Genomic DNA, 576716 nt, shown 5'->3' with positions numbered 1-576716 from the left:
GGGGACAGCGGCGGTGGAACAGTGCAGCCTAGCCCACGGTATAGGAAACAGTTGGCTGTAGGCGTTCGACCCTCCTCCTCAAGAAGCGAAAGCTCGTCCACAGAGCGCAGTCGCACAAGCACTCCATCCGCAGCTGCCAGTGTTGCACACGAGGTGTCCCACTATCGAACAGCTAGTGGTAAGCGTCAGCAGGCTGTGTTGAAGATGATGTGTTTGGGAGACAACAGACACACCACGAAGGTACTGGCCGACTACTTGCAGCGACAAACTGAGTCATGGCTGGGCAGTCTACATCTTGAGGCAGGCAAGGTAGTTAGTGATAACGGCCGGAATTTTGTGGCAGCCATAGCCCTTTCAAAACTCAAGACACATACCTTGCCTGGCTCACACCTTGAACCTGGTGGTGCAGTGCTTCTTCAATAATTATCCGGAGTTAACACTCCTGCTCCATAAGGTGAGAAGACTGTGCTCGCACATCCGCCGGTCGCCCGTACACTCCAGTCATATGCAGAAGCTGCAGCGGTTGCTCCACCTTCCCAAGCACCGCCTAATTATCGACTTTGCAACAAGGTGGAACTCCACCTTGCACATGGTTCACAGGCTGTGCGAACAGAGGCAGGCTGTAATTCATTTGTGGGAGGATACACGGGCAGGCAGTTTGCAGGCAGACATGGAGTTGTCTGGTGTGCAGTGGTCGAAGCTGAAAGATCTCTGTAAAGTTCTTCAGTGTTTTGAGGAATGCACATGGCTGGTAAGTGCAGACGACGCCATCATAAGCATGAGCATCCCACTTATGCGTCTGCTCATGCAAACTTTGACGCACATTAAGGAGCAGGCGTCTCAGCCGAGGAGGAGGGAAGCCTTGATGACAGTCAGCCATTGTCTGCTCAAGGAAGTCTCGTGGATGAGGTGGAGGAAGAAGAGGAGGAGGATGATGGGGATGATTATTTTGGGGAGGAGGATGCTTCTCAGGGGGCAAGAAAAAATGTTGGCGTGGCAAGGTCAGGTACAGGGTTTGTGCAAGACTGGAGGAATGTGAATTTGCCTGAAACTGCTCCTCCACCCAGCACTCGCAGTGCATCATTGACACCTGGAACATTGGCCCACATGTCTGATTATGCCTTGCAGATCCTAATAAGGGACCCCCGCATTGCCTATATGATGAACGATGACGACTACTGGTTGGCCAGCATCCTGGATCCATGCTATAAAGGCAAATTCCTAAACATCATGCCACAGGAGAACCTAGAGCTAATATTGGCTAACAAGCAACTCTGGTAAACCGTTTGTTTGAGGCATTCCCAGCACACAGCGGCGATGATGTTTTTCCAGCAAGCTGTAGGGGGCAACATGAAAGAGGTGTTCATGGTGCACACAGCCGAAGTGGCGTTGGACACAGGGGTTTCATGACCATGTTGTGGACTGATTTTTCAAGTACCGCTCACACGACTGGTAATACTGCATCGATCGAAAGTGACAGGAGACAGCAGTTGTCAACTACGGTAACAAACTACTTCTCCCATATCGATATAATACTTATGTATGGTATAAGGACTTCAATGGCGTAGGGCAATGACGGCAGAGACACGCTTAGTGAAGCAAGTGATTTATATACAATTGTGCACAACAAACGTGGAAATACGTAACGGGTTCAGAGCACAGACATACAGCAGCACATAGCAAAAGGTTCAGCAAGGATGGTAAGTTATTAAGAGTCACTGAGTACAGAATATAACTGGGTATTGCAGGCAAAGTCCAGAGTATAACAAATGTCCAGCAGGATAATGTTCAGCGGGCATCGGGTAACAACTACTAACCAGTATAGCAAACAGAAGTCCAATTGTAGCAAGCCTCTGGTATGATGAGTCCGGTGGAGATCCAGTAAGGGGACCTTCAGTGGGCACAAACACTAACCGGGTACGGTAGCCAGAAGTCCAGCGGTATCCAGAGGTCCAGAGAGGTGAAGTCTCAAGCAAGAAGCAGGGTTGTTCCAGAGTAACAAGATCTGGGAGAGTGGCAGGGCAGGAGCACACCAGGAATCAATATACTCAAGCGATTTGCTTGTGCTTAGGGGCGGGTTTTTATGCAGCTGGGGAGGAAGTGATGTAAACGAAAACTCCATCTTAACTAAGGGCAGCTAAGAGGAAGTGATGCGACAGGACCGAAAACTCCATCTTAACCAAGGGCAAAAGTTGATTCAAAACAGACCGGAAAGTCCTAGGATCCTGACAGTACATCCCTCCCAAAATACGGCCTCAGGACGGAACAGGACCGGGCTTGTCCGGGTACCTCCGATGGAACTGAGCAATCTTCCTAGATGCGTTGATGTTATCAACGGGTTCCCAGGAGTCGTCCTCGGGTGAATAGCCTTGCCAGCGAACCAGGTATTGCAGCCGTCGCCGATGGAGACGGGAGTCGAGAATGGCCTCAACGACAAATTCTTCTTGGCCATCTACCATCACCGGGGGAGGAGGTGGTACAACACGTCCCTGAAAGGTATTAGGAGTTACCGGTTTGAGCAGAGAAACATGAAAGACCGGGTGTACCTTCATAGTCCGTGGTAACTTCAGCCGACAGGCCACGGAGTTCACAATCCCGGAGATCCTGAATGGGCCGATGTATTTTTGCCCGAGCTTCTGTGAAGGGACACCAAGCTTCAGGTTTTTGGTGGACAACCAAACAGAGTCCCCTACCTGGTACGAGGGTGCCGGTCGCCTATGAGCGTCTGCCGAGTCCTTGTAACGTCGCTGAGCAGTTGTCAAGGTGTCTTTCAGGACCTCCTGAACTCGTTGCAACTCCGTCACCCTGTCTCCAACCGCGGGTATAGGGACTGCGACCGGTGACCTAGGCAGAATACTTGGATGGTAACCCAGGTTTGCAAAAAAGGGTGTTACCTTCGTGGAACTACTCTGGGTGTTGTTGTAGGAGAATTCTGCCAGAGGAAGGAGCTTCACCCAGTCGTCCTGTAGATGGCTCACGTAACATCTCAGGTATTGTTCCAGGGTCTGGTTGGTCCGTTCCGTCTGCCCATTCGTCTGAGGATGGTAGGCAGAAGACAGATACACATTAATTTGAAGTGCAGAACAAAACCCCTTCCAGAACCTAGAGGTGAATTGAACACCTCGGTCAGAGATGATCTGATCCGGGACCCCGTGTAAACGAAATACGTTCCGTACTACCAGGTCAACAGTCTCTGCGGCCGAGGGGAGGCCAGTACAGGGGATGAAATGGGCGGCTTTGGTCAACCGGTCTACCACTACAAGGATAGTAGTGCTGCCACTTGATGGAGGCAGATCCACAATAAAATCCATGGAGATGGACCCCCAGGGGCGAGACGGCACGGGTAAAGGCTGGAGGAGGCCTGTAGGAGCCATACGAGGAACCTTGCACCGGGCACAGATCACACATGATGTGACGTAGTCTTTCACGTCTTTCATACAGGTAGGCCACCAGAAGAACCGGGTCAAGAACTCCTGAGTTTTTTGTACCCCCCTATTTCCTGCCACCATGGAGTCATGAACCAATTTAAGGACTCGAAGTCTTACAGCCTCCGGGACATACAGGCGACATTCTCGTAACCACACACCATTCCGAAGAACAAGTGCCACGTCGCTCGGGGGGGCAGCAAGGAATACATCACCATCATAGGCCTGCTTGATGTCCTTCCATAAGTCCTGGTCCTGGATCACTCCGATGAAGTTGGAATCAGACAACACAGTTTGAGATGATGATGAAGGCACAGGGTCCGAGGTGTGGAGACGGGATAAGGCATCAGCCTTTCCGTTACGGGAACCTGGTCGATATGTGACAACAAAATTAAATTGATTAAGAAAAAGGCTCCACCTGGCTTGCCGTGGGGACAGACATCTGGCAGATTTCAGAAATTCCAGGTTGCGGTGATCTGTGAGTACCACCACTTGTTGTGCCACTCCCTGTAAGTGGTGCCGCCATTCTTTGAAAGCAGACACGATCGCCAGCAACTCCTTGTCTGCAACATCATAATTCCTCTCCGCAGGGGACAACCGTCGAGAAAAGAAAGCACATGGGTGCAGTAAAGCTTTGTCCCCAGTTCTCTGGGACAGAACTGCTTCCAGAGCATAATCAGAGGCATCGACTTCTACAAGGAACGGAAGTGAGGGGTCTGGGTGAATCAGAATTGGTGCTGATGTAAAACAAACCTTGAGATGGTCAAAAGCCTCCTGAGCCTGGACGGACCACACAAACCTCTGACCCTTCTTGGTTAATGCGGTAATAGGGTGGACAATTTCTGAGAAATTACGGATGAAACGCCTGTAGAAGTTGGCAAATCCGACGAATCGTTGCACCTCTTTGATGGTACCTGGTACCGGCCATTCCAGTATTGCTTTTATCTTGCTGGTTTCCATATTTAGACCCTGTGGAGAAATGACATACCCTAGAAATTGAATATTAGTACAATGAAATTCACATTTCTCAAGCTTGATGTACAGGCGGTTATCACGTAGGCGAGCAAGGACCGTCTTGACATGCTCTTGATGTTCCTGTAAAGAATTAGAATAAATCAAAATATCGTCCAGGTAGATGACCATGAACTGGTCCATAATGTCCCTGAATATATCGTTCACCAAGTGTTGGAATGTTGCGGGGGCGTTGCAAAGGCCGAAGGGCATGACTAAATACTCAAAATGTCCGTATCTACACCTGAATGCCGTCTTCCATTCGTCCCCTGGACGGATACGGAGCAGGTTATACGCCCCTCGGAGATCTAACTTGGTGAAAATTGTAGCCTGTTGGACCCTTTCTAATAATTCGGGGAACAGGGGCAATGGGTACCGGTTCCGGATGGTGATCTTGTTGAGCTCCCGGTAATCTATGCAAGGGCGCAGAGTTCCGTCCTTCTTCTTTACAAAGAAGATGGGTGCTCCTGCGGGTGAGGTAGAGGGACGAATGAAACCCTTGGCAAGATTCTCATCAATATATTCTTTTAGGGCGTGTAGTTCAGGGGCCGCCAACGGGTACACATGTCCAAACGGTATCTCCGCTCCGGGTAATAAGTCTATAGGACAATCGTAAGGTCTATGTGGGGGGAGCTGATCAGCATTCTGTTTATTGCAGATGTCGAGAAAGTCATGATAGACCGGGGGCAGAACGGGTACCTGTACATTGTCCTCCATAGCATGCGTTGTTGGAGCCGGTTCAGTTGGTTTTACGGCAGGAGCAGTCTGGGATGGGAAGGAAATCTCTTTTGTCTCCCAGTTGATGACTGGATTGGTAGCCCGAAGCCAGGGGATTCCTAAAATGACTGGAAAATGTGGAGATGAAATTAACATAAAGACAAGGGTCTGCTGCTGACCTGGTTTGATCATACATTCGAGGGGTACAGTCTCTTTATCCACGGGTCCGGAAGTCAATGGGGACCCGTCCACGGTTTCCATGGTAACTGGTGATGCTCTCTGTTGAGACGGGATACCGTGTTTCCTAGCAAAAGAGAGATCCATGAAATTCCCCCCAGCCCCAGAGTCAATCATTGCAGCCGTAGAAATTAGCTGTTTCTTCCATTTTATTTGTATATGGAGCGAGCAGTGGGTGGATCTCCCTTCAGAGTCCTTAGCTGCAGTGGATAATACTGTGGAGGGAAATACCGCATCCAGGTGGGAACTAGCTTCGGAGGCTTCAGATTCTATGTCGGTATTATCATATTCGGCTACAGCCGCCAAGATCTTATTGGAACGTTTAGGACGCCTTGGACAGTCAATAAGGAAATGGTCTGATTTGCCGCAATAAAAACATAGCCGTTCACGGAGCCGATGTTCGCGGCGTTCCTGGTTCTCTCGGTTTTGTACAGAGTCCACTTGCATGGGAACCTCCGCAGGCTCTCGTGGTGTCTTAGGAACAGGTTCCCTGGTAGGTGACGGAAAGTCAGGTACCCGGTTAAGTGCTGCCCATCTTTCCTGTCTGCGCTCTGTTAAACGGGTATCAATGCGCACACAGTGTTGAAGGAACAGGTCAAGATCATCGGGTGATTCGGCACGGGCTAACTCGTCCTTGATGGCACCGGACAGTCCCTTTTTAAATACCGACAACAACGCATTGTTACCCCAGTCAGTGTCCACCACCAGTCTTTTGAAGTCGGTGACATATTCAATCACTGGCCGCTTGCCTTGCCGTAAAGAAAGGAGAGCCGTTTCAGCAGTATTACGGCGGTTCGGATCGTCGAACATCAGTGCCATAGCTGTTAGAAAATCCTCTAAGCAGTTCAACCGCACGTCCCTGGTCTCAATCATCGGGTTAGCCCAGGCCAGGGCACGTGAAGTCAGCAGCATGATTATGCATAATACTTTAGATCGATCCGATCGGTAATAGTCAGTATTCACATCAAAGAATAGCATGCACTGATTAATGAAGCCACGGAACTGACTGCGCTCACCATTAAAGCGGAAGGGAGGTAATTTAGGCATACTGGGAGCAAATCCGGGCGAGGTACGGTCGGTCACCTGAGCCTCCACCTTGCCTTGTAGCTCCTGCATAGCTGTACCCAGGAACTGGTGGTCATGATTCAGCCGTCCCTCGATATCTCCAAGCCTGGCGTGCACAGCATCCATGTCCTGCTGTAAGGAGTGGATCATAGAGTATAGCTGATCTAATCGTGCCTCTGACATTGCCCCAGCGAAGTCCTCTAAAAAGGGCTTGAGTATAATATAATACTTATGTATGGTATAAGGACTTCAATGGCGTAGGGCAATGACGGCAGAGACACGCTTAGTGAAGCAAGTGATTTATATACAATTGTGCACAACAAACGTGGAAATACGTAACGGGTTCAGAGCACAGACATACAGCAGCACATAGCAAAAGGTTCAGCAAGGATGGTAAGTTATTAAGAGTCACTGAGTACAGAATATAACTGGGTATTGCAGGCAAAGTCCAGAGTATAACAAATGTCCAGCAGGATAATGTTCAGCGGGCATCGGGTAACAACTACTAACCAGTATAGCAAACAGAAGTCCAGTTGTAGCGAGCCTCTGGTATGATGAGTCCGGTGGAGATCCAGTAAGGGGACCTTCAGTGGGCACAAACACTAACCGGGTACGGTAGCCAGAAGTCCAGCGGTATCCAGAGGTCCAGAGAGGTGAAGTCTCAAGAAAGAAGCAGGGTTGTTCCAGAGTAACAAGATCTGGGAGAGTGGCAGGGCAGGAGCACACCAGGAATCAATATACTCAAGCGATTTGCTTGTGCTTAGGGGCGGGTTTTTATGCAGCTGGGGAGGAAGTGATGTAAACGAAAACTCCATCTTAACTAAGGGCAGCTAAGAGGAAGTGATGCGACATGACCGAAAACTCCATCTTAACCAAGGGCAAAAGTTCATTCAAAACAGACCGGAAAGTCCTAGGATCCTGACAATCGATGTTCTCCCTCACCGGTCATTCCCCTTTGACTATTGGGCCAGTAAACTTGACACCTGGCTTGAATTGGCACAATATGCCTTACAGTAGCTCGCTTGCCCTTCTGCTAGTGTGTTATCTGAACAAGTCTTCAGTGCTGCTGGATCAATCCTGACAGAAAAAAGGACCCGTCTGTCGACCCAAAATGTTGATGATCTAACCTTCATTAAAATGAACCATGCATGGGTTTCAAAGGAATTTATCCCACCCTCCCCTGCTGACACGTAGGTTGCCAGAAAAATGGCTTGCTTTTGTCCTCCTCTTCCGCGGACTTCTCCAATTACTCCATTTGCAGCTGCTGAATGTCCAACATCAACATATGCCAATTTTTCCACCTCCCTAACTGGGCTGCCTCCCCCCACAGGGCCGTGGTCACCACCTGGCGCACGCACCCATGCGAGTGCCGTTGCCCTGGACAGGTGGGTGGGCACACTGTTTGGCAACGGCACTGGCACAAGGTCCCTCATAGTACATTCAAGTGTCTCTGACGGTGGGGGTGCACACCCGCCGTCAGACACATCGGCGTACTATGAGGGGCCCTGTGCCAGTGCTGTCGCCAATGAGTGGGCCAGCCCTACTTGCTTAGGATCACGGCACTTGCAAAGTTGAAATACTTACCTCTCCCTGCTCCACCGCCGTGACGTCTTCCGCGTTTCCTGACAGTGACATTCTGGTCACAGAGCGCGATGACATCCTGTCTGTATGCCCTCTGCCTAAACAGTCCAAGTGCAGTGAGATGGAAGATGGGGATGACGAGGAGTCCAGACTAGTACAGGGATTCCCTAGCGAGGAGACTTATTTAATTGTTTTCAATGTTGGGACAACTATTTTTGGGGAGCACTATACTCTGGAGATTGATATATGAGGCCCACCATACACTGGAGCATTCCAAAGGTGGACATCAGACACTGGAGCAGCATTTACAGGGCCCATTATGCACTGGAGCATTAGAAATGGGGCCCATTATATATGGAGCATTATTTGGGCCCATAACACAGTGGAGCTTCATCCATGGGGATCAGCATATACTGTAGCATTATGTGGAGCTCATCATATACTGTTTCAAACATTATATGGGACCAATGATTCTGTATGGAGAAATATATGGGCCTCATTACTCTGTATGGCGCACTATGCAGTGGCCATAATACAGTATGGAGTAATATACTGTCTGTTTTTGGAGCTGTTGGAGAATTTAAAATGGATATCAGTCATGACATGTAAGAAGTGAAGTATTTTTCATTGTACTATACCGCTATTTCTCTGCCGTATCAGGGGATCATGAATTGTGGCATGTGTTAAAGGAGCCCATTGACACTATTTGGCCCTGGGCCCACGACAATCTGGAGCCAGCCCTACCCCCCCCCCCACAACTTTAGCCAAATAACCCCCAGTTTTCAATGCCTAACTATTATTATAAACTAAATTAAGGTTGAAAAGCTTAAGTAATAAGAATTGATGTTTTTGGCATTAAAATGGGCACTGTAGGTGTGTTTCCTGTCCTCCACTCACTGCCGACTTTTCATCCCCATTGACTTGCATTGGGTTTCGTGTTTCAGTCGGCCTTCGACTTTTCACGATAATCGGCCGATTGCGTTCGACCTGACTTTTGAGAAAGTCGGGTTTCATGAAACCCGACTCGACCCGAAAAAAGGCAAAGTCGCTCATCTCTAGTAGCCAGTACTTATCTCCCTCAGTCTAATGGCCCATGTGCAGTATCTTGTAGCCAGTCCTTATCACCCTCAGACTAATGGCCCATGTAACATAGTAACATAGTAACATAGTTATTAAGGTTGAAGGGAGACTTTAAGTCCATCTAGTTCAACCCATATCCTATCCTAACTTGCCCTAACATGTTGATCCAGAGGAAGGCAAAAAAAAACCCATGTGGCAACAGTAAGCTTCACATTGGGGAAAAAAATTCCTTCCCGACTCCACATACGGCAATCAGACTAGCTCCCTGGATCAACGCAATATTAAGGAGACTAGTGTATATACCCTGTAATATTATACTTTTCAAGAAAGGCATCCAGTCCCTTCTTAAATTTTAGTAGTGAATCACTCATTACAACATCATATGGCAGAGAGTTCCATAGTCTCACTGCTCTTACAGTAAAGAATCCGCGTCTGTGAGTATGCTTAAACCTTCTTTCCTCCAGACGTAGAGGATGCCCCCTTGTCCCCGTCACAGGTCTAAGAGTAAAAAGATCATTAGAAAGGTCTTTGTATTGTCCCCACATACACTCACTGGCCACTTTATTAGGTACACCTGTCCAACTGTGTGTTAAGACTTAATTTCTAATCAGCCAATCACATGGCGGCAACTCAGTGCATTTAGGCATGTAGACATGGTCAAGACAATCTCCTGCAGTTCAAACCGAGCATCAGTATGGGGAAGAAAGGTGATTTGAGTGCCTTTGAACGTGGCATGATTGTTGGTGCCAGAAGGGCTGGTCTGAGAATTTCAGAAACTGCTGATCTACTGGGATTTTCATGCACAACCATCTCTAGGGTTTACAGAGAATGGTCCGAAAAAGAAAAAAAATCCAGTGAGCGGCAGTTCTGTGGCCGGAAATGCCATGTTGATGCCAGAGGTCAGAGGAGAATGGGCAGACTGGTTCGAGCTGATAGAAAGGCAACAGTGACTCAAATTGCCACCCGTTACAACCAAGGTAGGCAGAAGAGCATCTCTGAACGCACAGTGCGTCGAACTTTGAGGCAGATGGGCTACAGCGGCAGAAGACCACACTGGGTACCACTCCTCTCAGCTAAGAACAGGAAACTGAGGCTACAATTTGCACAAGCTCATCGAAATTGGACAGTAGAAGATTGGAAAAACGTTGCCTGGTCTGATGAGTCTCGATTTCTGCTGCGACATTCGGATGGTAGGGTCAGAATTTGGCGTAAACAACATGAAAGCATGGATCCATCCTGCCTTGTATCAACGGTTCAGGCTGGTGGTGGTGGTGTCATGGTGTGGGGAATTTTTTCTGGGCACTCTTTGGGCCCCTTGGTACCAATTGAGCATCGTTGCAACGCCACAGCCTACCTGAGTATTGTTGCTGACCATGTCCATCCCTTTATGACCACAATGTACCCAACATCTGATGGCTACTTTCAGCAGGATAATGCGCCATGTCATAAAGCTCGAATCATCTCAGATTGGTTTCTTGAACATGACAATGAGTTTACTGTACTCAAATGGCCTCCTCAGTCACCAGATCTCAATCCAATAGAGCATCTTTGGGATGTGGTGGAACGGGAGATTCGCATCAGGGATGTGCAGCCGACAAATCTGCGCCAACTGTGTGATGCCATCATGTCAATATGGTCCAAAATCTCTGAGGAATGCTTCCAGCACCTTGTTGAATCTCTGCCACGAAGAATTGAGGCAGTTCTGAAGGCAAAAGGGGGTCCAACCCCTTACTAGCATGGTGTACCTAATAAAGTGGCCAGTGAGTGTATATTTATACATTGTAATAAGATCACCCCTAAGCCTTCGATTCTCCAAACTAAATAACCCCAAGTGTAATAACCTGTCTTGGTATTGCAGACCCCCTAGTTCCCTAATAACCTTGGTCGCTCTTCTCTGCACCCGCTCCAGTTCAGCTATGTCTTTCTTATACACCGGAGACCAGAACTGTACACAGTATTCTAAGTGTGGTCGCACTAGTGACTTATATAGAGGTAAAATTATGTTCTCCTCATGAGCATCTATGCCTCTTTTAATGCATCCCATTATTTTATTTGCCTTTGCAGCAGCTGCTTGACTCTGGCCACTAAATGTGAGTTTGTTGTCCACCCATACACCCAGGTCTTTTTCAGTGACTGTTTTGCCCAGTGTTTTACAATTAAGCACATAATTATACAACTTGTTCGTTCTACCCAAGTGCATGACCTTACATTTATCCCCATTAAAGCTCATTTGCCATTTATCAGCCCAAGCTTCTAGTTTACATAAATCCTCCTGTAATATAAAATTGTCCTCCTCTGTATTAATTACCCTGCAGAGTTTAGTGTCATCTGCAAATATTGAAATTCTACTCTCTATGCCCCCTACAAGGTCATTAATAAATATGTTAAAAAGAAGCGGGCCCAAAACTGACCCCTGTGGTACCCCACTGCTAACCGTGACCCAGTCCGAGTGTGCTCCATTAATAACCACCCTTTGTTTCCTATCCCTGAGCCAGCTCTTAACCCACCTACACATATTTACCCCTATCCCCATTGTTCTCATTTTATGTATCAACCTTTTGTGTGACACCGTATCAAAAGCTTTTGAAAAGTCCATGTACACCACGTCCACTGCATTCCCCTGGTCCAGTCCGGAACTTACCTCTTCATAAAAGCTTATCAGATTAGTCTGACAGGAACGGTCCCTTGTAAACCCATGTTGATATTGGGTCATGAGGTTATTCTTCTTCAGATACTCCAGTATAGTATCTCTTAGAAAACCCTCCAGGATTTTACCCACAGTTGAGGTTAAACTTACTGGCCTATAATTTCCAAGTTCAGTTTTCATCCCCTTTTTGAATATTGGCACCACATTTGCTAAACGCCAGTCCTGTGGTACAGACCCTGTTATTATGGAATCTTTAAAGATTAAAAATAGTGGTCTATCTATGACTGTGCTTAATTCCTGCAGTACTCGGGGGTGTATCCCATCCGGGCCCGGGGATTTGTCAATTTTAGTGATTTGTAGACGCCGCCGTACTTCCTGCTGGGTTAAGCAGGTGACATTTAATGGAGAATTTTTATCCTTGATCATGTTATCCGTCATGGGATTTTCTTGTGTAAATACTGTTGAAAAAAAGTCATTTAGCATATTGGCTTTTTCCTCATCCTCATCCACCATTTCACCCAGACTATTTTTAGGGGACCAACACTATCATTTTTTAGCTTCTTACTATTTATGTAGTTAAAGAATATTTTGGGATTATTTTTACTTTCTCTGGCAATGAGTCTCTCTGTCTCAATCTTTGCTGTCTTGATTTGCTTTTTACAGAATTTATTTAATCTTCTGTATTTATTTAATGCCTCATCACTACCTACTTGCTTTAATTCTCTAAATGCTTTATTTTTATCTCTTATTGCGCCCCTTACAGCTCTATTTAGCCATAGTGGTTTCCTCCTATTTCTCGCATGTTTATTCCCATACGGTATATATTGTGCACAGGTCCTATTCAGGATGCTAATAAACGTCTCCCATTTTCTTTGTGTATTTTTATGTCTCAGGATATCGTCCCAGTTAATTGCACCAAGATCATCTCTCATCCGTTGGAAATTTGCCTTCCTGAAGCTTAGTGTTCTTGTAATCCCTGTTCTACACATTTTATTAAAGGATATATGAAAACTTATTATTTTGTGATCACTATTACCCAAGTGACCCTCAACCCTTATATTTGATATGCGGTCTGGCCTGTTGGTTAATATTAGGTCTAGTAGTGCACCCCCTCTTGTTGGGTCCTCAACTAGTTGTGAAAGGTAGCTGTCTCTCATAGTTGTCAAAAACCTATTACCGTTGCTGGAACTGCAGGTTTCGGTTCCCCAATGTATTTCAGGGTAGTTGAAGTCCCCCATAATAATGACTTCTCCTTGAGTCGCTGCTTCATCTATTTGCTTTATGAGGATATTCTCTGTAGCTTCCATTATTTTTGGAGATTTATAACAAACCCCTATCAGTAATTTATTATTTTTCCCCCCTCCCCTTATCTCTACCCACAGGGACTCTACATTTTCATTAGATTCATATATATTATCACGAAGGATGGGTTTTAAGGATGATTTTACATATAAACACACGCCTCCCCCTCGCTTATTTGTACGGTCATTTCTGAACAGACTATAGCCCTGTAAATTAACCGCCCAGTCATGGCTCTCATCTATGTGCAGTATCCTGTAGCCAGTCCTTATCACCCTCAGACTAATGGCCCATGTGCAGTATCCTGTAGCCAGTCCCTATCACCCTCAGACTAATGGCCCATGTGCAGTATCCTGTAGCTAGTCCTTATCTCCCTCAGACTAATGGTCCCTGTGCAGTATCCTGTAGCCAGTCCTTATCTCCCTCAGACTAATGGTCCATGTGCAGTATCCTGTAGCCAGTCCTCAACAACCTCAGACTAATGGCCCATGTGCAGTATCCTGTAGCCAGTCCTCAAGAACCTCAGACTAATGGTCCATGTGCAGTATCTTGTAGCCAGTCCATATCTCCCTCAGACCAATGGCCCATGTGCAGTATCTTGTAGCCAGTCCTTTTCACCCTCAGACTAATGTCCCATGTGCAGTATCCTGTAGCCAGTCCATATCACCCTCAGACTAATGGCCCATGTGCAGCATCCTGTAGCCAGTCCTCATCAACCTCCGACTAATGACCCATGTGCGGTATCCTGTAGCCAGTCCTGGTCACCCTCAGACTAATGGCCCATGTGCAGCATCTTGTAGCCAGTCCTTATCTCCCTCAGACTAATGGTCCTTGTGCAGTATCCTGTAGCCAGTCCTTATCTCCCTCAGTCTAATGGCCCATGTGCAGTATCTTGTAGCCAGTCCATATCACCCTCACAATAATGGCCCATGTGCAGTATCTTGTAGCCAGTCCATATCACCCTCTCACTAATGGTCCATGTGCAGTATCCTGTAGCCAGTCCTTATCTCCCTCAGGCTAATGGCCCTTGTGCAGTATCCTGTAGCCAGTCCTTATCTCCCTCAGGGTAATGGCCCTTGTGCAGTATCCTGTAGCCAGTCCTTATCTCCCTCAGACTAATGGTCCCTGTGCAGTATCCTGTAGCCAGTCCTTATCTCCCTCAGACTATTGGTCCATGTGCACTATCCTGTAGCCAGTCCTCATGAACCTCAGACTAATGGGCCATGTGCAGTATCCTGTAGCCAGTCCTCATCAACCTCAGACTAATGGCCCATCTGCAGTATCCTGTAGCCAGTCCATATCTCCCTCAGACTAATGGTCCATGTGCAGTATCCTGTAGCCAGTCCTTATCACCCTCAGACTAATGGCCCATGTGTAGTATCTTGTAGCCAGTTCTTATCTCCCTCAGACTAATGGCCCATGTGCAGTATCTTGTAGCCAGTCCTTATTGCCCTCGGACTAATGGCCCATGTGCAGTATCTTGTAGTCAGTCCTTATCTCCCTCAGACTAATGGCCCATGTTCAGTATCCTGTAGCCAGTCCTTATCGCCCTCAGACTAATGGCCCATGTGCAGTATCCTGTAGCCAGTCCTTATCTCCCTCATACTAATGTCCTTGTGCAGTTTCCTTTAGCTAGTCCTTATCACCCTCATACTAATGGCCCATGTGCAGTATCTTGTAGCCAGTCCTTATCTCCGTCAAACTAATGGCCCATGTGCAGTATCTTGTAGCCAGTCCTTATCTCCCTCAGACTAATAGCCCATGTGCAGTATCCTGTAGCCAGTCCTTATCGCCCTCAGACTAATGGTCTATGTGCAGTATCCTGTAGCCAGTCCCTATCACCCTCAGACTAATGGTCCATGGGCAGTATCCTGTAGCCAGTCCTTATCTCCCTCAGGCTAATGGCCCATATGCAGTATCCTGTAGCCAGTCCTTATCTCCCTCAGACTAATGGCCCATGTGCAGTATCCTGTAGCCAGTCCTTATCGCCCTTAGACTAATTGCCCATGTGCAGTATCCTGTAGTGTTATGATGAGTCACCGAAGGAGGAAAAAACAAAATACTAGCTAAGTCCAGAAAAACCAGAGAGGTTGGCAGCTATCGGATTGTAGACCCCTGAACCTATCCACAACAACTAGCAGTAGCCGTGGGGGGTTCCTACGGTGCCCAAGACCCCTCGATCACAGCAGGAGAACTACATAGCCTAAAGACAGAAAGGGGAAAAACTAAACTGCCCCAGAGCAGACCCCAAAGCAATAGGCAGCCCCCAACATATAATGACGGTGAAGCAAGATGAAAACACTAACACAGATAGAAAGATAGGTTGAGCAAATGATGGGGCCCAAGCTAACTAAATAGGACAGGACAGGAAAGCCGCTGTCTGCCATCCGCAAAAACCCTATCCAAAATGTGCCAACCGACTGATAGGAAAAACAGGCCCTGAAGTCGCTAGGCTTCAAAAGACTATATCAGCACTCAGGTAAATTCTGAAGACAGAGCAAAAGATCAACAGATCAGAGACAAAAATGGAATTCAGCTCACCCCCGGCCGGGGATGGCAGAACTCCCAAATAACAAGGTAAAACAAAAACAAAACTGAAGTGTACAAAGCAGAGCAGAAAAACTTAGCTTTGAGACGCAGGAATCAGACTGGTCTCCAAGAATCCAGCAGGATCACCAGCAAGGCAGAAGGGCGTCGACCACCTTATATCCAGTCCTCAATTCCAGCCACCCAGTCATCATCTAGCTTCCCAGGTGTTTGGTAATCAGCCTCACTACCTTCCTTTACCAGAGGAGGGAGTCCATCAGACCTCAACGGTGAAGGGAAAAATGAACTCACAACAGTACCTCCCCCTTGAGGAGGGGTCACCGAACCCTCATCCATGCCACCAGGGCGATCAGGGTGAGCCCGATGAAAGGCATGCACCAATCTTTCGGCATGAATATCAGAGGCAGAGACCCAGGAATTATCCTCCTGACCATAACCCTTCCACTTAACCAAATACTGGAGTCTCCGTCTAGCCAGACGGGAATCCAGTATCTTCTCTACCTCATATTCCATGTTGCCTTCACCCAATACAGGGTCATTAGGTGCCACCACAGGAACTACTGGTTCAACAAACCACTTCAACAAGGACTTATGAAACACATTATGAATTTTAAATGTGACAGGAAGAGCCAACCGAAAAGAGACCGGATTAATAATCTCCAAAATCTTGTAAGGTCCAATAAATCTAGGCTTAAACTTAGGAGAAGCCACCTTCATAGCAATATTTTTTGATGACAACCAAATCATATCACCCATCTTAAACTGGGGACCAACGGTCCTACGCCGGTTGGAAAACCGCTGGGCCTTTTCCTGGGAGAGAGACAACTTATCCACTACTTGGTCCCAGATCTGGTGCATTCTCTCCACCACAGTGTCAACACCTGGGCAGGCAGAAGGCTCTACCTGCCCTGAAGAAAATCGAGGGTGAAAACCAAAGTTGCAAAAAAAAGGTGACATCAAAGTGGCAGAACTAGCTCTATTATTTAAAGCAAATTCGGCCAAGGGCAAAAATGAAACCCAATCATCCTGATCGGCAGAAATAAAACATCTCAAATATGACTCCAAAGTCTGGTTTGTTCTCTCCGTCTGCCCATTGGTCTGAGGGTGAAACGCAGAGGAGAAGGACAACTGAATTCCCAGCTTGGAACAGAAAGTCCTCCAAAATCTAGACACAAACTGAACTCCTCTGTCAGATACAATGTTCTCAGGAATCCCGTGCAAGCGAACCACCTGTTGCAAAAACAAGGGCACCAACTCAGAGGAAGATGGCAACTTAGGGAGTAGTACAAGATGGACCATCTTAGAGAATCTATCACAAATCATCCAAATAACAGTCAGTCATTCTCTGAGAGACAGGCATATCAGAGATAAAATCCATTGAAATATGGGTCCATGGCCTCCTGGGCACCGGCAAAGGCATCAACAAGCCACTAGAGCGAGAACAAGGTTTAGACCGGGAGCAAGTCCCACATGACTGCACAAAATTCCTGACATCATGAGACAAGGCGGGCCACCAAAAAGACCGACTCACCAGATCTCTAGTACCAAAAATACCTGGATGACCAGCCAATGCAGAGCAATGAACTTCAGACATCACCCTCTTCTTCCACTGGTCAGGAACATACAACTTTCCACTGGGACAACGCTCAGGTTTGTCCTCCTGAAACTCTTCCAGAGCACGTCTCAAATCGGGCGAGATGGCAGAAAGAACTACCCCCTCGCCTAAGATGGTAGCAAGCTTAGTCACAACAGGAGAATCAGCAAGGAAACTGCTAGAGAGGGTGTCTGTCTTGACATTCTTAGTGCCCGGAAGAAAAGAGACCACAAAATCAAAACGTGTGAAAAACAAGGCCCACCTAGCCTGTCTAGGATTCAAGCGCTTGGCCGACTTTAGGTAAATCAAATTTTTGTGGTCAGTAAGGACCACGACTTGGTGTTTGGCTCCCTCCTACCAATGTCTCCACTCCTCAAATGCCCATTTCATGGCCAACAGTTCCCGATTCCCCACATCATAGTTACGTTCGGATGGGGAGAACTTTCGGGAAAAGAAAGCACAAGGATTCATTTTAGATGTCACAGGATCTTTTTGGGACAACACCGCTCCTGCACCAATCTCAGAAGCGTCCACCTCCACCTGAAACGGGAGTGAGACATCAGGTTGCCACAAAACCGGAGCAGAAGTGAATCTTCGCTTCAGCTCCTGAAAGGAAGAAACAGCCTCCGGAGACCAATTCAGCACATCAGCACCCTTCCTAGTCAAATCAGTCAATGGCTTGGCAATACCAGAAAAATTAGCTATAAATTTCCGATAAAAATTAGCAAAACCCAAAAACTTCTGGAGGGCCTTCAAAGAGGTGGGCTGAACCCAATCATAAATGGCCTGTACCTTGGCCGGGTCCATTTCAGTAGTTGACGGAGACAAAACAAATCCCAAAAATGAAATCCTCTGTACCCCAAAAAGGCATTTCGATCCCTTGACATACAGGGAATTCTCCCTCAAAATCCGGAACACAGTCCGAACATGTTCCACATGAGAGTCCCAATTCTTGGAGAAGATCAAAATATCATCCAGATAGATAATCAAAAATTTATCCACAAAGTCTCGGAATATATCATTCATGAAGCACTGGAAGACAGAAGGGGCATTAGTGAGCCCAAAAGGCATCACCAGGTACTCAAAATGTCCCTCTGGAGAATTAAACGCCATCTTCCATTCATCCCCATGCTTAGTGCGAATAAGATTATACGCCCCCCTGAGGTCAAGCTTGGTAAACAAGCAAGCACCTTTAACTCTGGAGAATAGATCAGAAATCAGGGGTAACGGATACTGATATTTAACAGTAATTTTGTAGAGGGCACGATAGTCAATACAAGGCCTTAATGAACCATCCTTTTTAGCCACGAAAAAAAAAACAGCACCTAAGGGTGAAGAGGATGGTCTAATATGACCCTTCTCCAACGACTCCTTAATATAGGATCGCATAGCCTTGTGCTCGGGTACAGATAAATTGAAAAGCCGACCCTTGGGGAATTTACACCCCGGGTTCAGCTCAATTGCACAGTCATAACTCCTATGAGGAGGCAAAGACGCAGACTCATTGTCACTAAATACATCATAAAAGTCCGCCAAATAGTCAGGAACATCATGCGACTGGGGAGAGGTGGAGAAAACAGGAGCATCACTAAGGGCACACCGACAACCCCAACTCACCACAGACAAAGATTTCCAATCCAGAACTGGATTATGGATTTGCAACCAGGGAAACCCCAGAACAATGGTATCATGCAAATTATGCAACACCAAAAATCTGCAATTTTCTTGATGGTCTGGGGCGACCCGCATTACCACCTGGGTCCAAAACTGAGGTTTATTCTTTGCCAAAAGAGTAGCATCAATACCCCTCAAAGGGATAGGCGTCCGCAGAGGTGTCATAGGAAATCCACAACGTTTAGCAAAATCCAAGTCCATCAGGTTCAGAGCTGCTCCTGAATCCACAAAAGCCTTGGAGGAAAATGTGGACAGGGAGAAGATCAGAGTAATTGCCAGAAGAAACTTAGGTTGAACACCACCCACAGAAAACATGTGTGCACAACGTTTCTCTCGTTTAGGGCAGACAGAAATAATATGCGAGGCATCTCCACAAAAAAAACACAGCTTATTACGCCTTCTGAACTCCTGACGTTGCGCCCTAGACAAAACTCTATCTCATTGCATAGGTTCAGACATTTGTTCAACAGGTGGCAAGATCTCTCGTGTAGTTTTGTGTTCACGTAAACGCCGATCCACCTGAATGGCTAATGACATAGAATCGTCAAGACCAGAGGGAACAGGAAATTCCACCATAGTTTCTTTTACAGTTTCTGACAAACCCTTCCGAAAGAGGGCTGCCAAGGCACAATCATTCCAGGTAGTAAGGACCACCCACTTTCGGAATTTTTGACAGTACAACTCTGCCGAATCCCGACCCTGGCTTAATGCCAACAGGGTCTTTTCAGCCTGATCAATAGCATTAGGTTCATCATACAACAACCCCAAGGCTTGAAAAAATGCGTTCACATTATTCAGAATAGGATCATCAGGTTTCAAAGAAAATGCCCAATCCTGGGGATCGCCGCGCAGCAAAGAGATGACAATTTTAACCTGCTGCGCGGAGTTCCCCGACGAGTTAGGCTTCAAGGCAAAAAATAATTTACAATTATTCTTGAAATTCAAGAATTTAGACCGATCCCCAAAAAACACATCAGGAGTATGAATCTTTGGTTCAGCAGCATGTGAATGAGCAAGATAGGCGGAAATTCCCCGCACTTCAGCAGCGAGCTGCTCCACACGATCAGACAGTTGCTTCATCTCCATTGAGAGAAAAATTCCTCCTACGGCCTCAGAGATATAGAGGAAAAAATATGCACAAAAAAAAAAAAAATTCTGACACTTTTTCTTTTCTTTTTTTTTTTCTTTACAATTCTCTCCTGCTATTGAGTACCCTAGGATCTGCAGTATGGCTGGTGATTCTGTTATGATGAGTCACCGAAGGAGGAAAAAACAAAATACTAGCTAAGTCCAGAAAAACCAGAGAGGTTGGCAGCTATCGGATTGCAGACCCCTGAACCTATCCACAACAACTAGCAGTAGCCGTGGGGGGTTCCTACGGTGCCCTAGACCCCTCGATCACAGCCGGAGACCTACATAGCCTAAAGACAGAAAGGGGAAAAACTAAACTGCCCCAGAGCAGACCCCAAAGCAATAGGCAGCCCCCAACATATAATGACGGTGAAGCAAGATGAAAACACTAACACAGATAGAAAGATAGGTTGAGCAAATGATGGGGCCCAAGCTAACTAAATAGGACAGGACAGGAAAGCCGCTGTCTGCCATCCGCAAAAACCCTATCCAAAATGTGCCAACCGACTGATAGGAAAAACAGGCCCTGAAGTCGCTAGGCTTCAAAAGACTATATCAGCACTCAGGTATATTCTGAAGACAGAGCAAAAGATCAACAGATCAGAGACAAAAATGGAATTCAGCTCACCCCCGGCCGGGGATGGCAGAACTCCCAAAAAACAAGCCAAAACAAAAACAAAACTGAAGTGTACAAAGCGGAGAAGAAAAACTTAGCTTTGAGATGCAGGAATCAGACTGGTCTCCAAGAATCCAGCAGGATCACCAGCAAGGCAGAAGGGCGTCGACCGCCTTATATCCAGTCCTCAATTCCAGCCACCCAGTCATCATCTAGCTGCCCAGGTGTTTGGTAATCAGCCTCACTACCTTCCTTCACCAGAGGAGGGAGTTCATCAGACCTCAACGGTGAAGGGAAAAATGAACTCACAACACTGTAGCCAGTCCTCATCAACCTCAGACTAATGGCCCATGTGCAGTATCTTGCAGCCAGTCCTTATCTCCCTCAGACTAATGGTCCTTGTGCAGTATCCTGTAGCCAGTCCTTGTCACCCTCAGACTTATGGTCCTTGTGCAGTATCCTGTGGCCAGTCCTTATCACCCTCAGACTAATGGCCCATGTGTAGTATCTTGTAGCCAGTCCTTATCACCCTCAGACTAATGGCCCATGTGCAGTATCTTTTAGCCAGTCCTTATCTCCCTCAGACTAATGGCCCATGAGCAGTATCCTGTAGCCAGTCCTTATCGCCCTCAGACTAATGGCCCATGTGCAGTATCCTGTAGCCAGTCCTCATCAACCTCAGACTAATGGCCCATGTGCAGTATCCTGTAGCCAGTCCTTATCTCCCTCAGACTAATGGTCCTTGTGCAGTATCCTGTAGCCAGTCCTTATCACCCTCAGACTAATGGTCCATGTGTAGTATCTTGTAGCCAGTCCTTATCTCCCTCAGACTAATGGCCCATGTGCAGTATCCTGTAGCCAGTCCTTATCTCCCTCAGACTAATGGCCCATGTGCAGTATCTTGTAGCCAGTCCTTATCTCCCTCAGACTAATGGCCCATGTGCAGTATCTTGTAGCCAGTCCTTATCTCCCTCAGAATAATGGCCCATGTGCAGTATCCTGTTGCCAGTCCTTATTGCCCTCAGACTAATGGTCTATGTGGAGTTTCCTGTAGCCAGTCCATATCACCCTCACACTAATGGTCCATGTGCGGTATCCTGTAGCCAGTCCTCATCAACCTCAGACTAATGGCCCATGTGCAGTATCTTGTAGCCAGTCCTTATCGCCCTCAGACTCATGGCCCATGTGCAGTTTCCTGTAGCCAGTCCTCATGAACCTCAGACTAATGGCCAATGTGCAGTATCCTGTAGCCAGTCCTCATCAACCTCAGACTAATGGCCCATGTGCAGTATCCTGTAGCCAGTCTTTATCTCCCTTTGACTAATGGTCCTTATGCAGTATCCTGTAGCCAGTCCTTATCACCCTCAGACTAATGGCCCATGTGCAGTATCTTGTAGCTAGTCCTTGTCACCCTCGGACTAGTGGCCCATGTGCAGTATCTTGTAGTCAGTCCTTATCTCCCTCAGACTAATGGCCCAAGTTCAGTATCCTGTAGCCAGTCCTTATCGCCCTCAGACTAATGGCCCATGTGCAGTATCCTGTAGCCTGTCCTCATCAACCTCAGACTAATGGCCCATGTGCAGTATCCTGTAGCCAGTCCTTATCTCCCTCAGACTAATGGCCCATGTGCAGTATCCTGTAGCCAGTCCTTATCTCGCTCATACTAATGTCCTTGTGCAGTATCTTGTAGCCAGTCCTTATCTCCCTCAAACTTATGACCCATGTGCAGTATCTTGTAGCCAGTCCTTATGTCCCTCAGGCTAATGGCCCATGTGCAGTATCCTGTAGCCAGTCCTTATCTCCCTCAGACTAATGGCCCATGTGCAGTATCCTGTAGCCAGTCCTTATCGCCCTCAGACTAATGGCCCATGTGCAGTATCCTGTAGCCAGTCCTCATCAACCTCAGACTAATGGCCCATGTGCAGTACCCTGTAGCCAATCCTTATCTCCCTCAGACTAGTGGCCCATGTGTAGTATCTTGTAGCCAGTCCTTATCACCCTCAGACTAATGGCCCATGTGTAGTATCTTGTAGCCAGTCCTTATCACCCTCAGACTAATGGCCCATGTGCAGTATCTTTTAGCCAGTCCTTATCTCCCTCAGACTAATGGCCCATGTGCAGTATCCTGTAGCCAGTCCTTATCGCCCTCAGACTAATGGCCCATGTGCAGTATCCTGTAGCCAGTCCTCATCAACCTCAGACTAATGACCCATGTGCAGTATCCTGTAGCCAATCCTTAGCTCCCTCAGACTAATGGCCCATGTGCAGTATCTTGTAGCCAGTCCTTATCACCCTCAGACTAATGGCCCATGTGCAGTATCTTGTAGCCAGTCCTTATCTCCCTCAGACTAATGGCCCATGTGCAGTATCCTGTAGCAAGTCCTTATCTCCCTCAGACTAATTGTCCTTGTGCAGTATCCTGTAGCCAGTCCTTATCACACTCAGACGAATGGCCCATGTGTAGTATCCTGTAGCCAGTCCTTATCGTCCTCAGACTGAGGCCGGGGTCACACTAACCGACGCAAAATACGGTCTGTATTTTACATGTGTAATACGGAGAGATGTGCCCTAAATAGTTCTCCGTATGTCATCCGTAAGCAAGGTGTGGTCACGTATCTTGCGCATGTAAGCATCCGTATGTAATCCATATGGCATCCGTATGACGAGATTTTCTTGCAGACTTGCAAAATGGACATTTAACTGTTTTGAGGCCTGCAAACTATTTAAATCATTAGCCTACACCCCATTTATTGGCTCTGGAACAGGTGGCTGCCTCCATTGTGTCTATTTGTGACGTTGCCTTGTCTAGGTGTGTTGGTGTTGTATGACCAACATGACAGACAGTCTGAGTTTCAACACAACTGAGCAGGTTCTCTTCAACTGGCTTTTGTCACACCGCTTTAGTCACCCATACCCAGTGATAGTGGATCTGCGGAGGAGGAGACGCATGTGGGTCCATCCAGTTTTGAGGCAACAACTGACAAGAGGTCATTTTCACCGCCTCTATTCTCTGCGGGATCATCCGGAAAAATTTTTCCAATGCTGACACATGAGTCTTGCAACATTTCATCTCCTCTTGGAGACAGTGCGCCCTGGGATAACCTTTCAGGACACAAGGATGCGCAAAGCTATATCTGCAGAGGAGCGACTTCTACTCACATTACTGTATGTACTACACAACCACATTCTCTATGTTCATGTTGTGTTGCCCAAAGTTTGTGTATTTTTGTTTTTGGAATAATTTTTTGGCCTCATCTTACTCCAGATATATTAAAAATTACATACCAGAATGTTATGTGTAATATGTACTGAATATCACGTAGTCATTATGCTAGAAAAAATATGTGTGTTAGTAGATATGAAACAATAAAAAGTATGGATTGTCTGTAGCTGGTCTTTTTATCATTTTTGCCTTCTAAAATGTTCCATTTCTGTTGTTCTTCAGCTTCCTGTCCACTGACCTGTCTTATGCCGCCCTCCACCATGAGTTTCTCATTGGAAGATCTACCATTTCTGGCATAGTCAGGTCGACATGTAATGAAATATGGTCAAGACTCCATCAACTCGTCATGCTCGAGCCCAGGATGGAAGACTGGTTGAGGATATCAACGGAATTTGAGGAGGAATGCCAGTTTCCTAATTGTATTGGGGCCCTGGATGGGAAACATATTCGGGTGCGTAAGCCGCCAAACTCTGGCTCCCAATTCTTCAATTATAAGCAATGCTTTTTTGTTGTATTGTTGGCTCTGGCCGACCCTCAATACAAGTTTATAATTGTTGACATTGGGGCCTATGGAAGGACGGAAGACTCAAGAGTCTTCAATACTTATATCCAGTTGGATCTACCCCCACCACGCCAGCTACCAGGCTCCACTTGAGAATCAGTCCCTTATGTCCTTGTGGCAGATGAGGCGTTTCAGTTAACACGCAATGTCATGAGGCCATATCCCCGGCGCAACCTGGACCACCAGCGCAGAATTTTTAACTTGCGCTTATCACGTGCTCGGCGACTGGTGGAGTGTTCCTTTGGCATTCTTTGTGCCAAATGGCGGGTCCTACAGTCTGCCATTCAGCTGAGTGAATAAAATGTTAATTAAGTTGTTAAAGCATGTGTCGTTCTTGATAACTTCACCAGGATACATGATTGTTCCTCCTCTGCTGGCATTGTGCGTGGGTCGGACAATGTGCGTAGGGCGAGACCACATATCAACTCTCAACGTAGACCGCTCTCTGGGCTCAAAGTGCGTGATATTTTCACAAATTACTTTATGTCACCTGAGGGGGAAACTTCTTGGCAAGAGCATGCTGTGTCTATGTTATAAATTTTTGATTTCTGTCTGTGTAAATATATTTATTTCAACCCCTTATGATTCTCTGACTGTTTAATTGCCTTGGTAAGCATATGTTAGTATGCTGATAATTTTTTTCATAATTGAGACAGAGATGTAAAATGTAGTAGACAAATTTTAACTTTTGTCTTTGTTTTTTTTTTTAAAACATATTATTGCCATATGGTAAATGTGGCAATGGCGCAAAGTGGCCTTTTTGCAGATTTGCAAAATTACAAGCAAAACATTTTCATGAAACAAAAAAAAAAAAAAACAATTATGCAAGACCAATTACAAATGTTGGTAGGTCGGAGGAGGAGAAGGCGGAAGACCAGCCTGCGTTTGCTGCTGGCTACTTTGGCCAACTTGGCCATCGCCCTGTGTGGGGGCATACTGTTGCCCATTATGTGGGTAGTGTACTGCCTCCTGTGATTGTGGTGGTTACTGGGCTGATTGAAATTGGAGAGGGGCCTCTTGTTGGGGCTGGTAGGCCCGTGGCTCATACCCACCAAAATAGCCATGTCGTCCCCAACCAGGTTGTGACCTGCCTCCAACACTGGGTGGGAACAAGTGGCCATATTGGTGAGGTTGGCTAGAGACAGACATATGTTGCTGCTGTGGGCAAGGTTGGGTAGGGGGAGGAAGAGGGTGAGGTGTAGGCCCACGTATGAGGATCCTCAGACCCTGCTTGAGCAAGCGTGTGTGGGGTGTCTAATGCGCATCAGATTCCTTGGGGAAAGCTGCCACCTCTCCAGATATTCAAATAACTCATAAGGTATTGGGGTGTGTGCTTGCATCAAGCAGAAAACATCCTCGAATACGTAGCCTCACCTCACGGAAAGGGCCCAAAGATAACGGGCCAGGCTGCGTGAGTACGCCTCCTCCCCATCATCATTATTGACTCGAGCAAGGTAGTTCATTACCCCTGTGTCAACATTGGTACGGGTATCTTGGGCAGGGATCTAGCGCCTTCTTCCTCGCCGGGATGGTCCAGCAGGCTGTGGGGAGTTGGGCTGCTACTGATGTTGCCCTGCTCCTCCTGTATGGCGGATGCTGCTGCAGCAGACGGTCCTGCTTGTGGATGTGCTCCTGGTGGTGGGGTTTGTGGTGCAGGCCCTGGGTTTTCAGGAGAGGAAACTTCATCCATGCTTCTTGGAGGGGGAGAAGATGGGCCAGCCACCTCTTCTCCTCCAGCCACAGGATCAATGATGGGCTCTGTATCTGAGCCAGTTTCCCTTTCCGTAAGGTTTGACTGAGTTCTGTTATGAAATAGAACATAGCCAAAATTCCAAACATTAGTTTTGGCCCTGTAAAGTATCTGTGTAATGTGGTGTGAGGTATCTACTTATGGTCTCAGATCCAGAATTGGAGCAAGGAAGGAGAAGCGATCATAATAGATATATTTTCTCTTTGTGTGGCCCGCATCACCACTCCTGGTCCACTGCTGACGTTCCCACCTGTATTGGTCGCGGATGCTGCGCCAGCGTCTCATCACATTTTCCACTGCAATGTGACAGGAAAGATTCTAAATTTTACATATTTGCTAGCTTAAATTTGCAAAAAGAAGCCTAGTCATGTGGCCATATAGGGTGTGCTTTCTACCCAGGGTGGCATATATTATTGTGGTATCCAGGCCAGATACACAGGGTCACAATAGTTCAGGGGTCAAGTAACTACTCTAAACTTGGTTGCCTAGGAGGATGAGGAGCTTGTGGCCAGGGACAAATTATGTCAGTGTAAAACAATGGTTCAAATAAAAATCTACACGCCTCATGAGGCGAAAAGGCCAAGCACAGGGAGGGGTGGGGGCTTACTCAAAATGCCTTTTTTGATGTGAGGTAATTGTAAACACTTTTTTGGTTGTACTTACTCATTTGCTGCTGCTCCTCACGTGGCCGATCACTAAAATCGTGGAACATCTGGCGACATATGCGCCTCCATGACGCCTCCTTTCTTGCCCGGTTGGCATAATGGGCATCATGTTGGTCCCAGATTTCCGGGCGCTCCTGCACTAACACAATAAGCATCTCCACATTAAGGTAATAAGGTGCCATGATGCTGCAGGACTCCGTGGAGGCGTACTTCCTGGATGTCTGGACCGCTTTTTGAGCTAATTAGCATGTCTAAGCTTCCTGATGATGGATTGGCCCATTTCCTGTCACTTGCCAAAGACCTGCGTATTTCTCGCAAGTCACGTGTGGTCCGAGTGTAATGCGTATTTTTTGCGTACACATAGACTTGCATTGGCGTACTACGGGCGTAGTAAGCTGACAATTGCAGCATGCTGCGATTGGCACGGACCGTAGAATACGGCCGAGAAATATACGGCTGATGGGAGCTACCCTATAGAGAATCATTTGTCCCTGTGCAATGCGTGGTTTTTACTCCTCTCACTCGTCCGTATTTCACTCTAGTGTGACCCCGGCCTAATGAGCCCTGTGCAGTAGCCTGTAGCCAGTCCTCATCAACCTCAGAATAATGCCCCATGTGCATTATCTTGTAGCCAGTCCTTATCTCCCTCAGACTAATGGTCCATGTGCAGTATCTTGTAGCCAGTCCTTATTTCCCTCAGACTAATGGCCCATGTGCAGTATCTTCTAGCCAGTCCTTATCTCACTCAGACTAATGGCCCATGTGCAGTATCCTATAGCCAGTCCTTATCGCCCTAAGACTAATGGCCCATGTGCAGTGTAGTGTAGCCAGTCCTTATCTCCCTCAGACTAATGACCCATGTGCAGTATCCTGTTGCCAGTCCCTACCTCCCTCAGACTAATGGTCCATGTGCAATATCTTGTAGCCAGTCCTTATCTCCCTCAGACTAATGGCGCATGTGCAGTATCCTGTCGCCAGTCCCTATCACCCTCAGACTAATGGCCCATGTGCAGTATCCTGTAGCCAGTCCTTATCTCCCTCAGAATAATGGCCCATGTACAGTATCCTGTAGCCAGTCCTTATTGCCCTCAGGCTAATGGGCTATGTATATTATCTTGTAGCCAGTCCATATCTCCCTCAGACTAATGGCCCATGTGCAGTATCCTATAGCCAGTCCTTATCACCCTCAGACTAATGACCATGTGCAGTATCCTGTAGCCAGTCCTTATCATCCTCAGACTAATGGCCCATGTGCAGTCTTTATACAAATTCTGAAAAATATAGACATTCAGATTCTCCTGGAAACATGGACCAGAGCTGAAAATGAATCTCTGGTGCCCATCGGATACAGGGAAATCTCTGTCCTTTCCCTGAAAAATAAAAACATCAAACAGGGCCGGAGCTCAGGAGGAATACTGATCTGGTATAAAGAGGAGCTAAACCAGTACATCAAACCGGTAAAGAGAGGAGGCAGCCACATATGGATCAGGATCAGCAGCTCCATCCTCACCTCTCAGTCTGATGTCCACCTCTGCGCCACCTATATACCACCGCCAGAGTCACCCTACTTCAATCCAGACTGCTTCGAAATCCTACAAAGAGAAGCCGCCCACTATCAAGCCCGGGGCAAAGTTCTCATCTTTGGAGACCTCAATGCAAGAACAGGGAGCAAAAACGACTTCCTGACCACAGATGGGAACATCTACATATTTGGAGCAGAGAATGACGGCCAAGATTCAGTACTCACAGAGAGAAACAGCTATGACAGTACAGTCAACAAAAGTGGTAAAAAGCTCCTGAACTTATGTAGAAGTTTAGGACTTCATATTCTTAATGGACGAACCAAAGGAGACTCTTTAGGGAGGTGTAAACTAAACTCCCATGTAGGGAGGAGTGTAGTAGACTATGCCATTACAGGTATGAACCTGGCAAATATCAGCGCCTTCATAGTCTACCTTCATAGTCCACCATCCCCCAACCTCAACCCCTACCCTACCTCACATCGAAACCTTAATAATCTTACTAATATTATTTGCACTCCTTCATCTCCTTCTTTCAATTGTGCCCTTTGGAATCCACGGTCTGTATGCAACAAGCTTCCTTTCCTACACAATTACTTTCTGAAAAACTCTCTGAATCTGTTGGCCCTCACAGAAACCTGGATTCAGGATTCTGACACTGTCTCTCCTGCTGCCATTTCCCATGGTGGCTTAATATTCTCCCATTCCCCGAGACCGACAAACAGACCTGGTGGTGGAGTCGGCATACTCCTGTCCCCACAATGCACTTTCCAAGTCATCCCCCCAGTTCCATCACTCTCATTCCCTTCTTTTGAAGTCCACACCATCAGGCTCTTTCGTCCCCTCTCCCTCAGAGTAGCGGTCATATACCGGCCCCCAGGCTCACCCACCCACTTCCTGGACCATTTCTCTGCCTGGCTGCCGCACTTCATGTCCTCAGAACTACCAACCCTTATCCTGGGAGACTTCAACATCCCAATTAACAGCCCCACTTCCACATCTGCATCCCAGCTTCTATCACTAACCACTTCTCTAGGCCTCTCTCAGCTCTCAACCTCTGAAACACACAAAGACGGTAACACCCTGGACCTGGTTTTCGCCCGGCTCTGCTCAATCTCCTACCTAGATAACTCACCACTTCCCCTCTCTGACCACAACATTCTCTCCTTTACACTCACAAATCCTCGCTCACCCCAGCACCCTCCTACCTACCATTCAGTCAGAAATCTACAAGCCATTAACCCTCATACACTTTCAGACTCCCTACACTCATCATTGTCCCCAATCTCTTCTTTGTCCTGTCCTGATCTGGCTGTACATCACTTCAATGACACTCTTAGAAGCACCCTTGACCAAGTAGCTCCCCTCACCCTCAGAACCTCCAAACACAGAGTGAAACAGCCCTGGCTCACACCGCAAACCCGATTTCTCCAGCGATGCTCTAGGTGTGCTGAACGCTTATGGAGGAAAACACGCACACCAGAAGACTTCATACACTTCAAATTTATGTTAAGGACATATAACTCTGCCCTTCACCTCGCCAAACAGACCTACTTCACCACCCTGTTCTCCTCACTATCCAACAACCCCAAGAAACTTTTTGACACCTTTCACTCCCTCCTCAGGCCAAAAGCACAAGCCCCTATCACAGACATTTGCACTGATGACCTGGCCTCCCACTTTATAGAGAAAATAGACAATATCCGTCAGGAAATCGGCTCCCAATCACCAAGTTCAGTGACTCCCATCCCTCCCTGCATTTCCCCTGGCACACTCTCCACATTCGATCCCATCACAGAAGAACAAGTCTCCAGGCTCCTCTCCTCTTCTCGTCCGACTACATGCACAACCATCTCCTCCAGTCTCTCTCTCCAGTCGTCACAACTCACCTAACTACAATCTTTAATCTCTCCCTCTCCTCTGGCATTTTCCCCTCCTCCTTCAAACACTCTATCATTACTCCATTACTAAAGAAACCCACCCTCGACCCATCCTGCACAAACAACTACAGACCAGTCTCCAATCTCCCCTTCATCTCTAAACTCTTGGAGCGCCTGATATACTCCCGCCTTACCCGTTACCTCTCCACTCACTCCCTCCTAGACCCTTCACAGTCCGGTTTCTCCCCCCTACATTCGACAGAAACTGCACTCATCAAAGTGACCAATGACCTGACAGCAAAACATAATGGTGACCACTCTCTGCTCATTCTTCTCGACCTTTCTGCAGCTTTCGACACTGTTGACCATCCTCTCCTACTCTCTAGGCTCCAGTCACTAGGCATTAAGGACACTGCTCTTTCCTGGTTCTCCTCCTATCTTTCCGACCGCTCCTTCAGTGTTCTGTTTTCTGGCTCCACTTCATCTCCTCTTCCTCTCACTATTGGGGTACCTCAGGGCTCAGTCCTTGGCCCCCTTCTCTTCTCTCTCTACACAGCCCCAATTGGACAGACCATCAGCAGATTTGGCTTTCAGTACCATCTTTATGCTGATGACACACAACTGTACACATCATCCCCTGACCTTACCTCCGCTGTTCTACAGAACGCCACTGACTGTCTGTCTGCAGTCTCCAACATCATGTCTGCTCTCTATCTGAAACTCAACCGCTCCAAAACTGAACTTCTTCTGCTCCCGCCATCTACTAACCTCCCTAAATCTGACATTTCCCTCTCTGTGGGTGGCACCATAATAACACCCCGACAGCAAGCGCGCTGTCTGGGTGTTATGTTTGACTCTGATCTCTCCTTCACCTCCCATATACAATCTCTTGCCCGCTCGTGCCGCTTACACCTAAAGAACATCTCTAGAATCCGCCCTTTTCTCACCATGGAAACAACAAAAACTCTCACTGTCGCCCTGATCCACTCCCGCCTGGACTACTGTAATGCTCTATTAATTGGCCTCCCTCTCACTCGACTCTCCCCTCTCCAGTCTATCCTTAATGCAGCAGCCAGGGTTGTCCATCTGGCTAATCGTTACTCAGACGCGTCCGCTCTTCGCCAGTCGTTACACTGGCTGCCAATTCATTACAGGGTACAATTCAAAGTACTTGTTCTCACCCACAAAGCTCTCCACAGTGCGGCACCCCCTTACATCTCCTCCCTCATTTCTGTCTATCGGCCTAACCGACCGCTGCGCTCTGCAAATGACTTTCGACTAACCTCTGCCCTAATCCGTACCTCCCACTCCCGACTCCAAGACTTCTCCCGTGCTGCGCCAATCCTCTGGAATGCTCTACCCCAAGATATTAGGACCATCCACAATTTGCATAGTTTTAGGCGCTCGCTCAAAACACATTTGTTCAGAGCGGCCTATCACATTCAGTAATCAAAGTCATTTTATGTTTGTGTGTGTAGCCCATTCACTATCTCCATCTAACCCCCACCCCCTGAAGATGGCTGGACCATCATTGTAAATTCATCATTGTAAATACAAACCTGTGCTTTGTATCTCCCCCACCTCAATGTAGATTGTAAGCTCCCACGAGCAGGGTCGTCTTATTTCGCTTTAATTATTGTATTGTTAACGTTGTTACTTATGACTGTTGTGTTTGAAACTGTTCAACTGTAAAGCGCTGCGGAATATGATGGCGCTATATAAATAAAGATTATTATTATTATTATTAGTCTCCCCACAAACGCACCTGTCAGAACACAGTCAACTTCTTCTGTACCTGAAATGTACAGAGAAATCATCCACTCAAAAGCCACAACAGAGCGGCCTCTTCAACCGGCCTCCATCCTATAAATGGCACAAAATGTCAGCATTAAAGTATAAAGAGGCTCCCAGCAGACCTGAAATACAGCTGATTCTCCACCACTTCTATGAGTATCAGCCTAACCCAAAGGGAGTGAGTCAAGCTGCACAAGACCTCAACAATATATTCTATGCAATGGCCAGACTGTCCGACCTTAAAAAAGTCAACTACAAGAGACCAAAAGAAAAACAGATCAATGGATGATTTGACAGAGAATGTAAAACCATATGGAAGACCCTGAGAACAGCCTCAAACAAGAAACACAGAGACCCCAGCAACCCGGGTCTGAGGGAAGCCTATGAAACCATACAAAGGCAGTACAAAACCATCCTCAGGAGGAAGAAGCAGAGTTACATCTCTACCAAACTTAACCTACTCCATGATGCCCTCCAAGACAGCTCCTTCTGTGAACTGTGGAACCACATGGGCACAAAAGACAAGAAAAACAACATCCATATCCAAAATGGCAACATCTGGTTACAGTACTTCAGAAACCTCTATAAAGACATCCCAAAGGAAGAACTAAGCCAAGAAGAGGAAACCATAATGGTAAAACTAAAAGCAATGGAGGACAAAGTAAAAAAATTCCAAAACCCCATGATTACACCTATTACATTACAGGAAGTAGCAGAGAGAATCTCTTCCATAAGATGTAGAAAAGCCGGTGGCCTGGATGGAATCCTACCAGAAATGCTGAAGTACAGCCCACCAGAAATACAGGTCGCAATGGTTAAACTCTTCAATATTGTGCTAAGTGTCGGCTACTTCCCTCGTACCTGGAACCAAGGCCTCATCACACCCATCCACAAGAATGGGGACAGGTATGACCCTGCCAACTACAGAGGAATATGTGTCATCCGCAACCTGGGAAAACTGTTCAACAGCATCCTGAACAAGAGGATCCTCAGTTTCCTCACTGAGCACAACGTCCTCAGCAAGAGCCAAGCTGGGTTCATGCCAAACCACCGCACTACCGACCACATCTGTACCCTGCACAGCCTCATTCAGAGACACGTCCACAATTCAAAGAACGGGAAGATATACGCCTGTTTCGTGGACTTTAAAAAGGCCTTTGATTCGGTGTGGCACCCAGGCTAATTCCTGAAACTGCTGGAGAGCGGAATAGGAGGAAAGACCTACGATGCTATCAAAAGCTCCTACACCGAGAAACTTTGCAGTGTGAGTGTGAACGGTAAAAGAACGGCTTATTTCCAGCAGAGCCGGGGAGCCAGACAAGGCTGCAGCCTAAGCCCAACGCTCTTCAATATTTACATCAACGAGCTGGCTACCGCTCTGGAATCTTCCACAGCACCAAGTCTCACCCACCACGATGCGCAGGTGAAATTCCTGCTGTACACAGATGACCTGTTGCTTCTGTCACCAACCGAGAAAGGCCACCAAGAAAACCTGAAAATCTTAGAGAAATTCAGCTCCACCTGGGCACTACCGGTCAACCTAAAGAAAACCAACATCATGGTGTTCCAGAAGAGAAAGAGAAAATCAGACCAGCACCCTTCATTTGTCCTCAACAACTGCGCCCTTACAGGAACGGACAAATATACCTACCTGGGCCTAGAGATTCGCTGGTCAGGGAGCTTCAAACAAGCCATAGAGACCCTGAAAGACAAAGCTTGCAAAACCTTCTATGGCATCCGAAGGAAACTACCATCTGAAGCCACCAGTGAGGGTCTGGTTAAAAATCTTCGACTCTATCATCGCCCCAATCCTCCTGTATGGCAGCGAAGTCAGGGGCCCTCACACCTACCCAGACTGGTCAAGGTGGGATTCCAGCCGAACAGAAATATTCCACCTGGAATTCTGCAAGCACCTTCTCCAAGTCCATCGGAGTACCTCCAACAGTGCTTGCCGGGCCGAGCTGGGCACATTCCCTCTACACCTAATGGTTCTAAAGAGGGCACTGTCATTCCGGGCTCACCTACAAAGGAGCAATCCAAGCTCCCATCACCATAAAGCCCTGACACATGTAGGTGAAACAGAAAAACCAGGATCCTCAGAACAGCCCACCCAAACCCAACCTAACCAGTACACCAATCACAACAACCTGACAAAAGCCAGAATCAGGAAGATGGTAGATGAAGGCCAGGAGAGGTATGTCAGTGACTGGAAGAACGAGATCATCAGCTCACAGAAACTGACCATGTACCAGAGTCTACACAGAGACTACAGGCTGGCACCAAATCTGGAGAAACTCCCGGACCCCAGAGACCGCAAGATCCTGAGCCGATATAGACTCAGTGCGCACAGTCTGGCCATCAAATCTGGCCGACACAGGCAGAGCTACAAGCCCAGGGAGGAAAGACTGTGCCAACACTGACCAGGAGGCCCTGGAGGATGAGACCCACTTCCTGCTACACTGCCCCAAATACTCAGCAGTGAGGGACACTCACTTCTGCTGGTGCTGCTGCTGCTAAAGTAGAAAGAAGACGTTCCTGATCTTTCCCTGATCCCTGATTTTTACTAATCCACCCCAACCCCCTTTTTTCCCTCTCCCTAACCCCTTCCCCACCCCCATTCTGCCACGGAGCCTGGATAAGGTTTTTTTTTCATGCTTCCTGCAGCTGTCAAGCGCTGATCAGTGATGCTCACTGTTTTCCAAGGCTTTTGTTCCCCATGTCTGTTCCCCCTGCCCCTGTGCACTACCTCCTTGTGTGCGCCCTACAGTCGCCTATTTGCTGATCAGATCCACATCACTGATTAGCGTCCATGCTTGCTTTTGGCAAGGACTTTTTTTCTGTCTATTTTTTATCCCCTTTTTGCACCACATCCATGAGTGCGTCCTACAGCTATTGAGCGCCAATCGCTGAATGCTTTCTTTTGTTTGTGTGAAAAAAAGAATAAAAACATTTTTTAGACTAGTTCAAAAGACTAGATGAGGGACAATGAAAATATACCGTAGTAATCTGTCTACTACAGTATTTTTTACTGAATTAAGTTAGGGTAAGTGTCGGATAGCGCAGAAAAAATTAATCACATCCGTGCACCCTACAGCCGTCGAGCATAGTGATCAGTGATCGGCCTTCGGTTGTTGCTTTTTTAAAAAAAAAAAAAAAAAATAGTTTAGTTGATAGGATTAGATTAGACACAGTAAAAATATTCTGTAGTAATCAGCATCTACTACAGTATTTTTTACTGAATATAGTCAGGGTTAGTGTCAGTTGCAGACGCTCAGTAATTTTTTTTTTTAACCCCTTACTGCCATTGGACGGAATAGTACGCCCAGATGCAGTGAGCCCACCTCAAAGCCAGGACATGTCAGCTGTTTTGAACAGCTGACATGTGCCCGCAATAGCCGCTGGCAGAATTGCGATCTTCCCGCAACTATTAACTAGTTAAACGTCACTATCAAACTCTGTCAGCATCATTTAACATGCTCTTCCGGCAGGAAATGCACTCACCGCTGACCCACGTCACGGGATCGCAGGTCACCGGTGTGTCGGCATTACAACCAGAGGTCTCCTTGAGACCTGTATGGTAGTTGATGCCGGATTGCTGTGAGCGCATGTAACAATGGCGATCGAGTTTTGGCAGCTTCTAGCCTCCCATGGAGGCTAGTAAAAAAAAAACGGGATAAAAAGGTGGATTCCTCTCTGCACCACTTGAAAGACAGAAGTCCAAATAGTCAATCCAATGAAAATGTGGCTTTATTCAACGTGTTTCGGAGCACTATGACTCCTTCATCAGGAACCAACAATAGTAGGTACATACTATTGTGTTTTCCTGATGAAGGAGTCATAGTGCTCCAAAACACGTTGAATAAAGCCACATTTTCATTGGATTGACTATTTGGACTTCTATCTTTCAAGCGGCGCAGAGAGAAATCCACCTTTTTATCCCATTTTTTTTTACTTTGGCTGGTCACGAGGAGACCAGTGGATCTGCAGCAGCTTACATTTCTATGAGCCTATATCAGGGCTCTGTCTGGTGAGAAAATCTGAATAGAATTTATCTCCTAATACCCAGATAAGACCCTATTGCACTTTTATTTCCTACCAGCTTTTTATTGATGGAGGCTATTGAAGCATGCCAAAAGTAAAAAAAAAAAATGTTTTTAAAAATATGAAAAAAATAAAAAGAATATAAAAGTTTCAATTATCCCCCTTTCGCTCCATTCAAAATAAAACAATAAAAAAAAAAAAAAAAAAAAAAAATCAACCATACACATGTTTAGTATCGCCGCGTTCAGAATCGTCTGATCTATCAATAAAGAAAAAGGGATTAACCTGATTGCTAAACGGCGTAGTGAGGAAAAAAATCAGAACGCCAGAATTACCTTTTTTTGGTTACCGTCACATTGGATTTAAAATGCAATAATGGGCGATCAAAAGAACGTATCTGCACAAACATGGCATCATTAAAAACGTCAGCTCAGCTTGCAAAAAGTAAGCCCTCACCCAACCCGTGATCACGAAAAATGGAGATGCTACCAGTGTCGGAAAATGGCGCAATTTTTTTTTTTATTTAGCAAAGATTGGAATTTCTTTTCACCACTTAGATAAAAAAAAGAACCTAGACATGTTTGGTGTCTATGAACTCATAATGACCTGGGAAATCATAATAGCAGGTCAGTTTTAGTATTTAGTGAACCTAGCAAGCAAAAAACAAGTGTGGGATTCCACTTTTTTGCAATTTCATGGCACTTGGAATTTTTTTCCCATTTTCTAGTACATGACATGGTAAAACCAATGGTGTCGTTGAAAAGTACATCTCGTCCTGCAGAAAACAAGCCCTCACATAGCCATATTGACGGAAAAATAAAAAAGTCATGGCTCTGGGAAGAAGGGGAGCAAAAAACAAAAGCGCAAAACCGAAAAAAAACTCCAGTTATAGTAATTTTTTTTATGACACCCATTTAGTAAGTTTTTCTTTTTTTACCAAATTTATATATATATATATATATATATATATATATATATCTCAAAGTGTGTATGCATGTGTGTGTGTCTCTCCGGGATTGGCATCCGCACCGTCGCAGCTACAGCCACAAAATTTGGCACAGTCACACGTCTGGACCCCGAGAGCGTCCTAGGCAATGTTGTGAGACAAAATTTTAACCCCGCACGTTCCAATTTACCAAACAATTTTGCCCCGATCTACATAATGGGGAAAAAGTGTGTGCATGTCAAGCCACGCCCCTCATTATGATGTCATAATGCCCCTATCTACATAATGGGGAAAAAGTGTGTGCGTATCAAGCCCTGCCCCTCATTATGATGTCATAATGGTTGCCATGGCAACGCTGATATCATCATAGGTTGCAAGCCCCGCCGCTCATTATGATGTCATAATGGTTGACTATGGGATGGAGGATGTATGATGGGTATATGGGCACTGGACTATGGGATGGAGGATATGTATGATGGGTATATGGGCACGGGACTATGGGATGGAGGATATGTGATGGGTACATGGGCACAGGACTATGGGATGGAGGATATGTATGACGGGTATATGGGCATGGGACTATGAGATGGCAGATATGTATGATGGGTTTATGAACACGGGACTATGGGATGGCAGATATGTATGATGGGTTTATGGACACGGGACTATGGGATGGCAGATATGTATGATGGGTTTATGGACACGGGACTATGGGATGGAGGATATGCATGATGGGTATATGGGCACGGGACTATGGGATGGAGGATATGCATGATGGGTATATGGGCATGGGACTACGGGATGGAGGATGTGTGATGGGTATATGGGCATGGGACTATGGGATGGAGGATGTGTGATGGGTATATGGGCACGGGACTATGGGATGGAGGATATGTATGATGGGTATATGGGCACGGGCCTATGGGATCGTGGATATGCATTATGGGTATATGAGCACGGGACTATGGGATGGAGGATAATTATAATTTGTTATAACTATCCACAGTCAGTTACTATGCCCGGGCAATGCCGGGCTCTTCAGCTAGTATACTATAAATAGGCCCGATGCTATTGCATCGGGAGTGCGGTGAAATGAACATCTGTGTATCCTTAGTGGCGGGGGAGTCAAATCCCGCGCAGCACTGCTTATTGGCTCAGCCGGCGGGGCGGCGGATTTTAATCCCGTGCCGCTCATTGGCTCAGCCAGCGGCTGCTCAGCCAATGAGCGGTGCCGCGCAGGATTTGAATCCCCCGCCAAAGCCACATGGCACAGCTCATTGGCTGAGTGCCCCTGGCATGACCCCATCATCCCTACAATGGTATGCATGGCCCTCTCACCCCCCAATCCAGGTATGCATGGCCCCCTCACCCCCCAATCCTGGTATGCATGGTCCTCTCAACCCCCACTCATGGTATGCATGGTCTCGTCACCCCCTATCCTGGTATGCATGGTCCCCTCACCCCCCTATCCTGGTATGCATGGTCCCCTCACCCCCCTATCCTGGTATGCATGGTCCTCTCACCCCACTATCCTGGTATGCATGGTCCCCTCACCCCACTATCCTGGTATGCATGGGCCTCTCACTCCCCTTTCCTGGTATGCATGATCCTCTCACCCACCAATCCTGGTATACATGGTCCTTTCACCCCCCTATCCTGGTATGCATGATGCCTTCACCCCCCTATCCTGGTATGCATGGTCCCCTCACCCCCCTATCCTGGTATGCATGGTCCTCTCACCCCCCTATCCTGGTATGCATGGTCCCCTCACCCCCCTATCCTGGTATGCATGGTCCTCTCACCTTCCTTTGCTGGTATGCATGATCCTCTCACCCCCCAATCCTGGTATACATGGTCCCCCTCACCCCCCTATCCTGGTATGCATGGTCCTCTCACCCCCCTATCCTGGTATGCATGGTCCCCTCACCCCCCTATCCTGGTATGCATGGTCCTCTCACCTTCCTTTGCTGGTATGCATGGTCCTCTCACCCCCCTATCCTGCTATGCATGGTCCCCTCACCCCCCTATCCTGGTATGCATGGTCACCTCACCCTCTAATCCTGGTATGCATGGTCCTCTCACCTTCCTTTCCTGGTATGCATGGTCCCCCTCACTCCCCAATCCTGGTATGCATGGTCTCCTCACCCCCTATCCTGGTATGCATGGTCCCCGATCCCCCCTATCCTGGTATGCATGGTCCTCTCACCCCCCCATTCCTGGTGTGCATGGTCCTCTCACCCCCCATTCCTGATATGCATGGTCCTCTCACCCCCCTATCCTGGTATGCATGGCCCCCCTCACCCTCCAGTCCTGGTATGCATGGTCCCCCTCACCCCTATTAAACTGCACACATACAAAAAAAAACAGTTATACTCACCCTTCTTTCGTATGTTCCAGCGCTGTCCCGTTTTGCCGGAGGCCAGGGGGAAGAGCGCCGGAGTAAGCGCATGCCCTTACCATGCTGTACGGCGCCATATTCCTGAAGGCACACTGCAAATGTGTCTTCAGTAAAATGGCACCGGATAGCGCTATGCGCATGCGCGATTCTCACGCACACTCCTGCCCCGGTCTCCGGAAGAAGAGAAGCGCCGCGGCAACACTCCTCGCGGTGAGGCAAATATGTAAGGGCGTTCAGCCAATGAGCGGTGCCACGTGCCTTGGCGGGGGATTCAAATCCCGCACTGCAACGCTCATTGACTCAGCCGGCGGGGCAGGGGATTTGAATCCCGCGCCGCTCATTGGCTGAGTGCCCCTGGTGCCACGCAGCTTGGCGGGGTATATGAATCCCGGCTGCCATATTGGAATACCCATAACTTGGGTGTTCCAATATGGCGGGCGGTGTAGTTCCGATCGGCTAGTGCCGCTGATATCCCGACGGAATAGCGGTGCCGTTTTTGTCACAGCCTCCGGACGCGGTGGATTGTGGGATAGCGACACAATCGCAGGAAGCTGTGACAGAGCTGATTGGCAATTATATATTAGATCTACATATATATATGTAAATACAGTATATTGTGATGTACCAACTTGTGATCTACTGAGAGGCAGGTATGTATCGTACAGAGAGAGGTCTGCGGCGATCTGAATCCAGGACAGGTTGCTGTGTCTTGTAGTCTCACAAACCTGTATTTTAGTAAAGGGTTGGATTTAAGGGTTAGACAGAAAGTGATGGGTGGGACTGGTTAACCACATACTTCCCAGGGGGTGTGCTCCAGTGACCTCAGGAAGGTCGTATAGGTTTTCCTGGTTGCACCACATGGGGGATGGCCATGTGTGAGACTGAAGCTGGCTGGAGCTCCTGAGAGTCCAGGGAGCACTGAGGGTCAGAACTACTGACAGAACCTATATGAATCCAGACTGGGAAAACCTGAGCATCTGTTAAGCTGGTAACCCAGAGCCTGGGGAATTGCGACCTGACGGGCGTCAGGTATGGAACTGTATGAACGTAGTCGCAACTGAAATGGACTGTATGTTGGTGGTGTGATGTTCAAATGCCCTACAATGGTTTATGGAGATGTAATAAACCAGGCACGGACTTATGTAAACAAGAAACGGCTGCTGTCTGAATATCAAAGCCAAGGGACTGTACCCCAACTCGCTTAGTGAGCGCTATGTCACTATGTATCTCTAAGTGGTCTCTTAATTTTTGCCAGAGCTGTATAGATAGATGGATATGGAGATAGATATAGAGAGATAGATAATATAGAGAGAGATAGATAGAGCAATAGATAGATAGATAGATAGATAGAGAGATATCGATATGGAGATCAATAGATATAGAGAAAGAAAAATAGATATAGAGATAGATAGATATAGAGATTGTAAGGTAGCGCTATAATTCAAGTAGGGGATTCTCGCTTGGCAGCCAAATAATCACCTCCGGCACGGGTTTTCCATAAAACATCTCAGTCCGTGTGGCTTATTCAGGCATCATAAACCATAACCAGCAACATAAAGTTCATATTCACAGCATAGCGTCCTTGACAGAGCTTCGCTCTGTCCTCCCTGTGGTCACACAGGTTATACAATGTTCCACAGGCTCTTCAACCTCATAGTTATCTCACCAATCAGGGTTCTACCTCATGGATGTTTCTCCATGCTGTAGACGTCTATTCCCTCCTCTGGGGACTCGCAGACACATGTAGCCACTACACTCAGGCACTTCAGGGAGGCAGACACATCTCCCAGCGAGACCTTTCAAACGGACCAACCGGGTCCATGCATTCATTCATGTGACCTATCCTGGCCACCTTATATGGTCCGTAGCCACGTCCACCAGGTCACATGGCTATGACCTCATCACAGGTCCTTGAACCATTCTCACACTCTTTACACTATCGCTCTTAACCACACCCCTGGGTGGATTTGTAGGTAACTAGTTCCGCCTGATCACCAGCTACCTGGAGACTTCTTCCAGACACATTGAAACAGCACCTCACTGCTGATCAACACACACATAAGTCTCCATCTCAAGGCCACCCACCTTGAGATACACAACGGTCATCCAGTATTCTGCCATTCATCTTCTCTCTCAGGACATCCACACAGGGCCCCCTAGCGGACACAGTGGTCACTACACCACAAGATAGATAGAGAGAGATAGACATATAAAAAAATAAAACACAATACTCACCTCTCCTCCTCACTCCCACGCTGATTCCGGCAGCCAGCTTCAGTGTCAGGTGCTGCCCCATCTGCCAGACACAGCGGGTGCGCGATGAAGTGAAACATCGCGCACCGGCTGTGAGTCAGCAGAGGGGACTCTCTCTCCCATCACAATTGAGGGCAGCGCCGGCCCTGATTTACAGCCACATAGTGGCTTATTGGGCTGGGGGACATGGAAAGCAGTGAATATTCATTTCTCTTTAGCAGCAGGGACAGGGGCTCATGCCTCTTGTCACCCGCTGCTGCTCCGCTGGCATGGGCCCCCATAGCTGCATGGTGTGCAACACACCACTGGCTGGGGGCCTCTGGAGCCAGGGCCCATCAGATGCCAGGGCCCACCGGAGAATCCTCCGGTTCTCCGGTGGGCCAGTCCGACGCTGCACACAGAGGAGGATTAGATGCATGGCTCAGCAGACAGTATTACACAGGATAGGATTAGATACACGGCTGAGCAGACTGTATCACACAGGATAGGATTAGATATAAGGCTCAGCAGACAGTATGACACAGGATAGGATTAGACACATGGCTCAACAGACAGTATCACACAGGATAGGATTAGATACACAGCTCAGCAGACAGTAACACACAGATAGGATTAGATACACAGCTCAGCAGACAATGTCACACAGGATAGGATTAAATACACAGCTCAGCAGACAATGTCACACAGGATAGGATTAAATACACAGCTCAGCAACAGGATGTGCCAAATGAGAGGACATTTTCAGTCCAAGAATTCCACTCATGCCATCTGATTTGCCTTTTGATTTTAAATGCCTCCAGTTTCCACAACGACTGGCATTTGCAATGTCCATTAACAAGGCTCAGGGACAGTCCTTGAAAGTAGTAGGGATTGATTTGCAATCTCCATGCTTTTCTCATGGTCAACTTTATGCGGCCTGTTCAGGAGTTGGAACTGCCAAAAATCTGTTCATCTTTGCACTAAAAGGAAAAAACAAAAATGTTTATCAAAAGGATCTTGAATGAGTTGAAAATAAAATACTATAAATACTTATGTAAAAGTTTAGTTAATTTGTGTTGCAAATCTGTAGTGTTGAATATACGATGTGAAATGTTTTATGTGCAATATAATTTTATATATAATACCAATTATTTACGTATCCAGGTGTACCCTGCTTTTTCTATTCTTATTCTTGTGTTTCCCCTCCTGTTTCATTGAAATTAATATATTTAAATATGATTGAATCTGTCTTTTTAGCTTTGTTAAAATGTTTTTAGCCCTTCTCAGGAAAGCTTGATTTATCTTAGTGTTAGTCCTTTGCAATTGGTGGCAATCAGTAGTAAGATGTTAATACAAACCATTAAGATGCCTACGTTTTTGTATCTTATTCTTTGTTACATCCAAAAGGATACTGAATAAATATGTATTAACATCTCTAATAAACAGGGAATCTTGTCATACAGAAAACTGCTCTGTGACCTTATTCCCTCCATTGACGGCATTGATCTGTAACACAAGGCTAATCCCTTCACAGCTGGTCACTATAGTAGCCGTGACATTTCTTTGGTGGAGAATGCGGGCAATACAATAGCATCACTAAAGTGCAGACCTGTGAGCAGACCAGGATTCAGGAACTAGAACAACTATGGTAAGTAAACCAATGGTTGGCTCTTGTAGCTCTGTCCATAACTCTGTATTCTGATCACATGGTGCCAGCACCGTGTCACAGTGAATGAAAAAGCTGTTTTTCTTTTAGCTGCTGTTATATGTGCTTTACTGTCAACCCAGGCATATGATTCTGTGAGTAGTTGCGTGAGTGGCTGGAGTAAAGGAACTCAGAGATACCTGGTATCATTCCCCTGTTAGGACAACTCCTGTTAGTGCCTCTGGGAGCGGGTGCGGTGAGGGATTTAACAGACTTCGAGAACTCTAAGTGAAGTGGCTATGTACAAAGCCATACTATGACCCCCGCATTTCTTCAGATGTAGTTGAAGTTGTGGGGTCTGATCTCTGTCCAGTCTGTTATGTAAATTGATTTGGAAGGATGTGCATGAGCAGTTGTAGTGTGAGCAGGTACTAAGATGCAGTAACTGGTCGGAGGCAGTGCAAGGGTTAACGTGGGGTTTAATTTAACAGGTATACTCCTCGCAGGAAGAAAACAGGGAAACAGTATAAAGGAACACAGGGTACTTAACCCAGGGGAAACGGGTGTGACGAATAGGGAAGGGACAGGCCCGGATTTAGGGGGGGGGCCAAGGGGCCCGGGCCCTGGGCCACCCACCAAGCGGGGGCCTCCCACCAATATAGGGATAAATATCTCAAAACATGTAAAATACATGTCTCTCTTTGCTGTGAACCGTTTCTAATGATAAGGAACATTTAAGAAAAGAGAAACTATTGAAAGTGTAGGGACCTGGGTACGATCCTACATCTCAGTGGCTGGCGCAGAGCGGGAGAGTCATGGTACCTGCGTCAGCATCCACTGACCTGGCTAGCCAGACTTCCTTAGTACCTGTACCTAATGCTTAGCTTATGGCATGCGGCAGCCTTCTCCGATCCCAACAGAAGCTTCTAGGTGCGCCGCACTACCTATTCAGCTATATCGCTCACTCGGATGAGATCAGATGAGTTGTGTGAGATCTAGAAAGAAAAATAAATATTATGAAAAGAAAAGGAACATAACAAGAACCCATGTGTTTTCTCTCTTTTTTTCTCTCTTTCTTGTTATGTTCCTTTTCTTTTCATAATATTTATTTTTCTTTCTAGATCTCACACAACTGATCCCCACTTTTCCCATACCCTTCCAGCGATACACCCCCGTTCACCCCCTGCAACAGGTAATATGGCCGCCCCACTGGCCGCCCTACTCCCATTTTGCGCACCATAGGCTTGCGCACATAGTCTGTCCCTTTATGCGCGTCCCATTGCACTCCACCGCGCGGTCTCATGACTGAGCGCGTCACGGACATGCGCACACTGTCCCCCCATGTGCGTGCCCTACCGGACATGATGCCGTCTCCTTCACACTGCCGGCCCCTTTATAATGGCGCCGTCCATCCGGTCTATACCACGCCGCCGCAGCCATTCCCACCGCCACATGTGCCTGTCCCGGACCTCTACTGCAGGTGCCTCTGGTCCTGATCTCTCACTCCTCTCTTGTTTTGCTCTGTTTTACCATACTCGTTTACTTTTCAGGCGTCCATCCACCATCCACTCACCTAGCATAGTGACCTGATCACTCCTCCACCCACGGTACGTGTCCTGCCCTCCTGAGGCTGCCATCTGTGCCCACTTGCTGTGTTTCCCCCTTCTCTTTGGTGCATTCTTGCTGTCAACTGTGCCTACTCGCTGTGTTCCTCTCTTCCCTCTTGTTATTCTTTCTCACTCTTTTCTCTCCCTCTGTCATTCTATCTCCCTTCTTTTTCATTTCTCTTTTCTTCTTTCCCCCTTCTTTTTCCTTTCCTATTTTCTTTTTCCCTTTTCCTCTTTCTTCTACTTTATTTCTCTTTCCTTTTTTTCCTTTTTTTCCCCCCTCTTCCCCCCCTCCCCCTTTTTTTTTCCCTTTTTCCCCCCTCTTATCTTTTTCCCAGCTCCCATTTTCTTTTCTTTCCCTTTTTTCCTCCTCTCTTCCCCCTGCTTTCTTTTCTCCTCTTTCTTCCCCCTCCCTTTCGTTCCTCTTTTCTCTTCTCTCTTTCCCTCCTTCTCCTTTTCTGTTCCACTCTTCGTCTCTTCTCCTTTTTTCCGTATCTTTTTCCTTCTGTTTTCTTTTCCCTCTTCTCTCTTTCTCTCCTCTTTTCTCTCTCTCTCTCCTCTTTTTCCTTCTCTTCTTTCTTTCCCCCCCTCTTTTTTTCCTTTTCCTTTTTTCCTCCTCTCATTCTTTTCCTTTTTCTCGTTCCTCTCTTCTTCTTTTTCTCTTTTTTCTCTCTTTCGCTCCTTCTTTTCTCTTCTTCTCCTTTCTTTCTGCTTTTCTTTTCTCTTTTCCCTTTTTTTCCCTTCCCCATACGGATACTATCTTTGGCTGTTGCATTATTTGTGCCTTGACCAATATTGCCTCTTATTTGGTACATATTTGTCCACTTATGTTGAATTTTTTTTCCCCCATGTGACTAAGAAGCACACTCTGCAAAATGTATGGAACCTTACCTCCATTTGAAAATACTCGGTTGTCCTGTGAGACCCGTGTTTTCCTGCTCTAACCAGTAATGTACGTTCCGTCCGCAGTACATTTTCTATGCATATTTGTATTATTTGTGTATGTATTCATTCTATGTATCACGTGTACATAAATGCACTCACTATTTTTGTTATTTTTTCACACCTCTTCAGGCAACTACCTTGAGAAAGGCTTTATGCCGAAACGTTGGTGCTGTTGCTCTGGTTAGGTTCCCTTTGCAGTGTGTCAATAAATTCACTTATGCATTTATTCCTTTGTCCTCATTTGAGTGCCGGGGTTTACTTTATTACCCCTCATATATATACAGCCTAGCAGCCCCTCATATACATATATATATTATATATACTAGCTGAAGAGCCCGGCGCTGCCCGGGCATAGTAACTAACTGTGGTTAGTTATAGCAAATTATAATTATCCTCCATCCCATAGTCCCGTGCCCATATACCTATCATACATATCCACGATCCCATAGGCCCGTGCCCATATACCCATCATACATATCCTCCATCCCATAGTCCAGTGCCCATATACCCATCACACATCCTCCATCCCATATGCCCGTGCCCATATACCCGTCATACATATCCTCCATCCCATAAGCCCGTGCCCATATACCCATCATACATATTCTCCATCCCATAGTCCCATGCCCATATACCCATCATACATATTCGCCATCCCATAGTCGAGTGCCCATATACCCATCACACATCCTTCATCTCATAGTCCCAGGCCCATATACCCATCATACATATCCTCCATCCCATATACCCATCACACATCCTCCATCCCATAGTCCCGTGCCCATATACCCGTCATACATATCCACCATCCCATAGGTCGGTGCCCATATACCAGTCATACATATCCTCCATCCCACAGTCCAGTGCCCATATACCCATCACACATCCTCCATCCCATAGTCAACCATTATGACATCATGAGCGGCGGGGCTTGATGACATCAGCATGAGCGGCGGGGCTTGATGACATCAGCGTCGCCATGGCAACCATTGTGACATCATAATGAGGGGCGGGGCTTGATACGCACACACTTTTTCCCCCAGTATGTAGATAGGGGCATTATGACATCATATCCTCCATCCCATAGTCCAGTGCCCATATACCCATCACACATCCTCCATCCCATAGTCCCGTGCCCATATACATATCCGCCATCCCATAGTCCCGTGCCCATATACCCGTCACACATATCCTCCATCCCATAGTCCAGTGCCCATATACCCATTACACATCCTCCATCCCATAGTCAACCATTATGACATCATAATGAGCGGCGGCATGGCAACCATTGTGACATCATAATGAGGGGCGGGGCTTGATGCGCGCACACACTGTTTCCCCAGTATGCAAATAGGGGCATTATGACATCATAATGAGGGGCGGGGCTTGACACGCACACACTTTTTCCCCCCAGTATGTAGATAGGGGCAAAATTGTTTGGTGAATTGGAACGCGCGGGGTTAAAATTTCACCTCACAACATAGATTAGGACACTCTCGGGGTCCAGACATGTGACTGTGCCAAATTTTTTGGCTGTAGCTGCGACGGTGCGGATGTCTATCCCGGACACACACACACACACACTTTGAGCTTTATATATTAGAGAGATATATATATATATATATATATATATATATACAGTCCAGCAGCAGCTCCATATATATATATATGTGGATATGTGGCGCCCCTGAGGGTTCAGTCGCCACAGAGGTACTGCACCTCCTCCTGAGTTGTGGTATCCCACTACCCAGGTAAGATGGAACATCTGACCAGCCTCCAACACTCACATCCACAGACACCTTAGAACAGCAGAGCACCCTTTATGGCAGTTGCTCTGGTTCATGAAGGGTGGTGGGTGGAGCTTAGAGACACTAAGAGCGGAAAGCTGACAAGAATTAAGATCAGACAGAGAAGGAGATTCAGAAAGGCAAGAAGGAGAAGCAGAGAGAGGAGAAAGAAGGAGTTCAGTTGTTCATAAGGAAGAGAGTTTAGTGCGGAACGTAAGGAGAAGAGAACTAAGGACTAGGGTCCAAGCAGAGCCATTCCTCAAGTTTGAAGCGTATGGCCGGAGTCCTGTCTCCGAGGCATCTCCCATTGACATCAACGGGCTCGGCACCGAGTACCCCACAGCCTCTGGGGGCGAGTCATATACAGTCCGCAGCAGCCCCATATATATATATATACATACAGCCCAGCAGCAGCCCTTCATATATATATATAGTCATTCAGATAGGGGATCACTCGCTTGGCAGCCACAAAAATCAGATCCAGCACAGGTTTTCCATAAACCAGTATAGTCCATGCGGTTTATTAAATATCCTAAACCAAAGAAAGTAGCATACAGTTCACATCAGCATAGCGTCCTTTGACAGAGCTTCTCTCTGTCCCCCTGTGGTCACACAGGTTGGCATTCACAGGCTCTTCAGCCTCATCATTATCTCACCCACGTCAGTGTTTCCTCATGGCTGTTTCTCCACGCTGCAGACATCCACTCTCTCCTCTGGGACTCTCAGACGCTGGCAGCCATGACACATAGCCACTCCACAGGCTGTTAGCCAGGAGATACTTCTCCCAGCGGGACCTTTCACACTGAACCAACCAGGTCCAAGCATTCACCTCATGTGACCTACCCTGGCCACATTATATGGTCCATAGCCATGCCCACCGGGTCACATGACTATGACCTCATCACAGGTCCTTCACACACACATATACACTTTACAAAGCGTTATTAAACACACCCCCTGGGTGGGTTTGTAGGTAACTAGTCCCTGACACATTGAACCAGCACCTCAGCAGTATCACTGCTGATTAACACACACAAATCTCCATCTCAAGGCCACCCACCTTGAGATACATAATGGCCATTCAGTATCTTGCCATTCATCCACTCTCCTGGGACATCCATACAGCGCCCTCTAGTGGACACAGTGGTCACTACACCACAATATATACAACCCGGCAGCAGCCCCTCATATATTATATATATATATATACAGCCCAGCAGCAGCCCCTCATATATTATATATATATATATATATATATACACAGCCCAGCAGCAGCCCCTCATATATTATATATATATATATATATATATATATATACACAGCCCAGCAGCAGCCCCTCATATATATATTGTGAGGTAGTGCTGTCATTTACTTAGGGGATTCTCGCTTGCAGCGAACAAAAACCAGTTCCGGCCCGGATTTTCCATCAAATCATACAGTCCTTGCGGTTTATTCACGCCTCATAAACTACAGCAGCAACAGAAAGTTCACTCAATAGCATTACCAGCATAGCGTCCATTATAATGCTTCACTCTTATTATCAATGTCCAGTACGCTGGCTCACTTAGCCTCACAATTATCTCACCCACGTCAGGGTTCCTCATGCGGCTGCAGCATTTCGCACACGTTCGTTCCCTCCAGGGGACTCTCAGGCACACATCGCCATCGCTCCCAGCCTCTTCACACATGCTGTCTGGGAGGAAGCTCCTTCTCTGCAGGACCTTCCACACTGGTCCAACCAGGTCCCAGCATTCCTCACATGTGACCTACCCTGGCCACATTATATGGTCTATAGTCACGTGACTATGACATCATCACAGGTCCTTCACACACTCACATAGCTTTTTAATACAGGTGTTTTCAGACACACCCCTGGGTGGGTTTGTAGGTAACTGGCCCACCCAACTCCCAAGTTACCTAGAGACTTCTCCCTTAGGCTGGGGTCACACTAACCGACGCAAAATACGGTCAGTATTTTACATGCGTAATACAGATGAATGGCCCCTAAACAGTGCTCCGTATGTCATCCGTAAGCAAGGTGTTGTCACGTATTTTGCGCATGTCAGCATCCGTATGTAATCCGTATGGCATCCGTATTGCGAGATTTTCTCGCAGGCTTTCAAAATGGACATATAATGGAGCCCTATGACAGGGTTTCTAACAGAAACGAAAGAATAGATATAGACACATAGAATACATACATATACATACATTCTATGTGTCTATATCTATTCTTTCGTTTCTTTATTAAACCTGTCAGTGTGAGTTTACTGTATAGCGCACTGAATTGCCGGCATTGCTAAAAGACACCTGGTGCGTATTTCTCGCAAGTCACATGTGTGGTCAGTGTGTAATCCGTATTTTTTGCGCACCCATAGACTTGCATTGGCGTACTACGGCCGTAGTACGCTGACAATCGTAGCATGCTGCAATTGGCACGGAGCATAGAATACAGATGAGAAATATACGCCTGGTGCGAGGGACCCCATAGAGAATCATTTGTCCGTGTCTAATGCGTGCTTTTAGCACCTCTCACTCGGCCGTATTCCTCGCCAGTGTGATCCCGGCCTTATACCTTGAAATAACACCTCAGCAATACCATTGCTGATCAATACGCATAACTAAGTCTCCATCTCAAAGCCACCCCCTTTGAGATACACAACCATCCTTCAGGATTCTGCCATTCATCCTCTCCCTTGGAACCTCCACACAGCACCCTGTTATGAATGAGTCACCGTAGGAGGCAAAAACAGAAATGCTAGCTAAGTCCAGAAAACCAGAGAAGTTGGCAGCTATCGGATTGCAGACCCCTGAACTTATCAACACAACTAGCAGTAGCCGTGGGGGGTTCCTACGATACCCTAGACCCCTCGATCACAGCCGGAGAATTAAATAGGCCTAAAGAAAGAAAGGGGAAATCTAAACTGCCCCAGAGCAGTCCCCAAAGCAATAGGCAGCCCCCAACATATAATGACGGTGAAGCAAGATGAAAACACTAACACAGACAGAAAGATAGACTGAGCAAAGACGGGGCCCAAGCTAACTACATAGGAAAGGACAGGAAGGCTGCTGTCTGCAATCTGTAAAACATCCTATGAAAATAAGAGCCAACAGACTGACAGTGAAAAAGGCCCTGAAGACGCTAGGCTTCAAAAAGCTATGTCAGTACTCAGGAATATTCTGAAGACAGAGCAACAGGCAAAAGGAGATTCAGCTCACCCCAGCAGGGAATGGCAGAATCCATAAAAGCAAGGAAAACAAAAACAAAACACAAATACAACAGGCAAAGCAAAAAACTTAGCTTTAGGGGAGCAGGAATCAGACTGGTGTCCTAGAAGTCCACAGAGAAATCACCCGCAGGGCAGAAGAGCGTCGGCAGCCTTATATCCAGTCCGTGACTCCACTCAGCCAGTCATCCTCATTAGACTCAGGTGCCTGATAATCAGGCTCATTACCTTCCATTACCAGAATAGGGAGTTCACAAGACCTCAGTGACGAAGGGGAAAATGAACTCACAACAGTACCTCCCCCTTGAGGAGGGGTCACTGTACCCTCAACCACGCCACCAGGGCGATCAGGGTGAGCCCAATGAAAGGCACGCACCAATCTTTTGGCATGAATATCAGAGGCAGAGACCCAGGAATTATCCTCCTGACCATAACCCTTCCACTTAACCAAATACTGGAGTCTCCGTCTAGCCAAACGGGAATCCAGTATTTTCTCTACCTCATATTCCATGTTACCTTCAACCAATACAGGGTCTGGAGGTGCCACCCCAGGAACAACTGGTTCAACAAACCTCTTCAACAAGGACTTATGGAACACATTATGGATTTTAAATGTGACAGGAAGAGCCAAACGAAAAGAGACCGGATTAATAATCTCCAAAATCTTGTAAGGTCCAATAAATCTAGGCTTAAACTTAGGAGAAGCCACCTTCATAGCAATATTTTTTGATGATAACCACACCATATCACCAATCTTAAACTGGGGACCAATGGTCCTATGTCGATTGGAAAACCGCTGGGCCTTTTCCTGGGAGAGAGATAACTTATCCACCACTTGGTCCCAGATCTGGTGCATTCTCTCCACCACAGTGTCAACACCTGGGCAGGCAGAAGGCTCCACTACCCCTGAAGAAAATCGAGGATGAAACCAAAAGTTACAAAAAAAAGGTGACATCAAAGTGGCAGAACTAGCTCTATTATTTAAAGCAAATTCGGCCAAGGGCAAAAATGAAACCCAATCATCCTGATCAGCGGAAATAATACATCTCAAATACGATTCCAAGGTCTGGTTTGTTCTCTCTGTCTGCCCAATGGTCTGGGGGTGAAACGCAGAGGAGAAGGACAACTGAATTCCCAGCTTGGAACAGAAAGTCCTCCAAAATCTAGACACAAACTGAACTCCTCTGTCAGATACAATGTTCTCAGGAATCTCGTGTAAGCGAACCACCTGTTGCAAAAACAGGGGCACCAACTCAGAGGAAGATGGCAACTTAGGGAGTGGTACAAGATGAACCATCTTAGAGAACCTATCACAAATCACCCAAATAACAGTCATTCTTTGAGAGACCGGCATATCAGAGATGAAATCCATTGAAATATGGGTCCATGGCCTCCTGGGGACCGGCAAAGGCATCAACAACCCACTAGAGCGAGAACAAGATTTAGACCGGGAGCAAGTCCCACAGGACTGCACAAAATTCCTGACATCATGAGACAAGGTGGGCCACCAAAAAGAGCGACTCACCAGATCTCTAGTACCAAAAATACCTGGATGACCAGCCAATGCAGAGCAATGAACTTCAGACATCACTCTCTTCTTCCACTGGTCAGGAACATACAACTTTCCACTGGGACAACGCTCAGGTTTGTCCTCCTGGAACTCTTGCAGCGCAAGTCTCAAATCGGGCGAGATGGCAAAAAGAACTACCCCTTCGCCTAAGATGGTAGCAGGCTTGGTCACCACAGGAGAATCAGCAAAGAAACTCCTAGAGAGGGCGTCTGCCTTGACATTCTTAGTTCCAGGAAGAAAAGAGACCACAAAATCAAAACGTGTAAAAAACATGGCCCACCCAGCCTGTCTAGGGTTCAAGCGTTTAGCCGACTCTAGGTAAATCAAATTCTTGTGGTCAGTGAGGGCCACAACTTGATGTTTAGCTCCCTCCAACCAATGTCTCCACTCCTCAAATGCCCATTTCATGGCCAACAGTTCCCGATTCCCCACATCATAGTTACGTTCAGATGGAGAGAACTTTCGGGAAAAGAAAGCACAGGGATTCATTTTAGATGTTACAGGATCCTTTTGGGACAAAACAGCTCCTGCACCAATCTCAGAAGCATCCACCTCTACCTGGAACGGGAGTGAGACATCAGGTTGCCGCAAAACCGGGGCGGAGGTAAATCTTCGCTTCAGCTCCTGAAAGGAAGCAACAGCCTCCGGAGACCAATTCAAACACATCAGCACCCTTCTTAGTCAGATCAGTCAATGGCTTGGCAATACTAGAAAATTTTGCTAGAAATGTCCGATAAAAATTAGCAAAACCCAAAAACTTCTGGAGGGCCTTCAAAGAAGTGGGCTGAACCCAATCATAAATGGCCTGTACCTTGGCCGGGTCCATTTCAATAGTTGACGGAGACAAAATAAATCCCAAAAATGAAATCCTCTGTACTCCAAAAAGGCATTTCGATCCTTTGACATACAGGGAATTCTCCCTCAAGATCCGGAACACAGTCCGAATATGTTCCACATGAGAATCCCAATCCTTGGAGAAGATCAAAATATCATCCAGATAGATAATCAAAAATTTATCGACAAAGTCTCGAAAAATATCGTTCATGAAGCACTGGAAGACAGAAGGGGCATTAGTGAGCCCAAAAGGCATCACCAGGTACTCAAAATGTCCCTCCGGAGTATTAAACGCCGTCTTCCATTCATCCCCCTGCTTAATGCGGATAAGATTATACGCCCCCCTGAGGTCAAGCTTGGTAAACCAGCAAGCACCTCTAACTCTAGAGAATAGATCCAAAATCAGGGGTAATGGATACTGATATTTAATAGTAATTTTATTGAGGGCACGATAATCAATACAAGGCCTTAAGGAACCATCCTTTTTGGCCACAAAAAAAAACCCGGCACCTAAGGGTGAAGAGGATGGTCTAATATGACCCTTCTCCAACGCCTCCTTAATATAGGACCGCATAGCCTCGTGCTCGGGTACATATAAATTGAAGAGCCGACCCTTGGGAAATTTACACCCTGGGCTTAGTTCAATTGCACAGTCATAACTCCTATGAGGAGGCAAGGATGCAGACTCATTCTCACTAAATACATCATAAAAGTCCGCCAAATAGTGAGGAACATCATGCGACTGAGGAGAGGTGGAAAACACCGGAGCCTCACTAAAGGCACACCGACAACCCCAACTCACCACAGACACAGATTTCCAATCCAAAACTGGATTATGAATTTGCAACCAGGGAAACCCCAGAACAACGGCATCATGCAGACCATGCAACACCAAAAATCTGCAATTTTCTTGATGGTCTGGGGCGACCCGCATGACCACCTGGGTCAAAAACTGAGGTTTATTTTTAGCCAAAGGAGTAGCATCAATCCCCCTCAAAGGGATAGGCGTCTGCAGAGGTGTCATCGGAAATCCACAACGTTTAGCAAAATCCAAGTCCATTAGGTTTAGCGCTGCTCCCGAATCCACAAAAGCCTTGGCGGAAAATGTGGACAGGGAGCAGATCAGAGTAATTGCCAGAAGAAACTTAGGTTGAACACCACCAACAGAAAGCGTGTGTGCAAAGCGTTTCTCTCGTTAAGGACAAACAGAAATAATATGCGAGACATCTCCACAAAAAAACACAGCTTATTACGCCTTCTGAACTCCTGACGTTGCGCCTTAGACAAAACTCTACCACATTGCATAGGTTCAGACGTCTGTTCAACCGGTGGCAACACCTCTCGTGCAATCCTGCGTTCACGCAAACGCCGACCAACCTGAATGGCTAATGACATAGAATCGTCCAGACCAGAGGGAACAGGAAATCCCACCATAGTATCTTTTACGGCTTCTGACAAACCCTTCCGAAAGAGAGCAGCCAAGGCATTATCATTCCAGGTAGTAAGGACCGCCCACTTTCGGAACTTTTGACAGTACAACTCTGCAGAATCTCGACCCTGGTTCAATGCCAACAGGGTCTTTTCAGCCTGATCAATAGCATTAGGTTCGTCATACAACAACCCCAAAGCTTGAAAGAATGCGTTCACATTAGTCAGAATAGGATCATCTGGTTTCAAAGAAAACGCCCAATCCTGGGGATCGCCACGCAGCAAAGAGATGACGATTTTAACCTGCTGCGTGGAGCTCCCTGACGAGTTAGGCTTCAAGGCAAAAAATAATTTACAATTATTTTTGAAACTCAAAAATTTAGATCGATCCCCAAAAAATACATCAGGTGTAGGGATCTTTGGTTCAACAGCATGCGAATGAGCACGGTAGGCGGAAATTCCCCGCACTTCCTCAGCGAGCTGCTCCACACGATCAGACAATTGCTTTATCTCCATTGAGAGAAAAAAAAAAATTCCCCCTACGGCCTCAGAGATATAGAGGAAAGAATATACACACACCTTCTTTTTTTTTTTAAGCACAATTCTTTCCTGCTATTGAGTACCCTAGGATCTGCGGTATGGCGGGTGATTCTGTTATGAATGAGTCACCGTAGGAGGCAAAAACAGAAATGCTAGCTAAGTCCAGAAAACCAGAGAAGTTGGCAGCTATCGGATTGCAGACCCCTGAACTTATCAACACAACTAGCAGTAGCCGTGGGGGGGTCCTACGATGCCCTAGACCCCTCGATCACAGCCGGAGATTTAAATAGGCCTAAAGAAAGAAAGGGGAAATCTAAACTGCCCCAAAGCAGACCCCAAAGCAATAGGCAGCCCCCAACATATAATGACGGTGAAGCAAGATGAAAACACTAACACAGACAGAAAGATAGACTGAGCAAAGACGGGGCCCAAGCTAACTACATAGGAAAGGACAGGAAGGCTGCTGTCTGCAATCCATAAAAATCCCTATGAAAATAAGAGCCAACAGACTGACAGTGAAAAAGGCCCTGAAGACGCTAGGCTTCAAAAAGCTATGTCAGTACTCAGGAATATTCTGAAGACAGAGCAACAGGCAAAAGGAGATTCAGCTCACCCCAGCAGGGAATGGCAGAATCCAGAAAAGCAAGGAAAACAAAAACAAAACACAAATGCAACAGGCAAAGCAAAAAACTTAGCTTTAGGGGAGCAGGAATCAGACTGGTGTCCTAGAAGTCCACAGAGAAATCACCCGCAGGGCAGAAGGGCATCGGCAGCCTTATATCCAGTCCGTGACTCCACTCAGCCAGTCATCCTCATTAGACTCAGGTGCCTGATAATCAGGCTCATTACCTTCCTTTACCAGAATAGGGAGTTCACAAGACCTCAGTGACGAAGGGGAAAATGAACTCACAACAGCGCCCCCTAGCAGACATAGTGGTTACTACACCACATACCTCGCCTCTCTGTTCAAACTTGGGTTGAACACACAAGATTACATCAGGCACTCGAGACCGGGCATTCATCACACCTTGCCCTACAGGTCGAGAGAACCTTTTCCACCTGTCATACGGCCTCCTCTCTACGTTAGGCCTCCCCCGCCCCCAGCGGTCAGAATATCGGTCCTGCTCTTTGACCCTCCAGCTACAGTGCGTCATCAGACACGGTCCAGTCACCACCTTCCTCTCTCTGTTTGTTCCGTTCCCTGACCAGCTCCCCCGGTTGGTACGGTCATCAGTCCTAATCAGGCCTACTGTCTGGCCTGAGTCTGATTCATTCAGGGTCTCACAGGAAATACGGTCTCTCCACGTCATCCTGCCAGTCGAGCTACCACTTGCTGACATTCTTTGGCCATCTGCCCTGTCACTTCTTGGTGGCACTCTTCGGGTCCTTACATCTTGTTGGGTTGCAGGTGGCCGCCATCTGGTATTCCGTACTTTATTAATTCGCCGGCGGTCCTGCCTCAACTGCTCAATCTCTTGCAGGTACCCCACACGATACTCCAATAGCATCCGAAAGTCTCTCAGGCTCTCCACGGAGCCAACCACTAGGATGGGAATCCAACCCACTTCACTGGATACTTGATCTTCATCATCAGGAGGGATCCTCACTCTCACCACACCGAAGATATTCACAAGGTCTTGCATTACCTTCCTGGATCTTCCAATGATTCTCCCAATCAGAGCTTTGGGTACCGGAACCACATCTTTCCGTAAACCCAGCTGATCCATAGCCTCCCTTGCTAATTCTAGGTGTTGAGCAGCCTTCACATTACTCTGCCTGACCCGCTGTTTGGTGTGGAGACACTGTAGATGCATCTCTTTCAGGACAGCTACTCGGTTTGATGTATCTTATCTATCCGATACTACCACCAACTGCCGAGTCTCAGGTGCCCAGCGCACCTTACACGCTTTGACCGCTTCTTTGAAAGCCTCATGCACACCTTCCTCCGCACAGGCTTCTTGCATGTCTTCTGGTACGTCAATCACCAACTGGAAGGTTGTGGTCTTGCTCTCTTCCTGGACCGAAGGCTCTAGCTTTACCACGGACACTTCCCTCACTGCCATTGACCCGACCGGATGACTGTCTTCTTCCGCTCTTAACTCCTCAACTTCACACGATTTGATCACTTCATGACCCTTTGCCACGAGGGCTACTGGCTGTTCTGTCCTGTTATCACTTACGCTCACCCGTGGTAAGTCTTCGTCCAATTTCTCCTGCAGAAGACTTTTAACTACTCCTCTGAGTTCTTCCATTTCTTCCCTAAGGGTCTTGTTCACATTTTGCCACATTGACAGGTGACCACTGAGCTCCAAGACTTTTTTCTCAAGCCCTACCACATCCTCTCTTAAGGTGTTGTTTACGCTGTGCCACGTTGACAGGTGACCTCTGAGCTTAAGAACTTCTTTCTCAAGCTCCTCCACTCTGTGCTCGGCCGTTTGTCTCATCACACTTTCTCGTTCGAGCTGTTCCTTCACTGTCTCTTTTATTAACTGTATCTCCTGCTCTAGTTCTCTTTTGGCCAGTATGTGTTGCACCATTACTTCTTTAATCATATCATTTAAGGGTATTCTGGGTTAGTCACGTCAGCCGAGTGAACCCCCCAGTTACCCTCTGACTGTGTCTCTACTCCCGTTATCTTCTCGACCAGGTTACCATCCGTCCTGTCACGAGTTTCAGTCAGCACAGCACTAGATTCTGTCCTAGGGGTGGCTACTGGTAATAACACGTCACAGTCACACCACACCGTCCGGTGAACCCCCAAGGCACTCTCTTTCCGTGTGTCAGCTCTGCTCTTTTTGTCTACCACACCGTTCTCATTCACACTGATGTACCCTTCAGGTGACGTCAGGTCAGTAAATTTGTCCGACGCCATTCTTTCTCCGGTCGCCCCTACGTCTGGCCTGTCCACGTTAGGAGGCGTCAGCATCTCAGTGTCTGCTAGCCCTACAGTAGACAAGTCTCTATCCTCCTGGCATAGGTCATCAAACCTGACCAAGTCCCGGCCCCACTCTGAGGCATAAACTAAGTCTGGTGGTATACTGCCACCTTGGCACTTACTGCCTCAGAACTCCTTAAACACTACTCTGTCTACCGCATAGTTCACTGTGACCCCATGTGCACAGCGAACCTGGATCATTTTCTCAGTCAGACAGAGAGTGAGAGGAGTTCCTGCCAGAGTCACTTGACTCTTTGAGTCCAACCGTCCCGATATCCCTTCCCGGTGTAGCATCACAGTACACACTTGCGGCCTGTCATCATTCGGAAAGAATATCCCACATTCTGGAAATGACATACACCTACACTGCGGTACTCCAGACATACCCACTGAGTCACCCAGTGGTGTCATTCCTTCAAACTTGGCCCCTTTCTGGACCACCACCCCACTTTGGGTTGCCGCCCCCTCCCGGGACTCCACCCTTTTTGGGTTACCACCCCGCTTTGGGTCACCGCCCACTTCTGGGACTCCACCCCCTTTCGAAATCTCCCCATGTCCGTTAAACCGGTCTTCTCTGACCACAGTTCATGTCTTAACGATACCACACAAGTCCTTGTTGGCACCACCACAGCTCCTGCTGTCACCGATCACCGACACTACCAGCTGCTGTTCACACACACAGCGGCTGGAGTCCCTGCAGCTCCTGCTGCGCCGTCTTCGTGGACCCGCGATCCACCGGAAGCCGTTTGTCACCTTCATAACCCCGCCGAGTTACCGGAAGCTGCTTGTCACCTTCGTGACTCCCACTGAGCTACCGCAGGCTGAGTTAAGAAAAGAAGAAAAGAAAAATACCACACAAAAAACTCCAAAACTCACATGTCCTTTCTGTGTGCTATTCAGGACGTACCGTCTCCGCCTGAGACCGTGCAACACACAGGGCGCACCGGGTGCTATTCAGGGAGCCGACCCTCTTTCCAGGGTTTCCCAACACACCGGCCTCACCAGGTCCAGGGGCTTAGCGAGTGCTATTCAGAACATCCGTCTCCACCTGAGACTGCCCAACACTCACGCCTCACCAGGTCCAAGGTCATTTCACGTGCTCCAGGGATCCTCCCAACACTGACCCTCCAGGACCTTGCTCACTGAACCCTCCAGGAACATAGTCTTTCTCACTGACCCAGGTCAGTACCACACGAACACCAGTCCGTTACCTGTGTCGGCCACACAGGTCCTCGGATACCTCTTCTCCTCAGATGCACCCTATAGCAATCACCAGTCTCTTTCTCCTGAGGAAACGGCGGCACTGGGCTCACCGATCTGGACAGTGCCTTACTCACTAGGCCGCCCAACGGTTCCAGAACCTCAGCCAGGCAGTGGCTTCCTCGTCAGCCTTCCTGGCTCAGCATTGCCAGCACTGCAACATACGCCTTTTTGGAAACCGTTGCCCTTAGCAACCGACTTTGCAGTCCTCTTCCGTTGCTCCCAGCAACAAGGCTACAATATTGCCCAAAGCTTTCTCCACCAAATGTGAGGTAGCGCTGTCATTTACTTAGGGGATTCTCGCTTGCAGCGAACAAAAACCAGTTCCGGCACGGATTTTCCATCAAATCATACAGTCCTTGCGGTTTATTCACGCCTCATAAACCACAACAGCAACAGATAGTTCACTCAATAGCATTACCAGCATAGCGTCCATTATAATGCTTCAATCTTATTATCAATGTCCAGTACGCTGGCTCACTTAGCCTCACAATTATCTCACCCACGTCAGGGTTCCTCATGTGGCTGCAGCATTGCGCACACGTTCGTTCCCTCCAGGGAACTCTCAGGCACACATCGCCATCGCTCCCAGCCACTTCACGCGTGCTGTCTGGGAGGAAGCTCAATCTCTGCAGGACCTTCCACACTGGACCAACCAGGTTCCAGCATTCCTCACATGTGACCTATCCTGGCCACATTATATGGTCTATAGCCACGCCCACCGGGTCACGTGACTATGACGTCATCACAGATCCTTCACACACTCACATAGCTTTTTAATACAGGCATTTTCAGACACACCCCTGGGTGGGTTTGTAGGTAACTGGCCCGCCCAACTCCCAAGTTACCTAGAGACTTCTCCCTTATACCTTGAAATAACACCTCAGCAATACCATTGCTGATCAATACGCATAACTAAGTCTCCATCTCAAAGCCACCCCCTTTGAGATACACAACCATCCTTCAGGATTCTGCCACTCATCCTCTCCCTTGGAACCTCCACACAGCGCCCCCTAACGGACATAGTGGTTACTACACCACAATATATATATATATATATATATATATATATATATATATATATATATACAGCCCGGTAATTCAGTATCTTGCCATTCATCCACTCTCCTGGGACGTCCATACAGCGGCCTCTAGTGGACACAGTGGTCACTACACCACAAACCTCCCCCCTCTGATCAAACTTGTGGGGTTGAACACGCCACATTACATCAGGCTCTCGAGACCGGGCACTCATTACACCTTGCCCCACAGGTCGAGAGATCCGTCTCCATCCATCATACGGCCTCCCCCGCCTCCAGCGGTCATAAGTCTTAGTTAAACCTGAGTCTGACTCATTCAGCGTCTCACAGGAACTACAGTCTCTCAACGTCGTCCTGCCAGTCGAACTACCACTTGCTGACATTCTTCGGCCATCTGCCATGTCACTTCTTGGCGGAACACTTCGGGTCCTTGCATCTTGGGTTGAAGGCGGCCACCACCTGGTGTTTCGTACCTCTTTATTGATTCGCCTACGGTCCTGCCTCAACTATTCAATCTCTTGCAGGTACCCCACTCGATACTCCATGAGCATCCGAAAGTCTCTCAGGCTCTCCACGGATCCAACCACCATGATGGGAATCCTACCCACTTCACTGGATACCTGGTTTTCCTTGTCAGGAGGGATCCTCACCCTCACCACACCGGAGATATTCACAAGGTCTTGCATTACCTTCCCGGATCTTCCAATGATTCTCCCAATCAGAGCTTTGGGTACCGGAACCACATCTTTCCTCAAACCCAGCTGATCCATAGCCTCCTTTGCTAACTCTAGGCATCGAGCAGCCTTCATGTTTCTCCGCCTGACCAGCTGTTTGGCGTGGTGACATTGTAGATGCATCTCTTTCAGGACAGCTACTCGGTTTGATGTATCTTCTCTGGCTGATACTATCACCAACTGCCGAGTCTCAGGTGCCCAGAGCACCTTACACGCTTTGACTGCCTCTTTGAAAGCCTCATGCACACCATCCTCAGCACAGGCTTCTTGCATGTTTTCTGGTACATCAATCACAGACTGGAAGGTCGTGGTCTTGCTCTCTTCCTGAACCGAAGGCTCTAGCTTTACCACGTACATCAATCACAGACTGGAAGGTCGTGGTCTTGCTCTCTTCCTGAACCGAAGGCTCTAGCTTTACCATGGACACTTCCCTCACTACCGTTGACGCGACCGGGTGACTGTCGTCTTCAATTCTTAACTCACCAACTTCACACGATTTGATCGCTTCATGACCCTTTGCCACGATGGCTACTGGCAGTTCTGTCTTATTATCACTCGTGCTCACCAGTGGTAAGTCTTCGTCCAACTTCTTCTGCAGAAGACTTTTTACTACTCCTCTGAGTTCCTCCATCTCTTCCTTGAGGTTCTCGTTCACACTTTGCCAGGTGGACAGGTGACCTCTGAGCTCCAAGACTTCTTTCTCGAGCCCCTCCACCCTGTGCTCGGCCATTTGTCTCAAGACTCTTTCTCGTTCAAGATGTCCTTCCATTGTCTCCTTTATCAGCTGTATCTCACGATCCTGTTCTCTTTTGGCCAGCACGCGTCTCACCACTACCTCTTTAATTATATTGTCAAAGGGTACAACTGGGTCAGTCCAGTCGTTGAGTGAACAGTCCCGTTACCGTTTAACCGTGTTTTTACCCCAGTCGTCTCATCTCCCAGCCTACCATCCATCATATCACGAGACGTCAGGTCCGTAAGTTGGGCAGATGTACATCTTCTTCCGGTCAGTTCTACCTCTGACCTGTCCACGTCAGGAGCCGTCACTGTCTCAGTGTCTGCTGGCCCCACAGTCGAAATGTCTCCATCGTCCGACCATACGTCATCAAACAAAACAAAGTCCCGGCCCCTCTCCAAGGCATAGACTAAGTCCCGTGGTATCCCGCCCCCTTGGCACTCAACACCTTTGGTCCCCTCGAACATTACTCTGTCTACTGCATAGTTCACCGTGACCCCATGTTTACAGCGAATCCTGACGTTTTTCTCGGTCAGAGAGAAAACGAGAGGAGTTCCTGTCAGAGTCACCTGACTCTCTGAGTCCAGCCGACCAGAGGCTCCTTCCCGGTGCAGCATCACGGTACACACCTGTGGCCTGTCATTATCCGGAAAACACATGCCGCACTCCTCAAAACTCATACATACACACTGCGGTTCCCCAGACATACCCATGAGGCAACCAGTGCTGCCATTTCCTGAACCATCCCAATTTGGGTCACCGCCCCCTGCCGGGACTCCACCCTTTTTGGGTTAGGCCTCTTTCACACATCAGTTTTTTGCCGTCAGGCGCGATCCGGCTTTTTTTTGTAAAACCGGATCCGGCGAAATGCAATGCCGGATCCAGTTTTTCCCCATTGCTTGCATTAGCGCCGGATCGCGCCGGATGGCATTGCGTTTCATCCGTTTTTTGCCGGATCCGGCTACTTGTCTCATTCCGGCATCTGGAAAAAACGGCTACTGTAACGTTTTTTGTCTCCGGCGAAAAAGCCGGAAGCGCCGGATCCGACGCTTCCGGCTTTTTGCCACAATGAAAGTCTATGGGCGCCGGAATGCGCCGGATCCAGAAAAAGACGGATCCAGCCACCTGATCCGTTTTTTTAAGTCTGCGCATGCTCAGATCCAATTGGCCAGCCCCCAGGAAACAGATATAACCTGCTAGACGGATCCAGCAGAAAAACGGATCCGTTTCTACAGTTCTCCAAAATTTATGCCGGATCCGTTTTTTCTAAAAATAGCCGGATCCTGCCTGACGGCAAAAAACTGATGTGTGAAAGTAGCCTAACCTCCCCAATTTTGGTCACTGCCCCCTCTGGGACTCCACTTCTTTTTGGGTTACCACCCCACTTTGGGTCACCGCCCCCTTCCGGGACTCCACCCCCTTCTGGGCTACCACCCCGATTTGGGCCACTGCCCCCTTTTGGGATTTCCCCATGTCCGTTATACCGGTCTTCTCAGACCACAGTTCACACAACACAGTTTGTCTCTTTTATGATACCACACAAGTCTTTGTTGGCACCACCACTGCTCCTGCTGTCACCGATCACCAACACCACCGGCTGCTGTTCACACACAACGGCTGGTGTCCTCTTCGTACCCCCGCCGAGTTATCGGAAGCCGCTTGTCCCCTTCGTAACCTCACCGAGTTACAGGAAGCCGCTTGTCACCTTCTTGACTCACACTGAGTCACCGCAGGCTGAGTCGAGAAAAGAAGGAAAAAAACACCACACAAAACTCACGTGTCCTTTCTGTGTGCTATTCAGGACATACCGTCTCCGCCTGAGACCATCCTACACACAGGGCGCACCGGGTGCTATTCAGGGAGCGACCCTCCTCCCAGGGTTTCCAACACACCGGCCACACCAGGTCCAGGGGCTCAGCGGTTGCTATTCAGGACATACCGTCTCCACCTGAGACTGCCCAACACTCACGCCTCACCAGGTCCAAGGTCATACCACGTGCTCCAGGGATCCGATTCTTCTCCCAGAACCTCCCAACACTGACCCTCCAGGACCTTGCTCACTGAACCCTCCAGGTACACAGTCTCTCTCACTGACCCAGGTCAGTACCACACGAACACCTGTCCGTTACCTGTGTCGGCCACACAGGTCCTCGGATATCTCTTCTCCACAGAGGCACCCTATAGCAATCACCAGTCTCTTTCTCACTGACCCCGGTCAGTACAACACGGTTTTCACGACCGTTACCTGCTGTCCGCGCAGGTTCTCGGACCCCTCTGCCGCAGAGGTATCCTATAAGTCTCTCTCCTGGGGAAACGGCTGCACTGGGCTCACTGATCCGGACAGTGCCTTACTCACTAGGCCGCCCCACTGTTCCAGAACAACAGCCGGGCAGTGGCTTCCCCAACCGTCAGCCTTCCTGGCTCAGCATTGCCAGCACTGCAACATACGCCTTTGGAAACCGTTGCTCTTAGCAACCAAAACTTTGCAGTGTTCTTCCGTTGCTCCCAGCAACAAGGCTACAATAATGCCCATAGCTTTCTCCACCAAATGTGAGGTAGCGCTGTCATTCAGATAGGGGATCACTCGCTTGGCAGCCACAAAATCAGATCCAGCACAGGTTTTCCATAAACCAGTATAGTCCATGCGGTTTATTAAACATCATAAACCAAAGCAAGTAACATACAGTTCACATCAGTATAGCGTCCTTTGACAGAGCTTCTCTCTGTCCTCCCTGTGATAACACAGGTTGGCATACACAGGCTCTTCAGCCTCATCACTATCTCACCCACGTCAGGGTTTCCTCATGGCTGTTTCCCCATGCTGCAGACATCCACTCTCTCCTCTGGGACTCTCAGACGCTGGCAGCCATGACACACAGCCACTCCACAGGCTGTTAGCCAGGAGATACTTCTCCCAGCGGGAACGGGGACCCTCTGTTTGCCTGCACTTGCGTTTCTCAGGTAATATGCAATGTATATGTGCTAGTTTACTCGATTTATATTGGATTTTGCACCTATCAGCTTGTGTCTAGAGATGGCCCTATAGGCTCCTTTATTGTGTTATTCACGTGTTGATTAGGTCCTGATTAGAAATTTCTTAAGGGGCATATGGCAATACTTTTGTACTACTCGCAGCATGGTCTACTGTGTCCCTTCTTTTGGCAATGATTAACCAGCACTGTAGCATGTTTTATTTTGTTCCTTGCCCTACCACTTAATAAAGCAATTTTATATTATGACCATTGGTTGTTGTTTTTGGATTCATCCCTCTCCCCCTCTTCATGTGAATTTTTACAACCGGTCAGTTATACTGTAGTCCAAGGTGGTTTATTGTAGTGGGACATTGACTACGATTGTATTTGATATGACTGCTGTTATATTGTCCCACATGACTTTTGTACCGGTTTTCACTACCCTTCTTGTATGTTACCCTCATATATATACAACCCAGCAGCAGCCCCTCATATATATATATATATATATATATATATACAGCCCAGCAAAAGCCTCTCAGATAGATACATCCCAGCAGAAACCTCTCATACATATGCAGCAGCAGCCTCTGACATATAGCGCCCAGCAGCAGTCTTTGATATAGACAGCCCAAATCTCTACAATAAACATACATACATATGTACATATTTTAATGAATGATTTTACCAGAATTACTCTGCTTAAATGATTTTTGTAAATAAACTTGCATTCATTTCATTTTGTGTTTTTGCATTACATATTGCAACACCTTGAAAAATGAGCCTCCCTCCAAAATGGGCCTGGGCCCTGTGGCGTAGCGTGGGGGGGGCGGGGGGGTGGTCCGCCCTAGGCGGCAAGTATGTGGGGGCGGCGCCGCGTGGCAGCAGCAGTTCCTCTTCTCTCCTCTGCCGTGGAAGAAGCGCGGACTCCGCGGAGGCACAGTGCAGGCGCAGCTCAGCCTCAGGCGCTTTCTACCTTGCTCTGCTGAACTCGGACTCGGAGCCCCGGCTGCTGTCCGCTCCTGAGCCGGTGCTGGGCGCACTCAGGTGAACGCCCATCCGCTCCTGGAGCCTGGACGTCGGAGGAGGTGTTGGCCGCGGGTCGGAGCTGCCCGAAGAACACGTGGCTGCTGAGCTGAGGTGACGCAGGAGCAGATCCCGGGACACAGGAGCCGGTGAGTGAGGGGGACGGCGGGAAGCGCTGCCCAGCCTGCCCGGGATATCTGTGAGGGCCCTGAGGGGAGACACTCAGACTGTGACACCTGCTGTGAGGGCCCTGAGGGGAGACACTCAGACTGTCTGTAACACCTGCTGTGGGGGCCCTGAGGGGAGACACTCAGACTGTGACACCTGCTGTGAGGGCCCTGAGGGGAGACACTCAGACTGTGACACCTGCTGTGGGGGCCCTGAGGGGAGACACTCAGACTGTGACACCTGCTGTGAGGGCCCTGAGGGGAGACACTCAGACTGTGACACCTGCTGTGAGGGCCCTGAGGGGAGACAGATTGTGACACCTGCTGTGAGGGCCCTGAGGGGAGACACTCAGACTGTGACACCTGCTGTGAGGGCCCTGAGGGGAGACACTCAGACTGTGACACCTGCTGTGGGGGCCCTGAGGGGAGACACTCAGACTGTGACACCTGCTGTGGGGGCCCTGAGGGGAGACACTCAGACTGTGACACCTGCCACACCGGCTGTATTATACACCGGGGTCCATCAACCCCAAATGTTCTGCTTTGTGTGGTCGGATCAGTTACTCATTTTCCTTTTTCTGGTTGCTCCAATGCTGACACTAAGGCCTTGAGTCCTGGAGATTGGCGTCTTCTACTCCAGCTGTAATGTAGTCAGCGCTGGATACAAACGCCTCGAGAGCAGATATCAGCGTCCTAAAAAAATGCCACAACTTTTCAACTGCTCTGGACTCCACCGGTCACGTACGCGGCACGCCTGTCATATTCGCCAGTCATGTACGCCAGTCAAGTATGCCAGTCATGTAGGCCCATCATGAAAGACAGTCATGAATGCCAGTCATGTGCACAATGTATGTACGCCAGTCATATACGCCAGTCATGTAAGCCAGTCAGGTAAGGTAAGCCAGTCATTTACGCAAGTCATGTATGCCAATCATTTATGTCAGTCTTGTAAGCCAGTTATGTAACCCAGTCATGTACGCGAGTCATGTATGCAAGTCATGGAGGGCAGTCATTTACGCCAGTCATGTACGGCACCAGTGAGCCTTTTATAGAAGCTATGTACACCTGTATACACCTCTGGAAGCCACCTATCGAAGCTATATACAAGTATACACCCCTGGGAACACCTATATATGCTATATACCCATATATAAGTCTAGAAATTTAGAAATAATAACAGAAGAGTTAGTAGCAGACTAAAAATTAGATCTTTGAGTGTAGTGTGGGCTCTTCGGATGCTTCCGGATTATCAACGACCAAAGGGGCGGCAAATTTTTCGACCGCCCCGGGCGCCACAAACAGTTGCTACGCCACTGCCTGGGCCACCCACCTCTTAAATCCGTCCCTGGGAAGGAAGTTCAAGATTAGCAATCTTATCAATGAGACATCTTCAGAATGCAGTTAGTTCAGGATGTGGATGTTGGCGCCAAAGCAGTGGCACGTAAGGGGTCCGGTATGGTCGTGGAAAAGATGGCGTCCTAGATCCTGGTGGCGGCGGTGATTCCTCAGGGTCTGGTGTAGTCCTGGAAAAGATGGCATCTTGGCTCTTGGCGGTGACGGTGATTCCTCGTGGTCCGGGGGGTGATCGGTGTGTCAGGAAACGATGAGCCAGACAGAGCACAGTCTTTCCCCCTGTCAGCGTACAGGGACAACAAGCGATGCGACTGAGGTACAAAGGGAAACTCCTCATATTGCGTGTCCCATTTCTCCCGTCGGTGCATGCGTGCGCGCGTTTATGTCCTTACTGGGCGTCCTGTCACTCACGGTCAGCGATGTCAGCAGAGACCAGGTATGTTGTTGTCGGCAGTCCCTGTTAGCAACTTTTTGCCTCTGCTGGTTTTGGCCCATTCTGGCAGTTGGCTTTTTCACAGAGGCCCTTACACTGCCCTCCTGCGTGCTGCACGTTCTCACAGCAACTAACTGATTTTCCACGCACTGTCGCCCTTTTATCTTAGCCGCGCCCCCTACTCATAGGTGCAGAGGTCGATCCAGGGCCTTAAGCTTTCCCCCATGAAACCTGGGTGACAGCCCCGACAGTTCCGGTCCGTCACGGAGTAGGTAGGCCTGGTCCGGGTCTTCTCCTTACAGTAGTAAATACTGAAGGTCTAGTGTGAAGTGCTCCCGTGACTTCAGGTTTTAGACATGGTAAGATAAATGAGGGGATATGGAAAAGATTTCTAGCTAGCCATAAAGGATGGCTGGAGGAAAACTGACTACTGACTATGGCACAGACATAGCACACTTGTGCAAGTCAACTCACTAATACAGAGTGTAGGGGAAGTGGACTGACCTATGGACCTATCTGCAGCAGGAAGGTAAATGTACAATGTGCTTGACGTGGGCTGCTGTATATGAAGGTGGGAGACAGCTGGAGATAGTACAGGATGGTGAAGTACTGGATTTGGCCACTAGGGGGAGACCATGGACAGCAGAAACAGAAGACGTTGTAATACTGTAGTTTGACCACAAGATGGCAGCAGAGAGCAGTGAGGAAAGGGCTTAACATCAGCTTAAAGGGAAGGTGCCATCCAAAAAAATTTTTTTCAGCAATTGAAAAAATGTAAAGAATTAATGTTTACATTTTCTTAAAAAATATTATCGTTTGTTTTTAATTTTGCAAAATATGAAAAATAATTTTAAAAAGTTTGGCATTTCCACTTGTTAACACTAGGGGGAGCAGCTACTGAAATCTGGCACAAAAACCTATGACATCTATAGACACAGTGAGCAGCCATTTTGATGGGGCTTGCAAAGTTACTGACTGTCTTTGCATGTAAAGTCTGGATCAGAACAGGCCATCAATCAGCAGAAATGTTTCCTGGATTTCTGTGGAGCAGACAAGCAGACGGTCCATCCATGTGAATAAAACACAGCGTTCTATGTACAATCCCTGGCACCGAACAGGGCGCCCCCCACAGACCAGCACACTGCTCTCCTGAAATACTCTGTGCTGCTGTCGCCCTGCTCCTTCCACCATACATCAGGCCCCTGTCCCCTCGGTTTCACACATCGCCAGGACGGGATCTGAGGAGAGGAATGGGGTCTTCGGTCACCGAGGATGGCAGGCAGCAAGGATTCTGGGAGAGGGTGACAGCAGCACAGAGTATTTCTGGAGAGCAGTATCACACGGGATAGGATTAGATACACGGCTCAGCAGTCAGCATCACACAGGAGAGGATTAGATACACGGCTCAGCAGGCAGTATCACACAGGATAGGAATAGATACACGGCTCAGCAGGCAGTATCACACAGGAGAGGATTAGATACACGGCTCAGCAGGCAGTATCACACAGAAGAGGATTAGATGCACGGCTCAGCAGGCAGTATCACACAGAAGAGGATTAGATGCACGGCTCAGCAGGCAGTATCACACAGAAAAGGATTAGATGCACGGCTCAGCAGGCAGTATCACACAGGATAGGATTAGATACACGGCTCAGCAGGCAGTATCACACAGGAGAGGATTAGATACACGGCTCAGCAGAGTCATGGGGGGCAGAGTTACAGGAGCTCTAGAGGGGAATTCCCAGAGAGAGTATTACGCGCCCCGATGCTCACCTGGGGTCCCCCTCCTCCCGGTGCATCCCTCCTTCATCCTCGCGCCGTGCCCTGTCTGGCTTTGCAGGGTCACGGCGCGTCAGAGGCACGCACATGCGCACTCGCTCGTTTCTGACCGCGGGGCATCCTGGGAGCACGTGACCCGGTGGCTCCGCCCCAACATGGCGGCGCCCACCGGGTATTTCTGTCTGGCGTCTTGAATGGTAAGACACCTGTTTGTCTTTCTCTGTGGCGCTCAGCGTTCCTGCGCAGCGTCGCCCCGACTCTCAGGTCCCCCCTCTCTCCTAGTCTGCGCTCTGCTCTCCGCTCCATAGCCCCGTCTGGACCCCCGCTCAGTTTCCCTCTGCTGCCTCCGTGCCTGACCCTCGCCTGGTCCTTCCCTGCTGCTGTCATCGGTAGCCCCTTAGCTAGGGTTCCGTCTGTACCCCTAGGTCAGTCCCCCCTAACCTTTCTTCCTTCTTTCTTCCAGCGTTCCTGCTCTGGCTCCATCCTGATCGGTCCTGGTTCCCTACGTTCTGTTCCCTCCTGCTCTGGGTCTACTCTAGTCAGTATCCTTTGGCCTTTCCCTCTGTACACTCCCTGGGTCGTCCCTTTGGTTCCGGCTGTCGTGGTCTCACCCCCCTTGGACCTGCCCCTAACACTCCCTGTATAGGGGGTGGTCATCACCTGGGCCGCTCGCCCTCGGGGGCTCTGGAGCCACGACCCAGAGGGTCCACTCTCTGGTTCCTACTTAGAACCGTAACAGAACAAACAGGCCATGGACCCCGCTGGAGCCGCTGCGGCTCAAAAGGAGTTGCTGTTTTTGCGGGAGAATCAAACTCGTATCATGGCTTTCATGAAATCCATGGATTCTCGTCTTTCCGGGCTCCAGTCCTCTGACCCTGGGAATGCCTCCCAACTGGCTGGACTGCAGCAGGAACTGGCCCAGCAAAGAGATACCCAGACCCATATCCTCAGTTATATGGCCTCCATAGATGACCGCCTACTCTCCTTACAGTCGACTGCTGCAGCCCCCGTTCCAGCCCAGGCGCCTCACCCGCCACCCCGTTTAGCTAAGCCGCCCCGCTATAACGGGGATCCCAAGCTGTGCCGAGGTTTCCTGAATCAATGCCGCCTCCATTTCGAACTCCTGCCCCTGCAATATCCCACTGAGCGGGCTAAGGTGGCTTTTATTGTCTCCCATCTTGAGGGAGACGCTTTAGCGTGGGTTAACCCCCTCTGGGAACGTGATGATCCCGTAGTCTCCCAGCTAAGTACTTTCTTCGAGACGTTTCGTCGAGTGTTCGACGAGCCGGGTCGCCTGGCCTCTACTACGGAATCTTTATTTAACCTCCACCAAGGGTCCCAATCCGTGGGTCAGTATGCCATCCGATTCCGAACCTTATCTTCTGATTTGGGATGGAATAACGAGGCCTTGGTAGGGGCCTTTTGGCGAGGCCTCGCGGGTCGAATTAAGGATGAGTTAGCTGGGCGGGATACTCCCACTGCCTTAGAAGATCTCATTTCGCTAGCCACACGTATCGACCTTCGGTTCCAGGAACGTGCTCGCGAGAGGAGACTTCCCCGTGCTTCCCCAACCATCCGAGGTCTACCCTGTCTCCGGCCCGGAATATCCGCTTCTGCTTCCATGCCTGAACCCATGCAAGTAGACCGGCTTAAGGTATCTGGACAACGCCGGGAGGAAAGACGCACTCACGGTCTCTGCTTCTACTGTGGTAGTGACTCCCATCTGGTCCGTACCTGCCCGGAACGTCCGGAAAACTCCTCCGCCTAGGTCAGGTAAGAGAGGCCTCCCTAGGTGTGTATGATACCTCTCTACCCCTCACTCTGTCTGTCTTGTTGCACGTTGGTGGAAAACGTTTTTCTCTGGCAGCCTATGTGGATTCCGGCGCAGCGGGAAATTTTATTAGGCTCAAAGAGGTTCTTAAATTTTCGGTCCCGGTCAAGACCTTAGAAACTCCACGGATCCTTGCTTCCGTGGACGGTAAACCTCTCCAAGAGACCATTACCTTGGTCACCCATGAGGTAGAACTCCAGGTAGGGGCCCTACACAAGGAGAGGATTGCTTTTTATGTCCTAGCGAGCATCTCTCACCCTATCCTTCTAGGCCTTCCCTGGTTACGAGCCCACGGCCCTACCTTAGACTGGCATAAGGGTAATATCCTGCGCTGGGGGGAGTCCTGTAGGTCTGGGTGTCTGCTGCCGGTGCGTCCCTTGGGTGGTTCTCCTTCCCCCTCCTTACCCTCCGGGTTGCCCATTGCTTACAGCTCTTTTTCGGATGTTTTTGACAAGAGGGAGGCCGAGAACCTTCCGCCTCACCGACCCTATGATTGCCCCATCGAGCTCGTCCCTGGAGCCACCCCTCCGCGGGGTAGGATTTATCCGCTCTCGCCGGCAGAGACGCAAGCCATGTCGGAATACGTTCAAGAGAACTTAGCCAAGGGTTTCATACGGAAGTCTTCCTCTCCTGCGGGCGCAGGCTTCTTTTTTGTCAAGAAGAAGGACGGGTCGCTCCGCCCGTGCATTGATTACAGAGGTCTGAACAGCATCACGATTAAGAACAAGTACCCGTTACCCCTCATCCCCGAACTCTTTGATCGCCTGAGAGGGGCGCAAATATTTACCAAACTTGATCTTCGAGGAGCCTATAACTTGGTCCGAATTCGCGCTGGGGATGAGTGGAAGACCGCATTCAACACCCGTGACGGTCACTATGAATACCTGGTGATGCTGTTTGGCCTCTGTAACGCACCAGCGGTATTCCAGGAGCTCGTTAACGATATTTTTCGGGATCTCCTTTACTCCTGTGTCGTGGTTTATCTTGACGACATTCTTGTCTTCTCTCCAGATCTCTCCACCCATCGACGAGATGTACGGCAAGTGTTGCAGCGTCTAAGGGAGAACCACCTATTTGCCAAGTTGGAGAAATGCGCCTTCGAACAACCGTCTCTGCCGTTCCTCGGGTATATCGTTTCGAAGTCTGGATTGAGGATGGATCCCGAGAAAGTGTCCACGATCCTGGCCTGGCCCCGTCCCCTTGGTCTCAAAGCCATTCAACGCTTTCTCGGCTTTGCTAACTATTATAGGCAATTCGTTCCTCATTTTTCCACCATAACCAAGCCCATCTCTGCTCTCGTGCGCAAAGGAGCCAATCCCCGCCTCTGGCCTCCCGAGGCAGAAGACGCCTTTCAAACTCTGAAGAGAGAATTCGCTACAGCGCCCGTTCTCCACCGTCCTGATGCCGAGAGACCCTTCATTCTCGAGGTCGACGCATCCTCCGTGGGAGCGGGGGCGGTTCTCCTGCAAAGAACCTCCTCTGGCCGGACTGTCACCTGTGGGTTCTTTTCTAAAGCCTTTTCTCCCCCCGAACGCAATTACTCCATTGGGGACAAGGAACTACTGGCAATCAAACTGGCTTTAGAGGAATGGCGTTACCTTCTCGAAGGAGCTGTCCATCCCTTTACGATATTTACCGACCACAAGAATTTGGCCTATGTTCAGTCTGCCCAAAGGCTCAATCCCCGGCAAGCCCGATGGTCCCTATTTTTTGGACGCTTTGATTTCGAGCTCCGCTTTCGTCCGGGTAATAAGAACATCAGAGCTGATGCCCTATCAAGATCATTTCTCCCGACCGATGAAGAGGAGAGCCCCGCTCACATCATCGATCCAGCAAAGATCGTCACCCTAGCCCCTCTAAGTTTGGTCAAACCAACCAGGCAAGACCTTGGTATTGGACCATGACAGAGTAAGGGTTCTGCACTGGGGACACTCTTCTAAGGTCGCCGGGCATGTCGGAGCCAAGAGGACTCTATCCCTCATCTCCCGCCATTATTGGTGGCCTTCACTCCGCCAGGACGTCCTGGAATTTACCGCTTCTTGCTCATCCTGCGCCCGGAATAAGATTCCATGACAGCTACCCTCTGGTCTCTTACATCCTTTGCCGGTTCCATCAGTTCCCTGGAGCCACATCGCCATGGATTTCGTCACGGATCTACCTCCATCTTCCGGCTGCTCTGTCATTTTGGTGGTGGTAGACCGTTTTTCCAAAATGGCTCATTTCATCCCGCTACCTGGTCTGCCTTCTGCGCCCGAGTTGGCGAAGATCTTCGTGCATCATGTTTTCCGACTTCATGGTTTTCCCCAGCACATCGTGTCTGACCGTGGTGTTCAATTCACCTCTCGTTTCTGGAGAGCTCTCTCTAGCTCAATGGGGGTAGTCCTGGATTTCTCCTCCGCCTATCATCCACAATCCAACGGCCAAGTGGAGCGGATCAATCAGGTGTTAACCACTTATCTTCGACATTTTTCTAATGCACACCAAAGTAACTGGGTCTCACTGCTTCCCTGGGCGGAATTTGCTCACAACAATCACCCCAATGAGTCCTCTTCCAAATCTCCCTTTTTTGTAGTTTTTGGGCAGCATCCGGGCATTCCCCTTCCCGTGTCCCCCACCTCGGGCGTGCCGGCGGCGGACTCCTTGTCCTCAGAATTCTCTAAAATTTGGGAGGAGACTAAAAGGTCCCTTGAGAGAGCTAGCGATCGGATGAAAAGATACGCCGACAAGAGGCGCCTGGACACCCCTCCTTATCATCCAGGCGATAAGGTCTGGCTGTCCTCGCGCTTCCTCCGACTTAAAATCCCCTCTTATAAGTTAGGTTCACGTTACGTTGGCCCCTTTGAGGTTTTGGCTCGCATCAATGATGTAACCTATAAACTAAAATTACCTGCCTCCCTGCGGATCCCCAACACTTTCCATGTCTCGCTTCTCAAACCCACAGTGTTTAATCGCTTTCAGCCAGCCTCGTCCCACGCTCCGCAACCTAGCTCCGCTGGGGACGTCTTTGATGTCAGAGACATCCTGGCAAAGAGGACCGTCCGAGGTAGAACCTTCTTTCTGGTAGATTGGGAAGGATTCGGTCCTGAGGAAAGGTCATGGGAGCCCCGGGAGAACATCAATGCTCCTCATATCATGAGAAGGTTTCTATCCCGCCTGAAGAAGGAGGGGAGTAAGAGAGGGGGTACTATTACGCGCCCCGATGCTCACCTGGGGTCCCCCTCCTCCCGGTGCATCCCTCCTTCATCCTCGCACCGTGCCCTGTCTGGCTTTGCAGGGTCACGGCGCGTCAGAGGCACGCACATGCGCACTCGCTCGTTTCTGACCGCGGGGCATCCTGGGAGCACGTGACCCGGTGGCTCCGCCCCAACATGGCGGCGCCCACCGGGTATTTCTGTCTGGCGTCTTGAATGGTAAGACGCCTGTTTGTCTTTCTCTGTGGCGCTCAGCGTTCCTGCGCAGCGTCGCCCCGACTCTCAGGTCCCCCCTCTCTCCTAGTCTGCGCTCTGCTCTCCGCTCCATAGCCCCGTCTGGACCCCCGCTCAGTTTCCCTCTGCTGCCTCCGTGCCTGACCCTCGCCTGGTCCTTCCCTGCTGCTGTCATCGGTAGCCCCTTAGCTAGGGTTCCGTCTGTACCCCTAGGTCAGTCCCCCCTAACCTTCCTTCCTTCTTTCTTCCAGCGTTCCTGCTCTGGCTCCATCCTGATCGGTCCTGGTTCCCTACGTTCTGTTCCCTCCTGCTCCGGGTCTACTCTAGTCAGTATCCTTTGGCCTTTCCCTCTGTACACTCCCTGGGTCGTCCCTTTGGTTCCGGCTGTCGTGGTCTCACCCCCCTTGGGCCTGCCCCTAACACTCCCTGTATAGGGGGTGGTCATCACCTGGGCCGCTCGCCCTCGGGGGCTCTGGAGCCACGACCCAGAGGGTCCACTCTCTGGTTCCTACTTAGAACCGTAACAGAGAGGGAATATAAGAAGGGGTAGAGAGTTCCAGAAGGAGCCAGTCCAAGGAGAGAAGCTCAGGAAAGGAGAAGACTGAAGGGAGAGACGGACAGAGAAGAAGCTCCATAAGGGACTGAGAAGAGAGACAGTCAGGGGGGTGGCCCTGACAGGTGAGCCGCAGGACAGAGAAGGCCCGGGGGTACCAGATGGATGGACTCAGATGGGTGAAGTGCTGTGGTGGTAGGCCTAGGGCAGCCACAGTGAAAGAGCTGTGAGGGACGTCAATTAGGAAAAGGAAGAAAGTGAAGGTACCCAGGCCTGTGTGCGGAAGTTGTCATGCAACTGCTGTGTGGTGCTACCGTCGTCGAGAGGATGGACAGTAATGAGGACTTGTTGGACGCACATCTGTCTCTGTCTCAAGTCTGTTCACAGCGGAAAGTGGACCACCCCCCAGTCGGCACACGTACCTACAAGAGCATAAGGAAAAAGAGACACCAGATGTACCCATGTATATAATATGTGAGGACATTCCAGAATTGATGAAACAGACAAAGAAATGGCGTATCCCACCACCGGAACCTTGTGATCCCACTGCCCCTCCACAGGCGCTACATAATTTTCTAACAATGACCTGTGGAAAACATTGTGAATTTTAAGAGTTAAAGGAATCTCAAGGCGAAAGGCCACAGGATCAATTATGGCGACCATCTTGTAAGGACCAATTAACCTAAGACCTAATTTCCAGGAAGGAATTTTCAGTTTAATAATTCTTGTAGACAGCCATACTAAATCGTTCACACCCAGGTCCGGACCTGACAACTGTTTCTTATTAGTCTTGCGTTTGTATCTGTCCCCCATGATCTTTAAGTTGTTCTGAACTACTTCCCATACAGATGAAAGTGATGAAGAGAATTGTTCCTCCCCAGGAACTCCCAAAGAACCCTCCTTATTGAAGGTACTGAACTGAGGATGGAAGCCATATGCACCAAAAAATGGTGATTTACCAGTGGACTAATTGTGACAATTGTTTAAAGCAAACTCAGCTAATGGTAGAAGTGATAACCAATCCCCCTGGTTGTTTGACACAAAACACCTGAGGTATGTCTCCAGACTTTGGTTTAGACGTTCAGTCTGACCATTAGTTCATTAGTTTGAGGATGAAATAACAAAAAAAATCATAGATGTATCCCAGGGTGAGAACAAAATGCCCTCAAGAATTTAGATACAAACTGGGTGTTATGGTTGGCGGATTGAACTAAATAAAGAAGTATAATAAAGTGCAATCGCAACCTGAGGTCCACCGTGCAGTGTTGTAAAACTGCTGCTATAGAGTAATGGCGAAAGCAAGACGGCGAGCGATTGCTAGATCACCCAGTGTTAGACGCCATGACGTGTGAACGATACACAGAGTAGCCTGCTCCATTACTTCACTGAACGTTACTGAACAAATGAGCAGAGTTCAGTACCCTGTTAAACGTCACAGGGATACAGCAAATATGATGCTAGGTGGGGTCCCTATCGCTCCCCCCCAGGGAAGTCTAGGCTGGTGGTTGTGCTTGCTCCAGTAGCATAGCTACCGGGAAAGGCAGAGGGGGGTAGGTGGCCCCGGGCCCCGTGCTCTGACAGGGTGGGGGGCCCTGTGCTAGCAGTGGACCCCCACTCATTATTGCAGGGTCAACTGTATCGGCTAGGTGCCGTACAGTTGACCGCATTGATGAGAGGGAGAGTTACGCTCCCTCACCCATCATCCCCCTCTCAGCATCTGACGTCACTGACGCCGACACAGACAGAGGGTGCGATGACGTCAGTACTCGGTGCCCACTGTCCAGAGATGTGCAGGTGCTCAGAGCACCGCGGGAACAACAAGGAGGAAGAGAGGTGAGTATTGAATTTATTTATTTTTTATCTGGGTGCATTATATCATACAGGCTGCCTATGGGGTTGCAATATACCATACAAACTGCCTATGGGGGTGCATATTACCATACAGGTGCCTATGGGGAATGCATTATACTATACTGGCTGCATATAGGGTTGCATTATACCATACAGGCTGTCTATGGGGGTGCATTATAATATACAGGCTGCCTATGGGGTGCATTATGCTATAAAGGCAGCCTATATGGGAGTATTATGCTATACAGGCTTCCTATGGGGGTGCAATATACTATACAGGCTGCCTATGAGGAATTCATTATACTATATAGGCTGCCTATGGGGGTGCATTATATTATACAGGCTGCCTATGGGGATGCATTATACTTTACTGGCTGCCTATAAGGGAGCATTATACTATACAGGCTGCCTATGGGGGTGCATTATACTATACAGGCTGCCTATGGGGAATGCATTATACTATACTGGATGCCTATGGGAGTGCATTATACTATACAGGCTTCCTATGAGGGTGCATTATACTATACAGGCTGCCTAAGGAGTGCATTATGCTGTAAAAGCAGCCTTTGGAGGAGCGTTATGCTATACATGCTGCCTATGGGGATGCATTATACTATACAGGCTGTCTATGGGGGTGCATTATACTATACAGGCTGTCTGTGGTGGTGCATTATACTATACAGGCTGCCTAGGGGGGTGCATTATGCTATTCAGGCTGTCTATGGGGGATGCATTATACTATAGAGGCTGCCTGTAGGGAGTGCATTATACTATAAAGGCTACCTATGAGGAATTCATTATACTATATAGGATGCCTATGGGGTACATTATACTATACAGGCTGTCTATGGGGATGCATTATACTATACTGGCTGCCTATAAGGGAGCATTATACTATGCAGGCTGCCTATGGGGGTGCATTGTACTATACATGCTGCCTATGGGGGTGCATTATACTATATAGGCTGCCTATGGAGAATGCATTATACTATACAGGCTGCCTACGGGGTGCATTATACTATATAGGCTGCCTATGGGGAATGCATTATACTATACAGGCTGCTTATGGGGGTGCATTATACTTTACAAACTGCCTATGGGGGTGCATTATACTATACAGGCTGTCTCTGGGGGTGCATTATACTATACAGCCTGCCTATGGGGGTGCATTATACTATAGAGGCTGCCTATGGGAGTGCATTATACTATACAGGCAGCCTATGGGTGTGCACTATACTATAAGGCTGCCTATGGGGAGTGCATTACACTATAGAAGCTGCCTATGGGGGTGCATTATTCTATACAGGCTGCCTATGGGGTTGCATTGTACTATACAGGATGCCTGTGGGGGTGCATTATACCATACAGGCTGTCTATGGGGGTGCAATATACTATATAGGCTGCCAATGAGGAATGTATTATACTATACAGGCTGCCTATGGTGGTGCATTATACTATACTGTCTGCCTATGAGGGTATATTAAGCTATAAAGTCAGCCTATGGGGAGCATTATGCTATACAGGCTGCCTATGGGGATGCATTATCCTTTACAGGCTCCCTATGGGGGTGTATTATACTATACAGGCTGCCTTTGAGGAATTCATTATACTATATAGGCTGCCTATGGGGGTGCATTATACTATACAGGCTGCCTATTGGGGTGCATTTTACTATACAGGTTGCCTATGTGGAATGCATTATACTATACTGGCTGCTTATGGGGGTGCATTATACTATGCAGGCTGTCTATGGTGAATGCATTATACTGTACTGGCTGCTTATGGGGGTGCATTACACTATATAGGCAGTCTATGAGGGTGCATTATACTATACAGGCTGCCTATGGGGGTGCATTATACTATACAGGCTGCCTATGGGAAATGCATTAAACTATTCTGGCTGCTTATGGGGGTGCATTATACTATATAGACTGCCTATGGTGAATGCATTATACTATACTGGCTGCCTATGGGGGTGCATTACACTATACAGGCAGCCTATGAGGGTGCATTATACTATACAGGGTGCCTATGGGGAAAGCATTATACTATAGAGGCTGCCTGTAGGGAGTGCACTATGCTATTAAGGCTGACTATGGTGAAACATTATGCTATACAGGCTGCCTATGGGGATGCATTATGCTATACAGGTGGCTTATGGGAGTGCATTATACTATACAGGCAGCATATGGGGCTGCATTATACTATACAAGCTGCCTATATGAGTGCATGATACTATACAAGCTGCCAATGGGGGGAGCATTATGCTATACAGGCTGCCTATTGGGATGCATTATACTATACAGACTGCCTATGTGATGCATTATATTATACATGCTACCTATGAGGAATTCATTATACTGTATAGGCTGCCTATGGGGGTGCAATATACTATGCAAGCTGCCTATTGGGGTGCGTTATACTATACAGGCTGCCTATGGGGGTGCATTATACTATAATGGCTGCCTATGGGGATGCATTATATTATACTGGCTGCCTATAGGGGTGCATTATACTATACAGGCTGTCTATGGGGAATGCATTATACTGTACAGGCTGTCTATGGGGAATGCATTATACTATGCAGGCTGCCTATGGGGGGGTGCATTATACTATACAGGCTGCCTATGGGAAATGCATTATACTATACGGGCTGTTATGACTGGGTCACCGAGGAGGATAGCCGACCCAGGCTAAGCCACAGAAAACCAGAGAGGTTGGTAACTAAGCGGATTGCAGACCCCTGATCCTATCCACACAACTAGCAGTAGCCGTGGAGTGTGCCTACAATGATCCTAGATGCCTCGGCACAGCCGGAGAGCTAACTAAGCCTAAAGCAAGAAAGGGGAAATCTAAACTGCCCCAGAGCAGACCCCAAAGGAATAGGTAGCCCCCAAACATATATTGTCGGTGAGACAAGATGAAAACCAAACGCAGGCAGGAAAATAGACTGAGCAAATGATGTGGCCCACACTGACTAGACAGGACAGGAAAGGAAAGACACTGTCTGCAATCACGCAAAAAACCCTGCAAAAAAGTCTAACACGTCTGATGCAAAAAATACTGAAGTCGCACGACTTCGCCCACTATATCAGCACTCTGGTATATTCTTAAAGCAGAGCAAAGAGAGGCCAATCTAATAAGGGACAAAAACAAACTGGCACAAGCAGTAACATATGGACGGTGATTCAGCACAGCCCCAGCCGGAGCTGGCTGACCCACACAAAATTGAGACAGACAAAACCAGATCAAAAGTAAACAGAATACCAAATGAACACTTAGCTGAACATGCAGGGACAGAGCTGGAAACCAAGACCTCAGGGGGCAGGAAGAAAATCACCAGCAGGGATAGAGGGCGTCGGCTGTCTTAAATCCCAGTCTGAAACCCCAGATCTCCAATCGTCGTCCTCATTATCAGGTGGCAAACCACTGTTAATCAGATCAGCTCCATTACCTCCAGTAACCACCAGAGGGAGCCCAGAAAGAGAACTCGCAACCCCTCTGTCAATTTGACCAGCTCCACTACCTTCCGTAATAACAAGAAGGAGGCCAGAAAGCGAATTCACAACGGGCTGCCTATGGGGGTGCATTATACTATACAGGCTGTCTATAGGGGTGCATTTTACTATACCGGCAACAGGCAACACTCGATTTCAAATCTGCCCTCACCTTTGCTAAACAGGCCTACTTCACAACCCTCGTATTGTGGCGCCCCCAGGAGTATGGTCGCCACAGTGGCTTTGCCTTCCTTCAGGGAGGGTAGTGCCAGGCTTGGAGGCAATGGTGGGTCTCTCTCGCAGTCAATCTATGCATGCAACACAGTTCCACTCCAGGCCAGCATGGGGATCTCTGAACCGGAATTAAGGGGAGGAGTTCTCTCTGAGGGCCAAGAGGAAGGAGTAGTCAGTTAGTCTGCGGAGGGTGAAGTGTGCAGACGTGTGGAAGGAGCGCTGAGATAGAGCTGAGAGGAAGAGCTCATCTCCTGTAAGAGCGCATGAACTGGAGCCTGGTCTCCACGGCTGTATGGACACTGATGTTCCTACAGCAGACACCAGAGGAATAGAAGGCTGTAAATGCAATACTCCCATCTAAGACTTGAGGGCACAACAGCAACACGGATAGTGAGCCGGGACTTAGGAGTGAGGAGTCCCTGGAACAGGCTACAGTTGTCTGCCGTACAAGTAGAGTTCTTGGGAACATCTGACAGGAGGAACTTCAGTGTAACTCAGTACTGGAGATCCCTCAAGTAAGCGCTAGGAAGGAGAGTGCACAGCCCATCTGCTGAGAGAGAATTCCTGAGTTGCTTCCAGTCTAGCCTGCTCTGGTACCATCTGTAACCAGGACCCTGAACTGCATTTATCAAGTAAAGGTACAGAAATTGCACCCCGCTGTGTCTTGTCTGCTTCCTACCTTTCCGGCACTGTTACAACCCGGTGCCAACCACATCTACACTGCCCTGGGACTATAGCTTCACCTGTGGGGAGCTTTTACATCTTTGCTGCACCATACCATCAGTCCCAGCGGATCTGCATGCAGCATCGTCTTAACACCTCACTTGCTGAACACCACAGGTGGCGTCACGAACTATTCATTTAATCAACTACATTCCACCATTTCAATTCCCCCATTACTTGGGCACCCAGGGCCACGGACCGGGTCACTGCTGCTGTGACACATCCCGCTGACACCGGCCCGGTACCGAGTACCCCACAGCCCTGGGAGGGCGACCCATCTTGGTGTCACGAACAGGATTACGGAGCCCGGTGCCCCCCCGGGTCCTGTGTGCCATAGACTGTGCTTGTGTAAAAGACTGTGCGTGAAATTGGCGCCAATTGCTGCCATTGCCGCGCTGCTTGGAGCACGCAGGAAGAAAAAGGGGCAGGCCTTCATGGGCAGAGCCTGCCGCAGAGTGCGAAGAAGTGAAGTGCCGTGTGGGAAGAGAGGACAGCGCGCGAGAAGGGGAGGAGCTGAGGCTTACAGCCCGAAGCGTCGGGCCTGCGATGTGGTCGCCGGTGAGCTCACACAACCCCCGGCCCTGGCTAATGTTAACTAGGGGGGGAAGAGAATGTCTGTGCCAAGCAGCAATGTAGCGGCGGACGCCGTCGCCAACCCCTCAGCGCCACAAGGAGTAGCGCCCACCGCAGCGGTCTCCATAATGCCGCTATCTATGCCCTACCTTCCGGGAGCGGCCTGGCTACCGCAGTACTCGGGTGAGTCACATACCCTGAGTGAATTTAAAGAGAGACTGTGCAGTTTGTTTAAAGTATACCCTCTGTATGAAAGCCAGAAAATGAATATCCTGATTGGACAGCTAGCGGGTGCAGTGCAGAGAGAAGTGAAAGCCTGGCAGGACACTGATAAAGAGACTGTTGCAAAGATCCTGGCCAAGCTGAGAAGCACCTTTGACACCCGCCTGCAGCTGAAATCAAGATGAGGTTCTTTGGCTGTAAACAGAAGGCGCAGGACAGTATCAGGAACTATGCTCTCAACCTGCAGGAGGCGCTGCGAGCAGTTAAGCAAGTAATCCTGACAGTGTGTAGGAGGAAGATAAACTGTTAAAGGAGCAGTTCATTGAAGGACTTCTATCCAGTACACACAGACAGTTGCGCATCATCACCCTGCAAGACCCTGATCTGGACTTTGCTGATTTTAAGGACAGGGCTATACGGGTACTGCAGGAACCCACTGACAGCCGTCAAGCGCCCCTGAGGCACCCAGCGATCACCTAACACCAGGAAGCAGCGTCCATCCCTGTGGAGGCTGATGCACAGACTCTGGATAAAAATCCAACTGAAGAGCTGCGTCTTCAGGTCCAGGAGTTGACCAAAGGAATGGCTGCACTTACTAAAACTGTGCAGTCTCTGCAAGTGTCCTCCAAGGAAAAGATCCAGCTGGCTTCCAGTCCAGAGGATGTCCCGTGGCTCCGGAAGAGGAGAGCTCCGACACTCCGAGGGAGGAACAACGATTGCTATGACCAGGACAGACGTCCCATCTGTCGTCACTGTTATAAGGCAGGTCATCTTGCAAGATTCTGTCCTTTAAACGAGCAACCCCTGGGGCAGAGGGTCAACCCCCAGGAATAGGATCCCCAGGCCCAAAGAACTAGAGAGCCAAGTATGTTGCAGGGAGACCAATCCTTCCAGTGGTGATTGACGGTATCCCCATGAATGCTCTGCTGGACACTGGCTCTCAGGTAACTACTATGCCATACATTCTTTACAAGAGGTATTGGGCTGATTCTGAACTTACCCGTGGCCCAAATGATGAACTGACAGTAGTTGCCAATAATGGTCAGTCTTTGCCGCAGATTGGATGTAAAGAGATTACTGTTAAAGTGGGTCGGGTAGAGCTAAAGTCTCATGGTCTGATAGTTGTGGATATTGATCGAAGTGAATGTAATCCCATGATGACTCTTGGTTCAAATGTAATTGAAAACTGTCTGTCCGAGGTTATTGTCTTGTTGCAACAGGTGGCTGAGACTGCTGGTTCCAGTGAACAACGAGTCCTGCAAAAGGAGATCAGAGCCCTGATGCAAAGACAACAGGTAGAACTCTCTGGTGGAGAAATTGGCAGCGTCAGAGTGAGTGATGCTTTTCCCATTGCAATATCCCCCAGATGTGAAATGTTGATTTGGTGTCAGGCAGCTATAGGTCTTAGAGGGAGAGCTTATCAGGCGTTGGTAGAACCAGTGTCCTGACAGTCAGAGGGGTGGTTGATGTACGTAAAGGGAGAGTGCCTGTACGCCTCTTGAATTGTGGGGAGGAGGCCACAATACCTCAGTACGCCACAGTTGCTAAGCTGCTCACTGTTAATAACAACTCATTGCAGGCTGCAGAGCCCTTGGTCTCATCTGACCAGGTGGAGGACAATGGCTCTGGAAAGCAGCTAGAGGAGTGGTGTCAGCAACTGCAGGTGGGAACTGACTCTACGCCCTCATACCAGAAAAATGGGGTTTACAGAGTGACACAAGAGTATGAGCGGGTATTCAGCAAACACCCACTAGATTTTGGGCAGGCAAAAGGGGTTCAACATCATATCCCCACTAGAGACCATCCACCCATAAAGGAGAGGTACAGACCTATACCCCCAACACAATACCAATGTGCTAAGAGTTTGTTGAGAGAGATGAAGGAAGAAGGGGTTTTCAGAGACATTTATAGCCCCTGGGCAGCTTCAGTAGTTTTTGTAAAGAAAAAAGATGGTACCATGAGAATGTGTGTTGATTACAGGAAAATTAACAGCATCACACATAAAGACACCTACCTATTACCTAGAATTGAGGAATCATTAGCTGCACTTAAAACTGCTAACTACTTTTCCACCTTAGATCTCACTAGTGGGTATTAGCAGGTTCCCGTGGCAGAGGCAGACAAGGAGAAAACAGCATTTACCACTCCAATGGGTCTCTGTGAGTTCAACTATATGCCATTCGGGCTCTGCACCGCTCCAGGAACATTTCAATGGCTAATGGAGTGCTGCCTGGGACACATGAACTTTTAGACGGTCCCGTTGTACCTGGATGATGTCATTGTTTTCTCCAAAACCTATGAAGATCATCTGGAACACCTGGCAGAAGTGTTTGAAGCTTTGTCCAATTTTGGTCTGAAGGTGAAGCCTTCCAAATGCCACCTCCTGAAGCCCAAGGCACAGTACCTCCGTCATGTGGTCAGTGCAGAAGGTGTGGCACCAGATCCTGACAAGGTCACAGTCATCCGGGACTGGACGAAGCCCAGCAACCTCCATAAGGTACGCCAATTCCTTGGACTGGTAGGCTACTACCGAAGATTCATCAAAGGCTTTACTGAAATAGCCACCCCTATGAAAAATCTTCTGGTGGGGCAGTCCAAGAAGATCAAACAGAAAAATTCCACCTTTGAATGGACTGAAGAGTTAGAGAGATCCTTCACTCGGCTGAAGATGGCTCTCACAGGTGACGAAGTTCTGGCCTACCCAGATTATGACAAACCTTTGTGCTGTACACTGATGCCAGCAATGTGGGACTAGGAGCAGTACTGTCGCAGGTACAGAATGGAAAAGAAAGAGTGATCTCCTACGCCAGCAGGAAGCTGCGTCCCACTGAAAGGAACCCTGACAACTACAGTTCTTTCAAGCTGGAGTTCCTTGCCATAGTCTGGGCTGTCACCGAAAGGTTCAAACATTACCTCGCCTCCACCAAGTTTACTATCTTCACAGGCAACAATCTGTTGACCCACTTGGAAACTGCAAAACTAGGTGCACTGGAGCAGCGATGGCTGTCTAACTATGAATTCACCATCAAGTACCGAGCAGGGCACAAGAATGCCAATGCTGATGCGCTGTCCAGGATGCCTTATTTGCCAGATGCAGGAGAAGACCCTGAGGCTCTTGAAGAAATAGAGCTACCTCCCTTCCACCGGCCAATTGCGGCCCAACGTGCCCAAGGAGTGAGAAACCGACGGTCTGGCTTGAAGGATGTCACCCTGAATCCATTGCCCCATCATGACTGGGCAGAAACGCAAGATAGTGACCCTGCAGTCCGCCTGGTGAAGGAGCTACTGTCACAAGTTGACTCACGCCCAGAGTCGGATGCTCCTGAAGAAAACCAGCAGTTGTGGAAGGAGAGAGGCCGGCTGTTCATCTATGAAGGAAAGCTGTGTCGGAGGAGTATCAATGCCCGTACTCATGAGCTGGTCTGGCAGGTGGTAGTCCCGAAGAGAGAGACATCAATGGTCCTAGAAGCATACCACAATGGAGCTGGACACTTGGGATGGAAGAATATGGAAGCTTTGCTCCAAGAGAGATTCTATTGGGCTGGTATGAGGAAAGCCATTGAAAAGTGGGGCCGAGAATGTGGACAATGTAACCTGCGCAGAAAGGATCGAAACAGCCAGAGAGCTCCTCTGCAGCCAATTGTAACCAAACAGCCACTCGAGTTGGTCGCCCTGGACCATGTGAAGCTGGTTCCAAGCCGTTCAGGATACATCTATGCTCTTACCATCGTGAACCACTACTCAAGGTTCCTGGTAGTTGTGCCTGTCAAAGATCAAACAGCCAGGACAGCAGCCAGCGCATTCCAACAGCACTTCTGTAGACCACATGGATATCCTGAAAGAGTGCTTACAGATCAAGTTCCAGCTTTCGAAGCAGAAGTGTTCCAGGAATTCTGTAACTTGTATGGTTGTAAGGAGATCCGGACAACACCGTACCACCCACAGACCAATGGCATGTGTGAGAAGATGAACCAGGTAGTGATTGACCTACTGAAGACATTGCCCTTGGAGGAGAGAAATCTGTGGCCAGAAAAGTTACGAGATCTGGTAGACCTCTAAAACCATATTCCAGTGAACTCCACCAACTGCACTCCAGCCTATCTGATGAGAGCAAGACCTGGTAAACTGCCTATTGATTTGGACATGGGAGTCCTGACACCTGAAGTAACATCATCAGATGCTGACTGGGACACAAAGAGGCAGCAACAGTACAGAAGTGTACAAGAATGTGTGGAAAAGAGTCTAGCTCAGGCAAGACAAAAGCAGGAGAACCTTTACAATCAAAATGCACCTGCTGTTCCTTTTTCGCCGGGAGAACAAGTCTTAAAAAGGAAAAGAAGATTGCACAAATTTGATGATCAATGGGAAGCTGAACCTTATACCATTCTGCCCTCAAACTTTGATAATACCAAGGTATGCCTTATTAGCAAAGATGGAGGAGAAACCTCAGCAGCAATATCAAGAGATCACCTGAAACTATGTCCTGACCTGTTGAAGGAAAGAGTGGAAGAACCAGATAACATCCAACCCATAGAGGAAGAAGAGAAGGTCAGCACATTACTTGGAGAATTCCCTGCGAATTGGACTAAAGTAAACGATGCTATAGTGGTGCCAGTGTTGACATTTCCCCAATTGGTAGCACAGGAAGACGTGATTCCAGAAAACCCTGAAGATCAGGAAAATCAGGCAGCAGATGCTACACCAGCAGTGGAGACAGAGAACCCTCGCCCTGCCAGTAGTGAATCTGACATGCCCATAGTGACTCTAAGAACACGTAGACATGTGCCACCCAGTTTACATACTACACCGGTAGTTAGAACCAGACAATCAGTAAGAGCCATTACAACACCAGTGTTACGCAGATCTACTCGTATCACCCAAGGCATACTACCAGTTAGATTCCGCATATAGCTGTCCAATATAAAATAAAGTTGAGTATTGTAACTGTTAACCTGTCTGTAAATATGTAACTGTTTAAGCTTTGTACCTACAGGTAACCTGTAAGAATTTCCTTTAAATTTTCCAGTTTTTCTCTTGTTTATGGACATTGGACCACAGGACTGCGTGTGGTTAAAAACTTTCCTTGTAAATAGTTCACCATTTGCCCAGGAATGGACCATGGACATTGATGCTTGGACTTATCATCATAGGACCATTTTTGAAGCACTTGGTTTTTGTAACTTTTTCATTTTTAAATCTTGTACAATTATTATTGATTAACTGTTTATATGTTTCATGTTTTGTTCAGCCCAGGAGTGCTGACTTGCACTAGGGGGGAATGTGGCGCCCCCAGGAGTATGGTCGCCACAATGGCTTTGCCTTCCTCCAGGGAGGGTAATGCCAGACTTGGAGGCAATGATGGCTCTCTCTCGCAGTCATTCTATGCATGCAACACAGTTCCACTCCAGGCCAGCAGGGGGAACTCTGAACCAGAATTAAGGGGAGGAGTTCTCTCTGAGGGCCAAGAGGAAGGAGTAGTCAGTTAGTCTGCAGAGGGTGAAGTGTGCAGACATGTGGAAGGAGCGCTGAGATAGAGCTGAGAGGAAGAGCTCATCTCCCGTAAGAGCGCATGAACTGGAGCCTGGTCTCCACAGCTGCATGGACACTGATGGTCCTACAGCAGACACCAGAGGAGTAGAAGGCTGTAAATGCAATACTCCCATCTAAGACTTGAGGGCACAATAGCAACATGGATAGTGAGCCGGGACTTAGGAGTGAGGAGTCCCTGGAACAGGCTACAGTTGTCTGCCGTACAAGTAGAGTTCTTGGGAACATCTGACAGGAGGAACTTCAATGTAACTCAGTACTGGAGATCCCTCAAGTAAGCGCTAGGAAGGAGACTGCACAGCCCATCTGCTGAGAGAGAATTCCTGAGTTGCTTCCAGGCTAGCCTGCTCCGGTACCATCTGTAACCAGGACCCTGGACTGCATTTATCAAGTAAAGGTACAGAAATTGCACCCCGCTGTGTCTTGTCTGCTTCCTACCTTTCCGGCACTGCTACATCCCCGTGCCAACCACATCTACACTGCCCTGGGACTACAGCTTCACCTGTGGGGAGCTTTTACATCTTTGCTGCACCATACCATCAGTCCCAGCGGATCTGCATGCAGCGTCGGCTTAACACCTCACTTGCCGAGCACCACAGGTGGCGTCACGAACTATTCATTTAATCAACTACATTCCACCATTTCAGTTCCCCCATTACTTGGGCGCCCAGGGTCACTGCTGCTGTGACACATCCCGCTGACACAGCCCCGGTACCGAGTACCCCACAGCCCTGGGAGGGCGACCCAGTATCTTCCCTATCTTACAACCCAAAACAGTTATTCAAAACTTTTAATTCCCTCCTCCGCCCACCACTGCCTCATCCAACCTCCCTCATCTCTGCCGAGGACTTTGCCACACACTTCTAAAACAAGATTGACCAAACAAGGCAAGTCTTCATCACTCAACCACCACAACCCCTTTGTATACCAGACCAATGCCCAAACCCCATAACCTCACTCTCCAACATCACTGAAGGGTAGCTTAATCGTCTCTTCTCCAAATCGCACCTCACAACCAGTGCACTCGACCCGAATCCCATCCCACCTCCTCTCCAACCTCACCACCACACTTATCCCATCTCTAACCCACTTCTTCAACCTATCACTAACGTCCGGTACCTTCCCTTCTGCTTTCAAACATGCCACAATCACGCCTATCCTTAAAAAGCCAACCCTCGACCCAACCGCTATGCCCAGCTATCGCCCAATATTGTTGATCCCATTCGCTTCCAAACTCCTGGAACAGCATGTCCACGCTGAACTTTCCTCCCACCTATCATCTAACTTGCTCTTTGACAATCTACAATCTGGTTTCCGCCCCCATTACTCCACTGAGACAGCCCTGACCAAAATTACTAATGACCTACTTACAGCCAAATCAAATGGACAAAACTCTATACTCTTGCTTCTAGACCTGTCCTCTGCATTCGACACAGTTGATCACTGCCTCCTCCTACAGATTCTCTCCTCCTTCAGCATCAAAGGCCTTGCCCTATCCTGGATCTCCTCATACCTTTCCAACCGCACATGCAGTGTCTCCCACTCCCACACCACCTCCTCATCCCACCCTCTCTCTGTTGGAGTCCCCCAAGGCTCTGTTTTAGGACCCCTACTCTTCTCAATCTATACACTTGGTCTGGGGCAACTCATAAAGTCCCACGGATTCAACTACCACCTTTATGCTGATAACACTCAGACCTACCTCTCTGGCCCAGACGTCACCTCTCTGCTGTCCAGAATCCCAGAGTGTCTATCAGACATATCCTCCTTCTTCTCCTCTCGCTTCCTAAAGCTCAATGTGGACAAATCTGAACTCACCATCTTTCCTCCATCTCACAGATCTTCCTTACCCAACCTAGCTATAACAATTAATGACATCACACTTTCCCCAGTACCGGAAGTCCGCTGCCTCGGAGTAACCTTTGACTCTGCCCTGTCCTTCAAACCGCACATCCAAGCTCTTTCTACCTCCTGTCGCCTCCAGCTCAAAAATTTCCAGAATCCGTCCTTTCCTCAACCCTCAATCTACTAAAATGCTTGTGCATGCCCTCATCATCTCCCGCCTTGACTACTGCAACATCCTTTCCTGTGGTCTCCCTGCTAACACCCTCGCACCTCTCCAGTCCATCCATAACTCTGCCGCCCGACTAATTCATCTCTCTCCTCGCTACTCCTCCGCTTCTCCCCTCTGCAAATCTCTTCACTGGCTCCCATTCCCTCAGCGTATCCAGTTCAAATTACTGATACTGACCTACAAGGCCATCTATAACCTGTCTGCTCCATATGTCTCTGAACTAATCTCCCGATACGTTCCCTCATGTAATCTCCGGTCATCCCAAGACCTCCTCCTCTCCTCCACATTTATTCGCTCCTCACCCAACCGCCTCCAAGACTTCCCCGAATAGCCCTTATTCTCTGGAATTCTTTGCCCCAACAAGTCCGACTATCAACCACATTTGGATCCTTCAGACGGAACCTGAAAACCCACCTCTTCAAGAAAGCCTACAGCCTGCAATGACCCCGCTACCTCCTTCTCTCTCACCACTACTGGTGATATTACCTCAACCAACACCAGAATTGCTGCAACCCACCAACCTACTGTCTCCTTCCCCACCATCCTGTAGCATGTAAGCCCGAAAGGGCAGGGTCCTTTCTCCCCTCTGTATCAGTCTGTCATTGTTAGTTTGTTTACTGTAAGTGATATCTGTAATTTGTATGTAACCCCTTCTCATGTACAGCACCATGGAATCAATGGTGCTATATAAATAAATAATGATAATAATACCGGCTGCCTATGCGTTTGCATTATACTATAGAGGCTACCTATGGGGGTACATCATACTGTACAGGCAGTCTGTGAGGGTGCATTATACTATACAGGCTGCCTATGGGGAGTGCATAAAACTATAGAGGCTGACTATAGGGGGTGCATTATACTATAGAGGCTGACTATGGTGGTGCATTATACTATACAGGCTGCCTATGGGGGTGCATTATACTATACAGGCTGCCTATGGGGGTCCATGATACTATACAGGCTGCCTAGGGGGGTGCATTATACTATAGAGGCTGCCTGTAAGGAGTGCATTATACTATAAAGGCTACCTCTGGGGGAGCATTATGCTATACAGGCTGCCTATGAAGATGCATTATACTATACAGGCTGCCTATGGGGTGTATTATACTATATATCCTGCTTTTGAGGAATTCATTATACTTTATAGGCTGCCTATGGGGGTGCATTATACTATACAGGCTGCCTATGGGGGTGCGTTATACTATACAGGCTGCCTATGGGGGTGCTTACACTATAATGGCTGCCTATGGGGATGCATTATACTATACTGGCTGCCTATGGGGGTGCATTATACTATACAGGCTGTCTATGGAGAATGCATTATACTATACAGGCTGTCGATAGGGAATGCATTATACTATGCAGGCTGCCTATGGGGGTGCATTATACTATACAGGCTGCCTATGGGAAATGCATTATATTATACTGGCTGCCTATGGGGGTGCATTATACTATACAGGTTGTCTATAGGGGTGCATTTTATTATACCGGCTGCCTATGCGGGTGCATTATACTATAGAGGCTACCTATGGGGGTACATTATACTGTACAGGCAGCCTATGAGGGTGCATTATACTATACAGGCTGACTATGGGGAGCGCATAATACTATAGAGGCTGACTCTGGGGGGTGCATTATACTATACAGGCTGCCTATGGGGGTCCATGATACTATACAGGCTGCCTAGGGGGGTGCATTATGCTATTCAGGCTGTCTATGGGGAATGCATTATACTATAGAGGCTGCCTGTAGGGAGTGCATTATGCTATAAAGCAAGGGTGGGGAATCATTTTTCTGCCAAGGGCCATTTCAATATTTAGACCATCCTTCGAGGGGCGTACACAGTACATCCTGACTCTGGCACTGGTGTTAGGATGTAATCTTTCATTGCATGCCCTTCAGTGTTCATTAGTGAACACTGTGTGTGTGTGCTAACAGAGCAAGAAGAAATTAAGGTGTTTGTGGCAATTAAAATACAGTTCCTTGCCCAAGAATGCGATCCCTGAGAATCTGCCCGAGGGCCTGATAAAAGGTCATCGAGGGCCGAAAATAGCCCTCAGGCCTGAGGTTCCCCACCCCTGCATAAAGGCTGCCTCTGGGGGAGCATTATGCTATACAGGCTGCCTATGGGGATGCATTATTCTATACAGGCTGCTTATAGGGGTGCATTATACTATACAGGCTGCCTATGGGGATGCATTATTCTATACAGGCTGTTTATAGGGGTGCATGATACTATACAAGCTGCCTATGAGGGTGCATGATACTATACAAGCTGCCTATGGGGGAGCATTATACAATACATGCTGCCTATGAGGAATTCATTATACTATATAGGCTGCCTATGGGGGTGCATTATACTAGAGAGGCTGCCTATGGGGGTGCGTTATACTATACAGGCTGCCCATGGGGGTGCATGATACTATACAGGCTCCCTAGGGGAGTGCATTCTGCTATTCAGGCTGCCTATGGGGAATGCATTATAATATACAGGCTGCCCATGGGGGTGCATTATACTATATAGACTGCTTTTGGGGAATGCATTACACTATGCAGGCTGTCTATGGGGAATGATAATAATAATAATCTATATTTATATAGCGCCAACATGTCCCACAGCGCTTTACAGTTTAACAGTTTCAGACAAGTCATAAGTAACAATGTTAACAATACAGTAATTAAAGCAAAATAAGACGTCCCTGCTCGTGAGAGCTTACAATCTACAATGAGGTGTGGGAGATACAAAGTACAGGTGTGTATTTACAATTTTGTATTTACAATGATGGTCCAGACATCTTGATGGAGTGGGGGATAGAGATAGTGAATGGGGTACACACACACACACACACACACACACACACACACATAAAAAGACTTTGATTAGGGAACGTGATAGGCCTCTCTGAACAAATGTGTTTTAAGGGAGCGCTTAAAATAATGCAAATTGTGGATGGTCCTAATTTCTTGAGGTAGAGCATTCCAGAGGATTGGCGCCACGCGGGAGTATTCTTGGAGTCGGGAGTGGGAGGTACTGATTATTGCAGGTTAGCCGAAAGTCGTTTGCAGAGCGCAGCGGTCGGTTAGGCCGATAGACAGAAATGAGGGAGGAGATGTACAGTCATGGCCCAAAGTTTTGAGAATGACACAAATATTATATTTTCACATGATCTGCTGGCCTCTGGTTTTTATGTGTGTTTGTCAGATGTTTTTATCACATACAGAAATATAATTGCAATCATTATGAGTAACAAAAGGTTATATTGACAGTTAGAATGAGTTAATGCAGCAAGTCAATATTTGCAGTGTTGACCCTTCTTCTTCAGGACCTCAGCAATTCTCCCTGGCATGCTCTCAATCAACTTCTGGATCAAATCCTGACTGATAGCAGTCCATTCTTGCAAAATCAATGCTTTTATTTTGTCTGAATTTGAAGGTTTTTGTTTGTCCACCGTCTCTTGATGATTGACCACAAGTTCTCAATGGGATTAAGATCTGGGGAGTTTCCAGGCCATGGTCCCAAAATCTCTATGTTTTGTTCCCTGAGCCATTTAGTTATCACCTTTGCTTTATGGCAAGGTGCTCCATCGTGTTGAAAAAGGCATTGTTGATCGCCAAACTGCTCTCGGAGGACATTCTGGTACCATTCTTTATTCATGGTTGTGTTTTTAGGCAAGACTGAGAGAGAGCCCATTCCCTTGGCTGAGAAGCAACCCCACACATGAATGGTTTCAGGATGCTTGACAGTTGGCATGAGACAAGACTGGTGGTAGCGCTCACCTCGTCTTCTCCGAATAAGCCGTTTTCCAGATGTCCCAAACAATCGAAAAGGGGATTCATCAGAGAAAATGACTTTATCCCAGTCCTCAGCAGTCCACTCCCTGTACCTCTTGCAGAATATCAGTCTGTCCATGATGTTTTTTCTGGAGAGAAGTGGCTTCTTTGCTGCCCTCCTTGAGACCAGGCCTTGCTTCAAGAGTCTCCGCCTCACAGTGCATGCAGATGCACTCACACCTGCCTGCTGCCATTCCTGAGCAAGCTCTGCACTGCTGGTAGCCCGATCCCGCAGCTGAAACACTTTTAAGAGACTGTCCTGGCTCTTGCTGGTCTTTCTTGGGCGCCCTGGAGCCTTTTTGGCAACAAGGTACCTCTCTCCTTGAAGTTCTTGATGATGCGATAGATTGTTGACTGAGGTGCAATCTTTCTAGCTGCGATACTCTTCCCTGTTAGGCCATTTTTGTGCAGTGCAATGATGACTGCACGTGTTTCTTTAGAGATAACCATGGTTAACAGAAGAGAAACAATGATGCCAAGCACCAGCCTCCTTTTAAAGTGTCCAGTGGTGTCATTCTTACTTAATCATGACAGATTGATCTCCAGCCCTGGCCTCATCAACACCCACACCTGTGTTAATGGAGCAATCACTGAAACGATGTTAGCTGGTCCTTTTAAGGCAGGGCTGCAATGATGTTGAAATGTGTTTTGGGGGATAAAGTTCATTTTCTAGGCAAATATTGACTTTGCAAGTAATTGCTGTTAAGCTGATCACTCTTTATAACATTCTGGAGTATATGCAAATTGCCATTAGAAAAAATGAAGCAGTAGACTTTGTAAAAATTAATATTTGTGTCATTCTCAAAACTTTTGGTCATGACTGTAAGGCTATGTGCACACGCTGCGGTTTTTGCTGCGGTTTTGCTGCGGTTTTGGCCCTGCAGAACCGCAGCAGTTCCGCAGACATGGTACAGTACCATGTCACCCTATGGGTTTTCAAAACCGCAGTGCTCACGCTGCGTTTTTTTCCGCGCGGTTTTGCTGCGGGTTTTTTTCCGCAGCATGTCAATTATTTCTGCGGATTCTGCTGCGGTTTCACACCTTTAACATAGTAGAGGTGTGAAACCGCAGGGCAAAACCGCAGGCCAAACTGCAGAAAAAACGCAGGTCACTTTACCTGCGGTTTTACCTGCGGTTCCGCGGGAAAAAACCCCAGGTGAATCTGCAGTGTGTGCACATAGCCTAAGGGGGTGTTGCACTGTGGAGAGATTTGTGGGTGAGAACAAGTACTTTGAATTGGATTCTATAATGAATGGGCAGCCAGCAGGCCAGGATTGGCCATTAACCCAACCGGGCATTTTCCCGCTGGGCCGCCATTTTCAAAAGGTGATGGGCCGCTGGCGGCGGTGGCGGATCGGCTTCTTTTTTCCTGCCGCCGGCCTTTTAAATTTTCTGGCAAGGCGGCAGGCAGCGGGGGTTAAAAACGTGACGCGACGTGGTGACGCTGACAAGGCCCCGCCCCCGGACCGCAGCAGGAGCAGAGGAAACCTGGCGGCCGTGGCCATTTGTAATGAGGCAGCGCTTGGCGTGGGTGGGCGTCTGGGCGAGTCGGACTTGGCGAGGAGTCGCCCTGGGTCTGGGCTGCCTGGCGCTGGCGGGTCCATGATGATGTGAGTAACTCTGTTGATAAAAAATACTGCCCTGGGCTGGCGCTGGGCCTGGCCCATGAACCATGATGATGTGAGTGTGACTCTGTCTGACTCAAAAAATACTGCCCTGGGCTGGCTCTGGGCCTGGCCTGGCCCATGATGTGAGTGAGTGACTCTGTCTGACTCATAGAAAATACTGCTACAAAAAGGCTGCATTACTGCTCTACCAGGACTCCTGTCCTGGTAGAGCAGAGTAATGCAGCCTTTTTGTAGCGGTATTTTTTATGAGACACTCACATCACATCATAATTAATAATTGCCATGCAGGAGTCTGGGAAAGCTGGGTGGCAAGCTCAGGGCCACCCATGATGTGATGTGAGTGACTCATAAAAAATACTGCTACAAAAAGGCCACATTACTCTGCTCTTCCAGGAGGGTACTAGGATTTTTTATAGTCATAATTGCCATGCAGGAGTCTGGGAAAGCAGGGTGGCAAGCTTTCCGGAGCCATATTGTTTCCCACCCATCTCTCAGTCGGTGGGCTCACGGCCTCACGGACGTCTTCATTTCCCCATACATTTTCTTCCGCTCCTCATAAGGCTGTGTTACAGAGGTCTGAAACACGTACTACATAGTTTATTCACTGCTTCCCCGGTCTATTGATTGGCTGCAACAGTTACAAGCACTATAGACATGACGTCACTGCTGCAGCCTGCAGCTGGTAAGCAAACATCCTTAGCAGCAGCAGGGAGGCAGCGCAGACCCAGGGAGAGTGATCAGCACCGGAGAGCCGGAAAGAGCACGCCTCTGCTATGCTCTTCCGTCATTGGCTGCCTGTGCCAGGCACAGACACTGGCCTATCAATGGCGTCGCCGCGGCCGCGTTCACCGACCCAGGCCAGGAAGCAGGAATTTATCCAGGGACCAGAGGAGTCTGGGCAGTGGGAGCTGCTGTGTGTGACTCCACTCCTACCACCGCGCGCTGGGCTCAGGGCAGGCTGAAGTTCATTCAAAGCGTTGTGGGCCGAGGGTGAGTTAAAAGAGGCTGGGGATGCACTGATGTGATGGATATATATATATATATGCAGGGCTGGGGGGGGCTGTCATCTGCCTGCGCTGATGTGGATGTATATACAGGGCAGGACTGGGGGGCTGCCATCTGCCCCCTGCACTGATGTGTATGTATATACAAGGGCTGGGGAGGATGTAGATGCTGGGTCTGGTGTGTATTCACAGGTGCTGGTGGATATACGTTGTTGGGGCTGATGTGTATACAGGTCCTGTATATACAACAGTCCCAGCACCTGTATATACCCAGCCCCAGCAATGTATCTCCACCAGCACTTGTGTATACACCAGCCCGCCCCTGTATATACACCAGACTCCAGCACCTGTATATATCAGCCCCAGCACCTCCATATACATATGAAATAAAAATCCTTTATTATAAATGAAACAAAACACTTTTACTTTTTTATTTAAAAACTAGCTGAAGAGCTCGGCGTTGCCTGAGCATAGTAACCAACTCTGGTTAGTTATAACAAATTATAATGATTATATTGCTCATAAAAACATTTCACATCATATATTCAACACTACAGATTTGTAACACAAATTAACTAATTGATTACCCAAGTATTGATAGTATTTTATTTTCAACTCATTCAAGATTTTTGTTTTTTCCTTTCGGTGCAAAGATGAACAGATTTTTGGCAGTTCCGACTCTTGAATAGATCACGTAAAGTTGACCATGAGAAAAAAGAATGGAGATTGCAAATCGATCCATACTACTTTAAAGGACTGTCCCTGAGCCTTGTTAATAGACATTGCAAATAGCAGTTGAACTGGAAACTGGAGGCGTTTAAAATAAAAAAACTAATCAGATGGAATGAGTGGAATTCTTGGCCGCAGCAAGATAAGAAAAATAAGTTTGGGGGGGCGGTCCGATGCAGTCCGGTCTGATGGGTGTCGCAGCTCCAGGTCCGGCGCCTCCCTTCTTGCGATGTCGCCATCCTGCTTGGTTCGTGGCTACCCGGCATCGCGCTCCTGCACAGGTGTCTGAGTGAGTATAATAAAACTTATTTGTCTTATCTTGAAGGTCGGATGGGGGGGCTTATCTACAGCATTATAGTATACTGTATATCAGCCCTGAAAGGCGGTGGTTTACAAAGAATGTGACTAAATAATTTTGAGTGTTTACGACTAAGCATTGCACTTTTGTTTTTAAAGGGGTTGACCACTAGTAGATAACCCCTTCTCAATTACTATATTCCACCATGTAATATAATAACAGCCTGAACTCATCTCTGGTGTTGGCAACATTCCAATCGGCAACATCGGCACTGGGTCTCCTGGGGCTTGCAACAAACTTTTGTCACATAAGCCCTGCAACCAGTCAGCAGCTGATAATGGGCAAATGAACTCTTACTTTCTAACGTAACTGACATTCAGAGAGAGCAGCAGCAGTTCTCACTTCTTCTGGATGTCAGTTTACTCTAAAGTAGGTAAGTGTGAAGCAAACTATTAACTGCAAGGCTCATGCGACATAATGTCATGCAAGCCCCAGGAGACTCAGTAGCGATGTTGCTGGAACAGCAGCAGCACCAGAGAGGAGTGTAGACTATTATTATTTTACATGGTGAGATATAATAATTGAGAAAGGGTTGTCTGAGTATTGGATAACCCTTGAAAGTACAGTGCCTTGCGAAAGTATTCTGCCCTCTGGAACTTTTCAACCTTTTCCCACATATCATGCTTCAAACATAAAGATACCAAATGTAAATTTGTGGTGAAGAATCAACAACAAGTGGGACACAATTGTGAAGTTGAACGAAATTTATTGGCTATTTTAAATTTTTGTGGAAATTCAAAAACTGAAAAGTGGGGCGTGCAATATTATTCGGCCCTTTTAACTTAATACTTTGTTGCTCCACCTTTTGCTGCGATTACAGCTGCAGGTCGCTTGGGGTATGTCTCTATCAGTTTTGTACATGGAGAGACTGAAATTCTTGCCCATTCTTCCTTGGCAAACAGCTCGAGCTCAGTGAGGTTTGATGGAGATTGTTTGTGAACAGCAGTTTTCAGCTCTTTCCACAGATTCTCGATTGGATTCAGGTCTGGACTGTGACTTGGCCATTCTAACACCTGGATACGTTTATTTGTGAACCATTCCATTGTAGATTTTGCTTTGTTTGGGATCATTGTCTTGTTGGAAAACAAATCTCCGTCCCAGTCTCAGGTCTTTTGCAGACTCCAACAGGTTTTCTTCAAGAATGGTCATGTATTTGGCTCCATCCGGCATCTTCCCATCAATTTTAACCATTCTCCCTGTCCCTGCTGAAGAAAAGCAGGCCTAAACCATGATGCTGCCACCACCATGTTTGACAGTGGGGATGGTGTGTTCAGGGTGATGAGCTGTGTTGCTTTTATGCCAAACATATCTTTTGGCTTTGCTGTCAAATGTTCGATTTTGGTTTCATCTGACCAGAGCACCTTCTTCCACATGTTTGGTGTGTCTCCCAGGTGGCTTGTTGCAAACTTTAAATTACATTTTTTATGGATATCTTTGAGAAATGGCTTTCTTCTTGCCACTCTTCCATAAAGGTCAGATTTGTGCAGTGTACGACTGATTGTTGTCCTGTGGACAGACTGTCCCACCTCAGCTGTAGATCTCTGCAGTTCATCCAGAGTGATCATGGGCCTCTTGGCTGCATGTCTGATAAGTCTTCTCCTTGCTTGAGATGAAAGTTTAGAGGGACGGCCGGGTCTTGGTAGATTTGCAGTGGTATGATACTCCTTCCATTTCAATATGATCGCTTGCACAGTGCTCCTTGGGATGTTTAAAGTTTTGAAAATCATTTTGTATCCAAATCCGGCTTTAAACTTCTCCACAACAGTATTACGGTTACGGACCTGCCTATTCCTTGGTCTTCATGATGCTCTCTGTGCATCAAACAGAACCCTGAGACTATCACAGAGCAGGTGCATTTATACGGAGACTTGATTACACACAGGTGGACTATATTTATCATCATTAGTCATTTAGGACAACATTGGATCATTCAGAGGTCCAAACTGAACTTCTGGAGTGAGTTTGCTGCACTGAAAGTAAAGGGGACGAATAATATTGCACGCCCCACTTTTCAGTTTTTGCATTTCCACAAAAATTTAAAATAAGCAATAAATTTCATTCAACTTCACAATTGTGTCCCACTTGTTGTTGATTCTTCACCAAAAATTTACATTTGGTATCTTTATGTTTGAAGCATGATATGTGGGAAAAGGTTGAAAAGTTCCAGGGGGCCGAATACTTTTGCAAGGCACTGTATATTGCAATTTTCTTATGTTATTTATCTTTTCTGACATGCTGCATTTTTTTACGAATAATGAATGTTTTATTCATCTTGTGAATTAATAACGTAAAATACCTCAATCAGCAGACCAAAGTTTGCTCAAAGATTGCACAGATTTTTTTGGTTAATGTTTTTCATTGTCTCAATGTTTTGAGATTGTGTTTTCACTATATATTTAATTTTTGTAGTGGAAATACTATAACTTAATAAAAAAAAATTTGTTCTTATCATGACTTCTTCCTGTTAAGTTTATTACACGTGTGTTATGATGGGAAGTTCCAGCTACAGTACTAAACTATTTGATGTACATGTATGTTTTCCACCACTTGTTTTTCCGCAATGCTAATATAATTACAAATGGTAGCTTTGTGTTTGATTCAAGTAAGAGCAATCCACCTTTATAGTAAGGCAATATGAAGCAGAATTACCACACGCAAACCTGCAACCAAAAAAAGCGTTGTGAATTTATCCTGTGGGACCATACTTTAAAGACGTCTGTTCTATGTAAAATATGTTTCTGTGGATCTGTAGAATTCCCAGATACTTCTGATTTAACAAACTGTAGAGAAAAGGTTGTATTGAAGATACCCTCCCATTTAAAAACAAAAAATGTATGTGTGTATATATATGTGTGTGTGTGTATGTGTGTGTATGTGTGTGTGTGTGTATATATATATATATATATATATAATATAATATTATTATAGCACGTGGGCTTTGGTTGGTGTGCCAGGGCTGATTTTCAGTCCCAGTCCGGCCCTGGCAGCCAGTGTAACAACTGGCGAAGAGCGGACACGTCTCAATACTGATTAGCTAGATGGACGACCCTGGTTGCTGCATTAAGGATAGATTGGAGAGAGAAAAGTCGAGTAACGGGGAGGCTAATTAATAGAGCGTTGCAGTAGTCCAGGCGGGAGTGAATCAAGGCGACATTGAGGGTGGATTCTAGAGATGTTCTTTAGGTGTAAGACTGCAGTCACTGGCGTTCTGTAGTACAACTGGGGTAAGGTCGGGAGATGACGTGTATAGTTGGGTGTCATCAGCATAGAGATGGTACTGAAAGCTAAATCTGCTGATGGTCTGTCCAATTGGGGCCGTGTAGAGAGAGAAAAGAAGGGGGCCAAGGACTGAGCCCTGAGGTACCCCGACAGTGAGAGGAAGAGGACATGAGGTGGAGCCAGCAGACAAAACACTGAAGCAGCAGTCAGAAAGGTAGGAAGAGAACCAGGAGAGGGCAGTGTCCTTAATGCCTAGTGACTGGAGCTTAGAGAGTAGGAGACGGTGGTCAACAGTGTCAAAAGCTGCAGAAAGGTCGGGAAGAATGAGCAGAGAGTGGTCACTGTTGTGAGTTCATTTTCCCCTTCACTACTGAGGCCCGAGGAACTCCCTCTTCTGGTAAAGAAAGGTAGTGAGCCTGATTATCAAACACCTGAGGCTGATGATGATGACTGGCTGAGTGGAGTTACTGACTGGATATAAGGCTGCCGACGCCCTTCTGCCCTGCGGGTGATTTCTCTGTGGGATCCTTGGAGACCAGTCTGAATTCCTGCTCCTCTAAAGCTAAGTTTGCTGCTCGGCTTTTTGCATTTGTGCTTTGACTTTGTTTTGCTTTGTTTTTCTGGATTTCTGCCATTCCCTGCTGGGGTGTGCTGAATTCCTTTAGCTCTGTCTTCTGAAAATACCTGAGTGCTGATTTAGTTTTTGAAGCCTAGCTGCTTCAGGGTCTTTTTCATATCAGCTTGTTGGCTTATGTCTTTGATAGGGTTTTTGCAGATTGCAGACAGCAGCCTTCCTGTCCTTTCCTATCTAGGTAGTTTTGGGCCCCGGCCTTGCTCAGTCTATCTTTCTGTCTGTGTTAGTGTTTTCATCTTGCTTCACCGTCATTATATGTTGGGGGCTGCCTATTGCTTTGGGGTCTGCTCTGGGGCAGTTTAGATTTCCCCTTTCTTTCTTTAGGCCTATTTAATTCTCTGGCTGTGATCGAGGGGTCTAGGGCATCGTAGGAACCCCCCACGGCTACTGCTAGTTGTGTTGATAGGTTCAGGGGTCTGCAATCTGATAGTTGCCAACTTCTCTGGTTTTCTGGACTTAGCTTGTATTTCTGTTTTTGCCTCCTACGGTGACTCAATCATAACAGAATCACCCGCCATACCGCAGATCCTAGGGTACTCAATAGCAGGAAAGAATTGTAAAAAAAAAAAAAAAAAAAAAAAGAAGTGTGTATATTTTTTCCTCTATATCTCTGAGGCCGTAGGGGGAATTTTTTTTTTCTCTCAATGGAGATAAAGCAATTGTCTGATTGTGTGGAGCAGCTCGCTGCGGAAGTGCGGGGAATTTCCGCCTACCTTGCTCATTCACATGCTGCTGAACCAAAGATTCCTACACCTGACGTATTTTTTGGGGATCGGTCTAAATTTTTGAATTTCAAAAATAATTGTAAATTATTTTGTGCCTTGAAGCCTAACTCGTCAGGGAGCTCCGCGCAGCAGGTTAAAATTGTCATCTCTTTGCTGCGTGGCGATCCCCAGGATTGGGCGTTTTCTTTGAAACCAGATGATCCTATTCTGACTAATGTGAACGCATTTTTTCAGGCCTTGGGGTTATTGTATGATGAACCTAATGCCATTGATCAGGCTGAAAAGACCCTGCTGGCATTGAACCAGGGTCGTGATTCTGCAGAATTGTACTGTCAAAAATTCCGAAAGTGGGCAGTACTTACTACCTGGAATGATAGTGCCTTGGCTGCTCTCTTTCGGAAGGGGTTGTCACAAGCCGTAAAAGATACTATGGTGGGATTTCCTGTTCCCTCTGGTCTTGACGATTCTATGTTATTAGCCATTCAGGTTTATCGGCGTTTGCGCGAACGCAAAGCTGCACGAGAGGTGTTGCCACCTGTTGAACAAATGTCTGAACCTATGCAATGTGATAGAGTTTTTTCCAGAGAGCAGCGTCAGGAGTTCAGAAGGCGTAATAAGTTGTGTTTTTTCTGTGGAGATGCCTCTCATATTATTTCTGTCTGCCCTAAGCGAGAGAAACGTTGTGCACACACGTTTTCTGTGGGTGGTGTTCAACCTAAGTTTCTTCTGGCAATTACTCTGATCTGCTCCCTGTCCACATTTTCCATCAAGGCTTTTGTGGATTCGGGAGCAGCCCTAAACCTAATGGACTTGGATTTTGCTAAACGTTGTGGATTTCCGATGACACCTCTGCAGACGCCTATCCCTTTGAGGGGGATTGATGCTACTCCTTTGGCTAAAAATAAACCTCAGTTTTGGACCCAGGTGGTAATGCGGGTCGCCCCAGACCATCAAGAAAATTGCAGATTTTTGGTGTTGCATAATCTGCATGATACTATTGTTCTGGGGTTTCCCTGGTTACAAATTCATAATCCAGTTTTGGAATGGAAATCTGTGTCTGTGGTGAGTTGGGGTTGTCGATGTGCCTTTAGTGAGGCTCCGGTGTTTTCCACCTCTCCTCAGTCGCATGATGTTCCTGATTATTTGGCGGACTTTTATGATGTATTTAGTGAGAATGAGTCTGCGTCTCTGCCTCCTCATAGGAGTTATGACTGTGCAATTGAACTGAGCCCGGCGTGTAAATTTCCCAAGGGTCGGCTCTTCAATTTATCTGTACCTAAGCACGAGGCTATGCGATCCTATATTAAGGAGGCGTTGGAGAAGGGTCATATTAGACCATCCTCGTCACCCTTAGGTGCCGTTTTTTTTTTTGTAGCCAAAAAGGATGGATCATTAAGACCTTGTATTGATTATCGTGCCCTCAACAAAATTACTGTTAAATATCAGTATCCATTACCCCTGATTTCTGATCTATTCTCCAGAGTTAAAGGTGCTTGCTGGTTTACCAAGCTTGACCTCAGGGGGGCGTATAATCTTATTCGCATTAAGCATGGGGATGAATGGAAGACGGCGTTTAATACTCCGGAGGGACATTTTGAGTACCTGGTGATGCCTTTTGGGCTCACTAATGCCCCTTCTGTCTTCCAGTGCTTCATGAACGATATTTTCCGAGATTTTGTCGATAAATTTTTGATTATCTATCTGGATGATATTTTGATCTTCTCCAAGGATTGGGATTCTCATGTGGAACTTATTCGGACTGTGTTCCGGATCTTGAGGGAGAATTCCTTGTATGTCAAAGGATCGAAATGCCTTTTTGGAGTACAGAGGATTTCTTTTTTGGGATTTATTTTGTCCCCGTCAACTATTGAAATGGACCCGGCCTAGGTACAGGCCATTTACGATTGGGTTCAGCCCACTTCTTTGAAGGCCCTCCAGAAGTTTTGGGGTTTTGCTAATTTTTATCGGAAATTTATAGCAAAATTTTCTAGTATTGCCAAGCCATTGACTGATTTGACTAAGAAGGGTGCGGATGTGTTAAATTGGTCTCCGGAGGCTGTTTCTTCCTTCCTTTCAGGAGCTGAAGCGAAGATTCACCTCCGCCCCGGTTTTGCGGCAACCTGATGCCTCACTTCCATTCCAGGTAGAGGTGGATGCTTCTGAGATTGGTGCAGGAGCTGTTTTGTCCCAAAAGGATCCTGTAACATCTAAAATGAATCCCTGTGCTTTCTTTTCCCGAAAGTTCTCTCCATCTGAATGTAACTATGATGTGGGGAATAGGGAACTGTTGGCCATGAAATGGGCATTTGAGGAGTGGAGACATTGGTTTGAGGGAGCCAAGCATCAAGTCGTGGTCCTCACTGACCACAAGAATTTGATTTACCTAGAGTCGGCTAAGCGCTTGAACCCTAGACAGGCTAGGTGGGCCTAGTTTTTTACACGTTTTGATTTTGTGGTTTCTTTTCTTCCTGGAACGAAGAATGTCAAGGCAGACGCCCTCTCTAGGAGCTTCTTTGCTGATTCTCCTGTGGTGCCAAGCCTGCTACCATCTTAGGCGAAGGGGTAGTTCTTTCTGCCATCTCGCCCGATTTGAGACGTGCTCTGGAAGAGTTCCAGGAGGACAAACCTGAGCGTTGTCCCAGTGGAAAGTTGTATGTTCCTGACCAGTGGAAGAAGAGAGTGATGTCTGAAGTTCATTGCTCTGCTTTGGCTGGTCATCCAGGTATTTTTGGTACTAGAGATCTGGTTTTTTTGGTGGCCCGCCTTGTCTCGTGATGTCAGGAATTTTGTGCAGTCCTGTGGGACGTGCTCCCGGTCTAAATCGTGTTCTCGCTCTAGTGGGTTGTTGATGCCTTAAGAGGCCATGGACCCATATTTCAATGGATTTCATCTCTGATATGCCTGTCTCTCAAAGGATGACTGTTATTTGGGTGATTTGTGATAGGTTCTCCAAGATGGTTCATCTTGTACCACTCCCTAAGTTGCCGTCCTCCTCTGAGTTGGTGCCCCTGTTTTTACAACAGGTGGTTCGTTTGCATGGGATTCCTGAGAACATTGTATCTGACAGAGGAGTCCAGTTTGTGTCTAGATTTTGGAGAACTTTCTGTTCCAGGCTGGGAATTCAGTTGTCCTTCTCCTCTGCTTTTCACCCTCAGACCAATGGGCAGACAGAGAGAACAAACCAGACCTTGGAGTCATATTTGAGATGTTTTATTTCTGCTGATCAGGATGATTGGGTTTCATTTTTGCCCTTGGCCGAATTTGCTTTAAATAATAGAGCTAGTTCTGCCACTTTGATGTCACCTTTTTTTTGTAACTTTGGTTTTCACCCTCGATTTTCTTCAGGGCAGGTGGAGCCCTCTGCCTGCCCAGGTGTTGACACTGTGGTGGAGAGAATGCACCAGATCTGGGACCAAGTAGTGGATAAGTTATCTCTCTCCCAGGAAAAGGCCCAGCGGTTTTCCAACTTACATAGGACCATTGGTCCCCAGTTTAAGGTTGGTGATATGGTGTGGTTATCATCAAAAAATATTGCTATGAAGGTGGCTTCTCCTAAGTTTAAGCCTAGATTTATTGGACCTTACAAGATTGTGGAGATTATTAATCCGGTCTCTTTTCGTTTGGCTCTTCCTGTCACATTTAAAATCCATAATGTGTTCCATAAATCTTTGTTGAAGAGGTTTGTTGAACCTGTTGTTCCGGGGGTTGCACCTCCAGACCCTGTATTGGTTGAAGGTAACATGGAATATGAGGTAGAGAAAGTACTGGATTCCTGTCTGGCTAGACGGAGACTCCAGTATTTGGTTAAGTGGAAGGGTTATGGTCAGGAGGATAATTCCTGGGTCTCTGCCTCTGATATTCATGCCAAAAGATTGGTGCGTGCCTTTCATCGGGCTCACCCTGATCGCCCTGGTGGCGTGGTTGAGGGTTCGGTGACCCCTCCTCTAGGGGGAGGTACTGTTGTGAGTTCATTTTCCCCTTCACTACTAAGGCCCGAGGAACTCCCTCTTCTGGTAAAGAAAGGTAGTGAGCCTGATTATCAAACACCTGAGGCTGATGATGATGACTGGCTGAGTGGAGTTACTGACTGGATATAAGGCTGCCGACGCCCTTCTGCCCTGCGGGTGATTTCTCTGTGGGATCCTTGGAGACCAGTCTGAATTCCTGCTCCTCTAAAGCTAAGTTTGCTGCTCGGCTTTTTGCATTTGTGCTTTGACTTTGTTTTGCTTTGTTTTTCTGGATTTCTGCCATTCAGCAGGGGCTGGGGTGTGCTGAATTCCTTTAGCTCTGTCTTCTGAAAATACCTGAGTGCTGATTTAGTTTTTGAAGCCTAGCTGCTTCAGGGTCTTTTTCATATCAGCTTGTTGGCTTATGTCTTTGATAGAGTTTTTGCAGATTGCAGACAGCAGCCTTCCTGTCCTTTCCTATCTAGGTAGTTTTGGGGCCCGGCTTTGCGCAGTCTATCTTTCTGTCTGTGTTAGTGTTTTCATCTTGCTTCACCGTCATTATAGTTGGGGGCTGCCTATTGCTTTGGGGTCTGCTCTGGGGCAGTTTAGATTTCCCCTTTCTTTCTTTAGGCCTATTTAATTCTCCGGCTGTGATCGAGGGGTCTAGGGCATCGTAGGGACCCCCCACGGCTACTGCTAGTTGTGTTGATAGGTTCAGGGGTCTGCAATCTGATAGTTGCCAACTTCTCTGGTTTTCTGGACTTAGCTTGTATTTCTGTTTTTGCCTCCTACGGTGACTCAATCATAACAGGTCACCATCACATTTTGCTGTCAGAAGGTCATTGGTCACTATGATGAGTGCAGTTTCTGTCGAATGTAGGGGCGCAATCCGGACGGTGACGTGTCTAGGAGGGAGTGAGTGGAGAGGTAACGGGTAAAGCGGGAGTATACTAGGCACTCAAAGAGTTTAGAGATGAAGGGGAGATTGGAGACTGGTTTGTAGTTATTTGTGCAGGATGGGTCGAGAGTGGGTTTCTTTAATAATGGAGTAATGATGGAGTGTTTGAAAGAGGATGGGAAAATGCCCGAGGAGAGGGAGAGAGTAAAGATTGTAGCTAGATGAGTTGTGACGACTGGGGAGAGACTGGAGGATATATGAGGGAATGGGGTTGGAAGTGCATGTGGTCAGACGAGAAGAAGAGAGGAGTCTGGAGACTTCTTCTGTGATGGGATCAAATGTGGAGAGTGAGCCAGGGGACATGCAGGGAGAGATGGGAGTCACTGGACTTGGTAGCTAGGAGCGGATTTCCTGACGGATACTATCTATCTAATATACACTCACTGGCCACTTTATTAGGTACACCTGTCCAACTGTGTGTTAAGACTTAATTTCTAATCAGCCAATCACATGGCGGCAACTCAGTGCATTTAGGCATGTAGACATGGTCAAGACAATCTCCTGCAGTTCAAACCGAGCATCAGTATGGGGAAGAAAGGTGATTTGAGTGCCTTTGAACGTGGCATGATTGTTGGTGCCAGAAGGGCTGGTCTGAGTATTTCAGAAACTGCTGATCTACTGGGATTTTCACGCACAACCATCTCTAGGGTTTACAGAGAATGGTCCGAAAAAGAAAAAAAATCCAGTGAGCGGCAGTTCTGTGGCCGGAAATGCCTTGTTGATGCCAGAGGTCAGAGGAGAATGGGCATACTGGTTCGAGCTGATAGAAAGGCAACAGTGACTCAAATTGCCACCCGTTACAACCAAGGTAGGCAGAAGAGCATCTCTGAACGCACAGTGCGTCGAACTTTGAGGCAGATGGGCTACAGCAGCAGAAGACCACACTGGGTACCACTCCTCTCAGCTAAGAACAGGAAACTGAGGCTACAATTTGCACAAGCTCATCGAAATTGGACAGTAGAAGATTGGAAAAACGTTGCCTGGTCTGATGAGTCTCGATTTCTGCTGCGACATTCGGATGGTAGGGTCAGAATTTGGTGTAAACAACATGAAAGCATGGATCCATCCAGCCTTGTATCAACGGTTCAGGCTGGTGGTGGTGGTGTCATGGTGTGGGGAATTTTTTCTTGGCACTCTTTGGGCCCCTTGGTACCAATTGAGCATCGTTGCAACGCCACAGCCTACCTGAGTATTGTTGCTGACCATGTCCATCCCTTTATGACCACAATGTACCCAACATCTGATGGCTACTTTCAGCAGGATAATGCGCCATGTCATAAAGCTCGAATCATCTCAGATTGGTTTCTTGAACATGACAATGAGTTCACTGTACTCAAATGGCCTCCTCAGTCACCAGATCTCAATCCAATAGAGCATCTTTGGGATGTGGTGGAACGGGAGATTCGCATCAGGGATGTGCAGCCGACAAATCTGCGCCAACTGTGTGATGCCATCATGTCAATATGGTCCAAAATCTCTGAGGAATGCTTCCAGCACCTTGTTGAATCTCTGCCACGAAGAATTGAGGCAGTTCTGAAGGCAAAAGGGGGTCCAACCCGTTACTAGCATGGTGTACCTAATAAAGTGGCCAGTGAGTGTATAAAGCTCAAAGTGTGTATGTATGTATGTATGTATGTATGTGTGTGCATGTATGTGTGTGTGTATGTCCAGGATAGGCATCCGCACCGTTGCAGCTACAGCCACAAAATTTGGCACAGTCGCACGTCTGGACCCCGAGAGCGTCCTAAGCTATGTTGTGAGGTGAAATTTTAACCCCGCGCGTTCCAATTCACCAAACAAATTTGCCCCCATCTACATACTGGGGAAAAAGTGTGTGCGCATCAAGCCCCGCCCCTCATTATGATGTCACAATGGTTGCCATGCCGCCGCTTATTATGATGTCATAATGGTTGACTATGGGATGGAGGATGTGTAATGGGTATATGGGCACTGGACTATGGGATGGAGGATATGTGTGACGGGTATATGGGCACGGGACTATGGGATGGCGGATATGTATATGGGCACGGGACTATGGGATGGAGGATGTGTGATGGGTATATGGGCACTGGACTGTGGGATGGAGGATATGTATGATGGGTATATGGGCACGGGACTATGAGATGGCGGATATGTATGATGGGTATATGGGCATGGGACTATGGGATGGAGGATATGTATGATGGGTATATGGGCATGGGACTATGAGAAGAAGGATGTGTGGTGGGTATATGGGCACTCGACTATGGGATGGCGAATATGTATGATGGGTATATGGGCATGGGACTATGGGATGGAGAATATGTATGATGGGTATATGGGCATGGGACTATGGGATGGAGAATATGTATGATGGGTATATGGGCATGGGACTATGGGATAGAGGATGTGTGATGGGTATATGGGCACTCGACTATGGGGTGGAGGATATGTATGATGGGTATATGGGCATGGGACTATGGGATGGAGAATATGTATGATGGGTATATGGGCATGGCACTATGGGATGGAGAATATGTATGATGGGTATATGGGCACAGGACTATGGGATGGAGGATATGTATGATGGGTATATGGGCATGGGACTATGAGATGAAGGATGTGTGATGGGTATATGGGCACTCGACTATGGGATGGCGAATATGTATGATGGGTATATGGGCATGGGACTATAGGATGGAGAATATGTATGATGGGTATATGGGCATGGGACTACGGGATGGAGAATATGTATGATGGGTATATGGGCATGGGACTATGGGATGGAGGATGTGTGATGGGTATATGGGCACTCGACTATGGGATGGAGGTTATGTATGATGGGTATATGGGCACGGGCCTATGGGATCTTGGATATGTATGATGGGTATATGGGCACGGGACTATGGGATGGAGGATAATTATAATTTGCTATAACTAACCATAGTTAGTTACTATGCCCGGGCAGCGCCGGGCTCTTTAGCTAGTTTTGTCTATAAAGTCGGAGGCCAGGTCATCAACACAAATGTCTGTGATAGGGTCTTGTGCTTTAGGCCTGAGGAGGGAGTGAAAGGTGTCAAAAAGTTTCTTGGGGTTGTTGGATAGTGAGGAGATCAGGGTGGTGAAGTAGGTCTGTTTGGTGAGGTCAAGGGCAGAATTATAGGTTCTTTACATAAATTTGAAGTGGATGAAGTCTTCTGGTGTGCGAGTTTTCCTCCATAAGTGTTCAGCACTCCTAGAGCATCGCTGGAGCAGATGAGTTTGCGGTGAGAGCCAGGGCTATTTTACTCTCTGTTTGGAGGTTCTGAGGGTGAGGGCTGCTTCTTGGTCAAGGGTGCTTCTGAGGGTGTCATTGTAGTGGTGTACAGCTAGATCAGGACAGGAAAAGAGGAGATTGGGGACAGTGATGAATGTAGGGAGGCTGAAAGTGTTTGAGGGTCAATGGCTTGAAGATTTCTGAATATGTGGTATGTAGGAGTGTGCTGGGGTGGGCAAGGATTTGTGAGCGTGAAGGAGAGAATTTTGTGGCCAGAGAGGGGAAGCTGTGAGTTATTTAGGTGGGAGATTGAACAGAGCCGGACAAAGACCAAGTCAAGTGTGTTACCGTCTTTGTGTGTTTCAGAGGTTGAGACCTGTGAGAGGCCGAGAGAAGTGGTTAGTGATAGGAGCTGACATGCAGATGTGGAAGTGGGGCTGTTAATGGGGATGTTGAAGTCTCCTAGGATAAGGGAATACATTATACTATACAGGATGCCTATGGGGGTGCATTATACAAGCTGCATATGGAGGTGCAGTATACTATACAGGCTGATTATGGGGGTGCGTTATACTATACTGGCTGCCTATGGGGGTGCATTATACTATGGCAATGAGAAAAAACTTCCAAAAATTCTGCTAATCCTATAACAATGGTGTTACAATTTAGTAATCAGTTTTCCAGTATTAAAAAAATAGTTGAGGATAACCTGGCAATTTTAAAAGAAGATCCAGATATTGAAAAAATAATAAAAAAAGGACTAAGAATAGTTTCCAGAAAAGCACCATCCTTAAAAAATAGTTTATCACCAAGTTTTCTTTGTACTCAGCAAGAACATACGGGCAATTGGTTGAAAACGAGAGGTTTTTTAAATGTGCTGCCAGTCAGTGCAAGATGTGTACCTATACCAAAAGGTGTGATAAATTTGGAGATTTTGATGACAGTAATCTATTTGACATCAAAGATTTTATAAACTGCAACACCAAAAATGTAGTTTATATCATGGAATGTACTTCATGCCGACTAAAATATGTGGGTAGCACAAAACGCACGTTAAAAACTAGGATTAGAGAGCACATTCTCGATATAGAGAATGCTAATATGAATAGAAACATATCGCAGCTCTCCCGACATTTTATTGAGACTCATAGTAAAAAACTGGACTCATCAAAAGTATATGGGATTGAGAAAGTCCACAATCGGATTAGAGGTGGGGACTTAGAACCTGTGCTTAGGAATAGGGAGGCGTGGTGGATGTTCAAATTAAACACCAGTATGCCACGAGGCTTGAATAAAAGAAAAGACACCATGCTCTTTTATTAGACTAGCACTTATGAACCCTTTCTTCTTTGAAATATCTATTTTATTACATTTATAATGAATCCTCATGTTCTGATTAAATATATATTAAAATATGTGGGAATATGGTAGTTTTTTGCAGGGTTTTTCATAGGGCATTTTTTGTGCATAGAACTGTATTTTCATGCCGTTTTTCGAATCTTTATAAAAACCAGTGGCGCTGCATGAGGGTATGACAGCTGCAAATTAACAGATAATGCCACCTTTTATCTGGATGATATTAAAAAATACTTAAAAATATTTATTTGCGCTAGTAATACCCACAATATTGTCTCTCTTCAAAAACAAACATACAATATAAAAATATATATACTGTATATGTGTAAATAAATTCCCTTTATAATCTCAAAAACCACATCAATAGTGCAACTAAATAACGCAAAATGAACAATAAATTAAGGGGGAAGCAGATAAACTAATAAACTGATAAAAAACCAAACCGCTCCCCCACATAGCAGTGTGTAAAATTAGGCACACATAAATGCACCTGAAATTGGCAGATGATAAAAATTAGTCTCAATTCAAATAGCGCACATACCTATTGTGCTCCCCTGCTGGACTTCCTTATAATCCAATAGTGAAGCGGCGTGGATAGAAAAAATAATAATCACGAAAGGATCTGGGTAAATGTTGCAAGAGGGTCACCTTTAGTGATGTCCAAAGTACTAGCGGGGGATGCTCCGGCCGGTAGCAATCCCCCTGTTCACCGCTGATACTCCACCCGTTGACAGAAGGGCGAGAAGTGGAGGACGCTGTTTGGAGCCGGCAAGGTACAGGACCTTGCGTGACGTCACAGTCACGTGTCAGAGCACGTGATCGGCTTGAAAAAGATTGACAGAAATTTAGACCAATAATAAATAAAGGGAATTTATTTACACATATATATATATATATATTTTTATATTGTATGTTTGTTTTTGAAGAGAGACAATATTGTGGGTATTACTAGCGCAAATAAATATTTTTAAGCATTTTTCGAATCTGCATGTTTAAAACATAAAAACTAAAATATTCGACATGATTTTGTGTTGATCAGTTACTTAGGAAATACTTCATTTCTTTGGGAAAGTCTATGATAATAATCTTTCTATATGTGCATTAGAACGGTTTTTTTCAGTGCATGAAGGGGAAATATAATAACCGAATGCTCCCCCCCTTTTTTTGGGTTGCAGATATAAACTAAAAATCAAATATAATGAAATTTTTTTTTTTTTTTTTGTGTGCAAATTGAAGTTTTCCATCTTTCTGTCTTGAGAAAGTTTATGATAACGACTTTTCAATAAATGTATCAGGACGGATTTTTATGATTGGTGTATGATGGGGAATAAAAGAATTAAATGTTTTTTTGGCTGTGTATATAAACAAAAAAATCATATACACTGAAAATAATTCTTTAGAACAGTGCAAATTGGAGTTTTCCATCTCCTCTTTAAATGAATATATTATGGCTGTGTGCACATTTGGTGCGCTAATTGAAATAGTCCCTGAAAAAAATCTTTCTAATTTTGATTTTTTTTTAATATTTTTTCTTTCTATACATGTGTATACTAAAAAATAGTTTGTTGTGCTAAAATTAACACTGCACAAAAAAGAAATAAAAATTTGACATGTAATTGAAAACCGCATGCATCTTGAAAAAATTGTATCTATGTGAATTTTACTGTTGTGAATGGTTGCAACATTGAGATCTGTTATGTTTCTCTTCTATTTCAGAAGTTTGCTGCTGCCATATGTGTCCCTATTACTTCACCTGATACCCCAATGCGGAGCTGCTGCCGTATGTGTCCCTATTACTGCACCTGATACCCCAATGCTGAGCCGCTGCTGCCATATGTGTCCCTATTACTGCACCTGATACCCCAATGCAGAGCTGCTGCTGCCGTATATGTCCTTATTACTGCACCTGATACCCCAATGATGAGCCGCCGCTGCCGTATGTGTCCCTATTACTGCACCTGATACCCCAATGCTGAACCGCCGCTGCCGTATGTGTCCCTATTACTGCACATGATACCTCAATGCTGAGCCGCCGCTGCCGTATGTGTCCCTATTACTGCACATGATACCCCAATGCTGAGCCGCCGCTGCCGTATGTGTCCCTATTACTGCACCTGATACCCCAATGCTGAGCCGCCGCTGCCGTATGTGTCCCTATTACTGCACATGATACCTCAATGCTGAGCCGCTGCCGTATGTGTCCCTATTACTGCACATGATACCCCAATGCTGAGCCGCTGCTGCCGTATGTGTCCCCATTACTGCACCTGATACCCCAATGCTGAGCCGCTGCTACTGTATGTGTTCTTATTACTGCACCTGATATCCCAATGCTGAGCCGCTGCTGCCGTATGAGTCCCTATTACTGCACCTGACAACCCAATACTGAGCCGCTGCTGCCATATGTGTCCCTATTACTGCAGCTGACACTCCAATACTGAGCCACTTCTGCCGTATGTGTCCCTATTACTGCACCTGATACCCCAATGCAGAGCTGCTGCCGTATGTGTCCCTATTACTGCACCTGATACCTCAATGCTGAGCCGCTGCTGCCATATGTGTCCCTATTACTGCACCTGATACCCCAATGCGGAGCTGCTGCTGCTGTATGTGTCCCTATTACTGCACCTGATACCCCAATGCTGAGTCGCCGCTGCCGTATGTGTCCCTATTACTGCACCTGATACCCCAATACTGAGCCGCTGCTGCCGTATGTGGCCCTATTACTGCACGATACCCCAATGCTGAGCCGCTGCTGCCGTATGTGTCCCTATTACTGCACCTGATACCCCAATGCTGAGCCGCTGCTACTGTATGTGTCCTTATTACTGCACCTGATATCCCAATGCTGAGCCGCTGCTGCCGTATGTGTCCCTATTACTGTAGCTTACACTCCAATACTGAGCCGCTGCTGCCGTATGTGTCCCTATTACTTCACCTGATACCCCAATGTGGAGCTGCTGTCGTATGTCCCTATGACTGCACCTGATACCCCAGTGCTGAGCCGCTGCTGCCATATGTGTCTCTATTACTGCACCTGATACCCCAATGCGGAGCTGCTGCTGCTGCTGTATGTGTCCCTATTACTGCACCTGATACCCCAATGCTGAGCCGCTGCTGCCGTATATGTCCTTATTACTGCACCTGATATCCCAATACTGAGCCGCTGCTGCTGTATGTGTGCCTATTACTACACCTGATACCCCAATACTGAGCCTCTGCTGCCGTATGTGTCCCTATTACTGCACCTGATATCCCAATACTGAGCCTCTGCTGCCGTATGTTTCCCTATTACTGCACCTGATATCCCAATACTGAGCCTCTGCTGCCGTATATGTCCCTATTACTGCACCTGATACCCCAATACTGAGCTGCTGCTGCCGTATATGTCCTTACTACTGCACCTGACACCCCAATACTGAGCCGCTGCTGCCGTATGTGTCTCTAATACTGCACTTGATACCCCAATACTGAGCCTCTGCTGCCGTATGTGTCCCTATTACGGCACCTGATACTCCAATACTGTGCCGCTGCTGCCGTATGTGTCCCTATTACTGCACTTGATACCCCAATACTGAGCCTCTGCTGCCATATGTGTCCCTATTACTGCACCTGATACTCTAATACTGAGCCGCTGCTGCCGTATGTTTCCCTATTACTGCACTTGATACCCCAATACTGAGCCTCTGCTGCCGTATGTGTCCCTATTACTGCACCTGATACCCCAACACTGAGCCCCTGCTGCCATATGTGTCCCTATTACTCCACCTGATACCCCAATACTGAGCCGCTGCTGCCGTATGTGTCCCTATTACTGCACCTGATACCCCAATACTGAGCCACTGCTGCCGTATGTGACCCTATAACTGCACCTGATACCCCAATACTGAGCCTCTGCTGCCGTATGTGTCCCTATTACTGCACCTGATACCCCAATGCTGAGCCACTGCTGCTGTATGTGTCCTTATTACTGCACCTGATACCCCCTATACACACACGGCTCTGCTCCACACCCCCTATACACACACGGCTCTGCTCCGTACACCTTGTACACACGCGGCTCTGTTCCGTACACCTTGTACAAACGCAGCTCTCTTCCGTACACCTTGTACACATGCAGCTGTTCCGTATACATTATACACACGCACCTCTGCTACGTACACGCTGTACACATGCGCCTCTGCTACGTACACGCTGTACAAACGCGGCTCCTCTCCGTACACCTTGTACACACCTGACTCCGCTCTGTGCACTTGTACACATGCGGCTCTGCTCCGTACACCTTGTACATACGCGGCTCTGCTCCATACACCTTGTACACAAGCGGCTCTGCTCCCTACACCCCGTACACACACAGCTCCGCTCCGTACACCTTGTACACACGCGGCTCTGTTCCGTACACCTCGTACACACGTGGCTCCGCTCCGTACACCTCGTACACACACGGCTCCGCTCCGTACACCTCGTACACATGCGGCTCTGCTCCGTACACACTGTACACATGCGGCTCCGCTCTGTACACCTTGTACACAAACGGCTCTGCTCAGCACACCCCGTACACTCGCGTCTCCGCACCATACACCTCGTACACATACGTCTCCAATCCGTACACATTGCACACACGGCTCCGCTCTGTACACCCCGACCCGTACACACTTGGCTCCACTCCATACACAAACGGCTCCGCTCACCCCATACACACGCGGCTCCACTCCTCCGTACACCTCATATATGCATATCTCTGCTCCGTACACCTTCTACACACATGGCTCCGCTCTCTACACTTCATACACACACAGCTCTGCTACATCCACCCTGTAAACCCCTCCTGAGCCCACAAAGAAACTTACTTCACCTCATCCAGCACCATGACAACCAGCACAGCAGAGCCCTGCAGTCGTTGAAGCCCCTGATCATGTGACCCCCTGACTCCGCCCCTTCCGTGACCTCATCACTGTCCTGAGCGCACAGAATAGTCCAGGACGACATTGCTGGCTGTGAGGTGGGGGGCACACTGCTGGCACCGGGTCCCCCCACCGCCTTCTCAGGGGCCCATAGCGGCTGGGCGGCAGAGTAGGGAGATCGATTCTCCCTGCTCTGCCACAGAATGTAACTGTATGGGCGCGCTGTGCACGCCGATACAGTTACAGTAGTGTAGCTCCGGTGGGCCCCTCAGAGCTCGGGGCCCGGGGCCACCGCCCCCTCTGCCCCCCCGGTAGCTACGCTACTGCCGGTACCAAAAAATTACTTAAAGAGAAAGAGGTGAATTATAAGACCCCTGCGCCCCGATGCACGTTTCGCCCACTTACTTCTTCTGGGGGCGTGACAAAAAGAGTTGGGGAGATATATTTATATTATCCAAAAACCAATGGAGTTACCTAGAAGTCATTACCAGAAGTTCTTCGATAAGTCTTGTGCTTATTTATGAAAAAAACGGAAACATGGTGAAAATTTTGAAAATTTTGCAATTTTAAAAATTTAAATTTTTATGCCCTTAAATCAGAGAGATGTGTCACACAAATTTCTCAATAAATAACATTTCCCACATGTCTACTTTACATGAGCACAATTTTGGAAGCAAAATTTTTTTTTTTAGGAAGTTATAAGGGTTAAAAGTTGACCAGCGATTTCTCATTTTTACAACAAAATTTACAAAACCATTTTTTTTAAGGGACCACATCACATTTAAAGTCATTTTGAGGGGTGTATATGACAGAAAATACCCAAAAGTGGCACCATTCTAAAAACTAGACCCCTCAAGGTGCTCAAAACCACATTCAAGAAGTTTATTAAACCTTTACGTGCTTCACAGGAACTAAGGCAATGTGGAAGGAAAAAATTAACATTTAACTTTTTTTTGCAAAAAATTTACTTCAGAACCAATTTTTTTTATTTTCACAAGTGTTAAAAGAGAAAATCAACCACAAAATTTGTTGTACAACTTCTCCTGAATGCGCCAATACCCCATATGTGGGGGTAAACCACTTTTTCAGCACACGGCAGAGCTCGCAAGGGATGGAGCGCCATTTGACTTTTTCAACGCAGAATTGGCTGGAATTGAGATCGGATGCCATGTTGCATTCGGAGAGCCCTTAATGTGCCTAAACAGTGGAAACCTCCAACAAGTGACCCCATTTTGGAAACTAGACCCCTTAAGGAACTTATCTAGATGTGTGGTGAGCACTTTGAACCTTCAAGTGCTTCACAGAAGATTATAACGTAGAGCTGTGAAAATAAAAAATCTTTTTTTTCCACCAAAATGATCTTTTCGCACCCAAATTTTTATTTTTACAAGGGTAACAGGAGAAATCATACCCCCACAGTTGTTGTGCCATGTGTCCTGAGTATGCTGATACCCCATATGTGGGGGGGGAACCACTGTTTGGGCGCATGGGAGAGCTTGGAAGAGAAGGAGTGCCATTTTGGAATGCAGACTTTGATGGAATGGTCTGCAGGTGTCATGTTGCGTTTGCAGAGCCCCTGATGTGCCTAAACTGTGGAAATCCCCCACAAGTGACCCCATTTTGGTAATTAGACCCCCCAAGGAGCTTATCTAGATGTGTGGTGAGCACTTTGAACCTCCAAGCACCTCACAGAATTTTATGAACGCAGAGCCGTGAAAATAAAAAGTCTTTTTTATTTCCACAAAAGTGATTTTTAGACCCCAATTTTTAGACCCCCAAAGTTGGTAAATAGTGGAAACCCCTCAATTCTTGCTCCAACCCTAACCCCAACACACCCCTAACCTTAATCCCAACCCTAACCCTAATCCCAACCCTAATCCCTAATCATAATTCTAACCCTAATTCTACTTCGCCCTAACCCTAATTCTAACCCTAGCACTAACCCTAGCCCTAACCCTAGCCCAACCCTAACCCTAACCCTAGCCTAACCCTAACCCTAGCCCTAACCCTAGCCCTGGCCCTAACCCTAGCCCTAACCCTGGCCCTAACCCTGGCCCTAACCCTAGCCCTAGCCCTAGCCCTAACCCTAATGGAAAACTGAAAAAAATATATATTTTCTTTATTTCGTTATGTTGGCCTAACTAAGGGGGTGATAAATGGGGGGGTTATGTACTATTTTCTTTATTTTGATCACTATGATAGTTTATCATAGTGATCAAAATGAATGAGTGGAATCTGTCAGCCGGAGCCGGCAGATTCCCGGCGGGCGCACTGTGCATGCGCCCGCCATTTTCTTCTGGATCCAAGATGGCGGCGCCCAATGGAGGACGGCAGCGGGATGCGGGACCACCGGGAGGGGACCCTGGAGCACGGAGAGGTATCGGGGGGGGATCGGGGACCCTATTTCTCTCTCCTCTGATGTGTGATCACATCAGAGGAAAGAGAATTTAAATGCAAAATCGCGGCTGCCGTTATAGGGTTTATAACGGCGATCGCAAAAGCGGGGTCGGTAAAAACCGACCGATTCATGTTCTCTGGGGTCTTGGCTACCCCCGGCTGCCAAGACCCCGGAGAAAATCCGACACTGGGGGGCACTATTCACTTTCTCCACAGCGCCGTGAATTAGCGGCGCTGTGGTTTTAATACACTTAATTACCGCCGTTAAAAGGCGTATCGGCGGTCGCTAAGGGGTTAAAGTGACCAGTGCAAAATTAATTTAATTTCCCCAATGTTATGTTGAGATTGCAAGTGAATTGCCAATTATAGTGGCAATTAATAATGAAACCTAAGGATATAAAACATAGAATAAGTCCCTATAAAATACAATGATAATATATAAAGATTAATAAGGGACTAATGCCTACTCTTAATGCAAAAAGTGCCATAGTGCATAGAATAATTATGTGATAAGCAAATAAATTGGTTAAAGTGCAAAAGTGCCTATGGAGAAGTTATTAATATGTAAATGCTAATATAACGTAGACATAACAAAATTTCATTAAGAAAAAATTCATTAAAAACAAGGGAAAAAGAAAAAGGAAATAACACCAAATATCATATCAATTACTGTACAGGTACTCATGGACAAGATTAAACATTACAAAAAATATACTATAACAATATGAATAGATGACAATAACAAGTTCATTATAATGATGAACTACTATATTATGTTAGTCCTTCTTGTTTCTTTTATTATTATTTTTCCTTGATTCGAATTTTCACTTTTTCTTTATATTCTTCAATACAGCATATACCCCAATCTTCCTCCAAATAGAACTCTCGACCCAATCGACTCCTGATAAATACCAGCTCTAAATATTAACAAACAAAAATGGACATAAATACGATGCAAGAATAAAACCATAAAAATCCATTTAATAAATCTAAAACCCTAAAACCCAACCCATAAAAAGATACCTCTACATGTGGAAATCAAAGAAAAGCTGAAAATCCTAGTTTCATTCAGGCCGTTTGGACTCAAAGTACCCAGCCGATAGATCCACCTGCTCTCACATTGAGCAAGAACTTTGCCCAAATCCCCATCCCTAGATCCTAAATTGACCTGATCAATGGCTCTGATCACCAAACCTCTAGCATTACAATTGTGGTAGGTTTTAAAATGTCTAGAGAGGGGTTTCAAGGATGAAATCTCATCACAATCTTTGGCTTTCTCTATATCCTGGACGTGTTTGCGCATTCTTACCTTCAGTTCCCTTGTGGTAAGACCAATATTATGATCTCTAGGCAACCGGGACCACAGTCACCAAGTAAACTATTGTTAACACATTATGCCGTAAAGTGTTGTGAGTTCATTTTTCCCTTCACCGTTGAGGTCTGATGAACTCCCTCCTCTGGTGAAGGAAGGTAGTGAGGCTGATTGCCAAACACATGGGCAGCTAGATGATGACTGGGTGGCTGGAATTGAGGACTGGATATAAGGCAGCCAATGCCCTTCTGCCTTGCTGGTGATCCTGCTGGATTCTAGGAGACCAGTCTGATTCCTACTTCTCAAAACTAAGTTTTCCTGCTCTGCTTTGTACTCTTCAGTTTTGTTTTTGTTTTGCCTTGTTTTTTGGGAGTTCTGCCATCCTCGGCCGGGGGTGAGCTGAATTCCATTTTGTTTCTGATCTGTTGATCTTTTGCTCTGTCTTCAGAATATACCTGAGTGCTGATATAGTCTTTTGAAGCCTAGCGACTTCAGGGCCTGTTTTTCCTATCAGTCGATTGGCACATTTTGGATAGGGTTTTTGCGGATGCAGACAGCGGCTTTCCTATCCTGTCCTATTTAGTTAGCTTGGGCCCCATCATTTGCTCAACCTATCTTTCTATCTGTGTTAGTGTTTTCATCTTGCTTCACCGTCATTATATGTTGGGGGCTGCCTATTGCTTTGGGGTCTGCTCTGGGGCAGTTTAGTTTTTCCCCTTTCTGTCTTTAGGCTATGTAGTTCTCCGGCTGTGATCGAGGGGTCTAGGGCACCGTAGGAACCCCCCACGGCTACTGCTAGTTGTTGTGGATAGGTTCAGGGGTCTGCAATCCGATAGCTGCCAACCTCTCTGGTTTTTCTGGACTTAGCTAGTATTTTGTTTTTTCCTCCTCCGGTGACTCATCATAACAGAATCACCAGCCATACCGCAGATCCTAGGGTACTCAATAGCAGGAGAGAATTGTAAAAAAAAAAAGAAAAAAAAAATTTCAGAATTTTTTTTTTTTTTTTGTGTGCATATTTTTTCCTCTATATCTCTGAGGCCGTAGGGGGAATTTTTCTCTCAATGGAGATGAAGCAATTGTCTGATCGTGTGGAGCAGCTCGCTGCTGAAGTGCAGGGAATTTCTGCCTATCTTGCTCATTCACATGCTGCTGAACCAAAGATTCATACTCCTGATGTGTTTTTTGGGGATCGGTCTAAATTCTTGAATTTCAAGAATAATTGTAAATTATTTTTTGCCTTGAAGCCTAACTCGTCGGAGAACTCCGCGCAGCAGGTTAAAATTGTCATCTCTTTGCTGCGTGGCGATCCCCAGGATTGGGCGTTTTCTTTGAAACCTGATGATCCTATTCTGAATAATGTGAACGCATTTTTTCAAGCCTTGGGGTTGTTGTATGATGAACCTAATGCTATTGATCAGGCTGAAAGGACCCTGTTGGCATTAAGCCAGGGTCGGGATTCGGCAGAGTTGTACTGTCAAAAATTCCGAAAGTGGGCAGTCCTTACTACCTGGAATGATTGTGCCTTGGAAGCCCTCTTTCGGAAGGGTTTGTCAGAAACTGTAAAAGATACTATGGTGGGATTTCCTGTTCCCTCTGGTCTTGACGATTCTATGTCATTAGCCATTCAGGTGGATCGGCGTTTATGTGAACGCAAAACTACACGAGAGATCTTGCCACCTGTTGAACAAATGTCTGAACCTATGCAATGTGATAGTTTTGTCTAGGGCGCAACGTCAGGAGTTCAGAAGGCGTAATAAGCTGTGTTTTTTTGTGGAGATGCCTCGCATATAATTTCTGTCTGCCCTAAGCGAGAGAAACGTTGTGCACACACGTTTTCTGTGGGTGGTGTTCAACCTAAGTTTCTTCTGGCAATTACTCTGATCTGCTCCCTGTCCACATTTTCCGCCAAGGCTTTTGTGGATTCGGGAGCAGCTCTGAACCTGATGGACTTGGATTTTGCTAAACGTTGTGGATTTCCTATGACACCTCTGCGGACGCCTATCCCTTTGAGGGGTATTGATGCTACTCCATTGGCAAAGAATAAACCTCAGTTTTGGACCTAGGTGGTAATGCGGGTCGCCCCAGACCATCAAGAAAATTGCAGATTTTTGGTGTTGCATAATTTGCATGATACCATTGTTCTGGGGTTTCCCTGGTTGCAAATCCATAATCCAGTTCTGGATTGGAAATCTTTGTCTGTGGTGAGTTGGGGTTGTCAGTGTGCCCTTAGTGATGCTCCTGTTTTCTCCACCTCTCCCCAGTCGCATGATGTTCCTGACTATTTGGCTGACTTTTATGATGTATTTAGTGAGAATGAGTCTGCGTCTTTGCCTCCTCATAGGAGTTATGACTGTGCAATTGAGCTGAACCCGGGGTATAAATTCCCCAAGGGTCGGCTTTTCAATTTATCTGTACCCGAGCACGAGGCTATGCGATCCTATATTAAGGAGTCGTTGGAGAAGGGTCTTATTAGACCATCCTCTTCACCCTTAGGTGCTGATTTTTATTTCGTGGCTAAAAAGGATGGTTCATTAAGGCCTTGTATTGACTATCGTGCCCTCAACAAAATTACTGTTAAATATCAGTATCCGTTACCCCTGATTTCTGATCTATTCTCCAGAGTTAAAGGAGCTTGCTGGTTTACCAAGCTTGACCTCAGGGGGGTGTATAATCTTATTCGCATTAAGCATGGGGATGAATGGAAGACAGCGTTTAATACTCCGGAGGGACATTTTGAGTACCTGGTGATGCCTTTTGGGCTCACTAATGCCCCTTCTGTCTTTCAGTGCTTCATGAACGATATATTCCGAGAGTTTGTGGATAAATTTTTGATTATCTATCTGGATGATATTTTGATCTTCTCCAAGAATTGGGACTCTCATGTGGAACATGTTCGGACTGTGTTCCGGATTTTGAGGGAGAATTCCCTGTATGTCAAGGGATCGAAATGCCTTTTTGGGGTACAGAGGATTTCATTTTTGGGATTTATTTTGTCTCCGTCAACTATTGAAATGGACCCGGCCAAGGTACAGGCCATTTATGATTGGGTTCAACCCACCTCTTTGAAGGCCCTCCAGAAGTTTTTGGGTTTTGTCAATTTTTATCTGAAATTTATAGCTAATTTTTCTGGTATTGCCAAGCCATTGACTGATTTGACTAGGAAGGGTGCTGATGTGCTGAATTGGTCTCCGGAGGCTGTTTCTTCCTTTCAGGAGCTGAAGCGAAGCTTCACTTCTGCTCCGGTTTTGCGGCAACCTGATGTCTCGCTCCCGTTTCAGGTGGAGGTGGACGCTTCCGAGATTGGTGCAGGAGCGGTGTCCCAAAAAGATCCTGTGACATCTAAAATGAATCCTTGTGCTTTCTTTTCCCGAAAGTTCTCCCCATCCGAACGTAACTATGATGTGGGGAATCGGGAACTGTTGGCCATGAAATGGGCATTTGAGGAGTGAAGACATTGGTTGGAGGGAGCCAAACACCAAGTCGTGGTCCTTACTGACCACAAGAATTTGATTTACCTGGAGTCGGCCAAGCGCTTGAATCCTAGACAGGCTAGGTGGGCCTTGTTTTTCACACGTTTTGATTTTGTGGTCTCTTTTCTTCCGGGCACTAAGAATGTCAAGGCAGACGCCCTCTCTAGGAGTTTCCTTGCTGATTCTCCTGTTGTGACTAAGCCTGCTACCATCTTAGGCGAGGGGGTAGTTCTTTCTGCCATCTCGCCCGATTTGAGACGTGCTCTGGAAGAGTTTCAGGAGGACAAACCTGAGCGTTGTCCCAGTGGAAAGTTGTATGTTCCTGACCAGTGGAGGAAGAGAGTGATGTCTGAAGTTCATTGCTCTGCATTGGCTGGTCATCCAGGTATTTTTGGTACTAGAGATCTGGTGAGTCGGTCTTTTTGGTGGCCCGCCTTGTCTCATGATGTCAGGAATTTTGTGCAGTCATGTGGGACTTGCTCCCAGTCTAGACCTTGTTCTCGCTCTAGTGGCTTGTTGATGCCTTTGCCGGTGCCCAGGAGGCCATGGACCCATATTTCAATGGATTTTATCTCTGATATGCCTGCCTCTCAGAGAATGACTGTTATTTGGGTGATTTGTGATAGATTCTCTAAGATGGTCCATCTTGTACCACTCCCTAAGTTGCCATCTTCCTCTGAGTTGGTGCCCTTGTTTATGCAACAGGTGGTTCGCTTGCACGGGATTCCTGAGAACATTGTATCTGACAGAGGAGTTCAGTTTGTGTCTAGCTTTTGGAGGACTTTCTGTTCCAAGCTGGGAATTCAGTTGTCCTTCTCCTCTGCGTTTCACCCTCAGACCAATGGGCAGACAAAGAGAACAAACCAGACTTTGGAGTCGTATTTGAGATGTTTTATTTCTGCCGATCAGGATGATTGGGTTTCATTTTTGCCCTTGGCCGAATTTGCTTTAAATAATAGAGCTAGTTCTGCCACTTTGATGTCACCTTTTTTTGTAACTTTGGTTTTCACCCTCGATTTTCTTCAGGGCAGGTGAAGCCTTCTGCCTGCCCAGGTGTTGACACTGTGGTGGAGAGAATGCACCAGATCTGGGACCAAGTAGTGGATAAGTTATCTCTCTCGCAGGAAAAGGCCCAGCGGTTTTCCAACCAGCGTAGGACCGTTGGTCCCCAGTTTAAGATGGGTGATATGGTTTGGTTGTCATCAAAAAATATCGCTATGAAGGTGGCTTCTCCTAAGTTTAAGCCTAGATTTATTGGACCTTACAAGATTTTGGAGATTATTAATCCGGTGTCTTTTCGGTTGGCTCTTCCTGTCACATTTAAAATTCATAATGTGTTTCATAAGTCCTTGTTGAAGAGGTTTGTTGAACCAGCAGTTCCTGTGGTGGCACCTCCTGACCCTGTATTGGTTGAAGGTAACATGGAATATGAGGTAGAGAAGATACTGGATTCCCGTCTGGCTAGACGTAGACTCCAGTATTTGGTTAAGTGGAAGGGTTATGGTCAGGAGGATAATTCCTGGGTCTCTGCCTCTGATATTCATGCCGAAAGATTGGTGCGTGCCTTTCATCGGGCTCACCCGGATCGCCCTGGTGGCATGGATGAGGGTTCGGTGACCCCTCCTCAAGGTGGATGTACTGTTGTGAGTTCATTTTTCCCTTCACCGTTGAGGTCTGATGAACTCCCTCCTCTGGTGAAGGAAGGTAGTGAGGCTGATTGCCAAACACCTGGGCAGCTAGATGATGACTGGGTGTCTGGAATTGAGGACTGGATATAAGGCAGCCGACGCCCTTCTGCCTTGCTGGTGATCCTGCTTGATTCTTGGAGACCAGTCTGATTCCTGCGTCTCAAAGCTAAGTTTTCCTGCTCTGCTTTGTACTCTTCAGTTTTGTTTTTGTTTTGCCTTGTTTTTTGGGAGTTCTGCCATCCCCGGCCGAGGGTGAGCTGAATTCCATTTTTGTTTCTGATCTGTTGATCTTTTGCTCTGTCTTCAGAATATACCTGAGTGCTGATATAGTCTTTTGAAGCCTAGCGACTTCAGGGCCTGTTTTTCCTATCAGTCGGTTGGCACATTTTGGATAGGGTTTTTGCGGATGGCAGACAGCGGCTTTCCTATCCTGTCCTATTTAGTTAGCTTGGGCCCCATCATTTGCTCAACCTATCTTTCTATCTGTGTTAGTGTTTTCATCTTGCTTCACCGTCATTATATGTTGGGGGCTGCCTATTGCTTTGGGGTCTGCTCTGAGGCAGTTTAGTTTTTCCCCTTTCTGTCTTTAGGCTATGTAGTTCTCCGGCTGTGATCGAGGGGTCTAGGGCACCGTAGGAACCCCCCATGGCTACTGCTAGTTGTTGTGGATAGGTTCAGGGGTCTGCAATCTGATAGCTGCCAACCTCTCTGGCTTTTCTGGACTTAGCTAGTATTTTGTTTTTTCCTCCTTCGGTGACTCATCATAACAGTAAAGGTTTAAAATCCTGCTGTGCCCAAAAGGACCCCTGCTCAAGAAAGCACATGTGCAGGCCCATCTAAAGTTTGCCAATGAACACCTGGATGATTCTGTAAGTGATTGGGAAATTGAGGTCTTTGGCATTAACTCAACTCGCCATGTTTGGAGGAAGAGAAATGCTGCCTATGACCCAAAGAACACCATCCCTACTGTCAAGCATGGAAATGGAAATATTTCTCTGCTAAGGGCACATGACTACTTCACCGCATCACTGGGAGAATGGATGGAGCCATGTACTGTAAAACCTGAGTGACATCCTTCTTCCCTCCACCAGGACATTAAAATTGAGTCGTGGCTAGGTCTTCCAGCAAGACAATGACTCAAAACAAACAGCCAAGACAACAAAGGAGTGGCACATAAAGAAGCACAATAAGGTCATGGCCTAGCCAGTCTCCAGACCTTAATCCCATAGAAAACTTATGGAGGGAGTTGAAGCTCCCAGTTGCCAAGTGACAGCCTCAAAATCTTAATGATTTAGAGATGATCTGCAAAGAGGAGTGGACTAAAATTCCTCCTGACATGTGTGCAAACTTCATCATCAGCTACAAAAAATGTCTGACTGCTGTGCTTGCAAACAAGGGTTTTGTCACCAGGTATTAAGTCTTGTTTGCCAAAGGGATCAAATACATATTTCTCACTGCAAAATGCAAATACATTTACATAATTTATACAGTGTGGCTTTCTGGATTTTATTTTTGATGTTCTATCTCTCAATGTTAAAATTAACCTACCCTTAAAATTATAAACTGTTCATGTCTTTGTCAGTGGGCAAACTTACAAAATCAGCAAGGGATCAAATACTTATTTCCCCCACTGTATATACAGTATTTTGCGGACTATAAGATGCACCCCAAATTTGGAGAAGGAAAATAAGAAAACTTTTTTTAATGTGTCAAATGGGGGTCTGTCTTATAATCAGAATTTAGCTTACCGTGGGGGTGGCCGTGGAACTGGGTCACAGGAGACAGGGCCTGCAGCGAGAGGAGTGGGATTATGCTGCAGGTCCTGGGCTGGGAGAAGGGGGTGTATAGCGCCCTATACAGGCCTTTATTGTGCAAATGTATACTAAGCAGTCACCCCCTCCATGAATGGGTAGGTGATGAGTGGCTGTCTATTTAGTATTTTGCACCTGTTTTGCCAACATCTTGCTATATGGGCTTGCTGAATCCTGTAGTGCATTTGTTCAAAGACCTGGGCAGGTAAGTGGTGCTGCCTTTTTTTCTGCTGTTTTTTTAATTTTTGGAGGATTTTAGTCCTCTTTTGTTGCTTTGCTATTAGTTTAGTGATTAGGACTCTCAAGTGTGGGGACCCTTGACATGGGTTGGAAGCTTGCATATTTTGGCCAAAATATCGACCAATACCTCACTATTTTTATGTATTTTGTGCATTATATTGTTCAGGTTGCAGCCAAGCCCAGCAAGATGGGTCTTGTATACAGGGGTGTTCACATGGGATGCATTTAGAGAGTGCTGGCCAGCCCGCCTAATCGAATAGTAGGGGCGTGCCAAATATGCTTAGAACTAGACACTATGCATTACCTGCATGTGAACAGCACCATATGCAGGCCTCTATTGTGCAAATGTATACTAAGCAATCACCCCCTCCATGAATGGGTAGGTGGTGAGTGGCTCTCTATTTAGTTTTTGCACCTGTATTTTGCAACATCTTTGCTATATGGTCCAGCTGCATCCTTTAGTGCAGGGGTCTCAAACTCGGCAGAGTAACTGGGCCACACGTAAAAAAAAAATTTAAGCTGGCAGGCCCCATTCCTTTCAAACTTAATACAGTACCTCGTACACACACGGCTCCGCTCTGTGCACCTCGTACACACATGGGTCCGCTCTGTACACCTCGTACACCTGTCTCCTTTCCGTACACCTCGTATACAAGCGGCTCAGCTCCGTACACACACGTCTCCTCTCCATACACTTCGTACACACACGGCTCCTCTCCATACACTTCCTACACACACGGCTCCGCTCCGTACATCCCACTTCATACACTTCATACACACACGGCTGTTCTCCGTACACCTCGTACACATGCGGCTCTGCTCCATACACCTCATACACACACAGCTCCGCTCCATACACCTCGGACACACACGGCTCCTCTCCGTACACCTCGTACACACACGGCTCCGCTCCATACACCTCGTACACACGGCTCCGCTCTGTACACCCCGTACACACACGGCTCTGCTACATCCACCCTGTAAACCCCCCCTGACCCCACACATAAACTTACCTTCATCCAGCACCATGACAACAAGCACAGACAGCAGCTTCCTGCATACATTGAGGCCCCTGATCATGTGACCCCTGACTCCTCCCCCTCCAGTGACCTCATCCCAGGTCCTGTGCACACAGATTACAGCCATCGCGTGCTCCTGATTGCGCGTCTTCCACCTGCCTCAGGGAATGAGACATGTGGTGCACCGTGGGCCGCAGATGCCTGCCTCAGGGGCCGCATGCAACCCGCGGTCAACGTGTTTTAGACCTCTGCTTTAGTGCATTTGTTCAAAGACCTGCGCAGGTAAGCGATGATGCCCTTTTTTCTGCTGTATTATTGAATTTTTGGAGGATTTTTAGTCCTCTTTTGTGGCTTTGCTATTAGTTTAGTAATAGGAGTCACAAGCGTGTGGACCTTTGACATGGGTTGCAAGCTTGCATATTTTGGCCAAAATATTGACTAATTCCTCACTATTTATATGTATTTTGTGCACTTTATTTTTCAGGGTGCAGCCAAGCCCAGCACTTTGGGTCTTGTATATAGGGGTGTTCACATGGGATGCATTTTGGCAGGCACTGCACTGGTTAAGGAGAGTGCCTCTGACTGGGGTGCTCATGCCTCCTTGTCTCTCAGGTGCACAGCGCGCTTTTCCTGCCCACTTTTGTAATTGGCGGGTGTGGGGTTAATAGTTCGGGCAGGGCTGAGCCAATAGGGCCAGCAAAGGAGTTGTCCCAGCCCCTTCCTGTAGTATAAATGGTTGGCACAATGTTCCCCCCCCTCTTTCCCCGGGTATCCAGGTCCTTGAAGCGTTTGTACTAGCGCTGTCCGGTTGGGAAGGATGGCTGACCCCCTGGTTGAGTCCCTGAGATTGAGAGCAGAGCAGGAAGGTGAGCACTGGCTGCAGTCCCTGATTGCGGGGCTCAGCGCTCACCTTTCCAGCGCTCAGCCGCAGGTTGCTGTGCAGTTGCTCCCTGCCCCCCCGCACCCAGCTGCTGACCTTGCCGCCGCTGCGTCGCCGCTTCAGGGACAGGTGGCGGCGGCGGGTTTGAGTGGAGGCAGGCGGTCCGCTCGGCGCTCCCGCCCTCCAGCGCGTCTGAGGGACATGTCGCCGGTGGCCCCCGGTGCTCCTCGGCATCGCTCGGGCAGGAGAAAGTCCCCGCCCCCTCACTTCCTGCCGGCCAGTCAGACGCATGAGGCTGCAGCGTCTCACTGGTCTGGCGTGCACAACAGTGCAGCGGCGCATTTACAAGCCCCTGTCCCCTCCATCCAGCCCTGGCAAGTGCAGGACACTAGCGCAGGCCCCAGGGGCAGTATACAAGCACAGCCGATTAGACGGATTAACCCCATCCACTCCTCATTCGTGACCATGGGGAATAGACAGGATAGTTTCTCCACTGCTTCAGTGGAGAAACAAGTTGCTTTACAGCCTGTGGGGAGTGCAGTATTACCCCCGGGGGGAGGCCAGCTTTCCGCGACTCCTGGGCAGGGGCAATCGCAGGAGTCTGGGGTTAATCAGCCCCTATTGCCCCTTTTGGTTTGTCAGTCCCCAGTTAATACGGGGTTGACATCAGTCACTCAGTCCTGCCCCGTGACCATGAGCCAGGGGCGGGCGGATACAACAGTGGCAACTGCTACTGCGGGACCTAGTACAAGCCGGGGAGGGTCGGGTTCACGTGCCTTAGGGGAACAGTTACACAAGGGGAAGCAGGGCAGGCATAGATGCCGGAGATCCTCTTCCTCATCCTCTTCATCCCCCCATTCTCGACGGGGTCATCATGCTCCGGATAGGCATCAGAAAAGATCCAGGCATGGAGGTCGTAGGGTGTCGTCCCATTGGGGCCATGAATCTCGTTCCTCAAGGCGTGGCTCTCCATCGTCATCCTCGTTGGTGTCAAGCGCGTCTGTGAGCCCCGAGCTGGTGCAGGGCCTCCTTCTGGTCGCAGGGAGTCGAGGGCACAATCAAGGACTTCCAGCCGGGTTGAGCCGAGCGCGCCGCCTGAGGCTTCAAGTCATGGTGTTCCTTTCCACGCGGGTTATCCGGGAGCCGGAGTTCCTCCGCATATGGGAGTCCCTCCTCCGCCAACGGTGGTTTCTGGTGAGTGTTCTTTATCGGGTATGAAGAATGTTGACAATGTGGAATTTATTGCAGCGCTAAGGGCGCTAATAGGGCAGCTGCCCGCACCACCAGGCGAGGTGAAGGAAACTAACAGGGGCGATTCCTCGCTGGCGGGGGTGCATAAGGATGCTATGTTTTGTGGAGTTAGGGCCCTGGGATCGCACATAGATGAGGATACTAAGCTGAAAATATGGAATAACGATTACATTGATATCTGGGCGTTGATTTCCGTGGATCAGCACACGGTTGACAAGGAACGGAGGCCTGCTGAGAGGTTTCCAGATCGGGTACGGCAAAAGGTGGCGAAAACTATGAACAAATGGTTGCAGGCCTTCGCCGTACTGGGTTGTGTTATGGGTCAGCGGCACCCGGAACGTTGCTTGGAGCTGTTTATATACCAAGATATGATTTATAATTCCTATAAGGCTCACGGTGGTTCCGCCTGGTGGCGGTATGATGAAGAATTTCGGAGGCGCCTGGCTCTGCATACAGAGATAGGTTGGGGGGTTAAAGCGACGGAAGTTTGGTTGCGTCTGATGATTACGCAAAAGCAGTACCCCTTTCCAGCGGTGACTACTGGACAAGGCTCAACAGGCCCGAATTCAGTGGTCGTGCGTAGACCAGGTGCCTGTTGGTTATTTAACGAGGGACACTGTCGATTTTACGGTCTATGCAAATTTAAACACGAATGTTCAGTGTGTGGGGGATCACACCCGGCGGCCCGGTGCAACCGGCCCGCTGGAAAATTGCCAGTTAAGCCGCAACAATCCGATCGGAAGGACTCCAGTGAACGTGGCCGCGATGGAACCGTGGCTCGACCGGTATCCTAACAAGGAGGCTGCAGGTCAGCTTCGGTTTGGGTTTTCTTTCGGTTTCTTCATTCCGTTTAAACTGCATGATGCCAATAGTTTTCCATCTAATTTGAAATCCGCGCGTGAACATCCAGAGGTTCTTCTCAAAAAAATTAGTAAGGAAGTTGCCCTCGGTAGGATGGCTGGCCCCTTTCCTTGTCCGCCATTTCATAATTTTAGAGTATCCCCTTTGGGCGTTGTGCCGAAAAAATAGCCAGGTTCTTTTCCCTTTTTTCATCATTTATCACACCCAAAGGGGTTTTCGGTTAATGACGGGATCTCTCCGGAGGATGCGTCAGTGTCTTACGCATCTTTCGACAGGGCGGTTGCTTTGATTCGTGATGCTGGTGAAGGGGCTTGGTTGGCCAAATCAGACATTGATTCAGCTTTCCGTTTGTTGCCAGTGCACCCCGATGGTTTTCATCTGTTGGGTTGCCAGGTTAATGGTGAATTTTACTACGATATGTGTCTCCCAATGGGATGTTCCATCTCCTGTTATTATTTTGAACTTTTTAGTTCTTTTTTGGAATGGGCCGTAAGATTTGAATTGGGAAGCAGATCCATTACTCACTATTTGGATGATTTTTTGTTTGTCGGCCCTAAAGATTCGGATCTCTGTTCCAGATTGCTAGGCACATTTAAGTCGTTGTCGGAGAGCTTGGGCGTGCCTTTATCGGGTGAAAAAACCATTGGCCCGGTTCAGGTTTTGTCTTTTTTGGGTATTGAAATTGATACGATTGAGATGGTTTATCGTTTGCCTCAGGAGAAGATCCAAAAGATGGTTTCTTTAATCGAAGGTTTCATGTCGGTTCGGAAGGTGACCCTGGCTCAGATGCAATCTTTGTTGGGCTTGCTGGTTTTCGCCAGCAGAGTAATGCCGGTGGGTAGGGTTTTTTCACGAAAGGCATGTCGAATGCAAATCACAAGCTTCGGGTTACGAAGGTAATGAAGGTGGATTTGGAGGTATGGTCGTAATTTTTACATTCTTTTAACTGTCATACTTGTTTTTTGTTACCCAGTCGGACGGCAGGGGATTTGGAATTGTTTACACATGGAGAAGCGTCGTCGGGTTTTGTGTCAGTTTTCGGTAACCGCTGGTGTCATGAGTTATGGCCGGAGGTGTGGATAAGTTCTGGTTTGTGTCATGACAGAAACTTGTGCGAGATCTTTCCTATCATAGTTGCTGTTGAACTTTGGGGTGGTTTGTTGTGCAATCGGGAAATTCATCTGCAAACGTCCACGTTGAGCGTTTCTCGTTGTATCAATCACATGTCGTCTAAGTCTTTGCCGGTTTTGAGCCTTTTGCATAGACTAGCCCTATTGTGCCTCCGGTTAAACATTTGGTTTCGGGCTCATCTCATTCAGGAGGCTGATCATGCAACAACTAACCCATTGTTTCATTTTGTTTGGCAGGATTTCAGAGCTACTTTTCCCAATGCCCTCCTGGTGGGTTCGCTTTGCCCTCAGCTTCTGTGGGACCTGGTCGCGAACAGCTAATGCCTCTGGTACGGTCCTCGGTTTCCCCTTCAACTTGGCAAGCGTATGGTAAGGCTTGGGATGAGTGGTGTCTTCTGGTTGGTCGCAGACCGGTTCAGGTTTGCGATCACGCGAGATTGCAAGTCACAATGGAACACCTTGGTCGGCTTCACGTTAGAGGCTTGTCCGGTACATCGGCGCAGCAGCGTCTGTCAGGTTTGGCTTTCCATTTTCAATTACTGGGCTGGTCGGATGTTACCAAGTCTTTGAAAGGTTGGAAGAGATTTCAGCCTAGCAATGAGTGTAGGCGTCCCATTTCACTAGTTTTATTGGGTCGCCTTTTATCTCTTACTGACTCCGTGTGTAGTTCCGTTCTTGAATCGGCTTTGCTATCGGCAGCTTTTGCGTTGGCATTTTTTGGGGCGTTAAGAATTAGTGAATTGGTCCCACGGTCGAAGTTCAGTTCGTTGGGTGGTTTATTATTTGGGGATGTCGTGTTTTTTGATTCTGGGGGTTCCGGTTCGGATTCGGAAGTCGAAAACTGACCCTTTGGGTCGGGGTACCAGGGTTTTGTTACACGCTGCGGCTTCTTCGACGTGTCCGGTGTTTTTGTTGTCTACATATTCGTCTGTCAGGCGAGGGGGTGAATTTTTCCTTACACACGATGACTCGTCTCCCTTAACAAGGCACCAATTTCAGTCGTTATTTAATAAATGTTTGGTGGCTGCGGGGGTCCCGGCTGGGGATTATGGCACGCATTCGTTCCGCATTGGGGCTGCCAACGAGGCCGCTAAGGCGGGCTTGCCGGATGCTGAGGTACAGAGAATAGGGAGATGGCGTTCGGCATGTTTTGCTCGGTATATTCATCCTGATTTGTTGCACTAACACTTTGTTTTACCCGCAGATGCAGTGAGGCCAACGGTCTGGTTGCTCGGCCATTTGTACATTTTCTGGGCAGCGCAACGGGCCGAATGTCGCCCAGGTGGGAAGCACTTGGGATTTCGTGAGGTGAACGTTATGTGGCGAGGAATCAGGGGTTTGCTATGGCCTCAAGTTTTGCCAGAAGTCGTGTCCATCGCAAGAGGAGCCACAGGGCCGGTAATATTGGTCCTACATGCTGGGGGAAATGACTTGTGTGCTCACAAGGTGGCGGAACTCATTACCATGATGAGGTCGGATATGGAGCTTTTTCCTGTTTTTTTCCCAGAACTTGTTTTGGTATGGTCCGAAATTATTCCGAGGGCTGTTTGGCAAGGAGCCAGAGATGGGATTGCTGTCGAGCGAACCAGGTGGACAATTAATGCGCGTATTTCAAAGTTCGTGAGGGATAAGTTTGGAGTGGTTATACATCATAGGCAGTTGGAGGGTGATAATGCGGATCTGCTAAGGCCTGATGGGGTCCATTTGAATGACATCGGGCTTGATATTTTTCTTTCAGGGTTACAAGATGGTGTCGAGCAAGCGTTGTTGTTGATGGGTGGGGGTCAGAGTCCTGTTTGAGAACAGGATCCTCCGTGGCGGTGAAAGGAATAAAGGCACAAAAGTTACGGCTCGTTGGATGACTTGCCTGTGGATTGGCAGCAGGGCATTAGGCGGCGAGCGCGTGTTAATTAAAGATAAGTGCCATTTAAATGGTTGTGTTAAAAGTTTTCAATAAAAGCTGTGACCGACCTTCACCCATCAATTTGTGGTTTAAGAGTTTTATTTGATATCAAAGTGGGTAATTGGTTGCGTGCCAAAGGGCTTCTTGGTTTCAAGTCAGCACAGTCAGAGAGTGCTGGCCTGACCGCCTAATCGAATACTAGGGGCGTGACTAATAGGTTGAAAACCAGACACTATGCATTACCTTTATGTGAACAGCGCCCTATACAGGCCTTTATTGTGCAAATGTATACTAAGCAGTCACCCCCTCCATGAATGGGTAGGTGGTGAGTGGCTGTCTATTTAGTATTTTGCACTTGTGTTGCCAACATCTTGCTATATGAGCTGGCTTCATCCAGTAGTGCATTTGTTCAAAGACCTGGGCAGGTAAGTGGTGCATTCTTTTTTCTGCTTTTTTTTTTTTTTAATTTTTGGAGGATTTTAGTCCTCTTTTGTTGCTTTGCTATTTGTTTAGAGAAGGGGGTGTCCCAGCTATAGACTTCATGAAAATATTGGCAGTGCAGGCAGGAGCAGAGTCCCTGCTCTACACATTGCTCTCCCGGTGGTGAGCTTCATAAAAATGGCTGCCGGAGGCTATATATGCACAGGTCTTGGCTTGTCATTTATTCCAGTGGGCAGAAATTACACTCAATTACTGGCACACACTCAATTACTGGCACTCAAAAAAAATGATTGCATAATGCCATTGCAAATTGTAAGTTTTCAGAACTTTCATTATATCTTGCAGCTCTGTGCTATTTTTTAAAAGTTTTCTAATTCCATGGAAACAATGTCCTAATAAAAAAAAATACACTTAAAAACTAATTGTGTATAAACAAGTGTAGTTTTTCTTAAATGCAGTCTGAAGGTTATTTTCTCAAATTGTTTTAAAAAAAAAATAAAAACGTGAAGTTACATTGACTCTGGTTATATTTAAACATGATGTATCAGTGAACGTTATACCCGCTAGTGTTATTTGTAAATGACAATTGTGAATTCTCGATTTTTGCCACTAGATGGCAATGTTGTATTGTCACCTGTTTGTGCACTCTGCTGAAGATGGAGTATGTCACAGAAGTTACATGTTCACTTACACAATTCATATTTATAAGATTAACCAAAAAAACAGGTTAAATTATTCTTGCATTAAATGTCTTCCTGATGTTCCTATTTGATAGTCCTATAGATTAATAAATTATTGCCATGTATGGGAGCTGTGTCCTAAACAGATGTTGTGATTTCCAGGCTTCTACGTAATCATCTGTATAAAGAAAAAGTTTTGAATTGGATCTTACAGGATTATTACAGCGATACACAGGGATGTCTATTTGTCATGCACCAGAGCGTAAAGACATGGAGAATCATATGATCATACCTATTACAGTCTATGGAGCTGTTTACATTGCTAATGTATTTTCCCCACTGAATGGTCCACAGAAAATCACAAAAACTTGTCTGATGTTTATCCAAATCTCAACCCAATCTCATCAATGCAAACAATTGGACAGCGCTCAGAAGTCATATTTGTGCAGTCTGTGTTTCTTGGACTGTCTGATAGAAGCTGGAGAAACATCCATTGTTTTTTTTCATCTGAAAGAAACTGATGAAAGTGATGGCAAAAAGTGACACACACTAACCATGCTCACTCAGCACTGTGCAATGATGCAGCTAGTGTCTCTGTGCTACTTTCTTTTGGTATACACCAGGTAATAACAAAGAAGTTGTCTGGCTTCTCTTTGACAAATGTATATTGTGAAATCAAAGAAAGGAAATGCAGTCATACTATATATTCTTTATTTTTTTCACCTGCCTTTTTCTACCAAAAATATAACTTCTAATTCTTTCATGGGAATGACCATTTTATAGAGCTTGTCCTCTGAGAGGATCCTCATCCCCTGTTTATAGTGCGCTAATATCAAATTCAGCACAAATGTTGCACATTCAGATTTGTATTCAGATTGCCGAACTTTTTCCTAAAAATTGGCAAAAGTTGGCAAAAGTTTGGTAAATGACCAAGTTCACTAAGTGCTCTATCTGACGTCAGTGTTTCCGGTAGCAGTGCAGGCCGAAAAATGGTATCTGGGAATCAGCATTAGTGTTCGCGCTGTTCTCTGGTGCCTGGTACTGAAGTGAAGACAGCTCACATTACTCTGATCAGCTCTAGCCGGGGACACTGTAGAGAGTTGTATTCAACTGTTAAAAGTGAGAGCAGGCAATTCATCAGCCACCACCTGCGCTATAAATAAATAAATCATTAAAAAAATGACGTGGAGTTCCTCTGTATTTTTGATAATCAGCCAGGCAAAACTGCAGCTGCAGGCTGCAATCCTCAGCCGTCAGCTTCAGCAAAGCTGGTTATCAAGAATAGAGGGGTCAACAAGCCATATTTTTTAATGTTTTATCTAATAGATGTGCCTTTTCTGGAGCAGCTGCGGGTTGCAATTTTTAGGCTGGGGGCCAATATCCATGGCCCCTTATGTACCTCAGTATAACAGCCCCAAGCTGTCTGCTTTAGATTGGCTGGTTGTAAAAAATGGGTGGGACCCCATGCTGGTTTATTAAATTATTTATTTAGTTAAAAAATACGATGTAGGGGACCCCTCTATTCTTGATAACTTGCCTCGCTGAAGCTGACAGCTGAGGGTTGCAGCCCGCAGCTGTTATTTTTGCCTGGCTTGTTGCCAAAAATACAGGGAAACATCACAACATTTTTTGGGGGTTCCCCATATACCGCTGTGAGCTGATATTAATATCCTTGGAAGTGTTATTAATATTGTCTCTTTCCTAGAATATTAACATCAGCCCTCAGCCATCGACTTTCCCTCAGCTGTTTATGAAAATTGTGGGGGACCCAATTCCATTTATTTTTGTTTATTTATTTATTTATCAAGTATGGTAACATACACACCTAAGGTAACCTTAGTTCAAAGCCTTCAGGTGTCTCGGCAGCTGGAAACTTCAGTAACCTTAAAATGTCTCTCAAAATTTCATATGAGGTTTCCTGGGCCTCGCAACTGCCATGACCACCAGTGGCTGTGAAGTCTGGTAACCGGAAAGGTTACCTGAGTTCAAGCTACCGGGTCTCATGGTAGTTCCAGTGCCAGACTGTTGAGAGCCGATTGCCAAACTTACAGACCTTCATCAGTCTGGCACTGGCACTTGCAAAGCAAGAGAAACAGCTGCTCTGAACTCAGGTGACCTTACTATTCTTGTTGACAATTAAAAAACACAGTGTAGGAGTTCTCCGTAATTTTCATAATCAGCAGAGGGAAAGCTGACAGCTGGGGGCTGATGTTGATATTCTGGAAAAAAGACAATATTCATTAAAGTTCCCAGGTCAAGTCAGGTAATGTCAGGTCACAGCAGTATACTTCGCCTTTTCTGGTTATTAAAATAGAGGACCCCTAAAAAAATTATGTAGAGTCCCTCTATATTTAATAACCAGCAAAAGCTAGGCTGACAGCTGCGGGCTGATATTAATAGCCTAGGAAGGGACCACGGATATTGGCCCCCTCGCAGACTAAAAATATCAGCTCTCAGCCACCACATAATAGGCACATCTATAAGATGTACCAATTCTGGCACTTAGCCTCCTCGCTCTTCCCACTTGCACTGGTGTGGTGGCCAGTGGGGTGATAGTTGGGGGGTTGATGTTACCTTTGTATTGTCAGGTAACATCAAGCCCAGATGCTAGTAATAGAGTGGCATCTATAAGATGTCCCCATTATTAACCCCATAGTCATATTGTATAAAAAACACACATCCAGAATAAAGTCCTTTAATTGAAAGAATGATACAGACTCCTTTAATTAATCTAAATTAAACCATGCTCACGTCATTGCCCAGTCCACAGAAGCCAATGTCTCATGTAACAGAATTAAAATAATAAATAACAATATTTCTTACCTGTCGACAGAGAAGATAACAATCTATTTGTCCTTCAGCTCTGCTACATCTAGATTGCAGGCTTCATTGTTGAATGTTGTGACTATACAGCCTTCCATCCAGCAGAGACACTGAGCAGCATGTGCTAACGCTGCTCAATGTCTCACGGTGGACTCCTATGACTTGGCAGATGTCACTTTGACCATGAGAAAGTTCTCATGCTCATGGTACAGTCAGAAAGGTTATGGGAGTTCACAGCCAATGAGCTCAGTTAAACTCACTGAGGTCAGCGCGAGAGCTGTTACAACTTTTCCCACAACACTCACAAAGGCATCAATGTGTTACCAGGCAGCCTGTCATCTAGATGTAGCAGTGGTGTAGAATTTGCTGAATTTATTTGGAGGGGAGACATGGAAGCATTTTGTTTTTCCAGAGCCTTTGTACGACCAGTAGCCTGGAAGACATTGACAGATGATGGACCTGAGTGGGGACTTTTTTTGTTGATTGAGTTGAAGCTTTTATTGGAAATATTTTACATAACATTTGAGATCACATTTATCCAGCACTCTACACTGAGCACTTACATCGGGGTTTCCATCTAAATCTCTGAGTGACATGAATCTCCAAGGAATCATTCACTATAATGAAGCAGCAGAGTTACCTCTGTTCAGCAATGTCCTTTTTTTTTCAGGTGTACACAAAACTGAGGCGGACCGCGTCTTTATGCATGCCTAAAAAAACAGACACCCCTGGATCATAGGCCAGATGGCGTTCACGGTGCCTCCATCATTATTGGGAATCTTCCACCGAGGTTTCCGTTTCAATCACGTATTTTAGAGATTTATGCGGAAAACCCGATGTAAGCGCTCAGCGCAGAGTAAATGTGAACCGGGCCTTACTGCGACCTTTGGGAGGCAGAATAAGCAAAACAGCAGGTGAAGAATTGTTTTTTTTTTATTTTTACGTCGTTCCTCATGCGGTATAAGTGATTAGGCGACTTTATTCTTCGGGTCAATGGGATTACTGCGATACCAGATTTATATATTTTATGTTTGGCTGCTGTCACACACTAAAAGACACTTTTTTTTTTTGCAAAAACTAGTTTTTGCAACGCCATGTTTTGAGACCTATAATTTTTCCATATTTCGGTTGGCACAGTCATGTGAGGGCTTGTATTTTGCAGGACAAGTTGATGTTTTTATGGGTACCATTGGGCACATAATATTGTATGATGGCGTTTTATTCCGATTTTTGAGTCAGAATGAACAAAAACCAGCAATTCAGGAATTTTGGGGGATTTTTTCTGCAATTCTACACGTGGTAAAATTAATAAGGCAGCTTTATTCTTCAGGTCAGTACAATTACAGCGATACCACTTTTTTTAATGTTTTGGCTCTTTTACAGAATAAAGAGTATTTTATAGAAAAAATAATTATTTTTGCATCGCTTTATTCTGAGAGCTATAACTCATTTTTCTGCTGATGAAGCTGTATCATGGCTTGTTTTTTGCAGAACAAGATGTTGTTTTCAGCTATACCAATTCTATTTACATACATCTTTTTGATCGCATTTCATTCCACTTTTTGTTCAATGGTATTATAAAGCATTAATTTTTGTCTAGTTTTTTTATGGTTTTTTTTTGCGGTGTTCACTGAATTGGTTATCTAGTAGGACAGATTTATAGGACGGGTTCCACATGCAGTAATACCAAATAAAGGTGCTTCTCACAAAATTAGGATATCATCAGAAAGTTAATTTATTTCAGTTCTTCAATACAAAAAGTGAAACTCATATATTATATAGAGTCATTACAGAGTGATCTATTTCAAGTGTTTATTTCTGTTAATGTTGGTTATTATGGCTTACAGCCAACGAAAACCCAAAAGTCATTATCTCAGTAAATTAGAAAACTTTATAATACCAGCTTGAAAAATGATTATAGAATACAAAATGTTGGCCTACTGAAATGTATGGTCAGTAAATGCACTCAATACTTGGTCAGGGCTCCTTTTACATCAATTACTGCATCAATGCGGCGTGGCATGGAATCGATCAGCCTGTGGCACTGCTGAGGTGTTATGGAAGCCCAGTTGCTTTGATAGCAGCTTTCAGCTTGTCTGCATTGTTGGGTCTGGTGTCTCTCATCTTCCTCTTGACAATACCCCATAGATTCTCTATGGGGTTAAGGTCAGGTGAGTTTGCTGGCCAATCATGCACAGTGATACTATTATTTTTAAAACAGGTATTGGTACTTTTGGCAGTGTGGACAGGTAACATGTCCTGGTGGAGAATGAAATTTCCATCCCCAAAAAGCTTGTCAGCAGAGGGAAGCATGAATTGCTCTTAAAATTTCCTGGTAGCCAGCTGCACAGAATTTGGTCTTGATAAACACAGTGGACCTACACCAGTAGATGACATGGCTCCCCAAACCATCACTGACGGTGGAAACTTCACACTAAACTTCAAGCAGCTTGGATTGTGTGCCTCTCCACTCTTCCTCCAGACTCTGGGACCTTGATTTCCAAATGAAATTTAAAATTTATTTTAATCTGAAAACAACACCGTGGACCACTGAGCAACAGTCCAGTTCTTTTTCTCCTTCACCCACGTAAGACTCTTCTGGTGTTGTCTATTGGTCATGGGTGTCTTGACACAAGGAATGCGACATTTGAAGCCCATGTCCTGGATATGTCTGTGTGTGGTGGCTCTTGAATAGAGTTGAGCGAAATGGGTCGGTCAAATTAAAAAAATGCCGACTTTAGCTAAAGTCGGGTATCGCCGATCGAAATCCGACCATAGCGTGAGGTCGGCCATGAGGTCGCCGAGCTGAGTGCCAAAGTCGCATTTCAAATAATGCTTCCAGCACCTTTTCTCAGCCAATGAAGGTGGACGCACACTGTGGGCAACGCGATGACATGGGCAGAGGCCACAACCATCTTAGAGAAGGGCATTGAAGTGATTGGCTGGCTTTGTGTGGCGTCACAGTGGGTATAAAAGGCCGTGACCGCCGACCGCCATCTTACTTCTGCCAATCTTAGAATAGGGAGAGGTGCTACTGATTCAGAATAGGGAGAGCGTTAGGCAGGGAAGAAGAAAAAAAAATTGCTTCTCCTGATAGCGCTGTTCACTGTACAGTTAGTGTGCAGTGAAAGGGGAGGATTGTTGTTGTGTGCAGCAGCACTGAAGGTGATTAGGTTGCCTTTTAAGGCTACCTGCTAGCTGCATTGTTTTGTGCACACTGCTGTTCAAACTGCTTTTTTCAAAGCACTCCAACTTTTATTATTTTGTTCTGGTGAGTTACCGAGCGTTCATTTTTTCACACACCGTATAGCGGTGTATGCTCCTCACACACTACCGTGTACCGGCTGGTATCATGGACAAATAGAAGCTATCTGGGTGTGACTCTGGAAAAATAAGCCAAGGAGATTTTCCATTTTTCCAGACCTACACCTTATAAAGCTGTCCGCTTTTCAAACAGATTCGTATATCTGCTGTTTGATCATGGTCAAAACCTGACAGAGACAGCGCATGTCAGTCCGTATACAAATAGACGGAGATTGACAATTTTCCATACAGACACCGTATAGCGGTGTACGCTCCTCACACACTACCGTGTACCGGCTGGTATCACGGACAAATAGAAGTTATCTGGGTGTGACTCTGGAAAAACAAGCCAAGGAGATTTTCCATTTTTCCAGACCTACACCTTAGAGAGCTGTCCACTTTTCAAACAGTTTTGTATATCTGCTGTTTGGTCAAAACTAGACAGAGACAGCATGTGTCATTCCGTATAAACATAGACGGAGATTGACGATTTTCCATACAGACACCGTAGAGAGCTGTCCGATTCTCAAACAGTATTGTATATCTGCCGTTCGCATTACAATAACATCTATACAGAGTCAGCGTGTGTGTGTGCAAATACATATACGGAGATTATTAGTTACACACAAAACGCATACAGCTGTACAGTTCTGATACAGTTCCGTATATCTGCTTGTTGGATTACGGTCAAATACATACTGGGAGAGCGTCTGTGACTAACAAAATATACAGTTGTGGCCAAAAGTATTGACACCCCTGCAATTTTGTCAGATAATACTCAGTTTCTTCCTGAAAATGATGGCAATCACAAATTCTTTGGTATTATTACCTTCATTTAATTTGTCTTAAATGAAAAAACACAAAAGAGAATGAAGCAAAAAGCAAAACATTGATCATTTCACACAAAACTCCAAAAATGGGCCAGACAAAAGTATTGGCACCCTCAGCCTAATACTTGGTTGCACAACCTTTAGCCAAAATAACTGCGACCAACCACTTCCGGTAACCATCAATGAGTTTCTTACAATGCTCTGCTGGAATTTTAGACCATTCTTCTTTGGCAAACTGCTCCAGGTCCCTGATATTTGAAGGGTGCCTTCTCCAAACTGCCATTTTTAGATCTCTCCACAGGTGTTCTATAGGATTCAGGTCTGGACTCATTGCTGGCCACCTTAGAAGTCTCCAGTGCTTTCTCTCAAACCATTTTCTAGTGCTTTTTGAAGTGTGTTTTGGGTCATTGTCCTGCTGGAAGACCCATGACCTCTGAGGGAGACCCAGCTTTCTCACACTGGGCCCTACATTATGCTGCAAAATTTGTTGGTAGTCTTCAGACTTCATAATGCGATGCACACGGTCAAGCAGTCCAGTGCCAGAGGCAGCAAAGCAACCCCAAAACATCAGGGAACCTCCGCCATGTTTGACTGTAGGGACCGTGTTTTTTTCTTTGAATGCCTCTTTTTTTCTCCTGTAAACTCTATGTTGATGCCTTTGCCCAAAAAGCTCTACTTTTGTCTCATCTGACCAGAGAACATTCTTCCAAAACGTTTTAGGCTTTTTCAGGTAAGTTTTGGCAAACTCCAGCCTGGCTTTTTTATGTCTCGGGGTAAGTAGTGGGGTCTTCCTGGGTCTCCTACCATACAGACCCTTTTCATTCAGACGCCGACAGATAGTACGGGTTGACACTATTGTACCCTCGGACTGCGGGGCAGCTTGAACTTGTTTGGATGTTAGTCAAGGTTCTTTATCCAACATCCACACAATCTTGCGTTGAAATCTCTTGTCAATTTTTCTTTTCCGTCCACATCTATGGAGGTTAGCCACAGTGCCATGGGCTTTAAACTTCTTGATGACACTGCGCACGGTAGACACAGGAACATTCAGTTCTTTTGAGATGGACTAGTAGCCTTGAGATTGCTCATGCTTCCTCACAATTTGGTTTCTCAAGTCCTCAGACAGTTCTTTGGTCTTCTTTCTTTTCTCCATGCTCAATGTGGTACACACAAGGACACAGGACAGAGGTTGAGTCAACTTTAATCCATGTCAACTGGCTGCAAGTGTGATTTAGTTATTGCCAACACCTGTTAGGTGCCACAGGTAAGTTACAGGTGCTGTTAATTACACAAATTAGAGAAGCATCACATGATTTTTCGAACAGTGCCAATACTTCTTTTTTATGTTTGGTGTGGAATTATATCCAATTTGGCTTTAGGACAATTCTTTTTGTGTTTTTTAATTTAAGACAAATTAAATGAAGATAATATTACCAAAGAATTTGTGTTTGCAATAATTTTCAGGAAGAAACTGAGTATTATCTGACAAAATTGCAGGGGTGTCAATACGCTTGGCCACAACAGTAGGTTAGATGATACTAGCTTGTGCTAAATTGCCATCTGCAATAGGTAGGTGATGAGCTCCATATGTCGCTTACTGCTACCTATGAAAGATATTACAATATTACTTTTGTGACTCAATGCCTTGGCATCTCTTCTCCAACTTAAATTTAAGATGAATAACATTTTTTGAGGGGCTGCATCTTCCACAAAGAATCATGGCCAGAATTGTGTACCTTTTTCAAACAAAATTCTTAAACCTCTTTAACTCAAATTTTTGGGAAGTCTCTGTTCCCACATAATTTTTAGTGAAATCTGTTATTGAGGGGGCTGTATCTAGGGTGAATTCTTCTTGGAGGGCCCTTCGCAGAATTGAGCCACTCCCAGGGCAAGGCACAAAATGCAAGCATTTTTTTCAAACAAATTTATTCTGCTTCCTTGACAAAATTATAGGACATCTCCCCTGCAGCCTAATTTTTAGTGAAATTAGCTTTATGGGATGACTGCATCTGTGGTTGAATTCTCCAGGGAGAACATTAATCCCCTGCCCAGTCTGGGCGCAAAATCAACCAAAATTCTTCTGCTTACTTGACTAAAATGTTTTGGAACGTCTCCACTTTCACCTAATTTTTAGTGAAATTAATTCAATACAATCCTAAGAGACCGCAGAGTGTCAGGCTGTGTTCACACATGTTGCTTTTTTTTGCATTTTCGCAGCGTTTTTAAACGCGCGATTTTACAGCGAAAACGCAAAAAAAGCATCCCATACAATCCTATGGGATTCCGAAATGGTGTGCTAATGCTGCGGATTTTTCCGCGGCGGAATCATATAGCGGAAAAATACACAGCATGCTCATTAATTTTGCGTAATCGCGGCAATTCTGCCCACATAGGAATGCATTGTTCTGCTTACTTTCCGCATGTGGCTGTGCCCACCATGTGAAAAGTAAGCAGAACATTTGCGGATGGTACCCAGGGTCTGGAGGAGAGGAGATTCTCCTCCAGGCTCTGGGTACCATATCCCTGTAAAAAATAGAATTAAAATAAAAAAATTGTGTTATTCTCAGCTTCCGGCGTCCCTTGCAGCGTCACCAGGCCTCCGCGATGCTCCCGGCAGGTCACATTCCCAATGATGCTTTGCAAAAATGACCTTTGACGACATTGCGGTCTCGCAATACCGTAGTGGTCTCGCGAGACCGCGACATCATCAAAGGTCATTGTTGCAATGCATCACTGGGAACGGGACTTGCCGGGAGCATTGCGATGATCGGGAACGCTGCGCGGGACGTCGGAAGGTGAGAAAAACACAATTTTTTATTTTTTTTATTATTTTTAACATCAGATCTTTTTACTACTGATACTGCATAGGCGGCCTCAATAGTAAAAAGTTGGTCACACTTGTCAAACACGATGTTTGACGAGTGTGACCAACCTGCCAATCACTTTTCCAAGCGATGCTACAGATTGCTTGGAAAACGCTAGTGTTCTGCAAGCTAATTACGCTTGCAAATCGCTAGTTTTTCTGCAGAAAATAGGCGGAAATGAAAATGCAATTTTCTCGCATATTTCCCGTGGAATGGAATTCAGGCATTCCCGCGGAAATTTCTGCGGCAATTTTGCTACGTGTACACATAGCCTCACACATCCTTTTTTCAGCAATTACAGGCTTAGCAGCCTACGATTCGTGGTGGTGAATCAATTTGCTGCTAATCAAATTTCTTTGCAAAATATGTCAGAGTTGGCAAATTCTAATTTAAAATAAATTGATCAACTCTACTAGGTGTGCCATATTCCAGATATATGCAACTATGATTATGTACAAGAGGCGATTCCGCCACCATAGGATTGCATTGAAATGCTCACTTTATGCATTTGGCTATGCCCACCATGCGTAAAGTGAGCACTTCATGTGTGGATGGTACCCAGGGTCTGGAAGAGAGGAGACTCTCCTCCATGCCCTGGGTACCATATTCCTGTAAAAAATAGAATTAAAATAAATAATAGAGATATACTTACCCTATGTCGGCCCCTGGAGTCCTCCCGGGCCCTCAGCGGCGCTGCCAGCAACTTCCGTTCCCAGTGATGCATTGCGCGAATGACCTCTGATGGCTGCTCATTATTTACTGCTCATTTTGTTTTTATCTTAGGTTTTGTCTGTTTAGTGGCCAGTGAGAACATGCTCTTACACGTTGCATGCATAACAACTTTTATTTCAGTTCATCTCTTTAGGTTATTGTAAGTATACAGTGGTATATGTTAGATACTTCCAGCAAGAATATGCACTGGGGAAAACTACCAAAAATACACTTCTGATAAAAATGAAAAACATTGGTAATATCAATTCACTTGTCATGATCCAGACCGGGTTTTTCCTGTCTCTCCTTTTCCCGGTTTGGTCATGTTAGGGGTTAACTTTTCTCTACCTCGTTTTGGTTTCAGGTCTGCTATTTCTCTGCCATGCATCCTGCAGGCAGTGTCAGTCATATTTTCTGCCTACCGCATGTGTAGCTGACTCTGGAGAGCCCCTGGTTTGTCCTGCTGCGTTTAGCTGACTTTGCTTGTGTCTGTGTTCTCTGTCCCTGCCGTCCCGTCTCTGTGTCCTTGTGTGTTTGGACTCCCTTGTATCCGACTCGACTTGGCTTGTACAGTTCAAATTGGTAAGTCTGCAGTCTCAGTGTTTGTGACTGTGTAAGAAGATGGACCAGACCGGGGATATGTCCCTTGCGCCAGGTCCGGAACTGTCAGGCTGTCACCATTGTTGCCCAGGGGAAATCTTTCTGACCCGGACCGACCTTTGCACTCAACAGCAGGGGGCGGGTCTTTAATAAAAGGTGCTGTGCGCAGGAAAGGGATAGGAGACTTGTCAGGAAGACAGAGCGTGCAGCAGGGGAAGGTTGGTGCTCCATCCCTTGAGCATCATGATAGTGCAAGCCCGTGCTGTAGATTCCCCGTGTCCGTTGAAACTGACTGTGCTCTGCCTCCTGTCCATCACTGCATCCCGCTACCGGCTCACACTTGGCATAGTCGGCAGGATGCAGTCCAACAGAATGGAGGTGGCAGACCAAGCAGCTGGGGTGGGTCCTAGGTCTAGTTTACCCCCTGAGGGCGATTTTGAGCAACCTACCGAAGTTCACAGGGAACAATACTATCCTATGGAGCTGGACTGAGGGGATCAGGGGGATGATAAGGTTGCACCCTATGACCCCTGCTTCAGAAGCGGAGGTTGCCATGATATCTCTAGATGGAGAGGTGAGGGATTCTGTCATGCTATGACCCCCCCCCCCGGGAACAAGACACCTTTAACAAAGTGTTACGAAGGAAACCCATGGAGACCCCGCAGATGTAGGGTACTTATGTATGTGCTTATTTTGCCAGGTTCAAAGGAATGGGGAGACTGTGACCCAGTACATGAACGCGCTACAGGAGATTCATACTGCCATTACTAGAAAACACGGCATGGGCTTGGGTCTACTGACATAGTGCTGTGGGATCAGTTGGTGACAGGCTTGCGAGACGTGCTGCTGAAACAAACTTTGTGGGAGTGCTTGCGGGTAAACGCTCGCATGACCTTCTATGATGTGGGGAGCGAAGCATCTGTGACAATGGCCACTGAACCAAGATGGATGGAAGAATTGCAGGAGGAAATTCAGCATATACAAGAAGAGTTGGCTGATTCAAAGAAGAAACCTGCAATTTTACCAAATCCACCTGGGGGCAGAATTGGTCTTGAACCTCTTTGCGAGACAAGAGCGCCACTCCGAGAGGGATTCCCCACATGTTATAACTGCGGAGAAACTGGACATTTGGCTCGGGCGTGCGCACAATGAATAGAACTTATGGTGATAGTATAGTGTTTTTTTATTACTGATAAGTATTGTAGTATTCAGTCACTGTGGTGGTAATATGTGGTCTGGTCATGGTGCGGTGGTATTTGTTTCTTGTATGTGATATTATTCGGTCACTGTGGTGGTAATATATGGTTTGGTCATGGTCTGGCGGTATTGGTTCCTTCTGTGTGGTATTATAGGTCTGGACATGGTGCGGTGGTATTTTTCCCTTGTATATTGGTCATTTTAAAAATTGAAAAATAAAAATATACCTAAATTGTATCACATAGTTTAACAAATATTTAATAGGTTACAGTAGATTAGGGCACAGCCAAAAGAGTCTACCGTGTTATGGTGGTGGCTTAAAAAATCTTTTGGCCAAAACAAAAGCTGCAGGCTATATGTGTAATCTGGTGATGGGAACTGTTAATGTGTGATTGGTGAGAAGTGGAGTTTTTCCAAGAGAGAGCGGTGGGACTTTGGACAGTTCGAGGGGTGGAGCTTGGGCAGAGTCTCAAGGGGGCCCCGAAAATTTTACCAGTATGGGGCCCCGAAATTCCTATTGGCAGCCCTGCCCATAAGAGAAAGGTACCAACAGATTCCACCGCAAATGTACCAAGAGGTGAAAGGAATGCTGACTCAGATGCTACAGAATGGTGTTATCCGAGAGAGTCAGAGCCCGTGGGCTGCTCCCATCATGCTAGTTCTCAACGTCTGCACTGTGTGAGATTCCTATCCGTTACCAAGGATTGAAGAGTCTTTGTCTGCCCTGCGAAGCGCGAAATATTTCTCGTCGTTGGATCTAGCCAGTGGCTATTGGCAAGTGCCGATGTCCGAGCATTACCGAGCAAAGACGGCCTTCATTCTCCCCATGGGTCTATACAAATTCAATCGGATGCCGTTCGGCCTAGCTAATGCTCCTGGTATGTTCCAGAAATTGATGGAGAGGTATTTAGGCATCTTGAACTTTGAGGCCACTCTCATTTATTTAGACGATATATTTGTGTATGCTGCCTCGTTCGAGGAACATCTCCAAACACAGGAACAGGTGTTGAGTTACCTTCAAAGACACAGTTTAAAAGTAAAGCCTCTGAAGTGTCCTATATTTCACACCCAAATTGAGTACTTGGGACATGTCGTCTCTGCTGAAGGGGTGAGACCATCTCATAAGAAAATTGCTGCAGTACAGGATTGACATACTCCGAAGACTGTAAAGGATGTATGGGCTTTCTTGAGGCTTACCCCGTATTATTGGCGTTTCATGAAGAACTTTACTCGCATAGTGAACCCACTGTTAGAACTTTTGAAGGGGGTGCCATCTGGTGCGAAGAACAGAACCATTCCGTGGGGAGAATGCCAGGAGAAAGCATTTCGCGATCTGAAAGGTGGCTTTGACTTAAGCGCCAGTGTTAGCCAATCCAGACTTCTCTCAACCGTTTATACTCCACACTGATGGAAGCCTGCATGGACTCGGAGCTGTACTGTCTCAGATTCAGAAAGGAAAAGAAAGAGTAATTGCCTACGGAAGTCGGTTGGAGAGGTGTCCCTCGCAGAGGAGTTGCTTCTGGATTCTGAAATCTGCAACCGATGACGATGTTCTCGGACCCAGGTTGACACCCCCGTCCGTGGGTAGTCCTCTTCAGGCTCCAGCTCGGTAATCTCTCTTCCTGGATGGCCAAACAGCAGAGTATAAGGAGTGTAACTGGTGGTGCAATGTACTTGTGTTACACCCGGTCCCGGTTCGGGCCCTGCACCTGGTTCTGGCACTGCCCCCAGTTCTAGTCCCTCACCTGCTCCTGCTTTCTACACTGCCACTGTACCTCAGCGAGGTCCCTGCCTGGATCCTTGTGCTCTGTCTGTCTCTCGGCATCCTGCTGTTGCTTCTCTGTCCTGCACTTCCTGGTATGCTGCCAGCAGGCCTTCAGGGAGAGTGCTTAGGGCACGAGCGCTCTTCTCTCTGGTCGCTTAAAGGGACAGCGTGCATTTTTAAATAGCAATTATCCAATGGCAGCGCACTGATTATTATTACTGGCCTCTCCTCGATAAGGAGAGTGCCGGAGCAATGAGTATCTACTCTTACTACATCCAGTTCAGTCTCTGTTCTGTCTGCGCTGCGTTATCAATCCGTTTGCACTTGCTCATACTGTTTGCCTCCACAGAGTATCAGTGACCAGTGTTCTACTATCTCACGCAACATCAGTATCCATCTATTCAAGTGTCATCCCGTTCCACCAATTGCCATCCGAACCCAAGGACTACGTCAAGGTTACTGGAGCCAGGGGGGCGTGGCCTGAGGGACATGTGAGTGGACGCGTGCTGAAGGAGCTCCCGCTCGATATAGGACAGTTTGATAGATTGCAGCCACTATTTAGATGTCAAATTCACATTCCTTGGAGGGGGTGCTGACCCTGACCGCAGGCTCTGTAAATCAGGAGTGCACGAACAAATGGCAGGGAGGAAAGGAGGCAGAAGGCCGGCTGGGGAGTCGGAGAAGAAAGCACAAGATGGCGCCGGCGGGGAGGACGTAATGATGGCGGGCCCGGAGGAGGATGGGGGAATCCCCAAGAAGTCAGATGCCGCATCTAAGCTGCGGAGGTTCGCCAGGCTGGAGGAAGACACTCAGAGCCCGGCACATGCAGGTGGAGGTCAGCCTGCGGAGGAGCCAGAGGAATCTGGTGTGGAGGAGGGTGAGGAGAGTGACTGCGGGAGCCGGGAGGAAGAGCAAGGAATCATGAGGTGGGAGAGTGGAGGTGAGCTGGGGAAATGTAAGCAGCAAATGGGGGGGATGGTGATCCCAGAGGAGCCCACATTAAAAGACTTGTTCAGGCTGGCACTGCACTCTCACACTACTATTACTGATGTGGCAGCACAGCTGGGGGTCCTGCAGGCCAGCATGTCTAAGTTACAACACTCTATGCGTGTCACTAAGGAGAGGATGGGGGAAGCTGAGAAACGTATTAGCACTGTGGAAGATACTATCACAAAATCTGACAAGCAGCATCAGCGTATGGCCACTGCAATATCAGCTGTGCAGGCAAAGACTGATGACCTAGAGAACAGGTCAAGACGCAACAATGTGCGGATCATTGGGGTGCCGGAAAAAAACGAAGGCTCTGCGCCCACCGAGTTCTTTGAACAGTGTCTGTTAAACACTATTGGCCAGAATAACCTGTCCCGTTTATACACCGTGGAAAGAGCTCACCGCGTTCCCGTGTTTCCCCTCCCCCCTGGTCGTCCCCCAAGACAAGGTTCTGCATTATCGGGACAGGGATGTTATTCTTCGCTTTTCCAAGAATCATCCGGACCTGAAAATCAACGGCTCCAGGATTTCCATTTACCTGGACTTCTCTATGGAGGTTCAAAAGCAAAGGACCAAATTCGTTGACATTAAGAAGAGGTTGAGAGCTCTGGGTGTGCCGTACGCAATGCTATATCCGGCTAAACTAAGAGTGGTAGATGAGGACATTGTCCATTTCTTCCCGGATGCAAAGGAGGCCCTCAACTGGCTGGACAGCAACGAGACGCGTCTCCGCAAGGTGAATTCTAAGGACTCCGCTGGCTGACTGAGCTGACTTGTCCTTTAATCGGGACCGGACTTGTCCTTTAATCAGGATGGGATCCTACATATATCCACTCTTCCTTCCTGTATACCTTTTTCTCAGGAGGAGGACCCTCCCTCTCATTTTGGGAAATAATCTTGCTGTGCTTTGGAGGGGGAGGGAGAAATTTTCCTACCTCTTTCTATTTTTCTAGTTCACATGTTCTAGACATGTTGAAGGTATTTAACAGAATGTTAATGTGAATGTTTTATGGTTAACTGTTGAGAATTGTTTGGCTGCAATCACTAGTCATATGCTACTCCCAGAGGTTGGGGAGTAAAGCGGGCTTGCTTCGGTGAAGTGGATACTCTGAATCGGATAAAGTACGCCCTCTCCTCCGTGACACCTGGAGGAGATGGAAAGCTTGAGTTGGGTGAAGTTTGGGTATGGTGTTGGTGGGGGTGGGGGGTAAGTTAAATTATTGTCTACTAGCTGAAGAGCCCGGCGCTGCCCGGGCATAGTAACTAACTGTGGTTAGTTATAACAAATTATAATTATCCTCCATCCCATAGTCCCGTGCCCATTTACCCATCATACATATCCTCCATCCCATAGTCGAGTGCTCATATACCCATCACACATCCTCCATCCCATAGGCCTGTGCCCATATACCCATCATACATATTCTCCATCCCATAGTCCCATGCCCATATACCCATCATACATATTCGCCATCCCATAGTCGAGTGCCCATATACCCATCACACATCCTTCATCTCATAGTCCCATGCCCATATACATATCTGCCATCCCATAGTCCCGTGCCCATATACCCGTCAAACATATCCTCCATCCCATAGTCCCGTGCCCATATACATATCTGCCATCCCATAGTCCCGTGCCCATATACTCGTCAAACATATCCTCCATCCCATAGTCAAGTGCTCATATACCTATCGTACATATTCTCATCCCATAGTCCCATGCCCATATACCCATCATACATATTCGCCATCCCATAGTCGAGTGCCCATATACCCATCACACATCCTTCATCTCATAGTCCCATGCCCATATACCCATCATACATATCCTCCATCCCATAGTCCCATGCCCATATACCCATCATACATATCCGCCATCTCATAGTCCCGTGCCCATATACCCATCATACATATCCTCCATCCCATAGTCCAGTGCCCATATACCCATCACACATCCTCCATCCCATAGTCCCGTGCCCATATACATATCTGCCATCCCATAGTCCCGTGCCCATATACCCGTCAAACATATCCTCCATCCCATAGTCAAGTGCTCATATACCTATCGTACATATTCTCCATCCCATAGTCCCATGCCCATATACCCATCATACATATTCGCCATCCCATAGTCGAGTGCCCATATACCCATCACACATCCTTCATCTCATAGTCCCATGCCCATATACCCATCATACATATCCTCCATCCCATAGTCCCGTGCCCATATACCCATCATACATATCCGCCATCTCATAGCCCCGTGCCCATATACCCGTCATACATATCCTCCATCCCATAGTCCAGTGCCCATATACCCATCACAGATCCTCCATCCCATAGTCCCGTGCCCATATACCCATCACACATCCTCCATCCCATAGTCCCATGCCCATATACATATCCGCCATCCCATAGTCCCGTGCTCATATACCCGTCATACATATCCTCCATCCCATAGTCCAGTGCCCATGTACCCATCACAGATCCTCCATCCCATAGTCCCGTGCCCATATACCCATCACACATCCTCCATCCCATAGTCCCATGCCCATATACATATCCGCCATCCCATAGTCCCGTGCTCATATACCCGTCATACATATCCTCCATCCCATAGTCCAGTGCCCATATACCCATCACACATCCTCCATCCCATAGTCAACCATTGTGACATCATAATGAGCGGCGGCAGGGCTTGCAACCTATGATGACATCAGCGTCGCCATGGCAACCATTGTGACATCATAATGAGGGGCGGGGCTTGATACGCACACACTGCTTCCCCAGTATGCAAATAGGGGCATTATGACATCATAATGAGGGGCGGGGCTTGACGCACACACACTTTTTCCCCCAGTATGTAGATAGGGGCAAAATTGTTTGGTGAATTGGAATGCGCGGGGTTAAAATTTCGCCTCACAGCATAGCTTAGGACGTTCTCGGGGTCCAGACGTGTGACTGTGCCAAATTTTGTGGCTGTAGCTGCGACGGTGCGGATGCCTATCCCGGACATATACACATACACACACACACACACACACACATACACACTTTGAGCTTTATATATTAGATGTCACACAGGTTTGAGTGGAGACAGCCTTACTAATTCACAATTGTGGAAATGGATGGCACGGTATTTGGGGCTGCAGGGTAATGGTGGATAAAATAAAGATAATAAGTTGGAACGTTAGGGGGTTGGCGTCCGGATTAAAAAGACAGGCAATGTTTACGTTCTTGCTCGATGCCAAACCTGCAGTCATATGCTTGTAAGAGACCCACTTGATAGAGAGTAGAACGCATCTTCTGAAAAAAGGGTGGCTGCAGGCGGGGTATCATGCAACATATTCCTCATACTCACGGGGGGGTCAGTGTTCTTGTTCGCACAGGTATGCCTTTTGAACAGTGTAAAGTGATTATAGACCCGCTGGGACGGTTCGTATGCTTGCTACGTAAATTGTCTGGTATACTGATGTTACTGATCTCGATATATATCCCTCCGCCGTATTGTGGGAAATTGCTGTACAAGGTCAAGGAGGTGGTGGGCGATTTCCCGGGGATTCCCTTTCTGATAATTGGCGACTTCAACAATGTTCCTGATGCCCATTGGGACAGGGGTGGTCTGGAGGCACGGAGACCGGGTGGTAATTGCACCCCCTTTGGGGCGGTTCTGAAGGAGACTGCACTAATAGACATATGGAGAATCCATCACCCCGGAACCTATAAGTACTCCTGCTTTTCGTCCGCCTCTGCCTCGCTGTCCAGGATTGATCTGGCTCTGGGGAATGGTCCGATGTTAAGTCTAGTGGGTGAGGTAACTTATTTGGCTAGAACTCTGTCGGATCACTCGCCTATGTGTGTGGTGTTTCAGGGGCAGGGCTCCGAATTTTCCAGGAGACCCCTGTGGAGGCTAAATCCGTTCTGGCTGCAGCTGATTGATCTGGACTGCCATGTGGGGGCTGACCTGACGGAGTTCTTTAAAATTAATATGGGCTCGGCCTCGGTATTAATGGTATTGGAAACCAGGAAGGCCTACTTTAGAGGGCTGTGCATTAAAGACATATCGCTAGCTAAGACCGAGATGGGCAGGAGAGACCAGGAATTGATTAGGTCATTAGAGGGAGCAGAGGCGGCACTAATTGAGGAGCAAACCCCTGAGGCCCAGGACCATTTGAGATCAGCGCAGAGAGAGGTTTGTAATATGACTATGAAAACTGCAGAGAGGAAAAGGCTGTTCTGCACAATGAAGTTTTTCGAGGAGGGAGAGAGAGCGGGTCCACTTCTGTCCAGGGTGGTGGTGGCCCAAAGGGAATCGGCGTATATTGCTAATTTAAAGTGGAAAGACGGATGTGAGCATACAGGCAGTAGGGCCATACTGGAGGTGATGATGGGATTTTACTCCAATCTGTACCAGTCACACGTGCAACCGTCGGAGGAGGAAATTGATAACTTTTTAGTGGGGGTGCAGCTTCCACGACTCTCACTAGCGGAGCAGGCTTCTTGAGGAGCCCTTTGATATGGAGGAACTTGAGGCAGCTCTGGCCTCTGTACCTAGTGACTGGGCCCCGGGGGGGGACGATATCCCAGGGGAAGTCTACAAAAAATACAAGGAGGTGTTGCTTCCCAAGTTGATGGAGGTTTACTCTGCGGGTTTGGCGGGGGGGGGGCTGCCCCGTTCCATGCGAGAAGCGATAATTGTTGTCCTACCAAAGCAGGGAAAAGATTTGATGGACCCAGCTTCATATCGTCTGATCTCTTTGTTGACCACTGACATTAAGTTATTGGCCAAAATGCTGGCGAACCGACTTAACAAGGTCATTGAATCCCTAATTCACCAAGACCAGTCAGGGTTTATGCCCAATAAATCTACAGCTCTAAATCTCCGGCGATTATACTTAAACATGCAGGCGAGGGTGGATAATGTGGGACCCAGGGTAATAGTTTTCCTAGATGCCGCTAAGGCGTTTGACAGTGTGGAGTGGAGGTATTTGTGGTCGGTAATGAGAACCATGGGATTTGGTGATCAGTTTGTGAGTTGGGTGCGTTTGCGATATACATCCCCTAGTGCTAAAATTCGGGTTAATGGTTTGCTGTCTGAGAGTTTCTCCCTATATAGGGGAACGAGGCAGGGGTGTCCCCTGTCCCCCCTGCTGTTTGCGATTGCGGTAGAGCCGTTAGCGGCAAAGATTCGCGGTACTACGGATATCCGGGGATTCCAATATGGCTGCCACGTAGAGAAAGTGGCTTTATACTCGGATGATGTGCTGCTGTTTCTGGCTGACACGAGCGACTCCCTGAGTTCGGCTATGGCAGTTATTGGTAAATTCGGCTCTATTTCTGAACTGACTATCAACTGGGATAAATCCGTGTTGCTTCCCGTGGACTCGGCTGCTCCCCTGGCGCTAGACCCTGGGACCCCTTTGAGGGTGGTTAGTGAGTTTAAATATTTGGGCATTGTGGTCTCGGCTAAATTGGAGGAATATGAATGGCTTAATGTTAGCGAGGCGTTTGACTAGGGTTTTCCCGGAGTGGACCCTCTGGACCGTGGCACCGAGGGACCCCAGACGAGCAACCTGGTGGAACCGCCCCCTATACAGGGAGCGTTAGGCGCAAGCCCAGGGGTTCGAATACCACGGTAGCCGGAACCAAGAGGGGCGGCTCAGACTGGACTGGAGTGAGATAGGCAGGAGGCTGAAACGTGGGTAAACAGGACCGGAACCAGACTGCAGAAACCAGGCACAGGAAGGCGGCCTATGGCGCATGCGCAGGAGTCGCAGAGACGTCACAGGCCGCAGACCGATCAGATAAGGACGCGGCGCTGGAGGGAGGAAGGCTGCGGTGCAGGCAGGTACGTTGGAGCGCGTGCGACAGGGGCCGTGGCATGGCGCGAGGTGGGGGCCGTGACACTTAATCTTACCCCCTTATCAATAAGTTTCAACAAAAAATTGGAGCATGGAAGAAACTATTCCTGTCTGTGGCAGGTAGAGCAAATTTATTAAAAATGTTTCTCATGCCCCAGCTCCTATATATACTTCATAATATGCCTGTCTGGTTGGCGCAAAGTAAATTCTACCAGATTGATTCTCTTTTCCGGGACTTGATCTGGAAGGGTAGCAGGGCACGCATTAAACTTGAACATCAACAGAGGTCAAAAGAGGAGGGGGGCCTGGCAATCCCAAACCCGTGGGTTTATTATGTGTCATCCCAATGTCAGATTATGGTGGGGTGGGGGGAGCCAACTCAATCTACATTGGCCGGGAAGGTACTTGAGTTTATAGTGGGCAGAGGTCCGCTGCTGGCTAGTCTAGAGGCTGGTAGGTTCCGGGTGAACCCTAAAAGGCTCCAGACGATCGCTATGGTGGACAAGATTTGGCAAAGAGTTAGACAATGGAGGGGCATTACCGAGTTCACGCGCTTTTCGTCAGTTTGGTTTGATCCGAGACAGGTGGAGTTAATACGTCTGAGGGGATTTGTTCAATGGAGAAGGGTCGGGATATGGTTTGTGTCACAGCTGTTGGTTGACGGCATGCTTAAGACTTTTGACGAGATCAGGAGGGAGTTCCCTCTTAGTCAATCTCTCTTCTTTCAATATCTGCAGCTGTGGCATGCAGTCGATCGACAGCTTAAAACATCAAGAATAGTGGTGCAATCAGATGTGATGGTGAATCTTATAGGGTCACTGAGGGGCACTAGGGGTTTTATCTCCCTCGTATATAGGGGTTTTTTGGATTCATTCCTAGTAAGGAACCCGGCTAAGTCCAGAGAAAAATGGGAGGAGGATGTGGGACCAATCTCAGATTCTCAGTGGGAGAGCGTATTACAATTCATCCCCAAGGTCTCTATGAGTGAAGCCAGGAGAGTCTCACAACTCTACCTAATACATAGGGTATACAGGACCCCGGTCTGGATGAAGAGGGCAGGCCTGAGGGGAGATTCTTGCTGCCCGCGTTGCTCTGAGGATGGGGCAGATCTCCTACATATGATGTGGTCCTGCCCTGCCCTACAGAACTTTTGGGTACAAACACTTAATCTGACTCAGGAGGTAATGGGAGTGGATCTTATAAGGAACCCGCTGACGTGTGTATTGGGATGCATGGAGGATATTGCAGTTGATGAGTGGGGGAAGCTGACCATAGTCAGGATCCTATATGCTGCCAGAAAGCTCATTGCGGCCCACTGGTTAGATGACAAACCGCCAGTTAGACAAGAACTGATTAATAAGGTTAACTTTATTATTTTGATGGAACAGAACATATATGCGAAAAGAGGTCAACACATGCAGTTTGAGAATGTGGGGGGTGACTGGAAGGAGCGCCCAGGCCTGGCTTCGGAGGCTCTTATAAGAGAAAAAATGCGTCTACCTACGCGCCCTTGACCCTCTGTGTTGGTACTTTAAACAGGGATCTTAAGTGGCAGTCTCGAAAAAAGATTTAAAATGTGACATGGTGTGTGATAAATGCAATGATTTAAAGGGATGGGGTTAGGGTGGATGGGGGGAGGGTAGGGGATTTAGGATGTAAGTATAGAGTTATCGCCTGTCAGGTTGAACATGGTTTATATTATATGCTAAAGTTAAATGTATTGTCAAAGTTTCATGCTGACAACTTTTAAATAAAAATCATCTGATTTAAAAAAAAAAAAAAAAAGGTTACTGGAGCCAGCTTCCTATCATCTACCCGGAACCTGACCTTCCTTACAAATGCCAGCTTCACCATGGATTCCCAGTGTCTGCCGGTCAGCACCATCAGACCTGTTATATCTGTTACCCGTTTGTTCTGCTGGGACAGCTGCCTCGTGTCCAGGGTCTAGCACCGGTAGCACCTGTGTCCACCAGGTATTCCATTCTGGTCCTGTTCGAGGGACTTTACTACTGATACCTGGGGCTCACTAGTCATGCCCCCTTCGGAGCCCCTGGACCGTGGTCCCGAGGTTCCACTCTAAAAATAAAAAACGAATGTGAACTTTACCATCTGTGCCTCCGCTTCCATTAGTTACAATTCGGTTGTTGTACACCCACACTAACTCAGCTACGAACTCAGGCCACCAGTCTTCCTCCAGCGTCCTTAACATCTGAATCAGGGTGCGGTTGAACCATTCACAGGCTCCATATCACTTTCCCAAGAAAACAGCCACCTTGATCGGAGTGGATTCGCTTTGGGCAGCTGTACACCTGAATGAAGTTCTTGCAGATGGTATGTGCAACGGATTCAGCAGTTTGATCACGTGTCGTGGTCACAACGGCAAACTTCTTGAAGTGGTCCATCATCACCAGACAATGTTCCATAACATGTTTCCACCATGCTTTTGACATACTTGATGTATGTTTTGGCAAAATATAGAGGGGCTTAGATGTTTTTCTTTGTATGGAAAGGCTTCTGTCTTGCCACACGACCCTAAAAGCCACACATGGGAAGAATATGGGTGATTGTTGTCACATGCAATACACAACTAGAACTTCTCAGAAATTTCTGCAGCAATTTTTATGCTGCTGTAGGCTTCTTGGCAGCCTCCTGGTTGAATTCTTTTCATTAATTTTTGAGGGATGTCCACTTCTAGGTAATGTCATTGTTGTGCCAAACATTTAAACCTCTTCTTGATTACTCTCTTCATATTATACATTATGTAATGCCGTAGCCATTTTTTGTACCATTCTCCTGACGGATAACTTTCAACAATTAGATTCCTTTCCTGTGTTGCAAGCTGTTTATGGACAATGGCATTTGCAGTCAAATGCATATCACGTAGTGGCACTGGCAAGGTACTGTGAGCACCTACCTTACCCTGTAAACTAGGGGCACCCTAGTCTATCCCTGTCCCCAGAATCTCAAACTAAAGCTTTGCTCCAAACTTGACCCTTATCTGATCCCTCCCCCACCCAGGGAGGTGAGGGGACAAAGTGTGTAGGAAAACACTAACCAGGCAGACATGGGTAAACAGACAGGGATAGAAGAAAACTACAATCATGCAAATACATTCACAAAACAGCAGAGTGGGAAAAGGGGAGGCTTAGGAAGGGAAAACCAAATTTGAGAGGATAAGGATAAACAAGAAAACCAGCTCCAAGCACCAATCTCCATAAAAACTCTCCAACCACCTACTCCAAACACGGAACTCTCTCCTTCAACTCCAAACCAGGAAGTAAAACTATCACTGGCAACTCCCAAGTGCCAGTGGTGAGCTTATAAATTAGAGAAGAGTGGTTAATGCAGAATAGCTGATTGACCTGTAGGTTTGGATTTCTTTTTTGCTAATAATAAAGACCTTCATTTAACCCCTTTCTGCCATGAAACGTACTATCCCGTCCATGTGCCCTGGGACTTAATTCCCAGGGACGGGATAGTACGTGATAGCGATCAGCGGCACCCACATGGTGAGCGCCGCTGATCGCGGCCGGGTGTCAGCTGATTATCACAGCTGACACCCGGCACAATGTGTCAGGGGCAGTCACGGACCGCCCCCCGACACGTTAACCCCTTGGACGCGGCGATCAAACATGATCGCGGTGTACCGGGGGTTAAAGGGAAGCATCGGCAGGGAGGGGGCTCCCTCCGTGCTTCCCTGAGCCCCCCACGGCAGCGCAATGTGCAGCGCTGCTGCGGGGGGCTCCTTCCCTGCAGGCCCCCGAATCCAAGATGGCGACGGGGACCTTCGGGGGCCTGCAGGGAGCCGGCTTCCTCAGTGCCTGCAAAGCGCAGGCAAGGAGAAAGCCTGTGTAGTGCCTGTGACAGATCGCTGATCTGTCACAGTGATCTGTAATGTGACAGATCAGCGATCTGTCACAGGACAGTGATGTCCCACCTGGGACAATGTAATAAAGTTAAAAAAAAAAAAAGTGTTAAAATAATTTTAAAAAATCGCCAAATAAATTAGAAAAAAAAAAAATATTCCCCCCAATAAATTCATTTTTTGGAAATAAAAAAAACAAAAGGAATAAAAGTACACATATTTGGTATCGCCGCATCCGTAACGACCTGCCCTATAAAACTGTCCCATTAGTTAACCTCCTTAGCGAACCCCTTAAAAAATAAAAATAAAAAACGAAGCAAAAAATAATGATTTATTATCATACCACCGAACAAAAAGTGCAATAACATGCGATCAAAAAGACCCATATAAATATCCATGGTAACACTGAAAACGTCATCTTGTCCCGCAAAAAACGAGCCACTTACAGCATCATCAGCCAAAAAATAAAAAAGTTATAGCTCGCAGAATAAAGCGATGCAAAAATAATTATTTTTTATATAAAATAGTTTTCATTGCATAAAACCGACAAAACATAAAAAACGACCTAAATGAGGTATCACTGTAACCTTACTGACCTGAAGAATAAAGACGCTTTATCAATTTTATCACACACGGAACGTGTAAACGCACCCCCCCAAAAGAAATTCATGAAACGCTGGTTTTTGTTCATTCTGCGTCCCAAAAATCGGAATAAAAAGCGATCAAAAAATGTCACATGCCCGAAAATGGTACCAATAAAAACGTCAACTCGTCCCGCAAAAAATAAGACCTCACATGACTCGGTGGATCAAAATACGGAAAAATTATAGCTCTCAATATGTGGTGATGCAAAAACTATTTTTACAATAAAAAGCGTCTTTTAGCGTGTGACAGCTGCCAAACATAAAAACCGCCGTAAATAGTAAATCAAACCCCCTGTTATCACCCTCTTAGTTAGGGAAAAATAATAAAATTAAAAGAAAATGTATTTATTTCCATTTTCCCATTAGGGTAAGGGTTAGGGCTAGGGTTAGGGCCAGGGCTAGGGTTAGGGCTAGGGTTAGGGTTAGGGCTAGGGCTATGGTTAGGGCTGAGATTAGGGTTAGGGGTGTGTTGGGGTTAGGGTTGGAGATAGAATTGGGGGTTACCACTGTTTGGGCACATCAGGTGCTCTCCAAATGCAACATGGCGTCTGATCACATTTCCAGCCAATTCTGAGTTGAAAAAGTCAAATGGTGCTCCTTCCCTTCCAAGCTCTGCCATGCGCCCAAACAGTATTTTACCCCCACATATAGGGTATCAGCCTACTCAGGACAAATTGCAAAACAACTTTTGGGGTCCAATTTCTCCTGTTACCCTTGGGAAAATAAAAAATTGGGGGCAAAAATATCATTTTTGTGGAAAAAAATGATCTTTTTATTTTCACGTCCGGGCGTTATAAACTTCTGTGAAGCACTTGGGGGTTCAAAGTGCTCACCACACATCTAGATAAGTTCCGTGGGGGGTCTAGTTTCCAAAATGGGGTCACTTGTGGGGAGTTTCAATAGTTTAGGTACATCAGGGGCTCTCCAAACGCACATGACACCCGCAGACCATTCCATCAAAGTCTGCATTCCAAAACGTCACTACTTCCCGTCCGAGACCCGACGTGTGCCCATACAGTAGTTTTCTCCCACCTATGGGTATCAGCGTACTCAGGACAAATTGGACAACAACTTTTGAGGTCCAATTTCTCCAGTTACCCTTGGGAAAATAAAAAAATTGGGGACTAATTGATCATGCTTGTGGAAAAAATACGATTTTTTTATTTTAATGCCTGGGCATTATAAACTTCTGTGAAGCCCTTGGGGGTTCAAAGTGCTCACCACACATCTAGATAAGTTCCTTAGGGGGTGTAGTTTCCAAAATGGGGTCATTTCCACTGTTTAGGTACATCAGGGGCTCTCCAAAAGCAACATGACACCCGCAGACCATTCCATCAAAGTCTGCATTCCAAAACGTCACTACTTCCCTTCCGAGACCCGACGTGTGCCCATACAGTAGTTTTCTCCCACATATGGGGTATCAGCATACTCAGGACAAATTCAACAACAACTTTTGGGGTCTAATTTCTCCTGGTACCCTTGGGAAAATAAAAAAAATGATGACTAAAAGATCATGCTTGTGGAAAAAATACGATTTTTTTTATTTTCACGACCGGGCGTTATAAACTTCTGTGAAGCACTGGAGGGATCAAAGTGCTCACCACACATCTAGATAACTTCCTTGGGGGTCTAGTTTCCAAAATGATGTCATTTGTGGGGGTTTCCACTGTTTTGGTACATCAGGGGTTTTCCAATCGCGACATGGTGTCCGATCTCAATTCCAGCGAAATACGTCAAATGGCGCTGCTTCCCTTCCGAGCTCTGCTATGCGCCCAAATAGTGGTTTACCCCCACATGTGAGGTATCAGCGTACTCAGGACAAATTGCACAATAACTTTTAGGGTCCTGTTACCCTTGGAAAAATAAGAATTGAGGGTGAAAAGATCATTTTTGTGGAAAAAATATGATTTTTTTAATTGTACGGCTGTATGTTATAAACTTCTGTGAAGTCCTTGTGGGTTCAAAGTTCTCACCACATATCTAGATAAGTTCCTAGGGGGGTCTAGTTTCCAAAATGGGGTCACTTCTGGGGGGTTTCCACTGTTTAGGTACATCAGGGGCTCTCCAAACGTGACATGGCGTCCGATCAGAATTCCAGCCAATTTTGCATTTAAAAAGTCAAACGGTGCTCCTTCCCTTCTGAGCTCAGCCATGCGCCGAAACAGTGGTTCCCCCACACATATCAGGTATCAGTGTACTCAGGACAAATTGCACAATAAATTTTGCAGTCCAGTTTCTCCTGCTACCCTTGGTAAAATAAAAAAAATTGAATCTGAAGTATTTTTTTTGTGAAAAAAAGTTAAATGTTCATTTTTTTTAAATATTCAAAAAATTCCTGTGACGCACCTAAAGGGTTAATAAACTTTTTGAATGTGGTTTTGAGCACCTTAAGGGGTGCAGTTTTTAGAATGGTGTCACTTTTGGGTATTTTCTATCATATAGACCCCTCAAAGTGGCTTAAAATGTGATGTGGTCTGTAAAAATAAAATGGTGTTGCAAAAATGAGAAATCGCTGGTCAATTTTTAACCCTTAGGCTACTTTCACACATCAGGTTTTCGGCGTCAGGCGCGATCCGGCGTCGTGCCGGAATGCCGGATCCGGCAAATGTTTTGTAAAACCTGAAGTGCCGGATCCGGTTTTCTGCCGGATCCGTCTTGTTCTTGACAGACAAAACCGGATCCGTCTCATCCGGTTCATCCGTTTTTCTATCCGGTTTTTCGCCGGATCCGGTTTTTAAAATTGACCCTTGTGGCCTTCCGAACGGGATTGGCTACTGGAAAACTAGATATAGCATGTTCCTACAGCCCTTCTTTGACAGGTTGTAGAGAAGAAAGTGCAGGTTGGAGAGAAGAGCAAGTTACTGGCGAAGATGGATGTTGTCATTGGAAATATTACCACTAGAAGTTCTGTGACGGTTTCAGGGACAATTTTCCACTATACTTTATGTCACCTCAAGGCAGAGTACACTGGGATGACAGAGTGTGAAAGATTTGTGCCCTAAACTTGTGTACCTTCTGGACCAACAGTAAATACCTTTGCCAACCAAAGTTGGCTATCTTGTCATGGTCTTACTATTTTTACCTTTAGGCCACAGGTGTGTACCTGGTTGTGTTTTATGCAAAGTATTTCACCTTTTAACAAAAGTTGTGTACATTGTTAGGAAATCACCAACAATAAACACAACTTTTTAGGTGAAATACTTTGCTTCAAACACAACCAGGAATACAACTGTGGCAAAAAGCTAAAATTTACCCACAGTTATATACCTGGTTTTGAATACCTTTTTACCTTTGAAATACCCTGTATGTAACCTTTTTTTAAAACATAGTTCGCCGCAGAAAGAAATGACAGACAACCATTGTGAAACGATAATTTAACTTTTATTTAAATTTTTTTTTTTTTTTGTTTTTAAAGTGCAAAAAACTTTTTTAATAAAGGTTTTAAACCCAATGGGCATTTTTATTACAAAAAAAAAACATTACAAATCGGTATACTGTGGGGTGGAAATACTGCTGGAGGGGCTGCGGGACACTTCGACACTGGGTGTGTGGAGAGAGGACTGGGATCGTGGTGGGGAAGGAACAGTTAGAAGTGAAGGTGTGGAAAAAGCTACAGAAAGGGTGGACATGTGGGAGGCAGAAGAGGTGGTGGGCGGTGGAGTGGAGGGTTGGGCAGGGACTGTAGGAGCAGATGATGTTGATGGAAAGTTGTATGGGGAAAGAGTTTGGTACGGGGAAGGAGTTTGGTACGGGGCAGGTTGCTGGAAGTGGGGAGATGTCTGGTACTGGTGAGGTTGCTGGTATGTAATAGGAGGGGGAGGATGGAAAGTGGCTGGAGGGGGTGCAGATGTAATAGGAGGGGGAGGATGGAAAGTGGCTGGAGGGGGTGCAGATGTAATAGGAGGGGGAGGATGGAAAGTGGCTGGAGGGGGTGCAGGTGGAGGAACTACAGTGGTGGGAGGTGGAGGTTGGGAGGTAACCTGCTGTAGAGCACCGTGGCATGAATGCATTACATGCATCTGCTGGGTAGGAGATAGTGTTGCCATGCGCTCCACAACAGACCTGAAAAAGGTGTGGTTTGGCGAAGATCTTGCTTCTGAATGCATGGTTTGCAGAAGTGTCTTCACCTCCAGAATGCTGGAGTTGATCTGCTGAAAGCCTGCGGAGATTTGCTCTGACAAGACTTTGAGACAGTTCTGGAAAGATGCATTCAGATGCAAGAACTCTTGCGCATAACTCTTTTCCTGACCCCTCTGCCGCTGCCGCCCAGTACCCGCAGGTGTACTAGAGGTGGCAGGGGCAGAAGGGTGGGGTAAAGGGAAAGCGATCTCCTCACCAGCAGCTTCATGTAATGTAGGCGGCCACGATGCTCCTGTGCTGGTGGATGGGACAGATGGGTCGAATGTGTGGGAAGGCTGGGAAGGTGCAGATGTACCGGGGCGGTCGAAGTGTCCCTCAGTGCCGGTCTCCTCAGGGATCGCCTCAGAAGGGTCCAATCGTGCAGGCTCCCGAGTGCTGCTCACCGTGCTGTGTAATAAAGAGAAAAAAAAACAATTAAAATACTGACATGGTATGGCCCTGGCTGAAAAAAAAAGTTACATCTAACATTTTTTTCACATGTGGTGTGTAATATTTACCTTCTGGTGAGCATTGTTTCCCGGAGGAACGACAGGGCTTCTGCGTACTTGTACTTGCTCCTGCGTCCTCCAGATCCACTCGGGGCCCGCATCTCTTTATTGAACTCCTTCTTTAAACGATCCCTCACAGACCGCCACCGATTCACAATTCTGTTCCCTGAAACGAGAAAGGAGTGGTTAGTATACAACATCAGTGTTTCACAAACTCCAGTCCTCATGGTCCCCAGGGGTCATGTTTTCAGGATTTCCATAGTAAATAGAAATCCTGAACACATGATCCGTGGGGACCACGAGGACTGGAGTTCGGGAAACACTGGTTTACATCAAGCAACCGGTACTGTATATACTTACGCTCTTTAATCTGGGCCCGAGCTTTGAGGTCCTCCCAGCGGCCCACAAGGAGAGAACAGATTTCCTCCCAGAGTCGTCGGGTAACAATCAGGTCAGCGTGGCGGCGGTCAGCCATATTCCAGAGCGGCTCCCTTTCTCTGACGAGATCGATGAGGCGGTCCACATCAATCCCTCCATCCTCACCGTCAGAGTCGGGAGCACGCTGTGAAGGCTGTTAAAGAAAAAGACAAAAATAACATAATTAGCCTCCACAAAAGAAATGAAATAAAAAGTGCAAAAAAACAAAGCAAAAATATTTATACTTACACGCTGGTGACCGCCGCGTTGCTGTCGCCGACGACCCTGGGAGGCACTGCGAGGACCTCTTGGCCGAGCACCAGATTGGGAAGACTAGAGAAGAAAACAAAAAATGTTATGTGTTTGGATGTAGGCATTTGTTTGCTGTGTGTGGTCTGCAGAACATTGTTTTCTATGTGTTGTGTGTAGTGTGATGTTGTGTTTCTGCGTTTGATGCAAAATACTTACGAATTGTGAGCCCACTCCAGGTGTCTGTCCACCCCTTCCTTCTTCTTCTGGGAGCTCCTCTTCATCTTGTGATTCCTGTTTTGAAATAAAAGGCAATGAATAGACATATATTACAGAGATGATGGATTTTGGAAATAAAAACTTACCGTCAAACGCTTACGATGCGAGGGAGGGCTCCCAGAAGAAGATGTGCTGTCCTGTTGATGGCCAGACTCCATGGCTGTGGGTATTGCTGCTGCCAGTGATGCCATTTCTGCTGCTGCTGCTGCATCTCTTTGGCGGCTGTTGAATAAAGAGAAACAAAGGGCCAATGAATATCTTGATATTCCATGGCCCTAGTTTGGAGGAATGGGGGATTTGATAATTACCGTCTCTCATCTGCTTCTGGACTCCCCTCCCGTTGTTCAGCATGCTGCTCCATTTGGGGTGGTGCTGATGGTGCTGCTGCTGCAGATGTCTGCTGCCTTCTCCTGCTCCTGGTTCTTGGCTTGGGTGGCATGTTGGGTGTGGCTGAGGGTCCCATTGTCTTGCTTTTATATATCTCCTGTGGGCAGAGCTACTGAGCATGCTCAGACAAAAAAAACGGATCCGGCCGCCGGATCAGGCTTTCGCCGGATCCGGCGCATTGCGGCGCTCATAGGCTTTCATTGTGTGAAAAAGCCGGACGCGCCGGATCCGGCGGGTACGGCTTTTTCGCCGGAGACAAAAAACGTTACAGTAGACGTTTTTCCAGACGCCGGATCGCGACACATTGCGACACATTGCCGGATCCGGCGAAAACCGGATGAAACGCATGGCCATCCGGCGCGATCCGGCGCAAATGCAAGTCAATGGGGGGGAAACCGGATCCGGCATTGCATTTCGCCGGATCCGGTTTCTGTCAAAAGCGACGGATCGCGCCTGACGGCGAAAACCTGATGTGTGAAAGAGGCCTTCTAACTTCCTAACAAAAAAAAATTTTGGTTCCAAAATTGTGCTGATGTAAAGTAAACATGTGGGAAATGTTACTTATCAAGTTTTTTGTGTGCCATATCTCTCTGATTTAAGGGCATAAAAATTCAAAGTTGGAAAATTGAGAAATTTTCAAAATTTTCACCAAATTTCCGTTTTTTTCACAAATAAAGGCAAGTTATTTGAAGAAATTTTACCACTAACATGAAGTACAATATGTCATGAGAAAACAGTGTCAGAATCACCGGGATCCATGGAAGCGTTTCAGAGTTATTACCTCATAAAGGGACAGTGGTCAGAATTGTAAAAAATGGCCCGGTCATTAACGTGCAAACCACCCTTGGGGCTTAAGGGGTTAAAAACTGTATTTTGTGTTTACTTATGTTACCAGAGAGGAGTGGTCAACACAGAACAGCTTAGACAATTCTGGATGGAAAGCTCCAAGATATCAACTGAATTGTTTAACCCTTGCCATGACAGAGCAAGCAAAAGCTGCACTGTTTAATAGGATGGTGAAGCAGTTCTAATAAGTGCAGGAGTTCATGTAAACGCTGCAATCTTCTGGACCCTCAGTCGCGGTATCCCGTTTGCAATGCAAATAAGAAAATTTCAGGAAAATCACACTGGAACAGCTAAACTTTATATGGGTATAGTCAGAATCAATGGAAATGATGGCAACTGTGTACTGACTGCTATTTAAAATTAATTTAAATTTGATTGGCTAATTCTGAACACAACCACATGCCCATTTATAAGAGGGTGTTCACACTCATATAGCTACATTATTTTTGTTTTGTAACTTTTATTTTCCCTCTCAAAAATTATGTCAGTTTGTTTCTTATTTTTAATTGAAAGATAAAATAATGATTATTCTTCTAATCCTCTATAGATAAGCATTACACATTTGCATTTGAATAAATAAAATATTAAACCCTTCCTTAGCACCTCAAGGACAATATATAGTTTTAGCTCTAGGTAACAATACTGACATTCATTATTTTTTCAACTTTCCATGAAAAAAATTGTCATTGAATGTTTCTGAAAAGTACAGTGAAGCTAATGAATGATGACATAAAAGGAGCATATAGAAGAAATAATACAGCTGTAATACACAGCTCAGATATAGGTTGTCTTTCAGTAATATTTAATGCATGTGTAGATGACAGATCACTTTATGATCAGAAATTCTTTGCTATGATTTACAGGAGAACATCCTCAGGTGACATATTTTTCAAATAAGAATGCCTTTCTCCAGTGGCATAGAAACATAGAAATCACAGTGTCCTATAGCAAAAGTCCTAATTCCCTCCACATCTCCCCCATCAAAAAAAAAATATTATATACAGTATATATATATTATTTGGTGGAGTGATCCAGCTCAACTTTTATTAATCAGAAGAAGGACATGTTATGATCGTGCTCATACACTCACACGGGTAACAGAGGAGGGAGAGAACTACCAAAGAGAGAAGCCGCACCTGTACCCAATTGGTCCCTGTACAGACTAGATAAGGCCTTAGCTGCATAACTAAATGCACCTCACTGGATCCGGCTACTTAAATGACCGTCGAGGGGTTTCTTGTACCTTCTGAGAAACCAGAGGGGAGGCCGCAACACAAATTCAACAAAAGGAAGGGGAAAACATGCAGGAAAAGATGAGAACTCAGGGTAAGAACCTAAAACACATTCACAAAGGTTACACAGGAATAAATATGGAGAATCCAAAAGCAAACAGAATAAGCAAAAACCTCCCAGACCCCCAAACGTGGAAAAAAGGAGAAAGGTGATGGGGAGGAAAACTCACAGATTTGAAGCAGGAAAAACACCTGGGACTTTCCGCACAAGGTGAACCGCTAGCAGAGGAGCTGGAACTCCAAATATCAATCTATATCTATCTACATGGAAGTATAGCTAGCAAGTGAGGTAAGTGAAAGGTGAACATATAAAGCCCATCCAAAAATCTGATAGGACTGAGTCAAAAAGTAAAACGGAAAACACCTGGAAAAAAGCCAACCAAAAAAGCAAAACCAAGACAAAAGAAAAGGTTACCGGATGGAAACCCAGCTATGACACATGAACAGTGGAATGTGCAACTATTGAAGTCCTATAGTGTTCTCACCAGTGATAGCCCTTTTATGAACAATATAGAGTATGATGCTTCAAAAAATGCTCCTCTCAGACACACACACCAAGTATCATACCGTCACAGTGAATCTTCCCCCAATAGTTTCACTGCCGCGGAGACACCATCACATGTTTCTCAACGCAAGCAATGAGATGGATGGATGGATACCATGTTTTGGCATAGGTGGTTTCCTTCATTGGAGACTGCCCTTCCCGTGGTTGTTCCTTCCCGGTGAAAGACCTGGCTAGTCATTGCTTGCGTTGAGAAACATGTGATGGTGTCTCCGCGGCTTCTGTTTTGCATGTTTTGCATATTTCCCATAAGGGATGGGGGCAGTGCTCTAGAATCACTGCGTTGAGAAACACGTGATGGTGTCTCCGCAGTGTTGGATGTTGATCTCCATGAGGTCAATCATCCTCATTTTTCACAGTCTTCTACTAGGCATTGCTCCTACTAGCCAGTTTCCTACTCCACACTGATGAGGGGCAAATACCCCGAAACAGCTGTCTGTGGATGGATACCATGTTTTGGCATAGGTGGTTTCCTTTATTGGAGACTGCCCTTCCCGTGGTTGTTCCTTCCCGGTGAAAGACCTGGCTAGTCATTGCTTGCGTTGAGAAACATGTGATGGTGTCTCCGCGGCTTCTGTTTTGCATGGACCCAGTTCAGACCTTTGCCCAAATGCTGCAGACCCTTACTGATGAGATTAGGGGGCTGCGCGGTGAGTTGGTGCAGCAACTGCAGCAGTTGGTAGGCTTGGTTCAGAGACAAGCTCAGCCAGAACCCAAGATATCCCTCCCTGACAGATTTTCTGGAAGGAGAGATCAATTCTTGGTGTTTCAACAAGTCTGTAAATTATATTTCAGGCTGCACCCTCGTTCATCAGGGAATGAAGAGCAACGGGTGGGAATCATTATGTCCCTTCTTAAAGGGGATCTCCAATTCTAGGCCTTCTCCCTACTGGACGATTCTCCATCTTTAGAGTCCGTGGATGAGTTCTTTGCGGCTTTGGCGCTTGTGTATGGGGATCCTGATGGCGTCGCCCTGGCGGAAACTCGAATCCGTAGGTGTAAACAGGGAACCCGGGTCGCTGAGGAGTACTGCTCAGAGTTTAGGAGATGGGCCACTAATACTCAGTGGAATGACCCTGCACTTAGGAGTCAATTTGTGCAGGGTTTGTCTCCAAAGTTGCAGGATACTCTGGTGCAGTACGCTGCCCCCAGGTAGCTGGAGGCCACCATGTCCCTTGCCATCCGGGTGGATAGACGCCTTAGGGAAAGACATATACAAAAAGTGCCCCCTGATGTCCTCGCTAGGCAGGAGGACCCACCAGTGCGGACAGAGGAACCCAGACAGCCCGGTGTTGTTGATACAGAAAACAACAAAAAATGGTGTGTCTGCGGCTCGTCATGGTGGGGGGTATGCTTTTCCTGTGGGAAGCCTAGCCATTTTGTGAGAGCCTGCCCAGTTCATGCCAAGTCTCCTGTCGAACCTATGCAAGTAGGAGGAGCTAGTTTGTTTTCAGAGCTGCCTACGGTTCGGGGAGTGGTGTCGGCATGTTTGTACTGTGGGCAGACTGGTCATGTCCTGAATACTTGCCCATTGCGCGCCAAATTATCTGTGCCATCTGAGAAGCCGCATTCCCCTGGTCGCTTGGAGGGAGGCGACCAGGGAGTATACTTTTCCTCCATTTTGCCCTCCCAAAGTACCATGTCAGCAGAGGTCTTGGCTGGCGGGGTACCGGAGGTGATACCTGTGTTTGTGGACAGCGGAACAGGAGTCAGTCTGGTGGATGCTCGCTTTGTCCAGACTCATGGTATGAGGTGTAGGACACTAGCCCAGCCTATAAGCGTCCGGGCCATAAACTCTGTTCCACTGAGCCAGGGGAGCTTGACCAAGATCGTAGAGAATATCCATCTGCGTATAGGACATCATGAGGAGTCCTTGTCATGCTACGTCTTGGAGGGAATTCCAGTACCTATTGTTTTAGGCCTCCCTTGGCTGAAGAGACACAACCCGGTAATAGATTCGTGGGTGAGGGAAGTGGTCAGCTGGGGGCACTCGTGTAAGGGTTGCTGCCTAGGAACTACTGTCTCTGCCATCTCTCTTCAACGGACCCCTTCCTCTCCGGTGAGGGCAGCAGATGTGCTGGAGGAGAGTAGGGGCAAGTCTCAACCATTGGCCAACCCTGGGAGGCGCAGACCTCGTGGTGGAAGGGGTTGGAGGGTGGTGTACCCCTTGGTGAGGTGCGGGGGTGTGAGTGTGGTGACACAGGGGGACGCCTCTGTTGTCAATCCCAGAAAGAGTTCTCTAAGTGGTGACAAACAAACAAGTGGCAATAAACGTTCAGGTCCGGACCTGTGTGTGAACGAGCGTGTATGGGTGGCCACCAAAAAACATCCAGTGGAAGTGTGTTGTGGAGTGTTACCAGCTCATACCAAACATACACATACACAACCCGTTCCCCAGGTCAGAGCTTCGGAGATGTGTGTTGCCTCCAGAACATACGTTGCCAATACCAGCGGGCTCGTTTCTCATCAACCTGACATGCAGGTAGTTGCTGGGGTGAACTCTGGGTCTGGGCGTCCCCGCTGTAGGTGGTTCCCTGATGGGGAGCGGTCTTGAGGGTCCAGAGGCCCCTAATTAAGGGGGATCCATGCTGGATCAGGACTGATAAAAGCACAGGTAACCTTTTTTTTCCTAAGCTGTGCTTAAGGTTGGTTTTTGCCCCCAGTGGCCATTAGGATTATTGCACTGTGGTGTCATTTGTTCTAAGTTCCCCCCCGGTGGTGGTGAGCGTCATTGCACTCTGGTTTCTTTAGTTAAGTGCACATGATTATAATGCAGGTGTGATTGCTGGCTCTGCTATAAAAGAGTCACAGGTGTTGCAATCAGTGTTGGTGATAGTGTTCATTTCAAACATCCTTGGTGGAGGAAGGAGCTGAAGAGTGTTCCTCGCAGCACTGTCTTAGCCCTGGTGTGAAAGGAGTCATAGGGGATTTCCTTAGCTCTGACAGAGATTGGTGGCAGCGATTCAGGAGGAGAGCTGCATGCTGGTGGTGGACTCTGTTGCCAGGAGCAAGTGCAACAGAGTGAAGCTAAGTTGTGTTTCCCTGTTTGTGTTTTTCCTTAGTGTGTATTAGTACAGCGGTGGGGCCAGTGCCTGCACCAACCAGCTCCCTAGCAAGGGATAGGTGTAGGGTGTGCTAGGGCGACAGGTTCGTGATCGGCGCCCGGTGCAGAACTGGCATAGGGAACGCTAGGAGCGTTAGGGACACTAACTCAGGGGAGTGCAGGAGGTCTCCACATCCCCTTTCCCTATCGCAGGGCCCACTGTTGTAACTGTTTCCCTACCCCTTGTCTTGTTGTTTTAGTTTCCGGCCTGCGAGCCATGTCACACAGGACAGTATCACGTGCCGCGTCTTTTTACCGGCCTGCTGGTCACGTCATACAGGGCGGGTCCACGTGACAGATACAATCTCTGCCTGTTGCACTCTGATACGAACTCTGCCTATTACTCCATCCAGTCTGTACTTCCGGGTCCAGCTGCTGAGCGTCTATGGTCTGTCTTGGAGTGGCACCTGGCGTGCATCGGGAGCCAAGCCTATTCTCACCATCACAGGCTCTAGTGAATAGTCCGGTGCATGCTTAGCCACGCCCCTCCAGGCTCTCCGCGGTCTGACGCACAGCAGTTCCGCACCACGTCCGCGACATTGCTCTATAACCCTTGCAATCCCTAAAGCTTGCAGGGCACTTGGAGATGGAAAAAAAATCACTACTCACCATAAGATGGATAACTAAACTACTAGACAACAGGGGTTGGAGAACTAAACTACTAAACAGCTAGGGTTCTAAAACTAAACCACTACACACCATATGATGGATAACTACTCTAAGAGACAACAGGGGTAGGAGAACTAAAATACTAAACAGCTATGATTGCAGATCTAAACAAATTAACACCAGAACGTGGAGAACTAAACTAATAGACAACAATAATTGGAGAACTAAACTACTTAACAGCTTGGGTTGGAGAACTAAACTAGTACACACCAGGGGATGTAGAACTAAAGCAGTAGACACCAAGGTTTCATTAGACACCAAGTCTTGGAATCCCCAGGGCCTGCGGAACAAACCTCTGTATGTAACAGTTGCTGCAGTGCTTCTGCCTCCTCCACCTCCTCTAGGGCCTACACCTGCACCCTCAACCTCTGCCTTAATTAAACACAGGTTCCAACACTGCAGAGAGAATCCCTCCCCCATCTCTGTACTGCGCAGCCATGGCTCACCGTAATCAGGCAGTGTTTACAATTATATGCCTTGGAGATCGCAGTCATACAGATCAACAGTTGTGGACAGCTATCCATACCGAATTTGAGCAATAGCTGTCTATACGCAACCTGGAGCCAGGGAAGACTGTGTGCAATAACGGTGCAAACCTGGTGGCGGCCCTACGCCAGGCCAACCATACACATGTTTCTTGCATGGTTCACATCTTCAACCTGATGGTACAGCAATTCCGCCACCACTGTCCCAGCCTGGTTGTGCTTTTGCAGATACCACTGTCGTGCTGACTTCCACCATTCCACTTCAGTTGGTATAGAGATCTTTCGGACTATAGGTTTATCGGTTGATATGATATGACCACACCATGGAATTAAACACTGCACATATTGCAGCGACTGTGGCAGCTGTGTAAGGGGAAGCCAGGACTGTAGTCATGGCCAGAGACACTTACCTCACAGAAAACTGTAATCCACTGCTTAGCATACCTGCATTTCCAGGTTCAGGTCCCCCTGGGTAGTTCCCAGGTGGCAACAGCCCTTCTTCCAGGCGACGCCGCGAAATGGAGACACAGTCCAGGATAAATTGAATGTTTTCTTTATTCAGAACTTCACACATTATATCCACAGTTGGCACATGATGGAATTCACATTCAACTTTACTTGCTTCCTCAGCTTTCCCTACTTTGCTGGTGCTTCTGTACGGCACATGCCCGGACCGGACCATCTTAGACTGCTTCCCAGCTTCTTCCTGGCCTATACTCGCTATGATGACAATTCCTTCTGCCTGTTTAGTCCCAGGCTCGAAATCATCAGCCGCCCAGTTTGGTTGCCTCTGGAAAAGCATCCGACCCGTGGCCGTGGATAACTTAGGCTGTAGCTTCTGAATGTTGCATGGCTGCCGATCCATCCTGGGCCTATAGCCATTGTGGACACTTCGGGCACCCTGGCCGCATCTCACTAACTTCCCTTCTGCTCTAACCTTAACTCTCGGCAAGCTCTCCTACACTTAACCCTATACTATCTAATAACTTTTCTGTACACTAGAGTGCCTTCCTATACTGTCCACCCAAGATTACAACGCTTTCCCTATACTGTACACGAAACATAGTGACCATTATCAAATTATATACAATAAGGAACATGAAACACAGCAATGGTAATACCCTGAAGGGGTAGCAGTACCATATCATACATTAGGTAGTACATAGAACATGTAGCAATACCAGTAAGCAAAAAGGCATAAATACAGCAATGAACATTATTAAACCAACCCCCTTACACTCTCCCTTTCTTTAAATTTGGTCGTCCTTGACCAAACACATTTAAAACTTTAGTATTTACAGTATATACTCCGCGCAGAGAGAATATATGAGGTAGCCACAACCGGTACGCACCGAAATTCATGTCCTACGCATGGCGCAGCAGTCCTGAGGATCAGCTCCCTCCTTTCTTTGAGGGAAGTACAGTCTTTCTTTTTTGGTGGTCTCCAGCTAAGGAGACAGTCTCTCCTTTTCCAGCAGAATGGGCGCAATGAGCGCAACAATAAACAAACAAGAGTCCATAGGCTCCAGATATAATGCCTAGCTTGCAGTCCTCCAGGTCAAGATGAATAAATATGCACACTCAAAAAAAACACAAAAAGAAACAACAAACTCTTCATCTTCAGCCTTGCTAAAGGCTGCGACGGCCGTGAGGCTCTTTAACCCCTTTCTGCCATATGACGTACTATCCCATCCATGTGCCCTTACTGCCCATGGACAGGATAGTAAGTCATCATCGATCAGCGGCGCTCACGGGAGGAGCGTGGCTGATCGTGGCCGGGTGTCAGCTGATTATCACAGCTGATACCTGGCAGTATGTGGAGGAGTGGTCACGGACCACTCCCAGCACATTAACCCCCGGCACACTGCGATCAAATATGATCACAATGTTCCGGTGGCACAGGGAAGCATCGCGCAGGGAGGGGCAATGTGATTGCATTGTTCCGAGGGCCTCCTCCCTGCAGGCCCCTGGATTCAAGATGGCCACGGGGTCCTTCCGGATCCTGCAGGGAGGTGGCTTGTCAGTGCCTGCTGAGAGAAGGTGCTAAGATGCCTCAAATACAGCCTGTCAGATCGCTGATCTGACACAGTGCTCTGCAAAGTGTCAGATCAGTGATCTGACTTTGCATAGTAATGTCCCACACTGGGACAAAGTAATAAAGTAAAAAACATTAAATAACGTGTGTTAGGCGTTGGGTTCCTGCTTCTGCACAGGAGGGAGCTCGAACCTTGCCTTCTGCAGTCTCCCATTCCGCTCCAGCCAGAGAGGAGGCTGCTCAGCAGAGATGTCAGTCCAAGTGCCTTACCCAGGCTAATGCTAGGCATCTGGTTGCTCCTTCTGGCTCTACTTTTGTATCATGCGTGAGTCAGCAGCAAGCAGATGCTCCTGGGACGAAGTCCTGCTTTTCCCCTACTGAGCATGCCCGTGGGATGACCTCTCATTGGAGGTCGAAGGTCACATGCTCAGGTCCTGTTGCTGCTCTGATTGAACCACCAGGAAAGTACCGGAAGGCTGCAGATATAAAAGTTTCGCATGGCCAACCGGCCACGCGCTAATATAAAGTAGAGACTTGTTGCTAAGAGGTGTGTTTGATGATGGATGTCTAAGACTGGTGAATGACTTATTATATTCCCCCCCCTTTAATACGCATGTTTGTAGGGTTTAGGGTTCTGAATCAGCTGAGTACTGGCACTGCCTAGCACCGCAGTGGTCTCAGCTCCGTCTACATATTAGCGACTGAGGGTGCCATTCAGCACACGGCACCTCGGTACTGCATTTCCGCAGCGTCCGTCAGAGCGGCACCGTGCGCATATAGTGCGCTTTCCAGCTCCAAGCTGAAGCTGGTTAATGGCGTCTGCCAGTGCGGCACTGTACACATTCTCTAATAAATTCATTTCTTTATGTAAATAAAAAAAACAATAAAAGCATACATATTTAGTATCGCCGCATCCATAACGACCCGCCCTATAAAACTGTCCCACTAGTTAACCCCTTTAGTGAACCCCTTAAAAAAACAAGGTAAAAAACATTGCTTTACCATCATACTGCCAAACAAAAAGTTCAATAACATGCGATCAAAAAGACGGATACAAATAAACATGGTACCACGGAAAACGTCATCTTATCCCGCAAAAAACGAGCTGCCATACAGCACCATCAGCGAAAAAATAAAAAAGTTATAGCTCACAGAATAAAGCGATGCAAAAATAATTATTTTTTATATAAAATAGTTTTTATTGTATAATAGCGCCAAAACATAAAACAATGATGAGGTATCACTGTCATCATACTAACCCGAAGAAAAAAACTGCTTTATCAATTTTGCCACACGCGGAATGGTATAAACACCCTCCCCCCCAAAAAAAATTAATTAATTGCTGGTTTTTGTTCATTCTGCGTCCCAAAAATTGGAATAAAAAGCGATCAAAAAATGTCTTGTGCTCGAAAATGGTACCAATAAAAACGTCAACTCGTCCTGCAAAAAATAAGACCTCACATAACTCTGTGTGCCAAAATATGGAAAAATCATAGCTCTCAAAATGTGGTGGTGCAAAAACTATTTTTTGCAATTAAAAGCGTCTTTTCGCGTGTAACAGCTGCCAAACATAAAAACCTGCTATAAATAGTAAATCAAACCCCCTTTATAACCCCCTTAGTTAGGGAAAAATACTAAAATAAAAAAATGTATTTATTTCCATTTTCCCATTAGGGTTAGGGTTGGGTTGGAGCTAAAATTAGGGTTGGGGCTAAAGTTAGTGTTGGGGTTGGGGCTCAAGTTAGGGATAGGGTTGGGGCTAGAGTTAGGTTTGGGGCTAAAGTTAGGGTTAACATTGGGGCTAGGGTTAGGGTAGGGGGCTAAAGTTAGGGTTAGTGTTGGGATTAGGGTTAGGGGTGTTTTCGGGTTAGGTTTGTGGTTAGGATTAGGGGTGTGTTGGGGTTAGGGTTGGAGTTACAATTGGGGGGTTTGCACTGTTCAGGCACATCAGGGGCTCCCCAAACGCGACATGGCATCTGATCTCAATTCCAGCCAATTCTACATTGAAAAAGTCAAATTGTGCTCCTTCCCTTTCAAGCTCTGACATGTGCCCAAACAGTGGTTTACCCCCACATATGGGATATCAGCCTACTCAGGACAAATTGCACAACAACTTTTGGGGTCCAATTTCTCCTGTTACCCTTGGGAAAATAAAAAATTGGAGGCAAAAATATTTTTGTGGAAAAAATGTGATTTTTTTTTATGGCTCTATGTTATAAGCTTCTGTGAAGCACTTGGGGGTAAAAAGTTCTCACCACACATCTAGATAAGTTCCTTGGGGGGTCTAGTTTCCAAAATGGGGTCACTTGTGGAGGATTTCCACTGTTTAGGCACATCAGGGGCTCTTCAAACGTGACATGGCGTCCGATCTCAATTCCAGCCAATTTTGCATTTAAAAAGTCAAATAGCGCTCCTTCCATTCCGAGCTTTGCCATGCGCCCAAACAGTGGTTTACCCCCACATATGGGGTATCAGCATACTCAGGACAAATTGCACAATAACTTTTGGGGTCCTGTTTCCCTTGGGAAAATAAAAATTGTGGGTGAAAAGATCATTTTTGTGGAAAAAATATGATTTTTTAATTTTACGGCTGTATGTTATAAACTTCTGTGAAGCCCTTGGGGGTTCAAAGTTCTCACCACACATCTATATAAGTTCCTTGGGGGGGTCTAGTTTCCAAAATGGTGTCATTTTTTGGGGGTTAACACTGTTTAGGCACATCAGGGGATCTCCAAACACGACATGGTGTCCGATCTCAATTCCAGCCAATTTTGCGTTGAAAGTCAAACGGCGCTCCTTTCCTTCCGAGCTCTGCCATTCACCCAAACAGGGGTTTACTCCCACATATGGGGTATCAGTGTACTCAAAACAAACTGTACATTAACTTTAGGGGTCCTGTTTCCCTTGGGAAAATAAAAATTGGGGGTGAAAGATAATTTCTGGGGAAAAAATTAGATTTTTTAATTTTACGGCTGTAAGTTACAAACTTCAGAGAAGCACTTGGGGGTTCAAAGACCTCACCACACATCTAGATAAGTTCCTTGGGGGGTCTAGTTTCCAAAATGGGGTCACTTGTGGGGGGTTTCCACTGTTTAGGCAAATCAGGGGCTCTCCAAACCCGACATGGCGTCCGATCTCAATTCCAGTCAATTTTGTGTCGAAAAAGTCAAACGGTGCTCCTTCCCTTCAGAGCTCTGCCATACTCCCAATCAGTGGTTTACCCCCACATATGGGGTATCGGCATACTCAGGACAAATTGCACAATAACATTTGGGGTCCAGTTTCTCCTGGTACCCTTGGTAAAATAAAAAAAAATTGTACCTGAATTAATTTTTTTGTGAAAAAAAGTTAAATGTTCATTTTTTTAAACATTCAAAAAATTCCTGTGAAGCACCTGAAGGGTTAATAAACTTCTTGAATGTGGTTTTGAGCACTTTGAGGAGTGCAGTTTTTAGAATGGTGTCACTTTGAGTATTTTCTATTTTATAGACCCCTGAAAGTGACTTCAAATGTGATGTGGTCCCTAAAAAAATGGTGTTGTAAAAATGAGAAATCGCTGGTCAATTTTTAACCATTATAACTTCCTAACAAAAAAAATTTTGGCTCCCAAATCATGCTAATGTAAAGTAATCTTGTGGGAAATGTTAATTATTAAGTATTTTGTGTGCCATATCTCTTGGATTTAAGGGCATGAAAATTCAAAGATGGAAAATAGCAACATTTTCAAAATTTTTTCAAAATTTCCGTTTTTTCACAAATAAACGCAAGTTATATCAAAGAAATTTTACCACTATCATGAAGTACAATATGTCACGAGAAAATACTGTCAGAATCACCAGGATCCATGGAAGCATTGAAGTGACATAAGTGACACGTTTCGATCGCTACATGCGATCTTTATCAAAGCTAACATACCAAGATCACAATCAGGTTTAAAAAGAGACAGGCACCAATCATCTATCTAATACAAATCACATGACCAGAAGGTCCTGTTGTAGTAATACAATTACTATGCAACAAAACTGCACATAATTTACATCATTTCTAGACAAAACATACATAGCAAAAACACATAAATATAAAAAACATTATTAATATACAAATGCTCTGATTAATTAATAGTGAAACATGATTTCGTTCTTTTTATTCAATCCGTCAGGAAATCCAGAAAGCTTCTTGAGCAATACTTGCCGAAGATCCACAAAAATGAGAATTTTCCTTCTATGAGACCGATCGTTTCAGGGATCGGTTCTATTAATGAACATTTGGGAGTGTGGCTGGACTCTTTATTACAACCTTTATTCCGTGCAATGCCTGGTTTTATTAAAGATACAAAAGATGTGCTTGATGTTTTGACCCAGAAAGAGTGGTTGTGTGAATATTCTTGGGTGAGTTGTGATGTCACAGCTCTCTATACAAGTATACCGCACAATATTGCCTTGCAAGCTTTAGAATTCTATCTTAAGAAGCATAGTAATTATTCTTTGGATTTGATTAATTTTATGTTGCAGGTTACATCTTATTTATTGACTCATAATTTTTTCTCCTTTGATCACCAATGTTATTTACAATGTAAAGGCGTGGTGATGGGTGCCAAATTTTCGCCTTCATTGGCTAATTTGGTCATGGCCTATTGGGAGCATCAATTTTTGTTTTCATCTTCCAATGTGTTTGCACCTCACATCATCTGGTATGGCAGATACATCAATGATACCCTGATAATTTGAAGGGGTGATGTGTCTGCCATACCAGACTTTGTGGAATATATTAATACCAATGATTATAATTAGAGTTGAGCGAAACGGGTCGAAAAATTTCAAAAGTCGCCGACTTTTGGTAAAGTCGGGTTTCATGAAACGAAACCTGACTCTAGGGTGAGGTCGGCCACGAGCTCGGCGACTTTAGCACCAAAGTCGAGTTTCAAAAGTTTGTTTTCTGCCCTTTTTCAGCCAATCAGGATCCACGGACACTGTGGGCAACGTGATGACATCGGCAGGGGTCACCACCATCTTTGAGAAGGGCATGCAAGTGATTGGCTTGCTTTGGGGGGGGCGTCACAGGGGGTATAAAAGGGCGTGCACGCCGACCGCCATGTTACTCATGCTGATCTCAGAATAGGGAGTGCTGCTGATTCTGTAGGGAGAGCGTTAGGCAGGGAAGAAGACACCAAAAACTGCTTCTGCTGCTAGCGATTTTGCCTGTACAACACACCAGTCACTGTGAGTGCAGTGCAAGTGGAGGCTATATTTTGCTGGATCAGCTGTGTTGGTTGTTAGGCTGCCTTCTAAGGCTTCCTGATAGCTGCATTGCTGTTTTCCCACTGCTCTGCAAACTGCTTTTTTTAAAGCAATCCAAATTTTTTTTTTGTCCTGGTGAGGTACTGAGCGTGCATTTTTTCATACCATACAGCGGTGTACGCTCCTCACACAGTACCGTGTAACGGTAATTAGGTTTCTGGATCTTAAACTAAAAGGTATTGCAGGTGCTGTCATCAGCACTGCTACATTCTGCAAGCCACTTTCTGGTAACACCATCTTACATGCATCTAGTAGCCACCCCGGGCACACTATTAAATCTATACCAGTGGGGGAGCTCACTAGAATCACTAGAAATTGCAATGATGACAATGCCCTGAAAGGAGAAATTGAGTCATGCTGCAACAAGCTGAGCAAGAGGGGTTACTCTAATTGGTGTCTTGATAGAGCAAAGAAAATTGTACAAAAGAAAAAAAGACATGATTTGTTATTACCAAAGGTATACAATAATGATAAAAATCCAGATAAGATGGTTTGCTCTATCCAATATAGTTCTCAGTTTAACACCATTAAAGCACTCATCTTAAAACATCTACCTATTCTGTTTGAAGATGAGGTCTTGTCTAGCATTTTATCTAACGGCTGCAGAGTGGTTGCTAAAAAAGCCAACACCTTATCAGACATAGTGTCTCCTAGTTTTTTTAGCTCTAAAACTGGATCTCGGACATGGCTACACTGCTGTGGTTTTTACCGCTGCGGTACATCCAGATGCAGAACATGTGCACATTCTAGTAATGTTCATTCCTTTTTTGATGGTACTAAGTGTAATAAACATAAAATAAAACAATATATCAATTGCAATAGTAAAAATGTAGTATATGTGATTGCCTGCTCCAAATGCAACTTGAGATATGTGGGCTGCACATCTCGCATGCTCAAGACTCGCGTATCTGAACATACTGTATAACTGACATCTTATCTCCTTCCAGTATTAATTGCTCCATCTCATCTGCATCCAGACACTTCATTAATGAACACCAAAGAAGTACTGAATTTTTTTCGTGTCATGGGCATTGAGAGAATAACACCACATATAAGAGGTGGAGATCTGAAAAAACGTTTTCTAACACGCGAAGCATATTGGATTTTCTATCTAAATACATGCTTTCCAAATAGATTGAATGCCAGAAGAGAAATTATGTTTCATTATTGATGTTATTATTATTATTGTATTTATATATATATAAATATATATATATATATATATATATGCACAAAAAAACTTTTAAAAATTTTTTTTATTTTTTTTATTTCTATTTTTTTTTCTTTTTTGGCTCCCCCCTCTTTTCACAAAAATTGTGTTTTTCTTTGTAACATTATTTTTTTTATATCTCACATGTTTCCCTCTCCCTTTTTTTTTTTTTTTTTTCTCTCCCTTCACACCATGTGTTTGTAATTTACTGAGTGTAAAGAGTATATATTGCAGTAACACCCAGGGGAAGTAGTTTTGAGAAAGAACAAGCTATTGTTCGAAACGTGTAATCTACTACTTGTTACTCATGTGAACACACCATTTTTTTGCTCTGTTTTGGACTTGTTTTTAACAATAAATTGGACATGAATTTGCAAAGCTGGACCTTTTTTCTTTTTCCTTGATATTCACTGGGCCTCACACAATCCAACAGTGTCCACAAGTGTGTTCAGAAATTCTACATCTCCCCTGTCCTATAGTGACATTTTTCACACCTGCGACATTGAGACTGTGACATAGCGGTGTGATATTCACTGGGCCTCACACAATCCAACTGTGTCCACAAGTGTGTTCAGAAATTCTACATCTCCCCTGTCCTATAGTGACATTTTTCACACCTGCGACATTAAGCCTGTGACATAGCGGTGTGATATTCACTGGGCCTCACATAATCCAACAGTGTCCACAAGTGTGTTCAGAAATTCTACATCTCCCCTGTCCTATAGTGACATTTTTCACACCTGCGACATTGAGCCTGTGACATAGCGGTGTGATATTCACTGGGCCTCACACAATCCAACAGTGTCCACAAGTGTGTTCAGAAATTCTACATCTCCCCTGTCCTATAGTGACATTTTTCACACCTGCGACATTGAGCCTGTGACATAGCGGTGTGATATTCACTGGGCCTCACACAATCCAACAGTGTCCACAAGTGTATTCAGTAATTCTACATCTCCCCTGTCCTATAGTGACATTTTTCACACCTGCGACATAGAGCCTGTGACATAGCGGTGTGATATTCACTGGGCCTCACACAATCCAACAGTGTCCACAAGTGTGTTCAGAAATTCTACATCTCCCCTGTCTTATAGTGACATTTTTCACACCTGCGACATTGAGCCTGTGACATAGGGGTGTGATATTCACTGGGCCTCACACAATCCAACAGTGTCCACAAGTGTGTTCAGAAATTCTACATCTCCCCTGTCCTATAGTGAGATTTTTCACACCTGCGACATTGAGCCTGTGACATAGCGGTGTGATATTCACTGGGCCTCACACAATTCAACAGTGTCCACAAGTGTGTTCAGAAATTCTACATCTCCTTTGTCCTATAGTGACATTTTTCACACCTACGACATTGAGCTTGAGACATAGCGGTGTGATATTCACTGGGCCTCACACAATCCAACAGTGTCCACAAGTGTGTTCAGAAATTCTACATCTCCCCTGTCCTATAGTGACATTTTTCACACCTGCGACATTGAGCCTGTGACATAGCTGTGTGATATTCACTGGGCCTCACACAATCCAACAGTGTCCACAAGTGTGTTCAGAAATTCTACATCTCCCCTGTCCTATAGTGACATTTTTCACACCTGCGACATTGAGCCTGTGACATAGCGGTGTGATATTCACTGGGCCTCACACAATCCAACAGTGTCCACAAGTGTGTTCAGAAATTCTACATCTCCCCTGTCCTATAGTGACATTTTTCACACCTGCGACATTGAGCCTGTGACATAGCGGTGTGATATTCACTGGGCCTCACACAATCCAACAGTGTCCACAAGTGTGTTCAGAAATTCTACATCTCCCCTGTCCTATAGTGACATTTTTCACACCTGCGACATTGAGCCTGTGACATAGCGGTGTGATATTCACTGGGCCTCACACAATCCAACAGTGTCCACAAGTGTATTCAGTAATTCTACATCTCCCCTGTCCTATAGTGACATTTTTCACACCTGCGACATAGAGCCTGTGACATAGCGGTGTGATATTCACTGGGCCTCACACAATCCAACAGTGTCCACAAGTGTGTTCAGAAATTCTACATCTCCCCTGTCCTATAGTGACATTTTTCACACCTGCGACATTGAGCCTGTGACATAGCGGTGTGATATTCACTGGGCCTCACACAATCCAACAGTGTCCACAAGTGTGTTCAGAAATTCTACATCTTCCCTGTCCTATAGTGACATTTTTCACACCTGCGACATTGAGCCTGTGACATAGCGGTGTGATATTCACTGGGCCTCACACAATCCAACAGTGTCCACAAGTGTGTTCAGAAATTCTACATCTCCTTTGTCCTATAGTGACATTTTTCACACCTACGACATTGAGCCTGAGACATAGCGGTGTGATATTCACTGGGCCTCACACAATCCAACAGTGTCCACAAGTGTGTTCAGAAATTCTACATCTCCCCTGTCCTATAGTGACATTTTTCACACCTGCGACATTGAGCCTGTGACATAGCGGTGTGATATTCACTGGGCCTCACACAATCCAACAGTGTCCACAAGTGTGTTCAGAAATTCTACATCTCCCCTGTCCTATAGTGACATTTTTCACACCTGCGACATTGAGCCTGTGACATAGCGGTGTGATATTCACTGGGCCTCACACAATCCAACAGTGTCCACAAGTGTGTTCAGAAATTCTACATCTCCCCTGTCCTATAGTGACATTTTTCACACCTACGACAATGAGCCTGTGACATAGCGGTGTGATATTCACTGGGCCTCACACAATCCAACAGTGTCCACAAGTGTGTTCAGAAATTCTACATCTCCCCTGTCCTATAGTGACATTTTTCACACCTGCGACATTGAGCCTGTGACATAGCGGTGTGATATTCACTGGGCCTCACACAATCCAACAGTGTCCACAAGTGTGTTCAGAAATTCTACATCTCCCCTGTCCTATAGTGACATTTTTCACACCAACGACATTGAGCCTGTGACATAGCGGTGTGATATTCACTGGGCCTCACACAATCCAACAGTGTCCACAAGTGTGTTCAGAAATTCTACATCTCCCCTGTCCTATAGTGAGATTTTTCACACCTGCGACATTGAGACTGTGACATAGCGGTGTGATATTCACTGGGCCTCACACAATCCAACAGTGTCCACAAGTGTGTTCAGAAATTCTACATCTCCCCTGTCCTATAGTGACATTTTTCACACCTACGACAATGAAACTGTGACATAGCGGTGTGATATTCACTGGGCCTCACACAATCCAACAGTGTCCACAAGTGTGTTCAGAAATTCTACATCTCCCCTGTCCTATAGTGACATTTTTCATACCTGCGACATTGAGACTGTGACATAGCGGTGTGATATTCACTGGGCCTCATAAAATCCAACAGTGTCCACAAGTGTGTTCCGAAATTCTACATCTCCCCTGTCCTATAGTGACATTTTTCACACCTGCGACATTGAGCCTGTGACATAGCGGTGTGATATTCACTGGGCCTCACACAATCCAACAGTGTCCACAAGTGTGTTCAGAAATTCTACATCTCCCCTGTCCTATAGTGACATTTTTCACACCTACGACATTGAACCTGTGACATAGCGGTGTGATATTCACTGGGCCTCACACAATCCAACAGTGTCCACAAGTGTTTTCAGAAATTCTACATCTCCCCTGTCCTATAGTGACATTTTTCACACCTGCGACATTGAGCCTGTGACATAGCGGTGTGATATTCACTGGGCCTCACACAATCCAACAGTGTCCACAAGTGTGTTCAGAAATTCTACATCTCCCCTGTCCTATAGTGACATTTTTCACACCTGCGACATTGAGCCTAAGACATAGCTGTGTAATATTCACTGGGCCTCACACAATCCAACAGTGTCCACAAGTGTGTTCAGAAATTCTACATCTCCCCTGTCCTATAGTGACATTTTTCACACCTGCGACATAGAGCCTGTGACATAGCGGTATGATATTCACTGGGCCTCACACAATCCAACAGTGTCCACAAGTGTGTTCAGAAATTCTACATCTCCCCTGTCCTATATACACCTTGTACCTTGTTTTACATTACTATATAGTTTGTGGGATTTTGTGTACATTTTTACCAAAAATGAGGAAGGCTGGTGGAAGAGGCCGTGGAATTGGGCGGGGGTTGCCAGCTGGTAATCATGGTGTTGGTGGTGGATCTGATGGTAGTGGCAAAAGCAAAATAGGACCGAATGAAGGAGGTGTTGAGCCTGCGTCATCGTCTGGCTCCACAAGGCCTCGAAGGCTTAGTTTTCTAGGAGTTGGCAAACCGCTTTTAAAGCCAGAGCATCAGGAAAAAGTTTTGGCTTACATTGCTGACTCAGCCTCCAGCTCTATCGCCTCCTCTTCTGAAGTTGTAAAAAATAAAAGCACTGAGTCGTCATTGGAGGCTCATGTTCATGAACCACACCTTTCCTTGTGTCCTTCACCCCAACCAAGATTGAAGGATGACGCAGGCCATGCAACTGATTACTCCATGGAGCTGTTTTCACATACCATGCCTGGGTTATCAAGTGAAATGGTGAATTACCCAGGCCAAGATGAATCTGACATGGAGTGCACTGATGCACAGCCACTGATAGATGATTCTGCTGGTACATTCACTCAGAGCACTACATTGTCCTCGCAGTGTAATGAGCCAGATTCTGACCCTGATGAGACTCAGGTGCCCCTTCCCGCATACTATACCACCATACACGGTGACACAGAGGAAGGTGCACATGACATTGAAGAGGAGGTGATGGATGACCCAGTTGTTGACCCAGATTGGCATCCATTGGGGGAAGAGGGTGCTGCTTCCAATAGCTCAGATGACCAGGAGGAGCATCCACAGCAGACATCGACATCGCAACAGCTGTTATCTGGCAGGCCCAGAGCACTCCAAAGACAGGTTCCAAAAATCAAAAGAGTTGCTGGACAGCTTGTCCAGATGGTCAAAATAGCACAGCGTGCTAGGCTGCAAATTGTCTTCCAAAGTAGGAAGAGTGCAGTGTGGCACTTTTTTGAACAAAATCCTCATGATCAGGCCAAGGTTATCTGTAAGAAGTGCGCAAAGACCTTTAGCCGAGGGAAAAATCTGAAAAATTTGAATACCAGTTGCATGCTTAGACATTTAACCAGCATGCACTTGCAAGCATGGACACAACACCAAACCTCAAGTACCACATGTGCAACTGATCACAAAGAAGGTAGTCAGCAATGCTACATTGTTTCCCCCACTGTAAGCCCACCGGTTAGCACAGCAGCAAATGTTGAGGTGTCGTTGCAAGGCCAAAGCAGTCAGGGAATCCCACTGTTATATCAACGAAAGACTGAATCTAGGCCATCAGAAAGAATACCAACTCCATCACCATCATCAACCCTCTCTCAGTCCGCCCTGTCCACCGCTAGTTCGACCATATGCAGCTCTCAAGTCCAGCTCACCCTCCCAGAGACTATGAGTAGGTCAAGAAAGTACTCAGTCTCTCATCCGCGTACACTGGGTTTGAACGCCCACATTGCCAAACTAATCTCGTTAGAGATGATGCCCTATCGGTTGGTGGAAAGTGCAGCTTTCCGCGAACTCATGGCCTATGCAGTACCACGCTATGACCTACCCAGTCGCCACTTCTCTCGCAAAGCCATCCCAGCCCTCCACCATCATGTGAAAGACCGCATTGTCCATGCACTCAAGCAGTCAGTGAGTGGAAAGGTGCACCTCACAACAGATGCATGGTCCAGTTGGCATGGCCAGGGCCGTTACGTGTCCATCACTGTGCACTGGGTTAATGTGGTGGATGCAGGGTCCACTGGGGACAGAGGTGGTGGGACAGTGCTGCCTAGCCCACGGTATAGGAAACAGTTGGGTGTAGGCGTTCGACCCTCCTCCTCCTCCTCCTCCTCCTCCAGAAGCGAAAGCTAGTCCACAGAGCGCAGTCGTACGAGCACTCCATCTGCAGCTGCCACTGGTGTCCCCCTATCGAGCAGCTAGTGGAAAGCGTCAGCAGGCTGTGTTGCAGATGATGTGTTTGGGCGACAGACACACCGCGGAGGTGCTGGCCGAGTACTTTCAGCGACAAACTGAGTCATGGCTTGGCAGTATACATCTTGAGGCAGGCAAGGTAGTTAGTGATAACGGCCGTAATTTTGTGGCAGCCATAGCCCTTTCAAAACTCAGCCACATACCTTGCTTGGCTCACACCTTGAACCTGGTGGTGCAGTGCTTCCTCAACAATTATCCGGAGTTAACAGCCCTGCTCCAGAAGGTGCAAAGACTGTGCGAGCACATCCGCCGGTCGCCTGTACACTCCATTCGTATGCAGAAGCTGCAACGATTGCTCCACCTTCCCAACCACCGCCTCATTATCGACATTGCAACAAGGTGGAACTCCAACCTGCACATGGTTGAGCGGCTGTGCGAACAGAGGCAGGCCATAATGCATTTGTGGGAGGATACACGGCCAGGCACATTGAGAGCAGACATGGAGTTGACAGGTGTGCAGTGGTCGAAGCTGAAAGACCTCTGTAAAGTCCTTCAGTGTTTTGAGGAATGCACACGGCTGGTAAGCGCAGACGACGCCATCCTAAGCATGAGCATCCCACTTATGCGTCTGCTCATGCAAACTTTGACGCACCTTAAGGAGCAGGCGTCTGCAGCCAATGTTGAAGAGGAGGAGGGAATCCTTGATGACATTCAGCCATTGTCTGCTCAGGGACCTCTCCTGGACGAGGTGGAGGAAGAAGAGGAGGAGGAGGATGATGATGGGGATGATTACTTAGGGGAGGAGGATGCATCTCGTGGGGCAAGTGAAAATGTTGGTGTGGCAAGGTCTGGTACAGGGTTTGTGCGTGACTGGAGGGATGTGGATTTGCCAGAAAGTGCTCCTCCAACCGGCACTCGCAGTGCATCATTGACACCGGGAACATTGGCCCACATGTCAGATTATGCCTTGCAGATCCTAAAATGGGACCCCCGCATTGCCAAAATGATGAACGATGACGACTACTGGTTGGCCAGCATCCAGGATCCACGCTATAAAGGCAAATGACAAAACATCATGCCACACGAGAACCTTGACCTAATATTGGCTAATAAACAAGCAACTCTGGTAAACCGGTTGGTTGAGGCATTCCCAGCACACAGCAGCGGTGATGGTTCTCACACGAGCCGTACGGGCCGGGGGCAGCTTGGCAGAGGTGTTCGTGGTGCACACAGCAGAAGTTGTGTTGGAGACAGGGGTTTCATGACAATGTTGTGGACTGATTTTTCAAGTACCGCTCACACAACTGGTAATACTGCATCGATGGAAAGTGACAGGAGACAGCAGTTGTCAACTATGGTTACAAACTACTTTTCCTCCCAAATCGATGTTCTCCCGCACAGGTCATTCCCCTTTGACTATTGGGCCGCTAAACTGGACACCTGGCCTGAATTGGCACAATATGCCTTACAGGAGCTCGCTTGCCCAGCTGCAAGTGTGCTATCGGAAAGAGTCTTCAGTGCAGCTGGATCAATCCTGACAGAAAAAGGACCCGTCTGTCAACCCAAAATGTGGATGATCTAACCTTCATTAAAATGAACCATGCATAGGTTTCCAAGGATTTTGTCCCACCTTCCCTTGATGATACATAGGTTGCCAGAAAAATGGCTTGCTTTGGTCCTCCTCCTATTCCGCGATCTTGACCTATTTCGCCTTTTGCAGCAGCTGAATGTCCCACATCAACATATGCCACTTTGTAAACCGCCCTAACTGGGCTGCCCCCCCCATGGCCGGGGTCACCACCTAGCGCACGAAACCGTGCGAGTGCCGTTGCCCTGGACAGGTGGGTAGGCCGACTCTTGGGCACGGGCACTGGCACAGGGTCCCTCATAGTGCAATCAAGTGTCTCTGACGGTGGTGGTGCACATCCGCCGTCAGACACCGCCGTACTATGAGGGGCCCAGTGCCAGTACCGACGCCCACGAGTGTGCCCCCCTTGCTTGGGCAGGGCCCCAGCATTTGCAATGTTTACCTCTCCCTGCTCTCTCCGCTGTGTAGTCTGGGCTGTCAAATCCTTCACTGGGAGTGCCACTACAAATTGATTGAACTGAAAGATGATGGTTAAGATGTAGCTATGCCCTGTCCTGCTGGCCGGGCTCTAGCTCCAGATAGTCAATGGCTTCCATTTCTTATGGACGTCGACTCACAATGACATGCAGTGGTGGTTTATCATCAGCTTTCACAGTTTTCCTACTCACAAACGTGTGACATTCCGGCGCACATTTTAAAATGTGCTCTCTCATGCCAATCAAATAGAATCGCCTACGGCCTGTGGCTTCTGTCTTTTGCACTCCAAAGTTACGTGACAGATCATGATAGCCAGTGAGCACCATGTTTACATTGCTCCCTGTGCTAAAAAATTGATTGAGCTGAGTAACAGTGATGGAATCAACGGAAGTGCGATACAGCAAGACTTTATTCACAAAAAAATGTTTACCACTGTCTCAACACACAAATTAATTGAGGGTCAGCATCGCCTATGAGAATTGCGACGGGAATTTTTCCCGTGAATAGTAATTCCTAGATTTCTGCAATCACTAGCCTTTATGTCAGTAATTGTATGCATCTCATTTCCTATTGCGGAGAGGCTGGACTGTATTACTGAGACAGAAATATATATGAAGATTTAAAAATAACACCAAAAGTATATAGTTGTGTACGCCTCAAATGCATTTCCTTTTTTCCACTTTTTAGATTGCTGTTTAATCCATACTGAGAACACAGAGATTTTACATGTTTAAACTATGCTATATATACCTGCTATCCAGTGATAAAGTACCCTTTCTCAACTTTGTACAATCTGGTCAAATCCATACTGGGCCTGAGAACATCTGAGTCTGCCTCCTGATCTTTAGACATATATTTTTAATGTGTAAACTAGGCTACATATATACGTGTTATCCGGTGAAACTGTACCCTTTATCAACTTTCTACAATGTTGTTGAATCCATACTGGGCCTGAGAACGGCTGCCGAGCTGTTAAGCAAGCTACAGCACCTGTGGTTTGGACACGTAATTTTTTCAGGAATGACGGTTAGGCCTAACTCCGGAATTGCGGTTGACCTGAACTTACTGGGAAATCATCGTTCGTTCGCGGGGAATAATCTGAATCCCAGATCCCCATCACTAACGGAGTTCAGCAGGTTATCTGCACCTGTAAGCAACAAAAGCTGATCCTTTCAGTGTAGCGTGCATGCAGACCTGGACATGTATGGGAATGCTAGACCTGTTATTGCTCGATCTCACGTGCCAGAGCCTCGCTTATCCCTCTAGTAAGCTTGACGCATACTGCGGGGGCATGCCGGAGTCTCGGTTGTTAACGGAATAAAGCTGAGAAATCGCTAGCACAACTACAAACACACATACCACACCACACACAGAATCGACAAAGCTTTCAAAGTGTGCATTTTTTCTTTAGGTGGCATGGTTGTGGTTTCCCGGGTGGAGTCCAATTAAGCCACAGGCTCCACTCCTGGTGGTGCCCTTTTGGACATTCCTTTAAGGTTCAGCTTTGCAATCATACTGCCCCTGGAAACCAAAAACTTTGCCTTCATGGACGCTGTTTGGAGGTTCGTGGGAATAACGCCGCCCGATCAGCAGTCGGCATATGGGTCGCCCTCCCAGGGCTGTGGGGTACTCGGTAGCGGGCCGGTGTCAGTGGGATGTGTCATAGCAGCGGTGACCCAGACGGTGGCCCTGGGTGGGCGCCCATGTAAATGGCGTGGTATAATGGTAAAGCGTTTATATAGATAGTTTGATGCCACCTGTGGTGTTCGGCAACATAGATGTTAGGCCGACGCTGCATGCAGATCCTCTGGGACTGATGGTGTTGTGTAGCAAAGATGGTGAAGCTCCCCACAGTTGGAGCTGGAGTCCCAGGGAAGTGTAGATGTAGTGATGGGGGAAAGGCACAGGCGGTGTAGGTGCTGGTATCCAGATGTAGCGGTGCTGGAATAACTGTAGGACACCAGAGCGTGCAGTTCCAAAGCTTTACTCACATTCTGCAGGTTACACAGATGCCTGCCTCCGTGCTGTGTCCTCCGGGTCAGGACCTCAGCCAACCTCCGGGACCAAAATGGAAAGCTCCCTTCCAACACTCCGCCAACATGTACCTTCCTGAACGTCTCCATTCTAGCGCTTGTGGGGGAAGCACTCACAGGACCGTGGTTCACTGAAGCGCCTCCTGTCTAACAGATGTTCCTCAGACTTTACTTGTATGGCAGACAGCTGTAGCCTTTTCCTTCTGGCTCCCACACGTCGATGCTGGGGCCTCCGAGCCTTAGTTGGGTACAGAGCATTTATAGCTGCTACTTCCCCCCGGTTTCTGCTGCAGGAACGTCAGTGTCCCTACAAACTCGGAGACCGGAATCGGGACCATGCGCTCCAGCTAGGAGTGAGCCTTAACTCTGCTCATCCTCCAGCTCCCCTTCTCATGTCCACACACTTCCCCTTCCCTGCACAGAGTGCCCTAACTTACCTCCTCCCGTCCACAGAGAGTAGCTCCTCAGCAGTCAGGTTCAGAGGTCTCCCTGCTAGCCTGGAGTGGGAAATGTGTTGTGTGTTGGTTTCACTGCTAGAGAGATCCTTCTTTGCTCCCAAGCTTGACAACACACTCCCTAGGAGGAAGGTAATGCCACAGTGGCGACCGTACTCTTGGGGACGCCACAAGTGCACTGAGGCCCAGCCACTGCTGGATGATGCTGCTGGTACATTGACCCAGACCACTACATTCCCCTCGCACTCTACACTGCCAGAATCTGACCCAGAGGAAACTCAGGTTCCCCTTCCCACATACTATACCACCTTACACGGTGACAAAGAGGAAGGTGCAGATGAAAGTGCAGGTTCCTTGAGCAGGTGGGGGTGTCATACTCATGGGCGATGGCACTGGCACAGGGCACCGCATAGTACGCAAAAGTGTCTCTGCCGGAGGGAGGGCCTAAACAGCCAAGTGCAGTGAGATGGAAGATGGGGACGACAAGGAGTTCAGAGTAGTGCTGGGATTCCCTAGCAAGGAGACTTATGTAATTGTTTTCAAGGTTGGGACAGCAATTTTTGGGGAGCACTATACTCTGGTGAATGATATATGGGGCCCACCATACACTGGAGCATTCCAAAGGTGGACATCAGACACTGGAGCAGCATTTACAGGGCCCATTATACACTAGAGCAGTAGAAATGGGGCCCATTATATATGGAGCATTATTTGGGCCCATAAGACAGTGGAGCTTCATCCATTGGGACCAACATATACTATAGCATTATGTGGAGCTCATCATATACGGTTTGAAACATTATATGGGATCAATGATTCCATATGGAGAAATATATGTGCCTCATTACTCTGTATAGCGCACTAAGCGCTGGCCATAATACTGTATGGAGTTATATACTGTCCGTTTTTGGAGGTATTGGAGAATTTAAAATGGATATCAGTCATGAGATGTAAGAAGTGAAGTATTTTTCATTGTACTATACTGCTATTTCTCTGCCGTATCGGAGCATCACGAGTTGTGGTATGTGTTAAAGGGGAGCTCTTTGGCCCTGGGCCCACGAAAACCTGGAGCCAGCCCTACCCCCCCACAACTGTAGCCAAATAACCCCCATTTTTCAGTACATAACTAGTATTATGAAGTAAATTAAGGTTGACAAGCTTAAGTAATAAGAATTGATGCTTTTGGCATTCAAATGGGCACTGTAGGTGTGTTTCCTGTCCTCCTCTCACTGCCGACTTTAATTCCCCATTGACTTACATTGGGTTTCGTGTTTCGGTCGGACCCCCGACTTTTCCCTATAGTCGGCTGATTTTGCTCGACCCGACTTTTGGAAAAGTCGGGTTTCATGAAACGAAACTCGACCCTAAAAAAACAAAAGTCGCTCAACTCTAGTGGTTGGACTTCCCGGAATGGGATGTTTGGTGCCCTCGAGCTGGTGGTTTACGGCTGAGGGTAACGTGGATTTTTAAGTTTTTGTGTTTTTGCCAAATATTTAGCCAGAATTTTTGGGGCTCCAATAACCCCCCCTCATGTCGTATAAGATTGTGTATTTAATGCTTATTGTAAATGTTTATGTTATTTGTTAATAAACTGGCCGCTGATCCCCCTGGGTTTGGAAGGGTAACCATTTCAGGTATGGCACTCTGGTTTTGAGGGGTAATCATCTCAGGTATGGCCCCCTGGTATGGAGGGTAACCATCTCGTGTACGGCCCCCTGGTGTGGAGGGGGTAACCATCTTGGGTATGGCCCCCTAGAAAGGAGAGGTGACCATCACGGTATGGCCCCCTGGTCTCCAGAAGCATTTATATTTTATAGGACCCTGTTAAGGTAAAGTCCCTGGGGTCATGGCAATCATATTTTGCATGCCTACAGAATAAATTGGCTCCTCTGAGCCAGGAACAGTGGCTGGAGGGAGAAGAGAACAAGGTTGTCGTCTGGACAATGCAGTTATCTAGTGCATGAAACTGAAGAGCAATGTAGCTAATCTGTGTGCCCTTGAGTCAGTGGGAGTGACTAAGGGTAAAGTAATCAAGTGCATTAACATGAAGGGCAATATGCCTATTCCCGATGCCCTTGAGCTGGTGGGAGCGGCTAAGGGTATAATCAAGTGCATTAACACAAAGGGCAGTATGCCTACTCCCGGTGCCCTTGAGCCAGTGGGAGCGGCTAAGGGTAAAGTAATAAAGTGCATTAACACGAAGGGCAATATGCCTATTCCCAATGCCTTTGACCCAGTTGGAGAGGTCAACAGTAAATGTTATCAAGTGCATGAAAAACAATTAACAATGGCGTGGCAGGATTATTAATAATGCCTTTGTAGACTTTTTCTGCTTTAGTTTTGTTTAAATTACTACTTCCAGATATTCTGAACGTTATTTTATGGTCGGTTATGATCATAGAATCATAGAATCGTAGAGTTGGAAGGGACCTCCTGGGCCATCTGGTCCAAGCCCCTGCTCAAAGCAGGATTCGCTAAATCATCCCAGTCAGATGTCTGTCCAGCCTCTGTTTGAAGACTTCCATTGAAGGAGAACTCACCACTTCTCGTGGCAGCCTGTTCCACTCATTGATCACTCTGTCAAAATGTTTTTTTCTAATATCTAATCTGGGTCTCCTCCCATTCAGTTTCATCCCATTGCTTCTAGTCTTTCCTTGTGCAAATGAGAATAAAGATGATCCTTCTACAATGTGACAGCCCTTTAGATATTTGTAGACAGCTATTAAGTCTCCTCTCAGTCTTCTCTTTTGCAAGCTAAACATTCCCAAATCCTGCAACCTTTCCTCATAAGACAGGGTTTGCAGACCGGTCACCATTCTGGTCGCTCTTTTCTGAACTTGCTCCAGTTTGTTGATGTCTTTTTTAAAATGTGGTGCCCAAAACTGGACACAATATTCCAGATGAGGTCTGACCAAAGAGGAGTAGAGGGAAATAATGACTTCACGTGATCTAGACTGTATGCTTCTGTTAATACATAATGTTGATGTTATAGTGTGCAAAATTTTTAATTACTTCCTATTTATAATATCTTTCTATTGATATGTTCATCACTTTTCAGGTACTGATAGTAAGTGTGTTTCAGAAATTTTACTGCACAGTTACTGTAAATAATGGTGGTTTCTAGAACTAAAATCTGTGAATTGGTGAATTATTAGAGCTGGCTACAATACATGCGGTATAATAGTTTTTGGAGGCATGACAGATGTCATTATACAGGTATTCAGATTGTGGCTACGACCTTAATTATGGTTTACTTTCCACATTCCCCATTATGGGATCCTCATTGCAGGATGTTTAGCAACTGTTATTTTGCTGTATGCACAACATAATGAATGGGTGTGTTTTTCACCTAATTGGTTCATCTGTTTTCTTGATGTGTTTAAATATTTGCTTGGGGACCTTTCTTACGCATTCCATGATTAAGCCCTCTTAGGCTACTTTCACACATCAGGTTTTCGGCGTCAGGCACGATCCGGCGTCGTGCCGGAGCGCCGGATCCGGCAAATATTTCATAAAACCGGATGTGACGGATCCGTTTTTCTGCCGGATCCGTCTTTTTCTTGACAGACAAAACCGGATCCGTCTCATCCGGTTCATCCGTTTTTCGATCCGTTTTTCGACGGATTACGCCGGATCCGGTTTTTAAAAACACCCCTTGTGGCCTTCCGAACGGGATTGGCTACTGGAAAACTATATATAGCGTGTTCCTACAGCCCTTCTTTGACAGGTTGTAGAGGAGAAAGTGCAGGTTGGAGAGAAGAGCAAGTTACTGGCGAAGATGGATGTTGTCATTGGAAATATTTTGAAGAATTTGGCGGATTTTACAGCGGAGGCGAATCGTTTGAGGGTTATTGTTCTGGAGAAGGAGAGAGCGAGACAGCAGCGCATCAGGCATCGTAGACGACGTTTGTGGATCCACCCCATCACAGCCAAGAGAGTGACGCGTGGGGTCTATTCTACACTCTGCATGGACCTTCGACGAAACCCGGATAAATTTTTTGGATATGTTCGGATGAAAATGGAGAGTTTTGATTACTTGGTGGAGCGCATTGCACACCTCATAAGAAAAGCAGACACCTATTGCCGCTTCTCTGTTTCACCCGCAGAGCGTCTGATGGTGACTTTAAGGTAAGCCACATTTATTGGATGTGATCGCATCGGAGCACACTTTCACTGCAATCTTGTTGGTGGTAGTTTGTATCTCCAAGTGTTATAGCTGAGTTTTGGTATGTAATGCTGTGATTTAAAACTAATTGATTGTTTTTTAATTCCCCACAGATTTCTTGCAACTGGAGAATCCCTTTCGTCACTGCATTTCCAGTACAGACTCGGGATTTCCACCATATCTGGAATAGTGAAGTACACATGCCGTGCACTGTGGGACTCCTTAGCTGAAGAGTTTTTACCAGAGCCCACAACAGAGAGGTGGATTGAAATTTCAGAAAAGTTTCAACAGATATGTCAGTTTCCCAACTGCTTGGGCGCTGTGGACGGGAAACATATCCGCATTGTAAAGCCAGCCGGATCGGGATCGGAATATTTCAATTACAAGAAATATTTTTCAATTGTCCTCATGGCCATCGCTGACGCGGAATACAAATTTATTGCTGTTGATATTGGGGCCTATGGCCGCTCCAATGACTCTCAAGTTTTCAAACTGTCTGCCATGGGGCGTAAACTGTATGGAAACACCTTCCAGTTCCCACCCCCTAGACCGCTGCCGCAAACATCTGGTCCACCTATGCCATTTGTCTGTGTAGGGGATGAAGCCTTCCAGCTGTCAGAGCACCTTTTGAAACCGTACGGTAGCAGAGGATTGTCAAGAACAAAACGCATTTTTAATTACCGCCTCACAAGAGCAAGAAGAATGGTTGAATGTACCTTTGGTATTCTGACAGCCAAATGGCGGGTCCTATTGACTGCGATCAACCTCAAGACAGAAACTGTGGACGAGGTGATCAAAGCTTGCGTGGTACTCCACAATTTTGTTATCTGCAAGGAACCCATTTCCATTGAGGACACCTCTGAAGAAACCACCTTGCAAGATTACCATGACATTACCACTAGAAGTTCTGTGACAGTTTCAGTAATGAGGGACAATTTTGCACTATACTTTATGTCACCTCAAGGCAGAGTACACTGGCAGGATGACAGAGTGTGAAAGATTTGTGCCCTTAACCAAAATTGTGTACCTTCTGTACCAACAGTATATACCTTTGCCAACCAAAGTTGGCTATCTTGTCATGGTCTTACTATTTTTAGCTTTAGGCCACAGGTGTGTACCTGGTTGTGTTTTATGCAAAGTATTTCACCTTTTAACAAAAGTTGTGTACATTGTTAGGAAATCACCAACAATAAACACAACTTTTTAGGTGAAATACTTTGCTTCAAACACAACCAGGAACACAACTGTGGCAAAAAGCTAAAATTTACCCACAGTTATATACCTAATTTGAATACCATTTTACCTTTTAAATACCCTGTATTTAACCTTTTGGGCCGCAGAAAGAAATGACAGACAACCAGTGTAAAATAATTTAACTTTTATTGAAAAATGTTTTTTTTAGTAAACTGTTTTTAAATTTTAATAAACTTTTTTAATAAAGCTTTGAAACCATAAAACTGGTCATTTTTATTAAAATACACACATATTATAAATCTGTGTAGTGTGGGGTGGAAATCCTGCTGGAGGGGCTGCGGGACACTTCGACACTGGGAGTGTGGAGAGAGGACTGGGATCGTGGTGGGGAAGGAACAGTTAGAGGTGAAGGTGTGGAAAAAGCTACAGAATGGGTGGACATGTGGGAGGCAGAAGAGGTGGTTGGCGGTGGAGTGGAGGGTTGGGCAGGGACTGTAGGAGCAGATGATGTTGATGGCAAGTTGTATGGGGAAGGAGTTTGGTATGGGGCAGGTTGCTGGAAGTGGGGAGATGTCTGGTACTGGGGAGGTTGCTGGTACTGGGGAGGTTGCTGGTACTGGGGAGGTGGATGGTATGTAATAGGAGGGGGATGATGGAAAGTGGCTGGAGGGGGTGCAGGTGGAGGAACTACTGGGGTGGGAAGAGGAGGTTGGGAGGTAACGTGCTGGAGAGCACCGTGGCATGAATGCACTACATGCATCTGCTGGGTAGGAGATAGCGTTTCCATGCACTCCACAACAGACCTGAAAAAGGTGTGGTTTGGCGAAGATCTTGCTTCTGAATGCATGGTTTGCAGAAGTGTCTTCACCTCCAGAATGCTGGAGTTGATCTGCTGAAAGCCTGCGGAGATTTGCTCTGACAAGACTTTTAGACAGTTCTGGAAAGATGCATTCAGATGCAAGAACTCTGGCGCATAAGTCTTTTCCTGACCCCTCTGCCGCTGCCGCCCAGTACCCGCAGGTGTACTAGAGGTGGCAGGGGCAGAAGGGTGGGGTAAAGGGAAAGCGATCTCCTCACCAGCAGCTTCATGTAATGTAGGCGGCCACGATGCTCCTGTGCTGGTTGATGGGACAGAGGGGTCGAATGTGTGGGAAGGCTGTGAAGGTGCAGATGTACCGGGGCGGTCGAAGTGTCCCTCGGTGCCGGTCTCCTCAGGGATCGCCTCAGAAGGGTCCAACCGTGCAGGCTCCCGAGTGCTGCTCACCGTGCTGTGGAATAAAGAGAAAAAAAAACAATTAAAAAAGTGACATGGCATGGCCCTGGCTGAAAAAAAATTGTTACATCTAAACATTTTTTTTTCACATGTGGTGTGTAATATTTACCTTCTGGTGACCATTGTATCCCGGAGGAACGACAGGGCTTGTGCGTACTTGTACTTGCTCCTGCATCCTCCAGATCCACTCGGGGCCCGCATCTCTTTATTGAACTCCTTCTTGAAACGATCCCTCACAGACCGCCACCGCTTCACAATTCTTTCCCCTGAAACGAGAAAGGAGTGGTTAGTATACAACATCAGTGTTTCCCAAACTCCAGTCCTCATGGTCCCCAGGGGTCATGTTTTCAGGATTTCCATAGTAAATAAAAATCCTGAACACATGATCCGTGGGGACCACGAGGACTGTTGTTCGGGAAACACTGGTTTACATCAAGCAACCGGTACTGTATATACTTATACTCTCTTTAATCTGGGCCCGAGCATCGAGGTCCTCCCAGCGGTCCACAAGGAGCGAACAGATTTCCTCCCAGAGTCGTCGGGTAACGATCAGGTCAGCGTGGCGGCGGCCAGCCATATTCCATAGTGGCTCCCTTTCTCTGACGAGATCGATGAGGTGGTCCACATCGATTCCTCCATCCTCACCGTCAGAGTCGGGAGCACGCTGTGAAGGCTGTTAAAGAAAAAGACAAAAATAACATAATTAGCCTCCACAAAAGAAATGAGATAAAAAGTGCAAAAAAACAAAGCAAAAATATTTATACTTACACGCTGGTGACCGCCGCGTTGCTGTCGCCGACGACCCTGGGATGCACTGCGAGGACCTCTTGGCCGAGCACCAGATTGGGAGAGATTAGAGAAGAAAACAAAAAATGTTATGTCTTTGGATGTAGGCATTTGTTTGCTGTGTGTGGTCTGCAGAACATTGTTTTCTATGTGTTGTGTGTAGTGTGATGTTGTGTTTCTGCGTTTGATGCCAAAAACTTACCAATTGTGAGCCCACTCCAGGTATCTGTCCACCCCTTCCTTCTTCTTCTGGGAGCTCCTCTTCATCTTGTGATTCCTGTTTTGAAATAAAAGGCAATGAATAGACATATATTACAGAGATGATGGATTTTGGAAATAAAAACTTACCGTCAAACGCTGACGATGCGAGGGAGGGCTCCCAGGAGAAGATGTGCTGTCCTGTTGATGGCCAGACTCCATGGCTGTGGGTATTGCTGCTGCTGTTGCTGCTGCCAGTGATGCCATTTCTGCTGCTGCTGCTGCTGCATCTCTTGGGCGGCTGTTGAATAAAGAGAAACAAAGGGCCAATGAATATCTTGATATTCCATGGCCCTAGTTTGGAGGAATGGGGGATTTGATAATTACCATCTCTCATCTGCTGCTGGACTCCCCTCCTCAGCATGTTCCATTTGCTGCTCCATTTGGCGTGGTGGTGGTGCTGATGGTGCTGCAGTGGTCTCCTGCCTTCTCCTGCGCCTGGTTGCTGTCTTGGGTGGCATGTTGGGTGTGGCTGAGGGTCCCACTGTCTTGCTTTTATATATGTGTCTTGTGGGCAGAGCTACTGAGCATGCTCAGAACAAAAAAAACGGATCCGGCGCATTGCGGCGCTCATAGGCTTTCATTGTGTGAAAAAGCCGGACGCGCCGGATCCGGCGTGTCCGGCTTTTTCTCCGGAGACAAAAAACGTTACAGTAGCCGTTTTTTCCAGACGCCGGATTGAGACACATTGCCGGATCCGGCGAAAACCGGATGAAACGCATGGCCATCCGGCGCGATCCGGCGCAAATGCAAGTCAATGGGGGGGAAACCGGATCCGGCATTGCATTTCGCCGGATCCGGTTTTTGTCAAAAGCGCCGGATCGCGCCTGACGGCGAAAACCTGATGTGTGAAAGAGGCCTTAGGGTGAAATGCGTAGGAAATAGCTCCCCTCCATACGCCTCTTTATGTCGTTTTTACCTGATGGTATGAAGATTTTATATTCTCAATAAAGCAATTATTATTTTATCTCCTGGAGACGCTGGAAAAATCCTTCTTTATGTTGTGCATGCACTATACACCCGGGTCAGGGTGTTTCCGTGCGTCGGAGGTGTGATCAGGAGTGAAGAGGGGTGAGCTGAATACTTCTTGTTTGTTATTTTGCTGTAGTTACCGTATTATCGATCATAATAACTTGGTAGCATGGCATTGATAAAATTAATCTGTCGGTGATCTGGAATTTTAATTTTTATTTTTTGTGTGCACAGTCTTTCCATAGCATGTAGAAATGGTTGATGGCTTTATTAGGCATGGTTGATGGGGGTCGAGTCCATTTAAGGTGTCAAATGGCCTCTGTGGTGGCGGTTTAGGAGTCAGGTGGAAGTTGCAGGCAAGTTAAGGTGGATTCATTTTAACTAATAGAGGATGTAAAACCTCATGGTGGTGAACAGGCTCGGCTTTGGTGGCCAGCCTCAAGGACGTTGTAATGGTAACGTCAATCAGGGGCGGGCACAGTGGTTAAGCACAGGAGTGAGGATAATAGGGTCATTGGTGCCCTGAAAGTTTACTGGCTCTGCTTGAATGGCAAGCCAGTGCGTGCCACCCCTTTATGGCTGTCTGTCCTGGTTCTGTATGTCAGACAGCTGGGGATATCACAGTACTTGTGAATTCCAATGTACTAGCACTTCACCTGACTCCTACTGTGATTGTTTTAATCCTGTGATTTAAATAAAGCAGTGGCCATTTTGACAACCAAAATAATGTGTTGTGTATTTATTCTAGTGCCTAGGTTTACTGTAGTTGTGGGGGTCCGTCCCATATCCATAAGTCAAGAAACCACTGGAGCCATAGGTGGAGGAGGACATGACTTGTGGATGGGTGGACCTTTACTCCTGCAGCTTTTTTTTTGGTATAGTGGTGTAGATTTTAAGCACGAGTGATGTTGCTTTCAGAGTAAGAAGCATAGTTTGTATGTGCCTGGGTGGGTTACTGTGAGGAGGGTGGGGCTTATATAGAACAGGAAATCTGTGTCTCTCCCTCTTTCTTGCACAGGATGAACAGGAGGAAGTACTTCCCGCCCTCCCGCCCCTGTTTATAATCATTATCCTAAAACATTTTAATTATTGCTTGTATGATGAATGCTTTATTGTATTTTTGAAATTACCATTGTATATCTTGTTCCAGGTTCAATTTTATCATGGCTATAAAGAGTTAACAGCATTAACCTTCTAAGCCCAAGGGAAGGGCCATCCTTCAGGCATGGTTCCCTAGAGGTTTCCTCCACAGGGGGTTTTTCCTCTCCTGAGCGCCGCTGTAGGATGACTCTTTGTGAGTCGGAGGTTTGCCAAGTTAGTCCCCTTAATGCTTTTGCAGGGACTTCTAGTTTATAAGTTTACTAAAGTGATTTATTAAAAAAAAAAAAAAAAAAAAAAAAAGGTGTCAAATGTGAATTTACAACCCGTCACAGCTTTGCGGTTTAGGAGTCAGGTGGAAGTTGCAGGCAAGTTAAAGTGGACTCATTTTAACTAATAGAGGATGTAAAACCTCATGGTGATGAACAGGCTTGGCTTTGGTGGCCAGCCTCAAGGATGTTGTAATGGTAACGTCAATCAGGGGCGGGCACAGTGGTTAAGCACAGGAGTGAGGATAATATGGTCATTGGTGCCCTGAAAGTTTACTGGCTCTGCTTGAATGGCAAGCCAGTGCCTGCCATTCCTTTATGGCTGTCTGTCCAGGTTCTGTATGTCAGACAGCTGGGGATATCACAGTAATTGTGAATTCCAATGTACTAGCACTTCACCTGACTCCTACTGTGATTGTTTTAATCCAGTGATTTAAATAAAGCTGTGGCCATTTTGACAACCAAAATAATGTGTTGTGTATTTATTCTAGTGCCTAGGTTTACTGTAGTTATGGTGGTTTTAAGATGGAGTGGGGGTCCGTCCCATATCCATAAGTCATGTCTATTGCTAAATATATAGCTGCTGCACGTGACCGTATTTTTTTGGGGGGTGAAAAAATTGTCTACATTATCATCCAGTTTATCCTGGTTTGTGTTAAATTACGGTGGTATTAAACTCTGAAAAGTCGTTCAAAACAATTTACTGTATTGCATTTGTCATCCATAGAGCTTAACATGCTTTTTGTTACAGTATGGTGGTAGTAAACTCCAAAAAGTAATTCCAAAAATTTACTGGATTGAATTTGTCATCCATACGCTTTTAACATGCTTTGTGTTCAAGTACGGTGGTTTTAACATAAAAAACTGCCTGCTGCAAGTGAACAATTTTTTTTATTAAAAAAAACTTGCTTCCAGAGACCTAGCAATTAGAAATAGCATAAGGCGTGTGGTAAGGGATGAGGAAATGGAAGTGTTGATGACGATGCAGGCACTGAGGATGCGTGGTAGGTCCTACTGCGCCTGTTGCTGGAGCACAAGAAACACACCCATCTATGATACATTGTTTGCTGTCCCAATTTGCAATGAGACATGGGACACCACTTCTGAAGCCACACCCAAGTGTACAGGCAGTCTGTAGGATAGCAGATAATGCTTCCAACATTCTTACCAGCACCACCCTGTCTTCTACACGGTCCAAGTTGCAAGTGTCAAGGGAGTGCTCAGGACACAATGTCAAAGGATAATTTCTTTATTCCACAATGCATTTCGGTGGCCAGATGCCATCTTCATCAGGTACAAGATAATTATGGCAACAGGAAGGGGTATTTAAAACTGGATCAACCAATGAAAATACAGATACAATCTGCCAATAACAATCAATAAAACGATCAAAGGAATATAAAATGGAATCAAGATGATAAGATACAAAGAGTACCAAATTTGATTAAAAAAGTAACAATTGTAATAAATGAAAGACAATAGTTATAATAAACTAAAAACAATTAAAACATGTTAAGATGATAAAATAATAAATAAATAAATACAATAGTATTATTTCGCCATATTTTCAATAGTGAGGTTCAAACCTTCAGGAGCCGGTGTGCCTAATTTAAGTGTCCAATAACTCTCTCTATTAATTAAACTCCTGTAACGATCAGAGACATTATCTGGTATTTGGTCAATTATAGTGAGCCTTTGTGATCTTGGGTCCTTCTGGTGCATTATGGAAAAATGTTTTGATAAATTGTGTAGTAAAAACCATTAAAGATGTTCTGGTGGTGTTTATTCAACCGTGCGTGCATGGATTGAATGGTACGGCCCACATATATATCACATAAATTGATTGACAACTGACATGGCGATTGAATTTTTTTAGCTAATGCCCGTGGTGTTGAATCTAAATTCATTTGCCCCATGTGTAATGAACACATAAAAAAGGTATTTAGAGGTTCTGCAGGCAAAACAACCTGGACTTTGATCTACCTGAGTTATAGAAGTAGGGTGTTAATACTGGGAGCAACCAAATTACAAAGCATACGTTTTTTTCTCGGCTGAGTAGGAATGTGTCTGGAAAGGATGGGATCACCCTTCAAGATAAACCAATATTTTCTGAGAAGATCACAAATAATTGTATGGGACTGATTAAAAGTGGTAACAAGACTCCACTTGCCAATTTCAGAAATAGTGGAGTTATTAGATTTATTGGCTTTGATTTTATTGATACAGTCTTCTTGAGAGAATGCTTTAGCTTTACAAAAAGCACCATCAATTTCTTCAGATAGCCTCTGTGTCGGAAGCCTTCCTTGAGAATATTCGCTTCTTTCAGAAAATCATTATCATTTGTTCAATTTTTTCTAATTCTCCAGTACTGGCCATATGGAATATTTAATATCCATTTTGGGAGATGACCACTGTTGAAAGTCAAATAACTATTAACATAAACATTTTTAAAATGTGTAGAAGTGGAGAATTTGCCTGTAGAATCCACATGCACCATTAAGTCAAGAAATTGTATGACCGTATTGGACATTTGAGCTGAAAAAGTGATGCCCCAAGAATTTACATTCTAGTGTTTGGACAAATTCAGAGGCCGCTTCATGAGAACCAGTCCAGGTTATAAATAAATCGTCAATGAATCGATGATTCAAGGCTATCTTACCCATCGCCAGAGTAGACAGCGTGATGAAGACGGACTCAAAAGCCCCCATGAAAAGATTTGCATAACTGGTGGCGAATCTCGTCCCCATCGCACAGCCTTTTAACTGACGATAGAAAAAAACACACGGTCCAGTCTCACCAGCCAAGAGTCTGGATCATTAATCCTCAGCCTGATCCTCCTTCCTCCCACCATGTTAAGTCCCAGGAGACCAGTGATCCCACACTAGGACACTCTGAGGAGCTCTTTACATAATCTTTTCTTGATTGTGGCCTCTCAACCTGCATGTTCCAAGAGGAACAGGAGGACATGCTGTTTAGTGATGCACAAAACTTAAAGCAGCTATGGTCACAAGAAGATGATAGTGGGCAATGGCAAATTTTGTCTATGGAGGTATATGATGATGAGACACAGTTGCCGATAAGTCAGGTTGCTGTTAAGTCACCAAGTTAGGAGGAACATGGTGTGGTGGCGGAAGATGAGGTGGTAGATAACGAAGTCACTGACCCAAACTTGGAAGCTGGCATGCAGAGCGGGGAAAGGAGTGTTGAGGGGGAGGGATAGACAGCACCAAAACAGGCAGGAAGAGGCAGTGGGGTGACCAGAGTGAGTAGGCCGGCAACTGTTCCACAGAGCACCAACACTCGTTAATTTCTTCTTCAAAGCGTTAGGTGTTCCCAAGTCTGGGAGATTTAAAAGAGTCCTGAGACCAAAAATGGTAATTTGCATCCTGTGTCATGCCAAGATCAGCAGTGGTCTGACCACTAAGAGCTTAACCTTCACCAGCATGATCAGGTACATGTCATCTAAGCAGCCGACTCGGTGGGCTTAACACCTGGGTCCACGGTTTCTGCCAGCGGGTGAGACCACTGCCTTTTCCCCTGTGCTAGGTGTTGCCAATCCCATATCCTTGAGAGTTGCACACATAATTCACACCCTGCACCTGTCCTTGCACATTCTGAGGCACAATCATCAGGCACTTTCGAATCTTTGTCCCAGCAGAGCATTCAGCTGTCCCAACCCCCCAGCGTTGAAATGAAAAACGAAAGAGACCAGCTACAGACCTACAGGCCAAATGCCACATTTCCAGGCTGCTTGGCATGGAAATATAGCTGTTTAGACTTGTGGAAACTGATGATTTCCACTGACTCATGGTGGCAGTCGTCCCTCTTTTCTCGGTACCCAGCCGCCAATATTTCTACTGGTGTGATGTCACTGCCTTGTACCAGCACACGTCCAGGACACATCACCCATGCCCTTATCAATGCAGTTAATCGGATAGTCCACTTAACGACCAACACGTGATGAAGCGCTTGTGGCAAGGGAAGCTACATTTCCTTACGGCACACTGGGTGAACATTATGGAAGCCAGGGCCGAGTTCCACCCTAGATGGCACATGTACTACCGACGCCAAGGATTGCTGGCCCTATTTCTATCAGGGTTTCCTCTGCCTCCTACACCAGTTCCTGCACTCCATCCTGCTCCTCCTCATCCTCTATCTCAGATTTGTTATCTGAGAGCATGTCATCCACATCAGCTGGAAGTTCTGCAGCACTGCCTCAGCAAGCGGCAAGAGTCTCTGCTGAAGTTAATTTGTTTAGGAGACAAACCACACACCCCTGCAGAGTTATTGAAAGGAATAACAGACCAGACTGATCGGTGTCTCTCTCCGCTGAACCTATAATCAGTCATGGTCTGGTGTGATAATTGGTGTAACCTGGTGGTGGCTGTGAAGCTCGGCAAGCTCACACACATACCATGATTGGCCCAAGTGCTTAGCTTGGTGGTTCAGCAGTTTCTGAAAACCTACCCATATTTTCCTCTGGTGAAGGTATGTCACATCAGAGTGCATTTCTGCAAGTCAGCTACAGCTGCCGCTGCTCTTGTAGTGCTGCAGCAGCGCATGCAAGTACCAGCTCACAGACTGGTGAGGAACATCACCACGTGCTGGAACTCCACACTATATATGCTGGCAAGGTTTTGTGAGCGGCAGAGGCCAGGTGTTGAGTACCAACTCCAACACACCAATCGGTATTCTGGTCAGCTTCCACACATAACAAGTGAAAAGTGTAAATGGTTGTCTGAGAACTGTGTGGTTCTTCAAGACTTTAAGGACTCCGCAAAGATGGTGAGAGGCAATAATGCCATAATCAGTGCACCAATACCACTTCTGTGCCTACTTAAACAATTGCTACTCACAATTAAACATGACGCTTTGCGTGTGGACCAGGAGGCGATGGAGGAAGACATGAGACAGGGAGATACTACCCAGTCCAGCCTCATCTCATCTACTCAGTGCGGATTAGGTAAAAATGAGGTGTATGCTGAAGAGGAGTAACAGGAATTGGTTGCTATTGCAACAGAGGTTAGTACACACAAAAGCTTTGTCACGTCTTTCCTACATGGAAGGGCTGAGGAGGGTAATAAGAAGTAATAGAAGGAGGAGATGGATAGTCCACATCATGGTGGAGACAGGGAAGTGTTGGCTGTAGTGAGCTTGGCACATATGGACAACTTTATGTACTGCTGTCTTTCCCATGATCCTCGCCTTATATTCATCTTGGCCAAAAAAAGAGTACTGGTTTTTCTGCCTGCTAGACCTACAATACAAGGAGAACCTTGTATCTTATTTCCTGAGGCGGAGAGGTCTACTAAATTGGTGCTATACCAGAAGTCCATTGTGGAAAAAATATTAAAAAAATTCCCAGGGGGCAAGCTTCCTTGCCCAACCAAGAAGGAGAGGCGAGGGAGATACATATGGGGTATGACATAGACAGGGGTACAATGTAAAAAGGCCTGGGCCAATTTCATGACACCCTCCCAGCATCCAGGTCCTTATGATCGGGTATTTTTAACAAGCAGGGAAAAGTTTTTAAAGATGGTCAAGCAATACTTGGCTGACCAAACCAGCCTACTCCCTAATTTCTCTGCAACCTTCAACTATTGGGTATCAACGCTGGACACATGGTATGAGTTGTCCCTCTATGCCTTTGGAGGTCTTGTGCTGCACTGTCACTAGCGTCTTGTCTGAGTAGGTTTTTAGTGCAGCCAGGTAGGGGACGGTAATAACAGACAGGTGCTTTTGACTGTCAACAGCAAATGCTGACAGGTTCACTGTGATAAAAATCGATAAACCATGCCTTTTCCACACGAGCAGATGACAGCAGCAAATAAAGTGTTTTTAATCCTGAATATTTGAATGAGGCCATCTAGTTGTTGCCTTCAAGGGTCTATGGATCACCCTCCTTATAACTTTTTCTGGCTTTGCACTGTGTACAGAGCCTTTATAAATGTAGGAGTACCACAACTACACTTTGCTCACGATATTTGAATAAGGCACTACAGTTGGTGCCTTCAAGGGTGTATGAATGACCTTGTGTAATAGAGAGTCACCCCCAGCCTGTACTCATGGTCCATACTGTAATCAGGCTTACATTAGCAGTCCTTGCCCTGTAACTGGTGGGGGCATGCTTGTCTTTGTTCCACTCTGCAGGGGGCATCTCCAAAACACAAACCTGTACAGAGACTGAAGACAGGGTTTCTGGAATGTTCTTAGTCCTTGGAGCTATGTTTAAGGGGGAGGGTGTTGGGATCAGCCCCTTTGTTGGGCAGAGATACTAAGAGTGGTAGAACAATATGCCACATGGTCAGTTAATTGATGCTGTGTGCTTTGAAGGACAGGGATCTGCAGCTGTGGCTGGTTCCTGGTATCATGTATGGAGATTGGAGATTATTTTGCCACATGGAATTGTGATGTCTCACCACCCTACTGGATTTGAGGACTGAATCTAAAGACTGTTGTTGTGTGGTGACCTGTGAAGGGCTGGGATCTTATGCTGAGGTGAGATCCCAGTGACCGTGTGTATTGTTAGAAGCGGCCATGTGGGACTGTGTTGCGTCCCTCATCTGCTAGATCTGTTAAATTCATCCAAGGACTATTTCTATATTTCCCTGTCATCGGGTGGGGCCCCCGGATCTGCTCTTTTTGTGTAGACTCATTGTGGATTAAATACGGATGCTGCTTAATTACTTTCATTTGTGTTGTCCCAGTTCCCTGTTCCAATAATTCTTGTTGGATTGTTTATTGGCCTGGTGTCTCCTCCTGCTCTGTCACATACCCCGTCAGACCCTGCTTGCAATTTTTGTCTAGCGTTACACTGTGTACAGAGCCTTTATAAGTGTAGGAGTACCACAACTACACTTTGTTCACAATAATTGAATGGGGCCCTCCAGTTGTCACCTTCAAAGGTGTATGGATGAATCTGCTTGTAATTTTTAGCAGACTTTGCACTTAGTGCATAGCCCCCGATGTAACCGGGCTCTTCAGCTAGTATTATATAAGTGTAAAAAACATATTTTTTTAAATCCCTTAAGAAAAAAAAATATTTTCCAATAAATACATTTATTTATGTATAAAAGTACACATATTTGGTATTGCCACATCCGTAACAACCAGCTCTATAAAACTGTCACACTAGTTAACCCCCTCAGTGAACACCATAAAAAACACAAAAAACAATGCTTTATCATCTTGCTGACGAACAAAAAGTGCAATGAAGCGCAATCAAAAACACGGATGTAAAAAAGAATGGTACCGCTGAAAACTTTATCTTGTCCCGCAAAAAATAAGCCATAACACAGCTTCATCAGCAGAAAAATAAAAAGTTATAGGTCTGTGATACAAATGGGATATGCATGAGTGAGAGACTGGTATAGATAGGCATCCAGTCAATAAGATAGTGATTGCAGTACATTGAAACATCCATTTGGATACTATGGATTGTGATTGGAATCTGAACTTTTTCTGCCATGAGGAGAGCACACACTCAGGAATGTGAAAAAACAACCACCTGCCCAGGCATTGTTGTGGGAGTCGAAAGGGAGGAATGTGAGAACCAAACCAACTGAGATAAAGGAGGAATGTGAAAAAAAACAAGTTACTGTGCATGACAGCGCGTGATCAAGGTGAAACCTGATTCACTGCGCATGTCAGTGCGTGATCATTCCAATTAATATTATAAAAAGTGCTGACCTCCTCAGCGGGTAGGGACTTTCCAGACGATTCAAGTGGACGCACTTAGTCTGTGATGCTGACCGAGGAGAACCCCTTCCCGCTGATCGAGGTCCCCGATGCGAAGGGTGATGCTACAATAACTCGGTAATTATTATTGATGCTGAAATCTTTCATGTCATAACTGTCATTCTTAAATCTTGAGACTATTCATGTGCTATGTAAGACAAAATGATTGCTTGCTAAAATAAAAGATTGTCAATAATCTTTGCCTGGTTGGGATGTCAGTGAGCGCTACGTAAGTTAAGGTAAATAACCTAATTTGGGAGAAAATTTAGCAAGACATAAATTGGCGTAGTCGGCAGGATCCTTGAATTTATATATATATGTATATGTATATTGCATATAGATATACGGATTTGGAAAAAAAAAAAAAACCATAATTGTTATTACTATCATTGTTGAAGATGTTTAGAAAAAAAGAAAAGTCTAAAGTGACTCATACAGAGATCCCCGGCTGGACCGAGGCTCCATATAATATAATAGCACATGAGTTGGCTCATTGTGGCTTGGCAGAACCATGGAAGGATAAGCTCAAGGGTTGTGAACCTACCGATGTTGTTTCTGTACTCGGTAGTGTCCCTGCGAAGTCAGGTGATGTTGTGGCTTTAGGACGGCGTATGTGGATTTGTTTTCCCTGCAAAGGCAGGTGATGCAGATAACCCCTCGATGTTGTTTAGTTACTCGAGGTTTTCCCTGCAAAGGCAGGTGATGCAGTCAGGGGTGTCCCCGCCAAGGCGGGTGATGTTGTGTCGCTTGGGCGATGAACTTGGATTCTGCTCAGTGCATATCGCGCGATGCATGAGCGGAATCAACAAATGCAGAGGAAGTGCTCTCAATTGGAACAAGAAGATGCAGAGCTAGGAGGGCAGAAAGTGGTGCTGGATTGCAGTACCCGTCTGCTCAAAGATAAGTTGGAACATTACCAGAGTGTAGCAGAGAAAGCTGCTATCATAGTTGCTCAAAATAAATATCGCAAGAGAAGAGGAAAAATTAATAAAGAAAAAAGGTATTCCCACAAAATTCAGAGGTCCAAAAATTAAAATTGCTGGACTAGGAGGACAGGTAATCACCGGAGTACAAACACAAGTTGCACTTAAAATAGGTAATCTTCCTATTAGAAAATATCCAGTGTTGATAGTGCCCATCCCAGAATATATTTTAGGCATAGATATATTGAAAAGAATGACATTGAACCTTTCTAGAGGAAAATTTTCTTTTGGAGTAAAAACTGGCCATGTTCAAATGAGGCCAGTTACAGTAGGGAAAGTAAAAATGCCCCCAGTTCATGTGCCTCCTGCCACCAAAATGGTAGCAATGAAACAATATCGAATTCCAGGAGGACATAAGGAGATAGGGGAAACAGTGAAAGAACTAGTAGAGGCAGGGGTAATGCGCCCTACCACTACTGCATGGAATAATCCTGTATGGCCAGTAAAAAAGAGCGATGGCTCCTGGCGCATGACTGTGGATTATAGGGAGCTAAACAAACATACTCCCCCCTTGACTGCGGCTGTGCCGGACACTATCACCATTGTAGAAAATATTCAAACCCATGAAGGGACGTGGTATGCAGTGATAGACTTGGCTAATGCCTTCTTCACCATACCAATAGAAGAAAAGGCACAAGATCAATTTGCCTTTACCTGGCTGGGTAGACAATATACCTTTACCCGGTTACCACAAGGATGGTTAAACAGTCCCACCATCTGTCACCGGACGGTGGCAGAACATTTGGATGAGTTAAAACTACCATCAGATATGCAATTTTCTCATTATATTGATGATATAATGATTCAAGGAACATCAGAAGAGGCTGTAAGAGAACAGCTTGCCATTCTATTGGCCCATATGAAACAAAAAGGCTGGGAAATCAATGAGGCAAAAATTCAAGGACCGTCACAGACGGTTAAATTTTTAGGCATACAATGGAACAAAGGGCATCGGGAAATTCTCCCGAAGGCTCGACAGAAGATACTTAATTTCCCAGTCCCAAAAACGAAGCAAGAAACACAATCCTACATTGGTTTGTTTGGATTTTGGAGGCAACATATTCCCCACTTGGGACTTACACTCACTGGCCACTTTATTAGGTACACCTGTCCAACTGTGTGTTAAGACTTAATTTCTAATCAGCCAATCACATGGCGGCAACTCAGTGCATTTAGGCATGTAGACATGGTCAAGACAATCTCCTGCAGTTCAAACCGAGCATCAGTATGGGGAAGAAAGGTGATTTGAGTGCCTTTGAACGTGGCATGATTGTTGGTGCCAGAAGGGCTGGTCTGAGTATTTCAGAAACTGCTGATCTACTGGGATTTTCACGCACAACCATCTCTAGGGTTTACAGAGAATGGTCCGAAAAAGAAAAAAAATCCAGTGAGCGGCAGTTCTGTGGCCGGAAATGCCTTGTTGATGCCAGAGGTCAGAGGAGAATGGGCATACTGGTTCGAGCTGATAGAAAGGCAACAGTGACTCAAATTGCCACCCGTTACAACCAAGGTAGGCAGAAGAGCATCTCTGAACGCACAGTGCGTCGAACTTTGAGGCAGATGGGCTACAGCAGCAGAAGACCACACTGGGTACCACTCCTCTCAGCTAAGAACAGGAAACTGAGGCTACAATTTGCACAAGCTCATCGAAATTGGACAGTAGAAGATTGGAAAAACGTTGCCTGGTCTGATGAGTCTCGATTTCTGCTGCGACATTCGGATGGTAGGGTCAGAATTTGGCGTAAACAACATGAAAGCATGGATCCATCCAGCCTTGTATCAACGGTTCAGGCTGGTGGTGGTGGTGTCATGGTGTGGGGAATTTTTTCTTGGCACTCTTTGGGCCCCTTGGTACCAATTGAGCATCGTTGCAACGCCACAGCCTACCTGAGTATTGTTGCTGACCATGCCCATCCCTTTATGACCACAATGTACCCAACATCTGATGGCTACTTTCAGCAGGATAATGCGCCATGTCATAAAGCTCGAATCATCTCAGATTGGTTTCTTGAACATGACAATGAGTTCACTGTACTCAAATGGCCTCCTCAGTCACCAGATCTCAATCCAATAGAGCATCTTTGGGATGTGGTGGAACGGGAGATTCGCATCAGGGATGTGCAGCCGACAAATCTGCGCCAACTGTGTGATGCCATCATGTCAATATGGTCCAAAATCTCTGAGGAATGCTTCCAGCACCTTGTTGAATCTCTGCCACGAAGAATTGAGGCAGTTCTGAAGGCAAAAGGGGGTCCAACCCGTTACTAGCATGGTGTACCTAATAAAGTGGCCAGTGAGTGTATGTTGGCCCCTTTGTACAAAGTTACTCGTAAAAAATATGAATTTCATTGGGGTGAAGAACAACAAACCGCCTTTGAAATGGTAAAAGAAGCAATACAACAGGCTGTAGATTTATGGCCAATGACTAATGGGCCAGTGGAATTACATGTCACTGTTCAGCATATGTATGCTAACTGGTCCCTTTGGCAAAAACAAGGGGGGAAAAGAGTTCCCCTTGGATTTTGGAATAGGAAATTGCCAGATGCGGGAGAAAAATATACCCCATTTGAACAACAATTGTTAGCCTGTTATTGGGCTTTGGTTGAAACAGAACAGTTGACATTAGGACATGAAGTCCTACTCAGACCGTTGATACCAATCATGCAATGGGTCTTGTCTAATCCGAAAACCAACAGAGTGTGCCATGCCCAGGAACAAAGTATTATCAAATGGAAGTGGTATGTCTCTGAAAGAGCGAAAAAAGGGGAAGGCGGGACCGCCACCCTCCATGAGAAAGTTGCAGAAATTGGGGATGACATAGTCAACCCACTTGAAAAAGCATCTATGATGGAGGAATCCCCTGTAAAATGGGGAAAAACCTATGAGGATATAACTGCAGACCAGCAAGAGCATGCTTGGTTTACTGATGGTTCAGCTAGGTATGTAGGAGGGAAGAGACTATGGAAAAGTGTTGCTTATAATCCAAAGTTGGAAAAGCATCTCCAAATGGAAGGAGAGGGAAAAAGTAGTCAATATGCTGAACTATATGCTGTTTTCCTAGCAATAGCTTTTGAAAAAGGGAGACAATGTCATGTTTTCACTGACTCATGGTCAGTGGCAAATGGTTTAGCAACATGGATGATGGGATGGAAAAAGCATAATTGGATGATTCATGGTAAAGAAATTTGGGGTAGGGAAGTGTGGCAATATTTGGAGGAAATGGTGCAAGAGACACCTACCACTGTCTTTCATGTTGATGCTCATATGCCAATTGACTCACTTGAACGTTTGTTTAACTCTGAAGCAGATAAAGCAGCTGCTATTCGACAAAATACTACTGAGATTGATGCTGGAGAAAAAGAAGCATGGCTGCAAGGTACAGCCGTTTGGGCTCATCAGAAAAGCGGACATCTTGGAGAAAAAGCCACTTACAGGTGGGCCCAGGAGAGAGGTGTGCCTCTGACACTTGACATAATAAAACAAACTATACAACATTGCCCAATATGTCAACATTCACAAAAACGAGAGGTACCACACACCGTAATGGGACACATAGGCAGAGGCCAGTTACCTGCTCAGATATGGCAAATGGATTTCATCGGCCCTTTGTCAGAGAGTAGGGGGTGTAAGTATGTCTGTACTGCGGTAGATACATATTCAGGACTGATGGTGGGCTTTCCGTGTAAAGCAGCCACCCAATGGAGCACAGAGCGGACCTTAGAGATAATAACACAGTATTATGGGGTCCCCTTACAAATTCAAACTGATAATGGATCTCATTTCACTGGGGATGCCATTAAGAAATATGCTCAGGACAACAATATACAATGGGTATATCATATACCTTACTATCCACAAGCAGCAGGTTTGGTGGAAAGAATGAATGGATTATTAAAATCCACATTGAGAAAACTTAATCAATCTGATACACAGTATGGACAATGGAGAGACAATTTGAGTGAGGCTTTACAGATAATTAACAACAGGCCTATCACAGACTCTATGACTCCTCTCATGAGGATGCTTACACCCAATCTCACCATACATGAGGCACACCTGGTAAAGTCCGTCGTATGGTGGAAAACTGATCAAGAAGCACGAATACCGGAACGAGCAACTCCACATTCAGCAGGTTTGGATTTGAGTGCATTGGAAACTGTTGTGATCCCACAGGGGAAAGTAAAACCAATAGCTACAGGATTGGGGTGTCAGATTCCGAAGGACCACTATGGACAGATAGCCACTAGGTCTAGTTTGGCATTAAAGGGGGCCATGGTGGTGGGAGGAGTCATAGATGCAGATTATCAAGGAGAAATCAAAGTATTAATGATAAATTTGGGGAATGAGCCTCTAATTTTGGAAAAAGGACAGCGTATTGCGCAAATGCTTTTGATTCCAATAAATTTGTCAGATGTGCAAGAGGGAACAGCCCCTTCAGAATTAACGATCCGAGGCTCAAAAGGTTTTGGCTCTTCTAACATCACTAATGTGGGAGCCAAAATCTGGGTTCAAAATACCCAAGGACCGCCTTCAGAGGCTGAAGTGATAGCAGTAGGCAAAGACCATACCCTGTTAATTATGAGGCCAGGAGTGGAAAAATGGGAATATATCCCACAAGAAAAATGTTATTTGAGAGAATAATGTTGATTATTGATTTTATAGATTCCAAATCTTAAAATATGGTTAAGTGGAATCCTTGGGCTCGCGTGTTTGGACAGCATCGGTGCCTGGACTCCTGGAATCTGTCTGACTACAAAATTCAGGAAGGAGTACGTTCCGAGGCCAAGAGATTGGAAGGAATACAACCGAACCACCCCGAATGAAAATGCCGGATGTGGAGGTTGGGGAAAACTCACCACTCAAGTGATTTTTGACGTTAAACTCACCATAACTGCAAAATATCCCCGACCATGGTATTATAATGGGACTAAGTCTACTATATACTTAGCTGATAGTAATGACACTTTGAATATTCAAGCTGAAGATCATATTATTTGTTGGACGACTGAACAATTAACCTTTGATCAGTCGATATGGGAGAATTATAGTTCAAAAGGGGAGAATAAAACTGAGTTCACTTTTACTTTAAACAAAACTATGATTATATTTTGTGGTAATGCCACCAATCGTCAGATGGTGGCGATGACAGGACAGAAATACCCGCCTTGTAATAATCACACGGGAACCTATAACGGAACAGGACTATGCTGTGGGATACCTAGTTTATCATGTGTATCATGGAGAAGGATACTCCGGGTGTATCTGATGTCACAGACTAAAGCTGATCCAGGACAGATGAAGAAGATTCCCACATCATGTGTAAAAACAGGAACTCAATCGCAGAAGACTGTCGTTGCAGCCAAAATAATCTTCCCATCTACTCCTGCATGCCATTATAGGGGAAAAAGGGCATGGTATGATACAGTATTGGGAGGAGTTGGGGCTGTGACTGGGACTTTGAACTCATTTGATATTGAAACTTTGGCAAATAAAATGCATAATGCCGGAAAAGATATCCAAGATGCTTTGACTATACAAGGTAGATGGATGCCTACTATTTGGCGTCCTTGGAAGCAGGCATTACAAATGGATACTTTTCTTTTACAAATGAAAAATGTTTCAGATACTTTAAATTTAGAAATTAATACTAATGTTAGCATAATAGTTAACTGGACAATATGTACGCTGCAAGCTATATATCAAATTCAGCAGAAAAATAATATGCAAACTCAACTTATGACCGGGAAGGAGTTAGTCTGGAGGACCGTATTTAAAAATACAATCCCCAAGGTTTCCTGGTTAAGAATAGAAGCTCCTAAGATGGTTTGCAACGACACTTTGTGTTCAGGACTATTGATTGTTTATAATGTAACCAATCAACAAGTAATGTGTAGATTTGTAGTGATGCCATTATTATTAGGTATTCCTGGACAACAGTGGTTATGGATGCCCAAGTTTAATGGGTTATATATTGATAAAAATAATCGTACTCATGATTTAAGTTTATGTGAGGATACTTTAGAGGGGAAAATTTGCAGGTTACAATCAGCCGTATATGAACCATGTTTGTTACAAAATACTATGAATGTATGTGAATTCATCATTTTGCCAACCTCATATAGAATGTTGATTGAAATAGCCCCACAAGAGGTATGTGTAATAACGGATGTTCCAATAATCTCTGGAATGATAGTACCTTATGTGGGATGCCTAAGAAATGTAACCGCACTACAATGGGAAAATCGAACTTTTCAGATGTAACAACTGCTGCCACTATTGAGTGGGAACCAACAACATTAGAAATCAATAATTGGGAGGTAAATTTAACGAAATTGAAACATATAATTGAACAATCAGAAGAAGGAAAATATATGATTACTCAATTAAATAGAACTATACAAATGATTGTAAAAATGGGATCGATTATTGCTGATGCTACCTCTCATCATTGGTATGATATTTTTCTAGGGTATTCGCCCTCAGCTACTAAATTATTGAATTGGCTGATTCATCCCGTGTTGGTGATGGCTATTGTAGTGATTCTATTATCCATATGGAATTGCTATATAGCTTACAAAATGTGTTGCAAGAAACCACAAGTGCTCATGGTGTCCTATAAAAATGGCGTTTAAAAGACTGCAATCAAGGACCGATTGTGATACAAATGGGATATGCATGAGTGAGAGACTGGTATAGATAGGCATCCAGTCAATAAGATAGTGATTGCAGTACATTGAAACATCCATTTGGATACTATGGATTGTGATCAGAATCTGAACTTTTTCTGCCATGAGGAGAGCACACACTCAGGAATGTGAAAAAACAACCACCTGCCCAGGCATTGTTGTGGGAGTCGAAAGGGAGGAATGTGAGAACCAAACCAACTGAGATAAAGGAGGAATGTGAAAAAAAACAAGTTACTGTGCATGACAGCGCGTGATCAAGGTGAAACCTGATTCACTGCGCATGTCAGTGCGTGATCATTCCAATTAATATTATAAAAAGTGCTGACCTCCTCAGCGGGTAGGGACTTTCCAGACGATTCAAGTGGACGCACTTAGTCTGTGATGCTGACCGAGGAGAACCCCTTCCCGCTGATCGAGGTCCCCCGATGCGAAGGGTGATGCTACAATAACTCGGTAATTATTATTGATGCTGAAATCTTTCATGTCATAACTGTCATTCTTAAATCTTGAGACTATTCATGTGCTATGTAAGACAAAATGATTGCTTGCTAAAATAAAAGATTGTCAATAATCTTTGCCTGGTTGGGATGTCAGTGAGCGCTACGTAAGTTAAGGTAAATAACCTAATTTGGGAGAAAATTTAGCAAGACAAGGTCTCAGAATAAAGCGATGCAAAAATAATTATTTTTTCTATTTTTCTATAAAATAGTTATTATTTGTGTAAGAGAACCAAAACATCAAAAATATATAAATGAGGTATCACTGTAATTGTACTTACCCGAAGAATAATGCTGCCTTACCAATTTCACCACACGTGGAACGGTAATAAAAAAAAGCAATTCCTGAATTGCTGGTTTTTATTCATTCTCCCAAAAATCAGAATAGAAAGCCGTCAAAAAATGTCACGTGCCTGAAAATGGTACAAATAAAAAGTCAGCTCGCCCTGCAAAAAGCAAGCCATCACATGATTCTGTTGAAAAAATTATAGCTCTCAAAATATGGTGATGCAAAAACTAGTTTTCGCAATAAAAAGAACCTTTTAGTGTGTGACAGCAGCCAAGCAAAAACTCAATATAAATCTGGCATCGCTGTAATCGCACCAACCTAAAGAATAAAGCTGCCTAATTACTTATACTGCGAGATGAACGGCATAAAAAATAATTAAAACCAATTCTTCACTTGTTGATTTTTTCATTCTACCTCCCAAAGTTAGCAATAAGGCTCGGTGCAGATTTATCCTGCGCTCTTCGCTGAGTGCTTACAACGGGGTTTCCATGTAAATCTCTGAAATACATGATTCAGACAGAACCCCCTTCGGAATATTCCCTATAATGAGGCAGATGGAGGCACTGTGGGCAAAGCCATCCCAGCCCTCCACCATCATGTGAAAGACTGCATTGTCCATGCACTCAAGCAGTCAGTGAGTGGAAAGGTGCACCTCACAACAGATGCATGGTCCAGTCGGCATGGCCAGGGCCGTTACGTGTCCATCACTGCGCACTGGGTTAATGTGGTGGATGCAGGGTCCACAGGGGACAGCGGTGGTGGGACAGTGCTGCCTAGCCCACAGTATAGGAAACAGTTGGCTGTAGGCGTTCGACCCTCCTCCTCCTCCTCCAGAAGTGAAAGCTCGTCCACAGAGCGCAGTGGTACGAGCACTCCATCTGCAGCTGCCACTGTTGCACACGAGGTGTCCCCCTATCCAGCAGCTAGTGGAAAGCGTCAGCAGGCTGTGTTGCAGATGATGTGTTTGGGCGACAGACACACCGCGGAGGTGCTGGCCGAGTACTTTCAGCGACAAACTGAGTCATGGCTTGGCAGTATACATCTTGAGGCAGGCAAGGTAGTTAGTGATAACGGCCGTAATTTTGTGGCAGCCATAGCCCTTTCAAAACTCAGCCACATACCTTGCTTGGCTCACACCTTGAACCTGGTGGTGCAGTGCTTCCTCAACAATTATCCGGAGTTAACAGCCCTGCTCCAGAAGGTGCAAAGACTGTGCGCGCACATCCGCCGGTCGCCTGTACACTCCATTCGAATGCAGAAGCTGCAGCGATTGCTCCACCTTCCCAACCACCGCCTCATTATCGACATTGCAACAAGGTGGAACTCCACCCTGCACATGGTGGAGCGGCTGTGCGAACAGAGGCAGGCCATAATGCATTTGTGGGAGGATACACGGCCAGGCACTTTGAGAGCAGACATGGAGTTGACAGGTGTGCAGTGGTCGAAGCTGAAAGACCTCTGTAAAGTCCTTCAGTGTTTTGAGGAATGCACACGGCTGGAAAGTGCAGACGACGCCATCCTAAGCATGAGCATCCCACTTATGCGTCTGCTCATGCAAACTTTGACGCACCTTAAGGAGCAGGCGTCTGCAGCCAATGTTGATGAGGAGGAAGAGGAGGAGGGAATCCTTGGTGACATTCAGCCATTGTCTGCTCAGGAACCTCTGCTGAATGAGGTGGAGGAAGAAGAGGAGGAGGAGGATGATGATGGGGATGATTACTTAGGGGAGGAGGATGCATCTCATGGGGCAAGTGAAAATGTTGGCGTGGCAAGGTCTGGTACAGGGTTTGTGCGTGACTGGAGGGATGTGGATTTGCCAGAAAGTGCTCCTTCAACCAGCACTCGCAGTGCATCACTGACACCGGGAACATTGGCCCACATGTCAGATTATGCCTTGCAGATCCTAAAAAGGGACCCCCCGCATTGCCAAAATGATGAACGTTGACGACTAGTGGTTGGCCAGCATCCTGGATCCATGCTATAAAGGCAAATTACAAAACATCATGCCACACGAGAACCTTGACCTAATATTGGCTAATAAACAAGCAACTCTGGTAAACCGGTTGGTTGAGGCATTCCCAGCACACAGCAGCGGTGATGGTTCTCACACGAGCCGTACGGGCCGGGGGCAGCTTGGCAGAGGTGTTCGTGGTACACACAGCAGAAGTGGCGTTGGAGACAGGGGTTTCATGACAATGTTGTGGACTGATTTTTCAAGTACCGCTCACACAACTGGTAATACTACATAGATGGAAAGTGACAGGAGACAGCAGTTGTCAACTATGGTTACAAACTACTTTTCCTCCCATATCGATGTTCTCCCGCACAGGTCATTCCCCCCTTTGACTATTGGGCCGCTAAACTGGACACCTGGCCTGAATTGGCACAATATGCCTTGCAGGAGCTCGCTTGCCCAGCTGCAAGTGTGCTATCGGAAAGAGTCTTCAGTGCAGCTGGATCAATCCTGACAGAAAAAAGGACCCGTCTGTCAACCCAAAATGTGGATGATCTAACCTTCAATAAAATCAACCATGCATGGGTTTCCAAGGATTTTGTCATACCTTCCCTTGATGACACATAGGTTGCCAGAAAAATGGCTTGCTTTGGTCCTCCTCCTATTCCGCGAACTTGATCTATTTCGCCTTTTGCAGCAGCTGAATGTCCCACATCAACATATGCCACTTTGTAAACCGCCCTAACTGGGATGCCCCCCCATGGCCGGGGTCACCACCTAGTGCACGAAACCGTGCGAGTGCCGTTGCCCTGGACAGGTGGGTAGGCCGACTCTTGGGCGCGGGCACTGGCACAGGGTCCCTCATAGTACAATCAAGTGTCTCTGACGGTGGTGGTGCACACCCGCCGTCAGACACACCGCCGTACTATGAGGGAACCAGTGCTAGTACTGATGCCGACGAGTGTGCCCCCCTTGCTTGGGCAGGGCCCCAGCATTTGCAATGTTTACCTCTCCCTGCTCCTCCGCTGTGTAGTATGGGCTGTTAAATCCTTCACTGGGAGTGCCACAACAAATTGATTGAACTGAAAGATGATGGTTAAGATGTAGCTATGCCCTGTCCTGCTGGCCGGGCTCTAGCTCCAGATGATCAATGGCTTCCATTTCTTATGGACGTCGACTCACAATGACATGCAGTGGTGGTTTATCATTAGCTTTCACAGTTTTCCTACTCACAAACGTGTAACATTCCGGCGCACATTTTATAATGTGCCCTCTCATGCCAATCAAATAGAATCGCCTACGGCCTGTGGCTTCTGTCTTTTGCACTCCAAAGTTACGTGAGAGATCATGATAGCCAGTGAGCACCATGTTTACATCGCTCCCTGTGATAAAAATTTGATTGAGATGAGTAACAGTGATGGAATCAACGGAAGTGCGATACAGCAAGACTTTATTCACAAAAAAAGTTTACCACTGTCTCAACACACAAATTAAATGAGGATCAGCATTGCCTATGAGAATTGTGACGGAAGTTTTTCCCGTGAATAGTAATTCCTAGATTTCTGCAATCACTAGCATTTATGTCAGTAAATGTATGCATCTCATTTCCTATTGCGGAGAGACTGGACTGTATTACTGAGACAGAAATATATATGAAGATTTAAAAATAACACCAAAAGTATATAGTTGTGTACGCCTCAAATGCATTTCCTTTTTTTCACTTTTTAGATTGCTGTTTAATCCATACTGAGAACACGGAGATTTTGCATGTTTAAACTATGCTATATATACCTGCTATCCAGTGATAAAGTACCCTTTCTCAACTTTGAACAATCTGGTCAAATCCATACTGGGCCTGAGAACATCTGAGTCTGCCTCCTGATCTTTAGACATATATTTTTAATGTGTAAACTAGGCTACATATATACGTGTTATCCGGTGAAACTGTACCCTTTATCAGCTTTCTACAATGTTGTTGAATCCATACTGGGCCTGAGAACGGCTGCCGAGCTGTTAAGCAAGCTACAGCACCTGTGGTTTGGACACGTAATTTTTTCAGGAATGACGGTTAGGCCTAACTCCGGAATTGCGGTTGACCTGAACTTACTGGGAAATCATGGTTCATTCGCGGGGAATAATCTGAATCCCAGATCCCCATCACTAACAGAGTTCAGCAGGTTACCTGCACCTGTAAGCGACAAAAGCTGGTCCTTTCAGTGTAGCGTGCATGCAGCCCTGGACATGTACGGGAATGCTAGACCTGTTATTGCTCGATCTCACGTGCCAGAGCCTCGCTTATCCCTCTAGTAAGCTTGACGCGTACTGCGGGGGCATGCCGGAGTATCGGTTGTTAACGGAATAAAGCTGAGAAATCGCTAGCACAACTACAAACACACATACCACACCACACACAGAATCGACAAAGCTTTCAAAGTGTGCATTTTTTCTTTAGGTGGCATGGTTGTGGTTTCCCGGGTGGAGTCCAATTAAGCCACAGGCTCCACTCCTGGTGGTGCCCTTTTGGATATTCCTTTAAGGTTCAGCTTTGCAATCATACTGCCCCCGGAAACCAAAAACTTTGCCTTCATGGACGCTGTTTGGAGGTTCATGGGAATAACGCCGCCCGATCAGCAGTCGGCATATGGGTCGCCCTCCCAGGGCTGTGGGGTACTCGGTACCGGGCCGGTGTCAGTGGGATGTGTCACAGCAGCGGTGACCCGGACGGTGGTCCTGGGCGCCCATGTAAATGGCGTGTTATAATGGTAAAGAGTTTATATAGATAGTTTGATGCCACCTGTGGTGTTCGGCAACATAGATGTTAGGCCGACGCTGCATGCAGATCCTCTGGGACTGATGGTGTTGTGCAGCAAAGATGGTGAAGCTCCGCACAGGTGGAGCTGGAGTCCCAGGGAAGTGTAGATGTAGTGATGGGGGAAAGGCACAGACGGTGTAGGTGCTGGTACCCAGATGTAGCGGTGCTGGAATAACTGTAGGACACCAGAGCGTGCAGTTCCAAAGCTTTACTCACAGTCTGCAGGTTACACAGATGCCTGCCTCCGTGCTGTGTCCTCCGGGTCAGGACCTCAGCCAACCTCCGGGACCAAAATGGAAAGCTCCCTTCCAACACTCCGCCAACATGTACCTTCCTGAACGTCTCCTTTCTAGCGCTTGTGGGGGAAGCACTCACAGGACCATGGTTCACTGAAGCGCCTCCTGTCTAACAGATGTTCCTCAGATTTTACTTGTATGGCAGACAGCTGTAGCCTTTTCCTTCTGGCTCCCAGACGTCGATGCTGGGGCCTCCGAGCCTTAGTTGGGTACAGAGCATTTATAGCTGCTTCTTCCCCCGGTTTCTGCTGCAGGAACGTCAGTGTCCCTACAAACTCGGAGACCGGAATCGGGACCATGCGCTCCAGCTAGGAGTGAGCCTTAACTCTGCTCATCCTTCAGCTCCCCTTCTCACGTCCACACACTTCCCCTTCCCTGCACAGAGTGCCCTAACTTACCTCCTCCTGACCACAGAGAGTAGCTCCTCAGCAGTCAGGTTCAGAGGTCTCCCTGCTAGCCTGGAGTGGGAAATGTGTTGTGTGTTGGTTTCACTGCTAGAGAAATCCTTCGTTGCTCCCAAGCTTGACAACACACTCCCTAGGACCAAGGAGGAAGGTAATGCCACAGTGGCGACCGTACTCTTGGGGACGCCACAAGTGCACTGAGGCTCAGCCACTGCTGGATGATGCTGCTGGTACATTGACCCAGACCACTACATTCCCCTCGCACTCTACACTGCCAGAATCTGACCCAGAAGAAACTCATGTTCCCCTTTCCACATCCTATACCACCTTATACAGTGACAAAGAGGAAGGTGCAGATGAAAGTGCAGGTTCCTTGAGCACGTGGGGGTGTCATACTCATGGGCGATGGCACTGGCACAGGGCACCACATAGTACGCAAAAGTGTCTCTGCCAGTGGGAGGGCCTAAACAGCCAAGTGCAGTGAGATGGAAGATGGGGACGACAAGGAGTTCAGAGTAGTGCTGGGATTCCCTAGCAAGGAGACTTATGTAATTATTTTCAAGGTTGGGACAGAAATTTTTGGGGAGCACTATACTCTGGTGAATGATATATGGGGCCCACCATACACTGGAGCATTCCAAAGGTGGACACATCAGACACTGGAGCAGCATTTACAGGGCCCATTATACACTAGAGCAGTAGAAATGGGGCCCATTATATATGGAGCATTATTTGGGCCCATAAGACAGTGGAGCTTCATCCATTGGGACCAACAAATACTATAGCATTATGTGGAGCTCATCATATACGGTTTGAAACATTATATGGGATCAATGATTCCATATGGAGAAATATATGGGCCTCATTACTCTGTATAGCGCACTAAGCGCTGGCCATAATACTGTATGGAGTTATATACTGTCCGTTTTTGGAGGTATTGGAGAATTTAAAATGGATATCAGTCATGAGATGTAAGAAGTGAAGTATTTTTCATTGTACTATACTGCTATTTCTCTGCCGTATCGGAGCATCACGAGTTGTGGTATGTGTTAAAGGGGAGCTCTTTGGCCCTGGGCCCACGAAAACCTGGAGCCAGCCCTACCCCCCCACAACTGTAGCCAAATAACCCCCATTTTTCAGTACATAACTAGTATTATGAAGTAAATTAAGGTTGACAAGCTTAAGTAATAAGAATTGATGCTTTTGGCATTCAAATGGGCACTGTAGGTGTGTTTCCTGTCCTCCTCTCACTGCCGACTTTAATTCCCCATTGACTTACATTGGGTTTCGTGTTTCGGTCGGACCCCCGACTTTTCCCTATAGTCGGCTGATTTTGCTCGACCCGACTTTTGGAAAAGTCGGGTTTCATGAAACGAAACTCGACCCTAAAAAAACAAAAGTCGCTCAACTCTAGTGGTTGGACTTCCCGGAATGGGATGTTTGGTGCCCTCGAGCTGGTGGTTTACGGCTGAGGGTAACGTGGATTTTTAAGTTTTTGTGTTTTTGCCAAATATTTAGCCAGAATTTTTGGGGCTCCAAGAACCCCCCTCATGTCGTATAAGATTGTGTATTTAATGCTTATTGTAAATGTTTATGTTATTTGTTAATAAACTGGCCGCTGATCCCCCTGGGTTTGGAAGGGTAACCATTTCAGGTATGGCACTCTGGTTTTGAGGGGTAATCATCTCAGGTATGGCCCCCTGGTATGGAGGGTAACCATCTCGTGTACGGCCCCCTGGTGTGGAGGGGGTAACCATCTTGGGTATGGCCCCCTAGTAAGGAGAGGTGACCATCACGGTATGGCCCCCTGGTCTCCAGAAGCATTTATATTTTATAGGACCCTGTTAAGGTAAAGTCCCTGGGGTCATGGCAATCATATTTTGCATTCCTACAGAATAAATTGGCTCCTCTGAGCCAGGAACAGCGGCTGGAGGGAGAAGAGAACAAGGTTGTCGTCTGGACAATGCAGTTATCTAGTGCATGAAACTGAAGAGCAATGTAGCTAATCTGTGTGCCCTTGAGTCAGTGGGAGTGACTAAGGGTAAAGTAATCAAGTGCATTAACATGAAGGGCAATATGCCTATTCCCGATGCCCTTGAGCTGGTGGGAGCGGCTAAGGGTATAATCAAGTGCATTAACACAAAGGGCAGTATGCCTACTCCCGGTGCCCTTGAGCCAGTGGGAGCGGCTAAGGGTAAAGTAATAAAGTGCATTAACACGAAGGGCAATATGCCTATTCCCAATGCCTTTGACCCAGTTGGAGAGGTCAACAGTAAATGTTATCAAGTGCATGAAAAACAATTAACAATGGCGTGGCAGGATTATTAATAATGCCTTTGTAGACTTTTTCTGCTTTAGGTTTGTTTAAATTACTACTTCCAGATATTCTGAACGTTATTTTATGGTCGGTTATGATCATAGAATCATAGAATCGTAGAGTTGGAAGGGACCTCCTGGGCCATCTGGTCCAAGCCCCTGCTCAAAGCAGGATTCGCTAAATCATCCCAGTCAGATGTCTGTCCAGCCTCTGTTTGAAGACTTCCATTGAAGGAGAACTCACCACTTCTCGTGGCAGCCTGTTCCACTCATTGATCACTCTGTCAAAATGTTTTTTCTAATATCTAATCTGGGTCTCCTCCCATTCAGTTTCCTCCCATTGCTTCTAGTCTTTCCTTGTGCAAATGAGTATAAAGATGATCCTTCTACAATGTGACAGCCCTTTAGATATTTGTAGACAGCTATTAAGTCTCCTCTCAGTCTTCTCTTTTGCAAGCTAAACATTCCCAAATCCTGCAACCTTTCCTCATAAGACAGGGTTTGCAGACCGGTCACCATTCTGGTCGCTCTTTTCTGAACTTGCTCCAGTTTGTTGATGTCTTTTTTAAAATGTGGTGCCCAAAACTGGACACAATATTCCAGATGAGGTCTGACCAAAGAGGAGTAGAGGGAAATAATGACTTCACGTGATCTAGACTGTATGCTTCTGTTAATACATAATGTTGATGTTATAGTGTGCAAAATTTTTAATTACTTCCTATTTATAATATCTTTCTATTGATATGTTCATCACTTTTCAGGTACTGATAGTAAGTGTGTTTAAGAAATTTTACTGCACAGTTACTGTAAATAATGGTGGTTTCTAGAACTAAAATCTGTGAATTGGTGAATTATTAGAGCTGGCTACAATACATGCGGTATAATAGTTTTTTGAGGCATGACAGATGTCATTATACAGGTATTCAGATTGTGGCTACGACCTTAATTATGGTTTACTTTCCACATTCCCCATTATGGGATCCTCATTGCAGGATGTTTAGCAACTGTTATTTTGCTGTATGCACAACATAATGAATGGGTGTGTTTTTCACCTAATTGGTTCATCTGTTTTCTTGATGTGTTTAAATATTTGCTTGGGGACCTTTCTTACGCATTCCATGATTAAGCCCTCTTAGGCTACTTTCACACATCAGGTTTTCGGTGTCAGGCACGATCCGGCGTCGTGCCGGAGCGCCGGATCCGGCAAATATTTCATAAAACCGGATGTGACGGATCCGTTTTTCTGCCGGATCCGTCTTGTTCTTGACAGACCAAACCGGATCCGTCTCATCCGGTTCATCCGTTTTTCGATCCGTTTTTCGACGGATTACGCCGGATCCGGTTTTTAAAAACACCCCTTGTGGCCTTCCGAACGGGATTGGCTACTGGAAAACTATATATAGCGTGTTCCTACAGCCCTTCTTTGACAGGTTGTAGAGGAGAAAGTGCAGGTTGGAGAGAAGAGCAAGTTACTGGCGAAGATGGATGTTGTGATTGGAAATATTTTGAAGAATTTGGCGGATTTTACAGCGGAGGCGAATCATTTGAGGGTTATTGTTCTGGAGAAGGAGAGAGCGAGACAGCAGCGCATCAGGCATCGTAGACGACGTTTGTGGATCCACCCCATCACAGCCAAGAAAATGACGCGTGGGGTCTATTCTACACTCTACATGGACCTTCGACGAAACCCGGATACATTTTTTGGATATGTTCGGATGAAAATGGAGAATTTTGATTACTTGGTGGAGCGCATTGCACACCTCATAAGAAAAGCAGACACCTATTGCCGCTTCTCTGTTTCACCCGCAGAGCGTCTGATGGTGACTTTAAGGTAAGCCACATTTATTGGATATGCTCGCATCAGAGCACACTTTCACTGCAATCTTGTTGGTGGTAGTTTGTATCTCCAAGTGTTATAGCTGAGTTTTGGTATGTAATGCTGTGATTTAAAACTAATTGATTGTTTTTTAATTCCCCACAGATTTCTTGCAACTGGAGAATCCCTTTCGTCACTGCATTTCCAGTACAGACTCGGGATTTCCACCATATCTGGAATAGTGAAGTACACATGCCGTGCACTGTGGGACTCCTTAGCTGAAGAGTTTTTACCAGAGCCCAAAACAGAGAGGTGGATTGAAATTTCAGAAAAGTTTCAACAGATATGTCAGTTTCCCAACTGCTTGGGCGCTGTGGACGGGAAACATATCCGCATTGTAAAGCCAGCCGGATCGGGATCGGAATATTTCAATTACAAGAAATATTTTTCAATTGTCCTCATGGCCATCGCTGACGCGGAATACAAATTTATTGCTGTTGATATTGGGGCCTATGGCCGCTCCAATGACTCTCAAGTTTTCAAACTGTCTGCCATGGGGCGTAAACTGTATGGAAACACCTTCCAGTTCCCACCTCCTAGACCGCTGCCGCAAACATCTGGTCCACCTATGCCATTTGTCTGTGTAGGGGATGAAGCCTTCCAGCTGTCAGAACACCTTTTGAAACCGTACGGTAGCAGAGGATTGTCAAGAACAAAACGCATTTTTAATTACCGCCTCACAAGAGCAAGAAGAATGGTTGAATGTACCTTTGGTATTCTGACAGCCAAATGGCGGGTCCTATTGACTGCGATCAACCTCAAGACAGAAACTGTGGACGAGGTGATCAAAGCTTGCGTGGTACTCCACAATTTTGTTATCTGCAAGGAACCCATTTCCATTGAGGACACCTCTGAAGAAACCACCTTGCAAGATTACCATGACATTACCACTAGAAGTTCTGTGACGGTTTCAGTAATGAGGGACAATTTTGCACTATACTTTATGTCACCTCAAGGCAGAGTACACTGGCAGGATGACAGTGTGAAAGATTTGTGCCCTTAACCAAAATTGTGTACCTTCTGTACCAACAGTATATACCTTTGCCAACCAAAGTTGGCTATCTTGTCATGGTCTTACTATTTTTAGCTTTAGGCCACAGGTGTGTACCTGGTTGTGTTTTATGCAAAGTATTTCACCTTTTAACAAAAGTTGTGTACATTGTTAGGAAATCACCAACAATAAACACAACTTTTTAGGTGAAATACTTTGCTTCAAACACAACCAGGAACACAACTGTGGCAAAAAGCTAAAATTTACCCACAGTTATATACCTAGTTTTGAATACCATTTCACCTTTTAAATACCCTGTATTTAACCTTTTTGGCCGCAGAAAGAAATGACAGACAACCAGTGTAAAATAATTTAACTTTTATTGAAAAATGTTTTTTTTAGTAAACTGTTTTTAAATTTTAATAAACTTTTTTAATAAAGCTTTGAAACCATAAAACTGGTCATTTTTATTAAAATACACACATATTATAAATCTGTGTAGTGTGGGGTGGAAATCCTGCTGGAGGGGCTGCGGGACACTTCGACACTGGGAGTGTGGAGAGAGGACTGGGATCGTGGTGGGGAAGGAACAGTTAGAGGTGAAGGTGTTGAAAAAGCTACAGAATGGGTGGACATGTGGGAGGCAGAAGAGGTGGTTGGCGGTGGAGTGGAGGGTTGGGCAGGGACTGTAGGAGCAGATGATGTTGATGGCAAGTTGTATGGGGAAGGAGTTTGGTATGGGGCAGGTTGCTGGAAGTGGGGAGGTTGCTGGTACTGGGGAGGTTGCTGGTACTGGGGAGGTGGATGGTATGTAATAGGAGGGGGAGGATGGAAAGTGGCTGGAGGGGGTGCAGGTGGAGGAACTACTGGGGTGGGAAGAGGAGGTTGGGAGGTAAAGTGCTGGAGAGCACCGTGGCATGAATGCATTACATGCATCTGCTGGGTAGGAGATAGCGTTTCCATGCGCTCCACAACAGACCTGAAAAAGGTGTGGTTTGGCGAAGATCTTGCTTCTGAATGCATGGTTTGCAGAAGTGTCTTCACCTCCAGAATGCTGGAGTTGATCTGCTGAAAGCCTGCGGAGATTTGCTCTGACAAGACTTTTAGACAGTTCTGGAAAGATGCATTCAGATGCAAGAACTCTGGCGCATAAGTCTTTTCCTGACCCCTCTGCCGCTGCCGCCCAGTACCCGCAGGTGTACTAGAGGTGGCAGGGGCAGAAGGGTGGGGTAAAGGGAAAGCGATCTCCTCACCAGCAGCTTCATGTAATGTAGGCGGCCACGATGCTCCTGTGCTGGTTGATGGGACAGAGGGGTCGAATGTGTGGGAAGGCTGTGAAGGTGCAGATGTACCGGGGCGGTTGAAGTGTCCCTCGGTGCCGGTCTCCTCAGGCATCGCCTCAGAAGGGTCCAACCGTGCAGGCTCCCGAGTGCTGCTCACCGTGCTGTGGAATAAAGAGAAAAAAAAACAATTAAAAAAGTGACATGGCATGGCCCTGGCTGAAAAAAAATTGTTACATCTAAACATTTTTTTTTCACATGTGGTGTGTAATATTTACCTTCTGGTGACCATTGTATCCCGGAGGAACGACAGGGCTTGTGCGTACTTGTACTTGCTCCTGCGTCCTCCAGATCCACTCGGGGCCCGCATCTCTTTATTGAACGATCCCTCACAGACCGCCACCGCTTCACAATTCTTTCCCCTGAAACGAGAAAGGAGTGGTTAGTATACAACATCAGTGTTTCCCAAACTCCAGTCCTCATGGTCCCCAGGGGTCATGTTTTCAGGATTTCCATAGTAAATAAAAATCCTGAACACATGATCCGTGGGGACCACGAGGACTGTTGTTCGGGAAACACTGGTTTACATCAAGCAACCGGTACTGTATATACTTACGCTCTTTAATCTGGGCCCGAGCATCGAGGTCCTCCCAGCGGTCCACAAGGAGCGAACAGATTTCCTCCCAGCGTTGTCGGGTAACGATCAGGTCAGCGTGGCGGCGGTCAGCCATATTCCAGAGCGGCTCCCTTTCTCTGACGAAATCGATGAGGTGGTCCACATCGATTCTTCCATCCTCACCGTCAGAGTCGGGAGCACGCTGTGAAGGCTGTTAAAGAAAAAGACAAAAATAACATAATTAGCCTCCACAAAAGAAATGAAATAAAAAGTGCAAAAAAACAAAGCAAAAATATTTATACTTACACACTGTTGACCGCCGCGTTGCTGTCGCTGACGAGCCTGGGAGGCACTGCGAGGACCTCTTGGCCGAGCACCAGATTGGGAAGACTAGAGAAGAAAACAAAAAATGTTATGTCTTTGGATGTAGGCATTTGTTTGCTGTGTGTGGTCTGCAGAACATTGTTTTCTATGTGTTGTGTGTAGTGTGATGTTGTGTTTCTGCGTTTGATGCCAAAAACTTACCAATTGTGAGCCCACTCCAGGTGTCTGTCCACCCCTTCCTTCTTCTTCTGGGAGCTCCTCTTCATATTGTGATTCCTGTTTTGAAATAAAAGGCAATGAATAGACATATATTACAAAGATGATGGATTTTGGAAATAAAAACTTACCGTCAAACGCTGACGATGCGAGGGAGGGCTCCCAGGAGAAGATGTGCTGTCCTGCTGATGGCCAGACTCCATGGCTGTGGGTATTGCTGCTGCTGTTGCTGCTGCCAGTGATGCCATTTCTGCTGCTGCTGCTGCATCTCTTGGGCGGCTGTTGAATAAAGAGAAACAAAGGGCCAATGAATATCTTGATATTCCATGGCCCTAGTTTGGAGGAATGGGGGATTTGATAATTACCATCTCTCATCTGCTGCTGGACTCCCCTCCTCAGCATGTTCCATTTGCTGCTCCATTTGGCGTGGTGGTGGTGCTGATGGTGCTGCAGTGGTCTCCTGCCTTCTCCTGCGCCTGGTTGCTGTCTTGGGTGGCATGTTGGGTGTGGCTGAGGGTCCCACTGTCTTGCTTTTATATATGTGTCTTGTGGGCAGAGCTACTGAGCATGCTCAGACCAAAAAAACCGGATCCGGCGCATTGCGGCGCTCATAGGCTTTCATTGTGTGAAAAAGCTGGACGTGCCGGATCCGCCGTGTCCGGCTTTTTCGCCGGAGACAAAAAACGTTACAGTAACCGTTTTTTCCAGACGCCGGATTGAGACACATTGCCGGATCCGGCGAAAACCGGATGAAACGCATGGCCATCCGGCGCGATCCGGCGCAAATGCAAATCAATGGGGGGGAACCGGATCCGGCATTGCATTTCGCCGGATCCGGTTTTTGTCAAAAGCGCCGGATCGCGCCTGACGGCGAAAACCTGATGTGTGAAAGAGGCCTTAGGGTGAAACGCGTAGGAAATTGCTCCCCTCCATATGCCTCTTTATGTCGTTTTTACCTGATGGTATGAAGATTTTATATTCTCAATAAAGCAATTATTATTTTATCTCCTGGAGACGCTGGAAAAATCCTTCTTTATGTTGTGCATGCACTATACACCCGGGTCAGGGTGTTTCCGTGCGTCGGAGGTGTGATCAGGAGTGAAGAGGGGTGAGCTGAATACTTCTTGTTTGTTATTTTGCTGTAGTTACCGTATTATCGATCATAATAACTTGGTAGCATGGCATTGATAAAATTAATCTGTCGGTGATCTGGAATTTTAATTTTTATTTTTTGTGTGCACAGTAGAGTTGAGCGATACCGTCCGATACTTCAAAGTATCGGATCGGAATGGATCGGCCGATCTTAAAAAAAAGTATCGGTATCGCCGATTCCGATACCGGAAGTCCCATTCAAGTCTATGGGACTTCCGGTATCGTAATAAGAAAATCCCTGTTTTTGCCTTGTACAGCCTCTCTGGGGTCTGTACGGGCCTTTCGGGGGGCTGTGCCGGCCTGCCAGGGGGTCTGTGCAGGCTCCGGTGGTCTGTGCCGGCCTGCCGGGGGGCTGTGCTGGCCTGCCGGTGGTCTGTGCAGGCTCCGGTGGGCTGTGCCGGCCTGCCGGGGGGCTGTGCCGGCCTGCCGGGGGGCTGTGCAGGCTCCGGAGGGCTGTGCCGGCCTGCCGGGGGGCTGTGCAGGCTCCGGGGGGCTGTGCCGGCCTGCCGGGGGGCTGTGCAGGCTCCGGGGGGCTGTGCCGGCCTGCCGGGGGGCTGTGCCAGCCTGCCGGGGGGCTGTGCAGGCATCGTCCGATGGGACTACAAGTCCCATCAGGCGATGCCTGCTACCATGACAGTGATTGACACATTAGCCAATGATGGGACAGTAGTAGTCCCATCATCCGGCTAATGTGTTGAATGTAAAAAAAAAAATAAAAAAATAAATTACATGCTACATACATGCTACATACATACAACATGCATACTACATGTAACATACATACTACATATATACTACATGCAACATGCATACTACATACATGCTACATTCATACTACATACATGCTACATTCATACTACATATATACTACATGCAACATACATACTACATATATACTACATGCATGCAACATACATACAACATATATACTACATGCATGCAACATGCATACTACATATATACTACATGTAACATACATACTACATATATACTACATGCATACTACATACATGCTACATACTACATGCATGCAACATGCATACTACATATATACTACATGTAACATACATACTACATGCATACTACATACATGCTACATACTACATGCATGCTACATACATACTACATGCATGCTACATACATACTACATACATACTACATGCATGCTACATACATACTACATGCATGCTACATACATACTACATGCATGCCACATACATACTACATGCATGCTACATACATACTACATGCTACATACATACTACATGCATGCTACATACATACTACATGCTACATACATACTACATACATACTACATGCTACATATATACTACATACATACTACATGCATGCTACATACATACTACATGCATGCTACATACATACTACATGCATGCTACATACATACTACATACATACTGCATGCATGCTACATACATACTACATGCATGCTACATACATACTACATGCATGCTACATACATACTACATCCATGCTACATACATACTACATGCTACATACATACTACATATATACTACATGCATGCTACATACATACTACATGCTACATACATACTACATACATACTACACGCTACATATATACTACATACATACTACATGCATGCTACATACATACTACATGCATGCTACATACATACTACATGCATGCTACATACATACTACATGCTACATACATACTACATACATACTACATGCATGCTACATACAATACATTCATACAATACATACATAGACATACAGTACATATAACATAGAGTAACATACTTACCAATACTTGTAACATTGTTCCCCGAAGCCATTGTCTTTTACGGAATAAATATTAACATAACAAACCACAAAAATACTCACCCATGATCCAAAGCAGTCCACGAGTGTGTCCCACGACGATCTTGGGTAGAGAACTGCAGCATCAGCTGATGCTGCCGTTCTCTACGGGCTGCAGGAATCCAATGACGGAAGGTAGGTATCCTTCCGCACTGTATTCCTCCGCCACTTAAAAAAAAAAAGTCCCTAGTCTCACTTTATGCCATTGCTGTGTGGGAATTTCCCACGCAGCAATGGCATAAAGTGAGACTAGGGACTTTTTTTTTTAAGTGGCGGAGGAATACAGTGCGGAAGGATACCTACCTTCCGTCATTGGATTCCTGCAGCCCGTAGAGAACGGCAGCATCAGCTGATGCTGCAGTTCTCTACCCAAGATCGTCGTGGGACACACTCGTGGACTGCTTCGGATCATGGGTGAGTATTTTTGTGGTTTGTTATGTTAATATTTATTCCGTAAAAGACAATGGCTTCGGGGAACAATGTGACAAGTATTGGTAAGTATGTTACTCTATGTTATATGTACTGTATGTCTATGTATGTATTGTATGTAGCATGCATGTAGTATGTATGTAGTATATATGTGGTATGTATGTAGCATGTAGTATGTATGTAGCATGCATGTAGTATGTATGTAGTATATATGTGGTATGTATGTAGCATGTAGTATGTATGTAGTATGTATGTAGCATGCATGTAGTATGTATGTAGTATGTATGTGGTATGTATGTAGCATGTAGTATGTATGTAGCATGCATGTAGTATATATGTGTTATGTATGTAGCATGCATGTAGTATGTATGTAGCATGTATGTACCATGCATGTAGTATGTATGTAGTATGTATGTGGTATGTATGTAGCATGTAGCATGCATGTAGTATGTATGTAGTATATGTGGTATGTATGTAGCATGTAGTATGTATGTAGCATGCATGTAGTATGTATGTAGTGTGTATGTGGTATGTATGTAGCATGTAGCATGCATGTAGTATGTATGTAGTATATATGTGGTATGTATGTAGCATGTAGTATATATGCAGTATGTATGTAGCATGTAGTATGTATGTAGCATGCATGTAGTATGTATGTAGTATGTATGTAGTATATATATATATATTTTTTTTAACATTTAACACATTAGCCGGATGATGGGACTACTACTGTCCCATCATTGGCTAATGTGTCAATCACTGTCATGGTAGCAGGCATCGCCAGATGGGACTTGTAGTCCCATCGGACGATGCTTGCACAGACCCTCGGACATCAGCACAGCCCCCCGGCAGGCCGGCACAGCCCCCCGGCAGGCCGGTACAGACCCCGGGCAGTCCACACAGCCCCCCGGCAGGCCGGCACAGCCCCCCGGCAGGCCGGCAGAGACCCCCGGAAGGCCCGAAATGACGGCGCATCATGATGCGCACACACCGCGCATCATGATGACGTCATTTCGGCTGTCAATCAACTTTCAACTTCCGATTCCGATGCCGACTTCCGATATTGAAAAAATATCGGAAGTCGGTATCGGAATTCCGATACAGCAAGTATCGGCCGATACCCGATACTTGCGGTATCGGAATGCTCAACACTAGTGCACAGTCTTTCCATAGCATGTAGAAATGGTTGATGGCTTTATTAGGCATGGTTGATGGGGGTCGAGTCCATTTAAGGTGTCAAATGGCCTCTCTGGTGGCGGTTTAGGAGTCAGGTGGAAGTTGCAGGCAAGTTAAGGTGGACTCATTTTAACTAATAGAGGATGTAAAACCTCATGGTGGTGAACAGGCTCGGCTTTGGTGGCCAGGCTCAAGGACGTTGTAATGGTAACGTCAATCAGGGGCGGGCACAGTGGTTAAGCACAGGAGTGAGGATAATAGGGTCATTGGTGCCCTGAAAGTTTACTGGCTCTGCTTGAATGGCAAGCCAGTGCGTGCCACCCCTTTATGGCTGTCTGTCCTGGTTCTGTATGTCAGACAGCTGGGGATATCACAGTACTTGTGAATTCCAATGTACTAGCACTTCACCTGACTCCTACTGTGATTGTTTTAATCCTGTGATTTAAATAAAGCAGTGGCCATTTTGACAACCAAAATAATGTGTTGTGTATTTATTCTAGTGCCTAGGTTTACTGTAGTTGTGGGGGTCCGTCCCATATCCATAAGTCAAGAAACCACTGGAGCCATAGGTGGAGGAGGACATGACTTGTGGATGGGTGGACCTTTACTCCTGCAGCTTTTTTTTTGGTATAGTGGTGTAGATTTTAAGCACGAGTGATGTTGCTTTCAGAGTAAGAAGCATAGTTTGTATGTGCCTGTGTGGGTTACTGTGAGGAGGGTGGGGCTTATATAGAACAGGAAATCTGTGTCTCTCCCTCTTTCTTGCACAGGATGAACAGGAGGAAGTACTTCCCACCCTCCCGCCCCTGTTTATAATCATTATCCTAAAACATTTTAATTATTGCTTGTATGATGAATGCTTTATTGTATTTTTGAAATTACCATTGTATATCTTGTTCCAGGTTCAATTTTATCATGGCTATAAAGAGTTAACAGCATTAACCTTCTAAGCCCAAGGGAAGGGCCATCCTTCAGGCATGGTTCCCTAGAGGTTTCCTCCACAGGGGGTTTTTCCTCTCCTGAGCGCCTCTGTAGGATGACTCTTTGTGAGTCGGAGGTTTGCCAAGTTAGTCCCCTTAATGCTTTTGCAGGGACTTCTAGTTTATAAGTTTACTAAAGTGATTTATTAAAAAAAAAAAAAAAAAAAGGTGTCAAATGTTAATTTACAACCCGTCACAGCTTTGCGGTTTAGGAGTCAGGTGGAAGTTGCAGGCAAGTTAAAGTGGACTCATTTTAACTAATAGAGGATGTAAAACCTCATGGTGATGAACAGGCTTGGCTTTGGTGGCCAGCCTCAAGGATGTTGTAATGGTAACGTCAATCAGGGGCGGGCACAGTGGTTAAGCACAGGAGTGAGGATAATATGGTCATTGGTGCCCTGAAAGTTTACTGGCTCTGCTTGAATGGCAAGCCAGTGCCTGCCATCCCTTTATGGCTGTCTGTCCAGGTTCTGTATGTCAGACAGCTGGGGATATCACAGTAACTGTGAATTCCAATGTACTAGCACTTCACCTGACTCCTACTGTGATTGTTTTAATCCAGTGATTTAAATAAAGCTGTGGCCATTTTGACAACCAAAATAATGTGTTGTGTATTTATTCTAGTGCCTAGGTTTACTGTAGTTATGGTGGTTTTAAGATGGAGTGGGGGTCCGTCCCATATCCATAAGTCATGTCTATTGCTAAATATATAGCTGCTGCACGTGACCGTATTTTTTGGGGGGGTGAAAAAATTGTCTACATTATCATCCAGTTTATCCTGGTTTGTGTTAAATTACGGTGGTATTAAACTCTGAAAAGTCGTTCAAAACAATTTACTGTATTGCATTTGTCATCCATAGAGCTTAACATGCTTTTTGTTACAGTATGGTGGTATTAAACTCCAAAAAGTAATTCCAAAAATTTACTGGATTGAATTTGTCATCCATACGCTTTTAACATGCTTTGTGTTCAAGTGCGGTGGTTTTAACATAAAAAACACTGCCTGCTGCAAGTGAACAATTTTTTTTATTAAAAAAAACTTGCTTCCAGAGACCTAGCAATTAGAAATAGCATAAGGCGTGTGGTAAGGGATGAGGAAATGGAAGTGTTGATGACGATGCAGACACTGAGGATGCATGGTAGGTCCTACTGCGCCTGTTGCTGGAGCACAAGGAACACACCCATCTATGATACATTGTTTGCTGTCCCAATTTGCAATGAGACATGGGACACCACTTCTGAAGCCACACCCAAGTGTACAGGCAGTCTGTATTATAGCAGATAATGCTTCCAACATTCTTACCAGCACCACCCTGTCTTCTACACGGTCCAAGTTGCAAGTGTCAAGGGAGTGCTCAGGACACAATGTCAAAGGATAATTTCTTTATTCCACAATGCATTTCGGCGGCCAGATGCCATCTCCATCAGGTACAAGATAATTATGGCAACAGGAAGGGGTATTTAAAACTGGATCAACCAATGAAAATACAGATACAATCTGCCAATAACAATCAATAAAACGATCAAAGGAATATAAAATGGAATCAAGATGATAAGATACAAAGAGTACCAAATTTGATTAAAAAAGTAACAATTGTAATAAATGAAAGACAATAGTTATAATAAACTAAAAACAATTAAAACATGTTAAGATGATAAAATAATAAATAAATACAATAGTATTATTTCGCCATATTTTCAATAGTGAGGTTCAAACCTTCAGGAGCCGGTGTGCCTAATTTAAGTGTCCAATAACTCTCTCTATTAATTAAACTCCTGTAACGATCAGAGACATTATCTGGTATTTGGTCAATTATAGTGAGCCTTTGTGATCTTGGGTCCTTCTGGTGCATTATGGAAAAATGTTTTGATAAATTGTGTAGTAAAAACCATTACAGATGTTCTGGTGGTGTTTATTCAACCGTGCGTGCATGGATTGAATGGTACGGCCCACATATATATCACATAAATTGATTGACAACTGACATGGCGATTGAATTTTTTTAGCTAATGCCCGTGGTGTTGAATCTAAATTCATTTGCCCCATGTGTAATGGACACATAAAAAAGGTATTTAGAGGTTCTGCAGGCAAAACAACCTGGACTTTGATCTACCAGAGTTATAGAAGTAGGGTGTTAATACTGGGAGCAACCAAATTACAAAGCATACGTTTTTTTCTCGGCTGAGTAGGAATGTGTCTGGAAAGGATGGGATCACCCTTCAAGATAAACCAATATTTTCTGAGAAGATCACAAATAATTGTATGGGACTGATTAAAAGTGGTAACAAGACTCCACTTGCCAATTTCAGAAATAGTGGAGTTATTAGATTTATTGGCTTTGATTTTATTGATACAGTCTTCTTGAGAGAATGCTTTAGCTTTAGAAAAAGCACCATCAATTTCTTCAGATAGCCTCTGTGTCGGAAGCCTTCCTTGAGAATATTCGCTTCTTTCAGAAAATCATTATCATTTGTTCAATTTTTTCTAATTCTCCAGTACTGGCCATATGGAATATTTAATATCCATTTTGGGAGATGACCACTGTTGAAAGTCAAATAACTATTAACATAAACATTTTTAAAATGTGTAGAAGTGGAGAATTTGCCTGTAGAATCCACATGCACCTTTAAGTCAAGAAATTGTATGACCGTATTGGACATTTGAGCTGAAAAAGTGATGCCCCAAGAATTTACATTCTAGTGTTTGGACAAATTCAGAGGCCGCTTCATGAGAACCAGTCCAGGTTATAAATAAATCGTCAATGAATCGATGATTCAAGGCTATCTTACCCATCGCCAGAGTAGACAGCGTGATGAAGACGGACTCAAAAGCCCCCATGAAAAGATTTGCATAACTGGTGGCGAATCTCGTCCCCATCGCACAGCCTTTTAACTGACGATAGAAAAAAACACACGGTCCAGTCTCACCAGCCAAGAGTCTGGATCATTAATCCTCAGCCTGATCCTCCTTCCTCCCACCATGTTAAGTCCCAGGAGACCAGTGATCCCACACTAGGACACTCTGAGGAGCTCTTTACATAATCTTTTCTTGATTGTGGCCTCTAAACCTGCATGTTCCAAGAGGAACAGGAGGACATGCTGTTTAGTGATGCACAAAACTTAAAGCAGCTATGGTCACAAGAAGATGATAGTGGGCAATGGCAAATTTTGTCTATGGAGGTATATGATGATGAGACACAGTTGCCGATAAGTCAGGTTGCTGTTAAGTCACCAAGTTAGGAGGAACATGGTGTGGTGGCGGAAGATGAGGTGGTAGATAACGAAGTCACTGACCCAAACTTGGAAGCTGGCATGCAGAGCGGGGAAAGGAGTGTTGAGGGGGAGGGATAGACAGCACCAAAACAGGCAGGAAGAGGCAGTGGGGTGACCAGAGTGAGTAGGCCGGCAACTGTTCCACAGAGCACCAACACTCGTTAATTTCTTCTTCAAAGCGTTAGGTGTTCCCAAGTCTGGGAGATTTAAAAGAGTCCTGAGACCAAAAATGGTAATTTGCATCCTGTGTCATGCCAAGATCAGCAGTGGTCTGACCACTAAGAGCTTAACCTTCACCAGCATGGTCAGGTACATGTCATCTAAGCAGCCGACTCGGTGGGCTTAACACCTGGGTCCACGGTTTCTGCCAGCGGGTGAGACCACTGCCTTTTCCCCTGTGCTAGGTGTTGCCAATCCCATATCCTTGAGAGTTGCACACATGATTCACACCCTGCACCTGTCCTTGCACATTCTGAGGCACAATCATCAGGCACTTTCAAATCTTTGTCCCAGCAGAGCATTCAGCTGTCCCAACCCCCCAGCGTTGAAATGAAAAACGAAAGAGACCAGCTACAGACCTACAGGCCAAATGCCACATTTCCAGGCTGCTTGGCATGGAAATATAGCTGTTTAGACTTGTGGAAACTGATGATTTCCACTGACTCATGGTGGCAGTCGTCCCTCTTTTCTTGGTACCCAGCCGCCAATATTTCTACTGGTGTGATGTCACTGCCTTGTACCAGCACACGTCCAGGACACATCACCCATGCCCTTATCAATGCAGTTAATCGGATAGTCCACTTAACGACCAACACGTGATGAAGCGCTTGTGGCAAGGGAAGCTACATTTCCTTACGGCACACTGGGTGAACATTATGGAAGCCAGGGCCGAGTTCCACCCTAGATGGCACATGTACTACCGACGCCAAGGATTGCTGGCCCTATTTCTATCAGGGTTTCCTCTGCCTCCTACACCAGTTCCTGCACTCCATCCTGCTCCTCCTCATCCTCTATCTCAGATTTGTTATCTGAGAGCATGTCATCCACATCAGCTGGAAGTTCTGCAGCACTGCCTCAGCAAGCGGCAAGAGTCTTTGCTGAAGTTAATTTGTTTAGGAGACAAACCACACACCCCTGCAGAGTTATTGAAAGGAATAACAGACCAGACTGATCGGTGTCTCTCTCCGCTGAACCTATAATCAGTCATGGTCTGGTGTGATAATTGGTGTAACCTGGTGGTGGCTGTGAAGCTCGGCAAGCTCACACACATACCATGATTGGCCCAAGTGCTTAGCTTGGTGGTTCAGCAGTTTCTGAAAACCTACCCATATTTTCCTCTGGTGAAGGTACGTCACATCAGAGTGCATTTCTGCAAGTCAGCTACAGCTGCCGCTGCTCTTGTAGTGCTGCAGCAGCGTATGCAAGTGCCAGCTCACAGACTGGTGAGGAACATCACCACGTGCTGGAACTCCACACTATATATGCTGGCAAGGTTTTGTGAGCGGCAGAGGCCAGGTGTTGAGTACCAACTCCAACACACCAATCGGTATTCTGGTCAGCTTCCACACATAACAACTGAAAAGTGTAAATGGTTGTCTGAGAACTGTGTGGTTCTTCAAGACTTTAAGGACTCCGCAAAGATGGTGAGAGGCAATAACGCCATAATCAGTGCACCAATACCACTTCTGTGCCTACTCAAACAATTGCTACTCACAATTAAACATGACGCTTTGCGTGTGGACCAAGAGGCGATAGAGGAAGACATGAGACAGGGAGATACTACCCAGTCCAGCCTCATCTCATCTACTCAGTGCGGATTAGGTAAAAATGAGGTGTATGCTGAAGAGGAGTAACAGGAATTGGTTGCTATTGCAACAGAGGTTAGTACACACAAAAGCTTTGTCACGTCTTTCCTACATGGAAGGGCTGAGGAGGGTAATAAGAAGTAATAGAAGGAGGAGATGGATAGTCCACATCATGGTGGAGACAGGGAAGTGTTGGCTGTAGTGAGCTTGGCACATATGGACAACTTTATGTACTGCTGTCTTTCCCATGATCCTCGCCTTATATTCATCTTGGCCAAAAAAAGAGTACTGGTTTTTCTGCCTGCTAGACCTACAATACAAGGAGAACCTTGTATCTTATTTCCTGAGGCGGAGAGGTCTACTAAATTGGTGCTATACCAGAAGTCCATTGTGGAAAAAATATTAAAAAAATTCCCAGGGGGCAAGCTTCCTTGCCCAACCAAGAAGGAGAGGCGAGGGAGATACATATGGGGTATGACATAGACAGGGGTACAATGTAAAAAGGCCTGGGCCAATTTCATGACACCCTCCCAGCATCCAGGTCCTTATGATCGGGTATTTTTAACAAGCAGGGAAAAGTTTTTAAAGATGGTCAAGCAATACTTGGCTGACCAAACCAGCCTACTCCCTAATTTCTCTGCAACCTTCAACTATTGGGTATCAACGCTGGACACCTGGTATGAGTTGTCCCTCTATGCCTTTGGAGGTCTTGTGCTGCACTGTCACTAGCGTCTTGTCTGAGTAGGTTTTTAGTGCAGCCAGGTAGGGGACGGTAATAACAGACAGGTGCTTTTGACTGTCAACAGCAAATGCTGATAGGTTCACTGTGATAAAAATCGATTAACCATGCCTTTTCCACACGAGCAGATGACAGCAGCAAATAAAGTGTTTTTAATCCTGAATATTTGAATGAGGCCATCTAGTTGTTGCCTTCAAGGGTCTATGGATCACCCTCCTTATAACTTTTTTCTGGCTTTGCACTGTGTACAGAGCCTTTATAAATGTAGGAGTACCACAACTACACTTTGCTCACGATATTTGAATAAGGCACTACAGTTGGTGCCTTCAAGGGTGTATGAATGACCTTGTGTAATAGAGAGTCACCCCCAGCCTGTACTCATGGTCCATACTGTAATCAGGCTTACATTAGCAGTCCTTGCCCTGTAACTGGTGGGGGCATGCTTGTCTTTGTTCCACTCTGCAGGGGGCATCTCCAAAACACAAACCTGTACAGAGACTGAAGACAGGGTTTCTGGAATGTTCTTAGTCCTTGGAACTATGTTTAAGGGGGAGGGTGTTGGGATCAGCCCCTTTGTTGGGCAGAGATACTAAGAGTGGTAGAACAATATGCCACATGGTCAGTTAGTTGATGCTGTGTGCTTTGAAGGACAGGGATCTGCAGCTGTGGCTGGTTCCTGGTATCATGTATGGAGATTGGAGATTATTTTGCCACATGGAATTGTGATGTCTCACCACCCTACTGGATTTGAGGACTGAATCTAAAGACTGTTGTTGTGTGGTGACCTGTGAAGGGCTGGGATCTTATGCTGAGGTGAGATCCCAGTGACCGTGTGTATTGTTAGAAGCGGCCATGTGGGACTGTGTTGCGTCCCTCATCTGCTAGATCTGTTAAATTCATCCAAGGACTATTTCTATATTTCCCTGTCATCGGGTGGGGCCCCCGGATCTGCTCTTTTTGTGTAGACTCATTGTGGATTAAATACGGATGCTGCTTAATTACTTTCATTTGTGTTGTCCCAGTTCCCTGTTCCAATAATTCTTGTTGGATTGTTTATTGGCCTGGTGTCTCCTCCTGCTCTGTCACATACCCCGTCAGACCCTGCTTGCAATTTTTGTCTAGCTTTACACTGTGTACAGAGCCTTTATAAGTGTAGGAGTACCACAACTACACTTTGTTCACAATAATTGAATGGGGCCCTCCAGTTGTCACCTTCAAAGGTGTATGGATGAATCTGCTTGTAATTTTTAGCAGACTTTGCACTTAGTGCATAGCCCCTGATGTAACCGGGCTCTTCAGCTAGTATTATATAAGTGTAAAAAACATATTTTTTTAAATCCCTTAAGAAAAAAAAATATTTTCCAATAAATACATTTATTTATGTAAATAATAAAAAAATAAAAGTACACATATTTGGTATTGCCACATCCGTAACAACCAGCTCTATAAAACTGTCACACTAGTTAACCCCCTCAGTGAACACCATAAAAAACACAAAAAACAATGCTTTATCATCTTGCTGATGAACAAAAAGTGCAATGAAGCGCAATCAAAAACACGGATGTAAAAAAGAATGGTACCGCTGAAAACTTTATCTTGTCCCGCAAAAAATAAGCCATAACACTGCTTCATCAGCAGAAAAATAAAAAGTTATAGGTCTCAGAATAAAGCGATGCAAAAATAATTATTTTTTCTATTTTTCTATAAAATAGTTATTATTTGTGTAAGAGAACCAAAACATCAAAAATATATAAATGAGGTATCACTGTAATTGTACTTACCCGAAGAATAATGCTGCCTTACCAATTTTACCACACGTGGAACGGTAATAAAAAAAAGCAATTCCTGAATTGCTGGTTTTTATTCATTCTCCCAAAAATCAGAATAGAAAGCCGTCAAAAAATGTCACGTGCCTGAAAATGGTACAAATAAAAAGTCAGCTCGCCCTGCAAAAAGCAAGCCATCACATGATTCTGTTGAAAAAATTATAGCTCTCAAAATATGGTGATGCAAAAACTAGTTTTCGCAATAAAAAGAACCTTTTAGTGTGTGACAGCAGCCAAGCAAAAACTCAATATAAATCTGGCATCGCTGTAATCGCACCAACCTAAAGAATAAAGCTGCCTAATTACTTATACTGCGAGATGAACGGCATAAAAAATAATTAAAACCAATTCTTCACTTGTTGATTTTTTCATTCTACCTCCCAAAGTTAGCAGTAAGGCTCGGTGCACATTTATCCTGCGCTCTTCGCTGAGTGCTTACAACGGGGTTTCCATGTAAATCTCTAAAATACATGATTCAGACAGAACCCCCTTCGGAATATTCCCTATAATGAGGCAGATGGAGGCACTGTGGGCAAAGCCATCCCAGCCCTCCACCATCATGTGAAAGACTGCATTGTCCATGCACTCAAGCAGTCAGTGAGTGGAAAGGTGCACCTCACAACAGATGCATGGTCCAGTCGGCATGGCCATGGCCGTTACGTGTCCATCACTGCGCACTGGGTTAATGTGGTGGATGCAGGGTCCACAGGGGACAGCGGCGGTGGGACAGTGCTGCCTAGCCCACAGTATAGGAAACAGTTGGCTGTAGGCGTTCGACCCTCCTCCTCCTCCTCCAGAAGTGAAAGCTTGTCCACAGAGCGCAGTCGTACGAGCACTCCATCTGCAGCTGCTACTGTTGCACACGAGGTGTCCCCCTATCCAGCAGCTAGTGGAAAGCATCAGCAGGCTGTGTTGCAGATGATGTGTTTGGGCGACAGACACACCGCGGAGGTGCTGGCCGAGTACTTTCAGCGACAAACTGAGCCATGGCTTGGCAGTATACATCTTGAGGCAGGCAAGGTAGTTAGTGATAACGGCCGTAATTTTGTGGCAGCCATAGCCCTTTCAAAACTCAGACACATACCTTGCTTGGCTCACACCTTGAACCTGGTGGTGCAGTGCTTCCTCAACAATTATCCGGAGTTAACAGCCCTGCTCCAGAAGGTGCGAAGACTGTGCGCGCACATCCGCCGGTCGCCTGTACACTCCATTCGAATGCAGAAGCTGCAGCGATTGCTCCACCTTCCCAACCACCGCCTCATTATCGACATTGCAACAAGGTGGAACTCCACCCTCTGTGCGAACAGAGGCAGGCCATAATGCATTTGTGGGAGGATACACGGCCAGGCACTTTGAGAGCAGACATGGAGTTGACAGGTGTGCAGTGGTCGAAGCTGAAAGACCTCTGTAAAGTCCTTCAGTGTTTTGAGGAATGTACACGGCTGGAAAGTGCAGACGACGCCATCCTAAGCATGAGCATCCCACTTATGCGTCTGCTCATGCAAGCTTTGACGCACCTTAAGGAGCAGGCGTCTGCAGCCAATGTTGACGAGGAGGAAGAGGAGGAGGGAATCCTTGGTGACATTCAGCCATTGTCTGCTCAGGAACCTCTGCTGGATGAGGTGGAGGAAGAAGAGGAGGAGGAGGATGATGATGGGGATGATTACTTAGGGGAGGAGGATGCATCTCATGGGGCAAGTGAAAATGTTGGCGTGGCAAGGTCTGGTACAGGGTTTGTGCGTGACTGGAGGGATGTGGATTTGCCAGAAAGTGCTCCTTCAACCAGCACTCGCAGTGCATCACTGACACCGGGAACATTGGCCCACATGTCAGATTATGCCTTGCAGATCCTAAAAAGGGACCCCCGCATTGCCAAAATGATGAACGTTGACGACTAGTGGTTGGCCAGCATCCTGGATCCATGCTATAAAGGCAAATTACAAAACATCATGCCACACGAGAACCTTGACCTAATATTGGCTAATAAACAAGCAACTCTGGTAAACCGGTTGGTTGAGGCATTCCCAGCACACAGCAGCGGTGATGGTTCTCACACGAGCCGTACGGGCCGGGGGCAGCTTGGCAGAGGTGTTCGTGGTGCACACAGCAGAAGTGGCGTTGGAGACAGGGGTTTCATGACAATGTTGTGGACTGATTTTTCAAGTACCGCTCACACAACTGGTAATACTGCATAGATGGAAAGTAACAGGAGACAGCAGTTGTCAACTATGGTTACAAACTACTTTTCCTCCCATATCGATGTTCTCCCGCACAGGTCATTCCCCCCTTTGACTATTGGGCCGCTAAACTGGACACCTGGCCTGAATTGGCACAATATGCCTTAGGCTGGTTTCACATTTGCGTTTTTTTTCGCGGTAATTTAGCGCTAAATAGCGCATGCGTTTTTTTTCCTATACTTTGCATGGGATGCGCTTATGTGCGCATACACATGCGTTTGTACGCGTTTTACCGCGCATGCGTTTTTTTGCGGTATGCGCTCGGGCGCACAAAATGCAACTTGTTGCATTTTTTGTGCGTCCGATTTGCCTCAAAAAAACGCATGCGCGCGCAATGCGTTTTTTTACAGCAAGTTACCCATTATAAGTCTATGGTGAGCATATGTGCGCATTGGCATGCTTATGTATGCGTTTTTTTGCACATGCGTTTTTTTTTTACCATTAGTTTAGACAATGGAATTTAGGGGTTTGGGTAAAGTTAGGGTTAGTTAAGGGGGTTTAGGGTTAGGGTTAGGGTCAGGGTTAGGGTTAGGGTTAGGGTCAGGGTTAGGGTTAAGTATGGTTTGGTTAAGGGTTAGGGTCAGGGTTAGGGTTAGGGTTAGGGTCAGGGATAGGGTTAAGTATGGTTTGGTTAAGGGTTAGGGTCAGGGTTAGGGTTAGGGTTAGGGTCAGGGTTAGGGTCAGGGTTAGGGTTAAGTATGGTTTGGTTAAGGGTTAGGGTCAGGGTTAGGGTCAGGGTTAGGGTTAAGTATGGTTTGGTTAAGGGTTAGGGTCAGGGTTAGGGTTAGGGTTAGGGTCAGGGTTAGGGTTAGGATTAAGGTTAGTTAGGGTTTGGGTTAGGGTTAAGTATGGTTTGGTTAAGGGTTAGGGTCAGGGTTAGGGTTAAGTATGGTTTGGTTAAGGGTTAGGGTCAGGGTTAGGGTTAAGTATGGTTTGGTTAAGGGTTAGGGTTAGGGTTAGGGTTAGGGTCAGGGTTAGGGTTAGGGTCAGGGTTAGGGTTAGTAAAGTCATGGTTTGGGTTAGTGTGAGGGGCCACCTAATGTTGGAAAAAAACGCAAACGCGGTAAAAACGCACTAAAAACGCATACAAACGCATAAAAACGCTGCGTTTTTTTCATGCATGCTCATAAAAATGCTTGAAAAAAACGCAGCAGTTGTATGCTTTTGTATGCGTTTTTCAATGCGTTTTTTTGCGGGAAAAACGCGCTGCAAAAAAAAGCAAGTGTGAAACAGGCCTTACAGGAGCTCGCTTGCCCAGCTGCAAGTGTGCTATCGGAAAGAGTCTTCAGTGCAGTTGGATCAATCCTGACAGAAAAAAGGACCCGTCTGTCAACCCAAAATGTGGATGATCTAACCTTCAATAAAATGAACCATGCATGGGTTTCCAAGGATTTTGTCATACCTTCCCTTGATGACACATAGGTTGCCAGAAAAATGGCTTGCTTTGGTCCTCCTCCTATTCCGCGAACTTGATCTATTTCGCCTTTTGCAGCAGCTGAATGTCCCACATCAACATATGCCACTTTGTAAACCGCCCTAACTGGGCTGCCCCCCCATGGCCGGGGTCACCACCTAGCGCACGAAACCGTGCGAGTGCCGTTGCCCTGGACAGGTGGGTAGGCCGACTCTTGGGCGCGGGCACTGGCACAGGGTCCCTCATAGTACAATCAAGTGTCTCTGACGGTGGTGGTGCACACCCGCCGTCAGACACACCGCTGTACTATGAGGGAACCAGTGCTAGTACTGATGCCGACGAGTGTGCCCCCCTTGCTTGGGCAGGGCCCCAGCATTTGCAATGTTTACCTCTCCCTGCTCCTCCGCTGTGTAGTATGGGCTGTTAAATCCTTCACTGGGAGTGCCACAACAAATTGATTGAACTGAAAGATGATGGTTAAGATGTAGCTATGCCCTGTCCTGCTGGCCGGGCTCTAGCTCCAGATGATCAATGGCTTCCATTTCTTATGGACGTCGACTCACAATGACATGCAGTGGTGGTTTATCATCAGCTTTCACAGTTTTCCTACTCACAAACGTGTAACATTCCGGCGCACATTTTATAATGTGCCCTCTCATGCCAATCAAATAGAATCGCCTACGGCCTGTGGCTTCTGTCTTTTGCACTCCAAAGTTACGTGACAGATCATGATAGCCAGTGAGCACCATGTTTACATTGCTCCCTGTGATAAAAATTTGATTGAGATGAGTAACAGTGATGGAATCAACGGAAGTGCGATACAGCAAGACTTTATTCACAAAAAAAGTTTACCACTGTCTCAACACACAAATTAATTGAGGATCAGCATTGCCTATGAGAATTGTGACGGAAGTTTTTCCCGTGAATAGTAATTCCTAGATTTCTGCAATCACTAGCATTTATGTCAGTAAATGTATGCATCTCATTTCCTATTGCGGAGAGACTGGACTGTATTACTGAGACAGAAATATATATGAAGATTTAAAAATAACACCAAAAGTATATAGTTGTGTACGCCTCAAATGCATTTCCTTTTTTCCACTTTTTAGATTGCTGTGTAATCCATACTGAGAACACGGAGATTTTACATGTTTAAACTATGCTATATATACCTGCTATCCAGTGATAAAGTACCCTTTCTCAACTTTGAACAATCTGGTCAAATCCATACTGGGCCTGAGAACATCTGAGTCTGCCTCCTGATCTTTAGACATATATTTTTAATGTGTAAACTAGGCTACATATATATGTGTTATCCGGTGAAACTGTACCCTTTATCAGCTTTCTACAATGTTGTTGAATCCATACTGGGCCTGAGAACGGCTGCCGAGCTGTTAAGCAAGCTACAGCACCTGTGGTTTGGACACGTAATTTTTTCAGGAATGACGGTTAGGCCTAACTCCGGAATTGCGGTTGACCTGAACTTACTAGGAAATCATGGTTCATTCGCGGGGAATAATCTGAATCCCAGATCCCCATCACTAACGGAGTTCAGCAGGTTACCTGCACCTGTAAGCGACAAAAGCTGGTCCTTTCAGTGTAGCGTGCATGCAGCCCTGGACATGTACGGGAATGCTAGACCTGTTATTGCTCGATCTCACGTGCCAGAGCCTCGCTTATCCCTCTAGTAAGCTTGACGCGTACTGCGGGGGCATGCTGGAGTCTCGGTTGTTAACGGAATAAAGCTGAGAAATCGCTAGCACAACTACAAACACACATACCACACCACACACAGAATCGACAAAGCTTTCAAAGTGTGCATCTTTTCTTTAGGTGGCATGGTTGTGGTTTCCCGGGTGGAGTCCAATTAAGCCACAGGCTCCACTCCTGGTGGTGCCCTTTTGGACATTCCTTTAAGGTTCAGCTTTGCAATCATACTGCCCCCGGAAACCAAAAACTTTGCCTTCATGGACGCTGTTTGGAGGTTCATGGGAATAACGCCGCCCGATCAGCAGTCGGCATATGGGTCGCCCTCCCAGGGCTGTGGGGTACTCGGAACCGGGCCGGTGTCAGTGGGATGTGTCACAGCAGCGGTGACCCGGATGGTGGCCCTGGGCACCCATGTAAATGGCGTGTTATAATGGTAAAGAGTTTATATAGATAGTTTGACGCCACCTGTGGTGTTCGGCAACATAGATGTTAGGCCGACGCTGCATGCAGATCCTCTGGGACTGATGGTGTTGTGCAGCAAAGATGGTGAAGCTCCGCACAGGTGGAGCTGGAGTCCCAGGGAAGTGTAGATGTAGTGATGGGGGAAAGGCACAGACGGTGTAGGTGCTGGTACCCAGATGTAGCGGTGCTGGAATAACTGTAGGACACCAGAGCGTGCAGTTCCAAAGCTTTACTCACAGTCTGCAGGTTACACAGATGCCTGCCTCCGTGCTGTGTCCTCCGGGTCAGGACCTCAGCCAACCTCCGGAACCAAAATGGAAAGCTCATTTCAAACACTCCGCCAACATGTACCTTCCTGAATGTCTCCTTTCTAGCGCTTGTGGGGGAAGCACTCACAGGACCATGGTTCACTGAAGCGCCTCCTGTCTAACAGATGTTCCTCAGATTTTACTTGTATGGCAGACAGCTGTAGCCTTTTCCTTCTGGCTCCCAGACATCGATGCTGGGGCCTCCGAGCCTTAGTTGGGTACAGAGCATTTATAGCTGCTACTTCCCCCGGTTTTTGCTGCAGGAACGTCAGTGTCCCTACAAACTCGGAGACCGGAATCGGGACCATGCTCTCCAGCAAGAAGTGAGCCTTAACTCTGCTCATCCTTCAGCTCCCCTTCTCACGTCCACACACTTCCCCTTCCCTGCACAGAGTGCCCTAACTTACCTCCTCCCGACCACAGAGAGTAGCTCCTCAGCAGTCAGGTTCAGAGGTCTCCCTGCTAGCCTGGAGTGGGAAATGTGTTGTGTGTTGGTTTCACTGCTAGAGAAATCCTTCGTTGCTCCCAAGCTTGACAACACACTCCCTAGGACCAAGGAGGAAGGTAATGCCACAGTGGCGACCGTACTCTTGGGGACGCCACAAGTGCACTGAGGCTCAGCCACTGCTGGATGATGCTGCTGGTACATTGACCCAGACCACTACATTCCCCTCGCACTCTACACTGCCAGAATCTGACCCAGAAGAAACTCAGGTTCCCCTTCCCACATCCTATACCACCTTATACAGTGACAAAGAGGAAGGTGCAGATGAAAGTGCAGGTTCCTTGAGCACGTGGGGGTGTCATACTCATGGGCGATGGCACTGGCACAGGGCACCACATAGTACGCAAAAGTGTCTCTGCCGGTGGGAGGGCCTAAACAGCCAAGTGCAGTGAGATGGAAGATGGGGACGACAAGGAGTTCAGAGTAGTGCTGGGATTCCCTAGCAAGGAGACTTATGTAATTATTTTCAAGGTTGGGACAGCAATTTTTGGGGAGCACTATACTCTGGTGAACGATATATGGGGCCCACCATACACTGGAGCATTCCAAAGGTGGACACATCAGACACTGGAGCAGCATTTACAGGGCCCATTATACACTAGAGCAGTAGAAATGGGGCCCATTATATATGGAGCATTATTTGGGCCCATAAGACAGTGGAGCTTCATCCATTGGGACCAACATATACTATAGCATTATGTGGAGCTCATCATATACGGTTTGAAACATTATATGGGATCAATGATTCCATATGGAGAAATATATGGGCCTCATTACTCTGTATAGCGCACTAAGCGCTGGCCATAATACTGTATGGAGTTATATACTGTCCGTTTTTGGAGGTATTGGAGAATTTAAAATGGATATCAGTCATGAGATGTAAGAAGTGAAGTATTTTTCATTGTACTATACTGCTATTTCTCTGCCGTATCGGAGCATCACGAGTTGTGGTATGTGTTAAAGGGGAGCTCTTTGGCCCTGGGCCCACGAAAACCTGGAGCCAGCCCTACCCCCCCACAACTGTAGCCAAATAACCCCAATTTTTCAGTACATAACTAGTATTATGAAGTAAATTAAGGTTGACAAGCTTAAGTAATAAGAATTGATGCTTTTGGCATTCAAATGGGCACTGTAGGTGTGTTTCCTGTCCTCCTCTCACTGCCGACTTTAATTCCCCATTGACTTACATTGGGTTTCGTGTTTCGGTCGGACCCCCGACTTTTCCCTATAGTCGGCTGATTTTGCTCGACTCGACTTTTGGAAAAGTCGGGTTTCATGAAACGAAACTCGACCCTAAAAAAACAAAAGTCGCTCAACTCTAGTGGTTGGACTTCCCGGAATGGGATGTTTGGTGCCCTCGAGCTGGTGGTTTACGGCTGAGGGTAACGTGGATTTTTAAGTTTTTGTGTTTTTGCCAAATATTTAGCCAGTATTTTTGGGGCTCCAAGAACCCCCCCTCATGTCGTATAAGATTGTGTATTTAATGCTTATTGTAAATGTTTATGTTATTTGTTAATAAACTGGCCGCTGATCCCCCTGGGTTTGGAAGGGTAACCTTTTCAGGTATGGCACTCTGGTTTTGAGGGGTAATCATCTCAGGTATGGCCCCCTGGTGTGGAGGGTAACCATCTCGTGTATGGCCCCCTGGTGTGGAGGGGGTAATCATCTCAGGTATGGTCCCCTGGTAAGGAGAGGTGACCATCACGGTATGGCCCCCTGGTCTCCAGAGGCATTTATATTTTATATGACCCTGTTAAGGTAAAGACCCTGGGGTCATGGCAATCATATTTTGCATGCCTACAGAATAAATTGGCTTCTCTGAGCCAGGAACAGCGGCTGGAGGGAGAAGAGAACAAGGTTGTCGTCTGGACAATGCAGTTATCTAGTGCATGAAACTGAAGAGCAATGTACCTAATCTGTGTGCCCTTGAGTCAGTGGGAGTGACTAAGGGTAAAGTAATCAAGTGCATTAACATGAAGGGCAATATGCCTATTCCCGATGCCCTTGAGCTGGTGGGAGCGGCTAAGGGTATAATCAAGTGCATTAACACAAAGGGAAGTATGCCTACTCCCGGTGACCTTGAGCCAGTGGGAGCGGCTAAGGGTAAAGTAATCAAGTGCATTAACACGAAGGGCAATATGCCTATTCCCAATGCCTTTGACCCAGTTGGAGAGGTCAACAGTAAATGTTATCAAGTGCATGAAAAACAATTAACAATGGCGTGCAGTATTATTAATAATGCCTTTGTAGACTTTTTCTGCTTTAGGTTTGTTTAAAGTACTACTTCCAGATATTCTGAACATTATTTTATGGTCGGTTATAATCATGGAATCATAGAATCGTAGAGATGGAAGGGACCTCCTGGGCCATCTGGTCCAACCCCCTGCTCAAAGCAGGATTCGCTAAATCATCCCAGTCAGATGTCTGTCAAGCCTCTGTTTGAAGACTTCCTTTGAAGGAGAACTCACCACTTCTCGTGGTAGCCTGTTCCACTCATTGATCACTCTGTCAAAAAGTTTTTTCTAATATTTAATCTGTGTCTCCTCCCATTCAGTTTCATCCCATTGCTTCTAGTCTTTCCTTGTGCAAATGAGAATAAAGATGATCCTTCTACAATGTGACAGCCCTTTAGATATTTGTAGACAGCTATTAAGTCTCCTCTCAGTCTTCTCTTTTGCAAGCTAAACATTCCCAAATCCTGCAACCTTTCCTAATAAGACAGGGTTTGCAGACCGGTCACCATTCTGGTCGCTCTTTTCTGAACTTGCTCCAGTTTGTTGATGTCTTTTTTAAAATGTGGACACAATATTCCAGATGAGGTCTGACCAAAGAGGAGTAGAGGGAAATAATGACTTCACGTGATCTAGACTGTATGCTTCTGTTAATACATAATGTTGATGTTATATTGTGTATAGTTTTTAATTACTTACTATTTATAATATCTTTCTATTGATATGTTCATCACTTTTCAGGTACTGATAGTAAGTGTGTTTAAGAAATTTTACTGCACAGCTACTGTAAATAATGGTGGTTTCTAGAACTAAAATCTGTGAAGTGGTGAATTATTAGAGCTGGCTACAATACATGCGGTATAATAGTTTTTTGAGGCATGACAGATGTCATTATACAGGTATTCAGATTGTGGCTACGACCTTAATTATGGTTTACTTTCCACATACCCCATTATGGGATCCTCATTGCAGGATGTATAGCAACTGTTATTTTGCTGTAGTTACTGAATTATCGATCATAACTTGGTAGCATGGCATTGATAAAATTAATCTGTCGGAGCTCTGGAATTTTAATTTTTATTTTTTGTGTGCACAGTCTTTCCATAGCATGTAGAAATGGTTGATGGCTTTATTAGGCATGGTTGATGGGGGTCGAGTCCATTTAAGGTGTCAAATGGCCTCTCTGGTGGCGGTTTAGGAGTCAGGTGGAAGTTGCAGGCAAGTTAAGGTGGACTCATTTTAACTAATAGAGGATGTAAAACCTCATGGTGGTGAACAGGCTCGGCTTTGGTGGCCAGCCTCAAGGATGTTGTAATGGTAACGTCAATCAGGGGCGGGCACAGTGGTTAAGCACAGGAGTGAGGATAATAGGGTCATTGGTGCCCTGTAAGTTTACTGGCTCTGCTTGAATGGCAAGCCAGTGCGTGCCTTGCCTTTATGGCTGTCTGTCCTGGTTCTGTATGTCAGACAGCTGGGGATATCACAGTACTTGTGAATTCCAATGTACTAGCACTTCACCTGACTCCTGCTGTGATTGTTTTAATCCTGTGATTTAAAGCAGTGGCCATTTTGACAACCAAAATAATGTGTTGTGTATTTATTCTAGTGCCTAGGTTTACTGTAGTTGTGGGGGTCCGTCCCATATCCATAAGTCAAGAAACCACTGGAGCCATAGGTGGAGGAGGACATGACTTGGGGATGGGTGGACCTTTACTCCTGCAGCTTTTTTTTTGGTATAGTGGTGTAGATTTTAAGCACGAGTGATGTTGCTTTAAGACTAAGAAGCACAGTATGTCTGTGCCTGGGGGGTTACTGTGAGGAGGGTGGGGCTTATATAGAACAGGAAATCTGTCTCTCTCCCTCTTTCTTACACAGGATGAACAGGAGGAAGCATTTCCAGCCCTCCCGCCCCTGTTTATAATCATTATCCTAAAACATTTTACTTATTGCTTGTATGATGAATGCTTTATTGTATTTTTGAAATTACCATTGTATTTTTTGTTCCAGGTTCAATTTTATCATGGCTATAAAGAGTTAACAGCATTAACCTTCTAAGCCCAAGGGAAGGGCCATCCTTCAGCCATGGTTCCCTTGAGGTTTCCTCCACAGGGGGTTTTTCCTCTCCTGAGCGCTGTAGGATGACTCTTTGTGAGTCGGAGGTTTGCCAAGTTAGTCCCCTTAATGCTTTTGCAGGGACTTCTAGTTTATAAGTTTACTAAAGTGATTTATTAAAAAAAAAAAAAAAAAAGGTGTCAAATATGAATTTATAACACGTCACAGCTTTGCGGTTTAGGAGTCAGGTGGAAGTTGCAGGCAAGTTAAGGTGGACTCATTTTAACTAATAGAGGATGTAAAACCTCATGGTGATGAACAGGCTTGGCTTTGGTGGCCAGCCTCAAGGACGTTGTAATCGTAACGTCAATCAGGGGCGGGCACAGTGGTTAAGCACAGGAGTGAGGATAATAGGGTCATTGGTGCCCTTAAAGTTTACTGACTCTGCTTGAATGGCAAGCCAGTGCCTGCCATCCCTTTATGGCTGTCTGTCCAGGTTCTGTATGTCAGACAGCTGGGGATATCACAGTAATTGTGAATTCCAATGTACTAACACTTCACCTGACTCCTACTGTGATTGTTTTAATCCAGTGATTTAAATAAAGCTGTGGCCATTTTGACAACCAAAATAATGTGTTGTGTATTTATTCTAGTGCCTAGGTTTACTGTAGCTATGGTGGTTTTAAGATGGAGTGGGGGTCCTTCCCATATCCATAAGTCATGTCTATTGCTAAATATATAGCTGCTGCACGTGACCGCATTTTTTTGGGGGGTGAAAAAATTGTCTACATTATCATCCAGTTTATCCTGGTTTGTGTTAAATTACGGTGGTATTAAACTCTGAAAAGTCGTTCAAAACAATTTACTGTATTGCATTTGTCATCCATAGAGCTTAACATGCTTTTTGTTACAGTATGGTGGTATTAAACTCCAAAAAGTAATTCCAAAAATTTACTGGATTGAATTTGTCATCCATACGCTTTTAACATGCTTTGTGTTCAAGTTCGGTGGTTTTAACATAAAAAACACTGCCTGCTGCAAGTGAACAATTTTTTTTAATTAAAAAAAACTTGCTTCCAGAGAACTAGCAATTAGAAATAGCATAAGGTGTGTGGTAAGGGATGAGGAAATGGAAGTGTTGATGACGATGCAGGCACTGAGGACGCGTGGTAGGTCCTACTGCGCCTGTTGCTGGAGCACAAGAAACACACCCATCTATGATACATTGTTTCCTGTCCCAATTTGCAATGAGACATGGGACACCACTTCTGAAGCCACACCCAAGTGTACAGGCAGTCTGTAGGATAGCAGATAATGCTTCCAACATTCTTACCAGCACCACCCTGTCTTCTACACGGTCCAAGTTGCAAGTGTCAAGGGAGCGCTCAGGACACAATGTCAAAGGGTACTTTCTTTATTCCACAATGCATTTCGGTGGCCAGATGCCATCTTCATCAGGTACAAGATAATTATGACAACAGGAAGGGGTATTTAAAACTGGATCAACCAATGAAAATACAGATACAATCTGCCAATAACAATCAATAAAACGATCAAAGGAATATAAAATGGAATCAAGATGATAAGATACAAAGAGTACCAAATTTGATTAAAAAAGTAATGATTGTAATAAATGAAAGACAATAGTTATAATAAATTAAAAACAATTAAAACATGTTAAGATGATAAAATAATAAATAAATAAATACAATAGTATTATTTCGCCACATTTTAAATAGTGAGGTTCAAACCTTCAGGAGCCGGTGTGCCTAATTTAAGTGTCCAATAACTCTCTCTATTAATTAAACTCCTGTAACGATCAGAGACATTATCTGGTATTTGGTCAATTATAGTGAGCCTTTGTGATCTTGGGTCCTTCTGGTGCATTATGGAAAAATGTTTTGATAAATTGTGTAGTAAAAACCATTACAGATGTTCTGGTGGTGTTTATTCAACCGTGCGTGCATGGATTGAATGGTACGGCCCACATATATATCACATAAATTGATTGACAACTGACATGGCGATTGAATTTTTTTAACTAATGCCCGTGGTGTTGAATCTAAATTCCTTTGCCCCATGTGTAATGGACGCACAAAAAAGGTATTTAGAGGTTCTGCAGGCAAAACAACCTGGACTTTGATCTACCTGAGTTATAGAAGAAGGGTGTTAATACTGGGAGCAACCAAATTACAAAGCATACGTTTTTTTCTCGGCTGAGTAGGAATGTGTCTGGAAAGGATGGGATCACCCTTCAAGATAAACCAATATTTTCTGAGAAGATCGCGAATAGCGTTCAGCGATACCAGCCGATACTTGAAAATATCGGATCGGAATGGATCGGCCGATCTTAAAAAAAAGTATCGGTATCGCCGATTCCGATACCGGGAACCAATGCAAGTCAATGGGGCCAAAATATCGGAATTAAAAAAAACCCTTTCTTTCCTTGTAGGTTAATTCTACATGAAGAAAAACAACTAAGAATAATGTAGAATGTATTGTGGGAGGTGGAGGAGACATTAAAGCCATAGAGGTTTAGCCCAATCAGATGGAATAGCAGGAATTAAACTTTTTTTTTAAAGACGTTAGGAGTTACAAAGATATTGACTATGTTAGCCTCATTTATATTTTGCCAGACATGTATGTCTTCTTCTTCTTTCTTCTTTCTTCTTCTTTCTTATTCTTCTTCCTTCTTATTCTTCTTCCTTTTTTTACCTTCTTGTTCTTCTTCTTATTCCTTTTTTTACATTCTTCTTCTTCTTCTTCTTCCTTTTTTTACATTCTTCTACTTCCTTTTTTTACATTCTTCTTCTTATTCCTTTTTTTACATTCTTCTTCTTCCTTTTTTTAAATTCTTCTACTTCCTTTTTTTACATTCTTCTTCTTCTTCCTTTTCTTACATTCTTCATATTCTTCTTATTCAACAATTAATATTCTACATATTCAACTTCTTCATCTTCTTCCTATTCTTCTTCATCATATTCTTATTTGTGTCAGGCATTCCTGTAGTTGTTATCTAGAAAAGTTAGAAGTTTACACCTTCCGTTCTGCCTGTCACAAAAGATTTACAACAGGATTTGTCCGCGTTCAGTTTGGCCTGCAGCAGCAGGCCTTTTCCAGGGGCACCACGAGGAGGAACGGACTCACCCCCATACACTGCTTAGTCTTCTTCTGCTTATAAATAAGATAATATCATTTGATCAGAGTATTAGTCTTATGCTTAATGTTCTTCTGCTTTGTTTTTTTATGCTTCTTTGTCTTCTCTCTCTTGTTGTTCTGCATCTTGGTGGTTGTCTTCCTGTTCTTTGTCCTCTTGAACCAGCTGACGGTACTGGCACCCGGAGGGGCAGCAGAAGGAACAAGAGCCAATGGCACTACCGAGGACCAGCTGACGGTGCTGGAACCCGGTTACTAAGCAGGAGGTACCTGTGCTACAAAGCACTACCAAGGACCAGCAGACGTTGCCGGAACTCGGATACCGAGATGGAGGCACCTAGGCCAAAGGCTTTGCCGAGAACCAGCTGACGGTGCTGGAACCCGGATGGGTAGCATAAGCTGCAAGAGCAAATGGAAATAGCGAGGACCAGCTGACAGTGCTGGCACCCGGAGGGGCAGCAGAAGGAATAAGCCAATGGCACAACCGAGGACCAGCTGACGGTGCTGGAACACGGTTACTAAGCAGGAGGTACCTGTGCTACAAAGCACTACCAAGGACCAGCAGACGTTGCCGGAACTCGGATACCGAGATGGAGGCACCTAGGCCAAAGGCTCTGCCGAGAACCAGCTGACGGTGCTGGAACCCGGATGGGTAGCATAAGCTGCAAGAGCAAATGGAAATAGCAAGGACCAGCTGACAGTGCTGGCACCCGGAGGGGCAGCAGAAGGAATAAGAGCCAATGGCACAATCGAGGACCAGCTGGCGGTGCTGGAACACGGTTACTAAGCAGGAGGTACCTGTGCTACAAAGCACTACCAAGGACCAGCAGACGTTGCCGGAACTCGGATACCGAGATGGAGGCACCTAGGCCAAAGGCTCTGTCGAGAACCAGCTGACGGTGCTGGAACCCGGAGGGGCAGCTGAAGTTACCCCTGAAAAGCAAAGTTGGCATGCCGCAAGCTGGCCGCAGTTACCGAATCACACAGTCCTACAGGGGGTGCTTGTCCTACTGGCACTACGGAACAAGCCTTTCTTACCAGAACCCGCAGTCCACATTGGAAGCACCTAAACTGCTGGCACCCTAGCCTCGGCTAACCCAACCGCAACACGACATGGCAACTTGGGGTGGCAAACTGACATTGACACTTCCCGGAAACAGCAGGCAGGGCTGGAACCAAGCTGGGCAGGAGGGAGTACCCGTGCCAAAGTCAGTTATGAGCAGCAACTGGCGATGTTGGAGCCCAGGGACAAGCACTTAGCAGGCTGAGGCCTGATGTGCTGTCAATTGGGAGGCAGCAGGACAGATTGCCATCAAAACAGCAGGGGAACAGCTGACGTTACTGAACCCCACAAACACAGGAGCTAGTGTTTTACTCTGTGAAGATGGCACTTCCGAGCAACAACTGGCTGTGTTGAAGCCCAGGGACAAGCACGGAGCAGGCTGAGGCTGCATTGAAGAAATTTTAAGATCGGTTGTAGACTTCTACTAATTTTAACCAAGCTCCACTTAGGCCTGTGGCTTCACTGATTTTTGTATTTCCCCTGTCCTCCAACCCCGCCAGTTACAGCTCCGAAGTGGCGTCTGCACAATCCACACTTGTTCCTGTGTTACAGGTGTTCAGTCCAGTCAGTTAATCCCCTGATGTGTGTCCGGCAATGTCGCCTGCTCTGTCCACATTCCCATAACCAGTTGGAGCCCAGGATTAGGCGAGGAGCAGGCTGGGGCCTGTTGCTTTTGGCAGGTGAAGGCAGCAGGAGACTTGCCATCTCCACAGCAGGGGAACAGCTGGCAGTGCTGAACCCCACTAACACTTGAACGAATGTGTTTGGCTCTGTGGAGACGACACTTCTGAACACCAACTGACGCTGTTGGAGCCCAGGATCAGGCGTGGAGCAGGCTGGGGCCTACTGGATTTTGGCAGGTGTAGGCAGCAGGAGACTTACCATCTCCACAGCAGGGGAACAGCTGGCAGTGCTGAACCCCACTAACACTTGAACGAATGTGTTTGGCTCTGTGGAGACGACACTTCTGAACACCAACTGACGCTGTTGGAGCCCAGGATCAGGCGTGGAGCAGGCTGGGGCCTACTGGATTTTGGCATGTGTAGGCAGCAGGAGACTTGCCATCTCCACAGCAGGGGAACAGCTGGCAGTGCTGAACCCCACTAACACTTGAACGAATGTGTTTGGCTCTGTGGAGACGACACTTCTGAACACCAACTGACGCTGTTGGAGCCCAGGATTAGGCGAGGAGCAGGCTGGGGCCTGTTGCTTTTGGCAGGTGAAGGCAGCAGGAGACTTGCCATCTCCACAGCAGGGGAACAGCTGGCAGTGCTGAACCCCACTAACACTTGAACGAATGTGTTTGGCTCTGTGGAGACGACACTTCTGAACACCAACTGACGCTGTTGGAGCCCAGGATCAGGCGTGGAGCAGGCTGGGGCCTACTGGATTTTGGCAGGTGTAGGCAGCAGGAGACTTGCCATCTCCACAGCAGGGGAACAGCTGGCAGTGCTGAACCCCACTAACACTTGAACGAATGTGTTTGGCTCTGTGGAGACGACACTTCTGAACACCAACTGACGCTGTTGGAGCCCAGGATTACGCATGCCGCATGCAGAGGCCAATGGGCAGCGGTTTTTATGGAGGTTGTTGACTACTACTGATTCTAACCATGCTCCACTTAGGCCTCTGGCTCCACTGTCTCTACTATTTACCCTGGCCTCCAACCCCGCCAGCTACATCTCTGAAGTGGCGTCAGCACAATCTACACTTGTTCCTGTGTTACTGGTGCTCAGTCCCGTCAGTTGATCCCCTGATGTTTGTCCGGCAAGTTCGCCAGCTCTGTCCTCATTCCCACTACTGGTTATGGGAATGTGGACAGAGCAGGAGACCTTGCCGGACACACATCAGGGGATAAACTGATGGGACTGAGCCACAGGAACACAGGAACAAGTGTAGATTGTGCTGACGCCACTTCAGAGATGTAGATGGCGGGGTTGTAGGCCAGGGGAAATAGTAGAGACAGTGGAACCAGAGACCTAAGTTGGGCACGGTTAAAAATCAGTAGTGGTTTGAATGTTGATGGAGCTGGTGACTTTGCCGTCCACACAGCAGGGGATCAGCTGGGATTACTGAACCCCACTAACACAGGAGCTAGTGTGTTTCTCTGTGCAGACGACATCTGAGCGACAACTGGCTGTGTTGAAGCACAGGGATTATAGTTCAGGTGGTAGAAAAATGAACACACCAGCAGACCTGGATACAGTTGCCAACCACTAATTTAGTCTGTAAGAGGAATGGCAAAGTCTTTGGAGATCCAGGCCTTGTTCATTTTCAGAAAAGTCAGCCGGTCAACATTATCGGAAGATAGTCGCGTGCGACGGTCTGTTAGTACACCACCTGCGGCACTAAAGACGCGTTCCGATAATACACTGGCAGCAGGGCAAGCCAGCACCTCCAATGCATACTGGCTAAGCTCTGGCCATGTATCCAGCTTAGAGACCCAAAACTTGAAGGGGGAAGAGCCATCTGGGAGTACAGCGACAGGGCAAGACATGTAGTCTGACACCATCTGACGGAAGCGTTGCCTCCTGCTGACTCGAGGCGTCGCTGATGGTGTAGACAATTGTGGTGGACACACAAAACTTTGCCACATTTGGGCCATAGTGGTCTTGCCTTGTGCTGCAGCGCTGCTTCTGCTCCCTCTTTGTGCAGAGTTTCCTCCACTGCCTCGACGCACAGAGCTGCTTTGTAAAGCACTAGCAACAATGCTGTCGGGTGGAATGGAAAACATTATGGACTGCACCAGTGACTCTTCGTACTCCCGCAGTTTACGCTCCCGGTTCAACGTTGGTATGAGCCTTTGTACGCTGTCCCGGTAGCGAGGATCTAGGAGGGTGTACACCCAATAATCAGCCGAGACGAGAATGTGGGCGATGCGGCGGTCGTTTCTCAGGCACTGCAGCATGAAATCAACCATGTGCTGCAGACTCCCAACTGCCAAAGAACCGCTGTCCCCTGTTTGAGGCGTGACCTCGGCCTGCTCTGCATCACCCCACCCTCGCTGTACATACTGAGTAGAGGTTTGTGTACCTCCCTCCTCTGGAGAGATGTCTTCCTCCTCCATCGACTCCTCCTCATCCTCCTCACAAAGTGTCCCCTGCCTAGGCCTTTGTGAGGAAACACGTAGCGCAGACTGTCCAGAAGCAGATGGCATTTGGGACTCCTCATCCTCCACATCTTCCGAAACCTCATCCCTTAGTGCTTGCAGTGTTTGTTGAAGCAGGCAGATAAGGGGGACAGTCATGCTGACTAGTGCATCATCTGCACTCGCCATCCGCGTGGATTCATCGAAGGCACGCAAAACGAGGCAGATGTCCTTCATAGAGGCCCACTCAATGGTGCTGAAGTGTGAACGGCGCACAGTGCGACTTGTTTGCGCCTGATGCAGCTGGTACTCCATGACTGCTGCCTGCTGCTCACACAACCGCTCCAACATATGTAACGTTGAATTCCACAGGGTGGGTAGGTCACATATGATGCGATGTTCCGGAAGGCCAAATCGTCGCTGCAGAGCAGCGAGGCGAGATCTTGCCATGCTGGAACGCCGCAAGTGAGCGCACTCTATGCGGACCTTGTGCAACAGTGCATCAAGATCCGGATAGTCCCTCAGAAAGCTCTGCACGACCAAGTTAAGCACATGTGCCAGACATGGGATGTGTGTGAGGTTGCCTAGGCCAAGAGCTGCCACCAGATTTCGGCCATTGTCACACACTACCAAGCCCGGCTGGAGATTCGCTGGCCCAAACCACACATCGCTCTCCTGCTTGATAGCATTCCAGAGCTCCTGCGCTGTGTGGCTTCGATTCCCCAAAGAAATTAATTTGAGTACAGCCTGTTGACGTTTGGCCACGGCTGTGCTCATATCGGTCGTAACAGGCTCCTGCTCTGCTGTTTCTGAGGAACTTGAGTAGGAGGAGGAGTCTATGTGTACTGACTGGAGTCCTGCAATCCGTGGCGTTGGAAAAACACGTACAGCGCCACTCTCCAGATCTGTACCCGGCTCCACAACATTGACCCAGTGGGCAGTGAGGGAAAGGTATCGTCCCTGTCCATGGTTACTGGTCCACGCATCGGTGGTCAGGTGGACCTTGCTACTAACGGCGCTTAGTAGCGCATGTTTTATTTTGCCCTCAACATGTTTCTGCAGGGCAGGGACGGCTCGCCTGCTGAAATAAAAGTGGCTGGGCACGTTGTATTGGGGGACTGCCAATGCCATTAAGTCCCGGAAGGTGTCAGTGTCCACCAGCCTGAATGACAGCATTTCAACTGCCAGAAGTTTGGCAATGCCAGCATTCAGAGACTGTGCTCGGGGATGGTTTGCCGAATAAGGGCGCCTTTTATCCCATGCCTGTGCTACCGATGGCTGTGATGGATGGGAACTTGCTGCTATGGGTGGAATCTGACAGGGTCTCCGGACAACAGTGGCAGAGGTTCTTCCTTGGCGATCCTGTGAGGAAGCCGAACCAGCAGTGTGTGACCTGGAGGAAGAGGCCCCAACACGAACTGAAGAGGTGGTAGGTGGTGCTGTACGTTGGCCTACGTCTTCAGGGTGTCTCTGCAACTCCAACTCGTGCTTGGTGCGCACATGTTTCCACATATTTGTGGTATTGAGGTTGCTGACATTTCTCCCTCTTTTGACTTTCTGATGACACAGCTTGCATTTGACAAAGCAAATGTCATCTGCAACTGTGTCAAAAAAGGACCACGCACTGCAAGTCTTGGGAGCGCCCGTTTTGCCTTTGGAATGAGGAATGCTCCTAACGGGTGCCGAAGTGGAGGGTACAGGCAACCAAGTCTTCCCCCTCCCTCTGCCTCCTGTTTTGGCCGGTAGGGGAATCTCTTCCTCCGAGCTGCTCCCACCACCTTCCTGTTCCTCATGCCATGATGGGTCAAGGACCTCATCATCTTCCCTCCCCTCTTCAAACAGCTGCTTCTCCGGGGTTGTCTCGCCAGCACCGTATGCACCAGAAAGTGGCAACTGAGTCTCGTCATCATCTGATGCGTACTGAGGTGTGCTGACCATAGGCACTGGCCCACTCGCCTCTTCAGATTCAGAGGGAAAAAGAAGTTGCGCATCACTGCATACTCCCTCTTCTTCACATTCAGGAATGCTGCTTGGCTAGCCCCCTCTTTCCAAGCCAACAGATTCCAAGAACAGAAGTAGAGACTGTGATGGCTCCTGTCCATGTCTCTCTGACTGCCTGGGCACTTTGGCAGGTGGTGAAGAGACAGATGGTTGCTCTTCGGTGCTCTGGTCCTGAGAGGCTGTGGAAGTAATTGAAGTCGATGCGTTAGCTGCCATCCATCCGACAATGGCTTCAATTTGTTCCTCCCGCAGCAGTGGGGTACGTTGAGGTCCTACAAAGCTGCGCATAAAGGACTGTTGCCTGCTAAAACTGGGGGATGCTGATCCACTGGTGCCCGCAGCAGGCCCAGAATCCCCACGTCCTCTACCTGCAGAATCCCCACGTCCTCTCCCTGCAGAATCCCCACGTCCTCTCCCTGCTGAAACTCCACGCCCACGCCCACGCGCCTTACTCCCTGCCTTCTTCATCTTGCCAGACTGCTTAAGATAGGCAGAAAAGTACAAAGGGGGGCCTTAGTGTGCTTATTCCTGAACAGCTGGTTACAGGTACAAGAAACACTAATTTTATGAAGTGTGTGTGTGTGGACTACACTTTAATAGGAGCTGATGTGGCCTACACAAGTTCCAAATGTAGTGTTTGGTGAACTTTTTTTGTGGTTTCTTTGTTGGAAACAAACTCAAAGTATGTGAACAAAGAATTGAAACTGATAGTATCACCAACTTTTTGGAGCTATTACAATGCAGGCAGGTAACCTACAATGCAAAAGATGAGGCTCCAAAAAAATTGGGTAATACTAATCTGGCTGCGCCGGCAGGGCACAAGCCAGAAAAAAAGGCTCCTCTACCTACTCCTATTTAGTGTTTGCAACCAACCAATGTTGATGGATACGGATGGATGCACACTAATAGGAGAAGAAAAAATGAGCTGCACTCAAAGACAAATATGTGTGAGGCAGTGACGCACGTTGAGCGTCCTACAACCAGACGTAGCTGCAGGACACTCTACTCAGTGTGAGCTGCACTCACACACAGTCAGAGACCTCTCAGACAGCCGTGAACAGTGCAGCTAAGTGGGCACTGGCACTGACAGGCTGCAGAAAGGCTCCGCTGTGTACTCCTATATAGTGTTTGCAACCACCGTAGATGGAGACGGATGGATGCACACTAATAGAAGAAAAAATGAGCTGCACTCAAAGACAAATATGTGTGAGGCAGTGACGCACGTTGAGCGTCCTACAACCAGACGTAGCTGCAGGACACACTACTCAGCGTGAGCTGCACTCACACACATTCAGAGACCTCTCAGACAGCCGTGAACAGTGCAGCAAAGTGGACACTAGCACTGAAAGGCTGCAGAAAGGCTCCGCTGTCTACTACTAGTGTTTGCAACCAACGTATATGGATACGGATGGAAGCACACTAGATTGAAATTATGTAAAAAATGCAGCTCAAAAATTAAAAGATGTATGAGGCAGCAGTGAGGCACGCTGGGCAGCCTACAACCTGACGTGGCTGCAGGACCCACTCCACAGCGTGAGCTGCACTCACACAGCCCTTGCAGACAGCTGTGAACACTGCTGCTAGGGCAAAGAAGGCTACAGTGGTGGTTTATGTAGCCTGGGTAAAGCACTAGATGTTTGGTGGAATCGCTATTTCTAACTGTCCCTCACAGTCTTCTACAGCAGCCTGTCCCTAACTGAATTCACAGCAGAGTGAACCAGAAATGGCGGCTGCGGTGGCTTTTATAGTGCATCATGACATCATTTCGGCAGCCAATCACAGCCATGCCAATAGTTAACATGCCTACATGCCTAACAGGATGTGCCCACACTTCGGAGGATTCCCATTGGCTTAATCAAAGCAAGCAGGCTCATAGCATGATGGGAACTTCCGATTCCGGTATCCGATATGACAAAAGTATCGGAAGTCAGTATCGGAATTCCGATACCGCTAATATCGGCCGATACCCGATACTTGCGGTATCGGAATGCTCAACACTAATCACGAATAATTATATGGGACTGATTAAAAGTGGTAACAAGACTCCACTTGCCAATTTCAGAAATAGTGGAGTTATTAGATTTATTGGCTTTGATTTTATTGATACAGTCTTCTTGAGAGAATGCTTTAGCTTTAGAAAAAGCAACATCAATTTCTTCAGATAGCCTCTGTGTCGGAAGCCTTCCTTGAGAATATTCGCTTCTTTCAGAAAATCATTATCATTTGTTCAATTTTTTCTAATTCTCCAGTACTGGCCATATGGAATATTTAATATCCATTTTGGGAGATGACCACTGTTGAAAGTCAAATAACTATTAACATAAACATTTTTAAAATGTGTAGAAGTGGAGAATTTGCCTGTAGAATCCACATGCACGATTAAGTCAAGAAATTGTATGACCGTATTGGACATTTGAGCTGAAAAAGTGATGCCCCAAAAATTTACATTCAGTGTTTGGACAAATTCAGAGGCCGCTTCATGAGAACCAGTCCAGGTTATAAATAAATCGTCAATGAATCGATGATTCAAGGCTATCTTACCCATCGCCAGAGTAGACAGCGTGATGAAGACGGACTCAAATGCCCCCATGAAAAGATTTGCATAACTGGGGGCGAATCTCGTCCCCATCGTGCAGCCTTTTAACTGACGATAGAAAAAAACACACGGTCCAGTCTCACCAGCCAAGAGTCTGGATCATTAATCCTCAGCCTGATCCTCCTTCCTCCCACCATGTTAAGTCCCAGGAGACCAGTGATCCCACACTAGGACACTCTGAGGAGCTCTTTACATAATCTTTTCTTGATTGTGGCATCTCAACCTGCATGTTCCAAGAGGAACAAGAGGACATGCTGTTTAGTGATGCACAAAACTTAAAGCAGCCATGGTCACAAGAAGATGATAGTGGGCAATGGCAAATTTTGTCTATGGAGGTATATGATGATGAGACACAGTTGCCGATAAGTCAGGTTGCTGTTAAGTCACCAAGTTAGGAGGAACATGGTGTGGTGGCGGAAGATGAGGTGGTAGATGACAAAGTCACTGACCCAAACTTGGAAGCTGGCATGCAGAGCGGGGAAAGGAGTGTTGAGGGGGAGGGATAGACAGCACCAAAACAGGCAGGAAGAGGCAGTGGGGTGACCAGAGTGAGTAGGCCGGCAACTGTTCCACAGAGCACCAACACTCGTTAATTTCTTCTTCAAAGCGTTAGGTGTTCCCAAGTCTGGGAGATTTAAAAGAGTCCTGAGACCAAAAATGGTAATTTGCATCCTGTGTCATGCCAAGATCAGCAGTGGTCTGACCACTAAGAGCTTAACCTTCACCAGCATGATCAGGTACATGTCATCTAAGCAGCCGACTCGGTGGGCTTAACACCTGGGTCCACGGTTTCTGCCAGCGGGTGAGACCACTGCCTTTTCCCCTGTGCTAGGTGTTGCCAATCCCATATCCTTGAGAGTTGCACACATGATTCACACCCTGCACCTGTCCTTGCACATTCTGAGGTACAATCATCAGGCACTTTTGAATCTTTGTCCCAGCAGAGCATTCAGCTGTCCCAACCCCCCAGCGTTGAAATGAAAAACGAAAGAGACCAGCTACAGACCTACAGGCCAAATGCTAAATGGCCACATTTCCAGGCTGCTTGGCATGGAAATATAGCTGTTTAGACTTGTGGAAACTGATGATTTCCACTGACTCATGGTGGCAGTCGTCCCTCTTTTCTCGGTACCCAGCCGCCAATATTTCTACTGGTGTGATGTCACTGCCTTGTACCAGCACACGTCCAGGACACATCACCCATGCCCTTATCAATGCAGTTAATCGGATAGTCCACTTAACGACCAACACGTGATGAAGCGCTTGTGGCAAGGGAAGCTACATTTCCTTACGGCACACTGGGTGAACATTATGGAAGCCAGGGCCGAGTTCCACCCTAGATGGCACATGTACTACCGACGCCAAGGATTGCTGGCCCTATTTCTATCAGGGTTTCCTCTGCCTCCTACACCAGTTCCTGCACTCCATCCTGCTCCTCCTCATCCTCTATCTCAGATTTGTTATCTGAGAGCATGTCATCCACATCAGCCGGAAGTTCTGCAGCACTGCCTCAGCGAAGCGGCAAGAGTCTCTGCTGAAGTTAATTTGTTTAGGAGACAAACCACACACCCCTGCAGAGTTATTGAAAGGAATAACAGACCAGACTGATCGGTGTCTCTCTCCGCTGAACCTACAATCAGTCATGGTCTGGTGTGATAATTGGTGTAACCTGGTGGTGGCTGTGAAGCTCGGCAAGCTCACACACATACCATGATTGGCCCAAGTGCTTAGCTTGGTGGTTCAGCAGTTAAAACCTACCCATATTTTCCTCTGGTGAAGGTACGTCACATCAGAGTCCATTTCTGCAAGTCAGCTACAGCTGCCGCTGCTCTTGTAGTGCTGCAGCAGCGCATGCAAGTGCCAGCTCACAGACTGGTGTGGAACATCACCACGTGCTGGAACTCCACACTATATATGCTGGCAAGGTTTTGTGAGCGGCAGAGGCCAGGTGTTGAGTACCAACTCCAACACACCAATCGGTATTCTGGTCAGCTTCCACACATAACAACTGAAAAGTGTAAATGGTTGTCTGAGAACTGTGTGGTTCTTCAAGACTTTAAGGACTCCGCAAAGATGGTGAGAGGCAATAACGCCATAATCAGTGCACCAATACCACTTCTGTGCCTACTTAAACAATTGCTACTCACAATTAAACATGACGCTTTGCGTGTGGACCAGGAGGCGATGGAGGAAGACATGAGACAGGGAGATACTACCCAGTCCAGCCTCATCTCATCTACTCAGTGCGGATTAGGTAAAAATGAGGTGTATGCTGAAGAGGAGTAACAGGAATTGGTTGCTATTGCAACAGAGGTTAGTACACACAAAAGCTTTGTCATGTCTTTCCTACATGGAAGGGCTGAGGAGGGTAATAAGAAGTAATAGAAGGAGGAGATGGATAGTCCACATCATGGTGGAGACAGGGAAGTGTTGGCTGTAGTGAGCTTGGCACATATGGACAACTTTATGTACTGCTGTCTTTCCCATGATCCTCGCGTTATATTCATCTTGGCCAAAAAAAAGTACTGGTTTTTCTGCCTGCTAGACCTACAATACAAGGAGAACCTTGTATCTTATTTCCTGAGGCGGTGAGGTCTACTAAATTGGTGCTATACCAGAAGTCCATTGTGGAAAAAATATTTAAAAAATTCCCAGGGGGCAAGCTTCCTTGCCCAACCAAGATGGAGAGGCGAGGGAGATACATATGGGGTATGACATAGACAGGGGTACAATGTAAAAAGGCCTGGGCCAATTTCATGACACCCTCCCAGCATCCAGGTCCTTATGATCGGGTATTTTTAACAAGCAGGGAAAAGTTTTTAAAGATGGTCAAGCAATACTTGGCTGACCAAACCAGCCTACTCCCTAATTTCTCTGCAACCTTCAACTATTGGGTATCAACGCTGGACACCTGGCATGAGTTGTCCCTCTATGCCTTTGGAGGTCTTGTGCTGCACTGTCACTAGCGTCTTGTCTGAGTAGGTTTTTAGTGCAGCCAGGTAGGGGACGGTAATAACAGACAGGTGCTTTTGACTGTCAACAGCAAATGCTGACAGGTTCACTGTGATAAAAATCGATTAACCATGCCTTTTCCACATGAGCAGATGACAGCAGCAAATAAAGTGTTTTTAATCCTGAATATTTGAATGAGGCCATCTAGTTGTTGCCTTCAAGGGTCTATGGATCACCCTCCTTATAACTTTTTTCTGGCTTTGCACTGTCTACAGAGCCTTTATAAATGTAGGAGTACCACAACTACACTTTGCTCACGATATTTGAATAAGGCACTACAGTTGGTGCCTTCAAGGGTGTATGAATGACCTTGTGTAATAGAGAGTCACCCCCCAGCCTGTACTCATGGTCCATACTGTAATCAGGCTTACATTAGCAGTCCTTGCCCTGTAACTGGTGGGGGCATGCTTGTCTTTGTTCCACTCTGCAGGGGGCATCTCCAAAACACAAACCTGTACAGAGACTGAAGACAGGGTTTCTGGAATGTTCTTAGTCCTTGGAGCTATGTTTAAGGGGGAGGGTGTTGGGATCAGCCCCTTTGTTGGGCAGACATACTAAGAGTGGTAGAACAATATGCCACATGGTCAGTTAGTTGATGCTGTGTGATTTGAAGGACAGGGATCTGCAGCTGTGGCTGGTTCTTGGTATCATGTATGGAGATTGGAGATTATTTTGCCACATGGAATTGTGATGTCTCACCACCCTACTTGGATTTGAGGACTGTTGTTGTGTGGTGACCTGTGAAGGGCTGGGATCTCATGCTGAGGTGAGATCCCAGTGACCGTGTGTATTGTTAGAAGCGGCTATGTGGGACTGTGTTGTGTCCCTCATCTGCTAGATCTGTTAAATTCATCCAAGGACTATTTCTATATTTCCCTGTCATCGGGTGGGGCCCCCGGGTCTGCTCTTTTTGTGTAGACTCATTGTGGATTAAATACGGATGCTGCTTAATTACTTTCATTTGTGTTGTCCCAGTTCCCTGTTCCAATAATTCTTGTTGGATTGTTTATTGGCCTGGTGTCTCTTCCTGCTCTGTCACATACCCCGTCAGACCCTGCTTGCAATTTTTGTCTAGCTTTACACTGTGTACAGAGCCTTTATAAGTGTAGGAGTACCACAACTACACTTTGTTCACAATAATTGAATGGGGCCCTCCAGTTGTCACCTTCAAAGGTGTATGGATGAATCTGCTTGTAATTTTTGGCAGACTTTGCACTTAGTGCATAGCCCCCGATGTAACCGGGCTCTTCAGCTAGTATTATATAAGTGTAAAAAATATATTTTTTTAAACACCTTAACAAAAAAAATATTTTCCAATAAATACATTTATTTATGTAAATAATAAAAAAATAAAAGTACACATATTTGGTATTGCCACATCCGTAACAACCAGCTCTATAAAACTGTCACACTAGTTAACCCCTTCAGTGAACACCATAAAAAAACAAAAAACAATGCTTTATCATCATGCTGACGAACAAAAAGTGCAATGAAGCGCAATCAAAAACACGGATGTAAAAAAGAATGGTACCACTGAAAACTTTATCTTGTCCCGCAAAAAATAAGCCATAACACAGCTTCATCAGCAGAAAAATAAAAAGTTATAGGTTTCAGAATAAAGCGATGCAAAAATAATTATTTTTTCTATTTTTCTATAAAATAGTTATTATTTGTGTAAGAGAGCCAAAACATCAAAAAGATATAAATGAGGTATCACTGTAATTGTACTTACCCGAAGAATAATGCTGCCTTACCAATTTTACCACACGTGGAACGGTAATAAAAAAAAGCAATTCCTGAATTGCTGGTTTTTATTCATTCTCCCAAAAATCAGAATAGAAAGCCGTCAAAAAATGTCACGTGCCTGAAAATGGTACAAATAAAAAGTCAGCTCGCCCTGCAAAAAGCAAGCGATCACATGACTCTGTTGAAAAAATTATAGCTCTCAAAATATGGTGATGCAAAAACTAGTTTTCGCAATAAAAAGCACTTTTTAGTGTGTGACAGCAGCCAAGCATAAAAACTCAATATAAATCTGGCATCGCTGTAATCGCACCAACCTAAAGAATAAAGTTGCCTAATTACTTATACTGCACGATGAACGGCATAAAAAATAATTAAAACCAATTCTTCACTTGTTGATTTTTTCATTCTACCTGCCAAAGTTAGCAGTAAGGCCCGGTGCACATTTATCCTGCGCTCTTCGCTGAGTGCTTACACCGGGGTTTCCATGTAAATCTCTGAAATACATGATTCAGACAGAACCCCCTTCGGAATATTCCCTATAATGAGGCAGATGGAGGCACTGTGGACACCATGTGATCTGGCCGTGTATGTCTTTTTAGGATTGTATAAAAGTGCCGTCTGTCATGCCTTTATACAAATGCATATAATCAGTTTTGCTGTGCTTGTCTAGAACTGTGGTGTATTGTGATAACTTATCCAACAGCGTCATCTATTGACAATGTTCTAATTACAGTTTACTTTCTGTTTCATTGCTTACTATGCAATTTAATACTTAAGGCTCATCAAAGCTTCCGTAGTTCCCCATCAGCCTGTGCTTTAGCCTTGCCCCCTTCTCCAGCAGCTATTTTGACCTCATGGATACTGACATGCTGATTATCTCTCCCTGATTTTCAGTCCATCTGGTTGTTTACCTCCACATAGCAGTCGGTGAGTAAGGGTACCGTTACACATAGCGATGCACCAGCGATCCCGACAACGATATGGATCGCTGGTGCATCACTAAGTGGTCGCTAGTGAGCTGCCATACAGGCAGATCTCACCAGTGACATCGCAGGGGTCGGGGGTCGCTACTTACCTGTCAGACGCGGCGATCCTGACGTCCTCCCGCCCGCGTCCATGTGTCGCTCATCGTCACAGCAGGAAGTGCCGCAGGAAGCTGATGCTGAGAAATGATCCAGGACCTTCTCGCGCGACCAGCGATAATCAGCGGGGGAGCCGGTCGGAGGTATCACATATCACATATCAATATCGCTAGCAATATCGCTGCTACATCACAAAATCGGTGACTTTACAGCGATATTGCTAGTGATATTGCAGTGTGTAACGGGGGCTTTATTTCTCCCTTGTTAGAGCTCACCATATTACACTATATAGCTACTCTGTTCCATACTTTTTATATCAAAGTAGTCTTTTGCCATTACAGATGTTTATACTACCGCCATGTTGTGCAATTACACTGTGAATGTCCTGTACCATACATAATGCTATGCATTTAGAAATGTTGTATGCCTTGTACTGAGTACTTTCATTGTCCTTATAGTTTTACATTGATCCTATTCATAAACGTTGTAAAGAACTCCCTGTGTCTACCTCAATGCATCGATGGGAAAGTTTAGCTGTCTGTCAACTCGCTTTTGTTAAGCACAAATTTGAGGGCGTTCCAGAACACCGTCGGCCACAGTTTTGTGCACTTCTGAAAAGGACACCACTGAACAGAGGCCAGACAGAATCCAGAGTAAATCTGCTGCCTCATTATAGTGAATAGATCCCTCGAGGGTTATATCTGACCCACATCACTCAGAGATTTAGATAGAATTTCCAAAGTAAGTGATAAGAGTAGAGAGCCAGATAAATGTAATCCCAAATGTTATGTAAAATGTTCCCAATAAAATCTTCAACTCAATCCTAAAAAAACTAGTCCCCACACAGATTTGTCATCATCTGTTAATGGAATATAGGTGGCTTCCACTTTACTGGTAGCACAAAGGCTCTGGAAAAGCTAAATGGCTCCTTACTCCCCAAAACAAATTCTGTCAATTCTTTGCTCCCAAATCCAAATGCCTCCCTCCCTTCTGAGCCCCAGTGTGCCTAAACCACATATAGTGTCCACCTGTTTGGCATTTCTGTAGTGATGAGAGCCCGCCTAATTTACGGGTGCGTGTCTCCAGAATCATGAACTGGAAATAATGTACTGGTCACTACAACGGCAGTTTTCAATTTTAACTTAGCAACATCCACTGGTGTTTCTGGAAAACACCCATGGACTCAAAATTGTCACTACATCTGTAGATAAATTCCCAATGGATTACCATTTCCAAAATGTGGTCACTTGAGGGATGATTCTGCTTTTCTAGCACTTAGGGGCTCTTTACATGGAATCTGTAAACTAGTCTAGGAAAATCTGCGCTCCAGGTGTCTCTCCATATGGCAAAGTAGTACTGTACAGCCAAATATGGGGTATGGCCACGTTCAGTAGAAATTTTGAGACAAATTTTGGTGCCATTTTTACCTATATCCCAGTGTAAAAATGTAAAACTTGGGCCTAACACACAATCTTGGTGGTTAAAATGTAAGTATTTTTTCTTCATTGCCCAATGGTATAAAAGTCTGTGACACACCTGTTATGTCAATATAATCACTGCACCCCTAGATAAAATCATTGAGAGGTTTAATTGGTAAAATGGGGTCACTTATGGGGGTTCTGCTGTTCTGGCACATCAGGGGCTCTGTCAATGTAACATGGCGCCGTCAAACAAGTTCATGAAACTGCACTGTAATATGGCACTACTTCCCTTATGAGCTTTGCACTGTGCCTCAAAAGTAGTTTTCGACCACATATGGGGTATCAGTGAACTCAGGAGAAATTGCCCAACTAACTTTGGGGTCCATTTTCTCCTTTTGCCCTTGTGAAAATACAAACTTTGTATCTAAAAAAGATTTTTGTAGGAAATTTTTTTTATTTTTTTTATTTACACGGCTTAACGTTAAAAACTTCTGTGAAGCACATGGGGGTTCAAAAGGTGCTCAATACACATCTAGGTAAGGTCACAAAGGGGTCTAGTTTCCAAAATGGTGTCATTTGTTGGGTGTTTCCACTGTTTAGGCACATCAGGGGCTCTTCAATCGTGACATGGCATCCGCTAATTATTCCATGAAATTTTGCAATCAAAAAGTCAAATGGCACTCCTTCCCTTCCAAGCCCTTCCCTGCCGTGCACCCAAACAGTAGTTTTCCTCCACATATTAGGTATTTGCGCACCCAGGAGAAATTGCACAACAAATTGTATGGAGCAATTTCTCTTGATACCCTTATGAAAATGCAAAATTTGAGATACAAAAGATTTATCTGGGAAAAATGTGATTTTTTTTTCTATTTTCATAGCTTAACATTATAAACTTCTGTGAAGCACCTGGGGGTTCAAGGTGCTCAATACACACCTAGATAAGTTTCCTAAGGGGTCTAGTTTCCAAAATGGTGTCACTTGTTGGGGGTTTCCCCTGTTTAGGCACATCAGGGGCTCTGCAATCACGACATGGCAAACACTAATTATTTCAGCATATTTTACATTCAAAAAGTGTCCTTCCGAGCGGCCGAAACAGTAGTTTTCCTCCACATATTGGGTATCACCATACTCAGGAGAAATTTCACAACAAATTGTATCGTGCAATTGCTCCTGCTACTCTTAAGAAAATGCAAAATGCTGGGCTAAAAAACATTTTTGTGTGAAAAATTTGATTTTTTTTTTATTTTCACAGCTCAACATTATTATAAACTTCTATGAAGCACCTGGGGTTTCAAGGTGCTCACCACACATCTAGATAAGTTCCCTGAGGGGGTTAGTTTCCAAAATGGTGTCACTTGTGAGGGAGTTTCCACTGTCTAGGCACATCAGAGGTCCTCCAAACGCGACATGGTGTCCACTAATTATTCCAGCAAATTTTACATTCAAAAGTCAAAAGGTACTCCTTCCCTTCCGAGCCCTGCCATGTCCCCAAACAGTGGTTTGGGGACACATATGGGGTATCAGTGTGCTCAGGAGAAATTGCACAACAAATATTTTGTTCTATTTTCTCCTACTATCCTTGTGAAAGTAAAGAAGTAAAGAAAATTGGGTCTAAAGGAAAATTTTTGTGAATAAAAGTTAAATGTTTATTTTTTCCATCTGCAAATGTAATAATTACTGTGAAGCACCTGAAGGGTTAACAAACTTCTTTAATGTGGTTTTGAGCACCTAGAGGGGTGATATTTTTAGAATGATGTCACTTTTGGGTATTTTCTGTCATATAGACCCCTCAAAGTCACTTCAAATGTGATGTGGTCCGTAAAAAAATAGCTTTGTAAATTTTGTTGTAAAAATGAGAAATTGCTGATCAATTTTAACCCGTCTTACTTCCTAACAAAAAAAAACTATGTTTCAAAAATTATGCAGATGTAAAGGAAACAAGTTTGAAATGTTATTTATTAACTATTTTATGTGACATGACTCTTTGTTTTAAGGGCATAAAAATTAAAACTTAGAAAATTTCAAAATGTTCAAAATTTTCACCAAATTTCCAATTTTTCACAAATAAATGTAGTCATATCAAAGACATTTTACCACTATCATGAAGTGCAATATGTCACAAAAAAAACAGTCTCAGAATCAGCGGGATCCATTGAAGAGTTCCAAAGTTATTACCTCATAAAGTGACAGTGTTCAGACTTGAAAAAATTGGCCTGGTCAGGAAGGTGAAAAAAGGTTCAAGGTGAAGGGGTTAAAGTGGAGTAAAAGTGTGACACCATTGTTCTCAGTAGCGATTTAAGAATCATAGATGTTTCCAGGGGACTTTCCAATTCTGTTCTCCTTCATTTCAGCACTTTTTCCATTCATTTCAACATTTTCACTGCAGGGTGAATGTAGGGTGTGCTGGAAAAATCCTCTGATTTCCCATTCTACTTTTTACTCAAAATGAGCATCCAAGCCTTAGAAATTGCTCAGTGCGAGTAATGAGCATCCAAGCATTTTAGTGCTCGCTCATCACTAGAGTTCACCATTGAAAGACCTACCTTTAGATTTAAATGCTTATTCTGCTGGTTGAAAATTAGCAGGTTGGCTGGTAAGACACAAGGTTTTGCCGTCCTGTATAACTTCCAATATACGTGGACCTATAACACAGAACCCATAGATTCTTGGGGGGCTGCACTGTACTTGCCCAATTTAATATTTCACGAAGTGCTATGCAGATGATGATCATGTGAATGTCCATGGGCAATATACTTGGAGGAGAGAGGAATGATTAATGATTACTGCAATTAGGACACTTTTTTCAGTTTTTTTATTTAAAGTTTAACAAAAAAAATTGGTTTCATGTTGCTTAGAAATCAACACACACATTTTTTTCACAGGGATATTAAAAAAACATCCTGTTTGTCTTATATCTGCTTGTGAGCATCATACATTGCACTCATAGTTCTACTCACTTTAAATAAATTATCTGCCTATATAAAATGATGTAAAGTAAGCCTCCTCTTTAGGGCGCATACTAACTTGCGAGAGACTGGCATGAAAACCTGGCACACCCACCAGCACTGAGACCGGAGCGTACGGCTGCATACAAATACATGTAGCCGCACGCTCCAGTCCAAGTGTCGGTGGTAGTGCCAGGTTTTCATGCCAGTCTCTCGCAAGTGAGTATAAGCCTTTAAGTCAACTTTTCCCAAAAATGTGGGGCATAAAAAGAAAGCATTTTGTAAAGGTACAGTGTCACTTTCTGGAAATTCTCTTTTGGACTGGGAGATGCAAACCGGCAACAACGGAAAAATTCAAAATATTCAGGTGGACAACAGATGGCTATGGGTCCATTATCAGCATGAACCATTCTGCCTTGCTCTGACTCAACAGGGGTCTAACCATATGGGATATTAACAGAATTATCTTATAGAGCTTCTACAAAGTTTATGGTCACTTGTGAGCATCCTTCTTCATACAGAGACCATCTAATTAAAAGTGAATTAACTTTGCAATTATATTGCCTTATTGATACAGTACTAATCCCAAGTAGCAGGCTGGATTAGGACTTGTGCACGCGTCTATATTACAGCTCCATACAATCCATAAAGTGTAACTGCATCTTTAGGAATAAGACCATTGATTTTGCTATATAGTGTACTCAAAAACAGAAACAAAATTCCAAGTGCAGTGAAATTTCAAAAGAAAAGTGCAATTGCCCATGTTTTTTGGCATTTTTTTTTACTATGTTCACTAAATCCTAAAACTGACCTGCCATTATTATTCCCCAGGTCATTATGAGTTTGCAGATACCAGACAAAAATACATGTATAGGTTCTTTTTTAAGTGGTGAAAAAAACTCCTAAGTTTGTAAAAAAAAAAAAAAGCGCCATTTTCCAAGACCCGTAGTGTCTCCATTTTTCAGGAGCTGGGTGAGGGCTTATTTTTTGCGCACCAAGCTTTCATTTCTATTGATACCATTTTGGGGTATATATGATGTTTTCATCACCTGTTATTGCAATCTTGGGGCGACCAAAAAATGTAATTCTGGCGGTTTGATTTTTTCTCGTTATGCCGTTTACTGTTTGGATTAATTATTTTTATATTTGCACAGATTAGGAAATTCTGAAGGCAGCGATATCAAATATGTGTATTTTTTAGTTTTTTATTGTTTTGTTTTGAATGGGGCAAAAGGGAGGTGAGTTGAACTTTTGAAATTTTTTTCATGTTTTTAACTTTTTTTTAAAGTTTTTCTACTTTTTACTTGTTTCAATAGTCTCCTTAGGAGACTTGAAGTCTGATCGATTGTGCTACACATAGCAGGGCTTCTGTAGACCCCCGGTTGTCATGCCCATCCAACAGCGCCCCATGATCATGTCACAGCGGCGCAAATGGGTGGGGTTTGTGATGCTCTTACAGTGTGATCAGGTTAAATACCACTTATTATGGAGACATAATATAGCACTTGTAGACATCTATGAGTTTCTACTGTATATTTATCTAACAGAAATAGATTTTCATCAGGTGGTGGATTATAGATATATTCTTCTCTAGAAACATTGCTCTCATTAAGAGAATACAATGTAATAAAATACTGAATGGAGTACCATACAGCAGGGTTCCCCAACTCCAGTCCTCAAGGCTCAACAACAGGTCATGTTTTCAGGATTGCCTTAGTATTGCTCAGGTGATAATTGCATCACCTGTGCAACATGATGTGTTGGTGGGCCTTGAGGACAGGAGTTGGGGAACCCTGCTATACAGCAACACACAGAAGAACTACAATTTTGTAGTGTGCCGTTGTAAAGCCTAAGGCTGTGCCACTGGCATCAGGCCTTATACAGACCTGCATTTATATTTTTCTTTTTGACAGGTACACCGCTATCAGCTTAGCTTCGGCTATAATAATGTACAACTCACAGCACTGCATTCTGGGAAAGGTACCGTATATACTAGAGTATAAGCCGAGATTTTCAGACCATTTTTTCTGGCTGAAAGTGCCCCTCTTGACTTATACTCGAGTCATTGTCCCAGAGGGTCAGCGGGGGAGGGGGAGCAGCAGGAGCCGGCGACTGTCACATCATACCTCATCCTGGCGCGGTCTCTGCACTTCCCTCCTTCTCCGATGGTCTCCAGCGCCATCAGCTTCATCCTGTGTTCAGTGATCACATGGTACCGCTCATTAAAGTAATGAATATGCACACAACTCCACTGCCATAGGCGTGGAGTGCATATTCATTACTTTAATGAGCGGTACCACGTGACTGCTGAACACAAGAAAAAGCTGCTGGCGCCGGAGACCATCGGAGAAGCAGGGGAGTGCAGAGACTGCGACAGGAGGGGGTTAGTATGGCGAGGAGGACGGAGCAGCCATGCATACACGGGGTAGGATGGGGAGGATGCTGAGCCATGCATACAGCAGGGGGAGGACAGAGGAGCCATGCATACAGGGGAAGGACATTGGAGCCATGTGTACACGGAGAATGCCGAGCCATGCATACAGCATCGGGAGGACAGAGGAGCCATGCATACAGCAGGGGGAGAACGGAGGAGCCATGCATACAGCAGAGGGAGGACGGAGGAGCTATGCATACAGCAGGGGGAGGACGGAGGAGCCATGCATACAGGGGGGAGGACGCCAAGCCATGCATAAAGCAGGGGGAGGACAAAGGAGCCATGCATACAGCAGGGGGAGGATGAAGGAGCCATGCATACAGGGGGAGGACAGAGGAGCCATGCATACAGGGGGAGGACAGAGGAGCCATGCATACAGAAGGGGGAGACACACATACCAGGACGGGGATGAGGGGACAATGCATACCCGGCTTATACTCAAGTCAATAAGCTTACCCAGTTTTCCGTGGCAAAATTAAGTGCCTCGGCTTATACTCGGGTCGGCTTATACTCGAGTATATATGGTACTTTTTTTTTTTACTATAAATCTCCAGAGCCAGCTCTGTATTGACACGATGCTTTTATATAGGCTATATGTCAATGTTAACTGAAAAATGCAATTCAAAAGAGAACTTATGCTGCAAATGTGGATCATTTAATAAAGTACTAGCAACTCGCTGAATTTTTAAGACTGAAACATCAGATTTTTGCATCCAAATTTTAATTTCGTATTGTATTGGTTAGGCAACATAAATTGCTATGTTACACTAGTCGTTCCATTCTTAAGAAATTCCCTGGAACTGCAATCAACCAAAGTGATTCTTAAATGCAAGCAGCACCGCATACATAAGTTTAACTGATAATAAAGTCATTAACTGAGCATCTGTTTTTACTTCTGTTTGGCCACAGGCACTATGAAACAGTTATGGCAAATGCCTTTCAAGTTTATTCAAATAAATAAACTGTATAAAATCTATGTGCACATCCAAAAATGTGAACAATAAATAATCACTGCAAAGAATTGTTTCAGCTTTGTCATCCCCATGCATTGTCCTTGAAGCTAAGAAGTAGCTTGAAAATTCCCTGTTTTCCTCTTCTCATTCTTATACTCCATTCAGTCCTACTTAGGAGGAATAACTATAACTGGCTGTCCTCTTTTCGGCCTCCACATTAGCACCTGTGCATCATTAGCATTAGGCTTTACTAGCGCATTTGGTGGGATTTGCTCCATCCGGCTTAAAATCCTTGGCTGCTCCTGCTGAGTCCTACCCACCAATCTGGCCCGTTTACCGAGTAATTGAGTGGGATCTACCTCTATATCTACCCTCATCCTCCATTTTATTGTTTGTAGAATGATCTTCTCCTTGGTGTTTGCGTTCATAGCTACCAACCAAGTAGTGAAACTTTGGTCTCTTTTAATTCTGGTGAGCATGGGGACATTGCTTTCACTCACTGGTACTGCCCATGTCACACTTGGGTAGAAGTTGTCATTCATGCTGACGGAGAACCTGGAAATTTTATTTGTGGGACCCATCAAGGTCACAGTTTCAGTGGTGTTTCCATACCAAGGGTAGCTTACTCCGTCTGAATCACTAATCGCTTTTACCCGTCCTTCTCTTAAGTCAGGGAGTTCCCAGCTTGACCTAAGGAGATATAAAAGGCATACATTATCAATTGAGAAAAATATCATTCACTTCAGACATACTGTTAGTTCGATGAAGAATTTGGCAGTTAGTCCCACAGTCTGCCTTACACCTATGCATTTGACGAGATGAAGAAGTTTACAGTAATATCCCTAGTGGCCTAGGATCGTAAAGAGCTTCACAGTAAGGGCCATGGTGGTCTAGGTAAGTGAAGAGCTTAATGGTTACAATCCTGGTAGTCCAGGTTAGTGAAAGGGTTAATGGTAACATATCTAATGTTGAGTTCTGTAACTGTTGCCTATGACAGAAAGCTAAATGCAATGTGTTCTGCTCACCCTTCCTCTTCTTACAGAAAACATTACATAGGGCAGGAATCAGATAGACCATCTCCGTGATCGTTAAGCAGATACCCAGTTTCTTAACATAGGAATCAGAGGGGCAAATGCTGGTAGGCTCTATTGATTCTCAAACTCCCAGACACATGTATTCCCCCTCTCATTTCATGGACAGCTCTAGCTGCTTCTGTAAGCAGCTGCTTTGTGTAAGGTGCCGGGAGCAATAAGATAATCCTTTAATTGTCCCACCATGGGGAAATTCAGAGCATTACAGCAGCAAGGCAGGAACAAGTACAGATACAGATGCATAAAGGCATTACATTGACAGTAGGTAGGTACATATACGAAAAAAAAAAAAATGTAACCGGACTGTCACAACTTTGGATCTATCAGTTCTCTGTTTGGGTCGTTCTCCGTCTTGGACAGTGCTGGTTATACAGCCTAACTGCAGCAGGAAGGAAGGACTTTCGATAGCGCTCCCTCTCACATTTAGGATGAAGTAGCCGGTCACTGACAGTACTGCACATCTTTGTCACGGTCTCATGCATGGGATGGGAATCATTCTGCACCATGTAGCTCACCTTGTCCAGTATCCTCCTGTCGCCTACTTCCTGAACTGGGTCAAAGGGGGCATCCCAGGACAGAGCAGGCCCTTCTAATCAGTTTGTCCAGCCTATTCCTGTCCCTGGTTGAATTGCCACTACCCCAGCACGCCACACCAAAGATGACTGATGCCACAACAGAGTTGAAGAAGGATGCAAGGAGTGCCCCTCTAACTCCGAAGGCTCTCAGCCTTCTGAGCAGACAAAGCCTGCTTTGGCCCTTCCTGTACACTGCATCCAAGTGATGGGCCCAGTCAAGCTTATTATTGAGGATCACACCAAGGTACTTATAGGTGTCGACTATCTCAGTGTCATTTCCCTGAATGTTCACCACTACTAGTGGATTTTTGCCCTTGCGAAAGTCCACCACCAATTCCTTGGTCTTCCCGGAATTAATCCTAAGGTGGTTCCTCTGACACCACTCCACAAAACCTTGGTTAGAATCTCTGTACTCTCTTTCATCTCCTCCTGTGATGAGGCCTACTATTGCAGAGTCATCAGAATACTTCTGCAAGTAGCAGCTAGATGAGTTGCACCTAAAATCCGCAGTGTACAGTGTGAAGAGAAAAGGGGCAAGAACTGTACCTTGAGGTGCCCTTGTATTGCAGATCACTGTGTCTGACACACTGTCCCGAACCTTTACAAACTGAGGTCGGTTCGTGAGGTAGTTAAGGATCCAGGTGGAGAGTTGGAGGTCCGCACCAACAAGGCCCAGCTTGTCTCTCAGTAGACCTGGCTGTATGGTGTTAAAAGCACTAGAGAAATCGAAGAACATTATTCTCACAGTGTTCCCAGGTTCCCAATATCCTATACCTTCGCCCTTATACTAGGTAGAAAAAGCATATCACAGTGTAATATGTATGGACAGTCCTGCCTGTATTGTTAGCTGTATTGTGAAAAAGACAGATACATCCTGCTGCTCAGTCCTGACCTAAAGACACAGTTTACATTCTGGCAGCAGTAACTACGATCATTGAACGTACACGAATAAAGCATGATCTTATTTCATTGTTTGTGTGTTGCTGTTGCTCGCGTCTACATATAAAATGTAGTGTAAAAAACAAGAATAGGTGGCATCAATTCTCATGTGTTTGAGTACCATTGTGGACTCTTTGCACTAAAACTCCGCTCCAACCCAATGTGACATTCAGTAAATGACGCTTGCTTATATAATGCACCCTAAACTCCAGGTGCTTTGCTTTAATGCTCATCAAAGAAAGTAGATATACTCAAGGTTCAGACAATGACTGCAACATGGCAGAAGATTTTGACAACATGCCAGAGACACTCCTTTTGGCCTCCGTCTAACTAAGGTGCTAACTCTAGATTATTAAAGCCTCTATTTTGAGAATATAGCTAGTCAGGGTCTGAGGTAGACAACTGGCTGATATTTTGAGAAATCAATTGAGCGCAAAGTCTGGTAAGTGCTCCTTGACCTTGGACTAAAGTGAAACTCAAAGGTATCTGGTTACAAAGCAATTACTCCGTTTTCTCAACCACTACAACAAAAACTAGATAAAGTGGCGGTTCAATTACAAAAAAATTAAAAAAAAACGTTAAAGGGACTTGGAAGACCTTGGGTATAGAATGAAGGCAAGTGAATCAAACCTAAATTCTACAGTCAAACAGGTAAATCAGCACATTGTATGAACTTATGACGTTTACTCCAAGTTGGATGTCATATGGAAAACCATTGAAGATGGCGAAATTTATTAGTTCTATAAACTCCCAAAATCATTTACTACCTTACACCAAATGATAAAATCCCAAGATTGTATATTACTACCTGAGATGCCTGAAATATGTTTTAAAACTGGTTTCATTTATATGACCCTTACTAGCACATGTTCAGATGGACTACACTTTATTTACACCACTTCAATGTTTCGGTTTCTATCACCCCCATACTACTTTATTTTTCCCTAACTCCTGTAATCCCCCCACCTATTAATAAACTAGGCATTTCCCCCTCAATCCTCCCCAGCCATCTCACCTTCGCCTCAGAACCGTTCCTCCACATACAATCCTTTTTCTCCAGACACACGGCCACATCACGTCCTTTCCTGCTCCCATCTTCTAATGCTCTGTCTACCACTCCTCATTGCTGGACACGTATCCCCAAATCCTGGCCCTCCTCAACACAGTCCCACACTCATTCCTAACACCCTGCCACGATCCTCTACATGTTTTCGCAACCATGACAACCTCATACCTATTCATCCAACTCCCACTCCCCCGGTCCCCCTACCTGGAGCTCTATGGAACGCACACTCTGTCTGCAACAAGCTGTCATTTATCCATGACCTCTTTATCACCAGCAAATTCTCCTTCCTTGCCATCACTGAAACCTGGGTCACTCCCTCTGACACAGCGTCTCCAGCTGCGCTTTGTTATGGCAGATTCCATCTCTCTCACACCCCTCGCCCCAGCAACAAACGTGGTGGAGGAGTTGGCTTGCTCCTGTCTGTTATATGCTCCTTTACCCCAATTCCACTACCACCCTCTGCTACTCTTCCCTCGTTTGAGGTGCACTCCGTCTGCATCTATTACCCCTCCAACCAGCTGTCATCTACAGCCCCCAAGAACTCGCCATCTCCACCTTTCTCGACCACTTCACCACCTGGCTACTCCATTTCCTCTCTGCTGACATCCCCACCATCATCATGGGCGATTTCAACATCCTCATTGACACTTCCACCCCGGCTACCTCTAAACTTCTATCGCACACGGCTTCCCTCAGCCTCACTCAATGATCCTCTGCGGCCAATCACAAAGATGGTCCCACTCTGGACCTTATCTTCACCCATCTCTGTTACCTCACTAATCTCACTAACTCACCCCTCTCCCTGTCTGACCACAACCTACTAACATTCTCTTCCCTCGCCTCACCTACTATGCAACTCCCACCCCACAAACTCGCTCACCCTCTATCACGGTCACGCGTGTCTGGAGGCAGCGAGTACTGCAAGGCGAACCCATGTGACGCATGTGACCCTGGATACACCGCCTCCAGTGGGGCGAATTTAAATAATAAACACGTGCAGCTGGATACACCGCCTCCAACTGGCGAATTTAGACATTGCACGTATATACAAGTTTGGAAACCCCGCCTCCAGTAAGGCGAATTTAAACAATAAGGGAAACCTGGGAAACATTAACAATGGTGGGCCCTGCGATAAGGAATAGGGAAGTGACCTCCTGAGCTCCCCTGAGCCAGTGTCCCTGCACTCCTAACGTTCCCTATGCCGGTTCCGCACCGGGCGCGCAACAGGAACCTAAAAACCCTAGCTCGCCCTGACCTAAACCCTCACTAGGGAATTGGTCGGTGCGGAAACTAATCCCACCACTGCACTAAACACACATGAGGAAAAATGACAATACAGGGGAAACACCACTTAGCTTTGCTCTGTTGCGTACGCTCCTAGCAACAGAGCCCACCACCTGTGTGCATCTTCTCCTCCACCCGGATCCATCATCATGACTGGATCCTTCACCATAGAGCAGCCTTGGAGCAGAGTCCACCACCAGTTGCAGCTTCCCAGTAACAAAGTCCCAAAGATGAGTTCAGCTCCTGCCCAAAAAGTCAAGCATGCTTGAGTCCAGCTCTCAGCAACCAAGTTCCGCATGCTGAGTGCAACTCTCTCCATAGTCGTCACTCCACCAAGCCATGCAAGCACTTCCTGCCAACACCATAAACTGGAACTCCACCACGCCATGCCAGCACTTCTTGCAGACCATCTAGCTGCCACTCGTCCCCTCTGGCTGGGCTGCGCAGGACTCATGTTCAGCTCCTTCATTCACCCAGGCTTCCTTGTTAATGACTAACACACAATATCACCAACAGTGATTGAACCCTCCTGGCCCCCTTTTATAGAGCCTAACACCTGATTTGTAATTAAGTGCACATTATACCAAAGAAACTAAGGTGCACTACCACTCACCACCACCGGGCAACTTAGAATGAAACACCACGTGTAATAATTCTAATGGCCACCGGGGGCAATCACATCACTTTGGCACCTAGCCAAAGGAAAAAAAGTTCAACTTTGTCCATTTAAACTGTCAGATCCAGCCGGGATCATGACACCCTCACAGGAATCTCAAACACCTCAATTTACAATCACCCTCTGAATCCCTACACCCCCTCACAAATATAGCTTCCATTCTAGATACAGATGCTGCCACTTTTTACAACACCACAATAACAGCAACACTTGATTCGGCCGCCCCCTCACGCAGAGCAAAACTCGTACAATCAACAGGCAGCCCTGGCTGACCAGCCTCACCAAAGAACTGAGACGGGTTTCCAGGGCCGCTGAGTGGAGATGGAAGAGAACCCATTCTACTGAGTACTTCAACATCACGAAACAATCACTGGACCTCAGGGAGACCAGTCAAAGAAAACACTGCGGCAGCTGGCAAAGGCACTCAATCAGTGAAATCCTAGGTGCAATGCTCCCTGGGAAATATGAATATGCAAATAAAGTCCGTGGAGCCTCATTTAAGGCTAAGTGCACACGTACCGGAACTCTCGCGGAAATTACAGCGAGAATTCCGGAATTCCAGTCCGCGGGAAAATCGCATTTTAAATTCCCGCGATTTTCCCGCGGAAAAACTAGCATTTTGCAAGCGTAATTAGCTTGCAGAATTGCTAGTGTTTTCCAAGCGATCTGTAGCATCGCTTGGAGAACTGATTGACAGGTTGGTCACACTCGTCAAACATAGTGTTTGACGAGTGTGACCAACTTTGTACTACTGAGGCCGCCTATGCGGCATCAATAGTAAAAGATAGAATGTAAAAAAAAATAAAAAAGTGTTATTCTCACCCTCCGACGTCCCACGCATCCGTTCCCAGTAATCCTTTGCGAAAATGCCCGCGATGACGTCAGTTCTCGCGGGATCGCGACGTCTCGCGGTAATTCGCGATGACGTCGCGCGAATGACCGCGAGTCTTCGCGATCCCGCGAGAACGGACGTCATCGCGAGCATTTTCGCAAAGGACTACTGGGACCGGAGCGTGAAGAGAAGCGGGAAGACTGCGCGGGACGTCGGAGGGTGAGAATAACAATATTTTTTATTTTAAATTCTATTTTTTACAGGGATATGGTACCCAAAGCCCGGAGGACAGTCTCCTCTCCTCCGGGCCATGGGTACCATCCGCAATTGTTCTGCTTACTTTCCGCATGGTGTGCACAGCCACATGCGGGAAGTAAGCGGAACAATGCATTCCTATGGGTGCGGGATCGCCGCGATTCCGCAAATTAATGAGCATGCTGCGGTTTTTACCGCGAAGCGATTCCGCCGCGGTAAAAACCGCAGCATTAGCACAGCATTGCGGAATCCCATAGGAATGCATGGGATGCTTATTTTTCGCGTTTTCGCGGCAAAATCGCGCGGTTAAAACCGCCGCGGAAACGCGAAAAAAATGCAACGTGTGAACTCAGCCTTAGAGTCTCAAACACGGGACTAGCCAGATCTTCCTCCAGGGAAGGACCCAGCCAAGGGGTGGCTCCTTTCGGAAACCACCATTACCACCATATTAAGTGGCCCTTTAAGTCAATATCCAGCTCTTTACAAGTTTACAGATATGACAAGGGAAATACCAAGGCCAGGTATCCATCCACAGACAGCTGTTTCGGGGTGTTGCCCCTCATCAGTGTGGAGTAGGATTCTGACTAGGTGGGAGCAATGCCTAGTAGACCAACATCACAAAACAATCACTGACCTCAGGGAGACCAAAGAAAACACTGCGGCAGCGGCGCTCAATCAGTGAAATCCTAGGTGCAAAGCTCCCTGGGAAATACAAATATGCAAATAAAGTCCGTGGAGCCTCATTTAAGAGTCTCAAACACGGGACTAGCCAGATCTTCCTCCAGGGAAGGACCCAGCCAAGGGGTGGCTCCTTTCGGAAACCACCATTACCACCATATTAAGTGGCCCTTTAAGTCAATATCCAGCTCTTTACAAGTTTACAGATATGACAAGGGAAATACCAAGACCAGGTATGCATCCACAGACAGCTGTTTCGGGGTGCTGCCCCTCATCAGTGTGGAGTAGGATTCTGGCTAGGTGGGAGCAATGCCTAGTAGACCAACATCACGAAACAATCACTGACTTCAGGGAGACCAGTCAAAGAAATCACTGCGGCAGCAGGCAAAGGTGCTCAATCAGTGAAATCCTAGGTGCAATGCTTCCTGGGAAATACGAATATGCAAATAAAATCCGTGGAGCCTCATTTAAGAGTCTCAAACACGGGACTAGCCAGATCTTCCTCCAGGGAAGCGCCTTTGCCTGCTGCCGCAGTGTTTTCTTTGACTGGTCTCCCTGAGGTCAGTGATTGTTTCGTGATGTTGGTCTACTAGGCATTGCTCCCACCTAGCCAGAGTCCTACTCCACACTGATGAGGGGCAACACCCCGAAACAGCTGTCTGTGGATGGATACCTGGCCTTGGTATTTCCCTTGTCATATCTGTAAACTTGTAAAGAGCTGGATATTGACTTAAAGGGCCACTTAATATGGTGGTTTCCGAAAGGAGCCACCCCTTGGCTGGGTCCTTCCCTGGAGGAAGATCTGGCTAGTCCCGTGTTTGAGACTCTTAAATGAGGCTCCACGGACTTTATTTGCATATTGAGTACTTCAACTCATACTTGCCAGCTTTAAGTCCACGCTCTCTGCCGCAAAACAAACTTACTTTGCATCCCTCATATCCTCCCTGTCTCACAACCCTAAACAGCTCTTCAACACTTTCAATTCTCTCCTCTGTCCCACAGCACTCCTACCTCTCCTCTCATTTCTGCTGAAGACTTTGCCTCCTTCTTTAAGCAGATCGATACGATCAGAGAAAGCTTTGGCCCGCAGCCACCAATGCCCCTCTTAGCCTCTCAGCCCTGTTCTTCCAAAACCAACTTCTCCACCATGACAGAAGATCAGCTCTCCACCCTCCTGTCAAGATCACACCTCACCACTTGCGCGCTTGACCCGCTCCTGTCCCACCTCATCCCTAACCTTGCCACAGTCTTCATCCCAACTCTAACACACCTCTTCAACCTTTCACTTACAAATGGTGTCTTTCCCTCATCCTTCAAACTTGCCTCAATCACACCCATCTTCAAAAAGCCCTCCCTCGACCCATCCTCTGTGTCTAACTATCGCCCAATATCTCTTCTCCCTTATGCCTCAAAACTACTGGAACAGCATGTATATCTTGAACTGTCCTCCCACCTCTCCTCCTGTTCCCTCTTTGACCGGTTACTATCTGGCTTCTGACTGCATCACTCAACTGAAACTGCCCTAACTAAAGTCACCAACGACCTACTAAACGCCAAGAGCAAGCGACACTATTCTGTCCTCCTTCTCCTGGACCTGTCTTCTGCCTTCAACACTGTGGACCATTCCCTCCTGCTACAGATTCTCTCATCTCTTGGCATCACAGACTTGGCCCTATCCTGGATCTCATCATACCTAACAGACAGAACATTTAGTGTCTCTCTCACACACCACCTCCTCACCTCGCCCCCTGTCTGTTGGTGTTCCTCAAGGCTCCCACCTAGGACCCCTACTCTTTTCCATCAATACCTTCAACCTGGGACTTCTCATAGAATCCCACGGTTTGCAGTATCACCTCTACGCTGATGACACGCAGATCTACATATCTGGACCTGACCTCACCTCCTTACTGACCAAAATCCCACAATGTCTGTCTGCTATCTCAGCCTTCTTTTCTGTTCGCTTTCTCAAACTGAATATGGACAAAACAGAATTCATCATCTTTCCCCCATCTCACTCTACCCCTCCACCAGACCTATCCATCAATGTCAGTGGCTGCTCGCTTTCTCCTGTCCCGCATGCTCGGTGCCTTGGGGTGATCCTCGACTCTACCCTCTCTTTCGGACCACATACCCAAGCCCTTGCCCCCTCCTGCCACCTCAAACTCAAAAATATTTCCCGGATCTGTGCATTCCTCAACCACGAAACCACAAAAACACTAGTGCACGCCCTTATCTCCCACATCGACTACTGCAACCTCCTACTCTCTGGCCTCCCCTCTAGCACTCTGGCACCACTCTAGTCCATCCTACACTCTGCTGCCCGACTTATCCACCTGTCTCCCCACTATTCCCCAGCCTCCCCCCTATGCCAGGCCCTTCACTGGCTTCCTATTGCCCACAGGCTCCAGTTCAAAACCCTAACCATGACATACAAAGCCATCCACAAACTGTCTCCTCCATACATCTGTGACATGGTCTCCCGGTACCTACCCGCATGCAACCTTTGATCCTCTCAAGATCTCCTTCTCTACTCCCCCCTTATCTCTTCTTCCCACAACCACATATAAGACTTCTCCCGTGCTTCCCCCATACTCTGGAACTCTCTGCCGCAACACATCAGACTCTCACCAACAACGGAAACCTTCAAGAAGAACCTGAAGACCCACCTGTTCCGACAAGCCTACAGCCTGCAATGACCCACAGTCTACTGAATCACCGCACAACCAGCTCTACCCTCTCATAGTGTATCCTCACCCATCCCTAAAGACTGTGAGCCCTCACGGGCAGGGTCCTCTCTCCATCTGTACTTGTGTGTCCCTTGTCGTATACGTTTATTGAACTTGTCTATATTTCCCCTTTTTACATGTAAAGCACAATGGAACAAATGGCGCTATATAAATGTATAATAATAATAATAATAATAATTATTATTATTTCATGATCAAAGGAAAATGAAAAAAGGGACAAGGGACTCACAATACTTAAAACTGTCAGGTGTTCTGTTAGAGCTCATCATTGACTTGTCCCTTTCGCTATTCAGAAACAGAAATTGAAAAAGTCTTTATTACAGATTTGAAGACAAACGTTATCCAATATAGATCGGGTAACTACTACGTGAATGCTTGGACCTGCCCACTAAAGAAGCTACGTCCTCTCAGTTATTTTCAGCTCCGGGAGGCCATTTGTCATCTCTTTATATCAAGTCTACAAGATCTCCATATCATGAAAACAGTAATGAACTTTTTTAAATGGATGGCACAGACTATGCAAACTCAGCAATATGCTCCAAATTTGGATGACCTCCATTTGGATGACCTTCCGCAGCAAAATACAATTTTCCAACTAAAGTTCTTCTTAACATAGATATAACATTAAATTTCCCTATTCTGATTCATTTTCTTTCTTTACTAAAAAAAATAAATTCCCTTCCACACCGGAAATATTTGAGGAAGGGATTGCAGACTTTTGTCTATAAATTACATATATGGGGTTGGATTGACAGTGGATTGCCATGTCCTTCTTTGCAGACAACTTCCCTCAGTTTCAAGACTTTGTTTATTAATTTTTCTGACAGTCTAAATCAATGTAAACTCTTGTTTCTTTGGTTAGACAATATTTGGCGTTGTGAGCTCAATTTCAGGTTTGCCTCTGGCTTCTGGTGAGGGTTATGGAGCTGGCTGTGCTGACAGAGGAGTAGTGAGTTCTCTATCTGGACTCCCTGTTTGTGAAGGGAGGTAATGAAGCTGATCTAAATGGCAGAGACCGGCCACCTGAGGAAGAGGACTGCGATTGGACAACAGGAGTTTCTGATTGGATTTAAGGCAGCCGACTCCCTAGTTTCTTGCTTGTGATTTTTCCTGACTGTGGCTCCTGGTTTCCAGTTTGGTTCCTGCCTTCCTAAAGCTGTTTTCTCTGCTATTGTTCATATGAGTTTTTGTCTGGTTTACTTAGTTTTTGTGTTCAGCCAGCCCTGGCTGGGACTGGGCTGAATCCCCATTTTGTCTCTCATCAGTTGATCTCTTTTGCTCTGTCTTCAGAATATACCTGAGTGCTGATATAGTGATTTGAAGTCTGGCGACTTCAGGGCCTTTTTCTATCAGACGTGTTGGACATTCTTTTTGGCAGGGTTTTTTGTGTGATTGCAGACAGCAGCTTTTCTTTCCTGTCCTTTCTACTTAGCGAGGGCCCCATCGTTTGCTCAGCCTATCTTTCTACCTGTGTTTGTGTTTTCATCTTGTTTCACCGACAATACTTGTTGGGGGCTGTCTATTGCTTTGGAGTCTGCTCTGGGGCAGTTTAGATTTTGCCTTTCTTTCTTTAGGCTTATTTAGTTCTTTGGCCGTGATGAGGCATCTAGGATCACTGTAGGCACGCTACACGGCTACTGCTAGTTGTTGTGGATAGGATCAGGGGTCTGCAATCCGCTAGTTACCAACCTCTCCGGTTTTCTGGGCTTAGCTTACTGTTTGTTTTTTCCTCCTCGGTGACTCATTCATAACAGAATCACCAGCCATACCGCAGATTCTAGGCTACTCAAAAGCAGGAGAGAATTGTAAAAAAAAAAAAGTGTCAGAATTTTTTTTATATGTATATTTTCTCCTCGTTTTCTCTGGGGCCATAGGAGGATTCTTTTTTTTTTCTTTTTCTCCTTGATGGAGATTAAGCAATTGTCTGATCGTGTGGAGCAGCTCGCTGCTGAAGTGCGGGGAATTTCTGCCTATCTCACTCATTCACATGCTGTTGAACCAAGGATCACTGCTCCTGATGTGTTTTCTGGGGATCGGTCTAAATTTTTGAATTTTAAGAATAATTGTAAATTATTTCTTGCCTTGAAGCCTAACTCACCGGGGAGCTCTGCGCAGTAGGTTAAAATTGTCATCTCCTTGCTGCGCGGCGATCCCCAGGGTTGGGCGCTTTCTTTGACTCCTGAAGATCCTGTTTTGACTAATGTGATGCATTTTTTCAAGCCTTGGGGTTGTTATATGATGAACCTAATGCTACTGATCAAGCTAAGAGAGCCCTATTGGCATTGAACCAGGGTCAGGATCCTGCAGAGTTATACTGTCAGAAATTCCAAAAGTGGGCGGTCCTTACTACATGGAATGATAGTGCATTGGCAGCTCTCTTTCGGAAGGGTTTGTCTGTGACTTTAAAAGATACTATGGTGGGATTTCCTGTTCCCTCTGGTCTTGACGATTCTATGTCATTAGCCATTCAAGTTGATCAGCGTTTACGTGAACGCAAGACTACACGGGAGGCGCTGCCACATTTTGAACAAATGTCTGAACTTATGCAATGTGATGGAGTTTTGTCTAGGGCGCAATGTCAGGAGTTTAGAAGGTGTAATAAGCTGTGTTTTTTCTGTGGAGATGCCTCTCATGTTATTTCTGTCTGCCCTAAATGAGAGAAACGTTTTGCACACACATTTGCTGTGGGTGGTGTACAACCTAAGTTTCTTTTGGCAATTACTCTGATCTGCTCCTTATCCACATTTTCCACGAAGGCTTTTGTGGATTCAGGAGCGGCCTTGAATCTAATGGACTTGGATTTTGCTAAACGTTGTGGATTTCCTATGACACCTCTGCGGACGCCTATTGCTTTGAGGGGTATTGATGCTACTCCTTTGGCGAAGAATAAACCTCAGTTTTGGACCCAGGTGATAATGCGGGTCACCCCAGACCACCAAGATAATTGCAGATTTTTGGTGTTGCATAATTTACATGACACCATTGTTCTGGGTTTTTCCCTGGTTGCAAATCCAGAATCTGGCTTTGGATTGGAAATCTGTGTCTGTGGTGAGTTGGGGTTGTCGGTGTGCTCTTGGTGACACTCCTGTTTTCTCCACCTCTCCCCAGTCGCATGATGTTCCTGACTATTTGGCTGATTTTTATGATGTATTTAGTGAGAGCAAGTCTGCGTCTTTGCCTCCTCAAAGGAGTTATGACTGTGCAATTGAGTTGAGACCTGGGTGTAAATTTCCCAAGGGTCGACTTTTGAATTTATCTGTACCCGAACACGAGGCTATGCGATCTTATATTAAGGAGTCGTTGGAGAAGGGTCATATTAGACCATCCTCTTTGCCCTTAGGTGCTGGGTTTTTTTTCGTGGCCAAGAAGGATGGTTCATTAAGGCCTTGTACTGACTATCGTTCCCTCAACAAAATTACGGATACATTTCAGTATCCGTTACCCCTGATTTCTGATTTATTCTCCAGAGTTAAAGGTGCTTGCTGGTTTACTAAGCTTGACCTCAGGGGGGCGTATAATCTTCGCATCAATCATGGGGATGAATGGAAGACGGCGTTTAATACTCCAGAGGGACATTTTGAGTACCTTGTGATGCCTTTTGGGCTCACTAATGCCCCTTCTGTCTTCCAATCCTTCATGAATGATATTTTCCGGGACTTTGTGGATAAGTTTTGATCATCTATGTGGATGATATTTTGATCTTTTCCAGGGATTGGGATTCTCATGTGGAACATGTTCGTACTGTGTTCCAGATTTTGAGGGAGAATTCCTTGTATGTTAAGGGATTGAAGTGCCTTTTTGGTATACAGAGGATTTCATATTTGGGATTTATTTTGTCTCCGTCAACTATTGAAATGGACCCGGCCAAGGTACAGGCCATTTATGATTGGGTTCAACCCACTTCTTTGAAGGCTCTCCAGAAGTTTTTGGGTTTTGCTAATTTTTATCGTAAATTTATAGCTAATTTTTCTGGTATTGCTAAACCACTGACTGATTTAACTAAGAAGGGTGCTGATGTGCTGAATTGGTCTTCAGAGGCTGTTTCGGCCCTTCAGGAGCTGAAGCGGAGGTTCACTTCTGCTCCGGTTTTGCGGCAACCTGATGTCTCACTTCCTTTTCAGGTGGAGGTAGACGCTTCAGAGATTGGTGCAGGAGCTGTTTTGTCCCAAAAAGATTCGGTGACGTCTAAAATGAATCCCTGTGCCTTCTTTTCCCAAAAGTTCTCCCCATCTGAACGCAACTATGATGTGGGGAATCGGGAATTGTTAGCCATGAAATGGGCATTTGAGGAGTGGAGACATTGGTTGGAGGGAGCTAGACATCAAGTTGTGGTCCTCACTGATCACAAGAATTTGATTTACCTTGAGTCGGCCAAACGCTTGAATCCTTGACAGGCTAGGTGGGCCTTGTTTTTTACGCGTTTTGATTTTGTGGTCTCCTTTCTTCCAGGCACTAAGAATGTTAAGGCAGATGCCCTTTCTAGGAGTTTCTTTGCTGATTCTCCTATTGTGACCAAGCCTACTACCATCCTAGGTGAGGGGGTAGTTCTTTCTGCCATCTCGCCCAATTTGAGACGTGCTCTGGAAGAATTCCAGGAGGACAAACCTGAGCGTTGTCCTGTGGGAAAATTGTATGTTCCTGACCAGTGGAGGAAGAGAGTGATGTCTGAAGTTCATTGCTCCGCATTGGCTGGTCATCCAGGTATTTTTGGTACCAGAGATTTGGTAAGTCGGTCTTTTTGGTGGCCCGCCTTATCTCGTTATGTCAGGAATTTTGTGCAGTCCTGTGGGACTTGTTCCCGGTCTAAACCCTGTTCTCGCTCTAGTGGGTTGTTGATGCCCTTGCCGGTGCCTAAGAGGCCATGGACCCATACTTCAATGGATTTTATTTCTGATCTTCCTGTCTCTCAGAGAATGACTGTTATCTGGGTGATTTGTGATAGATTCTCTAAGATGGTCCATCATGTACCACTCCCAAAGTTGCCATCTTCCTCAGAGTTGGTACCCTTGTTTTTACAACAGGTGGTTCGGTTGCATGGGATTCCTGAGAACATTGTATCGGACAGAGGAGTTCAGTTTGTTTCCAGATTCCGGAAAGCCTTTTGTTCCAAGCTGGGAATTCAGTTGTCCTTCTCCTCTGCATTTCACCCTCAGACCAATGGGCAGACGGAGAGAACAAACCAGACTTTGGAGTCCTATTTGAGATGTTTTATATCTGCTGATCAGGATGATTGGGTTTCATTTTTGCCCTTGGCCGAATTTGCTTTAAATAATAGAGCTAGTTCTGCCACCTTGATGTCGCCCTTTTTCTGTAACTTTGGGTATCATCCTCGATTTTCTTCAGGGCAAGCGGAATCTTCAGCCTGCCCAGGTGTTGACACTGTGGTAGAGAGAATGCAGCAGATTTGGGACCAAGTAGTGGATAAGTTGTCTCTCTCCCAGGAAAAGGCCCAGCAGTTTTCAAACTGGCATAGGACCATTGGTCCCCGGTTTAAAGTGGGTGATATGGTTTGGTTGTCATCAAAGAATATCTCTATGAAGGTGGCTTCTCCAAAGTTCAAGCCAAGATTTATTGGACCTTACAAGATTTTGGAGATTCTTAATCTGGTTTCTTTTCGATTGGCTCTTCCTGTTACGTTTAAGATCCATAACGTGTTTCATAAGTCGCTGTTGAAGAGATATGTTGAGCCAGTAGTTCCTATGGCTGCACCTCCTGACCCTGTATTGGTTGAAGGTAATGTGGAATATGAGGTAGAGAAAATATTGGATTCTCGTCTGGCTAGACGGAGACTCCAGTATTTGGTCAAGTGGAAGGGTTATGGCAAGGAGGACAATTCTTGGGTCTCTGCCTCTGATATTCATGCTGATAGATTGGTTCGTGCTTTTCATCGGGCCCATCCTGATCGGCCTGGTGGCGTGGATGAGGGCTCAGTGACCCCTCCTCAAGGGGGGGTACTGTTGGGAGCTCATTTTCGGGTTTGCCTCTGGCTTCTGGTGAGGGTTATGGAGCTGGCTGTGCTGACAGAGGAGTAGTGAGTTCTCTATCTGGACTCCCTGTTGGTGAAGGGAGGTAATGAAGCTGATCTAAATGGCAGAGACCGGCCACCTGAGGAAGAGGACTGCGATTGGACAACAGGAGTTTCTGATTGGATTTAAGGCAGCCGACTCCCTAGTTTCTTGCTGGTGATTTTTCCTGACTGTGGCTCCTGGTTTCCAGTTTGGTTCCTGCCTTCCTAAAGCTAAGTTTTCTCTGCTATTGTTCATATGAGTTTTTGTCTGGTTTACTTAGTTTTTGTGTTCAGCCAGCCCTGGCTGGGACTGGGCTGAATCCCCATTTTGTCTCTGATCAGTTGATCTCTTTTGCTCTGTCTTCAGAATATACCTGAGTGCTGATATAGTGATTTGAAGTCTAGCGACTTCGGGGCCTTTTTCTATCAGATGTGTTGGACATTCTTTTTGGCAGGGTTTTTTGCGTGATTGCAGACAGCAGCTTTTCTTTCCTGTCCCTTCTAGTTAGCGAGGGCCCCATCATTTGCTCAGCCTATCTTTCTACCTGTGTCTGTGTTTTCATCTTGTTTCACCGACAATACATGTTGGGGGCTGTCTATTGCTTTGGGGTCTGCTCTGGGGCAGTTTAGATTTTCCCTTTCTTTCTTTAGGCTTATTTAGTTCTCCAGCCGTGACGAGGCGTCTAGGACCACCATAGGCATGCTCCACGGCTACTGCTAGTTGTTGTGGATAGGATCAGGGGTCTGCAATCCGCTAGTTACCAACCTCTCCGGTTTTCTGGGCTTAGCTTGCTTTTTGTTTTTTCCTCCTCGGTGACTCATTCATAACAATTTGGGTTTCTCTAGTATGTTAAGTCTTTCCATTTAGGTTAAAGGCCCCGTCACACACAGCGATCTTGCCAGCGAGATCGCTGTGTGTGACATGGATCAGCGACCGCCCCCCCGCCGGGTATCACTGATCATACAGGATCGTCCTGGGCCATTTTATAATCATTGGTCTCCCGCTGATCAGCGCGCATCGCTGCGTGTGGCAGTGGGAGAGCAACGATCAGCAACGCTGCATGCTGGTTTCCAAGGTAAACAGCGGGTAACCAAGAGCTGCGCGGCTCTTGGATACCCACTGTTTACATTGGAAACCAGCTTGCTCTCTGGTCCTGATCGCTGGTGGGGCTGTCTATGTGACAGCTCACCACTGTCACCAGCGATCAGCCTAATTATGTCCCAGCGATCCCATCCATGCCGGATCATTGGTGGGATCGCTGGGACATTGCTATGTGTAACGGGGCCCTTAGTCTTCATTTACAATATGCTAGCGTTTCCAATAGCACCAAGTGCTCCTGCACTTAAACAGATTTCAGAAACTCATTGATATTTAAGCAGTAGTGTTACTCAGAAAAACATTAATCTAAGAGTGATGATGAGGTTTAGCCCCTTAACACTATTTGATGTACATATATGTCATGAGCATGTCACTTTGTAGTACATTATGGATATGTCAGGCTACTTTCACACTTGCGTTTTTTTGCTGCGCGTTTTTTGCGCACACAAACCCATGAAAAAGACGCATCATGCATTTGTGTGTGCTTTTTTGCGGGTTTGGGTGCATTTTTTTTAAAAACGCATGCGTTTTTTAGCGCATACGTGCGCATTACAATGCGCACGTATGCGCACCCATAGACTTTGATGGGTGTTTTGCTGTAAAAAAAATGCATTGCGTACACATGCGTTTCTTGGGGGCAAGTCGGACGCACAAAAAATGCAACAGGATGCATTTTGTGCGCCCGAGCGCACACTACAAAAAAAACGCATGCGCATACAAACGCATGTGTATGCGCACATATGCGCACACATGTTTAAGTATAGGGAAAAAAAACGCATGCTTTTTTGCGCTAAAACACAGCGCAAAAAAACCGCGAGTGTGAAATCAGCCTAAGTTATGCAGTACAGTTCTGTACTGATGCGATCAGCTGCAGAAGCACAACAGATATACAGTACATCTGTTACACAACAGTTTCACATCTTGGTTCTTGCTGTAACTACGGACAGCAGCAGTTTACATACATCTGAACCGATAAAAAAAGGTATTTATGCATGAAAGGTGCGGGGTCAGGGGGATGCAAAAGTACTAAGAGAATCCTTATGTGACACACAATTGAATGATATCATTATATGATATCTCAAAAAAGGGTGACAGATTCCCTTTAAAAATCTAAATTTAATTTATATTATTTTGCTAGTGTTTTGTAAATCGACCATTGAATTTGCCTTTGCCTAAATCCTTCTGGGCACGCTCTCAATCAGATTCAAACATGTATCAACTTTAATCTGTTCCCAGGTTTCTTCTTCATGTTCCAAAAGTTCAATATACCGTATATACTCGAGCATAAGCCGAGTTTTTCAGCCCCCTTTTTGGGCTGAAAAAGACCCCTACGGCTTATAATCGAGTCACGGTCTCTGCGATTGAAAAAAAAAAAATTACATACTCACCTCTCACTGGGGGCCGGGTGTCGGTGTGCTGAGCAGGTGGGGACACCGGCGCGCTATGGGGGTCAGGTGTTGGTGTTATTGCTGGCTCAGGCCCCAGGCCCTGGCGATATTTACCGGTCCCTGCTCCATCGCTGCGTGCTGCTCTGTCTTCCGGGTCCCTCTGCAGTGACGTTTGGTCAGAGGGCGCAATGATGTAGTTAGTGCACGCCGCGCCCTCTGCTGCCTGAACGTCACTGGAGAGAGACCCAGAAGACAGAGCGGCGCGCAGCGATGGAGCGAGGACCGGTAAATATCGCCAGTGCCGGGGGCCGGAGCCAGCGGTGACACCGACACCTGACCCCCATAGCGCGCCGGTGTCCCCACCTGCTCAGGACACCAGCACCTGACCCCCAGCGACGAGAGGTGAGTATGTCATTTTTTTTAAATGGCAGCAGCAGCTTCAGAAGCAATATATGGGGCATATATATCAATGGAGCATCTTATAGAGCCACCATTATCCTTTGTGCAGCACTATATGGGGCATATTTATCTATGGAGCATCTTATAGGGCCACAATTATCCTATGTGCAGCATTATATGGGGCATATTTTGTATGGAGCATCTTATAGGGACATCACTATCCTTTGTGCAGCATTATATGGGGCATATTTTGTATGGAGCAGCTTTATAGGGCCTCCATTACCCTATGTGCAGCATTATATGGGGCATATTTTGTATGGAGCATCTTATGGGGCCATCATTATCCCATGTGTAGCATTATATGGGGTATATTTTTTGGATGAAGCATCTTATGGGGCCCATCATGAACTTTATGGAGCATTATATGGGGCCTATTTTGTATGGAGCATCTTATGGGGCCGTCATGAACTGTATGGAAAAACATTTAACCTACTGATGTCTCAATTGATTTTACTTTTATTGGCATCTATTTTTATTTTCTAAATTTACCAGCAGCTGCTGCATTTTCCACCCTAGGCTTATACGCAAGTCAATAAGTTTTCCCAGGTTTTTGTGGCAAAATTAGGGGCCTCGGCTTATACTCGGGTCAGTTTATACTCGAGTATACACATTAATCCTGCAGAAACCTGGAAGCTTACACCAAATATTCTCAAAAAATTCATATTTATTAGGAAATACATTAAAAATTCATTAAAAAATATTTAACGGAGATACAGGTGAAAAATAATACTGCTAGTCACAGATCATACCAAAAATGGAATAAATAAATGAGACTGCACACAGTGCCTAAATACAATCAGAATGTCATAATATTAAATACATATGGTTTTGAAAAACCTACATGTCATATTTCACTTATCTGGAACGTGTTTAGTAACACAAGTGTGCAGTTAGAAGTTATTTAATGTGAACTACAGTATATACAATGCCTGCCCAACATGCCAAGAAAAGTGCTTAGTGCATTGGTATTTAATCTCTAGTAGATTGAAAATTCATCCATATAAAACACTGCATTAGCGCAAAATCGCTGGCAAAGTGCAAATGTGCATGGCAGCAAGGATTTATAGAACACTCTTTGTAATGAGCAAATCATTGCTAGAGTGAAAGTAATGACCAAATAAATAAACACATTAATGTGTGTACGTGATCTGTGATGTAGTAAAGATACCCCTCTACTGTTGGGCAGGCATTGTATATACAGTAGTTCACATTAAATAACTAACAAGTGTGCAGTTAGAAGTTATCAAAATCCCAGTATGTAGCCGGCGCTCCCATATAGAGATTCTCATAGATGTTATATATAAATATCTTCTTTATTGAGGTAATAAAAAATTACTGGACAACGCGTTTCGACTCCTACACCCTGGAGTCTTCTTCAGGTCTTAAAAAAATAAATAATATGAAACGATCAGCCACACTCTCATTTTAAACATTCATCTTCGAAGGGATCAAATAGGGCGGAGTACTGGAGGAGCTCTAAAGCCCACCCAGATAAATGAAAAAAACACCCTATACCAAAGGGACAAATCCTCCCAGGACATGTTCTCATCACTGCACTAATTTTCTTGTGTCTGTATATACATTGTGTATAAGGAACTACCATATAGATTTCTGGTTAGATATAAAAGGGGACATTTCTCAAGAGAAAAGCCTGCAGCACACCAGATAGGGAACATTTTAACAACCGGACGATCAGAAGGCGAGAAATATTATCTACAATAGTCACAGCTAAGACTAATGGATTTGGTGAGACTGCATAACCCGAAATTGATGAGGATACAAAGAAACCAATTGTAAGACTGTTTAATAGCTTTGAAAGAAACATGAAAGTGGAGATGGCTATCAACTAGACCATGATTTTTTGGCACTAAGTATACAGGAACAAATAATCCCTAAAGGTCTCCTGATTCATTTTGAGTGCGCATTCCCAGATGATATTGACTTTTCTATGGAATGGAAAAAGATTTTAAATGATTGCTTGTTGCGTTTAATGCAACTACTGGTTAAAAACGCACTACACTAGCACAGAAATCAGCTATTTTATGTAAAATGAATTTACGAGATTTAAAAGGAACTTAAAATAACTTCCCTATACCAAGCAATGAATAGAGACACTACTAGGAAGCTTGAATCGTATGAAAATGATTTAATAGATATAAAAAATGAAATTTAGAGGGATGCATTCGATTTGAAACCAAAGCAAATAATACCTAAAATATCTACAAATAACCCTGACTTCAATGAAAAAGGGAAAATGAATAAAAATAATAAAGATAAGAGAGATACATTGAGAAACACATTGGGGTCTCCTAAGAGATACAACAAGCTTCGACGACTTCTAATATAATGGATAATGTCCAAAGCACTAAAGCAAAAACCGTTATTAATTTATCAGTACCGCTAAGCACAAAACAAAATAAAACAACTAAACAGGAGGATTATGAAAAACAGGGCGCTAGACCGAAAAAATTAACAAACATACTGTATATTCTTTGAGACTTCTACTCTGGAAATCCTGAAAAAAGGCACCCATACTGAATATGGATTTGATTGGATCAACTTCTTTTTTGAAAGAGTCCAAACAGTAAGGTCAGAAAAACAGCTGACATCCATTATAAGTTCTTCGTGCCCCTATACTTCTGATTTGGAGTTTCCTTCTGTAATATCGACACAAACAAATGATAGAAGAATGAAAAGGAAAAAACCCTAGTGGAAAATAATGTGGTTTTCAAAGATAATATTCCAGCATCTAATTTAAGCTTTCTAACCACACACGAACCTCTGATTCACACTTAGCCTTCAGCCTTCACAACAGTAATACAAGCGGCTTCCCCTTCCCCTACGGTCTCTAATGTATTATTTTTAGAGATTGGCCCCATCAGGCCCAGTCTAGGAGAACTATAGATGTCGCCTCTAATCACAGAATCACAAATAGCTTATTCAGCATCTTCACTACTCAGGGATCCTCCTTCTGGGCCACCGCAAAGTATTATCACACAATTCTTTCCTATCCTACCTTGGGGGTCTTAAAAAAAAATTAAAAGAGGCTCCCAAGGGGGGAGAGAAAGAGTTAACACAAAAAAAGCCATCCGAAAAAAATAAAAAAATTCAGTAGTTGAGAACGTTTTGGGTTATTTTTCTGAGAATGGTGGAAATTCAATGGCACATTCTGCTACCAATCAGTCCTCTATAAAAAATTTTAATCTGTCTAAACACACTTTATCCACTTCAGAGGTCGAGGTCCTCTCTAAGGGACTCAACTTCTGTCCCACACAAAGTTGTAATCCATGAGAATTATTTCTAGATTTAAATCATTTCACTACCAAACTAACACTAGCAAGGCATTTTGCCCTGCAGGACCGAACAGCAGGGTTAAATAAAAACTCTGACACACCAGTGTTAGAAAACCCCGGAGGCGTTTGAACATCAGGAGGTGATTCCTAAATCCTCCTTTAACCCAGTGCATCACAGAGGCAATTATATTGAAACCTTTTTTTGCCCTGGAAGCTGCAGATTTTACCGAGATCAATAATGGGAATAAAAGAAAAAAAGACAGATTATATGGGAATATTAACCCCACAGAAAGAAAAGCTCTAGAGGCTCTCAAAAAGAACCAAAACATAATTATTAGAGAGGCTGATAAGGGTGGTGGGGTGGTTATACAAGATTTGGAGGATTATTTAAAAGAGGCGGACAGAATTCTTTCTGATACTAAATATTATGAGAAATTAACATCTGACCCTTCAGTACAATTTACATCTGATTATCATTGTTTAATTAATGAAGCCTCTGCGAAGGGATATTGAATAAAAATGGAAAAACATTTTCTAACTAATAAAAATCCAAATAGAGCTTTTTATTATCATCTTCCAAAAGTCCATAAAGATCAAAAAACCAGGTCGACCCATCAATCATATCTGGGATGGGGTCGCTTACTGCCAACCTGTCCCATTATATAGATTTGTTTTTACAAGATCTAGTGATTGCTTTACCGTCATATCTACAGGATTCTGACCATCTTATCCAACTGTGTAGAGATAAAGGAAGGAGATCTCTATATTGCTCTTGATGTAGTGGGGCTCTATTCTAACATTGACCACACCCTAGGCTTAAAATCTGTTGAATATTATTTGAGGGAGAAGGGAAATCTTCCTGCAGCACAAAGAGAATTCCTTTTAAAAGGACTTGATTTTATACTTAAACATAATGTTTTTTTCATTTCAGGATTCATTGTACCTTCAGAAGATCGGCACCGCAATGGGGACTCGAGTCGCGCCAAGCTTAGCTAATCTTTTTATTGGGCGATTTGAGTCTTCATCGGTTTTATCAGTTCCTGCTTTTAAAGACAATATTTTGCTATATAAAAGGTACATAGATGACCTAGCTATATTCTGGCGTGGCACTTCTGAAAAAGCAAGGGAATTAATCGACAATCTTAACCGTAATGATTGGGGAATTTCTTTTGTAGCAACTGTCAATAGCGATAAAATTACATATATAAATTTAGATATCTCTCATGAAGACAATAAGATTGTTACAAAAACATTTTTTTTAAAAAGTGCATATCAACGGTTAGGCCTGTTTCATATTTCCGTTTTTTGACGTCAATCAAAATCCGTCACTTTTTGAAAAAAACGGATCCGCCCTTTTTCTGGCGGATCCGTTGTTTTCCCCCATAGACTTACATTAGCGGCGGATTTTGACTGATGGTTGTCCGTCACATCCGTTTAACGGATCCGTCAGAATTTTAGAGGCTCCCAGGCGGAGGAGACGGACTCTGAAACGTTTTTTCAGAGCGACGGTCCGCTATTTTCTATTGCGCATGCCCGCCAGATTTCCTCTGCCAGGGATTTTAACCCTGAATAGCATTCCGGAAAGCTGTGGAAAAAAAAAAATCTCACTCTCTCTCCTTTTCCAGACCGCGGTTCCTTTAAATTTCTTCCACTTCCCGGCTGCAGCAGATCCGACCTAATAACGGATCCTGTGGTATCCGTTTGGCCCACAGCGGAAACGGATCTGTTTTTGTCACCTCTGGCGGATTTTGACTGACAAAAAAAGACGGAAATGTGAAACAGGGCTTACTTAGATTTCAGAAGTGCACAGAAATATTCCACACAGTCAATTTCGACGGATACGAAAAAACTGCAGTAAAGCTTCGGATTATACTGCACAGTCTGAAATTCTTAAAAAGAGATTTTTGGATAAAAAATATCTGAAGAAACTTATAAATTTTGCTTTTGAAGAAATCTAAGTAAAACAATGGGAATGTTTGGTGAATAATGAACAGGAACCCAAAGAGGGGGGTAAAATTGTAGAGAAAAAAATTCTAAAAAAGCCCCAAAAAATCAGTATCGTTTTAAGTTTAACTTTATCACAGGTTTTAATAAAGGAAATAAGCTCATAAGGAGTATTTTAAATAAACATTGGCATTTGCTATTAAAGGATTCTTTTTTAAAAAACTATTCTACCAAACCAGCCTGGTATCACTTTTAGGAGGGGTCGCACAATTAAAAATCTAATAAAAATGGGTGTTCTGACCCTATGAGACAAACAGAAAATGCAGGAGTATACAAATGCAGATCAAAAAATTGCTGCACCTACACCATTATTCAGCACAGAGCAAAATCGATAACAACTAACAGTACAGGAGATAAATTTATGCTAAAGCAACATTTAACCTGTGAAAGCACTCTTGTGGTTTACAGTGGGGCAAAAAAGTATTTAGTCAGTCAGCAATAGTGCAAGTTCCACCACTTAAAAAGATGAGAGGCGTCTGTAATTTACATCATAGGTAGACCTCAACTATGGGAGACAAACTGAGAAAAAAAAATCCAGAAAATCACATTGTCTGTTTTTTTTTTTCATTTTATTTGCATATTATGGTGGAAAATAAGTATTTGGTCAGAAACAAGCAATCAAGATTTCTGGCTCTCACAGACCTGTAACTTCTTCTTTAAGAGTCTCCTCTTTCCTCCACTCATTACCTGTAGTAATGGCACCTGTTTAAACTTGTTATCAGTATAAAAAGACACCTGTGCACACTCTCAAACAGTCTGACTCCAAACTCCACTATGGTGAAGACCAAAGAGCTGTCAAAGGACACCAGAAACAAAATTGTAGCCCTGCACCAGGCTGGGAAGACTGAATCTGCAATAGCCAACCAGCTTGGAGTGAAGAAATCAACTGTGGGAGCAATAATTAGAAAATGGAAGACATACAAGACCACTGATAATCTCCCTCGATCTGGTGCTCCACGCAAAATCCCACCCCGTGGGGTCAGAATGATCACAAGAACGGTGAGCAAAAATCCCAGAACCACGCGGGGGGACCTAGTGAATGAACTGCAGAGAGCTGGGACCAATGTAACAAGGCCTACCATAAGTAACACACTACGCCACCATGGACTCAGATCCTGCAGTGCCAGACGTGTCCCACTGCTTAAGCCTGTACATGTCCGGGCCCGTCTGAAGTTTGCTAGAGAGCATTTGGATGATCCAGAGGAGTTTTGGGAGAATGTCCTATGGTCTGATGAAACCAAACTGGAACTGTTTGGTAGAAACACAACTTGTCGTGTTTGGAGGAAAAAGAATACTGAGTTGCATCCATCAAACACCATACCTACTGTAAAGCATGGTGGTGGAAACATCATGCATTGGGGCTGTTTCTCTGCAAAGGGGCCAGGACGACTGATCCGGGTACATGAAAGAATGAATGGGGCCATGTATCGTGAGATTTTGAGTGCAAACCTCCTTCCATCAGCAAGGGCATTGAAGATGAAACGTGGCTGGGTCTTTCAACATGACAATGATCCAAAGCACACCGCCAGGGCAACGAAGGAGTGGCTTCGTAAGAAGCATTTCAAGGTCCTGGAGTGGCCTAGCCAGTCTCCAGATCTCAACCCTATAGAAAACCTTTGGAGGGAGTTGAAAGTCCGTGTTGCCAAGCGAAAAGCCAAAAACATCACTGCTCTAGAGGAGATCTGCATGGAGGAATGGGCCAACATACCAACAACAGTGTGTGGCAACCTTGTGAAGACTTACAGAAAACGTTTGACCTCTGTCATTGCCAACAAAGGATATATCACAAAGTATTGAGATGAAATTTTGTTTCTGACCAAATACTTATTTTCCACCATAATATGCAAATAAAATGAAAAAAAAACAGACAATGTGATTCTCTGGATTTTTTTTTCTCAGTTTGTCTCCCATAGTTGAGGTCTACCTATGATGTAAATTACAGACGCCTCTCCTCTTTGTAAGTGGTGGAACTTGCACTATTGCTGACTGACTAAATACTTTTTTGCCCCACTGTATATAGCCATCTGTTCGTGTGGCCTATAATATGTCGGCTGCATGACCCAAACACAACCCGCTAGACTGAATGGACATCGCCACAGAACTAAAGTCGGCTTAGTCTAATACAGTTTAGGCACTTGTTAATTAAACATCAAAAAAAGTTTAATATTACGGTGATTCCTGTAGAACATGTTCCTGAAAATATACCAAATCGGAACCAAGTGCTAAACAGGAAAGAATCTTTCTGGATTTATCAGCTCCAAACTTTGTTTCCCAATGGTTTGAATGATGTGGTAGAGAAAGTCTGAATAATATTGTAGAAGTGACAGTATAATGGTTTTGATATTGATTGAATACTTCTTTTTATGATTATTATGTTATTATAAATATTTATGATTGTTTTTGAGAAAATGAAAGGAGAGAGAAAAAGGAAAAAAGAAAAAGAGAATAGTAAAGACAAAGGGCTGAGTGAAAGAAAGGAAAAAGAAAAATTTTGGGGGGATTTTTAAAAAAAAAATTAAATATTTTTTTGAGAATTTTTCTTTTTTTGGCTTTTTATGTTTATAGTATTCTATATTGTAGATTCTTATACACACTGTATATACAGACACAAGAAAATTAGTGCATTGATGAGAACATGTCCTGGGAGGATTTGTCCCTTTGGTATAGGGTGGTTTTTCATTTATCTGGGTGGGGCTTTAGAGGTCCTCCAGTACTCCGCCCTATTTGATCACTTGGAAGTTAAATGTATAAAAAGAGAGTGTGGCTGATCTGTTCATATTATTTATTTTTTAACCTCTTTACACCCATGGGTGGTTTGCACGTTAATGACGGGCCAATTTTTACAATTCTGACCACTGTCCCTTTATGAGGTAATAACTCTGGAACGCTTCCATGGATCCCGGTGATTCTGACATTGTTTTTCTCGAGACATATTGTACTTCATGATAGTTGTAAAATTTAATTCCTATAACTTGCGTTTATTTGTGAAAAAAAACAGAAATTTGGTGAAAATTTTGAAATTTTCTAACTTTGAATTTTTATGCCCTTAAATCACAGAGATATAGCACACAAACAACTTAATAAGTAACATTTCACATATGTTTACTTTACATCAGCACAATTGCGAAACCAAAATTTTTTTAGTTAGGAAGTTATAAGGGTTAAAATTTGACCAGCGATTTGTTTTTTTAGGGACCTCATCACATTTGAAGTCACTTTGAGGGGTCTATATGATAGAAAATACCCAAATGTGACACCATTCTAAAAACTGCACCCCTGACGGTACTCAAAACCAAATTCAAGAAGTTCATTAACCCTTCAGGTGCGTCACAGGAATTTTTTGAATGTTTAAAAAAAATGAATATTTAACATTTTTGCACAAAAAAATTACTTCAGGTCCAATTTTTTTATTTTACCAAAGGTAATAGTAGAAATTGGACTGTAAAAGTTATTGTGCAATTTGTCCTGAATATGCTGATACCTGATATGTGTGGGGGAACCACTGTTTCAGCGCATGGCAGAGCTCGAAAGGGAAGGAGCGCTGTTTGACTTTTTCAACGCAAAATTGGCTGGAATTCAGATCGGACGCCATGTCACGTTTGGAGAGCCCCTGATGTGCCTAAACAGTGGAAACCCCCACAAGTGACCTTATTTTGGAAACTAGACCCCACAAGAAAACTATCTAGATATGTAGTGAGAACTTTGAATCCCCAAGGGCTTCACAGAAGTTTATAATGTACAGCTGTACAATTAAAAAATCATATTTTTCCCACAAAAATGATCTTTTCACCCCAATATGTATTTTCCCAAGGGAAACAGGACCCCAAAAGTTATTGTGCAATTTGTCCTGAGTACACCGATACCCAATATGTGGGGGTAAACCACTGTTTGGGCGCATGGCAGAGCTCAGAAGGGAATGAGCGCCGTTTGACTTTTTCAGCGCAGAATTTGCTTGGTGCCATATCGCATTTGGAGAGCCCCTGATGTGCCTAAATAGTGGAAACATCCCACAAATGACACAATTTTGGAAACTAGACCTGATCTTTTAGTCCCCAATTTTTTTATTTTCCCAAGGGTAACAGGAGAAATTGGATCCCAAAAGTTGTTGTCCAATTTGTCCTGAGTACGCAGATACCCCACATGTGGGAGAAAACTACTGTATGGGCATACGTTGGGGCTCGGAAGGGAAGCAGTGATGTTTTGGAATGCAGACTTTGATGGAGTGGTCTGCGGGTGTCATGCAACGTTTGGAGAGCCCCTGATGTGCCTAAACTGTGGAAACCCCCACAAGTGACCCTATTTTGGAAACTAGACCCCCAAAGGAACTTATCTAGATGTGCGGTGAGTACTTTGAACCCCAAGTGCTTCACAGAAGTTTATAACATAGAGCCACAAAAATAAAAAAAAAATCATTTTTTTCCACAAAAATGATATTTTAGCCCCCAATTTTTTATTTTCCCAAGGGTACCAGGAGAAATTAGACCCCAAAAGTTGTTGTGTAATTTGTCCTGAGTAGGCTGATACCCCATATGTGCGGGTAAACCACTGTTTGGGCGCATGGCAGAGCTTGGATGGGAAGGAGCACTGTTTGACTTTTTCAACGCAGAATTGGCTGGAATTGAGATCAGACGCCATGTTGCGTATAGAGAGCTCCTGATGTGCCTAAACAGTGGAAACCCCCCCAATTCTAACTCAACCCTAACCCCAACACACCCCTAACCCTAGCCTTAACCCTAGCCCTAACCCTAATAGGAATATGGAAATAAATACATTTTTTTTATTTTATTATTTTCCCTAACTAAGGGGGTGATAAAGGGGGGGTTTATGTTTGGCAGCTATCACATGCTAAAAGACGCTTTTTATTGTAAAAATAGTTTTTCCATCACCACATTTTGAGAGCTATAATTTTTATATATCTTGACCGACAGAGTCATGTGAGGTCTTATTTTTTGTGGGACGAGTTGACGTTTTTATTGGTACCATTTTCGGGCACGTGAGATTTTTTTGATTGCTTTTTATTCTGATTTTTCGGATGCAGAATGAATAAAAACCAGCATTTCATGAATTTCTTTTGTGGGGGGGGGCGTTTACACTGTTCCACGTGTGGTAAAATTGATAAAGCGGTTTTATTCTTCAGGTCAGTACGATTACAGCGATACCTCATTTATATCTTTTTTTATGTTTTGGTGCTTTTATACAATACAAAATTTTAGATAAAAAATAGTTATTTTTGCATCGCTTTTGCAATAACTTTTTTATTTTTTCGCTGATGACACTGTTTTTTGCGGGACAAGATGATGTTTTCAGCGGTAACATGGTTATTTATATTCGTTGTTTTGATCATGTGTTATTGCACTTTTTGTTCGGCGGTATGATGATAAAGCATTGTTTTTTGCTTTGTTTTTTATTTTTTTTAAGGGGTTCACTAAAGGGGTTAACTAGTGGGACAGTTTTATAGGGCAGTTCATTACGGACGCGGCGATACTATTATTTACAAAAAAGAATTTATTTATTTAGGGATTTTTAAAAAAATTATTTTCACACTTTTTTTTTTTTTAACTTTATTATATTGTCCCAATGAGGGACAATATAATAAAGTGTCAGATCGCTGATCTGACACTTTGCAGTGCACTGTCAGATAATCGATCTGACAGGCACTGGGGCAGGCTTTCTCAGCGCCTGCTCTCTGCAGGCACTGAGGAAGTCACCTCCCTGCAGGACCCAAAGGCCCCCCGCGGCCATCTTGTATCCGGGGGCCTGCAGGGAGAAGACCCTCGGAGCAGCGCAAGCACATCTCGCTGCTCTGAGGGGCTCAGGGAAGCATGCAGGGAGCCCCCTCCTTGCGCGATTCTTCCCTGTGCCCCTGGTACACTGAAATCATGTTTGATCGCAGTGTGCCAGAGGTTACTGTGCTGGGGGTGGTCTGTGACTGCCCCTGGCACATAGTGCTGGGTGTCAGCTGTGATAACCAGCTGACACCCGCGCAGCTAATCACGCTGACGTACTATCCCGTCCCCGGTCATACAGGCCCGGGTACCGTGGACAGGATAGTACGTCAGATGGCAGAAAAGGGTAAATGACCTGAAGAAGCCTCCAGGATGTAGGAGTCGAAACGCGTTGTCCTGTCATTTTTTATTACGTCAATAAAGAAGATATTTATATATAACATCTATAAGAATCTCTATACAGGAGCGTCAGCTACATACTGGGATTTTGATAGCTATCTATTGTTTTACCACGGATGTCTGAGGGCCTTTTCTGTGTGCCCAGTCGGCAGAGCTGCAGACCGTTCCCTTTCGATTTTTGTCGGATCCCCTATCAATGCTTATTTTTCGCCCTTGACTAGGTGAGTGCAATTATATAAGCGTGCAATTTACACCTAGTTTCTACTGCACTTAGATTGTACGCAGCGTTGTTCCCTTTTTTTCCCTATCCTCAGGGTTGTTTGAACTGCACACTTGTGTTACTAAACATGTTCCAGATAAGTGAATTATGACATGTAGGTTTTTCAAAACCATATGTATTTAATATTATGACCTTCTGATTGTATTTAGGCACTGTGTGCAGTGGCAGTTATTTATTCCATTTTTGGTATGATCTGTGACTAGCAGTATTATTTTTCACCTGTATCTCCGTTATATTTTTTTAAATTATTTTTTTAATGCATTTCCTAATAAAGATTAATATTTTGAGAATATTTGGTGTAAGCTTCCAGTTTTCTGCAGGATTATATGGAACTTTGAGGAAGTGCCAATAGTAGGCCTGTTTTTTTGATATTCCAAAAGTTGATGCAAACTGGTCAATTCACTTGAGTATTTATATTTTTTTCTTCAACTCTATCCTCAAGTGTTTGAGCATGCGTCTTGGCATGCTTGCCATCAGTCATTAACACTGCTTATGGCACAAAAATGTAAGCAGTTCTTCTTTGTTTGATGGCTTGTGACTATCATCCTCTTGATTACATTCCAGAGGTTTTCGATGGGGTTCAGGTTTGGAGATTGGGCTGCCCATGACAGGGTTTTGATGTAGTGCTCTCTTAATTTTTGCCAGAGCTGTATACAGTAAGTGGAAGTTTACCTACGATAAACAATACAGACCTCTCCATTCTTTGTAGGAGTAAAAACTTGCACAATTGACAGTGTATCAAATACTTATTTTCCCCACTGAATATGATTTGGAGGACAATCACTAATCACACACATTATTGAACATTGACATCACAAAATAAACAATGGAAGAGATGTAGAAGTCTGGAAATCACAGAATAAACAGACATGTTAATGATCGGCAAATGATGAAAACGCGGAAAGAAACTTTCAAAACATCTCAATTTATTCAGTTATGCCGGAGTCACACTAGCGAGAAATACGGACGAGTGCTATGTGAGAAAAAAATCGCATAGCACTCGGACCAATGTTAATCTATGAGGCAGCTCCCATCATCCGTTTCTTTCTCTCCCGTATTATATGTGCGGAGGAAATCACAGCATGCTGCGATTGTCACCGTATTACACCCGAGACTCGCCAATGCAAGTCTATGGGGGAGAGAAAAAAACGGATTACACACGACCATACATGTGACTTAGAAAAGCCGGCAATTCAGTGCGCTATACTGTAAAATCACACTGACAGGTTAATAAAGAATAGATAGAATACATGTATACAAATAGTATAGGTATATATAATAATAATAATAATAATAATAATAATAATAATAATAAATTTTATTTTTATAGCGCCGACATATTCCGCAGCACTTTACATTTCAGAGGGGATTTGTACAGACAATAGACATTACAGCATAACAATAATCACATACAGTAGATTATAACAAATACCAAGAGGAGTGAGGGCCCTGCTCGCAAACTTACAGTCTATGAGGAAAGAGGTAGACACGAAAGGTGGGTGGTAACAGTTGCCCTGATTGTATGGACCAGCCATAATGTTAAGTGTGTAACAGTACAGACACAGAGGGCTAATGGATGCATAAAGCATGTGGGAACATGATGCTGGGAACCTGGTTATGGTAAAACTTTTGGCTCTGCCACACAGGGATAGGTTAGGTTAATGTGTTGAGGCGATAGGCCAGTCTGAATAAATGCGTTTTCAGGACACGCTTAAAATTGTGGGGATTGGGGACTAATCGTATTGACCTGGGAAGTGCATTCCAAAGAATTGGCGCGGCACGTGTAAAGTCTTGGAGACGGGAGTGGGAGGTTCTGACTATTGAGGATACTAACCTCAGGTCATCAGCAGAACGGAGGGCGTGGGTAGGGTGGTATACTGAAACAAGGGAGGAGATGTAGGGTGGTGCTGAGCCATGGAGGGCTTTGTGGGTGAGGGTAATAAGTTTATACTGAATTCTGGAGTGGATGGGTAGCCAGTGTAATGACTGGCACAAGGTAGAGGCATCGGTGTAACGATTGGTGAGGAATATGATCCTGGCTGCAGCATTCAAGACAGATTGGAGAGGGGAGAGTTTGGTAAGAGGGAGACCGATTAGAAGAGAGTTACAATAGTCGAGACGAGAATGAATAAGAGAAACAGTAAGAGTTTTTGCAGAGTCAAAAGTAAGAAAAGGTCGAATTCTAGAAATGTTTTTGAGGTGCAGATGACAAGAGCGAGCCAGTGATCGAATGTGGGGGGCAAAGGAAAGCTCGGAATCAAGTATGACCCCAAGACAGCGGGCATGTTGCTGGGGAGTAATAGTGGAACCACACACGGAAATGGCAATGTCGGGTGTAGGTACATTAGTAGCGGGAGGAAACACAAGGAGTTCAGTCTTTGACAGGTTCAGTTTCAGATATAGTGAGGACGATATTAGACACAGCGTTTAGACAATATATATATATATATTGTGGCAGGGCTAAGGGTCGTGTAATCGATGGGAGATATGTGTCTCATAAATGGCTTGTCTCTATAATGTAAGGCAGAAGTAAAGCCTACCAGATATTGTTATTGTTTTTGTTTGAAGGACCTGTGGTGAGGTCACAGTCAGGTGACCAGTCAGCTGCTGGGAACGTGGGTGTGGCTACAGCCTTATAATGTGGCCTGCTCCTGAACCAAGGAGTTGTGTGTGGGGAGGACTAAACCTCCCATGTGTGCTGAGACTCCTGCTCTGAGTCTACAACTATGGACATTGTGTTATTTTGCCTGAGCTAAATGGCTATTTGTTTGCTGTTACGTTGCCTTGTACGTTTATGCCGTGAATAAACTGCAAGCACTGTGGAAGAACCTGTCTCACATTTGTCTCCCGCTGCACCTAAGCGAGCCACATCCCCACAATTGGTGGTACACGTGCGGGCAGCGGTCCCAGCAGAGACTTGAGACAGTTGCTGCATGTCCTGGGTGAAGTTTGCAGCGGGGCAACAAGCATTGCCGGGAATCATGGAGGACCTCATGAAGCACCTGGTCCAGAAATGGCTGCAGCCAGAGTCGGCTTCCCCTGCACAGATGGTAGAGCGAGTTGTGATGGATCGGTTTGTGCATTCTCTGCCGAGACCTCTACAGACTTGGGTTGCCCAGGGTGATCCCCAAAATGCTGATGAACTGGTTGGGCTGGTCGAGAGATACCAGGGGATGGAAGGTTCCTTGGGGAAGCAGCCCATTCCATATTGGGGGTCCCAGCAGGGGGTGGAGTCACAAAAAGGGGTGGTGCGTCCAAGGTCAAAAGGGGCGGGGGAGGCGGTGCCCAAGGTCCCCTCGGGTGTTATTTGCTGGAAGTGTCATGGGCCAGGACATATAGCGGCCCGTTGTCCCCAGACCACCGAGCAGATGGACTGCAGCATGGGACGCCGTAGTTCATACTACGCATATCCAGCTTGCAGTGTGAACTCGCTACCTAACAAGGGGCCACAAGCGTGTCCCGTGAAGGTGAACGGTCGAGCAGTAATGGCGCTTCTGGACTCCGGGAGCTTGGTGACCCTTGTGAGGGCCAGTTTTCCTCTAAACATACTCCCGGGTAAAAAGATTGGTGTTCGGTGCATACATGGCGATGCAAAGGACTACCCTATGGCTAGGGTGAAGATTGAAACGGCGCATGGCACCGAGTCGCATGAAGTTGGCGTTGTTCGAGACTTGTTGCATCCCATAATTATTGGCCGGGATTTCTGTCTGTTTTGGGATCTGTGGGGGATGGGTTCTGAGTGTGCTAGCAAGAGCAGGGAACCAATCCACCCCACTGAGGTATCGCCACCACCAGAGGCAGACGAGTTCCCTTTATGTGTCCTTGTTGGGGATGAAGAGGAAGGGTCCCCTGTACCTGACATCCCGGAGTTAGGGGTGGCCGGGGAGAATTTTGGGACTGCCCAACATAGGGACCCCACACTAAGGGAAGCCTTTAACAATGTCACCGTCATTAATGGGGTTGCACAAGAGCCGGGAGCAGACACAAGGTTTCCCCATTTTATGTTGAGTGGGGAATTGTTGTACCGGGTCACGAAAATAAGGGAGGAGGTGGCAGAGCAGTTAATAGTACCAGGCCCCTATAGACGAAAAGTGTTGGACATGGCCCATTCACACGTCTTGGGGGGACACCTGGGGGTGGAAAAAACCCAGGAACGGATTGTACAGAGGTTCTATTGGCCTGGGTGTCACCGGGAAATAGTAAACTATTGCAGGTCCTGCCCGACATGTCAGTTAACTGCCCCCACATCTCATTTTCGGAACCCTCTTGTGCCACTGCCCATTATTGAGGTGCCATTTGAGAGAATTGCCATGGACTTGGTCGGTCCCTTAGTTAAATCAGCTCGGGGCCATCAGTATATATTAGTCATCCTGGACTATGCCACACGCTATCCTGAGGCCATTCCCCTGAGAAACTCCTCTGCGAAGAGTATAGCCCGTGAGCTGGTCCATGTGTTTTCCCGGACGGGTTTGCCGAAGGAGATCCTGACCGACCAGGGGACACCTTTTATGAGCAAGGTGATGAGAGAATTGTGCAGAGTCTTGCAAATTTCCCAGCTGAGGACTTCAGTGTACCATCCACAGTCAGATGGCCTTGTTGAGAGGTTTAACAAGACCCTGAAGAGCATGCTGAGAAAAGTCATAGAGGAAGATGGTAGAGACTGGGATTGTCTCTTACCGTATTTACTGTTTTCTATCCGTGAAGTTCCCCAGGCCTCCACGGGGTTCTCCCCCTTCGAGCTTCTGTACGGCCGGCATCCGCGAGGTCTCCTAGATATAGCCAAGGAAACCTGGGAAGCCGAAGTCACGCCCCACAGAAGCGTCATTGAGCATGTGGCACTGATGCAGCAGAGGGTTGCAAAGGTAATGCCCATTGTTAAAGAACATCTCCGCCAGGCACAAGAGGCTCAGGCCAGGGTCTACAACCGGTCAGCCAGAGTGAGGCAGTTCAATCCGGGAGACCGAGTTCTCGTGCTAATCCCGACGGTGGAAAGTAAGTTCTTGGCCAAGTGGCAAGGGCCATATGAGGTGGTGGAGAAACTGGGAGACGTAAACTACAAGATCCACCAACCCGGAAGACGGAAGCCATACCAGGTTTACCATGTTAACCTTATCAAGCCGTGGCAAGATAGAGAGCCAGCGGTAACTCCGTGCTTGCTGGGCAACCTAGAAGGGGAGGTTGGAGCCGTTACCATAGCGGAGACTCTATCGAAGGCCCAGAAGCAGCAGTGCCGGGAGTTACTCCAGAATAACCGGGACCTGTTCTCAGAGTTGCCGGGGTGCACGAAGGTGGTGGAGCACGAAATTCTGACCGAGCCACATGTGCGGGTGAACGTGAAACCATATCGTATTCCTGAGGCCCGGCGAGAGGTAATCTCCAAGGAGGTGCAGCGTATGTTGAAGCTCGGGGTCATTGAGGAATCCAAGAGCGGCTGGTCGAGCCCGATTGTCCTGGTCCCAAAACCTGATGGTGAATGGAGGTTCTGCAACGATTACCGGAAGCTGAATGAGGTCTCCAAGTTCGACGCTTATCCCATGCCACGCGTTGATGAGCTCATCGAGAGACTTGGACCTGCCAGGTACATAACCACTTTGGATCTGACCAAGGGATATTGGCAGATCCCCATGGCACAGGAAGCCAAGGAGAAGACGGCATTCTCAACACCAGACGGGTGCTTCCAGTATGTCCGGATGCCGTTTGGCCTACAGGGAGCTCCAGCAACCTTCCAGAGGGCGATGGATAGAATCCTTGCACCTCATAAGCTATACGCTGCCGCATACCTGGATGATATCGTCATCTTTACCCCGGACTGGGAGACTCACCTGGAAAAGGTCCAAGCAGTGTTTGACGCTCTAAGAGAGGCAGGGTTTACAATAAACCCGAAGAAGTGTGCCTTGGGGAGAGAAGAAGCCAAGTACCTCGGATATGTAGTGGGGCGTGGCGAGATCAAACCCCAAATCAATAAAGTGGAGGCAATTCAAACATGGCCGAGACCTCTGTCAAAGAAGCAAGTTAAAGCCTTCCTGGGGATTGTGGGATATTACAGGAGGTTTATCCCAAACTTCGCCACAATGGCTGCACCTCTAACTGATCTGCTTAAAGGGACAAAGTCAGTGATGGTCAGCTGGTCCGAAGAAGCAGAGTCAGCCTTCCAAGAAATGAAGGGAGCGCTTTGTAAGCAACCCGTTTTGGTGGCCCCAGACTTTAAACGTGAATTTGTCCTCCAGACAGATGCCTCAGGTGTCGGGGTAGGAGCTGTCCTTTCCCAAGAGATACGTGGGGAGGAGCATCCTGTTCTCTACTTGAGTAGGAAGTTGACTTCTTGTGAGAGAAATTACTCAGTTGTAGAGAAGGAGTGTTTGGCCATAAAATGGGCAGTGGACACATTACGGTACTACCTGGTGGGACGGAAGTTTAGGTTAATATCCGACCATGCCCCACTCAGGTGGATGAGGGAAACCAAGGGCAAGAATGCTAGGGTCACCCGCTGGTTCTTAGCCCTACAAGACTTCAGCTTCCATGTAGAGCATAGGGCCGGGAAGCTACATGGGAATGCCGATGCCCTCTCCAGAATCCCTTGCCTGGTAGGTGAAAGTGCCAAGCCCCACGGCTTTAGGCAGAGGGGGGAGGTATGTGGCAGGGCTAAGGGTCGTGTAATCGATGGGAGATATGTGTCTCATAAATGGCTTGTCTCTATAATGTAAGGCAGAAGTAAAGCCTACCAGATATTGTTATTGTTTTTGTTTGAAGGACCTGTGGTGAGGTCACAGTCAGGTGACCAGTCAGCTGCTGGGAACGTGGGTGTGGCTACAGCCTTATAATGTGGCCTGCTCCTGAACCAAGGAGTTGTGTGTGGGGAGGACTAAACCTCCCATGTGTGCTGAGACTCCTGCTCTGAGTCTACAACTATGGACATTGTGTTATTTTGCCTGAGCTAAATGGCTATTTGTTTGCTGTTACGTTGCCTTGTACGTTTATGCCGTGAATAAACTGCAAGCACTGTGGAAGAACCTGTCTCACATTTGTCTCCCGCTGCACCTAAGCGAGCCACATCCCCACAATATATATATATAAAAAACAAGAAAAAACGCGGATGGCACCGCTGTTACCGTATGGTTTCTTATGTAGCACAGTATTCAGAGAACCAACCACTGGGAATCCCGGGTGCTGGACCTGGAAAAAGATAATCCTAGGAATCCACATAGAAGAAAGGCTGCACTCTTCAAGATGAGAAGATTTTCACAAGTTTATTGACATATAAATTACATGTCAGGCCGGGGGAGTGACATATCAAGTGCAGAAAAGGCTGACAACGGCCGTTTCGCGCTGTTCAAGCGCTTCAACGGGTCTTGTTGAAGCGCTTGAACAGCACGAAACGGCCATTGTCAGCCTTCTCTGCACTTGATATGTCACTCCCCCGGCCTGACATGTAATTTATATGTCAATAAACCTGTGAAAATCTTCTCATCTCGAAGAGTGCGGCCTTTCTTCTATGTGGATATATATATATATTTCATAGAGATATAGATTGTAGAGTAGGTTAAAATTCAATTGTCGGCATCTGTAAAATCATTACAGAACCCGACAGGATATGAGACATGGTTTACATATAGTAAACCATTGCATATGCATTATTTTTTTTTTATATGCCCCTCACTAATAATGTTAGTAGTGTGTGTGTAAAATTAGGTAGGTGTGAAATTAATGGAATAAATCACGGAAAAAAATGGCGTGGGCTCCCGCCCAATTTTCTCCGCCAGAGATGGCAAGCCATGGACTGAGGGCAGATATTAATAGCCTAGAGAGGGACCATTATTTTTGGGCCCCCCCGGCTAATAAAATCTGCCCCCAGCCACCCCAGAAAAGGCGCATCTGTAAGATGCACCTATTCTGGCACTTACCCGCTCTCTTCCCATTGCCCTTTAGTGGGTGGCATATGGGGTAATAAGGGGTTAATGTCACCTTGCTATTGTAAGGTGACATTAAGCCTGGTTAATAATGGAGAGGTGTCAATAAGACACCTATCCATTTTTAATCCAATAGTCATAAAAGGGTTAAAAAACACACATTAATAATAAAGACTTTTAAAGAAATAAATATACATCTTTATTACACCCCCAATCCATGTGAAGCCATCTTTCTCCGGAAAAAAATACAAAACAAAAAAGCAACAATATCCCATACCTGTCCGCCGTACAGTCAAGTCCCACGCCGGAATTCAGCTGAAGGGGTTAAATAATTTACAACTGGGAGCGGTGCTTAATGCGACCAGCGCGGCTGTAAACCACGGAGGAATGAATGAAAAGCTGCCTGCGCAGCCTCTCCACCTGACCGGACATGAACTGATTAGTGCGGGAAAGTTTCTGAACATTTTCCCACACTGTCAGTTCACCTCAGATCAGGTGGGGAGTCTGCGCAGCCTCACTGACATCAGCGGTAGTCAGTGAGGCTGCGTGGACTCCCTGCCCGACGCACGGTGAACTGACAGCGTGGGAAAATATTCAGAAAGTTTCCCATGCTAATCAGTTCATGTCCGGTGAGGCGGGGAGGTTGTGCAGGCAGCTTATCAGTCATTCCTCTGTGGTTTACAGCCAGGCCGGTCGCATTAGCGACTGCTCCCGGTTGTAAACTATTTAACCCCTTCAGATCGATTGCAGCGTGGGACTTGACTGTACAGAGGACAGGTATGGATATTGTTGCTTTTTTATTTTGTATTTTTTTCAGGAGAATGATGGCTTTAAATGGATTGGGAGTGTAATAAAGATGCAAAAAAATGTGTTTATTTATTTTATTAAAAGTCTTTTTTTTCTTAATGTGTGCTTTTTTTTAAACCCCTGCCTGACTAGTGGATTAATAATGGATAGGTGTCTTATTGACACCTCTCCCTTATTAACCAGGCTTAATGTCACCTTACAATAGCAAGGTGATATTAACCACTTATTACCCCATATGCCACCGCTACAGGGCAATGGGAAGAGAGCGCCAGAATAATCTAGAATTTGATAGCGTTCAGAAGCCTTGTCCCCGCTGCACTGAAAGCCCGGCAACCGTGAGGAAATTAACTTTATTCTTCATGGCAGCCTCAGGCTTTCAGTACAGAGGCGCTGCTTCAGCATTGCTCAGGATACAGTAAGTCTATGTAAAATTTAAACAAGTGCAAGATTTAGCTGATTGTTGGTCCAACAGCCTTCTCGTCCACAAAAAGAAGTACTTTTTCGGCTGATCTTACCAGTGTTCTCCATCATAGAGTCATCGCCAGACATGTCTAGTGGTCGCTTATCTCTGGGAGACAATACAATCAGCAGCCCGAAATCAGACATGCAGGATCAATATTTCACCAGGCAATAAAATGTCCGATGCTCTCAAATACATTAAACCTTTGTCCAAATTTGTTCATATTGATGGTTACGAATTTTCTGTGACTCAATTATAATCCAGTTTATGGGAGGAAACCCTTGGGTAGCTAAAAAGACTACAGTTTAAATGGCTTCTAGTGATTATTGTAAGGCAGTTTCACCTTCTCACCTACAAAAGCTCTGATAAGTTAATGACTCCCTTGCATCTACTGTAGATTAATGTCTGTGCTGTCATATCTTTTCTTCTATGTATCCAGTAAACAGGACCCCCTCCTTGCTGTCTAATCAAGTGTTGGATCAACTCTGTGTTTTCCACCACTATTTATGCACCCAGCATATCCACCTGCACATAATCTTACTCAATTAGCACAGCGAGGATCTCATATCACAGCATGGAAACATGAAGCATATTTTAACTATTGAGTATTCAGGTCTAGAGCTGTGCAAGAGTGTGTCAATTAGAAACCTACTACGGGGCTCCTTGAGAACGAAGTTGTACAGGATCTGTGCACTGCCATATGGACTCTGCCAGACTCCATGTATACCTAGATATTGCCCCCGAGAATACAGGGATACGTGTACGGCATAAATTTAAGAAAGGTGAAAAACTGTATAGTGGTACTTGTGTATAAATATGTGATTCTTCAGATTTTGTATTTGTCGTAGCCTGATGAAGAGACCTGAGTAGTCTTGAAAGCTTGCAATGTGTTACCATCTTTTCAGTTAGCCATTAAAAGGTATCAACCACTGAGGACTCTCAATTCTATATATTCTTTTAGTGGTACATGCACACACAACAGTGCCCAATAAAACAAACTGTGCACAGTACAGGACTTCTCCTAATCGCAGGAGATATCGCTCCAAACCACGGCCCGCCATGTTATAGCAAGTCAAACCTCCCAACTGCTACACTCAGAAACCCCTCTAATCTTATTACCGTATATACTCGAGTATAAGTCGATCCGAGTATAAGTCGACCCCCCTAATTTTGCCTCAAAAACCTGGGAAAACTTATTGACTCGAGTATAAGTCTAGGGTGGGAAATGCTGCACAGTGAGAAATGGTGGCCCAAATACCGTAATGCTGCACAACAGGTATGCCCCCATAAATGCTGCACAGTGAGTAATGGTGGCCCAAATACCGTAATGCTGCAGAACATATGCCTCCATAAATGCTGCACAGTGAGTAATGGTGGCCCAAATACCGTAATGCTGCACAACAGGTATGCCCCCATAAATGCTGCACAGTGCATGATTTATTGGCCAAGTGATAGGATTACGGTACCGGTAATCCTATCACGTTGCTGCTGCCCCTGCTGGAATTTTAAAAAAAACAAACAAAAAAAAACACTATATACTCACCTCCGTTGCTGACAGCTGCTCCTGAGCGTTACCTGCTCTTCAGTGACTCAGGCAGAGGGCGTGTGCTATCCACGTCATCGTGCCCCCTGCACGTCACTGCCGGAGGACGGGAGGAGAGAGCGGCGCGCTGGGAGAGAGTGGCGCACAGCGACTTGTAACGCCGCCGCCGGGACACTGACAGGCTGCAGGGGACCGCAGACACATACCGGGGAACGCGGAGACGACGGGGACCAGGTAAGTTTGAACCGTGACCCGAATATAAGTCGAGGGGGGTCTTTTTCAGCCCAAAAAGGGGGCTGAAAAACTCGACTTATATTCGAGTATATACGGTAATATTCCCTGCATGCCTTCTGTCTCTTTCACTTGTGCCCTTTGGAATTCTCGCTCAGTGTGTAATAAACTCTCTTTCATCCATGACTTCTTCCTTTCTAATTCTCTTAACCTTCTAGCTCTTACTGAAACCTGGATCCAGCAGTCAGACACCACTGCTGCTGCTACTCTCTCATATGGTGGACTACATTTCACTCATACCCCAAGATCGAACAACAGAGCAGGTGGAGGTGTTGGTCTGCTCCTATCACCCAAATGTACCTCTTTCAAGTTATCCCTCAAGAACCCTCACTTGTCATCCCTTCTTTTTAAGTCCATGCTGTCAGACTCTACATCCCCTTCTCCATGCCACTGGCAGTGGTGTATCGTCCTCCTGGCCCCTCTCATCTGTTCGTGGATCACTTTGCCACCTGGCTTCCACACTATCTCCTCTGTGACATCCCCACCCTCATCAGGGGTGATTTCAACATCCCCATTACTTTTCCCCTCTCCCCATCTGCTTCTCACCTTTTATCTCTAACCTCCTCTTTTGGCCTCTTGCAGCATACTAACCCCCCCATGGATGAAGATGGAAACTCCCTCGACTTGGTCTTCTCCCAGCTTTGTTCAGTGGAGGATTTCACAAACTCCCCTCTCCCGCACTCTGACCACAACCTTCTTTCATTCTCTATCAAGAACTGCCACTCTGCTCAGGTCACCCCGACTTTCCACACTTATAGAAACATACAGGCCATTAACACCCAGAAACTTATGAAGAACTTGCAGTCTTCATTGGCCCCTATCTCCTCCCTCTCATGTCCTGATTTTGCACTGAAATATTACAATGAAACACTGCAAAGTGCCCTGGATGAAACTGCACTGCCTATACATAGAACAATACGACACAGACTGCGACAACCGTGGCTCATGCTGCAAACACGTTTCCTGCAATGGTGCTCCAGGTGCGCCAAATGTCTGTGGAGAAAATCTAATCTACCCAAAGATTTCATCCATTATAAGTTTGTGCTTAAAATATACAACTCTGCCCTTCACCTCTCCAAACAAACCTATTTCAACACCCTCATCACCTCACTATCCAATAACCCTAAATGTCTCTTTGACACTTTTCATTCCCAACTCAACCCAAAAGTACAGGCCCCAACCACAGATCTCCGCGCCGATGATCTAGCCAATTATTCCATAGAAAAAATTGACCATATCCGGCAGGAAATTATTTCTCAATAGCCTCATACCATGCACTGTCCTCCCTCCCCCACTGCATCTAGCTCACTCTCTGATTTTGAAACCGTCACAGAAGAAGTAATCAGACTCCTTGCATCTTCTCGCCCTACCACTTGCACCAATGACCCCATTCCATCACATCTCCTCCAGTCCCTTTCCCCTGCTGTCACCTCTCACCTAACAAAAATATTCAACCTCTCTCTCTCTTCCAGTATCTTTCTCTCCTCATTTAAGCATGCCATCATACATCTATTACTTAAAAAAAAATCCCTCGACCAAAACTGTGCCGCTAACTATAGACCTGTCTCTAATCTTCCCTTCATCTCTAAACTCCTGGAATGCCTGGACCATGCCCGTCTTATCCACTATCTCTCAAATAACTCTCTTCTCGACCCTCTTCACTCTGGTTTCCGCTCTTTACACTCTAACACTCTACTGAAACTGCCCTCACTAAAGTCTCTAATGATCTACCAACTGCTCAATCTAATGGTCACTACTTCTTGCTAATTCTCTTGGATCTCTCCGCAGCATTCAACACTGTAGATCATCAGCTCCTCCTCACTATGCTACACTCCATCGGTCTCAAGGACAACGTTCTCTCCTGGTTCTCCTCCTATCTCTCTGACTGTTCTTTCACTGTATCTTTTGCTGGATCCTCCTCCTCTCATCTTCCCCTTACTGTTGGGGTTTCTCAAGGATCAGTCCGAGGCCCCCTCTTCTCTCTGTATACCACCCATATTGGACAAACAATAAGTAGATTTGGTTTCCAGTACCATCTCTATGCTGATGACACCCAATTATACACTTCTTCTCCCGAAATTAAGCCTGCCTTTTTAGAAAACACTAGTGATTATCTTACCGCTGTCTCTAACATCATGTCCTCCCTCTGTCTGTGGATGGATACCATGTTTTGGCATAGGTGGTTTCCTTAATTGGATACTGCCCTTCCCGTGGTTGTTCCTTCCCAGGGAAAGACCTGGCTAGTCATTGCTTGCATTGAGAAACATGTGATGGTGTCTCCGCGGCTTGTGTTTTGCATGTTTTTACATATTTTCCATAATGGATGGGGGCATTGCTCTAGAATCACTGCGTTGAGAAACATGTGATGGTGTCTCCGCAGTGTTGGATGTTGATCTCCATGAGTTCATTCATCCTCATTTTTCACTCCCTCTATCTGAAACTGAACTCCTTGTGTTTCCTCCCTCTACTAACCTACCTATACCCGACATTGCCATTTCTGTGTGTGGTTCCACCATTACTCCCCAGCAACATGCCCGCTGTCTTGAGGTCATACTTGATTCCAAGCTTTCATTCACCCCCCACATCCTATCACTGGCTCGCTCTTGTTATCTGCACCTCAAAAACATTTCTAGATTTCAACCTTTTCTTACTTTCGACTCTGCAAAGAAACTTACTGTTTCTCTTATTCATTCTCGTCTGGACTATTGTAACTTTCTACTAATCGGCCTCCCTCTTACCGCAGTCACATTATATCACTGTAGCCATCCCCATAGGTGGGAGGTGTGTGTGTGTGTGTTAGCCAGTCCCGCCCAGCTCACCAACTAACCCTGTAAGCCCCCCTTAAAACTAAACAAACACTTGTGGGACTACAGGTCTTTGGGCTTACAGCGCAAAGGATATCCTCCATCTCTGCGACACATATCGGCCATTCACAATGACACCAGTCAATGTCTCACAATCACAGTTACTCCTGCGACTGCCACGCACTCTCATGGCCTCAATACGCCTCCATGCGTATCCTCAGGGGAACATACAGTGCCCCCTAGCTGTAACAGGGGTTGCTGCCTCTCAATAGTTATTTGAAAGCTATGACTGGGCAATTAACTTGCAGGGTTACAGTCTGTTTAGAAAGGATCGTAAAAATCGGAGAGGAGGAGGAGATTGTCACTACGTAAAGTCTTGTCTAAAGTCCACATTAAGGGAGGAAATTAGCAAAGGGAATGAGTCCATATGGGTCAAAATACATGGAGAGAAAAAGAGTAACAAATTCTCATTGGGGTCTGTTACAAACCCCCAAATATAACAGAAATCGTGGAAAGTCTACTACTAAGGCAGATAGATGAAACTGCAACCCATAATGAGGTCCTTGTTATGGGGGACTTTAACTACCCGGATATTGGCTGGGAGACAGAGACCTGCGAAACCCATAAAGGCAAAAGGTTTCTGCTAATAACTAAGAAAAATTCTTTCACAATCGGTGCAGAATCCAACCAGAGGAGCAGCACTTTTAGACGTAAGACTATCTAATAGACCTGACAGAATAACTAATCTGCAGGTTGTTGGGCATCTAGGAAAGAGCGACCACAATATTATACAGTTTCACTTTTCTTTCGCTAGGGGGACACATTTGCGTTTCGGTGCGCAGTGTATGATTCGCATACGTCATGTGTACGGATATTTAACATGAGAATAGTCTACTTAGACTACAATAGTTCATATGCAGCACTGTATACATATAATTCTTACAGTGTACATAAAGGATTGTACCTAACATCCAAGTACAATACATCGAATATACTCTGATTTTTTTTTTAATCTGTCATCTTTCTTTTCTCTCCTGGCCCCACAACAGGGTTGATAGGGCCAGCAGGGTGAGCCGCCGACGAGCGGGGGCGCCATTGCGCAGGATTTCGGGTGCCAACCTCCGCTGTTAGGTAGGGCAACTATAGTACATCGCAGGGATAGGCACCTCCCTAGGTTTCTTTTTTAAGTGTCTTTGTTACTTTGGTAGTGGACTGTGTGCAATTCACGCTATTGGATAACTTTATTTTAAATATTAAGTTATATTTTAGCTACTATAGACGTTGAGCATATTTTTCGGGGACTTTCAGGTTAGGACATACTCTTAAAAACACCTTTTTTCTGTGAATACAGTGCCACATAACCATACTAGCACAGGGATTATGAATGTTCAAAGTGCCCACTACTCAGATTGCATGACACAAGAAATACATCCAGACGAAGCATGTAGCCTTTGGGATACACAGTCCCTAGTATGAGAGCAACAGATACAGTTACAGCTTCAACTCCGGTCCTGTGCTACTGCCATTCACCGGACTCTGTCTCCCAAAGACATGTATAATAATAATAATAATAATTTTTATTTATATAGCGCCAACATATTCCGCAGCACTTTACAATTAAGCGGGGACATGTACAGACAATAAATTCAATACAAGTTAAGACAATTCAAACAATGACATTAGGAGTGAGGTCCCTGCTCGCAAGCTTACAATCTACAAGGAAATGGGGGGACACAGTAGGTGAGAAATGCTTGTTAATTCAGGTCTGGCAATTATAAAAATATCACGTTAATAATAATTTTTGCAATTGGGTTTCATTAAAATGTTGCCTCATTTTACTTATAGGCTGTTTTTTCCCTTCATAATCAACTTTGATGTAGTCTTTAGCCATAAATCATAGGAGGTGAGAAAATGAGGGATAAAAGAGTTACAATGAGCTCACTGACTGATTCTCAGTTCATTCATTCTGCAGCCAGTAAAACGCGAAGGCTATAGAAGGGAAATAATGCAAAAAAAATTAATGCATTCCAAGTGCAAAAATGATTTTTTTTATGTCAAAATGCATGCATTTAAGTAAAAAAACAAAATTGCCCCCAAAGAGTGGACAACCCCTTTATCCACAGTACATGAGTGCGATGCCCTGCCTCATGTTAGAGTCACGTTATAGTGATCTAGTCTCCATTCTGTATTCCCCCTTATCCAAAAACAAGAATGTGTGTGAGCTTAGAAGGATGGGCGCGTTCAGTAAGATTGATGCCTATAAATATAAAGGTCCCGATTTAGAGGCCACTAAGCAATTAGTTGTTCCCTGACAGCGGACTCTGACAAGTAACCAGAGCTGATATGATCGAACGGACCACATCATTATTTCGGCACACAAGCTCACATTCGGGAATACATTGTGGAAGTATTCCTACTATTAGGATTTTCTTCTCTGACAGCACCATGGTTTCATTAATCTGGTAATAAGCCCATATGATGATCCAGTATGTGGTAAGCGCTTTCTTTTGAAGGTTACACTGCTGACCCTGGAATAAATGGATAGGACAAGCAGTCAGCAGGCCATTTTGATAGTAATATGAGCTGACTAGGCAGGGATGGATGAGTTTATTAAATATGTGCTATAGAAAGTCTGTGGTTCACTGACTATTACCCTTTTGAGTTACAATTTCCATCTCTTTTTTCCCCCCATGTACCATGGTGAAGCATGACATTTCCGTTTACAAGATATTTTGCACAACACTTTTTTTGCCTGTTTATCTCAGTACATACAAGTAATAATCTGACACAGTAATTGCTACAGTTCTGCAAATCATGCCATCTATCACCTCATCTATAGGCAGACTTATATCCCCAGCCAGTCACACTGCGGAGAGGGGGAAAGCGCTTCTAGTAATCACAGACGCTGGGTATGTGACATTGTAGTATTATGTGCATGTCCGATACATGGGGCACATTTATCACACTAAATTTCACAGAGTTCTGGGAGTCTGAAAAATAAAAACACCCTGTCATGGCAAGCACAATCTGTATGCGGCATGCTTTATGTATCATCAGTGTGTCCAGTTTTACCATCAGTGTGTCATCAGTGTGTCCGGTTTTACCATCACTGTGTCCAGTTTTACCATCAGTGTGTCTGGTTTTATCAGCAGTGTGTGCAGTTTTACCATCAGTATTTCATCAGTGTGTCATTAGTGTCTGCGGTTTTACCATCAGTATGTCATCAGTGTGTCCGGTTTTACCATCAGTGTGTCATCACTGTGTAAGGTTTTACCATCAGTGTGTCATCAGTGTGTCTGGTTTTACCATCAGTGTGTCATCAGTGTGTCTGGTTTTACCATCAGTGTGTCAACACTGTGTCCAGTCTTACCATCAGTGTGTCAACACTGTGTCCGGTCTTACCATCAGTGTGTCTGGTTTTACCATCAGTGTGTCATCAGTGTGTCTGGTTTTACCATCAGTGTGTCAACACTGTGTCCAGTCTTACCATCAGTGTGTCAACACTGTGTCCGGTTTTACCATCAGTGTGTCTGGTTTTACCATCAGTGTGTTATCAGTTTGTCCGGTTTTACCATGAGTGTGTCCGGTTTTACCATCAGTATGTCATCAATGTGTCCGTTTTTTCCATCAGAATGTCATCAGTGTGCCTGTTTTTACCATCAGTATGTCATCAGTGTGTCCAGTTTTACCATCAGTGTGTCCTGTTTTACCATCAGTGTATCATCAATTTGTCTGGTTTTACCATCAGTGTCATCACTGTGTCCGGTTTTACCATCAGTGTATCATCACTGTGTCTGGTTTTACCATCAGTGTCATCACTGTGTCCGGTTTTACCATCAGTGTATCATCACTGTGTCTGGTTTCACCATCAGTGAGTCTGGTTTTACCATCAGTGTGTCATCACTGTGTCTGGTTTTACCATCATTGTATCATCAGTGTGTCCAGTTTTACCATCAGTGTGTCATCACTGTGTCCAGTTTTACCATCAGTGTGTCATCAGTGTGTCCAGTTTTACCATCAGTGTGTCTGGTTTTACCTTCGGTGTATCATCAGTGTGTCTGGTTTTACCATCAGTGTGTCCAGTTTTACCATCAGTGTGTCTGGTTTTACCTTCGGTGTATCATCAGTGTGTCTGGTTTTACCATCAGTGTGTCCAGTTTTACCATCAGTGTGTCTGGTTTTACCTTCGGTGTATCATCAGTGTGTCTGGTTTTACCATCAGTGTGTCCAGTTTTACCATCAGTGTGTCTGGTTTTACCTTCGGTGTATCATCAGTGTGTCTGGTTTTACCATCAGTGTGTCCAGTTTTACCATCAGTGTGTCTGGTTTTACCTTCGGTGTATCATCAGTGTGTCTGGTTTTACCATCAGTGTGTCCAGTTTTACCATTAGTGTGTCATCAGTGTGTCCGTTTTTATTTTCTGTCATCTGTGTGTTTCATGGATGGATAAAGAAATAAATGACAAGCTTCTCCTATACTTTGCAATGTTAAACATGGACAGCGCACTGATGCCATCCATGCGCTGAACGTGTTTCTCACAGACCCATAGACTTGTATTGGCCATTGTCATCTGTGCTTCCCAAAAAAACCTGACATGTTTCTGTGTGTTTTGCATGGACAGTTGGTCTGTGTAAAAACAAGTGTGGCGCCCCTGAGGCTTCAGTCGCCACAGAGGTACTGCACCTTCTCCTAAAGTGTGGTACCCCACCATCCAGGTAGGCTGGGAACTCCCTTCCACATTCCAACACCTGCACCCCACACACAGGATAGTTCAGCAGGGACCCATCCATGCTTTATGCTGGAAAGGTCATAGGGTTCCCTTTGTGATCCCTGGCTTCATAACACGAGAGGTGCTGGGGAGGCGGGTGGAGTTATCTATAAAAGAGAGGGAAGGTGTAGGATTTCAGATCAGTCTGACAGAAGGTCAGTCTAGGGTGAGTCACAGAGGAGGAAGTCACTCAGACAGGAGTGAGGATCCCTGGAAGAGGGATGGAGGAAGGAGTGCTGCAGCTGCCTCAGTGACCTGAGCCAGCTGGCACGGGAAAGGAAAGAGAAGGATGGAGACGTAGACTGGAGACTACAGATTCCATAAGAGAGATAGAACAGATCAGAACGAAGGAAAATAGAAGGACGGTGGGAAGCAGGTTGAGAAAGAGAGAGAACCCTTCCAGTCCAGAGCGCAAAGGCGGGGGCCTGGTCCCCGAGGTTGATTGGATCTTTATGTCCGGCAACAGACACCTGAGGAGTAGTGAGCCACTAACGCCTTACTCCCATCATAGACTTGGGACACAACAGCAACTGAATAGAGAGCCAGGACGCAGTGAGGAGTCCCCGAAGCAGGCTACAGCTGTCTGTCATACAAGTAGAGACTAGGAACACCTAGAGAGAGGTATCCCAGGGTAACTAAGAACTGGAGGGCTTCGCACCTAAAGGCGCATTGGAGGAGTCGTTCAGTAAGGTACATGTTGGTGGAGTGTGGAGAGGAGAATCCTATCCTGCCTGGAGGTTGGCTGGGGCCCTGACCTTAAGAACACAGTACGGAGGCAGGCAATTGTGTGAACTGCAAACAGTGAGTAAAGCTTTGGGACCGCATGCTCTGGTGTCCTCCAGTTATTCCAGCACCACTACACCTGGGTACCAGCCTCTAGACCATTCTGTGAATCTCCTCATCCATTGCACCTACACTGCCCTGGGACTACAGCTCCACCTGTGGGGAGCTACACCATCTTTGCTGCACCACACCATCAGTCCCAGTGGATCTGCATGCAGCGTTGGCTCAACATCTTACTTGCTAAACACCACGGATGGCGTCACGAACTATCCAAATAAATTATTACACCATTAACATCACCGCCATTGATATTGGGCGCCCAGGGCCACGGACGGGTCACCGCTGCTGAGACACACATTCCCCCTGACACCGGCCCGGTACCGAGTACCCCGCTGCCCTGGGTGTGAGGGGCGACCCACAAGGACATGTGCAGAACACCATAAATAACATCAGCTGAAATACTGAACTCTCTGCAAACTAGCAGTGTGATTGTTTAACCCCTTAGCGACAGAGCCAGTTTGCAGCTTAATGACCAGGCCAATTTTTACAATTCTAACCACTGTCCCTTTATGAGGTTATAACTCTGGAACGCTTTAATGGATCCCGCTGATTCTGAGATAACTTTTTCGTGACATATTGTACTTCATGTTAGTGGTAAAATTTCTTCGTTAAGACTTGTGTTTATTTATGAAAAAAACGGAAACATGGCGAAAATTTTGAAAATTTTGCAATTTTAAAACTTTAAATTTTTATGCCCTTAAATCAGAGAGATGTGTCACACAAATTTCTTAATAAATAACATTTCCCACATGTCTACTTTACATCAGCACAATTTTGGAAGCAAAATTTTTTTTTTGTTAGAAAGTTATAAGGGTTAAAAGTTGACCAGCGATTTCTCATTTTACAACAAAATTTACAAAACCATTTTTTTTAGGGACCACATCATATTTAAAGTCATTTTGAGGGGTGTACATGACAGAAAATACCCAAAAGTGGCACCATTCTAAAAACTAGACCCCTCAAGGTGCTCAAAACCACATTCAAGAAGTTTATTAACCCTTTAAGTGCTTCACAGGAACTAAAGCAATGTGGAAGGAAAAAATTAACATTAACCAATTTTTTTTATTTTCACAAGTGTTAAAAGAGAAAATCAACCACAAAATTGTTGTACAATTTCTCCTGAATACGTCGATACCCCATATGTGGGGTAAACCACTTTTTCAGCACACGGCAGAGCTCGCAAGGGATGGAGCGCCGTTTGACTTTTTCAACGCAGAATTGGCTGGAATTGAGATCGGATGCCATGCTGCGTTCGGAGAGCCCTTAATGTGCCTAAACAGTGGAAACCCCCAACAAGAGACCCCATTTTGGAAACTAGACCCTTTAAGGAAGTTATATAGATGTGTGGTGAGCACTTTGAACCTTCAAGTGCTTCACAGAAGTTTATAACGTAGAGCCGTGAAAATAAGAAATCCATTTTTTTTCCACAAAAATGATCTTTTCACCCCCAAATTTTTATTTTTACAAGGGTAACAGGAGAAATCATACCCCCACAGTTATTGTGCCATTTGTCCTGAGTACGCTGACACCCCATATGTGGGGGGGGACCACTGTTTGGGCGCATGGGAGAGATTGGAAGGGAAGGAGTGCCATTTTGGAATGCAGACTTTGATGGAATGGTCTGCGAGCATCATGTTGCGTTTGCGGAGCCCCTGATGGGCCTAAACAGTGGAAACCCCCAAAAAGTGACCCCATTTTGGAAAATAGACCCATTAAGGAACTTATCTAGATGTGTGGTGAGCACTTTGAATCTTCAAGTGCTTCACAGAAGTTTATAACGTAGAGCCATGAAAATAAAAAATCCATTTTTTTCCACAAAAATGATCTTTTCGCCCCCAAATTTTTATTTTTACAAAGGTAACAGGAGAAATCATACCCCCACAGTTGTTGTGCGATTTGTCCTGAGTACGTCGATACCCCATATGTGGGGGGGAACCACTGTTTGGGCGCATGGGAGAGCTCGGAAGGGAAGGAGTGCCATTTTGGAATGCAGACTTTGATGGAATGGTCTGCGGGCATCATGTTGCGTTTGCAGAGCCCCTGATGGGCCTAAACTGTGGAAAACCCCCACAAGTGACCCCATTTTGGAAACTAGACCCCCTAAGGAACTTATCTAGATGTGTTTGGAGCACTTTGAACCCCCAAGCGCTTCACAGAAGTTTATAAACGCAGAGCCATGAAAATAAAAAGTCTTTTTTATTTCCACAAAAGTGATTTTTTTAGACCCCAATTTTTAGACCCCCAAAGTTGGTAAATAGTGGAAACCCCTCAATTCTTGCTCCAACCCTAACCCCAACACACCCCTAACCCTAATCCAAACCCTAACCCTAATCCTAACCCTAATCCTAGTTCGCCCTAACCCTAATTCTAACCCTAGCCCTAACCCAAGCCCTAACCCTAGCCCTATCCTAGCCCTAACCCTAGCCCAACCCTAACCCTAGCCCAACCCTAACCCTTGCCCAACCCTAACCCTAATGGAAAACTGAAAAAATATATATTTTCTTTATTTCATTATGTTTTCCTATATAAGGGGGTGATAAACGGGGGGTTATGTACTATTTTTTTATTTTTATCACTATGATCGTTTATCATAGTGATCAAAATAATGAATGGAATCTGCCAGCCGGAGCCGGCAGATTCCCGGCGGGCGCATTGCGCATGCGCCCGCCATTTTCAAGATGGCGGCGCCCATCGGAGGACGCCGGTGGGACGTGGGACCACCGGGAGGGGACGGAGGACCACGGAGAGGTACCGGGGGGGGAACAGGGGGATCGGGGACCCTATTTCTCTCTCCTCTGATGTGCGATCACATCAGAGGAAAGAGAAATTTAATGCATAATTGTGGCTTTTTTTTTTAGGTCGCCGTTATAGGGTTAATAACGGCGATCGCAAAAGCAGGGAAGCGGGGTCGGTAAAAACCGACCGATTCATGTTCTCTGGGGTCTCGGCTACCCCTGACAGAGAAAATCTGACACTGGGGGGCGCTATTCACTTAAATCACAGCGCCGTGAATTAAAGGCGCTGTGGTTTTAGTACCCTTAACTACCGCCGTTAAAAGGCGTATCGGTGGTCGTTAAGGGGTTAAAGATACACAATAAGGAGGCACTTGAAGAAAAATGGGCTGCATGGTTGAGTCACCGGAAGAAAGCCAGTACTGCACAAAAGCCACAAAGTATCTCGCCTATAATACGCAAAACAGCACAGAGACAAGCCTCAAAACTTCTGGAACAAGGTAATTTGGAGTGATGAGATCAAAATTGAACTTTTTGGCCACAACCAAAAATGTTACATTTGGAGAGAGGTCAACAAGGCCTATGATGAAATGAACACCATTTCTACTGTAAAGCACGAAGGTGGATCGCTCATGTTTTGGGGATGCGTGAACTACAAAGGCACAGGAAACTTGGTCAAAGTCGAAGGAAAGATTAATGCAGCACGTTAATAGCAAATAATGGAGGCAAATTTGCAATCATCAGTCCGGAAGCTGCCATGGGACGTACTTGGATGTTCCAATATGACAACAATCCAAAACAAAAGGCCAAGTCGACCTGTCATTGGCTACAGCAGAACAAAGTGGAGGTTCTGGAGTGGCCATCTCAGTCTCCTGACCTCAATATCATTGAGTCACTCTGGGAAGATCTCAAGTGCGCAGTTCAAGCTAGACAGCCCAGGAATTTACAGGAACTGGAGGTTTTTTGCCAAGAAGAGTGGGCAGCTTTACCATCGGAGAAAATAAAGAACCTCATCCACAACTACCACAAAAGACTTCAAGCTGTCAATGATGTTAGAGGGGTAATACTCTGTATTAAGAAATGGGGTTTGTGAACTTTTGATCAGGGTCATTTGGATGTTTTGGGTTGTCATTATGATTTAAAAAGAGAAAACACAGTAGTTTGACAATAAACGGCTTCACCCAACCACTAGCTATGAGTGGAGAAAAAGTTTTGGTGCTATCATTCATATTCTCGAAAAAAAAGGCCAAGAATGCAAAAATTTTGTCGGGGTATGTAAACTTTTGAGCACAACTGTATGAGCTGAAAACCATTGGCAGTCTTCTGGAAATGGGGCATTTGTCACTAAAATCAGTTCTGTTAAGAAGGTAACCTTTGTCTTTAGGAAAGACCTTTGCTGGTTGCTACATTCCTTACAATCGTATGGTAATTGTTTAATATAACAGGACAAATTTTCATATATTAAAGAATTTCAAGGACTGTGTCTTTTCCTACTAAATGACTATTCTAAACACAAAGAATGTGACATTACAATCTATTGTAAAATAATAATAATTATATGTGAGGCAGAATGTGAATGAAGAAAGAAGTAACAGAGGATCCATGCCTGGTGGAATGTAGAAATGTAAAAACCATGTCAGAGAGAATTAGGCTGCGTTCACACGTTGTGTTTTTTCGCGTTTTCACGGCGGTTTTTAATGCATGATTTTGCCACGAAAACGCAAAAAAACAGCATCCCATGCAATCCTATGGGATTCTGCAATGCTGTGCTAATGTTGCGGATTTTTCCGCGGCAGAATCGCATCGTGGAAAAATACGCAGCATGCTCATTTTTCTGCGGAATCGCGGCGATTCCGCCCACATAGGGATGCATTATTCTGCTTACTTTCCACATGTGGCTGTGCCCAGCCATGCAAAAGGTAAGCAGAACATTTGCGGATGGTACCCAGGGGGTGGAGGAGAGGAGACTGTCCTCCAGGCTGTGGGTACCATATCCCTGTAAAAAATAGAAATAAAATATATTCACCTTCCGGCGTCCTGCACACCCTTACCAATGCTCCCGCCAACTCCTGCTCCCAGTAATGCCTTGCAGCAAGGACCTGTGATGACGTAGAGGTCTCGCGAGACTGCTACATCATCAAAGGTCTTGCAATGCATTACTGGGAACGGGAGCATTGCGATGATTGGGGAACGCTGCGCGGGACGTCGAAAGGTGAGAAAAATGCAATTTTTTTATTTTTTTTTAATTATTTTTAACATTAGTTCTTTTTACTATTGATGCTGCATAGGCAGCCTTAACCCCTTCCTGACATCCGACGTACTATCCCGTCCACGGTACCCGGGCCCGTATGACCGTGGACGGGATAGTACGTCGGGCCCTTTAATGCGATACCGCGACTAAAGTCGCGGTGATCGCATTAAAATTCCGATGCCATCTCACCTTAGAAAAGATGGCGTCGGCATCCCGGGCTGCGATCCCGCCCCCCGGCATCCAGAGCGCTGTGATTGGCTGTTCAATTCTGAACAGCCAATCGCAGCGTTTCTCATTGTTTCAGCCAATCAGCTTGGCTGAAACAATGATGTCCTAGGCGGGGATCGAGTACCGATGTACTCGATCCTAGAGCCGGTGCCTGGCAACGCCAGGCACCGGCAAAAAGCACCCGGATTGGCGCGATCGCCGATCTGATCGATCGCGCCAATCGCAGTGCACAGCGGCGCTATATCGCCGCTGTGCCCTGCCAGTACCGGCCAGGATCGGTGCTATATTAGCACCGATCGTGCTGGAGCCTGATGCAGGCCCAGCAGGGCCTGCAGGAGTTGGCTGGCGCGATCGATTAGATCGGCGATCGCGCCAACCACAGGGCACAGCTGCGGTCACCATGTGACCGCTCTGTGCCCTGCTGGTGACCTGGGCATGACCTGCCTAGTAATTGGAGCTGTGAGCTCCGATTCTAGGCAGTTGCCATGGTCACCAGGCAGATCAGGGATTGGTGGGATCGATGTAATCATTCGATCCCACCAATGACAGGTCACAGCAGCGATGTGACTGCTCCGTGACCTGCCCCCTGACCTGCCCCTGACCTGTCTGCAGGGGTCCTCACTCTAGCTGAGGATTCCTGCAGAGAGGTCGGATGCAGCAAGAGCTCCTGTGCTGGGTATTGTGGTGCCACAGCTTGTAGCATCACAATCCCTGCAGAAGAAAGAAGAAGAAGAAGAAAGAAAACTACAATTGTAAGTGTTAATTGATCCCTGATCCCCTGCCCAATCTATCTTCACCCCCCCAATCTATCTTCATCCCCCTTCACCCCCCTTTTACCCCCCTCCACCCCACTTTTGCGCCACCTCCGTGCGCAGCCGGCGAGCGTTGATCGGTGACGCAGTTCACCGATCAACACTCGCGCTCGCTTTTTTTTCCTTAGCCCCCTTTGCGCCACTTCCGTTCACACATTCCGCAGCCGCAAAAGTTGGATAAGTGACACACGTCACTTATCCAAGCTTGTGCCTGCCGTTTTTCATTTTTTTCACCCCCCTTTGTGCCACCTAACTACAACCCTAACTGTTGATCCCTGCCCAATCTATCTTCATCCACCCCAATCCCCCCATCCCCCTTCCCCCTATTTTTACCCCCCTCCACCCCACTTTTGCGCCACCTCCGTGCGCAGCTGCCGAGCGTTGATTGGTGACGCAGTTCACCGATCAACACTTGAGCTCGCTTTTTTTTCCTTAGCCCCCTTTGCGCCACTTCCGTACACACATCCCGCAGCCGCAAAAGTTGGATAAGTGACACACGTCACTTATCCAAGCTTGTGCCTGCCGCTTTTCATTTTTTTCACCCCCCTTTGTGCCACCTAACTACAACCCTAACTGTTGATCCCTGCCCAATCTCTCTTCATCCACCCCAATCCCCCCATCCCCCTTCCCCCTATTTTTACCCCCCTCCACCCCACTTTTGCGCCACCTCCGTGCGCAGCCGCCGATGGTTGATTGGTGACACAGTTCACCGATCAACACTTGACCTCGCTTTTTTTTCCTTAGCCCCTCCGTACACACATCCCGCAGCTGCGAAACTTGGATAAGTGACACAGTTCACTTATCAGAGTTTGCCGTTTTCCTTTTTTTTTTTTTCCACCCCCCCTTGCGCCACCCCGTGCGCACATCCAGCAGCCTAGTTTTGATAAGTGACACTTATCAGCTAGGGCCTGCTGTTTTAGACTTTTTTCCACAGCTTTTTCTTTACAGAAAGTTTACACCAATCACTCCCCCCCCCTCACGTACACATACAGTTTTCAATAAAGTGTACACCCAAGCACCATATTGACACAAAAATGTCATCAAATTCATCCCAACAGCGCTATTCAGTGGAGGAGGCATATGCTTTACTTGCCTCCGAAACTGATAGCGATTTGGATGGCGATCCGACTTTTCTTTATTTTTCGGATTCTTCATCCTCTTCTTCTTCCTCTTCCCCCTCCTCATCTTCCTCCTCGGGTCCTGCGGAACCGCCACGCAGACGCTCCAGGACAGAAGATGAGGCAGCACCCACCATGCCCGCAGCTGACCCAGTGCTCCCCGTATGGACCTCGCCCCCCGAAAATTACGAGCCACTGATTCCTGATTTTGTGGCAGAATCAGGAATCAAGTTTGACACCACCGGCCTCACAGAAATTGACTTTTTCAAAGTCTTTTTCTCTGAGGATTTTGTTAACCTCATGGTGGAGCAAACTAATTTGTACGCTCGTCAATTTTTGGAGCAAAACCCGCGTTCAACATTTTCAAACTGGTCTCCTGTAGACGCAGTTGAAATGACGCAGTTTTGGGGCCTGGTCCTCCATATGGGGATACTGAAGAAGCCGGAAATTCGGCAATATTGGAGTGTTGATATTTTATACAACACTCCAGTGTTCCGAATGGTCATGGCCAGGACGCGTTTTGAGGCCATCCACAAGTTTCTGCATTATACTGATAATGCAGCGTGTCCCGCACAAGATGACCCCAACTTTGACCGTCTGTTCAAAGTTCGGCCGGTCATCGAACACTTCAACAAAAAGTTTGCTGAAGTGTACGTGCCCCAAAGGGACATCTGCGTGGATGAGTCCTTGGTTCACTTCAAGGGAAGGCTGCGATTCCGTCAATACCTGCCCAGTAAGAGGGCCAGGTACGGAATCAAACTCTATAAGTTGTGTGAGAGTACCTCAGGGTACACCCACAAGTTTAGAGTTTACGAAGGGAAGGACACCCGGATTGAACCCCCTGAGTGTCCTCCTTTCCTGGGAGTGAGTGGGAAAATTGTGTGGGATTTGGTGCACCCACTGCTGGATAAAGGTTATCACCTCTACACTGATAACTTTTATACCAGCATCCCACTCTACAAATCCCTCTCTGAGCGACGTACCGCAGCCTGCGGTACTGTCCGCAAAAATCAGAGAGGCCTCCCGAAGACGCTACTTGGGCAGATGCTCCGAAAAGGTGAGAGCAGAGCCCAATGTAGCGACCACCTGCTGGTGGTCAAGTACAAGGACAAGAGAGATGTCCATCTCTTGACCACCATACACGGTGATGGTAGTACCCTCTGCACTGTACGGGGTACCTCTACACAGGTCCTCAAACCGACATGTGTAGTGGGGTACAACAAAAAAATGGGGGGAGTTGATCTCTCCGATCAACTCCTCCAACCGTACAATGCATTGAGGAAGGCCAAGGTGTGGTACAAAAAGCTGGCCGTGCACATCGTCCAAATGGCAATGCTCAACGCATTCCTGCTTTCACAATGTGCATGCCCCAGCGATACAGCGTACCTTCATTTCCAGGAGGTAGTGGTTAAGGCCATGATGTTTGGCGCTCAGGAAGGAGCGGGCCCCAGTACTTCAGGAACTGAAGGTGCTCGTATTGTCCCAGGTCAGCATTTTCTGGGGGTGGTCCCGCCAACCCCAAGAAAAGGTAAGCCGCAAAAAAGGTGTCGAGTGTGTTACAAAAAAGGAATACGCAGGGACACCACTTACCAGTGCGACACCTGCCCCGAAAAACCTGGCCTGTGCATGAAGGATTGCTTCAAATTGTACCACACCTCCATGCACTACTAATTTACATTAGATTAGTTGGGGGCACATCTAGATTTGTTCATTGGGGGTCTAGTATCCAAAATGATATCATATGTGGGTTTTTTTCCTGTTTAGGCACATCAGGGACTCTACAAATGGAACATGACGCCAGCAGACCATCAAAGTCTGCATTCCAAAACAACACTACTTCTCTTTCGAGCCCCAACGTGTGCCTAAACAGTTTTTTCCCACATGTGGGGTACCAGAGTACCCAGGACAAATTGGACAACGACTTTTGGGGTCCAATTTCTCCTGTTACTCTTGGGAAAATTAAAAATTGGGGACTAAATGATCATTTATGTGGGAACAAAACAGGATTTTATATTTTCACGCCTGGGCATTATAATCTTTAGTGAAACACTTGGGGGTTCAAAGTGCTCACCACACATCTAGATAAGTTCCTTAGGGGGTCTAGTTTCCAAAATGGGGTCACTTATGGGGGGTTTCTACTGTTTAGGAACATCAAGGGCTCTGCAAATGGAACATGACGCCCGCAGACCATTCCATCAAAGTCTGCTTTCCAAAACGTCATTACTTCCCTTTCAAGCCCTGACGTGTGCCCAAACAGTAGTTTTCTCCCACATGTGGGGTATCAGGGTACTCAGGACAAATTGGACAACAACTTTTGGGGTCCAATTTCTCCTGTTTTCTCTTGGGAAAATTAAAAATTGGGGACTAAATGATCACTTATGTAGGAACAAAACAGGATTTTATATTTTCACGCCTGGGCATTATAATTTTTAGTGAAACACTTGGGGGTTCAAAGTGCTCACCACACATCTAGATAAGTTCCTTAGGGGGTCTAGTTTCCAAAATGGGGTCACTTATTGGGGGTTTCTACTGTTTAGGAACATCAAGGGCTCTGCAAATGGAACATGACGCCCGCAGACCATTCCATCAAAGTCTGCTTTCCAAAACGTCATTACTTCCCTTTCGAGCCCTGACGTGTGCCCAAACAGTAGTTTTCTCCCACATGTGGGGTATCAGGGTACTCAGGACAAAATGGACAACAACTTTTGGGGTCCAATTTCTCCTGTTACTCTTGGGAAAATTAAAAATTGGGGACTAAATGATCATTTATGTGGGAACAAAACAGGATTTTATATTTTCACGCCCGGGTGTTATAAACTTCTGTGAAGCCCTTGGGGGTTCAAAGTGCTCACCACACATCTAGATAAGTTCCTTAGGGGGTCTAGTTTCCAAAATGGGGTCACTTGTGGGGGGTTTCCACTGTTTAGGCACATCAGACGCTCGTCAAACGTGACATGGCGTCCGATCTCAATTCCAGCAATTTTAGGTTGAAAAAGTCAAACGGGGCTCCTTCCCTTCTGAGCCCTGCCATGTGCCTAAACAGTGGTTCCCCCCCACATATTGGGTATCAGCGTACTCAGGACAAATTTGACAACAACCTTTGGGGTCCAATTTCTCCTGTTACCCTTGGGAAAACAAAATATTGGGGACTAAATGATCATGTTTGTGGAAAAAATATGATTTTTTATTTTCACGCCCGGGTGTTATAAACTTCTGTGAAGCCCTTGGGGGTTCAAAGTGGTCACCACACATCTAGATAAGTTCCTTAGGGGGTCTAGTTTCCAAAATGGGGTCACTTGTGTGGGGTTTCCACTGTTTAGGCACATCAGACGCTCGTCAAACGTGACATGGCGTCCAATCTCAATTCCAGCCAATTTTAGGTTGAAAAAGTCAAACGGGGCTCCTTCCCTTCTGAGCCCTGCCATGTGCCTAAACAGTGGTTCCCCCCACATATTGGGTATCAGCGTACTCAGGACAAATTTGACAACAACCTTTGGGGTCCAATTTCTCCTGTTACCCTTGGGAAAACAAAATATTGGGGACTAAATGATCATGTTTGTGGAAAAAATATGATTTTTTATTTTTACGCCCGGGTGTTATAAACTTCTGTGAAGCCCTTGGGGGTTCAAAGTGGTCACCACACATCTAGATAAGTTCCTTAGGGGGTCTAGTTTCCAAAATGGGGTCACTTGTGGGGGGTTTCCACTGTTTAGGCACATCAGACGCTCGTCAAACGTGACATGGCGTCCGATCTCAATTCCAGCCAATTTTAGGTTGAAAAAGTCAAACGGGGCTCCTTCCCTTGTGAGCCCTGCCATGTGCCTAAACAGTGGTTCCCCCCCACATATTGGGTATCAGCATACTCAGGACAAATTTGACAACAACCTTTGGGGTCCAATTTCTCCTGTTACCCTTGGGAAAACAAAATATTGGGGACTAAATGATCATGTTTGTGGAAAAAATATGATTTTTTATTTTCACGCCCGGGTGTTATAAACTTCTGTGAAGCCCTTGGGGGTTCAAAGTGGTCACCACACATCTAGATAAGTTCCTTAGGGGGTCTAGTTTCCAAAATGGGGTCACTTGTGGGGGGTTTCCACTGTTTAGGCACATCAGACGCTCGTCAAACGTGACATGGCGTCCGATCTCAATTCCAGCCAATTTTAGGTTGAAAAAGTCAAACGGGGCTCCTTCCCTTCTGAGCCCTGCCATGTGCCTAAACAGTGGTTCCCCCCCACATATTGGGTATCAGCGTACTCAGGACAAATTTGACAACAACCTTTGGAGTCCAATTTCTCCTGTTACCCTTGGGAAAACAAAATATTGGGGACTAAATGATCATGTTTGTGGAAAAAATATGATTTTTTATTTTCACGCCCGGGTGTTATAAACTTATGTGAAGCCCTTGGGGGTTCAAAGTGGTCACCACACATCTAGATAAGTTCCTTAGGGGGTCTAGTTTCCAAAATGGGGTCACTTGTGGGGGGTTTCCACTGTTTAGGCACATCAGACACTCGTCAAACGCGACATGGCGTCCGATCTCAATTCCAGCCAATTTTAGGTTGAAAAAGTCAAACGGGGCTCCTTCCCTTCTGAGCCCTGCCTTGTGCCCAAACAGTGGTTCCCCCCCATAAATTGGGTATCAGCGTACTCAGGACAAATTTGACAACAACTTTTGGGGTCCAATTTCTCCTGTTACCCTTGGAAAAATAAAAAAATTGTTGCTAAAATATTATTTTTGTGACTAAAAAGTTAAATGTTCATTTTTTCCTTCCACGTTGCTTCTGCTCCTGTGAAGCACCTGAAGGGTTAATAATCTTCTTGAATGTAGTTTTGAGTAGCTTCAGGGGTGCAGTTTTTAGAATGGTGTCACTTTTGGGTATTTTCTGCCATATAGACCCCTCAAAGTGACTTCAAATGTGAGGTGGTCCCTAAAAAAAATGGTTTTGTAAGTTTTGTTGTAAAAATTAGAAATCGCTTGTCAAATTTTAACCCTTATAACTTCCTAACAAAAAAAAATGTTGTTTCCCAAATTGTGCTGATGTAAAGTAGACATGTGGGAAATGTTATTTAGTAACTATTTTGTGTCACATATTTCTCTGTTTTAAGGGCATACAAATTCAAAGTTTGAAAATTGCAAAATTTTCAAAATTTTTGCCATATTTCTGTTTTTTTCATAAATAAACGCAAGTTATAGCGAAAATTTTTTACCACTAAAGTGAAGTACAATATGTCACGAGAAAACAATCTCAGAATCGCCTAGATCCGTTGAAGCGTTCCAGAGTTATAACCTCATAAAGGGACAGTGGTCAGAATTGTAAAAATTGGCCCGGTCATGAACGTGCAAACCACCCTTGGGGGTGAAGGGGTTAATAGTAAAAAGTTGGTCACACTCGTCAAACACTGTGTTTGACGAGTGTGACCAACCTGTCAATCAGTTCTCCAAGCGATGCTACAGATCGCTTGGAAAACACTAGCATTCTGCAAGCTAATTACGCTTGCAAAGCGCTAGTTTTTCCGCGGGAAAATTGCGGGAATTTAAAATGCGGTTTTCCCGCGGAATGGAATTCTGGAATTCCCGCGGTAACTTCCGAGGGAGTTCCGCAACGTGTGCACATAGCCTTACACTGCAATGAAGCTGGATGGGAGGAACAAGGATTCTCACCGGCTCTGGTGGATTCTGTAGAGTGCTTTCTCTGGGAATAAAGGTCTGATTTCATTGTGGCTAAATACAAAACATTGTGGCTGCAAACCAACAAGTGAGAATAGCACCGAATAGTGACAAATCACACGGCCTTTGTGTCTGCTCATCTCAGTGATCCATTTCTATTATGGTTCCAAATAGAGAAGGTAATATATTTTATATTTATGTAATAGGCATTATACAAAATCTGACAATGCGGCTAGTCCTCACAATGGGAGATATGTGTAACTCTTTAACCCCCACCAACCACACTATTAGGCTGGGTTCACAAGTAGCGGAACTCTCGTGGAAATTACAGCAAGATTTCCAGAATTCCATTCCGCGGGAAAATCGCATTTTAAATTCCCGCGATTTTCCCGTGGAAAAACTAGCATTTTGCAAGCGTAATTAGCTTGCAGAATTGCTAGCGTTTTCCAAGCGATCTGGAGCATCGCTTGGAGAACTGATTGACAGGTTGGTCACACTCGTCAAACATAGTGTTTGACGAGTGTGACCAACTTTTTACTATTGAGGCCGCCTATGCGGCATCAATAGTGAAAGATAGAATGTAAAAAATAATAATAAAAAATCCTTTGCGACAATTACCGCAATGACGTCTGTTCTCGCGGGATCGTGACGTCTCGAGGTCATTCGCGATGACGTCGCGCGAATGACCGCAAGAACGGACGTCGTCGCTCGCAAATGCTTACTGGGACCGGGAGCGTGGAGAGAGGCGGGAAGGCTGCGCGGGACGTCGGAAGGTGAGAATAACAATGTTTTTTATTTTAAATTCTATTTTTTACAGGGATATGGTACCCAAAGCCCGGAGGACAGTCTCCTCTCCTCCGGACCATGGGTACCATCCGCAAATGTTCTGCTTAGTTTTCGCATGGTGTGCACAGCCACATGCGGAAAGTAAGCAGAACAATGCATTCCTATGGGTGCGGGATTGCCGCGATTCCGCGAAATTAATGAACATGCTGCGTTTTTTACCGTGAAGCGATTCCGCTGCAGTAAAAACTGCAGCATTAGCACAGCATTGCGGAATCTCATAGGAATGCATGGGATGCTTATTTTTTGCGGCAAAATCGTGCGGTTAAAACCGCTACGGAAACACGAAAAAAAGCCACGTGTGAACCCAGCCTTATAGTGACAGTTAACGGCCTTCTTCCTCTTTATCCCATAAAAACATTACGCTACTGAACAGCGGTTGCATAGAGAGTCAAGCAGTGACTATACATAAGGCAGAAGTGCCTTTGTGAACAGCTGTCACATTATCAGGGCTGTCAGTTCATGCAACTAAGGCAGGTTCCAATAGGAAAAATATTCAGGTATTAAAAAGAATTATAATAGGTTTTAGGTGCCAGTTGCAAGAAGAAAAAAATGAACAAAGAATTATAACTAATATAAAAGCAATAAAATAAGAATAACCATAATAACAAAAAAGTGAATAAGCAGTGTCTGGTATTACAGCTCCGTCATATTCACTGGAAGGGGCTGGGGAGACAGTCCTTACAGTCTAATTACCGCTTTTTAGTATCTCGCACAGTGATGGTTGACCTGGAAATGGCTATTGGCAAAGCCTATGGAACCAATAAATACTTATTATTATGTAAAAAAAAACAACACATATTTGGTATCATCGTGTCCAGAAAGTGGCATAAAACTCTGTTTTTTCATCACACCACTGAACAAAAAGTGAAATAGAATGAGATCAAAAAGACAAATGTAAATAAAAATGGTACAGCTGAAAAGGTCTTCTTGCCCCACAAAAGCAAGCTGCCATACAGCTCCATCAGCGGAGAAATAAAAAAACTATAGCAATTCTTGTTTTTCTAAAATCATTTTTATTGTTTAAAAGCTCCAAGACATAATACGGTAAATAGAAATGTGATATAACTGTATCGTACCTGAAGAATAAATCGGTGTTACCACTTTTACTTCATGGGAAACGGCATAAAAAAAACTTAAAAGACAGATCCTGAACTTCCGGTTTTTGTTCATTCTGCAGTCCAAAAATCTGAATCGAAAGTGATCAAAAAATGTCATGTGCCCGAAAATGTTACCAATAAAAACGTCAACTCGTCTCGCAATAAACAAACCCTCATGTGATTTTCGGCAGAAATATATAAAAATTATAGCTTTCAAAATATGGGGATGCAAAAACTTTTTTTTTTTTTTTAAATAAAAAGTGTCTTTTAGTGTGTGGAAGCAGCCAAACATAAAAAATGATATAAATCCGATATCGCTGTAATTGCACCAACCCAAAGAATAAAGTCGCCTAATCAAAAATAAATAAAGCCAATTCTTCACCTACTGTTAATTTATTCATTCTGTCTCACAAAGACCACAGTAAGGCTCGACTCACATTTATCCTGTGCCCTGCACTGAGTGCGTGCACCGGGGCTTCCATGAAAATCTCTGAAATATGTGATTGAGAAGATTCCCTATAATGGAGGCACTATGGATTCAGTCTGGCCTATGATCTGGCATCTGAAAAGAAGGAAAACACTGAATAGAGGCCAGACAGAGTCCAGAGTAACTCTGCAGCTTCATTATTTTGGATCTTTCACGTGTTTCATCTGAATCACGTCAATTGGAGATTTAGATGGAAACCCCATTATAAGTGTTCAGGGTAGAGCCCAGGATAAATGTGATCCAAAATGTTCTGTACCACAAAATGCTACTAAGTCCCCAGGAGTCAAAATCGACACTACACCTGTAGATAAATCCCCAGAGGGGGCAATTTCCAAAATGTGGTCACTTGAGCGGGTATTCTGCTCTCTGGCACGAAGGGCTCTGCATATGGAATCCGCAATCTTTTCTCCAAATATTTGTTCTCCAAGAGTCAAATAGTGCTCCTTCCCTCCCAAGTCTTGTTGTGTGGCTAAGCAGTACTGTACAGCCACATATGGGGTATTACCACGTTCAGCCTCAATTGGTGTCATATTTTGGTGCCATTTTTACCCATTTACACTTGTGAAAATGTAAAATCTGGAGCTAAAACAAATTTTTTTGTGGTAAAATTATATTTTAAAATTATATTTTATCTTAACTGCCCAATGATATCACATTTTGTGACACACTCACGTCAATATGATCAATACACCCATAAATTCATTGATGGGAGTAGTTTGTAAATTGGGGTCACTTTTGGGGGGGTTCTGCTTTTCCGGGACCTCAGGGGTTCTTCCAGTGGATCATGGCACCCGCAAAACCATAACAGTATTATCTGCAATCTAATATGAAGCTCATTCCGTTCTGACGTTTGTACTGTGCCTCAAAAGTAATTTTTAACTACTTATGGGGGTATTGACATACTCAGGAGAAATTGCATAACAAATTAGACTGTACGCTTTCTCCTATTATCAATTTTGAAAATTACAAACTTGGGGCCAAAGCAACATAATATTTCATTTCCTCAGCCCAATGTTAAACAATTGTGTGAATCGCGTGAGGGTTAAAAATACTCACTACTCCAATAGATGAATTTCTCCAGGGGTGTAGTTTCCAAAATGGGGTCTCTTGTAGGGGTTTCTGCTGTTTTGTCATGTCAGGGGTTTTTCAAATGTGAAATGGCGTCCGCAACCTATTCCAGCCAAAATGGCGACCCTTATCTTCCGAGTAACAGAAGCTTTCTACCACATATGGAGCATCAGTGTAGTCAGGAAAAATTGCACAACAAAAGTAGGGTGCATTTTCTTCTGTTACCCTTGTGAAAACAATAAAAATTGGGGTTAAAGTAACATTTTTGTTGGAAATGTGATATTTTCATATTCACGTCTAAGGCTGGTTTCACACTAGCGTTTTATCATGCAGCGCATCATGCGCAATGTTCCCCTATCTCTAACATGGTGGTCGCAGGGTCTTGCGATTGCACGCGCTCATCAGCGTTTAGTGTGCGCTGCGCATTTTACAGGTGTGCGCCCAGACGCGCCGTACGCTACATGTTGCATTTTTTGTTCCGCCTACATCGTTAAAAAAATTGCGTGCGCCCAAAAATAGCATTACAGTCTATGGGGTCGCTGACGTGCGCTTAGATACGTGCACGTCAGCGCTTTGTGCGCACACGCGATTTCAGTAATCAATGTCTAGACACTTGTCTAAACCTCCCCCTAAACAAGCAACATTGTTTGGGAGGAGTGTTGATAAAAGAAGGTGTCTTCAGGGCCAGACCAATACTCTACAGACAGCCTTGCAGAGACCAGACAAGAACATAGAAGAGCCTTCCAACTGTGGATTCAAGCTTCAGAAGCCAAAATGTGAGTATTCTTCAACATAATGTCTGTGTCTGTACAATTTTATATTGTACTAATGTATTCTTTGTTTAAATTTCAGCATGTCTTCTTCTGGATCGGTCTATTTGCCATCTCGGCAAGAACTGGCCCAAGCTGATCGTGAGGTGAGGATGTTGCTGTCTTTGGGTAAGTTTAGCTGCCTCTAGAAATGTGTTATAATTTTTTTTTTTCTTTTACAGACATCGGACACGGCCAGTGAAGGTGAAGTGTGGGAGCGGTCTGAGCGGGAGCAGTCTGAGCGGGAACAGTGTAGCCAAGTCATGTTAGTATATAATCTCTACTTTTTTTTTTCTCTTTATTTTCATCTTTTATCTTGCTTCTTCTTTGTTTCTTTTTCTATCTTTATCATTCTCCAGAATTACAAAGTGTTATGAATGAGTCACCAAGGAGGAAAAAACAAAAAGCAAGCTAAGCCCAGAAAACCAGAGAGGTTGGTAACTAGCGGATTGCAGACTCCTGATCCTATCCACAACAACTAGCAGTAGCCGTGGAGTGTGCCTACGGTGGTCCTAGACGCCTCGTCACGGCTGGAGAACTAAATAAGCCTAAAGAAAAAAAGGGAAAATCTAAACTGCCCCAGAGCAGACCCCAAAGCAATAGACAGCCCCCAACATGTATTGTCGGTGAAACAAGATGAAAACACAGGCACAGATAGAAAGATAGGCTGAGCAAACGATGGGGCCCTCACTAACTAGAAAGGACAGGAAAGAAAAGCTGCTGTCTGCAATCACGCAAAAAACCCTGCCAAAAAAAATGTCCAACACGTCTGATAGAAAAAGGCCCTGAAGTCGCTAGACTTCAAAACACTATATCAGCACTCAGGTATATTCTGAAGACAGAGCAAAAGAGATCAACTGATCAGAGACAAAATGGGGATTCAGCCCAGTCCCAGCCAGGGCTGGCTGAACACAAAAACTAAGTAAACCAGACAAAAACTCATATGAACAATAGCAGAGAAAACTTAGCTTTAGGAAGGCAGGAACAAAACTGGAAACCAGGAGCCACAGTCAGGAAAAATCACCAGCAAGAAACTAGGGAGTCGGCTGCCTTAAATCCAATCAGAAACTCCTGATGTCCAATCGCAGTCCTCTTCCTCAGGTGGCCGGTCTCTGCCATTTAGATCAGCTTCATTACCTCCCTTCACCAACAGAGGGAGTCCAGATAGAGAACTCACTACTCCTCTGTCAGCACAGCTAGCTCTATAACCCTCACCAGAAGCCAGAGGCAAACCCGAAAATGAGCTCACAACAACAAAGATTCAAATTTTTTTTCTAGGTTCCACAACGGGATGACGAAGAAATGTACATCAACAACGAGCACCTGATCTGCCTTGTTGAGGAGCGTATCCCGTTGTGGGACAGCCATGACCAGCAGTACAAAGACACAGTGGTGACCCGGCAGCTCTGGAATTAGGTGGCCGTAGCGATGATGGATGGCTGGAACAGCGCCTTTCCAACTTCAAAAAGGGCGTTCAGTAAGTATAAAGATGCTCTGTGATACTGCATTGATTTTTGGTCTAGATGGTGCTGGTGTGTTTGTGGCAAGATATATTCTTGCATCAAACACACCAATGCTTTCTGGAAAACAGTGATTGCTTTTTGTATTGAACTGCTGTCTTGAAGCTGCATTGATTTATGGTCCTGATGGTACAGATGTGCATGTGGCAAGATATATTCTTGCATCAAACACACCAATGCCTTCTGGAAAACAGTGATTGCTTTGTGTATTGAACTGCTGTCTTGAAGTTGCATTGGTTTTTGGTCCAGATAGTACAGGTGTGTTTGTGGCAAGATATATTCTTGCATCAAACACACCAATGCCTTCTGGAAAACAGTGATTGCTTTTTGTATTGAACTGCTGTCTTGAAGCTGCATTGATTTATGGTTCTGATGGTGCTGGTGTGTTTGTGGCAAGATATTTTCTTGCATCAAACACTCCAATGCCTTCTGGAAAACAGTGATTGCTTTGTGTATTGAACTGCTGTCTTGAAGCTGCATTGATTTTTGGTCCAGATAGTACAGGTGTGTTTGTGGCAAGATATATTCTTGCATCAAACACACCAATTCCTTCTGGAAAACAGTGATTGCTTTGTGTATTGAACTGCTGTCTTGAAGCTGCATTGATTTATGGTCCTGATGGTGCTGGTGTGTTTGTGGCAAGATATATTCTTGCATCAAACACACCAATGCCTTCTGGAAAACAGTGATTGCTTTTTGTATTGAACTGCTGTCTTGAAGCTGCATTGATTTGTGGTCCTGGTGTGTTTGTGGCAAGATATAGTCTTGCATCAAACACACCAATGCCTTCTGGAAAACAGTGATTGCTTTGTGTATTGAACTGCTGTCTTGAAGCTGCATTGATTTATGGTCCTGATGGTACAGGTGTGTTTGTGGCAAGATATATTCTTGCATCAAACACACCAATGCCTTCTGGAAATCAGTGATTGCTTTGTGTATTGAACTGCTGTCTTGAAGCTGCATTGATTTTTGCTCCAGATGGTACAGGTGTGTTTGTGGCAAGATATATTCTTGCATCAAACACACCAATGCCTTCTGGAAAACAGTGATTGCTTTGTGTATTGAACTGCTGTCTTGAAGCTGCATTGATTTTTGGTCCAGATGGTACATGTGTGTTTGTGGCAAGATATATTCTTGCATCAAACACACCAATGCCTTCTGGAAAACAGTGATTGCTTTGTGTATTGAACTGCTGTCTTGAAGCTGCATTGATTTTTGCTCCAGATGGTACAGGTGTGTTTGTGGCAAGATATATTCTTGCATCAAACACACCAATGCCTTCTGGAAAACAGTGATTGCTTTTTGTATTGAGCTGCTGTCTTGAAGCTACATTGATTTATGGTCCTGATGGTGCTGGTGTGTTTGTGGCAAGATATATTCTTGCATCAAACACACCAATGCCTTCTGGAAAACAGTGATTGCTTTGTGTATTGAACTGCTGTCTTGAAACTGCATTGATTTTTGGTCCAGATGGTACAGGTGTGTTTGTGGCAAGATATATTCTTGCATCAAACACACCAATGCCTTCTGGAAAAGAGTGATTGCTTTTTGTATAGAGCTGCTGTCTTGAAGCTGCATTGATTTATGGTCCTGATTGTGCTGGTGTGTTTGTAGCAAGATATATTCTTGCATCAAACACACCAATGCCTTCTGGAAAGCAGTGATTGCTTTTTGTATTGAACTGCTGTCTTGAAGCTGCATTGATTTATGGTCCTGATGGTGCTGGTGTGTTTGTGGCAAGATATATTCTTGCATCAAACACACCAATGCCTTCTGGAAAACAGTGCTTGCTTTGTGTATTGAACTGCTGTCTTGAAGCTGCATTGATTTTTGGTCCTGATGGTACAGGTGTGTTTGTGGCAAGGTATATTCTTGCATCAAACACACCAATGCCTTCTGGAAAACAGTGATTGCTTTGTGTATTGAACTGCTGTCTTGAAGCTGCATTGATTTTTGCTCCAGATGGTACAGGTGTGTTTGTGGCAAGATATATTCTTGCATCAAACACACCAATGCCTTCTGGAAAACAGTGATTGCTTTTTGTATTGAGCTGCTGTCTTGATCCTGTTTTCACTCTTGCTCCTGAAGATACTGTTGTTTTGGCTGCTACATATATTCTAGCAGGAAACATAACAGTGTCCTCAGGATCAACAGTGACTGCATTGTGTATAGAATTTTTTTGTGCTGCAGCATTGACTGTTTGCAAAGTTCTCTCAGGTGTGTGTGCTGATAATTATGTTGCCTTCAGTGCATTGTCTAACGTTTTTTCTTTTTTTTTCCCAACAGTGAGCAAAATCCGCACACGTTGGCGCTCGATGAAGGACCGCTTCAACACTGATGTTCGTGTTGAGGGACAGGTTCGCAGTGGTTCAGCGGCAAGGCGCAGAGGAAAGTACCCCTTTCATCGCGAGTTGGCTTTCCTGAGACTGGTCCTTGCCAGCAGAGCGTAAGTATTTTTATTTTTTTTTTATTACCATGTGCTTTTCTATTCCATAGCTAATGCTTCTTGTTAATGCATGATACTAATGTTTTCCCTTTCTTTCCACAGCACTTGGAGCAGCACCCTGCAACCTGTCCCGGAAGCGGTTCTTCATCGATCGACCTCGGACCCGTTCCAGGCATCCGACAGCCAGGAAGCATCTTGCAGGTCAGCAACACAGACAGCTGGTCACCAGGAAGCTGGTCCATCAGGTGTTCCCCTGTCCCAGGTCTCTGTCACTGGTTATGCGGGCACTACCCGCCAGCGGCAGAGGGCCTCGGACAGGCCTGTCATTCCCGAGTTCATGTACTTGAGCGAGGCCTTTCAGGCCAGCCTCAAGGCGCTGTCCGCTAGAATGGAAAGCGGTTGTTCCCTGATGGAACGTGGTTTTAACCACATGGAACACCGCTTCCACTCTGTCGACCAGCGCATTGACCGTCTGGAGGCCGACCTCAACAGACCAGCGCACCATTTTTTCAGTAAAATTGAACAGGGCATGGCGGAACACCTTAGTCCTGAGCAACAGCTGAGTGTGTTACAGGCCTGCAACACTGCTTACTTGCAGGCTATGCAGCAGAATCGGTATGTGCAGCAGTCAGTGGTGTCATTTCCAACAGTGCCACCGCTGACTCGCTACACCTCCCTACCGACTTCTGCTACATACCACTGCACGGACACCTGCATTCCCAGCGAAGCCGGACACCACCTCAAGTTTGAGTGCTGCTGGACACTCCTCTGCCACCACCACTATGGCACGCGCTGCTCCTGTATGGAGCACCAACACCGCCACAGCACCACCTGCTTGGAGCAAAATCACCACAGAACCTGCTTGGGCCACCGACACCACCAGTCAACATCAAAGGAGCACCGCCAGCACTCCTCAGCAAAAGAGCACAATCAGCACTCCTCATCAAAAGAGCACAGCCAGCACTCCTCATCAAAGGAGCACCGCCAGCACTCCTCATCAAAGGAGCACCGCCAGCACTCCTCATCAAAGGAGCACCGCCAGCACTCCTCATCAAAGGAGCACCGTCAGCACTCCTCATGAAAGGAGCACCGCCAGCACTCCTCATCAAAGGAGCACCACCAGCACTCCTCATTCAAAGAGCACCGCCACCAATTCTCCTCCTCGGAGTCCCGCCAGAACTTCTGCTCAGATCACCGACACGCAGCCGCCTTCTAGGAGCACCGACACGACTACATCTCCAAGGATCACCGCCACTTCTTTGAGCACCGACACGATTTCGTCTCCTCGTATGACATCCACGGCCGCCACTTCTATGAGCACCGACACAACTTTGTCCCCTTCTAGGAGCACCGCCACTGCCACTTCTAGGAGCACCGCCACCGCCACCACAGAGCAGCAGAGTGGTGACCCGCATTCGATATTTTACAGGTCAACGCCACGGTCCACCATCTCCAAGCGGTCGAGCAAAGTAAGGCGGTCACATGGTGGAAGTCGGTCCAGGCAGGATACTCCTGCGCCAAAGAAAAGAAAAAAAAAACTTTGTTCGTCCATCCACCCTCTCCTCCTAATGTGTCTCAACCTGCCTCCATGTCCATTCCATAGCTCCCTTCCCCCAGTACTTTCGTCGCCCCTTCTCCTAGAACCTCTTCCTCAACCTCCAGCCGTTCCTCGTCTCTCCACACCCCCAAAGTATCCCAATCTTCCCCCAAACGTCATTCCTAATAAAATCTTTTTTTTTTTTGTTGTAAAAATAAATGTGCAATTCTGCTTTCAAAATATTTAGATTGGTTACTGTGTCTATCGCCGACTACACACACTGCGCCATACACTTAGCGTTTTTGCCACCAGATATCTCCATTACTGAGACGTTTCTTGTGTCAGTCTTGGAGATTCATGTGTCAGTCTTGGAGATATGTGTTGTCAAAACAACAAATCTACATGACTTTTCTTTTCCACAGCAGTCTCTACGTTCTTGTAATATTGCACAGACTGGATCCAGCAGGGTTCCCCAACTCCAGTCCTCAAGGGCCACTAACAGATCATGCTGTATGGAATTCCTTTTATTTTTTTTGCTCTTGTGAAGCAGTTATCAACGGAGATATGGATTTCATTACAACATGATCTGTTGGTGGACCTTGAGGGCTGGAGTTGGGGAACCCTGCTGGATCCAGTCTGTGCAATACTCCAAGAATGTAGAGACTGCTGTGGAAAAGACAAGTCATGTAGATTGTTTTTTTTTATTTTTACAACAATTTAGTTCTAGACTGACACAAGAAACATCAGTAATGGAGATATCTGGTGTATTGCACAGACTGAATTGAGCAGGGTTCCCCCACTCCAGTCTTCAAGGCCAACAAACAAATCATGTATAAAGTAATTTCATTACTCTGGTGATAACTGCATCACCTGAGGAAAAAAAAAAAAAATCCTTAAAACACAATCTGTTGGTGGACATTTAGGACTAGATTTTGGAAACCCTGGCATAGAGCATGGTGTTGAGTGCAAGGCATATCTATTGTTACCTTGCCTATTTTGTACCATCATCATTTAACTATTAGAGATAAGGCATGGAACTGTAGATATACCTTGTAATTAACCACATACTCTATTACGTGTGTTTGTTGAAGAAACTAATGATGGTGAAAATAAATGTTATACATACTTCAAAAATACCCTGACCTTGTATCATCATCACTATCACACCTGGGCAGGTGAATACACATGAGTTTGAACCTGCAGCGTTGCTTAACTCTCCATATATTTGAAGAACAGTGTAGTGATGCTGCAGTTTAATGTGTATTCTCCTGCCCATTTGTGATAAATTTGTGAAGTAATCGTCACATCAGCATGACACCAGGCCTGGGTATTTTACCAGTGTGCTTTCAAAATCCAAGCCACAGTGCTGATCCTACAAATAATATTTATAGTCACATGTTTCGGTGGCATAAAAAGTAAAGTATGCCAGTGAATCCAAAAATCACTATTTGTAAAATCGCCCCATGTGACACAAATATTAGTTGCATTACACACTGTAGAGATTATAAAGGTAATATAACTTGTGTGTATGTATAGTCACCTACTCAGGAGTACTAGTAAATTCATGATGCAGAAAACACAGCATCATAAATTCACTGATACACCTGGCTACTTGGTAATAGTATTGGGAGTGTAAAAACACAGAATGCACTCAGTACAGGTATCAAAACAGTGATTTTTTTAACATACCAACAAGACAATTTTTTTTACACCATTTGCTCTTGCCATTCCACCCGTCCTACATCTGAGTTGAAGTAGGCCGCAAACTGGTCCCTCATTTGGCCAACTTCAACGGATGACCTGAGAGGGTGCTGAGTAAATTCAGGCAATGGGTTCGGAGCAACATCATCAAGATCTAAGTTCGGATGCTCTCTAACAATTACAAAATTATGTAGAACGACACACGCCTTCACCACCTCATCCACTGTTTCCAGTTTCAGATTAATGGCTGTGCCAAGAATGCGCCATCTAGATACAAGTATACCAAATGCACACTCTACTGTTCTTCTGGCCATGGTCAGCCTGTAATTAAAAATTCTTTTCTTGTGGTCCAAGTACCGGCTGGAGTAGGGCTCGAGCAGGTTTTGGCACATCTGGAACGCTTCATCACCAACCATTACAAACGGCTGAGGCGGACCTTCGGTGTTGGGAAGAGGACGTGGCATGGGAAAATTGAAGTGGTTGCCATACAACCTCCTGCCCATGTCCGAGTTCTTAAAAGCCTGGGAGTCATTCCCACGGCCAAATGCCCCAATGTCCACTGCAATAAACATACAGTCTGCATCCACAATGGCCATGAGTACAGTAGAAAAGTACTTTTTATAGTTGTAGTACTCAGAGCCTGTTGTTTTGGGCTTGATAATCTGGATGTGTTTCCCATCCACCTGCTCCCAAACAGTTAGGGAAATTGCAGACAGTCCAGAATCTTTCGGCGATTTTCAACCACTTTTCTGCGGTTGGCAGGGGCATGAATTCTGGACAAAGAACGTTCCACAAAGCCCGGCAGGTGTCCGCTACAATTCCAGACAACGTGGAGATTCCAATACGGTACTGGAAGTGCAGTGAAGAGAGGGTCTCTCCACTAGCCAGGAATCTGTGACACAAAGAAAAAAAAAAATAATATTTGTGTATAGAGATTTTTGTACACACCTAAAATTCACTAAAAAAAAAAATATCTGCAGCCTTTTGTTCAATACATGCCATAAAAAAATTACTGCAGCCTTTTGTTAACTACATGGCAGAACTATAATTCTGCCAGATTTGGAAGAGTACATCTCACAACCAATAAAATTCAGCAGACATTGCTTTTGCAAAACTACATACCGTAATGTGACCAGGAGCCGTTCCTCAGGAGTAATCGCACGCCGGAGCTGCGTGTCCTGTCTCCGGATGACTTCTTGGACCCGACCAAGCAAATAGTTAAAGGTTTCTTGGGACATCCGGGTATAATCCGTAAATTTCTCCAGGTTTGCCTGGAGCTCGCTGTAGAGGGTGTGGTACGCTCCACGGCTCTCCCGGAGTTCAATAATGGGATGTATCCACATACACCGCCGCTGCCGTGTTCGCTGCCACTCTCTCTCCCTCTGTTCTTGGCAAGCAACTGCATAAGCCTGAGCCATCCTCATGTCCAGATCCAAGTCAAAGTAAAAACTCTTCCAGTGCAGATCCATGTTTATCAAGGCATATGCAAGCAAATGTGAAGAATTCAGCTGTAAACAGGGTCTATATAAAGAATTTCCATAAGACACGCCCACTGCTGTCCCATTGGTGGAGTGTGTTGCAAGAATTTTTCAAGGATTTTCCTCCTGTGAAGTGACACCATTGCACATAAAAAATGCAAACGCATGAAAAACGCTTACAAACGCATAAAAACACAGCGATTTTTTGTCGTAATGCGCACAATATGCTACAAAAAAACGCAGCGTTTAGGCTGGTTTCACATTAGCGCTTTTTAAGCGCACGCACGGCCGGGGGTAGCTCCGCCCCCGAGCCGGCTCTCTGCCCGGCGTGCCCGCCCCTTGCTTGTAGCGCCGCCTCCTAGCGCACAGCGGCGCCTGCGATCGGCGCACCCTATCTTTAGCATAGGGTGCGCAGATCGTGCGCAGGCCGTGCGCTAGTTGCGCTTTGACCTGCGCTGCGCACTTTTGACTGGCTCTCCAAACGTGATATGGTGTCCACTACGATTCCAGCCAATTTTGCGTTGCAAAAGTCAAACGGTGCTCCTTATCTTATGAGTCCTGCCGTGCGCCTAAAAAGTAGTTTTCCACCACATGTGGAATATTGGCATACTCAGGAGAAAATGCACAACAAATTGTATGGTCTATTTTCTCTTGCTACTTGTATGAAAGTGCAAAATTTGGGGCTAAAGTAACACTTCAACGGGGAATCATTTTTTCCTTCCATATTACTTAGAAACCTGTGAAGCACCTGAAGGGTTAATAAACTTCTTGGATGTGGTTTTGAGCACCTCGAGGGGTGCAGTTATTTAAAATTGTGTCACTTTTGAGTATTTTCTGTAACATAGGCACTTCAAATGTAATGTGGTTTTGTAAATTTTGTTGGAAAAATGAGAAATTGCTGATCAAATTTAACCCTTCTAACTTCCTAAAAAAAAAATTATGTTTCAAAAATGATGCAGCTGTAGAGTAGACATGTAGGAAATGTTATTTATTACCTATTTTGTGTGGTATAACTCTCTGGTTTAAGGGCATAAAAATTAAAGTTTGAAAATTACAAAATTTGTAACAAAATTCCAATATCTTCACAAATAAACGCAAAAAAAATCGTCTTAAATTTACCATTAACCCCTTCACCCCCAAGGGTGGTTTGCACGTTCGTGACCGGGCCAATTTTTACAATTCTGACCACTGTACCTTTATGAGGTCATAACTCTGGAACGCTTCCATGGATCCCGGTGATTCTGACATTGTTTTCTTGTGACATATTGTACTTCATGTTAGTGGTAAAATTTCATTCAAATAACTTGCGTTTATTTGTGAGAAAAATGGAAATTTGGCGAAAATTTTGAAAATTTCGCAATTTTCCAACTTTGAATTTTTATGCCCTTAAATCACAGAGATATGGCACCCAAAAAACTTGATAACTAACATTTCCCACATGTTTACTTTACATCAGCACAATTTTGGAACCAAAATTTTTTTTTGTTAGGAAGTTATAAGGGTTAAAAGTTGACCAGCGATTTCTCATTTTTACAACACCATTTTATTTTTACGGACCACATCACATTTGAAGCCACTTTGAGGGGTCTATATGACAGAAAATACCCAAAAGTGACACCATTCTAAAAACTGCACCCCTTAAGGTGCTCAAAACCACATTCAAGAAGTTTATTAACCCTTTAGGTGCGTCACAGGAATTTTTTGAATATTTAAAAAAAAAATGAACATCTAACTTTTTTTCACAAAAAAAATACTTCAGGTTCAATTTTTTTTATTTTACCAAGGGTAACAGGAGAAATTGGACTGCAAAAGTTATTGTGCAATTTGTCCTGAGTACGCTGATACCTGATATGTGGGGGGGAACGACTGTTTCGGCGCATGGCAGAGCTCAGAATAGAAGGAGCGCCGTTTGACTTTTTCAATGCAAAATTGTCTGGAATTCAGATCGGACGCCATGTCACGTTTGGAGAGTCCCTGATGTACCTAAACAGTGGAAACCCCCTACAAGTGACCCCATTTTGGAAACTAGACCCCCCAAGGAACGTATCTAGATATGTGGTGAGAACTTTGAACCCACAAGGGCTTTACAGAAGTTTATAACGTACAGCGGTACAATTACAAAATCATATTTTTTCCACAAAAATGATCTTTTCACCCCAATTTTTATTTTCCCAAGGGTAACAGGACCCTAAAAGTTATTGTGCAATTTGTCCTGAGTACGCCGATACCCCACATGTGGGGTAAACCACTATTTGGGCGCATGGCAGAGCTCGGAAGGGAAGCAGCGCCATTTGACGTTTTTGGCTGGAATTGAGATCGGACATCATGTCGCGATTGGAAAACCCCTGATGTACCAAAACAGTGGAAACCCCCCACAAATGACACCATTTTGGAAACTAGACCCCCTAAGGAACTTATCTAGATGTGTGGTGAGAACTTTGAACCCCCAAGGGCTTCACAGAAGTTTATAACATAAAGCCATACAATTAAAAAATCATATTTTTTCCACAAAAATGATCGTTTCACCCTCAATTCTTATTTTTCCAAGGGTAACAGGACCCTAAAAGTTATTGTGCAATTTGTCCTGAGTACGCTGATACCCCACATGTGGGGGTAAACCACTATTTGGGCGCATGGCAGAGCTCGGAAGGGAAGAAGCGCCATTTGACGTTTTTGGCTGGAATTGAGATCGGACACCATGTCGCGATTGGAAAACCCTTGATGTACCAAAACAGTGGAAACCCCCCACAAACGACACCATTTTGGAAACTAGACCCCCTAAGGAACTTATCTAGATGTGTGGTGAGAACTTTGAACCCCCAAGGGCTTCACAGAAGTTTATAACATAAAGCCGTACAATTAAAAAATCATATTTTTTCCACAAAAATGATCGTTTCACCCTCAATTCTTATTTTTCCAAGGGTAACAGGACCCTAAAAGTTATTGTGCAATTTGTCCTGAGTACGCTGATACCCCACATGTGGGGGTAAACCACTATTTGGGCGCATGGCAGAGCTCGGAAGGGAAGAAGCGCCATGACGTTTTTGGCTGGAATTGAGATCGGACACCATGTCGCGATTGGAAAACCCTTGATGTACCAAAACAGTGGAAACCCCCCACAAATGACACCATTTTGGAAACTAGACCCCCTAAGGAACTTATCTAGATGTGTGGTGAGAACTTTGAACCCCCAAGGGCTTCACAGAAGTTTTTAACATAAAGCCGTACAATTAAAAAATCATATTTTTTCCACAAAAATGATCGTTTCACCCTCAATTCTTATTTTTGCAAGGGTAACAGGACCCTAAAAGGTATTGTGCAATATGTCCTGAGTACGCTGATACCCCACATGTGGGGGTAAACCACTATTTGGGCGCAGGCAGAGCTTGGAAGGGAAGCAGCGCCATTTGACGTTTTTGGCTGGAATTGAGATCGGACATCATGTCGCGATTGGAAAACCCCTGATGTACCTAAACAGTGGAAACCCCCCACAAATGACACCATTTTGTAAACTAGACCCCCCAAGGAACTTATCTAGATGTGTGGAGAGCACTTTGAACCCCCCAGTGCTTCACAGAAGTTTATAACGCCCGGGCGTGAAAATAAAAAATTCGTATTTTTTCCACAAACATGATCTTTTAGTCACCATTTTTTTATTTTCCCAAGGGTACCAGGAGAAATTGGACCCCAAAAGTTGTTGTCCAATTTGTCCTGAGTATTCTGATACCCCATATGTGGGAGAAAACTACTGTATGGGCACACGTCGGGGCTCGGAAGGGAAGTAGTGACGTTTTGGAATGCAGACTTTGATGGAAAGGTCTGCGGGTGTCATGTTGCCTTTGGAGAGCCCCTAATGTACCTAAACAGTGGAAACCCCCCACAAATGACACCATTTTGAAAACTAGACCCCCTAAGGAACTTATCTAGATGTGAGGTGAGCACTTTGAACCCCCAAGGGCTTCACAGAAGTTTATAATGCCCGGGCATGAAAATAAAAAAATCGTATTTTTTCCACAAACATGATCAATTAGTCCCCAATTTTTTTTATTTTCCCAAGGGTAACAGGAGAAATTGAACCCCAAAAGTTGTTGTCCAATTTGTCCTGAGTAAGCTGACGCCCCATATGTGGGAGAAAACTACTGTATGGACACACGTCGGGGCTCGGAAGGGAAGTAGTGACGTTTTGGAATGCAGACTTTGAGGGAATGTTCTGCGGGTGTCATGTTGCCTTTGGAGAGCCCCTAATGTACCTAAACAGTGGAAACCCCCCACAAATGACCCCATTTTGGAAATGAGACCCCCTAAGGAACTTATCTAGATGTGTGGTGAGCACTTTGAACCCCCAAGGGCTTCACAGAAGTTTATAATGCCCGGGCATGAAAATAAAAAAATCGTATTTTTTCCACAAACATGATCAATTAGTCCCCAATTTTTTCATTTTCCCAAGGGTAACAGGAGAAATTGGACCCCAAAAGTTGTTGTCCAATTTGTCATGAGTACGCTGACACCCCATATGTGGGAGAAAACTACTGTATGGACACACGTCGGGGCTCGGAAGGGAAGCAGTGACGTTTTGGAATGCAGACTTTGATGGAATGGTCTGCGGGTGTCATGTGCGTTTGGAGAGCCCCTGATGTACCTAAACTATTGAAACTCCCCACAAGTGACCCCATTTTGGACACTAGACACCCCACGGAACTTATCTAGATGTGTGGTGAGCACTTTGAACCCCCAAGTGCTTCACAGAAGTTTATAACGCTCAGACGTGAAAATAAAAAAATAATTTTTTTCCACAAAAATGATATTTTTGCCCCCAATTTTTTATTTTCCTAAGGGTAACAGGAGAAATTGGACCCCATAAATTGTTTTGCAATTTGTCCTGAGTAGGCTGATACCCTACATGTGGGGGTAAAACACTGTTTGGGCGCATGTCAGAGCTTGGAAGGGAAGGAGCACCATTTGACTTTTTCAACTCAAAATTGGCTGGAATTGAAATCAGACGCCATGTTGCATTTGGAGAGCCCCTGATGTGCCCAAACAGTGGAAACCCCCAATTCTAACTCCAACCCGAACCCCAACACAGCCCTAACCCTAATCTCAGCCCTAGCCCTAACCCTAACCCTAGCCCTAACCCTAACCGTATTGGAAAAATGGAAATAAATACATTTTTTTTATTTTATTATTTTTCCCTAACTAAGGGGGTGATAACGGGGGGTTTGATTTACTATTTATGGCGGTTTTTATGTTTGGCGGCTGTCGCACGCTAAAAGACGCTTTTTATTGTAAAAATAGTTTTTGCATCACCACATATTGAGAGCTATAATTTTTCCGTATTTTGACCCACTGAGTCATGTGAGGTCTTATTTTTTGCGGGACGAGTTAACATTTTTATTGGTACCATTTTCGGGTACGTGACATCTTTTGATCGCTTTTTATTCCAATTTTTGGGACGCAGAATGAACAAAAACCAGCGTTTCATGAATTTCTTTTGGGGAGGTGCGTTTACACCGTTCCGCGTGCGGTAAAATTGATAAAGCGGTTTTATTCTTCGGGTCAGTACGGTTACAGCGATACCTCATTTAGGTCTTTTTTTATGTTTTGTCGGTTTTATGCAATGAAAACTATTTTATATAAAAAATAATTATTTTTGCATCGCTTTATTCTGCGAGCTATAACTTTTTTATTTTTTCGCTGATGATGCTGTGTGGCAGCTCGTTTTTTGCGGGATAAGATGACGTTTTCAGCGGTACCATGGATATTTATATGTGTCTTTTTGATCGCGCGTTATTACACTTTTTGTTTGGCGGTATGATAATAAATCATTATTTTTTGCTTCGTTTTTTATTTTTATTTTTTAAGGGGTTCGCTAAAGGGGTTAACTAATGGGACAGTTTTATAGGGCGGGTCGTTACGGACGCGGCGATACGTAATATGTGTACTTTTATTGTTTTTTGTTTTTTTTTTTTCAAAAAATGGATTTATTTGGGGGAATATTTTTTTTTTTTGTAATTTATTTGGCGATTTTTTTAAAATTATTTTAACACTTTTTTTTATTTTTTTTTACTTTATTAAATAGTCCCAGGTGGGACATCACTGTTCTGTGACAGATCGCTGATCTGTCACATCACAGATCACTGTGACAGATCAGCGATCTGTCACAGGCAGTGCACAAGGCTTCCTCATGCCTGCGCTTTGCAGGCACTGAGGAAGCCAGCTTTCTGCAGGCCCCCGAAGGCCCCCGTCGCCATCTTGGATTCGGGGGCCTGCAGGAAAGGAGCCCCCCGCAGCAGCGCTGCACATTGCGCTGCCGTGGGGGGCTCAGGGAAGCACGGAGGGAGCCCCCTCCCTGCCGATGCTTCCCTTTAACCCCCGGTACACCGCGATCATGTTTGATCGCGGTGTGCAAGGGGTTAACGTGTCGGGGGCGGTCCGTGACCGCCCCTGACACATTGTGCCGGGTGTCAGCTGTGATAATCAGCTGACACCCGGCCGCGATAAGTGGCGCTCACCACGTGGGCGCCGCTGATCGCGGTAGACGTACTATCCCGTCCATGGGCATAGGGGCCTGGGTCCCATGGACGGGATAGTACGTCTGATGTCAGGAAGGGGTTAACAAGAAGTACAATATGTCTCAAAAAAACAGTCTCAGAATCATGTTGCAGTGTTTCAGAGTTATTACCACATGAAGTGACACTGGAACCCAGAAGAGAAGCTAGAGTCAGAAAAGCCCAGAGTTTAAATTCTTATAAAAAAAATCATTATTTATTAGACAAAAAGTAGATAGGTTACAAATACACAAATATCATTAATCTAAATGAGAGTACATTCATGGTGAAGGATACATTAGCAAGGGCTTACAGGCTATACAAAAAGCGCCAAAGCAACAGAAAATGTAAAGATTCAACAGCACCTAGAATACAATGTCAGTTAAATACTAAAACTAGGAGCTGACGCATAGATGTAAATGATCACACGGTGCAGATTCTGGGCAGTTCAGCAGCAGCAGAACTGCACGTGATGCACAGTACATTTAAGGCTATGTAAAACAAAAAACGCTGTGCACATGCTGCAGATTTTTCCGTGCAGATTTGGTGCGGAATAAAAAAAAGCAGCATGTCGCTTCTTTTGTGCGGTTTTGCTGCAGTTTTCCACCTGCTCCATTATAGAAATCTGCAGGTGAAAACTGCAGGGGTAATCCGCACAATATCTGCAGTAAAACTGCAGGTAAAACGCAGGTCATTTTACCTGCAGATTTAGCAAAATCTGTGTGGTAAATTCCACAGCAGAATCTGCACCGTGTGCACATAGCCTAACTTCTCTTTTGGGTTCTATTTAATGGAGAGTCGCCTATAATTGATATTTATGACCATTCAGTGATCATAATTAGGTATGATATCCCTTGTTATACTAATAAAGTGACACTGGTCAGAAATGAAATAAATTGGCCTGGTCAGGAAGGTGAAACAGGCTCTAGCGCGGCAAAAGGGTTAAAAGATGTACAAGCGACACATGCAAGGCACAAATTATATATCTAATCGAGCTATATATTATCTATCTCTATCCATTATCTATTTTCTATTTATCCCATATTTACCTATCTATCTAATATCTATTTATCTATCAATTATCTATCTATTAATCTATAATCTATCATTTATCTATTTATCATATATCTATATCTATCCCATATCTATCTATCTATATCTATCCCATATCTATCTATCTAAAAGCTATAAAAAAAAACACAGGTAACCTAATTTCAGTGCAGAAATGACGCTGAAATCTGCAGATCTGAAGATCAGGTGGAACTTTTCTGTAGTCATTTTCGAAGGATGAGACAACCATGAGGTGATTGTAACATATTACTGTATGACACAGTAGTCGGCCATCTTGTCCTGATGCATGTGGGCTCTGACTGTGCGGGGATCCAGAGTGTGACGAGATAAGCTGTAATGTTCAGCATACACTAATCCTTCTTTATGGTTCTGAGAAATGCCAGTAGGACGCCCGCTCACCTCAGGCAGCCTGATATCATCATTATGAGGAACACTGGATAGAGCTGGGCGGTCTCGCAGGCTTCCCTCTAATCTGAAGTGGCTGCATAGACAGGACACAGCAGTCACTGGGGAGGCACCGCCATCACATGCGGCCTGCTAATGACTGAGGGCAGCTGAGGACACGCTGCTCGCAGCTTGCACACATTTGCACCATGTATCACAATGCGCAGCTCCATGGGGTTGTCGTGTTCTGCCTGTCTAGTGCTTTTCTTCGCGCTCTCCTTGTTCACTCATTTCTAGATTATTTTTCTTCTATTTATCAGCTGAAATGGATCCCCGTGTGTCACTTGCATAGACGCCTTCAGCAACCAGCTAAGTGACGGGAGATGCGGGGCGCTTCTGAACGCTGCTGTCTCACGATGGAACAATTATTGAAACTGGACAAGAGAACACCTCATTCATTGACCATTTTACTACCGAGTTCATAGAAACACAACTACTTGGCACCGCATTCAGTCGTGTAGTACGGATTGCGTGCCCATAGACTGTAATGTGATTTTTTTGCGCATTCTGTGTGCAAGCGTGCGCATGCGTTTTTTTGAGACAGGTCGGACGGACCAAAAATGCAACAGGTTGCATCCGGCGCGCCTAGGTGCACACTACAAAAGAAAGCATGTGCACGAAAACGCATACGAACTCATGCATACGCTAGACCATGCGCCCCCATGTTAAAGATAGGGTCGCAGGACGCATGCGCATGGACGCGCACGAAGCACAGCGCTAAAAAACGCTAGTGTGAAACCAGCCTAAGCCCTTCCTAAAGGAGCAGCCTCATCAAGATAACCCATGCCCTGTATGATAGGCCTGCTTAAATCAGCTGGTCAGTGAAGAAGCTCTCATTTTAAAGACAACTTCTTTTAAGGCAGTCAGAAAAATCTGTGGTAGGTCCAACCTAAATAGTTTGTGTTTTAGTGAAAAGCAGGAGCTCCACCAGGTAAAGCTGACTGCAGGTCACAGTTTCTAAAACATATTGCACAAAGCACCATTAAATTTCGAATCTTGGCTTGTGAGGTTTAATGGGACCAGAAGGCATTCCTGGCAATTTTATGGGGAGGACTGGCAAGATACATGAAAGATGGACTGGCTGGCCTATCGTGTGCCTCTATGCTTTCTGTGCCCAATTTGGTGCCAATTCTAGTGAAATTGATTTTTGCAAATCTCAGTTGTGCAGAGGCTTTAAAAAGTGTGTCCTGAGACTAATTCTCCAAAAATCTCTGTGAGGACACAACATTTATTTTATCTTTATTAACCTGACATCTATTTTCAGTAAACCAAGAGGAATAGACTGTTATCTGTATGCTGACTTTTGAATTTATGTGTTTGTTCTTTGGTTGGTCAAGAAAACTTAGACTTTTATTCAAGTAAGCCTGTAATATTGGCTTTTAAGTTGACGTTTGTTGTAACATATTGTTCTGTTATTCTGGATGACAAAGACGCAGGGCAATTGAACCATGATGTTTGCTGATATGTGGATTACACATTGTCCAGGCCAGCTAGCTTGTTGACTTGCAAAACAGTAAAAGGAGTAATAACTATGCAAATTGATTAAATCGTCAAACAATGCACGCTAACCTCAGCACATCTTCCTCTTGACCTCTGGATGCTGGCGTGAAGGACAACAGTTGTGAGCTATATAAGTGGGATATGCCTCTATTAATATGCATCCAGACATCCAGAGAGCCAAGAGATCCACAGATCCAAAGACTCTTTACAAAACCACACCCAGGAACACTCTACAGGATAGCTGCCAGGTCATGGCTGCATCACAAGGGACACAGATTTGACATTCTACAAGATGCCAGCTTTGGGGAACACAGCCCAGACTGAAAGAATACATATTTGCTCCATTGACCATTACAGAATCCATTGATATGCTTGGGGTAGTCAGGAAGCGGAACCAACATTCACCTGAGCCCCATGGATACGTTAAGGAAAGTTAAGATTGGGACCCACCAGTCACCTGGCTCCATGGAGATGTTTGGGGAAGCCAGGTTATGAACGGCTGGTCACCTGGCCTTGTACCTCAATAGATGGTAGGTTTCCTAAGCTTGTCAGTAACTCCTCTCTGTGTGTGCCACAGGTGGGGGTAGTTGGCTCTGGAAGCTCTGTAGTCACAGCTGCTCTTATCCCGGAGAGTCAGCGGAATGGTGAGACTCTGTAATTTTGCACCATCTTGGATATTTTGCTAGAACTGTTCTATGTGTTATTTGTCTGTGCTGTGGTTGAATAAAGTAATGCCACACTGTTTTACCCTCACCCTGTGTTGTCTGAGTAGCATAATGCACACGGTAAAGGAGAGTGGGCATTCGGTGGAATGTGCCCTGGTCCATACGATTTCAGCTAGTGGACTAGAGCACCCGCTGACCCACATATCTGCACAATCTCCACATCAATCATAAAAAGCCCTACGACACATGACTGCTCCCAGTGACATATTGTTGTATGGAGCCATGTTAGTATTAAAGGGAATCTGTCAACCCTGGGATGCTTTTAAGCTATTTTTATGGTGCTACTGTGCAGTGACCCACCGGCGCCTGCGCAGAAGAAGGACGAAGACACTGCCCATAGAAGGGTGGATAAGGTACGTGCAGGGTGCAGGTGTGGGATTACGGCGCCACAACTGCAAATGACTGGTCAGTGTGACATGCATGGGAGCGGGGTGGTATTGTAATGAAGAGAGGAGTCAGGGATTTCTTCCAGGCACCGCACGTCCTGGAGCCTGGAAGAAATCATTAGCATAAAAGATTAAAACTCAATTTCTCAACATCTACAACGCAGCTTTGAGGCACACAGGTAAGACTGGATGAACCATTTTATTACCTGTATGCCCATAGTAACAGCTTAAAAGTCTCCAGGGGTGACAGGTTCCCTTTAAGTAGCTTTACTACAAGGGGCACATCACTGGTGGATACAAACAGAAAAGGGCCCTTGTGCAAGAACAGTCTATGGGTCCTTTCCAGTCCAATAGCTCATCATAATGTAAAGCTTCACCTACATTGGAGGTGGAAATGGGCCCCTTTACTTCTTGGGACCCTGTGCTCTGCACAGGTTGCACCAATGATATGTCTGCCCCTGGGGCAAATAATTGGCATTCAAAAAGTTACAGAGATTTTCCGCCTTCATTTATTAGAAGAAAATTCTGATTATTAATGTAGGCTGAGATGGTGAATGGCATGGCATGACTGCTGCCAAGTTCTTCTCCTCTGCTCTCAGCACAGTGCCAGCCAGATTCTAATATTACACAGACTGATTCTAAGAGAAAGACTATACACAATAACTAGCACATTATCTAAGAACTTGTCGTGATGCTACACACATTTAAAGAGTACCTGTCTTTCATTTTTATTTGGTAAATCAAAAGTACATGTGAAAGTAAGAAACTTTGTTATATATCTTATGAGAGAAATCTGCTTTTCTCTCCCTGTGGACTGATCATTCATTCTCAAAATTCTCACTTTATCAGATTGTGACATTACTGAGACAGGAGATGGCGGCTGCTACTGAAACGACTATTTAGATGGGAGGGGGAGGAGCTTTTTCTCTAGCTCCTCCCTCCTACACCAAATCTTATCAGTAGCATCTGCCATCTCCTATCTCAGTAATGTGAAATCTGTCTTCACTGAATACAGATTTTACCTGTGAACTGAGAATTTTCAGTAAGATCAGTCCACAAGGAAGGAGAAGCAGATTTCTGCATTAGGATACATTACAAAGTTGCTTATTTTCTCGTGTACTTTTGATTAACAAAATAAAAATGATGGTTATTCTGTAAGTCACACACACGGTAAATGCCAGCCAACAAAGGAACCGTGAGAAAGGTTGACATGCGGCGTGTGCGTGCAGCTGGAGGATGATCCACTAGCACTGCTTCAGTTACGGCATCTTACAGCTTCTATATAACAGGAGTTTTCCCTTTAAATGAAAAAATGATGATAATATAATAAAATAATTATATTCTAGTGTAAAATTTCACCCATTTCTACCAATTGTTTCCATCAAAATTCTGATCTTTTACTTTGAAATAAATTTGCCACGAGATGCCACGGCTTATTTAGGGTGGAGTGGGAGGACGCACAGCCTGCTGATCCAGTGTTTCATATAGATATGTTATGTATTTGACATGAAATAACTTACAGCTAACTACAGCTGCAGTTGCAGCCACTTTTATAATTAATCGAGCTCTTAAATGGAATCTGTCACCAGGTTTTTACTATGTCATTTCAGAGCAGCATGATGTAGGGGCAGAGACCCTGAATACAGTGATGTATCACTTTTGATAAAATCTGGTTATCTGCTGCAGATCTACCAATTCTCGAATGCTGAGCTGTGCATAACCCTGCACACACCACTGCTTGGCAGCATTATGTGTACCCTGTGCATAGGCTGAAAGCTGCCAGTCAGTAGTGGAGGCTGGGTTACAACACAGGAGGCCCACATGGTACAAGACAACTAGTCCTTTAGTGATAATCTGATGATAAAAGACAGATTTTAATAACAGTACAGCAAGAAGCCTACTAAGTGATACATTGCTGGACGGTCTCTGCCCCTACATTGTGCTGCTCTCAGATTACATAGCAAAACCTGCTGACAGACTCCCTTTAAGGTACCAATAACCAAAATTCCACTTCTATTTGCCACATTTTTATCACAATTAAACCAAAATCTTATCCTTCTGTAAGAATTCAATGTTGCATAGCTTCTCAATATGTAACTGTCCCAGAGGAAACCCCCTGTCAGCTGTCATGGGGCTCATCCCACTTCACACCCCACTAACCCATGTTCCCTGCCTTACGTGTTTATTTCTACATCACGCCTTTGACTAGTCGGCCAAACATGCACATACGTGCTCGGCTGACCAGGCTGGATGCCATCTCATAGTCTGTCTTTAAAGCAGAAAGTGAATTTTTACAAATGTAACTGTGCAGACAACAGAAACGTTCAGAAACCCAGTGCTATACACAGACTCCTAACAGCACACACCATTCAGAAGACCAGAATCCTGACCTCAGCTTGGAGTGGGAGAGGTGAGTATTGCAAATACCAGGGCCCTGACCAAGCTGTGGAGGGACCCACTCGCGAGTGCAGGCTCCCATAGTGCGCCAGTGTCCCCGACGGTTAGTGGACCCCCGCCTGCTCAGGGCCCCGGCACTTGCTCGGGTGCTGACGCCGGCCCTGCCTCTTTTCATGTAAAATAATCTCCGGAAGCAGATTGCCAGGGAGATCTATGTCTGGCCCAAAGATCTTATCAGCTCATTTACATAGTAAGAAAAACATAGATTTCTCTGGAATAAAATAATGGATTGCAGACATCAAGTGCCAGTATGGACGGATTGTGACCGATTCCCTTTAAAAAGTGGTGTCCAGTAATAGAATCCCCTTTTAATGCAAAAAATTGAGAAAATAACAGGACTCATTCTATGAACTAATATACTCTTTGATGTAATCATACTAAATAAAGGAACCGAGATCTTGCCACTGGAGTATCAACAAGACGACAATGCCACATACACATTAGAGACCACCATCTATAGTGCGAGGGGTCCATGTCAGGAGAGAGAAGAACTGAGCATGTTACCTTTCAGCTCCTGATCCTTCTATTCTCCACAGAGTCTGGCAGAAGCTACTCCCCTCTCCCTATCGAGAACATAAGCGCAGTTATACCAATCATTTATATCTACAGAGGGGGATGATGGAATCCGTACAGTGCAACGGAGCCAAAACTAAAAAAACAGATAATCAGATATATTCACACCATAGGAAAGTGGCTCATGTGTACGGCCTAGGCCTGTGCTTCCCAAACCTGTCCTCATGGCCCCAACACACCGGGTTTTCAGGATTGCCTTAGTATTACACAGGGGAGAGAACCTTAATAATAATTCTATCGCCTGTACAATACTAAAGAAATCCAGAAAAGGCGATGTGTTGGGGGCCGTGAGGAGCGGCGTTTGGGAAACACTGGCCTAGGCAATGTTTCATACAGCATCAGTCCTTCCTCATGCCCATGGCAGGAAGACACGAGGAAGGCCTGATGGAAACATGTCGGCTAGATGAGACACACAAGCTTCAGATGGGGATTGTAACATGGCGTGAATAAAGTGAAGGGTTTTATGGAGGACTCCGTGGATGCTGGATTATCTGTTTCTCTGGGATATCGCCAATCATTTATCTTAATGTACCATCATTTTTTGGAATATACATTTCCCAATTTAATATTGAAAGCAAGTAATAGGAATTAAAATGGGCCTACATAAAATATAACCATAGGGACAAACTCACTGTGTGATCTTCCCAGCCAGCCAGGATATACAGTACAGCCATTGGAATATCAATCTGGAGGCAAATAAAAGCCAACGCTTCTTGGATGCTGAGAACTAGCTGACAGTCTTGTGAGTGGCATGTGGCAAATCTATAGAAGCTTTTCTGCGAGAATACTCGATCTCAATTATTTACACTCGGGTCAAAAATCTTCCATAATGATTTTATAGCCCCAAATCCATTAATATAGGGGATTCATAGCACAACATGTCACAAATTAGTAGCAATCAACCTTTAGGAAGTATTTTACTTTAGTTTGTCTCTATGCAGTCAGCATTACATCTTATCTCCATAAACATCACAGCTTCCTCTTATTATCCTTCATATAGTTTATATGGTAGTTTTCGTCATACTCCAATCTCTATATATAAAAATGAATGTGTGTGTGTATCACCAACCAATCATGAAGCATCTTTCATTTCACCAGAGCTGTTCAAAAGAAGCTGAGCTGATTGGTTGCTATGACCAACAGTTTTCCTTGCAAACAATCACTAAGCATCTCTCATTTCACCAGAGCTGGTTAAAAGAAGCTGAGCTGTGATTGGTTGCTATGACCAACAGTTTTCCCCCTTGACAACACCTCAGCAGACACTGACCGGGTGGGAGAAATCTAGCATCCCTGGGAGCATAAGCTCCCAGCCATTGTCTGACCCCCAGAAAGGAGCAGTGAGTACATGACAGAAATGAATCCCCCCTCCAGTACCTATATACACATCACACTTACTTTTTTTTAATGATTTTGATGGCGGCCATGCAAACCACGATAAGGATATGGGCAGCACGGTGGCTCAGTGGATAGCACTGCAGCGCTGGAGTCCTGGGTTCGAATCCCACCAAGGACAACATCTGCAAGGAGTTTGCATGTTCTCCCCGTGTTTGCGTGGGTTTCCTCCGGGTACTCCGGTTTCCTCCCATGTTCCAAAGACATACTGATAGGGAATTTAGATTGTGAACCTTATTGGGGACAGTGATGATAATGTGTGCAAACTGTAAAGTGCTGCAGAATATGTTAGTGCTATATAAAAATAAAGATTATTATTATTATCACACATCCTCCATCCCGTAGGCACATCTTCCCTCTTAAAGGGATCATTGGTATGGAAGTCAGAGCAAATCCATCCAGCGCTTTGGTTTTGACCCCAGGCCTCTCTTAAAGGGATACCCGGTATGGAAGTTAGGACCGTTCCACTCAGCACTGTGGTTCTGACCCCAGGGCCTGTTAACGGGATCACTGGTATGGAAATTAGGGCAAATCCACTCTGCGCTTTGGTTCTGACCCCACACCCCTTCTTAAAGGGATCTCCTGTATGGAAGTCAGGGCAAATCCATCTAGGGCTTTAATTCTGACCCCAGGCCTCTCTTAAAGGGATCTCCTGTATGGAAGTCAGGGCAAATCCATCTAGGGCTTTAATTCTGACCCCAGGCCTCTCTTAAAGGGATCTACTGTATGGAAGTTAGGGCAAATCCCTTGGCGCTCTGATTTTGAACCCAGGGTTCTATTAAAGGGATCATTGGTATGCAAGTCAGGGCAAATCCACTCAGCGCTCTGGTTCTGATCCCAGGCTCTCTTAAAGGGATCCCCGGTAAGGAGTTAGGGCAAATCCACTCAGTGCTCTGGTTCTGACCCAAGTCCCCTCTTAAAGGGATCCTTGGTATGGAAGTGAGGTAAAATCCACTGTGCGCTTTGGTACTGACCCCAGGCCTCTCTTAAAGGGATCTACTGTATGGAAGTTAGGGCAAATCCCTTGGCGCTCTGATTTTGAACCCAGGGTTCTATTAAAGGGATCATTGGTATGGAAGTCATGGCAAATCCACTCAGTGCTCTGGTTCTGACTCCAGGCCTCTCTTAAAGGGATCACCAGTATGGAAGTTAGGACCGTTCCACTCAGCACTCTGGTTCTGACTCCAGGCTGACGGGATGATATGGGATATTAGTGGTAGTTGTCCGGTGGCTCTGGCTAATGGGATGATGTGGGATATTAGGGGTAGTAGTCCAGTGGCTCTGGCTGACGGGATGATGTGGGATATTAGGGGTAGTAGTCCGGTAGCTCTGGCTGACGGGATGATGTGGGATATTAGGGGTAGTAGTCCGGTAGCTTTGGCTGACGGGATGATGTGGGATATTAGTGGTAGTTGTCCGGTGGCTCTGGCTGATAGGATGATGTGGGATATTAGGGGTAGTAGTCCAGTGGCTCTGGCTGACGAGATGATGCGGGATATTAGGGGTAGTAGTCCGGTGGCTCTGGCTGATGGGATGATGTGGGATATTAGGAGTAGTAGTCCGGTGGCTCTGGCTGATAGGATGATGTGGGATATTAGGGGTAGTAGTCCAGTGGCTCTGGCTGACGAGATGATGCGGGATATTAGGAGTAGTAGTCCGGTGGCTCTGGCTGATGGGATGATGTGGAATATTAGGAGTAGTAGTCCGGTGGCTCTGGCTGATAGGATGATGTGGGATATTAGGAGTAGTAGTCCGGTAGCTCTGGCTCACGGGATGATGGGGGATATTAGTGGTAGTAGTCCAGTCGCTCTGGCTGATGGGACGATGTGGGATATTATGGGTAGTAGTCCAGTAGCTCTGGCTGACGGGATGATGTGGGATATTAGTGGTAGTTGTCCGGTGGCTCTGGCTGACGGGACGATGTTGGATATTAGGGGTAGTAGTCCGGTGGATCTGACTGACGGGATGATGTGGGATATTATAGTGAATGTGGCTATGCGGAGTGGGCGGGGCTCTACACTCAGCTTTATATATATATAGATATAATCTTTAGAATTTGCTATAACTAACCGTAGTTAGTTACTATGCCTGGGCAGCACCGGGCTCTTCAGCTAGTAATATTATATAGGTTGAATTTCAACTCATGTTATATTGTTGCACATAACCTGTTCCCCTACCCTGATATTGTAAAATTTCCCCAAATAAAAATGATCCAAACAAAAAATACAGGAAAGAATGTAAAAAAATCCAATATTTAGAGTAGCACGAAATAGACCAAAAGATCAAATCAGGCCCAGCCCAGCCTCTGATGACCCTGTCCTATCAGCCTCATTTACGGGCGCAATTTGCTAGTATTTTAAAAAAGTCTGAAAATAGTAAAGGAATGTGACAGGCAGCCGGCTAATGAGCAGAAATAACAGATTTTGTGCCTGCTGTACACTGAGGAAGGAGAGTTACTAGATCCTGTGCTTTTCTCCCTGGTTTCCCCATCCCCTCTCATAGTCAGCTGGTGGCTCAGGCCCAGGCGCTGGCCAAATGCTGAAAATGCCTGGAATTCTTGCTGCTGTCCAATATAAGCACCTTAATATCAGAGACAGAAGAGGAATCCTGGCTTGGATGTCAGTGATGGAGGTAGGAAGCAACACACAGATGAATGCAAAAAAGCACAGACGCAGGAAATGTGGTCGTCTTGGTGCTTATATGTACATATGTGTGTATACCTGTACACCTAAACAGACACATATACATATGACTATAGACAACCACACAGACACTTTATATAGATGTAGTCACACACGCTCTTAGCAGGGAGTGCGGTCAGACGCGTGCGGACATTGTCATTACTCATCACCTCCATTCTCAGGCACATCCGTAAATGCTCCTGTGCTGTAATGCTCATACAGAAGGTGGTTTCATGATTCCGGAAAGATTTTATGACCTATTGAGTGAGTTTTAGACTGGGAAGGAAATGGGGGAGCGCAACCTGTAGTGTGCTATTAAAAGTAGTGTAATCCTGAAGATGGCGCCAGAGGTTTGGCTGACCTTGTGTAGTTGTGCAAGCAGGCACAACCCTAGAAGGAAGGAATTTCCAGCAACGATCCTCAGTGGTGCTTTGCTGCCAATGTGATTGCCGTGGACAATTCCATGGAAAGTTCCAATGTGCAGGACATAAATCAGAAGGAGAAGGAACCAAGCTATAGGGAAACCAATATCCAGAGGGGCACCTCAGTCAACGGAATCTTTTATTGTTAAAGTATTCTAACGTGGAATTACTAGAGAATGTGAAAAAGGTTCAAAACATTATAAAAACACAACGTGTTTCGGCTATCCAATCTTCATCAGATGTATATCTACTGTAGTCTCTCTCTATATATATAATGCCTATTTATACTTTTCACTAATGTTGGAGGGGGCTGGGGGGTGGACGAATTGGCAAGCCTATCAATAAGTGGCTGGCACTTCCCCCATTGCCCACCCCCCATGTACCTGTGTCCATAGGTGGTAATAAATGAACCACCCTACATTAGTATGAAGCATCTGTAGTCACTAGCTGGACAATTGTACATGGAATATTCAACAGAAAACATGGACTCAAATACAATAAAATAATCTTACATACATATAATAAATACATCTGCCTATATATCTTCCAACATATTTTCTTGTCTCTGTTGTTAACTTTTTGTTTGTTGTATGTTTTCCTCACTTTCTGTTTTTTAATTTATATACAGTTGTGGCCAAAAGTATTGACACCCCTGCAATTCTGTCAGATAATACTCAGTTTCTTCCTGAAAATTATTGCAAACACAAATTCTTTGTTATTATTATCTTCATTTAATTTGTCTTAAATGAAAAAACACAAAAAGAACTGTCCTAAAGCCAAATTGGATATACACTCACTGGCCACTTTATTAGGTACACCTGTCCAACTGTGTGTTAAGACTTAATTTCTAATCAGCCAATCACATGGCGGCAACTCAGTGCATTTAGGCATGTAGACATGGTCAAGACAATCTCCTGCAGTTCAAACCGAGCATCAGTATGGGGAAGAAAGGTGATTTGAGTGCCTTTGAACGTGGCATGATTGTTGGTGCCAGAAGGGCTGGTCTGAGAATTTCAGAAACTGCTGATCTACTGGGATTTTCACGCACAACCATCTCTAGGGTTTACAGAGAATGGTCCGAAAAAGAAAAAAAATCCAGTGAGCGGCAGTTCTGTGGCCGGAAATGCCATGTTGATGCCAGAGGTCAGAGAAAAATGGGCAGACTGGTTCGCGCTGATAGAAAGGCAACAGTGACTCAAATTGCCACCCGTTACAACCAAGGTAGGCAGAAGAGCATCTCTGAACGCACAGTGCGTCGAACTTTGAGGCAGATGGGCTACAGCAGCAGAAGACCACACCGGGTACCACTCCTCTCAGCTAAGAACAGGAAACTGAGGCTACAATTTGCACAAGCTCATCGAAATTGGACAGTAGAAGATTGGAAAAACGTTGCCTGGTCTGATGAGTCTCGATTTCTGCTGCGACATTCGGATGGTAGGGTCAGAATTTGGCGTAAACAACATGAAAGCATGGATCCATCCTGCCTTGTATCAACGGTTCAGGCTGGTGGTGGTGGTGTCATGGTGTGGGGAATTTTTTCTGGGCACTCTTTGGGCCCCTTGGTACCAATTGAGCATCGTTGCAACGCCACAGCCTACCTGAGTATTGTTGCTGACCATGTCCATCCCTTTATGACCACAATGTACCCAACATCTGATGGCTACTTTCAGCAGGATAATGCGCCATGTCATAAAGCTCGAATCATCTCAGATTGGTTTCTTGAACATGACAATGAGTTTACTGTACTCAAATGGCCTCCTCAGTCACCAGATCTCAATCCAATAGAGCATCTTTGGGATGTGGTGGAACGGGAGATTCGCATCAGGGATGTGCAGCCGACAAATCTGCGCCAACTGTGTGATGCCATCATGTCAATATGGTCCAAAATCTCTGAGGAATGCTTCCAGCACCTTGTTGAATCTCTGCCACGAAGAATTGAGGCAGTTCTGAAGGCAAAAGGGGGTCCAACCCCTTACTAGCATGGTGTACCTAATAAAGTGGCCAGTGAGTGTAATTCTACACCAAACATAAAAAAGAGGGTGGACAAAAGTATTGGCACTGTTCGAAAAATCATGTGATGCTTCTCTAATTTGTGTAATTAACAGCACCTGTAACTTACCTGTGGCACCTAACAGGTGTTGGCAATAACTAAATCACACTTGCGCCAGTTGACATGGATTAAAGTTGACTCAACCTCTGTCCTGTGTCCTTGTGTGTACCACATTGAGCATGGAGAAAAGAAAGACCAAAGAACTGTCTGAGGACTTGAGAAACCAACTTGTGAGGAAGCATGAGCAATCTCAAGGCTACAAGTCCATCTCCAAAGACCTGAATGTTCCTGTGTCTACCGTGCGCAGTGTTATCAAGAAGTTTAAAGCCCATGGCACTGTGGCTAACCTCCCTAGATGTGGACGGAAAAGAGAAATTGACAAGAGATTTCAACGCAAGATTGTGCGAATATTGGATAAAGAACCTCGACTAACATCCAAACAAGTTCAAGCTGCCCTGCAGTCCAAGGGTACAACAGTGTCAACCCGTACTATCCGTCGGCGTATGAATGAAAAGGGACTGTATGGTAGGAGACCCAGGAAGACCCCACTCCTTACCCCGAGACATAAAAAAGCCAGGCTGGAGTTTGCCAAAACTTACCTGAAAAAGCCTAAAACGTTTTGGAAGAATGTTCTCTGGTCAGATGAGACAAAAGTAGAGCTTTTTGGGCAAAGGCATCAACATAGCGCTTACAGGAGAAAAAAAGAGGCAAAGAAAAAAACACGGTGCCTACAGTCAAACATGGCAGAGGTTCCCTGATGTTTTGGGGTTGCTTTGCTGCCTCTGGCACTGGACTGCTTGACCGTGTGCATGGCATAATGAAGTCTGAAGACTACCAACAAATTTTGCAGCATAATGTAGGGCCCAGTGTGAGAAAGCTGGGTCTCCCTCAGAGGTCATGGGTCTTCCAGCATGACAATGACCCAAAACACACTTCAAAAAGCACTAGAAAATGGTTTGAGAGAAAGCACTGGAGACTTCTAAGGTGGCCAGCAATGAGTCCAGACCTAAATCCCATAGAACACCTGTGGAGAGATCTAAAAATGGCAGTTTGGAGAAGGCACCCTTCAAATATCAGGGACCTGGAGCAGTTTGCCAAAGAAGAATGGTCTAAAATTCCAGCAGAGCATTGTAAGAAACTCATTGATGGTTACCGGAAGCGGTTGGTCGCAGTTATTTTGGCTAAAGGTTGTGCAACCAAGTATTAGGCTGAAGGTGCCAATACTTTTGTCTGGCCCATTTTTGGAGTTTTGTGTGAAATGATCAATGTTTTGCTTTTTGCTTCATTCTCTTTTGTGTTTTTTCATTTAAGACAAATTAAATGAAGATATTAATACCAAAGAATTTGTGTTTGCAGTCATTTTCAGGAAGAAACTGAGTATTATCTGACAAAATTGCAGGGGTGTCAATACTTTTGGCCACAACTGTATTTTTACTTTCATTTTTTGTTTTGTTAACATTTTAATTATAAGAATTAGATCCAGTTGGATAAACATGTAGGGGGGCTGCTCTGCCGGAGTGAATCAATTCTTCAGAAAAGATGATTACGGTATTTGGAAAGGGGACCCACAAACAGTTTCATGCTCTTTATCTGATCTTAATTCCAATCATTGGGGTATTACTTTCAGTCCCACAGTAGGGAAAGATTTTATTAACTTTCTAGATATTACCACCTCTCATCAGGGACACCATATAATTACTAAAACTTTTTTAAAGATAATAGTAACATCCATTTATCCAGCGATTACTATAAAAAGTGGCTTGAAAATGTCCCTTTTATCCAGATTCAGCAGATGAAACTGAACTGCAGCAATGATGTTGATTCTGAATCACAAGACAATACCCTGCGTGAGCGTTTTCATAGGCAAAGTTACCCCAAAGCGTGCTGATCAGAAAACTAAGAACTTACCCCAAATCTGCCCCGCAGGCTAATGCCGGTGGTGACTTCAATTGTAATTTCATCACAACTTTTAATTCAGCCCATCAGTCCATTTGTAACTCACTGCTTAGACACTGGTACATTCTTTTAAAAGGTCCGATTCTTTCTTCTGTCATTCTTAAACAGCCTAACGTTACCTTCAGGCGAGCCCCGACAGTGAGACACATCCTAGCCCCAGCCCGATACACGCTACCCCGAGAGGTGCACACATCAATATATGGTCACAAAAAATGGGAGTTTTAAATGCTTTGCAAGAAAATGCCTTTGTTGCAAAGACAATAAACATAACACCCAAACTTTTAAATCCAACCATAGAGGTGAAAATTTTTCTATCAAATCAAATATGAACCGTCAATCTTCATTATACCTCATACAATGCCAATGTGGCTTCCGAGACGTGGGCAGGACCACCCAGACCGTGCACCCAAGGCTTAATTCTCATGGGTCCTATATTGTAAAAGTTTCATGACGCATGGTTTATCTGGCATTGCGCTTTGGTACACGGTAAGGATGCCACGCATCTCCATCACACCAATAAACCAATTTCACTTGATCTCCCAAACCCTATGGAATCCTTGTAGAGAAAAGAAACATCCTGGATATACTGTATATATGAGACCCTATGGACTCAATGAAATTACTGAGTTTCGTTTCATTATTTATTTTATTCTATTTATGGTCACACAATATTTTTTCTCTGTACAGTCACTACAGTTCTATGTATTTTAATACCCTTCGGATTGTCATTTTAGGCCTCTTTCACACATCAGGTTTTCGCCGTCAGGCGCGATCCGGCGGTTTTGACAGAAACCGGATCCGGCGAAATGCAATGCCGGATCCGGTTTCCCCCCCATTGACTTGCATTTGCGCCGGATAGCGCCGGATGGCCATGCGTTTCATCCGGTTTTCGCCGGATCCGGCAATGTGTCGCAATGTGTCGCGATCCGGCGTCTGGAAAAAACGTCTACTGTAACGTTTTTTGTCTCCGGCGAAAAAGCCGGACACGCCGGATCCGGCGCGTCCGGCTTTTTCACACAATGAAAGCCTATGAGCGCCGCAATGCGCCGGATCCGGCGAAAGCCTGATCAGGCGGCCGGATCCGGTTTTTTGGTCTGAGCATGCTCAGTAGCTCTGCCCACAAGACATATATAAAAGCAAGACAGTGGGACCCACAGCCACACCCAACATGCCACCCAAGACAGCAACCAGGCGCAGGAGAAGGCAGGAGACATCTGCAGCAGCACCATCAGCACCACCCCAATTGGAGCAGCATGCTGAACAACGGAAGGGGAGTCCAGCAGCAGATGAGAGACGGTAATTATCAAATCACCCATTCCTCCAAACTAGGGCTATTGAATATCAAGATATTCATTGGCCCTTTGTTTCTCTTTATTCAACAGCCACCCAATAGATGCAGCAGCAGCAGCAGCAATGGCAGCAGCTGGAACACCACCCACAGGCATGGAGTGTGGCCACCAGGAAGACAGCACATCATCTTCTGGGAGCCCTCCCTCGCATCGTCAGCGTTTGACGGTAAGTTTTTATTTCCAAAATCCATCTTCTCTGTAATATATGTCTATTCATGGCCTTTTATTTCAAAACAGGAATCACAAGATGAAGAGGAGCTCCCAGAAGAAGAAGGAAGGGGTGGACAGACACCTGGAGTGGGCTCACAATTGGTAAGTTTTTTGCATCAAACGCAGAAACACAACATCACACTACACACAACACATAGAAAACAATGTTCTGCAGACCACACACAGCAAACAAATGCCTACATCCAAAGACATAACTTTTTTTGTTTTCTTCTCTAGTCTTCCCAATCTGGTGCTTGGCCAAGAGGTCCTCGCAGTGCCTCCCAGGGTCGTCGGCGACAGCAACGCGGCGGTCACCAGCGTGTAAGTATAAATATTTTTGCTTTGTTTTTTTGCACTTTTTATTTCATTTCTTTTGTGGAGGCTAATTATGTTATTTTTGTCTTTTTCTTTAACAGCCTTCACAGCGTGCTCCTGACTCTGACGTTGAGGATGGAGGGATTGATGTGGACCGCCTCATCGATCTCGTCAGAGAAAGGGAGCCGCTCTGGAATATGGCTGACCGCCGCCACGCTGACCTGATCGTTACCCGACGACTCTGGGAGGAAATCTGTTCGCTCCTTGTGGGCCGCTGGGAGGACCTCGATGTTCGGGCCCAGATTACAGAGCGTAAGTATATACAGTACCGGTTGCTTGATTTAAACCAGTGTTTCCCGAACTCCAGTCCTCGTGGTCCCCACGGATCATGTGTTCAGGATTTCTATTTACTATGGAAATCCTGAAAACATGACCCCTGGGGACCATGAGGACTGGAGTTTGGGAAACACTGATGTTGTATACTAACCACTCCTTTCTCGTTTCAGGGAACAGAATTGTGAATCGGTGGCGGTCTGTGAGGGATCGTTTCAAGAAGGAGTTCAATAAAGAGATGCGGGCCCCGAGTGGATCTGGAGGACGCAGGAGCAAGTACAAGTACGCAGAAGCCCTGTCGTTCCTCCGGGAAACAATGGTCACCAGAAGGTAAATATTACACACCACATGTGAAAAAAAATGTTAGATGTAAATTTTTTTTTCAGCCAGGGCCATACCATGTCAGTATTTTAATTGTTTTTTTTTCTCTTTATTCCACAGCACGGTGAGCAGCACTCGGGAGCCGGCACGATTGGACCCTTCTGAGGCGATCCCTGAGGAGACCGGCACCGAGGGACACTTCGACCGCCCCGGTACATCTGCACCTTCCCAGCCTTCCCACACATTCGACCCATCTGTCCCATCCACCAGCACAGGAGCATCGTGGCCGCCTACATTACATGAAGCTGCTGGTGAGGAGATCGCTTTCCCTTTACCCCACCCTTCTGCCCCTGCCACCTCTAGTACACCTGCGGGTACTGGGCGGCAGCGGCAGAGGGGTCAGGAAAAGACTTATGCGCCAGAGTTCTTGCATCTGAATGCATCTTTCCAGAACTGTCTAAAAGTCTTGTCAGAGCAAATCTCCGCAGGCTATCAGCAGATCAACTCCAGCATTCTGGAGGTGAAGACACTTCTGCAAACCATGCATTCAGAAGCAAGATCTTCGCCAAGCCACACCTTTTTCAGGTCTGTTGTGGAGCGCATGGAAACGCTCTCTCCTGCCCAGCAGATGCATGTAATGCATTCATGCCACGCTGCTCTCCAGCAAGTTACCTCCCAACCTCCTCCTCCTCCCACCACAGTAGTTCCTCCACCTGCACCCCCTCCAGCCACTTTCCATCCTCCCCCTCCTATTACATCTACACCCCCTCCAGCCACTTTCCATCCTCCCCCTCCTATTACATCTACACCCCCTCCAGCCACTTTCATCCTCCCCCTCCTATTACATCTACACCCACTCCAGCCACTTTCCATCCTCCCCCTCCTATTACATACCATCCACCTCCAGCCACTTTCCATCCTCCCCCTCCTATTACATACCATCCACCTCCCCAGCACCATCCACCTCCCCAGCACCATCCACCTCCCCAGCACCATCCACCTCCCCAGCACCAGCAACCTCCCCAGCACCAGCAACCTCACCAGTACCAGCAACCTCCACAGTACCTGCAAACTCCCCAGTACCAGCAACCTCCCCAGTACCAGACATCTCCCCACTTCCAGCAACCTGCCCCGTACCAGACATCTCCCCACTTCCAGCAACCTGCCCCGTACCAGACATCTCCCCACTTCCAGCAACCTGCCCCGTACCAGACATCTCCCCACTTCCAGCAACCTGCCCCGTACCAAACTCCTTCCCCATACAACTTGCCATCAACATCATCTGCTCCTACAGTCCCTGCCCAACCCTCCACTCCACCACACACCACCTCTTCTGCTTCCCACATGTCCACCCATTCTGTAGTTTTTTCCACACCTTCACCTCTAACTGTTCCTTCCCCACCACGATCCCAGTCCTCTCTCCACACTCCCAGTGTCGAAGTGTCCCGCAGCCCCTACAGCAGTATTTCCACCACACACTACACCGAATTATAATGTGTGTATTTAAATAAAAATGACCAGTTTTATGGTTTCAGTTTTATAGTTTCAAATTTTTATTAAACATGTTTATTAAAATTTTAAAAAAGTTTACTAAAAAAAACATTTTTCAATAAAAGTTAAATTATTTTACACTGGTTGTCTGTCATTTCTTTCTGCGGCGAAAAAGGTTAAATACAGGGTATTTAAAAGGTGAAATGGTATTCAAAACTAGGTATATAACTGTGGGTAAATTTTAGCTTTTTGCCACAGTTGTGTTCCTGGTTGTGTTTGAAGCAAAGTATTTCACCTAAAAAGTTGTGTTTATTGTTGGTGATTTCCTAACAATGTACACAACTTTTGTTAAAAGGTGAAATACTTTGCTTAAAACACAACCAGGTACACACCTGTGGCCTAAAGCTAAAAATAGAGACCATGACAAGATAGCCAACTTTGGTTGGCAAAGGTATATACTGTTGGTACAGAAGGTACACAAGTTTAGTTAGGGCACAAATCTTTCACACTCTGTCATCCTGCCAGTGTACTCTGCCTTGAGGTGACATAAAGTATAGTGCAAAATTGTCCCTCATTACTGAAACCGTCACAGAACTTCTAGTGGTAATGTCATGGTAATCTTGCAAGGTGGTTTCTTCAGAGGTGTCCTCAATGGAAATGGGTTCCTTGCAGATAACAAAATTGTGGAGTACCACGCACGCTTTGATCACCTCGTCCACAGTTTCTGTCTTGAGGTTGATCGCAGTCAATAGGACCCGCCATTTGGCTGTCAGAATACCAAAGGTACATTCAACCATTCTTCTTGCTCTTGTGAGGCGGTAATTAAAAATGCGTTTTGGTCTTGTCAATCCTCTGCTAGAGTACGGTTTCAAAAGGTGTTCTGACAGCTGGAAGGCTTCATCCCCTACACAGACAAATGGCATAGGTGGACCAGATGTTTGTGGCAGCGGTCTAGGTGGTGGGAACTGGAAGGTGTTTCCATACAGTTTACGCCCCATGGCAGACAGTTTGAAAACTTGAGAGTCATTGGAGCGGCCATAGGCCCCAATATCAACCGCAATAAATTTGTATTCCGCGTCAGCGATGGCCATGAGGACAATTGAAAAATATTTCTTGTAATTGAAATATTCCGATCCCGATCCAGCTGGCTTTACAATGCGGATATGTTTCCCGTCCACAGCGCCCAAGCAGTTTGGAAACTGACATATCTGTTGAAACTTGTCAGCAATTTCAATCCACCTCTCTGTTGTGGGCTCTGGTAAAAACTCTTCAGCTAAGGAGTCCCACAGTGCACGGCATGTGTACTTCACAATTCCAGATATGGTGGAAATCCCGAGTCTGTACTGGAAATGCAGTGACGAAAGGGATTCTCCAGTTGCAAGAAATCTGTGGGGAATTAACAAACAATAAATTAGTTTTAAATCACAGCATTACATACCAAAACTGACCTATAACACTTGGAGATACAAATTACCACCAACAAGATTGCAGTGAAAGTGTGCTCTGATGCGATCATATCCAATAAATGTGGCTTACCTTAAAGTCACCATCAGACGCTCTGCGGGTGAAACTGAGAAGCGGCAATAGGTGTCCGCTTTTCTTATGAGGTGTGCAATGCGCTCCACCAAGTAATCAAAATTCTCCATTTTCACCCTAACATATCCAAAAAATTTATCCGGGTTTCGTCGAAGGTCCATGCATAGTGTAGAATAGACCCCACGCGTCATTCTCTTGGCTGTGATGGGGTGGATCCACAAACGTCGTCTACGATGCCTGATGCGCTGCTGTCTCGCTCTCTCCTTCTCCAGAACAATCACCCTCAAACGATTTGCCTCTGCTGTAAAATCCGCCAAATTCTTCAAAATATTTCCAATGACAACATCCATCTTCGCCAGTAACTTGCTCTTCTCTCCAACCTGCACTTTCTCCTCTACAACCTGTCAAAGAAGGGCTGTAGGAACATGCTATATATAGTTTTCCAGTAGCCAATCTCGTTCGGAAGGCCACAAGGGTCAATTTTAAAAACCGGATCCGGCGTAATCCGTCGAAAAACGGATAGAAAAACGGATGAACCGGATGAGACGGATCCGGTTTTGTCTGTCAAGAAAAAGACGGATCCGGCAGAAAACCGGATCCGTCACATCAGGTTTTACTAAACATTTGCCGGATCCGGCGTTCCGGCACGACGCCGGATCGCGCCTGACGCCGAAAACCTGATGTGTGAAAGTAGCCTTAATATACACTGCATTAATATTCCATTTTTAATTCTATATCTTATCCCAAATAATGAATATGCACATGACCTTGAGTCCAATTTATCTTATCCATTTTTAATTTAAATTTTTTGGATTTTAAGCTATTTATTTATTAATATTTTTTTCTCATGATTTCGGATTTATGCACATTTTAATCCCCATTTTTACTATTCAGTAGGACTATCAGCTGTGTATCCACCAGACTTCTGCACAACACAACTGATGGACCCAACCCCATTTATAAGGCAAGAAATCCCACTTATTAAACCTGACAGGGCACATCTGTGAAGTGAAAACTATTTCCGGTGACTACCTCTTGAAGCTCATCAAGAGAATGCCAAGATTGTGCAAAACAGTAATCAAAGCAAAAGGTGGCTATTTTGAAGAACCTAGAATATAAGACATATTTTCAGTTGTTTCACACTTTTTTGTTAATTATATAATTCCACATGTGTTAATTCATTGTTTTGATGCCTTCAGAGTGAATCTACAATTTTCATAGTCATGAAAATAAAGAAAACTCCTTGAATGAGAAGATGTGTCCAAACTTTTGGTCTGTACTGTACCTGTCCAAAATAGACCACCTTCCCTAAATACATCTCACCCACTAGCAAAAAAAGAAAAAAGGAAAGAAATTCTGTTTGAGAAGATAATTCTCTTTTCACTCCTTTCTCTTCCACACTGTTTGTCCTTTTTCATGTGTATAGTTCCTTTTTTGGATCACTATTTTAACATCCTCCCTCTCGCTCTTATTCACGGGCTCAGCCTGGGTTCTAATCCCATGTTATCAGTGATATGTTTAGTTCCTTTTCTGTATTACCTTTCCATCATCTACCTATGTGGCTCCCCCATTAAAGGTTGCTGTTCTGACTTCTATTCATAGGCCCGTCCCAGCTTCTAATCCCATTTCTACTACACTTCAATTACTTCTGGTGATGAGCGAGTATACTCGTTACTCCAGATTTCCCGAGCATGCTCGGGTGTCCTCTGAGTATTTTGGCGTGCTTGGAGATTTAGTTTGTGTCACCGTAGCTGCATGATTTGCGGCTGCTAGACAGCCTGAATACATGTGGGGATTGCCTGTTTGCCTCTCCCTCATCTGTCTGGGTGGCTCTACTATTAAGGCTGCGTTCACATGTTGCGGTTTTTTTGCGTTTTCGCATCGTTTTTCCGCTGCGGAATCGCCGCAAAGAAAACGCATCCCATACAATCCTATGGGATTCCGTAATGCTGTGCTAATGCTGTGGATTTTTCCACTGCGGAATTGCATAGCAGAAAAATACGCAGCATGCTCATTCTTTTTGTGGAATCGCAGCGATTCCGCACCTATAGGAATGCATTGATCCACTTACTTTCCGCTATGGCCACCATGCGCAAAGTAAGCGGATCATGTGCGGATGGTACCCAGGGCCTGGAGGACAGGAGACTCTCTCCTTCAGGCCCTGGGTACCATAATCCTGTAAAAAATAGATTAAAAATAAAAAATAGAGATATAATCACCCTCCGGCGGCCCCCCGGAGCCCTTCCCGCCTCTCAGCCCGCTCCCGGCATCTTCCGGTCCCAGTAATGCTTTGCGCGAATGACCGCTGATGACGTTGCGCTCTTGCGGGTGTGACGTCATCTCAGGTCCTTCGTGCAAAGCATTACTGGGACTGGAAGATGCCGGGAGTGCCGCAGAGCAGATCGAGGGCCGTCGGAAGGTGAGAATAACAATATTTTTTATTTTTTTTAATTTTTAACATCCTATCACATTTCCAAGCGATGCTTGAAATCACTTGGAATGCGCAAGCAAAAAACGCTTGTTTTTCACGGGAAAAACGCATGCGAATTTGCATGTGTTTTACCCGCGGCGGGAGTTGCGGAAATTTCCGCAGAATTTCTGCACATGAGCACATAGCCTAAATGTTCCCTCTGTGGCTCCTATTCAGTGGCCCATCCTGGATTCTTATCCCACTTCTACATTCCAGTCATTTATACTCTATTCAACCGTTTACATTTTATGAATAGGAACGGTCTTTTTTTCTCCTCCCCTTCCTTATTTCCCTATTGGTTTAAGTGTTCCTGTGGGTGCTCCCTATGTAATTGGAATCCATTTTGGGTCTTTAAAAACCCATCTTGTCATGTTTTGCACATTTGATTTTTTTCACTTGAAAAAGATACTGGTCGTGGAAACATGTTGTGAATAAAAAGCCTTTTTCCTCATCATCATCTTTTCTGTAGAATTGATTCATGCCAGCAGCGCAGCCCACCCACGTATTTATTTATCCAAATAGATGCCATATCGCCTGGAGGCTTTATCCATCAGCCATGGGACAACAGCAACTATTTTAATTCATGCCTACATAGGATTTGTGCCTTTCACAACACCACCAGGTGAGCGTAACCAGCACTCTCCTACTCTCCCTCCATAGGGTATCACCCTATTGTGCGTTCTGTTTCCCACTCCTAGATTTACACAATTATAAAAATTAGAAATATACAAACTTTTTTGGCAATATAAAAATATATACATATATGATCAGATGAGCGAAATACAAAAGTCATTTTCCTTGATGGGTTGTTTATATTCATACTTGATTTGCTCCGGGCATATATTCAAATCTCTTATTTTTTTATCCGTTTTTATAAAAGACATACAGATGTATATATATATATATATACACACTGTATATACATACACACTGCTCAAAAAAATAAGGGGAGCACTTAAACAACACAATGTAAATCTAAGTTAATCACCCTTCTGTGAAATTAACTCGTCCAGTTATGAGGTAACACCAATTGTGAATCAATTTCTCCTGCTGCTGTGCAAATGGAACAAACAACAGGTAGAAATTATAGGAAATTATCAAGGCAAACCCTATAAAGGAGTGGTTCTGGAGGGGGTGACCATAGACCATTTATCTTTTCTCATTCTTTTTGGCTGTTGTTTTGGTCACTTTTGCATTTTGTCATTGTTTTCACCCCTACAGGTACTGTACAGTAGCATGAGGCAGTGTCTACAACCCACAGAAGTTGCTCATCCAGGATGGCACATCAATTCAATCTATGGCAAGAAGGGTAGCTGTGTCTGTCAGCACAGTGTCCAGAGCACAATGCAGATACCAGGAGACAGACCAGTACACCAGGAGATGTGGAGGGGGCTGTAGGAGGGCAACAACCCAGCAGCAGGATCGCTATCACCTCCTTTGTGCAATGAGTAACAGGAGCCCTGCAAAATGACCTCCAGCAGGCCACTAACATTCATCTGTCTGCTCAAACTGTCAGAAACAGACTCCATGAGGGTGGTATGAGGGCATGACTTACAGCCAACACCATGCAGGGTGATTGGCATTTGCCAGAGGACACTAAGATTGGCAGATTCGACATTGGTGCCCTGTGCTCTTCACAGATGAAAGCAGGTTCACAATGAGCACGTGACAGACGTAACAGAGTCTGGAGACGCCGTGAAGAATGTTCTGCTGCCCTGCAAACATCATAAGATACACACCTGATAAAGGCTGGCTAGCCAAAACGCATTGTGTTTTTATGATCTTTTGAACCTTTTTCACATTCTCTAGCAATTCCATGTTACAGTATTTTAAAAACACTCAGTTGACTCACACCTCTGGATCCTCGGTTACTTTGAGTAGAAGCGCCCTATAACTTGGTTCCTTTCTCCTTCTGATTTACTCCATTCTGAAAGGAAACCTGTCATTATATATGTCTGTACAGCAGCATGAATATTCAGGTTGTGCGATTGCAGCCAGATATGACTTACTCTGAAATACTGCAGTGCTTCAAAGGAAACATAGTTTGAAGATCAGGCTGGGGACTATAGGAGACCTGTGGAATCTGGTGCAGCCCATGTCCAGATTCTGCCTTCCAGTTATCTCCCTATGTACACACATGGACGTGCCTATCAGGAAGAAGAAGAGGAAGAGGTGTGGTGGAGAGAAGCAGGCCGGTGATCACATTGGACTAGTCAGGTCCCCAGCCGGCTCCTCCTTGCCCTGCTCCAGTTGATTAAGAGGACTCTGCCAAGTGTGTTAGACTAGTCAGGTCTCTCCCTGTAGTCCCAGGCTGGCATTTCCGAGTAAAACATAATTGGATGCAATCATGTAGCCAATGCCTGACTCATGCTGAGTGAGGATCAAGTAGCAGGAATCTAATGACAGATCCCCATTAACTCATCGGCTACTGCAAGACTTTACTTGGAAATAGCCCTAGTTGACAAACGTGTTTTATATGTGGAAATTGGATTGTAAACTCCCCCGAGGACAGGGACTTCTGTGAGAGATTACAATGAATGCAGAACTCCGGGTTATACTGGTGCTATATAAGCAATGTGATAAGAAATAACTAGAAGACTGCACTGCTGCCTCCCAGGGTGGCTGTGGGCTGTCTATCGGGCATTTCTACCGCAGCGAATGTCCCTTTTATACTAAACCAATCAAGCTGAATACAATGATTTACATACACATGTACAAACATTGGAAGGGGAAGATCAAGGAAAAAGGAAAAGAGCAAAGGGAAGTGTACATTCAGGGAAGAGGTCAAGAGCTCAGGCTTCCGTAGACCCTAAGTGACCACTGTTAGAACAATTACCTTTAAGGGCAGGTGCACATGGTCAGTAAACGCTGCGGACTGAACGCTGCGTACATCCGCAGTGTTCAACCTGCAACGTCCAGATGTTACAGCATAGTGGATGGGATTTCAAGAAATCCCATGTTCACTATGCGTGCACGGATGCCCGAGTCTCACCCGTGGAGACAGACATGCGGTGCGTCTTTCCAGACCGCACATGTCTATTTATCTTGCGGAGTCTCCGCAAGATAAATCTCACCCATAAAATGTATTGGACGCCGCGAATCTGCACTGTTCAGTGAACACATGCTTAATCACCTGCGTTCAATAGCCGACAGCACTTTAGACACAGTGGACATGTGCAGAGTCCAAAGAGCTGCCTAAGGCTACTGTCACATTAGCGTTTTTTACGACAGCGCTTCGTGCGCAATAGAAACGCATGCAATAAACGCATCATGCTAGATAGGTGCACATGACGCATGCGCATGGACGCGCACGATGCGCTGCGCAAAAAAACGCTAATGTGTAACCAGCCTAATACTGACCGTGTGCACCTACCCAAATAGGTTATGTGAGTCTTTAAGCTAATGAACTGTTCTTAGGACCCTCAGCAGCCCGGCTGGTAGAGGTGTGCAGGTGCTGTGAGCTCTAGTGAGCAATGTGTCCCCTTCATTGTCTGCCAGGTACAGCTCCGTATATAGAATGTAACTTGAACCCAATGAGATTAAGCTTTTACCACTCACTGCACACACTGGCTGTAACACAATTTATTTGTGTGTGACTGATACAATCGCTCTGATTTTCTATGGACATTAGTGTATAATAAAGCCATAGGTAATGTGGAAAAAAGAAAGCTCTCATCATAAGTACATCTATCCTGAGAGCATAGAGAGCGTAGATTAAGTAACTGAAAGAAATAAAGATCAGCTCAACACAAGAGATGTCTGACTAACATTAACAATTTTCCTATATTTCCATTTCTTCTTGATAAAGAAGTAATACTATAAAAATAAGATGCTTAAAGGGAACCTGTCACCTCGTTTTGCCGCTATAAGATGCGGCCGCTGCCTTTTGGGGCTTATCTACACCATTCTAGAATTCTGTAGATAAGCCCCCGATCTAACCTGAAAGATAAGAAAAATAAGATTTATTATACTCTCCCGGGGGCGGTCCGGTCCGATGGATGTTGCAGTTCACCACCAGCAGCCATTGTATAGACAGGTCTGGCCACATGCTGCTTCACCAGCAGCCATTGCATGGATAGGTCTGGTCACATGTCCTCCACCAGCAGCCATTGTATGGACGGGTCTATTCACATGCTCCTCCACCAGCAGCAATTGCATGGACAAGTGTGGTCACATGTCCACCACCACCAGCCATTGTATGGACAGGTCTGGCTACATGCTCCTTCACCAGCAGCCATTGTATGGACAGGTCTGTTCACATGCTCCTTCACCAGCAGCCATTGTATGGACAGGTCTGGTCACATGCTCCTTCACCAGCAGCCATTGTATAGACGGGTCTGGTCACATGTCTTACACAAGCAGCCATTGTATAGACTGGTCTCGTCACATGGAGGACCACCACCAGCAGCCATTGTATGGACAGATCTGGTCACAAGTTCTCCACCAGCAGCCATTGTATGGATGGGTCTGGTCACGTCTTCCATCAGCAGCCATTACATGGACAGGTCTGGCTACATGCTCCTTCACCAGCAGCCATTGTATGGATGGGTCTGGTCACATGTGCTACACAAGCAGCCATTGTATAGACAGGTCTGGTCACATGCTCCTCCACCCCCACCAGCCATTGTATGGACAGGTCTGGTCACAAGTTCTCCACCAGCAGCCATTGTATGGACGGGTCTGGTCACAAGTCCTCCACCAGCAGCCATTGTATGGATGGGTCTGGTCACATGTCTTCCATCAGCAGCCATTGTATGGACCGGTCTGGCTACATGCTCCTTCATCAGCAGCCATTGTATGGACAGGTCTGGTCACATGCTCCTCCACCACCAGTAGCCATTGTATGGACAGGTCTGGTCACATGCTCATCCACCAGCAGGCATTGTATGGACAGGTCTGGTTACATGCTCCTTCATCAGCAGCCATTGTATGGACAGGTCTAGTCACATGCTCATCCACCAGCAGGCATTGTATGGACAGGTCTGGTCACATGCTCATCCACCAGCAGGCATTGTATGGACAGGTCTGGCTACATGCTCCTTCATCAGCAGCCATTGTATGGACAGGTCTGGCTACATGCTCCTTCATCAGCAGCCATTGTATGGACAGGTCTGGTCACATGCTCATCCACCAGCAGGCATTGTATGGACAGGTCTGGTCACATGCTCCTCCACCACCAGTAGCCATTGTATCGACAGGTCTGGACACAAGTCCTCCACCAGCAGCCATTGTATGGACAGGTCTGGACCCAAGTCCTCCACCAGTAGCCATTGTATGGACAGGTCTGGACCCAAGTCCTCCACCAGTAGCCATTGTATGGACAGGTCTGTTCACAAGTCCTCCACCAGCAGGCATTGTATGGACAGGTCAGGTTACATGTCCTACACAAGCAGCCATTGTATGGACAGGTCTGGTCACATGCTCCTCCACCACCAGTAGCCATTGTATGGACAGGTCTGGACCCAAGTCCTCCACCAGCAGCCATTGTATGGACAGGTCTGGTCACAAGTCCTCTACCTGCTGAGGAAAAGTGTAGGTGTTTGTAATCACACCCAGCTCTGTTCTATGTAGCTGTAGAGGGCAGAGCTGAGAGAAGGGCTATCGATACGTGTTACACAGTTCTAAGCTTATCTAGGGGCATGTTAATTTTTCACACTTTGAACAAACAAATGAACCTAAATTTTAAAATAAAAAACATCATATCATACCCCATATAGTTTTTGAAAGTAAGAAGTGTTTCGGCGCCACAGATGCATGTGACAGTCACAATACATGCATGGAGAGCCCAATAAACAGGCTTATCCATGAATTGTGTTGTGACTGTCACATGCATCTGCGGCGCAGAACAGCTGATTATTGGGAGCGCTACAGGTATCCAGGTTCCCAATGCAGCTATTCAGGAAGCGCCACAGCTATTAGGATAAGGACTTATCCAAAGCTATTTGCTCATCCCTAGTGGTTATGGTTTGTTAAAATAGCACAGATATCATCATCACTGTGCCCATCGGAGCTCACAACCTACATTACCTATCAGTATGTCTTTGGAGTGTGGGAGGAAACCAAAAGAACCTACAAACTCCTTGCAGATGTTGCCCTTAGTGGGATTTGAACCCAGGACCCCAGTGCTGCTATGTAACAGTGCTAACCACTGAGCCACCGTGCTGCCCTAGGAGGTGATTAAATGTTTAACTCGTCATCTTCTAGCTCTTTACTAGAAATAGTACAAATCAGAGGTCACATACCCTCCCTGATTGATAATAGGTGGTAACATGAAGAAAACTCCTGTTTTACCCCCTGAATGCTGCACCCCGGATAATCAGCTTGGTTTCATGTAGAAGATATGATTCTGATCAGATTACAGTCATTCTAATTCTGATGCAGGCGAGAAAATAAATGTGAATTGTTGATTGGCAGAGGCTCAGAGCCAGGTCCCGGAAGAGGCAGCTGACTAATGATACTGATGCCTATGCAGAATAAAAACAGTGATTATTTCAGCTCTGTTTGCTAATATACATTTTGATGCTGTGCTAGCAAAAAGTTAACAGACGTACATCTGTCTCCATATGAATAGCACTGTGATAGCAACCCTGTGACCAAAATCATTGCCCAAACACTATAGCTATCAGGCTACGCTCACATCTGTGGTAGAAGCCATCACCCCGTTATGAAACCATAGAGTCTGACTCTCACCCACTGGATATGAAATATAATGGATCTGTCACAAGATCATGGCTTCCATTATAGATGAATGCCATGACTCAAGTGTGAACATAGAAAAAAGGCTGGTATGGACGTGATTTATCCCTTCCGTACATTCATCTTTACTGCAGAACCTTTCAAGTGGGATCCAAATGATGAATGATTAAGCAGTAATTGTCCTCACAAGCAGAAGTACGACGGGGGACAGAGAAACGGATCCTCCCCTTCCTAATATGGAGATCTAATGATAGTGTACATAGGAGACCATGACAGGCAGCTGCTCAGGGTTACACAAGGGAGCAAGCTAAATGTGACCCAGCCCTTTACCGTCTAACCTCATACTGCTTAGTCCTTATTAAATTCCTGCTTAATGTATATACAATTTATATCATCCACAGATTAGGAGAGCTAATGTCTCCAGATCAATAGCAGCAGAAAGCGATCCATGTTACATCATCTGCTAGAGGCAGGACACACATGAAATATACATGATGGGTGCCGCCATGGCAAGCTGCCAGCACACAATCTGTCCACGGGTATGCTGCACACAGCAGTAATGCCTACGTAGAGAGATAATTAACGCTGAAGATGATACACAATGTCACATTCAAGGCAGACATCTCATATATGCATTCAGTAAGAAAGCCTTTAGGTCACAATGCAAGAGTGAGCAAAAAAACCCACTGATACTATAAAAACCTGCGCCAATTAAAAATAAGCATATTAATGATAGATATGGAAGTTAATAGTTCTGTTATAATACATAGTAGCAATCATAGGAGCAGATCACTTTCTTTACCTCCTTTAATCAAAGGGATCTGTCACTTGATTTTACTCCCTCCACCCTTGCCATTGTGTAATGTCTTTGTAGCTTTATTCTTTGTCAAGGTGTCTGGCCTGTACTGTAATCACAAACTCAGAGCAAGAGGCAATGGCACAGGGCAGGGCTTGCCAGGTGACAGATGAATAAGGAAGGGCAGTGGGCAACAAGTGTGGATACATACATGAAGTGTGGATAACTCAGGAGCTGTAGATGTGTAGTCTGCTTCAGACTTGCAGCAAACAAAAGGTTAATGGCTAAGTTGTATTCTACCAGCAGACATACAGTGGCATGTAAAAGTTTGGGCACCCCTGGTCAAAATTACGGTTATTGTAAACAGTTAAGCAAGTAGAAGATTAAATGATCTCTAAAAGGCCTAAAGTTAAAGATGACGCACTTCCTTTGTTTTTTAGGCAGGAAAACATATACTGTATATTTTCATATTTTACATTTTAAAAATTACAAAATGGAAAATGAGCTGATGCAAAGGTTTGCGCACCCTTGGAGATTTGTGTGCTCAGATAACTTTGACCAAGGTTTCAGATTTTTTGCATAAAATACAAAGGAAATGTACGATCAAAGGCAGAGTTAAAGGCAATCAGGAAACAAATGGTTAACGCCAGGCAGCAGTGATGTACAGGCAAGCGGAAGTCTTGCTTGATTACATACTGTTGCAGCAGCCTTGTAGTGTGAACAGCACCAGTATTTGCAGAAAATAGTTTGTTATGCTGTAGCAGACAAATGGTTGACCGCAGGACTGAGCCAGGAAGTAGATGCTGATGGATGATGAACATGTAGGAGTTTGCTGGAGATGATTAGCCAGCTGAGAGAAATGTGAGGAGAATCTTGAAGTACGGGTTTACTAAATACTGAATCAGCACTGGCTAGCTGACTAGGCCTTAAAGACCATGGGTGATTATATCAAAGATAGTAAGTCAGCATGCCTTCCACAGTAGACACTGGCCCTAAGTGAAAGAACCAAGAGCCAGGAAAGGTGAGTAACACCATGATATCCGCACTGTACGTGCACGGGGTGCTGACACTAAATAAAACTGTTTCCTAGAGTTTCAGCTAAAAGTAAAAATGCTGGAGGTCACTGTCACGACTACCATGAGAAACCATTCTGCCCAGATGATGGTGAGCGCCCAGTGATTGTGCAGGTTCTCAGTACCTCTCACATGCATGCTCATTCATATAAAGGGTTAGTGTGTAATTCTATAGTGCCACTGTGAAGGATATTATGGCCACTCGCCGCTTTGTATTGACAGCTTCCTTTGATAAAAGGGTTGCATTGATGATTCAAGCACTCTAAAAACGTCAATGGCAGATGCTTCCCAGTCACCACTATTAAAACATTCTAGTACTGAAAACTGCTCATATAATAATATTTATGAATGAAAGCCAAAATTATTTTTAGATTTTACCACAATGGTCGACAGGGCAATAACTGCTAACATCATAAATGCTAATAGCACCTCACACCTTGTTCCCCTAACATTGAGGATGGCTGGTTATACTCGGTATAAGACAATGCTTAGGCAGACCTATAGCTTCATGTATACGCAGTAACAAGATGGATCCCTAGGTGGCCTGTATGTAATCCAATAACCCGCAGTCCATTAGTCCTTGAGAACACAGACTACTCATGCACGTGATTAGTAATGTGTCTTTGTCTCTGTTTGGTGTGTCATGCTTTAAATAAAGCTGCTTTGTTTTTAGACTTCCTGGTTTTGACATTCTTAGACGCAGATTACATGTGTTTTCGAAGCGTTAAGGCTGCGTGCCCACAATCAGGAATAGTAGCGTCTTAGACGCAGCATATTTTTGCTGCATCCAAAACACTGCATTCTAATTACCATACTTGTGTTTAGGTACATGCAAATTTACTGCATATAATGACATTCTTTCGTTGAAAATATGCAGCTACAGAAATTGACATGCTGCGGCTCGTAAAACCCGCACCTGCTGGTGACTTTACACAGTGGTAAATCCCATCCACTGTGCTTGTAATGTAGAATGTAGCAGTTTGGATGTCGGATCCCACTCCTATGCAGTGACATTGTGTAGCTGAGCTACTATGCAGTGACGTTGTGTAGCTGAGCTACTATGCAGTGACATTGTGTAGCTGAGCTACTATGCAGTGACGTTGTGTAGCTGAGCTACTATGCAGTGACGCTGTGTAGCTGAGCTACTATGCAGTGACGTTGTGAAGCTGAGCTAATATGCAGTGACGTTGTGTAGCTGCACTGCTATGCAGTGATGTTGTGTAGCTGAGCTACTATGCAGTGAGGTTGTGTAGCTGCACTGCTATGCAGTGACGTTGTGTAGCTGAGCTACTATGCAGTGACATTGTGCAGCTGCGCTACTATGCAGTGATGTTGTGTAGCTGAGCTACTATGCAGTGACGTTCTGTAGCTGCACTGCTATGTAGTGATGTTGTGTAGCTGAGCTACTATGCAGTGACGTTGCGTAGCTGCTGCACTACTATGCAGTGACTTTGTGTAGCTGAGCTACTATGCAGTGACTTTGTGTAGCTGAGCTACTATGCATTGATGTTGTGCAGCTGCGCTACTATGCAGTGACGTTGTGTAGCTGAGATACTATGCAGTGACGTTGTGTAGCTGCAGTATTATGCAGCGACGTTGTGTAGCTGCGCTACTATGCAGTGACATTGTGTAGCTGAGCTACTATGCAGTGACGTTGTGTAGCTGTGCTACTATGCAGTGACGTTGTGTAGCTGAGCTACTATGCAGTGACGTTGTGTAGCTGAGCAACTATGCAGTGACGTTGTGTAGCTGAGCTACTATGCAGTGACGTTGTGCAGCTGCACTACTATGCAGTGATGTTGTGTAGCTGAGCTACTATGCAGTGACATTGTGCAGCTGCGCTACTATGCAGTGAAACCGTGTAGCTGTGCTACTATGCAGTGACCTTGTGTAGCTGAGCTACTATGCAGTGACGTTGTGAAGCTGAGCTACTATGCAGTGACGTTGTGTAGCTGCGCTAATATGCAGTGATGTGTAGCTGCACTGCTATGCAGTGATGTTGTGTAGCTGAGCTACTATGCAGTGACGTTGTGTAGCTGCGCTAATATGCAGTGATGTGTAGCTGCACTGCTATGCAGTGACGTTGTGTAGCTGAGCTATTATGCAGTGACGTTGTGCAGCTGCGCTACTATGCAGTGATGTTGTGTAGCTGAGCTACTATGCAGTGACGTTGTGTAGCTGAGATAATATGCAGTGACGTTGTGTAGCTGCACTGCTATGCAGTGATGTTGTGTAGCTGAGTTACTATGCAGTGACATTGTGTAGCTGCACTGCTATGCAGTGACGTGTAGCTGAGCTACTATGCAGTGACATTGTGCAGCTGCGCTACTATGCAGTGATGTTGTGTAGCTGAGCTACTATGCAGTGATGTGTAGCTGCACTACTATGCAGTGACGTTGTGTAGCTGCGCTACTATGCAGTGATGTTGTGTAGCTGCGCTACTATGCAGTGATGTTGTGTAGCTGCGCTACTATGCAGTGATGTTGTGTAGCTGCGATACTATGCAGTGACGTTGTGTAGCTGAGCTACTATGCAGTGACTTTGTGTAGCTGAGCTACTATGCAGTGACTGTGTAGCTGAGCTACTATGCAGTGATGTTGTGCAGCTGCGCTACTATGCAGTGACATTGTGTAGCTGAGCTACTATGCAGTGACGTTGTGTAGCTGCACTATTATGCAGTGACGTTGTGTAGCTGCGATACTATGCAGCGACGTTGTGTAGCTGCGCTACTATGCAGTGACATTGTGTAGCTGAGCTACTATGCAGTGACGTTGTGTAGCTGAGCTACTATGCAGTGACGTTGTGTAGCTGAGCTACTATGCAGTGACGTTGTGTAGCTGAGCTACTATGCAGTGACGTTGTGTAGCTGAGCTACTATGCAGTGACGTTGTGCAGCTGCACTACTATGCAGTGATGTTGTGTAGCTGCGCTACTATGCAGTGACGTTGTGCAGCTGCGCTACTATGCAGTGAAACCGTGTAGCTGCGCTACTATGCAGTGACGTTGTGTAGCTGAGCTACTATGCAGTGATGTTGTGAAGCTGCGCTAATATGCAGTGATGTGTAGCTGCACTGCTATGCAGTGATGTTGTGTAGCTGAGCTACTATGCAGTGACGTTGTGTAGCTGCACTGCTATGCAGTGACGTTGTGTAGCTGAGCTATTATGCAGTGACGTTGTGCAGCTGCGCTACTATGCAGTGATGTTGTGTAGCTGAGATAATATGCAGTGACGTTGTGTAGCTGAGATAATATGCAGTGACGTTGTGTAGCTGCACTGCTATGCAGTGATGTTGTGTAGCTGAGTTACTATGCAGTGACATTGTGTAGCTGCACTGCTATGCAGTGACGTGTAGCTGAGCTACTATGCAGTGACATTGTGCAGCTGCGCTACTATGCAGTGATGTTGTGTAGCTGAGCTACTATGCAGTGATGTGTAGCTGCACTACTATGCAGTGATGTTGTGTAGCTGCGATACTATGCAGTGACATTGTGTAGCTGTGCTACTATGAAGTGATGTTGTGTAGCTGCGCTACTCTGCAGTGATGTTGTGTAGCTGAGCTACTAGGCAGTGACGTTGTGTAGCTGCGCTACTATGCAGTGACGTTGTGTAGCTGAGCTACTATGCAGTGACGTTGTGTAGCTGAGCTACTATGCAGTGACGTTGTGTAGCTGAGCTACTATGCAGTGACGTTGTGCAGCTGCACTACTATGCAGTGATGTTGTGTAGCTGCGCTACTATGCAGTGACGTTGTGCAGCTGCGCTACTATGCAGTGAAACCGTGTAGCTGCGCTACTATGCAGTGACGTTGTGTAGCTGCGCTACTCTGCAGTGATGTTGTGTAGCTGAGCTACTAGGCAGTGACGTTGTGTAGCTGAGCTACTAGGCAGTGACGTTGTGTAGCTGCACTACTATGCAGTGACGTTATGTAGCTGCACTACTATGCAGTGATGTTGTGTAGCTAAGCTACTATGCAGTGATGTTGTATAGGTGAGCTACTAGGCAGTGACACTGTGTAGCTAAGCTACTATGCAGTGACATTGTGTAGCTGCACTACTATGCAGTGACGTTGTGTAGCTGAGCTACTATGCAGTGACGTTGTGTAGCTGCACTATGCAGTGACGTTGTGTAGCTGCACTACTATGCAGTGATGTTGTGTAGCTGCACTACTATGCAGTGACGTTGTGTAGCTGAGCTACTATGCAGTGACGTTGTGTAGCTGAGCTACTAGGCAGTGACATTGTGTAGCTGAGCTACTATGCAGTGACGTTTTGTAGCTGCACTACTATGCAGTGACGTTGTGTAGCTGAGCTACTATGCAGTGACGTTGTGTAGCTGCACTGCTATGCAGTGTTGTGTAGCTGAGCTACTATGCAGTGACGTTGTGTAGCTGAGCTACTAGGCAGTGACATTGTGTAGCTGAGCTACTATGCAGTGACGTTGTGTAGCTGCACTGCTATGCAGTGACGTTGTGTAGCTGAGCTACTATGCAGTGACGTTGTGCAGCTGCGCTACTATGCAGTGATGTTGTAATAAAAACACATATGACATGCACAAATGTGAACAAGTCTGTCGGACAGTGTTCACACCACCCACTGACTGAAACACAAAAAGAAAGCACAGAATAACAAATGTGCAAAAATACCCTGCAGTAAAAAATAAGACAGTAATCAGCAAGTGCTGGTAAAAAGATGACAACAAATACAGGGTATTTAGTCGATACTTTTTTTTGCAAAAAAGTGTATACCAAGCCACTCCACCTCATCAAGGTAACCCTTAATGGAGCAGTCCCTATCTAATGTATTTAAAACCTGAACATATGAACAGTGTCTAAATGAACAGGATTAAGACAGTGATGTTGTGTAGCTGAGCTACTATGCAGTGACGTGTAGCTGAGCTACTATGCAGTGACGTTGTGTAGCTGAGCTACTATGCAGTGATGTTTTGTAGCTGCACTAATATGCAGTGAGGTTGTGTAGCTGAGCTACTATGCAGTGACGTTGTGTAACTGCACTGCTATGCAGTGACGTTGGGTAGCTGCACTATGCAGTGACGTTGTGTGGCTGCACTACTGTGCAGTGACGTTGTGTAGCTGAGCAACTATGCAGTGACGTTGTGTAGCTGAGCTACTAGGCAGTGACGTTGTGTAGCTGAGCTACTATGCAGTGACGTTTTGTAGCTGCACTACTATGCAGTGACGTTGTGCAGCTGAGCTACTATGCAGTGACATTGTGTAGCTGAGCAACTAGGCAGTGACGTTGGGTAGCTGCACTACTATGCAGTGACATTGTGTAGCTGAGCTACTAGGCAGTGACGTTGTGTAGCTGAGCTACTATGCAGTGACATTGTGTAGCTGAGCTACTATGCAGTGACGTTGTGTAGCTGAGCTACTATGCAGTGACTTTGTGTAGCTGAGCTACTAGGCAGTGACGTTGTGCAGTTGCGCTAGTATGCAGTGACGTTGTGCAGTTGCGCTAGTATGCAGTGACGTTGTGCAGTTGCGCTAGTATGCAGTGACGTTGTGTAGCTGAGCTACAATGCAGTGACGTTGTGTAGTTGCGCTAGTATGCAGTGACGTTGTGTAGCTGCGCTAGTATGCAGTGACGTTGTGTAGCTGAGCTACTATGCAGTGACGTTTTGTAGCTGCACTACTATGCAGTGATGTTGTGTAGCTGCGCTAGTATGCAGTGACGTTGTGTAGCTGAGCTACTATGCAGTGACGTTTTGTAGCTGAGCTACTATGCAGTGACGTTTTGTAGCTGCACTACTATGCAGTGACGTTGTGTAGCTGCGCTAGTATGCAGTGACGTTGTGTAGCTGAGCTACTATGCAGTGACGTTTTGTAGCTGAGCTACTATGCAGTGATGTTTTGTAGCTGCGCTAGTATGCAGTGACGTTGTGTAGCTGCGCTAGTATGCAGTGACGTTGTGTAGCTGTGCTACTATGCAGTGACGTTGTGTAGCTGAGCTACTATGCAGTGACGTTTTGTAGCTGCACTACTATGCAGTGACGTTGTGCAGCTGAGCTACTATGCAGTGACATTGTGTAGCTGAGCAACTAGGCAGTGATGTTGTGTAGCTGCACTACTATGCAGTGACATTGTGTAGCTGAGCTACTAGGCAGTGACGTTGTGTAGCTGCACTATGCAGTGACGTTGTGTAGCTGAGCTACTATGCAGTGACGTTGTGTAGCTGAGCTACTAGGCAGTAACGTGTAGCTGACCTACTATGCAGTGACGTTGTGCAGTTGCGCTAGTATGCAGTGACGTGCAGTTGCGCTAGTATGCAGTGACGTTGTGTAGCTGAGCTACAATGCAGTGACGTTGTGTAGTTGCGCTAGTATGCAGTGACGTTGTGTAGCTGCGCTAGTATGCAGTGACGTTGTGTAGCTGAGCTACTATGCAGTGACGTTTTGTAGCTGCACTACTATGCAGTGATGTTGTGTAGCTGCGCTAGTATGCAGTGACGTTGTGTAGCTGAGCTACTATGCAGTGACGTTGTGTAGCTGAGCTACTATGCAGTGACGTTTTGTAGCTGCACTACTATGCAGTGACGTTGTGTAGCTGCGCTAGTATGCAGTGACGTTGTGTAGCTGAGCTACTATGCAGTGACGTTTTGTAGCTGAGCTACTATGCAGTGATGTTTTGTAGCTGCACTACTGTGCAGTGACGTTGTGTAGCTGCGCTAGTATGCAGTGACGTTGTGTAGCTGTGCTACTATGCAGTGACGTTGTGTAGCTGAGCTACTATGCAGTGACGTTTTGTAGCTGCACTACTATGCAGTGACGTTGTGCAGCTGAGCTACTATGCAGTGACATTGTGTAGCTGAGCAACTAGGCAGTGATGTTGTGTAGCTGCACTACTATGCAGTGACATTGTGTAGCTGAGCTACTAGGCAGTGACGTTGTGTAGCTGCACTATGCAGTGACGTTGTGTAGCTGAGCTACTATGCAGTGACGTTGTGTAGCTGAGCTACTAGGCAGTAACGTGTAGCTGACCTACTATGCAGTGACGTTGTGCAGTTGCGCTAGTATGCAGTGACGTGCAGTTGCGCTAGTATGCAGTGACGTTGTGCAGTTGCGCTAGTATGCAGTGACGTTGTGTAGCTGAGCTACTATGCAGTGACGTTGTGTAGCTGCGCTAGTATGCAGTGACGTTGTGTAGCTGCGCTAGTATGCAGTGACGTTGTGTAGCTGAGCTACTATGCAGTGACGTTTTGCAGCTGCACTACTATGCAGTGACGTTGTGTAGCTGCACTACTATGCAGTGACGTTGTGTAGCTGAGCTACTATGCAGTGACGTTTTGCAGCTGCACTACTATGCAGTGACGTTGTGTAGCTGAGCTACTATGCAGTGACGTTGTGTAGCTGCACTGCTATGCAGTGTTGTGTAGCTGAGCTACTATGCAGTGACGTTGTGTAGCTGCACTGCTATGCAGTGACGTTGTGTAGCTGAGCTACTATGCAGTGACGTTGTGCAGCTGCGCTACTATGCAGTGATGTTGTAATAAAAACACATATGACATGCACAAATGTGAACAAGTCTGTCGGACAGTGTTCACACCACCCACTGACTGAAACACAAAAAGAAAGCACAGAATAACAAATGTGCAAAAATACCCTGCAGTAAAAAATAAGACAGTAATCAGCAAGTGCTGGTAAAAAGATGACAACAAATACAGGGTATTTAGTCGATACTTTTTTTTGCAAAAAAGTGTATACCAAGCCACTCCACCTCGTCAAGGTAACCCTTAATGGAGCAGTCCCTATCTAATGTATTTAAAACCTGAACATATGAACAGTGTCTAAATGAACAGGATTAAGACAGTGATGTTGTGTAGCTGAGCTACTATGCAGTGACGTGTAGCTGAGCTACTATGCAGTGACGTTGTGTAGCTGAGCTACTATGCAGTGATGTTTTGTAGCTGCACTAATATGCAGTGAGGTTGTGTAGCTGAGCTACTATGCAGTGACGTTGTGTAACTGCACTGCTATGCAGTGACGTTGGGTAGCTGCACTATGCAGTGACGTTGTGTGGCTGCACTACTGTGCAGTAATGTTGTGTATCTGAGCTACTATGCAGTGACGTTGTGTAGCTGAGCTACTAGGCAGTGACGTTGTGTAGCTGAGCTACTATGCAGTGACGTTTTGTAGCTGCACTACTATGCAGTGACGTTGTGCAGCTGAGCTACTATGCAGTGACATTGTGTAGCTGAGCAACTAGGCAGTGACGTTGTGTAGCTGCACTACTATGCAGTGACATTGTGTAGCTGAGCTACTAGGCAGTGACGTTGTGTAGCTGCACTATGCAGTGACTTTGTGTAGCTGAGCTACTATGCAGTGACATTGTGTAGCTGAGCTACTATGCAGTGACGTTGTGTTACTGCACTGCTATGCAGTGACGTTGGGTAGCTGCACTATGCAGTGACGTTGTGTGGCTGCACTACTGTGCAGTGACGTTGTGTAGCTGAGCTACTATGCAGTGACGTTGTGTAGCTGAGCTACTAGGCAGTGACGTTGTGTAGCTGAGCTACTATGCAGTGACGTTTTGTAGCTGCACTACTATGCAGTGACGTTGTGCAGCTGAGCTACTATGCAGTGACATTGTGTAGCTGAGCAACTAGGCAGTGACGTTGTGTAGCTGCACTATGCAGTGACGTTGTGTAGCTGAGCTACTATGCAGTAACATTGTGTAGCTGAGCTACTATGCAGTGACGTTGTGTAGCTGAGCTACTATGCAGTGACGTTTTGTAGCTGCACTACTATGCAGTGACGTTGTGCAGCTGAGCTACTATGCAGTGACATTGTGTAGCTGAGCAACTAGGCAGTGATGTTGTGTAGCTGCACTACTATGCAGTGACATTGTGTAGCTGAGCTACTAGGCAGTAACGTGTAGCTGACCTACTATGCAGTGACGTTGTGCAGTTGCGCTAGTATGCAGTGACGTTGTGCAGTTGCGCTAGTATGCAGTGACGTTGTGCAGTTGCGCTAGTATGCAGTGACGTTGTGTAGCTGAGCTACTATGCAGTGACGTTGTGTAGTTGCGCTAGTATGCAGTGACGTTGTGTAGCTGCGCTAGTATGCAGTGACGTTGTGTAGCTGAGCTACTATGCAGTGACGTTTTGCAGCTGCACTACTATGCAGTGACGTTGTGTAGCTGCACTACTATGCAGTGACGTTGTGTAGCTGAGCTACTATGCAGTAACGTTTTGCAGCTGCACTACTATGCAGTGACGTTGTGTAGCTGAGCTACTATGCAGTGACGTTTTGCAGCTGCACTACTATGCAGTGACGTTGTGTAGCTGAGCTACTATGCAGTGACGTTGTGTAGCTGAGCTACTAGGCAGTAACGTGTAGCTGACCTACTATGCAGTGACGTTGTGCAGTTGCGCTAGTATGCAGTGACGTTGTGCAATTTCGCTAGTATGCAGTGACGTTGTGCAGTTGCGCTAGTATGCAGTGACGTTGTGTAGCTGAGCTACTATGCAGTGACGTTGTGTAGTTGCGCTAGTATGCAGTGACGTTGTGTAGCTGCGCTAGTATGCAGTGACGTTGTGTAGCTGAGCTACTATGCAGTGACGTTGTGTAGTTGCGCTAGTATGCAGTGACGTTGTGTAGCTGAGCTACTATGCATTGACGTTGTGTAGTTGCGCTACTATGCAGTGACGTTGTGTAGTTGCGCTAGTATGCAGTGACGTTGTGTAGCTGAGCTACTATGCAGTGACGTTGTGTAGTTGCGCTACTATGCAGTGACGTTGTGTAGTTGCGCTAGTATGCAGTGACGTTGTGTAGCTGAGCTACTATGCAGTGACGTTGTGTAGTTGCGCTACTATGCAGTGACGTTGTGTAGTTGCGCTAGTATGCAGTGACGTTGTGTAGCTGAGCTACTATGCAGTGACGTTTTGCAGCTGCACTACTATGCAGTGATGTTGTGTAGCTGAGCTACTATGCAGTGAGCATTTTTATTTAGTGCTATTTTCTGTAGACTTTACCAAAAGGGCAGTGCTCACAGGGTATTAATGCTGAGCAGCCTAAACACATGCTCCCAGAGAATCCAGTGAGCTAACCCCCTTGGTAAAGATCATAAAAATTAGCAGTAAACAAAAAGGCCCAGATCTCTGTAACCATATGGCGGATTTAAAAAAAAAAAAAAATACACAGGGGAGAAGTAGGAATAAAAGAGTAAACTGGTCACTTTTGTCTAGTGACAGGTCATTTTTAAAGTTTTACATCCTAATTAGAAGGAAAAAAGTCCTTTAGAAAACAGTTGAGGTTTCATCATACATAAGCATTGGGAAAGTTTAATTTTTGGCCTTAAGTACAAATTAAAGGGGCAGTCAATCAACAGTTATAACATTGCTACAGGAAAGATATATATCTTTGTACCGTGTTAGCCAGTAGATAGAAGAATATTTAGAATTGAGAGTCCTCAGTGGTTGATACCTTTTAATGGCTAACTGAAAAGATGGTAACAAATTGCATGCTTTTGAAACTGCTCAGGTCTCTTGATCAGGCATTGACTAATACAAAATCTGAAGAATCACTTAGAATCATAGAATCGTAGAGTTGGAAGGGACCTCCTGGGCCATCTGGTCCAACCCCCTGCTCAAAGCAGGATTCGCTAAATCATCCAAGTCAGATGTCTGTCCAGCCTCTGTTTGAAGACTTCCATTGAAGGAGAACTCAATACTTCTCATGGCAGCTTGTTCCACTCATTGATCACTCTAACTGTCAAAAAGTTTTTTTTCTAATATCTAATCTGTGTCTCCTCCCATTCAGTTTCATCCCATTGCTTCTAGTCTTTCCTTGTGCAAATGAGAATAAAGTTGATCCTTCTGCAATGTGACAGCCCCTAAATTTAAGAAGCATCATTGTCAGAAGCTCCTTGTCCTCCCCAACAGCTGCAGGAACCTTTCCTTGCAACCAGAAAAAATGTAAAACCTGTCCATTTATAATGATCACGGACAAGATAAAGATCCCTAACTCTCATCAGGACTTCAAGATCCCAGGTACATTCAGTGGCATCACATCTAATGTGGTGTACCTAATCATTTGTACTAAATGTCCAACTGGGGGTCTGTATATGGGGGAGACAGGGCAAAAACTGAGAACAAGGATGAATTCTCATTGTCACACAATAAGAGAAGAAAGAATGGCTCTACCTGTGGCAAAACATTTTTGTATCCCCGGTCATAGCATGATGGACATTAAATTACTTGTAATTAGAGTTGAGCGATACCGTCCAATACTTCAAAATCTCGGATCGGAATGGATCGGCCGATCTTTAAAAAAAGTATCGGTATCGCCGATGCCGATACCGGAAGTCCCATTCAAGTCTATGAGACTTCCGGTATCGGAATTGGAAAAACCCTTTCCTGCCCTTGTACAGCCTCTCGGGGGTCTGTACGGGCCTGCCGGGGGTCTCTGCCGGCCTGCCGGGGGTCTGTGCCGGCCTGCCGGTGGGCTGTGTGGACTGCCCGGGGTCTGTGCACCCTGAGGGGGTCTGTACCGGCCTGCCGGGGGCTGTGCCGGCCTGCCGGGGGGCTGTGCTGATGTCTGGGGGTCTGTGCAGGCATCGTCCGATGGGACTACAAGTCCCATCGGGCGATGCCTGCTACCATGACAGTGATTGACACATTAGCCAATGATGGGACAGTAGTAGTCCCATCATCCGGCTAATGTGTTAAATGTAAAAAAATTTCCCACACAGCTTTTACCATAAAGTGAGACTAGGGACTTTTTTTTTTTAAGTGGCGGAGGAATACAGTGCGGAAAGATACCTACCTTCCGTCATTGGATTCCTGCAGCCCGTAGAGAGCGGCAGCATCAGCTGATGCTGCAGTTCTCTACCCAAGATCGTCGTGGGACACACTCGTGGACTGCTTCGGATCATGGGTGAGTATTTTTGTGGTTTGTTATGTTAATATTTATTCCGTAGACGACAATGGCTTCGGGGAACAATGTGACAAGTATTGGTAAGTATGTTACTCTATGTTATATGTACTGTATGTCTATGTATGTATTGTATGAATGTATTGTATGTAGCATGCATGTAGTATGTATGTAGCATGTATGTAGTATGTATGTAGTATATACACTCACTGGCCACTTTATTAGGTACACCTGTCCAACTGTGTGTTAAGACTTAATTTCTAATCAGCCAATCACATGGCGGCAACTCAGTGCATTTAGGCATGTAGACATGGTCAAGACAATCTCCTGCAGTTCAAACCGAGCATCAGTATGGGGAAGAAAGGTGATTTGAGTGCCTTTGAACGTGGCATGATTGTTGGTGCCAGAAGGGCTGGTCTGAGAATTTCAGAAACTGCTGATCTACTGGGATTTTCACGCACAACCATCTCTAGGGTTTACAGAGAATGGTCCGAAAAAGAAAAAAAATCCAGTGAGCGGCAGTTCTGTGGCCGGAAATGCCATGTTGATGCCAGAGGTCAGAGGAGAATGGGCAGACTGGTTCGAGCTGATAGAAAGGCAACAGTGACTCAAATTGCCACCCGTTACAACCAAGGTAGGCAGAAGAGCATCTCTGAACGCACAGTGCGTCGAACTTTGAGGCAGATGGGCTACAGCAGCAGAAGACCACACTGGGTACCACTCCTCTCAGCTAAGAACAGGAAACTGAGGCTACAATTTGCACAAGCTCATCGAAATTGGACAGTAGAAGATTGGAAAAACGTTGCCTGGTCTGATGAGTCTCGATTTCTGCTGCGACATTCGGATGGTAGGGTCAGAATTTGGCGTAAACAACATGAAAGCATGGATCCATCCTGCCTTGTATCAACGGTTCAGGCTGGTGGTGGTGGTGTCATGGTGTGGGGAATTTTTTCTGGGCACTCTTTGGGCCCCTTGGTACCAATTGAGCATCGTTGCAACGCCACAGCCTACCTGAGTATTGTTGCTGACCATGTCCATCCCTTTATGACCACAATGTACCCAACATCTGATGGCTACTTTCAGCAGGATAATGCGCCATGTCATAAAGCTCGAATCATCTCAGATTGGTTTCTTGAACATGACAATGAGTTTACTGTACTCAAATGGCCTCCTCAGTCACCAGATCTCAATCCAATAGAGCATCTTTGGGATGTGGTGGAACGGGAGATTCGCATCAGGGATGTGCAGCCGACAAATCTGCGCCAACTGTGTGATGCCATCATGTCAATATGGTCCAAAATCTCTGAGGAATGCTTCCAGCACCTTGTTGAATCTCTGCCACGAAGAATTGAGGCAGTTCTGAAGGCAAAAGGGGGTCCAACCCCTTACTAGCATGGTGTACCTAATAAAGTGGCCAGTGAGTGTATGTGGTATGTATGTAGCATGTAGTATGTATGTAGCATGCATGTAGTATGTATGTAGTATGTATGTAGTATGTATGTAGCATGTATGTAGCATGCATGTAGTATATATGTGGTATGTATGTAGCATGTAGTATGTATGTAGTATGTATGTAGCATGTAGTATGTATGTAGCATGCATGTAGTATATATGTAGTATGTATGTAGCATGTATGTAGCATGCATGTAGTATGTATGTAGTATATATGTGGTATGTATGTAGCATGTAGTATGTAGCATGCATGTAGTATGTATGTAGTATATATGTGGTATGTAGCATGCATGTAGTATGTATGTAGTATGTATGTAGTATGTATGTAGCATGTAGTATGTATGTAGCATGCATGTAGTATATATGTAGTATGTATGTAGCATGTAGTATGTATGTAGCATGCATGTAGTATATATGTGGTATGTATGTAGCATGTAGTATGTATGTAGCATGCATGTAGTATGTATGTAGTATATATGTGGTATGTATGTAGCATGTAGTATGTATGTAGCATGCATGTAGTATGTATGTAGTATGTATGTAGTATGTATGTAGCATGTAGTATGTATGTAGCATGCATGTAGTATATATGTAGTATGTATGTAGTATGTATGTAGCATGCATGTAGTATATATGTGGTATGTATGTAGCATGTAGTATGTATGTAGCATGCATGTAGTATGTATGTAGTATGTATGTAGTATTTTTTTTTTTTTTTAAACATTTAACACATTAGCCGGATGATGGGACTACTACTGTCCCATCATTGGCTAATGTGTCAATCACTGTCATGGTAGCAGGCATCGCCCGATGGGACTTGTAGTCCCATCGGACGATGCTTGCACAGACCCCCGGACATCAGCACAGCCCCCCGGCAGGCCGGTACAGACCCCCACAGGGTGCACAGACCACCGGCAGGCCGGCACAGCCCCCCGGCAGGCCGGTACAGACCCCGGGCAGTCCACACAGCCCCCCGGCAGGCCGGCACAGCCCCCCGGCAGGCCGGCAGAGACCCCCGGAAGGCCCGAAATGACGGCGCATCATGATGCGCACACACCGCGCATCATGATGACGTCATTTTGGCTGTCAATCAACTTTGAACTTCCGATTCCGATGCCCGATATTGAAAAAATATCGGATGTCGGTATCGGAATTCCGATACAGCAAGTATCGGCCGATACCCGATACTTGCGGTATCGGAATGCTCAACACTACTTGTAATAAAAGGTAACTTCAAGTGTCAGAGAGACAGAAGAGTCTGGGAGTATAAATTTATGACAACTTTTGACACACTGAGTGCAGGAATAAATGTGTTGCATGGATTTATATGTTTTTACATCACTTAAGGAATTTGCTCTTCAGACCTTCTGGGGTCATCACACAACACAGAACCAGACCCCAATCAGAGGGCAATAAAACTTTCACACTCCTTATCTATGAACTGTTCCAATATTTATGTTTATCCCTCTCCCATAATGACAATTCTGCTTCATGTCACTTGTCTTATCTATTGCGTTATTTCTGTGCTGTTTTGTGCATAAATATGTGATTCTTCAGCTGCTGTATTAGTCTAGCCTGATGAACTGACCTGAGTAGTCTCGAAAGCTTGCAATGTGTTACAATATTTTCAGTTAGCCATTAAAAGGTATCAACCAATGAGGACTCTCAATTCTGAATATTCTTCTAACATTGCTACATGCATACTCACATTATCTTACAGTAATGTGTGTGGCCAGTTTGGCGGTTTCCCTAAACGATATCCTTATCTATTTAAGGGGTGTCTCATAATAACAACTTATCATCTGTTAGGTGGACAGACAGGGTCCTCTGGTGCCAAAAATGTGAATGCTGAGAATGTGCTGTCTGCTTGATGCTCCGAACAGTGTGTTGTCTGCCCGGTGCTCGGGTTCTGCATATTATGGATTGGATAGACAGGTTGCTGGGTGCGGCTGGGGAAAACCCAGCGGTCTGGACACACATTGGTACTAATGACAAAGTTAGAGGGAGGTGGAAGGTACACAGAGCTAGGAGAAAAGCTGAAAGCCAGGACCTCCAAGGTGGTGTTTTCAGAAATACTGTCGCCCCCACGAGTGTCACTAGAAAAACAGCGAGAGTTTAGGGAGATAAGTAAGTGGCTTAGAAATTGGTGCTTGTAGGAAAGGTTTAGGTTCATGGAGAACTGGGCCGACTTCTCAGTCGGCTGCAGGCTCTACGGTAGGGACGGGCTGCACCTCAATGAGAGAGCAGCTGTGCCGGGGGAAAAAATGTTCAGACAAATGGAGAAGCTTTGATCTAAGGGGAGGGAGGATAGATGTGCTAATAAGGGAATAGACAGAGAAGACAGAGAGAGTGAGACAGTATGGGAGACAGAGGATTAGAGGATTTTTTTTTTGGGGGGGGGCCTGCAGGGAACATAGGAAGGTGAGAAGGAGTAATAAATATGCTAATAGTATGAAATGTACCCTGGCAAATGCAAGAAGTCTTGCAAACAAAATGAATGAATTGGAAACCTTTGTGTCAACCACAGAATACCATGTGGTTGGTATTACGGAAACCTGGCTGGAAGAAAGCCATGACTGAGTGACACACGTAGAGGGTTACACTGCATTCCGAAAGGAAAGGAAAGACCAAAAAAGGTTGAAGGGTGTGTATCTTCATAAAATCCAACTTAAGACCTGTGCTGAATGACGACATTGGGGGCGCTGCGACAATACAGAATCAGTATGGGAAAATGTACATGGGGACGGCAATAATGGAAAGCTGCTAACTGCTACAAGCCACTTAATATAGATAAATAGGTAGAGGCTGAAATGCTGCAACAAATTAAAAAGGCAGCAAATAATAATAGGGTCCTTATTAGGGGCAATTTCAATTATTCAGACATTCAATGGGACATAGTTCTTTTCCGCAATTCATGACAATTACCTCTCTCAGCTGGTAGAAGAAGTGACCAGGGGAGGTAATCTGCTGGATCTGGTTCTGTCAAATAGACCAGATATAATTTCACATCTACAGGTCAGGGAGCATTTGGGAAGCAGTGACCATATTATGGTAAGTTGCAATGTAAAATTCAGCAAAACATTTCAAAGGGAAAATGCAAAAAAACTAACTATAGGAAAGCTGACTTCAGCAAATTATAGGAAGAGCTGAATCGTGTAGAATGGGACCATGTCATGGTAACTGGGGACACCGAACATAAATTGGGCATGTTTAAGGAAAAACTACTAGAATCCTGCAGAAAACTTGTCCCATCTGGTAATAAAATTTAAAGTAATAAAAGGCAACCATTATGGATAAATAAGGCAGAACAAAGTTCAATAAGACAAAAACAAAGGGCATTCAGAACCCTGAAAGCCGAGAATACAGAAAAAGCATTTCAGGAGTAAAAAGATCTCAATAAGGCTGGCTTCATATTTGCGTTGTGTAGCGCTGCAGATGGCAGCCTACTTCCTACTTTCTTCCTCCGTTAAGCCCCACCCACTGCCACACCTCTTCCTTCAGCTCCGCCTAGGTCTGCATGCGTCCTGCGTACCTATTTTTAACATTGGGTATGCAGGCCATGCGGATCTATGCTGACACATCTGCATCTGTCGTTTTGATGCGCCCGCTGACCGCAACAAAATGCAACATGTTGCATTCGGCGCAGCATCAAAACGATGCATGCAGATGCGTCAGCATAGATCCGCATGGCCTGCATACCCAATGTTAAAGATAGGGTATGCAGGCCACATGCAGACCTAGGCGGAGCTGAAGGAAGACGTGTGGCAGTGGGTGGGGCTTAACGGAGGAAGAAAGGAGGAAGTAGGCTGCCATCCGCAACGCTACACAACGCAAGTGTGAGGACAGCCTAAGAAATGTAAAAAATAAATCAAGCTAGCAAAGTGTGAGGACAGCCTAAGAAATGCAAAAAAGAAATCAAGCTAGCAGAGTTATCTACAGAGAAACAAATCGCCAGCGACATTAAAATAAATCCCCCAAAATTTTATGAATACATCAATGCGAGAATGAAAATAACAGATGGAATTAGACCCTTAAAAGATAATAATAACAAAATAATCATAGCAGACAAAGAAAAGGCTGAGATATTAAACAGGCACTTTTCATCGTTGTTCACCAATGAACTGACTGTTCCAGTGACCTTTAACCCCTTCACCCCCAAGGGTGGTTTGCACGTTCATGACCGGGCCAATTTTTACAATTCTGACCACTGTACCTTTATGAGGTCATAACTCTGGAACGCTTCCATGGATCCCGGTGATTCTGACATTGTTTTCTCGTGACATATTGTACTTCATGTTAGTGGTAAAATTTCATTTAAATAACTTGCGTTTATTTGTGAAAAAAACGGAAATTTGGCAAAAATTTTGAAAATTTCGCAATTTTCCAACTTTGAATTTTTATGCCCTTAAATCACAGAGATATGGCACACAAAAAACTTGATAACTAACATTTCCCACATGTTTACTTTACATCAGCACAATTTTGGAACCAAAATTTTTTTTTGTTAGGAAGTTATAAGGGTTAAAAGTTGACCAGCGATTTCTCATTTTTACAACACCATTTTATTTTTAGGATCACATCACATTTGAAGCCACTTTGAGGGGTCTATATGATAGAAAATACCCAAAAGTGACACCATTCTAAAAACTGCACCCCTTAAGGTGCTCAAAACCACATTCAAGAAGTTTATTAACCCTTTAGGTGCGTCACAGGAATTTTTTTGAATATTTAAAAAAAAAATGAATATCTAACTTTTTTTCACAAAAAAAATACTTCAGGTTCAATTTTTTTATTTTACCAAGGGCAACAGGAGAAATTGGACTGCAAAAGTTATTGTGCAATTTGTCCTGAGTACGCTGATACCTGATTTGTGGGGGGGAACGACTGTTTCGGCGCATGGCAGAGCTCAGAATGGAAGGAGCGCCGTTTGACTTTTTCAATGCAAAATTGGCTGGAATTCAGATCGGACGCCATGTCACGTTTGGAGAGTCCCTGATGTACCTAAACAGTGGAAAACCCCTACAAGTGACCCCATTTTGGAAACTAGACCCCCCAAGGAACTTATCTAGATATGTGGTGAGAACTTTGAACCCACAAGGCTTTACAGAAGTTTATAACGTACAGCGGTACAATTAAAAAATCATATTTTTTCCACAAAAATGATCTTTTCACCCCAATTTTTATTTTCCCAAGGGTAACAGGACCCTAAAAGTTATTGTGCAATTTGTCCTGAGTATGCTAATATCCCACATGTGGGGGTAAACCACTATTTGGGCGCATGGCAGAGCTCGGAAGGGAAGCAGCGCCATTTGACATTTTTGGCTGGAATTGAGATCGGACATCATGTCGCGATTGGAAAACCCCTGATGTACCAAAACAGTGGAAACTCCCCACAAATGACACCATTTTGGAAACTAGACCCTCTAAGGAACTTATCTAGATGTGTGGTGAGAACTTTGAACCCCCAAGGGCTTCACAGAAGTTTATAACATAAAGCCGTACAATTAAAAAATCATATTTTTTCCACAAAAATGATCTTTTCACCCTCAATTCTTATTTTTCCAAGGGTAACAGCACCCTAAAAGTTATTGTGCAATTTGTCCTGAGTACGCTGATACCCCACATGTGGGCGTAAACCACTATTTGGGCGCATGGCAGAGCTCGGAAGGAAAGCAGCGCCATTTGACATTTTTGGCTGGAATTGAGATCGGACACCATGTCGCGATTGGAAAACCCCTGATGTACCTAAACAGTGGAAACCCCCCACAAATGACACCATTTTGGAAACTAGACCCCCTAAGGAACTTATCTAGATGTGTGGTGAGAACTTTGAACCCCCAAGGGCTTCACAGAAGTTTATAACATAAAGCCGTACAATTAAATAATCATATTTTTTCCACAAAAATGATCTTTTCACCCTCAATTCTTATTTTTCCAAGGGTAACAGCACACTAAAAGTTATTGTGCAATTTGTCCTGAGTATGCTGATATCCCACATGTGGGGGTAAACCACTATTTGGGCGCATGGCAGAGCTCGGAAGGGAAGCAGCGCCATTTGACGTTTTTGGCTGGAATTGAGATCGGACACCATGTCGCGATTGGACCCCCTGATGTACCTAAACAGTGGAAATGGAAATGACACCATTTTGGAAACTAGACCCCCCAAGGAACTTATCTAGATGTGTGGTGAGCACTTTGAACCCCCCAGTGCTTCACAGAAGTTTATAACACCCGGGCGTGAAAATAAAAAATTCGTATTTTTTCCACAAACATGATCTTTTAGTCACCATTTTTTTATTTTCCCAAGGGTAACAGGAGAAATTGGACCCCAAAAGTTGTTGTCCAATTTGTCCTGAGTAAGCTGACACCCCATATGTGGGATGGACACACGTCAGGGCTCGGAAGGGAAGTAGTGACGTTTTGGAATGCAGACATTGATGGAATGGTCTGCGGGTGTCATGTTGCCTTTGGAGAGCCCCTAATGTACCTAAACAGTGGAAACCCCCCACAAATGACCCCATTTTGAAAACTAGACCCCCTAAGGAACTTATCTAGATGTGAGGTGAGCACTTTGAACCCCCAAGGGCTTCACAGAAGTTTATAATGCCAGGGCATGAAAATAAAAAAATTGTATTTTTTCCACAAACATGATCAATTAGTCCCCAATTTTTTTATTTTCCCAAGGGTAACAGGAGAAATTGAACCCCAAAAGTTGTCCAATTTGTCCTGAGTACGCTGACACCCCATATGTGGGAGAAAACTACTGTATGGACACACGTCAGGGCTCGGAAGGGAAGTAGTGACGTTTTGGAATGCAGACTTTGATGGAATGGTCTGCGGGTGTCATGTTGCCTTTGGAGAGCCTCTAATGTACCTAAACAGTGGAAACACCCATAAATGACCCCATTGTGGAAACGAGAACCCCTAAGGAACTTATCTAGATGTGTGGTGAGCACTTTGAACCCCCAAGGGCTTCACAGAAGTTTATAATGCCCGTGCATGAAAATAAAAAAATCGTATTTTTTCCACAAACATGATCAATTAGTCCCCAATTTTTTCATTTTCCCAAGGGTAACAGGAGAAATTGGACCGCAAAAGTTGTTGTCCAATTTGTCCTGAGTACGCTGACACCCCATATGTGGGAGAAAACTACTGTATGGGCACACGTCGGGTCTCGGAAGGGAAGTAGTGACGTTTTGGAATGCAGACTTTGATGGAATGGTCTGCGGGTGTCATGTGCGTTTGGAGAGCCCCTGATGTACCTAAACTATTGAAACTCCCAACAAGTGACCCCATTTTGGACACTAGACCCCCCCACGGAACTTATCTAGATGTGTGGTGAGCACTTTGAACCCCCAAGTGCTTCACAGAAGTTTATAACGCTCGGACGTGAAAATAAAAAAATCATTTTTTTCCACAAAAATGATATTTTTGCCCCCAATTTTTTATTTTCCTAAGGGTAACAGGAGAAATTGGACCCCAAAAATTGTTTTGCAATTTGTCCTGCGTAGGCTGACGTAGGTTACGGGCTCACGTATTTTGGCCAAAATATCAGCTAATACTCCACATTATTAATGTATTTTTTAATGTGTTTTTTACACTTTTTATTCAGGGTGCAGTTGGGCCCATCTGGTCTTGTAAACTGCGGCGTCTGTTCACATGGCATGCATTTTGATAGCGCTGGGCCAGCCCGCCTGAGCTAATAGAAGGGTGTCACTACTAGGCTGGCCTGGATGCTGTGCATGGCCTTAGTGTGAACAGCGCCGCATACAAGTGTTTTGCTGTGCATTAACATACCAGGCAACCGCCCCCTCCATGTATTGGTAGGCTGCGAGCGGTTGTTTTATATCGGTATTCATGCACCTGTGTTGCCATCTTAACTATATGGGTCCACTGCACCCTGATAGTGCATTTGTCTGGAGGCCTATACGGGTAAACCTCTTTGCTCTTTTTGCTGTTTTATATTATTGGTGGACTTTCAAGTCCTCTTTTTGTGCTGTATTAGTCTGAGTAGGCTGATACCCTACATGTGGGGGTAAAACACTGTTTGGGCGCATGGCAGAGCTTGGAAGGGAAGGAGCACCATAGGACTTTTTCAACTCAGAATTGGCTGGAATTGAGATCAGACGCAATGTTGCATTTGGAGAGCCCCTGATGTGCCGAAACAGTGGAAACCCCCAATTCTAACTCCAACCCGAACCCCAACACACCTCTAACCCTAATCTCAGCCCTAGCCCTAACCCTAGCCCTAACCCTAGCCCTAATGGAAAAATGGAAATAAATACATTTTTTAAATTTTATTATTTTTCCCTAACTAAGGGGGTGATAACGGGGGGGTTTGATTTACTATTTATGGCGGTTTTTATTTTTGGCAGCTGTCGCACGCTAAAAGACGCTTTTTATTGTAAAAATAGTTTTCGCATCACCACATATTGAGAGCTATAATTTTTCCGTATTTTGACCCACCGAGTCATGTGAGGTCTTATTTTTTGCGGGACGAGTTGACGTTTTTATTGGTACCATTTTCGGGCACGTGACATTTTTTGATCGCTTTTTATTCCGATTTTTGGGACGCAGAATGAACAAAAACCAGCGTTTCATGAATTTCTTTTGGGGGAGTGCGCTTTCACCGTTCCGCGTGCGGTAAAATTGATAAAGCGGTTTTATTCTTCGGGTCAGTACGGTTACAGCGATACCTCATTTAGGTCTTTTTTTATGTTTTGGCGCTTTTATGCAATGAAAACTATTTTATATAAAAAATAATTATTTTTGCATCGCTTTATTCTGCGAGCTATAACTTTTTTATTTTTTTGCTGATGATGCTGTGTGGTGGCTCGTTTTTTGCGGGACAAGATGACGTTTTCAGCGGTACCATGGATATTTATATGCGTCTTTTTAATCGCGCGTTATTACACTTTTTGTTTGGCGGTATGATAATAAATCATTATTTTTTGCTTCGTTTTTTATTTTTAATTTTTTAGGGGTTCGCTAAAGGGGTTAACTAATGGGACAGTTTTATAGGGCGGGTCGTTACGGACGCGGCGATACCTAATATGTGTACTTTTATTGTTTTGGTTTTTTTTTATTTTCAAAAAATGAATTTATTGGGGAATTTTTTTTTTTTACTAATTTATTTGGCGATTTTTTTTTTTTTTAAATTATTTTTACACTTTTTTTTAAATTTTTTTTTTTACTTTATTACATAGTCCCAGGTGGGACATCACTGTCCTGTGTCCTGTCACATCACAGATCACTGTGACAGATCAGCAATCTGTCACAGGCAGTGCACAAGGCTTCCTCATGCCTGCGCTTTGCAGGCACTGAGGAAGCCAGCTTCCTCCAGGCACCTGAAGGCCCCCGTCGCCATCTTGGATCCGGGGGCCTGGAGGAAAGGAGTCCCCTGCAGCAGCGCTGCACATTGCGCTGCCGTGGGGGGCTCAGGGAAGCACGGAGGGAGCCCCCTCCCTGCCGATGCTTCCCTTTAACTCCCGGTACACCTCGATCATGTTTGATCGCGGTGTGCAAGGGGTTAACGTGTCGGGGGCGGTCCGTGACCGCCCCTGACACATAGTGCCGGGTGTCAGCTGTGATAATCAGCTGACACCCGGCCGCGATCAGCGGCGCTCACCACGTGGGCGCCGCTGATCGCGCTAGACGTACTATCCCGTCCATGGGCATAGGGGCCCGGGTCCCATGGACGGGATAGTACGTCTGATGTCAGGAAGGGGTTAAACAAGGCAATATCAAAGTTCACCACCTGATATACAGTTGTGGCCAAAAGTATTGACACCCCTGTAATTCTGTCAGATAATACTCAGTTTCTTCCTGAAAATTATTTCAAACACAAATTCTTTGTTATTATTATCTTCATTTAATTTTTCTTAAATGAAAAAACACAAAAATAATTGTCCTAAAGCCAAATTGGATATAATTCCACACCAAACATAAAAAAAGAGGGTGGACAAAAGTATTGGCACTGCTTGAAAAATCATGTGATGCTTCTCGAATTTGTGTAATTAACAGCAGCTGTAACTTACCTGTGGCACCTAACAGGTGTTGGCAATAACTAAATCACACTTGCAGCCAGTTGACATGGATTAAAGTTGACTCAACCTCTGTCCTGTGTCCTTGTGTGTACCACATTGAGCATGGAGAAAAGAAAGGAGACCAAAGAACTGTCTGAGGACTTGAGAAACCAAATTGTGAGGAAGCATGAGCAATCTCAAGGCTACAAGTCCATCTCCAAAGATCTGAATGTTCCTGTGTCTACCGTGAGCAGAGTCATCAAGAAGTTTAAAGCCCATGGCACTGTGGCTAACCTCCCTAGATGTGGACAGAAAAGAAAAATTGACAAGAGATTTCAACGCAAGATTGTGCGGATGTTGGATAAAGAACCTCGACTAACATCCAAACAAGTTCAAGCTGCCCTGCAGTCCGAGGGTACAACAGTGTCAACCCGTACTATCCGTCAGCGTCTGAATGAAAAGGGACTGTATGGTAGGAGACCCAGGAAGACCCCACTTCTTACCCCGAGACATAAAAAAGCCAGGCTGGAGTTTGCCAAAACTTACCTGAAAAAGCCTAAAACATTTTGGAAGAATGTTCTCTGGTCAGATGAGACAAAAGTAGAGCTTTTTGGGCAAAGGCATCAACATAGAGTTTACAGGAGAAAAAAAGAGGCATTCAAAGAAAAAAACATGGTCCCTACAGTCAAACATGGTGGAGGTTCCCTGATGTTTTGGGGTTGCTTTGCTGCCTCTGGCACTGGACTGCTTGACCGTGTGCATGGCATTATGAAGTCAGAAGACTACCAACAAATTTTGCAGCATAATGTGGGGCCCAGTGTGAGAAAGCTGGGTCTCCTTCAGAGGTCATGGGTCTTCCAGCAGGACAATGACCCAAAACACACTTCAAAAAGCACTAGAAAATGGTTTGAGAGAAAGCACTGGAGACTTCTAAGGTGGCCAGCAATGAGTCCAGACCTGAATCCCATAGAACACCTGTGGAGAGATCTAAAAATGGCACTTTGGAGAAGGCACCCTTCAAATATCAGGGACCTGGAGCAGTTTGCCAAAGAAGAATGGTCTAAAATTCCAGCAGAGCATTGTAAGAAACTCATTGATGGTTACCGGAAGCGGTTGGTCGCAGTTATTTTGGCTAAAGGTTGTGCAACCAAGTATTAGGCTGAGGGTGCTAATACTTTTGTCTGGCCCATTTTTGGAGTTTTGTGTGATATGATCAATGTTTTGCTTTTTGCTTCATTCTCTTTTGTGTTTTTTCATTTAAGACAAATTAAATGAAGAATCTGTGTTTGCAATAATTTTCAGGAAGAAACTGAGTATTATCTGACAGAATTGCAGGGGTGTCAATACTTTTGGCCACAACTGTAACTAGTTTAACACAAGAAGCACACCTGCATTTGAGCAAATTAGACATTGACAAGTCCACTGGCCCAGGTAGAATTCATCCACGGATACTGAGGGAATTGAGACTTTCTTGTAACATGGGTCGTGCAACAGCATTGGAGGATGGCTAATTAGGTACAGATATTTAGAAGGGTAAGAAGGTGGATCCAGGACACTAACATTCGGTAAGCCTGATCTCAGTAGTGTGCAAAGTTTTTGAGGGCATTATAAGAGATGATCTGCAGAAATATATTACAGAGAAAAATATAATAACTGACAACCAGCATGGATTCATGAAGAATAAGTTGTGTCTAACCAACATGTTGGGTTTCTATGAGGAGGTGAGAGCAAATCTGGATTTTGGTAATGCGGCTGATGTGAGTTATCTGGACTTAGCAAAGGCATTTGCTACTGTTCTACATAACAGCCTTATATTGAAGCTACAGAAGCAAGGACTAGGGGAAACTATATGCAAATGGGTAAGGAATTTGTCATAAATGATACGTTACCTAAATAGTTTATAGTCAGCAGTGGGGACCGCAGGGATCTGTGCTAGGACCGATTCTTTTTAACCTCTTTGTTAATGACCTTGTGGATGGGATTGAGAGTAAAATGTCAGTCTTTGCTGACGACACCAAACTATGTAGGATACTAAAACCTGACTTTGACATTACAATATTGCAAATTAATCTGAATAAGATGACTGAATGGGAAAACACTTGGCAAATGAGATTTAATGTAGATAACTGAGGAGTAATGCACCTAGGACTGAGTAATCCTATTGCTTCATACACATTAAATAGGAGCATACTTGGAACTACAGAACAGGAGAAGGACTTGGGTATTCTGGTTACAAATAAGCTGAGCAGCAGTACTCAGTGCCAGGCAGCAGCCGCAAAAGCAAACAAAATTTTAGGATGTATAAAAAGAAATAAAATCTCAACGCATTATTATCCCTCTATAAAACACTGGTGAGGCCACATCTAGAATATGGGGATCCAGTTTTGGGCTCCACATTTATAAAGAACTAGCTGAACAGCCCGGCGCTGCCCAGGCATAGTAACTAACTACGGTTAGTTATAACAAATTATAATGATTATATCTATATATAAAGCTGAGTGTAGAGCCCCGCCCACTCCGCATAGCCACATTCACTATAATATCCCACATCATCGCGTCAGCCAGAGCCACCGGACTACTACCCCTAATATCCAACATCGTCCCGTCACACAGAGCCACCGGACTACTACCCCTAATATCCAACATCATCCCGTTAAAGCCACCTCCACCTGACTACTACCCTTAATATCCCACATCATCCCGTCACAGCCGCCGGACTACTACCCCTAATATCCCACATCATTCCGTCAGAGCCACCGGACTACTACCCCTAATAACCCACATCATCCCGTCAGCCAGAGCCACTGGACTGCTTCCCCTAATATCCCGCATCATCCAGTCAGCCAGAGCCACCGGACTACTAACCCTAATATCCCACATCATCCCGTCACCCAGAGCCATCGGACTACTCCCCCCTAATATCCCACATCATCCAGTCAGCCAGAGCCACCAGACTACTCCCCCTAATATCCAGCGTCAGCCAGAGCCACCGGACTACTACCCCTAATATCTCACATCATCCCTTCAGCCTGGGGTCAGAACCAGAGCGCTGAGTGGAACGGTCCTAACTTCCATACCAGAGATCACTTTAAGAAAGCCTGAGATCAGAACCAGAGCATTGAGTGGATTTGCCCTGACTTGCATACCAATGATCCCTTTAATAGAACCCTGGGGTCAGGATCAGAGCGCAGAGGGATTTGCCCTAACTTCCGTACAGGAGATCCCTTTAAGAGAGCCTGGAGTCAGTACCAGAGCATTTGAAGGCAATTGCCCTGACTTCCATACCGGGTATCCCTTTAAGAGAGGCATAGGGCCAGAACCAAAGCACTGGAAGAATATGCCCTGCCTTCCATACCGGAGATCCCTTTAAGAAAGTCCTGGGGTCAATACCAAAACGCTGTGGATTTGCCCTAACTTGCATACCGATGATCCGTTTAAGAGATGGCGGATGTGTGATGTGTATATGGGCAGGGAGGGGGGATTCATTTCTGTAATGTGCTCTGTGCTCCTGTCTGAGGGGCAGACTATGGCTGGGAGCTTATGTTCCCAGGGATGCTAGATTTCTACCCGCATGTCAGTGTCTGCTGAGGTGTTGCCAAGTGGGAAAACTTGCTCATAGAAACCAATCACAGCTCAGCTTCTTTTAACCAGCTCTGGTGAAATGAGAGATGCTTAGTGATTGGTTGCAAGGAAAACTGTTGTTCATAGCAACCAATCACAGCTCAGCTTATTTTAAACAGCTCTGGTGAAATGAAAGATGCTTCGTGATTGGTTGGTGATACACACATACATACTTTCAGTTTTATATATAGAGATATTCAGAAATTGGAGACAGTTGAAAGACGGGCAACTAGATTATTACCAGGGATGGAAGGCCTCTCATATGATGAAAGATTGGGGAAGTGGGCTTGTTTAGTTTAGAAAAAAGACGCCTCAGAGGTGATCTCATTTATTTGTATAAATATATGTGTGTCGCCGGTACAGAGGACTTGCACAAGACTTATTCGTTCCAAAGACCATACTAAGGACCAGGGGGTACTGTTATGATTGAGTCACCGTAGGAGGTAAAAACAGAAATGCTAGCTAAGTCCAGAAAACCAGAGAAGTTGGCAGCTATCGGAGTGCAGACCCCTGAACCTATCAACACAACTAGCAGTAGCCGTGGGGGGTTCCTACGATGCCCTAGACCCCTCGATCACAGCCGGAGAATTGAATAGGCCTAAAGAAAGAAAGGGGAAATCTAAACTGCCCCAGAGCAGACCCCAAAGCAATAGGCAGCCCCCAACATATAGTGACGGTGAAGCAAGATGAAAATACTAACACAGACAGAAAGATAGACTGAGAAAAGAGGGGCCCAAGCTAACTAAATAGAAAAGGACAGGAAGGCTGCTGTCTGCAATCCGTGAAAAACCCTATGAAAATAAGAGCCAACAGACTGACAGTGAAAAAGGCCCTGAAGACGCTAGACTTCAAAAAAGCTATGTCAGTACTCAGGAATATACTGAAGACAGCGCTACAGGCAAAAGGAGATTCGGCTCACCCCAGCAGGGAATGGCAGAATACTGAAAAGCAAGGAAAACAAAAAACAAAACAAAAAGCTAACAGGCAAAACAGAAACTTAGCTTTAGAGGGGCAGGAATCAGACTGGTGTCCTAGAAGTCCACAGAGAAATCACCCGCAGGGCAGAAGGGCGTCGGCAGCCTTATATCCAGTCTGTGACTCCACTCAGCCAGTCATCCTCATTAGACTCAGGTGCCTGATAATCAAGCTCATTACCTTCCTTTACCAGAATAGGGAGTTCACCAGACCCCAGTGACGAAGGGGAAAATGAACTCACAACAGGGTACTCATTACAGGTGGAAGAAAGGCGATTCTGACAGCTAAATAGGACAGAGTTCTTTACAGTTAGAGCAGTCAGACTGTGGAATGTCCTACCACAAGAGTTAGTAATGGCAGACATTATAACAGCTTTTAAAAAATGGCTGGATGATTTCCTCAATAAACATAGCATTGTGGGTTATGGATAATTTAGTGACAAAAAATGAATAATTGGTGGAGAAAGGTTGAACTTGATGGACTAACCATATATACTCGAGTATAAGCCAAGATTTTCAGCCCATTTTTTTGTGAGTTATATAGCCAGGGAGTAGTGGGGGAGGGGGAGCGGGGGTGTCACATCATACTGACCCCCCTGGTGTGGCCTCTGCAGCCCCCCTGCTTGTCCCACGGTCTCCGTTCTTTCCTACAGCGGTCACATGGTACCGCTCATTAAAGTCATGAATATGTGCATATTTATGACTTTATTGAGCGGTACCACGTGACTGCTGAAGGAAAGAAGGGAGACAGTGGGAGAACAGGCTGCAGAGATGTGACAGGGGAAGGTAAGTATATGCTATATTCACCTGTCCCGGTTCCAATGCTGCGCGCTGCTCTGCTGTCTTCCGTCCTCTGTCTGATGTTCAGGCAGAGGGCGCGATGACGTAGTCAGTGCGCGCCCTCTGCTGCCTGACATCACTGACAGAGGGACCCAGCGGACAGACAGCGGCGAGCAGCATTGGAACCGGGACAGGTGAATATCTCAGGTGCCGGGTCCTGAGCCAGCAGCGACACCTGTCCTCCATAGCACGCTGGTGTCTCCGTCTGCTCAGCACACCGGCACCTGCCCCCAACGACGAGAGGTATGTCTTTTTTTTTCTTACACCTGCAGTAGTGGCAGCAGTAATATATGGGGGCATAATCTATGGGGCAGCATATGGGGGCATATTCAATGGAGCATCTTATGGTGGCAGCATATGGGGGCATATTCAATGGAGCATCTAATAGGGATATATTCAATGGAGCATCTTATGGGGGCAGCATATTGGGGCATATTCAGTGGAGCATCTTATGGGGGCAGCATATGGGGGCATATTCAATGGAGCATCTTATGGGGGCAGCATATGGGGGCATATTCAATGGAGCATCTTATGGGGCCTATTCTATGGAACATTTTATGGGGCAGCATATGAGGCATAATCTATGGAACGTTTTATGGGGCCATAACCTTTATGGAGCAGCATATGGGGCATATTATTCTATGGAGCATCTTATGGGGCCATTTTTAACCTTTGTGCAGCATTATATGGGGTATATTTTGTATGGAGCATCTTATGGGGCCCATCATGAACTGTATGGAGCATTACATGCGGCTCCTGATTCAATATGGCTATTCAAAAACATTTAACCTACTGATGTCTCAATTAATTTTACTTTTATTGGTATCTATTTTTATTTTTGAAATTTACCAGTAGCTGCTGCATTTTCCAACCTAGGCTTATATGCGAGTCAATTAGTTTTCCCAGTTTTTTGTGGCAAAATTAAGGTCGGCTTATACACGGGTCGGCTTATACATAAGTATATACGGTAAGTCTTTCTTCAACTTATGCAACTACAGTATATGTTTGCAAAATAGGTTATAAGTTTCTGATCACTGTGGATCCCATTGCTGGAACTGCCAAAGAATGAGCGAGACGGTCCAAAGTCAAGCAGGCGCATGTGACAGTTGAGCATGAGTACTGTAATGTCACTCCATACAAAGTCAGTGAGACTAACGCAGCCAAATACATCAATCCACTTTTGCACCATTCAAATAGCGATGAAGCAGATACCAATTATGTGCTTTATCTGTACGTTCTGTGTGCCTGAAGTCTGCAAAGTGAAGCTATGGCAATTCATGGACACATGTGAAAATTTTTTTGCCACATGGCTCCAGAATTTTGTCACAATATGTACAGGACATTTTAGTTTGCTAAAGAAGCATGAAATTAAAAGATGACTTGTCATGTTCCCAATTTAATGAAAATGATGACAGGTGACGAATTTGATGCGCTCTGTCACTCTTCAATCAACACTCATGGTGAGTGGCCCGAGGAGAGTAATCTCAACAGACCTCAACATCTGACGATGAAAGCGCCGTTTCCTGTAAAGTCTCCTTGATCCCCTCTCATTGCTAACAGAGGGCAAAGGATCTCATGAGATGAGTCTTTGCTGTTCTAACACTGCATTGTTTGGAGAGTAGGAGGGGCTCAGGTTTAGGGCGAGCGTATAAATCAAATACGTTCCTCCTCCTCACTATGCTTCACTCCATCAGCCTCAAGGACACGTTCTCTCCTGATTCTCCTCCACTGTATCTTTTGCTGGCTCTTCCTCCTTTCATCTTCCTCTTACTGTTGGGGTTCCTCAAGGATCAGTCCTAGGCCCCCTCCTCTTCTCCTTGTATACTGCCTCTATTGGACAAACATTCAGTAGATTTGGTTTCCAGTACCATCTCTATGCTGATGACACCCAATTATACACCTCTATTCGTGACAACACGCCTGCATTATTACAAAACACCAGTGATTGTCTTACCACTGTCTCCAACATCATGCCCTCCCTCTATCTGAAACTGAACCTGTCAAAAACTGAACTCCTTGTGTTTCCTTCCTCTGCTAAACTAACCTACCTATGCCCGGCATTGCCATTTCCATGCTCAACATGCCCGCTGTCTTGGGGTCATACTTGATTCAGATCTTTCATCCACCCACCACATCCAGTCACTGGCTCGCTCTTGTCATGTACACCTCAAACATTTCTGGAATTTGACCTTCTCTAACTTTCAACTCTGCAAAAGCTATTACTGTAGCTCTTATTCATTCTCGTCTGGACAATTGGAACTCTCTACTAATCAGTCTCCCTCTTACCAAATTCTTCCCTCGCCAATCTGTCTTGAGTGCTGCAGCCAGGATCATATTCCTCACCAACCACTACAACGATGCCTCTACCTTGTGCCAGTTATTGCACTGGTTACCTATCCACTCCAGAATTCAATATAAACCTTTCACTCTCACTCACGAAGCGCTCCACGCGTCAGCACCACTCTACATCTCCTCCCTCGTCTCAGCCTATCACCCTACCCGTGCCCTCCACTCTGATAATGACCTAAGATTAACATCCTCAATAAATCGAACCTTTCACTCCCATCTCCAAGACTTCTCGTGTGCTGCTCTTTGGAATGCACTACCCAGGACAATTCAATTAATCCCCAATGCCCACAGTTTAAAGTGCGCCCTAAAAAAGCACTTCTTCAGACTGGCCTACCTCTTCAACATATTTATTTAACTATCACTGTGTTGCCCATTCAAAATGTCCTTTAACCAGGATTCTTGTATCATCTGTTCTCACACCCTTTCTGAATTTAATAGCCCTCTGTGTCTGTACTTTTACACATACTGGTTGGTAATCGATTCATGTAGCATTACATGAACACCCGATTTCTTACATTATGGCTGGTCAGAACAATGAAAGCAATTGTTACCATCCACCTTTCGTGTCTCCTATTTCCTCAAAGATTGCAAGCTTGGAGTTGGGCCCTCATTCCTCTTGGCATCTGGTGATTTATGTGTTTATTGTTATGCTGTAATGTCTACTGTTTGTCCAAGTCCCCTCTATAATGTAAAGAGCTGCGGATATGCTGATGCTATAGAAATAAAGTTATTATTATTAAATGTATGCTGTCCAATTTTTAATGCTTTGCTCTGATGAATGATTTTTTTTTTGGTCTGTGTCTTGGAGGAAAAAATCGCAGCATGCAGTACTTTCATCCACATTTTGGATGAGTCTCACCCATTCTAGTCTATGGGTGGATAAAAGAACGTATCTCACACTCAACATCCAAGTGGAATCCGATTTTTACAGATACATTTCTATTATAAACCTACAAAAACTGTATTTGATTATGTACTTTTTTATGTAGTTGTATGAAAACAGACAGCACATAGATGTCACATGGACATCACATGGATGTAAAAATACATGGATAGAACATGGATAACAATCGCATAAAAATTTGCTGAAAACTGCATGATTTTTCTTCTGTTCGTCTGCAGCCACCCTTACTTGGAATGTGACCGCAGCATGCTTGGAATATTGTGAGCAGTCAATGTAATAGCTCCATGTACCACTCCGATGACTGGAAGCATGCGGCTGCAGGGAGAATATAACTGTATTTTCTCCCTGTAGCAACTGCTTCAGTAAGGCAGCCAGACATGCTTTAAATACGGATTACTGCTATATCTGAAGGTAAATAGTGTTTATGGAGGTGCTGAGTTAGAACTTTGGGATTTTTATGGTTAGTGAAGTTAACTTTAGTAACGAGAATCAGGCAGCTGCTGTTAGTTTAATAGATCTGAGGTTCCACTAAAATGGGCCTAAATGCACAAGATAAGAACACTAATCATACATGGATAAAATATTTATTTATTCAATCAACCATTCTAAAAATTGTGTCTTGTACGACCACCAGAAGGGTAGCAGATAACTATAACTACAATCCAATGCAAGGAACGCGTCATAAACTGCAGTGTGCTGACAAGTGCCACATGTTCCACTGATTTGATATTACCATCTATGTCCTAGCTCTTCAATACAGAGTATAGAGCTTAGCAAAAAGATTTGCAGGACCCTAGTCCAGAGGCCACATCAGTAGTCCATGGCCACCAGATCAGAGCCCTGTAAACCTTCCACCTGCCAGCATACCCAGTGTCTCTTCTGATTAGAAGCCCGAGTGCTCTGTCATTATTGAAGCATCATGCACACATGTCATGGCACCAGGTCTATTAATCAGATGAAGATGAAGGTGCCAGCAGGCAGAAGGAGGTTCACAGGGCTCTGGTTCTATGGGTACAGACTACCAATATGGCTGCTGGTCCACAGTACTGAGAATCTTTTGGTCAACATTAGTAAATACTTATAGGGACTGATTCGTCATTTGCAATTTTCTTTTTTTTTTGTCTTGAGGATGTATTTTTTGCTTCAAACTCATCAAATGGACCATGAAAGGTTCAAGAATTTGTAGCAAAATAAAAAATTGCTCCTTTAAAATGTCGCTCGTAAGTTTTCAACTGTGCCAAAGTAAAAACTCCACCAAAAACCTTAGAGACAGAGACGGAAGTGAGATGAGCCATAAAAATGCGACATTTGGAAAAACTTGCATTTAATAATTGTGTCTAAAACAGCAAAGCATTAGTTGAGGACAAAAAAAAAGTAAGAACTTCAGAAATAGATCAAAACTTCTACAGAATAAGACGCACATACTAAAGCCACTAATAAAGAGTGAGTTGCTCCAGGCAACATGACCCAGCAATGATGAATCGGGGCTGCGATGTCACTTCTACAACTCACTCTGTTGTCTAGTAAGAGAACGCCGCTGTAACATAACTCTGGACTCACTTGTAAGTGAAACCTTTATCTTTGTTCTTGCCACTAAAACTTGAAAGTACACAGATAAACACAATGATAAGGATTTGATACAGTGTGTATAATCCTAGTGTATTCTGTAACTTCCCCTTCAGTGGTGTTACTCTCATTGCTCTTCACTATTGTAGGAATACAAGTCCTTAACACCGATGTGAACGGACTTAATTTGGAGCAATAAGGAAGTCTACATGGAAATTTGCACTTGTCTATGACAAAAACATTACATTATTAATGGTCATTAATGGCAGCCTAAGGGCTCATGCAGCCATCCAGCAACACTTGCACGTACAACCGCAATGCATGGACTGGCCACGGAGCTCCCGACCAGAGTGTGAAGGATTCATATAATTCAGAAGACCCATTTCCAGTCCATGCATTATGGTCAGATCTCAAACATTTTTACATGGACATCTGCATGAGCACTAATGTCAATTTTTTACACTTTTTCTCCCAGGGGTAAAAACAATTAGACAGATTGGAAGGGTGTATTCCAATCTATCTTTGAACATTCAACTGTTCTTGCCAATGGATGCAGAATTGTTATTAGCACTTTTACGCATTATCTTTCCAAAATTTATTTGAATGTGCAAGGTAATGGGGAATCTCTGGTGTTATTTCAGGGGTGGACATACCATCGGTGCAACCTGTGCAGACGCATGGGGCCCAAGAGGTACGGGGCCCACTTTTATCTCCAAAGCAATTGCAATTGGGCATTGTGATGATCTACTGGACTGCAAAGGGTCTATATATTGTTTTTCCCTTTGCCATATTCTGTGACTTGTGGTATTAGGACCCAAGTAAATGCCCCCACACACATTAGAGTAAAGTAAACCGAACATTAGTCTAATGTGTAGGGGGACTTGGACTACTGATTGTCAGGGAAGATGTTGATTGGGCATGTCCAATTTCAGACTGCCATTCACTTTGATCTCCCGAAGGTAAACTTTTACCAGACGTGTCTGGTGACACACAGGTGTGCTTGATTGAAAGATTGCTCCTGTTTATGGAAGAGCAAGAAGAGATAGCTGTCAGTTGAACAATCTGCTAAAAAAAATTTCGGCCAACAGCCATATAATGTGTGTGGCTGGTTTAACACTGCATTGGCTCAGTAGTTTGTTAGTTGTGAGACCAAAGAGACACCTCAGCTGTGTTTTCTGCTGACCTGGATGTCTGATGAGAACATTGCATGAATATCTTGCCGTGCCGAGGTCATGTACTCTACTGATGGTCAGATGTGTCAGGTGAAAGCTCTTGGCTACTTAGCGCTAGGCTCAAACAGCAAACATATATATGAGGAAATTCCTGTAAACCGAGGTCTGATGCAGCACTACTACAGGATTGAGAAATCAATTTTAAGACTGAGTAATTGATAGGTGATTCCTGCAGACTGCACAGCTTGTCATCTAGTGAGTGAGGACCTGCACAGGTCAGCAGAAGTACGTGATATAAATACAAGCTTGTCGTGGGCACAAGGCACATGGGTAATGCACAGTCCGCACAGATACAGGTTGCTACCTTTTATACTGTAGGTATATCATTTTTACATGGTGGAGGTGTAAATGAAATGTAGCTCCATTCATTCAGTACCCATCCGCTGAATACCGACTTGTCTAATGCACCTGCACACAAAGTCTATGACGTCTTCAGATTTTTTTAACCTTTTATTCCATATAGGATTTTAACATAAATTGAAAAATGCACATTTCACGAGTACAAATATAAACTATAGTACAAAATAGAAAAATCTAATTTTCACAAAATTAGGTCCGCCACACCTTCTACAAATAAAAGTTTGAAGGGGGTTGTCACTTTACATTAACAGGTGTGTTAAGGACATGATTTTGTGGCACTCACTATTATATAGGTAAGGCAGGTTCTCCTCCTGCTCTTGTTAGTGCAGCTCTCCGGTCCATAACATGGCGGGCTTTGGAGGAACATGTGACCAGACCTGTCCATCATCCTCCTCCAATAGAAAAGCAGTTTTCCCATAAGAGGTGGTTTTTAATTGGACAAGCCTTATGGACAGATCTAGTCACATGCTCCTCCATCAACAGCCATGTTGTGGACAGGAGAGCTGTGCAGTCTGGAAAGCTGCACTACCAAAAGCAATGAAAAGCAAGAGACCAAAAAAGACGATCATAAAGTCCATAGTTTTTTACCAGAATTCATAGAAAATTATTTTATTAATCATAGACAGACATACAGGTAAAGGTAACGAAACACCACAATGTGAATATAGCTCTAAAACATGGGACGCTCATATAATAATGCTATCACCTCATAGATTAGTAGTAAATTAATAACTGGTAATACCAATTCATATTAGTAAAAGTTCTCCACTAGGCCAATACCCAGATCGCATGCCCTGGAATTACATAGATAGCTGATATCCATCTGTATCCCCACAGTGCAATAAATATATATGGGTCATGATGTTATGAAAAACATATACCGATGACTCCAATGCAAATGCAATCATAGCATATATGACACATAAGTAATTAGCATCATAGACATACCAGTAAGCTTTCACGCTGCTTATCAGGGCGGCACAAGGAGGGAGAGATGAGTGCCGTCAGTACACGAGAGTCACCCCGACACGCGTTTCGCGAAGCCTTCGTCAGGGGGTCAAAAGCAGAAGAACCTGTCATACCTATATAATAGTAAGTGTCTCCAACATACCTGATAAAAGTGTGTCCGACCCTGTTAGCAGAGTCTGCAGCCAACAATAGCCTGTGTTAGGGCTCAGACTCATGTGAGCTAAAAATGGATGAGTGCAATCCGATAAAAAATCACTAATGCTATAGAATGATTCAATTATTCAGTGCTCATTTGCCATTTTTTTCTCAGCTCACATCGGACTGAGAAAAAAATTGCAGCATGCTGCGAGAGGCCACATATCTGCATATATAAGACGAGACTTGCTAATGCAAGTCAATGGGTGTGACAAAAGAATTGCATGTCTCACGGACCATGCATATGTCACCCGATTTTCCTAGACAACCCGACATTTCACCAGCCAAGTACAGTAAATTCACAGCATGATCCGTTATAATAGAAAAGATAGAATAGATACAGTAGGGAAAATCAGTATTTGATACACTAACGATTTTGCAAGTTTTCCCACCTAGAAAGAATGGAGAGGTCTGTAATTTTTGTCATAGGTACATTTCAACTGTGAGAGACAGAATCTAAAAATAAAAACCAGTAAATCACATTGTATCATTATTACATAATTAAATAGCATTTTATTGCATTAAATAAGTATTTGATCGCCTACCAACCAGCAAGAATTCTGGCTCTTACAGTCCTGTTAGTTTTTCTTTAAGAAGCCCTCCTACTCTGCACTCATTACCTGTATTAATTGCAACTCTTTGAACTCAATGCCTGTATAAAAGACACCTGTCCAAACACTCAATCAATCGCACTCCAACCTCTCCACCATGGCCAAGACCAAAGAGCCCGCTAAGGACACCAGGGACAAATTTGTAGACCTGCACAAGGCTAGAATGGACTACAAGACAAAAGGCAAGCAACTTGGTGAGACAGCAACAACTGTTTGAACAATGTTTAGAAAATGGAAGAAACAAAAGATGACTGTCAATCTTTCTCGGTCTGGAGCTCCATGCAAAATCTCGCCTCTTGGGTTAAGGATGACTCTGAGAAAGGAATCAGCCCAGAACTACATGGGAGACGCTGGGCAATGACCTGAAGAAAGCTGGGACAGCCTCAAACACTACTGTTAGTAAAACACTACGCCGTTATGAATTAAAATCCTGCAGGGCACACAAAGTCCCCCTGCTCATGCCAGCAAATGTCCAGTCCCATTTGTAGTTCACAATGACCATCTGAATGATCCAGAGGAGTCATGGGAGAAGGTCATATGGTCAAATGAGACCAAAATAGAACTTGTTGGTATCAACTCCACTCGCCGTTTGGAGGAAGAAGGATGAGTACAACCCCTAGATCACCACCATAATCATGGTGGGGAAAACATAATTTGGGGGTGCTTTTCTGCAAAGGGCACATGACAACTGCAGCGTATTGAAGGGGGGATGTATGGGGTCATGTATCAGGAGATTTTGGCCAACAAACTTCTTCCCTCAGTAAAAGCATTGAACAGCCAGGGCAACTAAGGAGTGGATCTGTAAGAAGCATTTCGTGGTCCTGAAGTGACCTACCCAGTCTCCAGACCTGGACCTAATTGAAAATCTTTGGAGGGAGCTGAAACTTAATGTTGCTCAGCAACAGCCCCAAAACCTGATAAATCTGGAGAAGATCTGTATGGAGGAGTGGGCTAAAATCCCTGCTGCATTGTGTGCAACTTTATTAAGTGCTACAGAAAACGTCTGACCTCTGTAACTGCAAACAAAGGTTTCTGTACCAAATATTAAGTTATGTTTTCCTTTTGCAACAAAAACTTATTTAATGCAATAAAATTAAAATTAATTTTGTAAAAAATCATACAATGTGATTTTCTGGATTTATTTTAGATTCTGTGTCTCACTGTTGAAGTGTATCTACAATAAAAATTACAGACCTCTCCATTCTTTGTAGGTGGGAAAACGTGCAAAATCGGCAGTGTATCAAATACTTATTTTCCCCACTGTATAAACATAGAATAGTTATAAAGATATCATTGACATATATAATTAGTGCAGTGTGTTGTTTAATGGTTATGTATTTAGCTAATTATTCAATAAATTAAAGGAAAAAAGGTGTGGAGCTCTTTTTCTTAACCAGTTGAAGGAAAGACAACAGCTAGGGACTGATGTTTAAAGCCTGGGAAGTAGGTAATAAGCATTTAGCTTCCAAGGCTATTAATATCAGCTCACAGCTGTCTACTTAGCCTTTACTGGTTATTAAAATGGGGGACCCCAAAAAACAATTATGTGGGGTCCCCCATATAATTAATACCCAGCAAAAGCTAGGCAGACAACTGCGGGATGATATTAATAGGCTTTTACTTTGCAAAACACAGTTTTACAGATATATCTCTGCTGAAGAACGATTGTTGCTTACATTGAGGTAAGATTACAGACTAACGTGTTTAATATTTACAGTGGCATGTAAAAGTTTGGGTACCCCTGGTCAAAATTACTGTTATTGTGAACAGTTAAGCAAGTTGACGATTAAATGATCTGTAAAAGACATGCAGTTAAAGATGACACATATCCTTTGTATTTTAGGTAAAAAAAAATATATAGATATACAGTTGTGCTCAAAAGTTTACATTCCCCCGGCAGAATTTTTGCTTTCTTGTCCTTTTTTTCAGAGAATATGAATGATAACAGCAAAACTTTTTCTCCACTCATGGTTAGTGGTTGGTTGAAGCCATTTATTGTCAAACTACTGTGTTTTCTCTTTTTAAATCATAATGACAACCAAAAACATCCAAATGACCCTGTTCACATACCCTGGTGATTTTGGCCAGAAAACATGCCTGATAACATGAACAGAAATTGACGCAAATTGGTTTGAAATGGAATGTGGTGAATATTCATTTGTCTTAAGTATTGGCACACGTGACCGCCGGCAGCAGCAGGAAGGCTCCGGCTGACACTGTGCTCACTAGAGAGCAATAAATACTGACTGCTCTCTGCGCGCGCAGTCCCGGCATGCAGAGCAATGATTATTTCGGAGGCTGCCCTTCGGCTTGCAAGCAGCGCATGAGGTCCCTGCCATGTGCTGCTTACAAGTATTAAGAAGCTGATGGCATAGGAGCAGGACGTTCCAAGGGAATGCCGGGAAGGTAAGTGTTAGTTTGGTTTTTTAAATGTTTTCTGATGGGCCATGCATACCTGGATATGAGTGGGGGCCATCATACCAGAATAAGGAAAAGATGGGACTATCATACCAGAACCGGGATGGGGCCAATCATACCAGGATGCCATTAAGGAGAAATTAATATTCATTGCCCTCCCCGCCCATGGGCATGGAATGCAGTGAATATTCATTTCTCTTTAGCAGCGGGCACAGGAGTTAGCCGTAGCAGCCAGCTCCTGCCTCTGTGACCTGCTCCTTTGCCGAAATTGCTCCCCCACCTCCCCACCATAGCCAGAGCCGGTACATCCGGACAATAAGACGCACCACCTGCCATTTTCCTCCACATTTTTTGGAGGAAAAAAGTGCATCTTATAGTCTGAAAAATATGGTAAATACAGCACAAAAACACCAGAGGGCTGTTGCTTAGAAACCCAGGCAATTTTTGTATACAAATTTTTCCAACTGAATGCTTACATTTTGTGTAATCTATCAGAATAAACCATATTTTCATTAAAATCCTTAGTAAAACTATTTATAAAAAGCCTATGAATCAGTCGTGAAATGTGCTGATAGTACACCCCAGTCATAGACATTAGAGTGCAGCAATTTTGGTGGGAGCAGACGACCATCTGCTTGTGTATGGGAGGAATTAAGAGGACCCCTCGGATACAAGGAACAGGAAAGATTCCAGCCTCCGTGCTCGTTCTTAGAGAATTGGACTCTTAATTGTGGTAAATTCTGCAGTTACTACTACTATGGCGACAACCTTGAGGATAAAGGCAGTAAGCGAAGCATCACTATGGGAATGCATCTGGCACAGAACAGCAAACATATCCTGAGACTGTAATAATCTGCCAGCGAGTGAGCGAGCACCCCACCGTGACGCTCATTAATACAGATCCTGACCTTTAACTATCTGTGAACTCAGGGAGAGTCTCATATCACTGTCCTGCTCCGTATAAGATGAAGAAATAACATAAAGCGAGGGACCTGCTGTAAAGGATTAATAATAAGCCTACTAACTCCTCCGCCATAGCAACAAATAAACATAGCAACTAGAAAATGTAACAGCATAGCAACAATATGCTCGAGTTACACAGTAACACCCTTCTATTGTCACCCATGGATGGCTTCTGTCGGGATCGAACAAACATACACACACTCAGTCACTCACACACACATATATATATATTGTAAGGTAGCGCTTGTCATTCAGGTAGGGGATACTCGTTAAGCAGCCGATAAATCAGGTCCGGCACAGGTTTCTCAACATAACTCAGTCCATTCGGTTTATTATGCAGCATAAACCATCAATAGCAATAGAAAGTTCATATTAAATCAACATAGCGTCCATGACAGAGCTCCACTGTTAATCCTGTGGTCACACAGGCTTTGCTATGTCCGGTACGCAGGCTCTCTAGCCTCACAGTTATATCCCCCTGTCCGAGTTACCTCATGGCTGCTTCTCAGTGCAGACACACACTGCTCAAAAAAATAAAGGGAACACTTAAACAACAGAATATAACTCCAAGTGAATCAAACTTCTGTGAAATCAAACTGCCCACTTAGGAAGTAACACTGATTGACAATCAATTTCACATGCTGTTGTGCAAATGGAATAGGCAACAGATGGAAATTATTGGCAATTATCAAAACACCCTCAATAAAGGAGTGGTTCTGCAGGTGGGGACCACAGACCACATCTCAGTACCAATGCTTTCTGGCTGATATTTTGGTCACTTTTGAGTGTCGGTTGTGCTTTCACACTCGTTGTAGCATGAGACGGACTTTACAACCCACACAAGTGGCTAAGATAGTGCATCTCATCCAGGATGGCACATAAATGCGAGCTGTGGCAAGAAGGTTTGCTGGGTCTGTTAGAGTAGTGTCCAGAGGCTGGAGGCACTACCAGGAGACAGGCCAGTACACCAGGAGACATGGAGGGGGCCGTAGGAGGGCAACAATCCAGCAGCAGGACCACTACCTCAGCTTTTGTGCAAGGAGGAACAGGAGGAGCACTGCCAGAGCCCTGCAAAATGACCTACAGCAGGCCACAAATGTGCATGTGTCTGCACAAACGGTTAGAAATCGACTCCATGACGATGGTCTGAGTGCATGACGTCCACAGATGGGTCATTGGGTAAAATAAATTTATTGTGTATCAATTGTCCCACATGTAGAACATTAAAAAAAAAACAATACCTGAATTGCTGGTTTTTGTTCATTCTGCCTCCCAAAAATCAGAAAAGAAAGCAAACAAAAAATGTCATGTGTCTGAAAATGGTACCAATAAAAATGTCTACTCATCCTGCAAAAAACTAGCCCATGCATGACTCTGTCGGCCGAAATATGGAAAAATTAGAGCTCTGAAAATATGGCGATGCAAAAGCAATTTTTTTTGCAAAAAATAGCGTCTTTTAGTGTGTGACAGCAGCAAAGCACAAAAAATATATAAATATGGTATCGCTGCAATCACACCAACCCGAAGAATAAACTTGGTTAATCACTCATATCGCATAAGGATTTGTGTGGAAAAAAAATAAAACCAATTCTTCACCTACTGTTGACTGGCTAATTCTGCCTCCCAAAGATGACAGAAAGACTCAGCTTACATTTATCCTGCACTGTTTGCTGAGCGCTTAACCTGGAGTTTTCGTGTAAATTTCTGAAAAACTTGATTCAGATGGAACCCCCGGTGGAAAATTCACTATAATGAGGCAGATGAAGGCACTGCAGACACCATCTGGCCTATGATCTGGCGGTGTCTGGCTTTTTAGGTGTGCAGAAAAGCGCAGTCAGCCACAGTTTTCTGCAACTCTGAAAAATAAGGACAACGCTGAACAGAGGCCTAGACGGAGTCCAAAATTACTCTGCTGCCTCATTATAGTGAATGTATCCCTTGGGGGTTTCATCTGAATCACGTCACTCAGAGATCACTCGGAGATCCCAAGGTAAGTGCTCCGCATAGAGCACAGGATAAATGTGATCCCAAACATAATATAAAATGTTCCCAATAAGATTCAACTCAATCCACAAAAAAACAAGTCCCCACTCATGTCTGTAATCTGTTAACTGAAATATAGGGGGCTTCCACGGTACTGGTAGTACAAAGGCTCTGGAAAGCAAAATGGCTCCTCGCCCCCCAAAAACAAATTCAGCAAATTCTGCACTCCCTAATCCAAATGCCCCCCTCCATTCTGAGCCCCACAGGGTGCCTAAACCGCAGTTAGCGTCCACATGTTTGGAACTTCTGTAGCAATTAGACCCTGTCACTAAAACGTACTGGCAACTAAAATGGCAGTATGCAATTTTCACTCTGCAACACCGGCTGCCGCTTGTTGTGGAAAACACCCATGGAATCAAAATCTTCACTACACCTGTAGATAAATTCCCAAAGGGGTATATATTTACAAAATGAGATCACATGAGGGGAATTTTGCTCTTCTAGCACTTAGGGGCCCTGTATATGGAGTCTGCATACTATTCAAGGAAAATCTGTTTTCCTGGAGGCAAGTAAGTCTCAGTCCCTCCAGAGTCTTGCAGTAGAGCTAAGCGGTACTGTACAGCCATATACAGGGTGTTTCTACATTCAGCTGAAATTTTGGGGCACATTTCAGTGCCATTTGAATCCATTTCCCAATGTGAAAATGTAAAATCTGGGGCTAAAATAACATTTTGGTGGTAAAAATGTAATTAGTTTTTTCTTCACTGCCCTATGGTATAAAATTCTGTGACTTACCTGTGATCACTACACTCATAGATGAATTCATTGAGAGGTGTAGTTCGTAAAATGGGGTCACTTATGGGGGTTCTGCTGTTCTGGACCCTCTGGGGCTCTGTGACATAGCACTCGCAATCCATAACATTAAATCATAACTCCGATATGGTGGTTCTTCCCTTCTGAGCTTTGCATTGTGCCTTAAAAGTAGTTTTCAACCACATATGGGGTATCAGCTTACTCAGGAGAAATTACACAACACATTTTGGGGTCCATTTTTTCCTATGTGAAAATAAAATAATTGGGGCTAAAACAACATTGCTGTGGGAAAAATATATATTTTTTCATTTTCACAGATCGACATTGCAAAATTCTGTGGGTTCAAGGTGCTCCCCACACATCTACATAAATTCCTTGAGGGGTTTGGTTTTCAAAATGGGGTCACTTGTGCACCCAAACAGTAGTTTTCTCCCACATATGGGGTATCTGCGTACTCAAGAGAAATTGCACAACAAATTTTGGGGTCCAATTTCTCTTGTTACCTTTGTAAAAATAATACATTTGGGGCTAAAAATAACATTTTTGTGGGAAATATTTTGATTCTTTTATTTCATGCCTCAACATTATAAACTTCTGTGAAACATTCTGGGGTTCAAGGTGCTCACCACATATCTAAATACGTTCCCTGAGGAGTGCATTTTTTTCCTGTTACTCTTGTGAAAATAACAAAAATTGGGTCTAAAGTAAAATTTTTGTAAAAAAAAGTTACAAGTCACTTGAAATGTGAGGTGGTCCCTAAAAAATGGTTTTGTAAATTTTATGGGAAAAATGAGAAATCACTGGTCAAATTTTAACCCTTCTAACTTCCTAACAAAAAAAAAATTGTTTCCAAAACTGTAGTGATTCAAAGTAGACATGTGGGAAATGTTACTTATTAACTATGCTGTGTGACATAACGCTCTAATTTAAGGGCATACAAGTTTGAAAATTGCTGAATTTTCGCCAAATAAATGCAGGTCATATTGAAAAAATGTAACCACTAACATGAAGTACAATATGTCATTAGAAAACAGTCTCAGAATTAGTGGGATCCGTTAAAGCATTCCAGAGTTATTACCTCATAAAGTGACAGTGGTCAGAATTGTAATATTTGGCCTGGTCATGAAGGTGAAAACAAGCATAGGGGTGAAGGGGTTAAAAGTATTCAAAATCACATTCGGAAAGTTTGCTAGCTCTTGAGATGCTTCTCAGAAATGAATGCAAACTGGAATGAAAAAAAATTTACCTTTTTAGCAACTAAGATTTTGCTCTAACCTCAAATTTTCATTTTCATAAGTAATAATAAAAGAAAGGGAAACACATAATTTGTGATGCAATTTCTTCTGAACCCACTACCCTTACTTATGTGGTAGAAATCTACTGTCTGGGAACACAGCAGAACTTAGAAGTGAAGGAGCTTTATTTTAAGTTTGGAGTGCAAATCTGGCTGGAATACAGTAGATCCCAGCAGCCATGTACGGTTTGCAGAACCCAGATGTGCCAAAACAGCAAAGAACCCCACATGTAACAACATTTTGGAAACTACAACCTTCACACATAAAACGACAATCCTAAAAAAAATTACCCCTACACGTTATACTATCATTTAACAACCAAACACTACCTGCTTCTTGGGAAGACCACGGCATAAGGAAGCTGGGGGACTTACTTGACGGAACATCAATATTGAAATTCAGCGACTTAAAAAATACATACAAACTTCCTCCGTCAATGTTCTTTCAATAACTGATCATAAAATAACAAATTGTATCCTTCCTCCAGAGGAGACCCAAACTCTGAGAAGCCACCCTAAATCTACTATGTAACATAGAGCACGGGATGTTCTGGAGCCACAGGTACATTTATGATTGGCTCAACCAGGATGTGGATTTTACAAAAACCCCATACATTCATAAATGGGAGAAAGAACTAAATATCTCCCTTCTCTGTGAGGATTGGGATGATGCTTTAACTTCCACCTACGCTTCAACTCCATGTCGCTACAAGAAACCCATTTCAAAGTCATCTCGCGGTGGTATTACACCCCAACAAGAGTAGTGCATTTTGGTCAGGACACCTCCCCTATGTGCTGGAGAGAATGTGGCTCCCGTGGAGATCTCATTCACATATTTTGGAATTGCTCTAAATTGAATTCTTTATGGTCCCATTCATCCAATATTATTGATAAAATAGCAGGCAAACCAATCACCCTAACCCCCCAACTAGCTTTGTTATCCCTCGAGCTTATGAACATCTGCCAGGACAAAAGATCTCTAATTATACATATTCTGCTGGTGATTAAAAATGCCATTGCTTATGCTTGGAAAAGTCAACATCCTTCCGCTTTTCCTGACATAGTGGAGAAAATCTTCCTTCATAAGTCGTACGAATTGAAATTTGCCCTAGCCAATAACCAAAAAAATGGACTCACTGGATAACTTAACCCTAAAACCTCTTTGCAATGTACCTCAACATACATGACAACAAAGCATGTTATTAATATAATAAATGTATATTGATTGATTGATTATTTTTTCTCTACACATTATTCGTATTTTGCCTCGACTAATGTACCTCATTGTCCCCTTTCCCCCTCCCTTCCCCTCCCTCCCCCTCTTTAATGTCACCGCTGACACATCTTACCAATAAAACTTTGTCAAATTTAAAGGTTGAAAAATTTAAATAAAAACATTGGAAAAGGAAACTACAACCTTCAAGGAATTCATCTAGAAGTGTGGTGATCATGTTGAACCCACATGTGCTTCATATTTTAGAACAGTGGACACAAAAATTATGCTTTTTTCACTAAAATGTTCCTTTAAATTTGCAATTTTTGCAGGTAGTACTATAAGAAAATTAGTATTAGAAACAACTGTTTGTACAATTGGAAGAGAAGGAACGTTATTGGGCTTTTTTTAACGCAAATTTTACTGTAATAGATTGTGGATGCCATGTCACATTTGAAGACCTATGAGATATACTAAAACAGCAGAAACCTCCCACAAATTACCTCATTTTGAAAACTATACCACTTAAGCAATTCAATTAAAGTCTCATTCAGGCATTCCAGTAACGCTATCCGTGTATGACCTGTGAGGCATGGATGGGTGACGGGTCCCCTGACAAGAACTTGACTCATTTATTCCCATGAAGCTGTCATGTTTGGATCAGAAGATCCGCGGCGAGCATCACGGTCTGCCCTCGGACCATGTTATATGAACGTCTGAATGAGACGCTACTGCAGTGATGGCGAAGCGCTTAGAGACTGAGTGCCCAAACTGCAACCCAAAATCCACTGATTTATCACAAATTGCGAACACGGCAATTTAACCTAGGGTGGTGCGGACATTACAGGAGGCATTGGGGCTGGAGGAGACATCACAGGAGACATGCAAAATACCCCACACACATACTGCCCCTCTGCAAAATATACACACACCGTCCATCTGCAAAATATACACACACCGTCCATCTGCAAAATATACACACACCGTCCATCTGCAAAATATACACACACCGTTCATCTGCAAAATATACTGTATACACACTTTCCCTCTGCAAAATACACACATACTGCCCCTCTGCAAAATACACACACACACTGCCCCTCTGCAAAATATGCGTACAAATACATCCTGCCCATCTGCAAAATACTCACACTTTGCCTTTCTGCAAAAAAAACACACACTGCCCCTCTGCAAAATATACACACACACTTCACCTCTGAATAAGGCAATGCCTCATCCCCACACACTGCCTCTAGCAAACCTGTTAAAACTAGGCTCCCTTTCACAATTATTCACCCCTCCCCGGAAACACCTAATGTATGGCTCTTCCTGCAGCTCTTGCCAGTGCCCGTGCTGTCTCTGCTCCTCTGCACTCACGGCACAGGCAGCAGTGTGATAAGGTCAGTAGCGTGATGATGTCATCACACTGCTGCATGTCGGACCTGGGGCTGACAGGCGCTCCTCTGCCCCGGAACAGCACTGTTCAAATGTATTCGCGTCTAAAAAATGTGAATACATTTGAACCTGGAAAGAAGAGAGCGGCTTCTCCCAGGCCTGGCATGCGTGCCCACAGAGAGGGTTCCGAGTGTCATAAGTTTGCCACCACCGCTATAGTCTGTGGTGAGCATTTTGAACCCACAGGTGTTAGGACTTAATTTAATAATATAAGATGATGAAAATGAAAAGTGTTTAAAAAAATGTTGCTTTAGCCCCACATTTTTAATTTACAGTCATATGTAAAAGTTTGGGCACCCCTATTAATGTTAACCTTTTTTCTTTATAACAATTTTGGTTTTTGCAACAGGTATTTCAGTTTCATATATCTAATAACTGATGGACTCAGTTATATTTCTGGATTCAAATGAGGTTTATTGTACTAACAGAAAATGTGCAATCTGCATTTAAACAAAATTTCACCGGTGCAAAAGTATGGGCACCCTTATCATTTTCTTTATTAGAACACTCCTAACTACTTTTTACTGACTCCATATACAGGGCCCCTAAGTGCTAGAAGAGCAAAATTCCCCTCATGTGATCTCATTTTGTAAATATATACCCCTTTGGGAATTTATCTACAGGTGTAGTGAAGATTTTGATTCCATGGGTGTTTTCCACAACAAGCAGCAGCCGGTGTTGCAGAGTGAAAATTGCATACTGCCATTTTAGTTGCCAGTACGATTTAGTGACAGGGTCTAATTGCTACAGAAGTCAAGGACAATCCACAGACCACCTCCAAAGACCTGCAGCATCATCTTGCTTCAGATGGTGTCACTGTGCATCGGTCAACAATACAGCGCACTTTGCACAAGGAGAAGCTGTATGGGAGAGTGATGCGAAAGAAGCCGTTTCTGCAAGCACGCCACAAACAGAGTCGCCTGAGGTATGCAAAAGCACACTTGGACAAGCCAGTTACATTTTGGAAGAAGGTCCTGTGGACTGATGAAACAAAGATTGAGTTGTTTGGTCATACAAAAAGGCGTTATGCATGCGCTGTATTGTTGACCGATGCACAGTGACACCATCTGCAGCAAGATGATGCTGCAGGTCTTTGGAGGTGGTCTGTGGATTGTCCTTGACTGTTCTCACCATTCTTCTTCTCTGCCTTTCTGATATTTTTCTTGGCCTGCCACTTCTGGGCTTAACAAGAACTGTACCTGTGTTCTTCCATTTCCTTACTATGTTCCTCACAGTGGAAACTGACAGGTTAAATCTCTGAGACAACTTTTTGTATCCTTCCCCTGAAAAGCTATGTTGAATAATCTTTGTTTTCAGATCATTTGAGAGTTGTTTTGAGGAGCCCATGATGCCACTCTTCATAGGAGAATCAAATAGGAGAACTACTTGCAAGTGGCCACTTTAAATACCTTTTCTCATGATTTGATACACCTGGCTATGAAGTTCAAAGCTCAATAAGGTTACAAAACCAATTTAGTGCTTCAGGAAGTCAGTAAAAAGTAGTTAGGAGTGTTCAAATCAAGAAAATGATAAGGGTGCCCATACTTTTGCACCGGTCAAATTTTGTTTAAATGCAGATTGCACATTTTCTGTTAGTACAATAAACCTCATTTGAATCCAGAAATATAACTGAGTCCATCAGCTATTAGATATATAAAACTGAAATAGCTGTTGCAAAAACCAAAATTGTTATAAAGAAAAAAGGTTAACATTAATAGGGGTGCCCAAACTTTTACATATGACTGTATATGAGGAAGTAGGAGAAAATGGACTCAATGATTTGTTGTGCAATTTCTGCAGAACATGGCAATACGTCATATGTGGTTGAAAACACTGTTTGTGCACATGTCAGAGCTTGGAATAAAAAGGATCAATATTTTGCTTTGTAACGCAGATTTTGCTGCAACAATTTATGGATACTGTTAGTGGAGCCACTGAAGTACCAGAAAAGCAAAAATAAATTCAAAAAGCAAAAGTGACTCCATTTTGGAAACTATACCTCTGAAGGAATTAATCCACTGACAGTAAATATTTTGACAACAAAGGAGCCTCACATCATTTTACAATATTTCAATGTGAAAATAAACAAAAAAATACTATTAAAATGTTGCTTTAGCCCCAAATATTTCATTTTCACAAGGGTCAATAGGAGAAAACGGGCCCATTATTTAAGCAATTTCTCCCGTATACAGAATGTACATGGTCAAAGGAAGGGGGAAAAAGGTGGTGGTTTGGTTGAGCGCTGCCACTGGTATGAATAGGTTTACCACTGGGGTAATTGTGTAAAAACGTTATTCATTGCTTCACGTTTCGAGGCCATTCTAGCTCCTTCATCGTGCCGGTGTACATACTGTACATAATGAATACCCATGATTTTATAAACTCCTATAAAATGTTTGACAATTGAATTCAACACAATTGGTTGGCAAATCAACTGCTACTTGTGTTGTGCTCTGCCTTGGTAGCAGAAAACAGCAAAAGAGCAACAAGGTTTACCCGTCCAGGCCTCCAAACAAATGCACTATCAGGATGCAGTGGACCCATATAATAAAGATGGAAACACAGGTGCAAAAATACCAATAAAACAACTGCTCGCAGCCTACCAATACATGGAGGGGCGGTTATACCAGTGCATTTTTTTGGAGGCCTGGACGGGTAAACCTTGTTGCTCTTTTGCTGTTTTCTATTATTGGAGGATTTTTAAGTCCTCTTTTTGTGCTGTGCTGTATTAGTACTGCCTTGGTAGCAACAAAAAATAGCAAAAAACACAAAAATGTAAAAACCATACACTGAAAATCTTCTTTGTCCAGGCGCACAAAAGCTTAATGAGATTTTAGGGATTTTATGAAGATTTTTTTATTTTTGCAAATGTATTCTTGATTTTTTTTTAATTACCGGTAATTTTATTTGCATTGCTTTATAGTTTGAATCTTTTGCTTAATCTCATGTAACCTGTTTTATCAATACCTTTGTTTAGACCCACCGGGTTTGAGTGTTGCCAATTTAAAGATCCAATATGACTCTTTATTAATCAATCTTTGCAGTCTGTTAGAGGTGTTTTCAGGTATTTGTTCCATAATAATTCATTTCAGGTTGGAGTATTCACTATTTTGTTACATATGGAAATGTCTGGATAGGCTGTGACATACATTACCTTTTTTAATATTGTGCCTGGGCCCGTTCATCCTGTTATGTGTTTCTTGTGTTGTACGTCCCACATATTGTAATTTACAATTAAACTCAAGTAGGTAAATTACAAAATCGGAGCTGTAGTCAACATGATGTTTTATGGGAAACACTTCTCCCGTAGAGTATGAGGAAAAGGATTTTTCTCCATGCGTAATCATCGTGCAACAGAGACAATTCTTCGTATTGCACCGGTAGTAACCTGAGGTCTTTTTTTTTTTAAATTGTAATTTTTATTGAAAATTTTTCAAATTTTACAGGAAAAGAAAAAATAATTAGGCATTTTGGATTTTTCAATATCATTTATAGGTTATCAACCAATCATATACTATAGTAATAGTTAAACATTTTCAAGTAGATAAAGAGTAAAATTTTTACAAACAAACACAGACCCAGACAAAAGGAAAGGGGGGAGAAATTATGTGGAATGTTATGACCTGGTTATATCCATCTCATATACAGTATTTAACATGGACCAAATGGAATCCCAAGGAGGCTAAACATGGTTAAATCTCTCTACAGTACTGTCATTAAGGACTGCCTAGTATTCAAAGTTCCTGATATCTCCATGAGGTCTTTGAAGACCCAGAAGAGGAACACCGTAACTTGATTGTGTGGATCTTGGTCTGCTTGGTGCTAGTTTTTTCACGTTTCTGCAAAAAAGTATGTTGGGTTGGGTAATTATGTTCCCTGATAATATCGGATCATTCAACAGAAGCGTCCAATATCTAGCCAAAACCTGTCTTATGTTATTGTGAGACTGATTATAGGTTGTGATGAAACTATATTTGATTTTTTTATCTGACTGTCCCTTCTTCCCTACTGGACTGACAGGTTTGTTGGGTTGTCCCAAGCAATCATTCTGACTTAACCGTGATGTTTGTTTAAAAGAATTATTCAATAATCTAATGGGGTAATGTTTAGCTTTAAACCTCTTTTTTAAAATGAGGGTTTCTTAGAGGAATTCTGTGTTCCTGGTACAATTCCTCCGTATTCGCCTATATTGGCCATATGAGATGTTTGTAATCCATTTAGGATAATGGCCATTGTAGAAATCAAGATAACTGTTTACATCAACACTTTTGAAAAAAGCAGTAAAAAGCAGTGGTGCAAATGCAATCATGATCACTAGAGTTGAGCGACTTTTGTTTTTTTAGGGTCGCGTTTCGTTTTGTGAAACCCGACTTTTCCAAAAGTCGGGTCGAGCAAGATCGTCCGATTATATGGAAAAGTCGGGGTCGTACCGAAACCCAATGTAAGTCAATGGGGAATAAAAGTCGGCAGTGAGGACAGGAAACACACCAACAGTGCCCATTTGAATGCCAAAAGCATCAATTCTTCTTACTTAAGCTTGTCAACCTTAATTAACTTCATAATACAAGTTACGCACTGAAAAATGGGGGTTATTTGGATACAGTTGTGGGGGGGAGGGCTGGCTCCAGGTTTTCATGTGCCCTGGGCGAAAGAGCGCCCCTTTAACACATACCACAACTCATCATGCTCCGATACGGCAGAGAAATAGCGGTATAGTACAATGAAAAATACTTCACTTTTTACATCTCATGACGAGGCCCATCTATTTCTCCATACAGAATCATTGGTCCCATATAATGTTTGAAACAGTATATGATGAGCTCCACATAATGCTACAGTATATGTTGGTCCCCATGGATGAAGCTCCACTGTCTTATGGGCCCAAATAATGCTCCAAACATAATGGGCCCCATTTCTAATGCTCTAGTGTATAATGGGCCCTGTAAATGCTGCTCCAGTGTCTGATGTCCACCTTTGGAATGTTCCAGTGTATGGTGGGCCCCATCTATCATTCTCCAGAGTATAGTGCTCCCCAAAAATTGCTGTCCCAACATTGAAAACAATCAAATAAGTCTCCTCGCTAGGGAATCCCTGTACTTGTCTGGACTCCTCGTCGTCCCCATCTTCCATCTCACTGCACAGTATTTCAACTTTGCAAGTGCTGTGATCCTGAGCAAGCAGGGGGGGCCCACTCATTGGCGACGGCACTGGCACAAGGCCCCTGATAGTACGGTGGTGTGTCTGATGGCAGGTGGGCCGAACCTGCACTTTCATCTGCAGCTTCCTCTTTGTCACCGTGTAATATGGAACTGTATATGGGAAGGGTAACCTGAGTTTCATCAGGGTCAGATTCAGGCCGTGTAGCGTGCGAGGGGAATGTAGTGGTCTGGGTCAATGTACCAGCAGATTCATCGAGCAGTGGCTGGGCATCAGTGCACTTGTGTCGCCCCCAGGAGTACGGTCGCCACAGTGGCATTACCTTCTTCCTAGGGAGTGTGATGTCATGCTTGGGAGCAACGAACGATCTCTCTAGCAGGTTAACTGATTGGGCGGCATTATTCCCACGAGTCATGACCCTCCAAACAGCGTTCATGAAGGCAAAGTGTTTGTTTTACGTGGGCAGTATGGTTGCAAAGCTGAACCTTAAAGGAATGTCCAGAAGGGCACCACCAGGAGTGGAGCCTACGGTTAAATTCGACTCCACCTGGGAAACCTCAACCATGCCAGCTACAGAACAGATGCACACATTGCAAGCTTAATTTCGTTAACGAACGAGACTCCGTCATGCCCCGCGGTCAGAGTCCGGCTTACTAGAGGGACACGTGAGGCTCTGGCACATGAGATTGGCCAATAACTGGTGTGTCATGCCCTTACATGTCCGTGGCTGCATGTGCGCTACACTGAAAAGGCCAGCGTTTGTCGCTTACAGGTGCAGATAACCCGCTGAACAACGTTAGTGATGGGGATCACTGATTACAATTATTACCCGCGAACAATGATTTCCCAGTAAGTGCAGGTCAACCGCAGTTCCGGAATTAGGCCTAACCGTCATTCCTGAAAAAATGAAAAACTTACGTGTGCAAACCACAGGTGCTGTAGCTTGCTTAACAGCTCGCCAGCCGTTCTCACGCCCAGTATGGATTACACGTGATTGCACAAAGGTGAGAAAGGGTACCGTATCCCCAGATAACATGTATGGATAGCGTACACATTCAAAATATATATCTATACATCAGGAGGCAGGCTCAGACGGTGTTAGGCCCAGTATGGATTGCACGTGATTACACAAAGGTTAGAAAGGGTACCGTATCCCCAGATAACATGTATGGATAGCGTACACATTCAAAATATATGTCTATACATCAGGAGGCAGGCTCAGACGGTGTTAGGCCCAGTATGGATTGCACGTGATTGCACAAAGGTTAGAAAGGGTACCGTATCCCCAGATAACATGTATGGATAGCGTACACATTCAAAATATATGTCTATACATCAGGAGGCAGGATCAGACGGTGTTAGGCCCAGTATGGATTGCACGTGATTGCACAAAGGTTAGAAAGGGTACCGTATCCCCAGATAACATGTATGGATAGCGTACACATTCAAAATATATGTCTATACATCAGGAGGCAGGCTCAAACGGTGTCAGGCACAGTATGGATTTGACGGCCCAGACTACACAGCGGAGGAGAAGGGAGAGGTAAAGATTGCAAATGCTGGGGCCCTGCCCAAGCAAGAGGGGCCCACTCGTGGGCATCGGTACTGGCACTGGGCCCCTCATAGTACGGCAGTGTGTCTGACGGCGGGTGTCCACCACCACCGTCAGAGACACTTGATTGCACTATGAGGGACCCTGTGCCAGTGCCCGCGCCCAAGAGTCGGCCTACCCACCTGTCCAGGGCAACGGCACTCGTATGGTGTCGTGCGCTAGGTGGTAACCCCGGCCATGGGGGGGGAGGCAGCACAGTTAGGGAGTTTTAGAAAGTGGCATATGTTGATGTTGGACATTCAGCTGATGCAAAAGGTGAAATAGGTCAAGTCCCAGGAAGAGGTGGACCAAAGCAAGCCATTTTTCTGTCACCCTATGTGTCATCAGGGGAAGGTGGGACAAAATCCTTGGAAACCCATGCATGGTTCATTTTAATGAAGGTTAGATCATCCACATTTTGGTTTGACAGACGGGTCCTTTTTTCTGTCAGGATTGATCCAGCTGCACTGAAGACTCTTTCTGATAGCACACTTGCAGCTGGGCAAGCGAGCTCCTGTAAGGCATATTGTGCCAATTCAGGACAGGTGTCCAGTTTAGCGGCCCAATAGTCAAAGGGGAATGACCTGTGTGGGAGAACATCGATATGGGAGGAAAAGTAGTTTGTAACCATAGTTGACAACTGCTGTCTCCTGTCACTTTCCATCGATGCAGTATTACCAGTTGTGTGAGCGGTACTTGAAAAATCAGTCCACAACATTGTCATGAAACCCCTGTCTCCAACGCCACTTCTGCTGTGTGCACCACGAACACCTCTGCCAAGCTGACCCCGGCCCGTACGGCTCGTGTGAGAACCATCACCGCTGCTGTGTGCTGGGAATGCCTCAAGCAACCGATTTACCAGAGTTGCTTGTTTATTAGCCAATATTAGGTCAAGGTTCTCCTGTGGCATGATGTTTTGTAATTTGCCTTTATAGCGTGGATCCAGGATGCTGGCCAACCAGTAGTCGTCATCGTTCATCATTTTGGCAATGCGGGGGTCCCTTTTTAGGATCTGCAAGGCATAATCTGACATGTGGGCCAATGTTCCCGGTGTCAATGATGCACTGCGAGTACTGGTTGGAGGAGCACTTTCTGGCAAATCCACATCCCTCCAGTCACGCACAAACCCTGTACCAGACCTTGCCACGCCAACATTAACACTTGCCCCATGAGATGCATCCTCCTCCCCTAAGTAATCATCCCCATCATCCTCCTCCTCCTCCTCTTCTTCCTCCACCTCGTCCAGGAGAGGTCCCTGAGCAGACAATGGCTGAATGTCATCAAGGATTCCCTCCTCCTCTTCCTCCTCATCAACATTGGCTGCAGAAGCCTGCTCCTTAAGGTGCGTCAAAGTTTGCATGAGCAGACGCATAAGTGGGATGCTCATGCTTAGGATGGCGTCGTCTGTGCTTACCAGCCGTGTGCATTCCTCAAAACACTGAAGGACTTTACAGAGGTCTTTCAGCTTCGACCACTGCACACCTGTCAACTCCATGTCTGCTCTCAAAGTGCCTGGCCGTGTATCCTCCCACAAATGCGTTATGGCCTGCCTCTGCTCGCACAGCCGCTCCACCATGTGCAGGGTGGAGTTCCACCTTGTTGCAATGTCGATAATGAGGCGGTGGTTGGGAAGGTGGAGCAATCGCTGCAGCTTCTGCATACGAACGGAGTGTACAGGCGACCGGCGGATGTGCGCGCACAGTCTTCGCACCTTCTGGAGCAGGGCTGTTAACTCCGGATAATTTTTGAGGAAGCACTGCACCACCAGGTTCAAGGTGTGAGCCAAGCAAGGTATGTGGCTGAGTTTTGAAAGGGCTATGGCTGCCACAAAATTACGGCCGTTATCACTAACTACCTTGCCTGCCTCAAGATGTACACTGCCCAGCCATGACTCAGTTTGTCGCTTCAAGTACTCGGCCAGCACCTCGGCGGTGTGTCTGTCGCCCAAACACATCATCTGCAACACAGCCTGCTGACGCTTTCCACTAGCTGCTCGATAGGGGGACACCTCGTGTGCAACAGTGGCAGCTGCAGATGGAGTGCTCGTACGACTGCGCTCTGTGGACGAGCTTTTGCTTCTGGAGGAGGAGGAGGAGGGTCGAACGCCTACAGCCAACTGTTTCCTATACCGTGGGCTAGGCAGCACTGTCCCACCACCGCTGTCCCCTGTGGACCCTGCATCCACCACATTAACCCAGTGCGCAGTGATGGACACGTAACGGCCCTGGCCATGCCGACTGGACCATGCATCAGTTGTGAGGTGCACCTTTCCGCTCACTGACTGCTTGAGTGCATGGACAATGCGGTCTTTCACATGATGGTGGAGGGCTGGGATGGCTTTGCGAGAGAAGAAGGACTTGAGAGCTGCATATGGTGGAAGTAGCGGTGGACAGGGCGGACTGAGAGAGGGTTGATGATGGTGATGGAGTTGGTGTTCTTTCTGATGGCCTAGAATCAGTCTTTCGTTGATATAACAGTGGGATTCCCTGACTGCTGTGGCCTTGCAACGACACCTCAACATTTGCTGCTGTGCTAACCGGTGGGCTTACAGTGGGGGAAACAATGTAGCGTTGCTGACTACCTTCGTTGTGATCAATTGCACATGTGGTACTTGAGGTTTGGTGTTGTGTCCACGCTTGCAAGTGCATGGTGTTTAAATGTCTAAGCATGCAACTGGTATTCAAATTTTTCAGATTTTTCCCTCGGCTAAAGGTCTTTGTGCACTTCTTACAGATAACCTTGGCCTGATCATGAGGATTTTGTTCAAAAAAGTGCCACACTGCACTCTTCCTACTTTGGCAGACATTTTGCGGCCTAGCACGCTGTGATCTTTTGACCCTCTGGACAAGCTGTCCAGCAACTCTTTTGATTTTTGGAACCTGTCTTTGGAGTGCTCCGGGCCTGCCAGATAACAGCTGTTGCGATGTCGATGGCTGCTGTGGATGCTCCTCATCTGAGCTATTGGAAGCAGCACCCTCTTCCACCAATGGATGCCAATCTGGGTCAACAACTGGGTCATCCATCACCTCCTCTTCAATGTCATGTGCACCTTCCTCTGTGTCACCGTGTATGGTGGTATAGTGTGCGGGAAGGGGCACCTGAGTCTCATCAGGGTCAGATTCTGGCTCTGTACACTGCGAGGACAATGTAGTGCTCTGAGTGAATGTACCAGCAGAATCATCCATCAGCGGCTGTGCATCAGTGCACTCCATGTCAGATTCATCTTGGCCTGGGTAAATCACCATTTGACTTGATAATCCAGGCATGGTATGTGAAAACAGCTCCATGGAGTAATCAGTAGTATGGCCTGCGTCATCCTTCAATCTTGGTTGGGGTGAAGGACACAAGGAAAGGTGTGGTTCATGAACATGAGCCTCCAATGACGACTCAGTGCTTTTACTTTTTACAACTGAAGAAGAGGAGGCGATAGAGCTGGAGGCTGAGTCAGCAATGTAAGACAAAACGTTTTCCTGATGCTCTGGCTTTAAAAGCGGTTTGCCAACTCCTAGAAAACTAAGCCTTCGAAGCCTTATGGAGCCAGACGATGACACAGGCTCAACACCTCCTGCATTCGGTCCTATTTTGCTCTTGCCACTACCATCAGATCCACCACCAACACCATCATTACCAGCTGCCAACCCCCCCCCAATTCCACGGCCTCTTCCACCAGCCTTCCTCATTTTTGGTAGAAATGTAGACAAAATCCAACAAACTATATAGTAATGTAAAACAAGGTACAAGGTGTCTATAGGACAGGGGAGATTTTGAATTTCTGCTCACACTAGTGGACACTGGACACTTTTGGATTGTGTGAGGCCCACTGAATATCTGAGCGCTATGTCACAGGCTCGATGGCACAGCTGTGACCAAAGTGACTAGAGGATAAGTGAGATTTTGAATTTCTGCAGACACTTGTGGACACTGGACACTTTTGGATTGTGTGAGGTCCACTGAATATCTGAGCGCTATGTCACAGGCTCGATGGCACAGCTGTGACCAAAGTGACTAGAGGATAAGTGAGATTTTGAATTTCTGCAGACACTTGTGGACACTGGACACTTTTGGATTGTGTGAGGCCCACTGAATATCTGAGCGCTATGTCATAGGCTCGATGGCACAGCTGTGACCAAAGTGACTAGAGGATAAGTGAGATTTTGAATTTCTGCTCACACTAGTGGACACTGGACACTTTTGGATTGTGTGAGGCCCACTGAATATCTGAGCGCTATGTCACAGGCTCGATGGCACAGCTGTGACCAAAGTGACTAGAGGATAAGGGAGATTTTGAATTTCTGCAGACACTTGTAGACACTGGACACTTTTGGATTGTGTGAGGCCCACTGAATATCTGAGCGCTATGTCACAGGCTCGATGGCACAGCTGTGACCAAAGTGACTAGAGGATAAGTGAGATTTTGAATTTCTGCAGACACTTGTGGACACTGGACACTTTTGGATTGTGTGAGGCCCACTGAATATCTGAGCGCTATGTCACAGGCTCGATGGCACAGCTGTGACCAAAGTGACTAGAGGATAAGTGAGATTTTGAATTTCTGCAGACACTTGTGGACACTGGACACTTTTGGATTGTGTGAGGCCCACTGAATATCTGAGCGCTATGTCACAGGCTCGATGGCACAGCTGTGACCAAAGTGACTAGAGGATAAGTGAGATTTTGAATTTCTGCAGACACTTATGGACACTGGACACTTTTGGATTGTGTGAGGCCCACTGAATATCTGAGCGCTATGTCACAGGCTCGATGGCACAGCTGTGACCAAAGTGACTAGAGGATAAGTGAGATTTTGAATTTCTGCAGACACTTGTGGATACTGGACACTTTTGGATTGTGTGAGGCCCACTGAATATCTGAGCGCTATGTCACAGGCTCGATGGCACAGCTGTGACCAAAGTGACTAGAGGATAAGTGAGATTTTGAATTTCTGCTCACACTAGTGGACACTGGACACTTTTGGATTGTGTGAGGCCCACTGAATATCTGAGCGCTATGTCACAGGCTCGATGGCACAGCTGTGATCAAAGGGACTAGAGGATAAGGGAGATTTTGAATTTCTGCAGACACTTGTGGACAATGGACACTTTTGGATTGTGTGAGGCCCACTGAATATCTGAGCGCTATGTCACAGGTTCGATGGCACAGCTGTGACCAAAGTGACTAGAGGATAAGTGAGATTTTGAATTTCTGCAGACACTTGTGGACACTGGACACTTTTGGATTGTGTGAGGCCCACTGAATATTTGAGCGCTATGTCACAGGCTCGATGGCACAGCTGTGACCAAAGTGACTAGAGGATAAGTGAGATTTTGAATTTCTGCAGACACTTGTGGACACTGGACACTATTGGATTGTGTGAGGCCTTATTATCTGATCGCTATGTCACAGGCTCAATGGCACAGCTGTGACAAAAGTGACTAGAGGATAAGTGAGATTTTGAATTTCTGCTCACACTAGTGGACACTGGACACTTTTGGATTGTGTGAGGCCCACTGAATATCTGAGCGCTATGTCACAGGCTCGATGGCACAGCTGTGACCAAAGTGACTAGAGGATAAGTGAGATTTTGAATTTCTGCAGACACTTGTGGACACTGGACACTTTTGAATTGTGTGAGGCCCACTGAATATCTGAGCGCTATGTCATAGGCTCGATGGCACAGCTGTGACCAAAGTGACTAGAGGATAAGTGAGATTTTGAATTTCTGCAGACACTTGTGGACACTGGACACTTTTGGATTGTGTGAGGCCCACTGAATATCTGAGCGCTATGTCACAGGCTCGATGGCACAGCTGTGACCAAAGTGACTAGAGGATAAGTGAGATTTTGAATTTCTGCAGACACTTGTGGACACTGGACACTTTTGGATTGTGTGAGGCCCACTGAATATCTGAGCGCTATGTCACAGGATCGATGGCACAGCTGTGACCAAAGTGACTAGAAGATAAGTGAGATTTTGAATTTCTGCTCACACTAGTGGACACTGGACACTTTTGGATTGTGTGAGGCCCACTGAATATCTGAGCGCTATGTCACAGGCTCGATGGCACAGCTGTGACCAAAGTGACTAGACGATAAGTGAGATTTTGAATTTCTGCTCACACTAGTGGACACTTTTGGATTGTGTGAGGCCCACTGAATATCTGAGCGCTATGTCACAGGCTCGATGGCACAGCTGTGACCAAAGTGACTAGAGGATAAGTGAGATTTTGAATTTCTGCTCACACTTGTGGACACTGGACACTTTTGGATTGTGTGAGGCCCACTGAATATCTGAGCTCTATGTCACAGGCTCGATGGCACAGCTGTGACCAAAGTGACTAGAGGATAAGTGAGATTTTGAATTTCTGCTCACACTAGTGGACACTGGACACTTTTGGATTGTGTGAGGCCCACTGAATATCTGAGCGCTATGTCACAGGATCGATGGCACAGCTGTGACCAAAGTGACTAGAGGATAAGTGAGATTTTGAATTTCTGCAGACACTTGTGGACACTGGACACTTTTGGATTGTGTGAGGCCCACTGAATATCTGAGCGCTATGTCACAGGCTCGATGGCACAGCTGTGACCAAAGTGACTAGAGGATAAGTGAGATTTTGAATTTCTGCAGACACTTGTGGACACTGGACACTTTTGGATTGTGTGAGGCCCACTGAATATCTGAGCGCTGTGTCACAGGCTCGATGGCACAGCTGTGACCAAAGTGACTAGAGGATAAGTGAGATTTTGAATTTCTGCTCACACTAGTGGACACTGGACACTTTTGGATTGTGTGAGGCCCACTGAATATCGGAGCGCTATGTCACAGGCTCGATGGCACAGCTGTGACCAAAGTGACTAGAGGATAAGTGAGATTTTGAATTTCTGCAGACACTTGTGGACACTGGACACTTTTGGATTGTGTGAGGCCCACTGAATATCTGAGCGCTATGTCACAGGCTCGATGGCACAGCTGTGCCCAAAGTGACTAGAGGATAAGTGAGATTTTGAATTTCTGCAGACACTTGTGGACACTGGACACTTTTGGATTGTGTGAGGCCCACTGAATATCTGAGCGCTATGTCACAGGCTCGATGGCACAGCTGTGACCAAAGTGACTAGAGGATAAGGGAGATTTTGAATTTCTGCAGACACTTGTGGACACTGGACACTTTTGGATTGTGTGAGGCCCACTGAATATCTGAGCGCTATGTCACAGGCTCGATGGCACAGCTGTGACCAAAGTGACTAGAGGATAAGGGAGATTTTGAATTTCTGCAGACACTTGTGGACACTGGACACTTTTGGATTGTGTGAGGCCCACTGAATATATGAGCTCTATGTCACAGGCTCGATGGCACAGCTGTGACCAAAGTGACTAGAGGATAAGTGAGATTTTGAATTTCTGCTCACACTAGTGGACATTGGACACTTTTGGATTGTGTGAGGCCCACTGAATATCTGAGCGCTATGTCACAGGCTCGATGGCACAGCTGTGACCAAAGTGACTAGAGGATAAGTGATATTTTGAATTTCTGCAGACACTTGTGGACACTGGACACTTTTGGATTGTGTGAGGCCCACTGAATATCAAAGCGCTATGTCACAGGCAGAAATTGGCTAGTGTATCACAAACTACAAGGTGTATGTAGAATTGGGCAGAGTAGGAATCTCCCTAGAGTGCAGGTCTGTAAGAACGGAACATGTCCTCGACTTATTCTCACAGAGTGACATAGATAGCTTCACTGTGGCTGTGATAACAGCCGTTACACGGTACTGTGTGAGGAGCGTACACCGCTGTGTGGTGTGAAAAAATGCACGCTCAGTACCTCAGCAGGACAAAAAAAAAAATTGGGATTGCTTTTAAAAAAGCAGCTTGCAGCTCAGTACCTCAGCAGGACAAAAAAAAAAAATTTGGGATTGCTTTTAAAAAAGCAGTTTGCAGAGCAGTGGGTAAACAGCAATGCAGCTGTCAGGAAGCCTTAGAAGGCAGCCCAACAACCAACACCACTGATACACCACAATATAGCCTCCCCTTGCACTGCACACACAGTGACTGGTGTGTTGTACAGGCACAATCGCTAGCAGCAGAAGCAGTTTTTTTTTCTTCTTCCCTGCCTAACACTCTCCCTACAGAATCAGCAGCAACCTCTCCCTATGCTAAGATCGGCAGAAGTAAGATGGCAGTCGGCGTGCACGCCCTTTTATACCCCCTGTGACGCCCACCAAAGCAAGCCAATCACTTGCATGCCCTTCTGAAAGATGGTGGTGACCCGTGCCTATGTCATCACGTTGCCCACAGTGTCCGTGGATCCTGATTGGCTGAAAAAGAGCGCAAAACAAACTTTTGAAACGCGACTTTGGCACGTAAGTCGCCGACCTCGTGGCCGACCTCATCCTAGGGTCGGGTTTCGTTTCATGAAACCCGACTTTGCCAAAAGTCGGCGACTTTTGAAATTTTTCGACCCGTTTCGCTCAACTCTAATGATCACCTTTATAGATGTTTAGCTCTAAAAATTCGATATTAGATGTTGAAAAACTATGTAAAAACTTTTGACCCCAGGAATTTTTGTTGAGCCCCACTACAAAAGATTTAGCTTCTTTTGATGTCCCTGTCTAGATGATGAACAGGTCATTTATGAATCTTTTGTAATAGTAGATGTGGCCCAAAGCCATGGGTGGCTGAGCGATGTGAGGGGACTCGAATAGTCCCATGAAAAGGTTGGCGTAACTGGGTGCAAAAAGGGTCACCATCGCATAGCTCCTCAGTTGCTGATAGGTCACACCCTCAAAAGAGAACACATTGTGTTCCAGCACAAATCTAATCCCTTTTAATAAGAAGGTGGACTGAAAGTCAGACATGAATTTATCTTGGCCGAAATATTGTTGAATGGCTCTTATAACCAACTCATGCTGAATATTAGAATGTAATGCTTGGATGTCTGATGTCATGAAGGAATAATGGCTTGGTAACTTGAGTTCCTTTAATTCGGTAATGAGGTGGATAGAATCCCTTAAATATGATGGTAATTGTAGGACATACTGTACGTTTCAAAAAAAGATCAATAAAATGGGATAAGTTGGCCATAAGTGAACTGATCCCTGAAATTATAGGGCGACCAGGGGGTTTCTTAAGACATGTGCACTTTGGGCAAAAAAAAGGTAACTGGTATTAACAGTTAAAAAAATCTTTTTCTTTCTTAATTAGAAGATTGTTACAATCAGCTCTCTCTATTAGAGACAAATATTCACAATGGAAGTGAGCTGAGGGATCCTCTAATTTTGCATAGTAGTGTTTGTCATTTAAAATTCTGTACCCTTTTTCTAGGTAAGCTTCCCTATTCATAATGACCACCCCTCCCTTGCCTTCTGCCCTGATAGTGATGTGCGAATTGCTCTGAAGTGAAACCATGGCTGTCCATTCACCTTTGGGGAGGTTATCCCTCTCTAGTTTGATGGGCATGTTCCTTAATTCCTTTAGTACCAAATGATGGAAGACTTCATGGTAGCTCCCTTTGTGGTGTAGTGGATAGAATTGAGATTTTGGTCTGACATCTACATGTTGAGCAGATATATCCGTGTCCATCTGGGTGGATGAGGAATTGGATGCCCTTTAATTTATTGATTGTTTTTCTTTTATTAGAAAATGTCTGCTGAGTGTTAGCTTTCTGACAAAGGAACTGATGACCAAAAACATGCAAGGGACTCACTTTCACGGCTGGGCAAAAATAAAGTCCCATGGTCAATAATTGGACTTCATTGTGACTTAAGACATGATTAGATAGATTAACTATTATTAGTTCCTGTTCCTTTTGTGGTGTTTCACCAATAGTACCTTTCCATGAATGGGATCAAGACGAATAACATCAATTAAAAGAAAAAAATCTCATTAAGCTTTTGTGAAACTGGACAAAGAGGATTTGCATTGTATGCTTTTGACTTATGGATATGGGACGGACCCCAACTCCATCTTGAAACGACCATAACTACATTAAACCTAGGCACTAGAATAAATACACAACACATTATTTTGGTTGTCAAAATGGCCACAGCTTTATTTAAATCACAGGATTAAAACAATCACAGTAGGAGTCAGGTGAAGTGCTAGTACATTGGGATTCACAAGTACTGTGATATCCCCAGCTGTCTGACATATAGAACCAGGACAGACAGCCATAAAGGGGTGGCACGCACTGGCTTGCCATTCAAGCAGAGCCAGTAAACTTTCAGGGCACCAATGACCCTATTATCCTCACTCCTGTGCTTAACCACTGTGCCCGCCCCTGATTGACGTTACCATTACAACGTCCTTGAGGCTGGCCACCAAAGCCGAGCCTGTTCACCACCATGAGGTTTTACATCCTCTATTAGTTAAAATGAGTCCACCTTAACTTGCCTGCAACTTCCACCTGACTCCTAAACCGCAAAGCTGTGACGGGTTATAAATTCATATTTGACACCTTTTTTTTCTTTTTTTTAATAAATCACTTTAGTAAACTTATAAACTAGAAGTCCCTGCAAAAGCATTAAGGGGACTAACTTGGCAAACCTCCGACTCACAAAGAGTCATCCTACAGCACTCAGGAGAGGAAAAAACCCCTGTGGAGGAAACCTCAAGGGAACCATGGCTGAAGGATGGCCCTTCCCTTGGGCTTAGAAGGTTAATGCTGTTAACTCTTTATAGCCATGATAAAATTGAACCTGGAACAAAATATACAATGGTAAGTTCAAAAATACAATAAAGCATTCATCATACAAGCAATAATTAAAACGTTTTAGGACAATGAATATAAACAGGGGCGGGAGGGCGGGAAATGCTTCCTCCTGTTCATCCTGTGCAAGAAAGAGGGAGAGAGACAGATTTCCTGTTCTATATAAGCCCCACCCTCCTCACAGTAACCCACCAGGCACAGACATACTGTGCTTCTTAGTCTTAAAGCAACATCCCTTGTGCTTAAAAATCTACACTACTATACCAAAAAAGCTGCAGGAGTAAAGGTCCACCCATCCCCAAGTCATGTCCTCCTCCGCCTATGGCTCCAGTGGTTTCTTTAAATTTGTGTGTTTTTTGCCATTTTCTGCTGCTACCAAGGCGGCGCACAAGTGGCAGTTGATTTACCAACCAATCATGAGTTGAATTCAATTGTCAAAATTCTATAGGAGGGTATAAATGATGAAGGAGCTAGACCAGCTCCGAAACGTGTAGCAATGAATAAAGTTTTTATACAATTACCCAAGTGGTACACCTATTCATACCAGTGGCAGAGCTGAACCAAACCACCACCTTTTTTTCCCCCTTCCTTGGATTTCTATCTGGATTTCACGGAGTCCAGCGGGGGGAGCAGCAGCCATTGGGATTGACTACACATTTTCCCTAGTGTTGTGCCTGCTCTTGCACATCAGGCTCACGTGAGAACCTCTACACTGTGGTTCACTTTTTGCTAGTATGATCTGCACAAGGTGCGCTTTTCCTTTCTCTTTTTTCTTTCTGTACATGGCCATAAATTACTGTTTGTGCACACGACACAGAACTGAAGGAACATTGTTTGACTTTTGAAAGGTAGATTTTGCTGGGATAGTTTGCGTGTGCCATTTGCAGAGCCTGAGGTGCCAGAACAGCAGCAAACCGCACAAAGTGATGCCATTTTGGAAATTAAACCCCTCTAGAATCTATGGGTGTGGACTATTTTTACCACACAAATGTTTTCCATAAAAAAGCCAGGGAACGTTGCAGAATGAAAATTTCACATATTCTAATTTAGTGTCCAGCTTGTGCTTCTGGAAACATACAGCCCAAAAATTGTTAAGTGGGCAATCCCCCCTACAGCAGTTCCATACATGTGGATGCACACTGTGATTTAGGTTCAAAAACGAGGAGGGCTGCTTGGCTTTGAAAAAGTTGATTTTGGGGGATATTTTTTAGAAGGAGCTATGTCACTTTTCTAGAGCCTTTGTGCTACCAGTAACACAGAAACCACCATTTTTTTCCATTGATAGATGATGGTCATAATTGTGGACTTGATTTTTGTTTGTTGAGTTGGAAGTTTTTATTGGCAACATTTTGGGTAACATAACATTTTTTGTATGCTTTTAAAGCTAGGTTCACATTTACCTTGTTCTCTAAGACGAGCAATTACATAGAGGTCTCCACATAAATCATCACAAATCATTATTCAGTTGGATCCCCCACTGAAGTGACTCTGCCTGACCACTGTACCGACAGTGTCTCATCTTTATAGATGTGAACAGAAGCGTGGTCGATCACACTTTTCTGTACTCCTAAAAAGACTACACGCTGTGGGAACCAAAGTCAATGAGAGTCCAAAGTGACTCCATCTTCCATCATTATAGTCAATGGTTCTGTGAATTCATCTGCATTATGTTTATTTCTAATGTTGACAGAAATTGTACCATAAAAGCTCAGCATAATGCACAGGACAAATGTGAACCGAGCCTCACTTTCAGGAGGCAGAATGAACAAACGGATCAAGAATCCTTTTTATTTTTTTATGCAAATCTCCGTGTGTTAAGGCTGTGTGCCCACGAAGCGTTTTGTTAAGCGTTTCCACAGTGTTTGTGCCGGATCAGACGCTGCAGAAACGCTTAAAAGATGCATCAAATTAATTAGCATGCGATTTTGGCTTTTTGTGCCAATGCATGCGGTTTTAACCGCTCAGGAATCGCTTAGCGGCTAAAAACGCAGCATGCTCATTAATTCCCGCATTGCTGAGCGTTTTTAGCCATCCCCAATGTTCCCAGAAATCGCGTGTCAAAAAACGCGTCAAAAACGCGCGGCTTTTTGACAAAAATCGCGCAAAAAACGGGCGGAAAAAGACGCGCGGTTTCTGGGAAAGGGGATCCTTTTCCTGAGCAGTTAAAAACGCTAGCGTGGGCACATAGCCTAAATGTAATAAGACGGCTTTATTTTTCCGGTCAGTCCAAGCACAGCGATATCAGCTTTATTTAGGTTATTTATGTTTTGGGACTTTAGCACGCTAAAAACAACTTTTTACAAAATATAATTTTTGTTTCGCAATGTTATGAAAGTTATTTTTTTTGCTAACATAGTCACATCAGTGCTTGTTTCTTGCAGTAAGAGTTATCGCTTTCCATTACACCACGCTTTTCAACTTATGATTTTTTGATTGCTTTTTAGTTTGTCAATTTTATAGCTGGGGTCATACTGGACACTGTGACATCAATTACGTGAAATTGTTTGTTTATTATGTTTTTACATAAAAGTTGTGTTTTTAGTGACAAAATATTTTTCAATGATAGTTTTTGTGCTTTATATTTTTTTTAATAATTAACAATTTTTTTATTTGACCACTTTCCACTTTTATCAATCGTCAATTTCATACTGAAATTTGGCTTGACAAAGTCTGCTTATGCCAGGGCCTAACAGGCCACCGTAGTGGGCAGAGTCTATAAGCCGCTGCTTAGCCTCAGATTGCCATAGCAGCTATTGACACCCTCGTAATCGCGCAACAGTGTGGTCGGGAGTGTGAGGGACAAAGCCCTCGCCTTCTCACAACAATCTACATGCTCTGTTTGCTACTTACCACTGGATCTAGAAAGTAAACATCCAAGACTGGTGCTGACACAGACCCTGACTGCTGCTGAAGGAGCACAGTAAATCGAGATTCAGGCAGGTACCGCTTGTTAAATTATTGGCATCCACCTCTCACCAATTTGTACTCCTTTGCAACCCAGTCAGGAGACCATCATTTTCACAATGTACTACAATACTGTGATATTGTAGTATATAAAAAAAGTGATTGGATGTTCAAGTCCCCTAAAGGGACTAAAAATAAGGTAAAAAGTAAAAATAAAAAATATCTAAAAGTAAAAATTTATAAATAAATAAAAAATAAAAAATAAACATATTTGGTACCAAAGCATCTGCAAGTCCAATCTGTTGATCCATCTCATTTTAAATATTAAATAATTTAGCTGCATAGTTAAAAACTGAAACACGGGTATTGCCATTTTTCATTAGTCCCAAAAAATGCAATTAAAAATGTTCAAAACATCCTATGTCAGCTCGCCATGCCAAAATAATTCCTCACAGAGCCATTCCTGGAAAAACAGACAAGTGATTGAGAAACAGCGACCATAGGACATTACGCCAAATACTGCAGCATTTGGATTTATTGTTTTTTGTGCTCACCTTGTAATTCTGTGAAACCACCGCAACTGAATAGCCTTAGATAACAATACCACAATATCCCAGCTGCTGCTGCTCCACTGGTTGTCTAAACCAACATCGATATCTACCAAAGGCAGCAATGGGGTGTGCGGTACTGCTGGTAAAGAATTCACAGATAAATAGACTGTAGCTTATTCCCAACGCGTCTCTAGGTTGAACTGACCTCTTCGTCACGGGAACCACAACAAAGATTCTTGAACTTACAGTACATTAAGGGAACCCTCTAATCCACCCAAAAATGGGAGCTGTTGAGGACAATGAGACAAGAAGATTTCAAATTATGCAGCCTTCAACCCCGTTTGTGCTCCTTTCCGGTGGTGTCCATCTTTTCATAAGGGCACAAGAACATTGCCTGGAAAAACGGGTGTTGCTAGAAAGAAGCGCAAAGAGAGCCCAAAGTCTCACAGTTTGAAGTCGGTTTATTTTATTCAATGCTCCTGTCAGGAACATCTCTGAGTCCATTTTTAGCGAGTAGTGACTGAATGAATGAATGCACTGCAAAAACCCAATGGGATCAGGTACTTAAACATTTGGCCAGTCCAGATGGTGGCGCTCTAACGTGTATGTGCCCCTCAGGAATTAAATTAAAGCTGGTAAAATGATGCTGATAGTGAAAGATGAGCTCCTGATCTTGCCACTTGAAATGGAAGGTAAACGGCTATAAATCCCATTTGTTTCCTGATTCCTAATGTGTTAATAATACAGGGAATATTGGGAAATAGAAATAACTTGGTGCTACAATATATTTATAGAACATGCCCGTCAACTATACTGCTGGGGATATTATAGTCCTAAATTACCACCTGTCAGAGCCAATGCACAAGGAAGAAATAGCGCATGTTCTTGTGCCGGCTGCGCTGACAAGAAGGCCGCCCTAAATTCCCCTCATTTAAATGCACAACCCCAAGACATTATAGTGTTGGGAATGGGATTTCCAGTGCAATAGTACTACAATAAACCCACTTATTGCAGGGAGCTCTACTCGGCCACATAATCAATCTCTGGTATGTATCGTCAATTGTATCCAGGGATCCATTACTGAGTCTAATGGAATGATCAGTAGGACCACAAATGATCATTTAAGAGTTAAAAATGCAGGATTCTATAAAATGTCATTTAAACAGGCATCATTTTTCACATATAAAGCAGGCAGTCATATGTGTGCACACAGTCACTCAAGAATCTCCACTGTCACGTCGTAAGAGGTTTTATCACATCCAGAGAAAAGATTACGTGCATGATAAAACTTGCACGAAACACTGTTATTCACACATACATAAACATGCACATATACACACACATACATAAATAAACATGAATGCATACACATGCACGCATACATACATACACACAAATACATATATACACACACGCATACATACATACACACACACGCATACATACATACATACATACATACACACGCATACATACATACATACACACACATACGCTCACATACATACACACACATACACACGCATACATACACACACATACAAACACACATACATACATACACATGCATACATACACACACATGCATACATACACACACATACACATGCATACATACACACAGGCATACATACACACACATACACACGCATACATACACATGCATACACACATATACACACACACGCATACATACATACACATGTATACATACACACACACATATGCATACATACATACACATGCATACATACACAAATGCATACATACACACGCACACATACATACACACGCACACATACATACACACGCACACATACATACACACGCACACATACATACACATGCATACATACACACACATACATACACACACATACATACACACACACATACATAGACACGCATACATACATATGCATGAAAACATACACATGCATACATACACACGTATACATACACTCACACACGCATACATACATACGCTCACATACATACACATACACACGCATACATACACACGCAAACACACATACATATACACACACATGCATACATACACACACATACACACGCACACACATGCATACATACACACACATGCGGAATCTGCATTTCTTGGCAGAATCCACAGGTCAAACTCCACATGTTTTTTATGTGGATTTTGTGCAGATTTGGCATGCGTTTTTACACCTGCAAATTTCTATAGTGGAATGGATGTAAAAACGCTGCGGAATCGGCACAAAGAATTGACGTGCTGCGGAAAATAAACCGCTGCGTTTCCACGCAGATTTTTCCGCAGCATGTGCACAGTGTCTTTTCCCCCATAGAATAACACTGTACTGTAAATCACTAACCAATCTGCAGCACATCAGCAGCGGCAAATCCGCAACGTGTGCACATACCCTTAATGACAGAAATACCCACAATGGTCACAGAAATAACTTGAATCTTACAAAAGTAATAATATATAAAAAATCTATGAAAATTTTAATTAACAAATGAAAGTCAGACATTGCTTTTCAACCATGCTTCCACAGAATTAAAAAAATAAAACTCATGAAATAGGCCTGGACAGAAATGATGGTACCCCTGAAAATAATGTGACAAAAGGGACATGTAAAATCCCGGTATGTCCACTAATTAGCATCACAGGTGTCTACAATCTTGGAATCAGTGAGTGGGCCTGTATAGAGGCTACAGATAATCACTGTGCTGTTTGGTGACATGGTGTGTATCACACTCAACATGGACCAGAGGAAGCGAAGGAAAGAGTTGTCTCAGGAGATTAGAAAGAAAATTATAGAGAAACATGTAAATGTAAAGCTTAAAGACCATCTCCAAGCAGCTTGATGTTCCTGTGACTACAGTTGCACATATTATTCAGAAATGTAAGCTCCATGGGACTGTAGCCAACCTCCCTGGACGTGGCCGCAGGAGGAAAATTGGTGACAAATCAAAGAGGCGAATGATGATAAAAGAGCCCAGAAAAACTTCTAAACAGATTGGTGAACTTCAAGCTCCAGGAACATCAGTGTCAGATCGCAGCATCCGTCGATGTATGAGCCAAAGTGGACTTCATGGGAGACGACCAAGGAGGACACCATTGTTAAAAAAAAATCATAAAAAAGCCAGACCGGAATTTGCCAAACTAATAGGATAATAGAAGTGGATCCAGCTCACTCACAGGACCTATTTAAAAATTAGAAAATTTTTATTGGATGTCCGAAAATAACAAAACAGGCATCTCAGATGGCACAGCAATGACAGGGGGTGGTGTGTAATAAGACCATACGCGTTTCAAGCAACACGGCTCTTGAAAACTGGTTACACAGTGAAATACAAACAAGGATTAAAATATACTAATGCACTAATGAGGAAACACAAAACACATGGGAAGGTATAAGGAAACCGACAATGACAAAGGAGCAAGGTGCACAATTGCAAGCAGCGCAGTGAACAAAAGACAAGTAAAGATATGTTACAAAAAATTCAAAACATACTTGATATGTATCAGAAAAATGTATGTATATAATTTGATTTGGAAAAAATCACCAAAAAGAGGATAATAATAACCTGTAATGCATCAATACCAAATTTTTCACAATAGGAAACCATTTTATATTAGCAAAAAAAACCCTTTTATACCATAAAATGGTTGTTTCCTATTGTGAAAAATACATACATTTTTCTGATACATATCAAGTATATTTTGAATTTTTTGTAACATATCTTTACTTGTCTTTTGTTCACTGCGCTGCTTGCAATTGTGCACCTTGCTCCTTTGTCATTGTCGGTTTCCTTATACCTTCCCATGTGTTTTGTGTTTCCTCATTAGTGCATTAGTATATTTTAATCCTTGTTTGTATTTCACTTTGTAACCAGTGTTCAAGAGCCGTGTTGCTTGAAACGCGTATGGTCTCATTACACACCACCCCCTGTCATTGCTGTGCCATCTGAGATGCCTGTTTTGTCATTTTGGATCATCCAATAAAAATTTTCTAATTTTTAAATAAGCCCTGTGAGTGAGCTGGATCCACTTCTATTTTTCCTATTGCTTAGGACGCTGTGCAGCAGTGAGGAAGCCGTGCTCCTTCTTGTGCTTGGAATAACATCTCAGGGGTGAGCTGAATGTTCTCTTTTGTTTTTGCTAATTTGCCAAACTACATGTTGACAAGCCACAAAGCTTCTGGGAGAATGTCCTATGGACAGATGAGACAAAAATAGAACTTTTGGCAAAGTACATCAGCTCTATGTTCACTGACGCAAAAAAGAAGCATATCAAGAAAAGAACACTGGCCCTACTATGAAACATGGAGGAGACCCTGTTACAGTCATATATTAAAGTTTGGGCACCCCTATTAATGTTAACCTTTTTTCTTTATAACAATTTTGGTTTTTGCAACAGCTATTTCAGTTTCATATATCTAATAACTGATGGACTCAGTTATATTTCTGGATTCAAATGAGGTTTATTGTACTAACAGAAAATGTGCAATCTGCATTTAAACAAAATTTGACCGGTGCAAATGTATGGGCACCCTTATCATTTTCTTGATTTGAACACTCCTAACTACTTTTTACTGACTTCCTGAAGCACTAAATTGGTTTTGTAACCTCATTGAGCTTTGAACTTCATAGCCAGGTGTATCAAATCATGAGAAAAGGTATTTAAGGTGGCCACTTGCAAGTAGTTCTCCTATTTGATTCTCCTATGAAGAGTGGCATCATGGGCTCCTCAAAACAACTCTCAAATGATCTGAAAACAAAGATTATTCAACATAGCTTTTCAGGGGAAGGATACAAAAAGTGGTCTCAGAGATTTAACCTGTCAGTTTCCACTGTGAGGAACATAGTAAGGAAATGGAAGAACACAGGTACAAGTTCTTGTTAAGCCCAGAAGCGGCAGGTCAAGAAAAATATCAGAAAGGCAGAGAAGAAGAATGGTGAGAACAGTCAAGGACAATCCACAGACCACCTCCAAAGACCTGCAGCATCATCTTGCTGCAGATGGTGTCACTGTGCATCGGTCAACAATACAGCGCACTTTGCACAAGGAGAAGCTGTATGGGAGAGTGATGCGAAAGAAGCCGTTTCTGGAAGCACGCCACAAACAGAGTCGCTTGAGGTATGCACAAGCACATTTGGACAAGCCAGTTACATTTTGGAAGAAGGTCCTGTGAACTGATGAAACAAAGATTGAGTTGTTTGGTCATACAAAAAGGCGTTATGCATGGAGGCTAAAAAACACAGCATTCCAAGAAAAACACTTGCTACCCACAATAAAATTTGGTGGAGGTTCCATCATGCTTTGGGGCTGTGTGGCTAATTCCGGCACCGGGAATCTTGTTAAAGTTGAGGGTCGCATGGATTCAACTCAGTATCAGCAGATTCTTGACAATAATGTGCAAGAATCAGTGACGAAGTTGAAGTTACGCAGGGGATGGATATTTCAGCAAGACAATGATCCAAAACACCGCTCCAAATCTACTCAGGCATTCATGCAGAGGAACAATTACAATGTTCTGGAATGGCCATCCCAGTCCCCAGACCTGAATATCATTGAACATCTGTGGGATGATTTGAAGCGGGCTGTCCATGCTCGGCGACCATCAAACTTAACTGAACTGGAATTGTTTTGTAAACAGGAATGGTCACAAATACCTTCATCCAGGATCCAGGAACTCATTAATAGCTACAGGAAGCGACTAGAGGCTGTTATTGTTGCAAAAGGAGGATCTACGAATATTAATGTCACTTTTATGTTGAGGTGCCCATACTTTTGCACCAGTCAAATTTTGTTTAAATGCAGATTGCACATTTTCTGTTAGTACAATAAACCTCATTTGAATCCAGAAATATAACTGAGTCCATCAGTTATTAGATATATGAAACTGAAATAGCTGTTGCAAAAAACAAAATTGTTATAAAGAAAAAAGGTTAACATTAATAGGGGTGCCCAAACTTTTACATATAACTGTATGTTCTGGGGCTGCTATGCTGCATCTGGCACAGGGTGTCTAGAATCTGTGCAGGGTACAATGAAATCTCAAGACTATCAAGGGATTCTACAAAGAATTGTGCTGCCCATTGTCAGAAATCTTGGTCTCAGTTGCAGGTCATGGGTCTTTCAACAGGATAATGACTCAAAACACCCAGCCAAAAACACCCAAGAATGGCTAAGAGGAAACATTGGACTATTCTAACATGGCCTTATATGAGCCCTGACCTAAATCCTATTGAGCATTACTGCAGGGGATCACAGCTGATTCTTTTTTAGAGGTGAAACATTTAATTGCAGTTTTTTAAACATTGTTTTACTTGTAAGAAAAATAATGTCAGGAACATCACACTGCACCTTCTCACTGAGCCAGTACGCGTGTCCTGAGTACAAAACTGTGCACAAAGATACCTGTGGAATGGGGCAGCAGTGGTGACGATGCATGCTCCAGGCTCACAGGACCTGAAGCATGTGACTGCAGAGGGCGTGGTCTAAACTCCAGAGAGCTAAGAGCTGAGGAAAACTCCTAGAAAGGTAACTACAGGACAATGTTACCAAGGGGCATAGACAGAGACAGAAACCAGATCAAGCCAGGGTCAAAGCACAAGACAGCACGACAGTACCAAAGGGTTAGGCAGAATGGATAGTCAGGACGTAGCAATAGATCAGCAAACCAGAACGGGCAATAGACGGTACAATAGGGACAAACTGTAACGGAGTAACGATAGCCAAGCCAGGAGGTCAGAACCGGAAAAGACAATAATACCAAAACGAGAGACAGAGTACAGAGTGAGGGGACAGACCAGGTCATGCATGGGAAGCAAACTAGCAATGCAGTGCACACGCACACCAGGGGGGTCAGACACACAATCAGAACAACAGTATAGCTGACAGAGAACCCTGGTAAAGAGTGAGTATAAATACCCCTCCCAGATCCAGAAAGGAGCCACGTATACTTAACCCTGTGAGTGCAAGGCAAGAACACTGTCCAAACCATGACAGTACCCCCCTCTTAACGGGGGCCACTGGACCCCCAGGCTTGTCTGGGTATCTGGCGTGGAAAGCTCACACCAGACGATCGGCATGCACCAAACTGGCCGGAACCCATGACCGATCCTCCAGAGAGTACCCCTTCGAGTGTATCAGATACTGGAGTCTCCGGCGCACCCACCGGGAGTCAACAACGCGCCCTACTTCATACTCCAGCTGCCCCTCTACCAGCACTGGCGGAGCATTGCATGAGGAATCCTCTCTCACAGTCCCCACAGGCTTTAACAGGGACCTGTGGAAGACATCAGAAATTTTAAAGGAGGTGGGCAGCTGCAGTCGGTAGGCTACTGGGTTAACAACCTCCACAACTTTGTATGGGCCAATAAACTTGGGGCCCAGCTTTATAGATGGTATCTTAAGCTTGATATTGCGGGTGGATAGCCACACCTTCTCCCCTACTGCAAATGCTGGACCTGGCCCCCTCCTCCTGTCAGCAAACCGCATATAGTTTTCCTGGGCCTTGGAAATATTCCTCTGAACCTCCCTCCAGAGATTTCTAAGACGTTGTGTCGTATCCTCAGTACCAGGACAACCTGAATCCATGCGGGAAAACTCTCCAAAATGTGGGTTAAACCCATAGTTGATCTGAAAGGGAGATTTCCCAGTGGATTAGCTCACATGACCGTTGAACGCAAACTCTGCCATGGGCAATACCTCACACCAGTCCTCCTGCCTGGAAGAGGCCAAGCATCTCAGAATCTGCTCCAATGATTGGTTCGTGCGCTCAGTCTGTCCATTAGACTCTGGGTGATAGGCAGAGGAGGAGGACAACGAAATCCCCAACTTTTTGCAAAAAGCCCTCCAGAACCTGACCACAAACTGTACCCCTCTGTCTGACACCACATTCATAGGCACTCCATGCAACCGAATTATATGCTGAATAAATAAACGGGCCAGGGTTTCAGCAGATGGTAACGCGGGGAGAGGTACAAAGTGGGCTTGTTTTGAAAACCTATCCACCACCACCCATATCACCGAGTTGCCCCTGGAAGGAGGAAGATTTGTGATAAAATCCATGGACAAATGTGTCCATGGTCTATCCGGAATTGGCAAAGGCACCAACTCCCCGGCTGGCCGGACCTGAGAACTTTTAGAACGAGCGCACACCACACATGCAGTCACAAACTATTTCATATCTGTTAGCATAGAGGGCCACCAGAAACCCCTCGCAATTGCCCCCTGGGTAGCTGCAATCCCAGGATGAGCACTCAACATACAATCGTGAAATTCCTGCATAAGTCCGAGACGAAAACGTTCCGGTACAAACAATTTACCAGGGGGTTTACAACCCGGAGCCCGAGCCTGGGCTTCCAAAATTCCTCTCTGTAACTCAGATGAGATATCGGCCACCACTACTCCTGGCTGAAAAATGGAGGAGGGAGGTTCTGGAGGCGACACCGAATCAAAGCTTCGGGATAAGGCATCAGCTTTTATGTTTTTAGATCCCGGGCGGAATGTGATGGTAAACTGAAATCGAAAAAAAAAAAGTGCCCACCGAGCCTGTCTGGGGGTCAATCTCTTGGCAGACTTGATATAAGCCAAATTTTTGTGATCAGTGTTCACTGTAATGGGATGAACGGCCCCCTCCAGGAAATGCCTCCATTCTTCAAAAGCCAACTTTACCGCCAATAACTCTCTATTGCCGACATCGTAATTTCTCTCGGCAGAGGAAAATATTTTAGAGAAGGCGCAGGGTCTCAGATTAGTAAGGGTAGGAGGGCCCTGAGACAATACTGCCCCCACCCCTACTTCCGAGGCGCCAACCTCCACGACAAAAGGTCTTGACGGGTCGGGTTGTACCAATACAGGGGCTGAAGAAAAGCATTTTTCTAATGTCATGAAATAATTTTTTGCAGCTACAGACCAATTTTTTACATCAGCTCCCTTGAGAGTGAGGTCCGTTAGAGTCTTTACCACCTGCGAGAAGCCCATAAAAAATTTCCTATAGAAGTTGGGAAAGCCCAAAAATCGTTGCAACCCTTTCAAGTCATGAGGCTGCACCCAATCCGGAACAGCCTGGACCTTCTTAGGATCCATGCGGAACCCCTACCTTGACACAATCAAACCCAGAAAGGATAATTCTTGCATGAAAAATGAACATTTTTCCAACTTAGCATACAAATGATTCTCCCTCAGTCTCATGAGAACCATCCGCAAATGGTGCAAGTGAGATTGACTATCCACCGAGTACGCAAAATGTCATCCAAATAGATAACCACAAAATGACCAATCAAATCAGAGATAATTACATTAATAAAATTCTGAAAAACAGCAGGAGCGTTGGTGAGACCAAAGGGCATAACCAAGTTTTCGAACAGCCCTTCAGTCGTCAGGAATGCTGTTTTCCATTCGTCCCCTTCCCGGACTCTTATAAGGTTATATGCCCCATGTAAATCCAGTTTAGAGAACCACTTGGCCCCGGTGAGTTGGTTACATAGATCAGGAATTCGGGGGAGAGGGTATGTATTTTTCACAGTAATTTTGTTTAATTCCCGATAGTCGAGGCACGGCCGCAAACCATCATCTTTTGTCTTAACAAAAAAGAAGCCTGCCGCCACAGGTGAAACAGAAGGCCTAATATGCCTTTTGCGGAGACTCTCGGTAATGTACTCCTTCATGGCTAGACGTTCGGGCCCGGACAAATTGAACAGGCGAGCCTTGAGTAACTTGGCTCCAGGGACTAGATTAATGGCACAATCAAAGGGTCTATGTGGTAGTAGCGCCTCAGCCTCACTTTCGGAAAATACGTCTTCAAAATCTTTCAGGTACTCCGGAATACCTTCCAGACCGACAGACGACACTGACATAGATTTTACTGGGTGTGACAAGAGTTGTCAAGTTACAACATAGACCGTTAGCCATACAACCCCACTGAATGACCTCCCCCGTGACCCAGTCAATAGTAGGATTGTGGCGTTGAAGCCAAAGCATACCCAGTACCAGTCCAGCCGGCAGATTATTTAGAACAAAACACTTTAATTTTTCCACGTGAGTGGAGCCCACTTTCAGAGAAAAGGTATCAGTCATGAAACAAATTCCCTCCTGGGTGATAGGAGAAGAATCAATTGCCACAATTTTAACAGGATCTTTTAACCTGACTGTCCCTATCTTATGAAAAGTCACAACTTTGGCATCGATCAGATTAATAGAAGAACCACAGTCAACAAAGGCGGTAGTCACAACCGGACCGCCTGCAAGTTCTAGTTCCACCGGAAGCAGAATTTTAGTAAGCGAGGAAAAAGGTACCTGGGAGTCTGGGCAACCTCCTCGATTGTTACCCAGACTCAGTCGTTTTCCTGATGGCTTTACTGAAGAAGGGCAAGAAGGACAGTTCCTTCTCTAATGTCCAGAGGATCCACAGTAAAAGCACAGTTGGTTGTTTCTACGGCATCTCCTCTCTTTTTCCTTCAAGGACGTGACACCAACCTCCATGGGCTAGGGATTAGAGGCAGAGTCTCTCAGGTTGGAGAATAAAGGGGTCTCCTGCAGCATGACCCCTCTCGCCCGCAGCCTACGGTACATGCGGACAGCCTGGATCACAGCGTCCTCCAAAGAATCCGGTGGAGGATGAAGGGCCAGGGCATCTTTCAAACGTTCGGACAGGCGTCTACAGAACAAACCCCGGAGGGCAGCATCATCCCAGGAGATCTCCTCTGCCCAGCGTCTGAACTCAGAGCAGAACCACTCGGCCGAGTGTTTCCCCTGGCACACACTCATCACCATATCCTCGGCTAGCCTCACACAATCGGGTTCATCGTAGATGTGCCCGAGTGCCTCGAAGAATGCATTCACTGACATTCTCTCAGGGGAGGTAGGGGGAAGGGAAAAAGCCCAAGCCTGAGGGGAACCCCTTAACAAAGACATAATGACCCCAACCCTCTGACTCTCATCCCCAGAGGAGCGTGGCCTTAGCGAGAAGAGTATGCACCCCTCCTTAAAAACCTTAAATGTTTTTTTATCCCCAGAGAAAAAGTCAGGCAATTTAACAGGTGATTCAGGTGAAGTTAAGGAAACATCTGTGGTACCCTCACCCCGGGCCCCAGAAGGAAAAGAACCCTGCATGGCATCAGCAACCTCCCTCTGAACCTGTTGCTGCAACTGAGCCAGGGTTTGCTGCTCCACAGACAGGTTTTGCATCATTTGAGTGAGGCTATTCACTTGCTCAGAGAGAGCATGCAGCGGATCCATGATTCAAGAAAAAAAAGTGCAAACCTCGTTTAAATGTTTTGGTCAGCTATAATGTCAGGAACAGCACACTGCACCTGCTCACTGAGCCAGTACGCGTGTCCTGAGTACAAAACTGTGCACAAAGATACCTGTGGAATAGGGCAGCAGTGGTGACGATGCATGCTCCAGACTCACAGGACCTGAAGCATGTGACTGCTGAGGGCGTGGTCTAAACTCCAGAGAGCTAGGAGCTGAGGAAAACTCCTAGAAAGGTAACTACAGGACAATGTTACCAAGGGGCATAGACAGAGACAGAAACCAGATCACGCCAGGGTCAAAGCACAAGATAGCACGACAGTACCAAAGGGTTAGGCAGAATGGATAGTCAGGACGTAGCAATAGATCAGCAAACCAGAACGGGCAATAGATGGTTCAATAGGGACAAACTGTAACGGAGTAACGATAGCCAAGCCAGGAGGTCAGAACCGGAAAAGACAATAATACCAAAACGAGAGACGGAGTACAGAGGGGACAGACCAGGTCATACACGGGAAGCAAACAAGCAATGCAGTGCACACGCACACCAGGGGGGGGTCAGACACACAATCAGAACAACAGTATAGCTGACAGAGAACCCTGGTAAAGAGTAAGTATAAATACCCCTCCCAGATCCAGAAAGAGGCCACGTATACTTAACCCTGTGAGTGCAGGGCAAGAACACTGTCCAAACCATGACAGTACCCCCCTCTTAACGGGGGGCCACTGGACTCCCAGGCTTGTCTGGGTATCTGGTGTGGAAAGCTCACACCAGACGATCGGCATGCACCGAGCTGGCCGGAACCCATGACCGATCCTCCAGAGAGTACCCCTTCCAGTGTATCAGATACTGGAGTCTCCGGCGCACCCACCAGGAGTCAACAACGTGCCCTACTTCATACTCCAGCTGCCCCTCTACCAGCACTGGCGGAGCATTGCATGAGGAATCCTCTCTCACAGTCCCCACAGGCTTTAACAGGGACCTGTGGAAGACATCAGGAATTTTAAAGGAGGTGGGCAGCTGCAGTCGGTAGGCTACTGGGTTAACAACCTCCACAACTTTGTATGGGCCAATAAACTTGGGGCCCAGCTTTATAGATGGTATCTTAAGCTTGATATTGCAGGTGGATAGACACACCTTCTCCCCTACTGCAAATGCTGGACCTGGCCCCCTCCTCCTGTTAGCAAACCGCTTATTGTTTTCCTGGGCCTTGGAAATATTCCTCTGAACCTCCCTTCAAAGATTTCTAAGATGTTGTGTCGTATCCTCAGCACCAGGACAACCTGAATCCATGCGGGAAAACTCTCCAAAATGTGGGTTAAACCCATAGTTGATCTGAAAGGGAGATTTCCCAGTGGATTGGCTCACACGACCATTGAACGCAAACTTTGCCATGGGCAATACCTCACACCAGTCCTCCTGCCTGTAAGAGGCCAAGCATCTCAGAATCTGCTCCAATGATTGGTTCGTGCATTCAGTCTGTCCATTAGACTCTGGGTGATAGGCAGAGGAGAAGGGCAACGAAATCCCCAACTTTTTGCAAAAAGCCCTCCAAAACCTGGCCACAAACTGTACCCCTCTGTCTGACACCACATTCATAGGCACTCCATGCAACCGAGTTAGAGAGCTAGGAGCTGAGGAAAACTCCTAGAAAGGTAACTACAGGACAATGTTACCAAGGGAAACCAGATCAAGCCAGGGTCAAAGAACAAGATAGCACGACAGTACCAAAGGGTTAGGCAGAATGGATAGTCAGGACGTAGCAACAGATCAGCAAACCAGAACAGGCAATAGACGGTACAATAGGGACAAACTGTAACGGAGTAACGATAGCCAAGCCAGCAGGTCAGAACTGGAAAAGACAATACCAAAATGAGAGACGGAGTAGAGAGTGAGGGGACAGACCGGGTCATACACGGGAAGCAAACAAGCAATGCAGTGCACACGCAAACCTGGGGGGTCAGACACACAATCAGAACAACAGTATAGCTGACAGAGAACCCTGGCTAAGAGTGAGTATAAATACCCCTCCCAGATCCAGAAAGAGGCCACGTACACTTAACCCTGTGAGTGCAGGGCAAGAATACTGTCCAAACCATGACAAATAATTTGCGATCTAGTGCTGTCCTGTCTGTATACTCTCTTTTGCTTCCTCCCCTGCCCAGAAGCTGTGGTATGATCAGACCATGTTCCTGTACGGTCAGACACAGCCATTACTCAGTACACAGCAGGGGCACATTTATAAGATTATCTCAGCACAGGAACATGTTATTTAAAAGAATCCAAATGTGGAAATTATTATTGTTCCAATATCTATTGATTAAAATCAACTTTTTTTCGTGGGGAAAATCACTGTAAGTTTACATGGCAACGTCCCATCGTCAGTGCCACAACCAAAGCCAGACCCCGGGAGCAGTGGTGAGTGCAGAGCGTTCTCTATGTATTGTTCTGCATTTGAGGATTCCCTTTAAGTGAAAGGGAACAACCCCTTTAATGTCCAAATACTCCATGTACTCATATAACAGATATACAGATATAAGATAAAGGAGCAGAGTCTAAGCCGCATCCACAGCATTAGTATCACATTATCGCTGCCGTAGAATGAGCACACTACAAAGCCATAGTGTAGCTTTCATTTCTCAGCATTAAAATTACTACTCCACGAATCAAGAAGCAATTAAAGATGACTCCATTATCACAGCCACGCAAATAGCAGAGCAGAAATAACAGCAGCGTCGGCTTCTTGGCACCAGCATCCCGTATGACTGCAGCTAAAGATGGTAAGCATGTGAGCCATGGAGATACGTGCCAAGACCCGGAGAACGCACACTATCCAACAGCTCAGCAGGTCCCACCCGGACTGAGAATCTAAGAAGAGCCAGGACGCTCTTTATGACCCTGGAGAAGGCATCTTTACAATACCATGGCCTATAATGACACTGTAAGACTGAATCTGGGAGGAAAATGTTTCCCAAATTACACATTATTTATATGTAACACAATAATAACTCCTATTATATTAATAAGTATAAAAGTATGGCCGACAATACGTACCTAGAACAGGGGTGGGCAGCCTCAGGCCCCCAGAACATTTATGGCCCTCGATGACCTTTTATCCAGCCCCCAGGCATATTCTTGGCCTGACAGCTGTATTTTGCCGGCTGCCGCCCCCTTAATTTCTTCTTGCTCTGTTACGCAAGTAGTGATCACTACTGAACGCTGAGAAGCGTGCAATGAAAGATTACATTCTGACACCAATGCCAGCATCACAACATACTTTATGGGTGGAGTTAGTGCACAATTTGTACGGCCCCCGAAGGATGGCTTAAATATCCAGACGCCCCTTGGCAAAGAAAAGATTCTCCACCCCTGGACTAGACTAAAGGCTTTCTGTGTATTCACCGCTTCCCTATGGAACCTCAATCACGGGTCTGAACACTTGGTATCATTTGTAGATACTTCTGCATTATCACATGATAACACAAGCCCCACTCTCATACATAAGAAAAAAGGACACAGGACACCGAGTTCTAAGTTTGGCATAAAATGGCCGTGGCGATTCTTTTGAGTTACTCAACAACCAATTTTATTTCATCATAACCATTACAAACCATTAAATATCTCCATCACTGAATAAAATTATTACTCTCATGACCCAATCCTCCCTAAAACAGGGAGATTATCTCACAAATAAACGACACGACAATACAGTGAAATACTTTTAACAGGGCGGGAGGGAGGGATCTTGAAATCTTCTTGAGGTAAACTGAGGTAACCGTCTCACACAGCTGATTATATAACAAGTTCTTTCTGCTCATACTCTCTCAGCCAATCAAAACAGGTTAAAAAAAAGAGCGGGAAGCCAAATCTGCCCGACAACTCATGAAATATCACAGCTTACTGAAACATTAACTCTTTGTAAACCAGAGCTTAACAAACCAACTGAACACCATCCAATTAATAGTTATGGGAGCCGCGTTATCATGCGACCCCCCTTGTATTCACTAAGGGGAGGGCGTTCATTCTGCTGGGATTACACCTTCATTGCAAAAAAGTACAGCATGTAATACTATTGTTGGCTTCAAAATGCAGAATTCAATGGAACTCTATGTAAGTCAATGGGACCTTAGGGAGGAGCCATTCAATACTATCATATAATAGATTCAACACAGCAACATACCACAATACAAAGTTATTCCTCCTTCATTGCAAATTAGTTTATTAGTAAATTGTACAAACTTTCTGCTGCTTAAAACAAACCAATTCAAATAGCTCAGTACAAATAGTATAACAAGAGGTTTCTCCGAATTCAGCATAAAATGACACTTTTACTGACTACTGCAGTCTCAGAATTATTCAACCCGTCATGACAAGTACCATTAGTATGTAGTAGACCACATTTCGCTGTTGTGGCCTGCTGAAAACCCAATGCATAGCCAGATACCAGCTTGTTGTAGCATTCCTGAGGAATCTTAGCCCGTTCTTCAAGGGCAGTGGCCACCAATTGACTAAGATTTAGTCAGGGGATAGCTAAAACTAGAGAAGCCAGAGAAAGGATTCTGAGGATCTAGATAAGCTTGAACAATGGGCAGCGACTAATGGAATGGTATTTAACATGGAGAAAAGCAAGATTCTACATCTGGGCAAGAAAAACGAAAATTCCAACTATAGAATGGGAGGAATAGAGCTAAGCAACAGCATGTGTCAAAAAGACTTGGGTATAGTAATAGACTACAGGCTGCAAATGAGTCAGCAGTGTGATGCAGCAGCAAAAAAAAAGGCAAACACAATTCTGGGATGTATTAAGAGAAGCATAGTCTAGATCACGTGAAGTAGTTATCATCCTCTAAACCTCTTTGGTTAGGCTTCATCTGGAATACTGTGTCCAGTTCTGGGCACCATATTTTAAAAACGACATTGAAAAACTGGAGCAAGTTAAGAGAAAAGTTACCAGGATGGTGAGCGGACTGCAAAGTATGTATGTTATGAATGAGTCACCGAGGAGGAAAAACAAAAACAAGCTATGCCACAGAAAACCAGAGAGGTTGGTAACTACACGGATTGCAGACCCCTGATCCTATCCACACAACTAGAAGTAGCCGTGGAGCGTACCTACGATGATCCTAGACGCCTCGTCACAGCCGGAGAACTAAATAAACCTAAAGCAAGAAAAGGGGAAATCTAAACTGCCCCAGAGCAGACCCCAAAGCAATAGACAGCCCCCAAACATGTATTGTCGGTGAGACAAGATGAAAACACAAACACAGATAGAAAAATAGGCTGAGCAAACGATGGGGCCCACATTAACTAGAAAGGACAGGAAAGGAAAGATGCTGTCTGCAATCACACACAAAACCCTGCCAAAAAATGTCCATCACTTTCTGATAACAAAAACCCTGAAGTCACTAGACTTCAATTCCCTATATCAGCACTCTGGTATATTCTGAAGACAGAGCAAAAAGAGACCAATCTGATCAGGGACAAAAAGCAAACTGGCATAAACAGAGACATAAGAATGGAAATTCAGCACAGCCCCAGCAGGGGCTGGCTGACAACAAAAACTGAGAAAACCAGACCAAATTTCATGTGAAAAAATAGCAGAGCACACTTAGCTTGAGAAGGCAGGAACAGAACTTGAAGCCAGAACCTCAGGGCAGGAAAATCGCCAGCACAGAATTAGAGAGTCGGCTGTCTTAAATCCAGTCAGAGACTCCTGATGTCCACTCATAGTCCTCCTCCTCAGGTGGCAGGTCTCTGCCATTTAGATCAGCTTCATTACCTACTGTTTCCACTGGAGGGAGCCCAGATGGAGAACTCACGACTCCTCTGTCAACACATCCAGCTCCACCACCCTCACCAGAAGCCAGAGATAAACCAGAAAATGAGTTCACAACAATGTAGCTGTCTACAAATATCTGAAGGAATGTCACAGTGTAGAGGGATCATCATTATTCCCATCTGCACATGGAAACATGAAAAGCAATGGTATAAAATTGAAAGATAGAAGACACTGATTAGATATTAGAAAAAAAATTTTGACAGTGAGGTTGATCAATGAGTGGAACAGGCTGCCACGAGAGGTGGTGAGCTATCCTTCAATGGAAGTCTTCAGAGGCTGGACAGTCATCTGCCTGAGATGGTTTAGTGAATCCTGCATTGAGAAGGGGGTTGGAAACGATGACCCAGGAGGTCCCTTCCAACTCTAACATTCTATGATGATTTTTAGTTGTCAAAAGAGTGGGCCAAAAAGTTAAAGGGTTATTTTCATGTTCATAGATAGATCGGATAGTTCTTGTAAAAAGAAGCACTTTTCCAGTGTTTTATTAAAATGTGCAGTCATGTTCCTAGAGATAACATTGGAATCAGTTTATAAGTTCAAAATAGAACCTGACAGCTGATACATGCTGCCCAAACCACAGGTAGCATGTACCAGACACTGGCTGCATTATTTCAGCCAGGGATGTTTGACTTGGAAAGGCCGCTGCATTTCAGAGAAAACATACATTTAAATGCTGGCAGGGGTCCATGCTGGTCGGGTGACTATTCTAAGAGGCTGGTCCCCTGGAGCTTTCGCCCATCCCCCTGTTAATGGAAGGTCTCACCCTATATGTGTACATCAAGAAAGACCTGTCATTCAAGATCAGAGTGGGAGAAGCCTTTGAGACTAGTCACCTGAGGTACCACCCCGATCACTATCGTTAGGGCTAATTATTATTTGTTACAAAACAAATTTAGTGCTTCAGGAAGTCAGTAAAAAGTAGTTAGGAGTGTTCAAATCAAGAAAATGATAAGGGTGCCCATACTTTTGCACCGGTCAAATTTTGTTTAAATGCAGATTGCACATTTTCTGTTAGTACAATAAACCTCATTTGAATCCAGAAATATAACTGAGTCGATCAGTTATTAGATATATGAAACTGAAATAGCTGTTGCAAAAACCAAAATTGTTATAAAGAAAAAAGGTTAACATTAATAGGGGTGCCCAAACTTTTACATATGACTGTATATATGTATATATATATATATATATATATATATATATACACAGTATATACACACACAGTTAGGTCCATATATATTTGGGCAGAGACAACATTTTTCTAATTTTGGTTCTAGACATTACCACAATGAATTTTAAACAAAACAATTCAGATGCAGTTGAAGTTCAGACTTTCAGCTTTCATTTGAGGGTATCCACATTAAAATTAGATGAAGGGTTTAGGAGTTTCAGCTCCTTAACATGTGCCACCCTGTTTTTAAAGGGACCAAAAGTAATTGGACAATAGACTCCAAGGCTATTTCATGGACAGGTGTGGGCAATCCCTTCGTTATGTCATTCTCAATTAAGCAGATAAAAGGCCTGGAGTTGATTTGAGGTGTGGTGCTTGCATTTGGAAGGTTTTGCTGTGAAGGAAACATGTGGTCAAAGGAGCTCTCCATGCAGGTGGAACAAGCAATCCTTAAGCTGCAAAAACAGAAAAAACCCATCCGAGAAATTGCTACAACATTAGGAGTGGCAAAATCTACAGTTTGGTACATCCTGAGAAGGAAAGAAAGCACTGGTGAACTCATCAATGCAAAAAGACCTGGGCGCCCACGGAAGACAACAGTGGTGGATGATCGCAGAATAATCTCCATGGTGAAGAGAAACCCCTTCACAACAGCCAACTAAGTGAACAACACTCTCCAGGAGGTAGGCGTATCAATATCCAAATCTACCATAAAGAGAAGACTGCATGAAAGTAAATACAGAGGGTTCACTGCACGATGCAAGCCACTCATAAGCATCAAGAATAAAAAGGCTAGACTGGACTTTGCTAAAAAAACATCTAAAAAAGCCAGCACAGTTCTGGAAGAACATTCTTTGGACAGATGAAACCAAGATCAACCTCTACCAGAATGATGGAGAGAAAAGTATGGCGAAGGCGTGGTACTGCTCATGATCCAAAGCATACCACATGATCTGTAAAACACGGCGGAGGCAGTGTGATGGCTTGGGCATGCATGGCTGCCAGTGGCACTGGGTCACTAGTGTTTATTGATGACGTGACACAGGACAGAAGCAGCCGAATTAATTCTGAGGTATTCAGAGCCATACTGTGTGCTCAGATCCAGCCAAATGCTGGGTGGCACATGTTAAGGAGCTGAAACTGCTAAACCCTTCATCCAATTTTAATGTGGATACCCTCAAATGAAAGCTGAAAGTCTGAACTTCAATTGCATCTGAATTGTTTTGTTTAAAATTCATTGTGGTAATGTCTAGAACCAAAATTAGAAAAATGTTGTCTCTGTCCAAATAAATATGGACCTAACTGTATATATATATATGTGTGTCACTGATATATATATATATATATATATATATATGTATTCTATATATATATATATATATATTCTATTCTAACCTGACACACTTTGATTTAACTGTACGCAGCACATGAATTGCCAGCTTTTATTCTAATATATATATATGTGTGTTTTGAAGAATATTTCCTTTGAAAATGATGTGGAAATGACTTCGATAATTTCTCTATGTAATTGCTGATGTTAAAATCGCATTGCAGTCTGATAGCAATCGCACTACATTCAGATGTAAATTGGATGCTAGGTGTGAAAAATCGGATCAGCTTGCTCAAAAACTAGCAAATACTCTGAACCCAATGGTCCATGCCCTGCAGGCCTGATCAAGGTATACGGATGAAAAGGTGAGTACCAGGGAACCATTGGGACCTGTTAGGCAGGGAGGAATGCGGAGAATCTGTCCAAGGATGCTGATTTCAGATCCCATAACACTATCCTTAAAGAGTTATTAATATACTTCTGTTACCAAAGCTCAGTCCTTGGACCTCCAAACCCAGCTTTGACTTCTGTGTGCAGGGGGCTGGCTAAAAGTCAGTGGTCAGCCAGCTCTCTTCGATGATGTGCCTGTACAGGAAACTCTCCCCCTTTATACAGGCCATACAATGTGGGTGTGACTCTAGGCGCTCTTGTATCAGCTATGTGACGGGAAAACCCCCTTTAAAGAAACAAAAAGGCTCAAAACTGTGCACCAAGTAGTTTTGATTTTATGTTGATAGAGAACAGAACTCCATAGGGGAAATGTATCATGTGTTCATTTGTTTTGCACCTGTTTTTTTGTGTACTTTGTGTCATTTTTCCTTTTTAAACATATTTATACAGTTTGTACACTATATTTAATGTATTTTGAACTGTCTGTTTTTTTCTTTGCCAAGAGGCTGTCTCCAGCATTTCCCGTTTTAGCCATATTTACGACTTGCGGCTTTTTGAAAAAAAGGTTAGTGACGTAAAAGTGAACTAACAATTTCTAATCCGAAGGGTATTATCTAAAGAGAGCAAAATTTATGGAGCCTTGTGCCAAACTTGGTGCAAATAATGGCAATTCATCCACAAGAAAAACTGACTTTAAACCAACCCCAATGATAAATTCCCCCCATATTTCTTACCCCATTGGCACTACATGACATATATACAGTATGTACATCATGGTGATCGCACTGTACAACCTCTATACTGAGAGCTGCAGGGGCCCACCAATATACACAGCCATCTTGACTATCTTAGCAGTTTAACCCCTCATATGCCATGGTAATAAAGACAGCAACACACAAGGAGTTTGACAGAGGGACAGCACCCCATATCAGCCTATCGGCCCCCTGGTAGTGCGATAGAGGGTGCCTTACAAAGGCCTCCAGGCCTGCCATACACAATACACAGCACTGTTTAAGTTGGTGTTGTGTATTACTAATGTGATCAGAACACTGCACGTTAAACTCCTCTTGAGAAACTAATACATTTTGGTGAAAAATAAGTAAAAAAGTAAAGTTTTGAGCGTGAAAAAAAGTCAAATCACCCCCTGCAATCCCAGTTTTTCCAATAAAAAATGGTTTACACTGCAACAAAAACTTGCAAAAACAATACCAGAACTGCTGTTCTTGCTCATATCGCCTAGTGATCCTAAAATGGCATCAATACATTGTATAGCTTGTTACACTAAGGCTATGTGCACACGTGCGGAATTCATGCGGAAATTTCTGTGGCAATTCCGCAACTCCCTGCCACGGGAAATTCGCAGGAAATCCGCATGGGGAACTCCCGCGAAAAAATACTGTTTTGCCAGCGTAATTAGCTTGCAGAATGCTAGCATTTTCCAAGCGATCTGTAGCATCGCTTGGAAAAGTGATTGGCAGGTTGGTCACACTTGTCAAACATAGTGTTTGACAAGTGTGACCAACTTTTTACTATTGAGGCCTCCTATGCAGCATCATTAGTAAAAGGTAGAATGTTAAAAATAATAACAAAAAATTAAAAAATCGTGATATTCTCACCTTCCGGCGTCCCCTGCAGCGTTCCCAATCCCCGCGATGCTCCCGGCAAGTCTCGTTCCCAGCGATGCCTTGTGACAATGATCCCAGATGATGTAGCATCACGCGAGACCGCTACGTCATCACAGGTCATTGTCGCAAGGCATCGCTGGGAACGGAAGATGTTGGGAGCGTTGCTGAGAGGCGGGAAGGCTGCGAGGGACGCCAGAAGGTGAGAATATCATGATTTTTTATTTTAATTCTTTTTTTAACAGGGATATGGTACCCAGGGCCTCGAGGAGAGTCTCCTCTTCTCCAGACCCTGGGTACCATCCGCACATTTTTCGCTTACTTTGCGCATGTTGGGCATAGCCACATGCGGAAAGTAAGCAGAACAATGCATTCCTATGTGTGCGGAATTCCCGCGATTCCGCAAAAAGAATGAGCATGCTGCGTATTTTTCAGCGATGTGATTCCACAGCGGAAAAATACACAGCATTAGCACAGCATTGCGGAATGCCATTGAATTCAATGGGTTGCGGATTTTTTGCATTTACGCAGTGTTTTCGCAGCGAAAAAACAGCATAAACGCTAAAAATCTGCAAAGTGTGCACACAGTCTAATGAAAACAGGCTTTCATGCGGCTCTACAAATGAAAAACTGAAAAGGTATGGCTCTCAGTATGTGATGCAAATAGAAATACATAAATAAAACTATAGAAACGTGGTGTTCACCTAATCATGCTGACAGAAAAAATATGACATTAGTTTTTGCAGGAAAATAAGAAACATCAAAAACCAAAATAAATGAATAGTTAATAAAAGTTTGGCATTAAGTTATCAGTACACCCAAATCCTGCCATTGACACATCAACTCATATTGAAAAAACACAGGTAAAAATAAAAATGCTATGGCTCACAATAAAAAACACTGCTTTCGCCTAAAAGCCCAAAATGGGCACAACCTACCTCACTAATGGAAAAATTAAACAGATTTTAGCCAATTGGTGATTTTGAGAATTGAAGATCAGTCCTGAAGAAGAACGAAGATTTCTCTGATAAGATATATTACAAAGCTACTTATTTTCATGTGTATTATTGATTTATTAAATAAAAAGTAAACGTTACTGTTTAACCCCTTCACCCACCCAAGCCTATTTTCACTTTCTTGGTCAGACCAATTTTTTCAATTTTGATCAGCGTCATGTTAAGAGGTAATAACTCGGAACGCTCCAACATATGAGTCTGAACATATGAGTCCAGTGAGTCTGAGAATAGTTTTTCATGACATGTTGTACTTCATACTAGTGGTAAATTTAGGGTGATACGAGTTATGTTTATTTATGAAAATATCCAAAATGTTATAAAAAATTTGAACATTTTGCAATTTTTCAAACTTCTAAATGTTTAAGCCCTTTAACCAGAGAGTTATATTACACAAAATACAGTATATAATAACTAACATTTACCACATGCCTACTTCTCACAGAATCATTTTTTAAACATTTCTTTTCGTTAGGAAGTTAGAAGGGTTAAAACTTTATCATTTCTCACTTTATCAACATACAGTAATTTACAAAACCATTTCTTTAGGGACCACATCCTTTTTGAAGTCACTTTGAGGGGTCTATGTCACAGAAAATACCCAAAAGTGACACCGTTTTTAAAACTTCACCCCTCCAGGTGCTCAAAACCACATTCAAGAAGTTTATTAACCCTTCAGGCGCTTCACCAGAATTCAAGAAATGTAGAAGGAAAAAATTAAGATTTTACTTTTTCCCATCACAATATTGATTAAGCCCCAAATTTAGCATTTTCAAAATGGTAACATGACTCTGCCAACAGAGTCTTGTGAAGGCTAATTTTTTGGGGGCAAGTTGACATTTTTATTGGTACCATTTTCAGGCACATGACATTTTTTTGATCACTTTCTATTCTGATTTTTGGGCGCAGTAAGAATAAAAACGAACAATTTAGGATTTTTTTTAAAATGCTGTTCATGAATTGGCAAAAGTGATAAGGCAGCTTTAATCTTCGGGTCAGCATAATTACAGCGATACCTCATTTATAGAAAAAAAATTATTTTGCTGCTTTTACACCATAAAAACTATTGTATAGAAAAAAAGAATTGTTTTTGCATTGCTTTATACTATTCTGAGCATTAATTGTTATTTCTCTGTATGCCTACTTGATTTTGAGGGACAAGATGTCGTTTTCAGCCATATCATTTTTATTTCCATTCATCTTTTTGATCGCATTTTATTCTATTTTTTGTTCGGCGGTATGATGAAAATGCTAAGTTTTTTTCTATGTTTTATTTTTTTTTTACTGGAGGGGTAAACTAATGTGACAGTTTTACTGGTCCGGCCGTTCTGGACGAGGCAATACCAAATACCAAATATATGTATTTTTTTATGTAGAAATATACGTATTAATTGGCATAATAGCTTTTTCTTTTTTGTGCTTTGTTTGTGATTTTTTTTCTAAATATTTTTACAATTCTCTTTAGCTTTTTTACTTACGGTAATCTCTCTATGAGACTTTAATTCTGATCGCTGGTATAATGCATTGCAATGTATTATACCTGTCAGTATTAGACCCCTTTCACACTTTCTGATATTTCCAGAACTGGAGAGACCAGTACCGGTGAGGTCCATGACTGATTTATGGCTAACCACTTTGGATTATTTTTGCTTAAAATTGTAATAAATGGGTAAAAGAGAGACGGGGCAGTGATTTTTACAATTAAAGGACTTTTCTCTATGTGTGTGTTTATTATTTTTGACTGCAGGGTTAGTAATGGTCTGACAGATGCCTCCTGGACTTGATGTCAGTGATATTATACACCTGACATCAACCCCAAAACCATTACGCCACTTGCCAATGCACCAGCCGAGGCTAAGCTCCAGAATTGGCACATCTTATGGATGAGTCATTTGTGGGGTGGCTGGGTGGGGGCCAATATCTCTGTCTATTTAGCCTTTACTGGTTATTAAAAACTAGAGGTGTGCCCGATGCTATCGCATCGGGAGGGAAGTGTGTGTGTACGTGTGTGTGTATGTGAGTACGTGTGTGTGTATGTAAATATGTGTGTGTGTGTGAGTGTGTATGTGAATACGTGTGTGTGTATGTAAATACGTGTGTGTGTATGTGAGCGTGTGTGTATGTGAATACGTGTGTGTGTGAATACGTGTGTGTGTATGTGAGCGTGTGTGTATGTGAATACGTGTGTGTGTATGTGAGCGTGTGTGAATGTGAATACGTGTGTGTGTATGTGAGCGTGTGTGTATGTGAATACGTGTGTGTGTATGTGAATACATGTGTGTATGTGAATATGTGTATGTGTGTATGTGAAATGTGTGTATGTGAATACGTGTGTGTATGTGAATACGTGTGTGTGTATGTGAATGTGTGTGTGTGTGTGAATACGTGTGTGCACGTGTGTGTATGTGAATACGTGTGTGTGTGTGTATGTGAATACGTGTGTGTGTGTATGTGAATGTGTGTGTGTGTGAATACGTGTATGTGAATACGTGTGTGTGTGAATACATGTGTGTGTGAATACGTGTGTGTGTGTGTGAATACGTGTGTGTGTGTGTACGTGTGTGAATACGTGTGTGTGTATATATGTGTGTGTACGTGTGTGAATACGTGTGTGTATGTGAGTACAGGCGGCGGTGGGGGGGTTCAGCGGCGGCAGGTCCAGTGGTGGGGGGGTTAGCCGGCAGCAAAGACCACGGCTCGCGGCCTGTGCACAGCTGCCGATACGTGTCACACACATGACATACAGATATCGATATGAATGTGTGCAGGACGTAATGCGAACTGTGCTGTCGGAAAAAAACGGACATGTCTACAGTGTTAGCGCGGGTGGTCAGGAGCGGAACTCCGAGAGTGGACCCTCTGGACCGTGGCACCGAGGGACCCCGGGCGAGCTGCCAGGTGGAACCGACCCCTATACAGGGACCATTAGGAGCAGGCCCAGGGGTTCGAGTACCACGGTAGCCGGTACCGAGAGGGGCGGCTCAGGATGGACCGGAGTAAGACTGAGACTGGAGTAGGACGGCAGGTGCACTGAAGACAGGACTGGAGTAGGACGACAGGAACACTGAAGGCAGGACTGGAGTAGGACGGCAGGAACACTGAAGGCAGGACTGGAGTAGGGCGGCAGGAACACAAGGCAGGACTGGAATAGGACGGCAGGAACACAAGGCAGGACTGGAGTAGGACGACAGGAACACTGAAGGCAGGACTGGAGTAGCTGCTGAGAGGAGCAGCCGAGACAGGAACTGCAGGAGCAGAGTGTGCACGATGGAGCGAGGCCAGAGTGTCAGGAAACACAACGATCAGGCGCCTCCCTCAGGGGGAAGCGGCCTGATATGGCCCCGTCTGGACAGCCATTGGTCCAAAGGTGCTTCCGGGTCAGGGCACAGCCGGAGCATAAGAAGCAGGAAGGAGGCGCGGCCGCGGCCTATGGCGCATGCGCATAGCATGCAGGGAAGGCATCGGTCGCGGGCCTGTCTCAGGTGACCGCCGCGGCCGTCGGGTGGAGAGAGGCTGCGGCGTGGGAGCGGAGAGCGACTGCGGCGTGGGAGCGGAGGCCAGGTGAGTATGGCGGAGCGGTGTAACATACAGTATATGTTTGCATATGGACACATGGTCCGCATGAACACAATAACATGTGCACGGACTCATAGATTTAAATAGGTCTGCGTGAGTGTTTCAAGCATGTGTGAAAACTGTCACCACATGTACTGGAGACATTGACAAGTGAAGGGGGCTTACACTGATAAAAAAACTTTTAGGCTATGTTCCTGGCTAAAAAAGGCTTACAGGTTTACTGTAGCTAGCTGACCAGGAGGTCGTCATGATGACCTCCGGTTGCCAAGGCAACAATCAGGCACTAACGATGATATAGCCATGGTGATAATCGGAAAGAAGAGGGTGCCCCCTCAATCTCCCAGCCTTTTAAATTCTGTGATTGATATAAATAGCGGCATTTACTTGGTTAGATGGCCAGGGGTGGTGCTGGCATGGCTCCTGGCAGTGTCAGCAGTCTCGGCTATAAATTTAGCCGAGCTCCCGGCGGTGATGGCATGGGCACAGGTGCTATGCCCTGCATGATCGCCATGACATACCATATGTCAGAGGTTGGGAACCCCCGTCATATTCTCCTCAGTAGCAACCATTACACCCTGGCTTCCTCAACTGCTGGGTGCAGGTGGTAAGATTTTTTCTTTCTGCAGTTTTGCAGGGTATTTTAGGTTTACATCTTGAAAATGAAGCTTTGCTCCCTATAAAGCTATATAAAGAACTTAATATGCAGAGAGCTTTGAACCAAAAAAGACAAGATAATAAAAGTGGACATTCCCATTAAGGGCAGAGACACACTGCCATATTTCTCGTGTGTGAATCCCACCGTAAAACTCGCACTGGTTGTCGGCTCTGACCTGAGCTTGACAGCTGCATAGTAATCCATCATGCTGTCATGCTCAGGTCAGGAGAGGTGCCGGCCAGTCCGTGCAGTGCGATGCGATTATCGTACGAGAAATATGGCAGTGTGACTCTGCCGTTAAGCACTGGTCTCTCTGCTGTGCTATGGTCAGCAAGGTGACAGCAGTTCTCTAAAAAGTCGCGCAGCAAGAACGTTTGTGCAACTTTTCTGCGACTTCGTGTTGTGTGACTATAATAGAGCTCTGATTTTGCTGTAAACACAACAGACCAGGTGCAGATAAGCTGCACACAAGTTGTGTGTCGCATGTGACTTGCATTGAAGTATATGGCAAGTGAGTCACGTGTGACTTGTGACCAGCGACAGAAAATCCAACTCATTTGAAAACATTCGTGTAGCAGTCGCAGGAGGCGAACCAATATGAAATGATTACACCCAATGATGCAATGTGTCCCGGTGTCTTCAGAGTCATGTGACACGCCGGTTAGCCCTAACCTAAGGGCCCCGTCACACATAGCGACTAACCAGCGATCCTGACAACGATATGAACATGTCAGGATCGCTGGTATGTCGCTACATGATCGCTGGTGAGCTGCCAAACAGGCAGATCTCACCAGCGATCAGCCACAGCGACGAGGAGTACGCGCGTCGCTGTGTACCTTAGTTACCAGCTGATGAAGGGAGCTGGTAACCAAGGTAAACATCGGGTTTCTAAAGGGCGCCCGGCACTTAGAAACCCGATGTGTACCTTGGTTACCAGCTCCCTGCATCAGCTGGTAACTAAGGTACACATCGGGTTTCTAGGCGCCGGGCGGCGCTTAGAAACCCGACGTTTACATTGCATTGGTTACCAGGCTCCTGCTCGCTGGTCTCCCGCCTGTCACACGCAGCAATGCGTGCTGGCCAGCGGGAGACCAGCGACAAAAAAAATGTCCAGACATTTCCTCAGCGATCAGCAATGCCCGGCAGGGGGGCCGGTCACTGATCGCTGTCACACATAGCAATCTCGCTGGTGAGATCACAAAACTTGTGATTCAGCAGCGATCTCGCTAGCGAGATCGCTATGTGTGACGGGGGCTTAAGGCTTCAGCTGCTGTACAATACGGCCCTGCATTCCTACACCAATTACTCTATAGGCACAAATTACTCCAATGTGCCTCTAAGCCTATGATCACACCATGAGGATAGTACAAACACCTTTTGTGGACCCCCTGGGATATACGTACCACAAGTATAGAACCCACAGTACCAACAGTAATCGACAGTGTGTGAAGTTTCCATATAGGACAGGCAGGAATGGACACAGATGAGGCCCCTGTGCAGCAACAGTATATGGGCTCTTTGCAGTCCAATAGCTCATCATAATTGTTACACACATGGTTGTGGAACTACTGTGCCACGATTCAAGGAGAGCCTGTAAGGGCGTAAATAAGCAAGCAATTGGTTCTTCACTAGAGCCCCTAATGGTGTAGTTAGACTTGAACCCAGGTGGACGCCAGGTGCTACTCCAGGATGGATCCCGGAGCCACGGCAGCTGTCCCTCAAAGGGGCAAGGGAGCAGAACTGGCTAGGAACTGGTTCAGCAGGAAGGATACAGTAGAGAGAATGATGCAGAGTCAGGCACAGGCAGAATAGGCACAAGAACACGGGGTCCACAGGTATGGGATCACAGGTGCAGGTACACAGGAGCTGGTTCAGATGGATCAGGAACAGGACAAGGCACAGGCAGGACGGGTTAGGGTATAGGTACAGCAGAACAGGCAAGAACAGATGAAGACAGGACAGACAGGGTCAGGTAGGCGGGACGGACATCGTCAGATACAGAAAGCACAAGTACTGCGACCTTACGAGTAGGCAGCAGGATATAAACTGACTAGTGAAGTTGCTAAGGCTTCCCCTGACGAAGACAGACACTGAAGCGCACGTTGGGGTGGACGCATCCAACTGACAGCGCTCACTAGCACTAGGTAATACTTACATCAGTATTTTGTACAGCAGCAGGTCACCTTAACAATTACTATCCCTGTGACTATTATTGTCATTACTTTTGCATCTTATCTATATTATATTGCCTGCTACTGGCGAATTCCTGGCACCAATTGCACATGCACTTTCAATAGCGTCTATATATAAAACATACCTGTACATGCTTGTTTCATATTGTTCTATATTTTTTGCAGCAATTCATCACTAGTATATTATACTGACATTATCATGTTTTTCCTTGCAATTATGCACTTTCTAATTTGCGTTTACAGGTAATGATGTCTATATAAAATCTGCTGCTATTGTATATACATATTTATTAATATTTTGCATTGTCCCTTGTGTATTGCGTCCGCTATTTCACTGGTCATTCTTTCCCACCCCTACCTTATTTTAAGTGTTTTGTAATATGAATAAAGTTGTAATTTTTTTTAATCTATTTTGGGCTCTTAAATTCATTTTTTTCTTATTACCTCCCAATAGGGTAGGGTGCCTTAAATATCAGATGTCTCCCAGCTATTGGCTGGATTCTGGGATGAAACAGACGCAGAGGAAATGTGGACGGGTAAGTGAAACCGCCGGCGTCCCTGCAGGGGGGAGGAAGGGGCGCTGCACTAACAATAATACACAATTCCTTCTGTTTTGGAGGTGGTAGTGGCCCCCTTACCTTTTGGGCCCGTGTGGCTGGAAAGTTTGCGCAAATGGTATGTCTACCCAGATCAGTGGAACTCTAGGGGAAAGGATACGGTACTTTCTTCAACAGCTCAATTTTTGTTTCTGCTTTAAAAAGACAATGTAATATGTCCTATAGCTCTTCTAAAATCTAGCCGAAAGGGCGCACATGTAATGCTTTACACATCGGGGTTCATTTCTCCTGATAATAGAGAGAAGCAGCAACTATCTAAAGCAGAGGTCTCAAACACGCGGGGCCGCATGCGGTCCCTGAGTCAGGCATCTGTGGCCCGCAGGGCCGCCATCAGGACATGACAGCCCTTACAAGTGTATGGGGCCTGGTGATTTGGGGGGCCCGCCCGGCGCCCGAGCATGCTGGCAGCCCGGTCCGTGCTCAGGCCCCCCCCTACATTTTTTTCAGGCTTTTCCAGCGGTGCTGCTTTACGGCCTCCTCCCCGATGCACCATGGTCCAGCGCCGCCCCCTCACGTGACATCACACGGTGCTCTGCTCCACTTCCTCATTCCGGAGCAGAGCGGTGTGCGCGCGTCACATGGGACTGGGAGCGGTGGCAGAAGACGGTGGACGGCGGCGGGACGGCGAGGTGCAGAGGGCAGGCAGAGTCACAGGTGGCGGCGAGCGAGCAAGGTAATGTAAGTAGTCTTTGTCTGTCTCTCTTTCGCTCTCTCTCCGAAGTCTCCGGTGGCATGGTGGCCACGTTGATGATGGGGGGAGCCAGGGGGACAAATCTCCAGCGTCCATGATTAGTAGGCACATTGTTGACTGTCTCTACAGTCTCCACCTGCAGCTCAGCTCGTAGTCCTTTCCGTTCAGTCAGCACAGACTGTGCTGACCAGTACCAGAATTTTGACTGTCTCCACCTGCAGCTCAGCCCGTAGTCCTATCCTTTTAGTCAGCACAGACTGTACTGACCAGTACCAGCATGTTGACTGTCTCTACCTGCATCTCAGCCCGTAGTCCTATCCTTTTAGTCAGCACAGACTGTGCTGCACAGTACCAGCATGCTGCTGACTGTGTTGGGGTTAGGGTTGGAGTTAGAATTGGGGGGTTTCCACTGTTTAGGCATATCAGGGGCTCTCCAAACGCGACATGGCGTCTGATCTCAATTCCAGCCAATTCTGCGTTGAAAAAGTCAAACGGTGCTCCTTCCCTTCCAAGCTCTGCCATGCACCCAAACAGTGGTTTACCCCCACATATTGGGTATCCCTTGAAGAAAGATAATTAAAATATACAAAAAAAAGTTACCAAATGTTTAATAGGTTAGAGTAGAGTAGGGCCCTGTAAATAGAATTGCTATAGTAGTTCAAAAAACAATTAACAATAATTTTCTACTGTATTAAGTTTGAAAGGAATGCGGCCCGCCAGCTTAAATTTTTCTATGTGCGGCCCATTTACTCTGCCGAGTTTGAGACCCCTGGTCTAAAGGCTCATTCAGATGACCGTGTAACTTGGTCTGAGATTGGACCGCAATGTATGGACCGGCCAGGGGTCTCCTAACCTGAGTGAGACAGCCTCATAGAAATACATTGAGAGACCCGCAGCCAGTCTGATCTCAGACCAATGAGCATGGACGGCTGAATGAGCCTTTAGAAAACATTGTCTCGTGTTAATGCAAGTACTTGGCTAAGTGCTAACACACACGGCTGTAAGATGAATTCATCTCTAATATAGACTATGTAGTTGAGAATTTAAAGGTCATCGTCCTTTTCCTTCGGCGGTCTTTTCTAGAACCTCTATGGCAAATAATAGGAATATAATTACGTTACTGGTACAAATAGAATAATTTATATATTTTACATTTATATACCAGTTATCAAACCTGTTGGCCTCCTTCTAGCCTCTGGCCGGCTGAGATCAGAGCCGTGGCACGAACGGCTCCCTCCTAATAATAACGGGAATGGCAGGATTTCAGCGGCACGGGTCACGCCCCGCTCACGTGCTCTCTCGGTCACTTGTAATGTATGTGATGCAGCGTACTCCTGCTGCACCGAAATACAAATGCAGAAGGAAGCGGTAGTGGAATACAGCACCAAACGCCAATCATCCAATGGTCCAGAACATCCGCTAATTCAGCGTAAGTCAAAATTAGGATTCACACAGACAGATTTTCAGTCTGTATTAGATTTGTATAGAAGTGAACATGTCTTAAGACATATGCTAAATTATCAGACCATTAAGGAGAGATTCTCATTAAAGGGTCTTTCCCTACTAGATGCATATATCCCACAGAAGCAGTTCCCAAATCCTTGACTCAATGGAGCATGTGTGTTCATGTCCAACCACCACCCTATTCATCTGTATGGGTCTGATGGAAATAGTTATTCACACGAGACGCTGAGACCCTCGTTCTCAGAAGCAGCGGTGGTCCTAGAGGACAGATCCCAAGTCTTTATACTTTTAACACCTATCCCATAGACAAGTGATCAATATATATAGAAGGAACATTTATGTTATATCAACAGCATATCCCAAAAATGCCTGCTAGGTGCTGGATTCACACCAAGACATTGCTCATAGGCGTCTGGCTGCGCTCGTAGGTCTCCATCTTTCTGAGGCGAGTACACCTATACCTTGGGCATTCCCTAAATGTATTCGATGGGAATACGCCTTTATAGGCTAGGGCCAACCAACCGTAGATTCTCTCATTTGACAGAATAGGGTCGATTCGGCTAGTGACACTCTAACCAACCTCTGATCAAAGTATGATCTGAGTGTCAGCTAAGTGTGATCTGGTTCTCTTGGATGACAGAACTGCAGTACACTGTGAGGAGAAGAGAGAACAAAATTTCTCCATCCTCTCCATTCTATGAGTCTGCGAAAATCAGACTGCACTCAGATGTCATCCAAGTGCAATCCGATGTTTTCCACGCAACCATAGACTTGAATTGGTGAGTCTCATCCAAATTACACAGGATGCAGCACTTTTTTTCTCAGGCATAACCTTTATGAGAAAAAAAATGTTGATCAGCACTGCCCGATAGTATAACAGTGGTCTGAGTGTTATCTCATAAAAAAATTAGATAGCACTCGTCCAATTAATACAGTGGTGTGAGCGAGCCCAAATAATGATCCTTTTCCTATCTATCCCATACCAAAAGTTAGAAAACAATTAGATGAAGAGTAATGATGGTGCCTTAAATCTGATCTTCCCTATTTTTACCAGGCCAATTTTAGCAACATTTCCCACTATATGACAAGGCGGACACAGCCCTACTGCTCACTGAGCATTTCACTAATATAGATATCACCTGCTCGGTATATGGTGTAGAGACACATTCCAGCCGTGTGGGCGCATTCCCGGGCCCAATCTGTGCATTCCTCCGCAACCATAAGGAATGCGGCATTCCCACCTGCCATCCTACGGCATCACAGAAGCTGGTGCACAGGCCGGAGTCGGGTTCATTCAGATACAACTTTTACAAATATGTGGTGATGATCCCCGGCCAAGTGTCAGTGCAATTAAGGACTTGTTCAGATGAGAACATAACTGGTCTATGTGCTGCTCATGTGCACCACGCAGCGTACATGGAGGGCACATGGACTAATCATAGCCAGCGCTTACCGATGGTCCACATTGGAAATATTTCAGACTATTCGGCCCCACCACAATAATGCATGCCATCTAGTACCCGTCTGCAATGTGGACTAACACACAGAACTGCCCGCGGAGCTAGTCCCGTCTGCAATGTGGACTAGCACACAGAACTGCCCGTGGTGCTAGTCCCGTCTGCAATGTGGAATAGCAAACAGAACTGCCCGTGGCGCTAGTCCCGTCTGCAATGTGGACTAGCACACAGATCTGCCCACGGTGCTAGTCCCATCTGCAAAGTGGACTAGCACACAGAACTACCTGTGGAGCTATTCCCATCTGCAATGTGGAGTAGCACACAGAACTGCCCGTGGTGCTAGTCCCGTCTGCAATGTGGACTAGCACACAGATCTGCCCGCGGTGCTAGTCCCATCTGCATTGAGGACTAGCACACAGAACTACCCATGGAGCTATTCCCATCTGCAATGTGCAGTAGCACACAGGACTGCCCGCGGAGCTATTCCCATCTGCAATGTGCAGTAGCACACAGAACTGCCCGCGAAGCTAGTCCCATCTGCAATGTGGAGTAGCACACAGAACTGCCCGCGGAGCTAGTCCAGCCTGCAATGTGTACTAGCACACAGAACTGCCCATGGAGCTAGTACCGCCTGCAATGTGGACTAGCACACAGAACTGCCTGCGGAGCTAGTACCGCCTGCAATGTGGACTAGCACACAGAACTGCCTGCGGAGCTAGTACCGCCTGCAATGTGGACTAGCACACAGAACTGCCCGCAGAGCTAGTCCCATCTGCAATATGGACTAGCACACAGAACTGCCCGCGGAGCAGCACACAGAACCGAACTCAGAGCTAGTCCCGTCTGCAATGTGGACTAGCACACAGAACTGCCCGCGGAGCTAGTCCTGGCTGCAATGTGGACTAGCACACAGAACTGTGTTATGATTGGGTCACCGAGGAGGAAAACAAGACCAAGCTAAGCAACAGAAAACCAGAGAGGTTGGTAACTAAGCGGATTGCAGACCCCTGATCCTATCCACACAACTAGCAGTAGCCGTGGAGCGTACCTACAATGATTCTAGATGCCTCGTCACAGCCAGAGGACTAAATAAGCCTAACGCAAGAAAGGGGAAATCTAAACTGCCCCAGAGCAGACCCCAAAGGAATAAATAGCCCCCCAACCTATATTGTCGGTGAGACAAGATGAAAACACAAACACAGGTAGGAAAATAGGCTGAGCAAACGATGGGGCCCACACTAACTAGAAAGGACAGGAAAGAAAAATACTGTCTGCAATCACGCCAAAAAACCCTGCAAAAATGTCCAACACTTCTGATAGCAAAAAAAAACTCTGAAGTCACTAGACTTCACCCACTATATCAGCACTCTGGCATATTCTGAAAACAGAGCAAAAAGAGGCCAATCTAATAAGGGACAAAAAGCAAACTGGCACAAACAGTAACATAAGGATGGAAATTCAGCACAGCCCCAGCCGGGGCTGGGTGAGCACACAAAACTGAATAGACAAAACCAAATCAAATGTGAACAATAGCAAAGAACACATAGCTTGAGAATGCAGGGACTGATCTGGAAACTACGACCTCAGGAGGCAGGAAAAATCACCAGCAGGGACTGAGGGAGTCGGCTGTCTTAAATCCAGTCAGAGACTCCAGATGTCCAATCGTCATCCTCATTATCAGGTGGCAGGTCTCTGTTAATGAAGCTGATCTAATTACCTCCTGCAACCACCAGAGGGAGCCCGGAAAGAGAACTCACGACTCCTCTGTCAATACAACCAGCTCCACCACCCTCACCAGCAACCAGAGGTAGACCAGAAAGTGAATTCACAACAGAACTGCCCGCGGAGCTAGTACTGCCTGCAATGTGGAGCAGCATACAGAACTGCCCGCAGAGCTAGTCACGTTTGCAATGTGGACTAGTACACAGAACTGCCCACGGAGCGGCACACAGAACCGCCCTCTGAGCTAGTCCCGTCTGCAATATGGACTAGCACACAGAACTGCCCGTGGTGCTAGTCCCGTCTGCAATGTGGACTAGCACACAGATCTGCCCGTGGTGCTAGTCCCATCTGCAATGTGAACTAGCACACAGAACTACCCGTGGAGCTATTCCTATCTGCAATGTGGAGTAGCACACAGAACTGCCCTCGAAACTAGTCCTGCCTGCAATGTGCACTAGCACACAGAACTGCCCTCGAAACTAGTCCCGCCTGCAATGTGCACTAGCACACAGAACTGCCCGTGAAGCTAGTCCCGCCTACAATGTGCACTAGCACACAGAACTGCCCACGAAGCTAGAGCCGCTTGCAATGTGGAGTAGAACACAGAACTGCCGATGGAGCTAGTACTGCCTTTAATTTTACAATGCGACTTTCCAGCAAGAATTCCAGAATTACATTCCGCGGGAAATATGTGACAAAACCGTATTTTAATTCCCGCATATTTCCAGCGAAAAAACTAGGGATTTGCAAGCATAATTAGCTTGCACAATGCTAGCGTTTTCCAAGGGATCTGTAGCATCGCTTGGAAAATTGATTGACAGGTTTGTCACACTCGTCAAACATAGTGTTTGATAAGTGTGACCAACTTTTTACTATTGAGGCTGCCTATGCAGCACCAGTAGTAAAAAGATTTAATGTTAAAAATAATTTTTTAAAAAAAATCTTGTTTTTCTCACCTTCCGACGTCCCGCACAACTTTCCCGATCATCGCAATGCTCCCGGCAGGTACCGTTCCCAGTGATGCATTGCGCCAATGACCTTTGATGACGACGCGATCTTGTGAGACTGCTACGGTGTTGTGATCCGTGACGTCATCAAAGGTCATTAGCGCAATGCATCCCTGGGAACGGGACCTGCCGGGAGGGACATCTGAAGGTGAGAATATCCCTATTTTTTATTTTAATTCTATTTTTTACAGGGATATGGTACCCAGAGCCTGGAGGAGAATTTCCTCTCCTCCAGACCGTGGGTACTATCCGCAAATATTCTGCTTAGGCCTCTTTCACACTTCCGTTTTTGACCATCAGTCAAAATCCGCCAGTTTTTGAAAAAAAACGGATCCGCCATTTTTTTGGCGGATCCATTTTTTTCCCTATTGAGTTGCATTACCGGCGGATCTTGACGGATGGCCATCCGTTGGATCCGTTTTTTTGCAGATCCGCCAAAATGTTTGCGTCCGCCAGCATGCCTGGACGGACCCTGCAACATTTTTTTGACTGTAGGATCCGCATTTTACAGTGTGCATGCCCGGAGAAAGGAAATCAGCCGGGGATTTAACCCTGAAATCATTTCTGGCGGTGGAAAAAAAAAATTCTCTCTCTCTCTCTCCTTCCCGGACTGCGGTTCCTTTAAAATTCTGCATTCAACGGATCCGTAAAAAAAAACGGTCCGGTGGCATCCGTTTGCATCAGTTACAAACGGATCCGCTTTACGCCATTTTGGCGGATTTTAACTGACATGAAAAAACGGAAGTGTGAAAGAGGCCTTACTTTTCGCATGGTGGGCACAGCCACATGCGGAAAGTAAGCAGAACAATGCATTCCTATGTGTGCGGAATCGCCGTGATTCCGCAAAATTAATGAGCGTGCTGCGTATTTTTCCGCGATGCGATTCTGCCGCGGAAAGATCCGCAGCATTAGCACAGCATTGCGGAATCCCATAGGAATGCATGGGATGCTGTTTTTTTGAGTTTTCGCGGCAAAATTGTGCATTTAAAATCACTGCAAAAAAAAACGCTACGTGTAAACACAGCCTAAGCTCAAATAAGACAATTAATTACCGTAAGTAGTTTATGACACTTCTAGAGTAAAAATGCTTGAAGGTCTGCAACTTTTGGTGTTTTTATGCTAGTCCCAGCCAACTATTTGTAAAGTGAGCAGAACTTAGCCAAAAGGATAATCAGGCAAGCACTATCCAAATTAATGGTAATTTATGCCATAAAAGTGGCAGAAAAAATGACCGAAATGTAGTTCAGCCGGTGACCAGGGCACAGTTCTTATGTTGGCACACGACAGCTAAAAGATTAACACGCACGCCTGGTAAAGGCTTTGGCACATCTTACTCAGGCACATATAAAATACCAGTCTGGATAATCAGGACTAAAGATTACTTGGAATCCACAGAAGTACAATGACTTTTCAGAACGTCTCTGCTGCCAGGAGATCTGGACACAATGAATGGACCCAGAAGAGTCAAACAGTTTACGTACCTGGGAGATGATGCACACATCGGAAAAGTAATCAGTGCAGTATGGAGGTGGCAAACTGAGTCATAGGAATCCCTGACAGCAAAGGACCACGCAGGCGGAGAGCGATCATCTGGTGGTGACAGGATTTACAGCACAAGCTCTGCCGGAAGGAAAGATGGCAGATAGTCTTCAAGGAAGCCCTGCTTATAGCTGGATGGGTAACGTATGTAGAGGCAGCACCACACATTAAATGGCTTACAGTCACACTGCTTGAGAGTGTAGGACAATGTGGTCTCCGCCTGTGACACCTGCAGGACATGTACAGATCTCATTGTAATGGGCTTATAATGAGCAGTACAGTAGCCACCAGAATGTGCCAAGGTGGAGCAATAGTCCCCGCTCCTTACGACTGCTGGAGGCAGCATTTGGGAGATATGTAGTTCCTCCTCAGAGAGTAAAAACACCAGATAGAACATTGTTACAGTAACATCAAGAGAATATGGTAGAAATCTTCTGTGGATCCAGCGCTGATGATCCCATGGCCCCGAGGCCAGTGACTTGGTGCAGGGGACACGTGCTGATACCACAGCTCCAGGAACATATAAAGACTGTCAGGGACTAAAGCAAAGGGTTAATCTTATGACATGTCCTGCAGCTAATTTATATCATGAATCTAAAGCTCCTGAAAACCCCTTTCCCTGAGCCAAGGAGTCAGCAGCTCCATCAACCTTGACATTTCAGAGTCTCCATCAGCCTGCCCCATGGTACAGGGATGCCACATGCCAGGAGAGAGAGAGTGCCCTGGCCAATAAGAGATTGCCTGGCTAGAGTTTTCCTTTAATGATTACTCATTAACCCCTTAGTGACAGGGCCAATTTTTTAAATCAGACCACTGTCACTTTATGGGGTAATAACTCTGGAACGCTTCAACGGATCCCACTGATTCTGAGAATGTTTTTTCGGGACACATTGTACTTCATGATAGTGGTAAATTTATGTCAATATTTTCTGTGTTTATTTATAAAAATATCATAAATGTTACAAAAATGTGTAAAAAAAATTAGCAATTTTTGAACTGTGAATGATTATCCCTTTACACCAGATAGCCATACCACACAAAAACATTAATATTTCCCTCATGTCTGCTTTACATCAGCACCATTTGTAAAACGTTGCTTTATTTTGTTAGCATTTTAGGAAGTTTAAAAATGGAGCAGCAATTGTTCATTTTGTCAAGGAAATTAACAAAATGTATGTTTTCAGGGACCTGTCCAGGTTTGAAGGGACTTTGGGGGTCTTATATATTGGAAACCCCCCAAAAGTGACACCATTTTAAAACCAGCACCCCCTGACATACTGAAAGCTGCAGTCAGGTAGTTTATTAACCCTTCAGGTGCTTTTCAGGAATTCATGCAAAGTGGCGTAACAGGAATGAAGAAATGTATTGCTATCTTGTGAACAGGCCGCAGTAGCCGGCAGACCATAAGGCTGTTATTTGGCCATGAAATGCCATAGCAAACAGCAGGAGCACACAATCATTGTCTCAGGGTGCTGATGGGGTTATAGAGGGAGACCCCGCACGCTGTTAACCGTCTACATGCTGTACTCATTATTGACAGCAGCATTTAAGGCTAAGTGACTATAGTCAGCACCAACACTGATCGTGGCTGATACAGCAAGTTGTCAGCTATAGTGTACAGCCGGCAGATAAAGGATTGTCACCTGTATGGGGAGGCTAGTCCCTGATATCGCAGGTCAGTAAAAAGACATATTGGTGGTCACCATGTATTAAGGGTAAATCCCTGTTCAGACTATGTGTAAAGACCCTCACTTACTGTACATGCAGGGAAAAGCCGGCTACATGTGTGGTAAGTGAAGACTGACAGATGAGCCTGTGGCATCCATCATGTATTACACTACCATGCCCATGCCGTATGTTTAAAGGGAGTTTGACAGTGGAGAATGACTATTCAAACTAAGCACAGCCCCCTGTCAGGGACATAGCCAGAAGAGTACATTCACAGGCGCAGTCACCTGATGAAACGGGCTTGTTCACTATGAGAATTTTTTAAATTGGCTTAAAAATCATCATCCTCAGCAGCACAGTCTTATGTAAACTGGACATGTGCTGCCGAGAACCATTATTATATTCACACAGAACAATCGTAACGATGATGGTTCTGTGCTGGGAGCGGCGGGCACATGAAAGCAAATAATAGACTCGCATGCATGCGGTCACATGCTGACTAGACTGTATCCAGCTTTACTCAATGCAAGTCCGGACACAGTCTAGTCGGAATGTGGCTGGGATTATGCAAATCGCACATTTGTGGTCACATGACTGCTCGCCATAGAGTGACTGCAGACTTGCAGCCTAAGAGCAGACAACTCCTTTAAGGAAAGGGAATCAATTTCATATAAGAAAATAGCCCCTTTAAAGTGCATGTTAATTTCAAAATAAAGCTATGCCTTGTCAGTCCTTATATTCCTGCAGGTGCTGAGTGATAACTAACATGTCTCACATTACAGCTCTCACAAGAGATGTCCGTCACCTCCCAGACACCCCAAAAACTCTCCGAACCTCATCCAGAAATAACGGATGTTTTTTATCGGCTTTGTCATCCGTATGGCATCGGCTTTTACACATCAACACTTACATTTACAAGACCAAATACTGTTTCCCAGGTTAAACACTTGCACTGTGTCCAAAGAGATTGGACACTACACTGCTCTTCCATATGGGATCCATTTTTTGGCTCATCCAAAGTCTTGAACAGGCGACCCTCATCCGAAATATGATTTTTTTCAGGAGGACATTCAGTCCATGAAAGAAGCCGCTCACCTGAACAGCGTAGTGGTCACTAGATGTGAGAGATGGGGCAGAGCGGCCCGGCCACGGATACCAAATAAGAGGACATGTTATGTAATGTGACATAGGAAGCCAGAAGATGAAGGAGCAGGGACCCTCACAGGCAGCGGGACGCGGAAATGTCCGCTACAGAGTGGAGTCTACAGCAATCTTCCAAATGTTCCCACAAGGATTATGGCTATCGGAGGGCTTACAGCATCACCGCAGCGGCATGACCTCACCACATGCAGAATACAGGCCTCCAGAAACAGCGGCGGCATGTCCTCACCACATGCAGAATACAGGCCTCCAGAAACAGCGGCGACATGTCCTCACCACATGCAGAATACAAGCCTCCAGAAACAGCAGCATGTCCTCACCACATTCAGAATACAAGCCTCCAGAAACAGCAGCATGTCCTCACCACATTCAGAATACAGGCCTCCAGAAACAGCAGCATGTCCTCACCACATTCAGAATACAGGCCTCCAGAAACAGCAGCATGTCCTCACCACATGCAGAATACAAGCCTCCAGAAACAGCAGCATGTCCTCACCACATTCAGAATACAAGCCTCCAGAAACAGCAGCATGTCCTCACCACATTCAGAATACAGGCCTCCAGAAACAGCAGCATGTCCTCACCACATTCAGAATACAAGCCTCCAGAAACAGCAACATGTCCTCACCACATTCAGAGTACAGGCCTCCAGAAACAGCAGCATGTCCTCACCACATTCAGAATACAGGCCTCCAGAAACAGCAGCATGTCCTCACCACATTAAGAATACAAGCCTCCAGAAACATCGGCATGTCCTCATCACATTCAGAATACAAGCCTCCAGAAACAGCAGTATGTCCTCACCACATTCAGAATACAAGCCTCCAGAAACAGCAGCATGTCCTCACCACATGCAGAATACAGGCCTCCAGAAACAGCAGCATGTCCTCACCACATGCAGAATACAAGCCTCCAGAAACAGCAGCATGTCCTCACCACATTCAGAATACAAGCCTCCAGAAACAGCGGCATGACCTCACCACATTCAGAATACAAGCCTCCAGAAACAGCAGCATGTCCTCACCACATTCAGAGTACAGGCCTCCAGAAACAGCGGCATGTCCTCACCACATTCAGAGTACAGGCCTCCAGAAACAGCGGCATGACCTCACCACATTCAGAATACAAGCCTCCAGAAACTGCAGCATGTCCTCACCACATTAAGAATACAAGCCTCCAGAAACATCGGCATGCCGAGTACAGGCCTCCAGAAACCGTGGCATGTCCTCGCCACATGCAGAATACAAGTCTCCAGAAACAGCGGCGGCATGTCCTCACCATATGCAGAGTACAGGCCTCCAGAAACAGCGGCGGCATGTCCTCACCACATGCAGAATTCAGGCCTCCAGAAACAGCAGCAGCATGTCCTCCCCACATGCAGAGTACAGACCTCCAGAAACAGCAGCAGCATGTCCTCACCACATGCAGAGTACAGACCTCCAGAAACAGCAGAAGCATGTCCTCACCACATGCAGAATACAGGCCTCCAGAAACAGCAGCGGCATGTCCTCACCACATGCAGAGTACAGGTCTCCAGAAACAGCGGCGGCATGTCCTCACCACATGCAGAATACAGGCCTCCAGAAACAGCGGCCTGGATTCTGCTTCACCAGGATGGCCAGGTGTCCTGGCAGCATTCCTGTAATGTGGCAGAGCAAAGAGCTGCTCTGTAGGAACGGTCTGCAACAAAAGCTACTGGTAGCAAGTGGAAGTTGTGCCCAAGCGTGGCCCCCATCAGTGACAGTGGACATCCAGGCCTCTGACAACATGTGAACCATCAGTGGGGGATAGGATTCCCTGCCCTATTATTTGACATATCAGGGGTTGGGGTGGCACGGGTTACTCTTACCTGGCCACTTCTCTCTGGTACAGAGGCGATCTTGATCCAGTAATACAAGGCGCACCAACTTATCACACATGGCATTCTCTGCCAACCCACTACTGTTCTGCCATACGGGTACTGAGACGTCCAGGTATTAGAAAGTGGCGTTCTGCTGGATCACGGCGTACCATCCCACTCACTGGGCCGCCAGCCTCAGCCTGCCTACAGATAGGGCATGTGGCCGACTAACACAGCATGGCGAGACAACCTGACAATACATCTTAGTCCGGAGCTGTCACTGAGGCACAATACACAGAGCAGCCCTAAAGGCATGGAAATCTCCAAGCTTCAGGAGCATTACCCAGTGCCATCATTTAGGGGGCACTGCTAGGACCCCTGCTGCTAGACCCTGTCTCACATCCAGATGTTGGCACTTGGTGATGTCTCCGAACCTTCTGGAGGCCATAACTTTGGCTATATGGGCAGAGTTGGCCTGGAGATGCCAGTATCACAGGGTGATGGGGTACACGCGCCCTCCACATGCTGGGGGTCCCTGCCTGTCACATCACCTTGGTAAGAGCATACATGGTGACTGGCACATGCCATCCAGCTGACTTACATGCCCAGGTCGCTGTACATGTTGAAGAACTCCATTTGGTTGCAGGCTTGGATCCATCCCACCACCCAGGTGTCATTCCTGGGCAGGGGCGGCATGACCACCCGGGCCGAGGCTTTGAAGTACGGGGTCTTGTACCTTAAGACAATGGGCGAGTTCTCCTCTATGGAGGTCGGGCACTGGTCTATGGTGGCGCACACGTCATACACGGTGATGTTCTCCCTCCGGATGCGGGACTTGCAGGTGAGGCTCTGCAGACAGCCCATGATTGCCGCTTCGCTCGGGGGCAGGAGGGCAGAGGCATCAATTCCACGGAACAGGGCGATCGCCGCGGTGGCAGACAATGGAGGCAGCAGAGTGGGCTCCGGCCGCCGCGTCCTGTGTCATGTGTGGCAGGGCTCCGGGATGGTGGGGATGCTGAGCGGCAGTCCTGGGAGGCTGCAGAGTGGTAACACTACCCAGCCGCACACTGATGGATGGAGGCCCCCGCCCCTCCTCCTCCTCACTGCCATGCCGAGCGCCAGTGCCACCTGTGCCCCCCGCCCGGCTCAGCGCGGCTGCCGGCCTCGGCGGGACGCGGCATGTCCCAGGTGGCAGGAGCCGGGCACGGTGCGGGCAGCCGCTGTGTGCAGCCGGGAGGAGAAGCTCCCACTCACCGCGCTGTCACCGCATCAGGACGGGGGATGTGTGCGTGAGACTGCGGCGCATCCCCAGCAGCCGCCCCCCGGAGCAGCACCGCGAATACCGGCCTCACAGACTGTCCCTGCTCGGCCGCGGTAAGATTAGGTGTAAATCTCCGCTGCTGTCACACGCAGGTCGTGAGTGGGGAGGACGCGCACAGTACACGGGGACACGACATGCGGCCATTACTGCGGTGCCGGGTTTCTATCATTACTGGCGGCGTGTACCGGGAGGGCGGCTGTGCTGTGTGTACCGGGAGGGCGGCTGTGCTGTGCGGCCCGGGCTGACTACTGAGGCCTCACACACCCGCATCCTGCAGATAACGCGGGTGGTATCAGCCGCCACTAGGGGGAGCTCGCTGCATGCAGTCAATGGAGGTTGTCTGCAGTCGTGTCCGATAACCTACCCCTAGTTCTGCCCTGTAACCTACCCCTAGTTCTGCCCTGTAACCTACCCCTAGTGCTGCCCTGTAACCTACCCCTAGTGCTGCCCTGTAACCTACCCCTACTGCTGCCTTGTAACCTACCCCTAGTGCTGCCCTGTAACCTACCCCTAGTGCTGCCTTGTAACCTACCCCTAGTGCTGCCCTGTAACCTACCCCTACCCCTGCCCTGTAGCCTACCCCTAGTGCTGCCTTGTAACCTACCCCTAGTGCTGCCTTGTAACCTACCCCTAGTGCTGCCCTGTAACCTACCCCTAGTGCTTCCCTGTAACCTACCCCTAGTTCTGCCCTGTAACCTACCCCTAGTGCTGCCTTGTAATCTACCCCTAGTGCTGCCCTGTAACCTACCCCTAGTGCTGCCCTGTAACCTACCCCTAGTTCTGCCCTGTAACCTACCCCTAGTGCTGCCCTGTAACCTACCCCTACCCCTGCCCTGTAACCTACCCCTAGTGCTGCCTTGTAACCTACCCCTAGTGCTGCCCTGTAACCTACCCCTAGTGCTGCCTTGTAACCTACCCCTAGTGCTGCCCTGTAACCTACCCCTAGTTCTGCCCTGTAACCTACCCCTAGTGCTGCCCTGTAACCTACCCCTAGTGCTGCCCTGTAACCTACCCCTAGTGCTGCCCTGTAACCTACCCCTAGTTCTGCCTTGTAACCTACCCCTAGTGCTGCCCTGTAACCTACCCCTAGTGCTGCCCTGTAACCTACCCCTAGTGCTGCCCTGTAACCTACCCCTACTGCTGCCTTGTAACCTACCCCTAGTGCTGCCCTGTAACCTACCCCTAGTGCTGCCTTGTAACCTACCCCTAGTGCTGCCTTGTAACCTACCCCTAGTGCTGCCCTGTAACCTACCCCTAGTGCTGCCCTGTAACCTACCCCTAGTGCTGCCCTGTAACCTACCCCTAGTTCTGCCTTGTAACCTACCCCTAGTTCTGCCCTGTAACCTACCCCTAGTGCTGCCCTGTAACCTACCCCTAGTGCTGCCCTGTAACCTACCCCTACTGCTGCCTTGTAACCTACCCCTAGTGCTGCCCTGTAACCTACCCCTAGTGCTGCCTTGTAACCTACCCCTAGTGCTGCCTTGTAACCTACCCCTAGTGCTGCCTTGTAACCTACCCCTAGTGCTGCCCTGTAACCTACCCCTACCCCTGCCCTGTAGCCTACCCCTAGTGCTGCCTTGTAACCTACCCCTAGTGCTGCCTTGTAACCTACCCCTAGTGCTGCCCTGTAACCTACCCCTAGTGCTTCCCTGTAACCTACCCCTAGTTCTGCCCTGTAACCTACCCCTAGTGCTGCCTTGTAATCTACCCCTAGTGCTGCCCTGTAACCTACCCCTAGTGCTGCCCTGTAACCTACCCCTAGTTCTGCCCTGTAACCTACCCCTAGTGCTGCCCTGTAACCTACCCCTACCCCTGCCCTGTAACCTACCCCTAGTGCTGCCTTGTAACCTACCCCTAGTGCTGCCCTGTAACCTACCCCTAGTGCTGCCTTGTAACCTACCCCTAGTGCTGCCCTGTAACCTACCCCTAGTTCTGCCCTGTAACCTACCCCTAGTGCTGCCCTGTAACCTACCCCTAGTTCTGCCCTGTAACCTACCCCTAGTGCTGCCCTGTAACCTACCCCTAGTTCTGCCCTGTAACCTACCCTTAGTGCTGCCCTGTAACCTACCCCTAGTGCTGCCCTATATAACCTACCCCTAGTGCTGCCCTGTAACCTACACCTAGTTCTGCCCTGTAACCTACCCCTAGTTCTGCCTTGTAACCTACCCCTAGTTCTGCCCTGTAACCTACCCCTAGTTCTGCACTGTAACCTACCCCTAGTGCTGCCCTGTAACCTACCCCTAGTGCTGCCCTGTAACCTACCCCTAGTGCTGCCCTGTAACCTACCCCTAGTTCTGCCTTGTAATCTACCCCTAGTGCTGCCCTATATAACGTACCCCTAGTTCTGCCCTGTAACCTACCCCTAGTACTGCCTTGTAACCTACCCCTAGTGCTGCCCTGTAACCTACCCCTAGTTCTGCCCTGTAACCTACCCCTAGTGCTGCCCTGTAACCTACCCCTAGTGCTGCCCTGTAACCTACCCCTACTGCTGCCTTGTAACCTACCCCTAGTGCTGCCCTGTAACCTACCCCTAGTGCTGCCTTGTAACCTACCCCTAGTGCTGCCTTGTAACCTACCCCTAGTGCTGCCTTGTAACCTACCCCTAGTGCTGCCCTGTAACCTACCCCTACCCCTGCCCTGTAACCTACCCCTAGTGCTGCCTTGTAACCTACCCCTAGTGCTGCCTTGTAACCTACCCCTAGTGCTGCCCTGTAACCTACCCCTAGTGCTTCCCTGTAACCTACCCCTAGTTCTGCCCTGTAACCTACCCCTAGTGCTGCCTTGTAATCTACCCCTAGTGCTGCCCTGTAACCTACCCCTAGTGCTGCCCTGTAACCTACCCCTAGTTCTGCCCTGTAACCTACCCCTAGTGCTGCCCTGTAACCTACCCCTACCCCTGCCCTGTAACCTACCCCTAGTGCTGCCTTGTAACCTACCCCTAGTGCTGCCCTGTAACCTACCCCTAGTGCTGCCTTGTAACCTACCCCTAGTGCTGCCCTGTAACCTACCCCTAGTTCTGCCCTGTAACCTACCCCTAGTGCTGCCCTGTAACCTACCCCTAGTGCTGCCCTGTAACCTACCCCTAGTGCTGCCCTGTAACCTACCCCTAGTTCTGCCTTGTAACCTACCCCTAGTGCTGCCCTGTAACCTACCCCTAGTGTTGCCCTGTAACCTACCCCTAGTTCTGCCCTGTAACCTACCCCTAGTGCTGCCCTGTAACCTACCCCTAGTTCTGCCCTGTAACCTACCCTTAGTGCTGCCCTGTAACCTACCCCTAGTGCTGCCCTATATAACCTACCCCTAGTGCTGCCCTGTAACCTACACCTAGTTCTGCCCTGTAACCTACCCCTAGTTCTGCCTTGTAACCTACCCCTAGTTCTGCCCTGTAACCTACCCCTAGTTCTGCACTGTAACCTACCCCTAGTGCTGCCCTGTAACCTACCCCTAGTGCTGCCCTGTAACCTACCCCTAGTGCTGCCCTGTAACCTACCCCTAGTTCTGCCTTGTAATCTACCCCTAGTGCTGCCCTATATAACGTACCCCTAGTTCTGCCCTGTAACCTACCCCTAGTACTGCCTTGTAACCTACCCCTAGTGCTGCCCTGTAACCTACCCCTAGTTCTGCCCTGTAACCTATCCCTAGTGCTGCCCTGTAACCTACCCCTAGTGCTGCCCTGTAACCTACCCCTACTGCTGCCTTGTAACCTACCCCTAGTGCTGCCCTGTAACCTACCCCTAGTGCTGCCTTGTAACCTACCCCTAGTGCTGCCCTGTAACCTACCCCTAGTGCTGCCTTGTAACCTACCCCTAGTGCTGCCCTGTAACCTACCCCTACCCCTGCCCTGTAACCTACCCCTAGTGCTGCCTTGTAACCTACCCCTAGTGCTGCCTTGTAACCTACCCCTAGTGCTGCCCTGTAACCTACCCCTAGTGCTTCCCTGTAACCTACCCCTAGTTCTGCCCTGTAACCTACCCCTAGTGCTGCCTTGTAATCTACCCCTAGTGCTGCCCTGTAACCTACCCCTAGTGCTGCCCTGTAACCTACCCCTAGTTCTGCCCTGTAACCTACCCCTAGTGCTGCCCTGTAACCTACCCCTACCCCTGCCCTGTAACCTACCCCTAGTGCTGCCTTGTAACCTACCCCTAGTGCTGCCCTGTAACCTACCCCTAGTGCTGCCTTGTAACCTACCCCTAGTGCTGCCCTGTAACCTACCCCTAGTTCTGCCCTGTAACCTACCCCTAGTGCTGCCCTGTAACCTACCCCTAGTGCTGCCCTGTAACCTACCCCTAGTGCTGCCCTGTAACCTACCCCTAGTTCTGCCTTGTAACCTACCCCTAGTGCTGCCCTGTAACCTACCCCTAGTGCTGCCCTGTAACCTACCCCTAGTTCTGCCCTGTAACCTACCCCTAGTGCTGCCCTGTAACCTACCCCTAGTTCTGCCCTGTAACCTACCCTTAGTGCTGCCCTGTAACCTACCCCTAGTGCTGCCCTATATAACCTACCCCTAGTGCTGCCCTGTAACCTACACCTAGTTCTGCCCTGTAACCTACCCCTAGTTCTGCCTTGTAACCTACCCCTAGTTCTGCCCTGTAACCTACCCCTAGTTCTGCACTGTAACCTACCCCTAGTGCTGCCCTGTAACCTACCCCTAGTGCTGCCCTGTAACCTACCCCTAGTGCTGCCCTGTAACCTACCCCTAGTTCTGCCTTGTAATCTACCCCTAGTGCTGCCCTATATAACGTACCCCTAGTTCTGCCCTGTAACCTACCCCTAGTGCTGCCTTGTAACCTACCCCTAGTGCTGCCCTGTAACCTACCCCTAGTTCTGCCCTGTAACCTACCCCTAGTGCTGCCCTGTAACCTACCCCTAGTGCTGCCCTGTAACCTACCCCTAGTGCTGCCCTGTAACCTACCCCTAGTGCTGCCCTGTAACCTACCCCTAGTTCTGCCTTGTAACCTACCCCTAGTGCTGCCTTGTAAACTACCCCTAGTTCTGCCCTGTAACCTACCCCTAGTGCTGCCCTGTAACCTACCCCTAGTGCTGCCTTTTAACCTACCCCTAGTTCTGCCTTGTAACCTACCCCTAGTTCTGCCCTGTAACCTACCCCTAGTTCTGCCCTGTAACCTACCCCTAGTTCTGCACTGTAACCTACCCCTAGTGCTGCCCTGTAACCTACCCCTAGTGCTGCCCTGTAACCTACCCCTAGTGCTGCCCTGTAACCTACCCCTAGTGCTGCCCTGTAACCTACCCCTAGTTCTGCCCTGTAACCTACCCCTAGTGCTGCCCTGTAACCTACCCCTAGTTCTGCCCTGTAACCTACCCTTAGTGCTGCCCTGTAACCTACCCCTAGTGCTGCCCTATATAACCTACCCCTAGTGCTGCCCTGTAACCTACACCTAGTTCTGCCCTGTAACCTACCCCTAGTTCTGCCTTGTAACCTACCCCTAGTTCTGCCCTGTAACCTACCCCTAGTTCTGCACTGTAACCTACCCCTAGTGCTGCCCTGTAACCTACCCCTAGTGCTGCCCTGTAACCTACCCCTAGTGCTGCCCTGTAACCTACCCCTAGTTCTGCCTTGTAATCTTCCCCTAGTGCTGCCCTATATAACGTACCCCTAGTTCTGCCCTGTAACCTACCCCTAGTGCTGCCTTGTAACCTACCCCTAGTTCTGCACTGTAACCTACCCCTAGTTCTGCACTGTAACCTACCCCTAGTGCTGCCCTGTAACCTACCCCTAGTTCTGCCTTGTAACCTACCCCTAGTGCTGCCCTATATAACCTACCCCTAGTTCTGCCCTGTAACCTACCCCTAGTGCTGCCTTGTAACCTACCCCTAGTTCTGCCCTGTAACCTACCCCTAGTGCTGCCCTGTAACCTACCCCTAGTTCTGCCCTGTAACCTACCCCTAGTGCTGCCTTGTAACCTACCCCTAGTGCTGCCCTGTAACCTACCCCTAGTGCTGCCCTGTAACCTACCCCTAGTTCTGCCCTGTAACCTACCCCTAGTGCTTCCCTGTAACCTACCCCTAGTTCTGCCCTGTAACCTACCCCTAGTGCTGCCCTGTAACCTACCCCTAGTGCTGCCATATATAACCTACCCCTAGTGCTGCCCTGTAACCTACACCTAGTTCTGCCCTGTAACCTCCCCCTATTTTTGCCTTGTAATCTACCCCTAATGCTGCACTATATAACCTACCCCTAGTGCTGCCCTGTAACCTACCCCTAGTTCTGCCTTGTAACCTACCCCTAGTGCTGCCCTGTAACCTACCCCTAGTTCTGCCTTGTAATCTACCCCTAGTGCTGCCCTATATAACCTACCCCTAGTGCTGCCCTGTAACCTACCCCTAGTTCTGCCTGTAACCTACCCCTAGTGCTGCCCTGTAACCTACCCCTAGTGCTGCCCTATATAACCTACCCCTAGTTCTGCCCTGTAACCTACCCCTAGTGCTGCCCTGTAACCTACCCCTAGTGCTGCCCTGTAACCTACCCCTAGTGCTGCCCTGTAACCTACCCCTAGTGCTGCCCTGTAACCTACCCCTAGTGCTGCCTTGTAACCTACCCCTAGTTCTGCCTTGTAACCTACCCCTAGTGCTGCCTTGTAACCTACCCCTATTGCTGCCCTGTAACCTACCCCTAGTGCTGCCCTGTAACCTACCCCTAGTGCTGCCCTGTAACCTACCCCTAGTGCTGCCCTGTAACCTACCCCTAGTGCTGCCCTGTAACCTACCCCTAGTGCTGCCTTGTAACCTACCCCTAGTTCTGCCTTGTAACCTACCCCTAGTTCTGCCCTGTAACCTACCCCTAGTTCTGCCCTGCAACCTACCCCTAGTGCTGCCCTGTAACCTACCCCTAGTGCTGCCCTGTAACCTACCCCTAGTGCTGCCCTGTAACCTACCCCTAGTTCTGCCTTGTAATCTACCCCTAGTGCTGCCCTATATAACGTACCCCTAGTTCTGCCCTGTAACCTACCCCTAGTGCTGCCTTGTAACCTACCCCTAGTTCTGCACTGTAACCTACCCCTAGTTCTGCACTGTAACCTACCCCTAGTGCTGCCCTGTAACCTACCCCTAGTTCTGCCTTGTAACCTACCCCTAGTGCTGCCCTATATAACCTACCCCTAGTTCTGCCCTGTAACCTACCCCTAGTTCTGCTTTGTAACCTACCCCTAGTTCTGCCCTGTAACCTACCCCTAGTGCTGCCCTGTAACCTACCCCTAGTTCTGCCCTGTAACCTACCCCTAGTGCTGCCTTGTAACCTACCCCTAGTTCTGCCCTGTAACCTACCCCTAGCGCTGCCCTGTAACCTACCCCTAGTGCTGCCCTGTAACCTACCCCTAGTTCTGCCCTGTAACCTACCCCTAGTGCTGCCCTGTAACCTACCCCTAGTTCTGCCCTGTAACCTACCCCTAGTGCTGCCCTGTAACCTACCCCTAGTGCTGCCCTATATAACCTACCCCTAGTGCTGCCCTGTAACCTACACCTAGTTCTGCCCTGTAACCTACCCCTAGTTTTGCCTTGTAATCTACCCCTAATGCTGCCCTATATAACCTACCCCTAGTGCTGCCCTGTAACCTACCCCTAGTTCTGCCCTGTAACCTACCCCTAGTGCTGCCCTGTAACCTACCCCTAGTTCTGCCCTGTAATCTACCCCTAGTGCTGCCCTGTAACCTACCCCTAGTTCTGCCTGTAACCTACCCCTAGTGCTGCCCTGTAACCTACCCCTAGTGCTGCCCTATATAACCTACCCCTAGTTCTGCCCTGTAACCTACCCCTAGTTCTGCCTTGTAATCTACCCCTAGTACTGCCCTACTGTTGTGGCCAAAAGTATTGCCCCCCCTGCATTTCTGTCAGATAATACTCAGTTTCTTCCTGAAAATGATTGCAAACACAAATTCTTTGGTATTATTATCTTCATTTAATTTGTCTTAAATGAAAAAACACAAAAGAGAATGAAGCAAAAAGCAAACATTGATCATTTCACACAAAACTCCAAAAATGTGCCAGACAAAAGTATTGGCACCCTCAGCCTAATACTTGGTTGCACAACCTTTAGCCAAAATAACTGCGACCAACCGCTTCCGGTAACCATCAATGAGTTTCTTACAATGCTCTGCTGGAATTTTAGACCATTCTTCTTTGGCAAACTGCTCCAGGTCCCTGATATTTGAAGGGTGCCTTCTCCAAAGTGCCATTTTTAGATCTCTCCACAGGTGTTCTATGGGATTCAGGTCTGGACTCATTGCTGGCCACCTTAGAAGTATCCAGTGCGTTCTCTCTGACCATTTTCTAGTGCTTTTTGAAGTGTGTTTTGGGTCATTGTCCTGCTGGAAGACCCATGGCCTCTGAGGGAGACCCAACTTTCTCACACTGGGCCCTACATTATGCTGCAAAATTTGTTGGTAGTCTTCAGACTTCATAATGCCATGCACACGGTCAAGCAGTCCGGTGCCAGAGGCAACAAATCAACCCCAAAACATCAGGGAACCTCCGCCATGTTTGACTGTAGGGACCGTGTTCTTTTCTTTGAATGCCTCTTTTTTTCTCCTGTAAACTCTATGTTGATGCTTTTGCCCAAAAAGCTCTACTTTTGTCTCATCTGACCAGAGAACATTCTTCCAAAACGTTTTAGGCTTTTTCAGGTAAGTTTTGGCAAACTCCAGCCTGGCTTTTTTATGTCTCGGGGTAAGAAGTGGGGTCTTCCTGGGTCTCCTACCAGTCCCTTTTCATTCAGACGCCGACGGATAGTACGGGTTGACACTGTTGTACCCTCGGACTGCAGGGCAGCTTGAACTTGTTTGGATGTTAGTCGAGGTTCTTTATCCAACATCCGCACAATCTTGCGTTGAAATCTCTTGTCAATTTTTCTTTTCCGTCCACATCTAGGGAGGTTAGCCACAGTGCCATGGGCTTTAAACTTCTTGATGACACTGCGCACGGTAGACACAGGAACATTCAGGTCTTTGGAGATGGACTTGTAGCCTTGAGATTGCTCATGCTTCCTCACAATTTGGTTTCTCAAGTCCTCAGACAGTTCTTTGGTTTTCTTTCTTTTCTCCATGCTCAATGTGGTACACACAAGGACACAGGACAGAGGTTGAGTCAACTTTAATCCATGTCAACTGGCTGCAAGTGTGATTTAGTTATTGCCAACACCTGTTAGGTGCCACAGGTATGTAACAGGTGCTGTTAATTACACAAATTAGAGAAGCATCACGATTTTTCGAACAGTGCCAATACTTTTGTCCACCCTCTTTTTTATGTTTGGTGTGGAATTATATCCAATTTGGCTTTAGGACAATTCTTTTTGTGTTTTTTTCATTTAAGACAAATTAAATGAAGATAATAATACCAAAGAATTTGTGTTTGCAATCATTTTCAGGAAGAAACTGAGTATTATCTGACAGAATTGCAGGGGTGTCAATACTTTTGGCCACAACTGTATATAACCTACCCCTAGTGCTGCTCTGTAACCTACCCCTAGTTCTGCCTTGTAATCTATCCCTAGTGCTGCCCTGTAACCTACCCCTAGTGCTGCCCTGTAATCTACCCCTAGTGCTGCCCGATATAACCTACCCCTAGTGCTGCCCTGTAACCTTCCCCTAGTGCTGCCCTGTAACCTACCCCTAGTGCTGCCCTATATAACCTACCCCAAGTGCTGCCCTGTAACCTACCCCTAGTGCTGCCCTATATAACCTACCCCTAGTGCTGCCCTGTAACCTACCCCTAAGTCCTGCCCTGTAACCTACCCCTTGTAGTGTTCTATGTAACCTACCCCTAGTGCTGCCCTATATAACCTACCCTTAGTGCTGCCCTGTAACCTACCCCTAGTGCTGCCCTATATAACCTACCCTTAGTGCTGCCCCGTAACCTACCCCTAGTAGTGTTCTATGTAACCTACCCCTAGTGCTGCCCTATATAACCTACCTCTAGTGCTGTCCTATATAACCTACCCTTATTGCTGCCCTGTAACCTACCCCTAGTAGTGTTCTATGTAACCTATCCCTAGTGCTGCCCTATATAACCTACCCTTAGTCCTGCCCTGTAACCTACCCCTTGTAGTGTTCTATGTAACCTACCCCTAGTGCTGTCCTATATAACCTACCCTTAGTGCTGCCCTGTAACCTACCCCTAGTGCTGCCCTATATAACCTGCCCTTAGTGCTGCCCTGTAACCTACCCCTAGTAGTGTTCTATGTAACCTACCCCTAATGCTGACCTATATAATCTACCCCTAGTGCTGTCCTATATAACCTACCCTTATTGCTGCCCTGTAACTTACCCCTAGTAGTGTTCTATGTAACCTACCCCTAGTGCTGCCCTATATAACCTACCCTTAGTCCTGCCCTGTAACCTACCCCTTGTAGTGTTCTATGTAACCTACCCCTAGTGCTGTCCTAGTACTTACCCTTAGTGTTGTCTTATAACCTACCCCTAGTAGTGGTCTATCTTCCCTTAGTGGTGGTCTATAACCTACCCCTAGTGGTGTTGTATAACCTACCATTAATGATGAGCTATAACCTACCCTTAGTGGTGATCTATAACCTATCCTTAGTGGTGGTCCACATCCTATGCCAAGTGGTATTTTATAACTTACCCTTAGTGGTGGTCTATAACATACCCCTAGCACTGTCCTATAACTTACCCTTAGTGATGTGCTATAACCTACCCCTGTTGCTGCCCTTTATAACCTACTCCTAGTGCTGTCCTATAACCTACCCCTGTCGCTGTCCTATAACCTACTCCTAGTTGTGTCCAATAAACAACCGCTAGTGGTGTTCTATAACCTACCCTTGGGGGTGGTCTATTACCTACTCTTAGTGGTGGTCTATAACCTACTCCTAATGTTGGTATATAACCTACCCATAGTGGCAGTCTATTAACTACGCCTGTTGGTGGTCTATAACCTACGCCTGTTGGTGGTCTATAACCTACCCTTACTGTTAGTCCATAACTTACACTTCGTGTTACACTTAGTGCTGTCCTATAACCTACTCCTATTGGTGGTCTATAACTTGCCCTTAGTGGTAGTCTACAATCTATGCCAAGTGATATTTTATAACTTACCCTTAGTGGTGGTCTATAACCTACGCATAGTGGTGGTCTATAACCGACCCTTATTGGTAGTCTATAACCTACACATAGTGCTGTCCTATAACTTACCCTTATTGGTGGTCTATAACTTACCCTTAGTGGTGGTCTATAACCTACGCATAGTGGTGGTCTATAACCGACCCTTATTGGTAGTCTATAACCTACACTTAGTGCTGTCCTATAACTTACCCTTATTGGTGGTCTATAACTTACCCTTAGTGGTGGTCTATTACCTACCCTTAGTGGTGGACTATAACCTACTTTAGTGTTGGTGTGGCGCCCCCAGGAGTATGGTCGCCACACTGGCTTTGCCTTCCTCCAGGGGAGGGTGGTGCCGGGCTTGGAAGCAGTGATGGGTGTCTCCAGCAGTTAACCTAATGCATGCAACACAGTTCCACTCCGGGCCAGCAGGGGGAACTCTGAACCAGGATTCTGGAAAGGGGTGTCCTCTGAGGGCCAGGAGGAAAATAGTTCAGATAGTCTGCGGAGGGTGAAGTGTGCGGACGGGAGATGCGAAGCTGAGAGGTTGAGCTGCAGAAGGCAAGCTCCCTCAGCTTGAGAGCGCACAGAACTGGAGCCTTGTCTCCACGGTGGTACGGATACTGACGGTCCTACCACAGATACCAGAGGAGTAGGAGGCTGTAAATGCCCTGCTCCCAGCAAAGACTTGGGACACAACAGCAATTGACTAGTGAGCCAGGACTCAGGAGAGGAGTCCCCGAGAGAGGCTACAGCTGTCTGTCATACAAGTAAAGTTCTAGGAACATCTGAAGAGAGGCATTTTAGAGTAACTAAGTACTGGAGTGCTTCACACTACAAAGCACTAGGAAGGAGACTGCACAGCCCTTCTGCTGAGAGAGAATCCTGATCTGCTTCCAGGCTAACCTGCTCCAATACCATCTGTAATCAGGACTCTGGACTGCATATACTCAGTAAAGGTACAGAAACTACAACCGCTGTGTCTTGTCTGTTCCCTACGCTTTCGGCACTGCTACATCCTCGTGCCAGCTACATCTACACTGCCCTGGGACTACAGCTCCACCTGTGGGGAGCTTTACCATCTAAGCTGCACATACCATCAATTCCAGCGGATCTGTATGCAGCGTTGGCTTAACACCATATTTGCCAAACACCACGGGTGGCGTCACGAACTATTCTACCATTAACTACATCTCCCCATTGCTTGGGCGCCCAGGGCCACGGACTGGGTCATCGCTGCTGTGACACATCCCCCTGACACCAACCCGGTACCGAGTATCCCACAGCCCTGGGAGGGCGACCCAATTTGGCGTCACAAACAGGATTACGGAGCCCGGTATCCCCGGGTCCTGTGTGCCATAGACTGTGATTGTGAACTGTGTGAATTTGGCGCCAGAAACCGCCATTGCCGCGCTGCTTGGCGCGCGCGGGAAGAAAGATGGGCAGCCTTCGTGGGCAGAGCCTGCCGCAGAGCGCGAAGAAGAGAAGTGCCGCGCGGAAGAGAGGACAGCGAGCGAGAGGAGAAGGAGCTGAGGCCTACAGCCCGGAGCGTCGGGCCTGCGAAGCGGCCGCCGGTGAGCTCCCGCAAACTCCGGCCCTGGCTAAAGTTAACTGGGGGGGAGAGAATGTCTGCGCCACAAGCCAATGCAGCGGCGGACGCCGCTGCCAACCCCGCGGTACCGCCAGGAGGAGCACCCGCTGCAGCGGTCCCCATAATGCCGCTATCCATGCCCTACATACCGGGAGCGGCCTGGCTACCGCAATACTTGGGTGAGTCCCACACCCTGAGTGAATTTAAAGAAAGACTGTGCAGCTTGTTTAAAGTTTACCCTCTGTCTGAAGACCAGAAAGTGAATATCCTGATTGGACAGCTAACGGGTGCAGCGCAGAGAGAAGTGAAAGCCTGGCAGGACACTGATAAAGACACTGTTGCAAAGATCCTGGCCAAGCTGAGAAGCACTTTTGACACCCGCACTGCAGCTGAAATTAAGATGCGGTTCTTTGGCTGTAAACAGAGGGCGCAGGACCGTATCAGGGACTATGCCCTCAACCTGCAGGAGGCGCTGCGAGCAGTTAAGCAAGTTGACTCTGATAGTGTGAAAGAAGAAGACAAATTGTTAAAGGAGCAGTTCATCGAAGGACTTCTGTCCAGTACCCACAGAGGACAGTTATGCATCATTACCCTGCAAAACCCTGATTTGAACTTTGCTGAGTTTAAGGACAGGGCTATCCAGGTACTGCAGGAATCCTCTGACAGCCGTCCAGTGCCCCCTAGGCGCCCAGCGATCACCTACCATCAGAAAGCTACATCCTTTCCTTCCATCCCTGTGGAGGCTGATGCCCAGACCCTGGATAAAGATCCAACAGAGGAGCTGCGTCTTCAGGTCCAGGAGCTGACCAATGGAATGGCTGCACTCACCAGAACTGTGCAGTCCCTGCAGGATTCCTCCAAAGAAAAGGTCCAGCTTGCTTCCAGTCCAGAGGATGTCCCATGGTTCCGGAGGAGGAGAACCCCGCCACTTCGAGGAAGGAACAACGATCGCTATGACCAGGACGGACGTCCCATCTGTCGGCGTTGCTACAAGGCAGGTCATCTGGCCAGGTACTGTCCTTTAAGCGAGCAACCCCTGGGGCAAAGGGCCAACCCCCAGGAGAAGGTTCAGCAGGCCCAAAGAACTGCAGAGCCAAGTATGTGGGAGGGAGACCGATCCTTCCTGTGGTGATGACGGCATTCCCATGAACGCTTTGCTGGACACTGGCTCCCAGGTGACCACTATGCCGTATATTTTGTACAAGAGGTACTTGGCTGATTCTGAATTCACCTGTGGTCCAACTGATGAACTAACAGTAGTTGCTAGTAATGGTCATACCTTGCCACAGATTGGATGCAAGGAAATTACTGTTAAAGTGGGGCGGGTAGAGTTAAAATCACAAGGTCTGATAATTGTTGATATTGATCGACGTGAATGTAATCCCATGATGATTCTTGGTACAAATGTAATTGAAAACTGTCTGTCCGAGGTTATTGTCTTGTTGCAACAGGTGGCTGAGACTGCTGGTTCCGGAGAACAAAGAGTCCTGCAGAAGGAGATCCGAGCCCTGATGCAAAGGCAACAGGTAGAACTCTCTGGTGGAGAGATTGGCAGCGTCAGAGTGAGTGATGCTTTTCCCATTGTAATACCCCCCAGATGTGAAATGTTGGTTTGTTGTCGGGCAGCCATAGGGCTCAGAGGGCAGGATTACCAGGCATTGGTAGAGCCAGTATATTCAGATAGCAGGCCCACTGTCCTGACAGCCAGAGGGGTGGTTGATGTACGAAAGGGGAGAGTACCTGTACGCCTCCTGAATTGTGGGGAGGAGGAAGCCACAATACCTCGGTACGCCACAGTTGCTAAACTGCTCACTGTTAATAACAACTCATTGCAGGCAGCAGAGCCTTTGGTCTCATCTGATCCGGTGGAGGACAGTGGCCCTGTGAAGCAGCTAAAAGAGTGGTGCCAGCAACTGCAGGTGGGAACTGACTCTACACCTTCATACCAGAGAAATGGGGTTTACAGAGTGACACAAGAGTATGAGCGGGTATTCAGCAAACACCCACTAGATTTTGGGCAGGCAAAAGGGGTCCAACATCATATCCCCACCGTAGACCATCCACCCATAAAGGAGAGGTACTGACCTATACCCCCAACACAGTACCAATGTGCTAAGAGTATGTTGAAAGAGATGAAGGAAGCTGGGGTCATTAGGGACAGTTGTAGCCCATGGGCAGCTCCAATAGTGTTTGTAAAGAAAAAGGATGGTACTATGAGAATGTGTGTTGATTACAGGAAAATTAACAGTATCACACATAAAGATGCCTACCCATTGCCTAGAATTGAAGAGTCATTAGCTGCACTTAAAACTGCTAACTATTTTTCCACCTTGGATCTCACCAGTGGGTATTGGCAGGTTCCCGTGGCAGAGGCAGACAAGGAGAAAACCGCATTTACCACTCCAATGGGTCTCTGTGAGTTCAATTATATGCCATTTGGGCTCTGCACTACTCCAGGAACCTTTCAACGGCTAATGGAGTGTTGCCTGGGACACATGAACTTTGAAACAGTCCTCTTGTACCTGGATGATGTCATCATTGTTTTCTCCAAGACCTATGAAGAGCATCTGGAACACCTGGCCGCAGTGTTTGAAGCTTTGTCCAATTTTGGCCTGAAAGTGAAGCCTTCAAAATGCCACCTCCTGAAGCCTAAGGTACAGTACCTCGGTCATGTGGTCAGTGCAGAAGGTGTGACACCAGATCCTGACAAGGTCACGATCATCCGGGACTGGACGAAGCCCAGCAACCTCCATGAGGTACGCCAATTCCTTGGACTGGTAGGCTACTACCGCAGATTCATCAAAGGCTTTACTGAAATAGCCACCCCGATGCAAAACCTTCTGGTGGGGCAGTCCAAGAAAGGCAAGCAGAAGAATTCCACATTTGAATGGACTGAAGAGTTGGAGAGGTCTTTCACCAGATTGAAGATGGCTCTCACAGATGACGAAGTTCTGGCCTACCCAGATTATGACAAACCCTTTGTGCTATACACGGATGCCAGCAACGTGGGATTAGGAGCAGTACTGTCGCAGGTACAGAATGGAAAAGAGAGTGATCTCCTACGCCAGCAGGAAGCTGCGTCCCACTGAGACGAACCCTGATAATTACAGTTCTTTTAAGCTGGCGTTCCTTGCCATAGTCTGGGCTGTCACCGAAAGGTTCAAGCATTACCTAGCTTCGGCCAAATTTACAATCTTCATGGACAACAACCCGTTGACCCACTTGGACACTGCCAAGCTAGGAGCACTGGAGCAGCGATGGATGGCTCGGTTATCCAATTATGAGTTTACCATCAAGTACCGGGCAGGGCACAAGAATGCCAATGCTGATGCGCTATCCAGGATGCCTAATCTGCCAGATGCAGGAGAAGACCCTGAGGCTCTGGAAGAGGTAGAATTGCCTCCCTTCCACCGGCCACTGGCGGCCCAACGTGTTCAAGGAGTGAGAAACAGGCGGCCTGGCTTGAAGGAAGTTACTCTGAATCCGTTGCCCCATCATGATTGGGCAGAAGCGCAAGATAATAACCCTGCAGTCCGCCTGGTGAAAGAGCTGCTGACACAAGGTGACTCACGCCCAGAGTTGAATGCTCCTGAAGAAACGCATCAGTTGTGGAAGGAAAGTGGTCGGCTGTTCATTTATTAAGGAAAGCTGTGTCGGAGAAGTATCAATGCCCGCACACATGAGCTGGTCTGGCAGGTGGTGGTCCCAAAGAGAGATGCATCAATGGTCCTAGGAGCATACCACAATGGAGCTGGACACTTTGGATGGAAGAAGTTGGAAATATTGCTCCGAGAGAGATTCTACTGGACTGGCATACGAGCTGACTCACGTCCGGAGTCGGATGCTCCTGAAGAAACCCAGCAGCTGTGGAAGGAGAGAGGCCGGCTGTTTATCTACGAAGGGAAGCTGTGTCGGAGGAGTATCAATGCCCGCACACATGAGCTGGTCTGGCAGGTAATAGTCCAGAAGAGCGAGGCATCAATGGTCCTGGAAGCATACCACCAAGGAGCTGGACACTTCGGATGGAAGAAGTTGGAAACATTGCTCCGAGAGAGGTTCTACTGGACTGGCATGCGGAAGGCCATTGAGAGGTGGTGCTGGGAGTGTGGACAGTGTAACCTGCGCAGAAAGGATCGAGACAGCCAGAGAGCTCCCTTACAGCCAATTACCACCATACAGCCCCTGGAGTTGGTAGCCCAGGACCATGTGAAGCTGGTTCCAAGCCGGTCAGGCTACCTCTATGCCCTTACCATTGTGGACCACTATTCAAGATTCCTGGTGGTTGTGCCCGTCAAAGATCTAACGGCCAGGACAGCGGCCAGAGCATTCCAACAGCACTTCTGTAGACCACATGGTTATCCTGAGAGGGTGCTGACAGACCAAGGTCCAGCTTTCGAGGCAGAAGTGTTCCATGAATTTTGCAACTTATATGGATGTAAGAAGATCCGGACAACACCTTATCACCCACAGACCAACGGCATGTGCGAGAAGATGAACCAGGTAGTGATTGATTTACTGAAGACATTGCCCTTGGAGGAGAGAAATCTGTGGCCAGAAAAGTTGCCCGATCTGGTGGACCTCTACAACCATATCCCAGTGAACTCTACCAACTGTACTCCAGCTTACCTGATGAGAGCAAGGCCTGGTAAGCTGCCTATTGACTTGGACATGGGAGTCCTGACGCCTGAAGTAACGTCACCAGATGCTGACTGGGACAAGGAGAGGCAGCAGCAGTACAGAAGGGTACAGGAGTGTGTGGAGAAGAGTCTGGCTCAGGCAAGGCAGAAGCAGGAGAGACTTTATAACCAAAATGCACCTGCTGTTCCTTTTTCGCCGGGAGAACAAGTTCTCAAGAGAAAAAGAAGACTGCATAAGCTGGATGATCAATGGGAAGAGGAGCCCTATACAATTCTGCCCTTGAACTTTGATAATGCCAACGTATGCCTTGTTAGCAAAGATGGAGGTATCCAGGGATCACTTGAAGTTATGCCCTGACCAGTTGAAAGAAAAAGAGGGAGGATCGGATAACATCCCACCTACAGAGGAAGAAAAGACAGTCAGTATCGTGCTGGGAGAGTTCCCTGCGAATTGGACTAGAGTTAATGATGCAATTGTGGTTCCGGTGTTGTTATTTCCCCAAGTAGTAGCACCGGAAGATGGGACTCAAGAAAATCCTGAGAATCAGGAAAATCAGGCAGCAGTTGCCACACCAGCAGTGGAGCCAGAGAACCCTCGCCCTGCCAGTGGTGAACCTGTTGCACCCATGGTGAGTCTAAGAGTCCATAGGAGAGTGCTACCTAGTTTGCCTACACTAGGGTTGCGCAGATCCACTCGCACCACACAAGGCATACTACCAGTTAGATATCGCATATAGCAAAATAGATGTAAATGTTGAAATTGTTGAAATTTTGTAAATATGTAACTGTTTTTCAAGCTTTTGTGCCTACAGGTAACCTGTAAGAGTTTCCTTTGGAGTTTGTTTTACGGACACTGAACCACAGGACTTGTGTGTGGTCAAAAACTTTTACCATTTGCCCAGGAATGGACCATGGACATTGATGCAGGACTTATCATCATAGGACCATTTTTGAGCTCTTGGTTTTTGTACATTTTTCCCTTTTTCAAATCTTGTACAATTATTATTGTTCAATTGTTTATATGTTATTCATGTTTCATTTATTCAGCCCAGGAGTGCTGACTTGCACTAGGGGGGAATGTGGCGCCCCCAGGAGTATGGTCGCCACACTGGCTTTGTCTTCCTCCAGGGGAGGGTGGTTCCGGGCTTGGAAGCAGTGATGGGTCTCTCCAGCAGTTAACCTAATGCATGCAACACAGTTCCACTCCGGGCCAGCAGGGTGAACTCTGAACCAGGATTCTGGAAAGGGGTGTCCTCTGAGGGCCAGGAGGAAAATAGTTCAGATAGTCTGCGGAGGGTGAAGTGTGTGGACGGGAGGTGCGAAGCTGAGAGGTTGAGCTGCAGATGGCGAGCTCCCTCAGCTTGAGAGCGCACAGAACTGGAGCCTTGTCTCCACGGTGGTACGGATACTGACGGTCCTACCACAGATACCAGAGGAGTAGGAGGCTGTAAATGCCCTGCTCCAAGCAAAGACTTGGGACACAACAGCAATTGACTAGTGAGCCAGGACTCAGGAGAGGAGTCCCCAAGAGAGGCTACAGCTGTCTGTCATACAAGTAAAGTTCTAGGAACATCTGAAGAGGCATTTCAGAGTAACTAAGTACTGGAGTGCTTCACACTACAAAGCGCTAGGAAGGAGACTGCACAGCCCTTCTGCTGAGAGAGATGCCTGATCTGCTTCCAGGCTAACCTGCTCCAATACCATCTGTAATCAGGACTCTGGACTGCATATACTCAGTAAAGGTACAGAAACTACAACCGCTGTCTTGTCTGTTCCCTACGCTTTCGGCACTGCTACATCCCCGTGCCAGCTACATCTACACTCCCCTGGGACTACAGCTCCACCTGTGGGGAGCTTTACCATCTAAGCTGCACATACCATCAGTTCCAGCGGATCTGTATGCAGCATTGGCTTAACACAATATTTGCCAAACACCACGGGTGGCGTCACAAACTATTCTACCATTAACTACATCTCCCCATTGCTTGGGCGCCCAGGGCCACGGACCGGGTCATCGCTGCTGTGACACATCCCCCTGACACCGGCCCGGTACCGAGTATCCCACAGCCCTGGGAGGGCGACCCATTGGTCTATAGCCTTCCCTTAGTGCTGTGCTATAACCTACTGTAACGGGGTCTTCCAAGCTGGGGTACCTCTTTCAGTACAACCCCGTATTTTCGGAGGTCCGCTCTGCGTTGGCTGGAGTCTGAATGAATGACGCTGGCTGGAATTCCTCTGAGTGCATGGGCGCATATAAAAGATCACTGCTTCTCCATGTATTTCCAGTCTGACAACACTTTGCTCACAGGACACAGAATATAACACAGATACAGAGGGCCGGCCAATAGACAAGCGTCAGGCCAGACATGCATAACAAAAGCCGCAGGTGGCCGGAGCCTGCGGATGTTTACTGTGGGAATTACAAAGGTGGGGGGAGGGCGAACACTGCTGATACATTAGGGACATGCATCTTACATGGAACCTATTATATATACATATAACTGCACAACATATTCTGGGTGCTGAGTGGTTCTGTAACATGGCTCCCCTTTTCAGTGACGCGATCGGCATACACAGTCTGATCCTCAACGGATCGGTTTGGGGATGACCGAAGTTTATGGGGTTGGTACAAGTTCCGTTTGTCGACTTAGTCCATCGGCGTTACCATTTTGTTTGCCGGGTCTGTAGTGGATGGTGAAGTCCAGAGGTTGTAGGGCTAAACTCCACCGCAGCAAACTGGCGTTGTCTCCAGAGACCCGATTAAGCCAGACTAGTTGATTATGGTCCGTTAGGAGGGAAAACTGTCGTCCATACAAATATGGTTGCAACTTCTTGAGTGCCCATACTACCGTCAGGCACTCCTCGATGGCCGCATAGCTTACTTCACGGGGCAGTAGTTTCCGACTCAGGTAAGCTACCGGGTGTTCTTGGCCATCCAGCCCGACTTGGCTCAGTACTGCCCCCAATCCAAACATAGAAGCGTCTGTATGAACAAGGAAACGTGTTGTTGGATCGGGTGCGGCCAATACAGAGGTATTGGTGAGGGCGTCCTTTAGTTGGCGGAAGGCTTCCTCACACTCTGAGGTCCAGGTTACCTGGCGGGGTTGATTCTTACGGGTCAAATCAGTGAGGGGCTTGGCTACGCTGCTGTAATTTGGAACGAATTTCCTGTAATACTCCGCTGTCCCTAGAAACGCCATGACCTGGGTTTTAGTGCGTGGCATGGGCCATTTGGCTATGGCCTCAATCTTGGCTGGTTCTGGTCGCTGTTTCCCACTTCCCACCCAATGCCCAAAATACTGAACCTCTGCTTTGCCCACGTGACACTTGTTTTGGTTCAGGGTGATTCCGGCCTGGTGGATCCTGTCCAATACTGTTTCTAGGTGATTTAGATGCTCTTCCCATATCGCACTGTAGATGGCGATGTCGTCCAGGTAGGCACAAGCATAGTCCTGGAGACCATCCAGAAGCCGGTCAGCCAGCCTTTGGAAGGTCGCCGAGGCATTCTTCATCCCGAATGGCATAACTCGAAACTGGAATAAGCCGAACGGGGTGACAAATGCCGACTTGGGAATAGCGTCAGGACTAAGGGGAATTTGCCAGTAGCCTTTGCATAGATCGATGGTGGTCAAATACTTTGCCCCCGCCAGCCGGTCTAACAACTCATCCACACGCGGCATGGGGTATGCATCCGTCACTGTTTTCTCATTGAGCTTACGATAGTCTACACAAAACCGTGTAGTCCCATCCTTCTTGGGCACTAACACTACGGGGATGCCCAGGGACTATCTGACTCTTCAATGACCCCTAAACGCAACATCTCTTGTATCTCTTGTCGCATCCCCTCTCGTACAGACTCAGGGACGCGGAAGGGGTTTTGTCGCAGGGGGGTCTGATCCTGGGTCTCAACCTTGTGTTGTGCCAGGCGAGTGTACCCCGGTCTCTCTGAAAACATCCTCTGTCGCAGTCTCAACAACACCTCTGCCTGCTGTCTCTCCCGGGGGCCTAGGTCTTCACCCAAGTGTACCTGGTCCCATGTTTTAGACTGAGTCCTTTCCCCTAAGACATCCGGCAAAGGGAGTCCGGCTAAATCCTCTGCTTCTTCAGGTGCACAGATGGCCACTACCTCTTCAGGGCGCTCCCGGTAGGGCTTCAGCATATTCACGTGGAACATGCGGATAACCCTGGGGTCGTCACAATCGGCGACATTATAGGTTGTGTCGGCTATTTTCCCCACTACCTGGTAGGGCCCCTGCCATGCAGCTTGAAACTTATTCTGCTTAGTGGGCTCTAACACCAGGACCTTCTGTCCTATTTCCAAGGTGCGCTCTCTGGCCCTCGGATCGTACCATATGCGCTGGCGCCGCTGGGTCGCCTGCATGTTCTCACGTACAGCCTGAGTCAGCTCCTGTAGGCGGTCCCGTAATTCCAGCACATAGGGTACAATAGGTACCCCTTCTATGAGGCCCTTCCCTTCCCAGTGTTCCAGCACTAAGTCTAGGGGTCCCCTTACCCGTCTCCCGTATACCAGCTCGAACGGGGAGAACCCCGTGGATTCTTGGGGCACCTCCCGATAGGCAAACAGGAGGTGTGGCAAGAATTTCTCCCAGTCCCTGTAGGTCCTGGTAAAAGTCCCAATGAGCTGTTTTAATGTCCCGTTAAAGTGTTCACACAACCCATTGGTTTGCGGGTGGTACGGGGCGCTTCTAATGGACTTTACGCCGCACAGCTTCCACAGTTGGTTGGTCACCTCTGCTGTAAACTGGGTACCCTGGTCCGAGATAATCTCCCGGGGAAATCCAACCCGTGAGAAAACCTGGAGCAGGGCGGCCGCCACCGTCTCTGCCAGTATGTTAGGTAACGCATCCGCCTCTGGATACCGTGTGGCATAATCTACCACTGTCAATATATACTTTTTTCCTGGACGGACTTTGTTTGGCTAACGGCCCTATCAAATCGACCGCTACTCTGCTAAATGGTTCCTCCACAATGGGGAGGGGGCGTAATTTGGCCTTGCATCGATCCCCCCTCTTGCCAATGTGCTGACAACTGTCACAGGTCTGGCAGTACTGACGAACATCATAGGTTACCCCCGGCCAAAAGAAGTTTTGTGTCAGACGATGCCTAGTGCGACTGACGCCGAAGTGCCCGGCCAAGGGTATATCATGAGAGATTCGCAGTAGCTCCTGCCTATACTTCTTGGGAACTACCAGCTGTTGTTTTATAGTGGGGCTCGTCCCTGTGTGGTGCTGCTCTGTGATCCGGTAGAGGAGCCCCTGCTTCCATACAAACTTTTCCCCTTCTAGTACTCCTCTCCCCTCCTGTGCCTTCCCACGATATCCCTCCAATGAAGGATCCTCAAGTAACTCCCTCTTAAATTCAATTGGGGCCATGGAGAATGCAGACAACATGGGCCCCAATTCATTTCCCAGCAAGACGTCTGCAGGCAAACCCTCCATCAAGCCGACCTCAACAAGGCCATCCCCGACTCCCCAGTTCAGGTGAATCCTGGCAATGGGTAGTCGATGTATGGCTCCCCCTGCTACACGGACTGCCACTGTCCGGTCCGTCTTCTCTTGGTCCCGGACAAGATGAGGCTTCACAAGGGTCAAAGTTGCTCCGGAATCTCTTAGTCCCTGCATACGTTTCCCATTAACCCACACGACCTGTCGATGCTGTTGTCGATTATCTGCCCGGGCTGCCTGCACGGGGTCTACTTCATGCAGCACTTCCTCCATCTCTTCCACCCCTTTGTTAGTCGTAGCCCCCAATGCCGGGTCAGCTTCGCCTTGGTAGCAGTGTACAGCAGCCCGGCTGAATGTAGCTGTTCCCGCCTTTGGCCACTGGGTATGCTGAGTCCGGTTGGGGCATTGTCTTTGCAGGTGGCCCAGCTGACGGCAGGTGTGGCATCGCGCCCCAGGGGGACTGTGGTAGGCCGGGTTTCTAGCTGATCCCCCTACAATCTTCGGTGGTTTGGGGCCCTCCAGGTCCATGGGCGGGCCCCTAGTGACCACCTTTGATCCAGAGAACTGCGGCCTCCTGGCATCATGATGTTCATCGGCCAGACGAGCGGCTTCCTCAAGAGTCGGCCGCCTGTCCCGAAGCCATTCCTGTGTCTCGGGGTTTAGTCCATTAAAGAATCGATCTAACAGGAAGAGCTGGAGGACGTCCTCCTTAGTGGTTGCTTGGCTCCCTTGTACCCACTGTAGCAGTGACCGCCGTAATTTACAGGCCCATTCAGCGTGTGTATCGGTTACGCGTTTTATAAGTCCGCGGAACTTTTGGCGGTAAGCCTCTGGTGTCAGCGCATACCGGGCCAAGATCACTTCTTTGATCCGCTCATAGTCCATACAGTCCTCATCAGGTACCGTGCGATAGGCGTCCGCTGCCCGGCCTGTCAGCTTGCTGGCCAGAATCTGAACCCGTTCCTCCGGCTTTACTTGATGAAGGGCACACTGCCGCTCAAAGTCCTGCAGAAAACCATCAATGTCTTCCGCTGTCTCCCCCAACTGTCGGAAGGCATTGTACTGGATCTTTTTGTGGCTTACTGTTGAAGGTACCTGGTCGAAGGCCAGAGCTCCCCTTGCTCGCTGACTCTCCTCTCTCAGCTCTGCCATCTCCATCTTGGCCAGCTCCACTTTGGTCCGCTCTGCCATTTCCATCTTGGCTAGCTCTATCCTGGTCCGCACGGCCATCTTTTCCTTCAGATCAGTACGCACATCAGCCATCACCTCTCGTATGATCTCTACTGCAGGGTTTGGGCCATAGAACGCCAGTCTGTTCTTTACCTCCCTCTGGAATTCGGTCTCCTCCACGTTCACATTGGGGGACGCTGCACTGTCGTGTTCCATGATGGCTGCTATCAAATCCGCTTTTGTTTTGTTGCTGGCGATCAACCCTTGGGCTTCCACCAGATCTTTTAATGTAGTCCTCTTTAACTTCTGGTAGTTATTTTCCATTCATTCCTTTCCTCCTGTAGAAGGGGTATCAAATCCCGCTGTCTGCCACCAGTGTAACGGGGTCTTCCAAGCTGGGGTACCTCTTTCAGTACCACCCCGTATTTTCGGAGGTCCGCTCTGCGTTGGCTGGAGTCTGAATGAATGACGCTGGCTGGAATTCTTCTGAGTGCATGGGCGCATATAAAAGATCACTGCTTCTCCACTTATTTCCAGTCTGACAACACTTTACTCACAGGACACAGAATATATCACACAGATACAGAGGGCAGGCCAATAGACAGGCGTCCGGCCAGACATGCATTACAAAAGCCGCAGGTGGCCGGAGCCTGCGGATGTTTACTGTGGGAATTACAAAGGTGGGGGGAGGGCGGACACTGCTGATACATTAGGGACATGCATCTCACATGGAACCTATTATATATACATATAACTGCACAACATATTCTGGGTGCTGAGTGGTTCTGTAACACCTACCTTTATTGGTGGTCTATAACCTACCCTTATTGCTGTGCTATAACCTACCATTAGTGGTGGTCTATAATCTACTCTAAGTGGTGGTCTATAATAAAAATCTATTTATTTATATAATGCCAACATATTCCACAGCGCTTTACAGTTTTGCACACATTATCATCAGGCTCACAATCTAGAATCCCTATCAGTATGTCTTTGGAATGTGCGAGGAAACCGGAGTACCCGGAGGAAAAGCAAACATGGGGAGAACATGCAAACTCCTTGCAGATGTTGTCCTTGGTGGGATTTGAACCCAGGACCCCAGCGCTGCATGTATAACCTACCCTTAGTGCTGTGCTATAACCTACCCTCATGGCTGAACTTCTGTCTGTGACTGGTGCTGCCTCGATTGCGTCGTAGTGGGAGTCTGTCATAATCCTGAGGTAAATGATGTAGTATCTTTTGACGTTGGCGGTGCCCTCCCGTTGTCCTGAAGATGGCGGCAAATCCTTGGGATCCTGATGCTGGTCTTGAGTCCAGCAGAAGAGGTGATGAAGAGGGATACGTCCTTATCCTCAGCGGTGAGTGTCCCAACACTACGGAGATTTGCAGCACTGCCCAAACACAGTTTACAATAGCAAAGAAAATGAAATACAGTTAGGTCCATATATATTTGGACAGAGACAACATTTTTCTAATTTTGGTTCTAGACATTACCACAATGAATTTTAAACAAAACAATTCAGATGTAGTTGAAGTTCAGACTTTCAGCTTTCATTTGAGGGTATCCACGTTAAAATTAGATCAAGGGTTTAGGAGTCTCAGCTCCTTAACATGTGTCACCCTGTTTTTAAAGGGACCAAAAGTAATTGGACAGATTAACTAATTGTAAATAAAATGTTCATTTCTAGTACTTGGTTGAAAACCCTTTGTTGGCAATGACTGCCTGAAGTCTTGAACTCATGGACATCACCAGGCGCTGTGTTTCCTCCTTTTTGATGCTCTGCCAGGCCTTCACTGCGGTGGTTTTCAGTTGCTGTTTGTTTGTGGGCCTTTCTGCATGCTCAATTGGGTTGAGATCAGGTGACTGACTTGGCCATTCAAGAATATTCCACTTCTTTGCTTTAATAAACTGCTTGGTTGCTTTGGCGTTATGTTTTGGGTCATTGTCCATCTGTAGTATGAAACGACGACCAATCAGTTTGGCTGCATTTGGCTGGATCTGAGCACACAGCATGGCTTTGAATACCTCAGAATTTATTCGGCTGCTTCTGTCCTGTGTCACATCATCAATAAACACTAGTGACCCAGTACCACTGGCAGCCATGCATGCCCAAGCCATCATACTGCCTCCGCCGTGTTTTACAGATGATGTGGTATGCTTTGGATCATGAGCTGTACCACGCCTTCGCCATACTTTTTTCTTTCCATCATTCTGGTAGAGGTTTCTAAGAATGTCCAAAGAATGTTCTTCCAGAACTGTGCTGGCTTTTTTAGATGTTTTTTTAGCAAAGTCCAGTCTAGCCTTTTTATTCTTGATGCTTATGAGTGGCTTGCACCGTGCAGTGAACCCTCTGTAAATGGGTTGTCCGGGCTTTTCACATAATCTCAGTACATATCTGGGCTGCAGAATTATGACAATAAGTAATTTACTTTCTGTCAAAAGTTTGCATGGTTTTCTAGATATTCTGAACAGAACGTCCAAGGGGGGTTGTTATGGCATTGAAATGAGAACTAGTCATAACCTCCTACTCTACTCCAAACATGCCCTCTATAGCAACAACCCCACCCTCCATAGCTACAGGCCCTCCCCATCCACATGAAGAAGCCCTCATCACACAGTAACAAATCCTCCCCCTCTAGCAGCCTCACTGCAGAGAGCAGACCACCCAGCTGCTCCTCCCCCAGACACACCCTGAACAGTGATCTATGGAAAGTGAAACTCTAGTGAGGAGGGAAAATCATCCTGTATTCTGGGACAGGCTGCTCCCATCAGTATTTGTGTCATTAGAGACACAGTGCTCACACATACACTGCACCAAATCTGCTGCTGTGTGAAGACATCAGTGACACAGAGCTGTTTCATTCACACAGCAGAGGCTTTGTCACACAACAGATTACATCAGTGACTGCCATCCCCTGTGCAGATTAGAAGCTGCAGACCCCCATCACTGGCCATTACACAGTCTGTTCTCACTGCTGCCAGCAGCCTGGGACAGTGAGGGAAGGAATTACTGATAATGAGTTATGTATTGTAATCATGGAGTGGCCCAGAATACAGGATGATTTTCCCTCCTCACTACTTTCACTTTCCATAGATCACTGCTCAGCGTGTGTCTGGGGGAGGAACAGCTCTCTGCTCTCTGCACTGAGGCTGCTGGAGGGGAAGAATTCGTTACTGTGTGATGAGGGCTGATTCATGTGGACGGGGAGGGCCTGTAGCTATGGAGGGGGGTTGGGGTTGTTGCTATAGAGGGCATGTTTGGAGTAGAGTAGGAGGTTACGACCAGTTCTCATTTCAATGCCATAACACCCCCCCCTTGGACGTTCTGTTCAGAATATCTAGAAAAACATCCAAACTGGTGACAGGAAGCAAATTACTTATTGTCATAATTCTGCAGCCCAGATATGTACTGAGATTATGTGAAAAGCCCGGACAACCCCTTTAAGGATGGCTTGTTTCACTTGCATGGAGAGCTCCTTTGATCGCATGTTTCCTTCACAGCAAAACCTTCCAAATGCAAGCACCACACCTCAATTCAACTCCAGGCCTTTTATCTGCATAATTGAGAATGACATAATAAAGGGATTGCCCACACCTGTCCATGAAATAGCCTTGGAGTCAATTGTCCTATTACTTTTGGTCCCTTTAAAAACAGGGTGGCACATGTTAAGGAGCTGAAACTCCTAAACCCTTCATCCAATTTTAATGTGGATACCCTCAAATGAAAGCTGAAAGTCTGAACTTCAGCTGCATCTGAATTTTTTGTTTAAAATTCATTGTGGTAATGTCTAGAACCAAAATTAGAAAAATGTTGTCTCTGTCCAAATATATATGGACCTTGTCATGATCTCAGTGCGGGTTTGACTCGCACACGTGGGGTTAATGTCTGGAACCAGTGCTGATGACTGGCATTTCTGGGGTTAAAGGTTGTGATCCCGATGCAGGCTTACCTGCACACCTGGGGCTATGATTGTGGCCTCTCCCTGGTTCTGGGGGAGGCTTCTTATAGCCTCAGGATGCTCCCATCCCTGTCAGTTATACTTTCGCCCTTGGCATTGTGTGGTGACCCCTGAGTGTGTTAGTGCTGTGTTCTGGTTACTTGATTCTCTGTGTATGACTCGGTCTGTTCCCTGGATATCGCTTTGGATTCTGCCTGGTACCTCCTATGTCTGTTTGGTTTTGATCTCTGCTTGGCCCTGATTATCTGCTCTGTCTCCTCCCTGGTACTGTACTGATATCTTGTGTATGACCTTCTGCTTTGTCTGACCTCCCGTCTGTTTATCCCTCCTGTACCTCGCTGGTCTGTACTGTGCATGACTTCTGCTTTGCCATAATCTGAGTTCTCTGGCTTCTCTGACGCTAAGCCCCGCCCCCTTGCAGTCACATGACCATAGGTCCTGTGCAAGCTTGCTCATTTTCAGTGTCCGCAGGTCCCATGCCTCTTTACTTTCCAGCGCTGACTGGACCCTGACACTATTAGCCCGTAGCACGCTTTGTCACCTCTGCTGCCCTGCTCCCCAGGTAACTCTTAGCACTGCTTCTGTACTCAGGACACATGCACTGGCTCTATGAGCAAGTGTAGTGCGGTGTCTCTGACATTATAACTGACCTTTTCAGTTTTTTTTTTCTGAAGAAAAAAAATTAAAAAAAGGTGTGTATTATCCTCATGGATCCCATACAAGCCTTGGCTGATCAGGTCAAGCACCTGACCCAAATGTTCCGTAAGCTCAATGTGGAACAACGCACGATGGCCCAGACCCAGCAACAGTTGGTGGTTACTGTGCAGGGGGCTGTCGATGCAGGGGCTTCAAGATCTGGGGGTAGGGATGTGTCATTAGCGTCTCCCGAATCTCCGGTCAAATTACCAGACCTTTTCTCAGGGGATAAAAAGGAGTTCAGGTCTTTCAGAGAAGGATGCAAGCTTTTTTTTTCTCTAAGGCCCCGCTCCTCCGGGGATGAGTTCCAGAGGGTGGGGGTCATTATTTCCCTACTTCGGGGGGCTCCGCAAGCATGGGCTTTCTCTCTGTCTTCCTCTGCTCCTGAAAGTATGTCAGTGAACGCATTATTTGAGGCCCTCGGGCACATTTATGATGAACCTGACCGAGTGCGAATGGCAGAGGACATGTTGGTGAGTGTCTGTCAGGGGAAACACTCAGCTGAGTGGTTTTGTTCTGAGTTCCGCCGCTGGGCGGCAGAGGTCTCTTGGAGCGACGCCGCACTCCGAGGACTCTTTCGCAGAGGCTTGTCTGAGCGGCTGCAGTATGCCTTGGCGTTACATCCCCCACCTAACTCTCTCGAGGACGCCATGACCCAGGCCGTCCGGATGGACCGCAGGCTGCGAGCCAGAGGGGTGATGCGGGTGGATACTCCATTATTCCCCAGTGGAAAAGAGACTGCCCCTGAGCCCATGGATGTAGGCGCCCTCTCCCTGAAGGATACGGAGAGGAAACGCTGGAAGGACAAGCAGTTATGATTTTCCTGCGGTAAAACGGGACATTGGAAAAGGGAGTGCCCGAATTGCCCATCTTCAAACCCGGTCGGCGGGAAACGACTAGGTCTGAGTAGTCAACGGGGAGGCTGCTCAGACCCTCAGGTACCATTTTCCTCGTTTTCTAAAGTAGTACTGCCTGTGGAACTGTTTGTGGATGGTAGTTCCTTTTCCTCTACAGCCTTCATGGACTGCGGATCATCTATTAATCTTATTGACTCCCAATTGGTCACACACTGCAAGATAGGGACAGTTAGGCTCAAGGTTCCGATCAAGGTGATGGCCGTTGACTCCTCTCCCCTCACTAAGGAGGGAATTCGCTTTATGTCTGAGGTGTTTTCGCTCAGAGTGAGCGGTACTCATGTGGAAAACATAAGTTGTTTTGTGCTGGACAATCCACCTGCAGGGTTGGTGTTGGGCATGCCCTGGTTACAACGCCATAACCCAGTTATTAACTGGAAAACGGGGGAGATTGTACAATGGGGGTTTAATGATTTTGAGTTATGTGATAAATCCGCACTGCTGGTTGAACCTGTTAAATCTGTGTCTGTATCATCTGTCGAGCTGGAAGGTATTCCGGAATGCCTGAAGGACTTCGAAGATGTATTCTCCGAAAGTGAGGCCGAGATGTTACCGCCACATAGACCCTTTCACTGCGCTATTGAGCTGGTCCCGGGGGCTAAATTACCCAAAGCCCGTCTGTTTAATTTGTCCGGTCCTGAGCACTTGGCTATGAAGGAGTATATTACTGAAAGTCTGCGCAAAGGACACATACGTCCTTCAGTCTCACCTGTGGCGGAAGGTTTCTTTTTTGTAAAGAAAAAACATGGCGGGTTACGTCCCTGTCTCGACTTCCGGGAGCTTAATCAAATTACTGTACGTAATACGTACCCCCTTCCGTTGATTCCCGATTTATGTAACCAACTATCAGGGGCAAAGTGGTTTTCTAAACTGGACCTTCGGGGGGCATATAATCTGATAAGGGTCCGAGAGGGGGATGAATGGAAAACTGCGTTCCTCACGACCGAGGGACTATTTGAAAATGTAGTCATGCCGTTTGGTCTTACCAACGCCCCTGCCATATTTCAGAATTTCATCAACGTGGTATTCTCGGATCTCATTGGTCGTTTTGTCGTTACCTACTTAGATGATATTTTGATATATTCCCCCGACAAGTATTCTCATTTGGAACATGTACGAACTGTGCTCCAAAGGCTTAGAGAAAATCATTTGTATGCCAAATTGGAGAAATGTGTATTCTGTGTACAAGAGTTGTCCTTTTTGGGGTTAATTGTATCCGGTGAGGGTTTTCGCATGGACCCCAAGAAGGTGCAGGCCATTGCGGATTGGGTGCAACCCCGAGATCTTAAGGGTCTTCAGCGCTTCTTGGGGTTCGCCAATTATTACCGTAAATTTATCCGGGGGTTTTCGCAAGTGGTCAAACCTCTCACGGATCTAACATGCAAAGGTGCGGATGTGAGAAATTGGTCCTCGCTCGCAAAAGAGGCCTTTGCAACGCTGAAAAAATGTTTTATGTCTGCTCCTGTGTTAGTGCAGCCAGATCCGTCCAAACCATTCGTCGTGGAAGTGGACGCCTCTGAGGTGGGGGTGGGGGTGGTGTTGTCCCAAGGGCCTGCCACTCTAACCAACCTCAGGCCATGTGCTTTCTTTTCCAAGAAGTTCTCTGCTACGGAAAGAAATTACGACGTAGGCAATAGAGAGCTTCTTGCGGTCAAATTGGCGTTTGAAGAATGGAGGCACTTTTTGGAGGGGGCCAGTCACCCGGTTACGGTGATCACGGATCACAAAAATTTGTCGTACATTGAGTCTGCTAAAAGACTAACGCCCAGACAGGCCCGTTGGTCACTTTTTTTTTCCCGTTTTCAGTTTACGATTACATTTCGTCCAGGGTCCAAGAATGTCAAGGCTGACGCCTTATCACGCAGTTTTCAGCTGGTGTCGCCCCCTGAGCCACCGTCCTCCATTCTTCACCCTGGGGTTGTGATAGCAGAGGTCTCATCTGAATTGGAACGGGAGATTCAGGGGGCCCAGTCGCAGGCCTCGGCGGCCAAGCCGGAGGGGAAGTTGTCCCAGAGCAACTTCGCCTGAAACTCTTGCAGGAGTTCCATGAATCCAAGCTGAGTGCTCACCCTGGTATTTCAGCCAGATGTCTGGCGGTGGCTAGGATCTTTTGGTGGCCTACCCTTGGTTCGGACATAAAAAAATTCATTGCTGGTTGTGGGGTCTGCGCTCATTCTAAAAGCTCTCATAGCCGGCTGGCAGGGGAGCTGATACCCTTGGCAGTGTCCGAAAGGCCATGGACTCACTTATCCATGGATTTTGTTACCAATCTCCCTCCATCTAAGGGTAATACAGTGGTATGGGTAGTGGTGGACAGGTTTTCTAAGCAGGCTCATTTCGTACCCCTGTCCGCACTACCATCAGCTGAGACGTTGTCCAGGTTGTTTGTGCAACATGTGGTCCGGTTGCATGGGGTACCCCTGAATGTGGTGCCTGATCGTGGTGTGCAGTTTGTGGCTAAGTTTTGGCGTGCTTTCTGCAAAAAATTAGGTATGTCTCTGTCCTTTTCGTCTGCATACCATCCTGAGAGCAATGGGCAGACGGAGCGCACTAACCAGTCCCTGGAACAGATCCTCAGGTGTCTAACCTCTGCTAGACAGAATGACTGGTGCGATGCACTGCCGTTGGCTGAATTTGACTTCAATAGTCGGGTGAGTCAATCCACTGGTAGGTCCCCTTTCTTGATTAACTATGGGTTCAGTCCTCATTTTGGTGAGTTTTCTCGTCTGGATTCGGGGTGTCCCGGGGCTGAAGACTCTGTTCAGCGGTTAAAAGATACATGGGCAGAAGTTCAGCGGAGTATATCTAGGTCTCAAGGCAGGTATAAGTTTTTCGCGGACAGGAAACGAACACCTGGTCCCATGTTTCGGGTGGGAGAGAAAGTTTGGCTCTCCACGCGAAACATTAAGTTAAAGATTCCGTCAGCCAAGTGGGGACCCAAATTCATTGGCCCGTACAAGATTGTGGAAAAAATCAATCCAGTGGCGTATAGGCTGTGCCTTCCACCCTCTTTCAAGATCCCTAACGTCTTCCACAAATCTCTACTGAAACCTTTTGAAGCAGTCCGGGGAGACTCCGAGTCTGCTGCTCCTCCTGTTTTGGTCGAGGGGCAGGTGGAGTACGAGGTTGGTCATATCGTAGATTCCAGGTTGGTACAGCGGTCGGTACAGTACCTGGTTCATTGGAAGGGGTATGGACCGGAAGACAGGTCCTGGGTACCGGCCCGGTTGATGCATGCTGATCGCCTGGTGCGGGCTTTCCATGCTAGGTACCTGGGCAAGCCTGGGGGTCCAGAGGCCCCCCGTTGAGAGGAGGGTGCTGTCATGATCTCAGTGCGGGTTTGACTCGCACTGGAACCAGTGCTGATGACTGGCATTTCTGGGGTTAAAGTTGTGATCCCGGTGCAGGCTTACCTGCACACCTGGGGCTATGATTGTGGCCTCTCCCTGGTTCTGGGGGAGGCTTCTTATAGCCTCAGGACGCTCCCATCCCTGTCAGTTATACTCTTGCCCTTGGCATAGTGTGGTGACCCTTGAGTGTGTTAGTGCTGTGTTCTGGTTACTTGATTCTCTGTGTATGACTCGGTCTGTTCTCTGGATATCGCTTTGGATTCTGCCTGGTACCTCCTATGTCTGTTTGGTTTTGATCTCTGCTTGGCCCTGATTATCCGCTCTGTCTCCTCCCTGGTACTGTACTGATATCTTGTGTATGACCTTCTGCTTTGTCTGACCTCCCGTCTGTTTATCCCTCCTGTACCTCGCTGGTCTGTACTGTGCATGACTTCTGCTTTGCCATAATCTGAGTTCTCTGGCTTCGCTGACGCTAAGCCCCGCCCCTTGCAGTCACATGACCATAGGTCCTGTGCAAGCTTGCTCATTTTCAGTGTCCGCAGGTCCCGTGCCTCTTTACTTTCCAGCGCTGACTGACTGGACCCTGACACTATTAGCTTGTAGCACGCTTTGTCACCTCTGCTGCCCTGCTCCCCAGGTAACTCTTAGCACTGCTTCTGTACTCAGGACACGTGCACTGGCTCTATGAGCAAGTGTAGTGCGGTGTCTCTGACAGACCTAACTATATATTTCCCCAGCATACTACCAATATTAATAAATGCCTGAACGTGATCAGTTGTAATTGGCACCATCACTGGAGCTCCGGTAGGTTACAATTATGGTTATCTATGTGATTTTTTGCTTAGTGGCTCATCTTCAAAGAAACTCCTGTACATAGGGTTGATTTGTAACTACGTTTGCTGCTATTTGGTGTTGTAACTATCGTGATAACTCTCTTTTTGAGTACTATTTATGGCTACATCATCTTCGTAATCAATGAAGTTTATTGATATATGAATTTGTACCTGCTCCTTGTTGGTGCCGCTTGTTCTTTGGTCCTTTGGGCTCATGATCATGCACTATTGGCACTTTTTAGATATGTGTAATATGTAATTAAATGTTTCTATATATCTATCTATATATATAATCGTCTTATCATGTCTGTCTGTAACCGAAATCGCGGGTCGCTGATTGGTCGCAGCCGCCAGGCCCCCGCCTGGCCGCAACAAATCAGCGACAGGCGCAGCTGTTTGTAACGGTAAGCTGCGCCTGCCGCTGACTGGTCCTGGCCGCCAGGCTGCGACCAATCAGCGGCAGGCGCAGTCGGGCGCAGCGCTCAATCAGGCGCAGGCCTTAATCTGTAAAAAAGATAATTAAAATTAAAAAAAGGTTATTCTCACCTTCCGACGGCCTCCTGTCTTCTTTCCACGCGCCCGGCCTCGCGTTCCCAGTAATGCTTTGCGGCTTAGACCGCTGATGACGTCACTCTCGCAAGAGCGAGAAAGAAGACCGATGTCACTCTCGCGAGAGCAAGAAAGAAGACCGACGTCATCAGCGGTCTAAGCCGCAAAGCATTACTGGGAACGCGAGGCCGGGCGCGTGGAAAGAAGACAGGAGGCCGTTGGAAGGTGAGAATAACTTTTTTTATTTTTTAATATAATTTTTTTACATGCTAGAGGGCCGCGGCAGTGATTGGTCGCGGCTACAGGGCCGCGTTGCTGATTGGTCGCGGACAGAGGGCCGCGACGCTGATTGGTCGTGGCTACATGGAAAGGGGGGTGAGGGGACCATGCATACCAGGATTGGGGGGTGAGGGGACCATGCATACCAGGAAAGGGGGGTGAGGGGACCATGCATACCAGGATTGGGGGGTGAGGGGACCATGCATACCAGGAAAGGGGGGTGAGGGGACCATGCATACCAGGATTGGGGGGTGAGGGGACCATGCATATCAGGAAAGAGGGTGAGGGGACCATGCATATCAGGAAAGGGGGGTGAGGGGACCATGCATACCAGTATAGGGGGGGTGAGGAGACCATGCATACCAGGATAGGGGGGTGAGGAGACCATGCATACCAGGAAAGGGAGGTGAGGATACCATGCATACCAGGATTGGGGGGTGAGGGGACCATGCATACCAGGAAAAAGGGGTGACGGTGAGCATACATACCAGGATTGGGGTGTGAGATGACCATGCATACGAGCAAAGGGGGTGAGGGGACCATGCATACCAAGAAAGGGGGGTGAGGGGACCATGCATACCAGGGTAGGGGAGTGAGAGGACCATGCATACCAGGATTGGGGGGTGAGAGGACCATGCATACCAGGATTGGGGGATGAGGGGACCATGCATACCAAGAAAGAGGGGTGAGAGGACCATGCATACCAGTATTGGGGGGTGAGAGGACCATGCATTCCAGGATTGGGGGGTGAGGGGACCATGCATACCCCGAAAGGGGAGTAAGAGGACCATGCATACCAGGAAAGAGAGGTGAGAGGACCATGCATACCAGGATTGGGGGGGTGAGAGGACCATGCATTCCAGGATTGGGGGGGTCAGGGGACCATGCATACCAGGATAGGGGGTTGAGGGGTAGCATTCATATCAGGATTGGGGGTGAGAGAACCATACATATCAGGATTGGGGGGTGTATTATTGCATTATTATTAAATCTTCAAAAATAACTGCATACATATTCTAGAATACCCGATGCATTAGAATCGGGCCACCATCTAGTATGTGAATAAAGTTGGTTCTTTGGCATGTTCAGCATAAGCTCTCTCCTTTTTGTAAAGTTTCACAGTTTACAATAGGCAGCCCAGTTCGCTGTGCAGAATCGACACACGCTTAAGTCTCGTTCACAGACCTTGTCTCTCACGGTCAGTACTGTCAGCGGGGCGACTGTGGCAGCGGTCTCAGCGAGGGCAGTGATGTCGGCTGGGTCAGCGGTGTCTGAGCTGTACTCAGTCGACGGTGTCCTGTCAAAGTGCTCTGCCGTCCCAGGTTCTGCTCTGCCCAGACGCCTCTCGACTGATTTTTACCTCACGGGCGTCTAGCGCGCCCGAAGTTCCCGCCCAAACTGTCTGGTCACTCGCGCGCTGCAGCTCTGTCCGCTTAGCCACGCCCCCTTTTCTCAAATACAGAGTACGGTCTGGAGTCTCAAGCTTTCTACCCCGCAATATACGTGACAGCCCCGACGGTCCGGACCCTTCACGGAGGAGACATGCCTAGTTAGTTCCTTCCCCTTACACTATAACCAACCCTTAGTGCTGTGCTATAACCTACCCTTAGTAGTGGTCTATAACCTATCCTTAACCCCTTTCTGACATCTGATGTATTATACCGGCCACGGTACTCGGGTCCCTATGACCGGGGATGGGGGGGAGCGCCGCTGATCGTGGCCGGGTGTCAGCTGATTATCACAGCTGACACCCGGCACTATGTGTCAGGGGTGGTCACGGACCGCCCCCGGCACGTTAACCCCTGGCACACTGCGATCAAACATGATCGCAGTGTACCGGGGGATTAGGGAAGCATCGGCAGGAAAGGGGCTCCCTCCGTGCTTCCCTGAGACCACCGGATCAGCGCGATGTGCTGCGCTGCTCGGACGGTCTTTTTTTGCAGGCCCCCGGATCCAAGATGGCCGTGGGGGCCTGCAGGGAGGCGGCTTCCTCAGTGCCTGCAGAGAGCAGGCATGAGGAAGCCTGCTGCAGCACCTGTCAGATCGCTGATCTGACACAGCGCTGTGTGAAGTGTCAGATCAGCGATCTGACACAAGACAGTGATGTCCCCCACTGGGACAAAGTAATAAGGTAAAAAAAAAAAAGAGTAAAAATAATTTATAAAAAAAATCACTAAATAAAAATAATAATAATAATCCCTAATAAATTCATTTTTTGCAAATAAAAAAACCCAAAACAATAAAAGTACACATATTTAGTATTGCCACGTCTGTAACAACCCGCCCTATAAAACTGTCCCACTAGTTAACCACTTTAGTGAACCCCTTAAAAAATAAAAATAAAAAACAAAGCAAAAAATAATGCTTTATCATCACACCTCCGAACAAAAAGTGCAATAACGCGCGATCGATCAAAATGACATATATAAATAAACATGGTATCGCTGAAAACGTCATCTTGTCTCGCAAAAAATGAGCCACCACACAGCGTCATCAGCAAAAAAATAAAAATGTTATAGCTCACAGAATAAAGTGATGCAAAAATAATTTTTTTATATAAAATTGTTTTTATTGTATAAAAGCGCCAAAACATAAAAAAAGACATAAATGAGGTATCGCTGTAATTGTACTGACCCAAAGAATAAAACCGCTTTATCAATTTTACCACACGTGGAACGGTGTAAACACACCACCCAAAAGAAATTCATGAAATGCTGTTTTTTGTTCATTCTGTGTCCCAAAAATCGGAATAAAAAGCGATCAAAAAATTTCACGTGCCCGAAAATGGCACCAATAAAAACGTCAACTCGTCCCGCAAAAAATAAGACCTCGCATGACTCGGGTCAAAATACGGAAAAATTATAGCTCTGAAAATGTGATGATGCAAAAACTATTTTTACAATAAAAAGCGTCTTTTAGCGTGTGACAGCTGCCAAACATAAAAACCACCATAAATAGTAAATCAAACCCCCCGTTATCACCCCCTTAGTTAGGGAAAAATAACAAAATAAAAAAAGTATTTCCATTTTACCATTAGGGTTAGAGTTAGGGTTAGGGCTGAGATTAGGGTTAGGGGCGTGTTGGGGTTAGGGTTGGAGTTAGCAAGCTTGCTCATTTTCAGTGTCCGCAGGTCCCGGGCGTTATAAACTTCTGTGAAGCCCTTGAGGGTTCAAAGTGCTCACCACACATCTAGATAAGTTCCTTGGGGGGTCTAGTTTCCAAAATGGTGTCATTTGTGGGGGTTTCCACTGTTTTGGCACATCAGGGGCTTTCCAAACGCGACATGGCATCCAATCTCAATTCCAGCCAAAAAAGTCAAATGGCACTGCTTCCCTTCCGAGCTCTGCCATGCGCCCAAATAGTGGTTTACCCCCACATGTGGGATATCAGCGTACTCAAGATAAATTGCACAATAACATTTGGGGTCCTGTTACCCTTGGGAAAATAAAAATTGGGGGTGAAAAGATCATTTTTGTGGAAAAAATATGATTTTTTAATTGTACGGCTGTACGTTATAAACTTCTATGAAGCCCTTGGGGGTTTAACGTGCTCACCACATATCTAGATAAGTTCCTTGGAGGGGTCTAGTTTCCAAAATGGGGCCACTTGTGGGGGGTTTCCACTGTTTAAGAACATCAGGAGATCTCGAAACGTTACATGGCGTCCAATCTGAATTCCAGCCAATTTTGCAGTGAAAAAGTCAAATGGTGCTCCTTCCCTTCTGAGCTCTGCCATGTGCCGAAACAGTGGTTCCCCCCCACATATCAGGTATCAGCGTACTCAGGACAAATTGCACAATAACGTTTGCAGTCCAATTTCTCCTGTTACCCTTGGTAAAATAAAAAAATTGGACATTAAGTAATTTTTTTTGTGAAAAAAAGTTAAATGTTCATTTTTTTTAAACACTCAAAAAATTTCTGTGAAGCACCTTAAGGGTTAATAAACTTCTTGAATCTGGTTTTGAGTACCTTGAGGGGTGCAGTTTTTAGAATGATGTCACTTTGGGGTATTTTCTATCATATAGACCCCTCAAAGTGACTTCAAATGTGATGTGGTCCCTAAAAATAAAATGAGAAATCGCTGGTCAACTTTTTTTAACCCTTATATCTTACTAACAAAAAAAAATATTGGTTCCCAAATTGTACTGATGTAAAGTAAACATGTAGGAAATGTTACTTATTAAGTGTTTTGAGTGCCATATCTCTGTGATTTAAGGGCATAAAAATTCAAAGTTGGAAAATTGCAAAATTTTCAAAATTTTCTCCAAATGTCTATTTTTGTCACAAATAAACGAAAGTTATTTGAATGAAATTTTACCACTAACATGAATTACAATATGTCTCGAGAAAACATTGTCAGAATCACCAGGATCCATGGAAGCGTTCCAGAGTTATTACCTCATAAAGGGACAGTGGTCAGAATTGTAAAATTTGGCCCGGTCATGAACGTGCAAACCACCCTTGGGGGTAAAGGGGTTAATGGTCGTCTATAACATACCCTTAGTGGTGGTCTATAACCTACCCTTAGTGGTGGTCTATAACCTACCCTTATTGGTGTGCTATAACCTACCCATAGTGCTGTGCTATAACCTACCCTTAGTGTTGGTCTATAACTTACTCTTAGTCGTGTTCTATATCATACCCTTAGTGCTGTGCTATAACATACCCTTAGTGGTGGTCTATAACCTACCCTTAGTGGTGGTCTATCACCTACCCTTAGTGCTGTGGTATAACCTACCCTTAGTATTGTGCTGTAACCTACCCTTAGTGCTCTTCTATAACCTACTCTTATTGCTGTGCTATAACCTATCCTTAGTGGTGGTCTATAACTTACCCTTAGTCATTTTCTATAACATATCCTTAGTGCTGTGCTATAACATACCCTTAGTGGTGGTCTATAACCTACCCTTATTGCTGTTCTATAACCTACCCTTATTGCTGTGCTATAACCTACCCTTAGTGGTGGCCTATAACTTACCCTTAGTCATTTTCTATAACATATTCTTAGTGCTGTGCTATAACATACCCTTAGTGGTGGTCTATAACCTACCCTTAGTGGTGGTCTATAACCTACTCATAGTGGTGGTCTATAACCTACCATTAGTGATGATCTTTAACCTACTCTTAAGCCCCCGTCACACACAGCGATCTCGCTAGCGAGATCGCTGCTGAGTCACAAGTTTTGTGACGCAACAGCGATCTCACCAGCGAGATTGCTGTGTGTGACACTTACCAGCAATCGGCCCCCCTGCCGGATATCGCTGATCATCCTGGAATGGCCAGGACATTTTTTTGATCGCTGGTCTCCCGCTAGCCAGTATGCATTGCTGTGTGTGGCAGGCGGGAGACCAGCAATCAGCGAGCTGGCGCTGCTAACTAAGGTACACATCGGGTTTCTAAGCGGCGCGCAGCGCTTAGAAACCCGATGTGTACCTTAGTTACCAACGCGCTGGTGCAGGGAGCTGGTAACCAAGGTGCACATCGGGTTTCTAAGTGCCGTGCACCGCTTAGAAACCCGATGTGTACCTTGGTTACCAGCTCCTTGCACCAGCACGCTGGTAACTAAGGTACACAGTGGGTAACTAAGCGACGTGCGTCGTTTGTTACCCGCGTGTCACTGGTGCTGATCTCTGGTGAAGCTGCCTGTTTGGCAGCTCACCAGCGATCATGTAGCGACACACCAGCGATCCTGACAAGGTCATATTGTTGTGAAGTATAGCGTGGCACTGCTGCAGGGTGCACAAGTAGGTTACCCAAACCAAGAAGTAATAATGAAAATAACTTGGCACTCAACTTCTAGTATTCATGAGATTGGAGAAGAATTTTATTTAGGCAGTCTGCAAAACAACAACCTGGCCTTCGTCAGTCCGACTGCTTAAAATAATTAGGTAAGGCGGTAGTGGTGTAGTAAAAGATGTGTCAATTCCTTTTGTGAGGACTGTGATGGTGAGCCATCCAGCTCACTATTAAGGTGAGGTTCTATGTAATAGTCTCTTGTAATGAGATAAACTCCATTATAAGTAAAGATCTTTTGGCCTAAACAGTGAATTGGATATCTCTTTACAAGAGACTATTACATAGAACCTCACCTTAATAGTGAGCTGGATGGCTCACAATCACAGTCCTCACAAAAGAAATTGACACATCTTTTACTACACTACCGCCTTACCTAATTATCTTAATCAGTCGGACTGACGAAGGCCAGGTTGTTGGCCGAAACGTTTTTGCAGACTGCCTAAATAAAATTCTTCTCCAATCTCATGAATACTAGAAGATGAGTGCCAAGTTATTTTCATTATTAAGGTCATATTGTTGTCGGGATCGCTGGTGCGTCGCTATGTGTGACGGGGCCCTTAGTGGTGGTCTATAACCTACCCTTAGTGTTGATCTATAACCTACACTTAGTGTTGGTCTATAACTTACCCTTAGTCGTGGTCTATAACCTACCCTTAGTGCTGTGGTATAACCTACCTTTAGTGGTGGTCTACCACCTACCCTTAGTGGTGGTCTATAACGTAGCCTTAGTGTTGTGGTATAACTTACCCTTAGTGCTGTTCTATAACCTACCCTTATTACTGTGCTATAACCTACCCTTAGTTGTTGCCTAACACCTACACCAAGTGGTGTTTTCAGGCAGCCATTATGCTTTTATTCTATACACGGCTCCCCCTGTACCATATGACCTACAATTAGGGTATGAATCTCTAGAACTTATTTAGTACTTGGCGGAGAGTGAAGCAATGAAAAGGAAAAATCCAAAGTTGATCTTGTGTCTCCTAACACTGTGACAGCTTCATGTCGTACACATTGTCTTCTGCCGTCCCTGTACATCAGTCCTTGTTTCAATCAGATCATTAGACCATTTAAAGGGAACCTGTCAGGTGAGTCATGGCGCCCGAACCTCGGCAGTATGAATCACAGGCCGGCTCCTGCATACTAAACATCTATGTTCCTCTCATGAAAACATAGCTGAAAGATTGTCTGGGGAAGAGGTCCAAGCGTCAGGTGGCTTCTCCTCACATGCTCAGCTATGCTGTCAGCTATCTCCCAATACACACATATAACGAGAGCTGTCAGACTAGCTGGGATGCAGGGAAAAGCCGCTGGGGACCTGACTCTTGGACTAGTCATCTGGTTGTGCTCTGGTCTTTGTTTTTGTCTCAAATGCCGCAGAGGTTGAGAGTAAAGCATTGATGGTTAGAGTGTGGGAGCCCGAGATTCATATCGCCGAGGTTTGGGCAGCATGACTCAGCTGATAGGTTCCAAGAAAGCTGGTTGTAAGTCTGCGTGCCCACAATCAGGAATAGTAGTGTTCTGGACCCACCGTAGTTTCACTGCATCCAAAACGCTCGTTCTACATTATAAGCACAGTGCATGGGATTTATAGAAATCCCATGCCCACTGTTCTTTTTAACCCTGCGTAAACTCACTTGGGGAGTGGGTTATGACCCACAGCATGTCAATTTCTGTAGCGGAGACGCTAGTCTGCACTGTGTATTTTCCCTAATAATAATAATAATAATAATAATAAACTGTCGTTAGATGCGGTAAATCCGCATCGTTCCTAAAGGCAAGTGCATAATGTAGAACACAGCGTTTTGGACACAGCAAAAATACACTACATCCAACATGATGCTATTCCTGATCGTGAGCACGTAGCCTTAATGTAAAGATTTATCCACAATAGCATCAGTGCTTTTTTTCTTTACTGCAGATAGTCATCAGGAATTGACCGGTCCCAAAAAATAGTTTTCCTACAAAGTTTCCCATGGGAAATTGAATTTCTATAAAGGAGAAATAGCGCAATAGTGCATTATCCGGTGTGCAGATATCAATTGCAAGTAATACACTCACCAGATGGAGTTTTGTAACAGGCAATGAAGGATTCCCTGCTGCAGAACCACAGATCCACAAGGGACCAACATAGAAGATTCAGGATAGGAAAAATGTTGTCAGACAATCCGCGCTGCGAATTACTAAAAACTCGGATTATTAATACAGTGGTCTTTATTCTACGCGTTTCAGACTCTCACAGAACTCCTTCCTCAGGATAAAACGAGTTTTTAGTGATTCGCAGCGCGGATTGTCTGACCACATTTTTCCTATCCTGAATCTTTAATGGGAAATTGAATGTGATGTCGTGTATCTGCATCTCCCTACGTGTATTGGTCTCAATGGGACAGGTGATAAATGTACGATTGCTGGAAAATGTTCAAATGCCTGGACCTAGTCAGTCCGAAGAATTGGGATCACAATGCCCACTGTGTTGGAGCGGTGACTTACAGGAATAACCACCCCATCAGACCCAGAGAAGAGAATGGAGCAGGGGTCTCGCTAAACAACCCGCATGGCCAAAAGACACAGGAAACCTGTAGCTCATACTGAAAAAACATGGAGTTGTGCCTTCTCCAATATGTATGGACAGCCTAAGAATATGCCTGCACTGTATGATTGGTAGGGGGGGTCTTTGCCCCTCTCTCATCACTACAGTAGAACAAGTGGCACAACACTATGGCAGAGCCAGTTCATCCCTCACCAGCATTTTTTGGGTGGACGAAGCTCTCATCTTGGTAAACCTCTGTATCAGTGAAGCTTGATTACGGCGCTGGTTGCTTGGGCAGAGCCCGGTACCTGCAGTTTGTCAATATGTCACATTCACTGTACATGTAGGACACTGCTTTTACACCACTATCTGCCTGCTTTACTGGTTCATATGGAGATTTGCAGAGATTAGAGGGCTGTAATGAGAAGTCTGCAAGTCATGGTGGAATCTTCCCAGTGTCTTCTAACAGAGTATAAATAGCAAGGAATGTGTCCTGCTCCATCCGATACCTCCAGGATCTGCTCCGAGAGGTCTGGAGTGGACTCACTGAGGACGAACGAATGAGTTCACTGGACTGCAGCGTTTTGTACATGAAACACAAACTAAAATGAATTTTACTTCTCCACGACTTAAGCTGACTATAATTGCTATGTGTGACACCATCGGCTCCAAAATTAAAGTATTTGCAGACATCTTCACAACAGTTTTGAGTTTTTGGCACACATCCAGTAAATTGGCCACCATTTAAAAAAAAAAAAAAAAAAACTACTAGCTCAGTCACTGATTTCTAACTGTGCCCAGTGGGCAGACTAAGGCTGAGTTCACACGTGGCTGTTTTTCACGTTTCCGCGGCGGTTTTAACCGCGCGATTTTGCCGCGAAAACGCAAAAAATAAGCATCCCATGCATTCCTATGGGATTCCGCAATGCTGTGCTAATGCTGCGGTTTTTACCGCGGCGGAATCGCTTCGCGGTAAAAACCGCAGCATGCTCATTAATTTGCGGAATCGCGGCGATCCCGCACCCATAGGAATGCATTGTTCCGCTTATTTCCCGCATGTGGCTGTGCACAACATGCGGAAAGTAAGCAGAACAATTGCGGATGGTACCCATGGTCCGGAGGAGAGGAGACTGTCCTCCGGGCTTTGGGTACCATATCCCTGTGAAAAATAGAATTTAAAATAAAAAATATTGTTATTCTCACCCTCCGACGTCCCGCGCAGCCTTCCCGCTTCTCTCCACGCTCTCGTTCCCAGTAGTCCTTTGCGAAAATGCTCGCGATGACGTTCGTTCTCGCGGGATCGCGAAGTCTCGCGGTCATTCGCGCGACGTCATCGCGAATTACCGCGAGACGTTGCGATCCCGCGAGAACTGACGTCATCGCGGGCATTTTCGCAAAGGATTACTGGGAACGGATGCGCGGGACGTCGGAGGGTGAGAATAACACCGTTCTTTATTTTTTTTTTACATTCTATCTTTTACTACTGATGCTGCATAGGCGGCCTCAGTAGTAAAAAGTTGGTCACACTCGTCAAACACTGTGTTTGATGAGTGTGACCAACCTGTCAATCAGTTCTCCAAGCGATGCTACAGATCGCTTGGAAAACGCTAGCATTTTGCAAGCTAATTACGCTTGCAAAATGCTAGTTTTTCCGCGGGAAAATCGCGGGAATTTAAAATGCGATTTTCCCGCGGACTGGAATTCCGGAATTCTCGCGGTAATTTCCGCGAGAGTTCCGGTACGTGTGCACTTAGGCTAAAGCTGTCCTCCCCAAATAATGACATCAGTCTGTCATGTGTAATGAATAAGAGCCGAGCCCTCCGTATTCAAGAGCCGGGGGTATAGCGAACCTTCCCTCCAGACACGGATTTATTATCGTTCTTCCCCTTACATCGGGAGAAGGCCTGCAGCTGAACATCTAGGACATGTCATTTCAGTAATATACTAATGGCAAACTGTGAACTCCACAAATGCTATGTACATGCAGACATGGTGAAAATCTGAGTAGTGAGCGGTGACTGTGATACAGTCGTGGTCAAAAGTATTGACACCCCTGCAATTTTGTCAGATAATACTCATTTTCTTTCTGAAAATGATTGCAATCACAAATTCTTTGGTATTATTATCTTCATTTAATTTGTCTTAAATGAAAAAACACAAAAGAGAATGAAGCAAAAAGCAAAACATTGATCATTTCACACAGAACTCCAAAAATGGGCCTGACAAAAGTATTGGCACCCTCAGCCTAATACTTGGTTGCACAACCTTTAGCCAAAATAACTGCAACCAACCGCTTTCGGTAACCATCAATGAGTTTCTTACAATGCTCTGCTGGAATTTTAGACCATTCTTCTTTGGCAAACTGCTCCAGGTTCCTGATATTTGAAGGGTGCCTTCTCCAAACTGCCATTTTTAGATCTCTCCACAGGTGTTCTATAATTGAAACTGCAAGGAAAAAAGCGCAATAGGGTCTTATCTGAGAAAACCAAGATTTCAAACAATAAAATATACTCACCGTATATAGGAGAGTAACAGGCATAAAGAAACACGGTCAGCTTGCTGCACATCCAAATGACCACGCTGTGGCCATAAATCTTCAGATTCACTAGTAGGATTTTTTATGGATTAAAACGTGCGCTGCCAGACCATCATTCCTCACAAGTTGTGTGCTTAATATATTTATTTCCCAACGCGTTTCGAGGTCATAAAAACCTCTTCCTCAGGGGATGACATGTACAGGCAGGTAAAGACATGTCTTTACCTGCCTGTACATGTCATCCCCTGAGGAAGAGGTTTTTATGACCTCGAAACGCGTTGGGAAATAAATATATTAGGCACACAACTTGTGAGGAATGATGGTCTGGCAGCGCACGTTTTAATCCATAAAAAATCCTACTAGTGAATCCACAGGTGTTCTATGGGATTCAGGTCTGGATTCATTGCTGGCCACCTTAGAAGTCTCCAGTGCTTTCTCTCAAACCATTTTCTAGTGCTTTTTGAAGTGTGTTTTGGGTCATTATCCTGCTGGAAGACCCATGACCTCTGAGTGAGACCCAGCTTTCTCACACTGGGCCCTACATTATGCTGCAAAATTTGTTGGTAGTCTTCAGACTTCATTATGCCATGCACACGGTCAAGCAGTCCAGTGCCAGAGGCAGCAAAGCAACCCCAAAACATCAGGGAACTTCCGCCATGTTTGACTGTAGGGACCGTGTTTTTTTCTTTGAATGCCTCTTTTTTTCTCCTGTAAACTCTATGTTGATGCCTTTGCCCAAAAAGCTCTACTTTTGTCTCATCTGACCAGAGAACATTCTTCCAAAACGTTTTAGGCTTTTTTAGGTAAGTTTTGGCAAACTCCAGCCTGGCTTTTTTATGTCTCGGGGTAAGAAGTAGGGTCTTCCTGGGTCTCCTACCATACAGTCCCTTTTCATTCAGAGTACGGGTTGACACTGTTGTACCCCCGGACTGCAGGGCAGCTTGAACTTGTTTGGATGTTAGTCGAGGTTCTTTATCCAACATCCGCACAATCTTGCGTTGAAATCTCTTGTTAATTTTTCTTGTCCGTCCACATCTAGGGAGGTTAGCCACAGTGCCATGGGCTTTAAACTTCTTGATTACACTGCGCACAGTAGACACAGGAACATCCAGGTCTTTGGAGATGGACTTGTGGCCTTGAGATTGCTCATGCTTCCTCACAATTTGGTTTCTCAAGTCCTCAAACAGTTCTTTGGTCTTCTTTTCTCCAAGCTCAATGTGGTACACACAAGGACACAGGACAGAGGTTGAGTCAACTTTAATCCATGTCAACTGGCTGCAAGTGTGATTTAGTTATTGCCAACACCTGTTAGGTGCCACAGGTAAGTTACAGGTGCTGTTAATAACACAAATTAGAGAAGCATCACATGATTTTTCGAACAGTGCCAATACTTTTGTACACCCTCTTTTTTATGTTTGGTGTGGAATTATATCCAATTTGGCTTTAGGACAATTCTTTTTGTGTTTTTTCATTTAAGACAACTTAAATGAAGATAATAATAACAAAGAATTTGTGTTTGCAATAATTTTCAGGAAGAAACTGAGTATTATCTGACAAAATTGCAGGGGTGTCAATACTTTTGGCCACAACTGTAGAACTTGCGCTGCCTCAGTGGCAGGAAGCAAGCGGCTGCAGGGAGGATATAACTTCATTTTACCCTTGTAGCCGCCTCAGTAATCAGGCTAGGTTCATTTAAACAATATATTTACCTGCAGATTTACCCTATATCTCAACTAGCAACAATCCTTATTCCGACCTATAAACACAGTAGGGATGCACCCTATAGATTTAAGCAATACATAATCCCATGGAGGTAACCCAGAAGGAAAAATAATTGCCATGACACTCCACTAAGCAAAATACAATGATTTATTTAAACATTTAAAAAAATATATAAAAAGCATTTATTAAAAAGGCAGGGTCATCTCGATAGGACACAAATTGATCAGGCAAAGTATAAGTTGCTATGGGGAATACTAATTCCAGCCCGCAAAGAAGGGATACAAGTTGTAATCCACAGCCGAAAAAGTGTACAACTAACACTATATTGCTAGCATTATCCAATTAGGGAGCAATGGAAATTGGTAGCAGAATAGGCAAATACCAATTGGTCAGTAATGGATAGTATTTAATAATAAATCAGTCAGAAATTACAGCAATTAAGATAAAAAAACAACCATAACTGGTATTCAATCCATTTTACCAAGTCCTTGGGAATATAGCTGTTTAGTAATAAAAAAGTAGGAAAAGGATCCAAGGTAACTGAGAGAAGTTGTCAATAATCCTGCAGTAATATCCATTGGTTACATTCCTACAGAGAGGTAGTCTGACGAAGGAGTCCTAGGCCCTGACGCGCGTTTTACCCTGCTTCCTGCTTTCAACCTGCTTTTAATAAGCTGTTTTCATATGTGTTTAAATATGTTTAAATAAATAATTGTATTTTACTTAGTGGAGTGTCATTGCATTTATTATTCCTTCTGGGTTATGTATTGCTTAACCCCTATATTTGCAGATAATCTCATTTCTGGTGGTGACAGGTTCTCTTTCAATAAAATTGAATTTTCAATAACTTTTCTACATTGTTTTCAGAACAAAGATGGATTTATCCAGTATAAATAGCTAATATCTTAATGTTATAAGATCTCAGGGAAACTACAAATAAAATATACTTCTCTTTACTGTTTCATACATTTATGTTTTTTATTGATCTGTTAACCCGTTTAGGCTGTTTTCTTCCTTTAGGACTATTCACAATTTTGGGACTTTTAATTTTTGCATTTATGAAATCTTTTGGGGTTTTAGTTTTTCACTGCATCAGTTTGGGGTACATATATGTTTCTGTTTAAGTTTAATATCTATTAATATAATTGAGGGAGGAGACAAGCTAAAAAAAAAACAACAAAAGAACATTCTACCATGATTTTTTGTGCATTTTTTTCTATCAGAACATGATTCTATTTACTTTTTTTTATCCAATAAAGGTATTTTCAGTTTTCATTTTTGACATTAGAATTTACTTTCATACTTATGATTGTATATTATGTCTGTGCATAGAAAATTGCATAGGAAACTGTTAGTGAAAAGTAGTACTTATAGATGTTTACAGCAGGTAGCTCTAGGGACCTGGTGCCAGGTTGTCTTCATAATGTCGTCTGTCCCTGCCATCATGTCACTGGGATAATTGTAAGGGGGTCTGCTCTTTGTACACTGCAATTATCAGGCTTGATGACATCTTTGAGAGGGTGTACTGGCAGGAGTGCACTTTCACCTTGACACTAGCACATAAACATGTGCCTAATACCTCAGCACCTTGAAGTATTATTGCTAGGGATGGCGGAACACACTAAATAATAAGTGCGTTCGCCGCCCGGGGTCCACCGTGCAGAAGGTGTTACACTGCTGCCAGGTAATGGCAGACGCCCAATATAGCGGTATAACGCACGCGGGTTGAACGTCACCCGGAGTGCTGCGTCGCAACCGTGGACGCCAAGAAGTACTGCTGACTGCAGCACGGCGACAGACACTGCCGCTATACGACAATGCCCGGTAGCAGGCACACTGTCGGATGCAAGCACTGTGGAGGATGTGCACTGTGGCCTGTAGTTTGCCACTGACTGGCGCTGACTATCACTAGTTCCCTAGTCACACACGTAATATCAGAGGGAGGGGAATCTTAATGAGTCAATTGCAAGTCCATGCATCATCATCATTCACACAGTAGCAACTAGAGTCTATACTAGCGCATGGCCGAGCGACTATGCGAACCTTTTATAGCCGGGACCTTCCGGAAGCTTCCAGATAGCTGATATGGACCAATCAGATCTGGAGAAGGACCTGTGCATGTGACTCCCGATCTCTAATGGGAGATCGTCTCGTGAGCATGCTCAGTGGAGCAACGGAAGGACTTAGCCTCTGGAGTGGCTTGCTGGTGATCAGCCTGCGCTATTGCTGGCCCAGAGGTGGCAGCAACAGCCAGACCCACAGAGCTGGTGTGAGCAGAGTGTTGGGAATGACGGGGCTGCTGAGCAAGCTCCTCTGCAGTCGATGGAGAATGGGAGACCGCAAAATGTGAGGCTCTGGATCCCTGCTGTGCAGTTGCAGGAACCCGACACCTAACATTACCCCCCTCCTAGGGCCCCCTCCCCTCTGAGCCTTGCTACGCTCAAATGCCGCGATAAGGAGCGGGGCGTGGATGTTCTCTACTAGTTCCCAGCTTCGAGCCTCTGGATCATGACCCTTCCAAACTACCAAATAAAATTTTTTGCCACGCACAATCCTGCGTCCCACAATAGCGTTGACCTCAAACTCGTCCGAAGACAAGTCTGATGTCCCGGCATATGACTCGGAAAACCAGGACATGTGAACAGGCTTGAGAAGGGTCATGTGGAAGACGTCAGAGATGGCGAAGTGTTTTGGAAGAGCCAGACGGTAGACCACTGAGCTGATCCACTCGAAGATCTTGAAGGGACCAATGTATCGCGGCGCGAACTTGGTGGACTCGGCCCGCAGCCTGATATTTCGGCAGAAAGCCACACCAAGACGCCAGGGGCAAAAGTTGGAGCAGGGAGCTGATGTAACATAGTAACATAGTTATTAAGGTTGAAGGAAGACTTTAAGTCCATCTAGTTCAACCCATATCCTATCCTAACTTACCCTAACATGTTGATCCAGAGGAAGGCAAAAAAACCCATGTGGCAAACAGTAAGCTTCACATTGGGGAAAAAAATTCCTTCCTGACTCCACATACGGCAATCAGACTAGCTCCCTGGATCAACGCAGTATTAAGGAAACTAGTGTATATACCCTGTAATATTATACTTTTCAAGAAAGGCATCCAGTCCCTTCTTAAATTTTAGTAGGGAATCACTCATTACAACATCATATGGCAGAGTTCCATAGTCTCACTGCTCTTACAGTAAAGAATCCGAGTCTGTGAGTATGCTTAAACCTTCTTTCCTCCAGACGTAGAGGATGCCCCCTTGTCCCCGTCCCAGGTCTAAGAGTAAAAAGATAATTAGAAAGGTCTTTGTATTGTCCCCGCATATATTTATACATTGTAATAAGATCACCCCTAAGCCTTCGATTCTCCAAACTAAATAACCCCAAGTGTAATAACCTGTCTTGGTATTGCAGACCCCCTAGTTCCCTAATAACCTTGGTCGCTCTTCTCTGCACCCGCTCCAGTTCAGCTATGTCTTTCTTATACACCGGAGACCAGAACTGTACACAGTATTCTAAGTGTGATCGCACTAGTGACTTATATAGAGGTAAAATTATGTTGTCCTCTTGAGCATCTATGCCTCTTTTAATGCATCCCATTATTTTATTTGCCTTTGCAGCAGCTGCCTGACACTGGCCACTAAATGTGAGTTTGTCGTCCACCCATACACCCAGGTCTTTTTCAGTGACAGTTTTGCCCAGTGTTTTACAATTAAGCACATAATTATACATCTTGTTTGTTCTACCCAAGTGCATGACCTTACATTTAACCCCATTAAAGCACATTTGCCATTTATCAGCCCAAGCTTCTAGTTTACATAAATCCTCCTGTAATATAAAATTGTCCTCCTCTGTATTGATTACCCTGCAGAGTTTAGTGTCATCTGCAAATTTTGAAATTCTACTCTCTATGCCCCCTACAAGGTCATTAATAAATATGTTAAAAAGAAGCGGGCCCAAAACTGACCCCTGTGGCACCCCTGTGCTAACCGTGACCCAGTCCGAGTGTGCTTCATTAATAACCACCCTTTGTTTCCTATCCCTGAGCCAGCTCTTAACCCACCTACACATATTTTCTCCTATCCCCATTGATATCATTTTATGTATCAACCTTTTGTGTGGCACCGTATCAAAAGCTTTTGAAAAGTCCATGTACACCACGTCCACTGCATTCCCTTGGTCCAGTCTTGAACTTACCTCTTCATAAAAGCTTATCAGATTAGTCTGACAGGAACGGTCCCTTGTAAACCCATGTTGATATTGGGTCATGACGTTATTCTTCTCCAGATACTCCAGTATAGTATCTCTTAGAAAACCCTCCAGGATTTTACCCACAGTTGAGGTTAAACTTGCTGGCCTATAATTTCCAAGTTCAGTTTTTGTCCCCTTTTTGAATATTGGCACCACATTTGCTATACGCCAGTCCTGTAGAGGAGACCCTGTTATTATGGAATTTTTAAAGATTAAAAATAATGGTCTATCTATGACTATACTTAATTCCTGCAATACTCGGGGGTGTATCCCATCCCGGGCCCGGGGATTTGTCAATTTTAGTGATTTTTAGACATCGCCGTACTTCCTGCTGGGTTAAGCAGGTGACATTTAATGGAGAATTTTTATCCTTGATCATGTTATCCGTGATGGGATTTTCTTGTGTAAATACTGTTGAAAAAAAAAAGTCATTTGGCATATTGGCTTTTTCCTCATCCTCATCCACCATTTCACCCAGACTATTTTTAAGGGGGCCAACACTATCAAAGCAGGATTCGCTAAATCATCCCAGTCAGATGTCTGTCCAGCCTCTGTTTGAAGACTTCCATTGAAGGAGAACTCACCACTTCTCATGGCAGCCTGTTCCACTCATTGATCACTCTGTCAAAAAGTTTTTTCTAATATCTAATCTGTGTCTCCTACCATTCAGTTTCATCCCATTACTTCTAGTCTTTCCTTGTGCAAATGAGAATAAAGATTATCCTTCTACAATGTGACAGCCCTTTAGATATTTGTAGACACTATTAAGTCTCCTCTCAGTCTTCTCTTTTGCAAACTAAACTAAACTAAACCAAACATTCCCAAATCCTGTAACCTTTCCTCATAAGACAGGGTTTGCAGACCGGTCATCATTCTGGTCGCTCTTTTCTGAACTTGCTCCAGTTTGTTGATGTCTTTTTTAAAATGAGGTGCCCAAAACTGGACACAATATTCCAGATGAGGTCTGACCAAAGAGGAGTAGAGGGAAATAATGACTTCACGTGATCTAGACTGTATGCTTCTGTTAATACATCCTAGAATTGCATTTGCCTTTTTTGCTGCTGCATCACACTGTTGACTCATATTCAGTCTGTGATCTATTAGTATACCCAAGTCTTTTTCACATGTGCTGTTGCTTAGCCCTATTCCTCCCATTCTGTATATGCTTTTTTCATTTGTATTGCCCAGATGTAGTACTTTGCATTTTTCCCTGTTAAAAACCATTCTGTTAGTTGCTGCCCACTGCTCCAGTTTATTTATATCTTTTTGAATCCTCTCTCTTCTCTAGTATTAGCTATCCCTCCTAGCTTTGTGTCATCAGCAAATTTAATCAGTTTACCCTCAATTCCTTCATCTAAATCGTTGATAAAGATGTTGAACAATATAGGGCCCAGGACAGAGCCCTGTGGTACCCCACTTGAGACATTCTTCCAACTGGATGTGCAGCCATTTACGACCACTCTTTGGGTCCGATCACTAAGCCAGTTATGAATCCACCTAACAGTTGCCTTGTCCATTCCATACTTAGTCATTTTTTCAATAAGGATTGTATGAGATACTTTGTCAAATGCTTTGATGAAGTCAAGATATACTATATCTACAGCATTTCCTTGATCCACCCAATCAGTAATTCCGTCATAGAAGGAAATTAAGTTAGTCTGACATGACTTATTAGTTACAAACCCATGCTGACTCTGTTTATTCACTTCATTCTTATCCAGGTACTGACATACATGTTGTTTAATAATTTGTTCAAAGATCTTTCCTGGTATAGAAGTCAGACTCACCGGCCTATAGTTGCCTGGGTCCACCTCCTTCCCCTTTTTGAAGATAGGAACAACATTTGCTCTTCTCCATTCTTCTGGGACTTCTCCTGTTCTCCAAGAATTTTCAAAGATTATGGAGAGGGGTTCAAAAATTTCTTCTGCTATCTCCTTCAGTACTCTGGGGTGTAATTCATCTGGACCTGGAGACTTGAATTCATTTAGGTTAGCTAAGTGTTTCCTCACTATCTTTCTGTTTATAGATATCCTGGATTCTTCTATTCCCTTAATAGGGCAGTGAAGAACAGTTGATGTTACATTTCCTTTCTGAGAGAAAACAGATGCCAAATAGGAATTTAAAAGTTCGGCCTTCTCAACATCCTGTCTTACCATTTCATCATTTTCATCCTGTAAAAATCCTATAGCATCTTTGACTTTTCTTTTACTTTTGACATATCCCCAAAATCCTTTATTATTGCTTTTGACATCTCTTGCAAGCCTCAATTCATTGTCAGCTTTACTAATCTGATTTGTGCCCTGCAGGTTCTGCAGACAGCATTATATTCTTCTTTAGATATGCCTTCCATTTTATAAACATTTTTTTCTTCCTTATTAGCATGTGCTTAAGTTCTGTGTTCATCCATCCTGGTTTCATTAAATGCTTCCTATTCTTCCCTCTTTTCGGAATTGTTAAGAATTGTGCTTTGAGAATTTCATTTTTCAAGATTTCCCATCCTTCCTGGACATTTTTGTCTTTAAGGATATCCAGCCATTGGATCCCTCCAATTCTCTTTCTGAATCCCTTAAAATCTGCCTTTCTGAAATCTAACCTTGACGACACCTCCTCCTCGTTTATCAAGTCTGTTTCTTGCAAATAAGTTGTATCCTTCTGGTCTTGTATTCCAATCATGTGTATTGTCCCACCAAGTTTCAGTGATTCCAATGACATCATATTTCTTTTCCTGTGTTAGCAGTTCCAATTCTCCTTTTTTGTTGCCCATGCTTTGTGCATTAGTATAGAAACATTTTAGTTTGTGATTGGTTTCTCTTTCTTCAATATTTGTATTAATTAGATTCTTTTGTCTTTGTTCTTCCTTTCCACTTCTAATAGCAGAGTTCTCAATAGCATTTGTCAGGTGTATGGCTTTTTCTGGTCTTTTGCTTCCCTTCCCATGTTGTTCTAGTTTAAAGCTCTCCTTACAAGTGTAGCAAGGCAACTTTCAAATACATGTTTTCCAGTCTTCGTAAGGTGCACCCCATCTCTAGCAAGTAGTCCATCGTATAGGTAATTCACTCCGTGATCCAGAAATCCAAATCGTTGCTGATGGCACCATCGACGTAGCCAGTTGTTCACCTGCAGAATCTTATTCCACCTCCTTGTTCCATGGCCATCCACTGGGAGGATGGAGGAGAAGACCACCTGTGCTCCCAGTTCTTTCACTTTCTTGCCTAAGTTTTCAAAGTCTCTGCAGATGGTTTCCAGGTCGTTTCTTGTGGTGTCATTTGTCCCCACATGTAGTAGCAGGAATGGGTAGTCATCTGTAGGTCTGAAGAGTCCTGATATCCTGTCAGACACATCTCTAATTTTTGCACCTGGAAGACAGCACATCTCTCGAAGTTATATCCGGTCTGCAGATAGCGGCCTCTGTTCCTCTCAACAGGGAATCCCCCATGACCACCACTCTCCGTTTCTTCTTCACAACATTTTTCTTTCTCCATCCAGGAGGACTCTGAAGGCGTACAAGGTTGCTGTTTGTGGGCAAAGTCTTATCCTGATGTATTTCTTCATCGTTTTCCTGCGTGAGAGCCTGGTACTGGTTCCTGAGAAGTATGGGTGCTGACTGCCTCCTGATCCTCCTGCTTCTCTGGGTCACATGTTTCCATTCCTCTGTTTCTTCAGGTGCACTTCGAATTTCTTCTCTTTCTGTAACATGAAGAGATAATTCTGCTCTGTCTAAGAACTCTTCACCTTCCTTAATGATCTTCAACGTAGCTAACCTCTCTTCGAGATTTTGCAACTTTTCCTCCAACAGGGACACAAGCTTGCAATTGTGGCATGTGAAGTTTGGCTTTTCCACTGGTAAGTCTGTGAACATGTAGCAAGAAATGCAGCTCACCAAATGGCTCCTGGCCTCTTCCATATTGAGATTTCTTAAAAACGATGAAATATGAGCCAAAATTTGGCGCACGGTTTTCCGATTTCCTCTTTTCAGCTGCAATGGCCAAAACCCAGTGATCGTTGAGCTCGCGGAGACTCTTCACTTATCCCAGAAGGCACTGGGAATATGCAAATGATCTCAGGACTCTTCCTGAGTTAAAGAATATTTTGGGATTATTTTTACTTTCTCTGACAATGAGTCTCTCTGTCTCAATCTTTGCTGTCTTGATTTGCTTTTTACAGAATTTATTTAATTTTCTGTATTTATTTAATGCCTCATCACTACCTACTTGCTTTAATTCTCTAAATGCTTTATTTTATCTCTTATTGCACCCCTTACAGCTCTATTTAGCCATAGTGGTTTCCTCCTATTTCTAGCATGTTTATTCCCATACGGTATATATTGTGCACAGGTCCTATTCAGGATGCTAATAAACGTCTACCATTTTCTTTGAGTATTTTTATGTCTCAGGATATCGTCCCAGTTAATTGCACCAAGATCATCTCTCATCCGTTGGAAATTTTCCTTCCTGAAGTTTAGTGTCAGCGGACGCCCTCATTCTCTCCTTAGAGGCTCTGTCATGATCCAGGATGGGGTTTGTCTTTGGCCCGTCCTGGTCAGACAGGGGTTAATTGTTTCTGCCTCTATCTGGCAGAGGGCGGCTATTTAATGCTCACTCGACCTTGGTCCGGTGTCAGTTATACTCCTGCCCTCGGCTGAGTTAGTTGACCTCGTGCGTACGTGTGCCTTGTGCCTGTTAACTTGTTGCTTGTTTGGTTTTGATCCGGTTCTGTCCCTGTTACGAGTTCTGCCTGTCCCTCTTGTACTGCGCTACCTCTCTGTGTATGACTCTCTGCCTGTGACTTGACTATTCTCTGCTCGTCCCTCTGGTACCTCACAGCCCTCTCCGTGTACGACCCTTGCTTGTCTGACTTGCGTTTTCCTCTCCTCTACAACAGTTGCCCTGCAATAGGTACATTACATCATCTGCAGCAGTAGGACTCTAAGCCCCGCCCCCTACAGTCACATGATCGTAGGTCCTAGGACTCCTTACTATTTTCAATGCTGCAGGTCCTGTCTGCTTGAACCATCACTACAGTATTGGACCCCGCGCTCTCCCATAGTGTGGGAAAGTTACCATGCTCTGCATGGTAGTTTGCTGACAGGGTCCTGACATTAGAGTCCTGACATTATAACTAACATTACCATTTTTTTCTCCGCTCCCCTTCTGTGTGTGATGGATCCTATGCACGCTCTTTCTGAGCAGGTAAAGCACCTGACTCAGATTTCTCAGAAACTCCTGGGGGAACAACTAGCCCTGGCTCAGTCTCAGCAGCTGATCGCTGACGCTGTGCAGGGGGTTTTATCATCGGGGGCTCGGGATGTTACATTAGTTTCCCCTGAGTCTCTGGTTAAGTTACCGGATACCTTTTCTGGAGATAAAAAGGAAATCAAAGTTTTCAAGGAGGGCTGTAAGCTTTTTTTTTCATTGAGACCACACTCTTCTCGGGATGAAAGTCAGAGAGTGGGGGTCATTATGTCTCTGTTAAGGGGAGCCCCCCAGGCTTGGGCTTTCTCCCTTCCGACCACTGCCCCTGAGCGTATGACTGAGGATGCATTTTTTTAGGCCCTGGGGCATATTTATGATGAGCCTGATCGGATGCGTATGGCTGAGGACATGGTGATGAGTGTGTGCCAGGGGAAGCACTCAGCCGAGTGGTTTTGCTCAGAGTTCAGATGCTGGGCTGCTGAGGTCTGCTGGGATGATGTCTCCCTCCGGGGTTTGTTCCGTAGAGGCCTGTCTGAACATCTGAAAGATGCCTTGGCTCTCCACCCTCTGCCTGATTCCCTGGAGGAGGCTATGACACAGGCTGTCCGAATGGATCGCAGGCTACGGGTGAGGGGAGTGATGCAGATTGAGACCCCGTTATTCTCCCAAGGAAAGGGAGCCAGTCATACATTGGAAACCATGGAGATGGGAACCATCGACCTCAAGGGGAAAGAAAGGAGACAACGGCGCTTGGGAAAATGCTGTTTTCACTGTGGTGATTCTGGACATTGGAAAAAGGACTGCCCCTCCTGTCCACTGATCAACAAGCGGCTGAGCCAGGGTGATTGTCGTGGAGGTCACCCAGGCGCTCAGGTACCTTTTTCTCCATTTTCAAAAATGTTGCAAGTGGAACTTTGTTGTGGGAGTGTCTCCACATACACTTTTGCCTTCATGGATTGCGGATCGTCATTGAACTTTATTGACTCTGACTTGGTGTCCAGGTGTAAGTTAGGGACAGTTAGGCTGGAGACTCTTATCCATGTTGTTGCCATTGACAAAACACCACTGGCTAAGAATGAAATCATATTTCTTACAGAGGAGTTACTCCTTAAAGTGAGTTCCTTGCACTAGGAACGTATTTCATGCTTTGTTATGGACAACCTGCCTGCGGGACTGGTGTTGAGGTTCCCCTGGTTACAATTACATAATCCTGTGATTAATTGGGAATCTTGGGACATTGTTAATTGGGGTCCCTATTGTTCTGAAAGATGTCTTGCTACTGTGTCTGTGTCGTCCGTTGGTCTGGAAGGTATTCCGGAGTACCTAAAAGATTATACAGACGTTTTCTCCGAAAAAGAGGCTGAAGTTTTACCACCACACCGCCCATTTGATTGTGCCATTGACCTGGTTCCAGGTGCTAAATTGCCCAAGGCCCGCTTGTATAACCTTTCGGGTCCCGAGCGGGCTGCTATGAAGGTATACATTTCCGAGAGCCTCCGTAAGGGACACATTCGTCCTTCTGTCTCCTGTGGCGGCGGGGTTCTTTTTCGTAAAGAAAAAAGACGGTGGTTTGTCCTCATGTCTCGATTTTCAAGAGTTAAATAAGATAACTATGAGAAATCCGTATCCCCTCCCACTTATTCCTGATTTGTACAACCAGTTGTCCGGAGCTAAGTGGTTTTCGAAATTAGATCTACGGGGAGCGTATAACCTTATCCGAGTCCGGGAAGGAGATGAGTGGAAAACTGCTTTTCTCACTACTGAAGGGTTGTTTTAGAATTTGGTCATGCCTTTCGGTCTGACCAATGCTCCAGCGGTCTTCCAAAATTTCATCAATCACATGTTCTCTGATTTTATTGGATGTTTTATGGTTGTGTATTTGGATGACATACTGATCTACTCACCTGATAAACAGGCTCACATTGGTCATATTCGGGCAGTTCTCCAAAGGCTTCAGGAGAACTGTCTCTTTGCTAAACTAGAGAAATGTTTATTTTTTGTTCAGGAACTGTCTTTTCTGGGATTCATTGTGTCTGCTGAGGGGTATCGCATGGATCCTAATAAGGTGCAGGCCATTGCTAATTGGGTTCAACCTTGTGATTTGAAGGCTCTGCAGCGTTTCCTAGGATTCGCCAATTATTATCGCAAATTCATAAGGGGGTTCTCACAGGTGGTTAAACCCCTCACAGACATGACTCAAAAGGGGGCCGATATCAAGAATTGGTCAGCCGCAGCGATAGCGGCGTTTCAGTTTTTAAAAAAATGTTTCATGTCTGCTCCGGTTCTTATTCAACCGGACCCATCTGAGCCATTTATTGTTGAGGTGGACGCCTCAGAGGTGGGGGTGGGGGCAGTATTGTCCCAGGGGCCCGCCACTTTGACTAATTTGAGACCCTGCGCCTTTTTCTCAAAGAAATTCTCCCCTGCGGAGAGAAACTATGATGTTGGGAATCGAAAACTTCTGGCCGTGAAGTTGAAGAATGGAGGCATTTTTTGGAGGGGGCTGTCCATCCTATAACCGTAATTACGGACCACAAGAACCTCGCTTACATTGAGTCAGCTAAAAGGTTGACTCCTAGACAGGCTAGATGGTCACTTTTTTTCCCCCGATTCCACTTCTCCATCACTTTTCGGCCAGGATCCAAAAATGTCAGAGCTGATGCCTTGTCACGCAGTCTAGATCCGGTGTCCCCCCCCCGAACCTGCATCCTCCATTCTTCAGCCTGGGGTGGTGGTGGCAGGTGTTTCTAATATGTTGGAACAGGAGATTCAGGAAGCCCAGTCTCTTGCACCTCCGGCTAAGCCGGTAGATAAACTTTTCGTACCAGCTCAATTTCGTCTCAAGGTCCTCCGGGAGTTCCACGGCTCAGTTCTGGGTGGACATCCAGGGATCTCTGCTACCCGGAAGGCCATCGCTAGAATATTCTGGTGGTCTTCTTTAGCCTCTGATGTTGGGGAATATGTGTCTGCTTGTGACGTTTGTGCCCATGCGAAAACCCCCCATAACCGGCCGGCCGGGGAATTGGTACCACTGCCAATTCCTGAGAGACCATGGACTCATTTGTCCATGGATTTCATCACCAACCTTCCCCCCTCCAAGGGTAATACCGTCGTTTGAGTTGTGGTAGACAGGTTTAGTAAGCAGGCACATTTTGTACCCTTGGCGGCTCTACCTAATGCGGAAACGTTGTCCAGATTGTTTGTTGAGCATGTGGTGTGGTTGCATGGGGTACCCTTGAATGTGGTGTCTGATAGGCAAGTACAATTTGTTTCCAGATTTTGGAGGGCATTTTGTAAGAGGTTGGGTATTGGTCTGTCCTTTTCATCCGCTTACCATCCAGAGACTAATGGGCAGACTGAGCGGACCAATCAGTCTCTGGAGCAAATTCTGCTTTGCTTGACCTCAGCCCGACAGGATGATTGGTGTACTGCTTTACCTTTGGCCGAGTTTGCATTTAACAACCGCATTAACCAGTCTACGGGTACATCTCCCTTTTTCTGCAACTATGGGTTTCATCCACATTTTGGAGAGTTTTCCCATTTGGACTCTGGGTGTCCTGGGGCGGATGAAACTATCCAGCGGTTGGGGGAGGTATGGCGGGAGGTCCAGAGTAACATTACGAAGGCCCAGGATAAATATAAGTTTTCTGCAGACAAAAAACGGTCCGTGGGGCCGGTGTTCCAGGTTTGAGATAAGGTATGGTTATCTACCAAGAATATAAGGCTCAAGGTCCCCTCTGCGAAGCTTGGACCTAAATTTATTGGTCCCTATGAAATTACCAAAGCGGTTAACCCAGTGGCTTTTCGGTTGCGTCTCCCGCCATCTCTATGGATCCCCAATGTTTTCCATAGGGCCCTTTTGAAACCTGAGGTCCTGTGGGGAGGGATCATCGTCTTCCCTGCCACTGGTTTTGGTAGACGGGCAGTCTGAGTAGGAGGTGGAACGAATTGTTGACTCTAGGTTGGTCCGTTGTGCCCTTCAATATCTTGTACATTGGAAAGGGGGTTCCTGCTCGATCGGTTCATGCGGATCGGTTGGTCTGGGCCTTTCACGCCAAGTATCTTGAGAGACCCAGGGGTCCAGTGGCCCCCCGTTGAGAGGAGGGTACTGTCATGATCCAGGATGGGGTTTGTCTTTAGCCCATCCTGGTCAGACAGGGGTTAATTGTTTCTGCCTCTCTCTGGCAGAGGGCAGCTATTTAATGCTCACTCGACCTAGGTCCGGTGTCAGTTATGCTCCTGCCCTCGGTTGAGTTAGTTGACCTCCTGCGTACGTGTGCCTTGTGCCTGTTAACTTGTTGCTTGTTTGGTTTTGATCCGGTTCTGTCCCTGTTACGAGTTCTGCCTGTCCCTCTTGTACTGCGCTACCTCTCTGTGTATGACCCTCTGCCTGTGACTTGACTATTCTCTGCTCGTCCCTCTGGTACCGCACAGCCTTCTCCGTGTGCGACTATCGCTTGTCTGACCTGCGTTTTCCTCTCCTCTACAACAGTTGCCCTGCAGTAGGTACATTGCATCATCTGCAGCAGTAGGATGCTAAGCCCCGCCCCCTGCAGTCATATGATCGTAGGTCCTGGGACTCCTTACTATTTTCAGTGCCGCAGGTCCTGTCTGCTTGAACCATCACTACAGTATTGGACCCCGCGCTCTCCCATAGTGTGGGTAAGTCACCCTGCTCTGCGTGGCAGTTTGCCGACGCTGGCAGGGTCCTGACATTAGAGTCCTGACAGGCTCGAATGGCATCCTGGGTGGGATCGCAAATGTTGTGAGCCTCCACTGCCCAGTCTGCCACCCTGGAATCAGTGGAAGACACTGGCATCGGGATGGGGACGCGTGGATGCTGGCCGTAATTAAGAAGGAACGGCGTCTGACCAATGGAATCAGCCACTGCATTATTCAGGGCAAATTTGGCCCACGGTAGTGAGGATGCCCAGTCATCCTGCCAGGCAGAGACAAAATGTCGCAGGTACGTGACCAGAGTTTGGTTGGCTCTCTCAACCAACCTGTTCATCTCGGGATGATAGGTGGAGGACAAGTTTAGCTTGATACTGAGCAGACTGCAGAGCTCCCTCCAAAACCGAGACGCAAATTGGGGACCTCGGTCACTGACTATTTTGTCCGGCATACCGTGCAAACGAAATACATGCTTTATGAACAATGCAGCGAGACCTCGAGCGGAAGGCAGCCGCGCGAGTGGCACCAGATGCACCATTTTAGAAAACTGATCAGTGACCACCCAGGTAACCCTGCTGTCACCGGACTTGGCAGGCCAACCACAAAGTCCATACCAACCATCTCCCAGGGTCTGTCTGCGCCGGCAGGGGATACAGTAACCCAGTCGGTCTCTGCCTAGAGGACCTGTTCCAAGCACACGAGATGCATGCCTGGATGTATTCTTTCGTGTCCCGGGCCATGTGCAGCCACCAATAAGACCTTGCCAGGAGTTCTGTGGTCCACTTATTGCCAAAGTGACCACCTACCCTGGACGCGTGTGCCCACATGAGAACCTCCGGCCGCAGGCGAGGAGGGACAAAGATCTTGCCTGGTGGCACTGACTCGAGAGAAACCGGGGCCACAGTCCTCAGAGTCTCAGTGGGGACGATTCGGCGGAGGAGGCTGAGCCTCGGCTAGATGTTCTTCTCTCCAGACAGGTAGTGCAAGGTGAAGCGGGAGAAGAGCGACCACCTAGCTTGACGAGAGTTCAAGCGCTGGGCCGTTTCTAAATAGACCAAGTTTTTATGGTCAGTGTACACCTGAAAGGGAAACTGGGCTCCCTCCAGGAGATGTCTCCACTCGGAAAAGGCCAATTTCATTGCCAGCAACTCCCTGTCCCCGATGGAGTAGTTTTTCTCCGCCAGTGAGACGGTCTTAGAGAAGAAGAAGCAGGGATGCTTCCGACCTTGAGCATCCTTTTGGAAAAGGACTGCTCCTGCACCAACGGATGAGGCCTCCACCTCTAGGATAAAAGGTTTATTCACATCGGGACGGTGTAGAATAGGAGCACCAGCAAAATGGGTTTTCAGAGACGAGAAGGCCATGGAGACCTGTTCTGACCAAACCTTGGGATTAGCTCCTTTTTTGGTGAGGGCCACCAAAGGAGCTACTAATGTGGAGAAGTGGGGAATGAACTGACGGTAGTAATTAACGAACCCCAAAAAGCGCTGCATCGCTTTATGAGAATGGGACTCCTGCCAGTCCATTACCGCCTGCAGTTTGGCAGGATCCATAGCCAACCCCTAGGCCGAGATGATATAGCCCAGGAACGGCAAGGACTCCTGCTCAAATTGGCACTTCTCCAACTTGGTGACGAGAGAATTTGCCCGCAAACGGTCGAAGACCTTGCAGACTTCTCTCCGGTGAGTGGCCAAATCTGGAGAAAAGATGAGGATGTCATCCAGATAGACAACCACCGAGGTGGAGAGCATATCGCAAAAGACACATGGTTTACGAAGTCTTGGAAGACAGCAGGCGCATTACAGAGGCCGAAGGGCATGACCAGGTACTCATAGTGGCCATCCCTGGTATTAAAGGCTGTCTTCCACTTGTCTCCTTCACGTATGTGGATCAGGTTGTACGCCCCCCGTAGATCCAATTTAGTAAAGATCTGGGCCCCTTGCAACCTATCAAACAACTCGGAGGTCAAAGGAAGAGGGTATTTGTTTTTTACTGTAATGGCATTGAGACCTCTGTAGTCAATGCAGGGGCGCAACTCTCCACTCTTCTGCACGAAGAAGAACCCTGCGCCAGCTGGCAACACCGAATTTCTGATAAACCCTCTTGCCAGGTTCTCCCGGATATATTGTGACATGGCCTCCATCTCCGGGAGAGATAGAGGATACACGCGGCCTCTAGGAGGTGCCGTGCCTGGCAAAAGTCTATCGGACAGTCGTAAGGGCGGTGTGACGGAAGCGTCTCTGCTGATTTCTTGGAGAAGACGTCCGCGTACTGCTGGTAGTGTCTGGGAAGCATGGAGAGATCTGCGGGCACTTCCGTGGAGGCTATTTGAACACTGCCCTTCATGCACCTTCCCTCACAGTCCTTGCTCCAACCCAGTATACTCCTCGAAGACCACTCTATATGAGGGGAATGGCAACGGAGCCACGGAACTCCGAGAAGCACCAGGTCGATGCCCTCTGGCATAATGAACAGGGACAACGTCTCGTGGTGAGATGGTGGGATTAAGAGCCCAAGGGGTGCTGTCTGGTGGGTAATCTGGGATGGTAAGGGCACACCGCTAACCACCTTGATGGTCATGGGATGGGGCAGTAGCACCAGCAGGATTGTGTGCTTTTGGGCGAAGGCCGAGGACATGAAGTTTCCTTCTGCCCTGGAGTCCACCGTGACCTCTACCTCCCAGGTGGAAGCACCGCTATCTAACGTCCCTCAGAATACCGGTTTGGGGGGGAAAAGGTTTCATATCAGATAGACCCTCACCTATTACCATGGTACGTGATCGTTTTTTCAAGTGCTGCGGACACCTGTTAGCCGGGTGACCAAACTGTCGACACTGGTAACAGCATGCGGAGCTTCGCACCGGACTCGACTTGGGACTGGTGCGAGACACCTCCATGGGTTCAAGAGGTTCAGAGAAGGTGGGGGCCAACCTAACCTGTCTGGATTGAGCTAGCTCCAGCCCACCCTCAGTACAACGGAGGTCAATGCGGGGGTAGACAGCAATCAGCTCCTCCAGAGTTACAGGAACCTCCCTGGTAGCTAGAGCATCTTTGACATGCTCCGCCAAACCCCTCCAGAACACAGGGATGAGTGTCTTATCAGGCCCCTCCAGCTCGGAAGCCAGTGTCCGGAAATGGACGGCATAATGGCTGACCGAGAGGGACCCCTGTGTTAAAGCTAATAGCTGGAGAGAGGTGTCGTGAGTGACCCGTGGTCCCAAAAACACCTGCTTCAGGGACATCAGAAACTGAGCAGTGCTCAGAACCACAGGGTCATCACGCTCCCACAGTGGGCGTGGCCCATTCTAATGCCCTGCCGGACAGGAGGGAAACGATAAACCCCACCTTAGCCCGCTCTGTAGGGCATCGCACGGCCAGTAACTCGAGCTGGATAGAGCACTGGCTCACGAAACCCCTGCAGGTGGCGCTGTCACCAGAAAATTTATCGGGCAACGGGAGGCGGGATATTGTCAGCGCGGACGTGGACGTGGACACATGCGAGACAGCCTCTGCGACTGCCTGGGCAGCGGCCACTGTGGCATTCGCAGCTGAGGTGGAACTCTCGAGAGCCGCCAACCTGCCCTCCAGCTGCTGAATGTACTGCTGTAGCTGCTGCAGGTCCGCCATTACTAGCCAGACCCCAGCGCTAGTATAATGTTAGGGATGGCGGAACGCACTAAGTAAATAATAATAAGTGCGTTCGCTGCCCGGGGTCCACTGTGCAGAAGGTGTTACACTGCTGCTAGGTAAAGGCAGACGCCCAATATGGCGGTATAAAGCACGCGGGTTGAACGTCACCTGCAGTGCGCTGGTCGGTCTGTTTCTTCACAGAGGCGCCGAGGTGTTACACACAAAGACCGAGCCTGTTGACGTCACAGGACTCGGCGGAATGCACTCATGGTATATGGTCACAGGACTTGGGCCCAAGACACGGGGTCCGCGTCCGTCTAGACCTACCGTGCGTGCGGCGTCGCAACTGCAGACGCCAAGAAGTACTGCTGACTGCAGCGCAGCGACAGACACTGCCGCCATACGACAATGCCCGGTAGCAGGCACACTGTCGGACGCAAGCACTGTGGAGGATGTGCACTGTGGCCTGTAGTTTGCCACTGACTGGCGCTGACTCTATCACTAGTTCCCTATCCACACACGTAATATCAGAGGGAGGGGAATCTTATTGAGTCATTTGCAAGTCCATGCATCCATCATCATTCACACAGTAGCAACTAGAGTCTATACTAGCGCATGGCCGAGCGGCCATGCAAACCTTTTATAGCCGGGACCTTCCGGAAGCTTCCAGATCCCTGAGATGGACCAATCAGATCTGGAGAAGGACATGTGCATGTGACTCCCGATCTCCAATGGGAGATCGTCTCGTGAGCATGCTCAGTGGAGCAATGGAAGGACTTAGCCTCTGGAGTGGCTTGCTGGTGATCAGCCTGCGCTGCTATTGCTGGCCCAGAGGTGGCAGCAAAAGCCAGACCCACAGAGCTGGTCTGAGTAGAGCGTCGGGAACAACGGGGCTGCTGAGCAAGCTCCTCTGCGGTCGATGGAGAATGGGAGACCGCAGAATGTGAGGTTCTGGATCCCTGCGGTGCAGTTGTAGGAACTTGACGCCTAACAATTATTACCGTCGGATGATTTGTCAGAAAAAGGTACACGTTTTTATAGCTTGTTGCAGTGAAAATGAAAGTTTGCTCTAATTTTCTGTCTGCATAAAAATCCATTATTATTTTGCTAATGAATGTCATAAAAATGTCATACAATGGCATGTATAGGTTTAGGCACCCTTGGTCAAAATTACTGTTCTTGTGAACAGTTAAGCAAGTTGAAGATGAAATGATCTCTAAAAGGTCTAAAGTTAAAATGACGCATTTCCTTTGTATTTTATACAAAAAAATACTATCATTTTTTACATTTTTAAAAATTACAAAAAGATAAATGATCCTTTGCAAAAGTTGTGTGCTCAGATAACTCTTGCCAAGGTTTCAGATATTAATTAGCTTGTTAGGGTTATGGCTTGTTCACTATCATCGTAGGAAAGGCCAGCTGATGCAAATTTCCCATCTTTATAAAAACCCAGCCTCCTCTGACCTTGTGTCAAAAAAACAGCAGCCATGAATTATTCTAAGCAGCTGCCTAGCACTCTGAAAATGACAATGGTGGCGTCCCACAAAGCAGGAGAAGGCTATAAGAAGATAGCAAAGCATTGTCAAGTTGACCTTTCCTCAGTTTGAAATGTAATTAAAAAATGGCAGTTAACAGAACAGTGGAGGTCAAGATAAAGTCTGGAAGACCAAACAAAATTTCAGCAAGAGCCTCTCATAGGAATGCTAGAGAGGCAAAACAGAACCCCTCCTTAACTGAAAAAGACCTTCAGAAATTTTTAGCAGACTCTGGAGTTGTGATACATTGTTCTACTGTTCAGAGACACCTGTACAAATAAGGACTTCATGAAAGAGTCATCAAAAGAAGACCTCTCCTGCATCCTCACCATAAAATCCAGCGTCAGAAGTATGCAGAACATCTAAAGAAGCCTGGTTCATTTTGGAAACAAGTTCTCTGGACTGACGAGGTTAAATAGAACTCTTTGGCCACAATGACAAAAAATACTATATGTTTAAAGAAAAAACGGCACAGAATTTCAGGAAAAAGAACAACTTGACAACTATTAAGCATTGGGGTGAATCAATCATCTACCCTTGGGGCATCTTGGCACTCCTCTGGCTGTCTCCTGAGTGTTCTTTTCTACTCTCAGGCCACTTCTTCAGCCCTCATCTCTGCTCACAAGCTGCCTACTTAGTGCACCTCTCTGCCCGCAGGCTAACTGCTCAGTAATCAGTGATGTAACTAGAGTCTTATAGGCCCCATTGTAAGATATGGACCGCCCACCTTCATCCTGAATATATTTGTGTATATATGCGCCCTCCATCCTGGTATATTAGTCCCTCATTCTGGCCCCATCCTGGTATATGTCCCTTATCCTGGGCACCATCCTGGTATATATCCTCCATTCTCGTATATGTCGCCTGTTCTGCCTCTGTTCTTTGTGCACAGTCCATAGTCCTCCTTATAGTATACTGCTCCTCCATAGTCCTCAATATAGTATAATACATCCAATAATCCTCCATATAATATGCTACAGTTGTGGCCAAAAGTATTGACACCCCTGCAATTCTGTCAGATAATACTCAGTTTCTTCCTGAAAATGATTGCAATCACAAATTCTTTGGTATTATTATCTTCATTTAATTTGTCTTAAATGAAAAAACACAAAAGAGAATGAAGCAAAAAGCAAAACATTGATCATTTCACACAAAACTCCAAAAATGGACCAGACAAAAGTATTGGCACCCTCATCCTAATACTTGGTTGCACAACCTTTAGCCAAAATAACTGCGACCAACCGCTTCCGGTAACCATCAATGAGCTTCTTACAATGCTCTGCTGGAATTTTAGACCATTCTTCTTTGGCAAACTGCTCCAGGTCCCTGATATTTGAAGGGTGCCTTCTCCAAACTGCCATTTTTAGATCTCTCCACAGGTGTTATATGGGATTCAGGTCTAGACTCACTGCTGGCCACCTTAGAAGTCTCCAGTGCTTTCTCTCAAACCATTTCCTAGTGCCTTTTGAAGTGTGTTTTGGGTCATTGTCCTGCTGGAAGACCCATGACCTCTGAGGGAGACCCAGCTTTCTCACACTGGGCCCTACATTATGCTGCAAAATTTGTTGGTAGTCTTCAGACTTCATAATGCCATGCACACGGTCAAGCAGTCCAGTGCCAGAGGCAGCAAAGCAACCCTAAAACATCAGGGAACCTCAGCCATGTTTGACTGTAGGGACCGTGTTTTTTTCTTTGAATGCCTCTTTTTTTCTCCTGTAAACTCTATGTTGATGCCTTTGCCCAAAAAGCTCTGCTTTTGTCTCATCTGACCAGAGA

General features: G+C 45.7%; 1 protein-coding gene and 1 long non-coding RNA gene across 2 annotated transcripts; both read right to left on the bottom strand.

Moving 5' to 3' along the window:
- Positions 1-42418: 42418 nt before the first annotated feature.
- LOC141065669 (uncharacterized) lies at positions 42419-49355 on the bottom strand. The gene is made up of 2 exons (XR_012226416.1): positions 49205-49355; positions 42419-42615 (listed from the first exon to the last, which is right to left on the bottom strand). It is a non-coding gene; the product is annotated as an uncharacterized lncRNA (long non-coding RNA).
- Positions 49356-278655: 229300 nt separating this feature from the next.
- Positions 278656-508115, bottom strand: FAM78B (family with sequence similarity 78 member B). Its single transcript, XM_073557943.1, has 2 exons — positions 507853-508115; positions 278656-282882 (listed from the first exon to the last, which is right to left on the bottom strand). Exons 1-2 carry the CDS (start codon positions 508113-508115, stop codon positions 282360-282362), a joined length of 786 nt encoding a protein of 261 aa, XP_073414044.1. The 3' UTR covers positions 278656-282359.
- Between the last annotated feature and the right edge of the window lie 68601 nt (positions 508116-576716).

This window comes from Dendrobates tinctorius, unplaced genomic scaffold (genome assembly GCF_039654945.1).
Source record: "Dendrobates tinctorius isolate UK_male_01 unplaced genomic scaffold, ASM3965494v1 ptg000012l, whole genome shotgun sequence".
NCBI classification, from domain to species: Eukaryota; Metazoa; Chordata; class Amphibia; order Anura; family Dendrobatidae; genus Dendrobates; species Dendrobates tinctorius.
Note: the sequence above shows the minus strand (reverse complement) of the source record. Positions and strands in the feature narration are given on the sequence as shown.

Excerpts from the sequence above, each read along its gene's own strand:
- FAM78B (XM_073557943.1), bottom strand. The coding sequence starts at position 508,115 with ATGGGCTGTCTGCAGAGCCTCACCTGCAAGTCCCGCATCCGGAGGGAG. Across the intron at positions 282,883-507,852 it reads ATGTACAGCGACCTGGGCAT|GTCAAGCTGGGAACTCCCTG; the intron begins GTAAGTCAGCTG and ends ATATCTCCTTAG.